General features: G+C 38.3%; 4 protein-coding genes, 2 long non-coding RNA genes and 1 other non-coding gene across 12 annotated transcripts; 3 read left to right on the top strand and 4 right to left on the bottom strand.

The window, feature by feature from the left end:
- Nucleotides 1-6,266: 6,266 nt before the first annotated feature.
- On the bottom strand, nucleotides 6,267-24,989 carry SIRT1 (sirtuin 1). 2 transcript variants are annotated; one of them, XM_086751658.1, is made up of 9 exons: nucleotides 24,518-24,989; nucleotides 21,817-21,933; nucleotides 20,260-20,501; nucleotides 18,795-18,947; nucleotides 17,199-17,346; nucleotides 14,826-14,905; nucleotides 10,466-10,652; nucleotides 9,255-9,806; nucleotides 6,267-8,353 (listed from the first exon to the last, which is right to left on the bottom strand). In XM_086751658.1, exons 1-9 carry the CDS (start codon nucleotides 24,975-24,977, stop codon nucleotides 8,031-8,033), a joined length of 2,262 nt encoding a protein of 753 aa, XP_086607784.1. In that variant the 5' UTR covers nucleotides 24,978-24,989; the 3' UTR covers nucleotides 6,267-8,030. The 2 variants fall into 2 exon arrangements, with proteins under 2 accessions (XP_086607784.1, XP_086607785.1); XM_086751659.1 differs by lacking the exons at nucleotides 21,817-21,933; nucleotides 24,518-24,989 and adding an exon at nucleotides 20,785-20,866.
- Nucleotides 24,990-25,477: 488 nt separating this feature from the next.
- DNAJC12 (DnaJ heat shock protein family (Hsp40) member C12) lies at nucleotides 25,478-39,621 on the top strand. 2 transcript variants are annotated; one of them, XM_086752126.1, is made up of 6 exons: nucleotides 25,478-25,874; nucleotides 29,014-29,112; nucleotides 32,146-32,224; nucleotides 34,806-34,945; nucleotides 36,203-36,404; nucleotides 38,476-39,621. In XM_086752126.1, the coding sequence occupies exons 1-6, from the start codon at nucleotides 25,530-25,532 to the stop codon at nucleotides 38,568-38,570; spliced, it is 960 nt and encodes a 319-aa protein (XP_086608252.1). In that variant the 5' UTR covers nucleotides 25,478-25,529; the 3' UTR covers nucleotides 38,571-39,621. The 2 variants fall into 2 exon arrangements, with proteins under 2 accessions (XP_086608252.1, XP_086608253.1); XM_086752127.1 differs by having other exon boundaries at nucleotides 25,874-25,947.
- Nucleotides 39,622-45,163: 5,542 nt separating this feature from the next.
- Nucleotides 45,164-45,245, bottom strand: TRNAS-UGA (transfer RNA serine (anticodon UGA)). Its single transcript has one exon. It is a non-coding gene; the product is annotated as a tRNA-Ser (tRNA).
- Nucleotides 45,246-72,043: 26,798 nt separating this feature from the next.
- On the top strand, nucleotides 72,044-547,488 carry CTNNA3 (catenin alpha 3). Its single transcript, XM_086752374.1, has 17 exons — nucleotides 72,044-72,145; nucleotides 80,041-80,233; nucleotides 91,262-91,428; nucleotides 101,535-101,654; nucleotides 167,111-167,374; nucleotides 173,156-173,359; nucleotides 351,407-351,487; nucleotides 355,569-355,721; nucleotides 381,906-381,998; nucleotides 409,729-409,885; nucleotides 434,777-434,977; nucleotides 461,134-461,285; nucleotides 489,201-489,293; nucleotides 500,143-500,324; nucleotides 530,893-530,998; nucleotides 534,890-535,024; nucleotides 545,769-547,488. The coding sequence occupies exons 1-17, from the start codon at nucleotides 72,044-72,046 to the stop codon at nucleotides 546,051-546,053; spliced, it is 2,688 nt and encodes an 895-aa protein (XP_086608500.1). The 3' UTR covers nucleotides 546,054-547,488.
- Nucleotides 153,672-154,605, top strand: LOC147600051 (uncharacterized). Its single transcript, XR_015259040.1, has 2 exons — nucleotides 153,672-154,107; nucleotides 154,444-154,605. It is a non-coding gene; the product is annotated as an uncharacterized LOC147600051 (long non-coding RNA).
- LRRTM3 (leucine rich repeat transmembrane neuronal 3) lies at nucleotides 202,819-291,490 on the bottom strand. Of its 4 annotated transcripts, XM_086751932.1 has the most exons (4): nucleotides 291,010-291,490; nucleotides 289,144-290,675; nucleotides 257,862-257,912; nucleotides 247,510-247,581 (listed from the first exon to the last, which is right to left on the bottom strand). In XM_086751932.1, exons 1-3 carry the CDS (start codon nucleotides 291,011-291,013, stop codon nucleotides 257,907-257,909), a joined length of 1,542 nt encoding a protein of 513 aa, XP_086608058.1. In that variant the 5' UTR covers nucleotides 291,014-291,490; the 3' UTR covers nucleotides 247,510-247,581; nucleotides 257,862-257,906. The 4 variants fall into 4 exon arrangements, with proteins under 4 accessions (XP_086608056.1, XP_086608057.1, XP_086608055.1 ...); XM_086751930.1 differs by lacking the exons at nucleotides 247,510-247,581; nucleotides 257,862-257,912 and adding an exon at nucleotides 202,819-203,165; XM_086751931.1 differs by lacking the exons at nucleotides 247,510-247,581; nucleotides 257,862-257,912 and adding an exon at nucleotides 202,819-203,165 and having other exon boundaries at nucleotides 291,416-291,475.
- Nucleotides 540,951-544,639, bottom strand: LOC147600050 (uncharacterized). The gene is made up of 3 exons (XR_015259041.1): nucleotides 544,509-544,639; nucleotides 543,066-543,234; nucleotides 540,951-541,072 (listed from the first exon to the last, which is right to left on the bottom strand). It is a non-coding gene; the product is annotated as an uncharacterized LOC147600050 (long non-coding RNA).
- Nucleotides 547,489-554,532: the final 7,044 nt, after the last annotated feature.

The following is a 554,532-nucleotide window of genomic DNA, read 5'->3' as shown; positions in this document are numbered from 1 at the left end:
GACTACAACTGCTGCGGCAGTTACTTCATGTTGCTGAAAAAGTTTATCCAGCATCCATGAGATGTATTTCTTACTCTCGTGGAATATTAGTGGACATTAGTAAGTGCTGAGAGGGTGGAGGGTATTGAGTGGTTGGTTAAATATCATGTTAAGAACTTACTGGCAGAGCAGGGCTAGAGTCACTTTCCTCCAGACAGCATTCACCTGAGACTTTTTTTCAATTTTAGCCTTGGCTTTATCCACTTCTACACGAAGTGGAGTTGGGTGCTACAGAGCATGACTGTGTTTGCTAAATGCTCCTGATTATCTTTCAGGTGTTAGCTCAGTCTGTGCAGTGAGACAGGTGCCCTGTTGCAAAACAGACATTATCTGCATAACAAGGTAAAAGACTTTTATGTAGTACTAGAACAATTACTGCTTATTATATTATTTCTGTCAAGCAGTTTAATACTTTCTGCGATACTTACGTTACCATTGATTCTGTTCACTGTCACAACAGCCCTGTGGAGGATCTGTACAGAAGTTGTACACGTAAGTGTTTCCTCTGCCTGGAAAAAGGAGGGCAGCAGGAAGTGCTTTCTCTTTCTTGGATCAAGTATCACTTTGCAACTTTGCATACAGTATCTGATGCTGTGCATCATGTGAGAAGGGGGGGGGGAAATCCCTTCCATTCTATGCTTAGCTAAAATAGCCATGGTGTTAATAAAGAAAGCCTAGGGCCTTCTTCATCACATCTCAAGTAATCTGAAAAGTCTGCATACCACTTTTAAAAAAGGATAATGCAGACAACTGAGGGATAATAGTAGTTTGGGCTACAGTGGGAGCACTTTGCGATAATTAAAAATCTTTAAATTATTTTTATTTGATAATTAGGTTAGCATTTTGATAAAGGTTCAGAATTATCACTGGAGAATGCTAGTTGCATCTACAACTTGTATCCATCTCCATCGCGTTTGCTAAAGGAGGACTTGTCATAGCAGCGCAGTTGTGTGCTGGATTTATTGCACCTGTCACTTCAGTACAGGGCTGAAGATTGAATTTGCATGACAGAACTACACAGGCTGTTTCAACTGTGGGTACCACAGAAGTTTGTCCCTCATTTTCCGGGGAAAAATCCAAGAACGCTGTTGTCCTGTGCCAGTGTAGAACTGTTAAAGCTGTGAGCCCTGCTTAAGCATAATGACTTGTCTTTGGCGCTTTATGCGAGTTACTGCTAAGATTGTTATTAATGTAGAGCATCGGGCCACGTTATTCCCTTCAAGAAGGTTTATACACTACTTCAGAAAGAACTTCAGTTCATTGCACTACTTTCTGCTGCAATAAACTTGATTTATTAGGAGTAAATGAAGTTTAATATAATAAAATACAAAGCACTGTAAACGAGAGCTCTTTAAATAAAGGCACATGACCTTCTGCAGCTGAGATGAATACAGAATAAAAGCTTTCTTTTAACAATATAGTTTTCAGCATGATAGGTGTTGTATAGTGAACACCACAAAAATAGCTGTGTGGACTTTATCCATCGTGCAACCAGAATTATGTGCTTGTATGTACTATGTGCAACAGTTATCTTGCTTGTTGAGAGGGAGGTAAGGACAAGGGGGAAGAAAAAAATTCCCATTGCGTACCGGCTGGATATTTCTTAATGGGTAGGTCAGTGTCACTAAGCTCTTCAGGTTTGTGTTGATTAGGTTTGGAGCAGTAACTTTAAAAACCTTGCCTAGACCTTGAAAGGCTTAGAGTATCCTATATCACCTGCCATGGCTGGATTTATACTACACCTTAGCGCCCCAAGAAATCCTCTTGACTGTTTTCCTGGAATATGTACACCCTTAATCAGTAAGATAACACCACCAGCAATAATTCCTAGGCACTTGAGTTTCCTGGCCATTTAGCTGAATCCTCAGGTTTTTTGTTTTGTTTTCTTGAAGAAAGGAGCCTGGTCATGCCTATACCTGTTATTTAATTCTGTGCTACCTGTTAACACTAGCTTTCTTCCTGCCAGTGGAGTGTGCTGAAACTTTGTAACTGCAAAATTTTGCCTCCCCATTTCTGCACTGCTGCAGCTCTGTTGAATGAGAAAGGTGTCTTTTATCTTCTGACCACAAGACAGCTTGGGGGAGCTGAGGGGGAAGCACCTAAAACCAACTGTGGCAATACCATAGGCATCCTAGAACTGTGTTAAAGTATCGTATGTACTGATCTGCCAGTCTCGTTACGGGTAGGCTGAACAGTCTGCTGCCCTGCGCATCCCTTGAGTTTGAACATACTGTATCCATCTTTTACAAAGCAACAACATACTGTGTTGCTGGTGCCAGGAGCATGATCAAAGAACTTCCTTGGGCTACGGTAGCCGTCACCATTATTTTTTTTTCTCCACCCAAAGGCATGTGCATCAGTCTTGGGTTATTAGAAAGGAAAATGAGGTTTATTAATCTTGTTCCACATACGAGCTACAGCACTGTGGTGTTGAGCATGTGGTTAGAGTGTGTGGTGCTAGCGGGGATCTTTATCCCAGCAAGGCTCCAGGCCGGTCTTATCAATGGGTTGTGCCCAGAACACATGAACCCTACCTACTCTGCAGTGCCTGGGGGGCTGTGAGTGTCTGCAGGTGTCCACTGCTTCCTCATAGGTGCCTGATTATGTGGGGAGTTTCAGTGAGGAAACAAAAGATTAATGTCAAGTGAAGACTTCAGTGCAGAAGTTAAGTGTTCTTCCCTTTTTTAAGCAAATGCACCAGTTTTTTCATTAGAAGGAACAGAGCTGGCAGACTGTAGCTAAAACCCAACTTCCTATAGAAGTTGTATTTGCCAAGTCTTTGAATAATTTTAAAGGTGAAGCTAATTTAATTATTTGTGCCTTAATTCTACGCAGAGGCTATGTGGGTGCAGCCGCTAGCAGTAGTGCAGAGCGCTCTGGGAGCTGCGTGTAGCGTCTCAAGAAGCCTGAGGCTCTCCACTGGCAAGGTACGAATATCCTGACGCAGGCTGGGACAGGAACGGAGCGATGCCTGGCTGTGAGGAGTAGGGGTTACCCTTGCACCGCCTCTTCAGCCTGCAGCGTTTCGGGGCTGGTTGCTGCCTGGAGCCCCACGTGGGGATGCGTGGCAGCTGCAGGTCACCCGTGGGCGCAGCTCTGCGGCTGGGTTTGCGTTGCAGCCTCCCTTCTTAAACCCCGCGGATCCTTGCAGCCGGTGGCAGCGAGAGCCGCGCAGGCGTTGCGCGCCCACCCCCGTTCCTGACGCGGCTGCGGAGGCGGTGAGCGGTGCGGGGCTCGAGGGGGCGGTGCTGGCGCTGTAAAAGCGATCCGGTTACCCGGGACTGCGAGACAGGCAGCCGCGTGCCGTGGGGAAGAGGGTTTCCGTCCGCGGAGCCTTGTGCTGGGAAGGAGTGCTTTGCAGTGTTAAATAATAATCGTAGAGAGTTAAAAAACAAATCACAAACCACAGAACCTCATTGAAATGTGTTTGTATGTTGCTTATAAGGACTTTGGAACTGCATTTCTTTGTGGTTTTCAGAAATCTATTCATTTTCTAAGAATATCTGAAGGCTGTGACTTAATTTGTACTTTCCCTGTAGTTGCTTGGTCAGTGGCTCCTCCACAGGTGATGCTGGTGCAGGGCTCTGTGGGGAGGTGGGGTTTGCAGGGACCTCTTCCTCTGAGAGAGTAAAACCAGCAGTCCCGCAGTCAGAGCACTTGGGTTTGTGGCTCTCGAGAAACACAGTCCTTTAAAGACCTGCGGTCACTTGCCTGCTCCCACCATCTCCAGGGCAGGGTGAACGAATGCTTCAGGTGCGCCCTGTGAGGGTTTGCTTGGTCTGTTGTTTAAAGGGTCCGGTATAAGTGGCTGTAGCACAGCTCTCAGCAGTGCTCTGTCCCTGTGTGTCACTGGGAGCTGCTCTGCTGGGTTAATCTGACCTACAAACTGTCTTCACCTGTAGCTAATCCAGGAGCTTGCAGGAGAGTGTAGGGAAAGAAAAATACTCTTTTTCCTTGGAGTCCTCAAGGAGCTTCAGTAGACCTTTCCCACCAGGATTTGTCCCATTCCTTTTTGAAGCCACTTTGAGCTCCCACGGTGTCCTGCAGCGGTGAGTTCCGTGGTTCGGGTGGGTTGGTTTGCTTCATTGCCTCTGCTCTTCTGCATCTGCAACTGAATGGTCCTGCGGTCTCATGTCGGGAGAGTAAAGAGCAGCTCTTTTCCTTCCGTGCACCCTTATTAACATTATTATTCCTCTTCCTACTGAGTCCTAGCAGCCAGTGTGTCTTCTCAAAACTGCTGAGCAAAGTGTGACTGTACGAGGGGTACTGTTACAGCTCTGTGACTTTTATTGGTTGGTTACAGCCAGTTTAGCACCCCTTGTTACACAGACACGGCCAGCTGTTTTAGCCTGAAATTCTGCATTTTTGAACTGTGTTTTATTCTCCAGTTGCTCTGTAGATAAGTAAGTAATGCAAATAATTGCAGCTGCCTTTAGATTTGACCATTCTGATTTGGTATTTAAGCATATATACTGAACTGGAGGTACTGAACTGTGTCTTCCTCTTTCTCAAACTTTTTTCAGTTTTTCCAGATTGATTCTGAATGCTAGTTTCATTCCAATTCTGTACGCTTGCAACCCCTCCCCATTTGGTGTTGTTCAACACTTTGCTGTCATGCATTTAAAAACATTATGTATTTTCCAGAATGAAAAACAATGATTAAAAATGTGCTGGATTCAAGGTAGACCCATAGGGATGACATGGCCGTTAAGGAAAAATTATTACAAGATTTTGAAATATGGACTTCTTTTCTTTTCCATCACTTGGAATACTTTTGCAAGGTCATTATTGTGTCTGATGCATCAAAATGGGCTGAAAGGGGGCTGGGGAATGGCACTGTCTTTGTAAACAAATGCTTGTACTTTTTTTTTTTTGTTTGTTTGGTTGGTTGGGTTTTTTATTAGTGCATCTGTTTAATATAAAAACTAAGAGAGCTGAGAGGCTTTCATAGGGTAGTAATGCAAATTATGAGCAAAATAAGCAATCTCCCTTTTTGAGGCTGTACAAATTACAGATGGAACTGAACACGCTCTTCCATGCTTTCAGATGAATTTCATGTAAGATGCTGAATACTTAAGGATAACAGAGAGCTATGATAGGAAATGTTTTCTCATCCCCATCATTTGCCTTGTGATTGTTTTAAATGATATTTAAAGGTGGCGTCTTCACTACAGGGAAAGGATGGTGTATGAAATGGAGGAATCAGGTGACGCATTGTAGTCTGGGGTTCCTCTTCTTTTCAGATAATATTGGCAAAGATACACGAAAGAACAAAAAGCAGAACCTATTCATCAACGTGTAGATACAGCTGCTGCTGTTTTATGCTATAAAAAATAATGTTTTCCAGTCCTTTCAGAGTAATAAGCAATTGACAGGGAAACGTGTAAAAAAAATTCTTAGTATTTTATGTCTTGATTTCATGTCTGAAGTGTGTGAGTTTTATGAACTCTTTTTTTTTTTTTTTTTTTTTCATAATACAAATGTAATTTATATTTGAGGGGTGGTGGTCCAGTACCACAGTGGAATCATCGAAACAGTAAGGTGTGACATAGCAGAAAACCAGTTAAGCTGGCCCCTGGCCCTTGAAGGCAAGCAGGAGTGGATCTTTGCAGTGGCAGGGGGGTTGGTACAGCTGCAGCCCCCAGGAAGGCACGGGACAAACCGTGGCCAGACCCACCCAGGGCTCTCTGCTCTGCTGGGCAGGTGAGAACAGCACCCACAGGAAAACACAGGCTTTATCCTGTTGGCATCACCTATGCGAAGACAAAGCACAAGTGAAATGTTGTGTATGCGATGCCCCGAGCTCCTGTGCGCCGCAGGTTCCTTACAGCTCCCTGAACCTGGCTGTTCAGGGTTGGGGTGGAAGCAGCAAGTGCCAGATGTCAAAGGAGCTTTGGGCTGGGTAGAGGGCGGCAGAGCTGCGAGGTATGGGAACACCAGCAGGAATGAGCACTGTTCTTCAGCAGGTACATCTAAAGTTAACGCGGGGTCTGGAAGGAGAAAAGTAGTTTTCTGAAGGACGACATTGCATTTAGGTTAGGAGGTCATGTTACCACAGCCAGTGCAGAGTAGCTTCATTCAGGCTTTTTTTTTTTTTTTAATTCCCCAAGGGGCAGATGGAAAAAAGCACTTATATAATGCCCTACATTAGCTAGGGTATACCTTGACTATAGGGCATCTTTTGTTACATTTTTAAGATCTGACTAGAAATTAACAGAAACCAGAAATCAAAGGATGATTTTAATAGACTTTAGAACAGAGTGTACGAGTATAAAACACTGGGTTTGTATTTCAAAAGTTGCAGGAAGATAGCCAGTCATTTTAAACAGTCTTCTACAAAACATATGCCAGTAGATTACATAAAAGACACTATATACAATATAAAAGAGCAGAAAACAATCCTCACTGTAAAAATAATTTAAAACAAAGTATTTCAATTTAAAATATCTCCTATAGCACAAACTAATACATTGTGACATGCAAGTGAAAACTAAACATATTGCATTCTTTAGTGTAGCCAAATAAGAGCTGTATTTAATTTGGACAATGAGACAACATGCCAACATTTTCTGATGAATACAGGAGGCTGTTCTTAAATATTAACTGATGTGTCTTATGTTCAAAGAACAGCTACTATACATCTTCCAAAATGTAATAAATATTAAAGCCAAGTATATGAATAATCTACATCGTAGAGTTCATTTGGGCCAATGTTGAAAAAGTGGTTTATAGAAAAATGCTGTTTCACTTACTACTGCACTGTGCAATTTTACAAAATAGTTCTAAAGGCTTGGAAACAATCTGCACTTGAAAATTTGCAACATCCAGTTTTAAGGCAGCCTAGCACTTGAATATACAATGTAATAATTTGCTTTGTTTTTAACAAGCAAGGTGGAGCTAGCAGGTGGAAAATTGTTTTCCCAACCTGAGACATGACCTCAAAACAGCGTGCTTCCAGGTTAGGCAATAAATCTGTGTGTTATCCACTCAGCAGCGTAAGCAGAGGCTCTGGATAGCTGAGTTAATTTCTCCTGGGTTTGTTGCATCAATAGGTATACAGGAAGAGCTTATTTTTTTGGCGCCTTCTCTCATGTTCATATAAACACTATTCTGAACTCCGCCCAGCCTCCACATCAGAGTCTTGGCAATTTGTCAGACGCTATTTTTAATGCAAGCTGCGCTATATTTGACTTTTGTATACAGCGTGAAAAACTTCTACCATGGGGGATCCATTTTGTTTAAAATGCCGGTATTATAACTGCTAAGGAGCCAATGTCAACATTGCTTCATGTCCACAGGAAGTCTTACACTCGGTAACCTAAGCATTTTCACAGCACTTCTTGATCAGCCTAAAAAACACAGCATTTCTCAAGTGCTCGCTCTTTTGTTTCCATTTAACTATCTACTCACATTTAAGTATGTCTCAAACATACAAAGTAACTGTTAAAGCAAAAAATTAGCTGCCACAGTAGGTCTTAGAAAATGCCAGTGTTTAATGACAGACTAGGCGAGAATGAGAGGTTTAGCAGAAGCATAAGAAGGTTTTAAATAAACCAAACTGTTACAAAGCAAGAGGTGTGAAAATACCATTCTTTGGTCTAAATTAGCTGTTCCCTTTATATTAGTTTAACATTCCAATGGCTTTTTCAAAACTGTTTAAAAATAATATAAGCTGAAATTCATTAAGCAAAAATATGTATTATATACATGGATGCCTGGTCAGACAGATGAACTTAAAAGTGAACATAGTGACAATTGTTTAGCTATTCCTAGTACCTTGAAAAAAAAAAAAAGATGAGTTAGTGTTGAGTGTGCAGTAATAGAATTTTATTGAAAAAGGTAAAAAACTAAGCATGAAAATCTGTTTTAGTTGTTTATAAACACTACATCCTTATGGTTTTGTTGCTCTAAATTCAGATGTAAACGTTCCTTCTGACATGCCAAAGCTCCTAATGCTGGTGGGAAGTTCCTGTAACCAGTCAGGGATCACTTTACAACTTGTTGCTCGGATGCTCAGTTCCTGCAGCCTCACTTGTATAAGTTGATTCATCAGCTGCTGATTCATCTTGTTCAACTCCATCTTCTCCAAATCCAGGTTCCTCTTCCCTTTCAGGAGCGTCCTCATCCTCTATGCCATTGTAAAACTCTTCGATCTCGCTCTCATCTTCTACATCTAAGCTCTGACTACGGCATGAACCACTTTCACTACTGCTCCCACAAGAGCTAGAAGATATGATATCGTCTTCAGAATCTGAGTAGACCTCAGCACCATGGAAAATATAGCGATTTGGTGGTACAAATAGATACTGAGTACCTGAAACAGAAATTTAAAAGTCAACAAAAGGCTAAAATAAATTATTCACACAAGGTCTTGCAGAGTTCTGCTTAGAAGGTACCTGCTTGCATATATGTATTTTCAACAGTGAAACTTGGGTGACAGATCACATTAGAAATGCATTTATTTCAATGTATGTGTATTTATTTTGAAGTACATGAAAAATGCTTCCCTGGAAAGCTCAGTATTCCTCCTCCCCCCTCCCTTTGACACAAAAGAGCATTTCAACTTTCACGTTTAGCAGCTTTTCTTCATCGGCATACGTATTCACAGCTAGGTTTCGGTTACTTGTAACAGAACTGGAACCCACTGCACAGAGGATTTGGCAAAGTTTACAAACAGCCTTGGCTTTGGAAAGTTGCTGTTTAATACCTGGTTCTTTACCCACACTGATTTTCTAGTGTGGTAACTCCTTACTTCAGTTAAGACACTTGCATACTGGAAGGCTTCCTTGGAAAAGCTAAAGTTTCCTTCAAAATGTGCCTGGCTCCGGCTGTAAGATTTGCTTTCCAGTTCCTATCATGACTTCATCTTTCAGTTCTACTGCCGCACCAAATTCTGACCTAGTGTGACCAGCTTCTTAACACTTGAGGATCAAGCTAATTTTTCTGAAAAGGCATTTGGAAATGTTAGAAACTGATTTATTTTTTGATACTAGATTATAAAACCTATTATAAATTACAAAAACCAAAATTTCCTATCGGCTTCTCCAAAAGAAATAACCAATACAATGATGAGCTATGCAGACACTTGTGTAAACAAGAATAACCATCAAAGCCCACCGATTCCCTCAAGGGTAACTTATTTATTGCTTTAAAGTAAGTCTAGAATAAACATCTTGGCCAAAAAATGCAAAATACAGAAATGAGTTAACACTTACCATCCAGCCTTTTGCTAATCTGTTCTTTTGCAGTTCTGTTTACCCAGCACTTCTTCAATATTTCATTTTTTTCTCCATTGTTAGATCCATTTTCCTTCATTGTTTCAGAGTTCATTAATTCACTAGTAGGATCCTCAGGATTTTCTGATGATGTCTGCGTGTCCTGAAGCTTCTCCTCTGTGCAGGTCCCTTTAGTTTCTGAAGCAGGATCACAGTTTTCTACTTTACATTCAGCTGGGTATTCAGAAGAGACCACCGAAGTATCAGGTGGAGTCATCCTTTCTGGTGAACTAGAGTCTTCTGAAATGTTTAAAGGGGTAGGCGGTAGCTCGGCTGAGTGTATTTCAAGCTCCTTGTGCGTTCGTGGAGGCTTTTCTGTTATTTCTGAAAGTTTTACCGAGTTGTAGCAAAGTTTTGTATATTCGCTACCTAGCCTTTGACATAATTCATTAATAATAACATCACAGTCTCCAAGAAGCTCCACATCAAAGTGTAGATGAGGCAAAGGTTCCCTATTAATTAAGATCTGAGGCACTTCATGGGGGATGGAACCTATATAGAGAGAAGAAAATTTTAAAGGCGGTCATTTCAGTTTCACTTTCAGCAGAGATCTATTCAGAAAGTTTGATTCTTCAGACATTCACTTGCAACAACACCAAACCAGACAGATTAGGAAGAGGACAAGTAACTCTCATTTAGCAATAGCAGTTTGAGGTGCTATGCCTACTGTAGCCTGTCTAGATTTGTTCCCCATTTTTTCCAATAAAAAGTGTTCCTCTACTCCGTCACCATTCGAAACACATAAACATAGAAATACTGGCTACAGCAATGTTTGGTCAAGTGTTTAAAGGATTATTAAAATTAGTACTATAATCTCTTAGAAGAAGTAACTCTGAAAGCAAATTGCAAGCAGGGAGAGAAATGAATTGAATCTTGGAACTAAGTAACGTTTTAGGAGAGTAGTTTTTCAGATTATTATTTCACTACCTTGAGATCTGCCTGGAGTGTAGGAAGAGCACTTAGAAGTTGTTACTTTCTCTGTCTGGCATTTTGGCTTTACATAGGCAATCAGTTTTCACCTTAGAAAACTAGGTGCTTAATCTAGTTTCTTCACAGAATCAAGCCAAAAGTTTTTCTTAGAGCTCTTAATTGAGAATTTCACTTTTGATCCAAATTTTTGGAAGAAAGTATTACCAGAAATAGTCACTTACTTGGAATCAATGCTACTGGTCTTACTTTCAGTGAAGACCCGATAACGATAAGGAGATCAACTTCATTTTTGTCGTACTTCATAGCGCGATGGAACTGCTCAGGTAAGTTCTCTCCAAAGAACACTATGTCCGGCTTCATGATGGCGAGTGGTTCATCAGGTGGACATCTGGGACATCTAGGTACCACCTGCATCAGAACAGCTTCTATTACTACCATGCAAGTCTGCACACTTGAAAATCTCAGATTTTAGCAATTCACAGCGACTTATTTTGGCAAAAGACAAGGGAGTTTCAGTGATATGTCCTCATTTCATTTTTCTGTGGATGGACAGACAAGTACATTTTGTAGTCTAGCGTGCAGCAACTGCATACAGAAATAAAACTGCAACAGGAATAAAAAGGGAGTCCTCTTAAGTAAAAATGGAGAAACCACACAGATCTACAGCACAGTTCTTATCTAACACCTGAGCCAAAGTCTAGAAGTCATGCTCAGCACCAATGAGTAATTACCTCCTCTCTGATAGGAATGTATCTTTCTCAGTTTAATCAGAGCAAAAACTTAGATTTCACTGTCAGCTTCCATTACAGGATCTGATATAAACCCCTTCCTAATCAAAGAGGATACTGTAGAGCTCCTCCTCCCTACCTGCTCCTCTCCTCCCAACGGGTATATGTGTTACAGGCATAAAGCAACACGACACTGTAGCAGGTGGCTAGCAAAAAGCACGCAGGACAAGAACATAAGAAAGAACTTTTGGTCTCCCATTTAAACTTTTCCAATTCCTCCAAAAACAGAGCAGAATTCTTGTTCACTAAAAAAGGTGGGGAAGAGTTATGTTTGTGGAGAAATAAGTTCCCTTTCCTTCTGAAAGCAGAGGATTTTCTGATGTTTCAACTTTTGCCTGTCTTAAGACTTCTTCAGAGAGAAGAAAAACAAGATGAGCAATGTGAGTACATACAGACAATACCTCAAGTACCACTGAGCAATGTTGCTTTCAAATAGTTCAAGTCTTCTCAGCTGTAGTGTTACAATGCGATACCCCAGAATAAATCTAAGGAGCTAAAGGTAGCTGCAATCTTTTAGCAGTTGTCACAAGCAAGTTAGTGCTATGTGAAGGTGTAAAGAGATGTATATTGCCTATTCTAATAGGAAAATATATGAAAACTGACATTTAAATGCGTAACAGCTCCCTCTTGTACACAGAATGTATGCAGAAAAAAAATACAGAACTTAGAGAGTTTAAATCAAAGAACTAGTGTAGGGATGTCTGCAGTAGGGCAAAAGACAATGCTTTCCACATGAGAAAACAAAATAAAAGGCCTTCCTCCAGTGTCAAAGGACGCTTCCCAAAAAATTGAAGTCTTCCAACAAGGAATCCAATCCTTCTTTGAAGAAAACCTTGTGGAAGGGATGTGTAAGAGGCAGTAAGGCACAAGAACCAGAAACTGGTATGGAGGAAACCTTCACCACATACCCAAGCTAAAGAGCGTCTAGTGACCCCACACTGAAGGGAAACCAACTAAAGAATTCCCCAAAAAGGAGCAGATGGGTAGAACGCGTCTTGAACGTTTTCCTCGGATCTTTACAGATTAGAAAGAGAGCTCATAACACACAAACAGCTTAAACTTTTCTGAAGCTTTTTACCCTGCTGCCTCTTCTGTTGATGTTAGTGATGCCCTTGCACTTTCAGCTGGAAGCTTAAGGAGGGAAAATAATTTGCTCTGTATTAGGAGGAAGATGAAATGACCTCTCACTTTTGATTTAGAGAGACCAAGTAATATTAACTCCGTTTCCATCACTTCTCACAGAAGTCCAATTACTTGTGACTTAATGGATCTCTGTAGAGCAACTGATGTCCCTATCCAAATCATCTGAGTCACGGTACCGGGCCCATAAATGCATTTCAACACTACGCTACTCACCAGCTTCTCTGCTAATCCTCAGAAAGGTCGCCAGTAAGGGGGAAGATCTATTCCAAGAGCTGAAATTGATACCAAGAAGTTAAAGCTAGATAATTGGCCACTCACTTGCCTCGGGTCCTCTTTCCCTCCAGAAGTAGCGCTCCCCCAAAACCCCACCACCTCTGCTGGTGTTTTTTTCTAAGGAGAGAGAAATGGAATTTCTCATTGCCTACTGATGTTATCCGTCTATGAAAACCAAGATTAGTAAAGATTACATTGGTTTAAAAATATCCAAGAACTGGTACGTTTTCCATTTCTTGGGCCTTTTCTTCCTAAATCTGAGACCCTTTCACTATTTCTTGAAGCTGCCTAAAATAGTCAAAAGCAAAGTAAAAGTGATATTTCTGGAAGTGACTGAAAATTGTTTTACTCAAGAGTTCTAGCTGTGTGATTTATAACTGCTGCTGCTTCTCATCCAGAAGGGTGGTTGTGTACAGCAACCAAGAGAAAGAAACATGCTACAGGGAACTAGCATGTTATCGTGGAAGTGGCAAAAGAATGAAGAGCAGCAACAAGAAATTGGTAGCTCTCTAAACAGATGATCTCAAACAATTCTCAGTCTACAATACGCTGAAAGGAAATCCTGGCAGAAAGATGCGGAAACACTTCTGACCATCAGAGGATGGACCAGAGCAAAGGAAAGGTCGTATTTTTAAGGAAAACTAAGGACCTGGGGCCATGCATAACTGAACTTGCAAGTACTGGAGGACAGCAGAGACTAGAAACTGGACTGTCTATTGGGACCCAGTAGCCAAAACCATTTTTGTGAAGGGGGATTTAGAAAACAAAGCTGTTGAAATGGGCAATGGTTTGTTTCACAAGTACAGAAAACATTTCTCTTGGTATCAAAGCAACCAAATTCTATATTCTAGAGAGGCAACAGACAAAGAAACTGCACAGCACTGGTTTGGGAAATGCAGGCTACGGAATAAAGAGAACGATGGCAAATAGAACAATTTTTTTTTTCAGGCATAAAGGAGGAAGGATATGTTTTCTTTCAATAGCGCTGTATCTTGGGTGAAATTGTATTTGGCAATAACCATATTTATTTTGCATTATGAAAATAATTCAGTACTACAGCTAGGGCCTGCCCTGGAAAGTTATACCTGGCAACAAGATTAGGGATGAGAGTTTGAGTGTAAAAAGTCTCATCTCGGGAGTGAGACCTGTCTTTGTTCTCCTAATGCAGAAGTGTTGCTACAGGCTGCTTCTCCCCACTTCCCCACACTTCCGTTACTGACCAGCACCGGGACAGGCTATCAGGGCAGAAATTTGGCTCAGCACATAAACGTACGTTAATTGAAGTGTTGTTCGGAAAAGGAGTCCTGACCACTAAAAATCAAAACAGAAAACTACAGAATGCTTAGGAATGGGTATTTAGAAGGAAGAAAAACCCTAAACTCCAACCAGCTGGCTTTGAAGGTAAAGGAGCAGCAAACATCTGTAAGAGAAAAACTTCTCAAAAATAATATTCTTAACAGCAAAGTAAACCAGATTTCACATTCAATATTTTAGTCTTACAAAGCTTCAGGCTTATGAAGTTCATATTTCTTAAAGCTTTAACTCAAACATCTCTTCTGAAAGGCTTTCATCCAAGTTTCATTTCAGATAGTAATGCTTGAAAGGTTTACATCCCTTCCATGTTTCTCATCTAAAGTTGCAACTGTGGACTCTTAAGCATTTATCAAAAATGCATGTGCCTACAGAAAAAGAGTCCCCTTCCATTTGTATAAACAGGACCCCTTGATCAGAGAATCATCATCTCTGTTCCTTCAAAAGAAGGAGAAGAAAAGCAAAGAGGGTCTCGCCAAGCCAAGGGTTCATCTGCTCTGACAGAGCAGAACTGACTCCTGCCTTGGCCCTGGGGCACTTCACACCCAGATGTGGGGAGTCTGGAATGCAGACTGGTTGAGAAGTTCTAGGAAGCACACGTCAGACATCTCATGTGATCCTCTTCCTTGCTCTGTAGTTAGCAATTTTTCCATGCATCATCTGCTGTTGAAACATATTTTTAATGTAGGTAAATGCTCAAAGAGCAACCAAAGTTATAAATAGCCAAGAATGCTTTCTCAGTGTGACTGTGAGTTCAGATTAACTTAAAACAGGTAAAAATCCAACTTTCTACTTACCATTTTAACCTTTACTTTTCTCAGAGGTGTCACTAAAAATAGACTCTTATGGTTTTGTTCTGCTTTTTCCCATTACCTAATTTTTGCAGTATAGCATTTGAGTATACTTTTAAATACTAGAGGAAATGCTCTAGGCACTTTTGTGAAATACGAGCAAAGATATGTAGCCTTTTAAAAGCAGATCTTTTGAGCAATCCAAGGGTGGTGGTTTGGGGTTTTTTTGAAAGCTACTTATTAGAAAGCTGCAGTGAGTTAATGTAAATTTTTACCTGATTGAAAATATCTCCTCGAACAACTTCACAATCAACTTTGTATTTACAGATCAGGCAGGAAGCTGTTGCAAAGGAACCTGAGGGGAAAAACTCGTAGAAGTAAGGATTTTCAGTCATTCAGATTTGGTCTTTTTGCCCAAGCTGCTTTGACAGAAAGGCTGTTATGTTGCAGTGCTATAAAAATCAAGTAATTCAGAAGTAATTTAAATTTAAGATACGATACTTGTAGTACTAACGGTACTTCTTCTAGATGTTAGTCAGCAGAAATCTTGTTTTAGGAGTAGGATATACCACATGCATGTCAACACAAATTATGTTGCGTCCCCTCGTTCCCATAACCTGTGCAAGCATACACAAGGAGGGGAGAAGAGAACCCTCCCTTTTCCTCTTTACACAATTAACAGTAGTGCCAACAGCTCTGCAAACAGCAGCGGCAGGACATGAACCCACAATATCTTGACAAACTGTAGTTATCAAAGGGCAAAATAACCAAGAAAATGCAGTAGTAAAGACTTCGTTCGCTATAGGCAACTGAAGAGCAGTACTGGTCCTTCCAGCAGAAGTGAGAAGTTACAGCTGTATTATTGAAATGGAAATACTGCTCTGAACTTGGTATCCAGCCGAGCCACTGCGTGTGTCGTTTGGTATTGTTGACGCTGCACTGGAATGTGCCAGTCATACACTAAAAGCCTGGAGCTCCCTAATCTCTCATGGTGATATGAGGGAGTAAGAAAGCCCCGTGACTGAATAATATACAGGAGGGTACAAAAGTCTCTCTTCAAAAGGAAACTTTTAGAAAAGTGACCATTAAGGTGCTGAAAGCTTTGCAGAAGCTAGTCACGTGTAGCCAGCAGGTCACTGCCTCTGATCACGCAGCTACAGCAATGTCTGGAATTACAGCATATTCCTTGCCATGCTGGTTTTGAATGCAAAAGCCATTTTAAATTCAGAAAATGCATCCAAGATAGAGTAGTTTTTGTAGTAGCAACTTTACTCCAGATCTGCAGTGTGAAATGGGTTCAAAGGCTCATATATATGAGCTCCCCAAATCATTACAAGGCTCCTTGCCATTTGGCTGTTGTAGTTTAGCCCCGACTGGGACCAGACACTCATGATTTCACTTGCCATTGCCGCAGCTAGACAAAAAAGACAGAATGAATCTAGCAGTGCGAACCCTTACATAACAGTTTCAGTTTCTCTTTAGCCGCTACCATTGTCAACTAGCATTTGTTAAAGAGCAGTGTCACTGTATGTCACATAAAGCTTGATAAGCTCAAAACAACCTTTGCTAATTTCCAAAGGCCTCAAAATCTCAAAGTCCTTAACATGTTTTTAAAGAATATTTTTAATTTAAAATCAACTTGCACAGGACATAACAGTAAAGCTGGTGTGAAATCTAATTACTGTAGCGTGCAAGTGAGAAAATGGGAAGCTTGAGTGTGGCAGTGATGTGCAAAAACACAACCCTGTCAGAAGCTCATGGTTTGGTCAGCAGAGCACTGTGTTTTCTCTGTCTGACAAAAGAAAATTGACGAATCTGCCACTGAGCTAAGCTTTGTAGATAAGGAAACCAAGTGAGTCTGGTCTCTGGAAAAAGTGGAATTAGACAGACAGCTCTTGCAAACATGCCAACACTGCTTTTAAACAATTTATTTGACAGAAGTCTACTGAATGATCCAAGCACACATTTTAAGAACTAATTTTCTGTGTCCCTTCCTTAAAAATTAATCCTTGGACTTTTAGCTTGACATTTGCAAGTCCTTGGAAATTGAAAGCATATCAAGCAAGTAATTAAGAGATTCCAATTAATTTGGTGTTGTAATTACAGAATGTGTATGACATGGAAGGTGTGACAAGATGACCTTTAGTTCAACTGAACTGAACTGGTGATTAATCCACAGTATTTCAGACTTGAGGTGAAGTCACTGAAGTGTCAGGGTGTTTTAAGATTGCAATGGAGTATCACCTAAATGAAGACTCGGGTAACAGCCACACTCCATTGCACTGACAGGCAGTGAGAGGCAGCTACGAAAAGACTGATTTCCACACTCTGTTCTCATATGTGAATAGAAAGAAGCACCAAATAAATTTTTAAAGTTCAGGTCTAAGCTTGTGCGAACAAGGTCTGCATCTTCACTGAAACACAAAGACCACTGTTTATCAAGCATAATTTCTGAAAGAAGTATTTCCACTTGAAACACTTCTGATTAAAAAAAAAAAATCAACATTTTAAAAGCAGAGTATTTGTTTTGTTGCGAAGAGATACCAAGTTTTTTTTTCACGACTTCCAATAGCGATTACCTTGTCACATGCACCAGCAAAAATAATTTCTACATGTAAAATAAGAGAAGTGAAACTAAAGCCACTAACCATGGCACTGTATTATCCTTTGGATTCCTGCAACCTGTTCCAACGTGTCTATGTTCTGAGTATAGTTGCGAAGCAGTTTTCCTTCTTTATCCATCAAAGCTATGAACTTGTGACAGAGAGATGGCTGGAATTGTCCTGGATAGATTTCCTAGGGAATTCAGAAGTACATTAGAAAGTGTAAATGTAAATACAGTGTCTTTATTCCAACTGCAGCAGTTCACACAGAGCTAAATACTATCAATAATGGTTATGTCAGCAGTTGACGTTCTCGCTCCCTGCGTACTTTGCCATTTCTCTCAGCTCCAACTCTTCTTTCAACAGCTGAGCTTCTCATTGTGTCAGGATGAATTGCTCCACGCAAGCTGATGTTTTTTTTTTTCACATGGCATAAGAGCAAGGTTTAGATCTTTCCTGGTTTTGAGAATTATGAAATAGGAAAGCTTTTTTCCCTTTGTAAGTGTCAAGTAACCTCAGTATTTGTTATTAGAAACACATATAGTTTAACTGCAGTCTGACAAAAAAATCCGTGAGGAATTTGGATTCTGGTCTTTTGATTTGGGATAAGCAGTTTCACTCCTCAGCATTATCAGCAGCCGTTCCTAGAAGATGGAAGCCCAGGAAGCAGAATGGCATTGGAGATAAAGGGAAAGACAGGTGGTGCTCAGACCAGCTTTGCCAATTTAGCCAGTTACAGTTGTCACCAAGTTAAAACCGTATGGCTTAGCCTGTACTAATTCTTATAATATTTTTTTTTTTTGTCCTGAGAAAATCCCGGACTAAATGCAATTTTTTTTTTTGTTTCTACATACATCTACAGCTTCTACAATTCCTTCTTGTCTCGGAGATGTACTCCCTGCTTTTAAAACTGTTTAATATCACTAACATCTTTCCAAAACCTGCTGTGTTCTCCCTTTTAGGTGAACACAATCCCTGCAAAGAGGCTTTAATTCTCTAAGATGTACAGATCCTTGTGTCAGCTATATCAAAACCTGAAACAAGAACAAACTTATTAGTGCGTGAAACTGCTTTAGTCCTTACTGTAAATACAGTGACAAAATGTGAGTGTATGGTATGATGCTGGAGAGCACGCCGCACCGTATCAAACTCAAATGTAGCTTTCCACATTACTCATGTGCTGGGCAACTTCTCCTATTCTTTCATTTTTCAGAGAAAGTAAGAGCAGCTAAGATTGTTAATGTCTGATCTAATAACTACAAGTTTTTATTTATCCTCCCTGCAATTAGAGACACCACCTAGAATGGCTGTGTATATAATGAACTTGTAACAGAAACACTGACAATAAGCTTAAAATAGAGAACGTTCCCAAATATTTCTAATAAGGGTAATATGTGGTTGCATACAATGACTGAGGATATACAATTGATACATTGCAAAGACCTGCCCCAGGAGACAGTTATGCCACTGAATGAGGAGTCTCATTACAGTAAATTCAATCTATTAACATATTTTTCTATCTTGTTTATTAAAAAAAAAAACAAAACAACAAAGGTACCGTTTTGTTAACAGAATACTTTTACATCTGATTTATGCATTTTAATCTTACTGACCAAGATAAGAGCTGTTGGAAAACCATACCTTTGCAAACTTAAAAAATGGCCTGGGATCCTTTCTGAAGTATTCTATATCAAACATTGCTTGAGGATCTGGAAGGTCTGGGAAGTCTACAGCAAGGCGTGCATAGATGCCATCTCTTGATCTGAAGTCAGGTATTCCACAAGACACGGACACCTGGAATACATTTTTGCAATCTGAAATAAGCAAAACTACATATTTGGCTACAAAGAGTTGCTATGATACAGACTATCTGGGAAACCACATTTCTGTATGCTCACAGTGCTGAGACATTAAGAACAAAACCAGTCTGGGTTCTCTGTATTTTTTTTTCCCTGTTTTTGGACCAGTATAACAATTCCCAAATCACAAGCAGCACAGAAACAAAGTTTGACAAGCAGACAATGAAACTCTTTAGTACAATCTGTACAGGCAGTAATAGGACACCAGAACTTACTTTTAGTACTGCACGTTTTGTAAGAAGTGAACAAAAATTTGAAATACCATTGCATTAGATTCGATTAGTAAGTGTTCATTGATCTGCTAACTTTGGCTTGGGCAAGGTGGTTGATTTTTATTTATTTTTTTACATGCTAATATAGTAACAGAATAGATTCTTACTTTTGATGAATAAATCCCTTTTGATAAGCAAACATTGTTTATCAAAGCATTGTAGTAGTCAGTAAAGAATGAAATTTATTGTCTCAGGCTGCCCCAGAATACGATGGGAAGAACAGAAGAAACAGGTGTATGACAGCAATTATAGAAAGACTGGGCAGCAGAAGCAGTAGCGGTGCTTTTCTAACACGCTGATTTGAACTACTTGTCTTTTCTGAATAGTGTCACTCTCTCTGTGTATCAACAACAGAAGCAAAAGATTGACTTTTGTATCATGATCTGGTACCTAGGTACAGAGCTGCAAATGTCCAATAGTTTAAAAACGTTCTTTAGTAAAACAGCCAGTAATCTTATTACCATCACAGAGCGGCACATGTTAAAAGTAAAATTCAGTCTACTGAAATCCAATTAAACTCTCCTTGTAATCCTCCCTTTCTGACCCTTTTATTTTCCTTTTGAGTCCTATTCTTCTAGTCCCTCTGGCTCCATCAGGTCTTTTAAGAGATTCATCGACATTTTGTTTAAAAAATCATTACCTTTATTTCAAATGAAAAAATGACTAGGATAGAAAGTGTTCTGCAACAAGCAGATGTGATCTTGCCCAAAACTATTCTGCATGGAAGCAACTGTGTAATGAGTTTAAATGTTTAAGAATATGTTCTTGTAAGAAGAGAGATCTTGTAATTTCCAACTTAAGCTCCAGTCTTGCAGTGCGCATCGTTCTAGCGGACAGCTGTGCCTCTTCCCATCTCGCACAACTATTTGACTAGGAACGTTACGAGGGTCACATCGCCTGCGTGCTGTAACGCACTGGGTAAGTATTTACCCAACTGTCTATGTACTCTCTGACTGGCATTGCAGCAATACGTACCCCAGCTCCAGTCAAGACCATTATTTTTTTGCATTCTTGTAAGAGTTTCACAGCATCATCAATAGTATTGATATCTTTTCGTTTTTTTCTTTTTGGTGGTTCTGAAAGAATGTTTATAACGATTTGCCACAGTGTCATATCATCCAGTTCAGGTGGAGGGATTGTTTCTGGTAGCAGGTCTTTCAGAATTGTCCGCGGGTCTGTACCTAACATGAGATGCTGCTGAACAAAAGTGTAGGGACCTATTAAAAAAAAAAAAAATTAAAATTACTCAGGTATTTCAGATGATTATGATCATTGTCCCATTTATTAAAGCTTGCTACTACATTTTTATTAATCCAATTTAATGCGTCGTTCATCAAAAGCCCTGTATGTTTTGGTCTAAATTCTGAAGTGACAGTATAGCTGGGGTTTTTGCTTATTTATTATTATTTTATGTTAACCCACAAGGATTTCATGGAAAGTTAAGTCAAGGTAGAAATCCCAGTTCACAGCAAACTTGACAGCTCTTAGACGTGCACTTACTTAGCAACAAGGTTTTCACAATGTATCTCCATTTTATAGCTTCCTTTGTATTTTTCCAATGTTACTTTGTAAAGTATTTACAGTAATACCTTGAAGAGACAACAAACACACATGTACTTTCTAGTCATGTTATAAAACATCACGCTGAAGGGACAAACAGGGCCCACCGAGCCATGGATTTCTGTTGTTCTTTTAGTTGTCCAAGACTAATGATTTCAGACATGACCTCCTAAAGCCATCAGTCTTTCCAGGAACACTTGAGATTAGAGTGGTAAAAGAAAAATAGGTAAAACTTAAGAAGCCAAACTGACTAAGAGGACCCAAAGAGCTATCACTCAGGCTAGTTACAAAACTTGTAAAGAAAACAATCGTTACACACAGTCACCTAAAGGTACCAACAGTGATCCTGTAATGAGGGATCAGCCAAGACAACAGACAGGCAGATTTTACATGGAATACTGTGTTGTCATGATGTGTTTTCTTGCTGCTGTCCTCATCAGTACTGGCAAAATGAACACTGGCATTACACGCCTGTGTAAGATGAAAGGCCTCAAGCTCTCTACTGAGCTCCTTAACTGCCGTGCTTAACTTAGCTATTGCTAGTATGGAATACATATGCAGGCTGGTAATTCCCACACCGATGTAACGCTTAGCACAGCGAGCCCTACAGACTGGCTAAAATCATACAAGATTCGTCTTCTTCCTTGAAGTAGTAATACTACTAAGTAAACAGGCTGCTAGAAATATGCCATCCATCTGTTCAATTTAGTGAGTCTCTGTGTGTGCTTTTTAATGTGGATCACGGCAGGATAGCTATACAAAGACATTGACAATTTTAATCAAAATACAGCAAGTTTAAAGAGGTTCATTTTTAAACTCCTTAAGATACAGAATACAGTCAACAGCTCTAAACTGCTCAAAAGCAGTAACTCCCATTTTCTTGGTAACAGAATAAATCATTTGAAGACCGGGAAGAATAAAGTTAACTGTTCAAAGGCAAACAGCATCTAAGAACATTATATGGGCTTCTACCTATGCGTGGTCTTGGGGTCCAGTCGCTAGAACTTGCATGTGACGCTCTGTCATCTTCATCGCTGTCACAGGAGTGAAAACCATTGGCTATGATTTCATCACTAAAAAGGAAGTTATCTGCAAGACAGCACAACAATGATGGGTTACACTTGAGCCAGACGGCACAGAAATGTATTTAAATATATCATAAAACCTATAATTGTATGCTTCTAAAGTTAATTGCAATGAATTACAAATAGGCAGTTTCACCACTTAAGACACAGAAAATTTCTACCTTTTTTGAGTTTATAGATACGCTTTCAAACCTTTAGTAGTCACTGTCGTAACACTGGGTTTTAGTGGGCTGGCTGTTGACCTTGGTTCTATAGAACATCAAGCATTAAGGATTTCGTATCTTAAAAAAAAATTCCAAGTGCTTTGTAAGTATAGTTAAAAATTAATTTATCTTACAATTCTCACTTCATTCAGCTCACTGAGAAACTGGATAAAATGAAAATGTGTCCCTATTTATAGATCAATCTTTGCCTAGGTTTTAACAGCACAGCATTTTAAAAGACAAACACAAATACACACTTGGATACAACTAAGTTACAGAATTTTGTTCGGCTCTTATCTTGCAGCTGAGCTGCAACAGGTGATCACATACACAATTCTGTGATATTTAAGGGATGACAGAAACCATACTACTTGGGACCACCTTCACTACGTTTATCTCACTCATTTTCCCCTGCAGCAGGTAGTTACTTCAGCTCAGCTCATGGCCTTAAGCCAGAGTAACTCAATCTAACTGCACTGTGCATCTAGATGATGGAGTCCAAAGAAGAATGAAATACTTTGCCTTACAGCCTGCATGGCTGAGCTAACATTCAGGGGGAAATCTAAATTTTAACCTAAGCAGCTTATTAGAATATAGACTACTAAACTTTTCTTATTGGCTTTTTTATTAGAAATAGCCACAGAAACTGTAGCTTAATGTGTTGAAAGTCTAAGACTATGAACAAAGGAGAACAAGTTTCAGTCGTGCTCTCTAAAGCAAAGAATGGCTATAACAGTTTTCAATCTGTACTTGAAGAAGCCCCTACAATGTTTTAGCTAGGTTACTTCAGTTTGCTCTTAAATAAAGAACACCACAGAACACCATCAGTTTTTATTCAGAGATTGTGTTGTCCTGTTCTGTCCCTTGTTCGCATAAATACTTTATTCTGATTAGAATGGAAAGGGGCAGAGGACAGAAACTTGCTTTCTGTACTTGCTGTCTTGTTCTTCTGAGACCACAGGTGCTCTTTTGGCATTACTATTTCATATTATTAACCTACACATTCACAGCATCTCACTTCCACCTCACTATGCACAAACTCTGAACATATTATGCAAAAAGCATTCTGAAGAAGAAAAAGGTTGATTAGTACACATCGGTAAGTGTGAAGTGCAAGTTTTAGAAAAACAGCCTTTATGTCTACTGCGTAAAGAATCAAAGTTGTTAAAGACTCCTCGTATACAGGTCACATTGCCTTGTCTGTATCACAAACACTGTGATAGATACAAACAGGCTAAAGGAACGGTCTGAAGGGCCACGCTCCCTGCGTATTCATTGGATTTCTCAAAGGGATAAAGGGAACGCTTGCCAGAACTAAGCAATCCACAACAAAATATGTCTGAGGATCCGAGTAACTCGAGCGAAAAGGCTTCATATACGGCACTGGTAAGAGATCATTAGCTTTACTCTTGTGCTGTTCTGATGAAGTTTTTAAATACCAAGGCTGTTCCAAGCATATCATACAGCTCTGTTTCCTTCTGCACAGGCAGAAATTTCTGTAGAGTTTTACTGTGGAGTTACAGGTAAAATATCTTTACTTGCAGCCCAGGATAAGATGTCAATAGTGTCCTGGCAGAATGCGGTCATCTTACACCTTTTAAGAAGTTTTTCCAAAGCACTACCTTAAAAAATGAGGGGGGAAAAAAAACCCAAACAAAAATCCCAAGCCCTCAAAACTCATCTGTTTCAATAGTGCAACGCAAAGTACTTTTCATACTGATACTGCCCAAACAGTACGCCTCAAATGTGATCTGCAAGGAAACTTTTTAGATTATATTTAGTTTTGTGCTGCAGTCACAGGAATCTCAGCCCAGTCTGCAACTGGAAGTTATTTACAGAACTGTTCCAGACTGCTGCTCCTGTGCACTCTGTGCGAGTTTCTGAGAAATAAAATAATTTTCACAGCAGAAATTGTGAAAAGGAAACAGGGCGTATGATTTTTAATAACTTATTGCCAGCCACACAGCAAAACGAATGTTTTCAGAAGTGACAGCCGAGTCGATCTCCTCCTAAGAAGCCCGGCACAAGAACCAACAGGCTCCGACGCGGTCTGACCCGGACCAGAATTGATGGGGTTTAGAAGAACGGGCGCAGCAGCCCGCGCCAGCCCGCGCTCCGGGTGCGGAAGGTTACGCAGATGGACGGCGCGCGGGCGGATCACCCCCGCCCCGAGCACCCGCCAGCTCCGCCGCGCCCGCCCCCCCCCCCCCCCCCCCCCCCCCGCCCCCCGTGTCAGCCCTGCGCGGAGCCGGCCCCGAGCGCAAGGAGCAGCGAGCCCGCTGGGGCCTCTCGGGCCGGGCCGCCCGCTCCCGGCTGCGCGGGGGGCGGGGGCTCGCGGCCCGTCCCGGCGGGCCGAGCGGAGGAGGGGAGGGATGGGGTCCTCACCGGGATGCGGGGCCGGCGCCTCGGCCGCCCCGTTTGAACACTGCGCCCGCCTGCAGCCAATGGCCGCCTCCGCCGCGTCTTCGCCGGGCGCCGCCTCCGCCCCCTCCCCCCGGCCCCGCTGCCGCGGCTGCGGAGGCGGCTCCGCCCGGGGCAGGCCCCGCAGCCCGGCCCTATTGTCCGCGCCGCTCCAGGCCGCCGCCGCTTCTTCGGCCTCCTCCTCCGCCCGGCCGCCGCCATCGGCGGTGGCGGCCGCCGCCTCGCCCGGCAGCTCCGCCGTCACAACGGCGGCGGGCGGCGGCCCCGCTCCCCGGTCGGGGCGTTGGGCAGGCGCCGCGCCCCGCCCGCAGCCGCCGTCCTCCGAGTCCAGGCGCTGGCGCTTCGGAGCGGGCTCGGCGCTCTCGGCCGCGCCGCCGGGGCCGCCGTGGCGCGGATGGAGGAGCGGAGTTTCCCCGTCCGCCATCTTGGAGTGGCAACCGCCGCCGCCCCCCTCTCTCCCTCCCTCCCGCCCGGCGCAGCGCACAGCAGCGCCTCCGCCGCGGCCCCCTCCCCCACCCCCAGGGAGCGCTTTAAACCCGGCACGTGACCGCGCCACCGCCCACGCGGGCGCCCGCCCCGCGGAGGCCGCAACAACAACAAACCGGGTCACGTGATGGGGGGAGGCCGCGGAGGGGGGCGCGCGGGCGGTGCCGCCGCCCTCACGTGACGCCCGTGCCGGCTCAACCCTCGCGCGGCCGAGCTCCCTCCCACCTCTACGCGCGCGCCCCTCCCGCCATGGCGGCTCCCTGGTCACGTGGCCGCGTGTCCCCGCGCCAGCCTCGGCCGGGAGGGGGCGGGGCGCGGCCGCCGCTGAGGGGAGCGGTCGGGGCCGGGGCCGGGGCCGGGGCCGGGCCCTGCCCGGGCGCTTCCGCTCCCCTGCCGGCTGCCCCCGCACCGCCGCCCCGCGCTGCCGTCAGAGCGCTGTCTTGTTCCCGGAAGGGGCGACGGCCCACGGCGGGAAGGGGGAACCCCCTCCATGTGGAGCTTGTGCCGTCTTCACGCCCGAGGCTCCCCCGCAGCGCCCTCCGCCGCCGGGGCGCTGCTGGCAAATGGCGGCTCCGGTGTGGCTTGCGGGTCTCGGTGTTCCTCTCGTCACAAAGCCCTCGGGCCCCTCTGTAACGGCCCTCAGAGTTACCAGACGGAGGAGGCGTCCTTCCCCGGGAACAAGCCGCGTTCCCTGGCACAGGCTTTGCTGCCGCGGCACCGCCGAGGTGAAACCGGCCGGGGGAGGCGCCCACCGGCCTCTTGTGTCGGCCGGTCACCCTCGGCCTTACCGAGAGCTTCGTGGCGGCCCCTTCATAACGGCAGAACAGAGCTGGGGGTGAGAAGAGAAATATTTACAGGATTACAGCTTCTGCCGGGGAAGCGTCCCGCACCTGCAGCTTGAGCTGTTGGTAGGGCTGCTTGAACGTATGGCCGTGTGTTTGAACTCCTGAGCGGCGGGAGATGTTGAGGGGAGAGGGGTTCGGCACCCCTGTGAACAAGGGCTGTTCCCAGAACGGAGCCCGTGCAGCGCGCACGGCAGGAGCTGGCGTTCGCCCTGACCGCTTTCACAAACTGTTGAGCAAGAGCAGGGTTAGACAGGCAGGATTTCTCCCTTGCAGGCCTTGGTAGCAACAGCTATTAAAAAACTTTGGGTTACAGCTGTTGATGTGTGGGGTTTGGCTTTGAAAGGGATTGTTTTATAGATCACTGACTTTATAGGTGGTAGCGCTTCAGTCCTCTCCTGTTCCTGCAACGCTGAGCCTGTGTGGGGGCAAGGATGGAGCATGAAATGCAAACATCATTTGAGTTACATTGTGCCTTGAACTTCTTGAAAATTAATACTCAGGAAGCAAAACAACTGAAGTCAGTTGAGAAGAAGTGGTACTGGAAGATTTTATGTATTTTGTGGGAATAAATTCAAAAACAGATTTCCAGATCTTGCTGTTTTATTCAAAGGGCCGTTTATGACTTTTACAAGTCAATGGTAAACCTGCTGTTTTCCTGAACCAGAATTCCATTTCACTCCTGGCCCTAAACAAGCAAAATTGTTGATAACGTGTTGGGAACGAACAGACACATTTTGTTCGTGGCTGGGTACAGAGAACAAATACGAGATTTCCTCACTTTCGTACTGTTTGTATGCTCTGAGCAACACTCACCAAAACATGCGTAGACATAAAAGCTGTGCCATCTCCGTGCTGTGATTCTCTTTCAAATAAAGTTTACGTCCTGAGGGCAGTCTTTAGATTTTTTTTCTGGGTATTATATACAGGTTCTCTTGTTCTTTTTTTGGATGATGCTTTGCCCTGGTGAGTTGTCCCACTGAAGTCAGTAAGAGCCGCAAAAGACTGAGTTGTTACTCAGTATTTTGTGTCCCCCACACGCAAACCTTCGGACTGCGCTGTGTGACCCTCTGTGCCCCCATCACAGGAAATCTTGGGGCAAGGGACACGCACAAGTATGGCTGCTGCTGCATTTTGGATCAAAGCCCTTGTTTATTTGGTCTGAACAGCCAAGAGTATAGATGGGACCAAGGCTTCAGCAAGCAAATTCCCTGTGAACAAGCAGCTTGCAAGTCTCAGGGTTTCGCTGTCTGAATCCAGCTCTTGGACCTGCAGTTCAGCTTGCAGCACAGAAACAGCCACTGAACGCTGGAGGGGAAAGGGTTAAAGAGCCTTCCCTTTCACCTTACGCAAATATGCAACAAATAGTTGGACAGGAACGGTATGTCAGGAGTGCTGTTGGGAAGAGGGACAGCTGTTTGTTTATTATCCTCCCCCAAAGTACAATCTATTTAAATATTTACCTAATCTCTTGCTAAAAGGCTTTCTTTTCTTTCCTATACTTTTCTGGTTTATTATTAGGTTATCAGTGGGGGAGAGGGAGAGATTTGTAATTGCTAATCCTTCCACTTTCTTAAAAAAGTGTTACCTGTTGTTTTATTTACTCAGAAATATGGTAATAGTGTTTTCTAACAGATTTGAATGGTTTCACTGAGGCTTGTGCTTTGCTGTTTAATATTATTGCTTCTTCTTTTCATGTACTTTATGTATTTTATAATTTTAATAGGCTATCTGAACATACAGTAAAAATAGGAAATTTCAGACAATACAGCCCTGAAGAGAAAGCAGTGGATGACTAATATTATATATAGATAATTTCAGAGGATTAATAATACAGGTAATAAAATAAAGCACTCATAAATGCAGGAATTATATATTCAGTATTTTATAAACGGTTCTGAATGGCCACTAGGTCCTTCACTGGTTAACACAGACCTGTTCTAGCCTCGGCCACACCCTGCGTATCCGTTCTGCGTAGACTCTCCTACTAGGTCACTGCATCTAGCATTGTGTAACTATTGAGGGCATCTGTTTGTAAGTGTTAGCTTAAAGAATCAGCAATATTTAATGACATGAAACATCTTGGATTGCAAAGCTCTTGCAGGGCTGGGAAAAGCAAAAATAGAGCTCCTTAGGCTCCTGAGGAAAGACTTCAGCAAGTGGTTAGTATTACACCTAGGAAGTATTCTTTTAAAATCGGTAGATCAAAGGAGGCACTACAGTTAAACATGTCTGTAGTCTTTCTTGGACTGAGGCCTTGATCGCTAATCACAGTTCAAAATTAAAGATGTTTCACTTCAGTGTCAAATGAATTTTACAAGGAATGTGTTCTGCACACCATACAGACCTTCAAGACACAATTTGAAAGTAATTAAGCCTGAGAAAGGGTCTGCATTTGATAGTAAGTATTTAATGTTGTCTTTTCATAGTCTTAATTTCGTCAGACATGCAACTGATGTACAAGAGCTGTCTGGTTTTGAAGAGTAGGATCTATGTACCTAGGTAGCCTTCAGACAGTAAAGACTCACCTTTTCCTGTTGCAGTGACTGACAGAACTCTGAGAGGCTTTGGCAAGGTCGGTACTTCATTCTTAAAAGTTTGCAGCCGTATAATCGTTATTTTGGAAGTAATCCTTACTCTTTTCTGTAATTACCCATATAATCCCCTTGTCAAAGACTCTGGTAAAAGTTGCAATTAAAAATTAAGCAGAAGATACATTTTAGTAACGTAGGCTTGGGTGCAGGAAAGCCTTTAAGAATGTGCCTGATTTTAAGCGGCTATACAAGTGATGTCGTGATCTAAATCTCCCATACAGCCGCATTTTAGTTAGTGCCCAGAGCTCTCTTCTGTCTAGACGAGACCCACGGTTTAAAGTTGAAGTGAACTGGCAACTACAACTCCCAGGGAGCATTGCTATTAGCAGGTTTGTGCAGCCGGATTGGCATCCTGCAGGGACCAATGGCAGGCAGAGAATTCAAGAAAATTCATGTGTGTCAGCTGGCAGTGTTAAAAAGCACTGGAGAGAGCCGTAGACCTGAGTGGAAATTGCCTGTTTCCCTGGGCTGCTTTTAAACCCCCGTGTGAGCTTTGTACCGATATTATATTTTCCACTCTCTGTGCCTCGCCTTGAAGAAGCCCGCTGGACTTGTCCAGATGGATGCAATTCTGAACTGCAAACCAGATGACTTGGAAGACTACTACAACTTGCTAGGTTGTGACGAACTATCTACGGTAAGAGCCTTCCCCACCTCCCCTCCTGGTTAATAACAGTTTGAATGCGCTTTTCTGTCTACAGGGGGGTTTGAGGTTGCTTGTCTCTCCAGGTAGGACTATTTGAAATGCGCTCTGAACCTTCCTTCTTGCCACTTTCGTCTTTTAGTATCTCCCTTCGTAAAGCTCAATTTTCTGGTCTGTATACTGATGTTGAGATCCTAGAATAAGGCTTATAGCGAAATTGTCTTATAAAGCAGGATTGTGTTATAGATACAGCTGAAATAATGGTTTACTCATTAGTGTAGTTCAACATGTGATATGGTTATGAATCATGAGCCAGCTGCATAAATTTGGCAACATCCAAATAAAATTTTGGAATGTACTTCCAGTTTTAAAAGATGAAAAAATATATTTATATTCAAGAACACAATTAATGTTCAGAGCTGTATGTCACGAATAATGCTATTGAGTTTCTCAGGTTTTATATATATTTAATTTTTTTTTTTAAACTGTATTCATTGGTTGTGAGGAAAAACGAAAAGAATCTCATTCATCACATTAATGATTTTTAAATGCTAATTTTGTGCCATTCAAATACTAATTTTACTAATTTGTTTTGGCAGCAGATACATACTTTATAATGAGCTAAGCAACTGTTGAATGATTTGTAGCTAAAGTGAGTGTTCTTCTTCGTAAAGATGTCCACATAATATTTTTTTGGATAGTCTGAGTTAGTGGTATGCTAATATTTTTTTATTCTGGTTGTTGTATTAACTGGAACTGTGTTCTGATTTTGGAAAGGGAGTTTTGCTGTAGTGAAGGATGCATTCAGTGTGGATAAAAGTTGTCTTTTGCTCAGTATTTAATCAGATGTTTTCATAGTGGTCAAATGCTGGGGAAATACCTCTGTCTTTTCTGTCGCTGGAAGCATACTAGTGAGCATCTTCGACCTGTTACAGAAGGCAATGTAAAGCTTTCCCTGAGGTAACTCCCAAAAAGTCATCCCAGCAGAGGGCGGTGTGAAAGTTTCTGTGTAGGCTTGTTTGCAGATGCTGTTTCTCATTTTCTACCTCACACCAATTCCTTAAGGGCTCAGCAGTTAATAAATAGTTCAAGTACATATGATTACGATTTTTCAAATAGCTTAAAAATGAAATTAAAAAGATGGAGTAAACGCTAATGGTCCTGAAAAATAATCTATCAAGTATTTGTTGAGGGAAGCAGCAGCTGTTACTCCATTATTTTTGACATGGGAGTAGGAACTGAGATCACAAGTGAGTGAGTACGGTGATTGCCATCCCACGGGGTGGTGCACACTACTTCTAACGTTTAGCAGAAGTGTGAAGCGTTACAGGTGTTTTGCAATCGCATTGCTTTGTATATGCAGGCAAGTATTTGTAGCAGCACAGGCTGCTTGAGGCATATCCAGCACATTCCCAGCTGCAGTACTTTCACCTAAGCTGCTGAATATTCTGGTCTTGATCTGACCTGGTTAGATTTAAGCACAAATAGTCTCAATTTCTACAGATTTTCCCTACATTCAGGCAAACACCCATGTTCATTCTTGGCTTCTTGTAGAATTGAGCTCATGGACACCTAGTTGACATTCAGACTTGAGAGGAAGAGGGGAGATTTAATCTACATCCTTCTTTCCGGAACAGTGTTCATATATAGTGGGTATTGGATACCTTTCTTGGTAGAACATCTCACTGAATATCTTATATAAATTTCACGTATCTTTTATAAACTTCCTGTAAATTTTTCCTTCTACTGTGTTTTTTTTTTTTTAAACTGAAGACTTCCGTGCTACCCCTCTGCTACTGTACATATTTTACCTTTAAAGTTACCCTTTGTATAACTTAAGTTTTAGAGATGGTAGCTAGCTATATAGTAACTAGTTTCAACAAGTACAATGTATATATATTTTAAGTGTCTTACTGACTGGAAATATACCACCTTATTAGTTACTGAGAAGAGCAAAAAGTGTAGACTTCTTAAAATACCACTATAGAGCACATTTTTCACAGCATATGACCACTAAATTTGGCCAGCTAGTTGAGTGAACTGTAATTTTATTCTAAAGAAAAAAATGTTATGAGCCTTATTTTTTAAATAAATAATTTAAATTGTATATGGATATCAGACTTTGAAGGATGAGAACAGCCTTTCTAGCATGGGAAAGAATAGTAGCTAATTGATATCTTAGGGCAAATTGTTGTGAAAGCTTAAGCTGGACTGGAATGACATAAAGAAGTTTTGCCTTGTGAATTACAATAAGAAGCAAGATACTTTGAAAAATCTGAAAATTTGAAGATCTAAGCTGATGCCCACTCCAGTGGTTTCCTGTATTTTGTTAACTGTTAAGATGTCATTGTTTTTCCAGTGGCTGTAATACTTTATGGTACTATAAACTGTGTGGGCACTTGTAATTAACTAATGAACTCATACATGCCAATATTCTCATATTGATTAGAGATTTACTCTACTCCAAGCCAACCTTTTTGCACAGAAAATTAACCTGACGGGAAGGATATGAACTGCTAGTTATCTAGCTCCAGGGTATCCAGGACGGAAAAGTCGTGTGGCACTGGCTAAATTTCCTACAAAGAGGATATGGAGAAAGCCAGTCAATCCCACAAACTGATCTTCAGCAATACAGAAGTCTCTGCTTCCTGCGATGTTAAGAGTCGATTAAACAAAGTGAAGAGCAACTGAAGTGATGCATTTTGCCTGCGTGGTCAAATGTGAGGAAAGGGTTTCGCACACATGATCTTTACACATTTTTCTTAAAGTCACCTTGCCCTGTTGGATGACTGAGCTTCACAAAAATAAGAATAAGCATGAGTGCATGGAAAATGAAATTAAATAAGCAGTGTCGCTGACAGATGGTGGTTGTTACCTATTTGGCTTGTAATAAAGCCTGTAAAAATGAATAGGAAAAAACCTTTCAGCATTCTTCATTGTTCCTCCCAAGCCCTTTCACAAAGAAAATTTGAAAATCTTTTCTGTGTGTATGTATTTACTCTCTTTAAGTCTTGACATTCTGTTTAGGTTGAACAAATTCTTGCAGAATTTAAGATTAAAGCCCTTGAATGTCATCCTGACAAACATCCTGGAAACCCCAAAGCAGGTATGTATTCTTCCCTGTTTGAAAACAATCTATTTTTTTTCTTGTATTAACATGACTAAGATATTAAATTCAGCCTTAAAACTTTATTAAATTTTATTTTCCCCAATATATTTTAATTGTCATATGTATTGAGCATATTGTCTTTAAATAGCAAGCTTTAAGATTATTTTCTAATACTTGCACACTCCTAGGTGATAGAGCAGGAAGACACTTTTTGGATTTTTTTTTTTTTTCCCTAGGACTTCCAATTTTTTTTCTTTCTATAGTAGAACATCTTTTAATCCAGAAATTATTTATGGAGTGTATGCCTTTCTAGACATATGGCGTTGGCCTGCTTCCATGCTCAGTGCCATTCAAGTGCCTTACTTGCATCAACTAGTTAATTTGCTTCCATGAACCAGCCCATCAGGAACACATTTGATGTACTTTAGTTTCTTTTAATGCACTTTAATGACTGGAAATAAAGAGAAGCCAGCACCACATGAGTAGCCATCTGTTTGCAGAACAGCAGCTAACACTTGTGTTTGTGAAAGCCTGCCGTTCATCATACCTGTGACACCTAAGCAGCACCTGAGTTATTTGGACACAATCTGACCCATTGTTAACCACAAGGTAGCTCTAATCAGTGCTCACTAATGTCTGAATAGTTTATATTCTTATAATAAAGGTGGTTCTGATCATAATTGTTGTTCTCACTGGAAATTTGGTGTAGAACAATTAAAATGCTTCTCATTTCGATTAAAGCACAAAACTTTTCCTTTGGATTTTTCATATTAGTTTAACTATAAACTGAACTTTCTAAATTTTCTTCACTGTGAGGGTGGTGAGGCACTGGAACAGGTCGCCCAGACAAGAGGTGGGGGGGTGTTAAAAGGTGAAATAGGTGGGATTTTTCACTTTGAGATTCCGTGACAAGGAACACACTGAGATACGGTGTTTGAGAGACAATCTACCACCTATTAACAATAACCTGATCACTAATAGTTAATTTATTCTAAATGACAGCACAAGAAACCAATGGAATCAACTTTGCAGAAAATTCTGGCTATTGGAGCAGGGAAATGAGTCTATTCCAGTGCATGGTCCTGTCGCCCACCCCTGTCCCCCACCCCCACCATTTACCTGAACGTGCTGTATTTACTTTAAATACCTTTTTAAAGTACTTGTGAAAGTTTACTTTATATTTTCTATTTCATCAGCTTAAAGCTCAATAGAGTAATTAAAGTAGACCTTTTATTTGTTGAAAACTAGTAACACTAGAAAAAGGAAGCCTAATAGAAATGCCCCCTCAAGCTGTTTTCTGTGCTTTGATTTATAGTTATTAATTTTGATTAGTGTTTGGGCTTAGTGTATTTCAAAAGAAATCGCTCTAATTTGTAAACTGGAGTAAATGAATAATAATAAATCACTGTAACATAGATGACTCATAGATAAAAATCTAAATCTCGATAACCCTTCTACAAATAGTGACATGCAGCTGCATCCTTAGTAACCATTTAATGAAAAATTACCTTGTAGGGAAAAAGAAGAGCTCTTACTCATGCAGTCTGGTATTCCAGGTAACATTTTAGCATAAGTAGAAAACTTACCTAATAAAATGCACAAGTTACCTAATTTCAACTGTATTTAGATTCCTCTTCTTGCTTGTCAGTTTTTACTTGTCATTTTGTTTTCTTCACTCGTGTTTTCTTGTTCTGCTTTGCTCTGTCTTCCTTGGTGCTGTGGATGTCAGCGTGTTCCTTCTAAGCATTATTACTCTAGTTTTTTCACTTTTTAAGGTTGTCTGCAGGGGGCAACTTGTGCCTTTTGCCTGCTGTACTCTGTAAGTTTCATAGAATCACAGAATGGTTTGAGTTGGAAGGGACCTTTAAAGGCCATCTGGTCCAAAGCCCCTGCAAGGAGCAGGGACATCTCCAACCAGATCAGGTTGCTTAGAGCCCAACCTGGCCTTGAATGTTTCCAGGCATGGGGCATCCACCACCTCTCTGGGCAACCTGGTCCAGTGTTCCACCACCCTCGGTGTAAAACATTTTTTCCTTACATCAAGTCTGAATCTACCTCCCTCTATTTTAAAACCATTACCCCTCATCCTATCACAACCGGCCTAGCTAAAGAGTTTCTCCCCAGCTTTCCTGTAGGCCCCTTGAGGTACTGGAAGGCTGCTATAAGGTCTTCCTGGAGCCTCCTCTTCTCCAAGCTGAACAGCCCCAACTCTCTCAGCCTGTCCTCTGATCATCTTCATGGCCTCCTCTGGACCCTCTCCAACAGGTCCGTGTCCTTCTGATGTTGGGGGCTCCAGAGCTGAACTTAAATTTAGGAGATTTTGAAGCCAGTAGACAAATGAGCATTTCAGTCCTCATTTGAAAAGTTGTCCACCACGGAGAGCTTTAGGGATCCTAAAGCCAGCTAAAACTATGCAAAGCTGTAAGCAGAACCACCACATACCTTTGCTACTTACTTCTCCCTCTGTCTCCTCTACTTTGTTTGCTCTAAGCCATTGTTGGCAGCTCCCCTTTCACATCTGAATTAATTTCTTTGAAAACAAATATTGGCTTTAGTACCTTTTTGATTTGTATTCTAGTGGAGAATTTCCAGAAGCTGCAGCAAGCTAAGGAGATTCTTACTAATGAAGAGAGTCGAGCACGTTACGATTACTGGCGACGAAGCAAAATCACCATTCCATTCCAGCAGTGGGAGGCCCTGAGCAATTCTGTGAAAACGGTTGGTGTTGTCTAAGTTTGGGTCTTCAGGAGGAGGCAGGGGTAGGGTTGGTCGACAGAAAATGTTGCAGTGATTGAGGGGCTGAGTTACACCACCTCTGCTCCAGTGGTGGGGTTTGGGGATAGGAGTAGTGCAGGGCGATTCTTGCACTAAGGAAGCTATTGTAAGGAAAAATTGTAAAGCTATAGAAGCCCATCACAGAAAGGTTTTAGGCTAGTAGTTTTAGAGTGAATTTATCAAGTTGTTGCTTTAATGTGTATTATATGAAGTTTAAGTAACTCAAGGGCTGTTTGCAAATGCTCCAGCACACTTTGCTTTTGTAGGAACCTTTTATTTCTTTTCAAAGCTAGGACCTTTGTATAATATATTTTCCTTTTGATATATTGCTTATCAGATAGGTTTTCATGCTATCTGATTAAATAAAGAGCTCATTGAAAAATCGAGAAGGTAGGTTCCTTGGAACCCTGGGCTTCACACAGGTCTTTGGAGAGGCCCTGCTAGTCTAGTGGGGTCATTTGTGATAGAGACAGATGTTCTAAGGGTTGTTTTCCTTTCTCATTTTGCTAGTGAGATAATTTAGTAGTGTATTCCTAGTAGATACTAATTCCATAATGCTTGATTTTTTTTTTTTCTGTCTTATTAGGGTGAATGATAGTTACAAGTCTACATGATCAGATTTTAAGGCAGGTGAATAAATATTTCCCTTGCCAATGCTGCCCGCCTCAATTCTGCTTACAAGAGACATCTGAGAGCCTCTTCAACTAAAGCGTTATGCCTGAGCTTAAATGTTTGCTGGAAGTATCCCATCAAGCTTAGTTCAGTTCCAAACAGAAGTAATTCCACAGACTTTAATAGTAAAGCTTTCCAAATTGTCTTGTTTTCAAAGGGCACCATGATGTCAAAGACAGCTTTGAAAACGGACATTTTGTAAATCACTCAAGCTCTCTGTAGAAAGTGTCAGAAGTTAAGACAGAAGAAACTGGACAAAAGACCCTTATAATTATTTGATGCACATTTTGATCTTCATCCACACCGGACGTAAACTATCCTCTCAAATGCTATTGGCAATATGAAACCATGCTTTCCTCTATCCTACTGACCTGCCAGCTTCTCTCTAATATAAGCTTTGTTTAATCATGTATTACAACAACATCAGAAAGAAAAGACAAGTTCATTAAAAATCTTTTAAAGCATAGGAATTAATTCTTTGTTTGGGTTTGTTTTTTTTTTTTTTTTTTTTTTTTCGCATTTCTTTAGTCAATGCACTGGGCTGTCCAAAGTAAGAAGGACCAAATGCTGGAAGCTCCTGAGTTGAATAATAGCAACAACACGACTAACAAGATTTGGACCCAACATACTGAAAACAATGAAGACGGATTGTCAGACAGGAACAGGGAGCAAGAAGATGTTGCAATTCCTGATGTGAAACCACAAACTTCAAAGAATCCAGACTCCCCAAGTAAGTGAAACCAGCAGTTACAGAAAATTGCAGTGTCCAGGGCCTGGCCTGAAAGGGAGGCTTTTGCTCTCATATTATTCTTCTCCAGAATAATATGTTCAACTGGTAGATTTTTTTAATGTGGTTTTGAGTTGGGGTTTTGTTTGGGATTTTATGTTGTTTATTATTTATTTAATTTTGAAGCTTTCAGACCTTCCTTCCTCCCTGCTCCATGTTTGCTTGCTTGTTTGCCAGTAAAACCAAAAACTGGAGAAGAAGAGACCTTATAGCGGTGGAACACTGGCCCAGGTTGCCCCGAGAGGTGTTGGATGCGCCATCCCTGGAAACATTCAAGGCCAGGTTGGACGGGGCTCTGAGCAACCTGATCTGGTTGGAGATGTCCCTGCTCCTGGCAGGGGGTTTGGACTGGATGGGCTTTAAAGGTCCCTTCCAACCCTAACCATTCTATGATTCTATGATTCTAAAAAAAATTATTCTTGAACCAAAATGGAAAGTTCAGTTCTGCTGCTATATCAAAATTATTTTTAAAAAAAGGCCATTATTTTAAGTTATTAAAAATAACTTTAAAAACTGTTATATAAAATATTTAGGTATTATATTCTTTCTTTTCTTTTTAATCCAGCATTCACTACTTCTGCACAGTTTATGAGTGCAGAAGTAAACTCATCTGATGAGTTTATGAGGACTAAAAATTCAGACTTTAAGGTTTCTTTTGTATTTGAACAGGTTTTAAAAAACAGTGCGTGTACCAGAATAAATGTGTATTTCAAAAGCTGTTATCTGGCCAGGTAGTAGCTCCTGTCTGTTGTTTAGGTTAGTATGCCTGAATCAAAGTTTACTTACCACAACGGCCACCCTCTGTTCTCCTTGATCCTTCAGGAGTTTCATAATCTTAGGCTTATGTGATCAGAGAACTGTTATTGAATAAAGTCCTCTCATTTCTTCCCAGCTTGATCAAACAGAAAATTAAGTCGAACTGTGAGGGTAGCACAACCTAATTTAATCCCAAACATTTGTGGAATGCAGAAAATAGATAAGAAAATTCTACAAAGAAATGTATGTGAGACAGCTTAAAATTTTATATTTAAAAATTATGCTCTAGAACATTATATTATTTTCTATCTTTTGGTAATTAAATTATCACTGCATCCTTTGTAAAACAGTAAAATTTCAACATAAAGAAAACATCATCCTGTTCCTTGTAATGGTCAGCTTTCTTGGCAAGCATCTTCTTTCCCATAGTTTTAATTTAATTTCCATACATTTGAACAGGAAAAATATCAAACCCATCAAATGCCTACTTAATTTATCCAGTGGGCATATATTTATATTAATAAATGTTAATGTTAGAATATATTTATTTGACAGGGCCTGTATGCATTTCAGTGTTTGTACTTGATGTTGGAAGTTGATAATGCTTTTCTTTTGGTCCAGGAAAATGTATTATATTGGATTCTGCTTTTAAACTGGGATACTTTCAGTTCCTGTCTGCTGGTCTGTAAGAATTATGGAGTACTACTCCATGTAACTATTTCAGCCTGAATAAGAGATTTTAACACTGAGTCTGGTAATAGGTTTCAGCTTCCTGATATAGGAAGATCACATTTTAGTATTAACAGCCCATAGATCATAAAAACATAGTGCGGGGGCTGAAAAACTCCTTTACTCCCTTGTACATGGAAAGGGCCATCTGTACCCTTCCCTCCACACTGCTGCCTTCCTTGTACTTGGACATTTATCGTGTCATTTATCTCTTCTTCTTTAGATTAAGCAAATGCAATTTGTTCAGTTGTTCTTTATAAGTCCTGTTTTCTGGACTGCCATCATTCTTCCTGTTCTCCCTTGGACTCCTCCCAGCTGATACATATCTTGAAGTTTGGTGTTTGCTTGAGTTCTTGTTCAAACAGTGCCAAGAATACAGAGATTGTTTCTGCTAGTCAAGAGCACTGGAAGTGACCAATTTTTTACATACTTTTTTGGGGGGAAGATTATTCAAGTACTATGTCAGACAACTTAGCTTTATACATGTTTATAATAATTTACTTGCCTTTCTCTTTTTTTTTTTTCTCAGGATTTTCAGAGGCAAATTACTGGCACTTGCGTTTCCGCTGGTCAGGTGATGCTCCATCAGAGCTTCTGAGGAAATTCAGAAACTATGAGATCTAAAATGCAAAATATGCAAGAGCGTGAGATCACCTGTTCAACAATTCAGTATTTTTTTTGTTACCAGTTATAACTTATTTGTATTTTGTATTCGTTCCTTGTGATGTGCAAGTTGTTCAAATAAAAGTCTTAATACTGATTTGTTAACACACATGCTATGAGCATTACAGATGGAGGTATTTTTGTTTAATGAGCAAAATTTAATAAGCAAAGCCCTTTTCAGTATTTTGTGAAGTGATTTTGTGAAGTTATCTAAGATCTTATACATTGTTTCTTGTATTCTTAAATATTGTGCATATTTTTCTTAATACTGTGATGTTATAAAGAATGTACTCTCAGTAGAACCAAAAATCAATGTTAGACTCCAGCATATCATCCTATTCTGTGATCATCTTCCAAAAGCTGTATCACAATGATCGTTAAACAAAATTGTACTTATTTCTGACCTGTATACTCTGGTTCACTTCTCCGTTGCATTGTACTTACTGTATTGATATGTAACGCACGCATGCAAAATACCATGACAAGTTTAACTTGCTGGAAAATTGTGATCTTACAATACAGATGAAATAAGAAACTTTGTATTAGCCAAGAAAGTCACTGTGATAAATCAAGCGCTTTTAAAAATCACTTGCTTTCTATCTTAATAAGTACACTTTTTGCACCAGCTATTTATTTTGGAAGGCAGTTCCAGAACTTCGCTTCTCCAGTTAGCAGCTTTCTTCTTCTTAAGATTTATTGGTGGACAACTGATACGCCTTGTACGTGTGCCAGCATTGTCCCGCGGGTTAACAGTAATTTCCCTCCCTGCTCTGGCCTGGTAGACAGGGACTTATCAGGGTTTTTGCATGGTGAGGAATGAAGAATCAGGCCAGTCAGCATTAATGTGTACCAAGTCTCACGTGAAAGGCTTTTGATATTTTGCCAGCTTTTCAGATTCTGCATTGTGTTTGTTTATTTTTAATTTGCTTTCTTCTTTGTAAACTTGACTAATGTGTTTTTGTGCAGGCAAGTAATTCCATCAGCAACAAATAAAACTGCATGCATACAGAAAGGAGTTGTTTTCATCTTTAAAATTGAAATCCTCTACCCACCCCAGAGATCCCTTTTGAATTTCTTGTTATTTGTCCCTTCAGTGGGTAAAAGCTTCAGGGAGTCCAGTGATGAATCCTGGGCGTCTCCATGGAATGTCTTCTCCCAGCATGGAAACAATATTGTGATGTCTGTCTCTCTGGAGTGATGTGTCTGGCTCATGATGTGACCTGCTGTGCTTCCCCTGTTTGGTGCCTATTTGCTCCAAGTGCCTGCCAATGGACCCTGATAATGTGTGTATCTTCTTAACTTCATTACTATATTTTTCCTGGTGCCAGTTTTTTTTTTTCACAGAGACTGATATCAGTGTTAGTGCTGGTTGTGTTTGTACAGTCTATAAAAGCTCAAAGTACTGGTGTTCTGCTGATCCAGCTACAATCCTGGATTTGATGGCATCAGTAGCAATAGCTCTTTTTACAGCACATCATCCTGCTTACTCCAAATTTTTTTTTTAAATTCTACCTGCTTTTCCCTTGCATATTTTGCAGCTGAAAACATTCTAGAGATGAGATTAATAATTCTCTGTAATATCTGCTAAATGTAATTACAAATTTTCTTCTAGTGCACTGATTTCCTTTATATAAGGGTATTTGCTCAAGACAGACTTTCAATTCATTTTATAGTGAGTAGTCACAGATGAAACTCTAGTTCATGTGAAGGATACAAAGCAATAGGATACAATTTTTCTCTTTTTTATCAAAAAGATAGAAATGTAACCAGCTGGAGTACTTTGAATCAGAGGGCAGCTCAGATTCTCCTCTCCCAGCTTCACATGCTTGTAAAGGTAAAAGAGGGTGGCGGGATGGATGATTTGGCACCTAAACAGCTGGTTTCCCTTGAGAAGTGAGCATACAATAGACCTTTGAACAGCAAACTAATTTTTATGTCACTAGAACTGATGTCATTATTGGCCAATTACCATATGGTTTCTTTTGGCAAAGCACTTTTAGATATCTGCAGATGTTTGGAAGACTCTTAGCCCAGCGAACTTGCATTTTGCAACCTACCTGGTGGAGATCAGCACTCTAATTTGTATTTGCCCTGGTGAAAGAGGGCAGGTTATTAACTGGTGCTGTAGTACACTGATACGGACTTTTTTTTTCCTATTTATGTAAACATTTAACCTGTAATACTCCAATTTTCTGTATTTCTCAAATAGCGTTGAGTTAACCTATTCCTAGCAGAGCAAACCCTGAGGTGCTGGAAAGCCAGAGGAAGCTGTGCAGCCTGTTTGGCTTTTGGGACAGCTTTTTGGGACCTGACTTGGTGTCCAGTAAGAACCAGTAACTGGAATAAGTGGCACCCTAGTTCTCCCTCATGTTAGAAAGGAAAGAAATAAACACCTGACAAATTACTCAGTGTTAGATCATTCAGGGCCCACCCCAAGCATAAATTGCTTATCTTTTTTTTTTTTTTAAAAATATATTATTTTTAGAAGCTTTTATGCTAATAGAATGAAAAGGTCTAGCAAATGTCCCACATGACGTTATTCACAACAATGTGTTCCCTTGGCCCCTGCACTGGTAAGCACGTAACATACCTAACATGCTTAAATATTAATTGGAGCCGGGGTGGAAGGTGGATCTCTCAAGTTCAGATATAGGTGATTTTTCAGTGGCCAACACAGAACTTAACTTTATTTGCAAAGTGGAAACAGCTGCCAGAGGAGAGTTGTGGGGGTGGGAAACAACAGCAACAACCCCAGGTTATATATATTAGAATTAGGGTCTGTGAATCTCATGTTGGGGGAGAGAGTAACTACCTGTAAGTGTGAAGTGAGCCTTGGTCCTCTGGAGTCTAGTCAGAAGTACGGATTAAGCTTGGCCTCTTCTGGACTTGTGAAGGCTGATGAGATTTCAGCTGCTGGAAGTTATGAGATAGCAGGTGGATAATGAAATACAGAGAATAGGGCACGTTGTTTAAAACTGTGTTTCTAGGTCTCTGAAATGGTTTCAACCAGTTTTGTAATATCAGAAATTGAGCAACTATTTAGCCAGCTGTTTACAGTGAAACTGAACAGCTCTGGAGGGGTATTTCTTGAATTATACAACATTAATATATCTTTAATTACTGCTGTCATGCCTGTTTTTGTGCAAATGCTCAATCTATAAGACTGAGAATGTTCTCGTTCTTCACAAACTTTTTGTTTTGCCAGTACTTGTCAAGTTGTTTTGCCAAAATTTCCCAAGTGGTAATGTAAGAATTAAAGTTTTGATGATGTATGTATACAGATAGGAAATGAATTAAAATTTCAGGTTGAGTAATGCTGAATGATAGGTAAGGTCACTTCCTAATGCTTGTTTTCCTCTTTGAATGAGAGAGAGAGAAAAAAAAAGAAAGGCAGTTTATGTGTTCTGCAATAGAAGCAAGTATCCTGATGATTTAAGCAGATAGTGGGCAGCTTTAATTTCCTGAGCGTGACCATTGCTATCTTACACTTTCATATCCTGAAATGAAAGACGACACTGCTGGGAAGGTAAGCAGGGAAGCTGTTGTAAAGCTGGTGAAATTACACAGCAAAAGATAAAGCAAGTCAGTAAGTTGTCAGCCTATGTCGCTGTCAGATGAGGTGATGTTTATCAGTTAGTTTATGCTGGGTATTTTTATTGCAGCCCGGCACACATGCTCATCCTGCTGTTGCCAAGCCTCCCTCCGATGGTAGACACTGCGTACGTTTGTTCTTTCACCTTTGTTATATTGGTGTCCTCTTCCCTCCCATGTTAATGAAGATGAGAGTGTGTGCTCTGTTTGTTTCTGTGTCTTGAGTCATTGCAGTGGTGCGCAATATAGACTGGCAACTTTTACAAGTTTTAGGTCTCTGTTGGATATAATAACCTGTCACAGGCGATGGATGTAGGAGAAAACGTCTCTTTTTTTTCTAGTTAGAAAACTAAGTGATATGGAACAGTACCACTTTGAGCCCATATGTACTTTTTGGGGTTTGGACTCCAGCACCAGATTCATACTGCCTTGCTCTTTCTTGCTCTTCTAGCTGAGGTTTAAAAACAGAAGCAGATCAGAACAATAGCATTTTAAGTCTTTGCTACCAAATGGAAATGAAAAGTGATAGCAGACAAGAGGAGAGCACTGAACTTGGAACACTAGCGCTGCTGATGCATCGATAGCTTCAGTAGACTTCAGCAGTCCTTATGTACTTTCTTCTATAATTACAAAAAACAAACAAACAAAAACCAGAAAAAACCCAAAGCAAAACAAAACCAACCAAAAAAAAAATCTACAATTAAAACCATGTGGTTCTTCCACTTCAGTGCCTTCATGGGAACACTTTCATAAATCTTGCTGAAGGGCAAGGGTGGGAAATAACTTGGGTGTTCACTGCTGCTCTGTTACTTTTCAACTGTAAATTTTAGCGAAAATCAGTTTCAAGGAGTAAAGGTTCACCAAATGCAAATACTTCCTTAGACAGAGGAGATTTTTGTTGCTTTTAGGACAGACTGGCCTCTTATTTTTCAGTACAAAATTTAAAATAATCCCATCTTTTAGCATCAGTCATTTGATGTTTCCATCCCCAGCAGGGTCCCAGGGAAAAGGACTTCTTGAAGTTGCAAACTTCCTAATAAATATTTATTGGGTTCCTTTGTCTTCAGATCTATTAAAGCAACGAAACATGTCTTGTGGAAATAAAAGACATAAAGTGGTCAGTAAAAAAAACCTGTCAACTTCTTCAGTGAGGCAGTGGGACTTAGTGCAAAGCTTGCCCACTGTGTTTAGTATTTTGACTCTTTTAATACTGTCTTTTTATTAATTTGGAATGCTACCCAAAACTGCATTACACAAAATAGAGTTTCTGTCATCTGTTCCAGATTATGGTGGGGTGGGGGTGGCATCTTCAAGTTAGAACAAAAATGAGTTTAAATTCCTGACTGATTAAAAAAAAATCAAGCTTTATATGTTGAAAAGAAGTTTTTTATATATATATATATATATATATACACACACTTTCTTTTAATTTGTTATCTGAAATGTGCATGCTTACTAAAAATTTTGATATTTTGCAGGGTGACTAACATGCACTGGTCTAAGCACACAATTTTAATATAAATATGCTAAGGTGAAAGCAGCACATGTAGTACACCTTAGCAAATGATGCTTAATTCTGTGCTCTTGAATTTAAAAGCTGTCTCTTCTGCAATGTCTGAGATAAGATGTCAGATTCCAGTATCCCTTGGCATGTACCTTCACTTGTGAGAACTGAAGGGAAATGCCTCATGTTATGGTCACATATTACACATCACCATTGTCGGTTATTTACCAGTTTAAGATTCCTTCTAAAGTGCGACCTCTAACACTTACATGTGCCCTAACAGAAACAAACACGCAAACCTGAAATCCCTGAAAGCCCTGTTAGGGAGCACTTCGAAATGTTCATTTTGCTGCCAGCTTAAAAAATTGTTTGTTTGTCCGTTCTTTCTTTCATTTTGTTCTGAGCAGGGATATTTCAATGTTGCCTCTTCGTCCCCTGTCTCCGTTTTCTGATTAAATTAAGTTGCACTAACACAACATGATGCTAGAAAGAGTGAGTTTGCATGTGCTGGGTTTTTGTCTTGTCCTTAAGAGATATAAGGAGTGAAAAGTGGTTGTTCCTACTCTAGACTATTTTGGCCTCTGGAAATGGCCTTTTTTTTTTTCTTTTTTTTTTTTCTTTTTTTAATTTCCAACTTTCTCTTACCCGCCTTTGCAATTTTTTTCAGCTCTTCACTGATGCTGGGGTCACACATCTGAGTGGTGAAAGGTCAGTTTAAGCCAGTTAAAAAGAGGGGATGTGTGTGTGTGCATGTGTAGGTAGTGGAAAGTGCCTTGTTCTTATGTTTTTTTTCCTGATTGTTAGTTGCATAATAACTTCTGTGGGTTTTTCCCCCCTTATTGCCAGATTGCGGGGGGTGCATGTGTGCTTCATGCATGTGCAGAAGGCCATAAAGGACAGGAAAAGATTATGAAAGGCCCCCTCAGTGGAGGTCTACGATTAATCAGACCAGCTTCCTTCATGAAAGGGAAGGTTTGCTGCAGCAAGTGCATTCAATATAGAGTAGCTTGCTGCTGACAAGACTTTATTTTGTATGTGCTGTAGTAGGACATGGGGGCAGGACAATAGCCCTTTGGGCAAATCGGGACACTGTGTGTAATGCACTGGATTAATCCTGAGCTTTGTGCTCAGGTGGTGCCGGTCCTGTCTACAGAGGACCTAGGGGGTGAGCTGTGGAAAGAACACTGATCCTGATGTGCCCTTCTCCCACCTCTGCCAATATCACAAGTGTTTTAGATGTGATGCTGGAAACCTGCCCTAGGACCTGTTGCTACTTTAGTACTACTTTTATTTCTTGACAGAAGCAGGGGAGGAGCGTACAGGCACGGCCTAATGAGTTGCAATAGGATAAATACTAGATAATCCCTCTTGTTGCTGCAGAGGCTTGCTTAACAGTGAGAGAAGAAACGCAGAATAAAACCTTAAAGAGTGGGGGGGAAAAAACTAACCCCCACCGGGCCGCAGCGAGCAGGGTTCGAACCTGCGCGGGGAGACCCCATTGGATTTCAAGTCCAACGCCTTAACCACTCGGCCATCGCTGCTGCTGGTAGCACCCTCTGCAGGCTGAAATCCTTATCGAGCGCGCCGGCGGCGGAAGTTCCCGCCCAGCCCGCGCCAGGGTCCAATGGGCACCGCCGCCCCCGCAGCCGGGCAGGGCGGTGCCGCGCGCCGGCCCAAGGCTGAGGTGCGCCGGGCTGCCGCCATTACAGCGGGGCGGCCATTACGGTGGCGGGCTATTACCTTTTTGTCCCCCTTTGTTTCTTTCTCCCAAGTTAAAAGAATGCCGGTTTGCTCCGTAGCTGGAGCCAATGCAAAGGCGCGGAGCAGCTTGGGGCTTCAGGCAGCTGAAATAAGTGCCACTTCTCATACAGCGACTTTTTGCTGCCAAAAACCTCCATTCTCGCTGTTAGGACAGCCGGTGCAGGTCTGCACTCTTTCTAATGCAGGCAGTAACTTGAGTAAATTTCTCACGCAGCTATTCAACTCAGGAAAAATGAATGTCAATTTATGTACCTCTGGGTTTTTCACCCTGAAACATAAAGGCTGTGTCTACCCCTGTAAATTAAATGTGCCCGGGAGTGTTTGCAGTTGAATTTCCTAGTGAAGATGCACTCAGTAACTGCCACAAAATACAGTAACTATTAGGTATTGCATTAATTTTTACAGTGGTGTTATCTTCAGTTTTTCCCTGTTTTTAATGTTTCTGTTCTCTCAGTTATTACAGAGGTTTCCCATCATGGCTTTTATATGCAATTACATTAACTGTAGATTTCTTTTTTTTTATGCTAGCAATAGTTAATTGCGTCAACAGTAGTATAACAGAAATTAAATCTAACTTGACTTTATACATATATTACAATGGATAAAAGTAAGCATTTTCCTTTTCATCCTTTTTGCAGAGTATGTTTGTGCTAAGAATTTTACCCTATTTTGCCTCCTAGAGTCACAGCTGTCGTTAACACTTTTTTTTTTGTTGCATTTTTAAATACCTGGAGTGATGTTAATGACTGTGCTTCCCCCTCTGTGTTTTTTTTGTGGGTTTGGTTTTTTTTTTTTTTTTTGGTGTGAGTTATTGATCAAGAGGCACTCTTAGTAATTCTTTACTTTCTTTTGTACCAAAAATACTGCTGGATTAATAAAGATCTTAAAATAGGCTTATGAAATTAGTCTTTTAGGACTTTTCTCTGGAACCTGACCTGGGGAATGTAGAGGACAGACAGACATTAGAAAGCACAAGGTGTTTTTATAATTTTAAAAAAATCACAGTTATTTTGTTTTAGTTCAATATTTATTAAATTCTATTTACTGTTTAAGTTAATGCGGCTTTTAAAAAGGTTTTGAACCCTTATCTTTAAATTGCGCATTAGCAGTTGGGAGTTAGGTCAGTTTGTCTTCATTGTCTACTAGAACAATGCTGAGCTGTAACTGCTGAGTTCTGTGCTAGGAAAACTGCGACAGAGAACTCATCATTGGTTTAAACCGGAAACGATAAGAATAACAGTGTTTGTAGTCCACAGGAATGGGCCCTTAGCTGCATGCAGGCCTATTGTGGTAACAGACCTTTCGTCACCCCTCTAAAGTATAGACAGTAAAAGGCTGGATTGATACAGAAAATCTGATACTACATGTTAGTGATTTTTTTTTTTTTTTTTACCTTGCACTTAACTGCATAGGTTTCAATGCTACTGTTGATATCTGTGTATTTCTTCTTCCTCTCCTGTATGTCTTTTTGTGTTATTGTGGACATATTAAAAAAAAAAATCAAACTTCATTTAGAGCTTATGCTTGCACTGTTTGCTGTGTTTTAGATAATAAAATGGTCCTTATTATCCTACTTTGTATCCCCCTATCCAACTCAGTATTTTAGCATCATAATAATCTTTATTTAAACTGTTTGTTGTTTCATGTGCTCACACCCAAAGTTATTTGAACTGTTTTGCTGATGTCCATATAGTTTTCTGTGTTTGGGTAAGGCTTTCATAAGCTGCATTATGCCTGATCAGATGCTGTCTTTATCCCATGGTGTACTTGGTTTCATATACATGAAGGAAAAAAAAAAAGCACGATTATAGGAAATGTTTATAATTATGTAAACAGCAAATGTGTGAGCAGTAGTGCCTTCTTATAGCCAAGGGGAACTTCTTAAGGAACAGACATAGAAGTGGAGACAGAGATCATGTTTGCTGGTGAAGAAACAAGTACTTCTCAGGTGTAAATGCCAGATAAGACTTGTTGGGGCGTTTAGTACAAAGCTTTTTTTTTTTTTTTGACTGATTTGAGGACAAGGAGCAGAGCTGTTTAACTTCTACAGAAATGGATCTGCTGCAGATTGATTTTCTTTACAGAAAACAGACTTCTTGAAATCCATACAAGTAATTTGTTTATGAAATGCAAGAACATGTTTACTATTCAAAGCAAAAGGAAACCAAATTACAACAACACATCAAAGTTCAGATTGGGTAATACCCCTTCAAGCCTTCAAGTAAGGGTTTTTGTTCTAACTGTTCCTGAAGGGATTGAACCACAGCTGTTGTTTTTCCCCTCCTCGGACAGAAATTTATGCATATGTTCTATATATTGGTCTTCATGCACTTCTTACATGTATTTGCCTCACAGCACATGCATGAAGGATAGGACTGAGATTTCCAGTCATCCAGCAGGCAATTTGAAGCTTTAAGTGAACTGTTGGATATTGATAAATCCTAGATGATTACACAAAATCTTCACCTTCTAAATAGATGACATTTCCAGGATGAGCAAAGGGCAGTAACTTAGACATATATTCTGGTCATGAATGAAGGCTTTTTGCCACTTAAGGTTTTTTAATGACCTAGAGATCCATGCAATAAATGGCATGTTACCACCTGAGACTCTTATGTTATTTGCACAAAATGTTATTTTGCCCAGAAAACATTAACAGAAAACTTCTAAATGCTCTATGGTTTGAATTTTGCCCGCTTACTAAGGACAGCTTGTAAGAGGGGAAAAATTGAATTAAGTTAATTGGCATCAATACTAAATCATGGAATACTGTTTTTGAGTTTGTATTTGATCTCCCTGTCAAGACGTGTTTTAAATCTACTGAAAATTATGCTGGAAAGAATTATATTCTGAAGCCATGCAAAATGCAGAAAACCCAAACAAGAAACAGCAAAAATAAATTACAGCGTGGTCTCAGTAACAAAAGAACTTTTTACTTGGAAGAAAGAGAGGAGTGGTTATAGACATTGACTGAATACAGAGCTCAGACTATATTCAGCCTTTGGATTCAATGGAAATGCCTCCAGTACCTATTACCAACACGAAGCTGCTGCTTTAAACCAAACTTACTTGATGTCAAGAACCAAGGCTGCCAGTCTGGGCTCACGAATGGTAAGACCATGTCCTCTGGGACACCTCATACTTGAGCATAGTTTTGTGCGGTGACACTCAGACACATGAACCTGGAGCCCCCAACATAAGAAGGACATGGACCAGTTGGAGAAGGTCCAGAGGAGGCCATGAAGATGATAAAAGGGCTGGAGCACCTCTCTTATGAGGACAGGCTGAGAGAGTTGGGGCTGTTCAGTCTGGAGAAGAGGAGGCTCCAGGAAGACCTTATAGCAGCCCCCCCTAAAGGGGGCCTACAGGAAAGATGGGGAGAGGCTGTTCAGTAGGGCCTGTTGTGATAGGATGAGGGGTAATGGTTTTAAAATAGAGGGAGGTAGATTTAGATTGGATATTAGGAAAAAAATTTTTACAATGCAAGTTGTAGAACACTGGACCAGGTTGCCCGGAGAGGTGGTGGATGCCCCATCCCTGGAAACGTTCAAGGCCAGGTTGGATGAGGCTCTGAGCAACCTGATCTGGTTGGAGATGTCCCTGCTTCTGGCAGGGGGGTTGGACTAGATGACCTTGGAAGGTCCCTTCCAACCCTAACCATTCTATGATTCTATGAATTGTCCACCTGGAAACCCTTTGGTGGCTGACACCTATGTAGGAATAGCCAGTGCATTTCTAAGACCACTGAGGTCGGAGGGTTTGGATCTGGAGCCTGAGGGAACACTTGAGTTCAGTTGTTCTCAATCAGGCCTTCCTTGGAAGGTGAAACCCTATGGCCTAACCATTCCAGGCCCATAGGCTTTTGCCAGGTTGCAATGAACACAGACTTGTAAAGAGATGTCTAAAATACATGCAGTATCTTGAGCCTTTGAAACCTGGAAATAGACTCAGTGTTCCTTTCGTCTTACAATTTGCAATGTCTAACTTCTATATTTTGAATTTAGGAGCCTTTATGTCCTAGCAGGACTAAGAAGAAACTTTTTTTTCCCCTTTAAATTATAGTTGCCTTTATTTTATATTCACATGGATCAAGGACTTGAGTTAAATGTGCAATTTCAGTAAAATACAATAAATCATGAGAGCTGGCTGACTTGTGACACACAAAGTGTTATATTTAACCAACTACCTTCCACTGAATCTTGGAAAAACCCACTGTCTCTCTTTAGAGAAAATTGTTACTTGAGCAATGCTAGAGTGACCTCCAGTGTTCTTTGTGCAAGCTGCAAGTGAAAGAGTAGATCCTGTGCTGCACGTGCAGAAGCAGGTTTCAGCACTTACGTATAATAATCTTTGAAGATTAGCAGTGATCAAAAAGGGATTAGGGAAGAATGGTATCATTTGCAGAGTGCTATTTGAATTCCAGCACTTTGCTATGAAGCTATTGCGTTCCCAAGATAGGAGGAGATCTTACTACAACAGAAATCACTAAAAATATTCTAAAGAAAGTCTCAACTAAAATAGCATTGCAGAGTTAAGTCCTAGGTACTGAGGTAAGGAAATCCAGCAATATCTAAGAAAAAGTCATTAAAACAGTGAGATACAAGCCTGAAATAAAACTCTGAAATTCCTGATATGTAATAAGGTCTGTCGCCAAGTACTGGAGCACCTCTGCACATCCAGGTGTGCTGTACATAACCTTATTTTAAAGACCTTAAAGTCTGAGATATTTGGCTAACTTTAAGAGGCTGAGGCAATGTAAGGGGAGAGAGGTCAAACGAAAACTAGTCTCGCGCAGTTTGAGTAGGATTGAGCTTCCCCAGCATTCAGGTAGGCACTTGGCTTTTAGATGCCTCAGCCAGCTGCTCAGGTCATCTTTTACAGACAGCAAAGAGGGGGATCCTTGTCCCCGGTGGGCAAGTAAGCTCACCTATTTCAGAACGGTACGAGCAATTCTTCAGAAATACTTTCCAGTAGCCATTGAGCAGCCCTGAAGATGGCTAGGTATGAGTCTGAAAGCCTAACTAAAGAATTTGGTATGTCACAGGCTAAAGTTATCAATCTTTATACATACACGTGGTTAATTTGCATACAATTATATTGTCAAAGAATTAGTTCACTATCAGAATTCATGCATATAATGTTTCTTTATGAATGTATTGTTCTGTAATTTTAGAATTTTTGAATCTATGGCACCTGTTTTTAAATGGGAATAAAAATTACAGCTGACAGCCTTCAGGAAGGATTGTGTTTCAATTTACATTATGCATAATAGCTATATTCATGGTGTAAGACTGATGTTAAATGTGTATTATTTCTGGTGTGTTTTTTTTTTTAATACAGTATCCTTACAATCATTTAGGATCACCTGGGTAACAGTAATTTATTTAGCTATTCTCTAAGTTTTTGTTGCTAGTTCCATTAAGACATTTGAAGACTATTCGATATGAATGCTAAATAAAATGAAAAGCTATTGTTCATCACTTGGAATTCTAACCACTACACCAAATTAATTTGCCTGTGAAACATGTACTAATTTAGTGTGACTTTTTTTTTTTTTTTTTAGCATCCTCTGTGAGAATTCTCCCTAATTAATTACTCAGTAGAATTGCCAGGTTTCAAGGAGTTTGCATTTCATTATACTATGTTTTCTGGCACAATTTATTTGAAAAAGGACCCGGGTAATTCTTTCATGACATGAGTATGTTTCCTACTTCCTTTCCGAGTTCAGAACCCTGTACTGTGCTCCTCTTCACCGTTTGTTAGCAAACATGATCAGTCCCTTCCCCTGTTTTGTGGCTCCTGTCTCTTTACTGGGACTAGTACAATGGTGCTCCACTTTTCTTCTCCTTGGTGGAAAACATTCTGACAGAGGTATACTAACATTCCATATTAAGGGATTGCTAGCTTGTAAAGGATTTTACCTGCTTTGCTTTATTTGCTTGACTCCACATTTACAGCACCAGGATCTGCTGTGAACAACTGAAATGCTATTTCTGGCATGATAAAATGACAGAGAACTTTCTATCCACCAAAGTGCTTAAGAATTGACACAATCTAATCTAGTAATCCTGCAGTGACATTAGAAATGTTGAATGGAATCCTGGTCTCTTAAACCAAAAGGCTACTTAATGAATATTGCAGACGTTTATCTGGAAAAGATAAAACTCCTTTCCTTTATTGAGATTAAGACATTAACTACTGCTTGGGAGATCGCAGCATTTTTAGAAACTTTTAGCACCTTTGTTACTTAAAGTCAGACCTCTGCTCTGGCTTCCCTTCTTCTGATCTCCATCAGATATGAACAGTGAATACTGATGATATGGTCTCCGAGACACAACTCTAATAAAACCTTCTCTAACCTGAAACACAGAGGTCCTCATTAAATACATGTTATTTTGCCATTTTATTTTTCTGTTTATGGATAGCCATAATTTTTATGAATATAGAATCTATTCTGGGACTGAACTGCAAATAGAGGATGCCAAGAAGTGTAGGACCCAGATAGCTCAGGTCCCTGGTTATGACATATGAAACTTTTCATCATTTTAAATTTGTCAGTGATGACAAAACATGTTGCAACATAATAGCTGCTGGGCAACTTCCATGGAATTAACTGGTATCACAAGGTATTTTTTTACAGACATTATCTAGGAAAAATTACAAAAAAATTCCTCATAGTTACATAAAACGAACTGTTCTAGTGCTGGTCCTTCCTGGTCAAGGACTTAAGGCTGTTGGCAGCGTAGTGTTGAAAAAGGGCTGATGCTTTTGACTGGCATGTTCATTGTTTGCAAACATAACTGCAGTTTCCTGTGCATCTGTCTGGCTCTGCTCACAGGTGCTTATCAACTTAGTTAAACTTAGATTACATCACTGAACATTGTTGTAGGTGTCAATGCAGCCAGATGTTTAAATGCGTTCTTATTTTTAAGTAAATACTCTCAGTAAATTTAGCCACGTGTGCAGTGCACTACTGGATTTGGGGCCTTTTTCCTTAATGTATTTTTACCAGATTTATTGGGTTTTCTACAAAAAACATATTCCATGTTTCTACTTGCAACTGTTTTACACATACATTTACTACACTTTTATGAAAACAGAAACAAGGTAAGTGCATATGCTTTCCAAATCTGAATGTGATAAATATCATATGAAAATGCTACTCTGTGTGCCAAAAACACCTTCATGGTAGGATTATTAATTAGACTTGGCTTTCGCAATGCATCTGCCACTCTGTAAATAAAGAGTAACATATTTACCACCACTATGAAAATAAAATATGCTTCTGGCATCCATTGTGTATTGCTTGACTCTTGTCCCTGTTCTGAGCACAGATCCCTGTGTAGGTGTGGAGACTCTGATTTACTTCAGAGAGTTGATCCCTTTTGTATGATTCAAATCTTAAAATACAATACTTTGTTTGCATTTTTTATTTTGCCATATTTTTCCAGTTTGATAGATCCCCCCACCACCATAAAAATAATACATACAGAGTCTATTACGACTTTGTAATAGTTGTAATTAAAGCCTGTGATTTTTGTTTTGCTTTACAGGCTATTTTTCCCATTGCTTTTACACAGAGGAATTATGATATTGGGTGAAACCAGTAGGTGCATCTAGTGCAAAATCCTGATTTTTATTAGTACCTCCATATTACCAGATGCTTTAAAACACAGTTTAAATGAGATGCTAGTGGGCAATTATGAAAAAAAATCCCCTCATCAGAAAATCTCCTTGTTGATGGGGGGCTTAACCCTGAAACATACACTTGTGCCTAAATTTAACATCTATTTGTAGTATTGACAGGTTGCAATTATCCTGGGTAAATGACCACTCTAACTTTAATTCCTCTTAAGCCTCATGGATAGATTGTAGAAATGAACCTTTGCAATTCTTTATACATGTAAAATAAAATACTTTGTGTATTTTGAATTATAAGACCTTGAATGTAGGAAAGCTAAAATTCAGTAACAGGCAGAATAGATTCCACCTCATTATCCTTTAAAGTCAATTTACCATGGGTCTTTCAGCTCAATCTCCCTTTTGTTTCAAATTAAGCTTCTACATAGACATCATTGTACAGTATTAAAAGGTCTACTAATTGCACATGTACTGTTAGCATTTTGCTTGTGCAGAAATCTATGGTAATACAGTATTAGCACTCATGGTTAATTTTATTTTTATACGTCTGAATTGTTGATTTCTGTCACTGGTGGGCTACATGTGGATAAACACAGTAGTACGGTGCTTTTATTGAATTGTCTGGGAACCTTCGTGATCTTCGTGAATATTCTGATCTTTTTTGATCTTTGGTTATTCTCACCTTTATAGCCTACATCTCCTACTTCAGAAAAAGATTTCTAGTGAAAAGTCCAAAAGATAGTTTGAAGAAATAAACCTCAAGCAATGTAAGTCTTGAGATTTGTTTCTTCTCTTTGTGCGGATCCCGAGAAGACCTAAACATGGGTTCAGGAACTGCAGGCACTGCTGTTTCATTTCTGACTCTCATGGTGATATGATTAATTTTGTAATTTCAGTTTCCATACTGCTGATTTCATACTGCATGGGTTCTCAGTAGTAGTGGGAAGTAGTGCCTTGTAAGCAGGCTGTTTTTATAGAGTTCTCTCTATACAAACAATAGATAATATTATTTAAAATTATACAATTATAAAATTATAGCTTATGGATTAAATTACAGTTCTGACAAGTTTGATTAAATAACCATGTACAAATGCAAAATATATTAACTCTGCTCAGTATTTCCATGAAAATTCAATGAATTAATAAAGCAACTGAAAATAGAAAGAAATTACTAATGACTGAATTTACTTACAGACAATAGTTGAAGCCAAATGGACAGCCAGAATATTGGAATGTGCTGTCTGTAAAAGAAAAAAAAAATCTCTTATTTCTGGAGTGATTCAAGTGGCAGCTAACATCAGAAGTTATTGCACCAGTGTGGAAATTTGTTAAAGATTTTGATATTCAGATTTCCTGTTGTCACACACTCTGTCCATGCCCTGATGCCATGTTGGGGCTAGGTTCAGTCACTCAGCAGTTACGACTTTTTGACTTGCCTTCTGTGGGAATGAAATCCAGGTAAATGAGATGCACTAAACTCTGATTTTAATCAGCAAGGTTCCTTACCTGGACAATCACAGACCAAGACTGGGATGGCCTACAGATTGTGGCCACCCAACGCAGATACAAATACTTTGTTTGCTTTGAAAATTAATTATTTTTAAATGGATACTTTATTTTAAATTTGATTTATTACAGTTCCAATGTGCTTTGCCAGAAGTGCTGGGTTTGACTAGGTCTAGCTGTCATTCAAAGTTGTGACATTCTATCCAGCAGAACATACAAAAGCAGAACCTTGCCTTGTGGAAAAAAAAGAGAAAAATTGTAAGTTAGTGAAACAGACAGAAAAAAAACCCTACCACAAAAATTAGCACATATGGGAAGGAGTGATACATGAACACTGGCCTAGAATTATTTAAAAAAACCCAAACAATAGGCTTAGTGGACATTAGTATGTTCAGTTGTCACAACTACTGCTAGGAAGCGGCTCTGACAGAACAGTTGCCAACAGCAGCACCTGTTTGCAGAAATTTCGTTTTCTGCTCCCAGGGAGCCGAGGTGGCACTGTGGTGGCAGGTCTTCTCACAAGTTTGCTACGGAAAACAGCTTTCCTGGTAGGTGCTGTTTGCCAACAGACTGCAGAACGAGAGCTGTTTACCGCAGGGTGTGAAAGAGGAAACCGTGCTGATAAAACAGTTGTTTGGCTGGCACCTGGTGCGTTAAGAGGTTCCCGCCATAAATTACCTGTCAGGGCGTGAAGGGAAGCTTCCCGCTCAGCCCGCCGCGCGCCGCTGAGGGCCGCGTGCCGCTGAGGGCCGGGCGGGAAGGTGGCTGCGGCGCGCGCAGAGCCGTTGGGACGAAGGCGAGGCCGCTGGCGCCAGCGGAGCCGTTTGAGCGTCGTCCCAGGGGAAGATCTCCCCGCCTCTCCTGCCAGCCGTTCATACCGGCCCTGCGGGCCCTTCGGCTCCCGTGGCCGTGCGAGCCGCGGGCGGAGCGCGGTAAGGGGCGGAGGGTGGCAGCGGCTGGATTCCCCCGCACCTTAGAGCCGCCCCCCTCGAGTAAAGGGGGCGAGAGCACCTGTGCCTTCCTGTAGAAGAGGTGAAGCAGGGGGAGAGGGCGGGAGGGGAGAGAGCTACCGGCCTGGGTGTGTTATAATACTGGCTGTACCGAAAGGGTGTGTCTTCAACAGGCTGGGGGGACAGGGAGCCCTCCTGGACGGAGAAGCTGGGAGGGCTTGTAGGGGCAAAAGAGAGGTGTATGAATGTCCCCTCTTGCTGAAGAGAATGTGTCTCAGAGGGGCGTTTCTAGATGCAATGGTAGTACTCTGGTGTACCACGGATCTGGTTGCTTTTTGGTTCAGAGCTGTTTTGAGAGTTTAAACTGACTTCTGTGGCGGGAATGGTATGAGCATGCAAGCAGGCAAAACCATATTTTAAATAGGGGTTTTAACAGGTGCCTTTTAGTGTAGTGTCTTCTGCTTTCGTCCATCTGGCCAGCCCACTTGCCAGGGAAAGGCATGCACTTGTTTTTGGCATCAAACAGATGCCCCTCTCACCATTTTAGCAGGACCTGCCTCAGCAGCGTTTGAAAATGCTTTTGGGGCCTTTTATAACAAGGTGCTTATTTTTATTTGTTTGGAATAGCAAGACCCTTTTTCAATATCTACCAATTCTGACTGTAGCCCTGAAGTTACCAGAGCTTTTGAAATAATCCCTCTGAACAAGCACCATGAATTGGAGAGAGAAATGGAGGGGAAAAAAGAGTTCGGAGTAGAGTTTTGTTTCATTTTGCTGTTGGCTTTTTTTCCTCTGTTGAGTTAAGCCTTTTGATATTGCTTAGTGGACATGCTACTTGATTGGTTAATTTGTTCTAAGAAACTGAAGAACAAACTCCTTTGGTAAGAGAGAATAAAATTGCTCCAGCATATAGAGGTCTTGTAATTTGTCAAAGGCATTGCCAAGTTGTTGGCTGGTAAAAAGCTACTGAATTCTCTGAGTACCTGAACAAGTGATTGCCTAACTTGTAAATTTATTAAATGCAACAGAAAAGGACAGAAAACTTTGAAAAAAGAAATAACGTCATCTATCTGAAAACATACCTTTTTTCTTTTTTAAATGTAGAAGAAGGGAATTGAGGAAAAACAACAAGTTCTATTTCATAATTACTTTAATGTAGTTTTCACAGCAAAATGACTGGTATTTCTGTGACGAGAACTCATTTTTCTTTTTGGCTACCATCAGATTGGATTGACCAGCAAAAGATTTTGCAACAGATTAAAACTGCTCAGTGAGGTTAATGGAAGATGGGCTAGGTATAGAAGTTGGAGGATTAAATTTAGCAAGTTGTGAAGTTATAAGAACTTGTAACTAGTTAGTAGAGAGTAAATGTTAAAGAGGCTTGGACAAGATTAAAAGAAGGCTGTTAAGGAAATGTGGAAGACAGCCAAGGTGGAAAGGTATAGTATATAGTTGTTTACAGAAATCCATATAATCAACATACTTTCAGGTATTGTGTGTGGAATACGTTAATGGTACTTAATAACTGGTGCTGCAGTGGCATTTGCAGTGGATACTGCGTAACTTCAAAATTTACAATGCTCAATAGTAATGATATGTGCCTGCCACTTTGTTTCACAGGTGACTTATCAAACCCAAGTTTGAGTGGAAAAGCACTCAACAAATTAGTAACAAATTAATAGGAAGATTTGTTAAGATACAGGTAACTTGGAAATTATTCAGGTGCTTGAGCATAGGTGTTTAGAGCCATTTTGGCCTCATAAAGCATCACCATATGCAGCCCTGATGTGGTTGAAGTCTATGGGAGACCTGTGGTACCCTAGAGGCTTGTATGATGGATACCCAACAATATCTCAAATGGCACTAGCTGCTTAGCTTAAACAACTGAATTCCATTCCTCATTTGATAACACAAATGAGAGGACAAAGAACTTAAAATAAATAGTTTAATAGCTTTAAAACTAGCATTTCCCACATCCCTCCTTAGTGTACCTATTAAAACAAGGAGGATTTCTTTTCACCACTGTGGTAAATTTCTTCATAAATGAAGCACTGAGGTAGTTACAGAGATCTAATGATTTAAAAAGGTGTAATAGGTATCGTCTGCATAACTCCACTTGTCTATATTGAGTCTTGCAGTTAAGTCAATTGCATTTTTGTTTGTTCTTAACTTTCAAATAACATTCATGAAGTAAATAAGAGAGCTAAGAAATGCTGACAAATACTAACTGCACTTACAAAGATTTTAATCTCGGATTGCATCACATAGTGTTAGTCTAGTGCTCAGAGAATTAAATCTTTCTTAGTCCAGCAGCTTTCTTCTCTGACTATTGTTTGTGCCTTCTCAATTTGTGAGTTGAAGGCGAGCAAAGAAGGGCTTATCTTTCAAGGTCTGACTTTGAAAAAGTTCTGAGAATAATAAATTATGAATAAAATTGTAAGTTTAACATGGCAATACCAGCTGTATTTCCCAAAATAAGTTGTTATGTAGTCTAGAAAAGTCTGGTTAGTTTCTGTGAATAATATTTGATGCTTTTGCAGGGGAACAAAATTTTCTGTAAGATGTTCTGTGTACACCTTTGGTGTGACTCAGATCTTTTCCTTCTATGTAGCTTTAAGTGCAGAAGACCCTACTGAAATTTGCCATTGCATGAAAGGGCCCAAATGTAGTAATCTCTTTGCGGGTTTTGGTTGTTGGTTTTTTTTTTTTTTTTTTTTCCCTCGCCATTCTCTCCAAGTGTTTTGGTACTGTATCTTGTGTTTATCCAAGTCTTGTTTTTTTTTTTTCCTCACCTGTGAGTAGTCACAATAGGTACTCATTCCCCAAGTCTCTCTCTTTCTTCTCCCTCGCTCCCCAGTTGAGCCTCTCCAATGCTGTTAGCTGGTGTTAGATTATCTCAGCCTTCAGGCTGCCGATGCGCTTTTTACTTCTAAATCAACTAAAAATAGCCAAACTACTGTGGGTGAAATTTTCCAAACAGAAAATTCAGCCTGACACATGGACCTCATACAAATTTTCAGACTGAATGGTTTAAGCCCATTTAAGACCATTAAAGCAGCAGAACAGAGAGTGTCTAGCAGATTAGATGTAAGTATTGAGCAACTTATACCTTTTCAGAGTTTCCAGAGTTTTTTTTTTTTAAATGAACGCTATTGCATATTACACTTCAGGGTACTCAAATTTGCTATAATAGCAAGTTAGTAAAACTTCACTCATGTCTGTTTCTTAAATGGCTTGCCTTGGTGGAAAATCTTATAAATGTGGGATTATTGAGCTGGAAATATGTTTTGAGTATTTTGTGAAGGTAAATGGAAAAGATTGTAATGTACAGCATGGTTTGCATGAACTTTCCTTGTATGTGCCTTGCAACTATATTTCACCTGGAATTTACAATAATGGCTTTTGCTTTCCTTCTTTCCCCTTTTCTCTCTCATGTTCGACTTAAACCTCATTGATTTTTTGAGGGGGCTTTGCCATTGACTTCAGCAGTGTCTGATTTAGGGTCTAAATGCTCTGAGCCGAACTAGGAATGAGCTTGGGGTTTCTTTAAGTGGTATTTTCAGTAGCAAGTTATCAGGAACCGTTAGTTTAGGAGGAGGTCCCAAATGGGTACTGCCCTCCCCATTTTGACTCTTTTCCCCTCCTATTTTGTTTCTCATAGACTAGGAATGACATTTGTTGTCTCACTGTCAGTGCCTCTGGAGTCAAGCTGCATTAAGGAAGTTCTTCACAGAGCTGTTTCAAGAATCTCTTGTTAAATTCTTGATACAAAAGGTAAGATTGAAGAGGAATGAAGGGAATTTTCCACTTAGTGAAAGAATATGAAGCTGTGACTAGAGCTATAGTTGCTTAATCGAACCATTGTCTCAAAAGTTTCAGTTACAAAACTGTTTTTTTTGTAACCAGCTGCCTAGAAAAAGAAGTTTTAAATATGATTTTTAAAAATATTATTAATATTTTAAATCATCATGATCTTGTAATTTGAAGCCGGCAGCCAAAGTTGTCTAATGTGTTTGTGTATTTTTCAAATATGAAAAAAACAGATGGGAATACTGGAAAAGGAAGGATAAAATGTTGCACGGATGCTGTTATTTTAAGAAGTTTATCTCACTTCCTGGTACTTTTGCATCTAATGCAAGGAAGGTTTATGTAAACGTACATTTAACACCTCTGTGTTGAAAATACTGAGTTACTGTACAAGGCAATTTTATACAATTATTTTTGGTTTTGAAATGTACTAGATGCTTGTTTATAAGTGAGGGGTTATGGATGGCTGTTACATTCAATATAACACTCGACATATTTCAAAAACTTTATGTACATTAAGACAATTTTCTGTTATGCAAAATCCAGTTTGATTCCTCTTATCAAAGACAAGAGCTATGTTCAGAGCTGGTGAAGGCCGAAAGACACCCAACAGCAAAATATTACGCCTGATGACAGGCATTTAGAAAAAACACATAATGAATTCTTGCTGTTCTCTCCTGTTCTTTGATCCATTGGCCAGTGTTAGAAAACTGCTCCAGCTTGGAATGCTCTTTAGCCAAATCCTTTTCAGTTTGAATGACAGCAGAGGTCAAATCGGGCAGTGATATCTTTAGTCTTTATTTCCGAATCTGTTTCAGCAGAAATGATCTATCACCCAAGTAGATTTTTTCTTCTGAGCCACATTGTGATTTGAAACTTGGTTGTCTGGAAGTTGATAGAGCAAATAGGGTGCCATGCAGTGCCAGGAGCCCCATTGGAAGAATTAAACTTCATGTCAGAGGTCTGTCCATGTCTTTTCTTAAATGGTATGGTTTTGTTGCTTGTTTTTTAGATTGTGCTTTTGTAGGTGCCAGCTAACTAGGTGCTTGCCAACATCCGAAATGATGCAGTTTGAGAACCATTTCTCTCTTATTTTCATCCGTAACTCAAAATTAATGTATATTGAAGAAGTATCAATCACATATGCTACCCTTAATTTTGGGGTTGTTTTGTGTGTATCTGTAGACAATGGAAGCATTATACTACTTGGGTCACTGGACAAAACAAATAATGCAAACCTTTCTATCAATTTGAAAATAGTTACATAAAATAGTACATGATGGTGAATCATCCTGGGGTAATACATGGTTACGAAACAACAAAATCTGTTAGCAAGAGTAGCAGCTCTACAAAGAGAAGGGAAAAACATGGGTTTTTTACCTCATTGCAACTAGGAAGAGATAGACATTTGTTAAGCAAAGTGATATAGTATAATGTTGCAACAGATAACCCTCAGCAATAACAAAAAGGGGAAAAGAGGGGATTGCATTTAATAAAAATAAAATTTAAAAACCTTTTTGTAGCACGTAATGAATTTTTTTTTGTGATCCATTTCTTTATAATGAGTTGAATAATATCCTATTTTTAGTGGAAGGTCAACTTGAACTTTATTTAAACAGAGTCTCTGGTTCTGAGTAGAGATAGGAACACTTAAAAAGTGATAACAAAAGCAAGGGCTTGGAGCCAGACCTTCTTAACCTATCATTACAGAATGGCACAGAATAGCCATCCATGCCACTTAAATAGAGAAGCATCCTTGTTCCGCACTCAAAGTGCATGCAGAGACTCATGTGAAAGGATTTTTTTTTTTCTTTAAGAATCTGAAGTGGGTCCAATGAGTATTAATGAAAACCTTTTCTTTTTGAATGAAATGCTACATGATGTCACACCACCTTCTTTTTTTTTGGTCTTTTTTGAAGTAAATACTTTTTCAGTATCTTAAATATTACAACTACATTTCTGAGACCAAAAACTCCAGTACCTGCAAAACTGTACCTGGAAGAAGTGTTACGAATGTAAGATTGGTAAAGCATTTCTAAACCAAGCAGCATTGTTTTGATTCTGCTGTCACTCATAATGGTGTATATCCACTAGAATTTCCATTTTATCAGTGGAATTATTTAGTTTACTGCTAACATAGTCAAAGCATTGTCAGGTTCACGAGTTTCCGTAGTTACATGTCAGTGGAGAATATTTTCCTTGCTGTGGCTTTATGCTCAGGACCATAATACAGATTTTTTTGATAGCTGTTGGTTGAAAAATAGAGTCTGGTATGCTAGTGCAAAGCCAAAAGTTGTGTAGCTGTTCAGGCTGTAGGATTCACACCTCTCCTGGAACATCTAGAATTTGTCAGTGTGTTGCAGCTACTTGGAAGTGCACGTACTCAACCAGGGAATAATTCTGATATGTGTAAGGGAGAAAAATGTGTTGGCTAACCTTACTAAGAATAAAAAATACTGGTGTCTGGGTAACTTTGACTTGAGTATGAAAGATGAAGTTATATTTTTTAGATTTATAGTGTAAATTGTATTTGGAAACGTTTTAGTTGTCTTAGCCTGTTTATTGGCCTCAGGTAAAGAAAGTGTGAGTAAAGTGCTATAGTGACTGGTGGTTGTATCCCAGCATTCCGTCCCTGATTCTGCTCCTCACATTCTGTGTGGTCTTGAGTAAATAACTTTTCCTCTGTTATTCCATTTCCTTATGTGATATTGGAAGACTACCTCTGCTTGAAAAAGTGCTTTGATGGAATGCACTGTAGAAAAAGTAGGAAGTAGTCATGTCTATTAAACAAAGAAAAGAAAGCATGTTCTGAATGTTATAGTCCTGAGAAAAATAATCATTTGCTATCTCACTAGACATCAGAAAGTCTGCATGAGTGTGATGGTTAGCTCAAATTACCACACAGTTTCTCACTCACCCTCCCTCTCCCCAGCAGGATGGGGGAGAGAATTGGAAAGTAAGGAAAACTTGTGGGTTGAGATATGACAATTTACTAAAATAGCACGGGAAAACTACAATACTAACAGAATATAAGGATATTAAAATATACAAAATGAACGATATATGTTTTCTCACCACCCGATGTCCCAATGACCAATACAGCCCGTCCCGTGCAGCAATCACAGAAACAAAATTGAGTGGCAAGCAAAGCAGCAAAAGGGAGCCAGCAAGGCAGAGGGAACGATGCCAGCAAAGGAGGGAGAAAGATGGATGCCAGGAAGGCAGATACCCGCCCTGGCCTGTCCCCACTTATACACTGAGCATGACGTTTATGGCATGGAATACTCTCTTTGGCCAGTTTGGGTCAATTATTCTGTCTGTCTTTCTCCCAGCTTCCTGCATCTGCAAATTAGCAAGACTTGGAAAGCAGGACAGTGTCCTTGGTCTCATTCACAACAACTCATATCATCAGGGTGTTTTATCAACATTCTTCACACACAAAATCCAAAACACACCAGCTGCTGAGAGGAAAATTAACTCTATCCCTGCCAAAACCAGGACAATGAGATAAGTTCATTGAGGTGTAATGCTTTCCCCATCTCAAATGTTTTCTTCCATAAACCTTAATTAAAGCTTTTCATGCTGTTAGGTCGGTCGTTACCTGTTCCTTGCCATGTGGATTCTCCATTATGCAGTAAGAACTAGGCCTGCACTGTGTTCTTTTCCTTGGTAGATTCATTATAAGGTATGATGTGTGACTCTGTTTATGCCAAGAACTATGTTGAAGAACATGGTGGAAATCGTATGTCCTTAGGAATTTCATCTACTTTTCAGATATCATTGAAATTGGCCAATGGATTAAAAATTTGCTTTAGGGAGAAAGTAGACACAAAGGGAAGTGAAAGGGAATGTAAAAATTTTGTTTTCTTTTTTTCTCTCAGCATTAAAAATTATCTTCCAGTTACTTCACTACGAATCTACACCTAAATGCAAAGCATATTTAAATAAAGTAGCTTTTGGTGAATAAATATTGTTAACGGATCTGAATCTTGCCACCTTCAGTTCTCCAACTTTTCTTTCCTTTGTGGTGTCTTTGCATTGTCAGACATGTTTCCTGTTACTAGTGATAAGAAGTGATAAAATCTGAGGTGGTTATAGTGTAACCTGACAGCTTTGTATGGAAATTTAAATAATTTGTCAGATGCATTGTAGGTTTTCCCTGGTTAAATGAGCCAAATCCTTCCCAGCTGTCAGAGGTACTGCTCCATTTCAGGGCATGGTCAGTCCCACAAAGTACAGAAGGTCTTCAAGCAAAAAAAAAAAAAAAAAAATCATGCTGTTGTATTGCAAACAGAACTAGTACACTTCGGCATTCTGAATATCTTAATTCATTTATCAGCTAAAGGATTAAATAAAAATGCACTGACTATTTTTGTGGCTTCTATAAAACCTGATTTGCACTTGCTCTACTGACTCTGTAGCAAAAGGACTAGCAAATTTTATTCCCAGAGTGGTGTTGGCACTGATTGATGGAGCTGTATAATAAATATTGAAATCAAGAACAAATAATAGAACATATTCTATTATATATTATCAATGATGTTTCACATATTAGAAGTCCTCAGGTGTCCTGTCCATGTGTATCTTGCTGAAAAATACTAATCTAGATCATGGTGTTTTAATATTTTTCTGGTGTACCCTGTGTTTTAGAAGGCAATAAGCCTGTGCAGTTTATAAAATTGATAGGATAATATATTGTGTGTCAGTGTAGAGTAACAGACAATAGATAAAAAAAAAAACCACAAAGAAAACAAATTTGGTGCCGAGTTACTGGGGGAGAGCCTTATGAATCCCTTTGCTGTCCAGCTTAAAAGTCTGAGACTGAGTCATTGCCTCGAGACAGAAGTTGGCATACAATCAGAATGTATGTGCAAACAATAGCTGTGCTGAAAATTACGGGAATAAACACCGGCAGTATCAGTAATGACATGTTTCATGTAATCCAATTGTTCAAAAGCTTTTTAACTTATCATTTTTTGACATATTTGTGCTCTAGTATATAGCTTTAAGGATGCCCATCCCCCTGTCACCCCTCCAGCAGCCACTGTGTCCCGTCAGTCATCCTGAAATACACTGGAGGGCTTGTCAGGCAGTGCCTTGCAGATGCCTTAGAAGCCAAATAGTGAGCCATAGCAGTTGCACTGAAGTTCCTAACACAAGGAAATTACATAGGCAGTTGCTTTAGTGCCGAATATGGACCATTTATATTCTAGGATAGGTGAGTGATGTGCTATTGGCTTTCTAATGATCTAGCAGGAAATGGATTCTAAAGTTAACATTTTCTAATTTATACAGAATATCTTTGGCTCTGCTTTCTGACACCAATTAGTTTATCTATGTATGTATACTGTGTACTTATAGATTGTTTAAAAGCTGCAGGTACTATGTTTGCATTGTATTGCAGATCGATACAAACTTTAACTGTTTTTCCTGTGTCTCTTTCTTACACCAAAAGACTCAGCAGTTTCAGCTTGGACATGTCTGATGAAAAGACAGAATTCTCATTATCTTAAAGTTTGTAGCACTTGGTAGGAGCGTGCAGGTGGTTGCTTTTCTGGCTGTTCTGAGACACGACCCTATCTTGTGACACATGCTTAACATCCTAAGTGTTGTAAGAGCTGCTGGTCTACAGTTCTGAAATTGCCTACTGAAAAGGTTAATGTAGCCTAGTGTGAGGTTATAGCAGCCTTTTACCAAAATATCTCACAGTCAAGATCCCTACTGTAATTAGAAGGCATGTTATACTGGAGCAGACGTATGCATTAAAAAGAAAAATAAATAGAAGATGCACTGTGATTCTCATTTTCCCCCGAGGAAGCTCCAATATTTGTCATTTTAATGAAGATAATCTGGAAGGACGGAAGTTCACTTTCTAAGTGGAAATATCAGTGAAAACCCCAGAATGATCTTTACTGGTTGCATATTTTTCTTTCAATCACCTATTACCCTTGCCTTGATTAAAAAAAAAACCAAAACACCACAACAACAAAACCAAAAACCCAAACTATTTAAGCACTGATTAGCTAATATGGTAAATAATAAGTTAAAAACATATAGTCAGGGTTTGAAAATAATTTAAGATTTTGTAGTTTCCACTGCATTGAGTTGCAAGCTTGTTTTCATATTTTGGCTGCTTTAAGGAAGTTTCAGGAAGCAGCGGAATTTTACTTAAAAACAAACAAACAACAAAAAATAGAATCAGCAAGTGAGCCCTTAGGTAGGTTATTTATACCTTAGAATATAACTGACATTTTCAGAAACAATAATTTTTGTGGTTGACTTTCAGTTAATGATAAAGTTTGGGCCTGACCCAAGGCTAAAAAACTATTGTTGAGTTCAAAAGCCAGTTGAGTCAGGGCTCAGGCGAAGAATAAAAATGCTTATATTAGACAATATGCTGAGGTTAAAAAAACCAACCAACCAACCAACCAAAACCCTCAAAAAAAACCAAAACAAAACAAACAACCCCACAAAAAAAAATTCCCAAAACAACCCAAAAACACAGAAAAGGGAAAGTCACAGGACATGAATTCACATTTTTCTGATCTGCAAAAATGGGATTGGATGTGTAATACTTTCCAAGTTTGAGACTGTTTAGTGGTAGGATTCTGGAGCAGAGAGATCTTTAGTAAAAGAAAGTGACTATAATTACATATTTATCTGCCAAATTTTAGAAAAGATCTGATCATTGTAGATGACCTGTAGTATAGGGAGTTGTACTGTGAGAATGGAGAGCAGCTCTTGCTGTAAGCAGTGAAAGTTTTATTTCTGAATTTTGAGTAAAGAAGTTGCTAACACCCTTCTGTTGAGGAATTGAGGAGAGGCCTCTGCTAAGTTAAAGCATGAGTGTATCTGCAGAAAAAAAATAACCTGAAAATCATCTAGACATTTCTGCAAATCTCAGTAGAAACATGAAGTGGTATCTCCATTCAGTTCTTACCTGTTGCCTTGTAACTGATGTTTGTCTTGACCAGAAAAAATTTCACAGCACAATCGATACCATCTATTTGCAACTGTTGTGATGGATTTCAAGAAGTACTCGTATACTAGGAGGCTTGAGAAAATGCTTGTGAACCAGCAATATCATAAAGATTTTTTTTTTAATGTGAGTAAAAGGCAGATTCATTGAAGTGTTGGCCAAAGATTTAGAGAACCAATGAATTGCAGACAGTGTAAAAAAAAAAAAAAAAAAAAAAAAGGTATGAAATGATATGGTTTGATGTGCAATCCCAGTGAAGCTGGAGGAAAGTGTCTTGTTGGATTAAAAGACCTTTTGATTCAGGAGTGGATACAGCAGAATCAGCTTTTTGGCTGTGTGGGTGCTTCTCTGCTCTCTGTTCATAGGGTGCTCCAACACGCTGACAGGTAGGCACAGACATGACACACTATTTGCCAGCACTGCAGAGTCAAATGAAGGTGCATGCACTACTGTTTTGTTATGGGAGACGCAGTTTAAGAAGCTATTAAATAGCAATGGCGTTTGGAACAGAAGTTAACTAAGAAGAACAGGGATGTGAATGACAGATAATTATGGCTTTTGGAGCAAGTTATTAGTACTGTAGGAAAGCTTACTTTAATGGGTTAAAAAGAATTTCCTGTTAATATTTGCTGTCTTTAATTCAAGACACTGTGTGAGGGTCTGAATGTTGGTGGGAAGCTGGCTTCCAGGTTATTAATAGCTCCCTTGCTAGTATAGCAAATGTTGCTGGAAGTAACTGTATAGCTGCAGCTATAAGAAAGCTTAAAGTTTAATCTGCTTTGCAGACACCTTTCTGAACATTCATTGTTCAATAAAATGATGCAGTTAATAGGTGTTGCCCCTTTGAAGTTGCATTTTGTACTAGATCTCTTAGTCTTGAGGTTTACAGACTTTACTTACATCTTACATATTTAGTGTATTTCCAAATAATTATATGGTTGAGAAATTGGTTTTGCTTTTGTTTTTGGTTTCCATACATAAATCACCAATGGGTATTAACAGGAATAATCACTATAGATAAAATGAATAGTAAGAAAAGAACCTGCTGGTGTGAGAATAGAGTGGGCATGTCTTTGGCCTGAGCTGTAAGAGTAAACTCTTTTTGCAGAGCTCAGTTCACCAAGGATGTTACAAGCACAATATAAAGAAACCAGGAGATGTTGCACTTTCATGCTGACCTAAGTTGTAGTTGTATGAAGCCCTCCAGGTGACTGTCAATTTGTCTCTTCGTGATTCCTCCAATGAACAGCAGATGGAAAGAGCCTGTCTTGTTTCTTGCTTTGTTGCAAGATAGTCTGCAACGTTATCAAGAATTGATTACAGTATTTTTTTTTTCAGTTTTCTGGTTCTGTAAAGACTAGATGGTGTCTAAAATATACAATCATATAGAAGCTGTATAAAGCTTTTGTCCTGAAGAATTAACTTTGTTTTTTTTTTTTTTTTTTAAAAAAAAAAACAAACGTGCAAAAAACCACCAACACCCCCCATCCCCCCAAGCCCTGGAATATGTTTTAGTGCTTCACATGTGAGATATCCTTTTTAAAAACTGAATGTACTGAGATGTTAAGATATCTAATAATCATGTGCTAAACTATTGTACTAGTTGGGTACATATGGTACAGTTAATTGAGAAGTTAGGAAGTCAAAAGAACTGCTAAAATTCATGGAGGGGTCAGTGGGTGAAAATATTACAGACAGGAGGATAACGTGTATGTAACCTCCACTGCACTCTTGGTGCAGCTTTGTAATCTTAGAAAGTCATTGTTAGTTTTCAAAAATCTCATTGGAATTAAAACTGGAAGGGAGAGAAGCTGAGCTTTGAAACAACAAAGCTGGCCTTAACGGAAGAGAAGGATAAAGGGATTATGTTAGAATTACTTTAAGTCAGTACTCCAGCCAAGGTAGTTGCCCATTATTTCTTGCTTGTATGAAGCTCTCCCTTATAAGGTGCCAACAACTGAATACTCCTATGAAGGTAAGTAGTCATGCCCATTTCTTAATACAGACTTGTCCTCATTGACAGTTTTTTGGAGGTGGTATCAACGTGTTTCATGCTTTGATAACTTCTTAACCTATGGAGGGATGAGGAGAATGTAGTTAGTTCTACTTACTAGAACGTAAGCATTTAAGAAATATTTTCCTGAATACAGATGATTTGAATGGTGTAAGCATTTTTATAACCCAGTAACAGAGTTAGTTTCAGTGTGTATGCATACCAAGTTGTATTTTTTTCCAGTTTGATTGCATGCATAGTGCCATTGCAATCAAACTGCAAAAAAAAAACCCCAAAACAACAACAATAAAAAACGGGGGGTGGCGGGGAGGAGATAAGCACTTCAGTTGCAACCCTGTCTTTCCAGGTCACTTTTTTGTGGGCAACTTTTGTTGTGCATAAGGAGACTCTGAAAGTGGTACATGTAAAACTGAGGAGTGCAAAACAGTTGTTTATTGATTGATAAGCACGATAGAAAGCTAGGACTGATAAACCGCCAAACTAAGCATTAATATGCCCTCAGTTCCCAATGAGTCTGATGAATCATAGAATCATAGAATCATAGAATAGTTAGAGTTGGAAGGGACCTTCAACGGTCATCTAGTCCAACCCCCCTGCAAGGAGCAGGGACATCCCTGACTAGGTCAGGTTGCTCAGAGCCCCATCCAGCCTGGTCTTGAACGATTCCAGGGATGGGGCATCCACCACCTCTCTGGGCAACCTGTTCCAGTGCTCTACAACTCTCATTGTAAAAAATTTTTTTCTAATATCTAATCTAAACCTACCTCCTTCTAATTTAAACCCATTACCCCTTGTTCTATCACAACAGGCCCTACTGAACAGCTTCTCCCCATCTTTCCTGTAGGCCCCCTTGAGGTATTGGAAGACCGCTATCAGGTCTCCCCGGAGCCTCCTCTTCTGCAGGCTGAACAGCCCCAACTCTCTCAGCCTGTCCTCATAAGAGAGGTGCTCCAGCCCTCTGATCATCTTTGTGGCCCTCCTCTGGACCCTTTCCAACTGGTCCATGTCTTTCTTGTGTTGGGGACTCCAGAACTGGACGCAGTACTCCAGGTGGGGTCTCACCAGGGCAGAGTAGAGGGGCAGAATCACCTCCCTCAACCTGCTGGCCACGCTCCTCTTGATGCAGCCCAGGATGCGGTTGGCCTTCTGGGCCGCAAGGGCGCATTGCCCACTCATGTTGAACCCATGAAGATGGGTTGGCTTCTGTTGCTTCTCTGGGCTGATCCTTGATGATACATAGTTGCTCTCTTCCAGTTCTCTTTTTTTTTTTTTCATCCTGTAGTACTGTGTATCTTATAATGCCATTACCTTTCTGCTTGATTTATTGAGCTACTAAATATTACTGTCCTGACAAATTTTTGTAGTTTTACTTTTTTGTTTGGTTGGTTTTTTTAAGTTTAAAAATATTTGATAGATTCATTAATAGTAAGTCCTTAAATGGATGCTAGGTAGGGATAACTCTCCTCTAATGTCTATCATAAACAGTTCTGGATGCTGGAGAAGTATTGGAAGAATGAACCATAGGAAATGTCTGGGCTTGCATGCCCTCTCCAGATATCCTGGCAATAACAAACATGCTGGGCTAGATGGACTGTTGAACTGATTCAGTAGAACACTTGTGGTGTTGAATGTGCTTGTAGCTTTTTTTGAGTTTGTTGACTTTTGATATCTTCTGTGTCTTGTGGTTCTCCTTGGTCTGAAATTCTGAAAATATTAGTTAAGCAAAGTTTGGAAACAAACTTACTTTGCCTTCAGGGATCATGCCCTAACCATCAGCCTCTGCAGCTGTGGTGTGTTTTCAGCCTGTTTTGTTCTGAGCTCAGTGAGTAAATAAGTATTCTACATAGAGTAGAACAGAATCAGCAGAAGATACTGAGTCATCTATCTCAGAGCACTTTGTAACACCTACATTGAGACTTTGTGAATAAGAGGTGTGGTCTGTATGCTTGCATAGCTGCAACTTCATCATGTGAGGGAGGATACATAACAGTTTGAGCTAGCTCCACTCCTTTTCCTGACTAGGAGCTATCACTTGTTTCCAAACCTGTGAATGATGAGGAAGTTCAGTTCCCTTCAAACAGAAGGATAAGTTAAACTGGAGTATTTAAAAAAATGTGGCAGTATACTACCTACTGATTCATTGGCCAGAGAGAACCACTGACACTGACGATTTTGGGAGTCTTGGATTTTATTTCCTTGGGGTTTGTTACAAGTATGTAGAAGTTAAATGTGTAAAATATGGCCAGATAATTTGCACTGACACTTCCAGAGTTCTCTATTTATTATGAATTTCCATGGAAGTAAAAGTGTAATTCTGGTCAGTCTGATCTCAACTTTTTGTTCTCTTTATCTTTTAACTTGGAATTAAAACTGAAAAATCAGTTCTTTACATATGCTGTCACCTGACTGTATGCAGCTAAATCTGCAGGGACTTAGGGCTGTGACTAGTATAGCTTGTAAGCAAAGAATAAACTTGGCTAAGAATGGCAAAACCCTAAATTGCCTTTAACCTTAATTCTTTAATTATTGTTCATATTATCTTTGCTTGCAAGTGAAATGTGGATAACTATTCTGTGATAAACAATTCAGATCCATTTCTACACAACTTGCTATAGAAACCCTAAACTTACTGTGTTGTATTAAATCAATGCTAGGTTCACTGGAAGGTGACAATATATCTCTTTAGCCTGCAGAATTGCAGTGCCTTATTACTTTATTATACATGCAGCAATCCTTATAATAGGTCCTGCTTAAAAAGGACAGATATCCATTATTTGTGTGTTTGAAGTCTTTATGGGTTAAAAAGGCTTTGCTGAGCTATGTTTTATGGGAAGTTTAGTCACTCGAAAATTTAAAATGTCTTTTATTTTGCGCCAATAATCAGTTGCATTCCTACTAAAGCACAGTTATAATTCTTTGTTGGCACACACACATTTCACTGAGGCTAAAGGCCTGAACCACAGCCCAGTGAACTCAGTGAAAATCCTTAAATTAACATCAGTGGACTTTGAATCAAGTTCGTAATAAATGATTTGTTCACTTTAAAGACCTTGCTTAGCTTTAATTCTATCTTCCTGAATTCAGTAATAGGCTTTCTTGACTTAATCTGTCTTGACACTTAGAAAATATTTGTTACTACAGACTGTAAAATAACTAAATGTTTCTCTTTCTCCAGCTATTAATTGCCGGGACTTTTAAAAGCTGCTGTATGTATTTTTGTTCTTAATGTTTTCATTATGACCACGGTAATTTGGCACGTGAATAAGATAAAGAGTTGTGCATATAGCATTAATGTTTTTGTTTTGTGGTAAATTCAATAATGTAATCTGTAATTTTTGCTTTGAAGTTCCTTTTTATGGACTACTAGAGGACTCATATTCAGAGATCTTCTAATACAATTATATATGGTCAATTTAGAAGTCTGGGAGAGAAAATGAGGAATTATATGTACTTTAAATCTATAATTTTACAGTTTATGCAAGTATCTGCATTTTTTTTTACAATTTAGAAATGAGGAATTAGAAAAATTCATTTTATCTCTTGAAATCCTAACCCTGTTATGGAACCAAGTCTGTACTCCAGTAGGCAGTCTCTGGGCTCTGACAGAAGGCAATGAGACTTGTGGTCGTGGCTAATAATTGCTTATTGGAATTTTTTTGTTTTGTTTTGTACATAGGTGAAATGTCAACAAATGTGCCAAGCATGAAATTGAAAATTGATCCTCGGGATCTGCAGATCCAGACGTTTACAGTGGAGAAATTATTGGAACCGTTGATAATTCAGGTATTTTATTATTGCAGAAAATAAATTGGATAACCATAGAGTGAAGGAAATAAGACTGAAGAACTTTGGCTAAGGACATTCTTATGAAAGGTGTACCTACAGCTCTTCTGTACTTGTAGTTTACTCTGCTTCAGAAACTGTCCAAGGGGATTGTCCTGGTTCTGGCTAGGATAGAGTTAATATTCACCTGAGCTTGGAGGACAACTGGAGCTGGTGGCCCCTATGGCTGGGGCACCCAGCTGGGATAGGTTACCAATTAGCCAACTGCTGGGTAAATTTACCCAAAGGGCTATTCCATCCCACCTGACATGCAAGCACCTATGTGAGGAGGGTGCTGAGGGAGGTCTTCTGCTACGTGGGAAGAAACTGAACATTGAGATTTGTTGTGAGCCATTGTACTGTATTTGTTTTCCATCACTATTTTGTTTTGTTCTGTTATCTCTCTTAAATTTATTTTTTGTTTCATCTCAACCCACGCATTTTTGCTGCCTTTTGTTTTCCACTTCTCTCCTCTGTCCCACCGGAGGGTGGGCAAGTGAGAGAGAGACTGTGTAGTCTGGTCCTCATCCAGACTAAACTACGACAGGTATGTATCTTCTTCCACATTTGGTCATTCATTTAGTCACTTCCATTTTTGCAAATGCTGCGCAATATATCGTAGCAAATATTGAATGTTCTAGCTAATCTCTTGTACAGTATTATTTAGTGGATGCTTAAATATAGAATACACTGCAAATGGATTTCCAACACATGAAAAAATTCATATTTTAAGTAATGAACAGAGTGGAAAAGAAGAGCCTTGAAACCTGTAGGTGAGTTTCTTTATCTGAATTTGAAAAGAATTGCATTCTGTTGCATTTTAGAAGAGAGACCCTAAGAACAGAGCAACTGTTGCATATTGCATAAACCTATTTTAGTACTTTTCCTTCCAACTAAAGGAAACATTGACTGAGGGATTTACAAAAATGCTTTCAGGTTTATTGTTAAAACTTTATTTTTAGGAGGAGCAATTTTGTTGCATATTCCAGTTCTATTTCAAGTATTCAGCGGTTAAATATGCAGTGCTTAGTGTGTTAAAGATGCTCTCATCCTCTCTATGTTTGACATGGATTAGAAATGCCTTTTTCTGATAAAGGACCTACTTGCAGACAACCTGACCTCATTTTACAAAGAATATATTTAACTAAGAAAGTGTTAAAAGACCTCTGTGGCAATATGTTACAGCATAAAGAACAGAAAGGACATAATCTGTTTTGGAACTCAAACTATTTTAAATTTTCTCTTCATTGTATTTAGAGCAAAGATGTTGGGGTACCTGCATTTGATTATTCAGTTACACATAGCACAAGGATGCCAGCTTATCACTGCCCTTCAGCCTTGCCAAGATGTTGTAGATCAAACTACTTGTCACAGCTGTACACTGCTTGTTTAGTATTCTTTTTCCTGGTGCCTGAGGGCATGTTTACATGTCAATCACTGCTGTGACTGCAGTTTGTGTAGGTACAGAAAGGTGTGACTTCGTTCAGGAAGTGAATGTGAATCCATTCATAATTTTATTTCACTTGCTAATGTAGAAAGAATACATGGTAGTTTTTCGGGTTGTGAAGATGATCAGGTATAATGGCTATGCAGTAGTTTGACTGGTTGATTGATTAAGATCTTTCCAAGTTCTTTGAGTAATGCTTCTTACAAGACGATAACGCTTGTTAAATTGCTTATATTATCAATCAACAAACAAAACTGATACTGGGAGAATGATCGTTGGTAAATAGAGCAAAGCCAGATTGAATACTGTACTCTGGCTGTTATTCTATTTATATACATGTAAGAATTGGGGATGTATAGCTTATTAAAAAAGATAAGGTGATAGCTAACAGGCTTTCTATTATTCCTATTTTTTCAGTTTGCAACTTCTCTATTTAAAAAAAAATAAGTAAAATCGTTTTAATTAAGACTGAAACAATTATTATTGTACTTCGACAGGTATTAAAGGAAAAAGAAAATTCTTGTGTAAATCATGGGCTTCACTTGACTGCACTCAGCTACTTGGGTACATGGTGAATTTTGTTATTCCAGGAATGCACTTCTTTTCATACACACTGCTCTGATGACATCTTTCCTTCTTTGTCCTGGGAGCCAGTCCTTTGTATGATGTTTCTCTGAGCTTACCAAGAGGTGGTGCCTGGATACAGGGGAACAGTCAGATTATAATTAAAGAGGCAACACGTGATGATTGGAGGGAAGAAGAATACAGAGATGAAATATGAGGACGATAAAATGATGAGTTGTTTGATATGATGGTTCTTACATTTATTTGGACTTTCATGTTGGAAAAGTCCTTTATTTATTCCAAAAGTGCTGTACACTCTAAAAGCTAGGAAAAGCAAAGAGGTGCAATCATGTTTTGTAACGGTTCTAGAAAAAATTGCTTTAAAAAATCAGTTAATTCATTGAAATAAGTTTCTCATTAACAAATAAAGTTGTATTCTCCCAATTTGAAACTTTGGTCTCTTCCTAACTAATTCAGATTCTTTTATTCATTTTTCATTATCATCTTCAAAATTTCTTCTCTTTTTTTTCACTTGATCTTATTTTTCTCCCTTACTGATTTGTCCCTTCTGATAATTCTTTTCTTCAGAAAGTAACCTTTTCTGTTTATCATTACTTAATTTCCAGGTGTTATTAACTGAGCTACCTCTCGCTCATTTTGTCTGCCTTTATTTATTTTTGCCTGGGTGTGATAGACAGTGTCTAAAACCTCACTTAACAGTTCAGTGGTTTGTGGGATGTTGTCAAGCTGGAACATCATATGTGGATGGATTATAAAATTAGTTTCAGAGTAGTAGGAATAGATGTCTTGAGAGGCTATATTTGAAAACTTTCACTTGTATACCAGTAGGTCAGACCTTGCCTAGGCAGCTGCAACACTGTGGGTTTCTTTTAAAGGAGATGAAGAAATGTAAATTTTGGCCTGAGTTTTGCAGGATCAAAGAAACCTGACAAACAAAGAAACACAGTTCTAGAAAAAACAATGAAACTATCTGGATTTGTGGTGGTGGGTTGTTTTTGTTTTGTTTTGGGTTTTTTTTTTTTTTAAAAACTCTTCTCAAGCATCTTTAAAAGACTTGAGTCTGTTAAAAATGGAAATGCTTTGGTTCAAAGAAAAGAAGATTTTGGCTGTCTTTTCCCCATCTCAACCTTAAAGTTTTGTTTGTTTTGTAACAGAACTGTGTAAGGGAAATTTGTATTTTGAGTGGGAAGGAGACAGAAAAAATGTTGAAAATGCAAAACCAGAGATTAAAACTAATGCTTAATGAATGATGATTGAGATGCTGAAAAGGCAATAAATGAAAACTAATCTATGATTAGAAAGAGAATCAGAACAGTCATAGGTAAATAGGAACAGTATTATACTCTGGCCTGATTCACTTGACAGCTGCTGCTTTGAACACAGTTCAACTTTATTTTGCGATTTATGTTCAAATTTATTTATTCAATAGTCTTCTAATGCTCTGGTAGGAAAGAGGCAGTGGAAGTGTATGCGCTTCTCTGAAGTCTGTCCAAGCCAGTTATGCTAAGCATTAGAGCAATCATTAGGTTGACAGTATCAATATGGGAGAAAAGGAAGGCAAAACCAGCCTATGTGGAAGTAACTTTGCAGGTGACCGCTAGATTCTCTCTTCTTGCTGTAGTCTGCAGTTGGCAGTAATGATCACTTTGAAACTGTGAAAACAGTATGACACGTTGGTTTGTATAAAACCCTCTCTGACTTGACAACTTCTCTGTCCTTGGAATAAAACAATGCCCCTGAATTACAATGTTTGGGGGATTGCAGGGGAAGCAGTCTCATAACATTTTCCTCTTTGCATCCCTAACAGTGGCCTGATGCAGAGTGGTAAATTCAAATAGTGCTGTCCAGGGCTCTGCAAAGATAGAAACTCATGTGTTAAAAGTGACGTAACTGCATCAGTGTGATTCTGTGTCCAGCCATTTATTGCAAAAAGTTTATTGCGTCTTGTCCAGTTGCCCCCTCACCGCAGAGATTCTCTCTGTCTGTGGCCTTTATTTTATTTTATTGCAGGAGCTTTGAGGACATTAGTTTTGAAAGGAAGGCTTTTAGATAAAGGTCTCTGTCAATGCATCTGGCACATTAAAAATGATAGTTGTCAAAATTGACATAATTCAGCTGGCAGCTGCCTTGATGTAAATTGGATACATGCTCAGACAAACAATCTTTCCTTAATTCTGAGCTCTTATTAGAGATGCGCTCTGTCCTGAAGCAATTAGTGTGAAGCAATCAGTAGATCATAAAGCACTTTCATTCACATAGCTGATGTCTAATATTTGTCATGCTTATGCTAGATTTACTCACAAAATAAAACAATTAATGTAATGGAAAATGTCCTCTTGTTTTATCTCATCCTTGGAGACTGAAGTCTGTTTAATCTCTTTGCTATACTATGTAATGATTACAGTTATGGCTATGTATAAATTTGCTTCTGTAGCAAACTATTATAAGACTTTTTTCCTTTTGAATTTACATACAAGTGAAAGTTTTGAAAGATATGACTTGATGGGATTCATATAACTTCATTAATTCATGCAGGGAGCACTTCATAACTGTCTTTGCTCTGCAGCCACTGCAAGTCTTAGAAGCTGTAAATTTGCCACTTACTTGGATATTGTATCTAAAGCACTCTCTGTATATTAGTGTATATATACACAGTCTTAATGTTGTGTTGTGTGTATGTATACACAAGAAAATATTTGTAAGAGTTTTTCCTCTATGAACCTCTTATCTTCCATCTCTGTATATTTTATACATACATAAGAGCTTAGTAAAGTTTATGGCTGCAACAGCTAGGTAAGTTTTACAGAATATATAGAAACTTTCATGTATTTAAGAGTCCCTTGCATCACTGATGAAAAACAGGCAAGTTGAAAGGCATTTTTTCTCATCTGTCATCCGCTTTGACAAAGGTTTGCTCACACAGAAAACATACACTGTTGGTTTTAGTTCTATATATGGTGACTTTACTTTATGCACACTGAAAGTAATTCACCAGTATTTATTTGTATGGACAATACTTTGTTATCCTTAAACATCTGACTGATTTGAAACAGTGAGCAGGGCCTTCTACTGTTGTCATTAGATCACTGAGTTCATATCTTGTTTTTTTCAAACGTCTAGGGATTGCAATTACACTGAACTACATTTTAAACAAAAAATAATGTTTTATGATTGATGGCTTAAAATACTTTTATATAAAACTCAAAGGTAAATAAAATCTTTTCATACTCAAGGTACCAAGACATTGTTTCCTTACATACTGCAACATTAAAAGATTGTCTGTGAGGGCTGATGGGAACTGAATATAGCATTGGAACTGCTGCATAGTTCCTTAGGAATTCAGTATTTGAGATAACCATGATAAAACATCCCACCCCTTCAGCCTAATAAATAATGGCAATAACAGGCAACAACAACATGATTCAGCTTTGCAGCTGTGATGGCATATGAGCTTGAAAAATCTCACTTAAAAAAACGTTGTGCCTCTAGCACAATGCTGTTATTCCTCTAAGAGATAAAAAATAACCTTCTGACAATGATTTCCATTGAATGCTGGGAGACATGCTCTATATGGCAATAAGAAGATGCTAATAACTGGGAAAGGCAAGCAGGCATGAGCAGGATTAATGGGGATATGTTTTTCTTTTTTCTTATAATGATATAATTTTGCCTGTGTATTCTGCCACTACAGTACAAGCTGGACAGTGCATCAAAAGGACACACTCTATTAGCTACTATATTGTTCAATTATTTCTATGTAGAGTCTGCAGAATCTTTTTGCATTCAACATTGGGATTCTGTGTTAGAGAATTCAGGGTAGTTTTTCTGTATTTCTTAATCTCCATAAGCCAAGAGCTACCTATCAAATTTTAACTTGTATTTGATATCAGAAGCTGCCTCTGATATTTTCAGACAGTGATGCTGAAGATGAAGGGTCAGGAATTTAGACCTGCAGGAATGATTATTTTTCATATTTTTCTATTTCTTTTGTTTCCTTTCCTCCTCCTCCAAAACATATAAATGAATAGTACATAGAATAGTATTTGTCGTAGAAAGGAGTCTACAGTAAAAATCTGTGAAATAGTATATATTATTTTCTGGGAAAGGTGATTACATAGTTAAGACATGTTAAAATGTGTTTTACTTGATAGATTTTTAGGGCAGCTTCTAACTTTTTTACAGTGTTTTATGCCTTTCTTGTTGGAAGTATCAACCTATAATCTCTTTAACTTGCTCTTAAAATTATGATCATTGTAACTGCATTAAATGCTCTAGAAATAACATTAGAGGGTTTGTAAGAAAGATATTAAGATTTTTACTCCCACTGCATTCTCTAACAGCCAGCTGATTTATGTGCAATAAATAATTTCATTTACTTCTTTGAGCCACAGTCAGAAAAATACCCTAGCCCTCTTTAACAATCTGAGCCAGAGTTATTTATGTTGCTGTCTCCCTTGTGACATGCCAAAGCAATCAATGTCAAGTGGCTGGTCCTTTTTCCCCCCAAATTCCATATGAATGATGTAGGGGTCAGGACTTTTTTCTTTCAAAGATGTGTTTGTAGAAATGCTTCCCAGAGGTTTTCTGTCAGTTACTTTTAAAAGTACTGATTCATGAAAAGCACTAAAGTGTGTGAATTCATGAACAAGATCTGGAGGTGAGCTAGGGCACAGCTAGTACACTTCTCATTACAGACCTGTGAATGAAGCCCTTTTTCCTTAGACCAGCTTAAACCATGAGCTGTACTGCAGCTGTTAGAGGAGGTTGCCTGCTGGACTGAGAAATTAATACACAGCTTTTGCTTTGCTTATATAATATTGTTGATTATTAGAATGTCATTAAATAAAATGAAGCAATTATATAAATACAAAATGTGTTCATTGAGCTCCAAGACTAGATCTGTACTTAATATTGTACTATGCATGTTCTGGCACAGAGAACAGAAGGAGGATTAAAAGACGTCAGTGAGCTCGATGAAAATAAAGTATGTTTTGAAATATCTGTATAACACTTCTCTTTTAAAATCTTTTAGGACTCTTTCCTTGGTGTGACAGCTCAAGCAGTGCCTTAGAGAATAGTCTGTTAGGAGCAGTGTGGAGGCTGAGCTCAGATCATGAGGAATGTCGAGTGAGATGCTATATAAAAAATAAGTTCTTTATGGATGTCGAAGTGCATTGTTAAAAAACATAATTTGGACAAAGCTGCAGTAAACCAGCATTCTGGGTAAAATGATGTACAATTTTGATGTTGAGAGCTCCCCTAAGAATTCTGAAATGCTGAGTTCAGACTACTGTGGTCTTCCTTTGTAAGAAGAGAAAGCATTTTGAAATGTGTCTATATTAATTTTGGGTATTTGCTTCTGACATAACTTGGGAGATGTAAGCTCCCTGTAAGTAGGGGAAGATTCAGCACTGATTATAATTCCTGCCTTGACTGAAGCCTCCTTAGGTAGCATTAGTAATTTTTCTTTCTTTCTTTCTTTCTTTTTTTTTTTTTTTTTTTTTAAATTTTAAAGTAACCAGTGTCAGGAGTTTACATCAGGGTTAATACAACAATGAGATTTCTATTGACTTTGCTTTGATCGTATAGAAAGAAGAATACAAATATGAGGTATATTAAGCAAAATTATCTGTCAAATCTTATTCAATAGTTTTTCCTGTTCTCAGTATATATGCTGAACTTGCCTGTCTCTCTCTAAAGCAGGGAGAATCCTCTCGCTTATTCTCAATCTTATATGTATTTTTTTTTAATTTACGAACAATATAAATTTACTTATTATAGAATGTACAGCACTGTTGTCTTTTTTTGTTTCTTTTAAATGTAGGTTACAACACTAGTGAACTGTCCACAGAATCCTTCTAGTAAGAAAAAAGGCCATTCCAAAAGAGCTCGTGTTTTGCTAGCTTCTGTGGAAGAAGCCACTTGGAATCTGTTGGACAAAGGGGAAAAAATTGCCAAGGAAGCAATTGTGTTTAAAGAGGAACTTCATACAGCACTCGCTGATGTCCAGAAAGAGAGTAAGTATATGACAAATAACTTGGGCACCACAAGGAATTAGTTTAACTATGCAACACTGAATGTGTTTTACTATTAGTTTAACTATGCAACACAAAATGAAGCTAGGATATCCATGGAAAGTTTATTTTGAAGTGCAACTGTCTGAGCTTGGAGTTGTCTAATTGTATGTTCTTGGATACCACTTATAAGGAGATAAAGTGTGGAAGTTCGGTCCCATTGTGAAAAACATGTCACTGGAAGTTTTGCTGTTTGGTTTTTTGTTTTTTTTTTTTTCAGTGAAGACAGGATTCTGCTTGTTGTTTTAGTGGCTGTTAAGGAAAAGTTTAAGTTAATGCAAGTTTTAATGCTCTTCTTGAAAATAACTGTTCCTGAATCAGACATTAAGGCCTTTTACTTAAAAAAGTAAAATCAGACATCATCTCTCTTTTGTGCAGTAGTAAGAACTTAATTTGGGAATGTGCAATAGTCCTATTTGGAGGTGTGTTTTGAGACTTCAGTAGGAGGAAGATGGATTCTTTAATCTCCTCTGAGTCATCCCCTCATGATAGAGCAGCTCAACTGGTGAATTTTGCCATATTCCGTTTCCTCATGACCTATCTTCCCATTTTCAACGGTACTCTCAGAATAGGACTAGGTTTTATGATCTGCTGAGAGCGCTGTATTAGCCACTTTCTTTCAAAAGCTCTTTGTTGCTTTGTTGATTTTTACTCTTCCCATGGGAGAGTAAAATCAGGGCCTATTGGATGAATATGAAGGCTCAAATAGTAATAAGCCGGATGACGGACATCCAAAATACGTTCCTGTAGAAATCAACCTTGAAAATTGATTCTGAAGAAGGTTTCAGAGGAAAAAGGGGACAGAAGAGTAATGCTTTTAGCGCCTGGTCATTTGAGAATTATTGAGACCATTGGAGTCTGAACCATAAAGTTCTTGTCAGACCATGTTATCACTTGAGTTAGAAACCAGGTTTAGTTTTATGAAGGGGCAAAATGGGCTTCTCACTACTGAGCAGTGTGCTGTATGTTCTTATGCCCTGTGATAACTTGTACCTGAAGGACTGCATGTTAGCTATTTAAATCAGGTCTTTATATCACCCTGCTCTTACTAAATATGCAACCTAAGAAGGATGTTATTGTTGTTTTTTTTTTAATTTTGTTTTGTCTTCCTCCATGTGGAGCTGGGATGGTTTCTGAGTCTCCACTGTTGTTCAGGGTAGTGATTACTAGATATTGACTTCCTCTGGATCCAGAGATGACTGCATTTTAGAGTTTCATATATGCATATGGTGTCAGAGACACCTTAAGGTCCTTTGTGATTAAAACCATTATGACTAGCAAATATCATTGTTATCTGTCACACTGATCAGCTGAGGCTTAAAAAAAAAAAAAATTCATTTTGGAGTACCCTTAAAATGTTAGCCCATTCATTCCAGGCTGATAATGCAAGACAAGAATAAAATATATAAAATATATTGCTTTATATTGATTTTTATACATATTTTTAGTCCTTTGAAGCTTGTATTATTTTTAATTTATGTAATGCCACGTCATACATAATGTTATTGCCTGTTACTCAAGTCACATTCTGCTGCTGTTAAATATCTTGTTATTTACTTCAAGCTCTTGGAAGGGATGTGGGTCATAAACTGTGCTAGCATGCAGTTACCATGCATGTCATAGCATATAGTATTTATTTTTCTGTGGGCACAGTTTTCTGTGGTAACTGGCAGATATTTTTATTCATATTCTCCTAAATAAATTATGAATTTTTACATGTAACTATAGACTGTATTTACTGTATAGTGGAATTTTGAAACAATGCTCTAGATAATTTCACTCAGATGAGAACCAAACTATCAATCTCAGAATTGCACACCAACATCTGGAAAGAATAAATGCTCTCTCACCTCTTCTCATATTTTAGCTTGTGTCACTCACTGAGCTTGTTGAGTTGCAGACTATAACATGAGAATTAAACACTTATTCCTTTTGAATGTCAATTGCCAGGGCGAAAATGCTGCTTTGTTACTTTTGGAGCTCGTTAATAGAGGTCTCTTTTAGAGGAGTGATAGACTTCTTTCAAGCTGCTGCTGTTAATCTTGATTATAATAATGTTTTGAGGAGTAAAGGGGCAAATTAGTAGGATAAAAGTGAACAATGGAGATGAATTAAATAGGACAAATCTTCTCTTTATCTGATGCATTTGTGACTCATCTAATATTTTCAGAAATGTGGGTATGGCTTCACTTACTACAGTTCAGTCTTGAGAAGCAGCGTCAGTAGGTGAGATTTGGTCTTTCAATATCAGTTGAGTTCTGTTATTGACATCTGAAAGAAAGTGTTGCTATAATGGATGGCAGGCATGTTCCATGGATAAATCTAGTTTCTACTTCCTTTGATATCTGCGAAGTTTCCCTGAAGATTTATAGTCTTGGAGCTGATCATTTGAATACAGAGGTCCTCTGCATTTTTCTTTGAGTTTCCTCTAAATAAAGTACTTTAAAAGGTCTATCTCTATCTATTTCTTGATTCATCTTCTTCTGGAACTCTACTAAATGAGTCACCAGGCAGGCCTGTCTGTGGTGGACTATGTGCATCACCCAGAAATCCACCAGCCTAGTAACTGAGGAACTGCAGTGTTTTCCTGTTGATCTGGTTTGGTGAAGCTTTGTTAAAGGGTATTCATGTTCACATTTTTATTCAAAAATAGTATAATAAGCCCAAATATAAGTATTTTGAAAAATCCTCATGGCCAGATCTCATGTATACAGCATTTTAAAAAAATTGCCTTTTGACTCATAATGTGCTGTGAATTAACAGTAAAATAACTGACCCCTATACAAAGGAATAAGAAGGCAGTATTCAACCATGAATGCTTCTGACAGTAAACATTGGACTATAATTATTGTCCTGATTCTGATATTTAATCAATTTTGAGAAAAAACAGTGGTGTAGTTTATGTGGGGAAACATTCTCTTAGGAGTTTGCTTTAAAGTGTAGTGTTACACTTAGGATAATGATTTTTTGCATTTATGGCAGATGTGATTGCTTATAGTTTTCAAACAGTTGTACAGGCATAGCTAGAATGTTTGGTATTTATTGCCATTGCTTACTGACTATATATGGTCAGAAACACAACAGTTGTTGTCTACGTTGTTTCTATCTATTGCAATGTCAGTGTTTCATGTGTTTAGCTGTTATCATGCTCAAGTATGTTCCTAGATAAGCCTTTCATCACACACGGCAGTGAATTGAAAGCAAGTTACTTGCTGAAGTTACATTTTGAGCCTTCAGTTACTCTTTAAAAGGAAACTAGAAAAAATAATTTGATATTTCAAATGTCCATATTTAATGTCTTGACATTAAATAGGGGAGGCGAGACTTTGGTGGCATGGAAGAAACTACCATTTACTGGCAAGAAATGAGGAGTGTACTGTAAGGGTATGTTCTGGTTCTGGCTAGGATAGAGTTAATATTCACCTGAGCTGCTTGGAGAACTGGAGCTGGTGGCCCCTATGGCTGGGGCACCCAGCTGGGATAGTTAACTAATTAGCTAACAGCTGGGGTTAATTTACCCAAATTAGCCAAAGGGCTATTCCATCCCATCTGACATCATGCTCAGTATGTAAGTGAGGAGGGTGCTGAGGGGAGCCTCGTGCTACTTGGAAGAAACTAGGTGTGGAGATTTGTTGTAAGCCATTATACTGTATTTGTTTTCCATCACTGTTTTGTTTTCTTCTGTTATTACTGTTAAATTTATTTTTTGTTCCATTTCAACCCACCTTTTTGCTGGTGTGTTTTTTGTTTACCAATTCTCCCTTCTGTCCCACTGGAGGGAGGGGCGGGGGGAGAGGGGGGGAGGAGTGAGAGAGAGACTGTGTAGCCTGGTCCCGATCGGGGCTGAACTACAACAGGGTATTTACTAAAGGAAGGGGATACTGAGATCTTGTATTATACAGTATTCTTATTTGTCCCTCCAAAGAATCTTAAAAATGAATTTAACTTTCTCATCCTACATTAAGAGATACCTGTGTATGCTCTGCATCTAGGGGACTTTAGTTCTGGGAGACAGAATTTAGATATCCACGTGGCTTAAAATAATCTGTGCTGTACCCCCTCTTCATCAAACCAAGAACAGATCCCTTGTAGAAAAGCTTCTGACATCTCTGTTGCTGGATCAGATGTCCCTGAGTGGGAAAGGGGAAATGAAGAGATGGGTGTGAGGCATGAAAGGGATCTGTAGTGGCTCTGATTACACATTGGGAAGAACTGTATGAGACATGTAAATTTCCTGCTATGCAGCAGTGAAATAGTTGCAGTGCAACAAAATACAGTGGTATCTGAGTGGGTTAAGTGACTGTGTGGCAAGACAAAAATGTCCTGTAACATCTACAGAAGGCTATTGTGAGAATCTGAGTTATCGTGGTGTTAAATATTAGGAACGTGCAGGAGGTATCAGTCTGCTTTGCCCTAAGACTAGTGTCACTTCCAGCTGGCTGGTTGAAGTAGGATCCTTTATTCGCTCTAGCAGATGGAGATGGTATTTGTGGGAGCAGAACAGGTGATTATGCTAGTGACTACTATTGTTTAAGCTCTTGATTTTAGAAAGAGTAGGTTCTTTTGTGCTCTGATGTGACATTGACTCCCAGCCTTCTCTGGTACTGATTCTGCTTATGTGTTACTTCATGCCTGCTGAACTTGAGGCTGCAAATACTAGTGTAAATCAGAGTTTATAAGATTTCTATTATTGGTAGAAATAATTGATTTTTTTTTTTTTTTTTTTTTTTCCCTCTCTCTCAAGTTTGAGACTAGGACTTTTGAAATCCTCTCTTTTTACTGACTCTGGTATCTCCCTCCCTCCTTTAGTCAATGGGCTCCTTTTGACAGCTGTTTTTCTCTGGAACTGTAAATCCACCAGCTTCTAAGGGTACAGTTCACAGAAGTGGGTGACAAGACTTTCTTGGCAACAATACCTCCTTGTGGGAGGACACAAGAATGGCATAAAATTCACTGCATTCCATGTGGATTTCACACTGCTGCAGTTAAAAATAGAAAACAAGAGGAGAAAGCCAAATGTAAAAACAAGTAGAAGAGATGTTATGCTTAGATAGGATTTAGTAGGAGAAGGAAAATCTATTCAAAGAAATAAGAAAGCATAATTCTGATGGTCTTGCCTAAAGCAATAAAGAACATTTAGCTGTTGCCAGAGTGTGATGTTGATCACTGTCTCTGAGGGGTGCTCACTGACTGCAGTTAGTGGTATTACTGCAATTATCTGTGTAGGCACGTTGCCTGCCATTGACTAGCAGCCCAGCAGAAGTGTGTACCTTTTGTCAGATATATGCTAACAGCAAATTTGCCAAGAGGCTTACAGTTGACTTTGTTTTTAAAGGAATTTTCATGTAAGTTTTTTGATATTTTTGGTGCTGGATAAAGTGCATGGATCCTCTAACTTTTAAAAAAAAATTACCTGTGGCTGAACCGTGTTTTTACCTTTCCCAATGCCCAAGCATAGATTTTTGTAAGCACACACATAAGTAGCAGTCATTTGACAATAGCGGTGAGTAGCTTATCAGCTAATGGTCGTAACGCCATTTACTTTGGGAGTCATCTATTTGTGTGTGCTGAATAGAGTCTTGGAAATATCTGCCTTCCAATAATTACGTAGTTATGATATATCCTGACTTTGATTCTTTGAATTGCTTCTCATTTGAATGTCTAAAATATTTGAAATACTATGAATACTCCCATCTGTCTGCTTCCCTATTTGTACCACTGAAAGGACACTGTCTTTCATGTCTCATTGTTTGTGACAAATGTAATTATGGAAGAGTGTCCACTTGATGGGAATTACAATAAAATGGATGAAATTGCATCGAACTGTCATGCTGTCTACTGCATTTTAAGAAAGTTCTAACATCATGTTGTTGGAGCTGTCATTTTTCTGCTGCACGTGCTCATAGCTCTTATCTGCCTAGGCTGCATCTCATAACTCAGTTTTAGGGTCATGATTTTATAGTTTTTCATCTGGCCATCCCAGCTTGTGTCCAACTCATTTCTAATGCGTTGGTCATATTTCAGACCCTTCTGGCTTGTCGTTCCTCACACTCTCACAGAATCACAGAATGGTTGAGGTTGGAGGGAACCTCTGGAGAACATCTGGATACAATCCCCTGGCTCAGGCAGGGCCACCAGTCTGCTCATGACCATGTCCATTCGGTCTTTGAGTATTTCTAAGGATGGAGACTCTACAACCTTCCTAGTCAGCCTGTGCCACTGCTAAGTCACTCTTACAGTGAGAAAATAGTTTTTTGATGTTTAAACAGGACTTTCTTTGTGTCAGTTTGTGCCGATTGTCTCTGGGCCTTGTCACTGGGTACCACTAAAAAGAGTTCAGCTCCATCTTCTTTGCACCCTCCCTTCAGATATTTATATACGCTGGTAAGATCCATCTGAGCTTTCTTTTCTCTAGCCTGAACAGTCCCACCTCTCACAACCTTTCTTTGTACGAGAGATGCTCTATTCCCTTAATCATCTTTGTGGATGAAGTACAAAGAATATAGCGGTGTTGAAATGGTACTATTTTTGGGTTTTAGGACTGTTTGAGGTTTTGAAGTGTCTCAGGTGCTTCAAGGACACCCAAATCCATACAGCCATTCTCTTCTGGAAGGCACAATAGCAGAGACGTGGGCAAATACTCACATGTGGGAGCCTGTGAACATGCAGTTCACCCCTGTGTTTATGGATAGTGGGACACATTACATTAGAGGCTTCTGAGGAGCCACTGTGCTGTCAGAAGATAATCTTTTTTTTTTTTTTTGTTACCAACTTTTACTAAATATTCCTTGTAGTAGTTCTGTCTCTTATCCTCAGCTAAGCTGTATCTCACTTCTCTCCTGATCCGTTCAGTTACTAACTCAGAGGCTCATCATTCACTCCTGCCTGGGCTTTTCACAGTTGGGTACTTTCACTCCTTCCTAACCAGTTCCTTTTGAATCTGTAGCTCTGCTTTCCTGCTCAGTTTTGTTTGGACAACTTGTACTGTGCACAAAGAGACTCTACTGGCAGGATATACAGAATTTAAAAAGCAGTTGGTTATTGGCTAATGGATACAATAGATAGCTAAGACTAATGAGTGACTGAGCAAAGTGTTAATGTATTTATCACCCCCAATAATACTGGCGAGACAGATGTCAGTCAAGTGGGAGAATGTTTATATCTGTTGCTGCTTTGGAACTGTGGCTTAGTTGTTATCTTGCAAGTCCCTGGGTCTTTTTGCCTAAGGTTTATAACTTTTCATGTCAGTATTTTTTCCTCTTGGATTCTTTGACTGCAAATTACTACTATCTGTACAACTTCACTTCTGTCTGTGTTTTTTACTTATCTTGTGTGATGTTAGCTAACATCCTTTCTTGCACCTTACCTAGCATTTTCTCAGCTAAGGTCACACAGTTGTGCTACACCAAACTAGGCCTCGGATCACAGAGAGCTGAACCACAGGACTGAGGATAACACATAGTCTCCCTCTGGTTGGTTGATTCTCTCTCTTCCTCCCCCACCTCCAATTTTCCTTACAAAGTAACCAGTTCTATTTTCTTTTCTTTTTGCCTTCCCTGCATTAGTTCTTATCTTGGTTTCTGCAGACTTAACTAGTTTTCAAAAGAAGTTATTCTGAACTGCATCAGATTCTGTGCCTAAGAAGTTTTTAGTTCCCCAAAGGTCATAAACTTGGCTTGCTAATAAAGAACAGGCACTGGAATATTGTGTGCTGTTTTTTTTTTCTCTCCTTATAAACACTTCAGGTGTTCTGTATGTCTGAAAAAAAAAAAAAAAAGTCAGTCCATAAACAGCGGGACAAGGAGAGCCTCCCATCCTTCAAATTTTCATCTCAACACTTCTGTAGATTCTTTGAAGCTTAGTAGTAGGTGAGCCCCAGCTTGCCCTCAGTGAGAGCTTTAACTTTGTCTCTTTCTTGATTTCCTTTTTTCATGGAAAAGTAGTTAGCTAACTTTGAATATCTTCTCTTGTGTAAAAATCTTATTGAAGTTGGTCAGAAAGTTCAAAAGTTACCAGGTGGCCAGTCAGACAGTGAAGATGTTAATTTTATTGTCTTGGGAAACAATGTCTCCCTGATGTTTTAGTCAGTATTTTTTAAAATGAATCCTGAGGGACCAAGGTGGACCGCTCTACACTTGTACCTCTTAATTACAGAAAAAAATTCAATTGTTTCATGCTGTATTTTTTTATTAAGACATTGCATGTGTCAGCTTCCTGTTTTTGTGCAAATGTGTTTAAGAATCTGACAGTTATAATTGTCTGAATGAATATTACAGTGTGCACATTCCAAATACATAAAAAACCATGTGATGTTAATTTGTACTTTTACAGACTGAAAGATAACACATCAAATATAAGATATTCAAAACCAGCCATTGGCAAGACAAACAGACAGTAGTTAAATACTATGAAAATAAAATGGAGACCGTTTGTCAGATTCTTCAATTGACACTGCTTGTTCTCAGAAGCATGGAAAGTTTTCTTTCTGTTTGAAGTCATAAGAGAAATGAAAAGGCAAGGATTTTAGTTTTATGATAGTGTGTATGCACTGTATTACCCATGTTCTCATGAAGGCACAATGAATTTGCAGAGTTAGTATCTTAAATTCCTACTAGAACTTCCCAAATTGCTATTCATTTATTAACATTTGTAGTAGTCACCTTCAACAATACATCTAAAGATATATATGCGTGTATGCAGCATTTTCTCTCTGTTTACTTCCCCACCCCCAAGATTACTGGGCTCAAATGAGTGCTTTGAAACTTCTTCCAGTACTGAAAACAGCACTGATCTGGAGAGGTGTTTCTGTTCGTTGCAGATGAGGAAATAAAAAAAACCTTAAAAATCTGTGGTTCTGATTAGTATTTGATTTTTGTTTTCTGTAGTTTTATTTGTTGTCGTGTGCTCAGCTATGGTGCATTATCTTACCAGCTACAAAAGAAAAGTTCTAATTTGCTGTCCTGAGCACAAGAAACTGATATTTTTTACTTTCACTTGTTTTATGATGTAGTAGGTGCTACAACCAGATCTCAAATTAGTGTGATTTTTATTTATTTATGGAGTCTGCTAAGCATGTGCTTAAGATACATGGTTTGCACAAAGCCTTCAACAAATTCAAGAGAAAATCAGAGAGCATTATTAAAGACAGGTGTTCCTGGAAAACTGATGAGTTTTAGCAAGTTGGAAGTATTCAGTGTTCTGAGAATCAGGCCAGTACTATCTCACGTGCTGGTATGGGAACCCTGTAGTAACTGGTAGGTTTATTTCTGTAGCCTTTGCTTAGTATTTTTCTCAAATGCAACTTTGAGTAAGAGCAGCAAGACTTGTTTTTTTCTCTGAATCTTAAGAAATGAAGTCACATATAGAACCTGTCAGCACTGTCTGGTGCACTTGAAAAGTTCTCACTTAATTCTGATTGAGGGAGCAGCATAAAAGTCTATATCTATGTAATTACAGGAAATCCTTGATGTTTGTATGTATTTCTGTGAATGTGCATTAATTACAAATTGTGCGTACAAACCTTATTGCCTAGCTTTTGATTTGAGGACTCCAAAGCTTATAAAAACCCGTACTTGGTTCACGTAGCAAAATGCTTTGCATAACTAGCTTTATACTTTACTACCAGATGCTCTTAAGTAGACATGCCAGTAGCATTCCTGCATGTGGCCTGTGCAGACTTCTTGCCTTTGAGTGGAGCTATACAGTGCTAAAAGTACTGTGAATTTTATTTCAGAAGGCAATATTCTCTCCTCACTTTTGGTCAGAATTTGTAGAACAAAATGAAAAAAAAATTACATGTTCTTGCACTCTCTCTTGCTATGTAGAAAACCTCTATGATAATAAATGACTGCTTGGAGAAACATATTCTATTCTTATACCAAGGCTTAAGTAATTTAGATAAATGTAGAAATAACATTGCATAATAAAGCATTTAAATCCGGAGCAATATCAAATGTATCGAATGCCATATTTTTCTTTACTGTTGCATCCAGAATCCAGGACATGCTTAATGCGGTTGTCAGCAAAGGGCTGGCTTCATGAATATGTAGTCTTGTGATAGCTACATTTACTAATGATGTTTCTGAATTTTAGCACAGCTGAAACAATTAATTTTTGTGACACTTGATCCATCTTTGATTTCCAAGCTGATGTAGAGGTTTTAGGGGGTCAAATGTTTATTTTAGCAGTTTGTGGTTGTGTGACAAATTTTCTAGTGCTGTTCTGTGTAGAGGGACTTCTCTCAAGGTTGTGCTATCACTAGCAAAGCTCCTCCAGTGATACTAGACTTTGAAATGCTTTTAGAAATTAGTTTAAGGATTTTTTTTTTTTTCTTAGAGTGAATCTAGGTGACAGACTGCTGAAAATAAACTTGAGTGTCATCATTGTTCTTATTGTTAAATTTCATTTGCAAAACTGTTATGGAGCAGTATATTTTTGTCTACTGGTACAGTTACTAGCTCCATTGCATAGATTTCACATGTGTTATGTCAGAGTCAGACGTTCGAGAGTATGCGACTTTCATTCTGTTCACTTATATTTATAATGAGAAGAACAATATTTGATTCTTTTCTGTGACCAGGAATTATTTAATAGCAAGGACAGCCAAGTACATAGTAATATAAAAAGCAGTAACTAGAGAAGTTTAGCATAGAGCCCCATGACCTCGCAGTGTACAGCTGAGAGTAATGGTGTGATTGCCAAGGGAATTATTTCAGAATTAAATGATTCAGAAGAACAGAAAGGGAGCATCATTCAAAATGTGGAACATTCTACATGACCTGTAATAATTGACCTTAATTTCAAGACATAAGGGCAACAAAGATATACGAAATTTATGGGCAATACTTGTGACTTGCCAAATAACTGATTGAGTTTTAACTACTTTTTTTTTTTTTTTTTTTTTTTTTTTTTTTTTTTTTTTTCCTGGGTGTTGCAATATAGCCTAAGGGAGTTTATGTCTTTGTTTTACAGGTCAAGCCTTAAAGGTATCAGCAGAGGCATTTACCAGTGATCCCTGCTATCTGCCTAAGAGGCAGGCTGTTGTCCAAGCAGCACGGTCTCTGCTTACAGCTGTCACAAGGCTTCTAATCCTGGCGGACATGGTTGATGTGGCATACTTACTGGAACATTTAACTGTGGTGAGTAGAATTTGACTTAACTCAGACTCTCTTTAGCTAGGGAAGTGTCTACTGATGGTTCTTTCTGCCTTGAAAAATCTTTTTGTATCTGGAAATTGCAAATCTCATGCACATAACCACCTTGGCAACTGGTAAAATGGTAGATTCTAGATGAGATTTGTAGAATGTATCAAAAAATGTCTTCTGCTTCTAACTCAACATATTTGATCTGGGGAAGCAGGTGGTTATCCATACAATATTATTTTAAGGTCCTTTTTCTTATTTCCTATTCTCTTACTTGAATTGTTGTATAGAATTGCATGTGTGAAACCTTCTTGATATTTGTGGCAGTAGCAGGGAATAATTTATTTGTAAAGAATCTTAAAGGTGGAATTTTACATGGATATTTACATAGGAGGGAAAGAACCGAGTAGGTAAGAGTTTATCTCTGTATTCAGTTTGTGAGAGAGATCAGGTAAAAGGAGAAGGAGGAGATGTGTGAGAGAGGCCTCTGGCAACTCCCCAGCTCCAGCTATACATTCGTACACTGCAGACAGAAGACTAGAAAGTCCTAATGTTTGCAAAGCTTTAAAAATTGTGCAGTAGAAAATATTCTCTAAAAGCCATTTGGTTTTTTCACTCAAGGGAATAATACATTTCAGAAGTGCGTATCATAATAGTGCTATGTTTTCAGTCATCTTTTTTTCCACTTGGCTCCCTTCATAGAGAGGGGATGGCTCTTTCTTCTATTCCCATATGAAACTAACAAATGGTTGTGCCACTATTGCTGAATTAGGCAAAATGTCCACAATTCTGTTGTTCAACATCAAAATACTTTCCTGTCTATATAAATTCAAGTTCCTTTAATGCCAGCCATAGTGTCCCATGTGAACAGGCTTCCTTCTTTTTTTTTTTTTTTTTTTTTTAACAGTGTGAGTTTAACCTTCCCAGCATCATGTATCTGACCACAAAAATGTGTTTATTGAGTTTCTTCTCTGGTTACTTAGTCCATTCCATCTGGTGTGTATCTTAATGGAAGAGCAAGGAATTGTTCTATTTTTGTTTCCTTTTTTTTCCCCTAATATCTTCAGTATCTTCAGTAATGTGTGACAGATTGATTAAAAAAAATCAGAGTTCTATTGTCTTCTTAATGTTTCAGGGCAGAGGTGAATAATCAGTGCCACCTCTGATTATGCCTCCTGCCACAAGAGGACCCACTGATATAAAGGGAGGCCATTGTGAAGCAAGTTCAGTTTGGTGAGGACAGGGGAATGAAAATTTAGCACCCAATCAGAGTAGGAACAGTATTTCATAATAAAACAATGTGGTGCAGGCTGTGTTTGAAATATCAGACGTTGACAATTGTTGGAGATGCAGTACAAACTAAATGAACACTGACTTGCAGAAGCCTTTGTGTTGTTATATATGTATGAAATCTGTTGGCAGTAAGAGGAGTGGCCTATGTCTTTCATACTGTTTGTGGAAAATTTTATTGAATTATGGTATTTTTCATTGGTAACCTATTACACTTTGAAGTGTTTGAAGTATGTTTTACAGGAGAGAACTAAAATTGGTTAGTTTTCTTTCCTAAAGTTTCAGTATTTCTAAACAACTGTATAATTCACTTCATTATTTTCATTTGAAAATGAAAACAAACAATATCTGAAAATCGTACAAGAATGCAAAGAAGCATTCAGGAAAAACTCTAACACTGCAAAAAGTGCAATTAAATGTTCTTCTTCTTCCATACTGTGATTTAATTATCTTAATTAAAGTTTGAACTCAATTCTTCAATTAACTCTTAGAAAAAATTAGTATGGCATAACACTCTCCAAAATGCCTATATAAAAAAACTCACCCTAGTCCTTAGAGGAAGGTGGTACATTTTCCATGTTTAAGTAGTTTCTGCCCTGGCTGTTGAACTTGCCGACAGTGATATTAACTGTAATGGTGTCTTTTTATGTTGACATCTAATTAGGAAATCAACTTAGAATAATTACAGCATATGCTACTGAACAGCCTTCAAATTATAACAACTTTTCGTCATGACTAACTGAACCAGATTTAAATGCGATTAAATATTTGAATGAGTCTCAATGTTACTCTTTTATAAGTCCTCAACTTGTATTATAATTTAAAACTCCCTTAAGAATTCAGTTTTTCTTCAAAAGACTTGCTCCAACAAAAATACATTGTATTCACAGAGGGGCTGCAGCATAGAAAGTAGACCTTGTCTTTGCTGTATCAGCTTTAATATTCTTGATGTTTGCATGTTCATATGACTTGAAAATCAACTTTCTTTAAAAGTCATCAGCAGTTTTTCTTTGAACTTGTTCTAAAGTTCTAATACTTGTACAATTTTATCCTTTTCACAAATAAATGGATGTTACAGCCGTTAGTAATCATATAAGAGATGAGAAATTTCATTGCCCTTTATTTCCATAACTCTGTTCTCTATAATTGTCGTACAATAAAATGAAGAAATTGAAAGGACTGGGCCAAAATTAATTTTTAAAATGGGGAAAAAAAAGTAATAGTAGAACAAATTACATGAAAATTCTGAACAGGGAAGTTTTTGTTTATATGTGTAAAATGAAAGAAAGTGATCCAGCATCATCAAACAACTCTGTAGAGTATTAATCAGATCTCAGGCAATATGGAAGTATTTCATGGGGAATTTATGTATCTACTATTTCTCAAATCCATTTATCAAAGAGCACTGAAAGTTTTTTAGTCTTGCTCACTCAGTAAAGCTGGTTACTTCCACCACTGCGATTCAAAAGATTTGAAACCATACTTACTTTCTACTGACAGAATGCAGTCTAGATCATTAACCTTTAATTTCCACTGTAATCTGTGAACAAAAACAGAAAGGAAACAATGACAATGTGACTAGCTGTCATATAAAGCCTCATGTAATGTTACGTGTTGCATCTGCCATTCTAAGTATATCTAGGAAAAAAGATGAACCTCAGCTAGCTCCTTCTGGTTTATGCAGTGTATAAGAGTACTATTTTCTGTACATTTTACTTAGACTTGAGGCTGATCTTGACTTCTATGTAATAAAATCTTTATATAAACCAGAGTAGAATCCTGAAAATACCACATATTTCTGTCACAAAAATATTGAAATGCAACTTTTGAACTAGAAAAAACAGGTTAGTCTATTTAGAAGGATTTGATAAACCTGTCAGGAATTTCACTCCAAATATCCAAAACTGTACCTTTGTGAACATGAGATTAGTTTTTTTTTTTTTTTAAATTTCACTAATAAAGTGGATAGAATTTTGATTGTTTTGTGGATTCTATAGAATCTTCACCCAGCAAAGTGTCTATCAAATAATGCATATTAGAAGCTACTACAGTTTCTCAGTGACTGATCGTATCCTGGCACAGTATATTTCTAGCTATTTGTGGAATTTACAGCCTTATAAGAGTAGGATGGTACAGTGCAAACAGCAAGCTCATTTTAGTGTTGACTGAGAAAACAAAGTACATCACACTGATAAGAAAGGTTTTGCTTCTTTAAACAACTTAATTTTTTTAATAGGAATGAGTTTAAATCAAGAGCTGTCCATTTCTGAGTTTCCTTACTTATTTCAGAGTTTGAAGTCTCTAATAAAAAAAACTGAGTTGTGAAAAATAGTAGTCAGATCTGTAGTCTGTAGTCAGATGAAGGGCTATATCATATATTGCACTCTTTGATTCTGAGCTGTATTACCAGCCTCATTCATCATGGTTAGTAATGCTCAATATTATTTAATTAAGTGAATTAACAAACTAATGGAATTGCTTGAAGTTATTGATCAGAGAACAGCAAGAAGGTAACATGTTCTGAGAATTTCATTCATAGCACATTGGCAGCCTGTTGTTCTCTAATCTATTTCAGATCATGCTGAGCCAGCATGTTTTATCTGCCTTTTTTCCCTGCTTGTCATGCTTGTAGATTTACTGTTTAAGTCTTCATATTTTTCATGAATGCCTTGGACAACATGATCTTTATAAAATGCTTGCTTAGACTTAATTTAATACTCTTACCAGGAAAAAAAAAAAAGAGAGAATGGCTACACATAAGAAGCAACTTGTGAACTTGGACCCTGAGGGCATAGTGCTGCCTGTTTTTCCCTTCCCTGTGTAGTATTCATCAGCATTAAAAATGTTTTGAGCAGGAGAAAACCAGTATGGTTACTGGTTAAAAGAAGAGAGGTAAGTCATCTCAGGCTTACCTACACTTCATACTTAGGTGTTTGGTTCAACTTGCATAACTCTGCTTAAACTAAAATATTACTTGCTCACGAGTTACATTCTGACTGTGGTATCATGCAGTAAAACATTAAAAAACAGAAAAAGTGCTAAAAAGAATGTAGGCTGTCCTGGGGTACAGGGCCAGGTTGTGAAACTGAAAATGATCAGGATCTTCCCACCTTTGCTTTGGTGGGCATGTGTCACTCCTATTGCAAGAGAAATGTCTGAAAGTAAGGGATATTAAGAAGATGACAGGAGTCTTTGAGAGAGGATTTGGCTTCTCCTTTGGTTCATATTCATATTTGTTTTCTCATCAACCAGCAGAAATGGATTCTTGCTACCAATCTGGCATCAGTATATGCCACGTGGGATGCAGTTGTTTGTAATCAGGGCTAGAGCATTTATCATTGCACTCTGCAAATTCTGTGGCAGTCTGTAATGTGCAATGAATGTCAGCAGAAAATTGGCTCCTAAAGAATTACTTTTAACTGTTGGGCTTTTCATAGTGAAGGTCTTTTTGAGTACAACAGAAACCTGGATCAGCTTCTGTTCTTGGTATAGCGGTATAGTGGCCTCTTTACTGCCACTTTGTAACTTCCTAATGACTCCTGGCTTTACAGACCCTAGGGCCTCCCTTGAAACAGCCATATTCGTAATGGCTCTCTTGTAACAAATTGTTGCTAAGGAACCATCTCCCCAGTCACAGCAATTCAGTTTATAGAATATCTGATTTTGGTCTTAGCATGGGAATCGCTGAAAAAAGGAACATTCTTATTTTCTTGCCAGTCAGAAACATGGCTTTGAAGGGAATCTAATTGGCCAGCTTCAGGTACTACTGTTCTAGAATTTCTTTGAAGTTAAGCAACCCTGAAGGCTGTTTTACCAGAGCATAAGAAAACAAAATGGAATATAGTGGCTATATTTCCAAAACACACTTAAACGAAAAGATTTTAAAACAAATCCAATCCTTCCTGGTTTGCAGTGTAGAGCTTTCCCTTCAGTCTTATTTCTAGTTCAATACCTCTCAGGAGATTCCTGTCTGCAGTAGACTCTTCCGTGTCATCTTTGTGTGTGTTGAAAACTTTTCTTTGCTGTCACATCTAAGACCTAGGTGTGGGTCAGCTCCCTCAGGACTTTTCACTTCCCAGGAATTTCACAGTTTTGCTTCTGCTGCAGGCACCCTGTCTGCTGTCTTTCACTGTTTCCAGTCCTACATAGTATCCTAGAAGGGTCTCAATGAGCAAAGCATGCTTGGTAGATTTGAGAGAGGATCATTTCCATTTCTCCCAGAGAGTCTGCATGATTTAGAGTACAGTAGGAGCAGACCCTCACCCTTAGTTGTGGGCAGGGCAGATAAATACATAGCCTTCTTCCCTACTGCTCAGCCACTGCCTTTTAAGTAATGAAGTAATGAGTCACAATAGCAAAGGAAAATATACCCATCTACTGCACTCTAAAGGTAAAAAACAAACAAACAAAAAACCAACAACAAAAAAACCCCCAACTAAACAAAAGAGCAAGAAAGCAATAGGAGAGAATAGGGAATACATTGCTTTCTTAAAACTCCTGCCTGGGAGGGAACAAGTTTTAATATCTCTTGAATACTGTGCATGTAGAGGTGGGTAGACAGACCTGGGAAGGGAGGACATAAACTTTTTTATTATTAATTAAGGAAAACATTCTTAAAGCTGGGAAAAGCTGCCTTAGACAACAGTGGTATCTGTTTGTATCCCTGAGATGATGAAAGAGAATATAAGCAGCAACCTATCGGTTACCCAAACTGATAGGAGAAAATAGTGATCAGAGAAAATTTATCTGTACTCACTTGGTCCTAAGCTTTGTACAAACTCTTTGCACAACCCAGGTATAGAGGGAAAGGGAGTGAAAGAAGTGGGGCTTATTTTGAATGGATAAGGCTTTCTTTAAGTAAGATGGAATTCTTCTGATTTGGTTTAACATACTGTCGTAGTTCAGCCCCGATCGGACCAGACTACGCAGTCTCTCTCTCACTCCCCCCACCTTCTGAGAGAACAGGGAGAGAAAATATAAGGAGTATCTCTCATACAGAGTATGAGAGATATTTGTATACTAATATTTCATTAAAATGAAAAATTGTGAAGTTATGAGATAAAGTCCAGATGAAGCAAGTTGTAAGCATAAAGCTTGGGGACATATATGGTACAAAGGTGGTTTGTAGCATAGGTTAATGCAGAAAGCATGAAATTGCCGGAAGTACAACGGAGTTGGGGAAATCTCTATTGTGTCTGGTGATGAAGTTTGAAAATTATTTTGGGAAAGTTGGAAGGTGGGATAGTAGAAAAGCAGAGATCTATTTTAAGTTATTATTTGGAGTATGTAAATGCCTGCATGCTCTGGTTGGTGGCTAGGACTCCATTGCAGTAGACTCTTTGAACCTATCAGGAAAAAGGGAGCATTGCTGAATTGTTTCCTTCTGAGTAGTTATTACTGTGTTTTGCTTCTACAACATTACTTACTTAACACTGAAGTGCAGGGCTTATAAGAGAAGAATATGGAAGTGATGCTCTGAAATTTCCTTTTATTGACTGTTAATCTTTGAAGGCAAATTCTCAGTTGGTAAAATAACCTTGGAAAATCAGTTTCTCTTCGCGGGTTATTTATTGGTAGTAGAGTAATGAAGTCACAGTGTAATGTGGAATGGCTTGTCTGATTAACAATTATTTGTATCTCAAGCATGCACAGACCTTCTGATCTACAGAAATTTATTTTATAACTCTTTCTTCCTTTGGGAGGCAGAAATGAGGAAATGCATACAAAACAAACAGTATCTGCTACTCGGGGTTAGGCTGCCCATCCATAGCCCAGCCAAGCATAGGCTATTATGCCTAGACCAGCCCAGTGAAGCATAGCCTAGCCCACTGCAGCCTAGCTAAGCCTAGTCTAGCCCACACCAGCATAGCTCAGATCAGCCCAGCATGGCCCAACCCAGCCAAGCCCAGCACAGCCCATCATAGCTCAGACCAGCTTGCCCAGCCCAGCTAAAGCCACCACAGACCAGCCAAGCCCAGCCTAGCCCAGACCAGCTAACCCTACACAGCCCTGCTCAGTTAAGCCCTACCCAGTAAAGCCTGCCCAGCCCAGCCAAGCATAGCCCGTAACAGCCCAGCCCAGCATAGCCAAGCTGAGCCTAGCCTAGCCTACCCAGTCAAGCACAGTCCCAGTCAAGCCCAGTCCAGCCCAGCCCCACCTACCCAGTCAAGCCCAGCCGTGCCCAGCATAGCCAGCCTAATCCAGCCTAGCCCAGCCTACCCAGTCAAGCCCAGCCCCAGACTAGCTCAGCCCAGCCTAACCCATGCTAACCCAGCCCAGCCTAGCCCAGTCCAGCCAAACCAAGCCCATCATAGCCAAGCTTAGCCCAGCCCAGCATACCCTGTCAAGAGTAGCCCAGCCTAACCCATGCTAGCCCAGCCCAGCCTACCCAGCCAAGCCCAGTCCAGCCAAGCCCTGCCCAGCATAGCCAAGACTAGCTGAGCCCAGCCCAGCCAATCCAGCCAAGCCCTGCCCAGCACAGGTTAACCCAGCCCAGTTAAGCCCAGCCTACCCAGTCAAGCGCAGTACAGCATAGCCAAGCCCAGCCCAGTCCAGCCAAGCCCAGCCCAGCCCAGTCCAGCCAAGCCTAGCCCATCCCAGCCTATCCAGTTAAGCCCATCCCAGCCTATCCAGTCAAGCCCAGTCCCAGCCGAGCCCAGCCCTGTCCACCATAGCCAAGCCTAGCACAGCCCAGCCCAGCCAATTCAGCCAAGCGCAGGCAAAGCCCATCCTACCCCAATCAAGCCCAGCCAACCCCAGTCAAGCCTAGCCCAGCCCAGCCCAACCCTGCCAAGCATGTCCTAACCCAGACTAGACCAGACATGCTGAGTTTAGCCTAGCCCAGCCCAGCCTAACCATGGCCAGCCCAGCCTAGTCCAGCCCACCATAGCCTAGCCCAGGCCAACTGAGCCCAGCCCAGCCAAGCCTAGTGCAGCCTAGCACAGTCTAGCCTAGCCCAGCCCAGCCTAGTATACTTTGAGAAAGCTTTGTTTTACTTCTTTTTTTGGTAGCAAACATTTCAAATGCAACTAGAAAGTCTCCAGTTAACCTCTAGTGATGCTGAATGAGGTATAGTATGATAAATTGGAAATAAATACAAACGGTGCCTTAGCATGCTTCTTGGTAATGAGAGCAGTAAGACTGAAAGAAGGGCTACAACATGGAAAACAATAAGTGCTAACTTGCCTAAAGATTCCAGAATGTACCTGTATGTAAATCGTCAGCTGAAATGCACTGCGTCTGGTTATTATCCCCAAAGAGGAATTACCTAGTGGCTGCTCAACAGCGTATACAGCTTGGACTTGATTTCAGTCAAATGCCCGTGGAATGAGTCCCACCGTGGAGCAGTCTACATTGCCAGTCAGTACGAGCTGTCAGTTCTGTTGCCAGCTTTTTAAACAGAGGCTGAAGATGAGTGGAGTTTTTTCTTTTCTTCTACTCCTATCGTTCATTTTTCCAGTTCCATGACTGTAGTTTCAGCAAAAGTATAGAGAAACATGTGCTGTAGTTACTGTTGAAGTGCTTGATTTTCCAGAACTGATTGGAAAGCAGTCCATTTCTTTTGATCTTTTGCCTCATCCTTGGGACATCACTACCACATGCAAGCTTACAGTAGGTACTTCATCTACAGGCGCTGTAACTGTAGTACGCTAAGACAGTATTTTGAATGAATTTAGAAGACATGTAGTTATCATAGAATCATAGAATGGTTTGGGTGGGAAGGGACCTTTAAAAGCCATCCATTCCAACTGCCCTGCAAGGAGCAGGGACATCTCCAACCAGATCAGGTTGCTCAGAGCCCCGTCCAACCTGGCCTTGAATGTTTCCAGGGATGGGGCATCCACCACCTCTCTGTGCAACCTGTGCCAGTGTTCTACCACTCTCAGCGTAAAAAAAAATTTCCTAATATCTAATCTAAGTCTATTTCCCTCTATTTTGAAACTATTACCTCTCGTCCTATCACAACAGACCTTACTGAAGAGTTTCTTCCTGTCTTTCCTGTTCTTCCTGATTATATCAGTGTAAATAAATCTTTATAGACTCACTTTTGGTGGCAATCACTTTGATAAAATATTCCTAAACTACTTACAGCTTTACAGGTGTCACATGCTTATGAGGTGAAGAACAATACGGATAGGGAAACTGAGAAAGTCAGAGGAGAGCGTTCATGATTTCCTGAAGGTAGCAAGGAAGCTGTAGTTCTCATTCTCCCTTTGCACAAATCTTAGCCGTACTGTGTGACAGTTCCTTGGGTTGGTATTGTTCATCGCTTTAAAAAATACCAGTACTATTTTTAATAATAGTGTATGCATAAAAGAAATTTTAAATTTAAGAGTAAGACCTGTAATGAAGTATAATTAATGTAAATTAACTTGATAAGGAGTACTCTGTTATATATAAGATCTACTGTTACACTTGATAGAATGAGGAGTTAATGTCCTGTATAAAGTTGCATATGCTTTTGTTAGTTGGAAAAAAAAAATTCTGTGTATGAATATATTCCATCCTGTAACATGGCATAGAAAAAGAACTAACCTTTAGAGCTGTGTTGATTGCTAGTGTTTTGTCTTATGCAAGTCTGACCTATGAAGTTAGAGGGTTTAATTTAATTAAACAGGGTATATATACTATACTTTGGATTCTGGGATTGATTTCAAAACAAAATTGTACAAATGTCTAGAAGGTGGTATACTCAAGAGGTAACACAGCTCCATAACATTAGAATTTAGTAGAATGAAATCCTAATTCAGTGAAAAATACAGCAACTGTGTGAATGATGGTATTTGTTGTTTTGTTTTGTTTTACCATCACAGTTTCAAAGAACATTCGAATCCTTAAGAAATGTATCCAGTAAATCTGATCTACAGAAAACCTACCAGAAGTTTCAAAAAGATCTGGAAAATCTTGATTATTTGGCATACAAACGTCAGCAGGTAAGAATGTGGAAGCTTAGTAGGAAAACATAGAATACTGGGCATAAAGATGGTGGGTGGGAAAACTGATGTGTTTGATAGAGTTATTGTTCTGTCAGTAGGGTTTTATGCTTTGTGTAATGTCATCAGGTGAGCCAGCAGGAGGGATGACTATTCTATTTAATACATATGGCATTGGACTGCATGGCTTTGGATTTCTCAACAGAGAGAAATACAAGTAAAGCAAGAAAGTGAGACTTGTAAACTATTAACCTTCACATTAGCACAGAACAATTTGATTTCTGGTTTTGTTTTTTTTTTTTTAATTAGAAGGCATAAAAGTACTATTTGGATTTTTTACTTGAAAAATGAACTAAATCCATGTAAGTTAATGGAATCAGATATTGACTGTGCACGCAAATAACTAATTTCTTGTTCTTTAGAAATGAATTTACAAGACTAGATTGCATAAAACTGTGGAGTGTATGAGGGCTTTGACTCATGCTTCCAAGATCAAAGCTAAATCAAATTGTTAACATGCATTTAATGTTGGACATACTTTCTGTCACTTATGCATGGCTTCTGTGAAAATGTCAGCTTTCATAATAGGACTTCACTTGTTTTTGTGTTCTTGGTAGAATAAGACTTTGCCTCCTTCAGAGCCTACTGATGAAATAATCTTAACATTTCTATGTGGGGGTTTTGGTTCATATTTTTCTGAATTCTGTCGCTTGGTGTCAGTGTTGTCAAAAACTTCATTTGCTTGGGGGCCGATCACTTAGAGTTGTTTATCTCAGGTAATTGATTAGATAGTTAAAAAATTAGGAAAGGACTCGGGGACAGATGGTATCTGAACACATGAATATTTGATTCTTGAGACAGGGAGGTCAGGGAGCAATTGGCTTGGGTGAGTTTCAGTGTGGTGGGAGCTGTTATGCTGGTAGCACTATAGCGTAGTTACTTGTGCCCTTTGACACGAGGCTGCCGGCAATCAAAAGACAATGTTTTAGCTGGCAACTAATGTGAATTTATGCTATCTGATCTCATAATTATGTCAAACATAATAAATGTCACATCTGCAAGGACTTGGAGAGTGTTTCTGAGCCAGGGAAGTGTAAATTCTGTAATTACTTCTCAGGCTATCATCACACTTTTATTGGGAGTAGCTTTCTCTAGTCGGAATTCTAACTCTCCACTTTGCAGACTTCCTTGTTATTTCAAGTGATACCTATCTGGTTCTCTAGCAGACTCTGAATATGCTTCAATAACATGCTTCATTTCACCTTGAGCAGGACATCTTTTGTCCTATTTTCAGATCTCCACTACCCTTCCCATCTCAATCTTTTGCACTTTCAAGCCATTAGGAGAATCTCAACATCCTTGTTTAATAACAGGCATGCATATTTCTCCCCATGCTGTATCTGCTCTATATTTAACTGTGTTGGCAGAAGCTTTTGCATTTGGAGGTACTAAAGGTATATTAGATGTAAAATCACTTCCTCCTTTCAGTCACAGAACAGAAGATACACCAGCCTATCTTCTGTGTTTAAATCTTCCTAAAATGTTATACAATGCTATTCAGTAAATAAACTAGGCAAAGCTTGAAATTGTTAAAAAAAAAAAAAAACAACCCCCCCCCAAAAAAAACCAAAAAAATCACCCAAAACAACAATCCCCAAACAAAAAAAAATCCCAATAAATTAGAGAGACTAGAGATGTCCTCTGTGTCTTAGTTAATTTGCATTGTATACCTGATCAGTAGCTTTATGGTTTTCTTGAGTAGTATTTTACCTGGTTTTGATACTGAGATTTTAATCTCAGTAGAACTTGCTGAAATCTGCAGTGAGAGATTTGAAAAGGTGCCATATTTATTTATTTATTTATTCATTTATTCAAAGATGATGCTTTGAATTGCATCCTGTTTTGAAAAGAAAGTGGTTGCTCTGTGAAAAGATTAAGATTTGCTTTGATTACTGTGCAAAAATCACAGACCTGGATTGGGACTGAAGCTGTTCTGAGTTTGTGACATTTGCATCTGAGTTTGTGGAACATGTGCATTTAATTGATCATGACTTGTATGCTCTCTTATTATACTAAAGGTACATTCATAGCCCGGCTGGCAAAATGTTGAGTCACTGCCATCTGTTTGGAGACAAACAATTGTATACAATAAGAATATTAATCAATTCATGGTCAAGTAAGTGTTTTATGTAGTCAAAGAAATGAATATTGCTTTTGAATGAAATACAGTTATCTGCTTCTGCCCTTGTTTTCTAGATGTGAGATTTAAAGTGCCATGTAGCAATGTAATTCTTTAGTGGTGAAGTTTACATGACAGATGGGAAATTAAAACTGTGCTTTCTAAAGGATGTTTAAAATGACCCACATTGCTTCTGATTTATAAATATAGACTAAGCTTCTATAAGTGGCAGAATTATATAAGAGGCAAACGTGTTTGGGATTATGGTTTATATTAAATAATTTTGAACTGGTGATTTTCAGAATGAGGTAGAAGGTCTTGAGTTTTCAGATAGCCAGCAGATTGCCAACAGAAATGCCTCTTTAAAATGGGCAGTGAGGTCAAGAATTCAGTTCTGACTTTATATAAGAACCCCAAAGTTGTTAGCACACATCGGTGAAACTTCTCAGAGCTTTCAGATTCTAATTTTGCAAATAGGCTGAGTGTATACGTTGAACTGGCATGGAACTGGTCAGCGTGGCTAAATTCTGTGGTGATTACAGAGGAGGAAGAGAGGAAGTTCTTGGAGTTGGAGGCTTCATTGTTGCAAACCTGAACTGTGTGGATGACATCTCGTATTGTGGTCAAGAAGTCTGCACAATGCTCTTCGCCATTCTTCTCTGTACCAAACACGAAATGAAGTATGAATTGCATTGATACGCAAGGTCTAGTTACTTTTGATGTCTGTGATGAACTCCCATCATATTCAAGTCTGCTCCCAAATACATTACTGCATGTCAGAGCTTTTATTCTTACTGATGGTAAGAATATCACAGCTCCGTCTCTATATACTTGAGAGATGGCTTATTAGCCATGTTAGGTGAAAGTGTGTTTAACCTGGACCAGGCAAAGATAAAATAGAAACAAAACATTTATACTCAACAGTGGAATGTAGGCTGACCCCTTGCAAATGTTGATAAATGGTGCAGGTGAAGAAATGCACAGGATCTGCTCACACTCAGGTTGTGGTCACTTGGTTGACCAAGCTAAGTGCTGGCTACTGCAGACTCACCCACAGCCTTGGCATAGGCTTCATGTTCCTGCGCCTTTCATTTTTCCCATTCTGGCATTTGTGTAACCCTGTGTAGAGATGGTTCAGTGTGCTAAGCTGACTTAAAATTGCTTACTTTTTGGTGATCCCATTATCTTGTTAATCAGTTGCTCAGTTAGCACTTTCTCTCCCCCATCCAGATGGATGTCCCTTCATCTGTCTAAATTGCAGTGACCTAATCTTTCTACATGCTTCTAGGGTTGGGTTGCATCCACTAGAGAAATTTGCTTGGCTTGAGAATATCAGTTTATAGCCAGTCTGCCATTTTGAAGCCTTCCAGGAGATACCTGTCTCCAAGAAATGTAGTTTTTCTTTCTTGTCCAGGAGACAGTCTGGCAATTCCTTTGAAATAAAATAAGCTTTTAATTGTAATCTCTCAAATCTGACTAAAAAAGAATAGCTCCATGCCACACTGAATAGTAAAACTGTTCTCTTGCTCTGCGACTTATTGGAATGTTTCCAATAAGAGTTAAGTAAGCTTTACATTGAGCATTGTTTTGTATCAACCTGAATACTAACACATCTGCAATAGGAATATTTACAGGAGAAATGAGGACAAAATAGTAAAGCACCCTGTGATAAGAGGGGACTCGGTGATAGATCACAACACTCTTCTTGGGATACTGGAGTAGGTGCAAGCTTCCTTTTTTCTTATATGGGACCTTGTTCCTATTGAAGGGAAGTTGTCCGTATGTTGTTCAGCTGGAACAGTACTGGTTTAAGGCCATTCATTATAATGACCTTACTGTAAGGTCATTTCAGGAGTGTTGTGCAATAGCTACAATAAAAATGGAATTATAATCAAATTCAGTGGTATTTAGCACCTGTTAAACTGAAAAATTATCGCTGCTGCTGCTGTTTTTAGTGTGAACAGTGCCTTTAGGGTGCCTGTAGCAGTGCTGGCTGTAATTCAAAGACACTCAGTTTTTGCCTAGAAGTCTCCAGCGATGTGGTAATCTGACAGTTGACAACAGAACTTTAGTATGTGAACACAAACAAAAGCACTATTGTAAAGGTGTGCTAGTTTAAAGTTTACTTATTTGATTTTGATTGTATGCCCTCAAGGTATGTTAAAGAACTGAATCTATGTGAAACTGTTTTGGTTATTCCGTTTAAAAATATTTTTAGAATTGCTTCTTGATGATCATTGTATTTAGAAATGTTTTAGGAAGTTATGTTAGAAACTGAAGGAGTTAAGGGCTGTATCAAAAACGTTTATGGGGCACACAGTAATTTACTTCGCTTACAGGAAATAATGATTTCAGGAGATGGAGCAGAGCCCTTAACCTGTTTTACTTCAGAGCAGTCTGTTGTTATCGCTACTGCAGTTGTCTTCATGATCATACAGGTTAAACTTACATTTTAAAGTTCTTAATTTTGGAATGAAGACTTGTTCCTACAGTCAAATGGTATTTCTTTGTGTTAAAATGGAATAAGTGCACTTTTATTCTCTCTGATTGTTCACTTTGCTTTTAAAGGTGGTGTTGTGTTGAGCATGAGATTTGTTCACCAAAGTGCTCTACTCCAGAAAGTGCAGCCAAGTTTTCAAAAGAGATTATCACCTATTAACTGGCAGGTTTATTGTGTGACAAACACTTTTTAAAGTATGCTGAAAATTGGAGGGAATTCAGGGTAGAGGTGAATTATTTGTTGCTAAGAAAACAAGCATTGTAATGGAAAACTTTAAAGGGCTCAGTCACTCTAGCTTATCTGGAAAAGGTTATGACTTGGAAATATCACAAATAGAGGCACTTAACTAAATCTTTATTCTAGTACACAGAAGTATGACAAGATCCAATGGGTGGACGTTAGAAAAATGCAAACTAGAAAGCAAATTAATGTTTTTGACAATTCACTGCTGAGATGGCTGAGTTAAGAGGTGCAGTACATTAATCACTGCTTGTAGCCATAATCCATACCTTTCTAAAAGATGTGCGGTAACTGAGATGCAAATCAAAGGACAAGGAATTATTATGGAAATTTTTAAGGCTTGTGCTATTGTATTCTGGGCTGCATCAAAGAAGCACGACCAGCAGGCTGAGGGAGGTGATTCTCCCCCTCTACTCTGCTCTGGTGAGACCCCACTTGCAGTATTGTGTTCAGCTCTGGAGTCCCCAACATATGAAGGACATAGACTTGTTGGAGTGAGTCCAGAGGAGGCCATGAACATGATCAGAGAGAGGGCTGGAGCACCTCTCCTATGAAGACAGGCTGAGAGAGCTGGGGCTGTTCAGTCTGGAGAAGAGGAGGCTCCGGGGAGACCTTAGAGCGGTCTTCTAGTACCTAAAGGGGGCCTACAGGAAAGCTGGAGAGGGACTTTTGTCAAGGGCATGTAGTGATAAGGGCTAATGACTTTAAACTGAAAGAGGGTAGATTTAGATTAGATTTAAGGAAGAAATTCTTTACTGTGGAGGTAGTGAGGCACTGGAACAGGTTGCCCAGGGAAGCTGTGGATGCCCCATTCCTGAAAGTGTTCAAGGCCAGGTGGGATGGGGATTTGAGTGACCTAGTCTAGTGGGACGTGTCCCTGCCTGTGGCAGGGGGGGTTGGACTGGATGATCTTTAAGTTCCCTTCCAACCTAAACCATTCTATGATTCCATTCAATTAATTTGTATGAGAATTCCTAATTTTTTACCTAGACTTAAGAATGACAGTATATTTGGTTGTGTATTTGACGGTAAAGGCAGAATTATGTCTTTTGAGTTGTCATCTTGGATTAATAAATAAGCGAGTTTTTTTTTTTTTTTTGTATTTACCACTCTGCCACTGTCTGTTCCTCTGCAGGGTTGGATGTGTTGAGTTCTTGTTTAGGAATTTTCAAACAAGCCTAGCACTTTAGGGTAGTTTTAAGGACATCTAGGCATTTTGATTCCCATAGGCTTTTCTGAAAATGCTGTAAGGGACTGCAAGAGTTAATGTGCGTTGATGTCTCAGACGTTGTTGTGGGGCAGGGTGCAGTCTGGGGAGGAGTCCAGTGACACCGGAGGTGGAAGCCGCATGGGGGATACATAGCTCCCCAGGCCCTTGTTAATGACTCGCAAATATGGCAAAGGAGTCACACAGCACTCACCTGAGGAAGGGGCTTCCAACCCTCACCTGACGCCTGGGCAGAGCACTCAAAACTCCCTGGAACCAGCCCGTACCAGCCCTCAAGGGGCACAACCAGAGGCGGGGATGAGGCTGTAACAGCCCTGACCTCAGGCCACAGGGAGATCATCATGGCTGTTGTCATCATGCCCCCTGCTTCCCGCCTCCAGAGGATATTGTACCCGCCCATTATCTTCGTTGCTGGATCCAAGGGTGATGATAGCTCTTTCCCTCTCTTTCCTATACCAGGAAGTATAGTTGCATAGCTGGTCGCATTTGCATCTGAGTGCCTGGTACCTGTTCTGTGGTTAATGCCAAAGGTGTTAGATTTTACGACTCTGTTGTTCTTTCTCTCAAGGTTAGTTTACATTTTCACACCAGGATTACATTAACTTGGAGCCAGCTCTATCAGTGTCTGATGCTGATGGCTTCAGAATCCAGCCTGATGTTAATCAATGTAATGAGGGAATAACAAGAAGTTGATTTTTAGTAAGTAATTGTAAGTGTCACTATAAAGAAGTACTCTAATTTTAAAAAGGTATTGACATTTCTTCTGAAAGTATGAACACTGACAAACTGAAGAGTGGGTGGGATTCCTCTTTTGAACCAACAAAGGTGTATCCAAAACTCAAAAGAGGAACCATTTGTGCTTAATTGCTTTTTCCACAGCTGTGATAAATGAATGAAATTTAAAGAAACAGAGTGGTATATTTTTGTCTTTCAAATGTAAAAGGAGAGTAGTAGTCATTCAAAATATCCTGACAAAAATCCAGTCATGAAGGTAAAAGCATAACTGTCTTGCATGTCTTCAAAATATTCTCATGTGAGTTTGTGTGTCTTGCAAGTTTGGGGAAATGGACAGAATTCCAGTTTATCTTGCATCCAGAATGAGAACTATGAGAAATAATCTCTTTCCTCCTTTCATATAGTCTGTGGAGGATATAAGTAGTTAGCACGTAAAGACTTCAGCCTCCAAGATATGAAGAGTCGAACTATTACCTGAGGTGCCCGTGCAAAAAAAAAAAAAAACCCTTAAAACTTTGATGGTAGAAGGGAAATTAAAAAAAAAAAAAGAGGTTCTGAAACAGTTAAATATTTTTCAAAGAATAAAAACAATGGTGCTGTAAAGAGGTTGAGATAGATGTGTGGAGTTTATTTAAACCTGCTTCTCACTTTCTTGAGAAAATAGAAGGGGACTTGTAGGGAGCCTGGGACTTGAGCAGAGGGCTAAAAAGGCTCCCTGCTGTCCTGGTTCTGGCTAGGATAGAGTTAATATTCACCTGAGCTGGGTGGAGAACTGGAGCTGGTGGCCCCTATGGCTGGGATAATTAACTAATTAGCTAACAGCTGGGGTTAATTTACCCAAATTAGCCAAAGGGCTATTCCATCCCATCTGACATCATGCTCAGTATATAAGTGAGGAGGGTGCTGAGGGGAGCCTCGTGCTACTTGGGAGGAAACTGGGCTTCAGAATTTGCTGTGAGTTACTGTACTATATTTGTTTTCCATCTCTGTTTTGTTTTCTTCTGTTATCTCTCTTAAATTTATTATTTTGTTTCATCTCAACCCATGAGTTTTGCTGCCTTTTCTTTACCAATTCTCTGCTCTGTCCCACTGGAGGATAGTGGGGGAGTGAGTGAGAGTCTGTGTAACTTGGTCCTGAGTGGGGCTTAACTATGACACCTGCCATGGTCTTTCCAAAGCTGTTGCTGTTTCTATGAAAAAGGATTATTGTTTACCTGTGCCAAAAATGTCCTCAGTTTGGGTAAAACATTCCAGTCTAGTCTTGTCTCTGATTACTGTATCTAAAATGTCTTGGGAGCCAAAGATGGATGATGCTTTAAGTTTAACCTAGGTAATTTAAAAACAAACAATGTAAAATTGAGTATAACAGTAGGAAGGAAATGAGATCTTCAGACAGGAATTAAGTTACAGTAACAACTAAGTAGTAACAGTAAAAAGGCATGACTTAAAAAGCTGGTAAAAAAAATTGAGTGTGTGCCATGGAGGACTTGCAAACACCACTGATTTTGTATCTGAACATTAGTTATGGTACCATAGATGTGTCCTATATGAATTTTGATATGTGGTTATTTTATTTCAGTGGTATCTAGTGTCTCAGATTAGAATGCTGTTCTTTCAGTAGAGTAGACTTTTTCTTCCCCAGTTGAAATCTACTTACACTTCCGATCATATACTTATTCTAATGTGGGGCAAAACCAGAGTTTGTGGAATGTCAATGGGCTCAGAGTATAAAGAAAATGGTACTTGCTGATGCAACAATAACTTGATATGACAAAGTATTCTGTTAGGCAGCACTGTCCTCTCTAGGTGCTAACAAAACTATTTTTTTTTTGTATAGCAGGAGCGAGGTGAGCCTTAAAAGAAATAAATAATGTAGGGTTAATAGTTTTTTATTTCTCAGGAGAGTTTATTAAAAAAAAAAAAGAGTGCAAAGTATTTGTCAAATATACTTTAAAGGTTGACATCACTGATGAAGCAGAGCTAAGTAGTATAAACTTGTTTCATGTTGATGCTAGATGAAGCTGGGCTGTATGCTGAGCTCCCTCGGCCTCTTTTAAAAAAGTGATTGATTTCTCTGACCTAATGTAATCAGCTACTAATCACTCATGTCATCCTAATGAATTCCTGTCCTGCAATCCCCTAATGCTATGGTTAGTGGCAACACTAGTCTCTCCTTGCTGCTTCCCATTTACTTACAGTTTTTGACCAAAAGGATTGGCTCTTCCCTAGCCCAGGATCTTGTAAAGTGGGGTTTCAAAAGAGCTCAGATCTACTGCTGTAATCACACCTGAGTAAGTAAGGAGTCAGGTGGAAGGAAGGAAGTACAGTGAAAAAGGGAGCAGCAGATTTTCAGTGATGACCCAGATAAGGCTGCAGGTGATAGGTTAAAGTGGGCACCTTTAACGTCACTCTACTGCTCCTGCTCTCAGCAACACTTCACTGGGTGGTTAAGTACAAAAGGTGAAAAATCTCATTTTGCAGATAGTGTACTATCTTTTGAAGTAATAGTAGCTTTTGATTGATCTTCACGTATAATCCATAGCAGTGTAGGTTTTAATTATTTAGCCCTTATCAAAATTGTGGAAAAGCAGAAAATAATTTATTTTAGATGCAATCTGCTCCACAAATAGATCTGTCCTTGCTAAATCTTTTTAGTACAGCTTAATTTGTACCCACCGATGGTTCAAGGTGTGGCTGTTGTAATTGCTTGCAATGTCAGTAAGCATATTGTGCATTATGCAGTGGGGTGAATAAAGCAGGATCTAGTGTAGCAGAGTAGAATTTTAATGATGAAAATGATGGAAAAATGGTGAGACGGGACTACTGGAGAACCACTCCCATAGTATTTGGACTTATTTGCCTTTGGTTTATATCAAGAAAATACAGTGCAAATTTAGGATGATGCAGAGATTCAAAGTGGAAATGTTCAGTGCTTGAAAGAGAAGCAAAGTGATTTAGAATTAATTTGTTTAAGTCTGTGAGCCTTATTCCTTCGTCCTTTCTGAAGGCAAATCTATTGCTAACTTTAAAGTGGTATTGGATTTTCTTTAGCAGAGACTGTAAGATCAGGCTCTCTATCCTAATGATTAGGATTTTTAAATAAAAATATATTCTCTGAGCAGCTGAAGATGCAGTGACATTAACTAGATTTAGGTCCTTATGCTGAGAATCTAAGATTAGAGAGTGGTTTGACAAAGTGAATACTTGTCCTTATTTCAATTATAATTCTTCTAGCCTAAATAATTTGAGTTCTTGCACTTGCAAGGAAGACAGAAATAAAGAGCATCTGATATGGAGGAATAACTGTGGGCACAACAGGTGTGGCACTCTAAAGTAGATTATATGATTTAGCCAAGAGTAAAGGTGAAATAATGAATCTGTGTATTAAAATGCACAAAGGAATACTCTGTGCTTTAGAGCTTGGAGCCTCTGAAATGGCAGTCATCAGCTGTGACATTTCTGCTACAGATAACTGCTGGAGTGGGTTGGATTTTTTTAATGAAAAGTTATGTTTGAGTGTGTGTGTATATATATATATATATATGTATATATATATTTTTTTTTTTAAGAGCCTGTGACAGACTGACTGACTTGTCCCCCAAAATAGTATTTACTCCAAATTCAGATTGGAGTTCCTGTTCTATTTGATTTGTGAGACTTAAACCAACATGGTCTACTGAGTTTGATATTTGTAGTTCTGGGTAATGTGTCTCTTCTCTTGACAAAGGTTTTTCCAAGTGCTTAATTTTCTGGTCCACTGAAAAATGGGAAAAATCTTGAAGTCTCTGGGATGATTTTAGAATTACAAGTGTTGACCAGCACTTCTGATGAACAAATAGAGGAGAAATCAATGTGGTGCTGCATTAACATTAAGTCTAGTGATCAAAAGATGTTAATTCCTTTAAATGGATGATTTTTAAAAATGGGGATTGAAACCAACTACAGACAAGGTTCTTGGTACACTGGTTTGTTAGTTATAATACTTAAAATCCTCACAGCGCTGAAGTAATTGCTTTGGTAGAATTCAGCTAGCCACTAAGAGAAATTCTATTATTTGACCTTCAAGTTATAAAAGGCATACTTTCATACCTGCAAATGATGATTTCAAACAGGAAAATTTTGTCATCTGTACATGATCAGCTTCTTATTCATGAATTCTCTCCGTAACAGAGAATGTGTCCTAAATTGAAAGAAAAAACCCTGGATGAGTTTATGGTGCCTAGTAAGGTAATCCCCGTGTTAGCCAAATGGCTTTGAGGTATATAAAGTTTTTGAGAGTAACTGGAAATGGTAAGAGAGCAACGATTTGAGAAACATATCTGAATTGACCATGCTTCAAGTGTATATGACGTATTTTCTGATTAATGGAAGCTCCTCTGAGTAGAGGATTACTTTTTTTAGTAAACTTCTGTATTGAGGAAATAATCAAGGATCATAAATTATCCACTTTGCAGGTGACTTCTTTTATACTGCCCTGCCTGCTTTTAATAAATACTTTTTGTCCAATGTGTCTGTTACAATCCGTATCAATACATCTACATACCCCAGGTGGTCTATGGAGACTGCTTTGAGAATTACCGTATTAGGTCACCTGACTTCCGTTTTATTTTAGTGACTCCAATACTTAGTTTCTGTATTCTGTGCTGACTTTATTTATACTGGTTTAAATGTGAAGTAGTTTCAGGAAGTTAACAGTGTTATAAACTTACACCAATATAGCTAAGGTCAGAATCTATTCTGATTGGACAAGAACAATTTGAGTGAATTAAATGTTTTAAAACTAAATTACTTGCCTCTTACTTTGAGGCCTGGCTTTGTTCTCTACCAGCACACAATTCACGTGAATTGCATTCAGAATGAACATTAAGAAGATACAGTGGTATTGCTGTTGTATAATTCACTTTGAGATAATGGAAAAACTTTTAAAAATTGTCTGTCTTTTGTGGCATGGATAGACTTATTCCACTGATATTTTCTATGCAGGGAATTGCAAGATGACATGTGTGTGTGGGTTTTTTTTTTGGTATTTTTTTTTTTGTTGTTGTTGTTTTTTCTTTTTTTTTCCTGGAATATCTGTAGTTGTAATTTTATTTACTTTCTGAATATTTTTTGACACAATCTTTTGGAAGAGTCCAAAGAATAGTAGACTCAAAAGGGCTCTGTAACAATTCCCCATGTTTTAACACTCCCAGCTAAAATAATTCTTTGCAGTGTTCCAGGAGATATCAAGCAAATTTTTTTTTCTTGTTTATTTTGTTTAGTTTTCAGAAATAATGTTCCTCCTGAAATCCTTTGTGGTAATTTCTGTTAATTGTGCTGAGACCTATTGCTATGAAAGAATTTCTCAGCAGTAAGCTTTGCATGGACTAATGTAAACTTAACTAGTACACAGCTGTGAGAACTACACATCTCTCCATTGCAAATCAGTATGCACTTTATGAATTATATCCTGTACGTGTGGAATAGATAACCTACTAGATGCTGGGCTGCTGTGCAGACCTGAGTGGGAAGCTCAGTGATGCTAAAGATGTACTATGCACTCCGTAGTATTTTATGTAGCTGAGTATAAGGGACAGGGATAGGGTAGAAGAAAAACTTGGTAACTGTCTGAGAATGGGTGGATGGGCAGTCCTTCAGTGTTTTTTGTGACACTGTGCTGAAGACCTGACTCTCTGTTGAGGAAGACAAAATACGCTGACTTAAAATTACCTGTCTGCACTGCTGAGAGCATTTAGGACTAATGATTTTGACCTGAAATGGACCTATTAGGGGTGTTTTGTGTGCAACAGTTCTAGAGAGAAATGCAGAAGTTTGGTAGGAGAAAATAAAGTGATAAAGCAATTTGGTAGGAGAAAATAAATCTCGGAACACAAGATTTACTCATATAGAACAACAGTGATCTCATGTGCTGGATAGCTGGTTGGTTTTGTTTTTTTTTTTTTTTTTTGTTAAATTCTAATTGATTGTCACAAAAAAAAGTAGTATTTCTAATTTTCAAACTTGTTTCTTCTTCATATCTTTTACTCCATGTAGCATGGTAGGAGTAAAATCCAAAATACTACTTTTTGGCTATTAACAGTCAAGGTGCATGAAGATACATGAACAGAGTTAACTGAAAACTGTTTGAAAGCAGATGAGCAGCAACAAAGCACTGAAACAACAAAGTTCATCAGTTACAAAAGGCAACTTAAAATCTTTAAAATCAGTTCATAGCTTCAAAGTTATTTCCTTTTACTGGCATACACCGTAGGTACTTGCGAAGAAAACAGAGCACAAGGATGACTTAACAAAGAACGTTAGTTATTTCCTGTAAGGTTTGTATGTCATACGTGAAGCTTGTTATCATGACTTTTCCCGCTGATTTTCACTACTTAAAAAATAATTTCCAGATTTTATCTGTAAACCCAATTTTGATGAATACAACATAGAGATCAAGCACAGACAGGCTCCTGGTGATATGTGGTTTGGGCTTTTTTTTTTTTTCTCTTCCATTTACCTATCTGTTGCTGGGCAAGCAGCTTGGCCTTGCTAGTAATGTGTCAAAACAGATCAGATTTTTGTTGCTGTGGAATTCACGTAACACACAGGTCCAAGTGGGGGAAATATATAAAAGAAAAGATTCCAACCAGCATGAGTCTTCCCACTGTGAGAACCAGCTATTACATGTTACACTCTGCTCTCAGTAAATCACCACAGCAAACGCTGTAAGAAAATGAAATACATCAAAGTTGCATCTTATTTGTTGCGTGAATATGGTTGTGCTAAAATTAATGTTCTCACTGCTGAATGAGAAAAACAATCACAAGCCTAGATGTCTCTGAAGATAAAGTAGAAATACATTGCACTGTGGAATGTACAACTGAAAAATCTGCTGTCTTCTGAGAATTATTACATGAACATATAAATTCCTTGGTGATCTAATAACCCCTAAATAAGCCAACAGTTTTTCCACTAATTAACTGAAAACTCATTTTTCTTGTATATATGTATTATTAGTTATAGAGTTGGCCAGGTATTTCACATTGGAGTAACCTGATAGGATAAAAATGTTCCGTCATTAAATTAAGAGGTACTTTTCCTTGCAGAATTGCATCTCAAGGGAATCAGATTGACTAAATTCAAGCTGTTAAGACACGAATACTTTATGTGGCATTCAGCTGAATTCAGTACAGCTAAACATGTAATATTAGGAGGGGAAAAAAGGAGTAGACTATATTTAGAACATGCAGAAAGTCAGAAATAGCAGAGCAATGAAGCATTTACTAAAAGTTACATTAAGCAAGTTAGATTTATATCAAATGTTAGGCTTTTCTTACTGATACCAACTAGTCTAAAGAAAGCAGCGGGCTAGATTCTTAAATTAGTAAGAACATTCTGTTTATAGGAGTACTCCTGGAAAAGTATTCATGACATACACTGTTCCTTAGAATCAAATCTATCTCATTGTGACAGATGGCAAAGATCTGGTCCTTTGGAGTTCATGCAGATATGTTGTCTTAAGGCAAGTTGCAGAATACTGGCTATACCCAAAATTGTGGTCCTTAAAGTAGGCAGTACATTTGTTCAATGCTCATTAGAGCTAAGTGCATTTGTTTGTGAGGAACTGCATTATACCTTTATTTTGCATACAGGTGTCTTTCATGACTGTGTGGTGGTACATCAATGTTAGACTATTGTTTTGCTTCAATGCAGATGAAGCGTATTTAATATCTTCTAGTTGTCATCTTCCTCTCTGGAAGTGCTTCAAATACTTTGTAAGACTATATACGAGACTTATGTAAATTAACAAGTAAGGGAGACAAGATAATATATTAATCTTATAAATTGATGTCTAGGAATGAGTATTATTTCAAGAAGAGGTGAATGCAAAATAAAAACAGTGAGTTTTTTAGTTTGTTTTTCCACGTCATGGAGCATACAGTAACTAACACCCTGAGTAGGGCAACAATCCACATTAGACGAGAGAGAGGAAAGCAGCAATCTTAAGTTAGAAGACTAGACCAGCTAAAGAGAGAAAAAATCTAGAAGCATATTGCAGACAAGAACGTAATATATTTTGGATGAAGGTTTTGTTGTCGCTGTCAAATTCCCCCCAGCTAACTCTGTTTAGGCCAGTGCATTTCCAGCATGAATTACAGACAGAGCTTGTCATATAGAAACTTGAAACTACTTCTTCACATAAATATTACAACAGACTACTGAGATCCAAATGTTTTGCAGCATTTAGGATATAGTTCTTTGTTCACAACAATGCATTCTCGAAGTATTTAATTAAATTTGTATAGGTTTGTAAACCTAATATATGTACAGTGTTAAAAAGAGGTGATAGCCTCCTAGTAGAGCAAACCAGAGATACTTGTGATCCGGAATCGCTTCCAGCTCTATCTCTGGTTCCAGTTATTTCTTCTATTGTTTACCAACTTCAGCTTCACCCTTAACCAGTATCTCACAACCATTTGTACCACCCACTCCACTCGTTTTTCCTTTGCGGGTGTGTGGTCATGCCAGTCTGCCAGAAGAGCTGGGGAGTGCTTGTCTTGGAATGCTTTGGTAACAGGATCAGTGCATTTGTGGTTTGTATTTTTTAATGGGATACAGTAATTATTTCTGTCCAGGCCTCTGATGTTTTCAGAAAATGAATGCTACATAGCAAGATCACTGTGATAAAGTAGTATGCATGCTTGTTATGGTTTCTTCTATATGGATGTTATGGGATCCTAATTTAGGAGAATATAGAGCAAAGCACCTTTCTTTTTCTATGCAACTTGTGTATTCTACTTAGTTACAAGGCTTTAGTTTAGTTTTCTCTCTATGCTCCTGTTGAGGTAAAATTATCAAAAACACTCATGCATTTGCTTGCCCACTCTGTGATCTGCAGAAGTCTGTGTCCATGTAGACTTCATAGCTACTTGCAGTAAGACTTAAATTTATTGAATGAAGTGTTCTGATTGCTCTTGATATAACGTAGAAAGTACTTTTGAATTTTTCTAAATTCATATTGCGATTTAAATGTGAGTTGTCTGTTACTGGGGGCAAATGTTTTATTTGTGTGGATGAGTGATTTGTAAGAAAGAGTTCATGCTTGGATGTTTCTAGGTTTTTTTAGACTGCATTGTTCGTGCAGTGTAGATGGCAAAACAAGTTTTTTTGTATGAATGTGAAGCATTGTAAGGGAGTGGGCTGTTTTGTAGCTGAAAGATTAATCTTTTACTAGAGTCATCTACTTGCTTGTAATAAAGTGATTGTGTGTTCATTTTTATGAGAATCTTGAAAGTTGTAGTGGTGCTGCTTCTTTATACTAAATTTGATTGTCAAATGTTAAACCATTTGTGACTTTTATTTTTCCATATTTAGCCCGAAGTGTTTTGAGACTGAAGTATGCCATGCCTGTGTCCTGGAACTGAATGACTGAATATCTTGAGAAGTAATCTGCATGTTCAGGTGTAGCTAATTTGAGTTCCTTACTCTGTGATTTGTGCATATGCATTTCTTCTTGTATTTGGCAATCATATGAAATGTGTATATGGGATTTTTATGAACATGGAAAAGATTCCTACTGAGGACAACCTGTGTTACGTCTTTATATATTGCAGACGTGTACAAGCCCTGTGAGACTTAAGGAAGCAGTAACTTTATGGACTCGTGGTCCTTGTCACTCTATCAATTAACCCAGTAGGATGTCTACAGGCAGCTTAGATTCCAATGGAAGAGCCGGTGCTCAGAGATTAAACTAGAAAAAAATTTTTGCAAGACCAGTTTGTCAATCTTCCATTTATCCTTGGTAAAGGAATATCTGGTATGTTTTGGTTTTGTTTTTTAAACACCAGGAGAACATTATTCTGGTTTTCACCTACAGAATTGGATAAAATGTATCTATAATGTCAGACTATGGCCTACTATGACAGTTGTCTTTATCTAAAATTTTGTTAAAACCTCCCGTGACATATTCCACAACATCCCTGGCTGTACTTAGGCTTCTCTGAAAGTTGTGGTTTTTTTTTTTTTTTTGTTTTTTTTTTTTTTTTTGCTAATGTCTAATCCAAATCCTCCTTAATACATTTAAGATCATTGCACCTTGTACTTTCAGCTATGGACATAAGATTCAGATTACTCCTTTTTGCTTTGCTGCAGTCTTTTGTATATTATCATGCCTTCTCCCAGGTTTCTCTGCTTTAAAACAACTAGCCACAAATCATTCGGTCTTTCCTCCTAGCTCATGCTTTTGGCACCTTTTGTTATATCCTGAGACTCAAGTAGTTCTACCTCTTTAAGTAGAATAGAAGGATTTCTTCTAGTGTCTTCTATTTACACATATGTGATTTGACTTTTCTCTTAAGCACAATCTTTATGATCCTTGAACAATTTCCTGTGAAGTGTTGCCTAATCGGTTGTTTCTAATTGTACATTGTGCAGCTGACTGTTCCTGCCTACATGTGATGACTTCCACTCATCCTTACTGAACTGTATCCTGTCTGAGAGCATCCAACCTATTTATAAACATTACTCTGAGTGCAAATCATGCCCTCCAGTACACTAACAGTTCCTTGTCCCCCTGCCCAAGAAATCCCTTTCTGTTATCTTATCCAAGTAATGTTGCATACTGAGGCACCTGAAACAGATCCCTGCAGAAAATAATTTAATGCAATCATCTGTCATTGATTCCAGAGTAATTTAATATATTTTTTTCCCATTTATTTATGAGAAAGTTGCATTAGACTGTCAAAAATCTAGTCATATTATGAGACATTTGCTACTAATCCTGTGACTACAAGAACAGAGGGGGAAGGAAATTAGACTGATTTGTCCAGACTTGCCCCAGACAAATCTGTGGTGGCTATTACTCATTCCTGTGTTTATTTCTAATAACGGAATAGTGTACTTTTTATTTGTTCTAATTTTTTCCTCAGGACTTTAGGTGTAACTGACTGGTATCATTCTTTTGTTTCTCTCTTTGAAAAAGAACTAGTCAAGTTTGCTCCCTTTCAGTCTTCCATTGTCATGCAGATCTCCACTCCCTCTCACAGGGGAACACTGGTAGCAAGGAGCATTGAATAGCTTTATCATCCATCGGTGAGTTCAACTCAGCTCCTTAATGGAACACATTGCTGTTTATTTTGCTGATTTTCATCATGCCTTTCCAAGAGTAATGAGTGCCATCATTAAACTAAAGTGACTTTTAGAACTTCAGATAGTTTGTCCACATTGGTTAAAATAAAATCTAAAAGAATTTCCTTCTCACCACTTGCTCCACCTTCCTTATAAAACATTAATGCATTTCAAGATCTTGCCTAACATTTTCAATGCTACTAAATTCCCTTCCCCACTGGGTAGTTCAAAGCCTACGTTGTAAGTCCTGCACTTTGGATGCTTCTACCAGCTGTACACAGAAAAATTTCCCTTATGTTATGTTTTTGGTATGGTTTGCTGTACAGATCTTCCTCTCCCCTGCTGGTTCACTCTTGCAGAACTCCTGTTTGCAGCAGCTTGCTTGCAGGTCTTGCTGGGACACGGGACTGCTGGATTTTAATGTCCTCATTCACACAGCTGTCAAGATTCCTATATTATATAAGCCCTTTGTAAAAGCTTATGCAACATTATGATCTGTGAAGTGTTACACTCTAAGGAACTTTGACAAAGTTTTTTATCAAAAATATTATGAAACATAACACTTTCGTATTTGTGCATGAGAAGCAATGTTTATATTTGGACTAGGTTTAAGTGCTGACTTTATATCTCTGGAAATAATAAATTTGGCTTGAAATCTAAAGTACTTAAGAGATGTTATTTTCAAAGACTGTGCCAAGTTCTTTGTCTCTGTCTTAGAGATCTACAGCTCAGTACGTTTTTATTGGTAGAAATCATCACCTGGTAAAGTGGCACATGATTCTTAGCCATAATTGAAGAAGGAAATATATTCTTTGATTTTCTGGGAAGTAATTATCTGAATATTCTACAGAAGCAAGAATTATAGAGGATGCTTCATTTGTTGAACGCTATGAAAGGTGATGTATGTGCTATTTTGATTTGATCTTTTTTTTTTTTTTTTTTTTTTAAGTAAACCAGTCTAGAGCAATAGGGAGTGGTGATGTTGGAGTAAGATTTTTTTCCTTGCTGAAAAGTGAAGAAAAAGAAACAGAAGTGAGATATTATATAGAAGATTGTAAACATTTTCAAATTTGCTTTCTCACAGCTTTCTTTTGTGACCTTGAGCAAGCCTCTTAGTACCATACCTACTGGATGACGCTACTAAATGCCTCCAAAGAGCTGAAAATCTATAGGTGTATATAAGGACTTGCCAGTAAAATTCTGTGAATATCTGGGGTTCCTTTTGTCAGATTGTAAGGGATTTATGTCATACTAGGTAAGTCCTGTTAGCATAGGAGGATAAGAAGATAGGCCAGTCTGGCATGGGATCTTCATATTAAGAATTTACTCTCATTTGTCTTACCTGAGTGAACCTGTTCAGTGAAGTTCAGTCTGAGCACAACTGACACCTTTACAGGGTTGGAGCCACTATTTTTGTGTTTGTGGGAGTTTAATTTTTTTTTTTTTAATATGAGAAAAACTTGTTGTTCAGATGCAGAAATAATGTGAGTTAGAAGTGGAATAACAGTTTGGAATGTAGAGCCCTGATCAGGAAAGACTGTCTAATGAATAATGTTATGTTATGGTAAAAATGACAGTAGTATTAGTTGGTAAAAGAGTAACTGAAGGGAATGTTATATTGTATTGATCCAAGTCTGACAGACATATACTAGTTTCTCCTAGAAAGAAAAATTATTTTATAAAATCTTTCTCTACCTTGGCACTTCATAAAAGCCAGGTTAGATGAAATTCAGAGCTTTGCAAAATGACTGAACTGTGAATGGAAAATGATTTGAAAACATCATGCTTGGGAATGATGGACAAATCCTGCAGGAACACTGTTCCTGAGGTGCTTCCTCCAGGAAGCCTTAGGACACAACAGCAAAAGCAGACTCTACCAGGAGCATTTGTGTCTTCTTGCTGTATTTTTCTAAGGCTGAGCTTATGTTGCAGTTACCATGCCTGTACTACTTGCCCATACTTCAGTGCTTTAGTAGATAGAACATTCAGATACGAAATATAAACTTGGATTTATTGCATTCCTTGAACCTGAGAGAGTTAATGCAGGATGTAGAATTTTTTTCTTTTTTTTTTTTTTTTTTTTTTTTCCCCCTCGTCATCCTGAATACCCCTAACTGCATGGCCACAGGTTAGGAGGTAGAGACAGAGATCTCTGTCTCTCCTATGGAATTAAACTTCTGTAACTGCTTAGGATTATGTAAAAGGTGAGCTTCATAGCTCACCCCTTGCTAACAACCTTGTTTTGAGGATAGAACTCATAAGCCCTGGTCATGAGGTTTCTGTCACTTGAATAGTAGGCACCCATACATCCTTTGGATTCCAGCTGTTTCAGGATACTGCTAAGCTGGAACAACGCTACACAGGGCTGAAACAAAATCCTAAAGATATAAATCAGTGTTGTGCACGCTAACAAATTACTTGTTAGTCTTGTCTTGAATCTAAGACAATATTCTGACTTTGTAGTTTGTGACATTATTGAGTTGGGCTCTTAGTCCTTTTTGTATTGTCCCCCTAACACCCTCCCCCTGCCCTTCGGCAGCCCAGCGTATATTCTGCATAAAGTTGCATTCTGTATTTCACATTTGCATAATGTTACCCACGTACAGTTTCCTTCTAAAACTCATTCTAGTTTTTTAGCATTTAAATTTCTTATCCAGTCACTCTGCATCAATTTTTGTTCAATTTATCTCCTTCTTCTTCAAACCTTTCTGTCATCTGTCATCCACACCTCATTTCTATTTGTTCATTCAAAAGGTATTTACTCATTCATTTTGCTCACAGAAAGTCACTTACGGCATTTGATTCAAGCAAACATAGCAATTCCACCCACGCATACACCATTTCTCTTCCGTCCATGCACAAAAGATATAGTACTGTTGGGAATTGTATTGGGTTTGCGTGGCAAGGTTTTGATATTGGGGTGGGGCTGCAGGGATGGCTTCTGTGAGAAGCTGCTGGAAGTTTCCCCTGTGTTCAATAGAGCCAATGCCAGCCAGCTCCAAGATGTGATGAACTGGCCACAATCCTTATTCCCCATCCCCCTGCACCGCTTGGTGGGAGAAGACAGAGAAATAGGGAGTGAAGCTGACCCTGGGAGTAAGGAAGAGGTGGAGGGGAGGCATTTTAAGATTTGTTTTTGTTCCTCATTACCCTACTTGGATTTGTTTGGTAATAAATTCAATTAATTTGCCTGAGTTGGAACTGTTTTGCCTGTGATAGTAATTGGTGAATGATGTCTCCCTGCCCTTATCTTGACTTCATGAGCCTTTTGTCATTTTTTTTTTTTTTTTTTTTTCTCTCCCCATGTCCAGCTGAGGAGGGGGAGTGATAGAGCAGTTTGTGGGCACCTGGTATCCAGCCAGAGTCAACCCCCCACAGGCGTGTATGGTTTTATCTAGGATCTAAAGGTTTACCGTTAAGAGTTGGTGCCTGTGTGTGTGTGGAGAGGTCACAGTGATTTTGTGTGTGGAGGAAGGAGGGCAAAGTATGGCTCATGACAGAGGTCACTGCCCCAGCCTAATTTTGACCCTCCTGATTTGAATTCATCCTTCCTGTCCCTCTAGAGTTCTAGATCCTTGTCCCAGCCCAGTCAAAATGCATCTGACTGTCTGCGATATATAGGCCTGTGTATCACTGTCTCTTTCTCTCATGCAGCATTTGGGAAAGCATGGTTAGACCTTCGTCTTGCTTGATGGGACTCACCAGGCTCTAATATTTTCCTTTATTTGTTACCTAGCTTTTTAATAAAAGCATGGATTTGTATTGTAAGATCTTCATGACTTAAGAGTGCTACAGCTGGTTGCTTTTAAGTATAGACCTTATTACTCAGTTGATCTACCTTGAAGTCTGCCTTCACGCCATTTAGGGAAATTGTGTCTTTCTACATGGTCATTATGGAACAAAACCTTCTCTGTAGGTAAGATTTTGATACTTGTAACAGTGCTTATATAGCTAATGATAATAAATTCTGCTGGTAATGGAACAGCAAATGCTTTCCTACATCCAGTTTAAATCTAGGTTTATTTCCTTGAGTAAGAAATTTTTTTTTCTGCATGAATTTAACCATGGATCTAACTTTACATTGTAAGAATGAGAGAGAATCTGTAATAAAGTCTTACTTCAGTCAAGCTTTACATATGTAACAACGATACTGATTTTTAGCTGTAACTTGATTGGTTATCTCTGGGGAGGAAGATCAGCATCCTCTTTGATTTTTAGGAGTGAAGTACAAACTGTACTGCAGGACAATTTTATGTAGTTGTTTATTTTAGTTAGATCACAAAGGATTGCTAAAAAAAGGGCACATTTTATTGTACAAATTTACCATGTTATGTTATCTGCACTCAAGAAATTCAGTACTGGATTCACTAAAGTGTAAAAGACATTAACGAACCACATGGTCACAGAGTAGAGTTAAGTGTTCTTCAGGGAAAGGAGAACTGGAGGCTAAGATCTCCTAATGAAGCTTTTCTTTTTCATTTTTGGAATGTGGGAAAGATGTCTCTGAGCAGTTTCTGCAGATGGTATGTCTGAAGTGCAGAGTTACTGTACGAAAGAGAGATCTTTAATTTGCACTTGGAACATGACCCAGAAATGAAGAAAGCTACCTAGAAGAATTTGCTCTTCTGGATTCAAAAAGTCTGATTAGCAGACTGCTAGTGCAGTGAGTATAGACTTAATACAGAAGAAGTTACAATTCATACGTATTCTCAGGAAAGTACTTCAGATAGTACTAGAGTACAATCAGTACTAAATCGAGCTTGGAACAGTCCGTTTAGGCACAGCCAGTTCGGAAATGATTTGAGAATAAAGCAGCTATTGCAAGTGCCAGTTAAATGGGAATTAAAAGCATGCAGAAATCAGGCGTTTGAGACATATTCATGATTCAGTTTTAGTATATGATTTTTAATCAGGGACTGAAAAACCTTTAAAAAGCTGGGAGAAGGCAGAGCCTTGTTACTATCTTCCACATATCTCTGTATGCTGCTGTACCAAGGAAATGTTAACCACTAAAATATAGTGTTGAGAAAGAGAAAGCAACTCTTATTTACACAACAGCCATTTCACTGTCAGACTGTCCACAGTATATTCTCCGTATATGTATTTTAATGATATTACAGTTTATGGCATGGCTTAAATTATGTTGTACAATCTTTAGAGATATAAATGAGTGTCACAGCTGTGTGTGTTGGTGGATATCACTGATATTCTCCAGTCTCTTCTGTAACTAAGCAAGCCTGCTGCTGAATTTCTTGTATGCAGAAAGCTGGTTGTGCTCCAGCCCAGCATCTGGTTATGCTCAGATATACTAGTTGTGTTCTCTGAACTGTTCACTTACTCACAAACCAATGCAGGAAGTGGCGAAGGGAAAGCGAAAGTATGAGGCAGAAGTCCTTGGAGCTGATAGTGTCAATAACTTTGATGTATATTTGGAGTAATAGTAATAGCTTGCTGTTTTGGTTAGTTATTGATTCTCATTACTGACTGATACAGATACTATACTATGCTTCTAGCAAGGACAGGCACTTGACAAAAGTAGTATGCATTTCTTCATACATTCAGATGAGTAAGCTGATGTTAACTTAGTCTTTGAGTGTCTTGAGAAAATACTGCCGTATTTCTCCTCTTGTACTAAGTTAGTAGAGGCCGGAAAATTAATTCAGGATCTGAACTGAATGTGCAGCATTACATTAACTTCCTTACTGATTGTGAGTTTATAGACAAATAACAGACATGCCAGAAATGAGCTGCTCACCATATGTCTCTGGGTAAGATTACTGGCAAAGGTTATGTTTTCACTAATAGCCAGCATTCTCAGAGCAGTACTTTGTATGTCAAGGATCTGAACCTAAATGGAGGAACTAAAGTCCATGGAAGTAAAATTTAGAATCATAGAATCGTTAGGGTTGGAAGGGACCTTCAAAGGGAGCAGGGACATCCCTGACCAGCTTGCTCAGAGCCTCATCCAGCCTGGCCTTGAACGTTTCCAGAGATGGGGCCTCCACCACCTTTCTGGGCAACCTGTTCCAGTGTTCTACAACTCGCATTGTAAAAAAACTTTTCCTAATTTCTAATCTAAATCTACCCCCCTCTATTTTAAAACCATTACCTCTCGTCCTATCGCAACAGGCCCTACTGAACAGCCTTTCCCCATCTTTCTTGTAGGCCCCCTTGAGGTACTGGAAGACCGCTATCAGGTCTCCCCAGAGCCTCTTCTTCTTGATTGCAAACCAAAACTTTGGAGATACTGATTATGTTTTATTGGTGAATTGATATATAGAGAGGAGAGTAAAGGTACAGGTACAATATAAGGACTAATATTATCTCTTTACTTTCTTATCTTTTTTTTCCTCTCATTACACAAGTAGATAATCATTTTTAAACGCAAGTACACGCGAGCATATCCCCTCTGAACTCCAAGGGAAATGTCTGTTAGAGAAGGGAAGTGCATTTTATCACAGGAAAAGCAGATAGATTCATTACTATGGTATGTATAGAATAGATCTTAGGAGGTCAGGGAATGGAGTTTGTGCAAAAGATAACTGAAAGCATGCTAAAGATTTCTTGATCATGGCCTTCGCCACTTTCTTGGCTTATTGGAAATGAAATGAGAAGGTTTTTATGTTAGCCTGGAAAATGATTCATTAGAATTTCAAAGAGCTAGCTGAGAAGCTCTTAAGAATCTTGAAAAGGTTAGAACAAATGAAGATTAATTTAAAGAAGTGTGTGTTTCTCTGCCTGCACACTGCATGCATCTTGCCTGATCTTTTTCCACAACTATTGTCAGCAATGGGGATAGTCCAGAAAGGCAATGTACTCCCTTTCCCAAGTGTATTTAATAGTTTAGAGGAGAAACAACAGATGCTTCTGACATAGTTGTGAAATTAAAACAGTTGTCAAGGCAGGGAGGAAAGAAGGCAATTCTGAAAATAACATAGGAACAGAAGTAATATAAAATAGATTTGAGCGCTATTGGAGTCCTCAAAAGAAGATGCAGAAGAGAAATATGTTAAGAAAATTCAAAATCACTTCAATGCATTCTGTGTCTATACTTCTTCAGTGCTTTTAGTAGTCTCAGTGAGACAACTCTTAAAATCTCTGTCTTTGTAAGTAGAGATAAACATTAACCCATCTTACAGGAGTCTTGAAAGGAGTGTTGCTAGGAATGTGATTTTAAAAAATGTTTTTTGAGGTGACACCTTCAAGTATTTAGGCAGGGAGCTGTCAACTATCCTCTGTGCGCTGGTACCCTTCCCTCTAGGAACCACTACCCATGAAGGAAGCAGAACTGAGGATATTGACCACCCCCATATTTCAGCAGTTTGTGGGGTGCTGGTAAGCGAGTGTGCTATAGGTGCAATTGTACTAATGACCTGCAAGGCTGTTGTTCATATATATATTCCTGCTAGTCTATATTACTCTTATTCTCAATGGTCCTATGGTTTATGGATCTTTGCCCAAGGTAAACTCCCCAGCATTGAATGAGGGCTGTCAGTAGTATTCATGCACATCTGAGTGCCATGGGCACTCAACAAGAAAAAAAGTAGTAGTGTTTATTTAGTTGCCAGCTAGTCAACTGACTAGTATAGAGATCAACCTCCCTATCTACTAAAAAAAAAAAAAAAAAAAAGAAGCTAGAAAGAAGTATTTTTTTAATTGGACAACAATGTACTTGACAGCCAGGAAAGGAAAATGTTTGTTTAATTGGGTTAAGTACTTGTTCTCTTTCCTGCCTTTCATTTACAATCACCATTGTTCATGTGACTTGTGACAAAGAGTTTTTTGTGGTGCTCGTTCCTAAACCAAATCAGAGGATTATAAAGCTATATGTGAGGTGTGCTGTGAGCTCCAAACACCAATATTTCTAATTTTCCAAGTTCTGCTACAGCAAATACCCTAAAACCCCAACCAGATAATTTCAACTCTGGTACATTCATAGAATCATAGAATGGTTAGAGTTGGAAGGGACCTTCAAAGGTCATCTAGTCCAACCCCCCTGCAAGGAGCAGGGGCATCCCCAACTAGATCAGGTTGCTCAGAGCCTGGCCTTGAACGTTTCCAGGGATGGGGCATCCACCACCTCTCTGGGCAACCTGGTCCAGTGTTCTACCACTCTCAGCGTAAAAATTTTTTTCCTAATACCCAATCTAAATCTACCTCCCTCTATGTTAAAACCATTATGCCTCGTCCTATCACAACAGGCCCTACTGAACAGCCTCTCCCTATTCATTGATATTCTTTGAGGGAGCTGTGATTGACCTAGTCCTATTCAGATGTCAGAGCCAGGATGTTTGACTAAGTGTACATTTAGTCTGATCCATATAGGTTATTCTTTTTTTCTTTATGGTTATTGCTTTGTGCATGTGTCCTGAAATTTCATCCAAGATCTTGTTTTTTTCCAGCCTCCTTTGATAAGGAGTTTGACAGATGTAGGAAATAAAAGTACAAAGATGACTGTGTGCTCTCGAAAAGCTGCTTTGGGAATGGAACTGAATGATGTTTTCTGTAGTCAGGTAAAGAAACCTTAAGGCACATCTCTCACAGTTTAAAAAAAAAAACAAAAACAAAAAGCAAAAACCAACAACAAAACAACAAAAAAAACCAAACAAAAAACGCACAACAGAACACCCCTCTTCTGGTGGATTCAGGTGAATTGATGTTAGCTGTAATGTAAACAAGGTTTCAGGTTACTGCAGCACATTTACTGTTCTGGTAGTTAAGTTGGAAAGATAGACTTGGGGGATGTCGTGGTTTAGCCCCAGCTGGCAAACACACAGCTGCTCACTCACCTTCCTCCTCTCCAGGGGAATGGAGGAGAGAATCAGACAGAAAAGGAGAACTCATGAGTTGAGATAAAATCAGTTTACTAGGACAGCAAAGAAAGAGATAATACATATATTGATAGTGATAATAATAAAATATAGAGATAATAAAATATACAAAGCGAATGATGCACAGTTTCTCACCACCTGATGACCAACACAGCCTGTCCCCAGTAGTTATCATGGAAGGGAACCAAGAATGATTCTGAGCAGCAAGAGAGCTGCCAACCAGCGAACTCCTACTTATGCACTGAGCACGGCATCTATGGCATGGAATACTCTCTGTGGCCAGTTTAGGTCATCTGTACTGGCTGTACCCCTCCCAGCTTCGCACCTGCACATTAGCTAAACCTGGAAAGCTGGAAAAAGTCCTTGGTCTCTTTAGCAACAACTAAAATCCATGTATTATCAACATTCTTTGCATGCCAAATCCCATCCTAAATCCAAAATACAGCAGCTACTGGAAAGAAAATTAGCTCCATCCCAGCTGAAACCGGAATCGGGACAATATGGAAAGAGTGGTCTTAGTCAAAGAATCTAGTTTGAATTAGAGTTTCCTTTGGTATTGTTAACATGAGTTCAGTAGAGGTGGTACTAGCACTGGTGGGAATTGTTCTGTAAAATTTTCTGGCACAGACAAGATTTATTTAGTTAGAAAATCAAAGTTAAAAGCTGAAGCATGTCCATTACTTAAATATTAAAATGCATACTTGCGTTTTAGCAAGATGTGCTCAATAGTCGTACTTAATCCACCTTTTTGGAAGGAGGTAATGCTAATAAAATGTAAGTAGTTAAATGTTATGAAAGTTTTAAATTAGACATTTTACCATGCATATAAATTTTACTGTGTTCATGCATACTGTAAGAATGGTTTGTGAACTTCTGTGTAAAGACTTTGTACTCTTTGTAAGTCTTTATAATCTTGTATAATAATTTTGCTGCAATATTATTTTATATATCACAAAACCATCACCATGATTTATTAATGACTACTAGCTCCTCTAGTTTCTCCATATAATTATAGAATCGCTGAATATTTCAGATTGGAAGAGACCTCATCAGAGTCGTAATGCAAATTCCTGCTCAAAGCAGGGTCAGCCTGCGGGTCAGGTGATGTTCCTCGGGGCTTTATCCACTTGAATATCTCTGAGGTTGGAGACTGCACAACCTCTCTGGGCAACCTGCTCCACTGTTTGGGTGTCCTCCTGGGGAAAAAATAATTTGCTTACATCTAATCTTGACCTTTCTTTTTTCAACTTCTGCCTGTTGCCTCTCATTCTTCTACCACGCACCACTGTGCAGCACTTGATTGTCTTGTTGATGACCTCCTGGTAGGTACTGCAGGGGCTGTGTTAGGTGCACCCAAAGCTGTATCATCCCCAGGCTGAGCACGCCCTGTTCTCTCAGCCACTCCTTACAGGTAAGTGCTTCAGCCTCCTGGCAATTTGATAGCCCTCCACTTATATCACTGAAGCTTACTGATGTCTTTTCTGTGTCGGAGGGCCCAAAACCAGGCACAGTTTTCTAGATGTGGTTTAACAAGTCCCAAGTAAAGGAGAATACTCACTTCCGTTCACCTCCTGGATATGATTCTGTTAATATAGCCCAAGACACTTTTGATCCCTCAGTTCTTTAAGAATCTTCCCAGAGAATCCCTTTGGCACTATATCTGCAAACTCATGTCTTTGTTGGCATTGCTAGTGTCAGTGAATTATGCAGTCAAAGGTTTGTGGCCTCATAATGGTATTGTGTGTGTAAATTAAACAGCAAATCCCTTTTCTGTGGAAGATGCATTTAAATAGAACATAGTGCATAAACTTCATAAATTCTACTCTATATATAGAATGCTATATCTCTATGGTTCAGGTCTTGTTAAAGGCAGCATCATAAAGCTGTTTTCTATATTCCTTTACCCATGAAGAAACTTTTGCCTACAACCTTGTACACCACTTCCTTCTGTAGCTTGAAGCATTGGCAGACCAAGTGACTTAAAATTCAGCAGGCTGGTAGTATCAACGGTCAGTCCAACATACAGTTGTCTGGAGTGGAAGAGACTTTAATCTTATTTAACAATTGTTTTGCAGTTGTCTTAGGAGATGAATTATTTTTCAATATGTCTAATCTATAGGGGTTTTTTTGAGAATAGGAGGCAAACACTTGGTTGGAAAGAAATGCCATCTCCTGGCTTATGTTTTGTAACGCGTAAGAGGAATTCTAAATAAATAAATCAGTAATACTTGCTCTTCCTTGCAATGGGACTGGGAACTAGTAGATAGGAATGCGTGATACTGTTTCACAGCAGGTAATTTTTCTGTATTTGTTACTTCCATAAAGCACTGTGATATTGTGACAAGTAGTGATTGTAATCAGGATGGCACAAGAAAGGGGAAAGGCAGTCTGGCTCATTATATAGACTTGGTTCCCTCATCTCTCCGAAAGAGTTTGTTTCCCTGGCAACATCTGATTCTTCAGGTGCCTTTGAGGAGCCCTAAGTACTACTGAGGGGCCATCTATTTTTATGGCCCTTTCTGAAACTTTAGTTTTAGTATTTTCTCCTTGCTGCTGTTCTTATTTTCACGTTTGCTCCTTGGAAGCACTGTGGCTGCACCTCAGCCTCGGGGCAGCCTCAGGACAGTTTGTACTTTCTATGGGTTCTGATAGGAATTCAAACATTATGTCAGCTTCTCTAGCCAGAAAAATTATTGCTAGTAAAAGTTTTAGCAGGTGTCCTAGTTTGATACCTGTACTCCTTTGCTGCCAAAATTATCTGTGTAAGTGTTTACTTAGAAGATTTGTAGAACTCATAGCTATGTGGTTGTAGACCTATTCACAGTGCACTAATAAATACCTTGTGAAAATAATGGAGTTTTCATAAGACAGAATTTTTGCCATCTCTGCTGTTAAATCTTTCCATAGATGAGGGAGAGACTTAGAGAAGTCTGTGTATTGACAGGTTTTACCTGTACATTGTAATTCATTATGACATTGAGAATTTCTGTGTGGCACAGAGGAAAAGTTATTTTCATAATAGATAATACAAAATTGTATTTTCATGTCATGTCCGTTCAGTGTAATCCTGTCGTGACAGGAACAGACAAATGCAGCTACTGCACTATTAACAGAAGAATGAATAGCAATATCTCTCTGCTAGAGAGAATAATTTATTGTTGCTTTTTTAAAATACCAGTTTTAAAGAGGAACAAATCAGAAATTTTAGGTATAAATACTTAATGAACAGGACTTTGGGATAGCTCTAGTAGTCATCATACCCATTTCCCATAAGATTTTACTCCGTGAGCTGAACAGTGGCTTATTAAAATGGTATTGTTGAGTACATTTTTATAATTATATCTTTCTGAGAATATACATAAGACGGACAGATGGTGTGTTTATGTACATACTGTCAATCCTAGATTTAAACACAGAGATAATGCAGAGATGTGTACCTTTTCTGTTTCATGTCTGACACTACCTGCTGTGTACATTATCTATTAGATTTATTTATGTAGTTTTGATTCTGATCACATAGAAAGGTCCCTTCCAACCCAAACTATTAAAAACAAACAAACAAATTAAAAAAAACCCATGTAACTGGATCAAATGAAGACTTTTTTTTTTCCTCTTCAGTTATCTTTCATTTCTCTTGTATATGCTCTTAAAAGCAATCTTTCAAATATTTTACTTAAGAAATTGTTTCACTTTAGCCCATTAATCTTTGGCTGTGATTATAATTCAGGTTCTCCAGGGAAAACTAATCATTTTAGAGTAGATAATGTCTTAGTAAACAGAAAATTCTTTCACAGATGTGTTTGTGTGTTTGTGTTTCCCTCATTGGACTTCTTCTCTTCACCTTTCCAAGCATCTAGTTAAGTTGGTATTTCCTGCAATAATTTTCTGTAATACACATATATATACACACACACACACACATGCATATATATATATATATATATATATATATATATATGTATATAAATACATAAACTTCAGCTTGGTTTTGTACCTGTTAACTTGTCTTAACAGATGAAGCACTGACTATGAGGTGTATTCCTTGAAATGTTCTGGAATATGAATCAGAATATGAGACAATGACTTTAGATTTGTTGGGGTTTTTTTAATGTTACATTCTGAAACTTGTCAGCTCTTCCTGCCTGTTTGTCTTTTATAAAGGATTCTTTGGCAATACCATTTTGTGTGCTCAGGAAAACTTTTACCATATGCACTCTTGTTCTTTGGTTAAGTTAAACCTACATAAAGTGCAAAACTTTGCAGCACAAAGTTATGTCCCAGCATGAAGTTTTAAAGCCCATGATTATGTTGTAGCAGTTTACAGATAACTTGTCCAGGTCCTAGGAGCACTAATGCTTTTATTAGGTTAATAGACAACGCTTTTGAACAAAAGCATGCCTACTTTTTTCTCCAGATCCATGAACTGCTCTAGGAAAATACATTATTGGCTCACAAAGAATCCTATTATACAACTCCTTATTTCTTTTCTTTTGCCTTCTGAGAAAAATCTAAAATAAATATTTTTTCTAGTCCAAAGATGCTATTTTTTGAAACACAAACACAAACCTTATTTTTAAAAAAATCTAGTTTATTTCTCATTTCCCTACCTACCCTTTTCTTATTTTAAATTGAGACTCAAACATTCATGGGTCAACGTGGGATTGAGATCTAAGGATTCCAGTCTGACATTGACTTGCTTCTATGGGCAAAATTAAAAAAAAAAAAAAAAAAAAGCTTCATACTTTCAGTCAGACAGCTTAGGGAAGCAGTTAGCTATCTTTGACAGACCTCATTATTATGAAACTGCCATTTTTGTATTTGCTTCTCACATGTCTGATTCTGTTGATATGAATAGTCTTAATGATGAGGTGAGGGCTATACCTGGAAGTGAAGCCTTATGGTTTCATGTGAATGGTAGTTCCTATGTGTAAATACTGATCCTTGCACGCCAGCTGGTCGCTGACAGAGGGCGACACCCCCTCCTTATCTCTTCTGCCTGGCCTTCCTAAGGAGCCTGTATCCCTCTATGGCAACTCCCCAGTCATAGGAGCCATCCCACCACGTCTCCGTGATGCCAACAAGGTCGTAGCACTGCAGGCATGCGCGCATCTCTAACTCTTCTTGTTTGTTCCCCATGCTACATGCATTAACATAGAAGCACTTAAGCTGGGCCCCAGATGAAGTTGACTTGCCGGCTGCTGACTTTCCTTAAGATTGTAGTATTTCTCCATTGTGAATGGTTAGAAAATACTTTATTTTCATAGCAAACCACTAAACCAGATGTTAGCCTTATCCAATGATTGAAGATAGCTTCCAGACAGAAGCATTTCTGTCTGGAAAACCCATATTTTTTCATCTGGAATAATTTGAATAGGATCATCTTTGTTCAAGTGACCTTTGTATTTTTTTTGTAATACTGGTAAAACTCAGCAGAACTTAGTGTGAATATTTAGCACATTATAAATATTGTGTATTCATATTTTTAATGGCTCATACATTCTTGGGAATTTAATTATATGGATGATGCTATTGTAAGAAATTCAGGAAGGAATTAAAAGACAGCGGCAGAATAAATCTTACATGACAAGCATTCAATATTTTCAGGTTATGTGCTCTCTTCATCTGGGAAATAAGTTATTTCAGTGGCCTCTAATTGCCTTAAACACAGTATTAATTATCAAAACCCAGTGTTTCAAGGGGATGAAGTGGAGCAGTTTTTGAAGTACAAAATCTGCCATTGAAAAAAGTGGAAAGTCACTTTGCTAGGCTTATAAGTCCTCACCATTTGACTCTACAAAGATTTTATTAAGGAGTTGTAGGGAAAATCAAAATGTGAAGAAGCAGTACATTTTGAAGGTAAAATATGAACAGATGCACTGAACAACAGGAGGGCTGCACAGGGCAGTCTGCAGGTGTACAGAGCAGCGGGATGCTTCCACAAGTCAACATTCATCTTCATTCTGAAAAATTCAGTAATAGAAACTGAAAGAACTACATTAATGTCTTTAGAATAGCGAAGTCATTAATTACCACTGAGTTACAGTGCATTGGGGAGGACTAGTATAGACATAAACTGTGGGTTTTTTAATAGACTTGAATATTTGTGGGGATATACTTATTTATGACAGAAATAAGACCAACCACTTAGAAATATGGACTGTAATTTATTTTCCTCTATATCTGTGGAAGCTTACAGGATGTTAATGGTTTGTTCATTAAAGCATTATTCACATGAGTAATTTTACTGGAGTCCTGCATTAGCGACCTTAGCATGATGGAACTGCTGATATCTAAACTGGTTACTTTAAAAGATGAAAATATTTTCATGTATATGTCTAAATTTACCTCTGGTGCGGAGGTAAAGAAATCAAAACAGTAAAAATAAATTACTTATTTACATTTTAAATGTTTTAACAGTCACTGGCTTAAGTCCAATGATTTACTTTAGAAACACTTGTGAAAGATCAGGCCTTGTGATTTTAAGAGTCAGCTCTAGCTTTTGGGCACAAATATTTCCTTTCCATGACTACGTTAAATCACCTTAGAAGAACCAAAAAGTCAGTATTAATATGATACTATAACCCAAGCCAAAAGGCCATATGGCTTTGGTTCTGTCATTTTTTAGTGGATAAAAATCCTGTTGAGTTGAATGAGACTTCTGTGTACAGAGACTTAAAGCATCAGTCTTCTTGGCTATAATCCGATAAAGCTGTTTAAACATGTAAGTAGATTAATATGCATGGAGTAGTGGCATAAATGTAAGCAAGAATACATTTATATATTGCAAAATTGCTTCCAGGAACCAGTCAGCTCTCTAAAAGTTTACAACTTGTCTTTACCTTGAAAAAATTGGAAAATAATTTTGGTTTTGAAAATGCATTTCTATTGAAACTAGCTTACACAAAATTATTTTAATATTGTCAATATTTAATTTCTGAGAAACTTTTAAAAAAAGAAAAAAAAAGAGAAAAGGGAGAAAAAAAGAGTTTTGACCAGATGGAATTGCTGTATTTTGACATTTGTTGTCAAGGTCATGTTAAGCAACTACAGCAAGTTTGGAAGGTCAGTTCAGCACAGCTCAGTCACGTACTGAACAAGACCACAGTCCACCGTTCAAAAAAAGACACCTTACTAAGTCCTTCCTAGCATTCAAAGGAGTATAAGACAGGAAAGTTTCTCAAAATACATTGCAAAATGACATTTCATTGTCCATAGTACTTCTCGCAGCAAGTAATAGTGACACATAAGATATCCTTGCATGTCCTAGCCTGTATGTGCCACACTAAAAATATTTTCTGCTTCATTTATATATTCCTGTATGCCTGTCCCCTTGATATTTGAACCCTGCTGCACAATCTTTCCAGTGACTCTTCCTTCAAAGATCCATCAAAATATCTCTATTATATTGTCTTAAAGAACGATTAGTAGGTAGTCAGTAATGTCAGTACACATGCAGGCAAAGAGTGATGATGCTGAGAAAACTCTGTCTTTGTTAACTAATAATCTTTAAACCATAGTTATTGAGAAATAGGGAAATATTATGCTAATCTATATTTATTCAAACAAACAAAATCTTGGGCTGATAGTTTATTTAGATTGAATAAGCAGAGGTTACGACAGTCATTAGATTTGCTAGACTTGCTTCTAACAAGTTAAAAAAAAATATTAAATTTTAAGTGATAGAAATTTAGTGGTATTGTTAGCAATTTTTATTGCTAAAATTAAAGCAATTTATTATAGAACTCGTTTGTAGTGTGTAGTGCTTGTAGTTTCCTGGGTTTTTTTCTTAAAGTTCGTAAACTGTGACAAGTACCTGCTGTCGTTCTTCAGCATACTTGTGGGGGTTTATCACAGGATATCGGCAGCTTTGTTCTCAGCTGTAAAGCTACACTGGAAAGAAGCTAAATGGTAGAGTGCTGTTCTTCTCTGAAAAGTGATTTAGTAACAATGGAACAGTGCAACTATATATTTGTATCTGACTTCTGTATTGAATATCCTGACCACAAAAGTAGAAAATTCACCAAAATTATCTCCAATCTTAAAACCAGCATTTGGTTGGAACTTGGTCCTTTAGATGTTATTACAGTGATAAAAATGCACCACAGTGTGACAGTTGAGTTTTAATCTGTATAAATTATATACAATTATAAATCAAATCACTACTGAATGAATAAGTAAAAATACCCCTACAAACTCATATCCTAAATATCAGATTGGTTTTGCAACTGATCCCATTAATATTCTGTCCAAATAGAACAGCCTGCACAGAGTTGTGGGTTCTTTGTCTTTTCTTTCCCCCTTCTCTGCAAAGGGCTCTGGAAAACCTTTTGGGACAGCGTTCATTGGGTTCAAAGTAGGTATAATTCTGGTGTTTGGCAACAACTCCAGCTCTGTGAACTCAGACTGACTGTGACAGAATGGCTTGCAAGAAGAACAATCGAGGAAAGGTGTTTTTTAAAAATACGGATGTTTTCCTCCAGCCAGGGCATGGTGGCTGCAGCAAAGGCTGTGTTCAGCTCTGTAGTGTGATTTTCTTCTAGTAAAAGAACTATCAGAGCCTCAAGACCCTACATTGGGTGCACATTATCAAGAGCAGCTGCACCTTACCTGTTCATTGCTTTTAAACATGTTTAACTGTAATCCTGTACCTCATTATGCTACTGCCTTCAGCAGTGCTGGAGTTGGGTCTTTTTATTACTGATTTTGAACCGATTACAACTCTGAATGTAAGCAGAGGCACCTTGTGCCCTCTTGCCAGAAAACAAACTGAAGCTTCGCTAACTAACCTGACTCACTTTTAGGTTTGAGAGTTTTAAATTTCAGTAATAGACAGGAGATTTCTTTACAGGGTTGAAGGATTACTGTACTGTGTATAGACACCAAAACAGATTTTTAAGCTCTGACAACCAGTGTATCAGGGACTTCCAGCTTCAAGATCAAGTATATGGATTTTTGTAACTTAACCAGAGGAACAGGATCTGTTGTTCAGAGTGCTGCTTGTGAGGATCTCCTTTGGAGGGACAGGTGTAATGTAGTGGCATTGCTGGCTTACACACGTGTATCCTGTCTTCTGCTATGCTAAATAAATATAATGCTGCTTCTCAGCTCTTTTAACTTGCAGTAATTTACAGTCTTTCCAATAGACATTTACAATGTATTGTTTAATTTTGCTCTCCATTATTGTCCTGACTGAATCTTTAAATCTAAATATTAGTGGAACTGTATTGTAGAGTCTTCTGTGGTTCAGGTTGCCCACAAGCCAGTGAAATCATGTCATGTCAAATAAGGCTGAAATGTGGGATAGATAGGGGCTCAGGTAAGTGTCTGAAACAAGTTTTGAAAGTATAATATGCAATAAAGATCCATGTTTTGTAAATTGTATGAAGTGCATTTAATTATGTACAAATTTTCATGACAACAAAGTGGGATAGCACTTCTCAGTGCAAATAATTGAGCAAATGGATTGTTTAAAATACACATTGAAATGGAAAATATTTGATCTTTTTTTGGTCTGCTCTTCTTTCTACAGCTCATCTTTGAAAATGCTTGAGCAGAAAGAGTTTCAACTATGTTTTTGTTTTTAGTGTATGTAATGTACTTGTGGTTTATTTACCCCTGGGAGTGAAATTGAGAATATATTATCTATATAATGAAGATACAAGAAAATGTACATAGATATCTGTGTACAATTACTGTTTAGTTGAGAAACTACCACTTTAATTAGTCTAGATTTGGAAGATCTTTTTTTTTTCATTTAATTGCAGCATTGGAATGGGAGATAGTAAACCTGAAATGGTATAAAAAAGGTTTTAAGTAAATAGATAAATAAATAAAATTATACTCTCTATAGGTTTTCCGGTATATGTTCCCATACAGAGTGAACTTTCAGGCTATAATCTTTGGAATGGAATGGCTGAGACTTCTTGGTCTCTGCTGTGTGTTATTAAAATAAATTGTAAAATAGACAAGGACGTAATTCATTAGAATTCTCTATGGGGAAAAAAGAAGTCTACCTACAGACCATTAATATTAGTTCTAGAAATAAATCCAAACAGGTTGTTACTCACTATTATAGTTTGTGCTTTATATTTGTATATTTTTCCTGCAAAATTTGCTGGTTCAAAACACCAGTCTGTGATTTGAGTTGCAGTAGTATTTTTCTTTCGGCATTCCGTTTCATATGCTCAGAGCTTTCCAAATATTCATCCTTAAGGCTGACATTTTTCATAGATGACCTTTTCTCAGAGGTGAACTTATTTTTGAATGCAGAAGAAAACACTGTCTAGTCCTTTTACTCATAAAGTTATGGGGAACACATAGAAATTTAATCTACTTGGGAAGATTCTTGAAAGTTAGTTTTATGTTTAGTATATCGTATGCTCTGTACAGAGTGATGGTATGAACTTTGGTGCTTTTAAGATAAAAATTTCCTTGTAGAATGGCAGATAGTATATAACATGAGATCTTGTTTTACTCTTTTTTATATAATTCTAAAGTCCCTGAATTTTTAAGGAACCATAACATCCACATTTGGACATAATTTTAAGATAACTTTGTAAAGAATTGTCTGTTCCAGTTTTCCCTCCTGACTGACTCATGTAATACTAATGGTTTAATCACAGCAGCTTCTGCAGGCAGGCAGGCAGACAAGTACAATTTATCTTTTAAATAAATTCCCCCAAAGCCAAAAAGGAAGTAATTATCTTGCCTAGAGAGGTGGTGGATGCCCCCTGGAAACGTTCAAGGCCAGGTTGGATGGGGCTCTGAGCAACCTGATCTGGTTGCAGGGGGGTTGGACTGGATGGGCTTTAAAGGTCCCTTCCCACCCAAACCATTCTATGATTCCATGATTCTGTTTATCTATACAACATGAAAAATGTGGAGATTGTTGTTAATGTTCGTTTGTTCTTTGAAACTACTTGGGGTCCTGAATGAGCCAAGCATCTCAGTACCTTTTTGACCACAAACAGGCAAGCATTCCAGCTGGTTCCAAATTCATGTCCTTCAAAGCTTTGCTGTTGTGGACTATTATTTGCAACACATCTGTGCAAGTCTAAGTAATAGAGGGCATAAAGTGCAGAGGGAACATCAAACATTCTTTTTATTTTCTTTTTTTTTTGTTTTTTAATCTTTTTTCAAATATTTTTCTTCCTTTCCACGAATCTGAAATGGTGGGAAATTATGAAGTAATGAGCAAAAAATTATGGTAGAAGGAAAGCGTTTGGTAGAAACATATTTACGAGACTGAAATTTCCAAGAGTAGAATGTGGCTCTTGGGTTATGCTGGGGAAACTTAATGCCATAAATATTTATTTTTTTCTCTGAAACTGTTAATGACCTGTGTAAAGACAGCTGGAGCTGGTTTTCCACTTTGGTAATGGATTCTGGGTGCAATGTTGTGTGCATTTGAAGATGAGACTTCAGAAGCTTTGTAGAAAGCTTCTTGAGGGGAAGAAACTGTGCATACTCTAAAAATGGGTTGTTTTTTCTTGGTACTCTTCTACAGATTTTTTTTTTTTCAGTCTCTCTACCCTAATCTGGAAAATCTTCCTTTTTGCTCTTTGTAACTTCTCCTCGCAAATATCTTCAATACTGCACTTGATAAAGTTGCCTAGTTCTTGATATGGCATTATGCATTTTCGGTTATGGTCCTTGTGTCATGCAACATAAAGTTGCTACAAAAAACACTATGTCTTTGTATGTTGAGGAAGCAAGTGCTGAAAATTCCAAACCAGTTGTGTTATGCAGCAAGATGGGTAAGGGGAAGATAGGATTTTTTTTTTGAAGTGGATTTTAAAAAGCCGTGATGGGTGACAGCTGCATGGAGACAACTGTGCGTTGTAAGGAGTTTGTCTATACTGTGGTGCTAGTTGTAGTACTTTGCTACACAAGGTTGCAATTATAAGATGATTTTTCTTCCTCGTGGACCTGCTCTGCAACACTGTGTTACGCTGAGTGGTCGTGCTATATATTGGCATGTAGATGTCAGGTGTATGGTTAGCTTACCTGATGTGCTGGTCTGATTGCTGTTATTAAAAAATTATGGCAAGAAATCTGAATGTTCCAGTGTAGATGTAAATTTAAAACTGCAGGATAGCTTTGAATTTACATGGTTTTTTAGGTTCTGGCTTGTAAGTGAAATCGGCAGAAACTTTATTAGCAATGTTAAGCTGCAACAAAGTGCAGTGTGTTTTGACTGGTGGTGATATTTGTGAACAGAATTTATATTTTGGATATAAGGAGTCATTTCGTGCTCTAGAATAAAATCAAAGCATTGACTAAGACCTTTCTGGTTTAGGTAAAAAAAAACCACAATTCAAACTTTAACTTCAGTACAGTGTAGCACTGAAAAGATAATATTCTACATGCCATGTAGCTTTGCCAATTTAGGATTAGCAATGTGGAAAAGCAGTAAGTCAAGATACCTTTTTTTTTTTTTTTTTTTTTTTTTTTAATTCCCTCACCCCCCCTTCCCCCAACTTCAGTTACTTGAGTATTTCCTGCCCTCTGAAGCTGCAGGTACTGTAGCAATTATTTTTAATACTCCATCATACACTATGTGGATGACTGTTGCTTAATTTCCACCTGCTACTCAAATATCTGTTATTGCTTCTCACACCAACATCCCTTTTTAACTACAATCAGGGAGGGCAAGACATCACTGAGTAGTTGTGCCATCGTCCATCTGTGAAAATTTTAATGCAGTCACTTTTAAATCTGCACAGAAGGATCAAATGTGAGCTTTTTCTTGTCGCTGTTGCTTTTGGCTTGCGTTGCTCCAGACCTTTCAGACATTGTGCTTTTCTCACAGGAGTCATGTGGAGACAAAATGAGTGCTCCCATACAAATTAAAAGGAATTTTTAAATAACCTTTTTGCAGAAGATTGTGTACTATCTATCTAGAGTCACCTCGCGTCTGAAAATAGGTGACAAAAGACATGATAGAGCAGGCAAACTGCTGCAGATTCCACTTAATCAATCCCAATTAAAGAATAAACAATCAAGTGAAAATAATACAACTGTGTTCTTTAAGTATTTACCTAGGTATTGTAACACAAAGCTTTTGGAACAGCACATGAACTGTAAGAAATAATCCAGAGGTGCTATCCATAGGTGTGTTTGAAATAGACGCTTAAATATTTTGTTTACTTTTTCAGTTTTACTTGGGTAAAATTAACAGAAGTTACCAAACACACTCATTATAATTAATTTATGATTTCTTGCCTAAATGGTCGTTGTCTCTTATCACACACATAAAGCTGCTCTGCTTCTCCAAGGATAGTTTCCTCAAACAGTAGCCAGAAAAGAATATATGTGAAATTCACTGTGGTTTTGGTTAGTAGCCCTCCAGGGCTGTGATAAACTAGTAATACTGGAATAAATTTTAGAGGCGCTGCTTGCGTGTGACCTTGAGACGTCCAGGTCTTGTGCTTCCCTGCAGCACTTCTGGCTTTCTGGGTCTGTGCTTAAGGCAGCGATATTTTAGCCAACCCAGTGACGGTATTAAGAGTCTGCCTAATCTCGCACTGTTTTAAGGTATAAGGTTTTGCTTCAGCTCCGCTGTGTTCTCAGTGGGGTGTACATGCCTCTCACTGAAGCCTTAATTATTTTCTTATGTCAGTGATCTTGGTTGAAGGCACAAGGGCAAGAAAGCTTTGGCTGAGTTTTCTCTAAATAAGATAGATAGAGGAGTTTAGGTAATAATACTTCCACTTTACTTTTGCATTCGAAGTATTTTATTTAGGGAAGTAGCTTAGACTGAGAATCAGAACAACATTGCTTTTAAGTACTATTTGATGTAAATGTATTTAAAATGTATTTAAAAATCTGCATAAATTCTATTAATTGGTTTTTTTCTTTTTTCCCCAACATTTCCCCAGGGTTAACTCTTCAGTTAATAATCATAGAATCTTAGAATGGTTTTGGTTGGAAGGGACCTTTTAAAGGCCATCCAGTTCAACCTCCTGCAAGGAGCAGGGACATCTCCAACCAGATCAGGTTGCTCAGAGCCCTGTTCAACCTGGCCTTGAATGTTTCCAGGGATGGGGCATCCACCACCTCTCAGGGCAACCTGGGACAGTGTTCCACCACCCTCAGTGTAAAAAAATTTTTCCTTATGTCCAGTCTGAATCTAACTCCTTCTATTTTAAAACCATTACCCCTCGTCCTATCACAACAGGCCCTGCTGAAGAGTTTCTCCCCAGCTTTCCTGTAGGCCCCTTGAGGTACTGGGAGGCTGCTCTAAGGTCTCCCTGGAGCCTCCCTCTTCTCCAGACCGAACAGCCCCAGCTCTCTCAGCCTGTCCTCATAGGAAAGGTGCTCCAGCCCTCTCATCATCTTCGTGGCCTCCTCTGAACGTGCTCCAACAGGTCCATATCTAATAATTCTTGGTACAAAGAAGTGATTGCTGGTGGGAAGTATAATATTTTGTGTATGTCTTCATCTTGCATTTTTAATAAAGAAAAGAACTGGTAAGTGAAATACTGTAAATATTTAGTGACAGTAATTAAGACTATCAGGAAATACAGTATACCACAGGTAGCCAAAGTTCCTGGCCTTGTGACTGTGTGCCCGAACCCTTTTATGTCCAACAGCCGCGAAATACATATCATAACACCTAGGAAAGCCTAAGGGAGGGAGATCTGACTTTAAGTTCAAGAGCAGGGATTCCTGTCATCATTCAGAATACAGCTGAACCCTGGGGTGATTTGGTGATGGTGGCCTACTTCCCTGAAAAGCCAGGGCTTTTGATTATCTAATATCCCCCCCTTATATTCCTGTCTCCCTACTTGGAGGTTACTTGTGTTCAGCTACATGGGAGGGGCATTTAAGCTGCTTTTAAATCATGTATGTCTGCATTTAAAATAGGTGGGACAGCTGGAGTCAGATGGAAATAAGGTCCTGGGTATAGGAACACAAATTCTGTTTAGTGTGAACACTGTTTTGTTTGTCTGTCAGACATGCTGGCTTGTCAGGAAATACTTAACTTTGAAAAAGAAATAGGAAACCTTCTTTGTAATGAAAACATTTCAGACCTTTACAGGAGTTTACTAAGGAACTGCAGCAATGCCTAGAACCTATTAAAAAAGCTAAACCTATTTGGAGTAACAGAGTATAGAAGTGCAGAAGAGAGCAGGCATCTGTGATGAAAAACTATAACCACACTTGCTCTTTTAAAGAGCTGCTTTTAAAGCTTATGGTAGTCATGTGGTAATGACAAATGAAGGGAATGGCATGCAGCTTATCCTGGCAAGAACTCAGTGATCGGTGAAGGCAGAGCTGCATATCATGCCACATTATATACTTACATCACAGTCTTCTATGAAGACAAAATATTTTTGAGATTTGTAAATATTAGGACCTTCAGCCTTCTCTGGAAAACCAATTTACTGTTAAATGACTGCAACATTAAGTGCTTGAAAAATACAGAAACAATGACAGCTATATAACCATTGGACTAATATAGAATCTGTGGCTATCAGAGAAGGATCTGTTCTGTGGGGCTTTGGATCAAACTGGATTTAACAGGAAGTTGCCAGCATTCCTGTTATTACTGGCCTAAATCCTCACAGACGGCATTTCAGAAGCTTGTGAAGAGTTGGAACGTAACCCGTTCTTTCCAAAACATTCTCAAAAAATAAATGAGAGCCATTCAGTCAATACATGATGTGTACTGGGTATAAATCTTTCAGGGCTGCAGATGAAATACAGTGTGAAAAAAATCTGAAGAGTTGAACCATGCAGTATCTGGTTCCACGGGAAGAGGGGTCTAACTGTTCCTGTGTACCATGGAATATGGCTGCCTTCCATTTTGTTAGGAGAGATTACTTTGGCTTCCACAGTCTTTAGTTTTTTTAATGAATAAATTTTATCAAAATTAAAATGCTTCAGTATTACTACAGTAATACAGATTTCGGTAGATTTCTGTTCATCCAGAGCGTCAGAGAAAATGTAAGATTTTTAACATTACACAGCTCCCTGGTACATGAGAGGTGTTCATTTCCCTTCTGGCTCATAACCTGTTTAAAACAGAGCAGTGTGATGTGCTTTACATATCCATTCTAGTACAACCTCAATTGATCTTATTTTTTTTCCAGTTTCAACATTTGCTGCAATACTTTTCACATGATTGATCACAGTAACTATGAGGGATGTAAGGTTACAGGGTTTTGGAACAAAAAGGTAGTGAGACAACATTATATCAGGTTGTTTTCAATGACAAAATGGAAAGAAAAAGTATTCTAACTGTTATCATCTTTGACCTGCAGCTTCAAGAAAAGTGTAAATATTGGAAGAAAAGAACATGTTTAAAATTTTTGTTCTAACTTAAGTATGTAACTTAGCCTTTGTAGTGTTTAAGTATATTTATAGATCACTTTTTAGGTCCCGTGTTTTTGCAGTCTCTAAATTATTTTTAATGTCATAGATGATTTTATGGATCTAATGGAAACACGGATTTAAATTCTCATTATTAACCCCTCAGTTTTTAACTTGGCTTTGTGAAATAAAGGAACCTCTTTTTAATGTATTACTATATATGCTTCCAGTTTTCTTGTTAAATTGGTATGACCATAAAAGATGATGCATGTTGATAAAATATTTTTTATCCTTTTTTTGTCTGCAGAGCTTATTCAGAAAAAAATGGCTTAACTGTGCTTTTCCAAGAGTGTTTTTTTCTGTAAATGCATTTTGGTGCCTGAATCTTAAATATCTAATTATTTTTTCCAACTGGCAAGAGCCCTGACTGTTTACACAGCTGCTCATACAGGCATCCTCCCTGTTTGTTTAGCCTTTTGGATGGCACTGTGATCTTCGGGAGCGTTATGTGGCCAGAGAGCGCTGAACCTGCTGCCCCTAGCTGTTCTGTAGTCCCTTTGTATCAGTGTGCAGTATGCAGACTGGGAAGTTGGCTTCCTCCCTCCAGCAGAACAAGAGGAGATATGAAAAACTTTTTCTATCTAAACAAGATAGAAATGGAAGATGGTTTGTCTCCCTTAAAATCTCCACCTCTTCTTTAATCCTCGATGTGGTAGCTAGGAAATATTACAAGATCCCCCTGGCAACTGTAGGGAAATAAAGCTCAGTTATCTTTAATGTGTGGTTGCTGAAGAACCCCTGATAGTTTCCTAGCTGTCACGATGGGGACTACAGGGATTGTTCTTTGTCCCTGCAAGTGAATCTGCCTTTCCCCCCCCAGAGTTGATGAATGGTCTGTTGATCAACTATTTATTAATGTATGTACATATTATATGTTGATAGGGTGTGTTTCTGACATGGTACTTTAAGAAGAATGCCCTTATACGATGTGTATTACCTATCACTCATTGGATTTCCTAAATATTTGGTTGTCTGTATATTCAATAATACAAATTTTCAACACTAATAGTTTTTAAATGGTCAACAATTGCTTACCTTTACAGCTTGTCAAAGAATGTGCACTGATTAAATAGGTGGTTTTGGTTACCTTACTGAATGCGTATCATATTCACCTACTTTCCAAACAATCTGACTTTCAGTAAACTAATCAGTAGATATATTTCCCATTATTTACTGAAAAACTTCTAAAGAAATGTCATTTTTTCCCTGCATTTTCCTAATTCTTTATCCCTTTTAGCACTTGCAAAGGAATGTAACATTTAATCTATTCTGCTGCTGTTACATACTATTTTTAGCTTGAGCCAGTGATAGCTCAGCTGTATTACCAAAGTAAGGTCTTCTGTGGGATTTAAAAATGTGTGGTATTATAGTTGTTAAGAGTTGGGCCAAAGTTCTGTATGGGTTACCTGATCTATTGGAATAATTCTCTATTTTCTAGAGATTCTTTTGATTTGTATTTGTAGGAGTAATTTTCTAATTGAAATGCCTGCTCAACAGTGCTGCAGATATTTTTGCCCTCCATTTAAATGAACAGACTTCTCAAATGTTAGGATTTCTTTTTTATAGTTAAGTAGAACAAAGTAACTTTGGCCCTTTTCTTGTGTAAAATGTCCTTGAGACCAGCAAGTATTTTGCTTGGAAAATGTTCTTTTTGAGTATTTTAAAGTGTTATGAATTATGACTACAGATACACAAAACATGTTTTAAAATAGAGCTGGCATATACTAAGTTAAATTGTTTTGTAAAACAACGCATGAGTCTCAATTGTCCTTGTGCGCTGGACTGTGAATAGAAAGGGCTGATCTAGTGCATTATTTTGGGGGGAAGGAAGTTATAGGAAGCTCTTTCTGTTCCTTAGCCATGAGTACTTACTGCTGGCCTTCTTGTGGATGACCCCATCAGAGCACATGCCTGGCCTGAAAGGACAGACCTTCTGAGATTAGATGTCTTGGTCATCACTGCCAGTTACCAACTAGCTGATTTTTGAAGGTTCCTCGGTTTCAATAAAACAATTCCTGACCCTACAACCCTGTTGTATGACGTTGTAAGAGAGTAATTGTGAGAGATCCCACAATGACTAAATGCAAAACTAGCATGAGTATGATGTAACGGTGCTGTGAGAGAAGATATTTCAGGGTGATTACTGGTTTGGTGTAGTTAAAAAAAGGCCCAAGATGGTCTAAACCAATAATAACACGTGTTCGTAAACATTATTTGCCACATGCTTGCATGGAGAGAATAACAAGACTTTGAAACCTCCCTTGCCCTTAGAACAGATTAATGTGATGTCTATAATTTGCCTGCCTCACTCACAAGACAAATAAAGCAAGTAAACAAAGGGCTATTGGATGAGGAAATTGAAGAGGAAGGGAAGAAGGTAATGGCAGAGGCACATCATTGTAATCAGTGGGGAACAAAACCCACCACTTGATGGGGTGCCTGTTGAATTCCATGAAACCTTTAACGTTTAATAAATCAGTCCCCTGCTTATGTTTAATCAGCTCGCTCTGCTGCTTTTTAGTCTGTATAGCACTGGTTATAGCACTCTTGTGATGTATAAAGATCCTCAGATGCGTGGTCTGCAAAGCTGTGGTGTGCCAGGGCATGCAGCTGATTCATGGAACTGTTGGAAGCAGTCTTTTCCAATAGATTTTTTAGTTAAAATGTTGAGATGTGTTCAGGAGTCTGTGAGAAGTTTTTAGGCCTGATAGTGTGTTTGCAGCTAAGCTTGAAAATTGTTGTAATAATACAGATTCCAGAATATAAGTGATAACTTTCTAAAAGATTATATGAAATGTTGGAAGATACATCACTAAATTGTTTCTATTAATAATTGAGTGAATATGACTATCATTCGTAAATTCTTTTCCACAGGTTCTATGAAAAAAATTATATCTTTCAGCAAACACTGCTGTGTGTATGTTTGGTAAAATTTCTGAGGCTCATATAGCAGAGAGACAAAATATATGGAATGGATTTCGCATGTAGCAAGGAAACAGAGATTTAACTACAACTAAGCAAAGGAGCAAGGTAGGCACACACACCTGAGTGAATGGAGATTCAGACCGTCATGTCTGTGTGCAAATGTACAGAGATGGTCAGGAATCCCACAGCTGTACAGCTGCATCAGCACAGCTTTGCACAAGGCTAATAAACCTGAATTTCCTTTCACTGTGCTACACTGATCATTGTAAGACAGCCTCATATAGTAATCCTCTGTATCTGGAGAGGTTATTCTGGGACAGTAGAATTGTGCTGTGGAATTGGCATAGCGCAGCAGTGTACTAACGTACTGAAGTTTCTTCTGGATTGAGGCTGTTATCTCTCTGTGTGGTGGAGATGTATTACCCTGGGTCAGTGCTAGCGTGGGGATCCCTGCAGCATGCTTTGTTGCACAGGATTAGTGTTCAGGCTTTTAAGTAAAGCTTCCAGGTGCAGGCTGATGTTCTTCGGAATAATTTCAAACCTACTTGATAAATAAATTTGAGATGCCAACATTACTGAACTGAGGATACTTAAAACCAGGGACCAAAACAGAAGCATTACAGTCTGTGTTAGGTCGTTCTGTAATTTAGGAACTTGCTCAGACATAGTGAAAGAGAAGAACATAACGTGTGTAATGAGTTGCTGTTTTTAATGTCTTGTTTTCAGATTTCTGTACTTCACATGCAGCTTACTCATTAGACCATAGTTTTAATTACGTGTGTTTTGTAGCATTTAATTTAGCGGCTGTCAAGCTGTTTCATTGAGCAAAATTCACGTGCATGGGTCTGTTCAGCCACAAGGTCAGTAGAACAGAACACAGGGTACTGCATTCTTTGGGCTTCTTCTGAAAACATGCCTGGTGTTTTTACATAAGTCTATACAAGACAGTTATTTTGGTCATGACCAGAGAAACAGATCGAGTTTACTGACCCATAATGAAAACCTCTTTATGCTTTTGTAACTCTCTTCTGTTAATCACATGCATTTCCTTCTGTTTTGGATATGAAATCTCTCTTTGCCTAATCTGGTGGAGACTTGTGATATTTGTTATCTATTTGAAAATGTGTATTCATAGAATCAGAAAAATAGGTCTGAAAGGAACACAGGAAGTCATCAAGTATTTGTGCATCTCAAACTAGAATTAAATATAAGTGAGCAACTCTAACAGATTTTTTTTTTCTTTAAAATATCCACACCTATCTGTGCTACAACCTCTCTGTACAGTCTGTCCTAGTATTTCACTATCCTTACTGATAAAATGTCTACCATTTTATTTAGTTGTTTTCCTTGCTGTTATTTAAATCTGAGGTTTTTTCTTATCTATGGTCCACAGTGATCACAGAGAACAGATGATTGACTTTTTATATATTTGAAAAATATCCATAATTCCTGTAACTTTTCTCTTTGTACACTCAGTTTCCTCAGTTATTATTCTGAATTAAAGTGGTGTTTTTTAGGACTGTTGTGTGTGTTCAGTGCTCTCTTCCCTCTTGTTTTGAAGAGAGGTTTTTGGAGTGGTGGCAGGGATTAAAATGCCCACAGCTACTCACAGCACTTCAGCTCTGGATTTATTAGATGTTTTTACAGGCTACAATCTATTAATTCACTTTCCTTTGATATTTGCTGTTTTGGGCAGAACTGGAGAGGGATTTACAACAGGACAGCGTATTTCCCTTGCACAAAGCTTGTGAATTCACTATTGCGATCCTTTTTTTTGTAGGACTGTAGTATAGCCAGCAGTTTATTTTTTTCCAATTTGACTACAGACATTTGTGCATGTTGAAATGTGTGCTTTATAAATTGTTTTTAGGTTTAGATCTGTTTCTGCAAGTTATCAAGACTATTTCTATTTTAATCTTGCCCTTTGTCATCTTTGTGCTCTCTTTCAGCTTTCTCTCTTTTTCATAACCTTGGTTAAGGATATTTAGTTTTACCAGATGAAGAAGAAAATTTCTGAAGAGCCTTATTTGATGCATATTTCCATTTCATAGTGGTCCATTGTTATCCCAAGAAGCTTTTGCTGCCGGTGTTTTTGTACAGTCCTTACACTAGTTCATTTAGAGCTTATTTTCTGAACCTGCTTTGAAGAACCTCCTTTGTGATGGGGCTAAAAACCATGCTAGAGAAATAGCATCTGTTACTGTCTACTTCTTTGAGTCACACACCTATAGCCCTATTATAGAAAGAAATCAGTCTGAGCCAACTCAAATTGGCTTAATTCACTTGTCACTTTTCTTTTTTGTTCTTACAAATATATATATATATATTTTTTAGTTACAGTTACATTTCTATTTGTTTGCTCTTCCTTATTTTACTAAGGAATCCCCGCTTTTAAGGAGTTTTATTTTTTTCCCCCTAGTTCTCTAATTGCCTCATGAGTACTCCAGCAGAGTCTCAGTTCAATCACTTATGACTCTCAGGCTTGATCAGAGCATGATGGGATGAAACTAAACAAGTTTAGGCAATTTGAAAGCTACTAGGTTATCCTAAGTATTCTTTAATGTGTTGTTTTCCAATATTAATCTTACTGGGTTTTTTCTAGTTTAAATTAATGATTGCAACTTATCTTTCAAGTCAAGTCTGAAGTTAAAAAAAAAAAAAAAGCCATGAATGTTTTGCCTTTCACAGTATAATCTCTCTCTGGAGATTTCCCTCTAGTGCTCCAGCACTTACTACACATCCTCCTACTACTTCAGCATTTCCAGAGTCTTTTCTTGCTGTGTTTGATGTCCCTGGCTAATTCAAACTCATTTTATGTCTTGCCCATATTGATTTTTGTCCTTTATGTGTTTGTGTTATTCTCTTAAATTTGATTGAAGTAATCTGACCTAGTTTACATTTTGGATAGGCTGCCTTTATCCTTCTGAGAAGGTAAAGAAATATTTGAGGATTAACCCATTTGGTTTTTTTTCTCTCCATGTCCCACATTGTCACTGTTTGTCATAGGTCACTGTGTTTGTCAAAGTCATCTTTCTTCAAGTCCTTCGTTTTTATTTTGCTAAAGGAAAAAACTAACCAAAACTTTGTCATGATGGAGTTAAATAATGTCCTACACGCATAGGATGATTTAACATAGATGCAGAAAGCAGCAACAGGCTGTAACCTATGAACTTTTTGCTCTGATGTGGCCATTGCTAGAGTAGAATTAGGTTGCAGAAGAATCTGTGGTCATTAGTATGAGAAGGAAAGCTTGTAATCTTTGGGCATGCATAGACTAGATCTGTGACTTGCCTTTTTCTGCTGAAGAAAGTTGAGTGGTGAAGGAATAGATTAAGAACTGTGCTGTAATTTATTTGGAAGTGAAAAACATAAGGATATGCGACGTGTAAAACTTGTGCTGAAGTGCAGTAGCCCTGAAGCATTTCTAGAGGGATGGGTTAGTGGAGATAAAATGGCTCCAAGATGCAGTACACTCGGCCCTTTTTTTGGCTAAATGTGACGTGCCTTGACTTGAGAATTATTTAATTGAGAACTCCATCTCCTTGTTAGCAATTGTGGAAGAACACCACAGTTTATAGTGGAAACAAACAGGACTTGGGTGCTTTTTTTTAAGATTGGGTAGTGAGTGGTGCAGGTCTGGTATCTATGCTCTAGCTCTGCTGCTCACCAAACAACTTCTGGTTTTCCATGTAATCCCATTCATTGTACAGTAACAGCAGTATGGAAAAGTTATATGTCTTTGTGTAACCGAGTGTTGGTATCTCCTGGATGTAGTAACTCCTTTATTTGACCTTAGTAGCCCTGCTCCAGTGTCGGCTCCTCTCTTTCCACATGGTCACAGCACCTGCCAGGAGCCTGCTCCAGCATGGGCTTCTCATGGGGTCACAGCCTTCTTCAGGAACATCCAAATGCTCCAGCGTAGAGTCCTCTATGGGCTGCAGGGGGACAGCCTGCTTCACCATGGTCTGCACAATAGGCTACAGGGAAATCTGTGCTCCTCCTTTTTCATTGACCTCGATGTCTGCAGAGTTGTTTCTCTCACATATTCTCACTCCTTTCTCTGGCTGCTATTGCCCCACAGGTTTTTGGGTTTGTTTTTTTTTTTTTTTTTTCTTCCCTTCTTAAATGAATTTATCACAGAAGTGCTACCACCATTGCTGGTGGGCTTGGTCTTGGCCAGCAGCAGGTCCATCTTGGAGCTGGCTGGCATTGGCTATATTGGAGATAGGGGAAACTTCCAGCAGCTTCTCACAGAAGCCATCCCTGCAGCCTCCCCGCTACCAAAACCTTGCCACGTAAACGCTATGTGCAGTATATGGAGCCTTCATTTGGAGACCAGAGATTCAAATCTCATTTTTTTTTTCCTGATGATTAGACATAATATGTAACAGCTATTCTCTGTCTTGCTGGAAATAATCTTTGTCTGTTTATTAGCCTACCAATGCCCACATAATAATCATTTTAAATTAAGCAGAAAGTATGTCCTGTGGAGGTTGGTGACATCACTTGTGTTTTCAGTTAGATTTACGTAGTCCTTTGTTGAATCAGAACCTGAGTAAGAGAATGACTTCAGTAGAGCATTAAGTCTCTCATGAATCAGGTCCCTTTGTTAAGTTATTTCTTAAAAAAATGTTCCCTGCAGAAAAAGAATGAGTTTTAATGACTTTGGAACAGTTTTTTCCAGTGTTAATGGATAGATAGATAGTATGTTGGAAAATTCAGTACCTCTCCCCGGAGAGAAACTGCAGAATAAATTATTACTTAACCTAACAATACAGTTTGGGTCAATTCTTTGAAAATAAATTATTCCTCATTTGAAGGTCATGCTGTGGCTGGTACTGTTTCCAGCTCAATGATTAAAAGCTTAGTCATCCTCTTCAATTTCTTCTGGATTGGTGCCCTCTGTGTGGGAACCGAGCCTGAGCTTGACAGGGACCAATAGGTCAGTATATTGGCCTGTGTATTGATAGGGAGCCTTTTTTTTTTTTTTTTTTTTTTAATAACAGGACAAAATAGACCTGTTCTGGGAATTGAAAGCTTAGGAAAACATGGACTTAGGTAGTCATTGTTTCTAGCCGGGTTTTGAGATGTGCAGAAAGATTGTGTGTGGTTCCTTCACTCTAGATGTCTCTTCTAATCACATAAGAAATGTGTTCAGTTGTTGGAGGTCACAGCTCTCGCTAGTTCTCCAGCTTTCTCTGTTAACCTCATCTGTGTCCCACTCAGAGCGAGCTGGAGCTCAGGGAGTTTCCATTCCATATGTGATTTTTCATCAGAGGAGAAACAACAGGAAGGAGCGCTTTTAGACAGAATGAAAGGCTGCTTTGAGCTGCACCTTTGCAAAGCTTTCCAAAAGCTACTAATTAGTCCCTATAGGTTTCACTTAAGTGCTGAGTAGTAATGTTAACAGGGTTTTCCACACTGCAGTACTCTTCAGGTACATTATTTCCAGACAGGAGTAAGGAGTGTTGCATTTCCTCCAAATTGGCAGCAAGCCACACATCCTAACCTCTCTTGCACAACCAATTTGACACAGAATTTTCACTTGAGTGGGGGTATCCTTTTATTCGGGCAGTCTGCAATGCGCCGTACTCCTGCAGCAGTACTGGCCGTGCAGCAGCCAAGGGGAAGGAGATGCCTAGATACTTTAATTGCAAAGATAATTAACTTTTGCTGTCTTTATAATATGTTGCTAGTCGTCTGTGTAGTTTTCTCACACTGATAAATTTTTTTTTTCTGGTGTGTATATACCACTGCTTTTGCAATTTACTGAAACTGCAAATTTAGCTAAGTCAGATAAAATGTATACTTTTGGGTTTGCTAGTTACTGTCTAATTACTGTAAGCTGTCATAATTATCATAACTGGAATTCTCAGTACGTGGTTTGTGTACTTACTGACAGCCAGCTACGCATCTCTCATTCTCTCTTGAAGGATTCTCTCTAAACAACACACAGACCGCATTGCAGGTGACAAGGCCCAAGTCCTAAGGTAGGACCTGGTAAGGAGAGTTGCCAAATGTACCAAGTTATTTGACAACCTGTATGGCACTGGACCAGAGCTATCAGAAATATAGCAGCTATTGAATGCAAGAGAGATAATTTTATTATTATAGAAAAAATAATGTTCTTTCAGAGATGTTTAATTGTTTGGGTTTTTTTTTTGGATGTCTGAGGAGACTGTAATTATCAAAATTGTTTTCCAGTGGGAACTGTTATTATGTGGTTGGATTTTTGGCAGCTTCCTGTTCTTCTATGGCATGAACAGGCTGAATTAGCAGCAGACTTGAACATATTTCACTGACTTTCGCAAACTGAGTTTTCAGGGCTAGGTGTTTAATACAGTGCTCAAAAGAATTTTAGATCTTTTGCATTTGGGACGTTTTTCTGTGCTGAATGATTGATGAAACTGATTTTAAATCTAGAAGTTGCCATTCTGTGACTGCTTAACAAGGACAAATTATTTTTGTCTTAAGTTAGAAGAAAAGTGTCTAAAAAGCAGGAAAAACAGTTAATAACAGACATTCTACAGCTGCTCTGTGGGTGTTGTAAGTTGAGTAAGTATACAGAATGCAGGTGTATGCATTTGTTAAATACCTTTTTTTTTTTTTTTTTTTTGGGTGAGTTTTTCGTTGTTGTTGTTAGTGTATGAGTAGCACTTTAACAGAAGAATGTTTTCCATGCAACAGTTCCTAATACAGTCTCTAGTTTGGTCATGATTCTTTGGAGAAAATGTGGGATGAAAAACATTGAAATTATGTTGGAGACTTGGGCCATTTCTAAATACATTTCTTTGGTTTCAGTGCATGGTTCCTAAAAAAAAAAAAAGAAACCAAAACACAATCTCCAAAAAAAAAACCAAAAAAAAAAAAAAAACAAAAAAAACCCCCACACCCAACCAAACAAGAAAAACCCACTTTGCCAAGAAAAAACCTAACACAAAATAAACCCAAGACTGGGAAATAGATGGCTTCTTAGGCTGAGAATAGGAGAAGTTTTTACTCATATTTGATTAGGATGAAAAATGCTTTAAGTAAGGGATTATTTAGCTTTGGAAGAATATGATTGCCAAGGTGCTGTGGGACTCCATGTGCAGAACCTTCTTCGCTCCATATCACAAGCTGTGCAGTGAGCACACAGTACAGCTGCCAGTTTAGAGTCTCAAACCAGTCTGTGGGCTTGCAGTAGTTCACAGGTGGCTTTTGTTCCTGCTTGGGACCGCTATTCTTTTCCTCTCCATTAGAGGATTCCTGTGCTGGGTGTTATTCTTTCAATTTCTGTAATCTTTAAAAGGAGTGAGATTTCTTTTTTACTATTATTGACGTGCTGAGGATGTCACATACATTTAACAAGCTTTCCTAAGATTGCTGCAGTCCCATATAATTACAAATGCTGCCTGCCATCTCCTATTCCATTCCTTTCTCCCCCGGGCTTGATTGTACTTAAGAGAACAAAAAGCAGAACATGTGGCAAAAATGACGTTTATTTTCTCCTTTCCAAGCAGTTTCTCTTATCTATTTATAGCATGACCTGCTTCTGTTTTCTTCTGTTGGGAGCAAAGTGTCCCTCATGTTAGGTTTATGCAGTGCCTGTATGCTGAGGCTCTGATCCCAGCTGCTACTGCACAATCCTGTGACAAATTGTTCCAGCGGAGGAATGGACATCCTTTACCTCTTCTCCTAAAGAGCTAATATTGCAGAATCAGCGTATGGTTCACGAATTTAAAATCTATTGGGAGGGGCAACCTGTGAAACTCACTTTTGAAATACACAAATACACAACTGCATCTCACATTCGTGCTGAAAGAAGTTTATATTAGAAATGGTGAAGCTTTTTTCCTGAGTGAGAATAACTTCTCCGATATTGTGTAAAAAATTGACTGTTGTAATAAAATACAAAAGATTTGTTCCCTTTCAGAAGGCAGTTATGCTTCTTAGCTTTGAAGATCAAGTCTCTGAAGGATATAACTTTTTAAAAATTCTGTTCACTTTTCAGAAATGATGTTCTAATAATAATCTAAAAAGTAAATTGGTTAAAGTCTTTCAGTGTGACTTATTTTAGCAGTGAGATATTGTCTTATGAAAAAAAGTTTTAATGCTGCATTAATGCATGACAAGAATAATCTTGAAGAAAGGAAACATTTCAGAAAGGTTATTTTCATGTTAAATAAACTTTCCAAGACAAAAGAACTCTACTGCAATTTTTATACAAACATAATTCACAGTCCTGAAATTATAAGATATTATGCTGATTGTAGTGTGGCTTAGGGTGGATACAGAGAGAATATAATTTACTGTATTCTAGTCTCAGAACCCAGGAAATTACACTACTCATCCAGAATTATAAATGAACGGCACTCTGGATACTTGTATATCTTAGAATTAGTGAGTGTGCTGCAGACAAAAGACTGATACTGTAATGAGATTAAAGTAATTAAATTTAAATTAATTGGGCAATACTTAGCTAGTCAACTAAAGAAATGCCTAAGTCAACTTTTTAAAAACGGATCCAGAAATATAAAAGACGACTCTGTTGTAGTTTATGCTATGGTGTTTTATTCACATTTTTTTTGCAAATACTTTTGTAGCAGTTTTCCCTTGGCTTGAGGGGATTTTGGATCAAATCTGCGTTTAGTCGAATTGTAACTAACAATGGAAAATGATAGGCTCATTAGTAAGATGCTATTTATGTCACAGGAGTGACTGCCAGAGAGAAGTATACAGTGCCACAAAGTCCTAATGCTTAAGTATTCAACACTTGCTGAGCACATGAAACTAAGTTTCTCCATGAAATGTGGACAAAATAAGTTTTTTAAATGCCGCATATGTCGAGATAATTTATCAAGCAAAAACTATTTGGTTGCATGAAGTACAGTGCTGCTTAGACTGACTTACCTGGCCTCATTCTACCAATGAGGCCTTATGAAATGAAATCTAAAATACAAGGTTATATCTATGGTACTTCCGATGGTGGTTGCTGAGCCTCTTTTCCCATCTACCATATGTTATTTCCTTCCTTGACACACAGGTGGAGAGAAAAAAAAAAAAGTGTTGCAGAGGAAACCAGGGGACAGAGAAACTGAGGTTTCTCTCCTTGTTCTGTGACACTTGGGATGTTGGAATCCATCTCTCCCCCTGTATCGGGAGGGACTGCTGTGTTTCCCTGTCAAATCATATGCCCTGACATCTTAGGCCTCACAAGACGCCAAGGACTGAGGCCTGCTGGCCATGTGAAAACCAAACCCAACTAATTCTGAGAACAATTTTTACCCATTTAACAGAAATTTTCCACTTATAATGAAAAATTTAATTAATAAGGAAAATTATGACTATAAGGAAAGGTAAATATAAGTTTCTGTCTCTTAGATGAGTCAAAAGAATAGGGAAGTCAGCATATGAATGGGTGGAGGAAATTTGGCAAAACTGCTGCTACTGCTGTGAGAAGCTGGAAGTTCTTGAGCATCTGCTTTCAGGGAAAGACCATTATAGATTCTTTTAATCTGTCCTGAGGTGGGGACGTGATGATAACAAAGTGAAGAAGATTTGTTTGTTTCTGATGTGGATTAATATTTTATTCTTTAGGAGATACAGTGCACCTCTAGCTAATATATTAAAGGATAATTTGGTGAAGGTAAAAATTTCAGTGTTTCACGGTGTTCATAGGGTCCTCATCAAATTTTCCCTAATGAACTTTAAACTGTGACTGCTTTCTACTGCTTTTTCTTGACTCTCTTAATGAGAGTCATTATGTTTTGAATGATGATTCTACTGAACACAGCTGTCTTAGAGCCTTGACAAGTGGTACCCCTTGTATTAAGGTTAAGAATTGTGTTGAACCCATTGAATCATAGGAGCTAGTGCCATATGAGATAATACTTACAAATAGGCTTACTGTTTTGTTTTGTAGTATTATGTGTCTGATACAGGGATAAAGCTGAATTCTGACCAGTCTGGAGGGCTTTCATATGACTGAGCTTCTATAGAGCATTCAGTGTAGAAAAATGGAAATGGTGTATTGGAACTTCTCTGATTTTCTGCAACAAAAATCATAATGAAATGTCTTATTTCAGATCACCTTACCTCAGCTGGATTTTTTCATGGGACTTGAACATCTTATTTCTTATATATTTCAAGAAAATTGCATTTACCAACCTGATTACTGTACAAGAAATGCACTGTGGGGTTAGCTGTCACTTACTGTAAGACCAGGAGACATTGTCTCCTATTGGATCATTTCTACTTTGAAAGTTGGGAGCTGGCATATAAATTAAAATGAGGGTTTAAACTACTGAGAGCAGACAGTGGTCTCTTAAGGCAATAGACATACCAGGCAATGCGGTACTGTACTGGTCACATTCTCAAATGAACTATTTGTAATCCCTTCAACAAAATAATTTTTTTTCACATGGATTTTGAAATTACTTGTGATTATAAAGATGTTAGTACAGAATGTTTTAAATAAATACAACTGTTAAAAATGTCTGTTGTCTAAAAAAAAAGTAGTATTTCAGAAGTCTTTCTCATTTTCTGAATGAAAACCACAGGCTAGTAAGTCACACTTCCTTGTCAGTGAAAAATTCAGATCTTGTTCATCCCTTAAAAATCAATTGTTTGGTCCTCACATATAAGCAATCACGTATAACTGTTGAATGGACACGTGTACTTTGTGACCCAAAGCTTTGCGTTTCTTCCATAAAATCCATGAAATTCTGCAGTCTTTAGAAGTCAGTTACGGAGTATCCCATTTTTATAGCTACTGTGTTTTACTGCATATTTTTGTACTATTTTGAGTCATGCTTTTGGGCTGGTCACACTATTGCTGTGAAGATGATGCAAAATTTTCTCAAGCATAAGGAAGAATAAGAGTGTGATGTGGTGGCTGTCAGCACTGTTGGTAGGGATGTGTCTTGAGAAGAATCCAACTGTTTCAACCTTTGCCCCTGACATTTGTTTGTTGTGGATTTGTATAGCATCTGTTGTATAGTATAAATAATTCTATCAGTACTATACTTTTCTGTTTTTCTCGAAGCATATAACATGCTAATCATTAGCTTTTTGCACATTTCTTACATTGGTTTTATAATTTTTTTGTGTGTTTATGCTTTTTGAATTTCATTTAACACTGATAAGAATTAAATTGTGTTTTGCATTGAGGTATTGTCAAGGAATATGAATAAAAGTTCTAATCTAAATAGAATCTATGTAAAGGTAATTTCTAATTTTTATAGGCATGTTAAAATGAAGAAATCAAGTTCTGTATTTGCAGCATTTCTTGACAGATACTGATGCTGTAAATTATACAGCTGTTCTTTCTCTGTATGGATTTTATAGGACTTACGGCGATTTATGGGTCCAGAGTGCAGCTGCTGGAAGTAATTTATTCTCAGTTCTGTATTAAATCTATCGTATACAAATGCATTAGCATTCAGTACAGAGCTCAAGGGCTTATGGCTTTTTTTTCTTGCTCTGAGTTGCTGTCCTGTAAATGTTTGCAAGGTATGCAGAAAACAACATTAAAAAAACTTAAATTGATAGACAAGGAAAAAAAAAAGGAAACGGTGTCATCCATGATAAATACTTGAAAGCAGCTCATTTTGCTGTTTAAGCTAAACAGCAAAACCAAAACCTACTGTTAACTTTTCTGAAATTGATAATGCTAATAAGCTTGTTTTGATGGATTAGCACTTCAGTTCCATTTGCTTGAGTGCCACTCTACGCATGTCAATTGTACGTGTTTTCATGTTACAGAAACTTAATATTCCCTGCAGTGTATGAATTGTTGTGCATCTTAAGAGACTGTGTGAGGCTATGTAATGATATACTTCATTCATCTTGGTTTAGTTTTGAATTTTTTTTAATTAGAAAAAAAGGAAACTGGCTTATTTTAAATATTTGGGAAGTATTATAATGCATGTTTAAAAATAGTTAAACTGTAACTGAGTTTGACAGAAGAATAGGGGCAAGGGCAATGAATATTTGTTCAATATATAATCTGTGAGAAAACAGCAGTCGAAACAGGCTGCCTGATATGAGTCTTGTACCTGTTTATTGTTGATGATTTCACATCTTTCATATTGAGATATTAAATCTAGGAAAATTGAACTGTGCTCTGTTCAAGATGAGGAGAAACTTGTACCTTGGGGAGCGTGAGCTGATCTGTCGGAGAAAGAGATCCTAAACTCTTGTGGCAGACGGAATACATTTAGACATGATTATATGTATAAAAAGAAGGCTAAAACAGAACAGGCTGAATGTGAAAGATCTATCTGTTTGATATCTGTTAAACTCTGTATCAGTGAAAATGCTAGTGGACCATGCATAACATAGTCTTCCACTATTAATAGTTTTACTTAATTTGTTTCTAAGTAGCCTAATACCTCTAAGGGAGAGAATGAAACAAGTTTTCAATCTAATAAATATCCCAAAATCTGTGCTAATTTTAAAATCTCAAAGAAGCAGCAAGTGAAAAATAATCATATATGGTATTATGAGAATCTAACAAAATTGCAGAAATAAGTAGTTGCGGATAAATGTCATTCTGCCACATTTTTCAATGAGTCATTTTCCATTGAAAAAATTCCGGGACAAAATATTTCCTGAAAGCTTTAACAACTGTATTCTCTGCATTGTACTATATATGAATGTTGGTACTTTATATTTTCCATACCTTTGAAATAACTACAGTATGAAATATCTTGTATTGAGTCTTGCTCAATGTGTTTTACTTTGATTTTTTCTGTATGAAGGTTTACAGAATAGTTTTAACCTGTCAATTCTCACAAATGCCTGTGTTCAAGTGTCTTCACTCCTATGAAAGAAGTTAGGTTCTGCTTTGGGATTTCTTCTGAACTTCCTAGTTCTTCTGCAAGCTCAGTCTTCTGCGTTGTTTGCCTTGTATTACTTTACTTAGACACACATGCACAAATTCCTTCTCTATTGAAAACTGTGATAGGTTGCTTTAATATTAAGCTTCACGTTCAATTATAAATTATCTTAACTACCGGAAATATGTGTCAATCTCTGAGCTCTTTTCTCTCAAGGGTGGATGTTAACCAGCACATTATTTAGCTGAAAGTGTAAGATGGAATTTTAAGCAACATAGGTCAAGCTGCCAGTGCTTGATACGGGACACTTCTGAAATAAATAGTTACACCTGCAAGCTCTTTAGTTTTCTGAAAAGAGATCTCCAAGTCATGTTAAGAACTAAGCTGGGATACTGACCAGCCATGGGCAGTTGATGATACTTTGTATAAGATAGCTTTGCTTTTCTGTGGTATTATATATCAATTTGAGGATGATTAATAGTAAACAGGTATAAATACAGAGAGAAAGTTGCAAGGCTTCGCTTCTAGTGGGAATCTCAGTCCTGTAAATCTGTTTCCTACTTGCTCGAACCTGACTGAAAGTTACGGTTTTGTAAAGATAGTGCAGAGTCTTAGAGGCACAGAGTATTACTTCAGGCTTAGTCCTATGATAACATTGTCATGCCCTTGTACTGTAACTTCACCTTTTGTCTATTTGTGCATAAGGCTGATGGACACAAACTCTGCCTAGTCTGTATACAGAGTATATATGTTTTGTGTATGTGAACATATATATATGGTGTATATATACTCTGTATACACACTGTAGTATAGTTCAGCATGAGACATTAAGAACTGCTGATGACTTCTGAAGTCAGGAAAAATAAATCTAGAGGCCAGTGAAGACATTTTTTAGTAGAAAGTTAGCTTGGAATTCCTGACAATCAAGCACATACTGTGTTGCTGCTTTGTAAAGACAGGTTCCTAGTTTTGTCTCCAGACCTAGTCAATCTATAAGATGCACCTTTTAAAATGGCTTACTTCTGTGGTGCTGGCAAACACTTGCTCTGGAGATTGTCAGTGTTTCAGCATTGTATGTTTATCAGGGAAGTGAAATGAGAAAGAAAAAATTTTTATTTTTCTAGAGTGTAACTGTTAATTTATTTCATCTACCTGTTTGGACTAGAGTCATGTCTGGAAAGCAATGTATTTAAAAATTAAAAAAAAAGGCAAACAAACTGGCTTTGGGAACATGTGCTTTGCCTATGAAGGAGCAGATGAGATATTTTTAAGAGTTTCCAGTGAGTTTCCATGGCTATGATACTGGAAGATCTAATAATTTGCTTTCTAGAGGAAAGGGCAGGATTTTGATTCAGCCAATAAGAAATACACAAAGATGTACTTTAAAAAATTCCTTTGTTTTAGTAGCATTCTGAATTTACTGGCATACCTTCTCAGTGGTGTTTAAAGCGCTGCAAGTGCAGGTAAGGTGACCTTTTGTCGTCAGTATAGTACAGCTCTATGATCTAGGGATGTTTCATTTGTGCTAACAAAGCTATTATCCTGAATCAGGCATTTTTCCCAATGTGTGTTTGTGTCTGTGTCTGTCTTTTGTTCGGTTACAGCCACTTCTGTAGGTAGTCAGTTCAAATGTATAGTTAAAAGCCTGATGTGGAGGAAAGAGGCCATTAGGCCATGCTGTTCAACTTCTGTAAACTTAGTGTTTTGTAGAGTAGGCAGGGCCAGTTTTATGACAGACTTTATAGCAGTAAATGCTAATGCATGGTAAACGCTTATCTGTTTAGAAAAAGGTGTCATGGGGATGCCGCAAGGGCTGGCTGCTCTCTGAGGCAGGGGTCTCACCAGCCAGGGCCCTGAACCACTGCCCTGTGTCAAGGTGAGCCGGGCATGCCAGGTGATGGTAACTGGGTTCAACCGAGAGTCCTGATCATTGGGAACGTTAGTGGTGATGAGGCAAGTCAGAGGACAAGCTGGGACATCAGTCCATGGATCAGGCTGAGGGTCAGGCCTGGTGAGGTAGCCAGTTGACAGACAGCCCCCTGATTGCTCAGAAGCACCATGGTGACAGGGAAGGACTGAGGTTTGGGTTGGGGGGCACATGGCCAGGCAGGGGGGCAGCTGTGGCTGAGCTGGAGACAGGCGCTCCTACCACATGGCTCAGACAGGGACCAAACGTCCCAGAGTGAGCTGAATTGGAGCTCCAGGGCCCAAAGGTGAGGTGTTTATGGAGCCCGGAGCTGAGGCTGGGCAGGGCCTTTGAGGCCTAGTAGTGCTTGCAGGGCCCTGACAGGTGTAAGCCTTTAAAACCTATGTGAAAGCAGTATTACCTTGGAAGAACAGCTGAAGAGCAATGTGGCAGTTGGTATCAGCCCCAGATCTTTTTCACTTCCTTGTCTGTGAGATATTTTCCTCCCACTGAGTAAGACTATGCAGCGCTTATGAAGTACGTAAACAGGAGCCTTACCCAGGTAAACAGTGCATGAGCGCACTTGGAAGAGTTTGAGCTGTGTTGTCTTTGATTCACCAAATACATGCAATTTGGCAGTCACTTTTAACAGAAAGCTGCACACTGAAGCCTAAGTTCAAGCTGTGATAAAAAGTAATGCTTTTGTCCCCCAGCCCTATAGTAATACGAAATTGTCGAGGTTTGTGTATCTCTTTTTCCTGGATATAGACTCAGTTCAATTACATCTGTCTCTGCAAAGAGTGAGGTAGAGGACTGCAGCACAGGTTATTTGAAGCTGCCTGTGTGAACTTCATGTTAACTGCAGCTGGTGCAAAATATGGCAGTGTGATTTATACCCACAGCCTGGATCCCATGGGTTGTGGTGATACGAGTACTCGGTGAACAAGAGCTGGCTTCCTGGTGTATTGTGCTGTCAAACCTTAAGTGTATTGTATGTGATAAAGAACAGTTTTGGGGGTTTGTTTTTCTTTTTTTTTTGTTTTTCTTTTTTTTTTTTTTTTTTTTTTCTTATTGAAGTAGTGAAGGTAGTTTTCAAGTTTTCCATTCAGAGTCTTTTTGTCCATTGACCATGTTTTACTGGAACAAACCACAACTGGGAATCTGTGACTATCCATTTGTTTTTCATTCTTCTCAGGGACAACCAGGTATGAGGAAGACATAATAGTATGTCCCAGGGTGGCTGGGACAGCTCTCTTAGATTGGCAGTGGTTGGAGACAGGATTATCTTTGATCAAAACTGGTCTCATATGACATAGCTAGAGCTCAGTTGCTGACTTACTATGGAAGAATGCATCCCAGACCAGTGGAAATAACCCACTAGTCTAAAAAAAAAGTTGGAATAGGTGGAAAGTGGTAAGCTGTGAAGAAAAAGAAAAATAAAGCTTAGTAATGTAGCTGGATGAACTACAGATGCTCAGATATTATGATATGAAGAGAGTAGTAGTAAGAACTGAGTTTGAAAATGTATTCTCTGTAGTTCTGTTTGTCTCCTGCCTCTGTGCAAGTGGAAGATGATCCATCTGTAGTTAAAACAATCTCTGAGTAACAAAAAATATGGTCGTAGTATGTGTTGTCCCATTCCTTTTGTTCTGGTGCCATGTTTTACAGATATGTCAATCCTGTATGTACATACTTTCTCCTGAATGATTCTTTTGCACCCTTGAGTAACACATTGTCTTGTTGCGTTCTGTGCCGAAGTTAATGTAGTATACTTGGGCAAGGGTCAGTATGTACACAGTACCAACTTTGAGTGCAGCCAGATTCGGCACACTGAATGCTAAGACCTTTAAAAGTCTATGGTCTTTTTTTGGAAACTTGTCTAAAAGTATGCAAGTCATTCAATTTTAGCACAGTGCTCATCAACTTGTGTACAACTATGATGGTTTGATAATTCATAGAAGAATGTTAACACTCTGCTTATAGTTCTCAAGTGATCTGTCAAAGGATAACTTAAACTGTATACTTTCTTAGTGTGGTTTTCTTGTGTTTCCTGGTGATATATTCTCTTTGATAAGTAAAAAAGAAATTGGACAGTTCCTGGTTTTTTTTTTTTTTTATTTCTCTCCAGTGGAAAAAGTTTACAGACTATGGGTTAACAATCTGTTTGTATAGACTAAATTCCTTCTTTGGAGAACTAGTTACATTACTCTCATAATCCACATATGCAAAGATTTGATAGAGAAATCACTCAGTTGTAGAGTTTTTTGGCCCATTTGTGCAGAAGGTCAGACTAAGATCTTCTGTGATGTTCTATTATCATCTTAGATCTGAGATAATCTTCTAAGATGATCTTCATCTTCTATGAACTGCCTGTTCACGTGAAAAATCTTAAGGAACTAATTCTTCATCAAGATGATGGCCCTGTAGCTTTTTTGGGGGCTGTCCAAGGCTCACAACTGAACAACAAAATAGTGGTGAATTTCATGGGTCTAAGCAAAAAAAAAAGTTTTATTGAACAAAAGTGAGGCTCATCATAGGTGAATTTACCAATACCATGATTCTGAAACTGTACATAATATTGTATGAAACAAAACATTCTGTATTTTAAAAACATTAACACATTGAATTTTTTGGACTGTTCCCAGACACGTTTCCAGGTGCCGTGTTTTTGACTTGCTGTTGCTGGCTTTGTGCTACTGGCTTGCCAGTTGGGATTTCTTATGAACACCTCGTTCCTGGTTGGACAGTGCTGTTTTAGAGGGAAAAAGTCATTTGGAAGGACTTTTGAGTTTGATTGTTTGCGTGTGATGCAGCAAAGTAAGAAATGGTTAAGAACAGAAGCCAGCTAGACTGAAGTGTTGAATTAAGTATCTGTAAGTCTGCAGCTTTCTTACAGCACAGGAGAAAAGAGGGCATTCTGTTGTCTTTCTCTTTATTTGTAGGAAACATAGATTTACTAATTGGAACAAACGTCTGTGTTTAAAAATAAATAACACTTTTTGCTGAGAGTGCACTGGATAAATTGCAGATGTTTAACCAAGATTGGTGATGCAATACTGTTTGGCTTTGAGCACGCTGGGAAATGAAGTCATTTCTGCACATTTCATTTATGTAATGAAAATCTAAAAATATGTTAAGTACTAATATGCCCAAGAAAATAACTCGATTTTCTAATTCAGATGATCAGCTGATGAAACAATTGTCTGCTTCTGTTTAAGGTTCCACCTCTCCCTCTCTCTCTCACCACCTTCCCTACACCCTCCCACCTCTTTGTGGTCAGTTTTTGTTTGTGTACTTCTTCGTTTTTTACTGTATCCCTGAGATTTCCAAGTTTAGCCTGAGGAAGTAAGAGGCAATCCTATGTCTAATGCATATCTTGCAGTAAATGAGATTTTTAAAAGCACAAGACCGGTTCATTTAATATAGAATGCTCTTTTCTTCAGCCATAAACTTACAAACTTTATGCAGTGAGAAGTGAATACTGTGATGCTTTTGTAAATAATGCATATAGAGCCTGATGCAATGCAAAGGAAAATATTTAGAAAGTCTTCAGCTTGCTTTAAAGCAGGCTGTGAGCAGCTTTGTATCCATTTTGTTGTTAATTCTTCATTGTGCCTCTTCTCACTCTGGCTAGTGCCAGAGGCTTTTATTGTTTTGATGTGTGATTTTTCCTTCCTTTTTTATTTTTCCCCTGAATTTAACTGTCTCCTTCACCTAAGCCATTTTGCAAACAGGTTTGTTTTTTTTTTTTTTTTCAAGGGGAGAAGATGGAGCAGGTGAGTGGGGAGAATGTCTAGAGTAAAATAGGATGCGAAAGGAGGTTACTCACAATCCTGATGTTGACTGTGTGATTGCACTGAAGTCCATAACTTTCAGCTGTCCAAATAACAGCTCCCAAAGTTTGATTCCTAAAAGCAGTGACATCTGACTTTTTATCTCTGTTGAGCTATGTGTTCTTTGTTGTCTGAGTTGGCAGTAGGGTTTCAAGATCTGAGTGGAGAATGGAGGAACAAGATGAGTGTGGTCCTGAGTGCTTTAAGTGTGTACAAAGCAAGGTGTGAAGAAAAACACAGAGATGGCTTCTCACAAGCACCTTTTTCGTTTCCAGACTTCCATGCTTCCCATTTCACAGCAGTACAGGATTCTCATCCCTGAACTGCTCTTCGTTTCTGCAGTGTGCTCTGGACATATGCTGGTGGGGCAGGAAAGCAAACACAGAAATTTTGTTTAGATGCAATAATCACAGAATTTTTTTGCTTAATCCTGTCTGCACGTCTGTCCTTCTGTAGTTCTTACGAAGACAGACATGTCTGGGAGGAAGGATAGCTAATTTCCAGGCCAGTTTTCTCATAGGAAAACTATGCTTTATGGTGCTGGTTATAAGATAAAAATAAGGCCTTGTTTTACACAGACATTGTTCAGTTCTCATAAGCTAAAGACTATGCAATTGTAAGTACTGTTGTAGCCTGTTTTCACAATCTTAATGAATTTAACTCAATGTTTCCTTAAACAGAGTAGAGAGAGAAAAAAAATTGTTTATACCTTACTTGTCAGTTTTGGAGCTTTGAAGTGCTTTTGGAAATAAACAACATGTTCTTTTGCTGACAGGATTTGAAATCTAGCAATCACCGAGATGAAATTGCTGCAGCACGTGCATCCCTGAAGGAAAATTCCTCTCTGCTACATTCAATATGTTCAGCTTGTTTGGAACATTCAGATGTTGCATCCCTTACAGCCAGCAAGGATTCAATTTGCAATGAAATACAGAATGCTCTCAATGTAATTTGTAATGCTTCCCAAGGAGTTGGAAATAAAATAGGACAACCTACATCTCACACAGCTACTCTGGGAAGTGCGCTTGATGAGCTTGAGGTACGTAAACCCATAAACGTGTAAGACTGCAACATTTTTTGAAAAAAAGGTTTATTTAATTTTTTTAAAAAATTAAAAACTATTGCTATTGTGATAGACCTAAAAGTATTAGAAACCCATGGTTTGCTTAGTCCTAGTCTAAATAGTGTCACTCTAAATTATTTAATTGGGAGAGGTCACTTTCTTCAGAAGCATTTGGAGTTAAGTCTTCATGTAAGTTCAGTGTTTAACTTCCTTCAAACAGCAGGCAAGAACGTGTTCCAAGTATGTCACTAATGGTGGAGACAGACACATGCTTGAATAAGTGGGTAGAACTCATGAGTTTAGTGTACAAATAACAGTGATTATCAGATGATGATGATCACTGCTGCCTTGACTGCATTTGAACTAGTACAGTGCAAGTTCTTTATTCCAAAACTTGTCATTGGGATCATTATGTAATTTATAGAGTTGAAGGATTTAGAAACCTCAGTATGTTTTCTACTTATCATTAAATGAAGTGACATAACCAATAAATTTTTGCAAATTGTGCATTTCTTCTTCCATTACTTAACCACATACTTGGAGAAAGTTGTTTTTTTGTTTTGGTTTTTTTTTTGGTTTTTTTTTTTTTTTTTTTTTTTTTTTTTTTTTTTTTTCCCCTCTACTCCGATGTAATCCTAAACTTTTGTATGGAGCTTTCACTTTTTCTCATGGCTGCTCTGGCTCTTACTAGTGTTATTTTCCATTGTCCTGCAAAAAATGGTAAAAGACCTCCTGTAGGATTACAGGAGGTAATCTCACCTCCTGAGATTACAGACCATGCTCCTCATCTGGTGTAATTGATATAAGCCCAGATCAACAAAAGGAATGAAAGTTTCTAAACACCTTTGCAAATGTAGGTCTTTTTGGTTGTAAATTCTGAAACTTATCACGTCTCAGCCTTGGAACTCCAATTCAGGAGTTTAAACATTTTCAGGAGAACTGATGTTAAGATTGATGGCAATAGATTTTGTCTAAAATTGTCAATAAAAGGTTAGAGAAATACATTGAAATCCATATATAACACAAATCTTGTAGTGGCAGTTTATTGATCAAAACAGACCTCTCAGTTATGCTCACAGTTGAATCTGACAGGTTTCCCCCCTGCAAAGGAACAGGCTACAACTGCATGTTACGTCATCCTTCCTTGGTTCTCACACCAGATTGCAAAATTATAGTTTATAATCTATTTTCTTAATAAACTGAAGAAAAAGGAAACATTTAGGAGTAATACATTATTTGTTATAATGAAAGTCTGAGTGACAAATGATATACTTTAGATGAGAGCTGTTATTTACCTCGTTTACTTTTTTTAAAAAAAACCCCCAAAATTTGGCAAAAGGATTGCATCTTCTAACCATAGATGAATTCATCTTGACTGTATGTAAGCAGTAGCATTTAAATTATTATTTTTTAAAATGTAATTAAATTTATTATTGTTTTAAAATTTAAGAATTGTCATAATCACAAAACTGAAAAAAATTATCTTTTGGATTGAATTTGTTTTCATTTGGAAACATAAGAACATAGAAGCCTGACTGTTGTAAAAAGCCGATTGTTTATGTAGTTTTAAATACAGTTTTACCTAGGTAACACAAATGGGAATTGAAGCTGTGTGAGTTAGATAAAGCATAATTTATAGGGCATTTAACTTCTTAAAATGATTTTATGAATTAGATGGTTCCACTTTTCTTTCTTTACAGAAAGTTCTATTGGCTAAGGACCTGAAATAACCTTTGCTCTATCTTCCTGTTGTAAATACAGTGCTATGAAATAGATTGATGTAGTAAATAGTCTGTTGGGAACAAATCTCATGAAGTGTTTATACTGTGGAAATGTATCAAGGAACTTACCCAATAATCTAGTATCTAGATGTTTTGCAATGTCATTCCTCTTAGCCAGTACTGGCAGTGTGAGAATTATTACAGATTTATAGGAGAGGAAACCACCAGTAAAATTAGAGCAGCTAACAGTATATTCTCAAGAATTCCTCTTAAAGGCTCCATATAACTACCATGTCATTCATAAATAAAAACTCAAAATTGTAATTTTACAAATTTAATTGCATATTAAGATCTGTGTTAAGAGTGTGTTAGGTGGAGGTTATCTAATGCTTTTCAGTGGTCTTGCATCTTCTGAATGTAAGGAGGCTTCTCACAAAACGATATAGGTCTTGCATGCCTGACTTTGTCAGTGTGTTCATCGGATATGTGGTCCTTTAATGACCATGGCTATCTAGCAGAGCAATTAAGTCAAAATACTGTAAATCAATCCAAAATGTCAAGAAATATAACCAGGTTTTTGGATACCTATGATCCCTCATAGGGTGACTCCATGCTCAGTGTATAAAGTGGGGATAGTGCTGGGGGACAGGTTTTGCTACTCAGGAGGGAGCCAGACATCAGGATCCACGGTGACCTATTGTATTATAAATTATCTGCTTAAGTGTTTTCTATTATTGTTTTTGTTTTCTCTTCTGCTGTTCTGTTAAGCTGTTATCCCAACCTACAAGTTTTGCCTTTCTTTCCCGATTCCCCTCCCCATCCAAGTTGGGGATGGAGAGGTAGTGAACACGCGGCTGTGTGCTATTTTAGCTGCTGAATGGGGCTAAACCACGACAAAGAGCAAGCCGTCTTCATTCTGCCCAAGTGCTCGTTCTTGTCTTTGGCTTTTAGCCTTCACAGCAGAGTCTGACAGGCTCTGGCAAAATTTCAGCTTTTTTCCTCTCCTTCTTAGTTGTTTTTTGTAACTAACAAGTAGTTTTTAACTGGCCCCAACTTTTCTGCTTCTGCAAAGGAGGATGAAAGCAGTGGACTGCCTTTTTCCTTTGCTCCGTCTTTGTGAGCAGGCAGATTATTTTTCCATCCCAGCTTGGCTTTGGTTGCAAAGTTGCATGCGAGATTAACATTTCCATGATCAACATATTTTTTAAATCTTTCAATTAGGAAATAATTAAGAGATACTAATAGGGTTAATACGCTGCTTTTATGGATATACAAATGGCTGTGTATTTTATCTCCAAAATATTTCAGCTCTTTTCATCTTGCTTGCACATAAACTCATTTTCAGTATATTATGTGTATCTGGATAGGTGAACATTGGCTTGAGACAATCCAGGAGCTTGGAAATACATACTTAATACTTTAACTTAAGCCATGGTTACATCTGCTAGATGCCCATAAACAGCTGACATAGACCCATAAACCATTTTAACAGTCTATCCTGTCACTTGCTGAAAGAAGTCCATAAACTCAGTTTTAGACTTTTTATAGTCTCTCAGAACAGACAACAGAAAATTGTGCTAGCAATAGCACTGGCCTGATTTTTTTTGTGATACTGTGCAGTGGTATGAAAATCCCAAAATTCAATACAGAAAGTGTGGAGACAGACAGAAATTCACAAGTACCTTTTCTTTCTGGCCAGTGTGGGAATTTGAGGACTACAGTTCGTATAGTTCCATTTTCTAGTACAAAGCATAACACAATCCTAGAACTTCAGGCCTCAGAAGGACTTACGGATGTTGTTTACAAAGGCTGATTGTCCGCTGATATAATGTATGTTAACAGGTAGCAAGTATGGGGCTGAAATGTTGAGACTGCATAAATAACTAGAATGCTTTTAAATGAGACCAAGGACTTCAGGGCAATGGAACAGTAGTGGAGGTGGAATGCTTAGAAACCTGTACTGATCCTGCAAGATAAGAAATACAAGCCTCCATTTGAATGACACAGTAATGCAGAAAGAACCTGTACTGGTTTCCTTTGGAAATACTCAGATTATGAAGTCTGTTTTTTTTCTCTAGTTTTTCTGGAGACTGTCCCAGCTGTCTCAACACAATTCTTGTATATTTCAGAAAAGATGAGAGTAGAAAGCCTTCCTTTCCCTAAATCATGCCCAACATGTAAGAGGGTGTTAAAAATAACCCACAAGAAAATGCCAAGATGGCTGAAGTCCCCTTTCCTAGCTATTTAAGCTTTTTATCTTACAATGTTCTAATAGAACACTTTTACTACTCTTAGTATTTGCTAAGCTAGACAGCACCTAAAATTGTGATATTAAATCTAAATTGAAAAAATAATTAAAATTCTTCAGCTTAAAAGTAGTCTGGCACATACCAAATAAGAACAGATAAGTTTTGATTTACTTGACCTAAATTCCAGTTAAGGGTGCATGGCATAGTTTTCTTGTTTAATGCTTTTTCTGAAAGCTTGGAACGACATAAGGATGTAACAGGTGAATGGATTTATGTGGAATATAGGCTTGGTGATGTGGACCATGACGACACCGTTTTGGATGTTTACTTACAGTGAAAACTACTAGTTTGAATTTCCTTAAACGTGGAAGCTCGAATATACATACGTTCACTTTTCATGGAAATACCGCCTCTGCTTTTCTTTCTCTTCAGAATGTTTGCTTGACGCACAAATATAATTAATCATGCCAATCATGTTTACCCTAGCTAGTGAAGAGCAAAAGGACACTTATATCTATGTACTTTGAAAAAACAATTGTTGAACAAAAGCTACTATTTTGATCTTTGCTTATATTCAGCCTGTTAGAGGTAGAAGCAGTGACTTTTTTTTTTTTTTTGAGATTAAAAAATCGGCAGAACTAGACTGCTCATGTAATCTGATTTAACATTCTCATCTGTGAGCTAGCACTGCTGGTTTTGTGTTAAATGTAGAGGTGGTCCTGATCTCTAAAAGACTACATTTTGGCAGTGTTGAAACCCTCTTTCAAACAAAGCTGAGACTCTGGTCTGAAATACTGAGATAAAACACAGAATATTAATGGGTAGTACTCTCATGCAGTGTCATTATTCTACATAGGCATTACAACCTTCGTATAAGATACATATCTTATTTTAAAGAATTTACAAGGTAAATATACAAGGCCCCCTGTACGGGAGGATACAGAAGAGAGAAAACCCTCAAGAAGTGTAGGCTGACACAGGAAGGAGTTTGAAAGAAGAAATACTTTTTTTACACAACCACAACTTGAAGAGGAGAAGCAATGCTGGATCAGAGCTTGGGAAGATGGCACACAGTCCCTATTTTAAGACATAGCTTCTGTATGGCTGTGAACCTGGCAGTCTGGGCCTCAGTTCTTTGCTTATAAAATGGGGTTGATAGCTTTTTGTTGTAGAGTAGGATGTTGTGAAGATTGATAGACCAAACAGATACTGCGGTGATAAGAATGCATGCATATTTCTAAAGCTAGACAAATAAAGTTTCTGTTTCCAGGAGAAGCTAAATGCTTTGTAGAAGAAGTAGTGCCAGATACAGGTGTAGGAGAGACTGAAGCCGAGGTTGAAAATCTTGAATCTCATGCAGCAAAAGTAGGAAACAGAGGAAGAACTTCAGACAAAGCAGTTATAGTCGGAAGATGTCAACATGGCCTGCAGGTAGATGCAACGTTGTACTGTGAGGTGCTTAGGTGTTAACCAGCTCTGGATGGTAAATTCTGTTGCTGTCTTAGCACTGGGTCCAGGCCAGTAGGATCTGATAACATGGATATTGGCTAAGAACCAGTGAGATCTGAGTGGCAGAGGGAACTTGACTTTGTCTGTAAATGGCCTGTATACAGATCCCCAGTAGGGAAAACAATGGCCCGTGGTCAAAAGTATTTTGGATACTTCAAGGGGAAAGGGCTAGTTGCATGTCTAGGAAGCATAATGTCACTGCAGTTTGTGAAAGTGAAAAATAAAGCAGCAACTTAAATGGCCTGACCTTTCTTACCTGTACACCTAATATTTTCCAGAATTTAATTATCCTGGATCCTCTTGTAGTGAATGAAGAGAAAATAAGGCCATCACTAGAGAAACGTCTGGAAGCTATTATCAGTGGAGCGGCTTTGCTAGCTGATTCTTCCTGCACACGTGATTTTCATCGAGAACGCATCATTGCCGAGTGCAATGCTATCCGCCAAGCTCTCCAAGACCTGCTTTCTGAATACATAAACAACGTAAGTAACAAGATTTTTTTTCCGTATTTTTTGTAACGTCTGTCTCAAGCGATGTTTTAGTGTATATTAGAATTTAACCTATCATTAGTATAAATTTGAGTTTAATCTGTATTTCTGAACGTGCTCTTTAAAAGGTTGAAAGGAACATTTTTCTACATAAATCTAAGCAAAAGCTAAACATGCATCTCCAAAATAGTAAGAATGGTATGGAAAATGCTACATTACAGATACAATGTACACATGTTTAGGTTATTTTATACTTACTATGAACTGTCACTAGTACAGAACAGACATAATCCTTCACATGGTAGCAACAAGAGTTTCTTTGTAATTTGACTTCCTAGACCAGAGTTGTACAAATGTAATCTCTGTTCCTGTAGAATGCAACAATTTAAATAATAATTTGTTAAAATGTGAGTAATCTGTTCGTATCACCTTACAGCAGTGTTCACGCCACTACATTTGATCTGTGTAAAAGCACCAAGTTGTAAGTGTAGAAATTACTTAATTGTAAAATTAGAAAGCTAGGACTGTTCGATAAATCCAGAAATATGATTGGTATGCTTATAGGCCAATTCATCTGTGAATTTTTGAAAACGAATATAGTTTGATTGTGTTTTAAAAATAATTGTAAGATTTAAAGAATGGATTTGATACTTTTTGCGCCTGGCAGTTAAATGATAAAATAGTAGAGTCTTGGATACTATTAATATGGGTACACAGTATTAATATGCTTTTCCTCTGGAAACGTTTTCTGTAGGCATACTGTTCTTATCTAAAGATATTTCAGGATGATTCATTGTCGTGGTTTAGCCCCACTCAGCAGCTGAAGTACCACACAGTCGCTCGGTCCCACTTCACCACCCCCTCACTGCACAAAATAAGGACAGTCATCAAGCACATTGAGAGGATAATTGTATGATACGTCTATTTGTTTATTTTTTTGGAAGCTGAAATTCCTTTCTATTCTGTTAAGTCATACTAGTTAACCCAGTCCAAAGTTGTTCTAATGAAACTATTTTAATTGTCTTATCTTATTGTCATTACGATAGCGAACTGTAGGGACTAAGATAATCTATGCATATCAGATTATCAGATGGTTTTTAATTTCACAGATACTGTACTTGTTGATATTTTCTTTTTATTTATGAGAGGGGAGAGGTAGGTGGGATTTACAACTGGTTTATTACATTTTCTGTGAATTCAGGTGGCTCTTTCAGTCCTTATACCAGATAAAGATGCTTTCATATTTTTTACTCTGTTATTACATGTATTCTGTTAAATGCATGTAATTCTTGAACCTCTCTAGTGGTGCTTTACACGTGAGTTAGCCTTCTTAGATTTTTTTAGCTCTAGTTAGTTTGAAATGTTAGTCTTTGATACTCTGTTGTTGCAGATATCTGTTGTGATATCTATTCTAGGATGGATCAGGTTTGCTGTTAAATAGCTGAAAGTTTAATAAGGGAAGGCATCAACCTGTAGTAGCCAGAGCACATGGGAGGATGCAGATGTGGTGTATAGTCAAATACTACAACTCATATTAGTTGAATACTACAACCAATATTAGTAGAAAGAAATCACTGCGGCTTTGTTGCAGGAAAGCTTTAGGGGGGAGTTCTGTGTCTTGCAGCAGTAAAACTACATGATTGTAAGTCAAATGGCCTTAAATTCTTGAACTCTTGAAACAAAACTGTGATTATCTCTTCTGTTTCAGAAATAAGTGTGGTTTTAGAATTACATAATGCAGCTTAAGGGGAAAAGAAGAATACATAACCCATTCCACTGACTTGAGAAAGTCAAGAAGTAGCTATTTAGTTATGGCAAAAAGGGAAAAAGTATATTACTTGCTGTGAAACACAGTGTCTAGACAAGGTCACAAAGACAAGGAGGGAAGCAGAAAGGAAGAAATACAAAAGATTTAAAGATATGAGATGTTATACTAAGGTTAAATAACAGGAATTAGTTTAAAGGTTTTAATTTCTTTTAGTGCTTTTAATGTGCTTATACAATTAATATTGATCTCAATGGAAAAACTCTCACCGAGAATAGTTTATGGCTATTACGGAGCCTGGATTAAGTATGTTTTTGAATGAGAAGATTATCAGGTGTCAGTTACTTTATTTCACAACTCTAACTCACTGAAAATTAGATGATAGATCCAGGAGACAGTGCTGATTTATCACTGTCTTCTGAACTCTCCTATTAATAATTTCAATAAGCTAGGACTTGTGAATTGAATGAGCTATAAAAACTATGCCAGCCATTTGTTAACAGTACAATTGAAGGACTAGATTGTGATTTCCTTCCACTCCTTGGGAACACTGTTGTACTCTACAAGCAATCACACTGTACATGATGCTTCATGTGAGTCTATGTGTATCTTGTTATGGTGTATTTGTGCCCAACACCCAGAGTGAGGCACACAGGCTCTGTACCACTGCTTGTATGTAAGAGTGGAAAATATTCCTTGCCCACAAAAGCCATTTTTTTTTTTTTGCTCCTGTCTTTATCCTGATGTTGCATGGTTCACAAAACATAGCCTATCCACTGTCATTTCAGTTCTTTTCAGTTGCTCTCATGAGTTGTATTAGTCAGCTCCTTGGGATATTTTTTTCTGGATATGTCTGTCATTCTTTGCTAGTATATTGGTTTGATCACTTTTCTTAAGGCTTCTTTCTATCTGAGGGTTGCTAGTGGGAGCTGCATTGTTTCGGAGACACCACACACTGTAAGTGCCACCTTTGAGAATCCTTCTCTAGCAGCTGGTACGCTAGGAAGCTGTATGAGCTGCACTGACACTGGTAACATCCCATGTACCTCTAAAGCCCCTGGATCTAGTGGTGATGGTGGATGTGGCCTGCCTGGTAAGTGTTTAGCTCTAACAGTATCATTGCCAAGGTCGAGGGAAGTGATTCTCCCTCTCTACTCTGCTCTGGTGAGACCCCACCTGGAGTACTGTGTCCAGTTCTGGAGCCCTCAGCACAGGAAAGACAGGGACCAGTTGGAGAGGGGGAAGAGGAGGCCACAAAAGATAATCAGAGAGCTGGAGCACCTTTCCTATGAAGACAGGCTGAGACAGTTGGAGCTGTTCAGCCTGGAGAAGAGGAGGCTCCGGGGAGAGCTTATACCTCAAGGGAGCCTACAAGAAAGATGGGGAGAGACTGTTCAGTAGGGCCTATTGCAACAGGACGAGGGGTAATGGTTTTAAAATAGAGGGAGGTAGATTAAGGTTAGATATTAGGGAAAAAATTTTTACAATGCGAGTTGTAGAACACTGGCACAGGTTGCCCAGAGAGGTGGTGGATGCCCCATCCCTGGAAACATTCAAGGCCAGGCTGGATGAGGCTCTGAGCAACCTGATCTGGTTGGAGATGTCCCTGCTCCTTGCAGGGGGGTTGGACTGGATGACCTTTGAAGGTCTTTTCCAACCCAAACCATTCTGTGATTCTATGATTCTATGACTTGAGTGCCTAAATTCTGTATAAGTTCTGCATCATCTGTTTTGGTTTTGGTTTTGTTGTTTTGGTTTGTTTTTTTTTTTAAACCGGCCCTCAGTGCCTAAACAAATGTGCAGGAAGTTATGATGTAGCCCTAACTATTTGAAAACGTATAAGGAATGTAACTTTTGTGGTTCCTAAATTTGGTTTTTGTTTGTTTTTTTTCTCAATTATTCCAAGTCTCTAATAAGCCTTAAGGGCATCAAGTAAATCAAGGGCCTGTTGGTGTCAGGGATAAAATTTAGAGGTTTTACTGCAGGTGGAAGAAGCATCTTTTCAGCAGATAGTGCCTTTTACATAAGTGGCTGTTTTTCACAGAGGCGGTATGACAGTAAGGTGATGCAATGGAAAGTTGAGCAAAATGTTCTCTACACTAATGAACACCCATTCTGTCTCCAAGAAGCTTTAAGTTTTTCTGTTCATAAATTAATTCAAACATGTAACATTGCAGACAAACTGCAAATATATTTATAATTCTTCTGAAAGGCAGCACTCTTTCTGGTATTTCAGAATTATTTGTGTTACTATTGTTATCCTTTCTGAATTTTACTCATAGACGTATGTTGTGAGGGGATATATTTGCATTTCAGGACATCAAATAATAGGAGTTACTACTGTGAATCTGGATAGCTTGTCAATGGCAGAATCATACTATGGTGTGTGGATAATAACATATCTGTAGGAGCAATCATTTTGTTCTAGTAATAAGCACTTGCATTTTCCTAATGACAAGCTCTTGTCTTGTCTCAGCTCCTCCTTTTAAAATGAAAAGTTGTTGAATACATTGGAGCGGAGCAATACTAACTCCATGTTTCTTGAGTTCTCTGCTTTTACTCCCAGTCACAACAGGGATATGCGCTTAACTGGGTGATCAAAAGGGATAATAGAGTTGTGATTGAGTGTGGGTTAAAGCGGTTGTGAGCAGCGATTAGGGTGATTGCAGGCACTACTTTCTCTGCCTTCATTAAATAGGGAGAGTATGTCTGAATAATTATTCTGCACCCGCCTGTGAGTTTGAATAAAGCTCACTGGCTAGATTGTCCAGATAAGGCTGAAAAAGAATTGGTAAAGAAAGGTCAGATATACTGATGGTATGATAGCTGCTTTCTTGAATCAAAATTTCCTTACTTTTGGAATGTTGTTTCATGGTACATGAGGTTTATTAGCTTCTAAGCTTCTTTTGGATATTGGTTGGATATGTCTGTGTGTATATATGTATACACACACACACACAGAGTTATGCATGCTGGGCCAGTGTACTTTATGCATTTTCTGATAGATTGTGATTTCATTCTTTCTTTCTTATTGTGTATTTCAAAAACTTCTGTTTCTTAACAGGGTTTTAATGTTAAAATTACCTAAGTTTTGATGTCAGTAAAATGGTTTGCATATTCATTGTAATTTTCAAATTTTTTTTCATGCTTTCAAGACTGCTATCTTCAAAAATAGTTTCAGAGGAAAATCTGCAACATTGAGATCTGAAAACACATTTATATAAAAACAATATTCTTTTGTTCTTTTTAAATACATTTGCCAGCTTCATATGGATTTGAAAAATGCATCAGTGCCACAGAATAATTCCTCTTGTTAAAAATATTTCACGGAATGTTTCACACACAATTCAGAGAAATGTGTGACTCTGCAAACCAGCAGCAAACTCAATCAATTAGTCTGCTGTGCTGGACGTCCCTGTGCTGCTTATGCCATGAGCGGTGGTGGCTGCTGCTGCTTGCTGTGCCACAGCTACACCATGTCTGTGGCACTGCCATACGGAGCGTGGCATGGAGCAGAGCCAAGCCATCCCTTCTCACACCAGCAGTGGTTTCGGTCTCTTAATGAGACATTTAAGAAAATGGGAGAAGACTAATGATGCATTTTTACCTTAAGGCCAGATCAGAAAGTGGACTGAAGTTGACCACATTGTACATATTTGTATTATATATCTAAGGTACTGATAATCAAGCCCAGACCATCCATGTAGCCTAAGCACATACCAAACTGAGACTGACTATATATCTCACATGGTTTGTGACAGCATCGGACCGCCCCACGAATGATGCTGCAAGGGAGATGAAGTAGTTGGTGCCAGGTAGTGAAACACCTGTACTGCGTGTAGGGAATACTTGAATCTCACTGGGAATGCAACTGCTGGAGGTTCTCAGGTTCCCTGAAGGTTCTCTGAAGCCTATTGCTTCACCACAGTTTTGTGTCCACAACTTCTGGATATGAGACACATTTGGATCTGAGCACATAAACTGAAATGCTGTGAGGATGAGACCAGAAGCTAGGATCCCTGAAAAGTAGGGGGACACTTGACACAAAGAGTGAGCTGGACTGTGCTGAGCCCTCTAAGAAAAAAAAAAGGTATGTGGTACAGAACCCTCTGTAGCCACGGGAAAGGTCTTGCTGTGGGAAAGAAGATACAGTGGATAGTGGGGACTTGTGCAGTTATGTCTGTCTAGATTTCAAATTCTAATTGTTGTTCACTTACTGGAACCTGAGCATTGGAAATTCAAAACCAGAAAATGGATGGTAAACCAAGAGTCTTTATTTATTGGTGGCATGGTTCTGGGCCTCACCCTTTGTCTCAACTTGTAAATTTGAGTGCTGTGGAGTGCTAATACCTTGCTTTACTCCTGTATTGTGTATGCTTCAACAACAGCTCAAGGTCTGACGCGCTGTCTCTACGTAGAAACTGCCTGTGATTGGTAAGGTTTCGTGTAGTATTTTATGGCCATTCTTACTCTTTTAGAGTGGAAGGATAAAGCACATAGATACCTCAAACTTCATGTTACTTGTACTTTATGGTTTCCCGATGAAGACTTTTAACGCTTCCCTGGATAGAGGGAAGATAAGACACTTTGGTTTATCATCACAGTCGTGGAGTGTATCTTGCATTTAAGCTACTTAATCTTGCTCTGAGCAGTGGATTTTTCATTCCAGTGCTTGAGGGGAACGTTTTTGGTAGCTCTGGAAATTGCAAGAATTCCTCCCAAAGAGTTACTTCAGATTGAAGAAAACATTTTGTTCAGCTTAAAAAGGGAATGTTTTATATTTTTAACTTAAAGAATTGCCTGGTCGTCTTTGTTAGATATTTGCATCTCTTAGGGTTATTTACCCTTAATTATCTGTGTGCTATAGCCGCAGAAAAGTGGATTACTGATAGTTAATAATATGTATATGAAAAGACTGATATTCCATAAATAAGAAATTAAGGCACAAAATGGTGTCTCTTACCAGAGAAAATTCAGGTGGCATGAATCAAATAACTGAAATAGTGAAAAAGCTCCAGACACTTTTCTTATCTGCTATAGCTCTTGTGGTCTTCATTCAAGTAAGGGTTCACCTAACCTATTCCTGTCAGATGGGCTTCAGAGAACACAGGCTATTTCAGAAAAGATAGTGTTTGCCCCTTTTTAAGTTTTATTAATTTGGGGCTAATTTATATTTATGTTTTGGAGTGGCAGTATAGTGAGCAATCTAGTATGAATATTTTTAATAGTATGCTGAAAATGTATTTGGAATGTGTAATTTCCTTCATGACTACATTTTTCATTACTTAAAAACTTAAACCTTCTCATCTCAGCACCTGCCATCTACTGTTTGCTCTTCTATAGAAAACTGCTATGGTAATGTGTGTTAAAATTTTGTCATAAGAGATCTTCTTGCCAGATATCGAAAGTATTACAACCAGTCCACAGATCGTATATGGATACATGTCTAAATACGTGTGTGTTACAGTTTTCACATTGTTTATCCTTTTTTTTTGTTGTTGTTGTTGGTGATGGTGAAACTGCAGGAAGGGCATTACCGTTCTGCTACAGTGTGTACATTTTTTCACAGATCTCCAAAACATGGTAGGATTGTAGCTTCCAGTGAGATTGTGTGGCTACATGATATTGTGAATCTGTAGTGATTTTGAATTGATAATTTGGCTCATTAATTAAAGAATCTAAGAGCTATCACTGAAGAAACACATTTTCATATACATCTTTGTACCTTTATCTGTTGAGCTTGATGTGTCTCTAACTTTCTCCATATAACAAAAATTATTCCAAACAATCATATAAGACACAGCTGAAGATTACAGCAACTGTTTAGAGTTATGCTAAATATGTTATTTGTTCAGCAATATACTTCAGTATCAGATGTTCCAAATTTTTGCCAGTGATGTCTAGGGAGCAAAAGGATAGGGGACTTGCTTGACTTGTCCTTGTTGGTTAGGTCTGCTTTTTTTCGCTAATATGTATCTTTAAAAGTTTTGTGGAATTGCTCTCTGGTTGAAGAGCTGAGCCCAAACTTGGTGTACTAGACTGACTAGGGAGTTTGAAGAAATTCATTGTTAACATCTTCAAGAATGCAGTAGCTGTTGGTTATTCATGCAAGTGGTGGAACTAACTGACTTCCTGAAATCCTTTTTTTCTGTATAGGAGCATGAACAAATAGACCTTGTATTCACATCTTTTTGTTAAAAGAATGGATTCAAGTCTTTCTTTACAGTACTCTTCATATTCAAGCATTTTAAAAAACTGCTGTTCCAGAGAAGTTTAGGAGTTTGTGTATAGCAAAATGTAAACTATAAACATTTTAATGTGTGGGAGGAAACTGTCACTCATATTTTTCTTATTCAGGGCTTTTTTAATTACTTTATTAAGTATTATGTTTTCAGAAAAAAAGATGTATTTCAGTAAAATTGGTAAGCCCATGTGGCATATTATGCTGGCATTTGTGCAGGAAAACATGTAGTTTTCATAATTCTGTTGTTGACATTGGCCGAGTACTTAGTTCAGTTGACTTTGAACACTCCTGCAGTGGATTTTCTTACCTTTTATAGACAGTATGTGTAATTGAAAATTATTTTTCTAACTGTTAACTTTGGTCAAATACTTAGTTTTATAGGGAAATTAGATATGAACAGTTCAGGAATAAGATTTTTAGTGTGGTTAAAAGCAAAAGTAGTATAGTGAATTCCCCAAACAGATGTACAGTTGAGAAATAAACTGCAGTTAAATTTATGCGATTATAGATGGTCTTACAGAATTTGCAATAAACTGGGCTCTATACACGTGAGCTAGAGAAAAATAATGAAAGATTTTCCATTCTTAAGCCCTGGTTTTCATTTAATGGTTCTGAGCCAAGCTATTTCAGGATTAATCGGATCTTAAGTTAAGGCTTGCATTGAAGTAATGTAGCGTGATGAGCAACTCATGGCTCTGTAGAAGATGATTCAGTACAATAATCAGTAATTTGTATTTGGTATACCTGACAGGATTGAAAATATATTGGGTTGCTGAAGACTAATTTTTTTTTTCAAGAAACCTTCAATAAAGTAGCATTTTCTTTCTCTAAGATGAAATTAATACTTGATTATGGTAATAAACATGCATTACAAATTAATATTAAAGTATTTGTTAACTCAATATCTACCTAGATGTTTAATTTACAAGTTTTTTTTTTTTTTTTTAACAATTTGTAGAAAAAGGGTGTCATTCCATGAGGTTTTTCTTGATCAGTTTCCTATTTTCTGTAGGATGTTAAAGACTGATTATTTTTCTAAATGTTAGTATGCCATTTCTAGGAAGACTACTGAAGTCTGGTGTTTCAGAATGCATTTATCTTGTTTTTTATCCTCTGTATAGGACAGCTGACTTCTGTTGTCCAAATACATTTCTAAATTGAATTCTATTTCAGATTAAAAGGTATTTACTACTTGTTTATATAACAATTCTTATTTAAAAGTTCAGCCATTGATAGTTAAGGAAATTCTTAATAGAATATTGATATTGCAGACAAATGAAGATCAAATCCAGCTTCTTAATGAAAGAATTATTTTTTTTCTAAACAAATCCAAAATCCCTTAAATTCTGTGTCTTAAAAAACCCTTAATTGCTAAGTATGTGACCTACACTAGCCCGAATATTTCTGTGAGGTCTTCAAATGTATTCAGTGTGATAGCATGTTGGATGTTGTTTAAATTGACTTTACTCAGACTTCTGACACTGTCTCCCATAACACAAACTGATGAAGTATGGACTAGATAAGTTGACACTGAGGTGGGCTGAAAACTGGCTGAAGTGATGTACTCAAACGGGATCAGCAGAACAGAGTCCAGCTGAAGGCCAATAGCTAGTGGTATATCCCTGGGGTCAATACTGGGTCCAGGACTATTTAACCCTTGATGATGGGAGAGTGCACTGTTGGCAAGCTTGCAGATAATACTGAACTGAGAGGAGTGGCTGGTGCACCAGCTGGTTGTGCTGCCCTGTAGGAGGACTTCAACAGGCAGGAAAAAAAGGCTGACAAGGAACCTCATGAAGATCAACACAGGGAAAGGCCGAACCCTACATGGAGTTAGCCATGAGCTGGCAATCTGCTCTTGCAGCAAAGGCCAACAGCCTCCTGGGCTCCATTAGGAAAAGCACAGCCAGCGGGTCAAGGGGGGGTGATCCTTCACCTTTACTGAGCTCTGATGAGACATGCCTGGAGTGCTGTGTCCAGTGCTGGGCTCTCCAGTACAAAGCTACACAGCACAGAGTCCAGCAGAAGGCTGTGAAGCTGGTTAAGGATTTGGAGCATTGACCATATGAAGAGAAGCTGAAAGAGCTGGGATTGTTCAGCCTGGAGAAGAGAAGGCTCCCGGGGGATCTTATTAGTGCATACAAATATCTGTTGTGAGGTAGTAAAGAATACAGAGCTAGACACATCTGAGGGGTTCCTAGCGACAGGACAAGAGGCAGTGGGCACAAACTGAAACACAGGAAATTGCATTTAAACAAGAAGCAACTTTTTTTTGAGGGTGGTTGGACACTGGAACCGATTTCTCGGAGAGGTTGTGGAGTTCCCATCCAAAACCCAAATGAACCTGGCTGTAGTTGCCTGCTTTGAGCAGTGGGATGATCTCTACGTGTCCCTGCTGACTTAAATATGTGGAGTTAGTCATTCTAAACATTTGAATAAATTCCAAAGTCTGTGCATTCCTGGATGTCCCTGCCAGCTTCTTTTAATATAAAGCAAATCCCATGATTTACTAATGGAAGATAAAAAGATACTCTGGTAATGAGGGTAGGACAATAAATTACTTTGAATCATCTCTGGCAATCTTGAGAGGAAAGGAAGAGTAGTTACTAAGTTAAGTTCTGTGCTAGTTAGTCCTCTATATTAAACAAAAGTTAGGATGACACCTAGAATTCATTGTAGAAATCATTTGCAAAGTGGTTAATTAAATGCTCTCCCTATGAATTTCATCAGCCAGAGTGCTGAGGTCTACTGCATGGCTGAAAACACATACTTTTTTTTTGTCTAGTTACTCAGATTTAAGATATTTGTAATCTAGCAACCTATGAGATGCTGCAGTTCTTAGTTTATAGAACCAGAGGTGACTTCTTTTTCATAGAAATGGACTTATCTGCATCCTCTCAACTGGCTTTTCAACTTGATTTCTTGCCTAACTTCAACTGATATTTTTTATGAGGGATGAACAGTGGAGATCTGTGCGAAACAGCTTATGATCACTTTTGATGAAATCAGTCCTGTATCATAAAACTGTTGCATTAAAAATTCTAATGCTTGTCTTTACTGTGATTTAAGAGGTTGAGGACTCAAGGTTCTAAATCCAAATTCCACACTTATATTTTCTTTCTGAAAGGAAAATCAAAACATGGCTTAAAGAACAAAACCAGATCTTTGTCTGTGGTCATAAACAGCATTTATTGGCACTTCCTTTTTATTTTAACTTTCATTTCAGTGGATTAATTTCTAGTTGTAGTTTCTCTCTCTGATGTGCTACTCTTCTTTTTCTTAATTGACTGAAAATAAAAAGGAGGAATATTCTTTCGTATCATTGCATTTGTGACCAATGTGTATGATTAGAAGGCTGGAAAAGTAAACAATCAAACCAGCCCCTACCATCGTATTAATTAAAACCGAAGATCCTTTCAAGATCAGCTTTGCTCAAGGACTGCTTTCTTGTGTTTGTTTTCTAAGCCTGTGTTGTCAATGGCACAATTTCTTTTGTTGGAACATGTGAAGAAAATAAATGTCTCAAATCAGACAGCTGCACTGCTTAGTAGAATATATTAAATAAATTATTCTAATTACTCTATTTACTGGAAAATCCTTGCTATCTTAGGTTATTCTAATTATTTCTAATCATTGTTGTATTATGAGCAGCAAAAATGAAAGAAAATTTATACAAAGATGGAAAGAAAGGATAAGCCAGCTACTTAACTAGGGGCTGTATTCAGGAATAATCTAGGATTATCTTTTCTATCAAGTAGCGATGTTTCTAGTTTTTTCATAAACCTTAATATTGTATAGAAGGAATTATCAGTCCGTAAAAGGAGACAACTGGTAAAGGAATCTCTCATTCCATTCTCTTACGGAATATATTTAGCTCTTTGCAGGAGAAATGAAGAATAATAATCAATTTGAATTCCACATACATAGGAGAAAAAAAAAAAATACAGTAATTGCATACACCATGGAAGCGGTTAATGGCAAACAAAACTGGAGCCCTAGGTAAATGTCTTATCTGGAAACTTGATTAGTACTTTTTTTTTCATTAATACAGCAAAAGAGCACTGTGTTACTAATGTGCCTTTACTAACTGTGCACATGCACAAATGGACAATGTATACGTGACAGAGCATATGCACACAAGCAGGAACCGTTTTGGTTTGGTAATGATGTTTCCAGTCTACTGTTTGGAATAATAAGGAAGATAAATAGGAAAATAAGCTTTGCAAAGTTCAAGTAGAAAGTGTAAACTAAAAGAAACCAAACAATGTCTAGGTAAAGCAATAACAAATTGCTATATGACAGCTTGTAGCCATTTTTTAAGGAGCCAAGTTCATAATGACATGTTTTGATCCTTGCTACAACTGGCTAGGAAACTGAATTTTTATTTCTCGGCTTTCAAGTTATAGGAAAACTTTTAGTTCTAATCTTAAAAAGAGGCCTAATAATCTTCTGGATTCTGCCAGCCACCTCCTGTGTTCAACTGTACATACATTAAAACAAGAAAAGACTTCAAAATGAAGTCTTAGGTGATCCTGACTGATATTGCCAAGATTATTATCGGTTTTGTAACTGTCCACTCCTGAACAGCTGTGGACCAACTGACCAGATTGTTGAGATGAGAGATGAAGTGTTTTTCTAGATCCCAATGGGAAACCAGCGTGCTGTGGCATATGAGCAAGCATGCAAAATCTGAATAAGCCCCAGGTAAGGCTGCCAGTTCTTAGGCTGTTTGGCTTCTTTAGTTATAGTGATCCTCAGAATACTTGCCTTTCTGAGGTGTAAGAACAGAATTTTTGTAGAGCAGGATTACTTGGGCACTGGTACCTCTAAGTTCTTGCCAGAACATACTGGGAGCAGTGGATCTGAAACTTTGGGATTTTGGTTCCAAGGCCATCTTGCAGAGCTGGCAGGGCATATGCCTGTGTTTTGTCAGAAGATCTGTTGTGCTTGCTGTATTTCCACAGGATATTCTGCTTTTGATAAACTGGAAAAATTCAATAGAAGAAAGATTCTTCTGGAGAATTTCCAGTCAGCCGTATTCCTGATTCCTGATGTGCTTTGATTTCTTGCTGTGTTTGTTTTCCAGTTAGACTGTAGTGTTGTCGATGCCATTTTAAATGTTTAATAGAATTGTAACCAAGTAGTAAGCCCTCTGACTACTTAACTTTGGATCTGTAGCTTTCATCAAAATTAACTTAATCATTGAAACTATTAGTTAAAATATAATCATATAGTATTTTAGGTAATCAGGGACATCTGGTGATAACTCTCTGCTCAAAGAAGGGCCCACTACAAAGTCAGATGGCTCAGGGCCATGTTTAGTCAGGTCAGATTTCTAAAGACACAGACTCCACTGACTCTCTGGGTGGCTACTCCAGTGTTTTATCATCCTCATTGTGAAGCAGTTTCCCCTCTATCTCATCAGAGTTTACCTTTTCCCCTTGCTTTGATCTAAGTGCTCAATTCAGCTAGAATAGGTAGTCCAGCTGTGTACTTTGCATGTTTGTGCTGTCAGCCACTCAGGTCTGTCCCCTTCCTTGTTCTAGCTCTGATACTGTCTGTCGGCTGGGTCAGCTTGCCAAACTGATTGTTCGCTTGTTCTTGTTGGGTTAATTTTCTTACACTTTTACTGAGCTGAGTCAGGCTTTGAGAAGGGCACACAAGCTCTCTATATACATTCCCAGGGAAACAGGAATGAGGAACTGGGAGTGCAGAAGCAGACTAGCTGACCAGAGCTGTCCCTTTTGTGGGCTGTTAACTCAGTCCACCCTGGGAAATCAGAAAGACCTGTGCACTTTCTCCCTTATCTCCTCATCCTTTCCTGGCAAGGTGTGTGTTACAGATTCATCCTTAATGCCTGTCTTAAGCCTCAGGTTGCACCTGTAGAGATGTTCTTATCAGAGAACTTCCTTCCTAACACCTGTTAGTTCTTGCACCTAATTCCTCCTTAGAAAGCTTAGAAGAGTTTTTCTTCCCTGAATTTCTTCTAGTTTTCACTTCTGTAAAAAATAAGACTTATTTTAATGAAGAAATGTGAGCCTGCTTCAATTTATTGGGTTACGAACACCTCTTTTTAGATGAACAGCTCTTTCTCTCAAACAGGAGAGGCCTCTTGCCTCCTTTCACCTGTTTTTGTGCCTCACTGATTTGTTTCAGTATGAAATATAATAATCTGTATGTTCTGCATGTATCTGGAGATTATAATTGGCTCTTGGTTGAGACAAAAAATAAAGATGTAATTAGGCAAGTTGGGGAAAATGGGTTTTCCAGAAACTGTAACTGAACGGCGTGTGGCTTGTGTATGAGCTACATGATGGCAGTTTCCAAAGGAGGCAGATGACATTCTCTTTAACGTGTATTTAAAAAAGAAAAGGAAAGGAAAGGTAAATTTTATTGGTAGGAGTATAATTTACAACAGGAGGATGAGGTGATCCTGCTCTTAACAGTGATGAGAACAGAGGTGAATTGGGCAATGTAATCCAGGCTTCTATATATTCATAGACATTGCCAGAGAGTTTGGCTTTTCCATGTCTGGAGCAAAAGTGATGTTTGGCAAAGGTCGGGTATTCAAGTTATTTGCCTGGCATTTATTTAGATATAGCTCTAGTGGAATATGACTACAAACTCATATAGTTATTACAACTTAATTAAAATAGAGAATTTATAGATCAGTCCCTATAACTTGGATAACCAGGAAGAAGCTGCAGGAAATCCTTCAATGTTAATTTCCTAAAATTTCACAGTAGGAAGAGGATGTTTTCATAAACAAACTTGTGAAGCATAGCTAACTTAGCATTGGGGAAAATACAGTTCACTGAAAAAATAAAGTTTCTAGTGAATTGTTATTTATACTATTGCAGGTGGAGTTGGGATAGTTTATTAGGGTGATTTGGCAAGGACTGGCCTGGGTCCATGTATATTACATGTTTTCATTGATAAGGTGGCTGAGGGAACGAAGAGTGGACTTACTGAGAGTTTGAATGATGCTACTCTGAGAGTTCAGAGTATTTTATAAGACAGTAAAAGTGTGTCGCACCCCCCCCCCGCCTTTTTTTTCTTTTTAAATTTGGAGAAATGGTCTGAAATCTGCAAGCTGAAATGAAAAGTGCAAATGATTACCCTTGGGAACAAGTCAGCTGTATAAATAAAAATGCAAGATTTCTGGTATAGTAGTGGTACTATTCACAAGGCATTGGGAGCTGCAGAGAATTACAGCTGAAATGAGCTGTTGGGCTCAGCTCAGTATGTGCTTTTGGGCATCACAGTTTAAAAGTAGTGTGAATTGATAAGAGGAACAAAATGAAGCAAGGATTTTAGAACATATAGGAAGCAAGAAGCTGACCTAGCCAACTTTGTGTAATTTATAAAGGAAAAGATGAAGGAAAAGAGGAACACAATAATGCTTTCAAATGTGGAAGAGGTTTTCATAAGGTGTATGTTGTTAAGTTATTCTCCATATCTTTTAAAAGAAAGACAAATGTCATGGGCAAAAGGTGAAATTTGTGCAATGTTAGGTTAAAAAAAATCAACCATATAGATGAGTAAACACTGGAACAGGTTAGCTTGGGAGGCCATAGAGATTCGTTTGTGGACACAGTTAAAGACTGGTTAGAGAAACATCTGTTTGGGCGGTTCTAGGAACATTTATGCTGTTTCAGAGTGCTCATGATGGAAAAAGTGACCCATGAGGTCCCTTCTAGGCCCCATTGATTATTGGCTTACATTTTTATTAAAGTAGTATTCCCAGTCTTCGTTGTGCATTTTCTTACTGCAAATTGCTTTTTTTCCCAGATTAGCATAGAATTGTAATGGTGAATGCCTTTCATATGCTCAGTGATCAAAACTGGACTAAAATTTGGTTGGGCTTTTAGACTTTGGGTTACCTATAGATAATAACGCGTCCTTTTTATAATTTTGCCTTCAGTATCTAAGGAAGGCTGGATATACAAAATAAGCTATTAATAGTTATATGCATGCTAAGAATGTATTTCCTCATGAACTGTTTGCATGAAAGTAGTACATTTAGCAGTTGATTCAGCTTATCATATCAGCAGGATTTTTTTTTGCCCTGCCAAATTTATAACTGCATTAGATTTATCTGAATTTAGTATTTTAGAATCTATCTAACAATTTTACATCCTATAATCTGTTCATGAACTAGAACTCAAGTACAAGAAATAGAAGATTGGAATTTTGCTGTACAAGATTAAAAATTTAGCAACCAAATTGCATTTGTGTAATGTAATATGTGAGCTGTTCTCTCATGTTAATGTTTTTCTCTGAAGAAAGTTGGTATGCACTGTAAAAAAACAACCAACCATCAAAACAAGTCTTTCTAGAATTCAGTTGTAGGGCAGAAATCCACAGTAATTTCCCAGTGTTAATATAAAAATCTAATAAATAGTATTTTGAATTTAACATTACTCTTTGTACTTACTGTTACTTTTAATATTATTTTCCTAATTATGTAATAATTTAAGAAATGTCAGTATGTACCTAATACTTTGTCAGGCAGATGAAACTTTCCCTAACCTGTTAGCAGGGAAACAGCCAGCTTGACAGGCCACACATGACTGTTGTTAAATGGTTATGCTCTCACTGTATTCTGTATGCGCTTTGTACCATGCCGTTTTAAAACCAGGATACATTGACCTACCTGTTTGAATTGTTGCACTCTGGATTTGAGGGGGCTCTGCAAGGTCCTGGAGGCTGCTCCTGCCTTCAGGGCGTGCGCAACTGAGGAAACTGCCTGGAGCGTGGAGTGGGCATGGGTGCATCTGGGAGGCAGGAGGCTTCCCCAGGCCTGCATGTCCATAGGGAGTGGACCTCCAGCCAAGCCTCACCTGAAACTTGGAGGGAGGAAATTTTCCCAGGGTTCTAGAGGAGGCTCTCTGAGATTGCTGTAAGCTGGGAAGCTGCTGCAAGGTGTTGGACTAGGAAACGAGAAAGGAGTAAGCTACTCCCTGTGGCAGGATGCAGATGAGAGGGAGGTACTGTTTTCATCTGTTTTCAGTCACTTGGCCATCTGAGTTTAATTTCTGAGATAGTTACTGTGTTCAACTTCATAATCTTTGTATTCGAATAAACAGAAAGCTATAGTAAATGTAACTTTAGAGATCGAGTGTGCTTCTGCTACATTCATGTGAAGGAAAAAAAAAAAAAAAGCTGAGCCTCTTCGACACCAGCACCCGGTCACCGTGTGCCTTTTTCTGAAATCTGGTATGCCAGATAAGCAGAAAATTTGCAAGAGTGATGATGCGATTTTGTGTGACTAGTTGCAGTGCTACCCTCTAAATGAACTTCTGCCAAATGTCAGGTAGATTTATTGTAGAAAAACTGTTCATGAAGGCATGTTTGCAAAAACAGCAAGATGAAAACTGGAGGAGGGCACTGTGTTTGGTATGCTGAAGATGTGACTCCTGTCATCAGCTGAAAGTTCCTTTTAATGGTAACTGGTTGATGTTTCACTGACAGATGTAAGAACAACCCAGGATATGTATGTGCTTTTCGCTGGGCAGAAATAATGTAAATATACGACATGAGCGAGCTTTGCAATTCTTGCAGTGTTTTTACTGGAGCTTTAGGTACAATCTGAGAGATTTATTCTAGAATAGACTGTAGTTTGTTCATCTGCTCTAGTTGAAGCAACTTTTCTTTTTGCGCCACCCCCCCCCCCCCCCCCCAATTTGGTTTGGTGGTTATAAAGGAAGAATTACTTCACTATGTGTTGAACTGACTTTTTCACAATAAGCTTGAGAATCTAAAAACATACTATCAAATGTCACTATTTTATGTGATATATTTCACAGTTTAAAACACTTTTTTTTTTTTCTGGAGTTGAAATTAGAATTGCTGACAGTAAGGAAATAAAAAAGATTGATGGACTGTTCACACTTGACCAGCTGCTAATGAATTCTCACTCAATATCTTGTTAGCTTGTGCTGAAGTAATACATAAGACAACCTAGAAAATAGCCTGAAGTTCCTAAAACTACAAAGAAGAAAAATTTAAGTTATTCTGTTGCTTTTGATCTATGAACTGTGATAGAAGCTGTGACTTTTGATATTCTGGGATGATGTGATTGATAGTATAATTTTTGTTATTTGATTGTTTACTCTTCAGTGAATGTTACTGTATGTTATATTTTGGCTCAGAGGCAGGGAGAAAGGTCGCTTAGTTTCCCTGTTGGCTCCTGTAGCCCTTGTTCAGGGTGGAGCTTTCCAGAAGGAAGGGTGAGTGCACATCCTTTGAGAACAGCTGAGCTGGGTCAGCTGAGAGAAATTTCTGGAGTTTCCTAAGCTAGGGACTGGTATCTCTTGGAGGAGACTTCAAAGAAAGAAGGTAATATTTCTGTGCATCCTAAGGGAGTTTTCCAAAGTTAATGCACCTCAACCCCCCACCCCGGGAATTCTTAGCCTGAGAACAAGCTTGTAGGGGAAAGTAAGGGTACATGATGAGCACAGGAGGGATTAGCTGACTTACACTTTGATTTTTGGTTTCTTTTATCCAGCAGGATGGCTTTTTCACTCTTTCAGAATTGTGTTGCAGTAAAGCATAGCTTTGATTCATTGCCTTTTGGAGAAGGTGGAGGAGGTTCTGTTCAAAAGAGGTGCAGTCTCTGGGAGGCAGTGATACATAATGTTGAAATTCTTAAATCACTATATGAATGAATTGGGTTTTTTTCTATGTGAGAAGGAAGGAGTTACCCTCTCATCAAATATTCTTTCAAGTATAGGAAATTTCTCAGAAGGCCGCAGAGGAGTATTTAATCGTGAGAGTAGCTACTGTGTTGTGGCTATTTCCTATGTCCAACTGTGCTGCATAAAACACTCATTCTTTTCTACATTGCTGACTCCTGACTATCATCTATAGAAGTGCAAAAATCTTACTACTTCAAAAGGCCAAATCCTCTAAAGCCAATAGTGGTGCTTCCACTGACTTAAATGGAGCCAGAACACCATCTTGTTTGAAGGAGTTACGCTCAGCTCTGTGGATATAGAAGGACAACTGTAGCATCTGGTAAAAATAAAGTGGAGTGAGAGGGGGAAGGAAATCTTATTAATTTATTTATTTATTTTTAAGTGTAGTCTGTGTTGAATACTTCATGCTATGCTTTTTGTTGTTGCCTATATTGCCAGATACCCATGTTTATTGTAGTGTCTTATAAATATTCTTTGAAAAATATGCTCAATATTTTTTGTTAAAATACAGTCCTGGTTATAGCTTTTTTACTGGTATTGTGCTGTCGGTTTAATGTCTTGACATTCTCTCTATGCAGTTTAGCTATTACTTTCTTTTTCTGTTGACGTTCATGGTGCAAGATGGAAGAATTTCTGCAAAGCAGAAGGAAGAATTGACCTACTGTTTCAGCTAAGCAAATTAGTAAAAGGAAAAATGTTGAAAAACAGTGTGAATTCATCCTGTTTTCTTCATGTGTTTTTTATCAATATTTGGTGGCAGCTGAAATTTCTGGTCAGGACTAGACTGTCTCTTTTGGCTTCAAAATGCATGTAATTATTTGGAGTATGCTGTTTCTCCTTGTAGGAAGCCTTATTACCTACAGGCAAATGTAATGTATCATCTTTTCCTTCAACAATTCCTCTTCTCCCTCCACCCTAAAAGAAATCAGAAAAGATTTATACGATTCTTCAGCCCGCAAAACCTTCTTCATTATTCTTAAATCAAGTATATCTGATTGCAAAGCTCTTATTTTTATAAGAATTTTCGGAGCAGAGTATTTTGTGGTTTTTAGTGTGCTTTTACTAAAGGTAAAATACATTTTTAAAAACTAATTATTTTGAGAGTTACTACAGCTAAGTAAAAGCCCTTTTTGTCAGAAGAAAAAAAAATGGATCTACCTTGAGATTTCCAAACAGGATGAAGTATTCAAGCTGAAAAGATAACATCAATTCAGATAGTATTGTCTTTTTATATACATATATATATATTGTTCCTGTCCTTCTGACATAATGTCTTATTCACCTATTTTTACTGCCATGGCAGATGAGATAGCTTATTGAATCTAGATGTTGCTGTGTTCACACTCCTTCCCCAGTGGACTAAATCTGATTTGGGACCAGTCAATATCAATGAGCAGCTTAATTTGTGCCTTCCTGTTTTCATTACTTCCTGTTTACCTGCTTATCTTAATCTCGTACCATAATGACCAGTTACACAGTTTTGTCAAGTCCTTCATAGCCGAATCATTTTGTTCTTCCTTTTCTGTCTGCTTCTCCTACTGTTTTCTCTCCTTTCTTTCTCCATTTTACACATCTACCCCTTCTCCTGTATAGATAGAATTTTTTTTTTTCCTAATCGTATGTTTTCCTAAAGTTTGTGGCATAGGAGAAGATGTTTTCCAGTGAAATGCTGATTCATTTTTGGACAACTTTAATGTAGATACTGACTTTGTGTGAGAAATATCTGTAAAGATCCTAAGAGTTGTTATTGGTAGTTAGCACATTTCATTTTCATTCTTAATTGCAAGCTTGCTTATTTATCTCTTCAGTCAGACCGTAAACTTATAAAGCAGCTTATACTATTTCAGCTTAGTTGACCTGTTGTTGTTACAAAATGTATATTAAAGATTTTCCTTTTATAATGCTTGCTTAGTTTTTAAATTATTTTCCAAGGTTACCTTTATAACTGAGAGTCTTGAAAATTGTGGCGTTAATGGAAAAATATAGCACTAAAGCATGGCAGACCTCTGCTTTTAATAGGGAGCATTGTATATACTTATTGCCCTGAGTAATTGAATTAATTTTCATATGAGAGTAATTGAATTAATTTTCATATGAGCAATATTTTGGTTTCCGTATGTATGTTATTGTTTATGTGTTTGTTAATATTTCTGTCTTTGATTTACTTTTTCACTTCCCTTGGTTTCCCTAAAGTCCTCTTAGATGAAACAGGTCATTAGCAATAAGTTATTTTTAACATAAAAGCACTTGATTGAGACTCTAATGTACAGTTATTTATTTGTGTCCCACAGCAGTTAGAGAATTGAGATTTAAATGTATGCATATGTGGATCATGTCACCTTTTTCTCTGTAGTCAGTTACTTCTTTTAGTTCATGTATATAACACCAGCTTTTTTTATCCCTCTTAATGATTTACATTTGGATACTGTCTTACTGATTACTCATATACAGAAGATATTTAGTACTGGAGAAAATGGAAATAAAACAATTTTCATTTGGGAGGAAGACAGAAGCCGGTTTCATTATCAGGTTGTTTGCCTGCATGTATTCAGTTGAGACTTAAATTTAATCCTATTAGCCTGTACCTCCTTTTAAAAACCAGCCTTAAATATCTTCTGTTCTAGCTCTATATAATTTTTGAGAATATATTTGTTCGTTCCTGCAGCTTAACTTAGTTGCATCTGTGACGTTTATATCCCCCTTCTTTACATCCTCTCTCAGGAATAACACTGAATTATCTTGGCATTTAAATCACTTCAGCTTTTAGCTAGCAATGTGAGTGTTTTATTTCAGTAACTATTGTATTTTTTTGGTATTAGTAATGCCCCTGCATAAATTTCCTCCCCTGCCTCCAAATTTTGTAAAAGAAAAACTTAAATGCAAAGTCTTAAAATAGACCATTAATGCTTGTTTCTGGAAGCACAAATTAATTTATTCTTTTTCTAAGAATAATTTTTTTTTGTAAGATACTTGCGTATTATGTGAAGGAATCTTAGAATATAATTTAGCAGTATAAATAATCTGAAATCAGTTCTTAATTTCAATGGATTTCTGAATTTCTTTGCTAAAGAAAAGGTGGAACTTGAAAAATCCTGAGGCAAAATGCATACAGGTAGGGAAGAAAAGAAAGTGTCAGAGCTTGTGAATATGGGAGAAGAGACTGTCAACAGATTTCATGTGAGTTGTCATTTTAAATTTAAACCATGAGATTGATCCTGCAGTGCAGAACAGGCAGATCTTTACGCCTGTTTGGGATCCAGGTATCTTCAGCGAGATTCTCTGTGGATTCAAGGAGTTATTAAAAAATATAAAGAAATGGAAGAAAGCTTCAGGCAAAAACGTTGCATAGAAATGGCTATATTTAAGCTAGACAGTGAACAGGATTACAAATCCTGTCTTACAAATCTTATGAATGATGATGTCTTAAAAATTGAAATAGAAATTTAATTAATAATGCTTATTCCCAGTCAGGGTCACTAACTCAATTCCTATTTAAGTGTATAATTTTAATTTTTTTTTTTTTTTTTTCCCCCAAAACATACTGGTCATCTTCACAAGCAGTGAAGTGTCTTTCTGAAAGCTCAAATTTTGGAAAATGCCTTAACTTTCTTCTCTTAAAACATCATGAGACTTTCAGTCAGTAGTAACCTGTGTGGCATTTTTCAAGGGAGCCGTGGCATATAGCTCCAACAGCTACAAATAGCAATTAGGTTAGACATAAGGAAAAATATTCTCATAGCAAGAATAGTTAAGCATGAATACAGACTGATGTAGATACTATGAGACTGAGGGTTTTTGAAGAACTTAGAGAAGCATCTATCATAGCAAAGTTGATTTTGCTTTGAGATGGGGAGGACATCATGTTCACACCTTCCAGTTCCACTTCTAAAGGTTCTGTTTTAATTGCTTGATGAAAGTGGAATTAGGACAATTTATACTGACATCAATTAATCATTTGTATTCAAGGCTTTAGGGTGCAAAGAGATTAAAAAAACCCAAACTCAAATCTGTCATCACCTTATGTAGAGGTAGGATAAAAAAAAAAACCCAAAACCAAAAACAATCCACCCCCAAAAAACCCAGGTTGATTTCTGTTAGCATGTTATATTATTGTCATATTTATGAGTTTATATTTGCAAGATCTAGTGGTGATGGAAAAGGCATTTGAGTCAAACAACCTTTAGTGTGTGCTTGGTAGGCAGCAAACCTGTCCAGCTCTGTGGATGAATACCTGAAAGGCATTTAACACTGGTTAAACACTCCTGCCAGTGACTCAGCCTGAATAGGTTTGATTTTTTTATTTCTGACATTCTCAATTGTGTCAGGTAGAACTTGCAGAAAGAGACAAGTTGCAGAAGTGTAAGGAGAAGAAATATGAACTGTCTAGATAATGCTAAAGCAGAAGACAAGAGAAAGACCATCTTCTTCATGAATCTTATTTGCATATTTAGAGGTACCACTGATAGCTGTATTTTTCACTTTCCTGAAAATGAGAATATGGCTTTTGCATAGTGAAGTCTAGACTAATTGTGTGAGTTTATAGAATCTTCAAAAAAGAAGGTTACTGACAGCAAGAAGGAAAATGGAGGTGCATCATCATTGCTGGAAAAATAAATCAGTTTCATTATTTCTTTTGAAAGAATAAATGACAACAAAATGTATTCAATACGAATGGTTCAGTTAATGGCTTTCCATGCCTCATTTATGACACTCTTGTTAAAATTACTGAAATTATTGAAGTGCACGGTGCTGGAGGGACACATCATTTTTTTAAAATGACTAGTCTCATCCCTAGTTGATGAGTTTTTGTTCTCTAAGAAGCACAGAATTAGTGTGTACAATGTTTAAATTCTTTGACTTTGAAATATGTTTCATTGGTGCAATCACTTTATGATTAGATTGTAGATAGAACTATTGCTGAATTGTGTCTGTATTAAAAGTCTGTTTCTTATGAAATACAAAGTGGAAGGTAGTCTATATGAAAGCTAGAAAAAACATATTCTTACATAACTGACCATTTTTAATTCCTTTAGTGTTTATTACAGTAACATCCATCCTGTTTATGTCACTTGACCTAAGGTAATTAATAAGGCAATCATCAAACATTAATATTAATCCAAAGAAATTCCATCCTGATGCAATATTAATTAATGCTCACTTGTATATTATTGTCATTACATGTGTCACGTCTTAGTGGTGACCCTTTGAAGTGTCCACTACCATGAATGTGTTAGAGCTTTAATGTAACAGGACTGGGTATAATTAATTCCATGTTGCAGGCTCATTTGCTGTTACACAGCAGGTGCTCCTTTGTAGTTAACTATCTAAAGAGACAATTTAAGAATGAGTTATTTACATACAAAATTGATGTTGATAAAGCAGAATATAAGCTCCATGCCATGTGGGATTTTCACAGTTGTACACGCTGCACTTCAGCTTGCATAAAAATTCTTGGCAAGGTTCTAGTGGCAAAATGTTAATTCCTTAGGTGTTCATTAAAATAACATTAATCATGAACTGATGTTCATGTTGATTTATTCTGAAACTTTATAATTAAAATTAATCAGATTCTATAATTAGGTAGAGCAGGAAAATAGAATTTGGTCTTGTTACCTTAGAATAGAACTATTAATTCACCTAAATGTTAGATATTTTGTAAGGAATTTAATGAACATCTTTTAAATATGGATCCTACAGTCAAACTTGTATCTAACAAGATGTTCATGTGTGTCCTTCTATGTTGACAAGTATTTTGCAATACTCTAAGAAGCATGCTTATTTTTTGTTTACCATTGTGATGGACTTGAGAAAGCTGAAAAAAATATTCTCCTTTCTCGTAAGCTGATTCTTGATTTTTAAGAACCATCCTGAGGGAAATCTCATAATTAAATCTACAAGGTTTCAGATTACGTCTGTGCTTGGATGATTGGGTGGATGTTATTCAAGCTACCTGGAAGTGATCAGTCTGTCATTATTAATTATGTGATAATCATATTTCTGTGTCAAAAATGGAAATGAAAAGCGTTATTATTACACTACTCCGTCAGTTATTTCTACTAGAACAAAGAAAAGAGGCAACTTTTCTTGACAAAGTAAATTCACATTCTGTAAGACTTGTGAATGTTAGAAATTTGTATGGCTTCAAAGAATCCCTGTACACATTCAAAGAGAGACTATTAGGATCATAGAGTCACAGAACAGTTTGGGTTGGAAGGGACCTTTTAAAGCCCATCTAGTCCAACTCCTCTGCAAGGGGCAGGGACGTCTCCAACCAGATCAGGTTGCTCAGAGCCTCATCCAACCTGGCCTTGAATGTTTCCAGGGATGGAGCATCCAACACCTCTCGGGGCAACCTGTGCCAATGTTCCACCACCCTCAGTGTAAAAAATTTCTTCCTCATATCCAGTCTGAATCTACCTCCCTCTATGTTAAAACCATTACCCCTTGTACTGTCACAACAGGCCCTGCTAAAGAGTTTCTTCCCATCTTTCCTGTTGGCCCCCTTAGGTACTGGAAGGCCACTGTAAGGTCTCCCCAGAGCCTTCTCTTCTCCAGGCTGAACAGCCCCAACTCTTTCAGCCTGGCCTCGCAGGAGAGGGGCTCCAGCCCTCTGATCATCTTCATGGCCCTGCTCTGGACTTGCTCCAACTGGTCCATGTCTTTCTTATGTTGGGGGCTCCAGAGCTGGAGGCAGTACTCCAGGTGGGGTCTTAGCTGCTGTTTGAGACAGGTTATCAAGCCTAAATGTACCTTTAATCTGACCAAGTAAGCCATTTTTATATTCATTTACAGATAATTATGCCTTTATTGGTAAGATTCACCTTCAGAAAGCCCAGGCCCCTGAGAACCGTGGAAAAGTCTGGAGGAGAAATAGCTTTCCCTCAAGAAAGGAGGATCAGACTAGGGAACATCAGCTGAACTGTCCTCTCACCTGGTCAACAGACTATTTCTGCTAGACCATAAATACAGCTGCTTGTATATAACACTATACGTGATCATGTAATTTGTTTACTTTAACCATCTTTGAGTACTTACATTGCTAACAAATCAATTTCCAGAATTTATTACAGTTCTGTTGATACCGGAATCCTGGCTTTATTTATTAGTCAGTGGTGTTGCCCTTGCTGTTTTAGTTTTTGTTTGTTTGTTTGTGTTTTTTTTGTTTTGGTTTGGTTTTTTTTGTTGTTGTTTGGTTTGGCTTTTTAAATAAGCATGTTCTGGTTTTTGCACAATTTCTGTTCTGTTGTCCAATCTGAAGACTGGGAAAAAAAAAAAAAACAAACCAGTAAGAGATAAAAAACACCTTGAGAGAGAAGGGAACAAATGGAGTGACTGCCAGTAAAGCAAGCTAGTACACAACTTCTGAGGCTGGTACTTTTCTGGTTTGTTGTATGTTGCCAGAAGTCAAATTTTGATCACTTTTGAACTGAAACAATAATTGACTTTCTTGAATAGGTGTTGTTTTGGGGTGTGTGTTTTTTTTTTTTTTTAATACATTCTATCTTGAGACATATGCAGTAATTTGTCAGATTAATCGTTAATCTTCCTGTGTGCCGCCTTCTTTAAATAGGACTTGTGTTCAGATACTTGTGCTTGATTTCCTAGTGGGTGTTTCAGCCCTGTAAATTGCTGTACAAGCATGATCCACTGATGGATGGTGTGAATTGTTACTTGTAGCTAGATTTATTTTTAAAATTCTGAGGTTATTTATTCATAGAGGTTATACATTCTATCAGTTTGCATGTTGCAAGCCTAATGAATTTGTCTAGCTTTTTCTTGGTGAAATGATCTACCAGGGTATAGTGGTGTCACTTAACTGTACCATTGGGATTGATGCTATTGGCTACCTCTGTTTCTGGTTTATGGAGTTTATTGCAAAGGGAAATGATATGTGAAAGTGACCCTCTGTAAATAAATATTTGAACCCATAGGCTCCGCCTACTTTCTTCCCACTTAATCGTAGCTTGGAAGAGTAGGGCTTTATTAGATGATACTTTTTTGCTTTGTCAACATAACTAGAGCATTTACTGTTTCCATGTGCTCTGAGTCAGTATATAGCTGGCAATAATCTGTTGGAAAGCAGGGGTACACACACTAACATAGGACCTTAGGGATGAGTCCTTGTTTGGATTAGCTTAACCTAGAGTTTTTTAATGATATATTTTTTTTTTTAGGGAAGGTACCTACCTGCCATCTAATTTTCTTGAAGATATCCACCTTCTTGAGAATAGCAGATTTTAAGTTGATGTAGTCCATTTAAAAAAAAACGGTGTCCAGTTTTATGTATGGAAACATAGGTTTTAACACTCTAGATTTGGGGTGGGCTTGTATTCCACCGCTGCTCTGGGCCCTGGGCTGTTGTAGCTGTCTTTCAGAGCACTGGAGTGGCCCATCGGGGTTACAGAGAGCCTGGCATTACCAATGCCTGGGAAGCTGCTGTGAGCTGCTGCTACTTCTGTGACCCTGCTGTTCTACCATTTGTCTCTTGATGTCTTGGTCTGAAACAACAAGTCTTTCAAGAGAGGTCCAAGACAAACCATACCAAAATGTGTGCTTTGTTATTGAGGGAAAGAAACAAAAGGAGAAACATTTGTGTGTATGTGAATATATACCCAATTGTGCTTGTTTAACCAGGTAAGTCAAAAAGATTTTTGGGATTAAAAAAAATATTTTATCATGTTACTTAAGCTAAGTTCATTAGAGTGTCTAACTTTGAAAATATTCATGTTGTACAGTTCTCCATAAATTAGAAGTAAGTGGAGCCTTTGAACATTTGTGCATTTTGAGTAACTGCATCAGTGCTAGGACCATAAATTTTTGAGGGCAGTGGGTCAAGGTAAAGAACAGGAAGGACAGAGTAAGAATAACTGAAATAATCTTTTGGGAGGATGGTATTTGATCCTAGCAGCTCAGGCCCTTTATTATGACCAGAATGCCTAAATAAGAAACCTTGAAACCAACTTTGAAATGAAGCAGTTAACTTCTTCCTGCTGAACAAAAGTCACTTGACTCCAGAATGACACCTGCATTTTTGGTTTCATTTTGTAATTAGCAAAATGTATTTTCAAACTGTGCATAGTGAAATTGCAGCACTGTAGAAGATGACCAAAAATTCAAGAACCCAGGTAGTAAAGAAATAAGAAACTGAAGTGTGGAGGTTTAAGATGAATCTTAAAAAGACAAGTAATGTTTTGAATAGTAAATAATTTATGCAAAATATGTTACAAAATCTAAGATGCTAAATAAATAACCAATACTATGTATTCTGTTTTGACACTTTTTTTTTCCACTTAAAAGATAGTGAATGCAGATTCATTTCTTAACAATATTTTGAAGCTATTTTTCATTATATTTGCTTTATATTTTGTACAAACAGTTGAACTGTAATTTTAAATTTGTCTTCTGCTTTGAAGCTACATGAAAATATGGTGGGATAAACATTCAGAAAAATAGATTTGTGATTATATAGTTTCTCTTTATTATAAAAAAGTTGCTTCACCATATGAAACTTTTTTCTCTTATATTTTGGAAGGCTCGTGTTCTCTTTTTTATAGTTCACCAAGTCGGCATGATATAATGTGTTTCTAATTTCTGTAAACTTTTATGATTACAACATGAGGGTAGTATTATAAAAGTTATTCTCATACGGTATTGAGAGGACTTGAAGATTTAAAACTGAATGATGGCATATAAGAATGCTTCAGTCCAGATATTAAATGGTAGACAAAAAAATGATGTAGTAATTGTTAAGGACTTAATACTACTTTTTTTTTTTATTTAAATGTTTTGGGGTTTTTTTCTTAGCTTGATGTATCATAATGTTAAAGGACTGTTAACCTTTACCATTTGGTCCAAATTACTGTTTTTTTCAGCGAAGTAGATGTTTCTTACTTTTAAGTAACATTTTACATTCTAGGAGTAGTCTAACTCTAAGGGCTTGTTTCTGTTGCCACTTCTGTCAGCAGCTGTCTTGGACAGAAGTAGGTTTTGAGCCCGTTTGTCTTTAAGGAGAAATACAAATGCCTGATTTGGCAGGCTATACCTTCACAGCAGATTTTGTAAAGACAGCTGCCTATTGGAGTCTCTTGTCCATATGGTCCTGCAGAACAGTGAGAGTTTACCAAACATCATCAGTTGCACCCCTAAACTTTGTTGTTAAAATATATCTGTTTATCATTATGTTTTTCTGATTCAGAAATCAGGCTGTATTTCAAGGCTACAGGTAAGTTTGAGGAAATTGGTTTTTTTTTTTATTTTAATTTATAAGAAAACTTGGCTATGTATTTCAAGAATTTCTTAGAAGTCTGAGTATTTAAACCCTCCTTTTGGTTAATGCATTACTTCTGGAACCAGTAGATAAAATTCTACACATTAAGCATGGTAAAAACGGTGCATATTCTGCAAAGGACAGAATTTCAGAGTAAAGTTTTCTGGGCACAAAAGCAGTAACAAAATGATCCCTAGAAAACAGAGTAACCTCATAACACAAGAAATAACTTTTGTTAATTTGAAACTTTAGAAACTGAAACTTGTAAAGTAGGATGTAATTAAATTATGGTACTGTACATACCAGCTGTTCTTGGTAATTGAAACTTTACAATATGAAAAATACATTACATCTGTACAGTTTATACAGGTAGGTAGAATGAGTTTTGAAAAAGATTCACTTTAAGGGTCGTACTCTGAAGTCAAAAAAATACTGCACAACTTAACTAATTACGAATTGTAGACTTGAAACAATTAATCTTTGTGATTGATTTTTAATATGAACAGGGATCCTAGAATCCATAATATAATGTCTTCTCACTTCGGTCCGTAACATTACATAGAATTTGGTGGCAGCTTCTGCTACAGGAAAAAAAACAACAAAAAAAACCCCAGTTAAGCCAGCTGCTGACTGTGTTCCTTGATTCGTGCTGCTGTTGTTATTGTGCTCAGATCCAGATCAGTTTCTAGGTGTGTTTCCGCTGTTTCTTCCTGGTTAGTCGAGTCATAGGGCTTGTGAGCAAGCAGTTCGTGATGTACTCCACAGTAACTTAGCGTGGGCTGATCGTAGGCAAGAAATGTTGACACATTCATAGACAATGGTATCTAAGGGAAAAATAAAGATGAAAAAGAGCCAGTTACCAAAAGGCACAATCAAATTGTACTTGCCTGAATTTGATGCTGAAGCAGCGGACTGTCTAACAACATTGGCTAATGCCAAATTTAGTGCTGCGTGTAAAAAGTCTTTCTTCTCTCTGTCCTTCTACCCCCTCCACTCCACCCAAACCCTGGTCTTTACTGGGATGTTTTAAGCCTAACCACTGCCATGTTTGATCTTGTGGCCCAGGGCTAGGTGTGTGCTTGAATGTGTTTGTGAGGATTAAGACGTGATTGAACTCAAATTGTCTTTAGAATATAATTACTCTGCTAAAATTAATCTTTCAAGGAGGAGAAAGAGGAATGACTCAATTTGGGATTTATGGAATATTTGAAATGAAATTTAAATGACTATTCCAAGTTTAAGAGCAGTTAGTAGATGTTGCTTGAATATATCAGTGGGTGTGAAACCTTTGGCCTGCTGGGAAATAGTCACAGATTACATGTTTTCTATTATTTATAGCCTAAGCATTGATTTGAATCTAGCCACTTTCAGTAAATACTGGACCACGGTAGATGATAGTTTAATCCACTGTGACTCAATGGTAGCTCTGGAGGCGTCACTATTGTAGGTTTAATTCAAATGCTTTAGACTGAAAAGTTTTTTGTTTTTTTTTTTTTTTTTACTATTTTCTTGGGGATTTTTAACACACTTTAGCATAGAATTACTTATGATATACTGTAGAATCAGAGAGGAAATAAATATAGATTTTGAAGTGTGTTTATTTGTACTATTAGTTTTATTTTTATATTAAGAGAATTGAAGGATGGAAAAGGTGACTATATTGTAACGACTGTGTAAGTCATTAAAGTATTTAAAAATCAGATTTCCAGTCCATTGTAAAAGTAAAGAGAACAGCTTTTATTTGAATTTTATTGTTGTTTTTTTTTTTTTTGCTGTTATTTTGAACACTGACTGAAACATAATAAATCTAAAGATCAGTACAGGTAATATTTAAAAGTATTTTAATTTGAAGTATGGAATAATACAAACCAAAATTATTTCTCAATACCACAACTTGTTGATGTATTTGGATGTCTCACTGTACCTCTACATGCTCATGACAGCATGTTGGCAGTCCCATTATAAACACTGCTCATATGCTGTGCAAAACATGGAGATAGACTTAAAAATATAAGAAAATGGATGACTTTTCTACCTGTGTATGAGATACTGATAGCTCATGAAGAGCCAAATAACATTCAGATTAGAAGATGGATTTATGTAGCGTATTATGTGATCACACTGTCTGAATCAGAGGAGTATCAGTTGAACCTGTGACAGAACTGTATCTTCATACAATAGAGTCACAAAACCAGTAGAATATATCATTTTCTATCTTGACTCTTGTATTTAAAAGATATAAGGTTAAAGACAGCATACTGAATCATAAAATCGCTCACAAAAATTCATGAGCTCTCTCTACGTTTCATGTAGCCACCTTGAATTTTTTTTTTCACATGATGAAACATTGGATGAACACCTCGGACTTTCTTTAAAATAATGAAAAGACTTTACCTGAGGAAGATTTCTGACATTTTAAATACATGCAAAAATAAGAAATGCTCCACATTTTCCCCCCTTCATAAACACTACCAGTATCTTTTCTTAAACTATTGAACATTTCGTAGCCTAGTTTCATGAATGCAGCACAATATCGGATGGTCCAGCTCTGGAGTCTCCAGCATAAGGATGACACAGATTTGTTGGAGCAAGTCCAGAGCAGGGCCACAAAGATCATCAGAGGGCTGGAGCACCTCTCCTATGAGGACAGGCTGAGAGAGCTGGGGCTGTTCAGCCTGAAGAAGGCTCCAGGGTGACCTTATAGCAGCCTTCCAGTACCTAAAGGGGGCCAACAGGAAAGGTCAAGAGAAACTCTTCAGCAGGGCCTGTTGTGACAGTACAAGGGGTAATGGTTTTAAAATAGAGGGAGGTAGATTCAGACTCGATATGAGGAAATTTTTTACACTGAGGGTGGTGGAACACTGGACCAGGTTGCCCCGAGAGGTGTTGGATGCCCCATCCCTGGAAACATTCAAGGCCAGGTTGGATGGGGCTCTGAGCAACCTGATCCAGTTGGAGATGTCCCTGCTCCTTGCAGGGGGGTTGGACTGGATGCCTTTAAAGGTCCCTTCCCACCCAAACCATTCCATGATTCTATGAGATTGTGCTGCCAATTCTACCTTATTCTGGGCAAATTTGAACCAGGAATGATGGCACTCTTCAGAAGAATCTGCACTAGTTCTCTTGTAACCAAGTTTTTCCTGTAGAATGCAAAATTTGCACCTTATAGAAAATTAGTCATATTCAGACCCATTATAAAATCTCCCAGATAGTTTATTCTGACCTATTCCTTTTCTCTTGCTGCATCTTTTTCCCCTCCTTAAGTGACCTCCCTTCTGTCTCTATTTCCTAGAACAGTCAGGATCTGACCACTTGCCATGTTTCTTTTTAGTTGTAAGTATTTGAGGAAGGAGATCGCTTGGTTACTCCAGTTTATACCACAGCTCATTTGTAACCATCAGGTGAAGCTGCTACCGACTCCTGCTTTATTGCTGTCTGCACGTGCTAGATTGCTTTGGGCTTCTCAGATTATAGTCCATAGTCTTGGAACAGAGATTTCAACCCTTGTGGCATGGTAACTAAACAAGGAACATCTCTGTTTTTCCTCCTTTGCATTTTTCCTTACTGTTCCTTCCTTCTTTCTGAAGTGGTATGTGCCTCAGTAAAAGTTCTGTCTGTATAAAACTTCTGTTCTTTGAACTTTTAAAAATTTCAAGTAAGTAATACTACAGCATTTTTAATGGTAGCTCTCATCTCTTTGACAGCAATTCTGGAGTAAAAAATACTGCATTGTTTAATTACTAGTAATGTGTGAATTTCATATTGTTTGGATTTCAGGTTTAGGTGAGCAACCAGAAAGCTTCAGCTTATTTCAGGTTTACAGTTCAGAAGCCTTAAAACTGCAATTTACTGTTCAAGGAACATCTGTCCTGCAAGCTGAATTTCATTGCATCATATTAAATTTCTGTACAGTGTGGGGGGAAAAGGTTCCAGCAACCCTATTATCTTTGCAGTAAGGAAGTCCAACACTCCAAACTTGTTTTACACAGAAAATGTAGCTAAAATGATGCAGTTATAAAACTGTAGAGCAAAGCAGATTTAAAAAAAAAAATCTGTTCAGTCCTTGCAAGAATTTAAGCCAGTGTTTGGGATGTTGATGTTTTCACTCACTGACAGTTGAAAAGTTACTACAGATTAAAAAGAAAGTGTGGGGTTTGATTTTCTTTTTTTAAAAAAAACCAAACACGAGACTGAGAGTTTGGTTCTGGTGTCTCTCTAGCAATTACAGAGATCTGCAGGAAACAGATTATTTTATCCAGACTGCAGAAGTATATTCACTACTAAACAGATGTGAACTGCTCGGGGGGGAGAATGCTTCAAGCTACAGATGAATATCTTGGCAGTCAGCAAAGATGGGAAAGGTTCTTAAAAACGCGTACAGCATTTATTAGGCTTCTGATGTTGTAACGGTGTTCTTATCTGATTCCTTGACCTTGGCTTGGCTTTCAAAAGAAACAGCATTGCATTTTTTTTTTTCTGAATGTATTAGATTTAGAATTAGAGGCAGTATTTTCCAGCCTATGATTTTGGTAGTTTGTTAAATTTAACGGACAAGGGTTGTTCAGACTTCCTGATGGGATTTCAAGACTCAGCCACAGAATCCTGGAAATGAAAGCTTGGGAACTAAAGGTATAGGGGCATAGCCATAGATCTGGAGTCCCTTAAAAATGGGGGCATGGGAAAATACGATAAGGCAAAGGAATATTATCCATAGAGATGGTGGAGATAAGGAGCTGAAAAACAGAAGATCATGGACAGGAAGGATGAAAATAAGTAAACCAGGTTGTGCATTGAAATAGGAAAGTAAAATGAGCTGAAGGATGGAAGCAGTAGAAGTGGTGGAGTTGTTATATGTCATTCTGAAAATGTGCAGAATATAGGAATGTCGTTACAACATAGACATGGGAATATAATATGTCAGCATATGGGAATTAAATCTATTTCTTACAGAACTCAGTGGAATTTTGCTATTGGCTTCAGTAAAAAAAAAAAAAAAAAAAAAAAAGAAAAAGGAACAAGCCCTTGTAATATATACCAGAGAACTACAAAGATTTTATTGACATGAATCAAAATTAAATGATTTATTTGTGTCCACTGTGAAGAATCCTGTTATTTCAAATGAACCTCATAATAAACCTGATACTTTATCATCTATTAGTTTGTCTTTGTGATGTATTTGCCATCTTATTTGAATTTATTGGAGGTTAAATTTTGAGTAGTACTATTTTTGAATGCTTATGCATGTGAAACAGAAAAAGACCTGGAAGGATTAAAATACCGTATGTTTATTAGAAAGAGAATACATTAGAATAAATTTATAATTAATGTATTTAAGAAATCTTACCTAATTTGGCTCTTGAATGAATCTTAACAACCTGATTTCAGACTTAGAATTACAAATGAAGGCAGTTTCTGTCTTCATTTGGGAACTCCCTGAATTCCTCCTTTCTATCCTCTTTCCTATACCTGTGAACCTCACTATTGAGTGGTGTTCTCAGAGCATCACTGAACCCGTTTTATTCATATTTACTAGCCCGTGTTTCCGGGATATATTTGATTCTTCTCTGAATATGCCTATTTCCCACAAGACTTCTTATTTGCAAATCACTGGCTAAATTGTGCTTTGTTTTTGCTGCCTGTGTTTTCTCAGCCTTCTCTCAACTTTCCAACTTCAAACTTCATTATGCTGTGCTCTTTGACACGGTCAGACACATTTACCTGATTTGCTCTGCCACCTGCTGTCCTATTTTCCCATATTTCTCATCTGCATGTTTCCTATCTTGTCCCTCGCTTTTCCCTTCCATTTCTCTAAGTCTTTGCTTCACACCGTGCATCTGCCTTTCGCTCTCCAGTGACTCAGTCCCTCTGCCAGCCCACTGGTTCTGCCTTACCCCAGGCTCATTCCACTGAAATGCCCCTTACCCTGCCCTCTCCGACCCCTGGCTCTTGTAGCCAGGACTGCCTTGTGTAATGGGGAGTACAGGCACAGTTTCTCTGGTTTTCCTACCTGGCGTCTTTTCCATGCAGTCCTCCATAGATGCCCTTTTGTTTTCATATGGAGGGCGTTGTAATGCCTATCCCAGATTTTACCACAGACCTTTCATAACATTTTAGCATGTTTTCTGTCTTCTAATTTTCTCTCAACAGGAACTCATTTTCCCCAAATCCTTTTCCATTGCTCTTTAACGCTGTTATTTCCCTGAGAGGGCTATATTAACTTGGTTTTTTCTTTTTCTTCTGTTGCTATAAGATACAGAAAAAATGCTATATTAAAAATGTAATTCAAAAAGTCTTATTCCAGTGCTGCTAGACAATAGCACTTCTGAAAATTTTTTAACTCATGTTATTCGCTAGTTCTTGAGCTGAATGGAGCAAACCTGTTGAGTATACACCCCAGGCACAGTGTAGTAGCCTTGCAGATACTCTGCTCCTTAGTGGTTCATGTTTTCTTCTGATAACCTAAGTAGGTCTTGGAATATTTGAAGTACTTCAGAGGGTTCTGATTTATTGATAAAGTTGCACAAAAATTACTTGGACACTCATTCAAGTTTCATAACTGACTTCTCCTTGAAGCAGAGTCCCTATTCCTTATGGAGTCTTGGGACAAGACAGCAAGGTTGTTCTGTACTTCACCTGTCTCCTGCCCCTGCACCCCTTCGTTTAAATTCTCTCTGTGACTGAGGCAGGTCTTGCATGTAACAAATCCCTTATTTCTCTCTGAATAGCATGTCCTACTCTCATTAAGTAGCTTTCTGTGAATGCCCTAGAACTGTCTGGTAGATATAGTTACGAGGAGAAGGTACCTATCTGATTATGATCTTGTCCCTTTTCTTTCATTGTCTGCTTTTTCAAGCATTTATTTACTTTAAAGTGCTGTGACGTGAAACAAGGGAGCTAATTAAACTCAAGCTTCTGTTAAGGGAATAAATAAACCTATTGTAGCCAATTTGTGACAGTCATGGATTTACACTTCAGATCCTCCTAGCTCATCTACCAAAATGTAGCTGAGCCATGGGGGCAGGGTTACCAGAAGTGGCTTTGTGGTGGTGGTGGTACTCGCATATGCTGTGAGGAGGCCTTAGTGTAAGGCAGTGAGTACCTCAGATTAAATAGTGGTCCCTTTAAAGTGCTGAAAATGGATGGCTACAAAAATTGCTAGTCACTTTTAAAGATCTTAGTTTTCCCTTACACTTCCAAATTCTTAAGTAGTTACTCTTTAAAACTTGTATCTGCATATTTCAACCTTTCAAAGTCCCAACTTTAGAGGCCTGGGAAAGGGCAATGTGTTGTTAGATCAGCTGGTGAGGACTTTGGCATGAAATGTCAAGAGGCATTGGTATTACCTCACTCAGCTTTACTTAAGAGTGGCACGGAGGAGATGTGCAAGGGAAGGATTGCAAAGGGAAGGATGTTTTCAAGCTTTTTCTGCTTCTCTCAAAATTAATTTCTGTTCGGTTCAGGCTGTAATTAAAAACCTACCAAACGCGTAAGCAGTAACAATAGCTTTCATCAAATAGCAAAATCTTTCTTCACACAAATGTTAAGTTACTGCCTTCTTGGTGAGGGAGAATTGTATTTTCTATTCAAAGGGCACATCTGTCCAGATGTTGTACATGATTACAACATGAAACAAGAATACTTTTGTTCTGCTATGATTTTCCTTCTCTGCAGTAAATCTGCGCAATAAAGTACAGTAGAGATTTGTTTCATGTGCTCTGCTTGAGTTTGGTAATTTTTCTATTCCAACACGTTCACATCTGGTTACCTAAACTGGAGTCCTACATTGTGAGAAATATTATAACTGAAGCCAAACATGTATTACTGTGCATCTGTTTTGTGCCCAGCCTTCACTGCCACGTTAAACTGTGAACGTGTGTCATACCTGTGCATTCTTATCAGAGAGAGACAAGAGGGAGGAAGCAAAGGACAGATGAGAGGTCTGCATCACACATGTATTTTAAGCTTTTTAAACCATCCGTTCAGTCACACTGAACGTGAGGACCAGTTGTCTCCATGGCAATATAATAAGCATATTATTTCAAAGCTCCTATTGAAGTAGCTGCTGCTTCTAGACTTCACTTATTCTAGTGACTGAACACCCTGTGTTTATATTGATACCAAAGAAGAAAAAGCTTTAGTAAGCGTGTGTAATGATTTTCCTATCTGTTCAGTGTTTAACACTAAGTTATTTATGGTGTAGCATATTCCCTGGGAGAGAAGGAGGGTGGTGTTAAAAGGTAAAAATTGCCTTTAAAAACAAAGGCCAGTACTTCTGAACCTTTGTGTTGAATATTGGACATGTAAATGGTAAGCTGATTTTTTTCTGAGACATGGGAGAGGGTACAGAGAACATTCAACCTCTGGGTTCCATGAAAAAAACTATACATTTTTTTTTTAGTTATGCCAATGTAGATTTGGTATCTAAATGTTAAAGTAGAAGGAATTGGCAAACATTTTTTGGCAAGTTGAATATACTGGTTTTGACAATGGCCTTTACCAGTTTTTGAGATGCAAAAGTGAACAGCTGCTAACAGCTGCTACAGAATATCACCCCTTTCTTTTTATTTTTCAGAACTAGAAGATAAGGAATGGGAGGAGGCAGAACTAAAAAGGCTTTATTTTTCTTTCTGGTTCAGTTCATTTGGGTTCAGACTAAGAAACAGTGAGCTGTGGTTTCCTAGTTGCTGGACATTTTGTCTTGCATATTTTTTCAAAATTTGAACAGGATGACATTTGCTTAACATCTTTCCTTCCTGCAAAGACTGTGACATTCGTGGAATGAGAACAACTTGTGACTTTATTAGCTCTAATTGCTCAGCTTTGAAAGCAATATGTATTAAATTTTACTTCAGTTAGACATTCATGTTAGCTTAACATCATTGTCTAACTGTAACATTAACATTTTTTTATGTTAAAAAATGAACAAGTTATAAATACTATGCTGCTTGACAAGGTAAATATATACCCTGCCTTTTTGAGTTTGTTTTTTATTTGTGTAGGAGGGTTCTTTTGGTTGTGTTTTCCTTTCTTTTTCTTCCTTTTTTTTTTTTTTTTTTTTTTTTTACCACTTTGGTTTGGCTTTTTTTTAAACAGTCCTTCCAGTTCTAGTGTAGTAAATTGAATTAGGGAAGTAGGTATGAGAGTGTATGACTATGAGTCAAAATTTATCCTTACACTGATGCATTGTTTGAAATGTGCTTCATAATATTTAATAATGAAGCGTATATTGCCCTGAAGTATTTCTAAAAATGTTATTACAGTTAGATCTGTATCTCTTGAGCACTATGCTTTTTAGGTTTCTCATTTGAATACAAAACTTGGTGTTTATTCATGGGCTCTGAAGGCATAATTACTGAAGTATCATTTTAACAAGGCAACTCTGAACTTTGTGGGACTAAAAGTAAATCAACACACAGATAAAGCTTTTAATTTAGATGCTGGATAAATGATGGATTCAGTTCAAAGTCTTAGATAGAAAGCATCTGTCACATTTAGAAAAATCTCGCTATTTTTGTGTTAGTAATGTTTGTGGCAGCTTGGAGAACCTGATCATTATACTGTATCTTAGTTATAATTCATTATTTAGCAATCAATAGATAATCTTAAAATATGAAGAACAAAAAGCATATAAAAAAACACCTTTGAAAAGTTAAATAATGTATTTGTAGAGACATCTCAAAGATTATATGTTTGTAAGCCACACATACGTAGGTAGATGTGTGTATATTGTACACATACACTTGTAAGTCTTGTGGACAAGCACTAAAAGAGATCAGTGCAGCTCCTTCAGTTAACCTCAGTTGATTGCCCTAGGGCCTGGTCATGCAGGATGTCTTGCAGAAACCAAAGGGAAGAGTTTTTGTTTGGGAGAGTAAGGTCTGTGCATGGTATTCTGTGGTATTCCTCTCAATGAGCAAAAATCGCTGCGGAGTGGCTATATCCAATATCTAATCTGTTACGGCACAGTCTGCAGTTATTTTTACGGATTATCATTAAGCGTGATTGTTTTGGTAGGTAGTTGACGTTTGGGCCCATCATAGGGTGATAAGCAGGTTTAGTTTTGAGGACTCTGTTCCTCAAAGGTTAGATTCTCATATATTGGATAGGCTTGTGTAGAGTGTGATTAATATGATCTTATTTTCTTTATTCTTCTCTAATTATTTTAATGTGACAAGCAATTTCAATATCCCTGAAGTGCTATAACAGGAAATCTCATTACTTTTCATCAGGCTTGTTTAAAGAGAAATAAAAGAGCAGCAAAACAAATAACACTGAATAAACCAGATGTTGAAGATTACCTACTCTCATTATTCAGAACCGTGAGTCAGACTCTGAAGAAGTCATGAGCCTACATTAAGAAAAGGAGAGCATTTGGGGTATTTTTGTTGATACAATCTTTAGCTTCCTGTTTATTTTTTTTGTGTGTGTGAGCAGCTGGGGAATGTTATATAGCTTTTCTATCTAACTATGAAGACTAGTTTATAACTCTAGTGAAGGCTGAATTTCTTAAGGCTCCAATAGTAGGGGCTTCAGGAAATATGAGGTAACTTAATAATACTGATGATATAGATGTCTTCTTTTTCCACTCTGCCCTTTATCCCTTTGTTGTCTTCCAACTGTTAACCTCTTCTTTCTTCTGTTTTATTGTTTGCCCTCTATTTCTGTCTTTAAGAGGAAGCATCTGTCGTCTTAACCATATTAGTAATTTGTGTAACCTCTCCATCTTTCAGTTATATTGTTATTGGCTGTCATTAGTCTATTATCTCATTCACCTTTACTGTTCTTTGTATTCTACTGTATCTCTTTGGCTGCTTTTCATTAAGGTGTCTAATCCACATACTTAATCTAATGTTTGTATAAATTGGAGTTGTATGGGCCAACAGATGCCAGGACCAAAACATTTATAGATCTGAAGGGAAAAGAACTTGCAGTATCTCTCGGAGCAAAGAGGAAGCCTTATTTACTCTTGAGTTTGATTTTTTTTTTTTTTTCTGTCTCACAGTTTCGTGTGTAGAAAACTGAGTTGAAGACACTCTTGATGTATTTTGTTTGAATTCTATGTTACTGATAGCTTGAGATTAAACTGAGGTACCAATTAAAAAAAAAAAAACCACAAAAAAAAAACCAAAACCCCAAAAACCAACATCAGAACTTGATGCTTTCTATCATTTTCTCCTGACACTGCTGGAGAAGAGGTTTTCCAGTCACATCTGTACCTTACAGAATCCTGTCCACAGTGTTCTTGTAACTGAAAAGTCATCGCACACTCAGCAACTCAGGGTGTGCTGGCAAAACCCTTCATGCAGGTGCAGCCAGGCTTAATTTTATTAGCTTAGCTTGTGTCGGTGAGGATGTTCTCCAGCTGGTGCAGGAGGTCTGCTGTTCTATTGTTCTGAGGAGTGTTATTGCTATTACAGCACTCAGCCGGCTTTCATAATATTGAGGCATTCGATGGTTAGTGATATGTTATCATATCAGGAATATTCTTATGTAGTGAAATCTCGAGTCCTAGTAGCATTAGAAAGTGTGTAAGAAAGGATAAAAAAACAAATGCTAATCCCTCCCCCATCAGCTTCACCTTACCCTTCTCCGATACCTCTTTGTACTGCTGCATTATTTAGTGAGACAATGCTGATCAGTACTTGAGGTTGGGAAAAGAATACCTAGATACATATGTCATGCATGGATTCATTTAAAAGACATCATGAAGATGTCTCTCTGGATGTAGGAAACTTCTTATAAAGAATGAGAATGTTAACTGTGTGTTTTCTATTTAATTCTCAAGTGTGTTGCAATATAAATTCCTCTTTTTTACATTTTAAACAGCTAGTTTCCATGGAGTGGTGTCCTCTTGTGCGGAGTGTTCTCAAACAAATTAAGGAATAAAATCTAAAAATCTAACTTACATTCATAGCTTGCATCAGCTTATGATATGAGTAATATTATTTCAATGACTAATCCAGACATACCTGTCAGAGATGGAAAGCCTACACTGAGACTGCTTAAATCCATTTGCTGATATTTTATGGTCTCAAAGTCCCTTGAAGTACCTGATTGAAATCCAAATGTGCTCCACATGCCGAGTTTTGCATGAAGATCTTTAAATTAGTTGGAAGACACGGATTCACTTGAGATTCAATCATTTGTTGATTGAAAGTGGTTTATTTATGGTATGAAGTGTTTTATTTTTAAAATCTGTTTTGCACTGTATAATGCATTTCTCATTAAAAAACTTTGTACATGCTGCAGACAATTCCAGGTATTCTTCTTCTAATCATAGAATCATAGAATGGTTAGAGTTGGAAGGGACCTTCAAAGGTCATCTAGTCCAACCCCCCTGCCAGGAGCAGGGACATCCCTGACTAGATCAGGTTGCTCAGAGCCTCACCCAGTCCGGCCTTGAATGTTTCCAGGGATGGGGCCTCCACCACCTCTCTGGGCAACCTGTTCCAGTGTTCTACAACTCGCATTGTAAAAAAATTTTTCCTGATTTCCAATCTAAATCTACCCCCATCTATTTTAAACCCATTACCCTTCGTCCTATCACAACAGGCCCTACTGAACAGTCTCTCCTCATCTTTCTTGTAGGCCCCCTTGAGGTATTGGAAGTCTGCTATAAGGTCTCCCCGGAGCCTCCTCTTCTCCTATCCTTCCTTTCTTGTTCCCTCTCCCCACCAAGATAATAAAAGCCTAGTTTTTGTTTCTGCTGCTGTTGTTGCTCTGAAGTACACTTCGCTGAAGGAGCAAGAGCTGGGAGCTCCTGGCTTGACTAGAGGCAAGTTAGTGCTGTCACGCAATGCCAGGACATCACAGACTGGGCAGTGGAGGCAGACAGGTTGAGGGGGTTAACTTGGGTGGACACGATCACAAAACAACAGTTAGGGAGTAGGAGCTCTTGTTCTGTGAGGTGGGTTTGTGTTGCTCAGGGAGTAAAGTGAAGAGTGTAAAGAATTGGATCATCATTTATCCATTCAAAGAATAAGTAAAATAGGCAAAATCTCAATTCTACATATAGTTACCATTACACTTCAGTTAAGTACCTAGCGTTTTGCTCTTTTCTAGTTGTTTGAACAGGGGCATTTTCATGTATCTTAAAAAACCCTCTTGAATAATGCCAAAATGCTAGTGCAGTTTTGGCAGAGGCTCTCCTGGAATGAAGTCCTCTTTCTTTGTTAGTGGTAGGAGAATTGACGTGTTCACCCAGAGAGTAGAGAGTTCCTGAAGTATATTGGGTGAAACAACTCAAAACACAGAAGAACTTAAAGCAAAAGTCAAATTTCTAACTGGAAACCTTAAAATTAATAGAGATTAATATATCTAAAAGAAAAAGAAGGGAAATTTACATTTAATATTAAAATAAAAACTGCTTTAACAGACTTGGTTCTTGGAATTTACCATGCATGAGCAGTGGGGTTTTTTTATTGCTACAAAATAGTGTAATTTCATAAAACTCATCTGATTGAATTATTTCCAATTACATTAGTGAATAAGCTCTGCATAATTACTTAAGGAAATTAAAGAAAGATCTTTGTTAAAAAATGAATGATATTATAACAGAAGGCTAATACCAGATGCATCTTGAAAAGCAAGAACAGGGATTAATATAATTTATATCTCTTATGCATGGGGAGCATGGGACGTGGTTCTTTGAGTTCTCAGGGAAGGTTCTTAATAAGTTGACTGTGTTTACGTGAGAAATATAAAACCGATTTTCTGGTGTGACAGTAATAATGATACAGCATTTGTTTTCCTTAACCAAGACATCTTCTACATATATTGTTTAATATTTGTGTAAATGAAATAATTATATTTTTTTAAAAACTTCTTTCCCTCTGTGTGTTTAAGTGGCCTTCATATTATATTTTATCACTGCACAACTCTAGAGAGAAAAAACTCTGTTACGTTCCCAAGCAGTATATGCTAGATCATTTCTATTGATATGAAGTATTAATATTTGCAGTTGTAGAAATATTTATACTGTGTGTATCAGTTGCACTGCTCCTAAGATATTTGCGTAGCACTCAGGCTGGATGTTTGTGTATATGTCCATAATTAAACAATTTTCAATGTTGGACTACAAATCTTGCAGGGAGGGAAGGAAAGCATTATTTGTCCAATTTAATGTTAATTCTTTTAAAATCCAGGCCAAACATTCGAAGCATGAAGTTGGCAGTTCATTGATAGCCAGACTGTTCATCATCACTCTTGAATGCTGCATGAGGTATGCAGATGAGTGGTTTAAAAAAAAAAAATCCTGGAAAAGTTACTGTAGACCTTTTTGGTTCATTAAAGCTGACCTTAATTGCTAGTTTGCATGGTTCATAGAATTGGGACTTGAATTTGGAGGTTTAGCTATCCAGGTGACTCATCTGCCTGGCCCAGTGTGGCAGTTACCCAAAGCCATTAGGAGGCTGCTCTCTTCTCCCTGCACTGCGGCTCCTTTACAGCCCTCCTGGTACAGGAGCTTGGATAGGTAGGACTCATACAGCAAAGAGCCTCTCTCGGGCTGTATCTGAGTCATTATTCCCCTTCATGGCTTCATTGCCAAGTGGACCTTAAACTCCATCCTCTTGTTGATACCGGTGGTATTCCTTCTAGATTTGTAAGGTTTGTAAGATTTCCCCTTTGAAGACATTCGCAAGTAGTGAGGGAAATGAAAACTGTTTAGGATATTTATTTAGAGCCAGCCAGTTAAACCCAGTCGCTTTGATCTTTGCTAGTACACAATCATGCAAATATGTTTCCTTTTTTATATTAACTGTGGAAAGAGATATCAGTAAGTACTTACTGCATAACTATTTTGGTTACCGTGTTTTCTTTAGGTCAAAATAGAGTCATGTTGCTGTGATAAAAGAAGCAGCTTACTATTTATGAGATTGTGGGTAGGCAGAGGATGGTTCTTTTCAGAACATGCAACCTGAGATGCTAACAGTATTAAAAAAGCCCACGTATATAGCAGGAGCCCAGCATGAATTTAAAGGAACACACAGAATGGGTGCTGAGCAGCAGTGCCAGCACTTCCAGTCTGGCCTGCAAAAAAAAAAAAAAAAGTGGAGCCTGAATATTTTTAAACAAGTGAAAATATTACATAAAATGTAATAAGTATATTCAATTTATGTAATTCTATATGAAAGCTTCCACGGAATTTACAAGAGATGATGTGTTTCTGTTCAGATAGCTTATTTGCTGTTAGAACAAGTGAGAAAACTCCGTGGAAAACAAGACAAAGTTAGAGGGCTGCGGAGCTAGGCATGGTAACCCAGCCCAGGTGTGTGCGAGGAAAAATTAAATGCAAGTATACTGGGCGTTCATCAGTCTGCTTGGCCTACTGTACATACAGCAGGGGCAAGAGGGGGAAGATTGTGCTGGTAATAAAGGAAATTACCCTCTGTGTTTGAGAAATATTAAGACGCTATGTGAGCCATCCATAATAATGGGTGTGTGCATGTTAAAGATAATATAATAGTGCTGCTTTTCAAAATGTTGAGAAATTTACATTCTGAAGCCTGCATGCTCTACCTGCGCTAGCGTTAGGCAGCTCCTGATGACAGAATATTAACTTCTACATAGGTGGAAATTAAACAAACTGAGGGATTTTGGATACACAGTGAATTAGAGTGAAAAATAATTTTGGACTTTTGAAGCTTTTCACAACACTGAAGCATTTTCATTTTGAATTAGAATATTTTGTTCAAACTGGTTTTGTTGCACACTGTATTAATAATTAAAGTTGCAACAATAAAAATTATCAACATTTATTTTTGAAAAGTTAATTAGAGTTTAAAAATGGTGACAGTGGATTAAAATCAGAATGAGAACATTTTGGTCTAATCCAAATGTTCCAGAATTTTTACTGAAATGTTGTGGGTGGATTTTGCTTTTTTTTTTTTTTTTAGCACATTTCATTAATTGGAATTTTCTGACGGAAAAATACATCCAATTTTGTTTTTGACCAATTCTGAGTACCTTGAGAGTAATTCCAAGGATTACTTCCTTTCCTGAGTCCAGATCATACCGTTAGCATGGTGGTGTTTACAAAGTACTGTCACATCTTGTCTGAGACATCAGATTCAGACATAAAAGACAATCTAGGAACAGTAGATTGAGTTACTAATAGTAGTAATGCAATGCTTAGTGGCTGTTACTAATTAAAGGACTTATTTAAGTTGTCACGAAAGAATATAGATAATCAGTATGTCAATTCTTCTTTATCATCTGGCTGCTTGAGCAAACCATTGTCTGGTATATGTTATGCACCAGTATGTGGCATGGATCCCATTTTTCTTCCTTTCAGTTTCCTTAGGCTTCTCTGGGTTCTCTGTTTTGGAATACAGCGATAAAAAACAGGTGCAGAGTTGGATTTATCTCCTATGAAGGGCTCTGATACCACGTATTCTATACAGTATTAGAAGTTTTAAGGCAAAAAATGTTACGAATAATTAGCTTTATGCAATAATAAATTTCTGGTTTAATATTTATTAGCCATAAATAAACGAAAAGGTCAATTAGTATGTGTCACTTATTTGGAGTGTTGTTCTCTTGCATGGGATTGCTGACAACAGAATGCTAACTGCTTACTTGCATTTGCTTGACTTTGATTCAAGTGGCATTTTGTCAGTGAAAGAATAGAATTTTCCTCCATTTGATGAATCACCATGGAATGCTCTTGTGGTCCTACAGTCTTAGGCAAGACAAGATCACGTATGAAAAACTGCTTTTGAATTAGAGGATGTTGTCATATGTTTGGACCGTTCCCTGTGAAAGTACTGCATGTTCAAAGTAATGTTTACAGGTCTAATTTTAGAAGTCATGCAGCAGATTCAAGGACTCATTGACAGAAGGATATACGAGCTTAAATGGTGCTTAAGTGGATGCTGATGCACCTGAACCACAGACGGTAACCCAGAGTCATCTTCCTTAGTTTTTTGACCTCTGAGTTTCTGGGGTGCTGCAGTTCAGGGTTGTTTGTGGGCTCAGAACCATCCTCATTTTTACCACTTAGGATCCTTCAGCTGTGCTAAGTGGTGTTTGGATTTGGAAGCTGGATTAAGTGGTGCTGAACACCTCCAGGAAAGGAAGATAGATGTTTGCTTACTGTGCTGGTTACATGTGCTGACAGCACTACATTTCATCCAAAGAATCGGAATGACCTGAAGAAGAGCCAGGATAGGTGCTTGATGAGCCTCTATCATTTTGAGAGACCAGTGTGTGATTCCACAGAGAATTGTATTGGTTAACTTTACCTTTTATAAAACACCCTCTAAATCCATTTTCTTTGAAAACCTTTATGTTAAAACTTTCATTACAAGAATTTGCATGAGAATGACCAAAACCTAATTAATTTCTAGTACAAGTATTTCAAAATCTGAATTTGCATGCTCTAATATGCGCACCAGCTGGGCTGAAAATCTGACCAAATTTCACAATCAGATGTCACAGGTAACATCTAAACGTTTGGGCAGAATTTCTTTAAGGTGATTTTAGAATAAAAGGGAAATATTTTCTATAACTTTATAAGACAGAGATGTTTTCTGCCTTTTAAAGAATAGCTTGCTATTTGTCCTTTTTTTTTTTTCCTTTTGGTAATGTGCTTTGCACATTAAAAATAGATGAACAGAGAACTATTCATCTGAGCTAACCAAAGACCCAGATGGCTAGTACCGAAATCTGCCAGTCTCTCAAATCTACATTGGAAAATTCCTTATGAAAGATTTTTTTTTTTTACCTTGAAGCTAATGAGGTTAAGTGGAATGAATCATCTGTTTGTTTTCTAGAAATGGATTTTACAGTTCTACAGACAAAATTTCTCTAACCTCATGAACATTAACAACATATTTTATAAATCACATAAGGATTCAAAAGTAGTAGTATCGTCCAAGGAAAGGATTTGATTACAGGGAAGCTAATGTAGACTTCTGTGCTGTTGAGGTGGTCCATTCCTTGATGCACTGAGTCTGTGGTACCTGCTCCTAAACCAGGCAGCTGGCTTTGGTCACCTACGAGTCTATTAGAAGACTTTGTTCCTCTGCAGTGGCTTTGTGTCCCAGCCACACAGGCAAGCTCTCACTTGTGGTTTGCCTTCCACAGAGCCATCTGGGCAGCCACAGTCTGCAGTCTAGATCTAGCATTGATAGGAAATGGATCTGGAGAAGGACAGGTGCTGCCCAGAAAAGATTACTTTTTCGTGGGACTATTTTAGGGCTTGGTGGAAACTCTTAGTTTGGCAATCTGTTTGGAAGAGAAAAGTGGTAAAATAATTATTTCAGTCATCATTATTTTTGAAAGATACAGCCAAATTATTGATTGTGGAAGGCAAATGCGCTAATTTCACATGTATGAATTTCTGTAGTAGGTGAAGTCTGCTTGAGAAGGAAGTGATTTTAAAGCAAACTGGTGTGTAGATTGATTTATGCTGAAGTGATTGCCCAAGAAAATGCTCTTGCTTTACTATCAACACAAGGTAATCCTTGGTAGTTTTCCTGCCAGTTAAAATAATACCTTGTATTTTCTCTATCAGTGTTTTCACCATTTCCTAAGGTATCAAAGACATGTTGTATCTGAAGATAGTGTCCTTGGCAGTACAGTGAAATGCACTGATTAGACTTCTGGATATCTGAAAATACTGAGTAAAGGTGCGCTACTCAGGGAAGTAAATCTCTTAGCCTGCAGTCTAATGAAAAGGCTCTTAAGGGAGTGTCTACATTACGCACTGTGGCACAGAGCTGCTAACTCGAATTCCACAAACAATATACTCACATTAGGTCTGTGTGTCTTAGTAACCCTGCCAGCCCCATTGCCTTTTGTTTATAAGTGAGCTCAGTCAGGGTTGGATTACTTCCTTTCTCCATTTTTCTGTGTTCTACAGTGCAGATTTATGTGCAATATCTTTTAAATCTTGTAACAGTTGTAGCTTAAAATTGGCTTATATGGAAATAATAACTTGTGGTTTGAAAGTAAGATAGCAAAATGATAACGCTGTATTCAGTGTTACTGTTGTCTGGATGTTACTGGGAGAAGGGATGGAAAAACTCTCTTGCAACCTACTTCAGAGATAAGGCGTCAACAAGGAAAGAGTGCAGCAAGGAAAGGAGGAACAATTAATTTTAAACTGGGGTTGTATCTGTAAGATACACCACTCAGCATCCTAGATACTCGGCTTTTTCAGTACATGCTCTCATTCAGTTTATGGAGTAAATATAAAAATCACAGTAGAGCTTTCAAAATGCTCTTACAAATTCATGTTCTGAGGAGTAGTTATGCACTTTGAATAAATGACACACATTATCTTTTGCTTAGAAAGAAAAGCTTTAACAAGCGAAAAATGAGAAGGGTAAAAGTTGTTATTTGCCATTCAGAGAAGTTATTGTATTGCTGGGCTGATAATTTGCATTAAATTGTTGATACGTTCATTTGTTCTTCATTACATGGTCTGTTTTAATCCATAAGAACAGTATCTACAGTCTAATGGGATTTTCAGTTTCTGAGATTATTTATGTTCTGCTCTTATTTGATTAGTATATGGTACTTTCACACATGTAGTTTGACTAAAACAAAATGAGGAGAGACAAACAAAAATATCCTTAAAGCATTCTAGTCTCTATCCTTAATCTACCTGTTCTTTCTATTCCTTTCTGCCCCTAGGGATATTTGAGTAACATGTGCTGCTGCTTTATATCACTTCTTTGCTTCCCTGCAGCAAACATGGATTCTCTAGACTATAGCATTTTTACTGCATGTGAAAAACCAGATTGTTATTCTTGCTGCGTTTACTGTACTACTTTCACTGATACTGCTCTGCTGCCCCAAGGTCTGAATGACATTGATCTGATGCTCCCAGCCTAGAAGTAAAGCCCGTGTGAGCTGTACAGAAATCTCATGGCTAGTGCAAGGAAATCATTAGCAGCTGCAGCTTGTTCAGGCAAATAAAAGAAGGTAAGGAAATGGCAACTTAGCCAAAATGTGAGAAGCATGATGATATTGCTGGGACAGGGTCTCCACCGAAGAGCAACACAAATGCACATGTCCTAAGAAGAAGGTTTTAACAAGCTAAGCTTGTCTAGCTGTTCGATTGGGAAAAAATTAGTGCGGTGAGAGCAGTACTATTTGAGAGTGTTAATGCTAGGTTTTCAGAGTTATGGGAATCTTTGCCATTATCAAGCTATGCATCTTTGTTAATTTTCTTGTTAAAAACGCCCTTTTGGAGAAAAACTCTCCATCAATGAAACAGCTTTCCTAAGAAATATTGTGTTTGTGGGTTTTGGGTTTTTTTGTTTGTTTGTTTGTTTGTTGGTTTTCTTTAAAGCATAGTATATAATTTATCAATATATCTCTCAGTGTTGTTCTCCTTGGTCAGGGGTCCTTTTTAATCTCCCCGTTGTGCAGTGATCATAATGTATTGAGTTCTGTGCAACATCATGGTAGCTATTCAGACAGATGCTTTTTCCATTTCCTTTTCTCCTTTACCTGAGGTAACAGAGCGTTACTTCCTATGCAGTTTTGCTTGTTAGCGACTCTCTCAGTGGGTGTCCCTTTGTACCTGTGTGGCACAGCACCTCACTTCCTTCTAAGAGCTCCATTATAAGGGCATGGTAACAGGCAGATTGGCAGAGCTTTTCATCTGTCTTCATTTCATTTTGTAATAAGGAATATGTCTCCTCGGTGGGTTGTTCTAACATCTAAAATATATGCAGCAAATGTGATTTTTACTGAGTTTTGTGGAATCTCTGCTTTGATGGGTAGAACTGTATGTCCCTTTTTATTTTTATTTTTTTCAGTGTTGGAGGAATACTAATACTGCTCAGCTGCCTCTCTAAATGTTTTTCTTCAATCAGGGCCAACTCTAACTTGATAGAACAGGTGGTTGCTTAAACAGCAAATCATTTAACATAAAGCCCTAGCCAGGATGTAGCTTCTTATAATTAAAAGACTTGTACTGCTCCTGCCATCTTTTTCCCTTGCTCAGCATTGCACCACCATTTCAGACAGAATGTGCAAAAATAAAATAAAGAACATTTCCAAAGTTAACCCTGTCTTGTCCAAATCACCCAAACATTTCTCCTATGTATTGTGATATTAAGGTGCTATAAAACTGGATGGGACCTGCTTTCTGTGTCTGAGGAGAAAGTGTTTCTTTTTATTCCTACATTTCTTGAAGACAGCAATCTCTTCTTGTTGTTTCAGGAGGGGAAAACCCCAACCCAAGCATATGGTTCCACCTTTATATTGCAAAATGCTGACCCTCAGGGACTTCAAAGCCAGGGCATGAAGTGAATGTTTGGATGGTGTGTTAGTGAAACAGCAAGTGAATAGCCACTGACTCTGAGGCCGAAAGGGAGAGGCTCTTTATGTTCTCCTGCTAACCTCATGTCCTGACTGCCTCAAACACTGGACCTCCTTCTTATTCAGAGGCTGTGACTGGCAGGGAAGGGAAATGGTTATCCATGTGCACAAGAGGTCAAGTGCGCAAATAATGTTAATTTTTTTCCTCAGTAATTTGAGGACCTATTCAAAACCTCTAGGATACTTACTCTTGGTGAGTAGTTGTCAAAATAAACCAGCCAGCCTGGTAGCTAATTTTTAGAGGTTTTTAACATATAAGCCTTTATTCATGTTCTGGGTGGTGAAGTCAGCATTACTTTCCAGTCAGATATAGGGCTCCTCCATCACCTGAGCAGGCAGACTGCTTCATTGCACATATTATAATACTGTATACTAGCATGATTGTTAATCATATAAACATCATAACTGTAGGGCATTGCAGGGTTTTAAAATCAACTGGTTTTTCTATGTTGAAATATGTAGTTTTGTCTCATTCATTTATTTGTAAAAATATTTTGGCGAAGTGAGATTGTTACCAGCTGCCATCCTAATTTTCAGATTTGACCAACCTGATATAATTCCAAGTATTTATGGTGACCTGTTTAGAAAAGATGCAGTACTATTATTATCATACTATTTATGTAGACATGCCAAATAGAAAAGAAGTCTGATATTGTTTTTTGGGGTAAAGTGCTTTTCTCTTGTACCAGTTAATAGTGTATGCAAAGAGTTTTTTACCAGATGTCTGAAAAAGGATCCAAAAATGCTTTGTTCAGAACAAATCTAATGTTGATTGCCACCAAAGGGGGAACTGGGGACTCCAGTATATTCAGCCTTTGTAGTCTGAACTAAGGAATTGGCAGCTTGTTTACACATAAATCTGCATTGAAATAACAGAACTTCCATTTAATTTACTTTTTTTTTTTGAGTGAAAGTCTTTGTGCAGAAAGATTTTAGCATAAAACTTTCCTACTCCAATTTTGCCCCCTTCTTTTTGGCTGAAGTTTAAACAGTTGCTTGTCTGTAGAATACACAAGAAGTTAAATCTCTCTACTTCCAATTGAAAGTGCTGTTTAGACTAGTTTTATTTAAGCAGCAAAATAACTATATATATATTTTTTCCTAATGTTACTGGGTGCTTATTGCCACATTATCTTACTTGAAGTATAGCATGGAGATCTTCAAAGTAGACACCATTAAATATTCCTTTTTTCTTTTAATTGTCAGTGTCTTACCAGTTTCGTAGGTATTTCAAATTTCTGTTGCACCTACTTACATTATTATATTATTAATCCTTGAATAATCCCAGAAATCCAGGCTTTGTGTCACAGTCTGGCCTCTTACATATACAGGTTGAAATCACTCTTATTAGAAATTGGGATGAGAGAATTTACTGTTTCAAGAGTTCAGAGTATTGAAAGAATATTTGGTATAATTTGGTGTCCTTTCAGAAATATTACAGTTAATGGTGACATCAGGGCTTAATACATGATAGTGGGTTATCATGTACAAACTCTCAATTTTATACACAGCACTGAGCATCTTTTTATTGAAAGTGAATTTGTTAAAAGCTATAGTCAGATTGTAAACTGGCTTTATTTTTAACATCCCATGTTAAACTCTCCCATGTGTCCACCCTGCATAGCTGCATTTTCAAAATGAGTACGTTAAGTAACACTGTCATTTGGTGTGTGTAATAGCCTGGCTTGGAAGTCTTTGTTAATTGGTTATGATAATCTCTGTTAGGTATGTAGAAGTGTTATAAAGAGCATCTGCTCCTATCATAATAAGTGCCACTTTTCATCAAGATCAGCACTTTAAGCTGAATAGGGCGTTAATTAATATCAGAACTGGTCCAGTGGTGAAGAATTTTTCCTCTGTGTACAACCATGGTCCATTGGCTAGTATAACACCACTAATCCTGATTTCAAGCCTGTCCAGATGAAAGGTCCTTATACTTTGTCAATTTTTCAAGGAAATGCGCTGTGTTCCTGGATGCAGCTCTCAATTCTCCTGGGGTATGCTGCACTGCCAGCAGGGAAGTGAAACAGAAACCTGACAAATCCTGCCCTTGAAGAAATGCTGTGCTGTTATGCTATTTCATGGCAGTTCTCTCCATTTGTGCATGCGTGTATTTTCATTTTTCACTTCAATACACACATAAAATCTGACAGAGTTCCAGTTGCTTTGGGAACTTTATTTTCTGTTTTTTAAACTTTACTTTTAAAATCAAAGTGTTTCATTAATGCTATTTCTTTCACTAAGCTTTAAAAAGAGTGTATTTCCTTCTCAGCCTACAGCTATGACTGGTTAAAGCAATTTTCACAGTAGCTGTAGACAAATGCCTGGTAAGTGAATTAGCTATTATTATACTCACAGTTTCTTCTCTTTTCTATTTGATTTCTGCATGTTCTTGTGTGAGTTCTCAAATTTATGTATATTAAAATTGGAGAGTGCTGATTGTAAAGCTGTATGCATGAATCTTTCCTAAAAGGTCACTCTGGGCTCCGGAGCTGCACGCGTGAGCAGTAGAGCTGGCATACCTCCATTTATTGAATACTTGCAATTACTCTTTGCACATTTGGCTCAGCAAGTCCAGGATGTATTGAACAGAGGCAATAGATGTGCCTGACTCAGGAAATCTGCTTGGGGCATGTGCCATAACACCAAAATGTCCCACGTGTTTCAGATGTCAGTGTCATAATCACAGTTTTCTACCTGCTAGCCACATTAAGTACAAACAATGCAGAAGAAATCTGAATGTCTATTTTGCATATTATGTATATGTTTTAATAGTGTTTTTAGAAAGTAGATTTTTTGATGTATTTGTAGCACAGATTGTCTTTCTAGTTATTTATACATTGCATAAATGTTATTAAATTGAAAAAACAGTGATAAAATGAGTACTTTAAATAGATCTGTTAGTGTATGTTAATTTTACTGTTATGCTATAGGAGAAACTGGAATGTGAAAGACAGCATGTTAGGGAATGGGAACTGGAAGGTGAACTTACTGGTTTTGTGCTGAAATGCAGGTGAGGGGGTCGGAGAAACATTCTAACAAATGAGCTGTACAGTTTCACTCTCAGGTTGGAAGAATATAGCAAATAAAGTCCTGCAGAAGACTCTCCCAGATATGTTGGTCATAAGGCAGCTTCTTTAGTGGAGTTGCGTATTAAATTTGTATGAGGAGACTACAGATACGTTGGAGGACAGGGCTAGAACTGAGATTCACTGGCAAATGGAGAGGTGGCTGGAAAAGACTGGATGCCTGGTTCTGCCCTCACATTGGGATGAGTCAGCTGTGGCCCGTAGGGCGAGTGGCAATTTATCAAGAAAGTGACTGCACGGCACAGGGCATGTGCAGTCATGAGTCAGCGTTATCGTGCTATTATGAAAAAGGGATGGCATAGGGGTAGTTCACTACCAAAGCATGTGTCTGAAGGACAGCATCAGGAGAAATCAGAATCTAGAAATGATGACTTAGAGGAATGATTTGGAGTCTTTAGTTAAGAGAAGATGAAGTAAGGTGTGATAAAACCCTTCAGATACATAAAATGCTGCTGCAAAGAAGGGAATATCTGTTCTCCATTGTAGTAGTGGGTAAAACAAGAAACAGGTCTTAAATAGGATTAAATTGGATTAAACTTCTCATATGAGGAATAATTAAGTACTGTAATAGGTTGCTGGAGGAAATAGTGAAGTGTACTTCACAGGAAGTGAGTTAGAAATAGATTAACCAGACTTCTGTCATTGCCATTCCTGCTAGGGCAAGTGACAGACAAGGTGATCTCCCCAAGTCCTTCCAGCTTTATTCTAGAATGTAAGTTTGCAAAGAGGCTTTGAATTAGAACAAAAAATTTCCTGTTACTGTGTTTCCAAAGGCGGATTTGATGTAAACATTTTCTCATTAAGCTTCTAGACTTCTTGTTTTTGTAGTTGCAATTGGCAGCCCTCCCTCCAAAAGAAAACAAACCCCTTTTTAGCCTTGAAAAGTTCCTAGATAAGTAAAAGCTGTTGATTGTTTCCAAAATTAGAAGGTATACATCAAAGAAATACACTTTTGAGTAAGGCTAGTCGTTAGGTAGAGGAATAGAGCCAACAAGTGGGTTAAAAGACAATTTGGAGAGATCTATGTTTTGTGTGGGATCAGAGACGTTCTTGCCAAAGCCCCATCTGTTCAGCTTTTATTCAGCTCTGTTTTCTTTTCACCTCTCTGTTGTGCTAGTGCTCCAAATGGAGACATAACCGGCTGACTGAAGTTAAGTCCTAAAGTTGTGCTGGTTGTCTCTCCAAATGCAGATATCACAAACAGTGAGCTTTCATGGAGAGGTTTAATTGGTAGTAAAGTAATCCGATTAAGGAGTGATCTGATCCAGGAAAGCTTAAGAAGCTGTCTTTAACTGATGAGGAGCAAGTACAGGAATGATTATGCTGTTCTGGACATAGATGGCAGCCTCACTCCCCAAGATTTCTGTGACTGACTGAGAAACCCTGTGTTCAGGACTCTTTGCAAAGTCTGTCTATGTTAGTGTATGTGTTAATCACACCTGTGATGTTCCTCTTTCAGAGGTAAACTGTGAAACAGGAAAATTGCACCTTAATAGAAATCATGGGAAAAGATGTGCCTGAAAACAGAGGACTGAATCCCCTGTCATAAGCACGTAGCTTATAGCATAAGGCATAGCTCTGTCATAAGGAACTCTTGGGTAGCCTGTAGCCTGGGAATGTATTTAGAGATTGAGTGACTGCAGGGTAGCACCTATGGCAGGCTCAAAACACTGGAAATCCTGCATCTTATCACAGCAGCCATGTGAGGTGAGGAATATTTATTTGTGTTCATTGTTGTTGGCTCATTGGAGATAGAAGAGAATATTTCCTCTTGAGGCACTCCTAGGAGAAGAGACTATTTCTATTTTATCTTAAACTGGTTTTGCTGAGGTAATATTTGGTTAAAATACATGGCTGCCATTTCTGTCTGTTTTCTGTAGAAGTTCTAATGGAGTTTGTCTTCCCCTATCCTGAAGAAAGAGACCTTGGTGCAAGCGGTAGCAGTAACTGGGAGAGACAGCCCTGTAGGACGGACAGCTCAGGGGCTTTAATGTTTGATTTACAGAAGAGTTGAGCTAGATGGAATATTTTTCCCTTCATCAAGCCACTTAGAATGGTATATATCATATTATTTCTAGGAGAGTGAGATAATGGATTTAATTAGTCTCCCACTTAAAGCATCATAAATCAGGACTGATATGACTGGGTTTATGCGGGTAACACAGTAGATGTAAAAGGAAAACAGGGAGTTAATCTGCTGATATATTTCAGTAGAGCGTAATAAGTTCACCACACTTGTCAAAATAAATTAAGTAATTTCCCAAATCAAATGTATATATTCCATGGTACTCTGTTTTTGTTTTGAAGCTAGGCATCTATTTGCTAATGTTTCTTTCAGAAACCCAAACTCTGGCAATGCGTTCTGCCCCGGCACTGTTTGTATATTGTGCATGGCGATGAGCTGAACACGCTGCAATACTGTAGCAGAGCACGTGTCGAAGCAGTGTAGAGTTGGCGCAGGCTGCTTGCTTAAGAACAAAATCAAAAAGGATTAAGAAGTTCTCACTGTCAGATTTATTTGTAAAGAAAATCATTCAGTCCTAGGAGGGATCTGTAATTGCATGTAAAGCAGCGAGGGGCATCTGTAATTGCTGTCTATTCCATACACTTTTTTTTTTTCTGAGAGCACAGGCCCATACAATTGCAGAAAATCAACTTCAAGTATGGGAGTTGTTAATTGGCCTCAAGATTTGTCTTTATCTTTCTACAACAGTTTTGCTCAAGCTTTGAGAGTCATTGGCAAAGACAGTGAAGTTTTACTGGAAAAGATTTATTGGCATTTTGTAATTCAGATAATTAATTACAGCAGATTGACAGTTTTGGCCTCACCAGTGTGGCTACTTTGCACGATGCGGTGTGCGAGAGAATCAGTGTGTAGGTGGAGCCTATGTGCAGTACGGTTAGCTTGAGTTGCCTCTCCATGCACGCAGATGTGTGAAGTTTTCGTCTCTCGTCCTGTATCAGCAACATTAACTGAACTGATAGTAACCTGATAGCAATCCTGGTGGATACCGCACCGGGAGCTTAAAAGCTGCCTCGGGGAAAGGCAGCTTTTAGCCTTTAAGTCCAGCTGTTCTGGACTGATTGATAGGACAAGAAGCAACAGGCTTCATTTGTGTTAATACTAACGATGGCAAAACATCGGAGCAGTTTGTGTAGGGAAAGCGTGGATTCTCTGTCATGGGGATGTCTCCTAGATATCTGCAGAATGATCTGGGAGAAGCTGATTGTGTCCTGGGACTGAGGATGCACTGGGTGATTTTTTGATGACAGAGCAATGTGCTACAGGAAAAGGAGATCTTTGCCATCTTGGCCTACAGTAGAAACAAACAAAAAATCATCTTTACTGAGGCCTAGACTACAGAAAGCTGTGTGAATAAATACTTTGCTAACTCCAGACTATAACTTTGCTGGGGAAGCTGATCACATTTGACAAGGGAAATAGGATTCCACAGGAGGTTTTATGAAATGAAGAGATGATACAAATGGAAATATTTTTCTTGGGGGGAGGAGAGAGAACAACTTCTCTGTAATTCAGTTACAGATAAAATTTAATTTAAAGGGTCCAACAAGCTTTTTTGAAGTTCAAAGAAGCTTGTGCATAAATTTGGCCTGCCTGGAGTTATTGCATCTTAACACATACAGCTTGATCAAAAGGAAAGTAGAAATGGAGTAGTTCCAGAAATCCAGATTGATTAAGTCAATCTTTCTTGCCCAGTGATGGAATTTATAAAAATATCATTTGGTCTTTTCTAAAGTATTATCCTTCTGGATCAAAGGATTTCTCTTCCAGCCTTTCTACGCTAATCACAGTGAAAAAAAAATGAACTTCTGTAGCAAAAAGATGATGTTCTTTGTGATCTATTCAAGTTAGCAGTTCACGGGGGCTGCTGTCCTGAAATATAAGCTACAGAAATGCTAAGTCAGTAAAAATATTACTTGCCTCTTTAATAGCTTGAATTTACCTTTATGACAAACTTGGAGGATGTAATAGTAAAATGGAGTATGATCTGTAAAGGTGTACTTATTTTGTGTTGTGATTTATTATTTTGTTTCTTTGAAATGGAGGGCCTATTACTTGAAGAACCTCTGGATGATTCTGTTAGCAGTGCTCTGCATTAGGAAGTGGTCGGTAGCAATACAGAATGCTTGTGGAGTAAGATCTAAGTATCCAGGAATACACAGAATATGGGTTCTTTGGGAAGTATGCATTTCAGTCAGCAGGAATAGATGCTTTTTAATTAGCTAGACTGAAAAATCTGGGTAGAGACAATGCCCTGGTACCATTCTTAGCATCTCTAGTTTCTGGAAGCCTTAATTTAAGGAAGCAGAACTTGAAAGTATAATTTATGCCCTAGAATGAGATGGGGTTGGACGAAGATTGATGAGAACAGAGAAAATCCAAGGGACTGTAACCTTTCACATAGCAAATACTGTTCTGTGATACTGCCAATTTTCCAGTCTTTTAAAATCTAATAAAAGCCAGTTTAGGTGAAATAAGTACAGAAGTTTTCCATGTATATATTTCCATATATTCTATGTATAGTGGAAATACAAACAGGGACATTATAAAGTGTCCTATTTAATGAATTTTCATCTGCTGTGCACAAGGCCACTTTGGAGCTGAGCTGACTGGAAGAGGTCTCTTTGCAGGCCTGCTGATCTACTAGTGTGAAGCTAATTGCAGTATTAGAAACTACCCTGTTTTATACGTATTGTAGCTTTACTTTCTACTGTGATGGTATTCGTATCATGTCAGTGCCTCATAAATACCCTTTGACAGTATTTAAAATAGGCCAAAGAAAATATATTTAGGTGAGATAGTTTCAGTATAATGAGCAATTTCCCCTCCTTTCCCAGCCAGTTTTTGTGCGATTCTGGTGGCCTGTTAAAGCCACCGAGAAAGCTGACTTTTATGGGATGTGGGAAGCGTCGTAGCTCATTTTAAGTGTGTGTCTAATATTCCTACATGCCTAGTAACTTAAAATCTGGCCTCTATTCGAGATGGCACAACTCTTTAATTCTCTTAGACTGTTAAAAATAATATAAATCTGCTCAGTCACTGACAGCAGGCTTTTTTATTGTGTGGTGAATTGGGATTGTGAGAGTTATGGGGGAAGGTGACCTTGATGCAGGTTTAAGTGCAGCACTTCTTGACACAATGCGGTAGAGAACAGCACTGGTGTTAACTTAATTATGTTGTTAAATGCACAAAGGGTGAATTACTTGAAACAAATTAAACAAGTGACTTTCTTATTTCATAAACTGCATTTAATCTCATGCATGGCTGTGTTTATGATAGAGTTACAGCAGTACAGTAAATTAAATGTGAATAGAAAGCTTGCCAATATCTTCATAAGCAGATGTTTTGTATTTGAACTTAAAAAAGAAATAAGATATACCTTAAGTTGTTCAGGACAAGAAGGCTGAAGTCTGATGTATTTACTAAAAAAGATACACAATTCTGAAGAGTTAATATTTGCTCTCTTATTTGGTCTGAAGCATCCAGAAATAAATTAGACTGGTCACTATGTCATTGAGTGAGACTACACTAAACAGAATTTTACAATGAGATTTTGTAAAGAAATAAGCTCAGATGATAGTATAATCAAATGCAGGGCTACTAATACTTATTTAGTATGGGTCTTGATATTTTTTGCCTGTTGTTCAGTCTTTCATTGACGTTAATTAGAAAACGTATATGACATATTAAAAAGTTCTAAATGTATTTTAAAAAATGCTAACTGTCAGTACATATTTTACTGTATTTTGTGAAATTTCACCACAACCTTTTCTCAACAGTTTGTACTGGTTTTATTTTGTGAGGGGTGCTACAGTGGCAGCTTCTGTAAGAAGCTTCTAGAAGTTTCCCGTTTGTTCAGTGGACTCGGCCGGGCCTAGGGCACACCCGCTGCTGGCCAGGGCTGAGCCAATTGGTAGCTGAATGTTCCGTGATAACAACTCTGCAATAACGTATTTAAGAAGGGGAAAAAACATTTTAAAAAAAAAAAGAAAAGAAAGAAGTGAAGATGTGAAGAAGCTGAGCGGGGGCAGAGAGGGGGAGACGTGACCCTTGTGGGCCTTGCAGGCCTCACCCTCTGGCCTCCCACCAGGCGGCCGACTGGGCCCAACTCGGCCCGACCTGGCTGCAAGAAGTGGAGAGGAGATGAGAAGAGAACCTGAGAGGCGTCTGCCTGAGCCGTTTGTGAAGAATTTCTTGTGAGAGGAATGGCTGCAGACGCCAAGGTCAGTGAAGAAGGAGGGGGAGCAGTAATGCAGCTCCTGGCCAAGATTCCCCTGCAGCCTGTGGTGATGACCACGGTGAAGCAGGCTGTGCCCCTGCAGCCCATGGAGGAGCAGAGATCCACCTGCAGCCCGTGGAGGACCCCACGTTGGGGCAGGCGGATGCCTGAAGGAGGCTGTGGCCCGTGGAGGGCCCACACTGGGGCAGCCATTCTGGAGGGACTGCACCCTGTGGAAGAGACAACCCACGCCGGAGCGGTTTCACGAAGGACTGTGGCCTGTGGGAGGGACCCCACGCTGGAGCAGAGGAGGAATGTGAGGAGTTCTTCCCCCGACGACAAAGCAGCGGCATAAAACAATGCGTGATGGACTGACCGCAACCCCCATTCCCTCTTCCCCCTGTGCCGCTCGGGTGGGGGAAGGTGGTAGAGATAATGTTAAGCCCAGGAAGAGGGAGGGGTGGAGGGAGGTTATCTTGTTCTCTGTCTCATTGTCCTACTTTGGTTTTAATAATAAATGAATAGTTTTCCTCAGGTCAAGTCTGTTTTGCCTGTAACAGTAACTTTAAGGATCTCTCCCCGTCCTTATCTCAAACCTCAATCCCTTTTTCTTATATCATCTCCCCCGTTCTCTCGGAGGGTGAGGGGAGAGAGAGAGGGACTACGTAGTCTGGTCCACATCAGGGCTAAACTGTGACACAGTTCTAGCTAGCTATGATAACAGTTGAAACCCCTAAATAAAGAAAAAGAAGTTTTGAATTACATTAGTATCCTTGATAATCCCCCCCCCTTTTTTTTTGGTTTTTTTTTTTTTTTTTTTTAGTGTTTTGGCCAAAACAATTTGATACATTTGATCCATATTTGTCAAATAGTTTTAGGAAATCATTGTTGCCTTTCATGGTGAAAAAACTGTTTGGAAGGAAAATTCAGGCAGCTCTGCTCCTTAGTAATCTTGGTGCAGTAATGTACTCATAATATTGTGAAACCTCTATGTACCCATTCACATGTAGGTGGAATTCGTAATTCAATAGTTTATCTAATGATTGCATTCCATTTTGCAGTGACAGTTTTCATTAAGACTACATTTATTCAGAGAAAAGCTAATCTAAGAAGAGTGCCTCAGTTTAAGGGATTTATTGTTGTCCTTTTAAAATATTTTTCTTAGTCTGAAATTGGTATCGTTTAGGCATAACAAAAAGGTTCGTGGTTTTTTTTTTGTTAAATTATGCAACATTTTTTGCAGTTGTTTTATGTGTATTACTTGGAGAATGTGCAGCACGTATTTGAAAAATCACTTTTTTTTTTTTTCAGATGCTGTGGTAGGATTGAAATGACTGTTAAAAAAAAAAAAAAGAGTTGATAAAGTGTTTGGTCAAAGCTATAGCCACAGATTTAATTTCAAAGTCATAGGAACCTCCAGAATTTTACCCTTTGCATGATATTTGTGCAATTTTATATGGTTTTGTTTCAGCCTTAAAATCAAGGTTTACATGAGGTGGGGAGTCGGACTTCTCAGGCTATTAGCTTAAACACGCTGTAGAAAACATTTGCTTTTAATTATAAGGGTTAGTATTTAGCTGAAGTTTTACATTGTGTATCCCATCCAACACACTATGTATTCAATTAACGTCTGACTACTTTTTATACCTGTAGATTTTGAGCTAAAATCTCATCAGTGGACTAGAACCCATATAAGAAGTCGTGGTGTTTGGAGTTTCATGTTACGAGTGGGTACATCTGAATACGAGAGACACGCCCAGCAAATCTTAATTTTACTGCGATTTTTTTTTCTTCCCCCCCCCCCCCCCCCCCCAAAAGCTTTGTGTTCTGCAGGCTGTCTGTGTGGAGACTGCCCATCCTCCTCCTGGGAGAAGGACGGGGTTGTGTGGCATCTGTGCTGTGTGAGGGAGAGCTGGGGTTTCTTTCCCCTGCTTGCGTTTTGATGTGCTGGTTGCTCAGAGAAAGGTTTTACCCCATCCTCTGCTCTCATTTAAAGTATCATACCCACCAAAGGAACCTCTCCGTGCCTAATTTAGCCTCTTAAGTGTTATTGGCGAAGTGCAATGGTCTCAAACCTGACCTCTCATCTGTATTTCCAGATAGAGACACATGGGAGGCAGAAGCAGTTTTGAGTGAAGAACAGTCAGAGGCAAACATACCTGCCATGATAGTATAGGTATATGCATTGTATAGTTGTTCCTTCCAGTTGTAAGAGTAGTTCATATGATTCTGAGGTCTTTTTTTACTCCTAAAAATGTTGATTTTTTCTCTCATCTACTAAAGCCATCAGTTTTGTCACACATTTTTCATTAAACTAGAGCTGTGAAGTCACTGTTGTAAATTTATGTTCTGAGTGTGTGCACATATAAGCACAGAGCATTATGGTTTTTGCATTTCTCTATTTGAAAGGAGACAAGAATCAAGCCTGTAAAGTCTATGACAAAAAAAATAAAGCAACGACAAAGTCTGGAAAAAATAATTTCAAATAATTACCAGATGAGCTTTTAGCAGGGAAACAAGATACGGCTTTTGAGGAGAAAGTAAGTTTGAAAGGTGCCAGCAATATGATTTATCATGCGTTCCTGGATAATACATCACACCAAAATCCTATTTATCTAGTGTATTGCTGTTGGCAATTAATCTCAAGCAAGGACACAAAGCATACTGAGAAAGGTGAAATGACAAAACAGAGAAGTGTCTGTAGCTGCTGTAGGATCTTGTGATAGCTTTATTGTCTGAAGTATCAACCAGACAGAGATCAGGAGGAGATTTCTCCTCTGCCCGCTTTCTGTGTTTACGTAATCCTTAAAGCAAATCTTAGTGGTCTAGTGTTTTTCTTACTTTCACAACTATATAAAATTTTATTTCATATGGCTATCACCAGGATGGGTTGGAAAACAAAATTTGTGCATTGTGTAGATAAGAACAAGTCTTCCTGACTTGAAGAGCTTTGTATGAGTTCATAGCATTCTAGCTAGTAAATAAGGTTGCTACTTGATTGTCACCTCCTCCTTTTTTTTTTTTTTTTTTTTTCTTTCTTCCTTTCTTACTTCCCCTGCACCCCCTGTAAGACAGGTACTTGGAAATTGTGGTTTCAGGGCATTTTATTGAAGATTTCTTTAAGATTAGTAGAAATAGACTTGAATTGCAAAATTTGCATCCAGGTCTCAATAATATTACATTTTGGAGTACTGGGAGACATTGTTTGTGTTGTAACATTTTAGAAACAGTGCTTGGGATATACAAGTGAGCTCAGAATTCAAATGCAAGCAAAATGAACACATTTTTGGGTTGTTCCTATTTGTAATTATGATGGATGCAGAATTTTTCTTAGGGAGGTCTCTCACAGCAGTTGCATACAAAATAATTTGCTTGTTACCTTTCCCTCCTTCTCATACCGCATCTACTTTGAAAGTCACTATTTATCATTTTATGGCACTGGTGAGTAAGTGCTGCTGAGTCAATGCTTGATTAGCTTCCAGCTGTTCCTGTGTGAGTAATTTATTTAGATGCCAAATAATCAAATTAAATTTCAGAGTATTATGGCTTTACTAGAACTGCAATGTGGTTGTGTTATGGTGCCATCCCCAAAGACTCTCATGGCCAGTGACTACTCTGAAGTCATCTCCTCAGGCTGGCAGGGATATCGTTCTGCCTCAGTACAGCAGTGCCTCTGGATTTCCATTGCCTTTTGCAATAGTGTGATATCGTAACAGTACCACCAATGGTTTCCATTAATATCAGCCTTGAAAGTATTTTGAACAGAAACATTGCAGAGGGATTTTTGTCAAGAACATAGGAAAAACTTTCATTTACTGCAGAGGCAATGTTTTGCAAAGAAAGTTACCAATAAAATAATAATTCTTGTAAAATTTTAAAAAACATTAGTAGATTTTCCGTGTCATCCATATTATCTAACCATGCATATTAACGCATATTTGATTTTGTTATTAAAAAAGTCTGAAATTGATGTCATATGAAACAGAAAGCATTCCTTAATTTACTAAATAAAAATTTTGGAAATTGTGATTAGGTGATATTTATTTACCTTCCCTGATGTTAAGACTCTATCATTTAATGTTGATTCAGATGTCAAATTCTACTTGAAATGTTAATGTGGCCTGATTTCATAGCTTCTCATACTTTGTACTTATCACTCCTGCTGTGGAACGGGGAAAAGAATTGAAAATGTGCATGCTGCTTATATAAAATGGCCTAGCATGTACACAGTAGTCGGAAAATTTAGACTTTTTTCATGGGGAGATGGGGAGAGTGGCTTCCGCAAATCAGGATGGGTACCTCTGGGAGAAGGCAACCTCATTTTTCTTGCTACGCTTTAATCTTGTTCTAGAGTTTCCTCTGCTTTACAGAAGTTTTGCAATGTGGCACCAGATTAAATTCTTATTACTTTTATCTTTCATTAGGCCAAAAAAAAAAAAAGGCTAATTATTAACTTCCCTCAGCTTCCACAGTTCTGGAAACTGTCAGGGCTAATCAGCAGAGCTTCAGGCTGGTATTGCTCCTGTTAGAGGAGCTTCTGGAGAGTTGACTGCCTATCTCTGGATTAGTGAGTGCCATAGAGGCAGATGTGTAGTGAAACAGCTGGTGAGGAGGACCCGGAGTCTGCACTGTGTGTATTTTCTTCCAGACCATGTCTGATTTTGTGGAGGGAGCACTCACAAGCAGTTGAAACATTCCTGGAGCACATCCTATGATTGGTTTCATGCAAAAGGAGTGCAGTTAGCTTTGAGACCACTATGCAATGCCAGCCAAAATGTGATATGCTCCTGAAGCACTGAGCCATGTGTCCGTTCAAACGGTAAGGTGGAAATGCCCCATTGTTTCAACTGTGCATTTTGTCAAATATTCTAAAATTCTTTTTCCTCAACCAGTATGGCAGTCTGCAGCTACAGTTAGACGGGGATAGGGATGACAGTGTCTCAGGAGGTATAGGGTCAGCACAGATAAAAGGTGATAGGAACTACAAATAACAGAAAGCAGCTATATTGTTGGTAATGGATGAGCTTCACGATTCCCACACTTCCCAGACTGTCTTTGTTCTTTTAAAATGGGAGTACCTTAAGTGTCTTAAGTATTTACTGTGATCTGTGTGAAAGCTACAGCACCTTCTGTAAACAAGAGAGTTTAAAACTCACTGAATTCAAAAAAATCATCAGTTCCCCTGCTTTCAGGCTTCTGTATAATCCTAAAGTTCTCTGGATAAGTGTTACAGCATTACAAGGTGTGATATCTGGCGTCTGCATTGCCTCAGGAATATTTTAATGATTAAGGCTTGTCATTCACCTCCTAAAATCCCTGAAAATAAAAATACATTTTATACTAACACAATTTCTGAAACAATACAGTCAAGAAAGCAGCTGGGGCGCATTAAGGAGTTTGGTAAATGAATAGACTGGTGCCATAAAAATCTGTTCTGACTCTTCTCTCATAATTGAAGATTCGTTGTAGAAACCATAACCGTGACCTTAAGCATCCTGTGTCCAAAAGGGAATGCATAACAAATGTGTGTCAAAAGGTAGTGTGCCACTGGAGGACTATAACGAGGTGCCAGGCTCTCTAGTTAGCTCTGCTCCTGCTATTAGTAATCTTTTTTATGTTAGAAGGGGATCTTTTGGGGGCAAGAAAAAACTCCGTGTATCTACCTGTTGGTTGTTGTTTGATTAAATCTTGTGATGGCCAAGGAACTCTGCTTCCAAAATCTTAGGACAGATGCTTAAAAATAGCTCAGTAAGCATTTCTTGTATTTATCAAAACTCTGTTTGGTACAGCATCTGTCAGAGGTTTGAGGTTGCCCATAATTCGGAGCATTTAACCAGATATGCTGTTTTGTACAAGTATCAGTCAATCAAGCAAACCTAGGGAAGTAGGTTAGTCTAAAATCCGATGCAATTAATCCAATTGCAAGATGCTGTCAAATGTAATCTGGGGAAGAAGATAGGGCAAGGGCTTGTGGAATGTCACTTTGCTGAATCCAGCCTTTGATTCCCATACAAAGGGCTACTTCCCAGTAACTGAGGAACCTACTCTGATAACTTTTGAAGAGGTTACTTCAAAATAGCAGTGTATTGGAATGAATTGGGTATTTCTGAGATGTCCTGCTTGTTCATTTCCTGATATTCCTTAATTCCCTGTACGCTCAAACGTGTAGAAGTTGCAAACAGAAGACGTCTGCATTCTTGTCGTAAACCCCCGGGCCTCCATGCAATGCCATGAAGGTTATGTTGATACAGAGCAACAGAGACAAGTCTCAGGAAGGGTTCTGTACAACACGGTGGTTTGGGACAAGTAGAACATAAATGTGGAGGCTTCTTTTTTGCTGCTGAAACACATAATTGAAACCCGGGTTTCTTCCCTTCCCTTTTCTTTTACTATTTTAGCCCTAGGACCTAATTTTCCTGATGTTAGAAATTCTTTAAGTTCTGATTACAGTGTTATAGGGTCAATATAAATATGTTTCACTGCCTTTTGGTTTAAATTAACCTCATTTTCTTTGGGGTTTATTTCCTGGTATATACATAATTTTCTCCTTTGTGCTTAATTTTTGTATGCTAAAAATCTAAACCGTTAATTTCCTTTAATTCATCCTAGTGACTGTCATACAGGTCCTTCTCTGTATCAGGGATTCACTTTGAATCTCTTTCTCAAATATAGCTGAACCGAATTATGTGTTATCCAAGAGCAGCTCTTACTTGTACCTTTTATAGTAACATTAACACCTCCCTGTCTTTACTGAAAATGCCTCAATTGACACGTTTAGGATCAGCTTTACCTTTTTCACAACCATATTGCATTACTCCTTCATAAAGACTGGGATTGATTAATACAGAAAATTTTTTTTTCTGCTGTTATTTCCACTGGATAAACCCATTGTTTAAAAAAAAAATATATAATCTCTTAATGCATGACTTTGTACTATTTCCCATCAGTTTTAGTATTTTTTCATACTACTGTAGTCCTCCCTGACATCTCTTTCAATGTAAAACTCCAATCCCCCTCTATTGATGATTCTTCATAAATTAGTTTATCAGCAAATTTCATTAGCATAACTTTATTTTTCTTGCTAAAATTGTTAATGAAAATACTGAGATAATCCATTTATTATCTCTCACCAGTGCTTTACTTTTTCTTCAAACACTGAATTTTTGCTTCGTTTTTTTATCTAGCTCCTTATCCACTCTTATCCTGAATTCTCATGGCTAATCTTCATCTCTTCAGCGAAACTAATACTTTTTCTAGACAATATATCAGATGTTTTATCAAAGTCCAAATGGGAGCTGTGGCACAGAGAAGTAATATCTTTGAGGGGAAGAAGTTTCAGAGCTGAAATGTGGAATTGGTGAGTAAAACCTTTATACAGGAAGGAGAGTCAAAAAATAAGATGTTAATTCTGGAACATGACAAGGCAAAGGTGTGATCAGAGTTGGAGAGAGTTGATAGTGTGGTCAGTTTGATAGACGCAGGTAACATTTTAGATTAAATTATAGATGCATGTGTTTGGGGCGAGGGGAGTAATACAGTCTCTTGAAAAGTTCATTGGCAAACTTCAGTGGGTGCCCAGGAGGCTGATACACTGTGACAGCATTTTTCACACAAAACTGATTTCTGTTTTCTTTAATTTAGGAGCCAGCATTGCATCTTTAGACTGGCTGATAAAGTTTGGTTTTTCAATTGGTGCTTTGTTAAATCCTTTATCCTTACCTGATATGGTTAGACTTGATGATCTTAGTGGTCTTTTCCAACCTTCAAGATTCTATCTCATGTAGGAAATCTGACTGAAACTAAACTGTTTGTCCTGGAATGACAGAATTCAAGAATCGGAATCTACTTCTGTTCTTGAAAAATGCCACCAATTAATTGTAATGTTTAAGCAGTCCTAAATGCTATAACAATATACAGTGTGATAATGACTCATTCTCTGCGTTTATGATCTATTTAAGTAATTAGAAGTAGTTGGGTTATCAGTCAGTTAAAGGAAGCACAAGATCATGGTCACATTAGAATGTGTATATAGATATCCTGACAAAGATAAATGTCAGGGGATGATCTGGGGGAAGAAAGCTGTCAGAAGGCTTTTTAAATTTATGAAACTGTATATCTTAGAAAGCTTGTCCAATTCAACAGCATAAAAACCTGTTTTACATCCCATGGGGGAGATTCTTCTTGTTAGAGGCCACGAGCAATCTAACACTAGGCATCTGTTTTGAAAATGTTTTGTGTCATTGTTTTTTTTTTTTTATTCCTTTTCTCCCCCCTCCAAAATGTGACTGCATTAGTTCAAAAGGTTTCTCCACCTACAGCAAATGTCACAGCTGTTAGGGGCTCCCAGAGCTTCCAGAGCTGCTTTTCTGTTTTAAGAGCTACTCTTGCTTGCAGTGAATCGTAAATAGCACCTAGAAATATACTTCCAGCTGGAAGCCTTCATGCAGTCCCCCTTCTCACTCTTTTGAAATCACTCCGGTGGGCACCATTGTGCTAGTTTCATCAGAGTCTAACGGCTTAATGGGCGCAGGATTCTTTCACTAATCTGGAGGTGGTCTCTGCAGAGCGAGGGAGAGCAGCAGAAAAGAATCATTTTCAGCATGCGACTCCTGAGACGAGGAAACTAGTGGACATTTGATGAACATGAATGCACAGGATCTTAACCAAAAGAATTCTGGTGGGCTTTGTGTTTGAAGTGCTGCTATTATGTCACCTTTCTGAGGAAGTAATCCTTTTTAAACACAGAAACCTTTCAAGAACTCTTACAAAGGAACTCTGTATTCTACATGCATGCAGAATACAAATACAAGAGGCTGGATTTTTTTTTTTGAGAAATATGACTAAAATATGGAATTAGCATGCTGTTTTGTGCCTTTTCCCATGGATTTCAGAAGTCAGTATTATAAACTAAAAATCAAATGGTAATTTTACAATGAAGCAGCATCCATAACTTTCAGATTTGGTGCAGATAAGCATTTACATGTTTAAATACTAGTGCCTAAATTTATGATCCTTCCTTGCTTGTTCTGCCTTCTTGATACATCTGATGTAATGGTCCAAACATCAGGCTACTGGGCTGTTAACATAGCATCAAGAAATGATGCAACTTTTCATTCCTGAAGTTGGCTCAGTCTGGCAGCTGATAGCAGTCCTCAGAGAGATTGCACCAATTGGGCATGAGCTGTCCCTTCTTCCTTTTGTCTTCTGCTTCTCCTAGTCCTTACAGAGATGGTAAGAAACTTCCACATTGGAAGTTTGAGCTTCTTTTCTAACATTCATTATAAAAATGAGTGGAAGAAATACTGTAATTTGTCCTATTATCTTATGAACTTCTAGTTCACTTTAAGTGAACTTTAGTGGGAACATAAGCAACTGCGTAACATTTTGATGTATCAAAGCTATCCTTGCTGTACAAAAATACTTAACCATTGATACATTAGAGAGTGACATAAGGCTGAGTTTTTAACACATAGTCGCGTCCTAAATGCACCTTGTTGTTGCTGGCTTTACCCATTCCCTTGTTCCCCTGATTTCTGTGTCTCCTACAAAAACGTTACTACTTAACAGTCGGAGGAGAAGGCAGCATACTAAGAGTGCATGGAGGGGACTAATAAAGTTAATTTTCAGATACTCCAGATGAGTTTCTTGGCTGTCAGCTACTTCCATTAGACAGAAACCTGATGAGTTCCAATTTATGCCTCCACAAAAATGCTGAAATGTGTCTGCTGATACATTATTAAATTTGTAGGGCCAAATTTTCTGCCAGTGTGAAAATTCCACTGATGACATTACAGCACCCAAGAATTTGGCCCATTATTTGCTAGTTCCTTAGGATTTAATTTCTTGTATTGGCATTATAATTTATTCAAGAGACTATGACACCCAGTTTCAGCTTTTTATTGTAAGATACCTACTCAATCTGAGTGAACAGTGATTGCTACTGTGAGAGATGCCTGTACTGAGTAAGATGACAGAGTTCTCACCAAAGCTTTTAATGCTGTTATCAGACCACGAAGAAGAAAGATTGGTGGTAGTGTAAAGTGCTAATGGACTATTGCCCTAATTAAGACAGCTTCCTAAAGATCTGAAATAGAGCAGTGCTAAAAATTGTGGCATGGTAGATAAACTTGATTACTTTTAAAATGTTACCAGTTCTACATACAGGCTGGAAAGTAATGTATTTTCTTCAGACAGCAAAGACTTTTGTCCTTCTGAACTTCCAGCATTTCTGCCTCACATTTTCAGCTCAGTTGCATTGGTTCAGTCTTGAATACTTCCCTTGCATTCAGTGGAGTTACATTGTGCTTGTTTTCAGTGATTGAGAAAAGAATAAAGCTGAATGCTGGTAACTGTTTTTGGAAGAAACAAAAGGCATTACGGAAGCTGTATTTTATTTTATGATCACTGTTAGTTTTAGAGTTTGCTGCAATGACTGGCTTGGCACTGGTCATAAATTGTTTGCTAGGGAGCTGGATTATAGAATTATCTGGTTGATAGAGACAATGACACCTTTTTATCTGCCTCTTCTTTTGCTGAATTCGTAAGTCTAACACCTTTTAAAACTGATTATCAGCAAGGCAGTGGTTGCTTTTACTGCAAAGGCAGAGGTTGAGCAGTAAGACCAGTGGATTCTTCTGTTTAGTGGGTCTGCTAGTGTAAAGGAAGCTTCAGCTGAGGAAAAATCCTCATGTTCGAGGGCTGTTTGGGAGGGAGAAAAAGCAGTATTGTCAGGTAGTCCTTACTTGCCTAAATGGAGAGGGAGGATTTAATCAGAGTTAATGTTCCTCTGAGAGGACTTGCCCATCCTCCTGCTGGCCCTGTTATTTAATGAACATGAAGTCTGGCAACACTACAGTTCTGAAGGTGTATTTCCTGTAATTTTTTTCCATCTTAACTTTTCTGTATCAACAGCAGTCTTAAGAAGTTTCATTAATAGTAATAATTATTTTACTTTTTTATTCATGAAGAGTGAAACTTTTAAGATCCACTGGAGAAGCAGTCTTGGAAAAGGAATGCCCCAACATCAGAGGTTAGGACTCATGAGTATTCACAGAGCTCTATGGAAATGTATGAACAAGACCTTCCTGGCCTTGTTCATTAGTATTAATGCTTCAGTTCAGAAAGACACATTTACTATGCACCAAATCCGTGCTTCTACTAGCAATATGCTTCTAGTACTGAGTCTTTCAAACTCTCCTTTTAAAGGTGGAATTATTGCGAATCATCTGGTTTTGTGTTTAGTGGTTGATATGATATAGTATGCTATGCCTATATAATCCTGAAGCTTTAGCTATAAAATGTTGGTTAATCAAAGAAAAAGGAAGTTCAGATAACTCTTTGTATTAGTGTTTAATTTTTAACACCATTGCCTGGGTTTACAAAGAGTCAGTAAACTGTGGTGGGATTTCTGAGTTGTGTCAGTCCAGGGCAGAGGGTATGAGGAGCAAGAAACCTGGCTTCTGTCACCTGCCTCTGCAATGGCCTGATCACCTTTGGGTCTTCCCTTGCTGGAACTCAGTTCCCTTGTAGCTTTCAATTGTAGTTTTTAACGCTGACTGTTGGACAGTGATTTTTCAATTTATTGATAAACTGGGCATTGTTATTAGTCATTACCTGTTCCTGCCTTATCCACATCTTTATAAAACTGTTTTGGAGATAAGTAGTAACTGCAGATTTTGGGCTGATGTATTATGGCATGAGAAGTCGTTCATTGAAGTATCAGACCCAAGACTTGATGTGTACAGCAGAGCAGGAAGGGCCATGAACAAAATGGGAACGTTCTTATGAAAGCAGCATTACAGAAATGCAGAATGTGCTGTGGTGGTTGTCCTGCTCCAATAAAATAAAGAGGCAGCTGGCATCAGAACAACTAGAAGTTAGAAAAAAAAATACTGCAAGTGAAAGTACAGGTATCGCTAATGTGATGTAGAGGAGTGGTGCTTTGAATTGCACTATCAATGGCCTAAGTTAATGCCTGGAGTATTGGAGTTATGCTGTTTATTTTGCAACACAGAGAGCACACTGACATGTCAGGCTATTCAGAACTCCAGCATTAGAGCTATGTTAGTCTTTATATTGAAAATAAAAAATACTTTCCTACAGCAAAACAAGCACTGGCTGCATGGGAAGAAGTGCCTGACAACCCAAGACACCCTGTAAAGGGTTTTGAGGGCTTGCATTGGATACGCTTGTGAAAATAAAAGGTGAATAGGTACTTCACAGTTCCTTCAACAATGTTTTGCTTTTTTGTTCCTGATAGAAATTAAATTAATGCTTGTCTGTGATAGCTTGAGAATTAAGTGGTTCTTCGCCTTTTTTGCAGGCTTTTTATGCCGAGTTGTCTGTTGGCTTATAATATACTTGATTTTTATCACCCATGGAAACAAGCATAACTGAAGAAAAAAGCTTGCTAGGAATAAGTTTGCACCTCTTTTTATACAGTGTTAAATAAGATGAATAGAAAAGTTTTCTTAACCTCATGCTCTTCAGAAGTCTTTTGAGCCTTTAGCCTCTACTGGCATGATTCCCTATGTCTTCTTTCTTACACTACTTTTCTCATGTCACGCCTAAAATTATCAAGTCAAAATCAATGTTAAATTGAAGAATTGTATCGACCGAAGACAGAACTTCACAGGTCTTTTCTGCACAATGGAAAAATATATGTGGAAATTGCTTTCTCTGACCTTAAGCCATTTTTCATTCTTAGAGATCATGCAAAAGAACTTAATCCAAATGAGATTTTCAGCTTCAATTTTTCCAGACTATTCTTCCCAACATCAATCATGATGTGTAAGGCTGAAAAACTGGTCTAGAACGCTTTTTAATGAGCTATGGGTGACTACTCATTTTCCTTTGGAAACAAGAAATGCAAAGTGATGTTAAGAATCAAACTATAAAATCCATAGTATGGACTTGTGATTTCCATTACTCTAGTGCTGAGAGAACAGCAGGTCAGTAGATGTCTTGTTATCCTAAATGTAGCAGAGAAAATAATTTTCAGGGGTGCCTCTTGCTTTGTTTCTTCTGTGAAGCACTGACAATTTTTCAGAAATGTGAAGTGTTCAAAAGTAATCAACTGGACTGTCTAAAATCACATTAATAAGGTCTGGAAAAAGGAGATGAGGAATGAATGTATTTAAGTTATTTTTATTTTTTCACCTCAATTTTGGAATTTTGATTGTTGATTTATTTCATATTTTCAGGCTTTTCCTCACATCCAAGACAGCTTGAATTATTATTTTTTTTTTAATAACATGTAATTAACTTTTCTCACCTTTGTATGCTGGGAAAATACGCACACAGCAAAATCTCAAGAGGTGTTATCTTTTTATGAAGATAATGGATATTCCTAAAACATTTACAATACTCATGCTTAGAATAAGTGCAGTTTGGATTCTACTTAGTTATAAAAAGGAAGTATATTTTGTTGGGCTTGGGCATCACTCTTAGAATGTAGACAAGCTGGAGAAATAGGAATGATAAGAGGTTTTGAAAATAATACAGATGAGGAAAGAACGAAAGAGCTAGGCTTGCGAAGTCTAGAAAGGAGAAGAGGAAAAGTGATGAAACAGTTTTCCAATATGTAAAATACTGTTGAACTTGCTCAGTGTCTTCAGAAGAAATATTCTAGCAGTTTAAATATAACCCTTGAAGTCAAAGCGCTGGACTTCAAGGTTAAAACAAAGATACAAGGCACTTTGCAGCCTTATGCAGGTGAGATAAGAAAAAACCTACACATTTGATTGTTTCCATTTTAGTATTCCATTTCTGAGATACTTAAGACCGCATTTTGAGGTTGTGAATGATAAATATTTTTAACTAGAGGTCCTTGTTCTTTGGGTGAACCCTTGATTGTCTTGTGTTGGATTCCAAAATAATGATTGAGAGTTTGGGCAGACAGGATGGATGTCAAGATGGCCTGAGTACTCTGATTTAGTTTTCTAAACTTTCTTCAGCGCGTATGTTGTCACTGCCACAGAGACTGTCACTCAATATTATTTCATTTACACAAGATCAAACCCAAACAGCTCATGTCCTTACACTATGGCTGTCACAGATTTAATGGAGTGAAGTTGCTTCCTGTGAAGTCTAATGGATGCAGACCATCAGAAAATGAAGCTATAAAGAATGACATTTCAATGGAGATTCATCTTCAAATGCCTCAAGTGGTGCTTAGTTATTTCTTAGAATTTAAATAACCTGTCTTCATCCCCTGTTAAGCAACAGAGCTCCACTAATATCAAGGAAACTATCTTAATTTAAACTTGCTGAAGATACGGCTCTGAATCATTTGAAAGAGCCATAAATAGTTCTTATTCTACATTTGCTTTTGATTAAAATCACTTTTGTCAGTGCAATTCCTTATCTGATGTGTTGGAGTATCTTGAACATAAGTTGTATTTCTTGGCTTATTTTTTTACAAGGGCAGGCACTGGTAATGATGTGTGTGGTGGGGGGAAAAGGAATGGAGGGACGTATGCAGCATAATGAAACAGGTCTGAATTTAGGTCTGGATCCAGCTTCGCTGCTGGTGGTGGTGTTACACATTGGCACAGCTTCTCTGACGTGATCTGAAATATATATTTTTAGGATGAGGTTACTGAAATACAGTCAGCATATCTGCCGTCTTTGGGAAGTTTGCCCTAGCTGCTTTATTGTACCAGTTACAGGTTGTCTCCACTAACAATTCCCCTCTTACAAATATCTCCATAATACGTTTCTGGCAATGTATGCTGGAGTCAATACAGCCCCACGGAGTAAAGAACTATAATACATTAAAGTGACTCATGCACAGTAATTTAGAGGGTGGCTGCCTACAATTTCCAGATGTCATCAGTCTCCTTGGTAAGATAATTTCCTGCCTTCATATACACAGAGGAGGAAAGGCTACAGCGTGAATTTCTGATGATGGGGGTGATACTCTGCCTTCATATAGTGGGGTTTTTTGCCTTCAAGGCAGTTTACAAGTATGACTTAATGTCCATCATATCCTTCGAAGCTGTTAAGTATTAATAGTCCCATTTTATAGAGAGGGAAATTGAAGGAAAGACGTTAGATAACTTTCCCAAGACTTTGGAAGGAGTCATGGGAATAATTTTCAATCCTCTGCCAAGACTGTGTATCCTTTCTTTTCCTCAGATGCTTCTGTATTTAACCCCCTGTTCCCTAGGGCAAGGGACTGTATCAGTATTGGACACTATGCAGTGTCAGAGGGTGTGCTGACAATTAGAATATGAAAATAATTGCTCTTGGACATTTTTTTAGAAATTTGTAAGCTAAGAATTAGAAAACTTTTGAAAAAATGTTCCCAAATAGTATTTAATGTATGCACCAGAGATTTAAATCAAGTGGTTAGCTCATGGGAGACATGAAAAACTCCACGAAAACCCTTCAGCCACAAGAATGAAGCAGTGTAAACAATTGGTAGAACTCCTACTCAATTCAATGTTACTTTTGTGTTTGGTTTCTTTTTTTTTTTTTTTTTTAAATTAACTTCAGTGAACTTAAATGAAAATCTTGGAGGTAGCACTTGCAGATTTATTTTTTTTAAATATGTAGATATTTGTTTTATTTTTGTCTGAGTCTGCCGTTGCTTTTAACTTTTCTATAGCCTGAAACAAAATATGAGTGCAGGCTGCAGATACAGGTTTCTTTTGAAGCAATGAGGAGTCTGCCAGGGAGACAAAAGTGGAAAACATTGATATGTGTTTACAGAACCCCCGTGTCTATCAGAAACATGTCTTATTAATAGAAGACAATTCATAAAAAATAAAAATATAAAAGAGAGCTTATTTACTCCATTCTCTGAAGCAGAAAATTGGCACGATTGAATAGAAGTGCCACACCTAATCAAAGGACTCTGTTTTTTAATATATGCTGATCTAAAAGCTATATTTTATACTGTGTATTCTCTGTGATTATCATTATGGTACAGAAATGTATGTAATATTGAAGGGTCTGTTCAGGAACTTGCAAAAAGTAAAAAATCATGATTTCTGATGTGTAGATAACAGCAATTGCATGTTCTTTGGGAAGAGCTACATTTTCCTGCTTAATTTGACTTCCATCTGGAACACATTTGAGCCTGTTCACTTGCCAAGCCAAATGCATACACAGTTGAAGGGTATGATTTCTTATACACCTAATGAAAAGATTACACTTAAAGTGAAAAAAATAGCTGAACTGAACGTATTTTATTTGTATGAATTCAGTGGTTGTGAAAGCCAGAATCGATATCTAGTCAGCTACTTTCCTAAGGCAGCTGTAGCTTGGGTCTGAGTCCCAAGGTTCAAACTATTTCGGAGACCTGGATCCCTAAAATGAAGAGAGATTAATCTGTGCTGAATTAATTCAAGTAGCTTTGGCAAGGTGAATGTGTTTTAAAATGAGTTTTGTAGCCTGGCATTTCTTTGTAACGCCCTGAGTGTGTGGCAGTTGATGCAGGGGTTTTGTGTGCGGCTCAGGAGATGAGCGGAGGCTCAGGCATTTAGGTTGTGTTTGGTGTGCTGGCACAGGAGGAGAGAAGGGCTGGAGAGCAAGTGCACAACCTTGGCTGTCCACAAAGGAGGGAAAAAGGAAAAAACCACAGGCAGGAAAGAGAATACAAAACAAATTTTAAAGGCTCTTTGTTGCCAACCTGAAAGGCTTATAATCGTTTCTTAATGACTTCTTGATCCTGAATAGTTTTAGAACTTAATTTGTGATTTCTCCCTGAGATTTCATGTTTAGAAAATAAGCATTTAGGTAAACTAACTGTGCTTGTGGTGATAGCTGTATTTGTGCATCCATTTCTAGACTTCAAAAGCAATAACCCTGCTTAACACTGTCTTCTTTCAGCGAGTGCACTGAGCAGAGACTCAAAATACCTGAATATTTATTCTTTTCCTCTGTTCTTTAGGTCATTGGGAGCATTTGAATCCTCCTGTCTTTGTGCAAGTTGTCTGTTGTTTGGTTGTGTTGGGGGTTTTTTTTGTTTGTTTTTTTTTTGTTTGGTTTTTTTTTTGTTTGTTTGTTTTTGTAGGGGTAGGGGGGATGCTTGGTTTGTGTTTTAAGAATGGATCCTAGTAACTTGTAATTCATTGTCACATCGTGGTGGAAGACTGGCCATTTTGGAGTTAAATGTCATTTTTAAAAAAATTCTGGTAAAACAGGATAATAATCATTTGGGTTTGAAAAGTAGCTTTTTGTACTGATGTGAAGGCTAATGTTTTTTTTTTTGTCAGCATATTTTTAAGTTTTAATTCATTAATACCTTTGTTCAGTGCAAAAAAAAATAATTTGAAATGATAAGAATTTTTAAAAATTTTGAAAATATTGAAACATTTTAATTTTTTTTTCACTCATTCAGCCTACTTTTATTCAGTTTCTGAAATTTTTTAAGATTAAATAATAGTGGAAATATTTTCACAGCTCAGTTTTTTTAGTACTTTAGTTTCTAAGTACTTTAATGGCAAACATTGTAAAAATTAAGTTTTTAAGCTTCATGTTCATTTGACTTTCCTGTAGAACTGACATTTTTAATGACACACATTATTGTGCCTAGTTCTAGCTTTCCAAAATAAAATGCGTTAAATGCATTAAAAAAAAGATAGAGATGAAACCGGGTTAGAACAGGCTAACTGGTTGAAAACTGATGGGATAGGAGACAGATGGACACCTACTGATATGGAACCACATCTCCTCACCCAGACATATCTAGAGCAAGATTTTCTCTGGCTTAATTCTGTTTCTTCCTTTATGGAAAGCTACTGTAGTTATTTTTAGTGGACTACACTTTAGATGGACCATCAGTTCTCAGATCCTTATACACCAAAACGTTTAAAACTCAAAAATCTGCCAGTTTTGTTTGGCTTGAGAAGTAAATGAGTGCACACCCACTTTTCATTTTCCAGTCCCAAATTTGCATATGTGCTCTGCTGAATAAAAACTGTGTGTAATTTTTTACTTCAGAAAATTGTTATTTATCATTAACAGTGCATTTCACTAACAAATCATTTGCAAGATGAATATATTTGTTGACATTCCTTGTCCTTTTTAAATGTGATTGGTACAGTCCAGCAAACTGAGGCGCAACACACCAGAGTGAGCTTCAAGTCTCTTACCCTGCTGAGAGCGCTCCAGTGAAACTCTTTCCTACCTTTCTTTAGAGTGATGGGCATCCTTGCAAGACAATTAACAGCCATTCTTTTTGCAAACTTAGCAACCACTACTGACGTGTGTGGGGAAAACAGCATTACCAGATGCTCGGTGCTGATGGATGTTCAGTGTTGATGGAAGGAGGGAAAAGTTACTTCTTTTCAATTCTGTTACATCTAAGGAGCTGAATAGTCCACGGCATCTTTTCTCCAGTGAGAATATTCATAGTCTCTCTTGTATTCTGCTCCCAATATTCACAGAATTTGTAAGAACTTTATATTTTCAAGAGCTCTGCCCTCTACTGAATTAGGCCAAGATAGACTAGTTGGCTAAAATCTCACAAGAAAGGAGACAAATTGGCACTTGCACTTACACAAGCACAGAAAAACATTATGATTTCCTAAGGAAATCAGGCCTAAGAGATAGGCTAAAAGTAGCAGAAACCTTCACACCCCAAACACAGTTCTGCCCCTCTAAATGTTCTCCCCTCCTTTTTGAGAGCATTATGGGAGATATGATAAGGGAAGACAAACTTCATATAGCTGTTTACTAAAGCTCTTGGGGGAAGTCTAGCAAAATATGCTTTCATAAATAAAACAGAGTTAATTAAGAACCACTTGAAAAGCTAGCACAGGGGAAAGTTGGCAGAAAATTACCATGTAATGTGTGTGTGGTTAGCAGCAGCAGCATAATTCTAGCTGAAATGAGGCAGATGCCTTACTGGGAGCTGGATTCATCCATTCTTTCTGATGTTAGGTAGCATCATATTAAACAAATGTTGCCATTAAATTGGATTGAACTACTTTGCAATAATAATGGCAGCAGAATAAGCCCTTCCCTAAGTAACTTGCAGCTAAAAATGTGATGAATGTCTGATAAAGTTACAGGGAAGAGTACTGTGTAATTATAAGAAAAGACAATTTTAATGCATGTATTTATTTTCAAATCACAAGTAATGAGTTATATAAGAAACACCAAGGGGGTAGTGGTACCTGTAATACCGTAGGGAATTTATTATGTTTCCTAAATTGAGTTTATGTGACATACTTAGAAAAGGAAAGCAAACCTGCTCCTTGGGTAGTCTGTGCCAATGGACGTTCAGACAAAGGTGAGGACTATTAGCGTTGTTACCATCTGCTACGTGATTGCCTCTGAGAAGGCAGTTTGGTTTGAATCCATGTCCTCGTGGTCAGATGAGAGCAGTGTAACTCTTATGAAGGTGTTTGAGAACTGGTCTCATCTGTCTGAATGTGGTGCTTTGGGAAGGAGTGCTATTAAGTCTCTGAATAAATATGCCTGTCCTAAGGATGAAGTAGTTTTTGACACATTGTAAAATTGCATTTTAAATGGCAAAGAACACCTTTGGAGGCTTTAGAGATACTTTCTTTGGGGCTTTCAGTGGTTGAAGGTACTAGGACGTGTCAAACATAGAGGAGAGGTTCCTGGGAAATTGTGTCCTCTGGCCTCAGTGTGGGCTTCTGCATACCTGACTGATATTCCCTGGGTTTATCAACACTAAATTTTGGCATGTGGAATCTGTACCATCATTTTTTAGTTCAGATCTCTTCACAAATTGGCTAATATTGTCTCAGTGCTGCAAGACAGATTATGTAATGGCTCATGTCCTGTCTGTCTCACCGGTTGGGAACAGACCACACATTTGCACACAAACGCGAAAAGCTGCAGATACTTTCTCTTGCAGAAAATGTTTGTACTTGCTATGTTGTGTAAATGCCTAATTTGTTAGTCTGCTTTGGCATACTGGCACATATTTATTTCATCCCATTGCGCTCAGAAAATTAGCCATGATGGGGATTGCTTCACCTCCAAATGGGCGTAAGGTACCTTTTCCTAGCTTACATCCTAGCAGACTTCGAAGCAGAGAGGAGTCACAAAGTCTGTAGACGTATTTCTTAGGAAATATGCTTGCTGTCCAGTACTGGGACTTTCCAAAGTTTGGGGTGCTGACCAGGTCTAGGATTTTGATTCAGAAGCATCTCTGACTTCTATTTAGGTTTGCCACTGCTGCTTTTTTTTTCTGAAATGTTTTATTCAGGCATAATGTTAGACAAGCCTAGCTGCCATATTGACTGTTGTTCGTGGTAGGAAGCCTGCACAGATGCAGTATTGCTCCGAAGGAGATGTACTTTTGAGTGACAGTTTGTCCTGTAGCATTTGGCAGAGCCTACTGTTTTTTGTCTGATTTAGGTACAGGAGAGAGACCTATAGGACTGATGAAGGCCAGTTTTCTACCAAAATGCATTTTCTCCTGTATGCAGAGTTTGGTTGTAGCAAGATTTGTAGCTGTTGGCTTGCGAAGTGAGAATTTTAGGTAAGGATCAAAACCAGAAACTATTTAATTATTGAAAAACAAGACAGTTGTTGCAATTCTAGCTGTAGTATATGGTGTAAGGAAGTGGAGAGCTGGAGATTTCTCTTGATACAGGGGAAAAAACCCAGACAACTAGCCTTATTTGCCTAATGGTGCAAGCAAAGGACAGCTATTAGGTGTTGCAGAATTTACATACATGCCTGACAACAAGAACTAGTCTTCTCAAAGGATTTCTAAGACTTTAGGGCTGTGGAAAAGCAGCATGGGACACTGTATAAGAGGTGGGCTGTCCTGTCTGCGAGCTGCTGAGCCATCCATTTAGTTCAGACAAATACTGTTTATTCACATTTCATCTAATGAAATATACTTGTTAAAATCCCATGTTTTAAAAAAATCCATCTGTATTTTCTTTCACAGTTTTGGTATTTCTAATCGTATTTTATATTCATATTCTGCAGTTTTTCAGCTCCGAAGCGTTGGCAGGTTTCATGATTTCACCAAGACCCCTGGGTGGCATTTCAAATCAACTGTTAAGAGTATGCAGCACAAGTGAGGAAAACTAAACTGATATAATCTGCTGCTTTTCCACAATCTGCTTGCTGAATTAATTTGACTGGCAGCAGGTGAAAGGAAGGTGTGAACATCAAAGATTTGGTTAAATAGCAAGCCTTAACTTACTTTTTCAATGTATGGATCGGGTTTAAAATCTATCATTATTTCTGGAGCTTGTGCTGTATACTGTGGAGGTGGGAGACAACTCTGACTCCATTTGCTTTAGAGATCTTGGGGAAGGACATGGGGGGAAAAAAGGTAGGATTATTATAACTTTCCGCCCCTTCGTGCAGAGCTTTAGTTGTGCCTCAGAACTCCCTGATGTGTTAAGCAGTTTGTTTGGCTATTTTTGTTTGTTTCTTTTTGCTGATAACTGTTAGTAACATATGGGCGATCAAACTGGACTCCACAAGTAAGTGCCATACTCATCACTTGTCCGAAATATTATCCTTTTCTGTCCGCCAGAAGCTAAATACCTTCCAGCCATATGTATTTACGCATGATAAAAGGTCATAGTCATCTCTGACCAACTTTGCATGCTTGAAGCACTTGCTACTGTGTTCACTCATACTGCTGCCAAACTCTGTGCCATGTTAGCACCCTCTTAACTGAGCTGCCTTGAAACATGCTACTGAGTATTGCCATTTCTGTGGAGAACGACATGCCTTGAAAACCTGAGTTTATACCTGGTTTCAGGGAGATGCTGTCCCTTCACCATGCTGCTTCATCTTGCAGTTAGCACATAGACTTGATTTATCCTGTAAGGTGGAATGAGCTTGGCCTGTTATAATTAGCTTTAGGTAGATTTTAAATGAGCTTGATGACATCATATCTGGCTACTTCTGCTTTTGCTGTATTTCTGAGGCATCTTCATTACTCAATGTGCTGAATATGTGATTTGTAGCTTATTGGCACGGTTTCAATATTTAGTGGTTTAGAGTGTCTCTTTACTGGAATACATGCTGATTTTACACTTTGATCCAGAGGAGATAAAGTTTTAGGACATCTTGTCATTATTTGGGCCAGGAACCTCTTTTGCTAGCCTGTTGACAATCCCCCATCTTTCTCTGTATCATTTATACATCTAGCTGTTTATTATTGGCCATGTGCAAATCCGTGGGGTTTTTTTCAAAGCCTAGTTTTCTACTTACACTGACCAATTTGTAATCCGTTACATCACTTTAACCTAAGACCACTTCATATTTTTGATAGCCTAATATAGGAAGTATTAAAGTTGCAGAGAACCTCAGATAAATTGTGGTTTTTATTTGTGGCTTGTAAGAAGCTTATGTATTCTTTGCCAACATCTGGCAACTCAGAAGCGTGGATGAAACGGAAAGAAAGTTGCTCTTAGCTACGAATTGTGTTTGCCTCAGTGCCTAACAGTGTGCTTTTTACACAGTGGTCTTTCTACAGATCAGGCTTTCTTCCCTGAGTAGGACAGAGGCAGTAAATACTGTTGCTGTGAGAGAAGGATGAAGAGAAAACTGCAAATGGAGTTTTAAGATGTGCTTTCTGTTACCCAACCTAAAGCTTTATTGTAAATTACTGAATTTTTTCTTTTTTTTCCCCCATTTGTTATTGATAATGTTGACTATTACTCCTTTTGCTACAAATTTTTATCAAGTGGGGGATTGTTCTCTTCTTTCCCTCAATCTTTCCCAAATTGAACTAATTAAACACATCATAGATAACTTTAACAATATTTCTTCTATTTTTTCTTTTCTCTTCTGTAGATTCTTTTACCTTTTTCTTTATTTTCCTTAAAATGCAGTTTCTGCAATTGGATGTAGTGTATCAGCTCAGGTCAACTGGAGTGAAATAGTTCTGCTAGACATCCTATGCTCTGTGTAAAATATGCTGGAGCCAATATTGCTTATCCCATTTGAAGGTAACTCTGCTCTCTTTCCTCCCTCCAATTCCAGTTTTTATATAATAATTTTTCTTGATTACTATCTCATCCAGATTTCTTATCTGCGCTATTTTCAGCTTTTCTTGAAAAATCTTTTTAACTCCTAAATTTAAGTATGCTAGGATAATTAGAACCGTGGGGTAGAATTTTAAAAAAGATGCTCCTGTTTATCCATGATTGTCCTGAAATGTAATTATATAGGAAATGTGACAGTGCCTTCTGCATAAAAATTTGTGACCCATACCCACAGTACTTACGTACCATATATGATGTCACTAACCCTTACTCTGATCTGTATTTCAGATATTTTAAAATTCTTCTGGATGAATTATTAGTGGGAATCATAGAATTTCAGAAATATTTGTTATGGGAATCAGCTTTTCAGATATTTTCTTTGGCCAGTCAGAATGAGTATCTCTTCCTTTCCCCACAGCCTTTTCCTGGCCGATTACAAATCACAAAGAGAGGGAACTCATGGTCTCTATACTAAAACAAAGCTAAGACACCATCCAACTCCTGTGATAAAATACTAGCAAGTCTCCCATTAACTTTCATGAAAGCTATTTCTGAGTGAGACCAGTTTTCTCCATTAAAGGGAGGTAGGATTGTTTCTCTAGACTTGCACCTTGAACTATATTTGGGTCTGATCCTGCATTTGTTCTTATCCAAGATTACCACTGAGGTCAATTGCATTTGTTGTTAGTATATTATGGGCTTTGGGATTTTTTCTATTTGACAGTTAATTGATGTGTTACCAATAAATACCTCTCAATGCTATGCTGGTTTGTATTACTTAAAAGTATTAATATTTTAAAATTAAACAGTCATATTTTGGGTGAACAAAGGCTTGCTCGCATTATAAATTCAAAACACTTTTCAAACATGTTTGTCAGGTTTTTTTGCTCGTCTTTCTCTTGTGGCAGTGTAAGAATTGTGTGTGAACCTTGGGCAGCAGAATGAGCATGTACCTGACTTCCAGTGCAAACAGATACCACTCCTTTTCCTTCGTCTTTAAATGAGAAGGATTACACTGTGAACTCATTTGCTTACTAATTGAGCAAATATGACAGTACAGAGTTTTAAAGCACGATAACTGAAACTGTGACCATGCCTGCTCCCGTTTGTTCCTGCAGGCACTGGCAGCAGCAGCATCAATTACAGCCTCCCCAGGGGTGCATTTAGCCTGCTGACAGCTCTGCTGGGGAATATATTGTTTCACAAGCAGCCTAGGGTTCCTCATCTAGCCTTTTTAGAAGCCCTGGGTTTCTGTGAAGCTGAAGCTTTGTAAGGATCCTACCTAAGCTGCTTTTTGGCAGAGGTCAATGGAATTAACTGGTTTGCATTATTTTTGTAGATGAGGCCTTTGCACCTGTTTATATGCAAAGCTGTTGCCTCAGAAAGCTGTTTTCTCACTTTCCTCTTCATTTTCCATTGAAGAAAAAATGGCTTTGTCCTCAGGGAGAAGGAACAAATGAATTTTTCACTCATTCTACTCCAATTATCTCTTTCAACTCAGTGACATTTAAAAAGTTGTATTTTCTATAAACATACTACTAGGATATTCCACACTGCATGTTAACCTGGGTAATGAAATGTTACCGTTAATATCTGTTAACTATGGTTGCATTACATAAAAAAAACAGAAAGAAATTATCTTGTCATTTGTCATCAAGCATGAAAGAGACACTATATGACAAATTGAGTTTCACATGGAAACAGCAGAGAGTTCTTATTTTTGTTCCTGGTTATGTAATCACGTTAAATGAAGATCAGTCAGCTCTTCAGTGCTAGCTAGTTTTGAACAGACTCGTTTGCTGTAAATCATTTCTGTCTATACTGTCTGACAGATATTTAAGAGTTCACAAGGTGCACACAGCACTAGAAAATTCTACAGTAGTTTACAAAACTTGTCCACTTACTTCTTCCAACCATGTTTCAAGGATTCAGTGGTACCAGCCATCATTTCAGACCTATGGAGGTCAATATTTACAGCATTAGTTTTCTTTGAGTCACTAACTTGACGTTTATTTTAATATGAAACAAAAATGAGAAGAATAATTCTTGGTAGTTAATAAATGTGGGGAAATATTACTTTCTCTGCTATTCTTATAAGATTAATCTGATTCCACTTTCCAGTAAAGCAGCTATGTTAGGGACTGTAATTTGTCAACCTTCAAAAAACATTTCCTTGAATGGTCTCTCATAACTTTCTCGTTTGTTTTCTGTGAAGCCCAAGAAGCTGGTTTTGATGAAATCAAGACGTGCTATAATTAATTTTGTTATTCACCATGCTACACCAAATTCTACTGGAATTCATCAAGTAAAAAAATCATCTTTCATAAAGGTTTTATTTATGAAGTCTTCTATGTCTACCATGTAAAGTACTTTCTCTTGCTATCAAATACACTGTGAAAGTGCAGAGGAGCCTAAACTAGGTTTGAGTGAACGTGAAAGGTATGGCATATTCATGGCAACTGTGATCCAAGAAAATGCTGAAATATTTTCAGTTATTTCAGTGTTCTTAGGAAACACGAGGAAGACAATACTTTTCATAGACTTACAGCTTAGGAAATGAATAGATAAACTGTGCAAAATTGGTCTTAAGTGAGTTGCTAAATCTTCCTCTGCAAGGGTGAGTTCTCAGTATTCATCTGCACATCCACAGCATTTTTAGCGTATGTATGGACTGGCAGCGAACTTATTACATTCCATTGTGAAGTTCAACCAAGAGTTTCACTGTTACTGTGAAAGTGAAGGCAGATAACAAGGGTTTTAAGGATAGCTCTATCAAGGATGGTATTTGTCATTTGCTATGTGCTCACTCTGGACTTCCATGGGTGCTGCTTTGTTTCAGTAGTTCTGTTCCTCTCAGATTTTATTAATATTTCTGATGCACAGCAGTAGAAGAATTTCACAGTTAGTTCCCATATGCTAAGACGTAGGTTCCATGAAGAACATTTCATGCTAATTTTTGGCAATAGTGACTTTGTTTCTGGATCTTTGACTTGTAATTACTTCTGCAGTCTCAGTTCCCAGAGCCCTTGATACCATCTCTCTGCTTCCTTTTCATCCTACTCCTCTCTCCTTTGTGCAGATGAACTGAACTTTGATGCACTTCCTAAAAGGTCCTACAGCTGACTGGTACGTATCTAAAGACAGGTTGTTTTATCAGGACCCCTAAATTATTGTCTTGGTACCCTTGTGCATTTTCAGTTTAGAATAAGAGAGACCAGGAGGAAGAGGGAGGAATAAAACCTTACAAAAAAACCCTAGAAGAAAAGTTTGTCAGGTATGAAGCTACAGATGAGCCAAAAGGAGCGACTTTTAAGCAGCTAAACAAGGACAGGGCCTAGAGAATTGCCAAAAGGTAATTCTTGCATCTGTTAAGTGTCACTGAGAAACATCAAAGCAGAGCTTGAAAGATGGTTTGTCTGAGCAGGTTCTGAAAATAAATAAATAAATTGCTTATTTACAGACAAATATAAATGACAATTCTGCTTATAAAAAATTCTTATTTCATTTTTGAATGTTTACTGCTTGATTTGCAGAACTGGAGCTGCTGCCATTTGATCCCTCTTTTAGTTTATCACACGAATTAATTTCTGTCCATTTGTATCTATGAAGCGTGTGGTCTTCTAGCAAAAACCCGCAAAGACACCAACTTTAAATCTCAGAAGTATGAAGTCTGTTCTGAACATTTATATAAAATAATGAGATAAAGAACTGAAAATAGAAAAATGACAGATTTCTAGAACTTGAACAGCTTTTTTGCAAATTGGCTATTTATGGAAAACTCAGCCAAATGTTCTTCCCCGACGCCTTGCTAGTGTCATGTTACTGGAAGTCTAAAATCTGTCTTCACTACACATTGCATACGTTGCAACTGCTTGTTTGCAGTCTGGTAGACACACAGAGGCTTTCTCCATTGTAGCCTTCTGCTGTGAATAAAAAACCGAGGTGATTTGAGCAGGATGGAAGTGTTTGTAAAGTACTGGTGGACGGGACTTCTTGAGAACCACAGGGAGTTGCTATAAAGGTAGGAGAGCTGCCCAGGACCTTCGTTATTTTCTGTCTTTCTAGGTGAAGCTGGGACCTCCAGTTGTGGTTTCATGCGCCCTTTAATCTAAGTGTGCCCTTGAGGTGCCTGGGCTGAGCCAAAGGATAGAACTGAAAATAACTTGGTAAGAATTTTGAAACAGCAGAAAAATTAATTTCAGTGGAATCAATGCCCCATGTGAAATCCCAAATTCTGCTCAGTGTGCCCAGTACCAGATCTAGTGCCAGCGCAAGAGAGAGAGAAAATCGCAACTGTCTTTGCAGTCCTCTTTTGCAGCAGTCTGTAATTAGGTCAGTTTAAAGTAACTGTGAAGCTGCAGCCTGGGGTGGAAAAGATCAGCAATTTATCCTCCTTGATAAGGGTTTCTCTCTCATTATCTAGTCTGCTAATTTTCCTGATGGCCTTGCAGACAATACACAGAGTTTGGATTGTCTTGTGTCAGCAGCAGCGTCTAGCTGCTGTGGTGAAAGCACGCTGAAGGCTCAATGCTCTTTCCCCATCCTTGCCTGCCTGCAGCACCCTGGAACTTCCAACGATGCCCTGAGCCTTCTGGTCCTGCTCATTGGCACCTTTCTCCTCACTTGACTCCTATCAGCTACCACATTGCTCCTTAGGATGTACTCCTGCATCTCACTCCTGTAGTTTGCAGCTAGAACTGTTACTGTTACCAGGGAGCTTGGAGAGTAGCTGTGCATCTGCAGTTGCATTTGGAAGCTGAGACAGTTGAGAACAAACAAGCAAACCATACCGAACCAAAATCACAAGAGAAATGTGTTTAGTTTTTGTCATGCTGAGATTAAAACATTTTGTCAGCTGAATGGATGATTTTAAAAAGAGAGTGGGTAACTGGATATTTCAGACACTGATTTGGGATGGTGGTGATAAACATTAAATCCCATCGCTGCCTAATTTGAGAATGGTAGATTTAATTAAAAAAACAACAAACAAAACCACCCACCAATCTGTCTCTCTATAGTTATCTATTTCAGACACAGCTCAGGACTTTTAAGAGTTGATTTTTTCTAAGCAATATTTATAACAGTGTCCCAGACACAGGGAAAAAATCTAAATGGTCTGTCTTCATCCTTCCTGAGAACAAAAATAGCGTCAAAGCCTCACCAGTGTTTTGCTGAATGCAAATACAAATCCCTTCTGGAGGAGAGGATCATTAGTAGTACTCACTGGTAGATAGACCTCATGGAGGTTACCTGAGGGAACTGTTTTAGAGCTCCCCGTCATTGTAAATCTTTTGGGGGTTTCTACTGTTCCAGTGTAGTAGCCAGGTGGCTAATGAGCGAGCGTTGGTAGTTCTGTGTGAAATATTTTGTTATCCTGTGTTCTCTGGGCAGGAGGAAGGGTCTTGCATTTGCGGGAGCTTTGCTTATCTTAATGTTTTGTTTTGGTTTGTTTTTTCTTTTTTTGCCTGTGTTTTCAGACCTAGATAGGGATGTCCTTAGCTCCTGTGGAGAAAAGCTGCTCATATGAGTTTAAGGAAACACCACAGATTAACATCAGCCAATATAAGTAAGGGGGTCACAATCTGGCCTTTAAGCTTTGTTTTTTCTTCTTTATAATAACTTGTAAGATATTTACAGGAGACATTAGCCCTGGCTAATTCTAGACCTAGGAAAATCCTTCACAACAAATAATTTGCTCTGTATTTTTGCTCTTGGAAGGCTGGGATGTGGATTCTAATGCCATATTAATAAAATCGTCATTTATATATTTTTTTGTATTGTTGATCAGTAATGTAACTTTTCTTTCTTAATGTTTGATTCTGAATATTTTAAAAAATGAGGGTTGTTGCTGTGTTTACTATTAGATGGATTAGTCCTATGGGCAAACTCGAGTATCCTGACTGCTTAAGTAGGTACCCATTTTTGGCTTGCACGCAGGTACATAGCGTTTTCAAAGAATAAGTTTGTGACTCAGGCCGGGAAAGCATAATTGCTTATCAATGTATGGGAAGTAGACAGAAGGGTTGTTAGGTTGGTAATAAGGAATAAATTTTAAAAGACTGTTCTGGAAAATGTGCACGATTTGGGCAGCCCTAGTTAATAATACAACGAAATGCAGGTTTCATCTGTGTGCAGGACTTCAATGCAGCAGATTTGTTCAAGGATCACTGCAAGCAGGATGAATTCCTATTGCACCATTGACAGGGCAAACACACTTTCAGATCATCTTTAAATTATGCACCTCCTTGAAATTATGTTAGTATAATGTTGTCTTAAAAACCTCATGAGAATATCTTTCTGAGCAAAATTCTCTCTCAGATATTTTTGCTTAAATGTTTGGCTTGCTCAGAGACCCTGAACACGGGGCCCCTTTGTGTAGCTGGTTGATAGCAACTGTCATGCTGCCTTCCTGCTTTAAACGGAAGACTGCATAATTCCTTTTTGTATTTTTAAACTGCAAATAATTTTTAAAGCATGAAAAATAGATAAATTAGAGTCATTCCTGTATTTTGCAAGACTCTTGTTTTGATGGAAGAATTGCTTAACGTACTACCCTTGCCTGAACAGTAGTGTTGAGTCACTGAGGGCTGTATGTTATTTGAAAGACCATATGCTTCTGATTAATGTGAAGTGTAATATATTAGAGCTTTTTGGAAGCTGAAGTTCAGAGCTACTTCTGTTTTATTTCATTGAAGCTGACTGGAGAATCTAGTCAAACTGAGGGAATTTTTTTCCCATGCACCAACTGATCTAGCAGCCATGGCTGCATTAAAGCACTTAGCAAATGAAAGCACCAGTGGGGTATGGGCTATGCATTAATGCAGATGTATTAAAAGTCTTCTGAAGATGTTGGCAGAATTCTCATATTGCTAAATGAAATACAAATTAAGGTTTAATTGCTAAATCCAAATATCTTCTCTATTATAAAGCTTTTCCTTTTCTCTTACTGTTGTAAGAGGAGAAGTACTACCACAGCATATTAAATTAACGCTTCTAGAAGTCACAATGGTACTATATAAGTAGAACTGCTCAAAAAATCTTGTAGAAGTTAATAGAAAAATATTTAAAAGCTTTGCAGCAGAAGGTTTAATTATGAGCTGCCTAACGTGCCTGGGCAGGAAATGAATGCCCTTCAATTCCTTCAATGGCCTGAGCAGCCTCACAACGGAAGATTATTTCTCCCGGCACTGTGTTTAAGGCTGAAGAGTGGGCAGGCATGACTAGGAAGAGGGCTGATGGTCTCCATCTCATCGACTGCAGAGACAGTGGGCAGCACAGTTAAGCCAGGGAAAATGGTCTACACAAAATACTGGCAGGAGGGGGTGCAGACTGCCGCAGAAAGTGCGCATGCTGAATGTAGAATTTCTCTACGTCTGAGCATGTTGTACAACTTTTAGATATTTATGGTGTAGCTGTAAAACCAGCCCAAATCAGTTTGTTTCATTCCCCCTAAGGCTCTGTTCAGTGAAATAGTGATTAAAGTGAAGATGGTGGCTGTGCAAAGTTGGTTTTGGAAGGAATGAGTATATCACTTGTTTTCTTCACTCTTGTTTTTTAGAACAGATTTAAAGATCCATTTGTAATTTTTTTTCCTTTGAAGCGTATGCGTGAAACACTATGCACAACTTCTCTTCAGATTTATAAAACTGCAGCGCTTTAGTGAATCTCTAAGACTTTTATGCCTAATCTTTATTAATGCAGTGCCCTTCCAAAGAAGAAACTGCTGCAAGGTAGAAGCAGAAAACAGCCATGTACCCGTGTTTCGGTGCAATATTTAATGCTGCTGTATTAAACTGCAGAGCTACAGTCATCATTTTTTTTTTTCTTTTAACTGCTTTGTGTCTCCAAAAGCTTGGATTCTCCTCTTCGTTATCCTATTTTCCCTCTTACTTCCTCCTCTTTCCCTTACTCTTTCTTTCACTTCTACTTTAAAAGCTCATAAAGCTCATCGATAGGGATGTGCTGTACAAAACCAGAAGCTTGCTTGGAGGCTACGGACCTTAGGCCACATGCATGAGTTGACAGGGAAGCTTGAAGGGGAAGAGGAAAAGAGCTGCTTTCCGAATGAGGCATGGGCAGCTTGGCTTTTGGGGGAGAGGACTGGTAACAAATAGAAGCAGGGCTTCCTGAGGGACTTTGTAACAGGGTGTCCCCCTGCCCCTCTCCTTCCTCCTTCCGTGAGCTCTTTTGTCAGTCTTCCTTGGGGGCATCCACTTAGGTACAGCCTTCCCTTTGCTTTGGAAAAGAGTGAGTTCTTAGATCTTCACTGCGTGGAAACTGACTGTCTTTCTCATCATAAACTTTAGAAGTGTATTTGCGTTAGGTGTTTGCCATGTTGTCAGCTATAAAATACCTGTTGGAGCGTGATGAATAAGGGCTGACAGAATTTTGAAGGTAGGGGAACAGTGACGGTGAAAGAAAAACGTCGTCTCTATTTTAAACCTGAATAGCAACTTGGGATTTGTATAATTATCATGTTTAAGCAGCAAAATAACACCACTCTAGGAATTAATTTTACCTTGAAATAACAAGTGAATTGCAGGAAGTTGTTAGTGGAATGGCTGGAGCTAACTTTGTCACAGAACCAGGTCAAAAAATGTTAATTCAGTATTTGAAGAAGTACCCATTGGTGCCTTATTCTGTTAACCTTTGAAAAGCCCAGCTGAGAGAGATGGGATTGAGAGTCTAGAAGGCTGGATTTTATTCTGTGTGTGTAACAATTTTGATTTTACAATTTACAAGTCGGTCTCTCCAGAATGGATATAATTTTGAGAAGTTTCTAGATTTTTAATTAGAACTAGTTGTAAAGCTCTCCCAGCTGCTATTGCAGTCCTACATAAAGTTTCAATACCTTTGTGAGATGTGACTTTGCTGTAAGGCCTCCTTAACTCTTTGTCAAGACTCTATAATTGTCCATTTGCCTGTTACTTTTGCTCTTTGTTATTGCTTCTACCATTTCACATGAGATGGACGTTGTGTGTGCTGGTCCCCAGTTCCTTGAGTTCAAGGCTTCTTAATAAGGACCTGTGTCGCATGTGCTGCCTTCTGATCCGGCTGCGATTTCAAAGCATTAGATGGCATGCTACAGTGATTAGTTTACTTATTTTATCCTTGAATTTATTTTGAATTTGGGGCTGAATTCTGGTTGGTCCTACTGAGTTCTTACAGTTTACTTTTTGAGTTTATTCTGCTGTTATTTGGTTTTTTTTGTTAGATTTTCAGCTGCATTATCCTTTGGGAAAGATTCATTTATGGAAACCTCCCAGAGATTTTCTGCACTAAATGTGCAGAAAGGCTCGTTTATTTTTTCTGCAACCACTCTGTCTTCTGTGGATAGTCCACCTTGATAGTCCACCTTGATGATCCCACAGACTGGCAGCCTTCCTGCTCTTGATGAAAGGATAAAGATGCGTGACAGTTTACTGTATTTTTGCAACTTGCTCCTTAAACTCTTTTGTGGCCCGTCACACTGTGTTTTTTATGACTAACCTGCCATGATTTATATTCCTTTCTGTTCTGCTGATATGCATATGCCACTATCAACTTTGACACTGTTGTTTCTTAACCCCCTATTTAAACACAATGGCTTTTTTGCTGTTTGTCTTTCAGCAGTTTTTTTGAAGTGGGTGCAGTATGCTTGCTCTCAGCTTCTATTCTGCTGTGGTTACATAACCTTCGTGCTACTGCCTGCTACTTACCTTTTGGTATTTTGTTTTCTTTTAATAAGCTTACATTTTTATTTAACTCACCTTTTAAAAATCAAGTGCTAATACAATGTATTTTTGGGGGGGGGACTTTTGTCTGCTGTAGAGATGTTGAATCTAAATGTATCAGTGTCCCTGTTACAGACCGTCATCTCAGTAGTAATATTCTCATGAGGTCCTCAACATTGCTGATGACCATGTCACAAGCTGGTTTTCTTTTAGTGGGTTCCTTGTCTAGCTGCTCCATGAAGTACAATCTACAGATACAGTCTGGCGCCACAGCATGTCTGAATTAACTGAACCCTGCTATGATTGCTGGTTTTCCTGTGCTAGCAATTATTCTAATTTCTCTGGGCATGACGGGTCACTGTTGCCAAATGACAGATGTAAGATGGTCCTTAATATTTTTCCTGTATTTGGACACAGGCTTTCTGTTTTCTAGGTGTTCTGTGTTATTTATGTCTACACTTGACAGATCTCTGATTTGATTCTAAGCTATTTGTAAAATGATTTCTTAACACAGCTCGTATATTGATGTGAGTTATTGCATCTTTTCTTTATCCTTTATGCCCAGGTACTAATGTACCAATAACTGATCTCTTTCCTCCAAGTGTTGGACATGCTTCAAAACATACTCACGTAAAGTAGGTGTTCTAGTTTACCCATCTCTCTTTTAACCTTCCCAGTGTTTGCATAAAAACACACGCGCCTTTGGTTTGCTTTTCTTCTACCTCTTTTGGGAAATGCTCTCACTGTTTCATGTTTGACTTTGGCCGATGTCTTTTCTACACTTGTGCCTGTGGACAGATGGGGGAAAGGAGACATGAAGTCTCACCACACTTGTATCTCTGGAGATTCCTCTGCTGCTGTTTTGCGAAGGGTTAATATGCAGATGAATTTCACAGGTAGGCTGAGGAGTGTCTGTGCTCTGTTAGGTTTTTATGTTTATGGGGGTGGGTGACTCAAATTAATGAAATTTTGAGTCCGTTGCTTAAATCCATTCATGAGTCAGCCTTAGTTAGTTTGTTTGTCGTGATGGATTTTGAGCCCTGTTGCAGGTGCTGAGGCTGAAGACTTGCCCTGAAATCTGTATAGGGCCATAGGACATCATGAGGCATGCTGCTTGCTGATAGCATTTGATAAATCTTACAATGCTACTCCAATTTCACTTTAGAAATACGAGGCAAGTGATACAAGGACAAATGGGAGCTGTAGTCTTTCCAGTGAGAAAAGAGAATGTTTGTGTCATTATGCACACTGGCTAGGGAAGAATAAACCCCCAAACAGTGAGAGTTAAATGTTTTTCCATGCTGCTTTGCTCTAGAAATTTGACCAAATAATTTCCTGAAAATAATGATACAACAATGTATCACAGAGACAATAACACAAGAAGATATTTAGTCTTATTTTTGCAGTGAGATGCCTAAAACTATGTAATGAAATAGGATTTTGAACCACAGCAAATTTTGTATTAGTATGGCAATCGTGTTCCCTCCTTTCTGTCACCACCAGATGCTGTTTTGCAAGTACATAATGTTTTACATGCAAGCAGAAAACAGCTGATTTATTTCAGAAATGAGAGAATATTTAACTTTCTAGGGGGCTGTAAGGACAGCATTAGCACAAATACATCTAATCTTGATCTGATAATAGCAGGCAGATGAACTAACAGTATTCCATATTACATTGAAATTTCTGTAACCTGGTTGCAAATGGTTTTTCATTTACATTTTCTTTGCTTAAATTGATTACAAAAAGAAAAAATAAATCCTGCTCTGTTGGCACCTGCAAGATAGATGTTGCTTTTTTTTTTTTTTTTGTAATTGAGGTCTAAATTTTATTGACTATGAAAATTGCAGTATTTCTACTTTTGCACAAGACAACTAGTTTTCTGAAGCTTCTCTCAAAAAAAAAAACGGGTGTGTTAAAATGGCTTTGTATTTTGAAAAGGTATGCTTTTTCTAAATATATATCTACAAATATTTGAAGTACATTAAGAATGAACACTAACAGAACTGTGAAAGGAAAATATATATGAACAATGTTCAAATCAGAGCTAAACTTTTAAAACCCTGTTTTAGCCGACTGTGGAGAAATTGCCTGTGGTGTCCTGAATCTTAAAAAAACCAAACCAAAACAAAAAAAAACCCCACACAAACAAAAAAAAAAAACCACAACCACCACAAAACAAACAATCAACAAACTGTTAAAGGAGTCATTCCAAATGTTACTTTAAGAACATCTATCACCTCATTCAATTTGATGGAATTAAGCATGACTGTTCCTCCCATAAGATTATACTGTGTCTGATTTAGATGGATGGATGATGAGAGGCTTTATTCATAATTTAGGGATCGAGTTTGCTCCTGGGAAGTTTGGTGTGATTGCCTGTCCTTTTCTCTCCCACATGCCTCACTCCAGTAGTGTACCTCTGGAACAGAAGCTAAGGTCCTCGTGTTAGGATTTGGTAGCCTAGCTATAATCACACGGGCTTCTGGTTTTTGATATGGATTAGCATTCAAAAGAAGTTCTGTTTGGATTGTAGTGCCATGAAGATATCTGGATATACCATTTATTGATATTTAATTATTATTGTTAATAAGCAGTAGCTTCTGTTTTGATATATAAGATGTATAAAATATTTTTATTTAGAATGCATTAATCTATGGTGTATCTGTTTGTGGCATAAAGAGGGCAAATTATCTTTATAGTGAAAAACAGCTCAGAGGAGACAGTATTAGTTTTTGTAAGATAGTTTTTTAATAGCATAGCCAAAAATGTGACTGATCTTATATGTGTGTTTTATAAACAAATAATTCATACAATGTTATTTTTCTTCTCTTTCTACTCTGGCATGGAGGCATTCATGCATGGATTGTTAGTATAATGGACATTGCTTGAAGTAAATATGCCTTTATCTGAACATTGGCTGTGCTTGTAAACTTGCGTGCTATTTGTGTCTGGTATTACATACACTTCTGTTTGCCAACTGTAAAATAAGTGGGTTTTAATTTTTGTCAGTTACATGCTTTTGCATTGTATGTCCATAAGACTCTAATCAGATTTAATTCTACAGCCATTACTCAATGGTAGTTTTAACATAATAAGTCTTGATTTTTATATTAATCTAACTGATTTCCAAAGGGAGAGTGAAACAACTGTTAACTGAATTCTCCCTACAGAAAGATAACTTTGTAATAAACTTTTCTCGATTTAATCCAGTGCAGATGAATGAAGATAAAAGCTGTATCTTTTCACTGTTAAACCTCAGCGCTTTGTAGTATGCCTAGCCTAATATAAGCACATCCTGTTGGAAACTAGCACTAAGCAAAATTAAACCGGAAAACAAAAACATTAGGGATAACATTGTGGGGAGTTGACCTGAACTCACCGAAGAGAAAAATTCAGAACCACTGCTGGAAGGTCGTTCTTGTGTGTTTCCTGGGAGATGGTACAGCAGATACTTGAAATATTGCACATAGCTGCTTTTTATCAGTCTCCTAAATGTCATGTCAAGTAGATGAGGCAAATGGGGGCTAACTACTCCTGTCTTAGGTGCTTGAAAGAAGCAGCAACCCAGAAATATATACTTTTTGTTTTCTTTTTCCTAGAACAGCTTTACCACAACAGCTGTTGTAGTAAATTAGTACTGTCTGACAGGGTGAAGAGCAGCACATTGACAGAATTTATTTGGGCTCTCAGAAAGCCTCTGCTAGGGTTCCTCATAAGAGGCTATTTAGGAAACAAAATATTCCTGAGGTGGAAGGGGAACTATTCTTCTAGGGTAGGAACTGGCTGGAGACAGAAAACAAAGAGAAGGAATGAAGTGTCAGTTTTCCACATGGCCAAAGGTTAACAGCAGGGAGCCCTCAGGTATTCAGGTTAGAGTCATGTGGTACAATTCGAAACGGCAAAAGATAATATACATTTATTTAGATCTGTCTAACCTAAGGAATGCAACCAGGACCTTCCAGAACTCAGCAAAGCTAGATGAAAGAGAGTACTATACCAAGCAAAGTTAACTGACAAATGCAAAGTAATGCCTGTTGGCAATAGTAGGAATAATTTGAACTATAAACATGTGCTGTTAGTATTTAAGCAAAGTGTTAGCAGTGAAAAACAAGTATGTGGTGTCCTTTTGGACACTGTGTTCAAAAGGCTTGTTCTGAGTACAGCGATGGCCTAAACAGGCGTATATGTGATAGACTAGAAATACACTGAAAATTGCTAAATGCCTCGTGTAAATATTTCACCTTTTCTCTTGAGTCTATGTTCAATTCTAATTATGTATTATCAAGGAAGATTACTTGAAACAGAAGTGGTTTGGAGCTTGCTGAGCAAAATGTTTAGGAGCATTTGATTCAAGGGATAGGGAATTGATTTTAAAATGCCTTATTAAAATATTTTTATTCACTGTCTATAATTCATCTGTAGAATTTGCTGCCAGAACTCAGTGATGTTAAGGTTTCAGTAGAATTTCTATATGAAAATATTTCATTTCTACATGTATAATTAGAACACTTACAAGTATGTTATTTAAAATTAAAAATATGATATGTGACCTACATGCCTGAAGGGATATGTTAAGGGCTAAAATAGCAGCATCTTTTTCTCTAACTATTCTAGCCTGGTTGTTTGTTTGTTTGGTTTTTCCCCCTAAATATGTGCTTCTACCTTCTAGACACAGATTACTCACAGTTAGAAAGTCTGCTAGGCAGGTTGAGTAAGACATTTCCAAGTATGATTGTGATATCCGTTGCTCAGGAGAAAGCACAAATAGTTAAATGCCCTGTGTATATATTCCTTCAATTTATGAGGTATTGCGGTTATCTGTGCTTCTGCAGATACATCCCTGAATTTAAGGTAGATTATTGTATTGTGTATCATCATGAGCTGAGCTTTTTAAACAGAGTCACAATGGAATTAAAGAAAACATTTTTCATGTTGCTATTTTTTTCAGGTTGATTCTGAGGTTCTCTAGAACCATAATCTTATCAGTCTTCCAAATCCTTTTTAATGCTAATGTGGTCAGTGGAAGTTGGGTCAGAACTTTCAGCTTGTAAAACACCACTTATACCCCCTCCTCACCCACAATCATGTTTTACAGGGAGAGATGGAGAAAAGCAGCATTTGGCAGTTTCTCATTTAGGAGTGCAGGAGAACTCCCCTGAGCTGCTACTACCATAGGATGTGGGGTAGCACGTTCTTGGTGGAGTCCTGTTCCTTCTGGATAATCCTCTGCTCTTCCTGTAGGCAAGCCTGGCTCTCTGTACTCAGCGTGTATCACCTTACTATAATATTTCTTAACTTAAAGGAAAAAAAAAGTTACTCTTTCAAGTTGTCTGGGTTTTGGACACATCTTTAGCTTCTGTATGTAGTGTTAGTGGTGAAGCGTGATGCTGACACAGCCATTGCCATGATAGATCACTGCTTGTCTTTAAGCTGGATTTCATTAGTTTATCATAGACAGCTGTGTTTCAGTGCTACTTGTTGGTGCTAATATGCATACTAGGATCAAAATGGGTTGTTTATGAACAGAAAACCTCGATCTTTTGGTAATGATAACCACAACATCAGCCTGCTCTTGCTAAGTCACATTGGGTAGGATAAATAGCAGAAATTAATATGTAGAGGTTAGCAGCGAAACTGAGTTTCATCTGGCACTACGAATACAAAGTTATTATTTCCACTGTTGTTAAATAAAAAAAAAGTTTATTAATACTAGATTACTGGATAATAAATACAAAATCTGATTTTAGTAATTTTCTCATGTTATAGAAAGTTTTCATTTGAATAGACACTCCCAGGAGTAATTTTACAATGAGCTGACTGTGCATGAATTTCTAAGCAACCAGATCATGAGCCCCTTCAGAAAGAATAGCCATAATTTACAAAATGGAATGCATCTTTTAAAACTGAAACCCTCAAACTCTGGATTTATGGCAGTCGTAGTTGCTGGAATGGGTATTGTGAGAGTTTCAGTTTGTTTATTTTGTTAGAAGATACAATGCTTTCTGATGCAGTGTTGTTCTGATGTCAAGCATTATATTTCCCTAAAGTTTTGTAGGCCACCGTCATCTGTTTTCTATTTGTCAATGTGGGAGGAAAACTTGCCAAACCACAACAGGCCTATATGATTTCTGTGGTTATAAGCTCTGAGTAATTTTATTTTATGGGTTGACAGGCTATAAATCTTCAAGCAACACTTCTGAAAATGTGCTATTATGGGATTAAGGTTATATCTTAATTTAAAAAATTAATTACCTTTTTAAATTCAGATGGTAATGACTGGGGTTGCTCCCTTGCTGCTGTGTAATCCTTAGCTCTCCCTTCATCTGACTCATATCTCCTACCTAATATCCACTTTCTTTGTGAGTAAGAAAAAACAATAAAATAATATTAACGAATAAACTTTTAAAAATTGAGTAGAGGGAATAAAATACATTTTTGACTGTATAAAATGAGATTATGTTAATCTGACAAGCCAAAATGTGATCAGCACTGCTGCTGAGGTAGGGGCTGGACAGTAGCTAAGATGAAGATGTAATATTTACCATGTGTGTTGGGGTGAAGCAGTTCCCATGAGGGTTCCTGAACTGCAGCTAAGAAGAGCTACACGGTTCAGGAGAGCCAGGCTCCCTTGCACATTTAAAACTGTTTGGCACATCTGAGAATTACAGCATTACCTGCTTTTGGGAAAAACCTATGAAGTTGCTGTGATGGTTGTGAGGCACCCATCCCTGTGCGTGGCGGGTGTTCTTCCCACCCATCTGACAGAGAGGTCACTGTTTGAAAGGGTTCTTAAAATGCGGTGAGGAGTCGCCCTTTTCCCAAGTATTGATAATGTACAACGTTTATTTGAATACCAGTTTTAAGGTACAGACAGAGATGGAAATCCACTGTGGCTTGATGACACAAAGTTGCCCTGAGCTGGGTGGAGCGGGGGCTCCCACAGATCTGATGGGCAGAGCTGGGGCATGGCGGTGGGAGGCTGAGCGTCTTCTCCTGCTGCGGCCACAGTGTGTAAGGAGGCCAGGTCAGCTCTCTTTTCTCTATAAATTGCTTTAATAATGTAAAGCGTTTCAAGACTCTAATGAAAGGTGCTTCAATATTTTTGTTGTTAAGATCGCTTGAAGGAGTGACATTTATTTCTAATTACAACTAATTAATTCTATTATGAAGCAGTCGGGGAGGAATGTTACAAGCTTTAATTAATTAATTAATAGATACCTGACTTGATGAGCTGTTTATTTTCAGTAGAAATTCCTGGAAAATTAAGTGGAGTGTTTTTTAATGTTTCATACTAAATCTCTGAGTAAGAAGAATAATTACTTGCCAGATTGATATGTTTTATATCTGCATGCACCAAGCAAAGAAACAAAACAAAAGAGATGTAGTTCTGTTTTACTTTGTTCTTGCTGAGGGTATAATTAGAGGAAATCTTTGTCTTATCTCCTTATGTCCTTATCTACTGCCTTCCCAAAACATAAAGAAACGTGAAGGTGAGCAGACAAACATCACAACAGATATTTGGCTCACTGGGAGAATTTGGTGTTTTGTGGCCTCCTTTGCTTTGGGAGGAGCTGGGGGCCGGTGGGCAGTAGCCTCACTCCTCTGCAGCAGCACACTGTCAGAACATTGCCTGAGTCTGTTGCCAGCCCTTCCCACCTGGAGTATTACACACAGGACACGCAGTGATAGAAAAGATTTGCAGAATCTATTACTGAAAGCCATCAGCCTATAAAACTTGTAAACAGAAAACCAACCCTTTTTGCAGTGCGTGGTGGCTCTAGGTCCTTCTCCCTGAGGAGATCTGAGTCATGACAAAAAGGGTGTTATCCGCTGTTTTTCACCTACAGGTCACGATGGCCTAAACCTCGTGAACCTGGTTTCTAGGAGACAGGAAGAATCAATGGTATCTTCTTCCTTTCCGCTGAACAGATTGGCCTGCTTCCCCTCTTCTACAGCTTTTGAGAGCTAATGGATATTATTTAATCAATCAAGCCTTTGAAAAAGAGTGCAAAAAAGACTATTTATGATGAAATAATCCTTTCTCTGTAGTTCTGGCTTCCCTCATACATTGTACAGTCATCATGAATTTTCTAAATCTTAAACCAAATGATTCTGTATGTTTAGTAAGGGACTGTAATTTCAGCTGGAATAACATTACATGTCGCGTTAGCGTAATGCATGTCTGTGAAGATCTGTGTCAGTGTAGGCCATCTGTGGTTTCAGGCTCTGTCCCTCAACACCAGTAGCATAATGTTTCAGCTTCTCCAGCCTGTTCCTGATGCTGCGCACAGGTGTGTGGATGCTATGGAAAGGACACACTTCAACTGTTCTATGTTTTGTTCAGAAGGGAAGGTGGTATGTTACAATTCTTTTCCCTGTCTCCTTTCCCCTCTCAATGGCTGTGCTGAAAAGCCGATACTGAGAAGAGTGGATTTGTTGCAGCTGTCACAAGTCATGCTTATTTAGTGAGGAAATGTTTAAACGCTAAGGCCTCTTGTCAGCATGATACCGCTGTCCTACTTTTATATCACAGCATATGACAGTCTCCTGTAAAATCCAGCTAACCTTTTGGAATACTTTGACGTATGAATTAGTTACGAAGGTTAAACTTTCTGTGACACTCTTATGGCATGTTTCCCTATGGAAACCATCCCACAAAATCCTTCTGCCAGTGTGTTCTTAATAAGCTCTGTTTTCCTCTGAGTTTTGTGGGACACTTATCCTTTGGAAAACTCTTTAATTTGTCTTGAGTTCCAGTGGGTCAATCTGAGTCAATCAAAAGGAGAGAATGAGGGGACAAGAATGATTTCCTGCTTTTTAATAGCAGTAGAGTTTTCTGCTGGATTAATATGGATGGCAAAAATAAAGAGACAAGTATATTTCCTAGCCATCCCTCCAGCCCTGATTCATCCAGTCCGCTGATAAGACATTCAGACTTCGGTAGTCAGGAGTTGCCTACTCAATATGACTTCTCAGGAAGGTCTGGGGACTTACTGAACCGGCCAGGAGCAAACCACATTTCTTTGTTACAAAAGCAGATAGCATCTGTGTCACAAAGTGAGTGGAAATTTTACAGGATTCTTAACAAAGATTTGAACTCTCTCTTCCTGATCTATTTGAAATCAAAATTCTGTCACACTTAGTCTAAGTAGGTAAAGACATGTTAAAATACCTTGAAATAAATTCTGGGTTAGGGCTGGGGGAGATGACCAGGGGTCTCAGGAAAATAAGTTTTTTAACTTGTTCCATGCATTTGCTTCTTTACTGTACTTTACTTCAATCTCAACTCTGCAGCCTGAAGGCTGAAAACCTGAAGTTAAACTCCTGAAATTATAAAAGGTTAAAATAAAGTGAAGGTTAATGGTCACTGGCTTCTTTCCCACAGGCTCTGCAAGCTTTGATTTCTGGAACGTTAACAGTTTAGGAAAGCATAAGGCTATTGCTGTTAAATATTGTTGTTCTTATAGTCAGTGTTACTGCTGTTAAGCAAAACAGCACTTGCTAAAAAATAACACACCTGAGCTCATGGTTAACCTGCAAAAAGTATTGCTGCTGTTGAAGACCCTGGAAAGTGCACTGTTTTGTCCATTAAACTCTTAAATAGAATGAAACCAGTAGAAGAGTGATGTGCAGTGGTTCTTCACTGATCTATGTTGTTTCAGTGGCATGAAAAAGAATGTAAAGGTATTTGCAGAGGTAATCAGACTGCCCTGAGCACCCATTGAGTTTGGTTTTGCCAGTAAGGGGCCCTTTTGCAGGCTGCACCATGGAGGTCTACTTGCAATTTGCCTGTTAGAAAGGACAATATGGTTTAGAGAACAACTTTTCAGTCATTTTTGGTAGGCTCATTGGACAGCTGAATGTAAAACAGTTGAGACCTAATATATAACCTTTCTCTGAAGGATACAGAAGTTCATCAACTTACTGGACACTTCCAGTACTCCGTGGAAAAGATACATAGGCCAACTCAGTCAAGGTATTTAGAGATCTTGAGTTAGAGGTTTGAATTAGAGGATCATTTTGAGTACTGTCACAAATGATCCACGTTAGCTCTGGGTGAATGACCAACTAGTTCAACACATGAAGGAACTAAATCAGATACAGTCAGAAGTGAAATTGAACTGAAGATGTTTCATTTTCAAGTATCCACATGTTTTACCATTATTGACTAAATGAGCCTTGTAATCGTTGCAGTGATTTTTACAATGTATGAACAGAAATAGGGAAGGTCTGTGTTTTCAAGTGTCCCCTAGTTTTGCTCGTTGACTTGAGTCATTCCTTTATTCCAGGCTGTTTTCCAAACAGTTTAATGCCTATACATCTTCACAGTTAATATTCCTTTGCAAATCCCCTTCTTTCTCTTTCTGACATTAGCATGCAGCACCACTGCAGTGTGTTAGCAAATGCTACATAGCAGGTGGATTTCCACTTCCAGTCCTGCTCCGTCTACTGCCTGGCACAGGCTTTCTATCAGCTTCTGGAGCTCTCCCAGTTACCCTCCCCCCTCAAAGCTGTTAATGTGTTCTCCTGAATTCATTGAACAAAATCGGATGTACAGATTTATGCTGGAAAGAGCATGCAATAGTGTTGTTCGTTTTCTTTGTTTTGGGGATGCAGGGAAGTGGAAGTACTAAATTATATAAAACAAGCATTAACTGAATGAAGATTGCAGGTAAGGGGCACAGGCACAGATACTCAGAAGGGATCTCTATGAAAAGGAGTGTTTTATTTGAAACCTTTTAAAAAGGGAAAGACTCCTTGTTCCAGAGTGTAGGTTGGAAATCTTTGATTAAATCCTGAAACAGCCCTATTAAATAGATGCAAAGTGTTCAGTGGTACTGAGAAAAAAAAAAAAGGATCGTGGGTTATTCAGCTGCAGTTGTAAGAGAGCCTGTTATAACCATGCATTTTAATTAACCAGATCAGCTGAAGAAATGTTGTCTATATACTGCAGCATAGCTGTCTGCCTTGAAAACTGTCCTGTCGATAAACAGAGGCCTTTTTAAGTACATTTAAAAATACATTTGGGAGAGATTAATTAATAATTAAGCTAGTGTGGAATTAACCTTAGGCAAACCTGCTTCCTTTTTGCAGTGTACGGGTGTGTCCTGTCCATATAGCGCCGCAGTAAAGCATTGATACAAAAATTTCAATTCTTTGTGACTAATCAGCACGCTGTTAGGCAAGGCCTATAATTTGAGATAACTTCTCACGCATAACAATTTCTGAACATTATATTAATTTTCCCTTATAACTGATGGAATAGGGTTCCTGCAGAAGGTACAAGTATTCGAAACTGCTTTATTTTATTTCTTAATATTTGAGCATGAATCACTTCGTTGTATCTCATTTTACTTGCAATTTGATCAATGAGCCTTCTCTACTAGGGGATTAAATTTAAAACTTGTGAAAATGTCTCTAACTTTTCTTTGTTGCTGGAAGCTTGCTTGCTGTTGGAGCTGACGTTGTTTGTAAACAAGGCTTTGCAGGGTCAGAACTTGGTAGAAGTTCAAGGGCATCTGGTACACTTACATGTAGCCATTGTATTCTCTTTTTATTTCTGGGAAATAGATAATCAAAAGAGAAGAAAAGGAGGAAGGAAGACTGGAGGAAGGAGAATGGAGTGGGAGAGAGAAATCAGAAAAAGAAATTAAAGTGATGATGCTTTTCCTTTGTATGAGAAGTAAGGCTGATCTAGGGGAGTCCTGCAATTAGGAAATTCCCTCAATAACCTTCCTTAAGGTTGTAAGCGCATACAGAACATCCTGCAGTCTGCAAGGATGAAAATTCATTAATCCTGCTGCTGCTAAATTGGAATAAAATTGGCAAGTTTTGGAGAACAGGGATATGTTCCTGACTCTCATGGCTCCCCCCATCCCGCTGTAGTAGTTCACCCCTGGTTCTGTAAAACCTCTTTCCTCAGCTCTTCCGATCTAATTCAAATAGAGGATCATTCCAAAGTCATTGTGAAAATTTATAAGCCCGGGCATGCTTTGCAGTCTGCCATTAGTGTACATATTACTTTATTTGATAAATTAAAATGCTGGACAGTTAGCCTAAAATACCCTTTTGACAGTTTTTTCTCCCCTACTTAACGCTTTATCACCCATACAGCTTAAAAGGCAGACAGTTTATTTTGATTCTGAGGCAGAGTTTTGATACCTGCCAGGGGAACATTGTTATCAGTTTTGGATAGCCATGCTGCTGGATGGCTGAGGAACAGTTTGGGAATATGGGATACTTTTTAAAATGAGCTGCCAGGACTGCTGACAGAAGTTAACAGCTATAGCGAGCTCTGCGCAGAAAGCATCTTGAATTTTGGATCAACAGCAGGTCACAGCTGGTGAGATGGTCACACTGGCTGCTCTGCTCTCGAAGCCCTGCAGGTTAGGGACAGAAGGTCATCTCTTCTGGAAATGACTGTCCAGCCCCAAATATGTATACATGCATTTTCACAAACAAGATTATTTGGGTATCTTTCCCTGTTGATACTGGAGTGTTCATATAAATCTGGGACACTTTCTAAAGTATATGAACCAGGTGGAAATAATGAGTGCTTGTAATAAATTCTCACTATGGAGTCTGTCTGTAGGAACACTTTCTTTTCATCACCTCATTAATGAGTTTGAGCCATTAACAGCTTAGAGTGCTGAGTAAGGATTTACATTTAATTGAAGTCCTCTGTACTTAGCTGACAAAATGTATTTTACACACTTGATGAATGTAATTAGTGTGATGAGGCTTTAAAAGAAATTGGCTTTGTTAAATTTAGAATTTGCCATGTCAGTTTATACACAAAGCCAAAGCATACATGTCAGTAGTTCTGTGGGTTTGGAAAGATGCATTTTATTATTATCACTTATATATAGCTGTTTTTAATTTAGGGTACCATTACAGTCCAAATACAGCATGCTTGCAGATTTGAGAATGCAATCTATTTTGCTATGATTTCAAATTACTTTATACTGCTACGAGATACTTGTTATGCGTCAGAACTTATCATTATATGCTATGGCTACAGACAAACCTTTGTCTTCTGGGTAGCAAGGAATTGTGCATAATTGTTTAAGTTCTTTATTATTTAGTTCTTTATTTAAGCTTTATTAGGCTTTCATAAAAACAAACCTCCATGAATACTGCTGGGTTTTAGTCCATGCAAACCAGGGGCAGCTGCATGCCACTCACAGTTACTTTCCCCCAACTACAATGTTATTGCCTTCTGCTTAGCCTGATAGGCAATAACTTCTCACTTGAAAATATTTCAAGGTTTGTCCTAAGAAAGGTCACATGCAAAAATTAATAAAGTAAGAGAATGTTGAGGCGCCATAGCTGTGTACTGTAGGCTTCCTTAAGCTGTAAAATAAACACTGGACAGAACTTCAAACTCTCGGTGAAAAGAACTTGGTTACTGGCAATTACTTGCAGACTGCCTCAACGTTTATTGCTTACCCCTGTGGCAAATAGGGGTTTTTTTTTGGCATACGTATTTTAAAAATAGGAAGCCACGTATGTAAAATGTCAAAGGTATAAAGATTCAGTATATGGGATTCTGATTTAGAATGTTATAAATTTTTTTCCCCACATTCTCTGTGATTGTGACTTATTCACTAAGAAAAATGAAAAACTATTTCATAATAGTTTTCATAATAAATGAAAAACCCCCAGTTGCCAGCGTCACTGGGGATGGATAGAAATACGCTGTCCCACATCGTGTATGTTTGAAGTAAATCCGTTATTTAATGAAGGAGAAGTTACTGGTTAGTAATTGGAGCTTCTGAGCTCATGTAAAAATACTGCTAGTTTTTGCTGCAGGCCCACATTTTGTATCAGTATTGTAGCCTGGAAACCTTTGTTAAGAAGAAATGATAGTAGGGAAAACGAAACATTTAGTCCCAAAAGTACAGAGACTGCTCATGATAGGTACAATTAGCCTTAGGAAAAATTCCCACTGAAGGGTTTCTATCCCCATCTGTTGTGATCCTTTGTTGGAAGCTGGATGGTAGGTGTCTTACACTGTGAGTCACAGGTGTAACATCACACAAAATTAATTTTTGAATTGCTCTAACATGCAATGTGTCTGTATTCTGGGTAGTACAGTGTGGCTGAGGAGAAGCTGGCTGGTGTGAAGCAATGTAGAGTGAAGCCTGCACTGTTCTGAGGACGTGACTCATTAGAGATGGCTGGAAAGCCAATGCTGTGATATGGAAGTGTTATAGTGCGAGTAATAGTGCACTGCTAACAAAACTCAGATGTGCTGGAATGATTATTTGATTTTATTCTTTTTGAAGAGGAAAAGATGGACCTTTTCTCAAACTTTGACTAAATATTTTTGTGTAAGATTACTATGATTGTTAGTGAGGAATAAACTCATCTGGTTAAAAAACAGACTGCAGCATCTCTAGCTGTTCTTTCAACTGAACCATAGGTAATTGTTTTTCTGAGGTCAGTTAATTTTTACTGTGCCAGGCATTAGTGGCATTCCCTTTTGTAGTAGGTCAGAAGGCAATTTCCCAGTATACCCTTTTCCAATATGCATCCCACCCAATGGTAATAAGATACAGCTGCCACCGTTGGGGTGCAACTGCTTCCTTTCACTTGCAAGAGAATTCGCTAAAGTCTCCTGGAACATAATTTTTTAGACTAGCTTCATGAAGGTGGTCAGGGCACTTTGTAGATCTTGCAAACAGTCTCATTCACATTTCAGATTCTGGGGACAAGGGGAGAGGAGATAATATTCACTTACAAAGGTTAAGTGCTCAACTATTGCAAGGAGTGGGTGGGATCTAGGTGTTTAAATTCCCATTTGCAGCTTTGAAAATATTTCCTATAGTTTGTTTTAAATAAGCAGGATAATATATAGGAAATTGTGAAGTTACTAACAAAACACTAATTAAGGTGAAGTCTAAAGTGTTTTCCACTCTTGTAAGACCCCACCTGCAGTACTGCATCCATCTCTGGGGTACCCAATGTAAGAAGGAGGTGGACCTGTGTTGGAGCGAGTCCAGAGGAGGGCATGAAGATGGTCAGAGGGCTGGAGCACCTCTCCGGTTCTCTTCTTATGCTGTCCTCATAAGGACAGTCTGAGAGAGCTGGGGCTGTTCAGCCTGGAGAAGAGAAGGCTCGGGGGAGACCTTATAGCGGCCTTCCAGTACCTCAAGGGGCTTGATAGGAAAGGCGAGGAGAAACTTTTCAGCAGGGCCTGTTGTGATAGGATGAGGGGTAACTGTTTAAAAGCAGAGGGAGTTGGATTCAGACCGGACGTAAGAAAAAACATGTTTTACACTGAGGGTGGTGAAGCACTGGAACAGGTTGCCCCGAGAGGTGGTGGATGCCCCATCCCTAGAGACACTCAAGGCCAGGTTGGTTGGGGCTCTGAGCAACCTGATCTGGTTGGAGATGTGCCTGCTCCTTGCAGGGGGCTTGGACTGGATGGGCTTTGAAGGTCCCTTCCAGCCCAAACCATTCTATGATTCTGTTTGAATCCAGTTTGCATTTTGTAAACTGTATTCCATTTTTTATATTTTTATTGTCTGTGGCTTTTGCCCAACTTACCACAAGCCAAATAGATGCTTCTGCATGATGTGTTGTTTTTTTTTTTTTTTTAAAAAAAAAGAGAAGCAAAAGGGAAACAATGTGTATGCTAGAATATACATTATAATTTCTGTATTTTAGAATAAGGAATCCATTTATAATGGTTGCATTTTCAGTAGCTCAGAGATTGTATGACTAATGTATTATTATTGCTGATTATCTACACTGTAGCAAAACACATGTTCAGTTTTCATGTTTCCTTCATCTACAAGCTACTTTTACTCTTGAGGGCAATGATGGGGAGAATTACCAAGGCAATCAGGATGCCCAGCTTCCATTGGAGATCTTGTTTTATACTTTTGAACAATTTGTGCACATTTTCTGCCCTGACTGCTGTGGTTTTGTTTAGTGAGGGGGGGCCTTACAGCTAAACCAGGAAGGGGATGGTAATCTCGATACGTTATTTTGAAGTTGATTTCTGAGTTTTGCAGCCTTTGAGGAAGCGGAAAATGTAAGTGCCTGATTTAAAGTCAGAACCATAAGTTGTACAGCACCAATTATTATAGACACTGGTTAAAGAACTGATATGCAAACATTCAGTAAGTTGTTCCTGACCACGAAGGGCACATGTAAGACCCAACCACACAACCTATGATTTGTCATGAAGCGTAAAATAAATGCCAGGAGAATGTACTTAGCTAGAGTAATGTACATATTACCAGTTAGCAGTATTGTATAATTACTACAGATGTTGAAAATAATCATATAAGAAACAACAAAATAATAAGATTAAATATGTTTTGATTATTCCCATATCAGCTCAGTCCCAGAGCTTCATAAAGAGGTGTTTTACATTGTAAGGTGTTTTCTCCCGTTCATTAAGTTAGGTGTGAAATAAAAGTTAGAGAAGCTTGATGTTTAAAGATACCCAGAACCAGACAGTAGCAATTTTTAAAAAATAGATGCTTAAAATACTTTTCAGAAATGCAGAAACATTTATTTAACATTCCAGGTTTGCTTTAGAATGTGTTTTCCTCTCTTTTAAAGCCAGTTGTTTAACTTCTGGAAAAGATGAAGTGATCCTCCCTACCTTTTTACTAACACTATAAGCCATACGCAGTCCTTTTCCTGAGTCTTTTCTGTTTTCCTTCTCTCAGGGTAATTATGGACATGAACGGAAGTGCCCATAAAAATGCATTTTTATATAGTTAGTACATCACACTATGGGAGATAGCACAGGTATAACACATGACAAGTACAGGAGGTCCTGCTAGATTTCATGTGAGAATAACTAATAAAAGCTGAGTGCATGATGACAAGTTCTGCAAGCTGCTGCCAGTATCAAGGTGTTCGGTTTTTTTCCTTTCAAAGGCATTAAGCAATTAGGTTCCTGAGAGACCTAGCTAGTTAAATGTTTTGTTAGTTTGAGGAAGAAAAGGATTTGCACATGGAACAGGGCAGATGATTTTCTCAATGGTGTAGTGAAGCAATAAACCTTGTAATGCATTTATGTCCTTGTTTGAAGTGGAAGTAGATGAGTAATTAGGATGTTTTGTTTTCATATGTCCTTATGATGTATTAATAGAGTTTGGCTGTGCTGCCACAAAACACTTTGAGAATTTGCAAGGTTGAACTGTAATTGTGAAGTCCTACATGATTTCAGTGCTACTGCTAATGTTGAAGAAATACAAATTTAACGTTCAGTCAAGAGTGGGAGCTGTTACACATAGTCAATGTATTAGTCACACAGGAACCTAAGTGAGTGGTTTTAGGGTTAAGATGACACATTTGAGGGCTTTTTGGAGAACTCTCTTTCAAGATTACATCTCCAGTCATTCCGTTTCTTCTTGGCAAGTGAAAGACTTTGTGAGAAACAGTAAGAAAAACTGTAAGTGAAGACTGACATATTTTGTTTTGTTAAAGAGTTGGATTGATTTCAGTAATGAAGAATCTTATACTTGTGATTTTTCACAAGAATATAAAATATTTCCTGTAAGAACCGCACTAAGTTTCATAAGGCTGTTTAGAAAGAAGTTAACAAATAGAGATTAACTGCCCTTTTGTCCCTTCTCAGTAAACAATGCTCATTCTTACATCAGAACACTAATGCTGTGGTCATGACAGTCTAATAATATGAGCAAGACAAGAATTGTAGGGTGGTGTGATTTCTGTGATGGATTGGTCAAATACAAGATACTGCCTTACTTGCAAATATGTTTTCATTACTGCTTTTATGATGTTTGTGCTTGTTCTAAATGAGATTTGCAATTTCTCTAGTAGGTAAAATGTTGGCTATCAACTCATAGCTAGCCATCCCAGAACATCTTGAATTTAAGAATAAAGAAATAAAAATCATTTTTATTACTTTACAACCTCCTTGGTGATGTGTTCATAGCTGTTGAACACAGTCACTTTTTAATTCTTCTGCACCCTACTGTGTTCCATTTGCCGTTATGCTAAGATACTGCCTGGCTATAACCCTGAGGATCACATCAAAATGCTGTACTGTACCACTGTGATAACACCCGTTCTAGAAAGCCTGGCTAGGCTACATATCATGGACTCATAGGAGACCTCCAGAGACACCTAAGTACATGAAATGTTAGAAATAAGACTGTATTTCATTCAGTGTGGAATGAAATGAGTTCTTGTGCATCATCTTAAGGGAAATGAAAACTATCTGTTGTCAACAGAGCTACAATCCTGATTTCACTGGCTGATGTCATTCACTGGGGTTTAAAATTACGGCCAGTAATGTTGGCATAGAGTTAGTCTGTGAGGCCTAAAGTATTTGCTGCAAAACATACCAGAGGTTGCTGCAAGCAACTTCTACCCAAGCAAATATGCTGCATATTCATATGTCAGTGGTGAGTTTCCCAATGTTTGGCTTAATTATTGCTTTCAAATTTGATCTTTCATCATTTCCTTCTTGTCTTTTTTGTACTGTGTGTGTTTTCAAGATGAAGCTGTTACTTTAACTTGTTCCTAGGTGGTGAGTGCCCTTCCTTTTGATGTCTAATAATATCTTTCTCTTTTTATTGTAAAAACAAACTTCAAATTTTTATGTTTTTAAATCTTCTGCTGTTAGGAAGTTGAATGAGTTGTTTGTAGTCTGAGTTTATAGCATCTTAAGAAGTCACTTAGTGGTGTGTTAGAAGTAATAAGTTCTGAATCAGTGGCCACAAACTGATTTCAGCTCCTGTTCTTGCTTATAATATGCTTCTTGCCTTTTACTGACAGTAGTGACTCACAGAGTGGACAGACCATTTCTTGCTAGCATTCATCTGCTATTATTTTCTTCACTCATTCACTACATTCAGAGATGAAGTTAAAATACAGTGGAATGCTTAGTATGGTGAAGGATTTGATGCTACTAGCATGTGATACAGAAGAATATGAAATAAAAGGGCAAACACATCTGTAGGTGAATGGATATAGACAGTATATACCTGTGATTAAGCTAACTACCCGCTGGATGTCACTATTGTTCCACAGAAATTCATCTAAGAGAATATTTATCTAGAGTTGAGTGGCTGACAGCAAAGATGATTAGCTTGCAGCAAACTGAAAATTTCTAATTGTGTTTGCAGGAATATTGTACCTTCATGTTCATTTTGCAATTGAATTTTATATCAAGGTTCACTATTTCATAACAATAAAAAAAGAGCATTGCTTAAGTGCAGATGGTGAGTAATGAAAACCTACCAGCCAGTAGAGAAGCCTGCATTAATTTTACTCAAGCCACTTGTTCTCATTATTATTCTCTTACTCTGCAATTGCTGGGGGTAATCTCAACACAGTGAATGAACATTACCAGTCTCCTTGAATTTGCTTAGTACATTAGTTATTTTATTTTCCAAAGATGTGCATTCTGTGTGGTTTGTTATTCTGAAATACCACTTGAATATTCTAGGAGCGTGAGGTCATTTAGTTGAGAGGCCAAGTAGCCCACTAGCTAGAAGGGTGTCTTGGTGTGAGGAGACTGGATTATATTCCCAGTACTCAACTGGTGTGTGATCTCAAGTAAATTATCTCAAATCTGTCATGTTTATTTGCTATCTTCTCTCTGTCTTCTCAACATCCTTTGTAAACATTTGATGGAAGAGATTGTTAGAAGGTGTTTGTACAGTGGCTAGCAGAGGAAGTCCTGACTTCTTTTTAGATTTTTGGGGTGCTACAGTAAAATGAAAAGTCTAGTTTGGTGATTCCACCTAACGTTTGTCTCAACATTGTTTAAATAAATGAAGACTGCAAATCCAATGAAACTGAAAACAAGCATGGAAGAGTTCTGCATTTTCTGTGGCTTGAAAAGCCCCGGTCTTTGAGTGGTAGCCCCAGAACACCATATATTACTCAGGAAAAGGACTATAAGTTGCTTTAAAAAATGAAAGACCACAACAAAACAAACCCCAGACACCTTCAGAATATATTTTTGCTCTCCTGAACTTGGAATATCTAGGCAGCATCAGATCTATCAAGGGATAGTCAGGTAATGAGAAGCACTCAATCTCATCTCCTTCCTCAAGTTGCTGTCTAAAATACTTGTATGAAGGCTTATGGGCTTATAAGAGCCATCATAGCTGCTGCTCATCCTCTGAGGATTCCTTGACGTCACCCCAGCAAGATTTTAATGGTTTTATGAGAGACTGGCACCAAAATATCCAAGCCCCAAGACAAAGTGGGATCAGAATTCTAGATACCTGGCTACCCAGACTAGAAAGAAGCAAAGGAGAAATTTATTCTCTAGAATCTCTGAGGTTTTAACACTTTATATTCAGAAAAGGGGCAGCCATTCCCAGGGACTGAAAGTTGCTTAGGTAAGACCAGGTCATTCCCTGTGAGATTATGAGAATTTGTGACTCTGGAGGCCCAGCCACCCAAAACAAGTCACTTCTGTAGCGTTTAATTTGCCAGTGGTGAGAGCTAGGTTTAGCTTCATTCACGTAGTCTGCACAGATGAAAGCACGGGGTTTGTAAGGTGTTTTAACATGCAGTGAAGCTGGTTTAAAATGTTTTCTAAGCCATAGCCACTAGAGTGGGATTGAACAACTCGGCTCGCAGGCCTCAGGCTGTGCAAGAAGGTTCCAAGAGTGACACTGGGCATCTTACTTTCTGTAATCAGACAGTGGTTTCATTGTCAATGATTAGAGCAGCAATTACACGTTCATCTGTGTTTGGTGTATGTTTGAAAATTCATGGAAAGTGCATCTGTAGTTTTTCAGGCAATAAATGAATTAGTTGATCTGAGTATGTCTATGCTTGAATATAAACATGCTGGATTTTCATTATTATTTTTCTTATCAATCTATGATTAATGACATACTGGCCTTATTTTCTTTGTAATGCCCATAATTAAATATTTTTCAAAGGGAGCTAGTGGTAATTTTACAGGTATTGCTTTCTGTAGGAGGCTATGGATTGGTTCTTTCTCAGTATTGTTATGATTAGAACAAGACATTAAAGAAACCTAAAAGGAAGCATATAAAGTCAGTTGTATTCAATTGATTCACAATCACAGTCCATTAAGAAGTTTGTATTGAATATTTTCAAATAGCAAAAATTCTAAATTAATAGTATGAAATTATTTTCTGATTGTAGTTAGCACTCCCAAAACTAAGTAGCAAAATTTTCTTTTATTTTTATATATATACACATGCACACACGTGCACACGTGTGTGTATATATATATGAACATATGTATGTTTTGGGCCAAGTCTTTCTTATTTTGGCTGTGCCCAATATTAGTCACTACTGCAGACATTAAAGCCTGTAGAAGTACAGAGATGGTTCTTGGCACAAAGTTTACAGCAAACTGTAACCCTTCAGCACAGAGCTAACCAAGACCTGCTGGTAGAAAACTGAATCCCATAATAGCTAAGATAATTCAATGTGTATTGACTTTTTAATAGCAACTTTCAAGATACAACTAAAGTTAAAATCACAGTCTGCTCAGTGCTGCTAAAGCGTCTCGAGCACTTGCGTTATTAATTGTGTGGGATCCTCTTGTACTCGGTAAACTGGGGTCTCAGTGTTGCAGGACTCGCTATAGTCTCGAGCTTCTACTCTCAGATATTTTTGCACTACAGTCCTTGAAAATGAACATGGTTTCATTATATGAAAAAAACCCAAACCTAACAAAAATGTGTATTCGTTCTTTTTAAGAGATGCTTTCTAGCTTTATTTTCATTGTATCTAGCATATTTCAAGGTGATTGGCTGTGATTAGGTTTTTTTTCCAGTAAAAATTTGGGAGAATGTTCTGCTAAGGCTTTGCTTTTTCTAATCTGCTGCAGTGAAACTGCTTTGTAGAAGCATTCCTTCCCAAGTGATTGAAGACGTGTGGTTTACTAAGCCAAATCAACTTATAAAATAGAGATAATTAAATTACTGTCTTGCTTCTATGTAGGTGTTCCTCTATTATTTCAAGAATGAACCATCACCTCCCCCACCTCCCCTTCCTGATAATCAGAATAAGAGGTATGATTTATTTGGAACTGTGGGGGATGTTATTCTTCTGCAACCAACAAAAATACATGACTTGAAGAAGGAGGGCAGGGAGTAGCCCGGTCACAAATCTGTGTTTTGTCCAGAACCACTGATGAATACATATTGTGTATTCATTAATTTGTATTCACGTATTTAATGAATACACATTAAAATGAGTATCTGTGAATTCTTGTAATGTCATTAGAGTTTTGCTAAGGGAAAAAATAATTTATCAGATTTCTTTAGGGATTTTTAGATGCACTCTTCTCAGATCAGTGAGTAACCAATTTTCTGTGAAAGCTCTTTGCAGTTGTATTTCTAAAATGTACACTGTTTGGCTTTGTAAGTAATGAAGCTTGATTTAGTTATTAGAGGGATAGTGTACAGAACACATTACAAAACCCTAACAAGCTCAGCCCAGCAAATAGAAATTGAAGAAAATGACAGATTTAATGGTTTCCTCAGCTACATTAATGTCTTTGACAGTCTTGAAAAGAGAATTCCTAATGAGCACCGAAACAAATGCGTGCAGGAAGTGGTCTTGCTTTTGCTGCTGCACGTTTGAGTTCCTCTAATTGCATCAATAAGGAATTTCTGCTCCTCATTTAATGAATGCCTTTTGACTACTTTCTGAAAGGCAACTGGATGTAAGGGATAAACACTGGCACCTTTTGTATGAAGTCACATAAACAGGTTTCATTTAATATTTATCAGCCCTAGAAACACTGTATTATAATGCAGTATAGTAAATCCCATTGTACATTTTTATTCTTAAATTTTTTATTAAGCCTAGGTTTCCCTCTGCTTTGCTTTTGGTGTGATACCCCGTATCCTAAGATAGTGCTTTAACCTCCCCACTGTCTTTTTATTGTATCTTGTGTTGGGCAGAAATCAGGCATTCTTTCAGAGCTGTTCCTGCACCATCTCTCTCCTTAGACAACTTGCAATTTATATGATGCTACAGCACCTGGGTCTTAGTTTTTTTTCTTGGTTCAAAAAGTGAGTTTCAGAGCAAGGGCTGGGGTTAAGGTTGGGGGGCGGGGGGCGGTGGGAGGGAGGGAAGCAAGCAGAGTTTTATTCGGAATTTTTTTTTTTCATTGTTGTCATTTTTTCTCCCTAAACAGAGGCACAGTCGCTGCAGGTGCAGTGGATTACTTATGAAAGAAGTTTTCTATTTAAAAACAAGAGAGACTTTAATGAAATCAGTAGAGGGTTTGTACAATAGGTATTGTATTAAACCAGAGCTCAGGCTTCACATTGATTGTGGTATTTAAATTTCAATGAGTTGATTATGTATGAGAGTAAAATGACCAGTATTATGAATGTACAAAAAAGTGACATGGAAGAGCTGTGCCAGAAAAGTGAGAAAAACGTTCCCTTTATAGTCCCTAGAGTTCAATAAAGCACCACTATTTCCCAGCTTTTAAAAGCTCTTTTATCACAATGGTTCATACCTCACATTCCCTGGAGCCTGATTTGTTATACGTGCAGGGTCCTGTTCCATTCAGCAGCATCTCACTGGTTTCAGTGTTGGTAGGTTTGTAATCTACATAAAATTCCTGTGTGCTTGGAGTCATTTGCTTCAGTGACTGTCTTTTCTTTTTCCTGTGCCTTCGCATGAGAGAGCGCTGCTGCAGCTGCTTCATACTGGCTGGGTAACGCTTCCATGACACATAGATTACCAGCAGGATCACAAGCACAGACAAGAAAAGGGCCACGCTGCCTGCTATGATTTTATGGAAGGAGATGTGTTCTGTGTCGTGCTCGGGTTCAGAGCTCGATTCGGTGGCTCCAATAGTCGGGGGCAGAGGGGGCTTGCTGTCGTGTTTAGGCCTGGTGAGTTTTGGTTTAAACGTTGGCTTTGGGAGAGCTCGTGCTAATTCGAACCTTTCCGTGGTACTTTTGCCACAGATGCTGTAGTTTTTCACTGCATCAATAACGTTCACCCCTTGCAGCTCTTTGGGGCTGGCACAAATAATTGTATTTTCCCTCAGCCCTTTAAAACTTTTAAGCCAGTTTACCAGAGAGCAAATGTTTCTGCTGCATTCCCATATATTCCCAGCAAGGCTGATGTCGTTGAGGGATATCCAAGAATCCAAAATTTCTTGACCAATAAATGTGAGCTTGTTTGAATCCAGGTTGAGGCGCTGTAAATTGGGCACACACTGAAAAACACTAGGTCCACTGAAAGCTTCTATTTCATTGCCAGATAAATCAAGTCTTTGTAATGAGCTCCAGGTCCAGGACATAGTTTGTCCTATCACACTGATTTTATTCCACTGTAAATAAAGGTTTTGAAGGCTGACTAGCCTTGGAAAAAGTGCCAGGTTGAGCTTAGAAAATTGATTGTGCTCCAGATGAAGCTCTTTCAGTCTGATCATGCCTGCAAAGACATTCCTTGCTAAACTTCGGATGCGATTATAACCCAGGTCCAACAGTTCAAGGTTCCTACAATCTTGAAATATTCGAACAGGGATGGTTCTTAGGGAATTGGACCGCAAATGTAAACTGAGCAGCTTCCTTAAGCCCCTGAACTGTTCAGATCCCAGAGACTGCAGCTGATTGTATGACAGATCCAAATTCCGGAGATTTGTCACAGGTCTGAAGGTATTATTAAGAAAATAGGAGATTCTGTTGGAACTCAAGATCAACTCTTTTAGTCTGCGTATTCCATTGAAAGCATTTTCGTCAATATTGCTGATGTGGTTATGGTCTAAATAGAGCCAGGTGAGTTGATTAAGACCTTTAAATTGATTGTATTTTAGTTTTTGGAGGCTGTTATATCGAAGGGACAAACCTAAACAACCAGCAGATATACTTGAGGGAATCTCTTGCAATTTCTGAGATTCACAATATACCATTTTGCCTTCACACCTACAGCCCTTAGGGCATCCTCGTTCAGCAGAAGAAAGCATTGTCAGTAATACAGTAGGGGCTATTACCAGAGCTACAGCTGATCCGCTCAGTAGCCTAATTACATTGAAACCTGGAAATAAAAACAACTTAGAAAAGTTATCCCCCCACACATCAGTCATTTCTTTCAATCATGCTAAAATCTTTTATTTCAACAATCATTTAAAAATCCCTAGCTCAACTCAACTACTTTTCATATTGTTTTTTTACTCAGATTTTTATTTTTTTTTTTTTTTTTAAAGAATGCCTTTATAAAAATACTGAAAAACAGTTGGGTAAAAGGTGCAATCCCTAAGCAGTTTAACTGTAATAACAAATCACATCAAGGTAAGTCTATGGAGTAATTAAAGCACAGGCTATGCAGTGGCTATGAACTATACATTAAAAAAATAACATAAAAAACATACCCATCCTTTGTGTTGTTCAAAGGTCGTCCTTAGGTCTTTTGTTTTTTGCTTAGTGTGCCACAAGCATGGCAGCCCCTGTCAGCTGCACTGTAGTGAGTCAGGGCTTGCTGACACCCAGGAAGAAAAATTGGACCCCTTGGGAGATGGACCGATTTTGGAACATTATTCTTTGCCAGCCATGCAGAACACTCCAAGAATAAATCAATCCCAACACAGCATTCGCAGCAAAATGTCAAATTCTTCCTAGGTAATAGGATCTTCATGGATATTACGTTTTTGCATCTTTACAGTTAGAAACCTGGCTTTAAAAATTTCTCTTTATAGGAGAGCATGTTAGATTCCTCCAAGCACCATTTAGCTATCTGAATTCATACATCGGTATTCCATAGCACAGCAGTTCCCTTACTTAGTACCCGATCCGGCTAGGAAGCTGCTCCGTAGCACAGAAGGCAGAATAAGCCCGTAGAATGAGCAAGCTCTGCTCACTTCTGCATACTGTCATTCTGAAAGCTCCGTCCGACTGTTGCTTTGGTTTCGGCGAATGCAGTCTTATGTAAAGCTGCCTCCAGTGGTGAAGAATATTATGGGCATGTGCAGAAATGTCTTCCTTTTATCTTGCAAATGAGTAAGCTCTGCTGGGAAAAAGAGTGATTGTTCTGAGTGACTAATAGGAGCGGAATGGTCAGCTTCGATGTAAACTACTGAGGTGTGCTGAAATATCCAAATCCTCTTAGTCTCTTTTGCTCTTTATGAAAGCTGGTTTGCGTCCTTGAACTTAATAGCTCAGCATGTGCTGCTGAGACTTTTGTCTGAAGGGCTAACGTGACATTTGTAGGACATAGATACAAATTTTTGGTCCTAAGGGTTGTGGTTTTTTTTTTTTTCCTTACTGCATTAGATGTGCTCACATAATCCTTTTGGCAATAACTCACTACTTTTTAGTGAAGAATCAGCCCCCTCAGTGTGTCTCTTATCAAGCGTTTCAGCGGGGACACTATATTTTACAACATGAAAAATGTTTTGGAGCTGACATTTTGCCTTTCTGCTCTTTTCTTCTCTGTTAAAAGGCACAGTGCCAGGAGGTTAGAAGAGAGTATTGTGCTCATTTATTTCCCAACTTGCTGTCACTTCGTTCCACAACACTAACACTTCAAAAGAGGCTCCCATAACCCTTACAATATAGGGACCAAGCAGCTTGGTGTAGTACCTTCATCAGGTGAGTTGTTTTTACTGTAACTTATGACACGGACAGGATTTTATGTGAAGGTGCAATATGCAGAGTTTTTTTAGATCTGTGATTCTGGGCCGTCCTTAGATCACATAAAGAGCCTTTCACTCTTTCCTTACTCGTCCCTTCTTTTCTGTGTGCTATAGAGAGCAGACACATTCTCTGATCTGGGCAGAGCAAAGGTAAGATGGCATTACAGCAGATGCACCATGCTGGCAGTCTTCCTTCACCAAGAAATATGTGATCGGAGGTGATGGTGGGGAAGTGTAAAATCATGATTCTTTGTCGTGCAAGAGTAGGCTAGAGCCTGAAGAGAAGCGTGCTGCTCGTTAAAAGAGGAGTACAGATTACAGTCCCTCAGATGCAACCAGACAGCTCTGAGAACTGCTTTTCCTTTCTGAGGCAGAATCTTTACCCCTTGGAATAATGTGCTTTGACTTTTTCCTTCTTATTCACTGCTGTGAGCATAGAAGAACTTAAAATGAGGTGAAGCCTGAAAATTTCCACACATTAAAATGCCAGCATTGCCTAGTACTTAGTCTGTGAATGACTTCAGGCTTAGAGTAATCCCACTAGTATTAATACTCCTATCTGTAGTGCCTAAATTAGGAGCACAGTCGCCCCTGGCTAACAGCTATGAACATCTTTCATGTCAGGAGTCAGAAATACATACCTGCATCAAGGCACGTCCTGTGAAAATTCTCCTCTTTGGGTCAGATTTGTGAAGAGGGAAAGGGTTAATTCCTCCATTAATCTCCGTCACTGTCACCATCACCCATTCTCTGCCACAGCTTGCTTCTGGCTCTTAAATCTGATCTGTAGGGTTGAGGAGGCAGCGACAAACTGCAGACTGTACTGAGAACTGTGATAGTCTGGGGAGCTGTTCTGCTGCCAGAAGTGTCACGTGCCAGTGCTGGTGTGCCTGTTACAGCTTTTCCATCATTGCCTTGGGGTCTCTGTACTTGATGGAGCAGGGCTGGCAGCTTCAGAAGACAATTCAGACCTTTGGTAAGCCAATTTGCCTCTTGGAACTGCGGCTCTTCCTCTGTTGACAGTAGAGGATGCCTGTGACAAGTAACCTCTTTATTGAAATGGCTCCATTTGGTTCCAAAACTTAGATAGCATGAAATTAGGTCTGGATTTTCACCTGGTTCAAACACAGTGTGTAAGGATTCAGATAATATACAAATTTCTTTCTCCTGAAGAGTTGGTGCTACTTAGTATACCAACTCAGTCCGAGCTTTCTCCCCAAACTTTGCCTGTTCTCTGGCTTTTCCTCTCGTCTTCACTGCCTTCTCCATCTTCACTGTGGAGTTAACAAGTAACTTCTCTGCCACCGTGAGTCAGCAGAGCTTCAGCAGCTTTGCCAGGGTTTTAATAGTTGCCAATATACTGGACAAATAAGAGGGAACAGCCACTCTTTTACCATGAGTTATTTTCATTTTTCTGAAAGGGGTGAGACATCAAGAGATGAACAGAGAGCATCAAATCTATGTTAATGGATTGCCAAATTCAATTTTTCTTTACTGAGATCCTTTTTGAATTACACAAGCAGGAAAAGTGCCAGTGTCTGATAAACAGTTTTTTAAAATTACATTTCTGTATCTTCGTACAGTTGAATGGGTTCTTTTCAAATTATTGAAATAAAGTTGCTCCCAGTATGAAACGTCATACAAAATTTCAGACCAACCTGGCCATATTATAAACTATTAAAAACAGAGAATCAAGTTAGATAAGAAGATACCTTTTGTAAGTGGTTTAACCTTTGCCTTGGATCAACTGCACCTTGTATATCTGTGCAACCCCACTGTATTGCCATTCAACTCATGTAACCAGGAAAAAAGAACTTGAGGCCAAGCTGTTTAACTTCTCTTAAGGATAAGCTAGTTTTCATTAGAACTAATAAAGCGACTCCCGAGTGCCTAAAATCCAAGAGTTTGTTGAAGGCTTGATGTGAATTTAACTGGTACTCCATGTGAGTTTGTATTTATTCTGCAAGATAGTTGCTGTGGTCACAGGGCGTTTTCAGTTCACCTCTCCGCGCCATTGCCAAGGCAGCCCTGCCTCCCGTCCTGCCACAGCAGTTCCCAGTCAGGAAGAGGAGGTAAAAACTGCAAGTAACACAAGTCTTAATGACTTCATGCTGACTGAATACTAGTGCTCAGAAACAATGTTATTCCTTCTCTTCTGCCTATGAAGACAGCATTTTAGGCAGTTCTGCAAAGACATATACTCTTAAGAGAAATATTTCATTTATTTGTGTATTCTCACAGAGTCTGCGTTTTGAGATTTCAGCCTTGGACATAAATTGAGATGCCACAGAACCTGGGAAGCCTAATTAGTTTTGAGTTGTGTGCCTCCATGATCATTCTGACTTGTTTTTCTGGGCTTTTTCTGAGGGGGGAAAATGGCATACATCAGAAAATACATCAACAAATGAGTTGCTAAATATGTCTTAACATACATACAGATGAAAAGCAATGTGTTGGACATGAGGTGAACATGTTGTTTTCTTTATCAGCACAACCGACAAGTTAAACTCAAAATTGTTTGGAAATTATGCACTATCGCAAGGTAGTGATAGCCCAGATTTTTGCCTTGGTACTAAAATTTCAATAGATTTTCTGCTTGGAAATTGGTCTAGATGGATTTACTACTCTCTGATTTTGCAGTAATTTGCTGTAATTTAATTTAATGTTTGATTTTGGTTTTGCTTATGTAGTTAAATTCTAGTATATTTTCTTTTTCCATTCGTTCTGGCTGTGATCTCTGTACCTAGCTGTACCTTCCCTATGGAAAGCTTACCATGAACTGCAGCCAGAACAGTAAAGGGTGAATCAAAAGATGACATTCACTGTGAAAGCCTGTTCTTCCACAGAGCTGGTTTGGAATTGAAACATTTTGCAGAGGAAAGGGGAAATGGCAAATCTTGCATTTTTCAGGGTTATGAGAAGGCACCTATACACCAGGTAGATCTGCTTGCTAAGTACATTTGAAAAGGGGGAATGACAGAATTATCAGGCTCCAGCAGAATGGGGATGAGGCGTGCAGGGGAGAGATGTAAACTTCCCAAAGCATAAGGAACCAGCAGTCACCAGGTGCTAGTGAGATTCCATGCAAATTAGCAGTCAAAAGCCTTCCCCTGTCCTGTCGCTTGCTTCTCATCAGCTTTCCTCAGGATATTTCATGCTTAGTCTTTAAAATGCAGTTTGCGTTTAATGATGTTGTTGCAAAAAATAAATAATTTGGAAAAAAGTTTCAATTTCTGTTACTCCCCTAAGAAATCCATTCAGAAAAGCAATATGGTCCTTTCTAGCCACAGTGCGTTACATTCTTAATGCACAAACTTGAGAGTTTAGACTTCTGGATACAGCATTTTTGTGTTCACAGATAGGGCTCCTGGGTTTAGGACTGCCTTTATGTGTGTAATCACATGTCCCTTCGGGGAACTGTTGTTAACAAGTGCTGCACCCTGTTCTTATTGGGTTTATGACGTATCTTTCGCTGACTTTATTTCACTGTAAAGAAACTAGGAGTCAGCTGGGTTAGCAATAGTAGCTTGTTCTAAATGGTACTGTAGTGTGCTATCATTGTATCATTAAGAGTAGATAAGTCTAATAAAATGTGTTTGCAATTTTTGAGCCGGTGATTAAATGAACCTGCTGTTCCACGCGGATCAGATTGGAGCTGGGGGAGTATAACTCCCAGTGTAAATATCAGAGCGTGGGAAGACAGAGGTACACGCAGGATGCAGGGTTTGCCAAAGGCAGATGTAAGGAAAGGGAAGTGTGGGAAAGCCAGGTTCAAGAAAATGCAGGCAAGGGAAATTGAGGCAACAGAAAATGCTCTACAGATAACAAGAAGAGAGGACTGAAAGTAGAGAGGGTCTTATCCCAGCAGTCTGTCAGTTCTGACCCAAAGGACTATGGTGGTAAATAGTAGATGGGGGAAATGGATAATGAAAATATCCTCTTGCTCTCCTGCCGGGAACAGTTAGCTTTGTAAGGGTGAAAGGATCCCATGTTACAAATTCTGTGATAAGCTGAAGGAACATCTGAAGCTGAATAGGAGCCATGCCCCCTTTCTAGGAGTCAGTAACCTCCGTGGCATCTGACAGCTCATAGAGGACGAGGGACACATCTGTCAGTTTGTGTATACCCAGAGGATCTCCTCAGTGCCCTGATTCACAGGGCAACACAGGCTATTACTTTCCTCATGCACAGTTACACACTGTAGAATAATGAAGCTGTTCCAGCTGTACAGTTTTGTTTAAATCTGTGCATTGTGGATGGGTCACAGGGGCCTCTAAGCTGTCCCAGGGTAGACAATGCTGCATATAAGCCTACAACCTTTGTTCATGGCAACCAGTTGCTAGATTTTCTGGATGCTGTCATAACTCCTGTATCCTTAATGAGGCATTGGATTCTCAGCTGTTCCCCAATTGACTCTTTCTCCTGTGTTTTTGTAGCTGTTTGAAGAAAAGCAGCTTGTCCTTTGGTCTCATCCTCTGGAGACATAACAACATGAGATGCAAAGCTATCATTTTACTTTCAGCAATGGGTAGGTGCTGCTTCTGTTTCAGTGGATTAACTGTTGATTCATTCAGGCTTGTCCTCCAGCATCCTGGTGAAAGGGGAATATGAGTAGAAGCAGCAGAAGGCAAATGATCATCACTGAAGGAAATGAAATTAACTACATCTTACACATGGTGCTAGCTTCAGCCTGCAGAGTATGAATGGTTCACGCCGTAAGTGCCCTGGAGATGTGTGGGTGCAAAATGCAAGGTAGTCTTAGTCACCTCTCCTTGTGATTCTGCCTGCAGTCTCTTTGAGGATGCCGGGGGGGTGAGGTTAGAATAAATCCGGGCTTGTTGTAAATGCTCCCACTCTTTCATGGGCCAGGATGCCATTACAGGAAGAGTGCCTGTTCTCTTATTGTCCAGGCAGCACGTGTGGGATTTATGTAGCCTAAAGTATTCAGAAACTTTTAGGTGTCACCATGAAGCATGCTTGCCTATGAAGTATGATTTGTTCTCTTGAGGGTATCTGACTTCTACCTTGCTGTAGCAATTCTGCATATGCATCAGTTGCAGACTATGATAGATAGTAAAGGTAACGAACTTACTTCCTGGGCAGCCAGATTAACATGTGGATCTTCTAGTTTTGTTTGTGGAGAACTCTATAATGGCTGGCACTTCAGGCTGGAGGCATTGTGTAACTGAATTCAAGCAGAGTTGCAGCCTGATCCCAGCAGTGTGACATCCCTGGAGCAGCTCTGTGCTGTCATGTGAAGAATCAGAGAGGATGGGGAGCAGCTGGTTTCAGAACCTGTACTGGTGTGGCCCTTGAGGCTCTGATATCATGGCTGCTCCAAGCTCTCATGGGCTGAAGAGTACATGACTTGCTAATGATGATCATGCTTGATGAGCAGCAAAAGGGAGGAGTGTAGGTCTTTGGTGTCTCAATAAGGCTGAGGAGAAAACCATGAGGCCATTCAGGATACTGGAATGTCTGGCTCTATCCGATAGCCTACCTAGAACTAGTGTGATGAGCAGTTTAACTAGGGGTTGGTGGAACACATGCATGCACATCAATACTTTTTCTTCTTTAGACAATGAATTGGAAAACTGTAGGCATTCTCTGATGAAGTTTTCCTTTAAATGAATATGTTTCAATAGAAGATTTATACAAATAAATGTTTTCTGACAGAAAGACACTTTGTTGATGGGGGAAAAAAAAGTAATTCTGATGGTGTCCAGTTCTGGCCAGAGGGAAAGGAGGGATTTCTGAGCATGTCCCATCTTATTGGTAAGAACAGGAATGGTAATTTGTATAAGGACTAATGAGGTGGTGGTAGTGTCAGTTATATGGCTATTTTGACAGTGTTTTATTTTCCACCAAACCCTAGACCTTTTCAGTCTTCAACGTTGATGGGTAGTTAAAAACCTCAGGGCTACCCTTTCCTTCTTAGCTGTCCCCTCTTCCTTTGTGCCTTTGCCTATAGCTTCTTCTTAACTCCTATCCTATGTATACTTCTCTGAGTATTTGTCAGTTGCTTAGCATAGCACATATATATATATATATAAAAATCATGTTCACACAGGTTCTTAGGAATTTTAGACGCATTCCCTATTACGACATTTAACTGGTTGCTCCTTGGTTCTTCAAATGAAGCTGCCTTTGTACCTCACTGTATGTTGAAGCTGTAGAGTTAGTTATTCTGTCAGGTCAGCATGGGAACATCTGTTGGCTGCTGTGGCTCTTTGACTACTGGAGGGTGGCAGCTGGCAAGAACTTTGATTGTAGGGAAAACCACATGTATCAAAAGCCATTTAAAAATCGTATAACTTGCTTTCCAACCCTGAGCTTTCACCCTAATTTTCTTTGGGTCTCAGTATCTTCACTTATGAGAGAGGGACAGTAACATTTAATTGTCCTATAAGTTGATCAGCATAATAGTTGACTTGTTTCACTTTTTGTCTGACACTAGTTATTTTCAAACATATGTATTTTTCCATCAGGTAAGCCATTTATTCCTTTTTGGACTTCCAACACAAGTTATTCCGTATCTGGTGTAATTTTTATTGCTTGCTATGGGTATCACTTTTTTTGATGCATTTTTTTTTTTTTTTTGAGCTAGAATGACCAAATAGCAAAATTCCATGTGAGGACAACATAGTTGTCAAATATAGGAAAACAAACTTATTTTTAAAATGCAAATTTATCTCCAATATTTGGTTAACAAGCCTGTCAACTTCTGTTCACTGGAGGATCTTTTTTGATGTTACAACAGTACCCTTTGGAAAACTATTAAAAAATCTGCTGAATATTACCTTTAATTTTCCTTGTAAAAATTGTGGCGAATGGCTAACATTTTTTTCAGCTAGTTGAAACAAAAGATTTATACACACCGCAATTTTTAGGATCAGGCCTAGATTAGATGGTAAGACAATTATTCTTGTACTCCCTAGTCTCAGGGCTTTTAAGTGTAAACAGGCATATAGCTGTAAGCAGTTAAGGAGTGCAGAATACCTTGGTTTCATTCGACCTCTTGAAATATTACAAAATATTTTCTGCTTTCTCCTTTCACTTGCTTATGCATGAAACTCAACCAAAAAAAAAAGCATTCTAGCTTACCTCTGTCAGGACTCACGCTTGGACTCAAGTGTGGTATTCTGAGATTGTGATTTCAAATCCAAAGACAGTCAGAATGGTGTGTTACTATACAGCATTAGTAACATTTTGAAGAGAAAACTAAACATGACAGTTGAGTAGATTTGCAACTGAAAGAGAAAAACATGAACAAAGTTAGGAAGCATATAATTATGTTCATTCACATTTGTGACTAGCATAAAAATGATTTATTCCAAATGGTTACAGTTGCATGCTTAGTCACTTCCTTCCCTGGCTTCAGCCTAATTCTGTTTTCTGGCATTTTCCTGCAAAAAAATGTTTGTTCTCTTTTTCATCCAAAGTTTCAGGTTTTTGTAGCTTTTAATAATTCAATCAAGTTGTTTTCAATTAAGCAAGCTACAGCAGTTTTTAAGATATCCCAGCTTTGGTAGCTGATGTTCCTGAGAAAGCGCAGAATCTTAATTATACTGACAGTCTTGGATAGTTAACCAGCCTGTAATCTGCTGCTACTTAGTCACAGAGGTTGATCGTCTGTGCCTAGTCTAGACGGACTACAACTTTCTGATTTTTTTTATTAAAAAAAAGTTAATTTTTCAGGTATATTTTGACTATTCCATTCTGTATTTGCCATCTTTCTTATTCTTTTCCCATTGGTGTGTTTGGCAAACAGAGCCCTGAAGAAACCATTTATGATTTAAATTACTTATTAGCTCCTCTTTTCAGACCATGACTACCCAAGAAAATTGTCTTAAATTAAATGTGATTAAATAAAAAAACATAAAACCAAACCCCAGTATATTTAAGTGATTTACGAAAACTCCCATATAATTCATTTCCAAACAAACAGATTTATTTTGGTTTCTGAGCCAGTATACTTTTTATTAAAATTCAATGTCTCTTATCAGCGGACAGGACAGCAAACAAATGACAAAACCAACTCAAAGGGACTCAGATATTATACATGGCATTTGCCTGCTGCATCACAGTGTAAAATAATAAATATCTGCAAAATGTTAGTTTCTAATTGACCGAAATGTTGAAGTGTGCTGCAGGCATAGGGGGAAAAAGAGGAAGCTGACATGAAGAGAATTATGAGTTGTCACCCTTTCTTCTCTTTCTTGCAACAATAGTGGGATAGGCATGTTGTAGTTTTTCCATTTTGTAAATCCTTCTATACAGTATTTGGTGTCTCCTAAGTAGGTAAGAAGCTTAAAAACACCTTTCTCTCTTACAGTTTAGTTGCATACAGAAAAGGTCAGAAAGCAAGAAATGCTGCCAATTAATAACCAAGTAGAGACTCTGGTCGGCCCACGTAGTGGAAGCGCAGGAGAGCTGAACCTGAGTGAGTCAGCAGCTCCATTTCTGTGTCTTTAAATGGTAACAAGAATTGGGAGAAGGACTTATAAACATGAACTCAGTTTCAAAAGCAAACATTTTGCCTCCAGACACACAGGAAGCAGGTGCATCTCCATCCACTTGTTCTTACAAGGTACCTCTTTTGTCATGGAAACATGACAGAAAAATCTTCTGTCTATGTAATAAGGAAGTCATGTGGCTTGCTGATTTGATCTTACAGCATATGTTTGTGTCATCATCTATTTGTCACTTGGACAAATTGACCGGATTGAAATCCAGAGCATGAATAGACACGTACCAATATAATTAACACAACAGAAATCCTTCCTGGGGGGATTTCTGCTGCTGTGTGTTGAACAGTTTCCCATGTTCCTTTGTAAGACTGTAAGTTCCTAGGAAAAGAATGTTCTTTATTCTATCAGTGTAAGACTAAAAAGGACCCTAATCTTAAGATAGCTAGAGATGACCTTCAAAGGTCCCTCCCAACCCTAACTATTCCATGATCCTATGTACAACTCTGATACACAGAACGGTCATAAACAGAATGATGTCAAAATGTTGTTTAGTTTTAAATTCATAGGAAAAGTAGAAAAAAAAAAAAAAGACTTTTCAGGGGAAGCTAATTTTTTTTTTCTTCATCAATATGCATAATTTCATAGAATCATAGAATGGTTAGGGTTGGAAGGGACCTTCAAAGGCCATCTAGTCCAACCCCCCTGCAAGGAGCAGGGACATCCCTGACTAGGTCAGGTTGCTCAGAGCCTCATCCAGCCTGGCCTTGAACGTTTCCAGAGATGGGGCCTCCACCACCTTTCTGGGCAACCTGTTCCAGTGTTCTATAACTCTCATTGTAAAAAATTTTTTCCTAATTTCTAATCTAAATCTACCCCCCTCTATTTTAAAACCATTACCTCTCGTCCTATCGCAACAGGCCCTACTAAATAGCCTCTCCCCATCTTTCCTGTAGGCCCCCTTGAGGTACTGGAAGACCGCTATCAGGTCTCCCCGGAGCCTTCTCTTCTCCAGGCTGAACAGCCCCAGCTCTCTCAGCCTGTCCTCATAAGAGAGGTGCTCCAGCCCTTTTATCATCTTCATGGCCCTCCTCTGGACCCTCTCCAACTGGTCCATGTCCTTCTTGTGCTGGGGGCTCCAGAACTGGACACAGTACTCCAGGTGGGGTCAAACAAATTTCAGCTGTATAGTTTAGTTTATACTATGATAATTGAATCCCACAATACAATCTCTGTGATTCTTCTAAGGTGATGTGCCTTGGTACTGTTGGTGTGCATGAAGAACTCATGTAGGGTAGTAAAAGCTAAGAAATAAAATTCTCACATTTCAATGGAAAAGCCAGAAAGTAACTAATGGGTGTTAGGAAAAGGAAAAAAAAAAAAAAAAAAAAAAAAAAAAAAAAAGGGTATTGTATGTCCATGTTACTGAGTGAGAGCTGTCTCCTATGAAGATCTTTGCAGTTTCCTTTAAAATATCTAGTACTTGCCGCTCTGAGACAGAAAGCTGTATGAGATCCAGTGCTCTTATCTGACATAGAAATTTCTATGTTCTCTCTCTGTGTAATTTAAAGTCAAGTAGAAATATGCTGTTAGAGTAGAGAGATCTGTAAATGGATAGAAAGTCTTGGAGCTGTATCAGAACACCACTGTATGAGAGAATCTCCGAAAAGAAATTTGGAGATTGAATGTTCTTGAATATATTTGCTCATTACATACATATTATAGTATTTAGAATTCTGTATCAGATACTTGCTGATCAAAAGATGAACATTTTAAAGCAGCTGATAATTCATATGTTCACGTAAAGATCAGAGTTTGACATTCCACTCTTTCATACACACCAGGCCCTGTAACAGTTGAACTGCAAGACTTGATTTTGCAAAGCTCCTTAAAACTTTATCAAAATTACCGAAAGCCAGATTTTGAAAAGGATTCCCCTAACAGTTACTTTTCTGGTTATTTGTGCACAAAGTCCAAATCCGCTTGATGTGTGTTGTACCTAAAAAGTACTAAAGTGAGAACTGTGGAAGCCTACTTCTGTTGTTACCCACTACTGACATGGTGGGAATTGGCATTGTAGTGATAAACTTCCAACTTGGATCTTCTACTTAAAAAAGGTGGTTATAAATTAGATCGGGGCACCGAGAAAGAGAGAATTCCTACTCTTTGTAGCACAGGTTTTTTTTGTTGTTTTTTTTTTTTTTTACAGTCAAGCGTCTTAAATGATGACAGTATTACTTATCCCATAACGAATGTGGTTCATTTGCAGAATTTCACAGTGGGAGAGGATTCTCCATTGGTATATTTTTCTCTCTCTCTTTTTGAATATTTAATCCTGTATCACATCATGAACTAATACAACAAGTTGCATCCAAAAGATTAAGGAGAGGAGTAGGTGATCCTTTTAAGTCTGGCAAAATGAGCCTCTTAAATATTCAGCATATAATTTAATATGTATGCCAGTGACCTTTCTTCTGTTGCTGTTCTTTTTCACAGCTACTGGAAGTACTTGATGGCTGTTTTATGTCCTTTTATTTTAAAAGTGTTTATCTTGTACATTAGTATTCTTTGCTTATGTTGCCATTTACCTGATATTTTTTACTTTAGGCCACTTGCAGCAAAAATGTATGTAAGCAATAGAAATCCTGTGTTGTCCCACTATGCCTGAAATATATTTCAAAAAGAGTAAATGCTTCCAGTGCTTTACAAGTTTGCAGCCTCTGTCACCCTTTGCTAGTATTTGTCTTTTGCTTTCTGCACAACTTGCTTGGTACCGTATGCTGCTTCCTTGGCAGAGGCTGGCTGGAAGTGCCGTGTGTGTCAGCGGCTCATTTTACTTGCTGCCGTTTGATGCAAATCAGTCAGCAGCAGCAAGAGAATCTGCTTTGTTGCAGTTCCCATTCTTTCCATTGTTGCCATTCAAGAAAGGCAGAAATCACACATGAAACCATTTATGAAATCACTAGGGAGTTTCTCATGTTCTCAAACAAAAAAGAATTTAAAAATTATGGAGAGTTTTACTCATCATTATATGGAGTGATATATTATTTAAACACTTTCCAGGAGTGCTAGTGAATAGGCGTATCAGTGAGTCAGGCAGGAATCTGTATGCCAGAACAGCAGCATCCTTCAGCACATATTTTTGATCTGTCTGTCAGAGGTCATTATTAGGAACTTAGTGATGAGTTTCATGATTCAACGTAACAGTCAGTGGGAGCATGTTTTGCTCACTTCTGTTCCCTATGGAATTTATGACTGTCTCTGTTTGTCTCTAATTTGTACTCTACCTGATCAGAACGAGGGTCAGAGGTGAATATTTTATGTAGAGTCACTGTTTGAATAGTTTTACTTCTGATATTCAAGATGATTCATCTGTCCTATTTTATACTAAGATTCCATGTATGCATTTTTATTTAAAGCATTAATAACTCTTACTCAACTTGTGAGAAAAGGTCCCTTCCAACCCAAAGCATTCTATGATTCTATGCTTTTGTGTGCTGTAGGTGATGTTTTTATAAGACTCATAAAATCCAAAATGGAAATACTCTGTTGGAGTCTAAGACTAATCTGTAGGAGTCATTGCTGAGTTTGGAACAAAAAGAACTTGTAATGAAGTGTTGGTGCAGTTTTGTAATTACCTTTAATTAATGGAATAGGTTTTGGCATTCATGAGCCAGCTGTGCTGGCCTCCCATTTCCTTTACTTCCTCAAGAAAGGGAATTATTTCATGTGAAGAAAATGCAATATCAATCTGTCTGTTAAATGGAGACTGCCTTCCTAAGTTAAGAGCCTTGTAAACACAATAGAGTTAAAATTTGCTTGGCTCTGCTTACCACAAGAGGTATGTTCCATTTAGTCTGAACGGCATGAAAAACGTTCTCCTGTTATAAGCAGCTGTCCCTCATACTACTGAATGTCTTCATTTAGGGATAGGGAGCTATGTCTTCGATTTGCATCTTAATTAACTTTGAACTGAAGCAGATACCTTATTTGACATTCTAAAGGGGAGCTTTTGTGTCCAGTTATTCAGGATTAGTATTCCATGGGGAAAGAGGCTGCGATAATGAGATTCTCACTGCCTTGTGAGAAGTCCCTCAGGTACTGGTTAAAAGTCTTGTTTGCAAGGTTCATTTCTGCTAAGTAGTATGAGAATACAGGATGTCATGTTTCACCATTCTCAGCTCCTTCTTAGATCTACAATTAAAGGTCAGTTTAAGCCATGCATATTCATCCACGTTACACGGAAGTGAGGAGTTTTTGTGAATCTGTGCATCCGAGTGTACTGGTACCAGTTTGTAAGGTATCAGCCTTCAGGTTCTTCACAGCTTGGTGACAGTGGCATTCTTCTGTGATTTGAGGTGTTTTCTTTCTTCATGCTGCTCCCTTTAATGAGTATATAAATCTAAGTCGGATCACTTTCTAATGCACAAAGAAGTAAATAAACATCTATTTGATATTTATTTATAGGAATTTTGCTATAGTAGACGAGGGATGTGTTTTGATTTTCCTGAAGACTGCTGCAAAATGTTATTGCTCTGGAAAAAGATTACAAGGGAAATGAGATAAACCTTTTATCAAGATATTTGTCATTCCCATTTAATCACAGCTGAAACAATAATGAATGCTTCTGAAGACAGCCAGTCTATCTGTGCTCACAGTTGGTTCAAACACTGTATAGATAAACAGTTTTACGCGACTCTCAAGAAAATTTCACTGCTATTCCTGAGTTGTTCAAAAGTGCAAAGTTCCTATGCACACAGCTGGAAAGGAAGTGAAGTTATTGTATAAACATGCATCATAGTTCAAAAAGTTAATATAAGGAGTTTTTCAAGATAATACAGCATTTATGAAAATTCAGTGCACTTTTCTCTGTAATGCATTTCCTGTGACTCAGACATCTTGTTTCGATTGAGCCAAATAGGGATTATGACATAAAGCAAAGCAGTACATTTACTGCCATATTTAATGGCTTTATCTCAGTCTATGGTATGGAATTATTCTTGCCAGTTTGACAGAATAATTAACAACCTCTTCTCAATTTCTTATTAAAGAAATTTCTCTTTTTAATTTTTAACCTGTGGAGTTTAACAAATCAGACTTTAAAAAGAAAAGAAGAAAAAGAAGGTATTATGGTGAATTCCAGATTGCTAAAAAGGTTGTTCTTGGGCATTCTTGCAGTCTCCTTGGGATCCATTTCTTCCTCAGGAAATACAAATGAAAATAAAAAAAATGGTTGAACCTTAGCAAGTAAATACAGAAGCTAGATAAAAAGGTATCAGTTTTATTAATTGATTCAAACCTTTCCTAACAATCAGGAGCTTTGCTGTTCTCATTTGGTTAAGCAAACAAACAAAACCACCTGATTTTCTAGTTGGCTGCTACCATGCAGGTTTCCATCTCATAAGGTGAAGAAGGCATGTTTTCAACTTTCCTTCTGTAAGACAATACCTTACTTTCTGTCTGGATGGTCACTGTTGTATGTCAGCCTACCTTACTGTTACCGCCTTTAAATGGGGAACAGCTTCTCTAGACCTATAATATAGCTTTTTTTTTTTTTCCTCCTTCTCTGAACAGGCAATATGTTTTACTAATTTAATACTCTATTTTCAGAAACAATTATTTAAAACTAATTTAAAATGAGAATTTCTCCACATATATAATTCTTTTTCTCAGAATCCTGAAATCTCTTAAGTCTTGCAAATCCTTATTATAAATAAGGGCAACACACACTTAGTGAGTAACTGTAACCCTGTGTTTCCAGTCCTTACATTTTTAGCCTTGTAAAGGTTTGGGTTTTTTCCTCCTCCTACTTCGGACTTCCAATGTTTGAAGAAAATAGTCAGTCATGGAGCAGTTCTTCTTTCTTTAGTGGCTGAAGAAAAGAGGGAGTCACTGAATTTTGAAACAGAGATTTTTTTTTTTCTGACATCAGGACTTCTTGCTGTCCCTGAGGTCTGTTACAGTGTCTCTGCATTGTCTCCTCTCTCTGAGGCTGAGGTGCTATCTTACCCATCGTCCTCAACTTGTGCAAATGAGCCAGAGAATCTCAACGTTGACATTTGTTACTCTCGAAGAAGTAAATCAACAAGAATACATGTGAAGTGAGTGGCTTATCACCAAGAAACACTTCTCTCTGAAGAGGAATTCCATTCCTTACATTTATTTATGTCTTTCCGTTGGTAAACAGAGGCCAATTTGAAAGCTAATTTTCACAGATAACATTGCAGTCTGTGCAAAATTTGTAGGTGGGCTGTTTGCTTTGGCAACTTAAATAGATTAATGTCTTTAAATAGATTAATGTCTTTAGAGACTGACTTCAAGAAATTGTTTAGGTGTGTATATCACTTATTGTAATTACTGTAATTTATTGCTTATTTGGGGCCAGAAAGTAGAATTTTTAGGATTTTTTTTTTCTACTGGTTATTTTTCAAATTAGCTGTTCCCTTTATACATAATAAAAATGTGCAAGACACATTCTTGAAACTTTTGGGATTGGGAAGTAAAATTAAGAATCTTTTCCCTCAGAGTAGAGTCACAGCTCTAGGTGTGTTCGGGCTTATGTCTGCATTGGTATCCCTCTTGATGTGAGAAGCAGACAGATGTTACAGTTCTGACAAGAGCTTTGCTTAGGAGGAAGGGTAAATGTTGGAGGCAAAGATTATCTTCTGTGTTAACTCCAGTTTCCCTGTACGCAGCAAGAATCAAATAGCAGGTGAGTTAAACCTCGCCAGTGCTGTTTCAAGTCTCTCTCAGCCAGGCTGCAGCCCAAAAAGCATACTCCATTAGTTTTTTCTGGGTACTACAGCCCCAGGATCTGATGAGATTAGAGAGTTTAAATTACTTTGTGGCTCAGTTTCTGTGCTGCTTCTCCCTGCTTCTCCCTACTGTACATATACATGTACATTATTTGACTGTTTCTGTGGAAGCATAAAGACACCTTGCAATTATTTTTAAATTTTTTTTTTTTTTTTAGTTACAATTGAGGTTGTTATTTTCTCAGACTGTCATGCCTGGGCCCAGACTGGATGTGCCAAATGTAGGGTTGTGCTCAGGATTAAAGTTACAGCTTCTTGTGTTAAGAAAGGTGCTCAGAAGCAGAGTCGTAGTTCAGCTGGGGCAAGGAAGATCCCTGTTCTTACTGAGGAGGCATTTCATAATTTACGGACATTTCATTGTTTACTGAAGCTATAGGTCTAGTCCAAAGAAGGATTTGTCTTGTCTATGCTAATATTATGTCCTCTTCAGATTAAATCTGAGTGTCTATGGCCAAAGAATTTTTTTGTGTAATTGGCATAACTTTATTTAAAAAAGGCAATAGCAGGTTAAACTGAGAAGTAGTATACATTGTTATATGTCTGTTTTCATATCTAGGATGTTCCAGAGCTTTATAATCAGGCAAACAGGTTTCAAATGAAATAAAAAAAAAAACCCAAAAGCTAGCAAAAAAAATCCCAGCTTTGACTTAAGGGACAGAATGGTTAATATTCCTTCTCTTATTTCTTCTCTGCCAGATAAAACTCCCACCACTTCAGTGTTGCCATGCAATAAATTTTGTTTTGTGGGTTTTTTTTCTTCCTTTTACTGGTGATCCATTGAGATTAAGCATTTGCTAAACTGCACTTTTAAAATTTCTGTTTATTATTTTTCTATAGTTGGTATTCTGAGGGCTACTTGAAAAAGTCTGGACATTTTTCCACCAGGCTAACACTGACTCAAATTTTCTAGGATTAATTTTATTTAAAGAAATACAAGTTTAAAAAAATCTTGCAAAGTGGCTTTTTTTTTTTTCATAGAGAACAGACAAATTGATGTATATTCTATTGAGCCTGGATGAATACTGGGGAAAATTACCATGTAATGTTCCTCTCCTCCACTCAGTTCCAAAGCATTTTCTTGTTCTTATGCTCTCATAAGGAAAGACTTTTTTTTTGTAATTGCTGTCTTGGGTAGAGTTTTTTAAAGTTGCTCTTTCATTCCCCTTCTTCCCCATGCCTGTACCAAACCAACCCCACCCTAAAAACCTTAATTTGCTTAATTGAGGTAAAGAAAAGGCATACAATGGAATCCAACAGCTGTACTGAAGGAGGGATCAAAGGAGGGTGGCTAGTGTAGGTGGAGTGCTGGGTTATAGTCACTGTGGGATTAGGGCAGAATGGTACGAGGGCAGAAAGGTTTGAGATGACAGTGTGGTGTGAGAGGAGAATAGGGGAAAGGAAAGAGAAAGGAGATCACTGGATCTAGAGGGAATTTTGGGAAGCAAGAAAGAGCAAAGTACCCCTGATAATAAAAACACAAATGTAAATATATAATCCTCTCCTTTAGCACAAAAATTGCTTTTAATTGTAATCAGCTTTAATGAAAAAGCCCAGTTCTTGTAAATGAGAAACTGAGGAAGTTTAGGGCAGAAGGAATGGAAGGGACAGACAGGATTTAGGGTGGGAGGGGAAAATAACTGCGAGGATTAGAGTTGTGTTAGCTCTGGAGTAGGCACCGGGCAGGAGGGGTTGTGAGCTGTGGAGATGGTTGTGGTATTGAATAGGGTTAGAGACTTAGTGGATATTAGAACAGGAAAGCATTTTTTGTAGAAAAAAAAAAAAAGTGGGTTTGGAACAATGGCAGAAAATACAGTCTGGTCATTTTTAACTAAGACCCTGTTTTTAGGTGGTGACACTAATCCAAGACTTCTTGCACATTTCCTTAAAGACTCAAGGGACTTCCTAATTTTCTTTTTGTTTTACATGTGCCCACAAGATCTCTGATATTTTAATAGGAGGACTTTCCATTTATTAGACCATTGCCAAGGTCCAGGTAGTACAAAAGCATTAGTGTTGTGTCCTGCACTTGGGTCCTGGCAAATCTGCGGTCTTGGGGAAGAGTGGCTGGAAAGCTGCCCCACGGAAAAGGACCTGGGAGTGTTTGTCAACAGCTGCCTGAATATGTGCCGTGGTGGCCAAGAAGGCCAATAGCATTCTGGCTTGTATCAGGAACAGTGTGGCCGGCAGGCGTAGGGCTGTGATTGTCTCCCTGTACTCAGCACTGGTGAGGCCGCACCTCGAATACTGTGTTCAGTTTTGGGCCCCTCACTATGAGAAAGACATTGAGGTGCTGGAGTGTGTCCAAAGAAGAGTAACAAAGCTGGTGAAGGGTCAGGAGCACAAGTCCTGTGATGAGCAGCTGAGGGAACTGGGGTTGTTCAGTCTGGAGAAAAGGAAGCTCTGGGGAGACCTTATTGCTCCCTACAACTACCTGAAAGGAGTTTGTAGTGATGTGGGTGTTGGTCTGTTCTCCCAAGTAACAAGCAATAGGACAAGAGACAATGGCCTCAAGTTGTGCTCGGGGTTTAGATTGGATACTGGAAAAACTTCTTCACTGAAAGGGTTGTCAAGCATTGGACCGGGCCGCCCAGAGGAAGTGGAGGAGTCACCATCCCTGGAGGTATTTAAAAGGTTTAGGGGTGGACTTGGCAGTGCTACGTTAATGGTTGGACTCCATGATCTTAAAAGTCTTTTTCAACCTAAATGATTCCGTGATAAAGCTCATTCTCCCTGTCAGCTACCCTTGACATCACCTTTGTCCTCTGGACCTCACCACCTCTACAAGAGTAAAGCATTTACAAGCCGCTTAGGACTAAGAGTCACAGGAATGTGGTTACCTCATTTATTCTAGGTTAAAAGTGCAATTGAGGGAAATCGTCACCTGATAGGTGACAATTCGTTGGTATATCAAAGTCCTTGAATGCATTTGGATTAGGAAACTTTCTGCTGTACTTGCTACAATGAACTGGTAGTGGCTGAAGTTGTACTGTTATGCAGTCCAAATCCAGCTGTCTGTTCTTATGCCAGACATTTAACCAAGTCCAAAACTTTGGTAGTTTAATATTCTGAAAATAATTTCTTCTGAACACCACTGCTTGTATGATTGTTGTGTAATAACTGCGGTGGATGTGTTTGATATTCTCAGATACTCACTGGTTGCTGGTTAGGGCTTTTATGTAACAGGGACTGCAGAATAGGTTCTGATGGCCTTTCCTTGTTGGGAGGTCACATAGTCTTTCAGTTTAATGAAACCATTTGGGTATAGTGAATAAGAGAAAAATTTCTGAGGTATTGATTGGAAAAAAAAAATCAAAAGGTCAAGTATCATACTTGATCGTGAAGTCTCTGCCTTAATACTCTGTTCAGCTACGTGTTACTTATTAGGCTTGACTGCTCATCATGGATCAGGATCACGAGAAAGAGTGAAATGCTGTTTTAGGCAAGAGTAACTGACTCTCTCTATTTAGGACCAATGAATGGGGAGCGTTCAGGGATGAGATGATTCTAGATTTATCGATCTTCAACATTTGCTAACATAATTTTAAATTTAAATACAAATTCTGTGTACGTCTTTAATGTGTAAATTACACGAGCAGTGACAGTGGACAATATACAGAAAGGATTAATCCCAGCCCTAGGAGTTTATAATCTCACTGAGAAAAAGACATAACAAATGTTTTCAAAAGACTAGACGAGTGAAAGATATGATAGCTCTTTTCAGAACTGTGCATAGACCAACTTTCTGTACAGCTTGATGATTTAACATCATTGACCCATATTGACTTCATCGGAAAGTTGAGAGTAATCACTGCCATTGTTTAATTGATGTTAGGAAGCTATAATGACACACAAAAAGTATATACAGTAGCTTCACTGCTGTTAGAATGATAGTGCTTCAGTTTCAAAGCATTTTATACAGGGATAAATCAGGGTCATCTACCAGCCTTACCTGAAGGACAGGCCTTAGAACAGGTAGGAAAAGCATATTTGGACAATAGATAGGCAGTTATAGAAAGAGGAAAACCTGACTGCACTTTGGATTTCAGTCTTAGCGTATTTACATCTTTAACATAAACTGTTGTCTACATTCTGCGATGAAAGATTTTTGAGAGATTTCTTTGGATCTGCTAAATATTTAGTAGCATTGTTATTACTGCTTCTCTTATCAGAGAACTGTGTTCATAGAATGAAATGCGCATTTCTGACTCCATCCTCGCTGTTTTACTGAATGATAGCATGTAAGGGCGTTAACCTGTTTCTTGTATTGGATGTGGAATGCACATCTCTGAGTCTCCCATACTTGTCCTACCCAACATCACATTTGTTTTCTTCCCCAGTAGTCAGGCTTATGTTAAAAGACAGCTTGGGAGATAGAACGGCATGGTCAATCTTTCTGCATAGAGCAATTAAACATAAGAAAAAGAGAGGAGAAAGAGAGCAAGCAGACTCTAGCAAGATACATTGACTGGATTCTGGATGAAGTGTAACATAGTCAGGCTGAAGGTACTGGACACTGCATGGAATGAATTAGCTTCAGTCCTGAATCTTTAAAATTCCGTTTATCCTGCAGAAAGAAAAGGTTTCTCTCTTTAAGGGAAGTTAAAATTATTCAACGAAAATAAAACTTTTATGGCAAAAATTTGTTCCCTGAGGAAGAATAGAATTATAGGAACAGAGACTTGCCTTCCAGTCTAGTCTCGGTGGGAATGGCGCCTTGTGGAAACAGCAGTTGTTCATTTCTGAGTGTGCATTAAAGCGATTTCGTTGGACAGTTGTGGTGATGCAACTCTCAGACTGCAGCCAAATTGTCCCCCACCGTGGAAGCTATTTGAATTGAAATAATTAGAAAAGTTCTGTTAGAAACATGTTACTCTCAGAGTTTTGCTGTTGCAGCAAAAGACAATTCATTCCTTAGGACTATAGAAAGGTATTTACTTTAAAATCAGTTGGCAAACTGGATTTAACTAATGCCTAATAAACATGAAATTAATAAAAACTAATGCATATACAGCATAGTCTTAATTTCTTATACTCATTGCTTTAGCACTTTTAAATGACATTGAACTTTAGAATGTATAATGTTTGAATGCAAACATTCCCTGAGATTGCATGCAGCTTAACATTATTGCAAAATATGATGGGCAGATAACAATAAAAGAAATCAGCGGTTTTATTGTTTTGTTTAGATTCTGAAAATCAGAGATAAGAAACAAGATAACCATGTTCGTAGATTTTATTGGTAAATTCCTCATCTGCATAAGTGTGACTCACTTAACAACAGCCAAATGGTTTGATGCTGAAGTGAGGGTGCTTTAGAAAAGGCTGTTTGAGAGGTTTCTTTTTCTTTCAAGGAAGATGGTATAAATATAAATCACATTAACCTACTGATGGTAAAAAATTATAGCTTTAAATGCCACCCATATAGCAAAATTTTTAAGGTTGGTTGACCTGAATATAACTGGCAGCCATCACCTCTGGCATGCTTGTGGCTGCTGCTGAGGTGACATACTGAAATCAGTGATGAGGTACGATTTTTAATCCACAGTGTGCCTATGGGGCCAGACAAATACTCTTTCCCTGAAGGTATACTGCATTTTCAGAATATTAAGAAAGCTAATTAGAGGAAAGAGGTATGCTGAGCTTCATGCTTCCACTGTCTTAAAAACCCAACTCCTCCTACAACTGGTAAATAGCAGTATAGGCAGAACTATATGGTTCGTGTTGAGCAGACCGCTCTGTTAAATTAATACTGGGTATATGCCTTTGTCTTTAGATAGGCTGTAAATCAAATTAAAATACTTAGGGTTTTTTTCTACTTTGATAGAAATGCGTTTTGGTTTACTACTTTGTCAAATTACCATTGATTATATAACTAACCCATATGATTTCCACTGAAAACCAGAGAAATAAAACTTTGTATTTTATATCTTCCATATAAGCTCAGATGATCTGAGAAATCTATGTCACTTCAGTGAGCTGCTTTCCTTAAATCCTCTGCGGCCCAGAGGGCATTAGTTGTGATCCCTCAGTTAGCCATCCCGCAGCAGCTCTCAAATGCTTATTCCGCACTCAGGGCCAAATTCAAGTTTTAGCAGAAACAGTGGCAGTTCTGTGCACTGTAGCGGAGTTTAATGCCAGATTTAAAGTCTCTATTTCTCAGTCATTTTCATAGATGTTTTAACTGTATGCAACTCTATCATCGTGTTGTGTGGAAAATTTGTTTTAAAGTAGCGATAATTTTTTTGAATGCCTAATTCTCACCATAGGGGCTGGAAATGAAATTATAGGAAAAAAACAGGGTTTATGAGACATCTCTAGCAACTGAACTATATTTTATAAAAATAAACTTGTAATTCCCGTGTGTAAAGTATGAAAGTATTAGCTTCAGTGTTTAGCATTAGATTTGATGGGCAAATAAACACACAAATGTTGCAACTCTGCAGAACTGTCATCCCAGAGTCAAAACTTGAAATATGAGTTGCAGAAATGCTACTAGTAGTTTGAGCTGAGATGCTAAACTTCAGAAGTAGGCTGTAAGAGTATAAAGCGTTCTTTGTAAGGAGACTTAGGCTTCTGCGTTTCAAAAATAATTATACTTAGCAATTATTTTATTTTTTTGCACAATCAGACATAAGCGTGAGACTGTAAGCACTTGATGACTAAAATTAATTTTATAGAAATGAACACATTTTCAAGTGAAGTCAGATCCTTGGGATACCAGTTACGAGAGGTAACAACAAAAGCAAAAGCACTTAGGCCTCTGGATGCCCCCAGCAGGCATACGACACTCTCAAAATTGAAGTGAGTGAAGTGTTTCGGAGTGAAAAGACAGCATCTAGGCTTGTGGATTTGTGAGCTGGGAACCACAGAGAGGTGAAAGCACAAACACGAGGTATCCAAACTCTGAGGGAGGAGAACTGAAGGCTGTAGGGCAGGATGGAGTGGGAGACACAAGGATTACCTGGGGGCAACGTTGACTTGGCATTTGGAAAGGCAGATGCTTGAAGACGACTGCCCAGTACCCCATAGGATGGCTGGGTGTTTGTCTTTCCTCCTCTGCTCTCTACAGCCCAAGACTGCTGGGTATGTCCTTCCCTTGCTGTTCATAGCCTTCCTCAGGCTGTTTCCACCCTTTCACAGTTCCCAGATCTCTATTTTTATTATTTACTCATGAAAAAAATCACATTTTTGAGGTGCATGTTTCCAACACACATTTTGTACTTGCACTAGCAGGAAGGTCAAGGAAAATGTTGTTTTCAGAGTGCACGATATGATGTTGATCTGCTGACAAAATCATTAGCACTGGTGTATGTTGTCTTCATTGCTGTTTACAACAGTGAGGAATTCTGATGTGTGAGAGAGTATGTTTGTTACTGGGCTAAGACATACTTCATTTAAAGTGGTATCAAGAAACGTATGCTTTCTGCTGACACTCATATTTTATATGAATTCATGGGGCAAAAATTGAAAATGGTAGTGGTATGTAGATTCAGATTAGATATTAGAAAAATTTTTTTACAATGAGGGTGGTGGAACACTGGCCCAGGTTGCCCAAAGAGGTGGTGGATGCCCCATCCCTGGAAACGTTCAAGGCCAGGTTGGACAGGGCTCTGAGCAACCTGATCTGGTTGGAGATGTCCCTGCTCCTGGCAGGGGGGTTGGACTAGATGGCCTTTGAAGGTCCCTTCCAACCCTAATGATTCTATAATTCTATGTGCAGTGAATGCTATTATAATGACATACACATTTTATGAACTGTGAAACAAAGGATTCGAAGGATTTATCTTAGCATACTAAGTTTATTTTAGTGAACAAGATTAGTAAGAATAAGTATGTATGTTTAATTTCTTTAGTAACTGTCAGACTCATTGCAAGTATTCTGTTTCTCTGGTTTCCTTTACTATAGACTATTTTTAAAAAGGTATATTTTAGTATACTATGTTATTGTTTAGTAGATAATAATAGAAGAGGAGACCTTTGTAGGAATCTTCAGTATTTCAATATGAAATTTTCAAAGCAGAGCAGGTGATTTAGAAACATAGCTTATGGAATGTGATGACAAATCTAGTAGCTAAGGCTTGTTATCATCATGGAGGTTTTTTTTTTTTTTTGGTTAACTTGAACAGTATGGGATCAATCCCCCCTACTCTTGTATTTCAGTGATCTAACAATGTATGTGATACCTCAAACAAAATGAACAAAAAGGGGTTTTTAGCTTGCAGTATTGTAAGTCCAGTCTTACTTTAACTTCGTATCCCCTTTCTAGAAGTAGACATGCTTTGGTTTTATTTTGGACTTGTAAAAACGGGGAAGAAAATGGAACCCTACCAAGTAACAACAAAATTAAACAATCTGTCAGTTTAAATGGAATAAGCAGGAGGTTTGATTTTTTATGGTCAGTGCAAAACAGAACTGAGATCCTAAATAAATGCTGTAGTGATACAAATACTTACAAGGAGAAATTATCTTGGGGACAGAGTCCATGCTTCTCCTGTTAATATCTTAAAAAAAAAAGACAAAAAATTACAATCTAAGTGATCTAGTGAAAATAAAATCTAGTTGTTTAGAAATTGAGTGCAAGATCTGGAACTAAGCCAAGATATTTTTATTTTTTTTTTTCCCCCTGCCAGATTGGACCCTGACAAAACAGCAGTGTTCCAGCAGGGGCAGGAAGCCAAACCAGTACTTAGTAATGGAAAGTTCTCTTTTGGAACACCGTGTTTATAAGAGGGCTGACTCTTGATTTTACTGAAGCCTGTAGTTAAATCAGAGATCTGGATAAATGTTGAAAGTATGAAACCATTGTGAATCCAATCTCCAAAGCATACAGTTCCCCTATGCACAGGGAATGAATCTTGCAGCAGTGTTGAGTGAGTGAGGTAGGTGCACCACACAGAGGAGTGGCTGCAGGAGTGTGAACTTGTGGGTGCTCACTTGAGGAGACACCTGAATTCTGGTTCCATCTAAATGATTTTTTTTTTTTTTTTTGGCTTTTCACCTCAAGACTGATGAAATAGTCCCGTGAGCAGGGACCAGGTAGTCTACCCTGAAGTCTGTCAGTAGTCTCTGGCCCTGTGGCACCCGCATTGCCACCATTCTTCAGTGCGAGGGATGAAACGCTGCCCTACCTAACCTGTTCTGTAGTCTGGTAGTCAGGCCTGGAAGTGACAGATGCGGGCTGAAATTATGTCACGCTCAGTTGTGTGATATCCTGAGACATGGATCTAACCTCTGGAGTGAGGAGGGGCATTGGATGCACTCTATGTTTGTTATTTTTTATTAGCTGTCTCTTGGTAGCTGTTCTTTTTGTGTATCGTGTTTCTGAATTGCCCTCTGGGAGCTAGCTGTCTTTCCCTATTGATTGAATAGGGAATATAGAGTGTTATCGCTAGACTGCATCTAATTTTGTGCATTAAAGTTACTTGGAGAATTCACATGGTTGTCTGGATCCAGCCAGAAATTTCCAGTCTGCAGTACAGCAGGGGATACTGCATTTAAGGATGAATTCCATTGTGCCCCTACTCTAGCTATTTTGAAAACTAGTTTGAAAATGCTAAAAAATGAAGGGGATTAACAAGATATACATGGAATCTCGGGCAAACGTTTAGAAAGGGCTTCCACTGTTTGGTACGTAGAGAACATCAGTGTCAGCAGTAGGTAGCGTGTTTTCAGCAGATAGTTTCTAGTAGTCCATTTTTATCTCAGGTAGTAGCATTGAGATGTGGTTAGAAATACCAGGAGGTCTTGCCTTTTTGCTTCTCATGTTAGGTAGCATCTTTAATTGAAGGGAAAGAGAAGAAAAGCCTCTTTGAAATAGCTGCAGTGCACAGAAAACATTATCTGTGGAGCTGTGGTCTGGGCTGATTTCTGTTTGCCTCATGCTGGGGGAAGCAAAGGAGTCAAAATTATGAGATAGACTTCAGGCAACTTAGTAGCCCCCATCTCTCAGTCATTGGCTTTCCCCATGATGGGACCTGGAGGGCTGAAGACAAGGGGAGACCAACAAAAATTAGCAGTTCTCTGAGCATGGGAGTTGTCCAAATTCTTTGTCATAAAAGAATTATCTGGCTAAAGTAGCATTTGGGATTTTTTTGTGTGTGAATTGTTCATGAACAGGCATTTCTCCTCACTTAATATATTATTCACAAATGTTGAAATATTTTGTGAACAAATGTTAGCTCATGGGCATAAACTCTTTGCTTGAATTATTTCCAGTCTCTGGTTCATGGTGTGCCGTTGGTCACCTAGGTCAGAGTATTTTTTCTACTTTTAGATTTGGTGACTAAAGAGTGATAAATAATGTGTAGCTAGCAGTAAGACACATTTTTATCCACTGCAGCTGTGGATTTGTGCTAAGAGGTGGATACCATTTCTGCCTCAAGAAGTCCCAAGCTCAGGAAGTTACTCTGCATAATGCCAATAGGTGGGAGCGCTCAAGTTAGAAAGTGTTAGTGTGTGTTTTTTCTGTCCCGCGTACTTTTCCTAACCCTTCCTGGCTGGTCATGGTCAGAGATAAGATACTGAGCAGTGGGTTCCTGTGGTCTGATCTGTTACACATGTTACTGTATTTATATGAAATTCCAAACACTTGTGTACATACTTTTTTTGATGTGGTTGGGTTCAACATAACACTAAATTAACTAGGACTAATCTTTTGGAGACCATCTGAAAAAGCTTTGCGCGTAAGGACAAACATCATACATGGGGTCATTTTTATGGATTGCTTTTGTATGAGGTAGATTGTTCTGCTGAACTATGGCAAAGATTGTTTTTGCCCACTTTAGCAAGATATTCTAAGTGAATGGACCTGTACTGTACTCTTAAAGAGAGAGAAAGTCTCATGAAAATTTAGTGAATTGGATGTCCGGGAAATAGGGAATAATAAAAATATTTTGTATTTTAAAATGATTTCTCAGTATAGTTTGGAGTAGCTGAATGGGATGAAAAAACTTAGTGACAATAAAGATTTGTCATCTATTCATTTGAATCTTCCCTTTCATATTTATTCTTTAAGAGTGTTCCTCCTTGTTAAAGGCTTCCTCGCACTGGTCTGTTCCTGCACTGCATTATAAATGTACTATGTGTAGTAAACAGAAATGGTAAACTTCTTTGCATGTGTCCTGGTTATGGCTAGGATAGAGTTAGTATTCACCTGAGCTGGGTGGAGAACTGAAGCTGGTAGCCGCTATGGCAGGGATAATTAACTAATTAGCTAACAGCTGAGGTTAATTTACCCAAATCAGCCCAAGGGCTGTTCCATCCCATGGGACACCATGCTCAGTATGTAAGTGAGGAGGGTGCTGAGGGGAGCCTCCTGCTGCTTGGAAGAAACTAGGTGTGGAGATTTGTTGTAAGCCATTATACTGTATTTGTTTTCCATCACTGTTTTGTTTTCTTCCCTCATTACTGTTAAATTTATTTTTTGTTCCATCTCAACCCACCTGTTTTTTTTTCTGGTTTTCTTTTGTTTACCAATTCTCCCCCTGTTCTCTGGGAGGGTGGGGGGAGTGGGAGAGAGACTGCATAGTCTGCTCCCGATCAGGGCTGAACTACGACAGCATGGCATTAGATTTTCTATTGTTGTTTAAAATTGAGAGGAAAAATGGGGCGAAAGATAATAAAAATACAATGTCATTTTAATGGTACATTAAAATGGTTTCCCTATTCATATGTATTATAAATAATTGGTTACTGCATAAAGTAAGTAATTTTTATATGCTACTATTTACATTTTATAGTATACTCTTGCAGGCAGTGTCATTAACACAACTCTAGCTACTATTATTGAGCAGCGTAAAGCCATATTTTACTGGTTATATAGTCAGTAAGAAATCTCTCTCAAAAACAATTTTTCCCTATCTTGAAATTTTGTTTGAGCTTCAGATTAAAAAATAGATGTGTATAGATTAAAGTGAATTCTAAACCGATACTGTACACATTGTTTTGGTTATAAAGAACCTATGTGAAAAAATAAAAACAAGGAAAACCTCCTATAAAGAAGGAGAAAAGTCTTATTTACATAATCAGAGCAGGAACTGACATGAGCTTGGTTAGTCTCTGCTTAAATTAAGCTTATCCCACTGGTTTCCAGTGCTGGTTTCACTTGCTGGTGGGTGAAGGTGAGACCAGTATGAGGACTCTCGTATTTGGTGTGCAAAGTTTTACTGCAATCAAAAACCCTCTGCTATACTACTGCTTACTTAATTGGACTTCTTCAGACTTAAAACTGGAAACTTATTTAATGTGTTTTCCTGGCTTGATGCTTTTATAAAATAAACATTATTTAGCTTGGTTTCATAGGAAAATTAGGCTTAAGTGATTACACTACCAACTGTGGATCCCTCCTTGATAATTTTTGAACTCTTGGCTGATTTCAGACAAATCTGTCTCAGTGTTGAAGTCACTATGATAGGGAGTTAAAAACCAACATAAAAATCAATTGTTAGTTGGAGAAGAGAGGCCCACATTAAAGCTCCTGTGGAGTATAAAGCAGTTGTAACTACACATGCGCCATAGGGAGGGAGTCATTGGCCTGTTGGCCAGTCAGCATAGTTGGATGGGTGAATCAGCAGGTACCTTACACCAGGCTTCCCATGCTGCGTGTTGCCGCTTGGCCTGTTAAATTAACAGGGCACACGGGATGGGGAGCTGGCAGGGCAGGCCAGACTGTTAGGCATAGAGTACAAATCCACTGGAATCACACTACGTGGCTGTCCTGCTCATTTTTCAAAACCCTCTGTAGTCTTATATGTACTTCTAAGAAGAGCCAAGATGATGTGTCCTAAATATGAGTTGGTTTTATTTTCAGTAGGTTTTGAATTTCACATCACATTACATTATCTCCTCTGGGCTTATTCATGTCTCACTGTAATGTATTGAATATATGTTATAATAAGAAAAAAAAATCTGAAAATAATTTGTGAGAAACATTAGCGTAATTCCTAATATACTAATGGGTATTAATGGAGAATTAATAGATAAGTCTTGGGGACATTCTAGAAACTTCACAAAATCCATTTACTCTTCAAGGTATTCAGCATTGCTGTTGTCATGATGAATCGGTTTGTTTTCAGTAAACAAGAAATCCTTGTACATTAACTGCAGCAATGTCAATATGTTCTTAGTACACCAGTCAGCTATATTATAATCTCAAAAGCAAGAACATTGATTTGAGAGTGCACTTAACCTGGAGGAGTGTCTCCTTTCCTTCTTTCACATACTATGAATCTTCTCATACTACCTTAAAGAAAGAAAGAGAGTAAGCAACAGACACCCGCCCTCTCTTCTACCTCAGCAACAGGAAAGTACTGTTGTGAGGCTTGGCCATGTTCCTTCCACCACTTGGTAAGTTCTTTGGCGCAGGGCACAGCTTTTTGCTATGGGGGGTGAGGCAGGGGGAGAAAGAGAGGGAGGGAGGGAGATTTGGGGTGCTCTTTGCAGTGTTACCAAACTTTAATGGCTTTCATGGATACAGAACTTCTAAAACCTGATATCCTACTTAATTCTCATCTTTAATGGCACTATAGAAGTGTATCTGAGACCCTTTGCACTATGCAAAAATGACAGTGATGCATCTAGAATGCCTTCAAAGGGGCAGAGTTCATCAGATACCCTGAAGATGCACTTTGGATAATGGGAAACTTCAGCTGAGCACTCCCTGAAGTCACCCAACAGGATCAGGAGCACCAGATTTTGAGGGGCTTAGCTTCTTCACAGAGAATATGTCGGTGCTAGAGCTACTGTTGTAGTCATTGCATGTCTCCCAGATGAGGAGTGAAGGCAGAACAATAAATTTTGATTGTCTTTATTCACATGTGAGTATCTTAAGGCAGTGCCCCAAACTAGGTGCAGTGAGATTTTTTTTTTTTTTTTTTTGCAGTCTTTGTAATGATGGGATGCAAGTTCACTTCTGGAGGAGAAAACCCTGCATAAAAGACCTCCAGTGTGGGCTCTGGCTCTTTAAAAGATCTACAAAGACTGTGAGGAGAGAATTAGTAAGCGGAGGAATTCAGGAACAAAGAAAGCTTGGGGAGGAAATGAAAACAGAGAATCGTGATTTCATAGCAGATGAAATGAAGGTAGCAAAAGAGAGGCCATGCTAAATGTAATCAAGCATTGATTCCCTGTGGGAGATGAGAGAATAGGCAACGCTGCTGGGACTGTGTGCCAGTTACATTCATAGCCAAAGTATGCATACAGCTGTTGTTCTGAGATAGCATTTCTCTGTAATGTGCCATTTTGTTTTATTCCTGTGAGTGGTGAAGCGATAGCTAGTTTATTTGAAATCCATCAATGTAAAATGTATTGCAAACAAAGGCTGGGCATGCTATCGTGTTATACTTCTCTCCATTTTTATAGTCTCTCTGCATAAATATGTACACCCTCCTTCCAATTGTTCAGTTGAGGCGCTGTACATGAGTGACTTGTGAAGTTGCTCTGGGCTCTTGCTCTGAATAATAAGCAAAATTAACTTAATTGGTAGAAAACCACGTTATTATGCTGGCTTAGAATGAACTAGCCCAGGTCTGAAGGGAAATGTACTGTTGTATGTTGTTGGAGACAAGACTGTGTTCTTGCAGCTGTTGTTGGAGACGCAGTTGGAGATGCTGTCTGTGAGATTAGTCCATCACTAGGACGGTCAGGATCTTCTTGTGTCTTTGACCATATCTGAAACAGCTGAGGAACCAGACTTAGGCAGAGAAAAATTTTAATCCAGGAATTTACTCTTTAAAAACCAGAATACATTATCAGGCTGATTCTGAGGAGTAGGGTAAATAATTTGCCATAATTTTATAATATATTTTCATTTCACATTTTTAACTGCAATTAAAGCTCTTCAGCAGATTCTGCTGGAAAAAAAAATCACAAAAGGAGCAATAAAAACCAAGGAGATGAAAATGTCAGTGTCTTTGGGTACACAGCAACACAGTTTCTGTCTTTCATCCTCTGAATCAGTGAAATCTAACCATCTAGGCCAGCTGCTCTACGGTAAGCTACAATAATCAGGGTAACGTCTATGGGAAGTACTGTAAGATATACTGTATTTAGCTATAACAACAAAACAGAATGAGCATTAAATTAGTTATTTGAATTAAGTTATACCAAACCTCCCCCAGTTTTTTTCCAAGTATAACAATGAAATGTTATTAAAATGCACACATCTAATTTGATATCTGTGCTAACATTTGCTAGTTTAGACATGGTGTAGTGCATAGCACGGGCTTTTCTTTGGCTAAAAAAATGCTCATTTCTCTAAACTCATGACAGATAGTAAGGGAGATTTAAAGTGAATGGATTTACGATAGAAAATAAAATCAGAATTAGCTTTGTGAGCAGAATTTAAGAGCTGTGCTAAGCATCAGCCTCTGTCCTGTTTACTCATCTTTGGCTTTCTATCAGGTAAACACTATTCGCTGCTTTTTCTGAATTAATATTTGCTTTCAGTTGCCATTTTCTTTCTTGGCTAGTGTTACAGATTGTACCTGTCATTTAATTATATTGAATTATCTCTAGGTGTCATAATATGCTGTATCTGTCAATGGATTTACAAGGGAAAAGTTTTATCTTTTATCACAAGGGAAAGTTTTTTTTTCTGTAAATCTGAGGAATGTTTCTTTGTGCAGAAATCTCTCTTGAAAATGGATGTTAAAGAAAACAAAAGTGTCTGCCCTGGTTCCTGGAGCACCACCCGCCCCCCCCCCCCCCCCCCCCCCCCCCCCCCCATCCCCCTGGGTACTCACAGCTCACTCCTGACACTGTTTTTCCTTCTTCCTCTCCTTTATGGAGCTTTTTTCCCCTGTATTAAATCAATTTCCCCAGGATACCAGCGGTGCAGCTGAGGGGCTTGGCTGTGTCTGGCTGGAACCTGCTGGAACCGGCTGCGTCCAGCACAGGGCAGCCCCGGCCTGCTCACCCAGAGACCTCGGCCTGCTTCCAGCTCCTGGGCCCTGATGAGCTTTTAAATGGCCTTCCCAGCAGTAATGTTTATTTTCCTGTAGAAAATATCAAACAAAACGTTTTGGTTTGAAATTGCAGTTTCATTCTTCTGAAAAACTCCAGTGTTAAACTGTTATTTTTGCTCTGAAAAGGGACTTTGAGGTACGAAAATATTGACTATAGAAACATGGGCATTTTACTGTAACATTTCTGATGGGAGTGTAAAGCTTTTTACCTTTTAAAATCAAAAGAGTGTATTATACTTTGCATAACTGACCTGATGGAAAGCCCGGCTGAGGTGGGCGGTGTGGAAGGAGGGAATGCACTGGAAGGAAAATAAATAAAATGTTGTGGGTTTTGTGCGCTAACTTCAAACTAAACTCTCCATATCGTTATAGTACAATGAAATCTTCACAGTTGGCTTGAACTGCTGAAAAGAGAGTATATTGGTATGATTTTTACATAGGGAAAACCTGGATTTTTCAGTCACATTTCTTTAAGGCTGCACTTTTCGTTTGCAAGTCATTCAGGCGGGAAATCCCAGCTTCCGTTTCATTTTTACTTTAGAAGTACTTTGGAGTTTTTGAAATGAGAAAAAAATAATCTAAATTAAATATATATTTCTAAAAAATATATCAATTTTGAAAATAGGCATTTTAGTTTCAAAATATCTCAAAATGTTCTCATGAAAAAATGTTCATATTCTGTTCTGCTTCCATTTAAACAAATGGCAGTGTGCCTGCTGCCTGCAGTGGACGCAGCATTATATCTTCTACTATTTGCTATCAAATCTTTGAAATAATTTTTGTATGTTCTATACATTTTCTTCCAGGTTTGCTGATAACAAAACAATTTCAGGTGTTTTAATTTAGTGCCTGGGGAAGTTGTAAAAAGTTTGCTTAACTCAAGGGGAGACGCCTTTTATGTTTCTTTGCAAAAAGGAAATACAGAAAATGCTGAAGCCTTTACTTTACAATTGTGCAGTTAAAGGAATTTTTATAATGACATCATCAAGCCCATTTTAAAATAAAGGGACCTCTGCTTTTTGTAGACTGGGAGTGGAAGTCATGTTTAATTTTCAGTTCACAGTGCTGGAAGGCTGAGTCAGTGGAGTCTACGGTCTGACGAAATAGGAACGCCAAATTTAGGCTGCGTTTAATTCCGTTGTCTGTGTCTATCTCCACTGCCACAGTAAGAGTTCAAAGCAACTCATTCAGGTGTAGATATCAATACTGCAGATACCAAACGATAGATGATTTAACTGAGTAAGAAAGATACTTTTTCCATATTGCAATGTGTGACTTTTCTCATTGTTGTGTTGCCAAGCGTTGACGAATCAATACACCCAGATATTAAAATAGATTACTTGAAATTTGAAGTAGCAAATATTTGATACACTAAGGTCTTTCAAATATAGACTAACAATAACTAGAAAATAGATCAGTACTTTTAATTTAATCTGTTAATTTATACTGTTAAAAATCAATGAGCTTTGTCAAAATATGAGAGGTTGGAATAGAATTCAGAAGGTAACTAACCTTTAAGATCAGAAGTATAAATTGCTTTACATACGCTTCCTACCTCACTCCACCAGCTGTCAAATGCTGTGTTGTAAACATAATGCAAACAAACAGTAAGTTCTAATATCTCATAAACTAGCTGGAAAGCAGGTGTGAGTTGTCTGAGACTATCCCAAACAAGATAGGTTGTTTTAGAAAGATGAATTTGCAGTTCTGAATGTGATGCTAGATGTCCAGCCAGCATTTTACATTCTGTGCAGCTTTTAAGCCATTCGAAGGGAATTGATATTTCCAAGATCTATGACTATACCAGTCAGCTAGGCCCATTTGGGTGTAAATACCAAACACTACACAAATCATTTTAAAGTAAAAAGAAAACAAATAAATTTAAGTTCTGTGGTCAAGTGCAGAATTGTGAAAGCTTGGTTTTTTTTCCTTCATCCAAATTGGAATGACTATGAACCTAATCAAAATACTCTCTGGTGGAAAATGAATACAAGGTTAGAAACAGAACAAATGAAATAAATAACCACGGTGTAGCAGTATAAGATTTGTGGCCTAAAGGCTGAGAAAATTAAAGGGAATTTGGCTGTAATAAAGGCACTGTATCATTTTGAAGTGTCACACAATTGTAATGTTAAGTCCATTTTGTAGAAACAATAAAAAAGACCTTAAAAAGGATTAAAAAAAAAAATAGCCCATGTGACATTGCAAGTAAACCATACAGATATTTCTCATTCTTCATAATTACTTACTTTAAGGAAATCTACTTGACGCACACACCAGTAAGTTCCCATTAGGCATATATCAATACTAAATTAGGCCCTGTATTTCCTGGCAGTCTGAACAGCTTGAAGGTGCTTGTTCTTATATTTTACTCGAATTGCTATTGCTTCTGAAGTAATTGATTCTAGGTGTCTAAGGATCTTTTCTTTTTTTTTTTTTTTTTTTTTATGCTGAAACTAGCCAAAATCTTGTCCAGAGATATTTCTCTGTGCTTAGCACATAATTGTGTTCCTCTAACAGTGATAAACAGTATTTCAGGTGCATGTCTTGTAAAAAGAATACAGAAGGAAAGTAGGAACAGGATCAAGACTGTGCCTTTCACTTTATGAGAGATGCTACATTATAGGATTGCCCTGGGAGTTACTAACAGAGGCTTGGCTGGTCGTAAACGTTTCACAACTGTAAAATACACTTTGCAAACTGGGTAATACTAACAGTCTGTTAGTCCAGAGTATTTATCATGACTAAATGCATTAAAAGTTGGCTTCTTATCTCCATGATTGTACTCCTATATGGCAATGCTACTTCGTGGAGTATTGATGCCGGAGAGGCATGTTGGAGGAAAGGCATCCCTGTGGTCAAGGCTGTGAAGCAGCTGTGGATGTTTCTTCTACAGCCTTGATGTGACAGCAGGTTATACAGCCTCAATATTCAGCTGCTTCACTGGAAAATGAAGACAGGACAGTCTTCTGGCTGCATTTCTGGATCCACGTGGCCCCTTATGACTTCTGATGTTTAGTAAGCCACAATACACTGGAGTTGCAAACCCTAGTTTTGGTATCACCATAATGGATTTGCACTTTTTTTCTGCCAGGTGATCTGTAATGGGAGAGGAGATGGCATTGTCCTGAATATCCCAACTGATGAAATGTTTTCAATTAGGAGAGGTATTGACTTTGACGATACAGTTAATAGATTTTTTTTTTTTTTTAACTGCTCAGGTTTTTGTAGGATTTTGCTTGAATCCTGAAGTTACTAGTGATCAAAAAATACCTACTCTATAAAGGCTTGGCATTGGTCCACATACAGCAATGATCATAGTTTGGACTATTCAAAAGATTGATTCATAAATCTATCAAAATCGGAATGGATTAGCTGTTGTGGCAGCCAATAGATACACGAGTGGCTGCCGCCTCAGTCCCGGGCTGGATGTTTCTGGCTCTTCCATCCTGTCATCTTTTGGACTTCATATGTTTTTATACTTAACGCATCCTGCATTAACACTTCTCATCAGTTGCTCTGAAACATAAAGTACTTCACTACTCTCTTCCTGTCCTCATGCAGCTGTTATATTGATGGTATATTTCAGATTCCAAAACCCTGTAAGAGCTGAAGAGCTTTAAAGTTCCGTTACATTGTTTTCTTTTTCCTAACAGACCAAGGGGAAGACCACCATGCACTCCTCTCCAAGCTTTTTCCCTGCAGGCTGGAGGATGTTGCTAGGGCAGCCTTCTGGGTCCAGGCCCATGAGGAATTGCCCCATCATGGCTAATAAACTTTCCCGTTGCAAGGGCAGCAAGACAGTTTGTCCTTTCCTGTGCTCTGGGAAGCATGTGCATCCTTTCTCTTTTTGGAGAGACAGATCTTGGCCTATGCATATTTTCACAATGGAGGTTCACCACTGCTCTGTTCAAGCGCTGGAACAGCAGCACCTGAGAATGTAAGTGGTAAAGAAAAGAGCTTCTGGGGTTAAGTTGTATATCCTTAGAAAATAGGAGGAAGAAAACTTAAACTTCAAAACATGCGGCTGTGTTTGGTCTGCTGAAAAAAAGGTATAGCAACTGCAGTCAGAAGGATAGTACTTACTTTTATTTGCTGACATCCTTGCTTATTAACTTAACTCCAAAGCTAAGGACTGTGTGGACATGTAAAATGAATTAATTTCCTTCTGAGAATTATTTCCTAATATGAGAGAGGAAGAAACCATGAATGATAGCTTGCTGTGCTCTGACCTGCTTTTTTACTGTAGTTTTGTAACTAAACAAAGAACTGTTCATTCAAAACGCTCTGAGCTGTCACTCTGGAGAACTTTAATAAGATTTATCCATGCCCGTGTCCATGGAACAAAACAATAACAGAAAGTGATTTTCACTACTCCTTGTTTAATGATGACCCAGACAGACAGGGATGGCACTGCTTGTGAGGTTATGTGACGAACCCCGTTCCAAAGACATGGAAACAGCTTGCCGAGAGTCATTCATCTTAGAAGTGGTAAATTTAAGCTTTTGCTCTAATCTTTAATTTGTGTCTTTGTAATGTGCTGCAGTGCTCCAGCCAGCTCAGGTTCTTTCCATAGCCCCAACTCCGTAACGCTTGCAGAATACGTTTCTGGATTTTATAGGGATTAGTTCAGGAAATATATCCAATTTGTGGGTCCTTGTTAGGATGAGTAATGAAACAATTATTTCATTTTTCTAATGCCACACAGAGTATGATCCTGGTTAAGCAGAATAAATGCATTTTAATTTCTCGTTTGCATGACCTGCAAATAATTTTGTTCTCCAACGGTGAGTTCACTCCTACCACAGTTATCCTGCTCTTACTTTCCGGTTGCCTGAAATCATAAGCTGTAAAAAAAAAGATCTTTACAACCTTGTTTTTTTTTTTTCTTAGAAACTTTTTATTGCTCCCACAAAATGTGAAAGTTTTGTGCTGATTGTTGCCCTAGATGGATTTTTGACTGAAAAAACCCAAGGAGGTTGGGATTCCCTTCCTGTTAACCTTATCTTGAGGTGATGGATGTACTTTTCTATTACTCAGCAAGTCAGACTGGCAAAATAAGTTGGACTCTTCTGCTTTTATGAAAGGGGGCAAATGATTGCAAGATTAAGACATGACTTTGTAAGCACAAAAGCGGGGAGATTCAAAGGCAAAATGATTCAGCTTTTGGTAAATTGAGGCTGTCTATTCAGCTTCCTATGTGTGCCTCTTCAGTTTAAGATTGTTAGCTAGATAACGGCAGACTTTTATTTGATATTGTATTTAATTTTCCTCACAGCAGTAAGTTACAGTAACAACTGGTGTCAGTGAATACTGAGGTTGGTGAAATCCTGACCTACGTTGGGAGTCTTGTGGCAGGAAACAAAGATTATCCCATTGTCTGCTCTGTTGGTTACCCAATATATGGATTCAGTTGTGCTTTCAAGTGTGACCCCTTTGAGTTAACGATTGCTTTTTTTTTAGTTTTATTTTCTCTCCCTGTCTTTGCTGTTGGCCTGAAGGTGGCAATGGCCAAGTAACTTCACTGTTCTCTGCCTCAATTTTCTCATGGGAAAATAAGGGAAGAGTACCTGCTTTCTTTACAAAACACTTGCAGAAAACCTCAGTGTAAAAGTTAATTATTGATATTATATTTTACAGTTTCTGCAGTGGTACTCATTACAGTATGAGTGACATATTACATTAGACTGATTGCATTGACACAGTAACAAAGTGTACATGCTGATGAGTCAACTTGTGTTCCCCAAGTCCAGAAGACCTTCTGGCTATAGATATGATTCTTTTCCAGGAAGAGTGAAATAAAGCAACACGTAGTCTGTCAGTGGCTGAGCTGAAAGCATCTCTCAGGAGTGTCTCTGTACGCTTTTTGTAAACTGTGGGCTGGTAGCTTTCTATTCTGGGTTCACTGAGAAGTCCAGGGCACCGCTTATTAGGTCTGTCAGATGGTGAGTGCTTAAAATGGTCTCATTTCTGTGCTTAAAAGCATCAGAAGATATAGTTGGAGAAAAGCTACTGTTGATCTCATGCTGCTGAGCATCTAGCTATTGTGATTATGCTCAAGTTGATTATTTACTTTGGAGGTTATGAGAGAAGTAGGAGCAAGGCAGATAATAAGATTTTAATCTTTTCTGTGTTTACAGAGGCTTTAGTAGAGTGGGTCTTAACAGCGATGTTGACATTGTATGTGCGTCTCCCTCCTGTATTGCTGAGATAGTTTGCTGTACAACTGAGCTTACTCTTTAATTGTAAACTTCTTAGCTAAAGTCATCTGCCTTCATATTAGACTAAGCTGCTTTAAATTTTCCGCTTTCATGCCTATTGCAGCTGGGGCAGTTACGATGCAGGTGATATCTGTAATTTTTGTTATCTCTGAATGAGCTTATGTTGTGTGGATTTGTATCTCAAAGAGGGGTTTCTCTTTGTGTACTAACATGCCACTTACATTCCTAAATTGTCTTCTCATTGTAAAGACTGGCCTGGTCAAAATCAGGCAGTTCGTAGAATTGCCTCTGAATATCAAAGTACCCAGGTTTTTGGCTTTTTGCCTTTTAAAATAGCTTTCTTTTAAACTAATGATATAAAATTGTCTCTAACAGAAATACACCTGAAAAAGCATTGACGTCTTTAAAATGAGATTAGTAATTGCTTTAGAAAATGCCAGGAATTCACATAAAAATTCAGTTATGAATTCATTTTCTGTGGATTTTAGGTTGTTTGGAATGTGTTTTCTAGCAAACTAATGATTTTTTTTAAACATTAAATAAATATTAAGGAAAGCATTTTATAGGGGAAATGCTGTTATATGTACATACACATGCTCACCTACATGGGTGTATAAAGAGGTAAACTTTACTGAAAGTAAAAAGCATCTGAGTGAAGAATTGTAATGGCATTCATTCTGATTCAGCAGCATCTTATACGTATGTGCTTAACATGGGCAATCTCGCCTCTTTTCACTGGGCTGTTTTAGTTCTTTTCTATTATCTGTCCATTTGAAGTCCATGGAAATGGATCCTATTGACTCTGTTTCAGGCTATTAAAGCATGTGCTCATTTTAAAGGCCTATTCTTATCGTGCTTCAGTGAAAAAGATGGAATTATTCATATGATAAAACCTTTCTACTGAATACAGTTCATAATTAGAACTATAGTGAAAAATAGTTCCTGTCTGGCCAAGTTCTTGTTTCATATTGTGTGGGTAGATTAATGTTTTAGTTAGATACCCAGGTGACTTGGAAAAAAAAAAAAAGTAAATTTTAAATCCTTCAGAGTTAGATGTCATTATATTTTAAAGCTTGAGCTGGGATAAAAAGCACTCTGCTACAGCATCATTCTTTTGGTATAATTATCTACTTGTTTTAATTCTCATTTAAAAAATAAAGTTAAATCATGGTATATAAAATGATGAAGCAAAGGCAGAAGTGGCAGTAGTACCTCTTAAACGAAGCCACATTAGATGAGAAGAAATACACTAGGCAGGAACCGCAAGAAGCCACGGTTAGATTTCATACATGAAATGTAGCTATCATAACAAACACAGTTTTTCCCCTCGTGATCGTACTGTCACTGTCGAAATTGGAGTCATCTGTGTGTGGGGCTGTAGTTTGTTGGTGTTTTGTTTTTTTTTTTTTTTTTTTTTAACCAAATGTTTAATGATCAGAATCAGCAGAAGTGCCCATGTTAGAAAACTTTTAAATCACACACTCATTGACAGTTTCAACAAAGAAGTCAAATAGTAAATGAGTATGAGCAGAAACTGAATTACTCCTTTGCCAGCAACTTTCATTGACTTCCTTTAACATACCGTTTTTTAACAAACCATACAATTTTGGCAGGTCTTTGATGTAAAAGCACTGCAGTATGACTGAGTTCTGGCAACACTTTATTAAAAAAAAAAGGAAAAAAAAAGGAAGGGGAGAGAACACAGTCAGTTTCAACTTTGGCATGCACAGTAAGCATGACACATTTCACAAACATTGCAAAAATATAATCCTAAAAGTGGACAGCACATCAGAGTAAGATATAGATACAATATTATCTGTTGTCTGAAATGACATTTGTTGTCATTTGAACCCATGTTCACTTTTAAAGAGGTTTCTTATGTGAGTATAGAGTCTCCCAGTTACGTGTGTCTGATGCAGGAAATCATGCTTACGCGGAAGACTGCAGCATAACTGAGTCCTGAGGATCTGTCACAAATTCCTCCCTCCCTTATACCTGTGTTTCCTTTATGGAGTGCAAGAACTGGCTGGTATATTTTCTGAACTGCAGTCTGCATCTCTCTGACTGTTTAGCTGCTTTGCTGCTTGCCCTTCTCCCAGTTATTTTTCAGGTGTAAAATGAGAAGAAACTCCTCAGTTATTTCTGAATGGCATACTGAACTTGGGTCAAAATGTTCCTTTTTTTAAGAGCTACTTCGTAATGTGTGTAGATTTAACATCTTTGCAGAAGCAGCAAAAGTAAAAAATCTGATATGCTTATGTTTGATTTTGAACAGAAGAATTAAGGTAAACAAGAGAAAGAAACTAAAAAGATGAGTCGCGAGTGAACTATTTCAAAATTATGTGGAGACTGTTTGAATATACCATATTAGAGGCCCAGAGCAAATACGTAGTAGCTCTCAGAGAAGACTTTGAAACAGCTGCCGAAAGCTAAAATGGCTGAACAATACTGTGAATGCAAATACAAACTAAAGTTAAATCACAGTGACATTAAACTAAGAGCGTGCAGAAAAGCTTGCAAGAATTGTGTGAAGACCCTCTTTCAAATAATATGTCAGACCCAGCAAGTCTTAAGAGAGTCTGTAAGATGAGCCAGAAACGACTGAAATATTTTCAAGAGTCTTCAGTGAGTTGAGATTCATCCATGTTCATTATGAAGTGGTTGGTAAGATTCTTAGGCCTACTTTTACAACAGACATCAGAGGTCTTCCTCACGAAGCACTAGTGAAAGAAATCACAGAAAAACGGACAGAATAAATGGCAATAAATCTTCAAAACTCTGTATTCTTCCTCCCACTAAAGGCGATTGCCAGAGTACTGGCTGTGGTGTGTAACCATGCTAAAATGTGCCTCTGTACTGGAGTACTGCTACTGCTGTCTCTCCTCTGTAACATCCTTCATGTGACCTTCCAGTGCCATATGATTAACAGCACCAAGGCAGTAGAGATGTTTATCTGAAGAATTTTAGTGAGAATCTTGTTCGCGGGTAAATGTGGATGTAAGGCACTAAACAGGTAAGCTAAAGCTACTGAATAATGTTTTATATGACCAGTTTGACTTTTTTCATGTGATGTGGTTTCAAATCCCTATTTGCTCTTGCCCTCAGAGACTCCTGTATTACCAAAATGTTTACCAAACCTATGAATGTGTTTGTGGTTGTATCATAATCTCATCTGCTGTCATAGGAAGCTATTATTATTATTATTATTATTCTGTGGTGTCTTTTTGTGATGGTCACATTTTCTTTCTGGGTTCAAGAGTCTGGCCTGCTGGGTTTTGGCAGCCTGTCTGCTAAAATCCAATATTATTCAGGTTTTCAAGGATCTAAAAGAGCCTGCTAAATACAGCTTGAATATATGAATGTTCTTTCTTACCTGTTAACATAAAAGCACTTGTAGTGTAGCCTGTGAAACCGTTTTAATGTGCAGTTAAGAAATACCTAACTGTGATGTTGAAGTATAAATATTGCAAAATAAGCTTAGTACTTAGGGTACAGTCTTATTCATGATATTTTTATTTGGTACATCAGTTAAGAAATGCTTTTCAAAGGTGTTGCAAGTTGGAGATGTACTTTTCTTGCCTCGTCTTCATTGTTTCCAGATCAGTGTTATAACTCGTATTTTACAATAGACTAAATATGAACATTTCATTAAAATCTCACACCGTTAACTACTGTGCAATGAAAATTAATGAGAACATTTTTATACCAGTACTCCATTACTGAAGGTAATTATTATTACCTCTGTTGAACTGACTTGTTTCCAGCAGGGGCCTCGTTGTATTTGATTGTGTCTAAACAAATGAGAAGGACACTATTATATATATAGATGAATGTTAGAAAAACAGGATAATAGCATGAATAATATGACAGCTGATCCTGTCTTAATAACACAGTATTGTCTCTTTGTTACACAGACTGCAACTGCACTTTGTCCATCAGGCTTGATAATACTCATCAGTCCAATTTTCTTGCCACAGTAGCACTGAATGTTTGGAAAAAAAGGACTGTGGTCCTGCAGATCAAAGCAGGATGATAATTCCAGTTGTATATGAGGTGGCCCTTTCAGAGGCCAAATGTGCACAGACCTCCGTGGTGTGCCCTGTGATAACACATTAATTAGAGTGACTAATGTTGTCCATTCTTTGGCAGTTTGCTATTGTCTTCCAGCTTGTCTGTTCTGTGTTTACCTGTGCCACCTTCCAAATTATCTCAGTGTTACCTCTGAATTGGGTTTTTTTTTTTTTTTTTTTAGATAATATCTGTGGCTTGACCTTGCTTTTATTTCCTGGCAGATGCATTTCCCTGGCGCTAGAAGTAATATTGCTTGATTTCAACTGTTTACACCTAGAGTGAATTTGTGAGTGTGGCTCCATCCATATATTGTCGTTTTCATGTTAAGATATGTCCAGTTAATACTTCCTGGTGAACAAGTATCACAGACTATGCTTGAAATTTATTTCTTATTTTCTAGCAAGTGATAAAGATGAAAATATGCCTCCCTGTTTTGTCACAGGCCAACACACTTTATCTCTTTTCCCTTTCAGAATGGAAGCAGTGTTTAATAGAAATAGATTAAGTAGATTTTTTTTTTTAAAAGGACAGGTGTTTCCTAAATTTTTCAGTCATTTCTCAGTTTATTAATAGAATCACAAAATCATAGTCCATGCTTAACACCACAAGATGCCTGCCCGTCACTCACAGGCAGGTTGTCCAGGCTGCGGACTGTGTATTGTGGTAGAGGCCTCTGGCTGGTTCCATGCACCCAGCTTTGTGCTGTCAAAAATACCATGGCTCCATTTGAGCTGGCTCCATGCTGCTTCTAGCACTTTGGGAGCAGTTATCTGCCTTCTGGCTTTCCTGCAGAATTGTTGTGGTTATCTGGATGTGACACGTAGGTCAGTGGAAGACACATGGTCTAAAGTTACATAATGACCTTTGCCCCCCACCTCAGCCATTGTTTTTGACTGCTTTTGTAATTTAAATATGTTCTGTATAATTGACTTTTCTCTACTTGGGCTCTCAACATCTTTCTCCCTTATTTCAGATAAATTGAGAGCTGATGGTGTCATGTCACAGAAATGTTGATGAGAGAACTATTTTTTTGCTAATTCTGGATTAGTCTATTTATTTTAAAGCCATTATGCTATGTTATTCATTTCTGCTATTTCCAGAGGAGTGTTTTGATTTTGAAATGAGCACCTGTGGAAAAGCATGCATCTGTAATGTAACCTGCTCTTTTTGTCTTGGCTTATTTCACTGTGGGGCACAGAGAAAGCATACAAAATGAAAACAATTTTTTTTTTTAGAAGTAAGAGTTGTATAGAACAAAACACTTTCACACATACATATTTTCTCTTTCTCTCATTTCACTCAGCTTCTCTCTTGGTTACATAGAAAGCTAATGCTACAAGTTGTGTGCAGGAGAAGACATGATTTAAATAATCTCTTCAAAGATCCTACATAGAATCTACCACATGAAAGTTGTATATTGATGAATGATGAATGCAAAGGGAGACAAGTAGCAATAACCAGAGACTGTCGGTCTGAGAAAAGCTGGATCTAGAGGAGGCTGGTATAGTATCTTTGGTTATTAGGAGAAAAAAGAGGACTGAAGCCAGTGTGTGTATAGAGGGAAGCTGTAAGGAAGATGCTTAAGCAGGACTGTCCTCAAGCAAATACAATTCAGAAAAGGATTTGATATGTGTATGGCTGAGTGAAGCTTATAGCAAGTTGCACTTTTCCAAGCAAGGACTGTAATGATTTTGCCTTCTGCTATATGGAAAATAATGGTGTTTCTAATTTGTCTCTGTTTTGTTTTCCTTCACTGAGATTTTGATTTCTTCCTCGCTCTTATCTCTTCTTGCTGTTGCAGCTTGTGTGCTTTAAATTTCCTGCCACACGAATATTCTTTATGCTAATGTTTTTCTTTGCTTCCTTGTAGAAATTGTTTTCCTAGTCTTGTATCCATCTTTTGAGTCTATAAAGAGTGTATTGCGCATATTTTTAAAGTAACTGTGTAATATTTATGAATGCAGACAGAACTCTCACTTGTATAATAGAATTGTGTAACTTAAGCAAAGAGCTCATACAGTGCTCAGCAACCTCCAGGTAATAACATCTCCAAATAGTCTGTGTTGCTTGTACTAAATTATCCATCAGGAGTGCATTCTTATGAATAGAGTTTAGCCAGTTTGATTGCACACTATGTGTTCCCTCTGGGAAGAATAATCGAGGAGATTGCTACTTGCTGTGGACTCTCCTAATTTTCTGATGAGTAACTTTTTCGCACTAAAGAACTTTCATGTTAAGTTTTTTTCCATTTATATTTCTCCTGTGGTAGCATTTGGATTTTCTTTTTGCGAAGTGGGACTCTGCTAGGCACACTACCCTCTCCCTTACACCGCTGGGCTTGGGTTATTCCTGTTTCCAGACTGAGGACTTCTGTCCCCAGCTGTCCAGTCTGCATTCTTACCTTTTACTCTCCATCTGCCATGGGTACCACCCCCGCATGTGACGCTCCACATAAGGGATCTTTGCTTAGTGATCAGAGCACTTGAAAAGGACTGATCTTAAGTTACCCCCTTCAGGTCCATTCGTATTGCACAGAGACCCAGAGAAGGATCTGTTTGCTATTCTGTGTTTCAGGGGGTCAGACCAGATAAAATTAAATTGAGCTTTAACTCTTTAGATGGAGGTACATTAGCATTTGAAGCTGGAGTTCTGACCTGGGTGTAGCAATGCGACACAAACCTATTCACAAAGCTTTTTCTGGTAAAATTATTTGCTGTGATTTTGCCAAATATATGTATACACATTGTGTATACACATTTGTTTAATATTTGTTCTATGTCTAGCTACACGCTTGTTGAGAAAAATGAGAAATGACTGTAAACAAAGATAGACTTTGAACTTCGTCTCCCATTTCTTTGATCACTAGGGGTAGCTGTTCTTCGGCATTCTCTTTATTGGGAAAGTTACCTTAAGCTCTATGTGGATCTGGCAAGAAATTATTAGCTGACATGACACAGATAACAAGTGTCACTGTACTTCTAGAGCCACGTCATATGAAAGATATATTAGAGAGTCTGAGTAGTTACTTAATGACAAGGTGTAGTTTTAAAAAGCTTGTGACCTGTCCAAGTTTTATTTAAGTTATAAACAGTAAGAGAGACAGAATCTAAACAGACTCTTGTAGCAGAATCTGAAAATGTTTACAGCTTTTATATTGTTAAACTACAAGTAGGACTTAGATATTTTGAAGGTTAAAAAAGAGAAGTTTTTTTTTTTTTTTTTAGCGTAGCGTTTTGCAGTCTCCAGAGAGGAAATGAAGTTTATCAAAACTTACTGATCTTGATTTGCAATTGAATCAAGTTGTCATCATTGAGCCTTGGGTGAATGAGTTTTTGGAGTCGGCAAAAATGAGCAAGAAAGGCTTTAATTTTCTTTTGGCACATGTTCAAAAACTGCAGAGATTTTTTTGAATGTGGTGTGTTGGATCTGTCGTGAATGGTCCAAAAAACCTTGTGGAGGTTAAATGCCTTATGAGGTCACAGATGGTACCTAGCATCCTCTGTATGAACCATCAGCTTTTAGAGTTTCAGTCTGAGTCTTCTGTGCTGGGTTCCGTCACTTGGCAGTACATGTGCTAATAAAAGGAATAAATTTAAAAGCATTTTTCAGTTTAGCAACTTTTTATATTAGTTTAAATAAAAATTCCAGGAGTGATACCAATGTTGTCTGTGCTCTAAATAAGTGCATGTTGTCCACATGTAAAATTTCAAACATTTACTGGCTTATTAATCAGTATGTTGAATTAGATTTTTGTCTCATTTAAATATAGATTAAAAATAGGATCAATCTTATAACAATTTGACTGTTTTAACAATGCATATCATTATGCAGCAAGGAGAATGACCTGTATTTTGTGAAAGGTGTGTTGTAGTCGGTGATACTAAGAGAACGCTAATTGAACTGCTTCTGTAATAGCAGAGACGTATTTGGACCAAAGATTTTCTTTCTTGAACTTCAGTTTCTCTTTCCAAAGGTTGGAAAAAAACCTACTTGGTAAAGTCCCGCTTTGCAGTTCCACATTGCTGCCCAATAAGTCAACATTAAACCTGTTGAAAATTACAGACATTGTTTGCAGACCTCCTTGTGTTAGCCGACCCCGTCTGACTTGTTCATGCTCAACTTTCCATTTTCCATTACTAAACTTATTCCCTAAGTGGGAAGCTGTTAGTTTTCCGCCTCAGTCTCCACAGTCGGTCAATGCTTTCATTTTATGGCAAAGTCTCTTCCTATCACGCTTGAAGTGGATGAGGAACTAGCTTCTAAGTGACAACGTGTTTTTTAATTCTATTTAGTACTTTATAAATTCAGAGATGGCAGTGTTGCCTGGAACAACCTCGGAAATTTATAGTTAGCAAGAACTGGCAATTCTTGTCATTCTCTGCCTTCTGAGTGTTCTGTAGGGTTGATGCTGGACTCCAGTTGCTTGATTTTTGGGTCTTCACTGTTTTCCATCATAGGTCATTTAGAGCCTCTGAGTATACTGCTCTTTGGTATTTCAATTATATATGAAAGTGAAAGCAAAACATTGTTTGTGCTTCTTAGCAGCTTGTTCTTATTTTCTGCTTTAGCTTTATCAACAAAGTTGCCTATGGTGTATTTAGATTTACCAGCTCTTTCAACTAATGCATTGAATCTTTCAGCTTTGTTGTCATGTTTTTATTTAGGCTCAGGTTAGAGGTAAAATTTAAGTGTGTTTATCTTTCAAAATGATGTTGGATGCCATTAGGTAGGGTCATGTTTTAGTGGATGAAATCTGTTAAAAGCATAGCACTTACTTGTATGTTGCACGCTTCACAACATAGTGATTGCTAATGAACTAATGTTAAAACAGTTAATAATGTTAAATTAAAAGTGCAACACTCAGCAAATGCCATAACTAATATATAGCGTGATAAGTGGTTAAAATATTTTGCATATCATGGGATCTTTTTATCTTATAAGAAATAAGCTAATATTATTCTGTGTATTTCAGTTAGCCTATTTGATCCATCCTATGCACATAACTTCTGGTATGACTTGAGTTATGATGGCTGCTTACTGCAAAACCAGTAACAAAGCAAACATGGCTATAAGCATATTTTTTTTAGCTTTTGTGGAGTGTTTATGTACTTACGTATTCTAAACAAAACCTGTACTTCTTAGAACGGGTTTGGATCGTCTCCTCTGGGCGGTGTAAATCAGACTTAGCTTCTATGCCCTGTAGCTCTGTCTCCTGTTCTCCTCTCTGATCACTCAGTGGGCGCATGCAGTAGCCCTGAGAGGGTTGATGGGATTCCCCCAAAGCAGGAGAATCTTTTAGTTGGCACCTGCTCTGCTACCATAGTCTTAATGTCCTTAGGCAAGGAGAAGAAGTGTGCAGGGATCATGGCACATCATTTACTGCCATCTTCTGACTTCAGCCAGTGGCATGGTTCTCTATGGCTTTCTTTAATTGCCAAGTTTCATTAGACAGTGTGCGAGGATCCAGGTCTTTCTGAACCTGGATTAGCAGAAAGGTAATCTGGAAGCATTTTAGCTCTTCTTACCCGAGTTCCTGCACTCAGCCTGGCTTAACGAAGCACCAAGATTGAAGTCTTTCCTAAGAAGAGCCTTCAACTTGGTCACTTTCATGTGGAAGAGTTTTGTTTGGTTTTTGTTTTTTTTTCATCTCAGTACCCTGGTGATGATACCCACATGTCAGTGTATGTCTGTAGTAGCAGTTATATGTTAGTTCCCATTTGAGATTTCCTGAGTTCCTGAGTGTAGCAAAAATGTCCTGTATATTTAATTTGCTATTGTTATGGATAAGCATGAAGTAGTGTATCAGTAATCTTCTTTTTTTAAAAAACAAAACAAAACAAAACATGAGCCTGAGTTTGATAGTCTTAAACAAGCAAAACCAAGCCCTGCTTCTGCAAACTCATTTCAAAGTATCCTTCTCACTCATGCCGTGTGAGTAGGAAACAAGAACTCTTCCATAATTTATCATTTAATTTCTTGTTTGTAATTACAGAACAAACCTTCCCTGCAATATTTACTCTGTCTTTTCTGCTTAGCTTTCCCATTCTCTTTTTTATGATTTTGGTTTTGTTCTTATTAACATTCTTCATAGACACACTGTCACATCAGATTTGCTCTTCATGTATATGATTTACTCCAGCATCCATTTTCTCTTATGCTATCAGCACAGTCTGTCTCAAAGCCTTTCCATGTACAGTTACTCTTATATTTTCTTGGATCCCATTAATGTGGATTTGTTCAATTATTATTTTAGCTGGTTTTAATACGTAATACTGTCATTTGATTGTGGAAGTGTTTTGTCTACATTGGCACACATACTCTAGTTAAAAATGAACGTATGCCCCATTTAATATCCCTGAAAGACATTTAAATGTGTACCTTCAGTGTGATAAATCTAAGTACTGTGATAAAGGAGATATCCACAAATGTTTGGTTTTAGGCAGTGTGTGTTGTGGCAGTTTGGAAGCATAGCAGACTGAAGTGTATTTTGATTAAGTGGTGTATTTTAAAGTACATTTATTTACATACCTAAGATGATGCCGAACTGAAGTAATGCTTTCAGCACCAAGTTTTTCAATATGTTTTATACTTTCTTAAACAGTTGATATTTGAACTGATTCAACTTCCCCTCCCCCCAAACAGGCATATAATTTTCCTGATTATTTTAGAATAGAGATGCCGGAATATCTTCTGGTGCAACAAGAATTGGAGCGGGAGGGATTACAGAAGAAAGCTTACTTTCTGGCATACTGTTCATAGTACGATAGCAAGTATTTTATTAATAAAAGCCTGAAGTAAGATAAATAGATCTAGTAAGTACCAATATCATCTTCATTCTCAGAGTCTTATTCACAGTTTTACTATATGCTAAACTCTCTTTCCACAACATTTATTAACAGTATTTTCCATGGTAAATGTGAGTATTTATGTTTCAAATTAATAGAAGATTTATTTTTCTTTGATTTGCAATGCTTGAACAGGTGGCTTTCAAATATGGTAAGTTGTCAGGTTAGTCACTCCATTTTCCACACTTGTTGTGTTCAGATTTCCATCAGATCAGCATGCAGTGTTGGCAGTCCTTTTAGTCCAAAGAGTGTTTATAAAGTAAACCAGATGCAGTCTGACATATTGGTATCTGTATTTATATTTGCATATGTGAGTACTGCAATCTGTTTGAATAATATCTCTATGTGTATCATCCAAAGCACAGATACGTATTTAATAGCAGCAAAACTTGGAGCAGCAGGGAGATGGTGGAATTAAGATTCTTCTTCACACCTATCATGTCCTATCAGCAGGACACATACTAGCACAGTCTTTAATGTGTGCTTGAATATTATGTTTCTTCCACATGAATCACAGAATCATACAATAGTTTGAGTTGGAAGGGACCTTTAAAGGTCATCTGTTCCAACCCCCGTGCAAAAATGATGTTTCATACACTACATAGAGTCAATGAGCAGTCCCTTTCCGAAGTTTTTCAATTTACTGATGCTTACTATTGGCAGATCTTTGTGTCCAGCTGTTTCCGAGAAGACTAAGTGGCAAGCTGTATCTGGGCCTGCTAGTAAACTGCTGAAAGGGGCCATCCTGCAATAGTCAGTGTGTTGTAAGAGTCCTCAAAAACTTCTGTGGCTGGGCTGAGATTGTAACTCTAGATGCCTACTCTGTTGCCACCTAGAGCTCCATCGTCACTTTTCTTAAATACTGCAGCATCTTTGAAGAGTCAGGAGATTATGTGGCTTTTGGCAAGGTAATGCTACCATCAGTAATTGCATGAGAAACTATCTGCCAGATAATAAATGAAAACGCTAACTAATTGCTACTGTTGTTAGAATATATAAAGGGCTTGCAAACAATAAAGAAGACTTCCTTACCAACAAACTATTCCTTGAAGTTTTCAATCTGTATGGACTTTTCACTTTCATCTGTCTTTTCTTATTGTTCTTTATGTGCCAGTTGTGTGGTTGAGAGTGAACTGAACTAGTGGCACTTATTCTGAGCTACTTACACTCTTGAGGAGCAACAAGGGAGGTCTGAGAGCAAACACTCTGTAGGTATTATAAGGAGAAATTTAAAATATTGTGTAGTGGTGCATGAATGTGCCCATGTTTAGAGTTTGCAAACAGACAGCATATCTTTTAAGATCCTCGTTACAGCTTATTATAACACAACCTAATATTTCTTTAATATAGATGCATATGGATTTATGTGTATATTACAACAAGTGAACAATATTTACAAAGATCCTACTTAACCTTTTGTTTTTAATCTTTATGTTTTAACATTCTTTAAATTTTGTGTATACTTCAGTAACACATTTATAGAAAGAGGAGGTTACTCATTAACTTTCAGCCATGCATTTAGTTTATTTTATTGAGAGTGAAGGAATGAGTATAAATCTTTGAGGAAAAAATGTTCTTTGAGCTCCGTGATATTACTGCATTGGTGAAAAAAACTCACTTTATTGTATTTTTTTGAATTTATTTTTTTAAGCTCCTTTTCTCACCTTTTTTTCTACTGTATGGTGGCAGTGTACCACCATATGTCTGCTATTTTGCCAGTAAAGGTATACAAAGCAGGTGCAGTGTCTTTAAGAAGCAGAATGCTTGCCTACCTTCAACACAGCCTTTGCTGGACCCTAGGTTTGTAATTTTATTGATGTCTTGATAAGATATAAGTAGCATACTTTTAAAATATGTTACCCTCCACTAAATACCTAATTTGAATCTGTTAGGTGTTTTTTTTGTAATGATAGCCCATGAAACTAGCTCATGTTGCTGGGTATTCAAACACCTTGCCTGGTTCTACTTCAACTGAGGTAACTAGTGTCATTACAAAATGCTGTCGCCAGATTGCCAACCATTCACTTCTCTTGTACAGAGCGTCTGTTACCCATTGCTGAATTATGCATGGCTACCTACAAGTATGAACGCTACTGTTAAAATCAATAGGCCGTACCTCTACAGGGGATGTTCCTCGTGACCTCTGAACTTCGTCAGTCTGCATGACTTGCCTTCTATAGCCACAAGTCACCATGCTTCTTGCATCTTTTCTTCTACCTCTGTATTAATAGTTCTCCTAGAGCTTTCTGCTGCTATCAGGGACTTCCCATTATCCTTTACTTGATCTTCCCTGCTGCCTGTCATTTAAAAGCTTATGTGTACAATTAATGATGCATCAGCAGAGGATTTTAACTTACACACATCTCTCTCAAACCTTCAATGACTCTTTCTTTTGCTCCTAGCCGTACCCAAAATAATTCCTTGTTGCTTTTCTACTGATTCTGTTCTACTTAGATACTTTTATTTCCTTTCCTTTTTTTTCTATACCCTTTCATGGACCTGCTGACAATTGTATGCAGATTTTGGTCAATTTATAGTACCTTAATTCTTTGGCTAATTAGGAATGAAAGTGGTTAAAAAAACCCATGAAACTTGGAAATGTTAATTGAGACAAAAATTCTCTACAATATTTAAACTAAAAGTCCTGCAGAAAAAAGAACTTGCAACATAAATTATGATCGCTTCATTAGAATGTAAAAAATGTTGCATGCTGAGTTTGAATTTTTCCACAGGTATATTTGGGGCTTTTTTTCTGTGTAAAAATAAATAGGGAAAAAAATCACAGAGAATTTCTGCATAAAACTGCAGAGGAATATGCCCAGAATAGCAGACTTTCTTGATCTCATGCAGGATTCTACAAATCCCTGCCCTGTAGGAGACTAGTTTTCAGTTGTCTTCCCTGCATGCCATCACATAGAGCCTCCCTTGCTCTGTTTGTTAGCTGCTACATTTAACAAATTGCCTTTTTTTTTTTTTTTTTCTTAAAACTTGTACTGAGAGTGTAGACCAACAGCCACAGTAATGCTCCAGTTTCTCACTGTCCAAATCAATCTGCTAAATAAATGGCTATGCAATGGCCTCTTTGCTGGCACTCGTCAGTGTAAAAGGATCACTCAAGTGCTCCTTTATCAATCTCTTTCATGTTCTTTCCCCCATGGGCACTAAAAATAAAAACTCTCTGAAGTAGAATAGATTTTCTCTAGTTAACAATAGTGATTTTTTTTTTTTTTTAAATAACATTTGAGTATTGAAAACATTTAGTCACGAGCTTCTGGGAATAACACCTTGGAGTCATTTCATTGTGTTGCTATAAATAATGGTATGTTTTATTCAGGAGTGACTGATAGTACTGAATTCACTCGGTTAAGTGATTGCATCAACTATTATTTGCTCTGACAATCCCCAAAACATTTTATGTTGCTACCTCTTATCTTGTAGTCCTCTGTATAGACAAGGCGTGTGTAAAGGAATTAATACAATCTGGATTTATTGTACGTGCAGGATGCTGATGAGTGTTTAGCTGAAGTATTTGTAAATTTGAGAGCTAAATGTTTAAACTGCTTGTCTTAGTCCTCTCCTCAAAAGCTGGATTTTCATTCACTGCACATTCTTAAGTGACTCCTAGCCTCCTAGATTCACGTGGTAAATTAAATTCATTGCTCTAGATTAGAAAGTGAATAACTAATATATTTAATACATAATTACATGGGATTACAGTTTTTGTCTGAGGTTTCAGTCTTTCACTTTTATGTAAAAGTACAGTTATCCACAAAGGAAACCCCATAACATGCATGTTAGCTGAAATGACTAAACTTTGCCTGGTTTAGAGCTGAAGTCTTTGACGAGTAGCTGTTTTCATAAGGTTTCTGTCTGTAGATCAAGTTCTGTCATGGTTCACCTATGTTTGTCTCAAACAGCTTCCTCCAAATCATTTCACGGAAATGTAACAATGAGTTATGTGTGAGTGAAACTAAATGGTTTTTTTAGAATAATTACAAGCGCAATTTCCTTTGTTTATGGACATGTGCATAGCTGAAAGCTCAGATCAAGGTAATTGGGGAAATTGATCTTCATTACCCATCCATGGTGATACAAAAGTATGCTGGTTTGCATTAAAAGAAATATCATCACGTCTGTTCAGTAAGTGATCATGAATAGGATCATAGAGGTTAACTCAGAATAATAGATATGTTAACATAGCAAACTTCAGAAAGGAAAAAAAGAAACGGCCTTCTTACTGTTCTGACTTCCTTCTCTCTTGATGTTACTCTTTGAGATAATGGGAATATAAGGAGAGAGTGTGATGTTACTGGGTGGCGTGAAGTGGCTATGAGCACTTGAAAGAGATCTTTTTGTCAGAAATTTATTTATAATGATGTTGTATGCTTTTTAAAAAAATTTGTGTGTATATAATGCTGATTGGTTTGAATGCTGTTACAGTCCTATTAAGTCTATTGGAATCTATTTATGTAGTGCATAGTGCATTAAAATACCACATCTAAAATCACAGTAAGATTGTTTTTGTTGCCTTGAAAAATGCAGGATGTGCCTTTGCTTTGCTGCAGAAATACCACTTTGGAACTTGTACTAGCTTAGTCTGTACCTAGATATGGAAGAATTTGAGTAGCTTAGGGCTGGACATTTTTCCCTGTTAATGATTCCTGTTGAAGACCGTAACTTTTTGATTTAGAGTACAGCTAAGACCTGTAAACAGTCTAGGTCAGAAGAACTGTCTCAGCAACTCTACTATATTTTATTTTGAATTTTTTTTCTTCTCCATCCTCTTACTCCCTCTCATAACAGAATATAATTTCCAAGCAATTTATATGATAGTTCATCATTGTGAAGTTTTAGCCTGCTGCTGTAGGATGAGCTTTTCTCCAACTAATTTCCTATTTTCCTGCTGTAAAACTGCCAGAACACTTTGGTGAATGGTGCATGAATATTCAATTAAAAACTTGTGTACTAGGAACCTAGAAAATTGCTTCTTAGTAAAAAACAGATTAACCTTAAGTATGCTTCTTGTTGTCAGTTCGATAGTGTGGGTATTGCTCTATTTCTAGTTATGTTTGCCTTTCCTTCCTGAATCATCAGTGAATGACAGTAACATCTGTCATATTTCAAATATGAATTGTCTGTGGCTTTTGATTTTTGCATTAGAAATACTAAGCGATCATTCTATTTGCTTTGCAACAGACCAGTTATGATGCATTCACTCCCTGCAACTCTTTTCCCCAAATAAGTAGCAGAAAAACATGGGGGTTTTTTAGGATCACCTTGGAATCATACTGGATTTTTCCAATATAGCCCATGTGAAAAAGTAAGAGAAAAACTAATATAGTGAGATATTTGCCTTATATATCAGAAAGAAATAATAAAAATTGAAAACAGCATAGCTTCCTCCTTCCCTCCTTTGGTTTGCTCACAGTCACTTTCGAGAGAATTTAAGATCCTTATTCTATTACCAGGGATCCAACTCTGTCCTCTGAGACACCCTGGCTACCCTCCCCAACTTCAGTTGCCTGACACCAGTGTTTCCGAGAGTGGATTAGAACATGCCATATTATGCATATTCCAGCAACATAATTCTTTCTGAGAATTTAGGGTTAATTAGGATCTGAGGTACTCTGCTTTTTTGTTGTTGTTGTTTGTTTAATTAAAAGTTTATACAGGCTAAATATTTTTTCTGTTGTTTTATTAGGCTATTTCATGCATGCTCATTCAGAATTAAATTTGTTTTGCAGTATTAGGAACTAGATATGACTGATTGCTAAAAGAGAGTTATACTGAGAGGCGTTAAATTCATAACTTTTCCTGCATATTGATTGCGAAAGGGTAATTCACACAGTGAGGAGAGCCCTCGGTACTCCAATTGATATCGATAGAGGTTGACGTAATTCATTTCTTAGGAGATGCTTCAGAGCTCCGTAGGGAGCTGTCCATGATGGCCTGAGGAGGAAAAAAATGGCAATCTTATATTGAAGCTGTTGAGGAGGGGAAAAAAAAAAAAATCTATAATGAGAAACAGTTCCACGTGAAAGATTCCTTATTTGCTCAGTTGCATATGATTTTCCATGCTCTTGTTGATTTTTCTTCTTGGCTTTTTTTTTTCCTCTTTTTAATATATGATTACTTGTTTTTCACACAAATAGGTTTTCTTGAGTCAGATGTCTTTAAAAAAAGTGGACTAGGCTTGGTTTCTTAGAGTAGTGGATCTGTGCTACTGAGTAAATATAGTGATTTTCAACTTAAAATACTTGTGGGTTTTTCATTCTTTGTGTTTCCTATATTAATAAAGAAAGGTAACAAACATACTTGTAAATGAATTTCCTTTTGCAGACTTTTGATGTACAGTGAAAATATGCTTTGAAATGCTGTATGAAAATGTCTGGGAGCTTTTGCCTTTTCACAGGAGTTTTTTGTCTTTAAAATGTCAGAAATGTCAAGTTCTGCCTTGCCTGTCTTGTCAGAGGATTCCTTGCCTAACTTCTAAAATATTCATTTAAGAGATTCCTAAGGCATCGGTTAATAAGGTGGCACTACTGTGAATCCTGAAACATTTGGGGGGGGGGGGGAAATAGAAAAATGTGCATATGATTGTTCATGCATCTAAATAGTCCTGTTGTTTCACTGAGCTTATTTGCACTCAAAACATTATTCCTGTCCACTTCCAGGATGGGGAACAAAGAGGTCTCTTTAAAAGTTTGTTTAAAAGCATGAGACATACTTGAAAACTAGAACTGTAAACAACTGCCTTCCTTTTGTGTTTGAATCTGACACAAACTTGTCCGTCAAGATCTATAGCTTTGGAGAAGATAATAGTTTGGTTTATTTGACTAGACATATGACCTTCAACAAGGGATCTTGTTTTTTACTTGGAAGTTGTACTTTGAGAAGCAAGTTTAAAATTTGAAGGGTAAAATATTGTTTCCATTAATTCTGCATGTAAGCGGCAAATATTCCTAGGGTCTAGTGTTACACAAATTGGGACAAGGAAGTACAAAGAGGTTCTAAACAGTGTTTAAAATTCTTTGATTTTTGCCGTATGGTTACAAGAGGTTTTGTTCCTACTATGCTGGGAACTGTAGGATTGAGACTGAACAGTAATGGGACTTAAGGGTTTATCAGTCTAAAATGAGACCAGAAGGCAGTAAAGAAAATGTCCTTGAGATGTCTCTTCTTTATATTAGATTGAACTAGATGCATTGGGGTACAAAGAGCTGTTTGGTGAGAAGACAGCCGAGGCTTGACTTCCATGTTCTGGTAGTTGTATACTTACGGTGCCCCAGGAAAGCCAGGGGCTCCAGGGGACCATGGCTAAAGGGGAGGTGGTCTTTGATTCACATAATGAATACTTATAGTATTTACTGTTTCAATACCTATGGCTGATTGCATCCTTTTATATATCCTTTTTAATATATATATTTTTTAATAAATTTAGTCCATATCTATTAGCCTCAGTACTTGAAGAGATTAGGTAGTCACTTAGTAGTTCTGCCCAAATCTTCTTTACAAGCTACTGATCAGTTTTCAGTAGGGAGACACAGTGCAACTGCTAGGTAAACATTTGTAGCACTTCATGAACAAAGTTGAATTAAAAACCTTATCAAAATAACTATAGTCATTTGTTTAAGTTATCTCTTCAACGCAACGAAGTATGAAGGTTGTAGAATTACTGCAGTCTTTGTTAATAGTGTTAACTGTTGGCATGTATCCACCAAAGACTCCACTGGAGATGAGCTGTTGAGTCCTTCAAGGTTGTTGTAGCTAATGCAAACATATTAGTTTGCATCCCTGTACCTTGAGTGCAGAAGGATCTGTAATGCCCGTGAAGGTCATGATCCCCTGCTGATATAAATGAGCTCCATTAAAAACAGTGGAGATAAGGTGATTTGTTTCAGCTGAGAATCTGCCCTTAGATATGTACTGTTTTAAATGAAAATCCAACAGGAAAGATTTTCTGCACATGTGGTTTTTGAGTCATTCCACTAATGTTGTTTGCCAGTGTGTGAAATAGATAGGCCTATATTATTGGCAATACTCGGCATTTATCTTCAGGCTATGCAGTGTTAATTAAAAATACTTGTTTTCACTTAGTGGATTATTAATTACAATGTGACTTACTGTTTGTAAAATGTTTTATAAGTTAAAAATGCATTGAAGTAGGAGCTGAATATTGCTTGTAATATCTTCACAAGGGAGCTGTATAGCCATTAGTAGATATATTTTACACACTAAAACGGTAGCTGAGTGCAGGAAAATGGAAAAAGGAGTGAGCTCAACTGCATGATTTTTGAATCCAGAGCCTAGAATAATGTGCATAATTTTCCTAGCCCTTTTCTTAATTCAGTCACCGTATACAGGAATGAACTATTTCAGGATAGCCTTTTTTGTTTTTAAGTACAGCAGTCATGAGAAGAATGTTAATTGACAAGCAGATGCAGAGTATTGCAGGCAGACATGTTGGCTGTGCTGCTGGGGAGTGGAACATAGTACAGAGATGTTCAGGTTATGTTTAGTTACGCTATGCCATCATTTTAATATACACTTAATATTAAATCTGGTATTGAAAAATGTAATCGTCCTGTCTAAATCCTGAACTGTTACTGTCACGTACGTATTTGAGATGGAAATAGGTAGAGGAATATAAACTTAACTTAAAGGAGTAATTTTCCAGCGTATTTAGTTCTTGAGGAAAACACAAGGTGAAGAGTAAGTAAATTATGTTTAGGTTTGCTTTCTAGACATTGACTATTGACAATGATGTTAAGAATTTGCACATAAAGTATTTTTTCCCTTGTTCACTGTTCAATATTTTTATGCCACTTGCTGAGTGGGGTTATTTCATGTTAGCCGCGTCAAAGATTTAGGTTTGCTTAGAGACAGTTGTATCATTAGTTGCCACCTTCAAAGTTACAGCTTCCAGAGAACTTTTTAAAAATCCCAATATTTTACATTGATTCTGTCTTCTTAGAAGAATAGGCTCTAAATACAAAGCTTTTAAAGGACGTGCCAATATGAAACTGCATCTTTGTCGCCTCAAAATGCATAGGCATAAGCTGAGTTGTATCCAGAGTGCTTTTACTGGTCCTGTTTACCTAGCAGTTTAGAAGGGATCAATTTTGTTGTCAAGACTGACAATAATTGGCAAAATATAGTAAAAGACTCATTATTTACTCTTTGGTTCCTATGCAACCATTGGTACGAGAAACGGTCACATTGCTGTGAAAGTCAGTATCTACCTTTAGGGATTCCTTGGAAGTTTCAAGGTGAAATTTGGACTCCTCTCCAAGACCTGTGTTTGATCATCTGTTCCCTGCAAAGACGGTAAGCAATGTCAGAAACAGAAAGTAGTAGGAAAATTTCTAAATCACCCTGAATGTATTTTTTGTAATACAATTTTTTAAAGTAATTGTTCCTTTCAGTTGACAGAGAATGCACTGATCTTTTCAAGGCATTTATTACTTGACACATTCACTTTTAATGTAAAAGTTCTTTCCTGATCATCTCTAGTCTTTGCTTTAATATTAAGCATATTGATCTTTTCACAGGTTATTGGGTTTTTTAGCAAGGAAGTAACTCTGACTGAAATATGATATATTGTATTTAACAAGGTTATTGACCTAGGTGCCTCCCATGATGTTACTACTTTTGTTTTCACTAGTATTTATGTTAGTATGGTTTACAAAACGAGACAGTCATGCTTCCTAGTGTACTGTAACTGAAGGCCAAATATCGTGGTCAGTATACAGAGCTATTTCTTTAACATTCCTGAGAATCTGGTCCTTTCCCTGGAAATGTAATGTTTACTGACTTTAGATTTTGTGTAAAAACACTTTCACTATTTGTGGTTTATTTCCTTTGGACCAAGGCAGTCCAAGGTAGTGAGTAATGAGTTACTGCTTTAGAGAAACGAAGTTCATCAGACTTCTTGGATATTCATATAGTTTCTGTACTAATGTGAAGAAAAAAAAAAGATTCTTCAGAACAGCTAGTAGCCACAGAACTACTACAGTAATATTGTGTTAAAAAATACCGGTCAGTACAATAGAAGTGTTAACTATACTTCTCAAATAGCTAGTAATGATATAAGCACTTTGCTTATAGGTAGAAATAAAAAGTTAAGATTGTTTGGAAACTATGCAACTGATTCTCTTAAGACCTCTCAGATATTTCAAGAGCTCAGTCTTCTATTGATGCTGAGAATGAATGTGCTGTTAAATGCTCATTGTCTGTTTTCATTGATTATGTTTGCATTGCAACATCTTGGACATCTTGAAACTAACTTATTCTGTTTTAGAGGAGTAAAATAATGAATGCTACAGGCTAAAGCTCTACCAAACTGCATTATGGACATGTGAATTTATAAATTGCTTGTAGAGAGATAACACCTTTTTCATATAAATATGGTGATAATGGATTGGCATAAATAATAATAATTATATTAATGTTGTTCCATAAGTCACCCTGGACTATAAAAAAAATATTACAGCATTTAGAAGATTAAAAGTATTTAATTTAGTTCCTATATACTGCTAATAAAGCATATGTTTTGATTCAGCAGATTATGCTTACCATTGCAAATTGACATTCTGTGAATATTGTGGTATTAGCTCTTGAAACATCTTAAAATTAAAAAAAAAAATCCTTAAGCATGTATGATTTATCAAATGCTGTGTTGAACCAAGGACGCTAAGAACATGCTTGGTAAGAAATCACAAATAACCATTGTGTTTTCTATCATACTTATTACAGACTGACAAGAAAGAGAGAAGTAATGCCTTGAATGTTGCAATAGATAGTATGTGCAAGAAGACAAGAGACCTCCGCAGACAGGTAAGAAACCTGGGGAACTGAAAAGGTAGAAAAGGCGACTTGAAAGATGCTTTTCCTAATTGCTGTTTTCAGTTTTGTAGCCCTGCACTTTGGGAGGGAAAAAAAAAAAAATCTATATTAAAAAAATACTGAAGACTGTTCCAGAGAATATATACATACGAATTTTCAAAGCTCTGGGAAAAACCCTACTGAATGATAGTGGCTGAATATATGTATGTGCATTAGCAAAACTCTGTATGTGTACATGTCTAAATATGTATATGCTATAGAAATACATCAGTAATGTACTTTGGTCATCAAGAGTCATTTTATTTTAAATCAGCTTGAATTGTTATTGATTGTTGGAACAGATACCTTGAAGGGACCACTGGGCCACTACGTCCCGTTCCTTACAGTTGTGAGAGCTCATACAACAGTAAAGGGTCCTTGGAATACCTGGTCCACAGTCCACCCACCCATTTTGCATCCCGGTATCCTATAACTCATATAAGACGTGGACCAAAACCCACAATTTCTGTGTACTGCAGAAGGTGAGCAGTAGGCATCAGCTATGTTTACATCCTTTCTCTGCAAGAAACATCTTTGAAAAAAAAAGTGCAAGTTATGTTGAAAGTATATAACATGCCAGTTTAGGAAAGAGAGCTAGAAAGCCAGTAGTTCTTTCAGCCAGGCTGCCACAACCAACTGTATGAAAATTTATGGCTACAAAGAACATGAGGACACGTCGCTTTCATCCTGTCTCTAGCTGTGGCTATTTATCAGCTCTCGGGGGGAAGAATATCCCTCCCAGCTTTGTGTACAGTCTTACAAGTCAGCCTGTGCTTCAAGATGATAAATAAATTCCTTCCTGACTCCCATAATCAGCCAGGGGAAGCCTTGAAAGATGAGATGAATATAATACAGTGTTTACAACTAACTAGCTATCCAACTTCTGCTCACATTCCATGAAAAATATGTTCAGCTTGGACACCTGGTGACTTACATCACAAGCTCAGTGTGTCTAGGAACTCTCCCATTCTGTCTACAGTCTCTTCCATGAATTAATTAAACTCTATCTTGTAACAGTTTACTGACTCTGTTACAGTGTTTAAAAATCTGTTAACTAATTCAATTTGTGTATTTCTGTAAGCCTTTGTAAAATGTTCAGGCTGAAGTAACCATGCCCAATTTGTAGTCAATCTAGAACCAGTACTTTTCTTTATCCAGAATAGCTCCATAGCGTCTTGACGTTTTCCACTGCAAAGTATTTGGTATTTGTGGAAAATATTTCATCTTACTTGCTCAGTTTTCTGTACTCATCGGGATACTGATGTTTAATAGTGTTGCAAGCAGTTGCTGGGATTTTCCTCTCTACTCTCTGCTGTTTGTTTTTGACAACCTTATGCCCCATGTTTTACAAACAACATGTTTCTATGTTATTTTGTAATGCACTTTGATGTCAAACCAAAAGCTTTCCGTGTTTCTGCTTCTGTAACAGTCTGCTCAAAGGGTGAAAATAAGACCTTGCACCTTAAAAACAAAACAATTTGTTAGACATCATCCTCCCTCTGCTTTCCTGCTTCTGATGGTGTCTCTTTAACTTAAAAATATGAGAAAAAATTTAATTATAGCAAAATAAATTCCCTAGTATTGTCTGCTGTCAATGCTAGTGCTGTTCTTTGTCTGTTTATACGTCTCCCTATATGGCTACTTAACTTATAGTATTTTGCTCTGGAGGCAGCCAGAGTCAGAAACAGACTTACTGAGTCCTGGAAAAAAAAAAAGATTGCTATGATTAGGTTGAAAAGAAATAGATATTGCTTTGGATATTCCTTTTTTTTTTTTGTCTTTTTCTTTTCTTTCTTCTACATTGTATTTCTTCATTCTTTAATGCTACACAAGCCATGTTTTGAAAATCTCAGCTTCATTTATTCCTTCACATAGATGAAACAGGAACATAATTTGAAACTTGTTTGTATTCAGCAAAGGCACAGCATTATCTTTTTTTTTTTTTTTTTAAGAAGATGCATTTCACTGTTTAATTGCAGGATAGAGGATTTCTTAGAACAAAATAATAATGATAATTTATATGTGAAAGGTTAATTAAACCAAGCAAACCAGTAAAAAGCTACAGCAAAGAATTATGTGATCAGAGATAAAATTAGGCTGTTGGTTTGAAAATTGGATGCCTGAAGCTCACCACAAATGTAACTAAGGTCATTGCAGTCACTGGTCCTCAAATGATACATTAAGGCTGTGAAAGTCCTACAGTCTGGGCTATGCAAAACCCAAAAATATTTCTCCTGGACATAATGAATCATTGTCTGTAGATATGGTTCCAGAGCTTTTTGTGGCAGATTATTGTAAATTGAAATCTTAATGTTTAAACTGTGATTCCTCAATGTCACCTTCACGTACTTAATTTTAAGCAGGTAAGTATATCTGTTTTCTTCAGATGGGCCTTTGCAACACAGAAATTTTAACAGGTAACTTGTCAGGACTGGAGGTTCAGTATATTTTGTTCCTGGTAGTGAAACTTTTTATTGTTTCTTTCTTCTTATTTTTTTAAAATTCCAGCCTGAATAAAGCTGACAATGTGGACATGACAGTAAAAATCCAATTTTGTACTGGAATCTCATGGCCTTTGTCTTTGTAAATTACTTTTGAGTACATAAAATGTATCCAGATAGTATATCCTAATGCAATAAGTTACAGTAAGTTACAACTTAAAAAAGCATTCCAGATGTAAACTTACCTGTATTTTTTGAAGATTTGTCTGTTCCATGTGCCTAGTGAGTCAGTGAGAGCTGGCTTTAGATGGTGAGGCTATCCAAAAGCTAGTGGTGGAATTAATATCCAAATCTTGTCTTGATAATCCTCAGATTTCTTTACTATTATTTCTGCTCTGCATACTTACTGCCCTACCTACAAGGACAGCAGCATCAAAAAGATTGTGGTTTTTTGCTTTTTTTTTTTTTCCTAGCTGTAGGAGTCTTGACTTGACTGAGTTTTTACATGGATACATTGGAACAAAATGCTAAGTGGAAAGAGGTCCTTTGGCAACAGACATGTCAGGATATAGGAGCTTAAAGGCCTTTTGTTTTCTTTTCTGTTCCGGTCAATATCTTTTACATATATTGGAAAAATATTTTTTTTTTCAGTAGGAAGCTCAGTGAGCTTGGTAATTTAGTTGCATTGCATGTATTGTTACGATTGGTACATTTCTTGTAGTGTTCTGTGATTAAAATGAACAATTGCCATGTGTAGGTTTATAACATGGAAAATAACCTCTTACGTGAAGTAATGGCCCAATGATCAGTTACAAGCTTACATGAAACCTAATTTAAGAGAGGTAATTTGTAGCAGAATGTTACACTTCTTTAATAATTCCAGAAAGGAGTCTGAGAACTATTAATTTAAATAGAGAATATTGAACTTCGGACCCATTTATAGTTCTTCTTGCTCTATTAATCTATTATCAGGTGGCATAATCAGTAATCTCATTCATACAATTACCATGAAGGCTACTATTTTGCTAATCAAACTGTATCATTGGGTTTTCCAACAAGGTAGAAAATATTTGGGTAATTTTGCAACAATGAAAACACGTGATGTAGACTATTTTGTGAGTACGAACATAATTAAATTAATGTTTTTTTTGTAAAGTGAAATAGCCTTCTCCCCTGGAGTCTGAGGCTCAAAAGAGAATACCCAGGAGACATTAGGTTTAGTCTAAGAGTAATTTTTCATGTGTGGAATCATTTTAGTGGTTTGTTCATCAAAGAACATGAATATTTGTTTGGCTTTCAACAGAACTAGTACATATTTTAATTTTTTAATGTATCTGGACTTACACAAACATACACTCACACATACAAACGTGCATATTTAGGTAGTGGTGTGTTAAAATTGTGCCTAAAATCAAGTAAGAATTTTCTGTGTAATAGATAAATTGCAGCTGCAGTAGGTTTCAGAGACATAATCCTGCAAATAATGCAGGAATACAGTGTGTACAGGTTTATGTTATAAAATACTAATGGACAATAATTACAGTAGACTTCAATAAATAGTACAGATACTGATGTAGTGTTTTGTTTTGCAGCTCCGTAAAGCCATTATAGATCACATCTCAGACTCCTTCTTAGATACCACTGTTCCACTTCTAGTCCTCATTGAAGCTGCTAAAAATGGAAGAGATAAAGAAATAAAGGAATATGCTGCTATATTTCGAGAACATACCAGCAGGCTTGTGGAGGTATGTTTGATGGAGTTGCACTTTTTTTTTTTTTTAATATATGGTAGAAGTGACTTGCCACTGTACGTTTCCTTTGCTGGCACATATTATAAAACAACTAAGCCTGACATTTCAGGGAAGAATACAGAAATGGCCTAAGGTAATAGTAAGCATACTCTATTTTTTGTATAATGGTAGGCAGTAAGATAATGGGTTTTGTGGTATTGGCATTTATATCGTATTTCATTGCATAGAAATTACGTGGTGGAGAATTCTAATTTGAGAAATTAGTGTCACAAAGATGTTCAGTGGGAATATGATCAAATCTGTGATTCTAAGGAGAATTAGCTCAGAGTGTTCAGAATACTACTGCCCAGACTACATGAGACACTGTATTTGTGTTAGTTGTTTGCCAGCTTTCTCACTTTGAAAGTTTATAGCCTGTGTTGTACGCTGAAGAGCAAATGGTGCTCTGATACGGAGTTGAGAGCCATGAACCCTCTAGCAGACTGAAAGCATGTTGGCATATAAGCTGAATAAATTCACATGCTTACATTGTATACTCAGGAGTCACTTCTAAAGGATGTATTTCTTTGTTACGTACAAATGAGAAATTTGCAAATAGAATTGCAGGGAGATTTTAGTTTGGACAATCAGTCCTGCAAACATGACTAAATATTCACTGACTTAAACTCATTCAAGCTGGAGCTTGAAACACTTCTGGGATACTGAAGTAATGGATTTTGCAGGAATATTATCTCAAGTGCGTTTAAAGAATGTGTTGCTAATTTTTGTGGATTTTTTAAAGCTTTTAGTGCTTTTGTGTGCAGTAATGCAAAAATTGGAAAAATCAATTAATTCACTCATGGTTTAATATTTACTTAGGAAAACTGTTTGGCTCAGAATTAGTTCATTAATCTTCAGTGATCTGCAGATAATGAAAGACAAATAGGTAAACAGCTAAAGTAAAGGTAGAATATTGCATTTATGTTTCTCTTCATGGCTGTGTAGTTACAGAATAAGACTAGATATTATTCTCTTGACCATGCTGCAAAATCAAATGAAAGCTGAAACACAAACTCGAAGTTTCAAAAGTTTTTCAAATTGTCAGTGTATATACTGCAGAAATACACATGTACTGCAGAAACTCAGAAGTGGCTAATATTTATGGAGCTTAGGTTCCAACTGAGCATGGTGCCATGAGTAATGGATATTCCATAGAAATCAGATATAACTAAAAGTGCTACCGAAGTCAGGGAGCCTTATCCTCCAAGAAGGACAGGACAGATAGAAAGGAGATGAGCGGGCTTTGAATCCTTGCTACTTCTATTATCCATTTATTTATCAGATAATTTACTTTATACCAAGGGTGAAACTTCTAATCTATAAACATCACCGGTCTCCTCTGTCATATCCTCCTTCAGTTGTCTGGTTTCCAAGTTGAGTATTTCTGGTCTTTTGACCAGACTTCTGGTCTTTTTTCCTGTTTGGAAGCCATAGAAGGATCACCTTGCTACCTTCTCTGTACCTTTTCCAGCACCTTCCAACTCATTAACTGGCAGGTCAGGACTGGGTATGCTATTCAAGATATTGAAGTGCTTTTATGGTATTCTCTGTTTCCACATCTGTTTAATTCCTAACAGTGTTTCTTCTCACAAGGGGTAATGGTTTTAAAATAGAAGGAGGTATAGTCAGACTAGACATGAGGAAAAAATTTTTTACAGTGAGGGTGGTGAAACACTGGCCCAGGTTGCCCAGAAAGGTGGTGGAGGCCCCATCCCTGGAAACATTCAAGTCCAGGTTGGATGGGGCTCTGAGCAACCTGGTCTGGTTGGAGATGTCCCTGCTCCTTGCAGGAGGGTTGGACTGGATGGGCTTTAATGGTCCATTCCAACCCAAACCATTCTGTGATTGATAAACACTAAAATGCAGCTTTCACAGAAAGTTTGTATGATAATTCCAAAATCTTATTCCTGATTAGTACTAGTCTGCTCAGGTCCATCATATATATGTATATACTGGATTATTTTTTCTTCTCCAAAATGACTCACTTCACATCTTTCTAGGTTGAATTTCATCCTCTCTGTTAACATCTAGTCATCTAGTACCCTGATGTCCCTTTGGAAGTCTTCATAATTAATTCTTTTATTTACTACTCCAAATAACTTGGTAAAAGATCCATGAAAAAAATCAATAAAAGGTTAATGTAAACACTGTGACCACAAGGAAATTTCTAGCTCATGGCTTTCTTCCAGTTTCCTGCTGATTTGTTCCTGAAGTTGAAAAAAATTATGCTAATCTATCTGTATCAGCTGAGAATTACCGGTTACTCAGCCACCTCAATTGTTATCACAACTCTAGATTTCATCCTCATCCTATTCTTAGAGGAGCAGTAGAATCTACATGCCTGGATCTCAGAACTGCACACACAGTACAATTGGTAGTCTAGCTCTTTCTTGGCAACCTCAGAGAGGGCATTCTTCCGTTGCTTCCGTGTATGGGAACAGGTCTCTATTTCTGCTTGACTTCAACATCACTCTTCTAAAATATATTTATGGTCTAAGAAAGCTTTATGATTTTATTTTCATCATATAAAGTTAACTTTTTGCACTTGAAGGTAGGTGCTGTGGAATAAGCTGTATGTACTGTCTGCTGAAACTTAATTCTCTCCAAACTGAGGAAGCAGTATTTTTTTTTTTAAATGTAGCTTTTCCGTAATCCAGTCAAGAATTGAACTTCAGTAAGTCTCCTCTTTAAAAAATAGTGTCGCAACTCTATTATTTTAAACACACTGTTCCAGCTGAACGTGTTCCACACACCTAGGAGGCTTCAGAACAACATTTTTGTGCTCGGGTGATGATGTTAGTGTTGCACCAGTGATGAATTTGATAATATCAGATAAAAAATGGAGACAGGACAACATACTGTAATAAAGAGATGATATTGTATTCTCAAAATCGTCAGTGAGCCATAATCTGAATCAGCATAGTTTTACTACCTACTCTAGTACGTCCTTCATAAATGGTGACATACACTTTGTTATTCTATGACTCTGTCAGTTCTAAATGATGATGATGTTGCCGTATTGATAAAACCATCAGTGTTTCATTTTCCTTCCATGATACTTCATTTGATTGCAAAAATTTGCAAAATAAATTTCTGAATCCGGTCCACAAAGATCTGTCTATTTGTGTAGTAAGATCTCCAGTCACATAAAAATTGATTTTAGCATTGCAGCCAGCAAGTCCAATGGTGATAGATAATCATGGAATGATTTTGATGTGACAGGATTAGGGTGTAAATCCATTTTTAAGTAAAACAAACCATTGATATTTATGTTATTTCCAGCTTAAGTATTTACGTGTCCACTGAAACTAAAACGTGCACTAAGAATATTGCCTCTCCTTTCTACCCTCTGTACTCACCAGTATCACTTTACTTGTTATTTTGCTTGCTTTGTATTTTTTTGAGGTTGAAAAAGTCAGGTGTATATTTTGAGATTTGATTGTGTTGGTCTTTTTTCAATCTAAAACCTTATTTACCCTGTTTACTCTTAACCCAAGAGAAAGATTTCCCAAAGATTTATCTTGCTATATGAAGTACCTGTCTCTCCTTTCACTAAATTACTAGTTTAGTCTGGATGTCTAATTTCTAAATAGCTGAAGTGAGGTGAGATGAATTGTACCTTGAGAGATGAGTTTTGGTCTGTTTTGAGACATACATTATAATTGCATTTTCTTATGCTCCATATAACAGTTTTTAATCAGGTGTATCCTGTTTTTTTAATCAGGTGTAATCCTACTTTTCAGTGCATTTTTTTGCATCTGTTTTTGAAAGATCAAGGATGTTTGAATAGTTATGATACAGTTTTGTATATAAATACAATAGACTGAGTCGGACATTATAAAAACAAAGGTGGTTCTTCTCACAAAGGTTTCTCCAACAATGAATTCAATATGGAAATTAGAAGTACTGCTTGAAATATCAAGAGAGATCTTCTGTGGTTTCTATTTTGATCTGAAAATGAAAACTTCTCAAATAGGAACAATAGGTCTTGTGAAAGAACATACTTTTTTCCTCTTTGAATATGAAATGTTAATTGAGCTAAGCTAAATTGCCCGCTACACTGACTCACTGCTTATATTGTAATTTAAGAAGCAAACAGTATCCTCATAGGCCAGTGACCTTTGTAAATCAGCTTGAGGGTTAATATCTCTTACAAATATCTCTTTTCTGAATTAGCATTTGGAAGTTAGTCTTTCTTTTAAAAATTAATTTAAGACATAACAATATAATACAGTTCAGAAGTATGTCTGTAATTCAGTGAAGTACAAAACCTCAGTCAAATGAAAAGACTGAACACCACACCAGATCTGGGGCAATGATGTTTCCAAAGGTAGTAGCAACTACAGGTAACATCTTCTTCCTTGTTTTCTCTCTCCTGAGTTTATTAACTGCTCTGTGCTCTTACCCTAGAAGTTTTAGCTTCTGTTAAAAAATGCACATGCTTAGGATCTTAGCCGCTCTTACTGGGAATATTAGCTGGTGCTTTGTGGACAGTGCTAGTATTCCAAAAGCTCAAACAGTGGAAAAGTGTTTGAGATACCTCAGTTTAGCATCTTTGCGCTATTGTAACTACACAATTGCACAAAACAGGATATCTTAGTTGTGAACAGTATCTTCAAATATATGGAGCAAGTTAAATAGTCTGAGTAAAAAGAAAAAAACAAACACTAAAATGCCCACTTTGGCTATTACGTTGAACACTTCCCACGTATGAAATGGATGCTCAGCAGCTGAAGTATTTTCATCAGTACCAAAGGTCCCATTAAACATTCTTCAAATGGAGGTTATTCTAGGCTACAGTGCCTTATAGTGCTTATATACTGCATCAAATGCTCATAAGTCTGTGTATTGATTTTGTGACATTGAAAAACTAGGATATATAATAGAATGAAAAAAAAAACCAACCAGATTTGGGTTGAGATTCTGTCTGTACTCTATATCTTTGTCTGTGAGCCTTGGCTAAAATAGATTCCCAAAAAATATGTTTCTGGTGGGAAATGCTTGTTATTAATTGGAATTCCTTATTATAATGCAGTAATTTTGATAAAAATATTTCAGATAAACTGTTTCGAAATTTCACGCATTTAGGTTTTCCTTTGAAATGCCTTTTTGTTTAAAAGATTACAATTAAATTGCAAATCTAATTGAAATATTTGATTATATGGAAACAAACAGTCTTGTCTTCTAGGAAATTTCAAAATTAGCTCTGATCTGAATATAAACACTATTTAAAATAATGACAAAATAATAACAAAAAGGTGACTTCTTGTATTGTGTAGTCCATTGTAAGACATCCCTGTTTTTAGTGAATATAGCATTCTGGCTTGTGGCTCAGTTCTAGCAAAGACCAAAACAAACTCTGATATGGGGAGAACAAGTATGCAAAAGACAGGTAAAAAGGAAGACTGAAATGTCAGATGTACACAAGGAAAAGAGCAGGTCCTCTGTAAGTAGAAATTTCTTGTTTGGGACAGCTGACAGGCTGTTCTCCTGAGCTGATCTATCAAGGACAGGTAATGCTTTCGGATAGGCTGGGTGAACTTGAGATTAGAAAAGGAATTTGATGGGAGCAGGGAAGAATCCTCTGATTATCTTTTCCTTTGGCACAGATGCAAATCTCCCACTGCAGTGTTTAAAGGTCAGCTGTACCAAGCAAAGGCTGAGAGATTTAATAGGAGAAGTAGAGACGATGGTGAAGTGAACTTTGTGTTCTTCATCTCTTCTCTGAGTACACGAATATATCATATTCTCTGTAGTTTGACCTAATAACGCTGACTTCAGATCTACTACTCTGATACATAAACTTGAGGGTTTCGCCTATTGCTTAATTCTTGCCCTTGTTTTTTTTCAGTTTTGACTATGTTCCAACATGACAGTGCTGACTTCAAGGAATTAGGATTTCTAAGGTTGAATCTGTTACAAACAATGGACAGTAACAGACAGCACATATTTAAGTGCGTCAGTGTTGTAATGTGTTGATATAGAACAGTAAAGGCATGCAGGAAATACAAAGTGGTGTTAAAAACCAAGTTTGCCAGTTAATATAAAGACTTGAGTGCTGGAAATCCAGCACATCTACTGAAGGTGAGTTCTCCTTAAGAAATAATTATTTTAAAATGAAGTTAAAAGATGTAAAGGAGAGAGAATCTTGATTTATAAAAATATAGAGAGAGAAATAAATTGTTTTGTCACTTTCTAGTTGAAAAAGATGCAATACGCATAGGAGCAAACTATACAAATACTAACAGAATCTTAATTTAATTTCATGAAAAAAAAATAAGATATTGAATAAAATATCTCGCTGGCTCTTGTTACTTCGGCTACTTCTAAAACTAGCTTTTAAAAATATTAGACTGGTGTCCTGAATGTGTTGGGAGAACTTTGCTTCACAACTTCTAATTTGGGTCCAGACGCTCCTTGGTTAATGTAGGGCTCCTGGCCCCTTCACTGGGGAGGTTGTCTCTGTCTCTGGATAGCAGAGCACAACAATAAGGATAAGAGAAATTTATTTAAACCACGTTCACTGGAGAGTTCATAGCTTTTTGCCACTCTAACATGATCAAACTATTGTGTGTGGAATGACAGCACTCTGGGATTGGCACCTTTATTATTTTACATTTAAGTATAAATAATTTTTTAGTTTGTTGGGTTACAGCCTTTATGATTTACCTAAGAGCTGGGCCCAGAAAATGTGTTTGAACTAATGTGAGCCACACTCATGGAATTGCTCATCCTTCACAGAAATTAAGTTCTTCAAAGGCAGCGTTTATTTCATTTGTGTTTCAGTAGCACTCTAGAGACTCCAAGAAATATCTGGGTCCCTAGATTTGGGAAAACAGATGAGACACAAAAACTGTAGGAGACAGAAAGGGAGAATGAATCTATCATGTGGATCAATGATGGAGCCTGGAATAAAACAGAGGTAAGTGAATTTAGCTAACTCAAAATCAGTCACCATTAAACTCAGTTAAGAATGTCCATGTAAGAGTTTATCTGAATTAACTCCTCCTATTTAGAAAACCATTAATTGGTGCAATTTATATAAAGGAATTGAGGTTGAGGTATATATAGATATAAAAATAATTTTTCATTCAATGCTATTACAATTACAATGCCACTTTGGCAAACAATAGGGAAGAACTTGCATAGAGTACAAATTAAATGTTTTCAGGGTTAAACATATTAATAAAACTGTTTGCCAGTGGAAATAATAGTAAGTATTTCGTGATGAAAATCTATATTGACAATAACTTAATAAGCATGCTACAAGAAAACTCTTCCGTTTTCTCAAGCAAAATGCAGGGCCACTGGCTCTTGAACTAAAGCTTTCTACATCTGCCTCTTGTGAAAAACACCTCTGCCAAAAGTCAGTTTCAACAGGGAATCTGCAACTTAATTGTGATAAGTTGCTTTTCATTTTCTATACAAACAGTAAATACTTTTCTTCAAATACAGTGGGAAAATTCTCACTACTTCAATCTGTTTTACTGACATATATGTAAAAGGTGATAGCTCTTATTTGCCACTCTGTCTGATTCTGTATGTAATTTGCTACATCTTTGTATGTCAAATTCTAAATAGACTGATCCAGAAAATTGGATTTTGAGAGCAACTCACCATAGCTCTGAAAGATGCAGGCAAAAAAAAACCCTAAAAAAATCATCTCACTTTTGTGCTTTCTTGAGTCTAGTCTACAACCACCAACCTTCAAGCAGCCTGTGGTGGCTATTATTGTAACCTCCGAACGTCCAGTGCATAAGAACCACATTCCTTCACGACTTTTTTTTTTTTTTTTTACTCAGAGCTAAGGATCATGGGAAGAAAACTACTTGAATTCTGAAAACCAACAAAACCTCCCACATTTGCCATCCAAAGTAATACTTACATATTTTCCTGGCAGATAGCAACTTAATCTCAAATGGAATTTAGCAATCCATTGATGAGTTTTGCTTTACACACTAAAGTACTGCATATAGAAAGTACTGTCAGCTGAAAGATTTTAATTTCTTTCTACCAGCTTCAAAGACAAAAGGGAACTGAGTATTCTCAGCACTGCACCTGTTTCTATAGGTCTTCATCCCTGACTGGTAAACACTGAATAAAAATAACGTTTTAATGGTTCATTACTAGTTCTTTAGTATCGATTTTACTGACCTATTGAAAAACAAAAACTACTTCTGTCAGTGGCAAATCTCCACAACAACTGCATGTGTAGAGTTCAAACTGACAGATTGCTGGAACGTTTTTATTAACTTTCAGGATATCAGAAGAGAGCAGAATGTTGTATCATTTTTCTTAGGAGCATAATCAGAAGAAAAGAAACATGAATCCTGTTACGTATAAGTTTTTAGTTTCAGAGAATTCCATGCTTAGGAATTTCATCTCCAGACACAAGATACAAGTCTAGGGCTTGTCATTTTTTGCTGGTACTTCTGTTGTTACAGTTCTTCTTTACCCCATAATATACTTTCAGTTGTATTATCATATAATTACCTCTGGGTCAAAAGAGCAATTAAAGACCCTAAGTTGAAGAGTATATCATCATCCCTAGTTTTGCATTACAGTTTAACTTCTATTGGTCTTGTACATTACCATACACAGCAGCCGTCAGTAGGATGCAGGATCCTGTTGTACAGTGTGATCCATGGACACAGAACTTAAGTGTGGTTTTCTGCTTGAAAGAGCATATATCCGAGTATAAACATGAAGCTGTTAGCATCTAAAGATATACTTTATATATTAGTCAGCATTTTGGGAATCAAATGTACCTGTCAGCAGACTAGGAGGATATTTTTTGTAAATAAGATGAGTGCTTTTAAGCATGATCAGTATTTAAGAATGGAAAGTGGATTTTCATTTCATTACCACACGAATTTCTAGAGTCAATCTATCCTTGACAAATTAACTCTCCTCTCTTATCACACACATTTCTAATTTGTTTTACTATTATTTAGCTAGTTAACACAATGCTTTGTTTTGGAGAGGAAGGACACCTTCACTTTGCTAATTTCTATGCATCCTCAGTTTGTGTGATTCAGAATTCCCATTCAGCACTCCCCTGTTTTTTTTCTGACTTTTTCACTTTCAAGAGAGACCAATGTGCAGCCTGCCTGTTCAGGCAGGGTTTAGTTAACACGATATCCATGAGATGTGGGCAGTGGAGGTCCCTTTCTTTTAGGTTATTTATTGCTGCAGCTCAGTTAAAACCAAAGATCCAACTATTGACTTAGCTAATTTTAGCAAATCTGTGATTAGATAGGTCTGTTACAAGCCAATACCAATTGTAACTACAAAACCAAAACGTACACATCCTCATTTTACTTACAGATAATTTTTTTTCTGCAACTTTTTAAAAAATTCAAACTTTTAATGTCTGAAACACAAATTTAGTGCCAGTAAGACTAAGAGTTAGGGCTAAACCCCTGCTTTCCCATTTCAGCTAGAATTAAATTCTGTACTGAAGTCTTCGAGAGTCCTTCAGCAAACTAACCTGTTTGTCAAGATATGATAGCTGTCAATAAACAGCATAGACACCATTACTGGTTACAGCCTACAAACCCTCTGTTGTCAGGTGTTGCTGGGTTTGGTTGTTTGCAGATAGCAAAAAAAAGGGAAGCATAAAGATGGAAGCATACTGCTTTAAGTCAAGCAGGTGATTCTAAGCCTATGTAAATTTTGAGACTTTGAACCTTGCTATTTTGGGCCTTGCAGAGTTCCAGCACTTTGCAGCAAGTCCTGAATTCATAATATGAGAATTTTTGCACCTTTATCTAATTAATCAAATAAGGCCCAACTTTCCTATTACTGATTGAGCTTCGGGTGATAAATGGTGACATTTTCATTAATCCTCATAATCACAGCCTTTATTGCATAAGTGTGAAGCAAGGGAACAAAAGATAAGCAACCCAAAGATTTAGCAGGCTTTCTATGTCTGAGGGGCATGTTTCAACAGCCAGAAATGTCAGTCACCTAGTACAGCAAGTCATGTGAGCTCCAACAGGGAAATTGTCTTGGTTCAACTCCTCATCATAGCACACTCGGTTAATGTTTTTGCTGGTAGTATAAAGACAGCTGACACAAGTGCAGTGGCAGTGACATTATTCTTATATTACTGCAGAAACCACATTTAGAAGTTCCTCAGAATATTAGAAGTTGTGATAACTGGATTCCATCTTACATCACCGAAAGTCTCATAGTTTTAACAGTACAGATCTGTAGTGAGCCAGTCACCTACAACAGAATAATTCTGAAGGTTCTAAAAAAGGCACCCGTCATCAAAATGTTAACATCAGTTTACTAAAGCTTGTGCTTCTTAAATACCGAACATCTCTGTGAGTGTGTGTACTTGTTAGGGTTTGTTGGTTTCAGGTTTTTTTTTTTTGCCTTGGAACATGGATGCTGTAATATCTAGTGAAGGAGGAGGTTTATTCCTGTCAGTGGAGGTGCTGAATATTCTTTGTTTTACGTGACCCTCTATGCAAATTGTCAGAAGTGCATCTATTAGAGGCTGTTATCCTTCTGTCAAAGGATGTGGCCCCTACTAAGTCAAATTGGCCAATGGGATCTCAAGTTCTTGAGGACAGAGAAACATACCTATATTTGTAACATATGTGTGTGTATGCATAGAGAATAGATTTCCATTAATTTCACCTGTTTTGGAAACCAGATTTCTAGCCTAAAGCATGAAGTTTTGTTTTAAGTCGTTATTCCACAGGCTAAGGTAACTCAACACACATGGGGCACATGGATGACAGGGAGGTGAATAGAGACAGCCAACGTGGCTTCACAAAGGGCAAAGACCTTGACAGGCTTCAGGAGTTGAGCCTCTGTGAACCTCATGAAGTTCCACAAGGCAAAGGACAAGGTCCTATAGCTGGGTTAAGGCAATTACCAGTACTAGAGTACTAGTACAGACTGGAGGATGAATTAATTGAGAACAGTCCCATGGAAAAGGACTTGGGGATACCGGTAGGTGAAAAATTAGATATGAGCCTGCAATGTGTGCTTGCAGCCCAGAAAGTCAGCCATATGCTTGGCTGTATAAAAAGAAGCATGGCCAGCAGGTCGAGGGAGGTGATCCTGCTTCTCTACTCTGCCCTGGTGAGACCCCACCTGCAGTACTGCATCCAGCTCTGGAGCTCCCAACATACGAAGGATGTGGATCTGTTGGAGAAGGTCCAGAAGAGGGCCATGAAGATGATCAGAGGGTTGGAGCACCTCTCCTATGAGGACAGGCTGAGAGAGTTGGGGCTGTTCAGCCCGGAGAAGAGGAGGCTCCAGGGAGACCTTATAGTGGCCTTTCAGTACTTAAAGGAGCCTTATAAGAAAGATGGGGAGAAACTCTTTAGCAGGCCCTGTTGTGATAGGATGAGGGGTAATGGTTTTAAAATAGAGGGAGGTAGATAAAGACTGGTCATAAGGAAAAACGTTCTTTAACAGTGATGGTGGTAGAACACTGGCACAGGTTGCCCAGAGAGGTGGGAGATGCCCCATCCCTGGAAACGTTCAAGGCCAGGTCGGGCGGGGCTCTGAGCAACCTGATTTGATTGAAGATCATCCCTGCCTATGGCAAGGGGGTTGGAACTAGGTGATCCCTTCCAACCCAAAGCATTCTATGATTTTAAGAGTATTTTCTAGATGAACAGGCAGCATGCTTGTTTGCTTAATTTAATCACTTCTCTAGGAATCTTTCTGGGTTTTTTACCACTGTCAAATGGCTTTTGAACTAGTATTTTTTCCTGTTTTGCTTTTTGCAAGACTGTACAGGAGTTCTTGAATACATTGAAATAACTGAGGAATGTTCCTGTTCTGAAATGTAGTTTGTGCACAATACTTGGACAGGCTAGCTAACATCCTGTATCTGAGACAAGATACAAAAAGTAGGACAAATCCTTTCATAATATAGACTTAACAGCATAAATAAAATTAAAAGAATAGTGGCTGAACTCCCCTTAAAAAAAAAACAACCAAAGGAAAAAAAAAAAAAAAAGGAAGTAAAAACTAACAAGGAAATGATCAAGAAGACCTACTATGGGAAGTCATGGACTAGAATTTCTGATCACAAGGAAGGCAAATGATCTTTCTTTAACAAGGAAGTTGTGTGTTTTTGGTTTTGGCAGCTTGGCTGAGACAAAAGGCAGGTACTGTTAGGTATTTCCCTTTGGTGTAAATCATCCTCTGCAGAAGCTCTCTAAAATAAAATGAACACCACACGCAAGTAATATGCAATAACGCAACGTAGTTACTTCCAAAGAGATCACATTGCTTACATCTTAACATCATTATATTAAATTGCTTTTTAATAACTGTTCGCCTAGTATTAAAAATGCTGAGTTCATGACAAATTTCTAAAACTTTATTTTTTTCTGAAAAACACAGGCTGGTCTTGCTAGACAGCAGGAGTCTCCTTGCTAGACTCAGTAGGACAGAATTAAAGTATTTAGGCATGTTTTCTCTTAATGAACTGTCCTCAGTCACAAGACTATTAGCTCTCTTTTGCCCAACCAGTCCCGTAAAGGGTCAGACAGACCGTAGTAGCCATATCTCATGTACTCCTGTGATGGGAAGTTCAGATCACCATTCTGAGTTTTAGCTTCATGAACATTGTACCCTGTCAGTCCAGACTTCCCTGCACAGAGACTTGTTTCCTCTGCAACACATTAGTTACCTCTGTATCTCGATTAACAGTGAAGTCAGTTGCCTTTATTCAAGGCCAGTGTACTGTAAAGGAGATGCAGTCTCCATAGGAGTTTTGTCAGTGAATTTAGTAGGATCACAATCCAAGACTTTGAATTCTAACCACATGCTTAAGGGTGAGCCCACAGGATGCCTCAGACGGCATTGCAATCTGCAGTTCGGAAATCTGGATGTTCTTATATGTAAGTTTTGGGTGCAAGGTTTATAAACTGTTTTAGTGTTTTCCTTTGTGTTCATTTTTACCTTTCCTAGACCAGAGATCACATTGCAAAAATGAGTCAAGTATTGCTTATAAAATGTTTTGCGAACCTTTAAACTCAATTAACGTGAATTAAAGACCTTCCACTGACACAGAAACAATTTATGTTAGCACAGCATTTATTCCATATAAACTGCAGCGGCCAGGAGAGCACCCCCAGCTCCCTGCAGCTGGGATTCGCTGTTCATAGATGGCTTTCACAGCAGCTGCAGGAACGTCGCTCATGACGCCATTCACAAAGAGAAGAAAAACTAATAAACCTGAGAAAAATTACTTAGATTGTTCGTTTATGGGATAAAGGGAGGGTAAAAATGAATGAAAGCATTAATTATATTCTTACAAGATATTTGAAATATAGCCTATAGTGAATGCCTAAGAATATCCTGTAATGCAGTAATGACATTGTCATGAGTGAGAATATACTACGTGCCTGAGGCACAGATGAGATTTTTACCGCTGGAGCAGTGTAACATTTATTTTGCTTTACAGACAACTTTGTTATGTGGTACATATACACATGCATGTACTTCATTGAGTGATGAATTATGGATTGTTTTATAGCCACTGCAAATACAGTTGGCTTCAGTATTTCATAAAAAGCTTCCTAAGCACCTTCAGAGTTTTAAATTTCAATTTAAAAGTTCTATTTACTTCAGTATTGGAAAGTTTTCTGAATAGAGTTAGCATGCACCCAGACCTCAGGCCTGTCCTGTGTGGCTGGTTAATGTTCGTTAGGAAGAAAACAAAAGCACTGGCAGCAGGAAATGGGAGTGCTTAAGGTCTCTTTTCAAGAAGCTAATCTTTCAGTGAAAAGGCGCCATTAAGGTTTCCAGGCACGGGACGCGGTGTACAACCAGCCGGGGAACGGCCGCTGCCAACAAGGCGGCGCGGGGGCCGCCTCGCGGCCGCCCTTTCCCGCCTTTGCCCTCAGGCGGCGGCACGCGCCTGGAGGCTTCTGGAAGGTTCCGCGGCCGCCGCGCGCTTGTTGGGGAGCGCGCGGTGGCGGCGGGAACGGGCGGGTTCGTTTCAACGTTTCTTTGTTCGGCTTCCAACGCCCGCTGCCAAACACACGGTTTTGTCTTCTGGAAGGAGAATTCCGCCGTTCCTGGACAAGGCTTTCCCGAGTGCCGAGCTGCCGGGGCAGAGGAGAAAACCACGGCCCTGAGCGGGCAGAGTAATTCCGGCTGCTAAAAACCTAGTAATAGCTGTGTTTTTAATTTCTTATCAAGTCGTTCACGATAAGAGGCGGTGTTTTCCTTTTGTGAGCAGCAAGCTCAGTGGCCTTGTTTTAAGACCTAATTTTCTGCAGCATAAGATACAAAATATCGACCTGTAAGGCAACGATAGAAAACAATATATTAAGAAGTATCTCTTTTCCTAGGTTGCCAAATTTTCAGTTTCAGTTCTTTGAGTCAGAATGTTTGGCTTTTTTGAGCTGGTGTAAGCCGTAATGAGCTTTTGGGAGCACCTGTGTGAGCAGCTGCTCACCAGTGAAAGTGAGGAATACACAGTGCAGTTTAGTATTTTGGTCAGTATTGGACTTAATTATGCATTACCCTTGAAGCTGTTTGGTGATGGAGTGGTAAAGTAGTTCTTCTTTGGATGTTATTTTTTTTAAGTCCTGTTTAGTGGAAACAACAAGAATAGATTGAAGGTCTTTATAATAATAGTGAAAACAGTAAGGTACATTGTATCTTGTGTAACCCTGAAATGAATGCATTTTATGTTTATGGTAGATAAAAATATGTGCATCTGTGTTCTGTGATGGTTTCCTGTCTTGAATGATGTTCTATAAAAGGGTGTACCATACATTCTGATAATTATTAAGATAGTTGTCTCTATTAGGGTTCCTCTGAGCTACTCTCCTTTATTTTAATTCCAGGAAACAGCAGTTGTCAACATTTCAACTGTTGGAAGGCTTGGGGGGAAAAAGAAAATGAGTAATCCAATTAGTTGTAAAGTGTAGACCAAAAAGTTTTTCTGAAATTTTTTTTTAACATACAAACATGAGGGTTGCACACCATTTAGCACTGGATTCGTGCTATCCTGTTGCAAAGGTTGGAGGGAGACAGTTGGGTTGGAGAAAGATTCCAACAGTACTGAAAGAGAGACTTAATTTGTGACAAGTTGTGAAGTGGGACTTTTTTTCTTCTGAAAAACTAGTATTTGAAAAGAATAATTGAAACACATCTGATGTGTTTATTTCTATGAGGTAGGAGGGGTTAGTGGCTGTGCACCACGTAAGGTGCCTTGTGTTAAGAAATACTGTCTTCATTGATGCTATGGTGTCCCAGTGGTGCGCGAATCAGACTCTACAACTCGGAGAGTTATAAAGCAGGTGTGTTTATTCGGCGCCTGGTGTGTGTGGGGGATCGCTCCTCCAAAAGCACGCACACTGACAGCACATTTTACCAAAAATTTACCCCGTGCAGGTATACATATTCATAGGATTGCACAATAGAGACATACATATGCGTAAGTGAGGCGGGGTTATTAAAAAACCAGTTGTGTTAGCATTTCAGATCTGTCTCTGGTGGTCGTTCACTTCTTCAGGGGTCTTACCTTCCTCTGGATGAACTTTAGTCATTCAGCCATGCTCTCCTTCCTCTTGGTGATTTCAGCAGTTTAACGACTTCTGACCAACATTGCAGCTCCTGTTATCATGTCCTTTGCTTGACATATTGGTCCTTGACAAATACCAGCCCCTGATAAGCTTAAGTGAGTTTCAAGGCGAACAGGATTGTTAGGCACTGTCTAGCAGAAAGTTAGTCTCCTAAATCAAGCAATATTTAGCAGACAGTTAATTCCGGGTATCACTCAGTGCCATGCACAGCGTGTTAACCAGCTGTGTCTTGGAAACCTCTGAGGATGGAGACTGCACAGCCTCTCTGGGCAGCCTGCTTCACTGCTGGGCTGTTCTCGTGGTAGAAAAAGGGTTTTTATGGGCAGGCTGAACCTCTCTCCTTCCAACTTAGGCCTATTACCTTTCATCCTCCCACCAAGCAGCAGTGTGTGGAGTCCAGCTTCTCGATGGGTTTTGCTGGGCGGATGTTAGATGCCCCAAACACCTCCTCTGTAGGCCGAACAAGCCCAGTTCCCTCAGCTTCTCCTTGTAGGATAAGTGTTCCAGCCACCAGCTGTCTTGATGGTCCTCTGCTGACCTCAGTGCAGTTAATCAAGTGTCTGCATTGTATTGGGTGGGGGCCAAAACTGGGTGCAGCATTCTGGGTGCTGTCTATAAAGAGTCAAGGAGAGGCAGATAGTCACCTCCCTCAATTTGCTCGCTCTGCTGTGGTTCCTACAGCCCAGGATGCTGCTGGTGTTCCTTGCTGCCAGGGCACACTGCTGGCTCCTGGTTGTTCCAGCCTTTTTTGAAAATGAGAACCGTTATGAATTTTTGAAGAGTCAAAATGCAGAGCGTGTGTTTGATTGCCTTTGGAGGTAGCCACTCCTACAGCAGTGATGTTTTAGACTACTTTTAATACATACACGTGTGGTAGAGAAAACAGCTCTATTCTCTTTTCATTTTCAAATGTTTGCAACTCATCATCGGGAAACTTTGTTATCTCAGGAGAAAATTACTTTTTAAAAATAAATTTGACATGCTGAATTCTGTAGTAAGTTTTAGACTATAAACACTTTTACTTTTTTTGGATGTGTCATGTGTAATTTGCAAGACAGTAATATGTCCTGTAGAGAGTAAAGTGCATGCTGTTAGTGGTGGATGTGTGAAAATTAACATCAAAGTTTATATGGCTGATGGGAACTACTTTATTTTTTGTAATACGGTGAATTGAATTTGTCTTGAGTAAGCGTATGCTTACACTCACTGATTTAAATAATAGGGGGTGTATGCATCTTGGAGGAAATAACACTGCATCTCCTGGGATTGGTTTCTGTCTCAGTTAACCATTCAGAGGCAAAGAGGTTTTGATTCTGACAACAGGAAGAGTCTTAAGATGTTGTGGCTAGGGGAGACAAAGATCACCTGAGTATGCTTGGGTATTTGTATGGCAAATTTGTATGTGTTATTTAGTCTAACAGAAAAATTCTTAAAACTAAGGTTATGGATATTGTTTTATAGAATATTTGGATAATGAGTAATAAGAAAATAAATTAGAACATATGGATACATATGTTTGGATCTCACCTTGGTTTTATAGAGGAAAAGGGCCTGAAATCTAGAGTATTCTAATGACAGTTTATTATGTATGTTTTATTTACCTCTTTGTTATTTAGGTGCAGGAGATAAAGGGTTACATGCAGGGAGGAAAGGGAAAAAGAAATGTCACGTAAAAGGAATGAGATAATGGAAAATTTTACACTGAAACACCTAGGAAGATACAAAAAGGTTTGTTTATGGTGGTGATGGGGAACAGGCAAAATATTGCCTCTCATAGCATTTTATTTAAGAACTGGAAAACTTACGGGATATTTGGAATTTGAGATGTTGCATTAGTTTGGAGAACTGGTTGATCCACCCCAGCCCTTACTGGCTTTCACTAGTGATAAAGGTTTATCAAATCCTGCTAATGTCAGGTCAATGTCAGACAGCAGAGCCCAGCTCACTGATCTGTTCAAAAGCACTTCTGTGGGTGTACTGCCCAGTTCCCTCAAAGACAGTATATTCTGGCAGTGGGTTTTGATCACTCTTCCTGGATGTTTTAAGGAATTGGCTAATTCTACGCATAACTGATGGCCTGTTTTCTGTTGCTGCATGGTTTACTACTGTGTTAATTGCCATGTTTGTTGTTAGGCTGAGATAAGGAAAATCAGAAGGTTGGTTACTGGTTCCGTGATTATAGAATTGGATAGTGAATTTCTCTGTTTGAAAACCATACTTTCTTCTGGCTTAATATAAAATATAACATGTCTGTCTACTGCTAAAATAAATTTTTATACTGGCATTTTTTCTGTCTGCGTAAAGAAAGAGGTAGGGACAAGGCAGTAAAACGGTTGGGTTTTAGTCAATTCCTTGCTTGTCGTGTTCTTTTCCGGTAGTTTTCTTTATATTTCTGTAATCCTGTGGTACTGTCAGAACTGTTACTAACATTTCAGCAAGCAGGAGAGATTTCATAAAGTAGTTTACATTTAGATCTTTCACTTGCTGTTTTGTTTGGGCCCATGGAAGGACCTTTCTTCTGAAAAGCCACTTTGTGGTTGTGTCAGTATATTAAGTCTAGTGCTGGTGCGGATGGTATGTTTTTTGGAAAACTGGTCACGCCTACAGACAGTTTCTGTTTAGTGTTGGGTTGCCAGAGCAGGTACGTAATGCAAATAGAGTATCTTTTCTTTGTTTGTAATCAGAGCTCTGCACACCAAGGTCTAGAGAGGGAATTCTTAACTTAGTTCTTCATCTGTCTTTACTATGAGCCAAAGCAGTGAGAGAAAGCTTAATGGGGCTCTGCATCAAGCCTGACACCTTTGTTGAAAAGGAAATTATTTCTGAAATGTTACTGTGCAGAATTCTCCCATACACATGTGTGATCTTTGCCTCAGAGTATTGTGTTAGCTTAATTTATTTTCCTTTTTATTTTTTTTTTGACTGAGTCCCTGTTTATTAAAAAAAAAAAATCTCCTAAATGAATTTGTATCAGATAAGGCTTGTCTGAGCATATGGAACGTGAAATAGACTAGTTGCAGTGAGTAGTTCTAAATTTGTGTTGGTTAAAAATCAGAGAACAATCTAGTCCATTGGTATTCAAATACCCTTTGTTAATTAATTATGAAAATAGAATCTTTAGTATGCTTGACAAATAACATTACAGGAACATTTAAAGTTACATAGTACTCTAGAAGTTTCTTCATGTTAGTGAGGTAGTTGGTTACAGTTGAACAGGGGCAGCGGTAAGCCTCCAGTGCACAAGGTAGAGCTAGTTTTGTTGAGTCAGTAGTGACTGTGGTGTTAATGGAGTACTATGTCATTTGGTTCTGCAGAAAATGGAAGAGATGAAGACATGCAAAATAAAGAGAAGTGCAAAAAGACCCAAAAGATGAGTGAAGAGACTTGCAGATCTGTAGTGCCCCACAGTAGTTAAATTTGCAAATTCAAGAACCTTTCTGGAAGTGTGGAAGGTAAAAAGCTAAAAGGGACAGGGAAAGCAACATAATATTTATTAAGTGTACTTTTGAGTATGATTTCTAATTTTACTCCTGCAAAAGTAAAAAGTAATAAAAATTGTAGTAATAGTGTGTAACTGTTGATCTGAAGTATCCTACAGCATTTTATAAACAATGCAAAAAGTAACATAAACTCTTGCAGCAGTTCATAAATAGCTCAGTATTACTATTTGACTTGATCTGGAAAGAAATTAAGTTTTATGGTAGAAAATGGGTTGGAAAACAAGCAACAGTGTGATATTACTTTATTGCCCACTGGAGATAAGTTTTCAGTCCACAGGAATATGTTTTTTCACTCTGAACAAATATTCTGGTCTGTGTAAGTTTTATTAAGCTAATAAAAATGCACATAGTAATCATAACTGCATATAAAAATGCAGCAATGACTAGGGGACATACATACATCAATGTAGCCTTTTCCTTAAAAAGTATAGAGTAATTATTTATTGTTGACCTTCCAAGGCATTTCTTGTATGAGCAGTCATTTTCTTCAAAAGACTTTTCAAGGCTTCATGAATAAAGCTAGTGGTAGAAGCTAAGAACACATAATAAACTTGTAGAAGATAGTTCAGATACTGCAAAATTAGAAGCAAAGAATGTGTATGGTTTTTTCATTTATAGTTGGAGGAGAGTAGACTAACAGTTAAAATCAATTTATATAGAGTATCTAATTTATATCAAAAGCTATGTTGACAGTTGTAATGCTGAAATTCAAAAGTTATTCCTCGATTAAGTATTCAGTTGCTTTCAAATCCTACAAATGAAGTATCTTCTGAATTATGATTACTCAGGATTAATCTCTACCTCAGTGGATTGCTTCCAACCCTAACCATTCTACGATTCTATGATTGTATTTGTGTCCTTTTGTTTTTTCATGTCCCGTCCTCCCCTGCCAAATTACTTTGTTTGTATTTGGTGCCTTTGTCTTTGGCGGTTACAGATATAAAAATTGATGGATCATAAGGTCTTTGAGGCTTTGCCTTTGTGAAACTTCTGGCGAAGCAGTGTCCTTATCTTGGTAGTAAGTAGTTACACGTGTTAGTCTTCTCAAGAGGTATGTATAAGAAAGACTTGTACTTGGTTTTGAGGAATACCAGTAGGTTACTTTCCTGATCTTTATTATATGCTTTTTAAAAAAAAAAAAGACAACTGTCAAAACAGGATCAGTATTTTAAACTTTGTAGTACAGACTGTATTTGAAATCTTGTGACACAGAAGTTAAATTTTCCTGAAATCTGAAAACATGTCATTTTATTTTTGACTTATCATTTTTTCCTTGTTTTTGGTTAAGAGTATATTCAAAACACTAAGTATCAACAGAGCATTCTTCATCCAAGGCTATACCTGCGCCCAGTGTAGTCTTAAGAATATCCATAGGGTTATCAATGGGAGAGATTTGGTTACAAGACAGTTCTTCACACTATGCTAAAAACCTTTACAAAGAACTAACTTTGGGCTTAGCCTGCTGTGTGGTGAAGGACATAGTTAAGTTTAGGATAGGCAGAGCTTTGGAAGATCTTTCCTCAGTGAAAGGAATTTCTTGACAGGAGGTATTTACTGGAAAGAATAGGAAGTCTTCACCAAGAACAGGAAACACAAATTTTCTTGGAGTTAACAACTTTATAATCCTTAGTGATTTACGGTATAAGTGAGTTTAGGAGTCTGGATAACATAATGAGAAGAAACTGAGCTCTTATTCACTGGAGCGAGGGGGATCATGTCTAAAGAACATGTTGCTTCCTTTTGTGGAACTCACGTAAGAGGGATTCAGTTAGTTGGCAGGCTATCTATTCCCAAGAATATACTCCTTTTTTTGGAGTTAATGCATTGAATTTGACTGAAAAAAAAATCTGTGGGGATATATTTAATCCTTCCTTCTCAGTGTGAACAATTGAACAGTAAAGCTATTCTCAATTGACAATGAAACAGATGGTGGGGCAGTGCAGCAATTTACTTAACTCTTTTGCTGCTTAAAAATCTCACTTTTGCATTTGGCTTTGCACATGTGTTCTCACCTTGGAGTTAGCTCTGAACCATACTTCATTCTTAGACCACTCTCAGTCATCTTTGTGTCATAATTGGAATGTCTCTCCCAAGGATTTACCAACAGGATAATGCTTTCTTCTCTCATTTCAGCAAATTCAACATGGTAACACCTCTTGGCCCTCTCACAGTGGAGAGGCAGTCTCACTTTGTGTGTGAACTTCCACTTGTCCTGGGGCTCTTGATATGTTGGGAACACTTTTCTTTTGTCTATGTGAAGGATATTATCTTACTTAATCTCCAGCAATATATGGCTTTACGGTGTTAGCTGTTGCAAATTATCACACCTTTCTGAAGAATCTTTCTTGTCACACCTTTCTGGAGATCTGCTGGAAGTAATTAGTGAATCTCCAAGATGTTTTGCCTGTATGTATTTTCCCTTTTGCGTTGTAATGTCCAGTGGAAAGCATTTGGAAATCTGAGATAAAAAGAAGCTGAGAACTTCTTAAAGGATGTGTCTTAGACTTGGAGAGAGAACATTAGGATGCACAATGCAAGTGCACTTGTGTGAGCGTAGGCAAGGTAAAAAGCCTTCCATCTCAAAGAAATTTTGACAACAGTGTGAACTTGTTCATGTATAATGTATCTCAAAGAACTTCTAAAGAACTTATTCCTTTTTGTTTCAATTGTTAGATAAAGAGTAAGAACTAAAAAAGTTCATGCACACATTTTCAGATAAAAGCTTTTTCCAGTTGCGCTGTATCTCTCACAGATATACATACATGCCCATCGAATGTGTGAGTGAGAAGAATATGATAAGTTGATTTTTTTTTTTTCTTTACTGATTGCAACTAGTATACACAAGTCTTACTCTTCAACAGTTCCTAGCCTGAAAAGTTGGTAACTCACCAAATTCTAAGGAAAGGAATGTCCTTCCCCCAGTAAAGGCAAACCCTCAGTCAAATAAATAAAAACACAAGTTAAAAGTGCCTCTGAGAAGCTTTTTTAATAACTCCAGGAACATGAAAGAAATGTGCATTGGCAGTTGTTTTGTGTACAGGCAATGGGCACCAAATGATACAATTTTTACTGCCTTCATAATCTAAAAATCAATCAGGCTAATGGAGTAAATTGTCTAGTGTCAGTGTGGCACTTACGTGCTCTGTTCAAAGTCTTCCTCTTCCCACTGCACCTTAGTTACTGCATTATTTGGTGTTGCTGAAACTCGTCATGGATTGTTTGTTCACTGTTCTTCGTGTTTTCAAGGAAGAGCTGTGTAATTGCTTACCTAGTACTTTAGAAATGTTTGGAGAATATTATAATTAATAGACATTTTGCATTGAGTCATACAAGTTGAACAAATTTTTTCACGTGGTTAAAAAAAAAAAACCAAAACCCATGGTGTAAAAATTTCTGATTTTTTTTTTTTTTTTTTTTTCTTAAAAGTTCTGTTGCAGCTGATTTCAATCAGACCAGCTTCCAAGAAAACTTTGTCTGTGTCCTGGCAAACTTTACTCCTTAGAAAGAGAATGATTTCTGACTCATAGGAATCATTGGTTCTTCATTTTGCAGTTTTATTTATTTTTGAAGTTTCTGTGTACTTGGGCTTGAAGTCCCTTTAAGGGAAGCTAGTGACTCTGAGAGAGTACAAAAGAAATGTGATGTATTTCTGGGGCTTATATTGCTAAGGGGAGAGACTGTAGTGTAATAAAGAATTTTTGTTCTTTCAGAAACCTTCCATGATACTTTCAGGAAAGTAAGGTGATAGGTCTTCTGTGAGCTAGGGCTTGATTTTCTTATGAGGTATAGGCATTTGGTATTGGTGAAACAGCTTGTCATCCTTACTGGCAACATTACAGCTTCAAAAGAGGCTTTGGGTTCTCCAATGTCCTGACCTGTTCTTGGAAAAAGTACAGACACTTATTTGATTCTTTCCATTGCATTTATTTGGATTGTTGTGTTTTGAATTCATGTTAAGGAGATCTCTTCAGGAGTTGATGAGGAAAATACTAACATTGTTCTGATGGTTCAGACCATGCTAATGACTTAGTGGAATCTGGATTGTCTTTTGGATGGAACGGCTGTTAGTCTAATCACCTACTGAGACTGACAGAGACCGCTTTTACTTACGCATAAGCTACATGTAGAAAAGTGGTGCCACTTAAATGCGAGGAGACAAAAGTTCTACCCATTTTCTAATGGAAACAAAAGATTTGCTAATGTCAATCAAAATGAAGGGCAAAGGACTAAATTCACTGTTGCTATAGCCCTGTAGTATGATTTCCAGATGCCTAGCAGAAATGTAACATGATAAATGTGTTTATTCTAAAATACCAAATACTACTTTATTTAACTTTATTGATTTTTAAATCCATGTAATGTAAAGAATACAGACCTCTGTTTGTTTGTCGTTGTTAAATGGCTTGATATAAATTCCTATTGCTTATATCCTTAGTTTGCTTCTCATACTTTGAGACTGCTGTTATGCATTGGACCATCACTAAGGAATACTTAGAGCTGAAGAATCAGGACGGGAAATGTAAGATCAGAAACAGTTTATATGAAAAAACTCCATGGCTGTTGACCTCAAATCAGAGAAAATACTTGTGGACCAAGAGATCATTCCTGGCCCGAGCATGTTTTGTCAGAGAAGAGCTGTGCTTTTTACCTTTCTAATTTTCACTGTGATCTGGTAACATACACATAATTTGTCCGCAGATGCTGATCAGCTGCATAGAGCCATTGGCACTGATAGGTTTAGAGTTCGTGCTTTTATTTTGAGCAGGAGGTTGGACTACATGACCTCTGGAAACTTCTTCCAACCTCGATTATTATTCTGTGATTCTATGACACAATTTTATGTCAGGGACTGGATTTGTACTGTGATGTTTCAGCCAGTGCAACAGGGAAAGAGGATAAAAAAAACCTGTTAGACTGTCTCTGTATCTGCCTTGCGCATCAACACAGAGACAAAATATACATTGCTTACAGCAGAGAACTCAATCTTAAAACTGTTGTTACTGATAAAGAGGAGCTACCTATTGCGCATGTTACAGTGGATCCCAGGAAATTAAAGTTTTTCTGGGACCTGTAAAATGAAATTGGAAAACCTGAAGAACCTTATGGTGGGAGAAAAAGCTCCTGAGAGAGTTTATTTTGTCCTAGCAGAATGGCTTGTATTACCTTTTTTTTTAAAAAAAAAACAAAACACCACCACCACCAAAACACTTTGAAATGGTTCCTCAGTGCCTACTTTAGGCATTGAGGAACTCTTTAAGAAATAGATCAGTAATATTTGCACAGAGCCTTGTAGAATGCTTCTTTTTATGAATGAGGGTGTATTAATGCAGTGTGAGTGAATGCAGTGTTAAACTTGGGATACACAAACAGCTCAGTGACTGGAGCAAAGAAATTAAAATATTCAAATCTATATGAATTAGTTGTAACCAGTATTGAAAAAGCCTGACCTTCAGTCCAAAGAAAAAAGAATTGATTTTCTTTTTTTTTTTTGCAGGGGAGAGAATAGTATGTAAGAGTTGTGTTATGATGATACCACAACATCTGTAGGTGACTCAGAGCCAAAGAGTCAGGAGGGGAAGCATAGAATCAAAACTAATATTTCTTAAATACTACATTAAAAAACTCATGGCAGTTGACTTCAAATAAAAGAGAATACAGCTTGCGTGCATCTGTGAAAACTGGATTTCTTCAGCTTAACCTTTATTTTTTTTGTGTGGACAAGATAACACATCACACTGGTGCAGAAATGGTGAGTTGTACTGGTATACCAGGAGTAGGTTCATAAAGTATTTTTATGTAGGCACAGGTGCATGTGGAAGACCATGCATTTCAGCGCTCATCCTCTTCAGAAAGTGTCTCTTCTGAATTTTGGATAGGAAAGTTAATTAATTTAGTTATGCACTAAGGAATTTCTTGTAATTATTTATATCAATTAAGTAAGAATAATAAAAGCCTTTGGTAATAGATTATAATTATACTATTGTTCCTTGTTAGAAATAGTATCCTAAAATGTTGATAAATGAAGATTTGTTTTTATTTTGCTGCAGCTGGACTGTAGAATTTGTTGCAGGAGTTATGCATATTTAATTTTTAGTTATACAAATCTGTATCTATGTTGGTATTTGCAGCACTACAGAGGTCTATTTCTCAGGCAGTTCTTGATCTACATTAACACTGGGGTGATAAATATGTAATACAGCTCCTTTAGTGAAGGCTATGAAGATGAATAAGTATGTAGTAGTTTATATAAGGACCTTATATGACTTCAGTAGGATGAAAAGATCTACTGGATCCCAATATCCTAACCCCTCTTATGCCAGTGTCAAGCTTGTCTGTTACAGCCTGTTGATCTTGAGTTGCAGTGAGCTGAAGTGGCTGCCCTTTTCCCTTCATCTTTTCAAATCTGTTGGACTGTGGAAGAGCTTTTTACCTATAAAGGAAGCTATATCTCCATGATCTATAGTAAAATAAAACAGAAGATAGACTTCTTTCACAAATTTCAAGTTTCCTTACACATTTCTGGTGTAAGTTGCACTGATACCACTATTTCAGTAGAAAATTGTACCACTAATTAAAATAAAGATTTGTGGATAGCTCAGGGCATAAGTCATCATATATTTCATTATCACAAATCAAGGCAACTCCTATTTGATCTTTAAGATCTTAAAAGTAAGTTTAAAAATAAAATTAAGAAGCTGGACGTGATTTGAATAGCTCTGAAAAATGAATAGGTGTTACCACAAGCAATCTAGCTTTAGCCTTAGAATCTTACTTTGATATTTCCTGATGTTATCTAAACACCACTCTGCAGCTCTTGTGTGCTGAACCTAAGCTGGGAAGAGATCATGAGATTTCTTGTTTCTGTAACCCCTTTCCACAGCTTCTCTATTTTGTTTTTGGTTTTGGTTTTTTTTTTCTCCTCATGTTGCCTTGTTCAGATGCGTTCTTTGACAAATGAATTTCCCCAGATAATGAAGGTTTTCTAGCAGAGATGTGTTTGGTGTGTTTGAGAGGCTGGGGATGAACACTTGCTTACAAAATTGTTTGTTTGTTTATTTAAGGTTGCTAATCTTGCTTGTTCGTTGTCAACAAATGAAGATGGAATGAAAGTTGTCCAAATGGCAGCTAGTCACATACAGACTTTGTGCCCACAGGTATGATTTTTTCAATTAATTCCTATTCTAGCACACTGAGCATACCCTGTATTTTTGTCGTGCAACATAGGTGTTCTTCAGTCTAAGTTGACATTCCATTCACACAACTTAGTGTTGTAAATGGACACCAAATGATAAATCAAGGGCAAATACTCAGTTAATTTGTTTATTTTTTTTCTTAGTGGTTTACCTAGGAATTGTTAATAATCTGCATTGATTGAGATTTTTAAAAAGCTGTAAAAATTGCAATTGAAGAAACATACTGCTCTGTTTCTGGAATTAAACCTGATTGAATGAACAGTTTAACATGATAGGCAAATTGTGAGTATTTTTAGTCTTAGAAAGCAATACATGTGTTGAACTTTAACTTGAAATATTGTTGCCACTTGATTTGGTTCTTGTGTACGTGAATGTTGAAGTATGATTTCTGCTGATTATCACCAATTCAAAAGCTTGAGCTTTTGTTATAAGTGAGTGAGAAATAGCAGAGCTACAGGTAAATTTTTGGTACCTAGTAACTTTCAAAAAGTGTATTCATTCTGTATTTGTCACGTTCAGAATTACAGAGATACAAAAATGTCTGCAGTTACATTTGTTTAGAGCAAAGATTTTACTGACTTGCGTGAATCTGATAGGAGTGTTTCAGCCTTGAGGCTGCGTAATTTCAAGATCATTAGTTCTTTGAAGAACACTAGTTTACACAGTGGCCTAAATATCCTGACCCTTTTGTGTGTTGGAATGCTAAATGTTGTCAAAATAGACAGTGAAGAGCAGATATTAATACTTTCAATTACAGGCTTGAGAAGTCCGTTTTATGGCTGTTGAGTAAACGCAAGACTTTGGGAAGAACATACTTGTATCAACGAAGTGTGATATTCTGAAAATGTCACAGATCAGTGTTTTCTCTTGAATCATTCCGTTTCAGTGTCTATTTTTACAGCTTTTACAGCTTAGTGTTTCACAGCCCGCTCTATTTGATGTAATGTATTACTGGTTTTGTAAGAAGATTGCTGGCTTGTAAGAATTCATGAATAGCTGCTTCAACCTTCTTTGTTTCTCCAGGGGTTCAATTACATCTTCATAATTTATTATTACACATCCAGATGTAGCTTTCTAATTGAAAACCTACACTTCCAGTTTTGCATCTGATACCAGAAATTCCTAAAATGTAATTTTGATTAAAATACTGATTTTTCTCCACAGCTATTTTAGTTGCTAGGGTTTTCCCACAGTAAAATGGAAATTTCTTGTTTGAGGTTTTTTTTCCCTTTTTTTTTAACCTCAAGGTAGAACAGAGGTGAATCTGTCTAAACAGAGTATCCGGTATGCACGTGATAAGATTATATTACTATTAATGGTGTATTCATTGTGCAGAATTTTGTCCTTTCTTGGATAAGGACCATTCCATGCAAAAGCAGTTGGCATTTTAGCTAAGTAAGAAATTGCAGGATAAGACACCTGCATTTTTCAGTAAATCAGATTATGCCATACCATTTTAAAAATCGTCCACAGGGAGAATAATTATCTCTTAAGATCTCTGCAGGGCATATTAATTAGAGTTTGGAATGAGGAAATGTGCATGTAGAACTCCCCAGTGTTCTTAAGTCTTTAGAGTAAAAAAAAAAAAACATATATATATTTTTGAAGGGAACCATGTGGTTTGGATTGAAATCTGAAAAGGTTGAATTAAAACAGAAGGGGGGGGAAAAAAAAACAACCAAACCAACTCACCCCAAACACACCAACCGAAAAATCAGCAACAAAAACAACACTTACAGAAAACGTCTGAGGATCTTGGGAGTTATGCAGTTCTGATCAGCAAAACTTCCATGTAGCACTGGGAGGAAGGCAGATACAGAATAGGCAAACCCTAGAGGAAAGCCTTTTATATACTAGAATTCATAGACATGCTTATGTTGTACTAATGGTACTGCACTGTAGTTAAAATGTAGAGGGTTGATTTTGAACTCTGACCTTGAGCCTAAAGCTGGAACAGATGTTTCAAAGTGGAGATCAGAAGTGGCTAGTCTTAAGACATCAGCTGGGAAGTGCTTCAGCGTGTCAAAGAGCTCTGGCTAGAGCCTTTTTATTAGCATAAAGATCCGTGGGGAGTTTTAAGGAGCAGAGAGTTTGGGCTTGTTCTGGCAAAACTGTACCCCATAAAGCGAATTTTAGGCTCAATTCCTTTGAAGATGAGATCATGCTGACTCAGGTCTTGCTAAAGCTTACTGCGAGTTACTAGAATGGCACAGGGTGATCTCTGCAGTGAGCCACATCCATTCTGATACATCATGCAAGGAAGCAAAATGCAGGAAACCATGAGTGTTCATGGTTTAGCTTAATCTTTATTTGATGATAAATAAACTTTGAAAAATAATTAAATCCTATTTTTCCTATCCGATATTTTTATCAGATGTTTTTAAAAAGACAAGGTATGCACTGGTATAACCAGAACCTCAGATTTTAGTGTTTTTAGTGAGTTCTGGTTTTTTTTCTGACTATTGAGAGGTATAAAGCTATTAGGTTAGAAAGAAATCTATGTAACAGGAAATCCGTTAGAGGTTGAGTTGCCCTTCATGTTTAAAAATAAAAATAGAGATGTATGTGAAACTGTCACCACGTTTCTCTTCTTAACTTGCACCTAACTGGGAATGTATCAGAATCTAAAGGAGAAATTCCAGCATATTTCAGAACTGGTTTCTAAGCCACTGGAGGAAGTTTGCAAAGATATAAATGCCCTTTTTTATAGCAAGCTATTGTTGATGCACAATGTAGCATGTGGAAAACATAGATTCAATGGATATGAAATTCACACTGAGACAGTTGCATTTGTGGTCACTTCTGATGTGAAGTTTATATGCTCAGATAGTGATGCTGGCTCTGAGAATACTATCTGCCTGAGTCTTATCTTTGTATTCACGCTGTTGTAAAAGGAGAGAGAAATTTAGGCTCTAGCAACTTGGAGTGATGACCCATGACAGCAGACTTAGTTGTGAAATCTTGCAAAAACCTTCTGAGAATATTTCACAGCAGATTTCTGAAAACTTTTTAAATGGGAGAATTACGTTATTACTAAGTATCCATATTGAAAGATCTGATTTTAAAAAATGAGTATTTCTCTCTTAGATTGCATACTTATAAACTGTTCCTTAGAGAAAACCCTTTGCTGCTTTAGACCAGCTTCAGTTAGCAGGATTGCATGGACTGACGTAGTTGGGCCCCATAATTTGCTGCTCTTCGTCCAAATTGTGGTAGAAGAGTCCATCTTCTACTTAGGCTCTTAAATTAACTGATGAAAATGTATGAAACTGCTTAAAACAACTGCTGTTGTTCTGAATGCTGTTTACAGGGAAGCTGAAATCAAGTGATTTTACTCATTAACTTCTGCACAACTTTTAGGGGATTTGAGAGAGACACCTCTGTCTTTGTGATAGGTTAGAAAGGACAGAAGGTGTTTAAGTGTCTTCCCACTCTTGAAGGATGTCTCAGAAGTTTCCAGTGCTTCTGTTTAAATTTCAGAGCATAAAAATATGTTTGTAGGCTCATCTTCCCTCACTCAAAAACCTCTCGGGGACAAAAGATGAATGTTCTTGTCATATTTCTTTTTGCTTCTTTCCTGAAAACAGCCCTGTTAGTATTCTGCTCTAAATCAGACTATTACTTTGGTTTGCAGTGCGTTAGGATCGATTTTGGGTGTCTGGCTTTGCTGGGTTTGTTTTGCTAAGATGTAATTTTCCTTTCAATATAGAATTCAATGCAGAAATTAGATAAAACACAGAATTACAACTTTTTAAACATCTCTCCCCTTTCCCACAGAAAGAACTCTTTGACTAAGAATGTTTAAGGTATGCAAAAACATCTGCGAAGCATCCTATTTCAGCGCACTTTTCCATGTGAAATTTCAGCATTTTCACAATCCAAATAAAAATGTTTATTTCCAGCCAGGTGCATCCGTCATTTATGTCTTTTTAAGTAATAAAATCATAGAATCATAGAATCTTAGAATGGTTAGAGTTGGAAGGGACCGTCAAAGGTACTTGCGTTGTAAAAAATTTTTTCCTGATATCCAATCCAAATCTACCTCCCTCTATGTTAAAACCATTACCCCTCATCCTGTCACAACAGGCCCTACTGAACATCCTCTCCCCATCTTTCCTGTAGGCCCCCTTTAGGTACTGGAAGGCTGCTGTAAGGTCTCTCTGGAGCCTCCTCTTCTCCAGACTGAACAGCCCCAACTCTCTCAGCCTGTCCTCATAAGAGAGGTGCTCCAGCCCTCTGATCATCTGCGTGGCCCTCCTCTGGACCTTCTCCAACTGATTCATGTCTTTCTTGTGTTGGCGCTCCAGAACTCCAGGTGGGGTCTCACCAGGCCAGAGTAGAGGGGGAGAATCACCTCCCTCGACCTGCTGGCCACGCTCCTCTTGATGCAGCCCAGGATGCGGTTGGCCTTCTGGGCCGCAAGGGCGCATTGCCTGCTCATGTTGAGCTTCTCATCCACCAGCACTCCCAAGTCCTTCTCCTCAGGGCTGCTCTCAATCCATTCCCCGCCCAGCCTGTATTTGTGCCTGGGATTGCCGTGACCCAGGTGCAGGACCTTGCACTTGGCCTGGTTGAACTTCATGAGGTTGGCACGGGCCCACCTCTCCAGCCTGTCCAGGTCCCTCTGGATGGCATCCCTCCCTTCCAGCGTGTCGACGGCACCACAGAACTTGGTGTTGTCGGCGAACTTGCTGAGGGTGCGCTCTATCCCACTGTCCATGTCGCCGACAAAGATGTTGAACAGGGCCGGGAGATGTTGAACATGGCTAGGCTTATTTTATTTAACACCATTCAGTAAAATCACACTGCAAAGTCTAGTGTTAGTAAATTCTTAATAAAATTACTGACTCCCAAAATGGATTTTAGACATGGCCAACAGTCAAAAGACCTGCTTGAAAACTGTCTCTGAAGCAGCTGCTGCTACTCTGCAGCCCTGCTGGTCACAGACTGGAACAGACAACATGTGGTATGGTATTGACCTGTGTTGCCTGAGCTCTGATCTCTCAACGTACTTAGTGTATGGTATCTTGCATTCACTGTTGCAGCTGGTTTTTATTTTTATATTTGCTGTCTCCCCTCCTACAATACTTAAAAATTAAACTGATGAACATAGTACTTGGCATATTTGTGGAAGATACAGCTCTCATTCTCAGTGCCATCTTTTCTTGCTGCTTGGAACTTAATATGCTGTTAGTTATTTTTAATATTGCTTGGTATGTGACTGTTAAAACACCACTCAAGATAGAAGCTGAATTTCTGGCTGTGTGAGTTTGTAAATAAATCAGTGTGGTGGTTCAAGTAACATGGAGAGGTATTAGTGTAAGCAAGATGCTGAGCCTCTCAGTGGGAATATATTTATACACGTCATATTTCCAGGCCATTCAAATAATAATCTCACAACTGTCTTTAACATTTTATATTTGGCTTGCCCTGCATAATTAATTCATTTTTTCAATGCCAGCATGACTGTCTGGAACCGACTGCTGTATTTTGTTATTACAGATCTGCTGCTCTATTGATACATGTACCTGCAGTGAGGAGAATGGCAAAAAATGCCAAGACTCCTGGCCAGAAACAAGCCCTTGCAGCCTTCCTGTAGCCTTTCTGTCTTTGAAATTTAGTAATTTTAGCAATTTTGTAGTGATGCTTTCTTTCCTGCCTCTCTAGAAGACAGTATTGAGCTGGTTGCATGTGTTTTAGAATCATGTGAAATGGTCTATGTTTAGTTTTATCAGTAAATTCAGAAATACTGTGGAACCAAGACTTGAGTAACTGAGGTGTTTTTTGGAGAGTGTGTGTGTATTTGTAGAAGAGATACAGACAAAAGTCTCCAGTGCAGTCCACAAGCCACTTGTATTATGTCCTCTTCCAGAGTACACTCATTACACCTACAATTTGGTGCAGAGTACCATGGAAGCCTTCAGCAACCTAATAGTCAGAGCAGTGTGCCTCACACATACAGATGTTCACCTGAGAAGCTCTAATTTCCAACCAGGGCTTGCACATTCTCTGTGTTCTTTCTTAAAACTGTGATCATAACTTTGTTATGCTTTCTGTAACTTTTACTAAAGCTTTAAATGTGAATGTTGTCTAAATGTATTTTCTCAAAATTAAACATGTTATCAGTGTGTTTTTCCCTTATAAAAATGAACAGGGTAATATAGTCTTTCCTTTGAACTGTGTTTTGATTTACACTTAAATTGTTTAGCCCTTTCTGTTTGATACAGATAGATGAATATTATTTGCTTCCATGTTATTTTCTGGAAAGTAGGTACTGTATTGAACAAACCTGAAAATTCTCTTTCACAAAAATGAGACAGCTAATAAGTGTGCAGCATCTTTTGATGTGTTATATTTTTCAGGTATTGGAGTTTAATTGTATTTTTTGTGACGCTGTGGATTTTTGAACGTAGCAATTTACATTTCCTATATATTTACTTTTCTGTGAGAGAAAGTCAGTCATCCATTTTGTTATTTGCTCTGGTACATTAAATAGTGGGGGACGTGGAAGAAGTTTTTTATTAGCCTCATAGAAACTCTTCACTGATATCACTTTAATAACCACAATTGTTTCATCTTTTTGGTTGAACCATCTGTGTGGCGTCTCCTTTTATCTGTCTTAATACCATTTTCTTAAAATACAGCAGTCTTGTGCAAGGGCAGAAGTAATGGGGGAGAACACGGTGAATCAGTGAGTTCTCTACCATCTGCTTTAAAAGACAGAAAACAGATGTTAGTATCTCTAACAGTATCAGACATTTTCTTTAAGTACCTTTCGCTTGAGAGATTAATTAAAAATACATATGGTAGAATCATAGAATGGTTAGAGTTGGAAGGGACCTTCAAAGGTCATCTAGTCCAACCCCCCTGCAAGGAGCAGGGACATCCCTGACTAGGTCAGGTTGTTCAGAGCCTCATCCAGCCTGGCCTTGAACGTTTCCAGGGATGGGGCATCCACCACCTCTCTGGGCAACCTGGGCCAGTGTTCTACAACTTGCATTGTAAAAAATATTTTTTCCTGATATCCAATCCAAATCTACCTCCCTCTATGTTAAAACCATTACCCCTCGTCCTATCACAACAGGCCCTACTGAACAGTCTCTCCTCATCTTTCCTGTAGGCCCCCTTGAGGTACTGGAAGGCCACTATAATGTCTCTCTGGAGCCTCCTCTTCTCCAGGTTGAACAGCCCCAGCTCTCTCAGCCTGTCTTCATAGGAGAGGTGCTCCAGCCCTCTGATCATCTGCGTGGCCCTCCTCTGGACCCTCTCCAACTGATCCATGTCCTTCTTGTGTTGGTGGCTCCAGAACTGGACACAGTACTCCATGTGCCTTGGCATGGTTTCCAGGAGAAAGGATCATGCCTTAATAATAACATTTCTGAAACTAAAGAAAATATATTTTGGTGAAATGATAACATTTTTCATGTAGATTTTCACCATTTAGCGAAGTCCATACACAATGCTGCTGAAGTTAATGAAGAAATTGTCATTAACCTTGATAGCTATGGTAGTCTACTTGAACATTCCTGTGCTTAATTCCTTCTCTTACACCTTTGTTCCACAACCTATTTAATCTGGCATACGTCATCAGTGCTGCTAGGGACTTGATCTCCCTCTTTTCTCTCAAGCTGTTGTTTCTACCTCCTTCCCTTGTGACTAACAAAACCAATCATACAGCTCTTGAGCGATCTGGATCAGGAAACTGGTGCAGCTGGGAATTAACCTGGGAGGCAAGCAAGAAGGTTAGTTTTCATTCAAGTCAGTTGCCTGATGTAGTTTGCCCTGTGGATGTATGAATGCTGCTTGCTGGCTCAAGGGAAGGAATGAGGGGAAAAGAGTCTAAAGGAGGAGCAGGCAACTGCTTTTGGTGGCAGTGCAGACTAATGCCAGGTTGAGCTGACAGTGGCACAGTTTTGGTGTTGGAAGTTAATTTTTATTTTCAGTATTAGTAGATAGCTGTTGTTACCAGCTATCAGGAGACATTGTATGGAAAAAGTTGTTAGTCTAGTCCTGAAGTATCATAATAATATATGATTTTATTTGGGTGGATGATCCTTTGTACCACCAGAACACTGCAGTCTTAATGTGACGGGCTATCTGCAGAAAAGGAACATGTACAAAACCAGTTGTGTTCCAGTTTCCAGTCTGGCTATCTGATAGGGACTGAAAATGGTACAAAAAAGAAAACTTTTAACATATCCTCTAGCATAATTTACTGACATGAGTAGTTGTAGGATGCTGCCTTTTTCTGTTTGAGTATATTGAGGTCTGTTGTTTTAAAAAGATGATAAAACGTGGCATTTTTAGGTGGTTGGGGTACTATGGAATCCTAAAGCTGTGGGATACCAAAATGTATTGGAAGGCCTAATGGTTTGTATTCTTATACAAGTAGACTCAGCTAGATGTTTGCTTTGGCTTGAACTTCTCCAATTAAGAGTCTGAAGGGGAAGAAAAGAATACTGACTCTTAGATTCCCCTGAAAGACTCATATTGGCTGTGATTCCTTGGCTGTTTTATGATAGTACTTGGAGAGAGAGTAATTAACTACAAGATGCCTTGAGATTTTCCGTCTTAACTTTAATCTTCAACAAATTATCAGTTTGTAATAATAAATAAAAATACCAACCCTGAGTGGCCTCAACTTTTGGAGCAATAGAGAAGCTGTTCTGCTTTATCCTCTCTTCTGCTTGACACACCTGCAGTTAGTGGACATGAGAATGGTTGAGTTTCTTAAAATTGCTGGAGGGCATTTGCTGTAGATTCATACTGCACAAAAGTGCTATGAATGTTTTATAAACAATTTATTTTTCCCTGTGCCTTTAAAACTTGAGAGTATTCTTCCTAGAAAGAGCTTTCTTTTTTATCTCTTGAACTTCATTCTTCTTTCTGAATGTATAAGTTTCCCTGAGATGCCACATTTTGTTGGTGACAGTCCTGCAGCAAAGTACTGGGGAAGGAAAGAAAGGCAATAAAACATCATTATTAGAGACGTATTGTGATAGAAAACCTACTGAATCTGGGAAGGAGAGTGGTCATACAGTAGGAAAGCTTGAAGTAGTACAAGGCAGCAAATTAATACCACTATTAAGAGATGTAGTTTTGCATGGTTTTTGGAAGAGAAGGTCAGACTGCAATAAAGAGCAGAGAATATAAATAGCTATGGCATGCGGTAATAGAGAAGTTTACTGAGAAGCTAAAGTCATTGATACATGGTTCCATCTGATGTAACTGTGTTCTATGCATTGGACATATTACTATTATCAGCTTTTAACGTAACTCTGAGATACTTTTCAACTGGATTACTGGAAGTGTAGTGGGGATCCTCATGGGTGCTTCAGCACTGTGATGGTAGCTGGTGATGTAGATGGTGGGGAACAAACACAAGCACTTAGTCTTGCAAGCACCAAGGGAAGTGAATGAGGCAGACACAACTTCGATGTAGCTGCGGCGTCAACGTAGTGGGGCTGCATGGTCCATGTTTTTGTACATGCATATTTGTCCTATGAGCTGCAGCTAAGGAACAATCTATTTGGAAATTTCTAGTGTCGTCTGCGCAAGCTTGGAAAGTGAAGGCACAATAATTTTTTTTCTTTTTCTTTTTTTTTCCCTGTACACTCACTTTCTCCATCTGTCACTGATGCAAGGTCAGACTTCAGTGATTTGGGGAAATTCTAGCATGTCTATCAGTGAAATGTCTGACCTGGAGAAGTGTGAAGAGGTGAATATTACAGATTTTGGCTGATTCACGGCTCTGATGAGCTTTCAGGTTTTTAAACTGAGCTTTTAAATGGAAAGCTCAGTAGAGGTAGCATCAAATTCAAGGCAGCAGATGACTACCCTTGTGTTTTCACGATTTCTTCCTGGAAACTGAAATGCTAAAATGTCATTAAAGAAGGCAAAGAGAGGTGACAAGTGGATTTTCTGTGTTATATTTGTGGAATGATAAGCACAATGTATATTTGGCAATTTGACTACCTACTTTACTGAATTCCAGATTAAAAGTCATTAGAATGTGTATCAGTAAGAACAGCTTTGGAAGTAATAGTGAAAGTAGCAAGTACAGCACCACTTTGTTGGGTTCCTGTATGTCTTAGATGATTGTGCATTATTGTTGATACTGATGCAGAGTCTGGGCTAATTTGCTTTTCTGAGTTAGAAAAAGTTTCATTTACCATCCTAAAGCTTGTCACTGCGATTTTAAACAGAATAATTTCAACCAGAATTTCTTTCTAATTTATTTGGAACTTGCTGTGTGATGTGACATGCTAGAAAGATGTGAACTTGTGTTTACATTTGTGCAGAAAATAGAGATAAGGTATGTGTGTTTCTCATTAGACCATTTTTCTGTCTCTGTTCCACTGTTTCTAGGAAAATGCAAAATGAATGTTAAATTGATGACTGCAGTCATGCTAACTTTGTCTTCTGCTATAGCATCACTGAAATTCTTGAAGAATGCAAACTCTGCTGTTGATGCTTGAGCCATATCTCAAAGGCAGAATTATTACCCATAGTGCATAGATTTTTGGGAAAGGATGTTCTCATAGGGATTTTTTTTTCTGGATAGTGCACTACATCCTTCTGACAATCGTTTTACTTGTATCTGAATCAAGGCATGAATAAATAATCAGCGATGCTTCAAAACTCACCCCATTTCTCATTTCCTTAGCAATACACATTTCTGTTGGAGGCAATAGTTGCCTTTTTCTTGATCCTGTTTTAAGTCAATATTCTGCTGGAGTTTCGGCATGTGGTAAATAGACTAAGGGACTGAAGACATTAGAAAAATAGTACCAACAGCTGGGGAAAAAAATGAGTCTTTTCATGGTGGCTGACATACAGTTCAGGTAGTGTTGAATTCCTCTTTTGGAGGATGATAATGTGAATGATGTGTAGGGACCTGATTTCATTCCTAATTTCATTAATACAAGTCTCTGCACTTGGGCTTCAGAAATGCTTCTTAATAACAACAGAGGAATAAAGATGCCTTCCTATATTGTCCACATCTCTTCCTACTAGGATATTAAATAATCATCAGTCTTAAATTACCTTATTCACTCTGAATTTTCACTGTCCCTTTCAGTTAACTTCCTTTAATATTGAACCATTAACCCCCATAACTTCTAATACTAAGTAATTCAAATTAGGCCTGGAAAACAGGATAGTAGTATTTGTCTTGGCCAAGGATTTACCCAAATTAACCTGTAATAGTAAGAGGATATACTACAGATAATGTTCTAACCACATGACTAAAGTAAGAACATAAATCAGCACAAAAACATGTTACTTCATTCATGTGTAAAACCAGCTGTAGCTGAAGATTTAGTGGTACAGTTTCAATGAATTAATAGGCTATCAGAATTTAAATATTTTTTACAAGTATTGACTCTTCTTACTTAACCACAAGCAGCTGCTCTCCTTTGCTGATCCTGGTATTACTGAAGACAAGTGCCTCACCTGAAGTGTGTTTCTGGAAGCAGTGCTGCTAGAGATGGAAAGAAAATAGTAGATGTGCGCTTTTTGGCTTTTTCTTCTGTTCACAGTTGTGTTGGTCTAGGTCTCTTAAAAATTAACTGAGTGAGAAGATCAGCAAAAGAAGATTTTGAGTGTTTGTAGATTGCAACAGAGAGAGAAAGCCTAGCAAGGTCCTTGGAGCCTGCAGTGAGGGGCCAGTAGCATGCGGTGAGGCCTAGGGAGGGCAGAAGAATCTTCCAGGGGCCAGAAGGGGCAGGGTAGTGCTTACTGCAGCTTAGATCTTTGGCTGTGGCAGCAGCCAGGTGAAAAGTTGAAGCTGGGCTCTTCTGTCTGCAGGAGTGACATGGGATATATTTGAGGATGTCTGTCAGTCTCCCTTGTTCATCAGACTGTTTCTACCTATTGTTTCCAGAGGCATTTTAGGGATTTCCGACCTCTGGGTCTCCATCTCTATGTAACTTCCCTAAAACTTTTTACTTGTCTGTCTATTCAGTAATTCATTTTTGTGTTAAGTTGAAAACTTGCTGTTGTCGTCAGCTCTTGATTTCTTTTGCTCAGACCATACTGTTACAGGAAATGTAGACTAATGGCATTTAAACAAATGACTACTAAAGAAGGTTGTCTGTAATGGTGGCAGTTTTATTAGAAATCCTAAGAGGAAATGAGGAACTAGTTGGGTGGATTTAATACATTTTCAGCAGGTTGTTTTTTTTTCTTGTTGCTGCTTTGCTTGAGTTTTTTGCATAATGTACTTTAAAATGTATGTGAAGCAACAGTTGTACCATACATGTTGAGCTTTTCTGGTTTTTATATTGTTATTTCAGTATGCAGCTAACTTAATTGATAACTACGGGTGTTCTGTTTAAACACAGGGTTTTTTAGTGCTTTAATGCCTTTCAAGATCAAGTCCCAAGACTGTAAACTCCCAGGGAGAGTTTCCTTTATGCCTGCATACTCCAGAAAGCTTTACTGTAGCTATATAACTTGCAGTATGGCTTATCCCAATTTGGTCAGCAAATTCAGCTGTCACCAGTTCTGATAATTTTTATACTAGTATAGTTGGTATACCATGATGGAGCATTTGCCCAGCCTAAGGAAATGCAGAAAAAGCTTACATTTCTAAAAATGGTTGCTGTATCTTTGTTCTCAGTTGAATGTTTATATTGAACTGCAGATAGTGGAGCTCCAGTTCTGGATGGAGCACTATTGAAGACATGACTTCCACTATGGTTTTGAGTGTAAAATAACAAATGAAACATTGTGAACAAAACTCTGTTCTTATTATTTTTTAAAATTTCCTCTTCTATATATCAGTAAGTCTTGAGGCTTCATAAAATTTTGTGAAGTGTTGTGTTTTCTGAGCAAAATATAGCTGTCCCCCACATACAGAAATCATGGACTCAAGGAAGTAATTGTCAGAAAACTGAAAGTGTAGCTAAAACTGACCAATGTTGTGATTGGCTTGATCACAAGTGAGATACTAGATGCTGTGTGTATTGTGATACGAAAAATACAGTTTGAGGAACAGGGTTTTTTTTGGCTGAGTGGAAAATGCACTTTTGATTCCTGAAATAAACTAGGGGATTTGTGCGATCCACCTGCATACTTTTGAATATCATATTCAAAACATTCACTGGGTTGTTTACAGACACTGTATTCAGTAAACCAGAAACAGAAATGTTTGCTTATTGCAAAATAGAGAAAGTGAAAGTACTTACCAACTGAAATTACTAATTTCATGCAAATCAGACATCTGTAATCTCACTGGCAAAAAGACCCCAACATATTTTGTGATCTGCTGTCTGCTTCACTTCTTAGGTCGAGTGAATTAGTTCTGGAAGAGACGTGCTGTCGGATGGATTTAAAAATCGGTCTTTAAGCGTGAAGTCTATTTTGCCTTCTGTCTCCAAGAACAAAAAAAAAATTCCATTTACATGTGAATCCTGAATACTTTACCTCATTTTCAGTTCTTTTACACTTTCATTAACATTTTAAACTAAAATAATAGTAATTTCTCTTTTTTAGTCTTTTTTTTTTGTCTCAGAAGTTCTTATTTTTTTCTCTGCTCAGTCCCTAAACTGTTAAAGATAGCTTTGTGTGCCTTTCCTGTAGAAAGTTTCCAAATGCGTTTAGAAACAAGCATGTAGTCCCTATATAAACCAAAGACATAGTTGTGTATGGAGGTAGGGGAGCTTTAGAGGACTGTATTTGGTGTGCGTGGTTTTGGTTTGGTTTTGGTTTTTTGTTTGTTTGTATTTGGTTTTGTTTTGTTTTTTTTTTTCTTCCTGAGGAGTGCACCATGTCTCTCAGCAGTGTCAGAGTATGATGGGAGGTATACTTTTGAGTGAAGCTACACAAATAGTTTTAATAAAGTACAAAAACTTTATCCCACTGTAATAAAAACGTATTTCTGTCTATCACTAGCAACCACTGCCCGGACATCAGGAGATAAAGCTGTGCCGGATCGTATTTAATTTCTAATTTGCAGTATCAGATCATTAATGTCCACAGTATTGTTGGTTTACCCCTCACCCCACGATTCTGTTTGGTTTTGAGGGCTTGCTTTACCTGTCTGCTCGTAGTTTGTTCGCAAGATTATTGGCCAGTAGCTTGTAATAACACTGTAAAAGTTAAATCTGCCCTTAGTGGTTGATATCAAGAAGGCCTTTGCTAGATTTGAATAGTGGGTTAATATGTACCAATTTTATTCGGTGACCTTTTCTCGAAGCTTAATTGAAGTTACCTAATAATCTCAGAATAAATAAATCTCTATTTAATTTATAAAATTTACTACCAAACATAATCTGTGTCACTATCAAACTAAGTGGGTCCAGTGCAATCATTCTTACTGCTTTAAGTGATTGGAAAGGAGGAAGAAACAGAGTCATACAGTTACTTAAATGCTAGTTCTGCTATAATAGAGATTGCAAATACGACTTTGAAATATTATGTTGGATCATAATTTGTCCTAAGTATTTTAACAATTGCGTTTAGTATTTTAGGGTTTGCTGTGTTATTGTTGCATCATTACTTCTTGCTGTAATTTTTGAGCCTCTGTCTGAAGCTATAAGTATCTTAATCTTTTCTGATTATAATGTAAAAACTTAGGGGAATGTGTTTATCCCATCATACCACCTGTATACATAACTCCTCAAAACTATCAGTAGTTGATAATGTCTGAGAGACAAGTTTTTCAGGATGTTGTGAAAGAGAGGAGTGTGCTGTGAATGAAACTTCTTGTGTTTTCAGAAGAGGAGGGAAGTTTGCTTGTGGAAGTACAAGCTTGCTGTGTCACTTTTGATACAATGGTTAAAATATCTTCCCTAAGTTTTAAACTGCTTTTAGCAATTTTCAGTGTGGGTAGATTTAATCTTTAAAATTTGGTGAACAATTAAAATTGATTTTATTAATAAACATAGCAAGTAATTAATTTAGTCTTGGAAGGCACTTATCCCTTAGGTAGAATTTGTCAGTTTTCTAGAGCTGTATTGTCAACATGATCTCAATTTTATTTAATTATATTGACTGAAATACATTTTATGATTAAATATTTTATAGACAAGATACCTAGCTTTCAAAGCTTTTAAATTGTTAGGGGTTTTTCTTATCATTCTTATATTAATGGCTTTTTCATGGCAGATGCCAAAGCAACAATGTCATATATCCTCAAACGTTTTTATTATTATAGTGGTTGTTTTTTACTTGCAAGTTTGGGGTTTTTTTTTATTAGGATTAAATATGGATTAAATATGGAGAGCTTGGGGATGTCTGGATGTTTAAGCTCCCTCAGTGCATTTTTTTGAGAGAAGTACAAGCCATAGCTTGACAGAAATGTTTGGCACAATTTTCTGTTAAAAGAAAAAAAATTAGCAGACTGCCAACATGTGTCTGTGGTTTCTTTAATAATAGTCCTTGCGTCAGGAAATACTATTTCATGATGTTGCCACATTATCTATTGATAATTATCTTTTTAATTTCTATTATCTGTTTTAGAATTATAGAATGATTCGGGTTGAAAGAGACCTTAGGATGTCTATAGCCCAACCTTCTGCTCAAAGCAAGTTCAGTGCTGAATTTTAAACTACCTTTCTCTAGACTTTGGTCAGGTTTTGAAAATCTCTGAGGACAGAAACTGCACAAACTCTTTAGGCAACCTGTTCCACTGTTTGACTGACCTTGGTGTGAAAAGTACTCTTATGTGTGTCTGTGCTCTCTCTTGTGAGAGCCTCCCTCAATTTCTGACCACTGTCAGAATGTTCTCCCACCATGCATGACTGGAAGGCGACTGTCATCTTTCTAGTTCCCTCATGTGTGCTGAGGGAATGCTCTTGGGTCCTTCTGAAGCCACCTTTTTTCCAGGCTGAACAAGCTCAGTTCTCTCCCTCTTCTTACAGGCTAAGAGCTCCAGCCCTAACCTTCTTGGTGGCCTTCTACTGAATTTGCTCTACTTTTATTGATTTTTGTCTCGTATCAGGGGGCCCAAAACCGGACACCTGGACACAGTTTTCTAGATGTGATCTAGTAAGTGTCGCCTTTCTCATTCTATGAGTGTGCTGCTGTCCTTTCAGCCTGCTATGCTGTTAGCTTCCGATGTTGCTGGGGCATGCTGCTGACTTGCATTCTGGAGTGTTGTCCAGCAGGATGTCAGGTCCTTTTCCAGCAGGGCTGCTCCCCAACCAGTCAATTTCCAGACTGTATTATGACAAGTACTTACTCCATCCCAGCTGTAAGACTGTTTTTTAGACATTCGGTTCATCGTTTTTGAAAGGAGGAAGAAAAACCTTAGGTTTTCTTAGATCAAAAAATAGTTGAACATGAGTTTTATTCTTTACTGAGTAATGTCCCAAGCAGTACAATTCCTTTAGTGAAGCAGAATGAGATGATTAGTTCAGTAATAGTTTGGAAAAAAATCCACCTTCTAAAAGCTCAAAAAATAGTTTTCTTTGTCATTTTTATGTGTTATTCATGCACATACTTCCTGTGAGATATGCTTAGAAACTGCTCACATTACATAAATGAATTTGGACTAATATAAGATATAGTTTTGATTTGAAACAAACATGCGTTCTGATACCTAGAAGTGATAAAATCTAATGACACATTTAATGTACTGTTCACCTTGGATATGACCATTCCATTATACTTTCTTTAGCTATAAAAATAAAAAGTTCTGTCTTCCAGTAACAAAACTCCATGGTCATATCAGATGCTTTGCATTCAGTTTCTGTTTATTTACATTGATTTAAATAGTACTATTGTTCTGTACGCAGGAAGAACTGATTGTAGACATGTTTCCTTACTTTTGGCTCCAGATGAATTCCAGCCTGCATTCAGCTCAAAACTTCATTGCCATAGCCAGAACATGAAATTTCTGGGAGATTTTACTTTGGAGCAAGTATGGACCCATAACTGTGTTTCGCGGAGCAGCATGGCAGTTAAACTTACAGTTTTCAGCTACATTTAATTATCCTGTAATATTAAGGCACAAAATAATTCTTTCTCATCAGAGATTATGTTAACATATATACAATAGATGCATAGTCTGAAAAACATGAATTTGCTTAGTGTTTGGGGCCAGGGTTCTCAATCATGTATCAGATTTTGGAGATGTTTGCTCTGCATGCAAATTGAGAGAACTTTGTGACCTTTTTCATGTTCCATGAACACGAGCAGTTCTTCAGAAACACAGACTTCAGAGGCTGTTGTGCTTGCCAATTTGTTCAGACTAGAGAAGGCAACAAATTAGCAGAGTCTTCATCTGGACTTTGCCTTGTGAGGATGTTTTTTACATTTCTGCAGTAGAGGCTGGTAGTAAATCTTTGTCATCTATGCACAAGCCCTACACTTCTGGGCTGTGTGTCTGAAGTCCTTTTTGACTGAGTCCACGAGAGCTGTGTTTTGCTTTGAGTGCAGCTAGGTTTGAGTGCAATCCATTTTCTGTATACACACTACTGTATGGGTGAATCTTCCTTTTCTATGTAGTTATCCATGCCTTTCCCTTAAAGATGAATACCGCAGCCACGCACAGCGAGTGAAGCATGTCGTCATTCTGAAGGCTAGGATGAAGTAGTCAGTTGCTAGCCAGTATAGTCTGAAGAGCAAAGTTGCCCATGCTTTGATTAGAGTTTGTGCTTTTCATGCTAACCTGTTTTAAATATTAGTCACTGTAACTTTGTTTACTGTTCAGTGTCGGTAAAGGTGACTTAGCATGGCCAGTGAAGAAAAGAAAATGAGTAATAGAATGTGACACAACCAGAAACATAAATTCAGTGTCAGAAGCCTCTTTTTTTGTAGGGACTCCAGTCTTTACATCTTGTTTGGAAAAGTGTGAATTGAGTTCTGGATAGAAAAGATTCTCATTTCAGAAACACATTCCTAAAGGTCTTCGTTTTCGATGTGGTGACTGCTTTTGAGATGTTGTTGCATATAATTGGAGAAGATAGTGCATACAGAAAACACAGTGAAATAATTCTGGTAGTGTAGTTCTTAAGGGTAGTATGATAATGACTTAACTTTTGTTTGTTAGCACTTTGGATGAACTTAACACATGCATCTTTGTAGCAACCTTCTATAGAGGCAGAATTATAAGAATATGAATGGCATGGAAATCTGTAGGTGATCAGAAGGCTAGTTACAGGTGTTGACGAAAGTGAGATAAATGAAATGGATGCCTGAGAATTCAGTCGTAAGTGTGAAGGGGCTTGAATACACTCTCTCCCCTATCGCCTGAGATCGTACACAATTACACTTAGACTGTACATGTAGACTTATAAGGTATTTCTAATGTCCCAGATGAATAAAATGGTTTGAGAATGTTTATTCCCAAAGCTATATATGTTCCTGTTTTGATTCGATTGCTAAACCATGTTATCCTGAGGTGAGCTCTTTCAACTTCACCTGCTTCAACCTCACTAGGCCAGAATTGACCTTTTCTTGGAGATAAATTTCTCCAGCATTTTGGAGAAATACTTGACTGAATTTGGCTCTGCTGTTACTGTGTCAAGTTGGTGGATCTGCCCACTTAATTTTGTTGGAAATTGATCTACTGGAGGTGCAGATGAATGTAAAGCTGGGTGACCAACTCCTGTTCAGCTGCAAAGAAAAGATAATCACCAAACAACACCCAAACAATTAAGACTTTTTCTTGGTTTGGTTATAGACAAAGTTTTCAGTATTCACAATATCCTTACATTTTATTTCTAATACACTTCTAATTTTCTTCTGCTGTAGTCACTGCCATATCAGACCTTTGTCCTTTCTTTTTTTCCTTGTTTTATTTAATTAAAACACCTATCAAAGTATCCTCTTGTAATGTTACTCCAACTTTGCTATGCATTTCTTATCTCGTCTCTTTTTGCCAGACCTTAAGCTGGATGACTCACCTTTACTTTAAGGCACCATCTCACTGAACATTGCTTCCCCCTACTTGTGTGACAGATGTCTGTTGACCTACAGTTTGTTATTTCTGAAAGAAAGGAGTAACTGTCCATAGTCTAAGGCTACCCCATGAACACTGTCTCAGTTGTATGGTGTGTGATTTTTTGTTTGTTTGTTTGGTTTGGGGTATTTTGTTTTAATTTTTTTTTTCTTTTTAATTCATTATGCACAGGAGTAGCTCTGTGAAAGGTACATTCACTGTGTATACCTCAAATCTCATTTTAGCTTACCTGTACTTTTATGTAGCCATCAGGTGTTCAGAAGCTAGTTAGTAGAAGGTATGTAGGATTATGTTACTATTGTCGTCATTTTGCTCTGTCCTCTGGCTTCCCTCAACCTGTGTAATCTTCTGTTATGGTTCTGTTAACTTCTTGATACTGGCTTTTATTCAACGGAGTGTGTAGAGTATGGTTTATCCAATACTTCATGAGGACATAGGTAAGTTAGTGCAGTACAAGTAATAATAATAAGTGCTGTCCTCAGCTAACTTGTGCTCAGAAATGCAAGGAGGTATTTGAAAACTATTAATTTAATTCCTGGCTGTATGCCCAAGCAGTAGAGCAGGAGCAGTAACAACTTTCTGGTAATGTTTACCTGAACTGTGAGATTTGTAGTGCAGGAGTGCAACACTTGGGACAATGTTTGGGGAAAAAGTAATGATAGATAATGATGGAATTAGAACAGCTTGAATATGCTGTAATAACATAGAGTAAGGCTATATTTAATTGGCTAGCAACAAATTATAACCCTGTTTTAGATCCAGGGGTCACATCCAAGCTGTGATGAAATAGCGACTTCAGATTAGTTTTGTTCTCATTGTTTCCTGAGATCAATTCAGATAATGATAAATTTATGCCATAAATTATAGTTGGAGTGAGGTAGAAAAGCTAAGCTCCATGAAGGCTAAGAAATTGGCTAAAACATTTTCAGCTTAGTCTCTTGTTGGTAGGAACATGAGAGCCCTGATGTGAAGTATGTGTTTTTTCTTTTTGATTTTTCTTCTTTTCACTAGGAAAGGAAGGCTTAAAAACTCCATTTCACTTGTGTGATAATGTATCTGTTCAAGTTTTGTACATCATATTGAGAATACCCCAGTCTAAATAATTCGTGTTGTGGATTTTAGGATGGTGGTGTTTTTTTTGGTTTTGTATTTTTGTTTTGTTTTGTTTTTTGGGTTTTTTTTTTTTTTGTATGTGAATGCCACTGGTGGCTTCACAGTTTTTTGTAATTTCTGCTTATATTTTGTTCTGAACATCAAAATATTAGTGATATTCAAGTATTTCAAAGGATTTTGAACACACACGTCATATGATTTTGTAATAAAAACCACATAAATCAAAGCTTCTTGCCAAGTTTGATTTTTTTCCTAAAATCAAGTCAGGGGGTGGAGCGGAGTCAGATAATATGATACAAAAGAAGAGCATGAGATTGTCTTACTAAACAGCATTGTATTGCACTGCTTGGATGATCAAAAGTGGCAGTTACCTCTTGCTTGCTGTTTTTGTTCCTGTTGAATCTGAGATGGCTAGGCTTCTACAACATGAACACCAGAATGGTGAACGTCCCCTTTTTCAGTTATACTGGAAATGTCCAACAAAGACTATAATGACTACAGATTTGGAACTGCTTGAGAGTCTACACAAAGGAGCCTTTCATGATTGCTACCCTAATGTAATGAATCTTGGCTACCTGGGGAAGTTCCAGATAGAAGAACAAAGCTAGTGGTATACTTGTGCTTAGCCAAGCTTTAGCAGCCTTGCTTAAGCCTTAGGTCTTTCAGCTTGACATGGTTGCCAGGCGAAACAAAGACATGTGGTCTGTACCCTGCTCGGCAACGTAGATGTGGCAGGATTTTTATTTCATTAATGTCAATCAGAATTGTTTTATGGAATGTAGGTGTTGTCACGCTTGTGGAAACCACATTTGTTCAGAGTGAATTTAAGTATTTTCTTAGTATGTTATTGAGCATTAGAACAGTTTATCTTGGGAACCATAAGGAGCATTGGCACCTGAAATGTTTACTTCAGGATTAATTGCCTTTATATAGAATGTAACTGATTTAACCTTTAGCTGTAGACTTCCTGAGGGAAGCCTTAGGTAAATTCTATGATTTGTGTTATTTGGGTGGTCAGAGTAGATGATTTGTGGATCTGTAGCCTTGGAGTCCATCAGTCTGTGTGTCGGTGCAGTCTCTGTACCATTAGATGAGGATGCCTGCCTGTGCTGTCGTTTTTGCATGTAGTGATTGTTTCAAGACTGTATTTCTGGAAATATCTGGAGTTGTCTGGATTTCTAAATTCACTCATTTAATAAAGTTGACTACATGCTGTAACAGCTTTGGTGATCTTTCCAAGCAGTTTACCTCTTTACTGCATTTGGCAAGATAAAAATTTTATGGTGCTTCTGTTATTAAAATAGCTTTTTTACATGGTTTCATTGTTGTTTTTGACAGAGCCAATCCCCTGGTAAATATACCAGAACAAAGAAGAAAATACAGGGGGAAAAAAGGACTTTATTGTTTTCAACCGGAAATAGGGTTTGACTTTCAGATAATGTCTTACTGAAGGCTTGAACAGAAAAGTTAGAAATTTCTTGTGTCGTATTTCAGCCATGATGGACAGATTTCAAAACCTAAACTATGTAGTTAGTGTGGTGAATGGAAATGGGACCAATGTGACCTAAGAATTATTGAGGTGAAATTTAGAGCCCCTAGCTCAGAAAACTGATCCTGTGAAACTGAGTCAAGCATAATAGGAATGAAGACAGTGAAGTCTCAACTCCAAACTTCTTACCTTCAAGAGAATGTTAGGGGGACTGCTACAGAGCCAAACAGAAATGGACTTTTATGTATTAAACTGTACGTGAAAAGTTCTTGTATCTTTGGTATTGATGTTAAAATAAAGAAACCAGAGGTTGTTTCTCATATGCAATTGTGGAATGTCCAAATGTGGTCAGATGTACAGGTCCTGTTTTGATTTAACAAGCTTAGAAGGTATTTAATTGGGTGCTCGTACTCCCCCAGCTTTACAGCCCGTGTCCTGGACCCTTTGGGCAGCGGGCACTGTACAGCCAGTACTGTCAATGCTTTATTGCTAGCTCATGTTGTAGACTGCTTAGGTGTAGGGAGGAGGAGACTTAATACTTGCAAATCGTGCAGAAGTCTGTGTGCTGCAAAGCCTAGCATTGCAGGGACTCCTGTGCATGTTTCTGTCTGGCAGTGTGAGGGAAAGGAGAAAGCATGCCAGTTATACTTTTTCTGAAAGCTGGTTGCAAGTTTGCCCATCTCACAGTATGGTTTAGGAAGCAGTTCGGAATCAGAGCAGCAAAGACAGAACAGATCTGTTCCTTTGGTGTTAGCTGAGTAGTATTTTGTCTTGCTTGCTGCAGATCTAAGCAGGCCACATCCTAGAATCAAAATGCAGACTGGATCTCCACCTGGCAGAAGCTCAAAATATTTATTGTAAAATCCCTGCCATGTACAGGGTTTGGCAGTTAATTGTTTTTTGGATGTGTTTTGCATATTAAAAAAAAAAAAAAATTTGTAGAGTTATGTGCTGGTAGCTTGAAACATGCTGTACAAAAAGTACTCAATTTTGAGGCTTAACTAGTAATGGAAAAAATTATTTACTTAATAACATTTAAAAATGTTTACAGTTAGTATTGGAAAAATAGATAATTACACATTAATACTCCCAACCCTTCTAAAAATGTCCCACAGTTTGTAGTTGATGCTTGTTTGATGCTGCCTTTGGTGCCTTTTCTTCCTGACAGTATTGGAACTTCTACTGTTCTCCTGTACTGTAACAAATGTTGGTTATCAAGTCAGGAAACAATTTCATTTTTAGCTCTATTTTGATGTCATATTGATGTCATCTGTAGTCCACTTCCCCTCTTCTCTTTCTTCCACTAGTACAGGATTAACTTTTACATGGTTTAGAGATTTAAAAATGTTCCTGGCAGATGTTTTAATTACCCTGCTCTTAAACACCTCCAGTGATGGAGAGTTTAGCGTCTATCCAGACAATCTGTTTTTGTGCATATTAACTGTCCCTTCAGTTAAGCATAATATTTTTTTAAAAAACCACACGCACACAAAAATATTCCTGACCTATTCCTGGTGGCAGAAATTGCAGTTTTCTTTTTCCTACTTAGCAGCTACTTATGAATTTGAAAATTGTAATGTATCCCCTCACTTTATACTACAATTCACGTGCACTGCCAGTACTACTAGTCCTTGTTACGGCAGTGTTTCCTATAGCAAATCTGTGACACTAAGGAGTGCTGGTAACAAACTGACCAAAATGGTGAAGGTAGCAGTCTCATTGCTAATGTGCCAGCATATCCTGGTCTATTAATGTATCTTCCAAAGTCTCTTTTATGGCTTTTTTTCCAGAACCAATGTGCAGTTTGAACTGTGTGTTCCTTTTTAGAAAGTGAATGATAACTTGGGATATATTTTATTGAGATTATTGGTTTTATTCTTCCTTCTGCTTCTCCTCTCCTTTTTAATTGTGTCCCATTTATGTGTGTACACTGACATTATACTGTTGTTATGTTGCACATTTTCTGGGTATAATTTTGGCATAGTTAACAAGCACCCAATAGTAAGAATGTTAAAAAGTTCTTGTTCTGTGTTTTTATTGAAATTCTTCCTCTTTTTCTCATGATGTATTGTGTACTGGCTGATGAAAACAGACCTTAAGGTAGAGTAGAACAAATTACATAAGTGTGAATGGTTATCAGTAAGGCTTATACTGTTGAAAAACAATCACTGAGTCTTGTGTCAAGGGCAAGGGAAACAGGGTTTTCTATTAATTCCTAGAATGGTTAAACTGCTAATATTATTTAAAAAAAAAATACATGAAAGTACGCTATTACTACACTGGATTTTTTGGTTTTGTTTTCTAAACTTCATGTAGAAAGAGCATCACGGGCAGCATTGCCTGTCAACCAAAGAGGTTTGGGCACTGAGCTGATGACCTTTAAAGATCCCTTCCAACCAAAACTATTCTGTTATTCTGTGAAACTTGATAGGGTTGCTTTTTTTCCGCAGAAGGTTCTGTGAGGAGCTGAAAGATCATATGTTCTGTTACCAGAAATGATGCTCCTGAAGTACTAAATGCAGAATTATTTTAAAAACATGGTCTGTGTGCAAGTCTTGAGGCACCATATTTTCTTCCTAATTTTCCATGTATGTGGATTAAAATTAGTCATTAACAAGAAGGCCTTGTGCCTCTAGTCTACACTTAGGAGAACAGTGCTTAGGACGTGAAAGCTCCGTCGGTTTTAAAGAGGGTGAAGGACAGGGAAATGGTAGTGGAGGCCTTTCCTCATTTAGTTTGTCTGTTCATTTGTGCATGTGCAGGATTTTTTATTACAGTTTTTTACCAAGTCACTTGGAATAGCCACAGTCTGCACTTCCTTACAGTTTAGAAATAAAACTGTCTTAGCAAATAAAAACTTGATTTTTTTTCCTGTTGCTGAAGCACCTTCAATCCAATAGAAACCTTAAGCAGTGGACTCCATCGCCACAGATTCTGAGGCTTACGGTAACAAAATTGAAAAGGCCATCTGAAGTGTAGTTCATAAACTGCTTACAGTTGCATCTTTTGAATTTTAAGTGTTTGTTTTAATAAACGAAGGAAGTAGTTTGTTACTGGTGAAATTGGAAGTCAGTTGAGACTGGCTGTAGCATAGCCAAAGGTAGTGCTGTAACAAAATGCCGAACACTTATCTTCATAAAAATGAACCCTAATAAGCTCATAAATTTCTTGCTTTAACTCTGAAAAAAAACCCAAAACAAAAACAAACAAAAAAAAAAAACAAACCCAAAAAACACGCGCTTGCAGAGCCTTCAGTAGAAGCAATGTACGTAAATGAAAACTTAAGCCTTCAGCAGCTTGAGTGGTCTGTTGATGTACTTGAGGAGCCAGAAGCAATTGGTTATGAGGTCATAAATAAATGTCTTCAGGAAGAGACCCTTTGTTCCCAAAGAAGTGATGCTGCAAATGAATAGTGCATGTGGGAATGTAGGCAGAGGGTTTATTAAGATAGTTTGCTTATGCCTGTGAGATAGGCACCTTTCTTGATGCCTTTGAATAGGGCTTCAGAGTCCCTGGTGGCTTATTTTCTGCCTTCTGATGAAATATAAATGATCAACCTTTTAATCTGTGTCAGTATTGCTGTGCTATTGCTATTTTTCAAATATTGGAAACTATGTGTGATTTTTAGGAGTGCTCCAAGCTGCACTCAGCATTCATTTGGGAGAACTTCTCTTCTAATCTCTCTGAAAGTTACTGTGATTCTTTCTTGCACTTTATTGGAGGAGAGGATGTTATTTACAAACTAAAATGTAAGGCACAGTCTGTGCAATCAGTATTTTAATGATACATATGTCCTGGCAGTTGCATTAAAAAAAAGAAAAAACAAACAGCTAGACTGTTTTAAAAGATTTTTTCATAGGCGAACTGCTGAAACCATAGCTGACAGTGATGGTTTTTGAGATGGTTTTTATTTTTATTTTTTATTTTAAAGAAGGTTCCATATTATCAGAGGTATAGATCAAGTTATGATAATTATTGTTATAATCAGATTTTTTAAAACAACAGGCTGTGCAGCTTTAAAAAAGTACTGATCAGACTCTGAACTTTCAGACTGTAATTGATCAACAGTTGACCAGTTTTTTCCTACAGCATGCACTTTTTGCATTTAATCAGAATTAACTTGATTCTTTACTTTGGTTCTTTACTAAAATTTTTAATTCTTTTCTGAAGATGAGTAGTTTGAAAGCATGTTCTTTAAGGTAGGTAGTTGCATGGCGCTATACTGTATATATGAATGCAAAATTGATTGTCAAAAAGTTGAAGGTAATGAATTAAATAATTTTGGTCTTAATAATCTGGAAAATGGGAAGATGACAACTGCAGCTTTACTCAGTGTGTTTTGTGGTTTTCTGTGTAACTTTGCAGATGTTGTGAAAGGTCAAAATAGGAAGGTTGTGCAGTGTAGATCACTAATTAAATAGTAATTTTGAGATGGTGCGGCTCCTAATGGTTTACATTCAGACAACAATTTAAAAGTGTTTAAGTTATTATTTAAAATTAAGTAACAACTTTAAGATAATTCCATTCCTGTCTTACAGAAATATGTAGTAAATCATTCTGATATGCTGGTGTGATACTGCTTCCCCCCCCCCCCCCCGATATTTCTTCTTTTTATACTTCTTGGATTGTTGGTTTCTCTGACAGTACCTTATTTTTTGTGACCAGTTGGCATGGTGGACTTGCATTTATTAACTGATGGAGTGTAAATGCAGATGCATTTTTGCTGCTACCTGTCCAGTTGGTTCCAGTTCTAAATTTGTTTTGCCAATTGGTAATTTTTTTTCTCGCTGGAGAAGGGGATGCTTTTATGTTTGTACTTATAAGGCAGAATTCTAATTTTTAGATCACTTACGGAGTTGGTGAAGAAATCTCACCCTTTTCTTCACTGTAGTTGCATCCTCTCCTCCTTCTCCAACTGCCTGTTAAAGCAATAAGCATGTAGTCTGTTCTTATAAAAATCATTAGTAGAAAGACTCAATCCCAGCAGAATTCTTGTGAAAGCCTAAGTGTGTATGTTCCTCCACTATGAGAGCACAAATTTTAGTAAGTCATTATTTAAATTTTACCAGCTGTGTAAACTCCTGTGATGTGTAAAAATACCAGCCAAACAAAACCAATTACAAATTTAGCTTATGATCCAGAACAGGATCAAGAGCATTGATGTTATTGTAAAGAAACATCAGGTGGAGTTAGGATGAAGAATTTCCTAGTTCTTATTCTTTGATGCAGTGACTTGATTACAGTGGTGTGGTATTGAGAATGTGAATGTGTACTGTGAGGACTTGGGATTACTATGGTGTACTGTTCTTATTCTTCTATTTTGTTTTTGCTTTATATGGTATTTTGTCTTCTTAAAACCATTCTCCCATTGATAAATAAACAATATAGAGAAGGAAAAAGCCAGTTATTGTAAGGTTAATGTTCAGTTTCTACCTGGGATATGTATTAGTTTAATTGATACAATACTTATAGATACAACAGCAACAAAAAGCCTGGTTAGGAAAAAACCTTTCTAGCTCATTAACTGGTTGAATAGGTATCTATGGAAGTAATCACTTAACGATCCAGTATTTTCGTCTTCAGTTAGTCTTTCCTGAGAGAGATGGAAAATCTACCCTCTGCGTGTGAACATAGTTACTGCTTTTAGGCCTAACTGATTTAGAAATGTCGGTCTGCTGCTTTTGTGTAGATGTAGTATGTGTTACATCCCACGCCACTGATGCGGGAAGAGATATCTCTTGTCCTGGCAAAACCTTCTACTTTTATGTGACAGAGGCTGATAGTGCCTCCTCTAGTGGTAGATTAGTGAAGATACTCCGTAATAAGCTCTGTGATAATAGTCATTGAAGAGTTTAAACTCAAAACTGAGGTGGTGTATGCCATACTGGTAAGTGTGTGCCTTATGGCAAACTGGAATTACATGAACTCTGCAACTAAAAATAAAACACTGGGATTTTTGCTAGTCTATTCCATTAGTGTCCTTATTTATTAAGCTAGAATTAAAATTAGCCTAAGCAGTATCTGACTGGTATTCATGCCAAGAACAGAAAGAAAAGCTGAGCAATGCTTTTGCTTAGAGAACAGAAATACTGCTCTGCAATTTTAAGTAAAACATAACATTTTATTTCTGAGGACATAATGATTTAACTCTTGGGTTTTGTATTTTTTTTTTCATACAGGTTATTAATGCTGCTTTAGCTCTTGCTGCCAGACCAAAAAGTCAAGTTGTGAAAAACAACATGGAGATGTATAGGAGTACATGGGAGAATCACATCCATATTCTTACTGAAGCTGTGGATGACATAACAAGTATTGATGATTTTCTTGCTGTGTCAGGTATGGTAATTTTTGGAATCTGAATATTCTTTTATATGCTTTGAAAACTTTTTATAACATTAGAAAGGAAACCAATGGAAGATAGCTTGTGTAAGGTTTTGTCAAGCTGTTGCGTCTGTTTAAAATGTCCCCCACACAGTAGAGATTTCTACTCAGCACAACGTACAGCCGAGTGGAAGTTATTTGAGCAAACTGTAGGTGTGTGAAGCAGACTGGCTGTGTTACAGTAAGTACGTTTATCCATGCTAACGGGTTCATTTAACTCTAAGTTTCAAAATCTTCTCTGCAGCTGTAAGAAGTCTCCTTCTAGAAAGGAAGTACCTATCAGTGTGCATACTCGTAAAACAGGAGATTCTTACAATGCGCTGTGTTCCAGTTACTGTGGAATTTGGTTCCACAGTAATTCCTATGATAGATGCAGAAATGAGAAACCATGTGGGCTGCTTTTTCAAGTTGATGTATTTAAAAGCACCTCATAAAACAGAAGAATGCACTGTATCATTTCCAGAATTTTCAGTTAAAAATATTTGTCAAGCAAAATGTACTTATAAATCTCTTCACTGAAGAGACCTTTGATAGCAGTAAATAGTATTTACTGAAGCAGTGAGTGTCTTCAACGTTTAAACAGAAGATAGAAAACAGTTGTTTTACTTCCTGCAGTTTAAAGATTCCAATTCTGTGTTTTTGAATTCTCTTAAGTTAGTGTTAAATGGACAGGAAGGAATAACTTGTCTCATCTAAATGAAATGTGATTTAACTCCTTACGGCCAGCGGGCCCTGAGCTTGCCCATTTTTCTCTAAGCTTTTCCACTGGGCTTAATTCCATTTGGTAGGATTATTTGGTTTATGCAGCAATAGAGAACATGAATAGTTCTGCAAATGTCAGTAGTTTGAAACATTGAAAGTGAAGTCGGAACTAAGTTCATTTTCCCAGATTATTCTTTGCTTATTGAACATGAGGGTGGACTATTGTCTAAAAGGGAACTTAGCTTGTATAGTCATTGCTCTAAAGCTTACTTGTATATCTTCAAAAACACCACCTTTACTGTAGTAACTGAAAGCTGCTGGAGTTCCCATAACTGAATGGTGTTTTTTCTTGTGATCAGGGGTGGATATTACAATGCAAAAACTGTAAGCGGAGATGGCTGTTCGGGCCCTTTCTGGGTCTGCCAGTGCTGGATACAGACTTTCCATCTGAGCCTGGTGGTTCTTTTTTTACAGTGGTCAGTTGTTATACCTAGCAAGTGATTTAGGTCCGAATGTAGAAGAATTTAGTGCAGATAGTACAAGCTGGTTATTTATTGAGCTACTCTGATACATGTATCTCAGCATCTTAGTACAAAAAATGTAACTGGAGGATTATTTTTTTTTCTCCCATGTGTAAGTTAGCCTTCAATGGGAGCCAATTATGAACGTTTTATTGCTTATAGGATCTGGGAGGTTGCAAATTGTTCCTGTTCGACTGAAACTGGAATTTCTGTGGGTATTACTAGAGTTGTAAATAGAGGGAAGAAACAAGTCAATTAATACATGAATCTCTTCGACCTGCTGTGAATACTCCTGAGTTTTAAAATTCTTCTTTCAAATTCATGGAGCTAAACATTTATTTTTTGAATACACAGCTGTGATTCATTAAAATGGAACTTTTCAGATATTTTGTCAAAATTTCCTTGGCTTGAACAATAAAGTTAGACATTCCAATAATATTTGGGGGAGGGAGGGGGGTGGAGAATCTGTCAGTGGGCAGCTGCTCTCTTCAAAGTAGACTCCTGTCTTTTTGATGTATTTCATATTTTATTTATGGATTTATAATGGATTTGTTTTTTTCTACAGAAAATAGTATTCTACAGCACATTTCAACATGGGCATATTGCGGGGGGAATGTTTTTTAGGTAACATACTGCATTCAAAATTGACACTATGCTGTCTCAGAGTGTCAGGTACTCACATTTGAGTTGAATAGCTGAGTTTGCAGCCCTGACTGCATCTTCCAGGTTGGCAAGGGAAGTGATTAGTACTGTAGTGTTAAAATCCTATTAAAAAATATAGTATGTTTTTTTGTAAATACAGTAAACACACCTTTCCTAGTAGTTCTGATGATTCAGAATTCTAAATCACACAACAGAATTGCCTACTTAGAAATTGATTTTAAACTGCCTCTCCAGTTGATTGATAGGTCAGTTTTTTGTACCAGATACAAATTCTACTTCCCAAACATGATAAGAGCTGGGAAAACCTATTTAATAGTTTACATTATGTATCTGCTTTTCACACAGTGCCACTTAAGCATTGGATGGCAAGTCATCTATCAGATTATGTTACTAATGTGAGTTATTCTAGGTTACTGATGATTTGGAGGGTGAATTCAGTACTTTTTAACTGCATTTCTCCTGTGGACATTGTTAAGGTACAACATAACTCCCATTAAAGTCAATGCAGAAGCTTTGTGCAGAGTTCAGTAGCAAGTGGATTAGTCCCTGTGTTTCTTGAATCTGGATTTTATGTTTGTGTCCTTGAAGTAAGCTGAATAAGGGAGGTGTAGCTGAGAGGATGGGGTGGAACTGAGCTCCCAGTGGAAAGATCTCCTTGTGACTCTGTGCAAGCCACTTGTGGGGATGCTGAAACAAAACGTATGCTTACGGGAAAACTGTGTGTCTCTGTTATGAAACATGTACTTCTCTGATGTAGCAATAGAGGAAGGAGAATTCTGTGGCAGATCAAAAAGGGCGAATTGTGAGCTTTAGAAAGTTTGGGTGGCTTTTTTGGTGTTTTTTGTTTTGTTGTTTGTTTTTTTTTTTTAAGGTGCTGATAAGTGACATTTACCGTATGTGCTAATACTGCTATTATTTTTCTGAGTGTACTGATCTCTCCTTTTCAGATTCACCTATCCTCATTAAACTGGATTTTTTTTTTTGTTTCAGTTATGTTTTATTCTTTATGTTTATTTATATATGATACTGTGTTCAAAGGAAAACTAGCACTACAGAAGACAAAAGAAGAGATTAAATCAGGTCTTTACAAGTGAAAAAGAGGTCTGATTGCAAATAGCCAGTTTAAATGATGGTCTTTTCCTTATAAAGGAAAGCAAGAGCTGATAAATTGTATAGAAAATGTCATTGCAATTATGAAATATTATAAATGGTGATACTATTGTTCATAGTTCTGTTATACCTCCTATGAACAGAGAATCAGTCTCCACTTAGCAGTTCTGGATAGTTAATTTATGCAAGGAAGAATATGGGTATTAATCTTTATAACCCACTGACATTAGGTTTAACAAATACTGTCATCCGTTTATCATGATGATAAGTTTTTAGATTCGTGTAAGTAAACTGGAATGTGCTGTTGCATTTCATGCATGAATTTCTAGAAAAATAGTTCGCATATCCTTGTAATTTTGTTTATATTGGTAAATCTTAAGTTTTAGCCTCAATTCTGCTCTTGTAAACAGACTACTGTCTCTTTCCTGATACAATTAGACTGAAAACACAGTTCATGAGGTTCATTTTCTAATGCTGATTCTTTTGTGTTTTTTTAATACCTCTTATTCAAAATTACATGAATACTCTTTTTGGATATAGATGGAAAAATTGAAAAGTAAGTATATCCTTCCTTTGTGTTTTCATCTCGTGATGATGGTGTGTAATTGCAATTTGTAAATATTTAACATCATTACATGTTAGAAAACAAGTAAGAATAGAGTTTGATCTTTTAGTCCAAGAGTTAACTGAATTTCTACAAGGACTATAGGTAAGAAAGGCATTAAAAGTGTGTGTGTATATATACAGAATTCTCAGGACCTGTGTTTTTCCATTCTGATGTCTTCTTGAAGAGCTTGATTGGCAGACCCCTATGTTGCTTTTCTGTCCTCTTCTCAGTGTCCTTGGCCAAACTATTATTATTTCCTCTACTGAACCAAAAGGCTTCTCTCCAGCCTTCCATACTTTGAGTTTTGATCTGTCGTGTTTATAGTATCCCTATACTTAAATCCTTTTATTTGCTCCTAAATTTTCAAAGTTGACTTTTTCATAAATAGATTTCTTTCATGTCTTTTCTCATCCCTCCTCGTGTGTGAATAAATTCTCCTCTTCTTCATGACCTGTATGCAAATAACATACACCCTTTCCTGTTTTGTTCCTAGTCTAATGATGTCTCTGCTCTCTGCCCTTTCCAATACCTCCTTGACTAAAGTGCATTTTGACTCTTGTAATCTCATCAATACTTTAAATTGAACCACTTTTTAAAAGGTAAATGAATTCCAAATAATGGGTAATAAGTTGTTAGACTTTGAGGTGGTTTTGCCTGTTGTGCATTTTGTTGTTTCTCTGACAGAAATTCTGTTACTTCCCATTTTACTTAATGGAGTGATAGTGAGTGGAATGACTTAAATGTTTGCCTCAGGTAAGGGTTTGTCTAACTTCATTGTGCAGTTTCCACTGCTAAAACTGATAGTGGTAGATGTGGACTTCTGCAGATCCATCTTCGATAGAACCTGGAGAAGATTCAATCTTACTCACATTTTTAGTATTGTGAACAGAAGGGTATGCAGCAAAGTATTACAGAGGTGCCCTCCCCAATTCAGCTCCTTACAGAAATTGAGCTGTCTTGAGCAAATAGATGAAGATTTCTGAGACAGCTAAGGAAGTTCTGTGGTAGGACTAAAGATCGTTCAAGCTTACTTGAGAAGGCAAAAGGAAATAATTTTTTAACTGAAGAATTGCCATGAACCAGTTACTGCTGGCAAGAGGAGTCATTGTGCACCCTCCTGTTATGCTCTTGGGCCAATGTAGTGTACAGACCTTCAGAGGAGATACAGGGAAACAGCTGTCCCTCTGAATAGGGTTGAGAAGAGCACACTCCACATATGGAGTGTGCAAGGAACTCTCTAGCAGTCTGAAACCGTGCAGGCTAGAAATCTATTTCCAGTCTCTTAATCCTTCCTTTGGAACCCCAGAATATGTTAAGTCTTTCCAAGCATAATGGGATACAATGAGATGCTACAGTGTTAGAACACAAGTTAACCTTCAATATGAACCTGTGCCGTCAGAAACTGCTTTTAATTCATGGAAAGCAGCAACAGATAGAATGTTACCAAACAACTGTTGGAGAAAGCAGTTTTCGTGGGTCCAGATGGTCTTGTGGCCCCAGCAAAAGCAAGAGCTGGGGAGCCACTTGTTTTGCTACCAAAAAAAAGAAACTGACCTTATGTTGTTTTTTTCCAAAGGCCCAGTTCTAAGGAAGTAATTTACTGATAACACAGAGGGAGCAAGTATGCAGAAATATGCAGCTTCACTTCTTTCCTAACATTACAGCTTTGGATCTGAAGCCCCTGCTGCTAAGGCAGTTTCTGAACTTGGAAGAGATGGTCAATAGTTGATTAGGAAGCAGATTGTCAGGTGAACTTTATTAGTCTTTAGTGTAGCATGTCCAAAATGGCAAAATAGGAGAATAGAGTCCAAGAATAAAAAACATTAGAAGACAACTCTGGAGATCTACTACAGCATCTTGTGCAGAGCAGGACAAACTTCAAATTTCCTACAGAAATTTCATTTGAAACTTCTTCAGTTTTACATGATCCACATCATTTTTTTTTCCTTTGGTCTTATTGTACAACAAAGTTTAAGCAATACAACACTTAAAAAGTTATTTATCTATTGTAATAATAGCTAAGAGTAATCTGGTTGACCATTCCCTTCTCTCAGGTGCGTCACAGAAAGGAGAATGCAGTGAGTTAGAGTGAGTAAAGTGGATTCATGTAAATGTATTTTCATAAAGGTTTTTATGATTATATAAAAGATGACAAAGTTCAAAATAATACGAAAGGTATGGTATTTGTACCTTGAAAAGAGATTGATTTAATTTACATATAATTTCATAGATATGGAAAAAATCAGTAATATGGTGCTTATAAAAACTGAACGCAATTATTAAATGCATAGGTCTTCAAAAAAAGATATTTCATGTTTCATTTTTCGGTTGTGTACACATTCGTTGAGAAGTAGGAAGGGGAGCTCTCTGCCTCTTTAAACTCTCAACCACGACACTACTAAAACGAATCAGAAAAAGTGTATCTATGTGTGCATATGTGTACACTCATATCTTTGTTCCTGTATGTTCACACACACACATATGCAGTTAGACATAACTATATAAATTTGAGCTCTGTGAATTATTGCATGGCTTTTCTAAGCTAATGGTAATGACTGGAGTTAGGACTTTCTGTGTGGATGCCTTGTAGTAATGCAGTAGTTACGTTGTGGTGAAATTTATGATGTGTATAAGTCAGAAAGTGTACCCTTTTTTATAGTAGAAAAAGCAGACTGCCTTCTTACTTAAGAATGTAGTCATGTGTGTTTGCTGAAATGCATATAATTTTGGAAGCTCTGAAGTGCCCATGTGATTATTCTTCCTAGGCTTGGGTTTCAGTCTGGTATTGCTGAAGCACTGTGGGGGACAGCGGGGGGAACAGTGCTTTATTATTTCTGTGTAGTACGAAATCAGAGTTGTTGAAAACCTTGGTTAGAGGTCCCTGGCAGAAACCTCCTGGATCGTTAGACTCATTGTTGACTGAATTTTGTAGCAGCTCAATTTCTGTTTGGTAATTTTCTTCTCTAAGCTATCTGGTTTTTAAGTGCTATTTTTTGGAAGAGCTGTGTGAGATGGGCTGCGGTGTCTCAACTCTATCTGCCTGCATTTTGTGTGTTCCTTGTAGGCTTTCTATTAATTTCTGGTTTATGATTTGTTGCAGAAGTTTGTTGATTTAAGTTTGGTACAGTTCTTTCCTCTCTTCTTCCACTAGACTCATGAATTGATTTCACTAAGCAGTTCTGTTAATCTTACCAGTTTACCCTTAAGAGAACTCAAGTTATGGAGTCATAGTCTTTCCATATAGTTCCCTCTGATTTAAAATCAAGCCAGTCTTTCTTATGAATCATAACCTCTGTTCTTAACAAAAGCAATTCTTAAGTAGGTAATTTTTTTTTTTTTACAAATTCTAGTGAGCACTTATTTTTTTTTTTTAATCTACAGCTGAATGCATTTCCTAAATTTAATCTCCCTTTTTTCCTTCTGTGCTCAGTAGGCAGAGAGATGCTCATTTATAGATATTTGGGAGAGCATCACTTGTTCTTCTGGATGATTTAGTCTTTTTTTTTCCTGAATATAGGAAAAAGTTTGTTGATATTAGACTAATACAAAATTTTATGAATTCTCCTCTTGATCTTCTAGTAGCTGGAGATGCCTAGCACTATCCAATCTCATACAATAAAAGCAAATTTTTCCTATACTTCTTCAGAATGACTTTGAATTAACTTTATTTTTTGAAAAAAATCATACTATCCTTTTAGTTCCTCTGACTTTTCACATCCCTAACATAGAATTATATGCAACTATGTTTCCAGTTTTTGAAATATTCTCCGAATATCACACATTCTTCCTTAATTCTGCCCTACAGCAGTTACTGTACTGTTGAACCGTTGTTCTTCATTATCCAGTGTCACATTCTGTATAAAGGTGTTCTTAAGAAATCTCTTTCTTTATGCTGCCTATCCTTTTAATCTCATCGTGTTCATTTTTCCAGGATTGTGTCATAGTCTATCCAGTGCTGCTTTTTTTTCTTTTTTTTTTTTTCTGGGAACTCAGATCATATGAAACAATAATTTATACTAGCCATTACAGTCTGAGGATGAAAACAGGCCAAGATGTGAAGGGGATAGTAACATCTTTTAGTTACATTTGAGTGGAAGAAAAAGCTTCATTTTTTAGTATAAAATATCTTTTTCGTATTTGAAACAGAAGCAGCAAACTTCACGGTGAAAATAGCTTAAGATTTAACTTAATTGATGACATTTTGGGAGAGAAAGATGCTGAGCACCAGAGGTAATTAGTGTAATTCACCCTGTCCTGCTCCATGTTCTTTCTGTCTGCTGACCAGAGGTCACGGTTCTTTTAGGATCTGTGTGATGAGTCACACTGATCAAAACAGATCTGCAATGAAATTGGCATCCAAACTAAAATTGCTGTCATTGTTCCAGCTTCAGGCACTCTTATGCTGATGGATTGAGGGTTGAGGGGGAAGGAGATGTTAAAACCCTGATTACTCTTTGTGTTGGGGTCATGTTGTGCTGGAATCACACTGAATGATTTATTAATTTTTTTGTTATATATCAGTTATTTCATAATTGCAGGAATTGTTAAATAATAGAGTTACATAAATAAGTTGGTCACACAGTAGAGAAAGATATACAATAAACAAGTCAGTTAATATAAGGGAAAACAACTTACCTGTTCAGAGTGTTCATTTCTGATGTCTATTCGTTAACAAGTTTTAAAATAGTTTTGTGCTTCTTTTATCTGGAGTGACTGAGGCATGCTGATTTTATTTTATGTAGTAACTGATATTCTTTTCCCCAGGTACATTGCCAGAAGGGTTGGCTGTTTAAAAGAACTACTTGCTGCCCCATTGGTTTGAATTGGGTGACAAATTCTGGATAGGAGACAACTGGAAGGGGAATGGAGATTAGATACGATAGATTTTGCAGCTCTTTGTATGTCATGCCTTCCTGCACACTCTTTAACTTGTAAAACTAGTTATTGCCTTATACTGATAACATCAGTCTTGCTGAGCTGTGATACTAACCTTGCCAAAAACTCTGGTGATCAGTCTTCCCTCTTATCTCTGCTTTGATGATCAGCTGGGATTTTTGCGTGTAAAAAGTTGCTACAAGTATGAGCCTAGACGTTGCAAGAGCTCTTTGTAGAGGTGCTTTTTATAATTAAGGTCATTGTAAATGTGTAGATAGAGGTAAATAGTAGAACATTCACAAGTCCTGAAACTGTATTGAAAGTTTAGTGAAAGAAAATCCCTACATTTTCTAGATGCCTTTTGAAAAATATTACTCCAGCTCTATAAAGTCCTGTTCACCCTTTTCTTCTTATATTCCACTGGAAATTTCAGTTAAATTTTTTGAAAGGTTATATACAAGGTGTTAGCATGTCAAAGTTTAGAAACCATTTTATATGTGATTTCTTCTCCTTTTATTCCTAAATCTCTTAAGTTCCATAGTACTGTGTATTTCCACTGCAAATTTACCATTTCCTTCCCATCACACCTCAAAATCTTCTCATTACTTCCCTTTGAAGTTTATCTTCTAAAACTTCTGTAATCTGCTTCATCCCTACACTCCCATTCTCATTAAAAAAAAAAAAAAAAAAAAAAAAAAGCAAAACCCACAAAAAACTTGTGCAACATTCTAGTGCATTGTAAGGCTGTAAAACTTTAATGCTTTGTCTGCTAATTTAGTGGAACCACTTGCAAACAGAAACAGCCTGTGACATCTCTGCATTTTTTTTCAGATGTGCTTTATTGTGGTTTTATTCAGTGATTTAGGAATGCATGTTAGCTTTCATCTTTCTGAACACCTACAGTAAGCCTGCATTAAGGATGGTACTAGTCTGAGGTTATTGCAGTTCAGGTGCTTCTCCAGGCAGAGCGTTTTATGCTTTACTGGTCACTGTTCTTTGCCATGTATAAAGTGTTGGATGTAATTTGGTCTAATCAGGTTAGTGTATTATTTCATTGTGTTGGGAGTTTTGCCTTTTGCCTTTGGAATTATATCTTTCTCTTGGACTTTTTTTTGTAATATAAAAATTTGTCTGCAAGCAACAACTCTTGCATTAGAGGAGCAAGTCTTCTGAGTGAAGTCTTCCTTGCATTACAGAAAAACTTGCATAGAGACCACCCAGAAAATTTCAAGGAGCATCACTGAAGGAGTTAACTTATTTCCTACCTATATCTGTTAGTAAATAGTTTTACTGTAGGGAAAGTAAGGACTGTTGAAACATGTCAAACTTCACTACGTCAGATCTTTGCAGCAACTTTGCTATTGTATTACTGTTACAAAGTACTATGAACTCACCAAAGCCATGAATAATGCCGTTAAGGCTCTTCACTTCCAGTCGTGCATCACTGCAATTGTAGGAATGATTGCATGTTTGTGCGTTTGTATGTGTGTGATTGAATTACTGTGGGTAAAGCGCTCTCATCTCTAATTTTAATTACTCAGTTTATGGTAGTTGGACTTTACCTGTGACTGTTGTAATTGAGCAGATGTGTATTATATGGACCCAGCACTTGGTGGGATTGTTTCTATTAGCTATGGTTGCTTTTTTATTAACCCCTAAAGGAAAACAAAACAGGACTGTTTACCATTAAAAAAAAAAAAAGGATCATAAAAAGCAGAAAATGAGTTCATGCCATATCAAATGTAATAAGTGAGTATGTTTGTCTTTAGCTTGAAGTACTCTGCTGTGTGCAGTAGGAGAATGAAGTCCATCTGTGGAGATGGCCTGTGACCATCAGAGGTCTCTACCATTATAGCTAGATTTAACTGTGTCCTAGAATTTCTTTCCTTTGCTGAAGCCCACAAAGGCCAATGCACTGTTGGATCACGTGTGTACTTCCCTTAAAATCCACATGCAGGTTTTAGTTAAAAGTCTTGCACAACTTGTAACTATATTTATGTGCCACTTAGCTGCACGAAGGCATCCTGCTTCATTTCTATGAGTGCACACATAAGCGGAAGTCACAGAGTCTTGGGCCTGTTGATTCTACTGCCATGGAAGATCCAGCTGTTCCTTGTCCCGGATGGTTTCTGCTGCTGAGCAATGTAAGAGGCCTTTAAGCCTGTGGAGAAGGGCCTTTCCTGGGTGAGTCCCCAGTGTCAGTGATGCCTCATAGCTCCTAGGTTTATTGCCCACTTCATGGGTAAGCATTAGAGTTTGTTGTCCAGTGCCTCCTGTGTGTTCGTGTGTGTGATTTGGATCATCATGGACAGGTTTGGGTTTTTCTCTGGAGGAAGGGGAAGCCCTTATTCTCGTTCTTGCTGAACTGCTGTGTAAACTTCAATCACACTAGAACATTTTTCATATTCTAGAATGCAAAAGAGAGTACAGTTTCTTACGAAATGCTTTTAGTTTTTAAAAAAACAAAGGATACCCCCCCCAACCCAACATATTACTTATGAGTGGGAGAACTTTCTTTTTATTGTTTACGAAGACAAATACTGTAATACCAGTTTACTTACACCATCCATTTCTTCTGCAAAGCTCTCATTCGTTTGGGACTCTGGGATTAAGAGATCTAAGGTACTGTGTGGTGCTTATTTGGAAAGCTGAGATGGCCCTTCTTTTAATCTTGTAACATTGCTACATCTTCTACTATGTTAAAAAATGCAGTTGATGGATAGCACTCAAATACAATGAATCATAAGGCCATGCCTCACTGTAAGTATTTATAGCATTAAATTTTAGATTTTGATCAGGCTCATGTTTCACATTACTTTGGACAGTTACAGTCATTAAGATAGCAGGCTGGACAGTTGAAGTCACTCCAAGTAAACTGCAAAATATACTGTAAATACTTGGACAAGGAGTAAGGGAATGATTCAGATTTCTGACTTATCTCTCTTCTTATAATTGGTTTTCCATCAATGGTTCAAAGTTCTGTTTCAGTTTGTGGCTATTTTTCCAGTCTGTGTAGCATGTTCACAGATGAATGCATCTCAAAAATTGCCAATTATAGATTCACTCTTAGTATAGCTGTGGAGATGGAGAAAAAAACAATATGTTATTCAGAGACTTAAGATGAATGTTTTCCTGCTGGCTTTTTGGCAAGTGTAATAGCAAAATACCATGCCATGCTTTTTGGAAGAGAATAAACATAAGAATCTAAGTAGAAATGTGTGCACTTACTTGTGGTGAAACAGTATTCAAACAGGAGGGTAAATCACACAGTGGATTTCAAGACCATTTATCTCAAGTTTCTTTAGCCTGACTATAATATGCTTCAGGATAAATATGAATTCACTAAGCTAAAACAGTCAAGCTCCCTCTTCATGACTCTCACCAGGAGTGTAAGAAAGTGCCTTTGATTTTTTCCCTTTTTGATCAAGTTTAAAGGCTTGCTGTGTCTGTCACTGAGCATGCAAAGTTTACTTATGCTGGTATGGCTTTCATCAGTTTAATGACCCACGTGAAAGTTCTTTTAAAGCCATCGTACTACGTTGCCCTTGCTGGGCGTATCCTCTGCTCGCTCCTGTGCTTTCTCTTAACCTGTTTGCCTTCCTTAACATTACATAACTGTTTCTTCAACAATCTGGAGTTTGATTTTTGTAAAATAGAGGTTCTTGGCTTTAGCCCTGTTGCTTACTGAAGTGGACGGTAAGGACAAGAACTGTTTGCAGCATTTAAGATGTAGGCATATGGATTATGCTGGCATAGTAAAACTCTGGGGTTTTTTTTTTTCTCTCTGTACGTCTTCCCTGAGAAATCCTGACATTGTTTACCTTTTTGTAATCATTGAGCTAGTGTGCTTCTAGCGTTTTCTTAATTGACTTCAGAAATTTCTATGCTTAATAGTGGCAACTAACTTATAGCTCAGTATTTTATGTAGATTTAGGGCTGTTTTTTTCACTGCACATGTTGTGTTTATTGACATTGCATGTGGTCTGTTTTATTGACTGATCACTTTGCACTGTAATAGGCATCTTCAGTTCTTTGTTGTCAACTTTGCCTATCCTAAATGAGAGAAGACAAAACCCTCCTTTGTTACTTCATTACTCTCTTTTAATGTTATTTCTGAAAGTATTCAGTCAAACAGTTTCGGCACCGGTCACTGTAGACTATGTAATCCACAGGTGCCTTACATAATTGTGAAAATTGTCTGCTTATTTTTATCCCTTGTTTTTGGTTTTGTAAGAACTAAGTAACACCAAGGAAAATATGTCATTTTATCCCAAGACATCTCCGGGAATAGTAGTTGCAAGACCATTTTGAAAGCCTTTTGGGAATCCAGTCTATTACCAAATGAATCACCCCACTCTTTGCCGGGGCCTTTAAAAATCTCCAGTTTGTGATACACAGCTTTCTGCTCTACAAAGCTATACTGACTCTTCTTAATTACATCATATTTGGATCTCTCTCTAATCTATTTTATATAACAGCTCTGACCCATTTGCTCAACAGAGAAATATATATATGTTGGTTTCTGTTTCCCCGATTCCTACAAAATACTCATTGTATCCATTTTGTTTTAACTGAAAATCTAGTATTGCCTCCTGCCTCCCTTTGGTATCCATATCTTAGCTCCAAAAGTAGCAAACAGTCTGTGTTACACTGATGTAGATGCAAGTTACTTTTGTCACACTGATTGCTTAGGCTGAAGGCCCAATGTTATAATGGTGCTATACTTCTCAGATAATTGATGCACTTGGACCACTTGTTTAGGTCTGCCGTATCCTAGCCACTAAATTGGACTGTGTGCCATACACTGAATTCGGGAAACCATTTTGACAAGCGTTGTCCCATGAAAACCTACTATTTCAAATTAGCATTTTCTAATTCAAGATTTTTCTGTACCCATTACTGAAGTAATGGGAACGTTATAGTGGTAGATTTCTTGCAAAACTGTAGAGGTAAGAGCAAATCAGATGATGTGTGAAGTCATTCAGTAAATAGGCAGGACTAAGGAGCATAGGTAATGCAGTTCAGCAGTGAACTTAGTCTTTTGGGTTATTTAAAGTTTCCATCCCCTAACTAAAATTTCATACTGAATTCCTGCTCACCCTCTACTGAATTTCAGTAAGTTGGTACTGAGACCAGGTTATCTGCAATACTTGTTTCTCATCACAAGCTTTGCAAACTACTGGCATCTCCTTCCAGAGTTTTGAAGGCTGATGCATTTGGGATTCACTTTGTATTTGATCTGACTGAGTTCAGATTTGGCAGCCTTTGGAGCGTGGTCTAAGATGCATGGGTTTGATGCAGATTTGGATTAATTTTTTGTGTGTTTATTTCATAATAAGGAACATTATTGCCAACAGTTTGGTTGCCAATAGCTTTCCAGCTGCAGCTGTGGCAGTAGCTTTCAGTGTTTTTGTGCAGCTTTGCAGGAATTGATTTGCTTGTTTTTTATAATGAGGCCCACTGGAAACATACACACCTCTTCTAAAACACGGTACCTAACAACCAAATGATAAAGGAAGATTTTTGATCAGTGGAGTTTAAAGTGATGATGGTGCAATTTAAAGTTACTATGGTGCAGAATGCTAGACTTTCTAGGGTGTGATACAAAATTGTTATCTGGGAGAGCAGGTTCCAGTGCACAGCTGTGTTGTAGTTCTGAAATTTCCAGTGTGTGCTTTTACTACTGAAAGTTAGCCAGCCAAGTTAGTGTGCGGCATGTCAAATCCACGTTTTCTTTAAAAATGAGACTTAAGAAAACAGACATACATACATGCACAAGATAAGCAAAAGCTGATTGTTTAATGTGATGTGTTCCCTTAAGATTCCCTCTTGTGAACATAATAACAAGCAGTAGGACATTAAGGTGGAGATTTTCTTGATGATCAGAAGGCAGTGTGCCCTTTGGAACCTCCAGCAACTGGATAGGATATGTGCCTGTTCTCCACAAAGCTGGGAATCCTTAGCACATTGGGAGAAAGGGGCAGGGGGGAGAAGTGCAAAGTCACGGAGGGTACCTAATTGAATTCATGGGTCACACAAAGTCCGACTTATATGTCCAAACTTCTGTTGCCAATAAGCTTAGCAGATACTTTAGCAGAAATGTGATGCGTGATAGTGTAAAAAAACTTAAACAAACTAAATCCCAAACCTTACACCCTCCAAAACCACCAAAAAAAGGCCAAAACAAAACAACTCCTCCCCCAAACAACAACAAAAGTTGTTCATCATTTGTATGCAAGTTATAAAACCAGTAATTCAGTTTTTTTGGAACCTGACTGCAATAAGGCAGACATAAAGAGAGTGTTCCTCCACTGTTATCTGAAAGTACCGTATTTCCTAGAGAATCAAAATACAGACAGTGACAAGGAAATTTGATTTACTGTTTTAAATTTGGTTTATTGTTTTCTTGACATTATTTCTGACTGTAATCATACTTTAAGTGCAGAAAGTGTGGTCTTGAGTAGTCTTAATTCCAGTAAAGAACTTCTCTATATGTAGGTGTATATATGTGTGTGCATACACGTGTACTTCATTTTTCTGTTTGAGAGTATGCACGTGGCATTGTGTGTGTATCTTTGAGCCACAACCTTCAGTTCCCTTCTGGACGTACTTACAATCTATAAGATCATGGCCTTTTCCAAATGTATCAGTTTTTTGTACCAATGTATTTAATACTTTGTCATGAGCATCACCACCACCCCCAAAGAAAACCAAAGCAACCCCACACTCCAAAACCAGCACCACCAAAACTAGTGTGGGGTGGTATAGTGGATGTAGTGGAAGGTCGGTGTCCCTAAGTATTTGTAAAGTAAGAAAAGAGATGGCTGAGTCAGGATACCTATGAGGTGTACTGTAAAATGTAAACAATATTGCATAGTATAAATACCTTCCTGGGATATTAGCTTCGTGTATGGAAAGCAGTGTATTAAATTCTGTTTTGTAATTCAGGATTTGTTAGCTTGAGGAAGATAAATAAAACAAGAAAAAATGAAAAGAGAAAAAAACAAGTGGTTTTCTGTGTTGCAGATTTTGTTTATTTGGTATGATTAGTATGGTTATCAATTAGTAAACACACACCTTAGATATTTTTCTGTCATATACTGTGCAACCAGTTGTGAGTCATCTTCAGTGAGATGTTGATAAAAAGAGGGGGGCAGAATTAATAAGGTACATGAAAAGTTGCTGAGGAAGTGATTTTCATTTAATACAGTCATAGGAAATATCAAAATCCTCTTTAATTCTTTGTTTCACCAACTAATTGGGGGGGCGGTATTATGGCTTTCTCAGTGAGCCAAATGGGTTTCTCTTTATACAAAGTAGACTTTGAAGTAAGTGTAGTAATGGAAAGTGAATTTAATGTTTTGTGTAATTAAAATGATGGGGAAAAAACTGCAACCCAAAACAAACAAACAAAAAAAAAAGTGCAAAACCAGAGCAGATGTTGCAACCCTGTTTTTCACAACAACATGCTTAAATGTACAGGAATGGCCTTGAAGGCATGGTTGTTAAAGTAATACTGCTGAATCTGTTTGAGATAGTATGCTTAGACAATGTGACCAGGGAGGTTTAATATTAAAAGAATAATAACCTGATGGGCCAGAAGGCCTTTTCTTGTTCATTAAAATTGCATTAATTTTCTTTGGATTGTCAAATCAAATGTTAAACACTTACACCTAGGGTACTTGTTAGAATTTTTTCTCTTTTTAGCAGTGAGAGACTTGAAAATGAAAATCTCTGTTTCAGTTTTTAAAATCCTAAATGTTAGCCTTTTGCCTCATTATGTCATTCTTCTTTATCAATTAGCGCTTTTTTTCACAATTGCAAACTACGTTTGCCAGTATTATACTGTTCCAATAATTTTGTGTACGATTACTGTACTATATCGCTTTATGCAAATAGTCTGTACAGCTGTGTGAGCTTATATGGCTTCCTGCATAACAAACAGAGGAAAGATGTGCTGTGCTGGCTGTGTTGCTGGGGTGTTGACCCTTAAAATGATACCAGCTTACACTTCAGTGGGAAAACTGATCAATGAAAAGACTACTTTTCTTTCAGCAAGTTTGATACTTTGAGAGGTAACTATTTTCAACATTAAACAATGCAAGTTGAAGATGGATATAATGCTTCCACTGGGAAAACTGGCAAATTTATAATAGCTTAGAATTTACCATTTTTGTAGGGAGACTTTGGAGTTTCCTATCCCAAATTATTTATTGTCAATTAAATGTTTTCTGCCTGTTAACATTTACCCTGTCTCCAGATTGGCTATTATGTTAAACAGAATTATTAGGTATTCATCAGGTGTTCAGTATGGCAGATACAAAGCTGGTACAAGAGAATATTATCATAAGGTCGGTGTTTTCACCTGAACAATTACCTAAGAGTGGCAGATGGCTATTATTTTTTGTCAATATTTTATAGACATAAATGAAATAGCTACCATTTAACATAATATGGTCTGCTTTGTTGCACACATTGTAAAACCACTAATGCAAAAGGTCTCCAATTACGCACTGCTAATCTAGCAGAAGGAAATAGAAGATAAATTTTCATATTTGTTAATTCCCCCCACCCCCCAGAGGAAATGAAGGCTTTCTGAAGGTGATAAATTGACCAACTCCTCCAGCTGATCCAAAGACAGACTCTGAGTATTCCCTAGTAATTACAAATTTCTTTTATGCTGTTTGGTCCAAGCTAGGAAGATTGCCAGCTCTTCATACTATAGCGTCTGCCCTGAAATTAACTAGGGTAGCAGCTATGCATTGATTTTTAAGATGGATGCTATGAGCTATTTCCCTGTGATCTGGCTGGTTATTTCACTTTCAAAAGACAATTGCTTCCAATGAGATAAGACTGGAGCTCAATGGAAAACTCTGCGTAATTCCTGACATAAACTAATTCCTTTAGGTAATCCGTTATTCAGAAAACATTGCTTTTGCCATTTTAGACTTGAGGATTTATGATTTATCAAGGCCTTTCTGAGTTTTTAAGAAATATTTTCGTGGAGTTAGATAATATTTTAGCTAGATTTGGATTTTGAATGCAGAATTTAGAAAGCAACAATAAATTTTCCATTTCCCAGCCATAGAAGGGTAGAAAACAGATTTATTTATGCCCTGTTTAGGGCCAAGTCATATTTCACCTACGGCAATAAAACTGCAGACTTCAGCTCTTCTCTTTTGGCAGAGCAAATGATATGGAAAATTGAATCTCTGCTTTCATAGCACTCAAAGTACAACCTTTTTCTTTTTTTTTTCTTTCTTTTTTTTTTTTTTTGCCTCTATCTGCTTTAATTCATTAGCTGTGTAAGCAACTCTGCCTTCAAAAGGGGCAAGTGGGGTACAAAAGACCAAAAGCTTATGGAGCATTTTGTGTATGACATAGTCCTCTGCTCATATACTGAAGGAGACATCCTCTCTTGTAGTTAAGAATTCTCGCTCAGCTGGTTCTTGTAGACTACTGAAAAGCTGGTGGGAATGAAGAAACAAATGAGGGGGAAAATAAAAAACCTAAAAATCCTGAAGGTGCAACTTTTGTAGTTCATCTATTGGGAAAAAAGGAAGCCTCCCAGAATTTTTACCTGAGGTTTATAAAGGCAAAAGAAAAGGAAACTGTCTTGTGTTTTTTGAGAGGGAATGCTCTGAGGAGAATAGTGCTTTGGTTATGTATTGCTGTGTAAATGTGAAGGTAACAGGCCCAGACTGAATATAAAGAAAATGGTTTTGTGTGTATTTTATGAACTGGATGTCACATACCAAGGAAAATATGACATGATTTTGTAAGGCAAATAGTTCTCCATTATCCAGTAGCTGAAGGGAGATGTGAAAAGAAATTATTACATCTAAGATAACAAACTGAGAAGAAGCTAAGGCTGACAGTTGGTGGCAAATGTTCTCAATAATTTTATAACTAAATCTGTAAAAGGACTGGCTAATGCAGAGAAGTCGTGTTTCAGTTGGTGGAGCCCAGGTATGTCAGCATTAGCCCATGCTCTTTTTGGCTGGTTGTTCTTAGCATTTTTCCGCTTTGTATAGCAGAATCATAAACTCATTCTGCTTGGAAGGGACCTCAAGGTTTAGTCCATCCTGCTGCACACAACTGGGCCAACACTGAATTAAAACTGAGAACAGGGATTTTACAACCTCTCTGAACAACTGTTCATTATTCTTATGAACCTCATTATCCTCGCAGTTATATATTTTTCCCTTTTTTTTTTCTTTACTCCCTCTTCAGATCCTCACCTGTTTGACTGTTATCTCTTATTCACCAGCCTGAGTCAATTAACCTATTAATGCAGAGTTGGGGTTACCTGGCAATGTTGTTCTAGCATACTGTGTTCAGTAAAACTTAAATTTGTAAAAAGTGATATAGGAGATGAATGTATGCTGATTAACTCACATCTTCTTGGATCTGTCTGGAATCACTGACTGTATTAGGTGTAAATGTATTTAAATGGTGGAGGCACTTTCTGGAGCCGTTTAGCAAAGTTGGATGTCTAATGCAGGTCCATGGAAGTACTGCTTTACGTGATAGAGGAAGGAGGTCCATTTGCCAGTCCCCACACTTGTGATCAGATGTAAGAGATGTACATGTACCATGAAAATTCTAAAATAAATAATAGTGAAGTATCAGTCTGTCTGCAGTAGTTGAGACAAAAAAGGTCTATTGTCGCTAAACCAGATAATTTCTCTCAGTTGATGTAAGAAAGGTGTGTTTAAGATGACTAGGCAAAATGAAGAGGCTAGGAGCAAGTTGTATGAGTGCATGTCACCCTTGCGTGTTTTAGGAGGAAAGCTTTTCCTTGGTCATGGTTGGTCTTATAGCCCAGGAGAGAACTGAATTACGTAGATAGAGAAGTGACCCCTACCCAGCTGGGTATGCTTATGTTTTTGCTTTTCCTGGCTTTTCTTTAGCTCTTGCCCATCCAAGTGTCCATGCTTCTGGTCTTCTTTTTCTCCACGTTTCCTCTTTCTAGGTCCTTATCTAGACATCAAGATGGCCTGTATGCTTTTATGGTGTGTTTTTCTTATTTTGGAAGAGATCTCAGAGCCTGGCTCATGTGAAGTTCTAGGAAAGCAGAGGGACTTAAGTACGCTGAGAGTTAAGACTGTGCTTCCTTAATATCCCATGATCCTGGAGTACACCTGGATGCTGAGTGGGGAAGCTGACAATCTGGGAATCTCTCTGTAGACTGAATTTTGTGCCCAGTAAATTCAGGACAAGGACTGAAGCACAAGAGTGAGCATCTCAAACCAATTGAATCTTACTGTAATCATGTTAAAATGAATGAGGGAAAGAAATGAAACTCAGGAAAGGATTAATATTGCTGTAAGGTTCTCACTCGTGCAGGGAGAGAAATTTTCTGTAATCTGAAACCTTCGTTAGCCAATTAAATGATCATTTTGGGCTGCTAACTCTGTAATTAATAGACACTTTAAGAAACGTTCTTATTCTCAGAAATTCTTTTTTGGTGGTGATGTGGTGGGGGATTTGGGAGGAGGAGTTGTTTGGTTTTTTTTCTTTTTCGCTTTCTTGAGTTTAAATGCTAACATATTGAAATCATTCATGCATATGTGAATGAAAATGAACTGTAAGGAGAGGCTGCCAACTCAATCAATACTTTGTTCACCCTAAGGAAAAATCTGAAACTAGTACACACTTCAGTTAGTAATTTCTGTGAACAAAAATGAAGTTAGTGTTTCAGATTACACGTTGAAGTTTCTAAAAACATGCACCAAAAATTATTATACAATTTAAAGTGTTGCTTCTCTTTTCCTTCAAAAGTCATGTATAGCGACTTGCACAGGTAGTGATAGATCCTGAAGAACTTTCAGTACCTTTCTAGGGGGGTGCGTTTGTGCTATATCCTTTTTTCTCTGCCCACATTCATCTTCATTTTTCATCCCTATTCTCCTGTTGTCTTGTAGCTTTTGTCATGCAGCCTCCAGCTCACTGTCTGAGATAAGAACAAAATATGGTGGCTATGTCCTGTGATACTGGACACCTTTTTACCTTTCTCCAAGTTAGCTCACTCTTCCCTGGAACTCTGATACACTTCCTAGGCATGGTCTTCTTTCAGGAAAATTTGTCCATGCAGCCTAGTGCTCATTAGCAGAGGCACACCTAGTAACTCAGGAGGCTTTTGATGTATGCACTTTCCCAAATTTGATCTCTCTTGGCATCACAAGTCCACTTTCAGGAAGAGATTGTAGTTATGGCAGGCTTTCTCAGTGTTGTTTAAAAGTAGTAATAATTTATCTTATCTAGCACTGGAAAACAAAAACGTTTGCACCCGTTTCTCTGCATCAGTTTATTTCTGGTCTCTAGGTGCAATTTGTTCAAGTGTTTCACCATGCTCATAATGAATAATTTTAATTTATTTTTCCCTTACCTCAAGCCCTAAGTTTCCCTTGCTGCACCTTCGGACCAGCTGCCTGTTGGCATGTTTGTCCAGCTCATCAGGGTTGCTCTGAATAGCAGCCCTGTGCTCAAGAGTACCAACCTGCCAGTCTGCCAAGTCTGTGTCACCTCCAGACTTGCTGAGGGTGTGTTTTGTGTCATTGCCCAAGGTGTTAATGAAGAAGTGAAGTGGTATCAGCCTCAGCATTGATCTTTCCTGAAGAGCAGCTGTCCTAACTAGCCTCTGGTTTGACGGTGAACTGCCGACCACTCCTCTGTGAGCCTGGTGGTCTGACCACTGCTTCATCCACCTTCTTGTTCACTCTAGATTGCTGTCACTCTAGTTTTTCTGTAAGAGGGCTATGAGAGACTGCACCAAAAATGTTCTTAAAGTAAACAATAACCAGTGCACTCCTTCTGTTCAGAGAGCCAGTCCTTCATCACTGAGTGCAGTCAGTTTGGCCATGCTTGGTTTGCCCTTGGTAAATCAGTGCTGTTTGTTCCTAATAATCTTCCAGTCCTTCATGTGCCTGCAAATGCCTTCTGTTAGGTCTTGTTCTGTAACTTTTGCAGAAAGTGAGGTGAAGCTTTAGCCTGGATCCTCCCTCTTGCCTTTTTTAAGATGGACATTTACGTGCATTTTATATTATACCTGTGTGTGTCAAACTGAGCATTTTGAAAGCCCCATGTGTGCATTTGAGTAAATATCAGACCATTGGGAACCCTGCACCTCCATACCACTCTTGGTCTGAGATAGAGTGGCACTGTTTTCAGCTAGATTAGCAACAAATAGTATTAGAAATGATAATCTAGTTTCTTAGTTTTGGCAGATAAAATACATTTACTTAATACAATCAGAAGAAAGGATATTTATTTTCCTTGTTCTGAGTAATTCTTTTTCTCCACTTCTTTATTAATTTAAAAATTCTTCCGCTGAAGTTGCCAGCGGCTTTGAACATTAAGTGATTACCAGTGATTTCTTGTTTCAATAGTGACTAAGACACTGTCTTGCTTGTAGAATGTAGATACTATATTAAAAGAGCCCCAAGTGCCAAGAAAACCTATTTCATATGATTGCTTGTGGAGAGTTAGTCTTGAGTATTTTTTGAACTTTGGTATGTAGGAAAAAGATGGAAATTAAATGTAACTTCTTTTTTTTTTTTTTTTTTTTTCTGTCTGAATACAGGAGGAGTGATAACAGGGACTTGAACCTTAGTGGTCTTACTCTCTTAACCTTGGCACCAGAAATTGCTGAATCTAAGTGTGGGTATTATTTCAGGTATCTTTTTGGTGTTCATCAAAGCATTATGAGTCTGCAGGAGCACGGTTTTTTTTGCCATACGAGGTAGTACCCTTATTGGGGAAGTTGCAATCCTTTTCTGAGTAGCACTGTAAGCCACCGTGTCTGAAAGGTGGTTTGAAAGTGGTCTGAAAGGAAGTAAAGGAAGTTTAGGTTTTGTACAAAGTTTCTTTGCTTCCTGTTTTATAATTTATTTATATATTTCATTATTTTATTATTATATTTTATCATTCCTATTTTATCATATCGTAAAAGATAGAAATAATTTTGATCAGGCTAAACTGTCACTGCATACATTTCTACATCTGATTTTTATGGTTCAAGGCTTGCAGGAAAGTATGTTTTATTTTCCATCTTATCTTCAGGAGACCAAACAAATTGAGTTTTTTAATGCTTCTTCATATACTGTATTTCTTAAATTTATAATATTTCTTTCATGTGTAACGTCTCCATTTGGTCCACAATTTTCTTGAACTGAGCAGAGAAACTTTAATAAAAAGTGCTTCAATTGAGGCCTTATCAATGCCAAGTGGAGTGGAAGGGCATCACCTGTCTTTTTCTTCAGATGAGATGCTAAGGAAGAGCTACTGATTTTGTCCCAGAGACAGTCTGAGTCATGGCTTTGTCAAAGATGGCTTTATTATCCAGTAGTTAGCTCAGCTGAGAGATTATTTTTGGCCAGTATGGCTAACACCAAGATCCCAGCAGAAAATCAGAAGGTACAGTGCACCACTTCTGATAATTGCTGTGGTGGCCGTGGCAGTCTGACAATTTCTTTAAGCATCTGTCAGTCCACCGTTATAATTAACTCCTATACTAGAAACTCTGACTCAGGGCAAAGAGACGGTACATGATCCTAATCTTCCTCTTCTATTTTGCAAAGTTGGATACTTACATGAAAATCAAAAGTTGATACACATTTTTTTAATAAGAGGAGGAGGCATCCATGAGAAAGAGATCAAAACAATCTCAGATGGCCTGTGATCAGTGCTGATTTCTTCCTTTTCTATTAGATATGTGCAGAGGCAAATGTAGAAGCTTGTCTTTGCCTTGGGAAAATTAAGTTTCAGCTCCCGTTCTTAGCAGACATCACTGGGTACGTCTTTGGTTAGGCATACAACATACACTTCTTCAGCTCCCAGGTTTTTCTTTGTCTTAACATCATCAAATATTGAAGAAGCCCTGTGAATGTTAAATATTGTCTCTAGTCAGAAGATAGCAATTACTGTGATATGTACTGTTGTGTTGGTGGGGTTTTTTTTTGATTGGTTTTGGTTTTTTTTTGTTTGGTTTTTTTTTTTAAATACTGCTACGGCGGGAATGTTCCTTTTTTATTGTCTTTCAGCCCCTTAATAATGGGATGATTTTGTGCATGTTTATGTTTTTTCTTAAAGCTTTTTGGTAGGAGGATCATTTTCAACCCATTTAATGTTTAATCCAAGAACCAGTATCTAAAAGACTTTTTGACTTTCACAGGTTCTGTGTCATTGTATTTCACATAGATTAACAGCATATGCCTGCATATTCTCAAACTTTGTCTTCTGTTTTGTGCCAGAAATGTAAAATTTGGAATGTGTGTGTATTTGTGTATTTGGACAGGCAGAAGGTGACTATAACATGTGTCTGTGTTTTAATTAGTAAAGTAAAAATAGATAGGCTTTGGATATGTTGTGGCAAATAATTTAACTAGAATTAAGAATAAATAAATTGCCATATGGTGGAAAAGATGAAGAAAGTAAGAATTTCTTCCATTCCTCAGTGAGGCTTTGAATTTGTGTGGTGATGATGAGTTCTAAAGAGGATAATTCTAATAAGGATAAAGAATACTGTAGGTAGGAATGAAAGCATGATAATAGAAAAGAGCCTGTCATTAGGAGATGGCAGAGATAGCTGAAGGGGAGCAGTATGGTGTGGCCGGAAGGCACAGTGAAATAATGTAGCTGCAGCAGGAAAGCCAGTGCTGTGCAGTCGTGCCAGTATATTGATAAGTGGTACTGTACTGCAAAATGTATTTGCACATATTTATTTAAACATCACCAATAGTATATAAACCAATAATGTACATAGTAATGAGGTACATGTGTTAAATAAAAAGAAATTTAAATCATGTGGAAAATACAAAATCAACATAGATCTTGTAATAATGACACATACTGCAATAATTTAATAAATAACAGGCAAAGATACTGGTCTTTCTATTTACATAAGAATTTGATGTAGCATGAATGTTGTAACACATTGATGTACAAGAAGTTAATTTACTCGTTTGGGCAATCGTTTGTTGGCAGAGATTAATCTCATTATGGAACTTTGTGTCACAGCGGCTTAAGGAGATTTCAACAATAGGTAACAGCTGTAATCCTGTTAAATTTTCCTTGAATTCTGCGAGTATTCACTGAGTATGTAAGGTTTTGTGGTTTTCTTATTTTTCTAGCACTTTCTGACTTAATATTTCATTGTTGCTGTTGCTTATAGGAACGTATTACTGTACCTTTGAATTCTAGGAGTCAGTAAATTGTTTTAAAGACCTCAAGGACAGTTCAGTGTAGATTTCATGTTGTAAGTTTTTTATCTAAGCCTGTGCTGGCCAATGTATTTCGACAGGGAAGAAAAAAATGCAATCGACTTCATGTCTAAACTTGATTGTATAAATATTGTTTTATTTGCAGAAAGCCATATTCTTGAGGATGTAAACAAGTGTATCATTGCACTGAGAGAGCAAAATGCGGACAATTTAGATCGTGCAGCAGGTGCAATCCGAGGGCGTGCTTCAAGAGTGGCTCATATAGTTTCGGGTGAGATGGACAATTATGAACCAGGGGCTTACACTGAAGGAGTGATGACAAATGTTCAGCATTTGACCAAGAGTGGTAAGTCTGATTTCTAAGCTATATTGTCAGTTTCTTTCGTGGTGTAAACTTTCCCTTATGTGCCACATTTAAAGTGAATCCTGTGGTTCTCTGATCTAATACATTAATTATGCAGTAATGACTCACTTCATTGCCTCAAATCTCCTTTCAGCATACTGTCCAATTACAATGATACCGTGTAGTTCAAAAGTAATTTTCAAAAATTTATTTGAATTACATAATTTTTGTAAGTATTTTTTAAGTCATAGAAGACTTGTGACATTCTTAAATGCAAGTAACAATGTTTGGAGACTTACAACTGATGAGGCAGCAGTTTTCCACTTTTTGCTGGCCTCATCACATCTGTTCTAAGCAGATGAAAGGCAAGCTCAGCGAAAGAGAAGTAGGTTCGTAATTTGTGTGTACTTACCACTTTAAGGACTGTTCAGCAGTGATTAAATATCCCCAAGTATCTGTGATTCTGCTAAGCAAATTTGGAACTTCCTGAAATGGTTAGTAGTGGCCATTTCCTTTTTGATTCTGTTCAAGAAGAGGGTATCCTTTATTGGAATATACCAGTACTGGCAGCAGGGGTGCACCTGTGACTGCACTGCTCTGTAAATGGTTGCTGTTGTTTACAACAGTTAATATTTATAGAAATGAATCTCTTGCCTTTCATAGTGTATACTTAATAAAGAAAATAATCTGTGAAGCTTCTATGACTTCCATGTTTTCAGTGGTTGCAAATCTGATAGTTGGGCAGTTAAAAAATTGCCATTAAGAAATGTTCTGACAAGTCGGTACATCTCTGGAATATAGGATTTAGCTTCATGAACTCAGAAGTCTTAAATCCTAGCTCTGTCAGTCTAAACAAATTTCTAGTATCTTATGTTTGACTGACATTTATTTTATTGTACTGCAAGAAAAGACAGATATTTTGTTTGAGCTGTTTCTTAATCAGTTCAAATAAGTCCAGGACAGAACTGTCTTCATGTTAAATGAGTGAACTGACATCATAATGAAGTGGCAAAAGGGATAGAATAGTGAGAAGAGTTTGAAGTAGGCTTGCCTGTTTTTAATCTTCTTTTCTGACATTTTGATGAGAAAATCTGAGAACTTTTCAACATGACATTGTTATTTTTTTCATAACTTCTGAAGGTACTGTGACAAATACCAAGGGAAGCAGCAGTTACAGGAAAGCATAGTTTTGATTCCCATGTAAAAGCTGAGCCCTTCTTTCTTGAAACTGGTAGTGTTTAAACACATTGGGAGTTGACACTGATTTGTGTTCTGTTGCCTTGCTTTGACAGTAATATATAATGTACCTAAATTCTGTATCTGCAAAAGACAGGAAGACATAGTACTGATTTTCATCGGATTATTTGCCTGTATCAAGGGATATCAAGCGTGATCTCACTTGCTCAAATGCCTTCGCAGTACTTCAAACCTAATAATCCACTATCTTTACATTATTCAGCAGGAGTGGAAAAAAGAAACATGTAATTTTCATTCTTAACCTGTTTTTCTATAATCTGCAATGAACAAACATCAGATCATGCAAGGTTTTTTGGTCGCTTGATGGTTTTGTTCTGTTTGTTTGTTTGAACTGTTTCAGCTTACAGGGAAAATGCAGGTAAGCTGCAGCCCTCAGGTGTAACCTAAAATATTCTGTCACTGCTGAGTCTTTCAGGAGCCAACTGATAGCAAGGTAACACTTCACAAGGAGAGAGTTGTGTATTTATACTGCTATTAGCTCTTAAGTTAGCTTGTGTGAGTAACCTAGAGCAGTGAAGTGCATCCTTTATGCCCAGTGAAAATGTAATGTGTTACTGAAGAGGAATGACTGCGGGGAAAGTATAGAGTTCATGAAGATAGAATTATAGATTAGTAGCTTACACAGAAATTGCACAGAAATAAAAATGCAAATGAAAGAGAAAGGGGAGTCAGAAGTGGGAAGGGCATGTAGGTATGTGGGTAGGAAAGAGAGCTGAAAAGCATTCCAGCCCAGCTCCCTACTCTAGATGATTAGAAGTCATCACTGAGGGTGGTGTCCTAGAATTGTGTGCCCCAGGGTCTGTGTGAAACCTTTACGGACCACCGGAGAAAAGAGTGTTCAATTGTGTAGTCTGTATACTCTGTGCAGGCATTGTTTAAACCAGCATTTCCTATCTTGATTTTACAAGTGCAACGGTAGTAGAGGTTCAGGCTGTATTCTGGTGTGGTTAAGACACTGAAAATATTTGTACTGTTACCTCTCTGTCATTCCTAATGCCTGGCATTGTTGATTAGGTTGAAATATGCAGATCCTTGCATTTTGATAGGGTTTGTGTACTGTTGCATGAAAGAAAAATGAAACCTTTAGAAACGATGTTTGTAAAAACATAAAGTATTTCCAATTTGGAACTGGAAAAGTAATCTTGTACTGGATTTTTAAATATTAAAGTCTACTCTATTAATTTACAGCCTGCCAGAATGAGCAGCAGTTACGTTTAAGTAAACAAATTATATTACGGCATATATCTGTTGATGTAGTAAAACGCCTGTATTTATTGTACATTTTGTCTACAGTTATGCTTTTGTGTCAAAGTATAATGATATACTGTATACATATATACGTATGTATACACATATATAAATCCTTTAGTTATTTAAATCTAAGTACCTTGTAAATAACAAAGAAGAGAGTGGAGACAAAGATGATAAGTATTTTAACTCTATTAAGGAACTAGCAGTGGAGATCTTTCTCTGAATCATTGGAGTTTAGAGTCCATGTTTTTTTTACTCCGGTAATGCTGATGGAACTCCAGCAAACTATTGTCCACAGCTTCTTAAAACCAGGATTATGAAATACCTTGTAATTCTTAAAATGTAAAGTTGAACATGGATTTGAAAATTTCTTCCTGCCTCAGAAATTGTTTATAAAACTATGTCCGTAACTGTGAATTCCAAATACTCCTCAGCTTGAGGGATGTAAGTCAGATTTTTTACAAATACCCATATACCTAAATTTTGTAAGTCTTATTGAAAGTCATTAAAACTGTTATTCATGTGATATTTGCACCCATAAACTATGAAGTAGTAATTGAATTTACTGGAATCTAACATTATTAGAGATTACTGCTCTTCTGATGTGATACCAGTGTTACTTGTAATTGCAGATTGGTGAGCAAAATACATGAGAAGTGTTTTTTATTCAGTGAGTAATCATCTGGATAAGTACAAGTTTTTAGACACTTCAGAGTGAGGGAAAAACCTCATATCTAAACAGTCTCTGTGACTTACTCACGAGGCTCAAGGAGCTTTATGTTGAGTGTTACATAATCATAATTCTTTGATACAGGAAGGGGATACCAATTTCAGTTTGTGGCCCTGTTGTCTCCTTGAGAGCTGTGTAGGCATATAACCTCTAATTAATTCCTCAGGTTTCTAGCATTTATGCATGGCCAGTTTGTACATTTTGTTCTTGGGTCAATGTGAACACCTCTCCTGCCTTCACCTGGATTAAAAACACTTGGCGCCAGTGGCCTGAACACATCAAACTTTTAGACCTGTTTGGAGAGATTGGATTTGTGTTCAGTGATTTTTTTGAAACATTCACAAGTTTCAGTTGTCTTTTTTTGAGTACTTTCCCTATGATTTTATCCTAAAAGTCATTCTGTTCTTCCTGTCCTAGCAGGCTTCTGTATTGGCAGCATGTTTTAACATGATACTGTTTGCCAGTGTTACTAATTAATTTATTTGTTTATTTCTTGGTCCCAAGATTGTTATTTTGGCCACCTTCCAGTGTCTCCTCTCACTTTATAACCCTTTCAGTGTGATCAGTTGTGTAGCCTCCATGCTAATACTGATGTACTCCAGCTGTAACAGAATTTTCTTGTATGGTACTTTATTAAATGATTCTGTAGGGTGGATTAAATCTACCTCATTGCTTTTCTCTAGGAAAAGGTAATTTATCTTACCAATAAAAGATACTAGTGTTATCTGATATGAGCTTCCTTCCATCTTCTGCTTTTTATTTAGCTTTTCCATTTACCTCCATGTCTTACATGCTTATGTGCACAAGCTAATGACTTTGTATTTTCCTGGATGCTTCACTTACCTGTTTCAAATACAGTCTGCAAGCGTATAACAACAGCTTATACAAAATGACTTAGTTTCCTTTGTCCACTGTCTGCAGTAGATATTGTCTGTTTTCTCCAGTTCAGGAATGTTACACACTCTCTCACCTGAAAGCCATCAGCCAAGGAGGAAATATGAGAAGGCTTTATGGTCTGTTTTTACCTTCCCATTCTGACATTTGGTACTTATTTTATCCTCTTTTGGCATGTTATCTAAGCCAAAATGGGGAGAGAGAAGCACCTCCAGAAGCTTCATTGATTTCTCATAAGATACATCTTCAGATTAGATAGGATGAATCAGCTGTTGAAGCTCCTTACCTCTTATTGTAGTATAAAAGATACCAATATAAACAACTTTATTCTAGGTGCTTTATTTGAGGGTAGCTAAAATGAGGTGGGTGAATCTCACTCATTCTGTGGTGCATGCAAGACCAAAGGTTTTCATAATTTAAAGGGACAAGTATTTTTTTATGAAAAAAAATATTTTTCCACTGCTCATTCAACACTCTCAGAATGAGACTTAAAGATAATATTTCTTTCTGAGCCTTTTCAGTACTCAGAGGTTTTTACCCTTGCTTGTGAAGCCCAAGGACTGCTAAAGAGGACTGAGTCTTTTCATTGTAAAATTAAAAAAAAAAAAATGTCCCTAAAACAGTTGGTAGAAAAACTGGAGTGAGGCTTGAGTATCCAAGCTTATGTAATTGCTGAACTTGTGTAACTAGTGTACAACTCAGACAAAGAATAGCTTGTAACTAACTTTTCAACAGAGAATTCTTGTAAGAGCTAGGAGGGAAAAAAGAATTAATTAACAAAAATGCTGAGGATATTTGCATGACTTAAACTAATTTTTTTTTTTTTTTTTTTTTAGAATTACATGATGATTGTAAGACTGTAACTTAAGCAATAACTGTTCAATCTTGTGACTATTACTCTACTACAGAGTCCATAACCTCCATGTGGTTAAGTCTGCAGGAAGTTTTTTTTTCCTGTAAGGCTCTATTCTAATCCTTCTGTGAAACTATGTTAAAAATGTTGGCTTTAGAAACTGTGAGTTCTGTTTCAGATGTGAAGAATGATCTGAAAAATAGGGAGAAATGCCATCAAAGTTTTTTTGTGTTCCAGAAAATCAGAAAGACCCTGAACTTAATGCTGTTTCTTTTTGCCAATCTTTTTTTCATTTTCTGTAGCTCAAAAATAGCTTTTCTTCGCTCTTAATAACAATGATGTCCATGTTGATTATAAACACTGTATGGGAGTTAAGATGCTTTTAACTACACATTTGCATGCTTTAAAATGCTGTTAGACTTAGTGATCATCCAAGGTGTTGAGAGGAAGCTACTCTTCGGTGCACTATTCCAACAGACTTTGTTCAGTAAAAGCTTCAGTGCCCAGTGCAGGCTCACTGTTTAGGCCCTAGTCCTTAAACACACATTCTCTAAAAGCTTTCCTCCTTCTCAAGAGAAAAGTTAGTAAGAATGGGATTTAAAACATAGCATTAATAGAAAATATATTTATGTTTATAAGTAAGCTAATAACTTTATTTTTTCATAGAATCATAGAATGGTTTCAGTTGGAAGGGCACTTAAAGATCACATAGTTCCACTCCGCCTGCCGTGAGCACGGACACCTTCTACTAGACCAGGTTGCTTGAAGCCCAGTCCAACCTGACCTTGAACACTTAAGGAATGAGGCATCCACACCTTCTCTGTGCAGCCTGTTCCAGTTTCTTTACCACTCTCATCATAAAAAATTTCTTCCTTATACTTCATCTAAATCTACCCTCTTTTAGTTTAAAGCCATTACCCCTTATCCTATCGCTATGTGCCCTTATCAAAAGTCCCTCTCCAGCTTTCTTGTAGGCCTTCTTTTTTTTCTGGTTTTTTTTTTTTTTTTTTTTTTTTTTTTTTCCGGTTGTTAGATCATTTTCCTTAGTTAGGAGAGAGAGTTAGAGAATTTTATATACATGATCTTGCTCCACCTAGTTACATGGTAAGAGGGAAGAGTGTCTCTGTTTAAGTGGCATTTGTGGAAGAAACTGAAAAAGAGAGGATTGCTTGTGAATTTTAAGTCTTGCACTCATGATAATGAGTTTGCATTAATGTACACTGGTGAAGCCAGGTTTACTTGCAGTCTGATTCTGGAGTGGAGGACACTTGTGTAGTCCTTCCTTAAAGTAGGAACACCACTGTTATCTTTGTATCTTTAATTTCCAGAAGCCTTTAGTAAAATCAGGTTTTTATTCCTGTTGGAGAAGTGAGACTATTAGGATAATAATATGTATTATAGTATAATAGGATAATAATATGTATTTTCTTTTGCCAGTCAGTGTAATAAATCTACGTCCATGTGTGTTCCAGGAGACAATTTTTGTTGTGTAGGTTTGTTTTGGTTTTTCTGTGGTGTTTGTGGGTTGTTCCCCACCACTGCCCCCCAGTATAGAATTGCCCTTCTGTGCAATTCTGTGCCCTTCTGTGTTTATCGTATGTGATTGGTGATAAATTCTTTACTACTTCTCTTCACTTGAGGCTACTTTAAGAAATGACTCATAACTTTCCAATGTGTATATAACATTTATCTATCCCTTTTAATGTATTTTCTCTTTTAGATCTTAAGAATCACTGTCCTGGTCCCGTTCAGTAGAGTCTGTCCATAATGACAGCACTTCCTTAAGCTGATAACAAGATCTTAACTATAGCTCTTTGTACTAGGTATTTTTAACTGAAGCAAACTCTCTAACTTGGACACTTTTTATCTGTGTGCCAGTATCAAAACCATTACCTTTATTTCAGCTGTGACTTTATTGCACAGGGTCTTAGGTGCCTTAACCTCTGTAATGCTTAAGGACTTTTCGTTTGCAATTCTGTAGTCTGCCTTTCACTTCCAGCTCTGTAACCTTTTGAGTGATTATTTTGAATGTGTTTTTCCATAGCTGTTCTCATAATGTTTTTCTTGTGATCTTGCAACTACAAACCCTGATACTATTGTTATTTTGCATTCTTTTGGGAATTACGATAAGCGTGCTGTGCCTGTTGCATTTGTCCATGATCAACTTCCTATGTCTCAGACACAAGTTTAACAATTTTTTCCTTTGCCATTCAACATCCAAATAATCTTTTTTTCCTTTTGTCTTTTAAAAAAGCATAGTACGTTGGAGATGATATTTGCCTTACAGTAGTCTAAATTTTTATATATTTTATAAATTCCTTGTAAGAGGAACATTTGGGTTCTTAACCTAGCAGCACTGGCTTTTTCTGATGCTTACTGGAGCCAGTTGGTCAGACATACCTATTGTTTTTTTTTTTTTCCTCTAGACTAAAATACTTGAATCATTTGGGATTTACTGCTCTTCTAACCATTTAGTTTTGTAACATTTATGTGTTGGATCATGATCTACTCCTAAATAGGACTGTGGACTGAGTAACTTTATTTCACAAATCATTGCTGCTTAAGAGTTAATTCTGTGTTCCATGGTTCTGTGTTCCACAGAGAACTTTTCTATTTCAAGTCTTCAACATGAATCCAGTCTCAGTAAGGATTTACTTAGGCCTGAAAAATTGTGATAACTTCTTGTTCCTCAGTTTTATATCACTCTTAGTTCATCATACTTATTATTTGTTATGTTGTGATTTAACCCCAATCAGCAACTAAGTACCATGCAGCTGCTCGCCCCCTCGGCCCCCTTCCCCAGCGGGACCGAGGAGAGAATCAGGAGGAAAGGAAGACTCGTGGGTTGAAATGAAGATAGTTTACTAGGATAGCAAAGGAAGATGATAATAATGCAAAATATAGGTATAATAAAATATACAAAATAAATGGTGCACAATTTCTCAGTAGCCAGTGATCAACACAGCCTGTCCCAAGCAACAATCACAGAAGTGAAACTGAAAGCGATCCCAGAACAATTCTGAGCAGTAAGCAAAAGAGTGAGAGAGCTGGCCACAGGCCAGCCCCCACTTATGTACTGAGCACGGCATCTGTGGCATGGAATACTCTCTGTGGCCAGTTGGGGTCAGCTGTACTGGCCATACCACTCCCAGCTTCTTGCACCCGCACATTAGCTAAACCTGGAAAGCTGGAAGAAGTCCTCGGTCTCTTTAGCAACAGCTATCAACATCAGTGTATTATCAACATTCTTCAGATACGGAATCCCATACTAAATCCAAAACACAGCAGCTATTAAGAAAATCAGCTCCATCCCAGCTGAAACCAGGACAGTAGTTTTTTTTGTAACTTGAATTTACCAAAAGCACCTTCCACAGTTTTCATTTTTGCATGGAATACTTTAAAAATGTTTTCTAATTTATAATTGTCATAACACGCTATATCATAATCAGAAAATTATAGCGTGTTGTGTCCTCCCCTCTGATAATATTTCGAACTATATTCAGCTAACCATTCCAAAGTTCGGTCTGCTTCAGATTTTCATAGTGTCTCACTCGGATTTCTTTCTGGCAAACATACCATCAGCTCTTCCTGGTTAGTAACTGAACTGTTAGATTTGGAAATGATGCAACAAATCTTGATCGGAGGACTGTATGCGTAGTTCAGTAGGATTTATGTATGTGTGTGATTATGGATTGTAAATCTGTTAACGTAGTAAAAATTGAATCTTACAGAAATTATAAATTACATGCTTGCAGTCATTTTGTTCACCTCAGATCTCAGTAAGTCTCTCAGCACTACTGTTCATGGCAGTACTTGGAGAAGTGACATTGAATGCGTTACGTGCTGAGTAAATATTTCTGCAAATAGGGCTGTTTTCTCCCAGAATCCCGCCACTGCCAACACTGTATGAGGTCATCTCTGAAGCTGCTTTTGTCTTCTGTGGGCTTTGTTTGGACTTGCAGTTGAGGACAACGCCAGACCATCTCCTCGGTTTACCCAGTGCTATTAAACAACTGCAGCTAGAGTAGTTTTGGAATAATTCAGAAGATAGCAGACAAAGTATAAGAAGGACATATATCAATTCTAGACCATTTGTTATCGTAGATTTTGTGTAGGAATATACAACTGTCTGTCACTCATGCTTCTTTATGATTGCTGTCAATGATTAAAAATTAAAAGGTAGACAGCTTCAGTCAGCAGATTAGGACATGTGTACCTTGGGCATCATACAAAAAATTCATTACAGAAATCTTCACCCTTCCAAAGTGATATAAAGCCAGCAGCCATATTTGTCTCATGGAATACTCAGAATTTGACAGCTAGGTTAGGCAGTAAATGGTTTGATGGCCTTCCTAATCAACAAAAGCAGTTTAGAGATGGCATAAATGTTTCAGCAGTGTGTTTTGGGTTGGTTTGTTTGTTTTGTAGGGTTTTTTTGTTTGTTTTGTAGGTGGGGTTTTTTTGTTTGTTTTTGTTTTGTTTTGTGTGTTTGTGGTTTCTGTTTTGTTTGTCTTTTTAAAATCTGGAGCAATTTCATAACTTCTTTCCTGAACTGAAGTTGTAACTTAGCATTTCTTGTATCAGAGTATTAGTGTTTTCCCAGTAGCTTTATTCTTGATATTGAGGGAGTATTAAAACCATTTCCTGAAAGTAGCAGTCTCAAATTCCCAGAGAAGAGTTCCTTCTCTTCCTTAGTGACTTGCCTGCTGTTAAAAATGTGTAGTGTTAGTATTTGAAAAGGATTTTTAGTTGAAAGGGTTGCAGATACTCATTCAGAATCCATGAATTTCTCCAGAATGCTAACACCGGTTTCTTATATGAAGTATCAATGTATTAAGTGGAGCTGAAGCATAACCACATTGCAAATGGGTGCACTCAGTCTACATGGTTTAATCTGATACGTTTCCAGATAGATAGATAAACATTTAAAGCCTATTGGTACTCTGTTTTTCAAAGCGTTTGTTTGCTCTGTAGCGTGCTCTTTTAAAACAATGTTGATTTTTTTTTTTTCCCCCTGAGAGCTAATCATAAGATTTTCAGCAGTGCTCCAGATCTCTTCTGAATAACAAGAGTCATCTTGTATTTACTCAATATCTTTGTTTGTCTTGCTTGCGTATTATTCTGTGAGACAAATGAGGCAAATAAGTACCAGCACCTAAGAACACCTTCAGAGATCATATGTTGATAGTGTTCGGAGCAATGTTCGTTGTATTCAGTATAGCTTCATTCTGTTTCTAACCATTGTTTGTGAGTTGATGTACTTAGAGTTGATAACTGATGTTCTTTAATCTTTGTTACAGTTTGCTGTTCTGAGTCCTGGAGAAAAGTTATTTCTGTATTGCAGGTTAGGAGAAATAATTCTTGTAGTCAGCCTTTGTAAACTCTAAACCGCAAGTAAAGAACAAAAAAAATCTTCTGGAACTTTTTCAGCCTTTCCATACTCTCTACATAGAATTGAAAGTAGAAGGCAATGTAGTTGACAGTCACTTTCTTGTCTGTCAGCAGTCTGTTGCAGTTGGAGTTTTCACCGTGACTGTATCATAGAATCATAGAATCATAGAATAGTTAGAGTTGGAAGGGACCTTCAACGGTCATCTAGTCCAACCCCCCTGCAAGGAGCAGCGACATCCCTGACTAGGTCAGGTTGCTCAGAGCCTCATCCAGCCTGGCCTTGAACGATTCCAGGGATGGGGCATCCACCACCTCTCTGGGCAACCTGTTCCAGTGCTCTACAACTCTCATTGTAAAAAATTTTTTTCTAATATCCAATCTAAATCTACCCCCTTCTAATTTAAACCCATTACCCCTTGTTCTATCACAACAGGTCCTACTGAACAGCTTCTCCCCATCTTTCCTGTAGGCCCCCTTGAGGTATTGGAAGACTGCTATCAGGTCTCCCTGGAGCCTCCTCTTCTCCAGGCTGAACAGCCCCAACTCTCTCAGCCTGTCCTCATAGGAGAGGTGCTCCAGCCCTCTGATCATCTTTGTGGCCCTCCTCTGGACCCTTTCCAACTGGTCCATGTCCTTCTTGTGTTGGGGACTCCAGAACTGGACACAGTACTCCAGGTGGGGTCTCACCAGAGCAGAGTAGAGGGGGAGAATCACCTCCCTCGACCTGCTGGCCACGCTCCTCTTGATGCAGCCCAGGATGCGGTTGGCCTTCTGGGCCGCAAGGGTGCATTGGCAACTCATGTTGAACCTCTCGTCTACCAACACTCCCAGGTCTTTCTCCTCAGGGCTGCTCTCGATCCATTCTCCACCCAGCCTGTATTTGTGCTTGGGATTGCCACGACCCAGGTGCAGGACCTTGCACTTGGCCTGGTTGAACTTCATGAGGTTGGCACGGGCCCACCTCTCCAGCCTGTCCAGGTCCCTCTGGATGGCATCCCTCCCTTCCAGCGAGTCGACGGCACCACACAGCTTGGTGTCATTGGCGAACTTGCTGAGGGTGCACTCTATCCCACTGGCCATGTTGCCGACAAAGATGTTGAACAGGGCCGGGCCCAGCACAGACCCCTGAGGGACGCCACTGGTGACCGGTCTCCACTTGGACATTGAGCTGTTGACCACCACTCTCTGAGTGCGGCCATCCAGCCAACTCCTTATCCACCGAGTGGTCCATCCATCGAACCCATGCCTCTCTAGTTTAGAGAGAAGGATGTCGTGCGGGACAGTGTCAAATGCCTTGCACAAGTCCAGGTAGATGATATCCGTTGCCCATCCCTTGTCCACCGATGCTGTTACCCCGTCATAAAAGGCCACCAAATTGGTCAGGCACGATCTGCCCTTGGTGAAGCCATGTTGGCTGTCACCAACCACCTCCTTGCTCACCATGTGCCTTAGCATGGTTTCCAGGAGAATCTGCTCCATGACCTTGCCAGGCACTGAGGTGAGGCTGACCGGCCTGTAGTTGCCCGGGTCTTCCTTACTCCCCTTTTTAAAAATGGGGGTTATGTTCCCTCTCTTCCAGTCATTGGGGACCTCACCAGACCGCCACGATTTCTCAAATATGATGGCCAGTGGCTTGGCAACTTCATCCGCCAGTTCCCTCAGGACGCGCGGATGGATCTCATCAGGCCCCATGGACTTGTGCACCTTCAAGTTCCTTAAATGATCTCGAACCTGCTCTTCGAGCACTGTGGGCGGTTCTTCATCCTTGCAGTCCCTGCCTGTGCCTTCCACAGCTTGGGTGGGGAGACAAGAGTTCTTATCAGTGAAGACTGAGGCAAAAAAGTCATTGAGTACCTCAGCCTTCTCCACATCCCGGGTGTGCAGAACAGTCAGTACCTATTGTGATTAACCATTCTTACTGATGTTCTAGCTTCTTGTACAGAACTTTCTTTAACTAAGTAACTTCTTCCTGCTGATAATACTAGCAGTAGCACTAATATGTGTAAATGTTGCTTAATTTAATCAGTCACTAGTTGATTAAGACGTCTCAGGTAAATACTGAAGAATGTTCTTTTTAATGTTATTGGTAGCTGGTTGGTTAAGGCAAGGTTTCTGTTACGGGGCAAAACATGTACTGCAACATGTCAGAATGCTGAGTGCAAACAGCCGATTCAGTTTGTTGCTTTGAATGTTTTTTTACCTCTGGGATAAGAATCAAGGGAAGGAGCAAGTTGAACAGTACAACTAGAATTAAGTTCAATACTCTACTTCCCCCTGCCCCGAGCCTTCTCAAACCCAAGGCAAACAGCAGCCATTAGAAGTAGGTGTACGTTTCTTAATTTCTTCTTCCAGACCTAAGCTTTTTTTGTTCCATGAGAGAAGGTGCTCAAGCACAGCACAATTGTTTTCTACAAGAGAAAGGTGTTCTGTGTTTTCGTCTAACTCTAATTGCCGTTATTTTCTTTAGAGGGGTGTGGGCAAAATGGCTGGCTGTCCCAAGACTGAAAACTTCTGATACATCTTCTCCTTCAGGGAAGTCAGGTGTGCAGCAAGAGAATATGATAATTTTCATGTTTCGTTACACTCAGAATTCTAACAATTTATGCCCCGGATTCCTTTGTTATAAAATCTTCTTCCTCAGCCTCCTTTTTCAGCTCAGTCAGATGAACACTTCTGACAGGAAGTCTTTAAAGCTCAGCCGTAATAAAACACAGATTTGTGAAGCTGGAGATTGGATTGCTAATTTAGGTTTACGGTTGTATTTATGACATAATTAGATGCTTGAGTATGTGATAAATGTGCTTTACAATGTGGCTTATTTAAAGTTCTTCTAATTGCTCTTATTTTGCTCCCTAATCTGAAAATTATTCTCCACTACAAATAGGACCACCAAGATAAACACTTTGGGTAAGGTTTACTCCTGTTCTTAGCACTTAGTTTCACAGGTAGCAACCTTACATATTTAAATGCAATGTTCTGAGTGTTGGTTAGTTTGAGAATGATGTACACTTTCAATGTAATTAGGAATGTAATAGGAGAAGACCAAAAACTGTCCAGGTTGGTGACCCTCCTATAGATTTTGTCCATGTGGTTGCTAGCAGCTGCTGTAGCCTGGAGTAGCAGCTACTCCAGACTCTATCTCAATGCTGGGAACTATACTTTCAGCTCATCTTTGTCTTCCTGCAGGGACATGAGTGTGGTTTGGTGTCAAAACTCTGTAGTACGCACAGATATGGGAAGAATGTTATTAGGACAGCATTTGCTGCTTGAATAGCTGTTGCTTGCCTTCCTGGAGTAGAAATGGCTTGTCCAGAAAGTGGCATTGTGAAGGCTGGCTGTGAGTCGTAGTTGCAACATGGTGACTTAAGGTATTCTAGAAGAAATTGCAATTTTTTAAATGAAAAGGCAAATACGAAATAATTCAAAAAGGCTAAAGGCCCATGAATAACACAACAGGGCCACATGTGGTAATAAAATTTAGATTAAAGTCTAGAGCAAACCACTTGAGTTTTTGTTACCTTGGCCACAAACAAGCTACGCAATGATATTTTACTTTCTGTAACTAGCAGGCTTATTAGTTTCAAGTGCTTAAATACTATAATTGAATACACTTATTAAATATACCAACATTCCTTCCTGTTTATTTGAGACATCATGTTCTAATAATGAGAGTTTCTTTGTAGTCACTTACACCACAGCATTTAGTGCCTAGTATAAAATCCACTGAAACCACTAGAATGGTTGCCACCAGCTGCTGATTACATCTCAAAACCTGGCTGTCCCAGTTCTTACTTACTGAGTTTTACCTCTGTACGTTAACGTATTGAACAGTAAAGAACAGGTAAGATAGGAGTGGATACTGGTGTCCACGAGTACACTAAGGTTTAACAGCAAAGATGGCAAGTAAGATGCACAGTTTCTTTGTCATGAGATGATGCTTTATGAATCATTTTAAGGCTACCTAATAATGTTAAATTTAGACTCAATATTTTTCTGGCACCGTTCAGAAAAATACCTTTTCTGCAGTTGACAGTGTTTGCTGGCATTTCACTGTAATTAAGAACTTGAGGATTTGGGGTACTGAGATATATTTATCTTGTGCTTGCTTCTTAAATGTCAGAAATCTTCCATAAAATAAAACTCTTCTAGATTAAATCATGTCAGTTACTCCAGGTTGCTGCTGTAGTAGACACAGTGCTAACAAGTAGTGTGACCTTTAACCAAATACATTTTGCCAAAAGGAATTTTGTCTTTTATGTTCTTGTCGTTTGCTAACATATATCTCAAAACAAAATATCTGATTCTGCTTTAAAAACCCCAGTGTTCATTTCTAATATTTCCCAATGTGATTTGCAATTTCTTTCTCTTTGGGCCAAAGAAAGCTGGGAATCTTGTGCAGGATTATCCCTTCTGGCTAATCCAATTACTTTCAGATTTTGTAAGTTGATACTACACTGACTGGGAACCAGATTTCTAAAAAGACGGTGTTTCTGGTAATATGCCGAAGTAAATGGCTGCATTTTAAAAGGAAATATTTAGACTGTTGTTCACTGCTACTAGTTTGAAGACCAGCTTACTGGCAGCGTGGTTATAATAGTGGGAAATTTTGTCCCAGTTACATGTTCTGAGCTTCTGAAAGTATACTGGTGCCTCCTGACAGAACATTGCCATAGTACGTGAAAATCTTCTTGTACCAAGTGCATAATAACCACTTCTCCGACACCTGTCTTCTGCCTTCTTTCCCCATCACTGGAGGAATCGCTGTGGGGATAATAACAGAATTTAGTAAGTTACTAACTGCTAGGCTCAGGGTTGTTTTTTCGTACTTTCCTACTTTATAGGGTGACTGGAGTTAACTCAGATTTAGGCATTCTGTTTTCCTAATACTTCACTAGATGTTGCCCGTCAGCCTCATGGAAGTTTTATTTTTGTTTTGTTTGTATGCTAAGTTTTGTTGGGATAAGACTTCAAAGTTTTATGTCCCTTGAAATGTAAACATTATGGAATGTTCTCCCTGTAGCTCTGTAATTCTTTGCCTCAAAGTCAAGGTTTCGAGTGTTTGAATGTTGGTTTTGTGTGTTGTTTTTTTTTTTTTTTCCTTGTTGGTTGTTTTCTAATGAGTGATCTGTTTTGGATGAGACTTATATTAAGATAATTAATTAGGCAGGAGAATGGATTGTATCTAACCTTTCAGTATCATGCTTCAAAGATTATGGACTAACATTCTTTTGTCTTAGTATTAGGAACAGCACCTAAATTAAGCAATTTTAGGTCAGTGTTAGTGCAGCAGGAGTAAGTACTTCATGGACAGCAGATCATGTAATGTGTGCACAGATTATAGAATCATAGAATGGGTGAGAAGGGACCTTTAAAGGCCATCCAGTCCAACCCCCCTGCCAGGAACAGGGACATCTCCAACCAGATCAGGTTGCTCAGGGGCCTGTCCAACCTGGCCTTGAATGTTTCCATGGATGGTGCATCCAGCACCCCTGTGGGAAACTGTGGGACTGTGTTCCAGTCTCTTGAAGTATCTGAATGGAACTTACCTGAAGATATTTCAGATCTGGAAACTTTTTAAAAAACAAAATACAAGCTTTACAAATTGAACTTTTCATGTAATTTGGAGCTTTTAATGAGACCACAGTTCCTCAATTGTATGAATGGAGTGTTTGCATGCGCACTGTACAATGCTTTTTGACGATACAGTGAAAAAGATGTTTCTCAAGATACAGCTCACCACTCTTGGACCCCACATCCTTAGAAGCATGTTCTGAAGTACTGTTGGAGCATATTCTAGCTTCTGTAAGGAGAACATGTGAGCAAGTTAGGTCTTTTCCTAATGAACACCAGCCTGGCTTAAGCAGTATATAGCATACTGCTTATTCACTAGAAACACCCAAGTTTCACAGTCATGTTTTTTTTTAAGATAGATTTTTGTTACTCAGCTCTCAAGATTCCTCTTCCCCACCTAAATTAATGAAAAGCTGTTCTCTGCTCAGGTGATCTCTCTTACATGTAATGAAGGGACTCCCTCGTAGGAAGACCTCAATTTCCTTTTAATGGTTTCTATGGCATTTCCTGTGTCCTATTCAGTACATTTGAGCACTCCCAATTTGGTAGGATTTGTGCAGCAGCCTTTACAAATCCCTTGATGGGTTCGTAGGGTCCCTGCTCTTGCTGGCAGAACTTTGGCCTTGAGTGTAACAAAACCAGTGAAGAAAAACTTCATTAGAAATCGAACAAATTCTAGTCATAGAAATAGAGGCTGCAATTCACAGTCATAATAAATGTGTCTAAATGCAGCTTTTATTAAGAGGAGCAGTGCCTGCCTGCCCCATCTGCTGTTTCCTACTGCCTGCCTTGTACCAGTACTAGCACGTCAGCTGCCTGGCCTGGTAGCAAGCTGGGCTAGAACACTGAACCAGCTCAAGACTAGCTTGATAACCAAACCCTGGAGTTCTCAAGTGCTTCAGTTCACTCTATGATCATATGTGTTGCTGTATGTTCCCTAGTTTTGAAGTGAGGACGTACATGCGGAGGCTTGATGGTAGTCTGTGACTGGACTGAGTTAAACTGAAGCCTCTGTATATCCCAGGAAAAATAATCATGCTTTGTTTTTATATATATATATATATATATATGTATATATATGCAGACTTATTTACAAGTCCTTGCTTATGTGTATTATGAAACATTCTCTTTAGTGCAGAAGCCTCAAGCCTGGTGATTTCAGTTAGACTAACAAAGGTCATACTGTTTTGTACTGTGAACTGAGTTCTCCTCAGGAGAAGTGAATGTTTCCACAGCATGTAAAGGCCCTGCAATAGCAGAGAACTGATGAGATAAGCCAGGCCCACATGGTCCACACTGTCTGCTAGCAAATAAAAAATACTCTGAAGTGCTTTGCCAGTATGACGTAGGGGGAAATGTCTTTCTCATCTGAGATCTCATGGTCTTTCTGTCCTTGAGCATGGCAGCAAAATGCAGGAGGTAGAGAGCTTTAAACACTGTAGGTTATTTATATGATCTCAAAGTATTTTTCTGCTCTTCTGGATGCCGTGACCTGCTTCTGATACCTCGTACAGGGAGGTCCATCTGCTCCTTCAAAACCACCTCTCTCTGTTTTTTCTGGACATTTGTGCAGTGAGGGGAAAAAGGTCCCTTTAGGTTACCACTGAAGCCTTGAACCGTGACATTTAATTGCCGGCACAGCCTTAATTCCCAGCTGCAGTGAGAGGTGCGTTTGTCAGGCTGTTCAAGGAGTGTGGAGAGAGAGCTTGAGTGGGGGAAAGTCCAGAGGCTCGCAGATTGCAAAGTCACCAGCAGTTACTCTTACTCGTACCCATACCTATCCCTGTCCAGTCTGCTGTCTTACAGAGTAACAGTGACTTTATATATATATAAAATGATTTAATTGTCTTAGTCCAAATGAAAATAACTCCATGGAACATTCAAGGCCAGGTTGGACGGGACTCTGAACAACCTGGTCTGGTTGGAGATGTCCCTGCTTGTTGCAGGGGGGGTGGACTGGATGACCTTGAAAGGTCCCTTCCCACCCAAACCATGATTCTGTGTTTTCCAGGTAGGAAGTTGCATCACTATCAGGGGTGTGTGTTGAATGAGTGTTATGGCTGTGTCTGAATCACTGTCAAGGGATAAATTAGGACTTTTTCAAACTTAAACCCAGCCATTTACTGAATTGCCATTCATTATAATAGATATTGCAAAGAATTAGATGTCACTCATTATCAATCATTTATCATATTCAGGACAGTTAACTGTTTAAAATCTTATCCTTATTAGCTGTAAAGGTGTAATACCACAAAATTGCGGCCATATATTCAGCATAGCTTACATATAAATATATATATGAACTTATACATATGTTGTAAATAACTAAATATTCTATACATCTATATATAAATATATAATTTCCTAAATATTTGATGATATATTTCTGTATATGCTTAACTTACTAAATGCTTCTTGGTAATGTCATAGTCTTACAACTTTGCAAGTGCATACAGTGTTGCAAAGTGCTTACACACAGTTTCTAGTTTCACTATTCTGTTATGCCTATGTCTGGGTTAAAGAGAAGCAAATACTAGTTACGTTGTGCTTTTAGTATGCAGCAGGCCTGTGCCTTGGCTACTTCATGTTGTATTATGCTTTTAGTATGCAAAAACTTTAGCATGAAATGCTAAATTCCACAAAGATAATTTGCAGTTCTTTATGCTCTAAATAGTTAAGGGGGAGGCGGCCACAATGGGTGATTCAGAGATCTTTTCTCTCATACATTGGACGAGGGTTGAGGTAGGCAGAGGAGCATGAGCTCAGTGTTCTCTGTGTTGTAAGTTCCAAAAACATTAATTAGTTTTCCTGTGTATAACCTGTAAGCTTGTTACCAAAAAAAAGATTATTAAATATGAATCATGGTATCTGAAGAAGTAAAAGGAATATATAAAAAGCACACAGTCACAAAGCTCTTCTATTTCTTTCATATTTATATATGTATGTATATGTATGTCTCAGTAAGTCATCTGATACTATGTTACAATTAAATGTCACCAGTTCACATTGTATCACAAAAATACAGACGTGAAGTTAAGTGTGTCTGTACCAAAATGAAATAAAATTTGGAAACTTGATCTTCATATTAGCATTGTATGAGGTGGATTTTTAACCCAGTTGGAAATGACTGGAGTTTCTAAAGCCTGTTTATGTTATTCAGTTCAATCCTTTGTAGTGAGTACTGCAGAGTACTTTCTCTGCAGTAATTCCGTTATTATTTAAATGTATTTTTGAAGACATATAATGAAGACGTCTCCATCAGTCATTAAACAGTTTATTCCATCCTAAATAGCATGCCTTGGATGGTAAAACTCCAGCTTCTGCTGGAAGAAGTCCTTATGTTTCAGATAGTATGCCTTGGCCAGCACAGCTGCCTTAGCCTAGATGGTTTTTATTTTATTTACCTATTTTGTTAGTTCTTTAGATACCACTCTGCATTGAAATGACATTAAAAGTGGGGTTACTGGAATGTACGATATTTTTATGACCTGAAATTCTTAGATAGCACTCGATAAGAAATTTGCAAATGCTTGGTTTTGAATCACAAGAAGTTCAAACTATTCTTTGGTCTCACAGAGTGAAATGAAATTAAAAAGTACTGAATAAAGACTGTGCCATTATTAAGTAGATTTCTTAATTACTTTAGTATTAGTCTGTATTCAAGTGATAACTGTGTTTTTAATCTTTTCAACCACACTTTGCTTTTGCGTCACTTTAGCTGAATTCCTGCAATTGGAAAACTATTTAAATCATCTGAAAGCAAACTGTCTGTACCCATAACACTGACTTTCATGCTAAGTGATCGGAATATAGGGGATAATGAAATAGTTAAGATACACACCACTTGCCACAACTCTCTGCTTATGGTGCCACAGGAGGACTGAGCTCAACTTCTTGCTGAGAGATGAAGGACATCCTTAGAGCAAATCTTTCATTCCCATGAATAAATTCTAGCCTAGTTCAATCTAACATAATGTACAATTCCAGGATATAATATTGAAAAGCATCCTCAGGAGGGTAACGTTGAAGCATTTATTCCTTTTACTGTGTGACTTTCTCAGCACTAATCAAAATTAGGTAAATGCAATAAAAATTAAACTCAAGTTATGCTGACGAGCAGGAAAGTTGAAAGGCATGCAGAGAAAAAAATAGTGAATTACCTCACATAACAAGAAAAAATGATTTATTTTTTCCTACTGAAAGAGTAACTGTTGCTTTGCTGCTTTACTACTTTATTTCTTTATCTTTTTTTTCCTTTCTTTTTAATTTTTATTTTACTGTTGTTTCTACTTTTCTTTTCTTTTTGCCTCATTTTTTTTGCTTTACCATTGTTGATTTCTTGGAATGTTAACCTGAGGGATGGGAGGTATGCCTATACCCTTGCTGCTTGCCTGTGGCATTTACCTGATGTTAGAATTTAAGCATACATGGCAAGTCTTTTCTTTATAAGGGTTTTATAAATGTCTTCCTTTAAATAGGGAAGTCAGTTAAAAATTTGTCATCTGTTATCTGTCTGTTACAATTGTAGGTTTCTTTCTCCTAATCAACAACTCCTGATAGCTTTTACCTATGGAACCTTAAAAGCATTAACAGTATATTCCTCTGAAATGGAATTGTTAAATTTTTACTCTTAGAAAAGGAGGGGAATTTCAGATTTGATTGACAATATAGTTCCTGTGTTTAAGAAAGTGAGAGTTAACATACTGCAAGATACAAGGCCTAATCAAAGGCCTGTATCCATGCCAGCGTGATCCCAGACTTTCTGAGGTCAAAGCAACAGGTGCCTTATGGTATGGGGAGAGTTTTAGATGAGATTCTCAAAGCTCAGTAGTGCTTTGCAAGATAAGAGTAGTGAAAAGCTGAGTTAATTTTTTCAGGGTATTTTCCAAGGAGATAGAACAAATTTTTTTTTGAAGTTCTGTATTTCTGCCATTGTTCAAAATGCATTGAGTTTTCCTCATAATGATAAAAATACCTGTGCTGTGAAAGGAGTTGATGGGGTGAGAACACAATTAAATATTAGGAGGACACTAGGTAATTGGCTCTGCAATAATGGGGTTTATATAAACCAAAGTATTTCACATGGTTAGCTGTGGTGTTATTAATAGAAGCGTTAATATAGAAGGCATATTTTTAAAATGGGATTAGAGTCAATGATCAGTGGATTTATTGTACGGGCTACGTAAAAATATTGTAATGCGGTCTAGCAGTTGTGTAAAATTCAATGCTCTTTTGGGAAAAACTTGTTTCAGTTTAGTGAATATTTTGCGTGGAAGTAGAAATTCTTTAGTTAAGGGGGATTTAAACAGTAAATAACAACATAGAAAACCTGGTACAACAGTTTCAAATAGAAATGTGGGATTGTGTTTCTGAACAGTTTTTAATGTTAGTTATTATTTTTATTGTTTTTATGAACACTGATCTTTTCCCAAAAGTTATTGCATGTTTTTGTGTTTTTATTTTTATTTCATAACTATTCTTTGACTTAAACACTGTGGCACCTTGATGTGTGAATGATAGTCTCCACTATAAAGAGGTGAGTTTATATGTATAATTAAGCATAACACACAGTATGTAGATTTGAATATTCTTTAACATTTAAGCACATAAATGCCCTATTTTTGGAGGTGAATGAGGCAGAAACATTTAAAAAATAATTTCCGTACGTGATTATTAGTAGGAGAAAGCATATGGAACTAATCCCTGTGATTCTTTAGGTTCTGATTCGTTTTGCATGTGTGCAGTGCGTGAATGGAGTGTTTTGACTGTCATCTCATGTTCACGTGGGTCATGTCCTTTTTGTGTTACCTGTGTTGTACTAAAATACGTATGTTACGCAGCAATGCAAATTTAGTTGTGCAGTAGCACAGAAGGTAATGCTGGTCAGGAGATTCAAAGCCCACCAAAAATGTCAACAGAATTATTTTTTCTCCTTGAAATGTCAGTCAGTTTTAATAAATGTAATGTGAATACTTAAATGCAAGCACTGAAAATGAAATAATTTTTTATCTTGACACCTGAAAACGCTTCCCAGAGTGGGTGGGACCTTCTAGGTCTTTGGCACTCAGAAGAGAAGAAACAAATCACTTTAAGCAGCATTCTTCGTATCTGTACCGTGAGATTAACTACATCTGCGAAGGGTAAGTCCCTTGGTAACATATGATGCAAGGTTCTGACTTTCGTGAATTCTCATGTGCTCTTGGTGCCTAGAATAATATTGAGCTCGTTTTTGAAGCAGAAGACTTGGATATTTGTGTGGACCACTTCCATTGTTGTCTCTTCAATTTTTGACCTCTTCTTCAAGATAAAATATGAGAGATCACACATCCCCGATACAGTCATAGGCTGCTTGCAGAGATACGGCAAGTGCATCTGGAAGGGTAAAATGTGAAACGTGTATTTGGGATCCTTCTGTAAGCCTTAGGCTCTATTGCCTTTGTAGAACAAGAAGATAAGAAATCTATCCATATACTTCAGTGTCAACAGTGGACTTACTACATTTCTTAGGGTGAATTAGGGCTGTACTTCTGTTCTTAGGAAAACCCTAGCTGTGACCTGTTGCTATGATTTCACTGTCTTTTGATTGCCCTGAAGGCAGGCAGCCTTTAGTATGCTTTTAGTTCTGCTGTGTCACAGACTTCTCGTGTTACAGGGCCACAATGATTAAATAAAGAAGTCCTTCATCTATCAACTCTTCGTCTTGAGAAGGCTTAGTGCCATCTTGATCAGGTGGTTTGGTCTTGCCAGCAGTGAAAACCTTGCTGACTTTCCTGTTGCTTGTGATTACAGCTCCCTTTTAGGGCTTTGGCAGCTAAATTTACCTTTAAATGTAGAGAAACTCTGGAAGTTTCTGTGATTTAAAATTGTCGTGAAAGCACCAGCAGTATAGGATTCTGCCTTTTGTTTTCTCTGCAGCAGTGAAGCTTTTCGTAAAAATACTGCTCCTAGTGATTCCTTATGCTTGAGGGTAGCATTTTCTCTCTCTGGATTGAGAGCTTTGGATTCACATGATACTGGGTTAGCTCCCAGGAGCCATTGTGGTCTCGTAGGCAACCTAAGTTCCTTCAGGCTGATGGACAGAAATGGGGAGATGCACAGTGTTGTTCTGAAGATGGATTTGCAGGATTTGTGGGTTCCCTGAGGTGAGTTTCTTAACCTTGACTATCAACAAATGACAGCTTTTTTTTTCTCTGAAAGAAGTATCTTCCAAGGATTGTTGTCAGGTGCACTCTTAGCCCTACAGTTAGGAATGGTAATATATTAATCAGCTTCAAAGTTTTCTTTTAGTCAGGAGTTGTCTTCTGGATTCCTTGCATCCTTTGCCAAGTTCAGCTCCAGCCACGCCTTGGCCTTCCAGACCCCGTCCCTACACAACCGGGCAGTGTCCCTGTACTCTTCCCAGGATACCTGTCCCTGCTTCCACCCCCTGTGCATTTTCTTCTTGCCCTTTTATTTGACCAGCAGTTATCGTCTTGTCCATACTGGTCTCTGACCTTCCTTTCCTGATTTCTTACACCTGGGGATTGAGAGCACTCACATACTTACATTTCTCTTACACCTTGGGGATCGAGAGTGTTGCATATGTGTTGATATTGAAAAAGTAACAGTCTCCACAGCTAAAAAGCTGTCTTGATTGCTGATTAAGTGATGTTAATCACTTAATGCAACTTCATTAAAAGGTGCCAGTAGAATGGCTCATGTTTTCACCTCTTGTCTCTGGCCTTCTGCAAAGCCGAAAGCCTGTTGCTGTGATGATGATGTTACTAAAAATAACAGACGTAGAGTTGCTAATTGGAATACAGTGATAGTAAACCAAAAATTGGATTCATTAGTTGATTTTGCTTGAAGGTGACAAAATTGAACAGAAATTATTAGCGATCTAGAAGACATGACTGGCAAGGAAGGACAAATAGTATGGTCGATTTAAAGCAAAAGGAACAGAAAAGATATTAATGAAAAGTAACTATCTTAAAAATGTTCCCAGAGGGAGTCCAGTGAGGTTATTTTCTGTGATCAAGCGCAGCCTGTAATTTAGCACTGGCTCCACCAGTAGCATACGATCTATAGAGTGCATATTGACGTAAAATTCTTTTTCATAAGTGATGTATTCATTCAAACAAGCAAATATACTCTGATAATGAGTTTGGCCTCAGGAGGAGCTGTAAAAAGGCCATTGATAAGCATGTGGAATAAGGATGGGGTGCAGGATGGAGCCCAAATAGATAACTGAGAAGAATTAACCTATGCTGTAGAGGATGAGGGCTGCAGGCAGTTGGCAGCCATGGAAAATGCTTCTGGTAAGCAGGGAGCCTGTGCTTTGCCAATACTCAAGTGAAAGCGTGTGAAGTACAATGAACTGGGAAGTGGGTATGTAGGCTTTGGAAAACGTCTGATGGTTTTGCATGTATAAATGGAAATCTTGAATTCCTGGAAGCTTATATTCTCCTTTGCAGCTTTTTTACCATGGATATGAAGAGCTGAATATTTAATTTTATATAAACTTATAAGGTGACTGTTCAGTTCAAAATTGCTACAATTGCAATGATTTTGATAGTCTAGGGGCTGAAATCTTTGTTTAACAGAAAAAAAAAGAGATTTCTTGTTCTGGAATTGTGTCTTTGTGTTTCTTTAAAATGTAATAATTTCAAAAAGCACTAAATAAATAGATGTTTGGTTTCCCTAGTTATTCCATTTGGCTTCTAATGAAAAGTATATCTTGTCTTTTTTCCATACCATTTAAGAAATCTGGTCTTCCCACTGACCTTTTCGCAAGGCAGGGTAATTCAAGTGATAATCTGAAGAGGGAATAAACTATTTTAAATATCCTATTTTTCAAATTAAATAACATCTATATGTCTCAGACTTTTGGAGTCCTATTTTACAGAAGCAAATTATCCTTCCCGCTTCTACTGAAGTAACTGAAGTTTGTTATTTCTGAGAACTGACACATGAAATAACTGGTCTGCACTCTAGAAAGAAACAGCTGATCTTGAAAACAGTGAAGTTACTGTAATTTAAGAGTGAATTTAAATGTATGCAAGGGTTATGTGGATTTCTTCATGTAAACTTAGGGGTTAAAGCATTATTGTGGCATCTTTCCTAGTATTTAAAGTGTATGTTGCCAGATTGTCTAATTCGGAAGTCCTGTTGACTTCAGCTGGAGCTTTGCATAAATATATATTATGTACTTCAAAATTTGCCTGAAATGCTTCACATTTAAGATATTGGTAGTGTTACTTTCATGTGTTATGGATTTATGAATTGCACCATGTGCAATTGTGGAGGAAGGGATGGAAGGGGTTAATACACAAATACTTGTGTTTGAAACCAACATATTGCCTGAAAAAAGCTTCTCTTCCACGAAGTGTGTGTTATTCCTGTTGAATATTACATTAAGTTGATTTCTAGTCCTTTCCTTTCCTCTTCTTCTGTGTCTTCAGTCTCCACGTGATAGGAAAGAGTATTTGAAGTTTTAGTGCAAATTAGTTTGATCTGTATTTGTTTGAAGTCCTTCTGTGTGTGGTGGGTTTTCTGGCTGCATTCTCTCTTCGCTCTGTATTCTGTGTATTGGGTTTCCTTTGCATCAAATCAATGTGAAGGATCCGGGGAGATACAGTGGTACTCCAAAATAAGGCTATGGAGCACTAGAACAAAAATCTGAGACCATTCTGCACAAAGCATGGGTTAATGTAAAGCTAACTCAAAAATTACAATTTCTGTTTAATTCAATCAAACAAGGGTAAACTGCCTTAGTAAGTCCAGGTGACAATTTTGCAGCTTTTTCATTTGGAGAATAAACAGCAGTCTTCTGGTAGTTTTGTCTCCATTCAGACAGAAAGCAGATTCTGAAATAAGTCTGTTGAATAGTAGTTCCAACTTCGAGGCAGGTTATTCATCCCGATTCTTTGGGTGAAATTACTGCTGAAATCACTGGCAGGTTTTTACAACTGCTCCTCCCCACCCCTATTTTAAAGCTTTCTCCTTCTTTATTGTGCTGGATAACCATCCACAGCTTATGTGCACACCAAGTGCATTTTTATCACTGTCGTAAAAATTACAAATGTGTTCCCACTTAAAAGCAACCACATTGCTACTATAATGCTTTTTTAATATAAAGTTTTAATCAATGTGAGGCAATTTGCCAGAAAGAAAAATTAGGTTTTATCCTTTTTATGCTGACCTAATTTTGTTTGTGTTTTCCTTTTTAAATAGTGATTCCAGAGTTTATTAGTCAAGTAAATATTGCATTGGAGAGCTTAAGCAAGAACACAATGCATCTGTTTGACGATAACCAGTTTGTGGATGTTTCTAAGAAGGTGTATGATACGATTCATAACATCAGATGCTCAGTCATGATGATTCGGGTAAGTTTTTTATTTGTTCATTTAATATTAATTTCTAAGATAATTCAGGACATCAGGGCATTTTCAAGACAGTTTAGAGGGGAAAATACTTTCATTTGAAGAGACTGTACATACCCAAAATGCATTGTACCTGTACCGTGTAAGCACATGGTACATCTGTGAGTCATTGCAAAATATGTAAACGGTCAGTATTTATGCAAAGATTAGTGTCAGTGCCATCTTCCACTTCTGCTTTGCACGTACAGTTGGACAAGGCAAGAAAAAACGAAGTACCAGAACGCCCATTGTTGACTGTACCTGAAGCTGTGGGTAGCAAAGAGCAGATGCTCCTGCTCCTCTGAAGTTATGCCCAATGGAGTAAGAGCCTGCCTCCACCTGTACTGAACCTCCCCTTATCCTGAACAGTGGATGCATTTGCCTTAGAAATCAGCGTGGCTTGATGTGTACTCGGCTGTATTTGCATGTATTTAACAGCCCAGCAATTGCAGAGTCCTGACGAAAGCTCAGGAGATCAAACTAAAAAAGTTTTGATCATTAAAAAGGACATGTTCAACTTTCTGCTTAATGAATACCATTATTCAGACGCTGTCATGAGAGGGAGTTTTTGAGGTTTGGTGAAATTATAGTCAGCTACTCCACCATCCCTTAGAGATACTGGCTGCCAGCATGGAGAGAGTGCTGAGGAAACCCTGGCATTCGTTTTTTGAGTAAGGATGTATTTGCATTCCTAATTAGATACATTCCCGACAATGCCAGTTTCATTTCACTCTGTGTGTAAGAAGCTTTAGTAAATGTGATGGTTATTCAGATGTATGCTGTTACCACAGCAGCCAAGGTGAGGAAATAAGTGTTCTGTGGCCAGCTTAACAGGGGCTTACTGATACAGTGCCAAAGAAAAATGTCTTGCTGATAACAGGGGATTGCCAGACTGAATCAAGGAAAAAAATTGTTGATGAAGATATAATGGAGAAATGTAAGTGAACAAGGACACTTAATTCACAGGGGGCAGTTTTTCAACATCAAAGTAAAAGCAGAAACTCTCCAGATCAGTTCCTCAGGAAGCATTTCAAGCATGTAATTACATGGAGAGAATGTTTTTAAAAATAGAATTCCTAACTGTAAAACGCTGCCAAATACTGTTGTTAATGCAGATTATCAGATATGCCTTTCAGCGTCCAGGCTTCACCATAGATACAGAAAACATTAATTCCAGTCCTGCAGGTATAATGTGAGTAACACTTGAGAGCAACTGAGTAGTGGAAGGTGTGCTGCACTGATGAGCTGTAATAGAAATGCTTCTGGAACTGCAGGGTGCATCCCTTAAGATGTTTTTTTATTGTTCTACTTGCAAGAATTAATTCATCCGATGGTAGCTGTTGATTTCAAATCATCAGGTACTTGATCCAGGGTGTATAGCTGCCCATGCTTGTTAGCGTCCGCATTCCTCAGTCTTTTTTTGAATCTTGAAGCATGTGATTTTTATTAAATTGTAGAGGCTTTGGGAGCTTGGTTTTGCACAGGAACATTTGGGCATTAGCTGCATAGTGTTTTAATCGGAATATTGCTATTATGGAAATAGATTAAGACAAATAGTAGAATTAAAGACAAGAACTTTGCCATGTGACATATATGGAAAAGTCAAAGGAAACAGGTTGATGGTTTCTGAGACTATACATATTAAATATTGTAGAATTTTAAGACTGATGTGAGAACTTTTTTTTATTAAAAAAAAAAAAGAAAAAGGAACTTCTCTATGTAAAGTGTAGTTTGTTGAAGTCTGAGCTGGATTGAAGTAATAGCTAATAGTATCCCATTAGGATATTAAACACAATGGAAAGCAGTAGTGACTTCAAATGAATAGTAACTACTGGTAGCTGAAGCAATAGTAAAGTCATCCTAACAGAAGTACACCAAGAACAGTGGAAAATAATTCACCAAGGCAGTGTTTCATGGGACTCTGTTTTTATTGGAGGAGAAATTAGTGAACTGCTATAGTTTTTCCAGAGAGCAAGAAGAGTGCAAAATGTTCATATCCTGTATTCAAAATGCCTTTGCTACTCTATATTCATGGAAGCAGTGAGTGAGGAACCTGTGTTCCCTGATTTTATGAGAAGTGGAAAATGTATGTTGAGATTGTAGTTCTTACCTGATACAACGCATTATTTTGATGCATTTCTTAAATGTGTATTCCATGTGCTATTTTTTTCAGCATTCTGGCATGGAGACTGCAGGTTCCCTCAAAGTTTATGGTTTTAGGCTATTTGAGTGTTTCTTTTGCGGATTGTGCCTTTATTACTGTTGAGCAGCCATTCTCTGCACCATGTTGTACACGATCTTCCCCCCTGCCTTGATCCTCCCTGAAAAATGAGGCAAAGCATTCATTTTGGTTTTCTGTCATACTGGGATACTTTCATTTTGGCGAGATCATCACTACATACCTATTGCATTCCTTATGTTCCTATTTCTTTAGCTAATAGTCTTCTACTGTGGGTTTTTAGCCACATGTTCAAGTGTCTACAGCATAACCCTTTTTCAAATGTTTTGGCTACCTCAGAATGCCCTTGGGATAGGTTCTCTTTTTCTCCTTCTGTTGGTTGCAAACTGCAGGTAGTTTTTTGTTCTGTTTTAAAGAAACGTAAGAGTTACACAGAACAGAGCTTGTGAGCTCTCCATACACTTGATTTCTCTCAATGAGAGACATCACAGCAAACTTCGATCTCTTGTATCCGGCAGAGTTACAGGAATTTTCAGAACATGAGCTTCTCGGAAAGGAAGATAGCAAGTGGTGAAAACCTTAATATCATCCTGTTTTCTCTCTTAGCCAGTTAATAAATGCCTAGTTTAAATTCTACCTTTGCTTTTATTAATGACAGAATTATTCTACACATACAGGGTTTTCTGCCTGTTTTTACTTCTGTGGTGGGAATGAGTTAGATCCTGTCAGATGCAGGCAATAGCACACATGAATTGAACCTCTGTTTACAAGCTAAAGAAAACAAAACGGGAGCATTTGAGAAAAAAAAAATATAATTGTTTGTTTTTCCATGAGTTCATATAGTCTTGGTAAGCTTCATTGTTGTTAGTCTAAAATTTATGAATTATGCTCATTACAAATACACATCGGGAAGTTTGTTATATACCTTTTTCTTAATTTTTCTATCCTATGCTAATTGCATAAGAGGAAGAACTTCTGCAGCTGTAGTTAGCAAGCCAATTGGACCTGCACCTCCCATCACTTTCTTCCCATTTTTGACCTAAGTAGGTCAGAGCTGGCATTTCCTTCCCTAAACTCCTTGTCAGCTTCCCTGGCAGAAAGCAGGAACTTTCTTGTCTATTTTCACTTGTGCTCCCTTATGCACTAGGCTTCTGGTATAAACATAGTATTTGTTATGTTGTCTTTTTTTAAAAAAAAAACAAAAACAAAAACAAAAGAGCATTTTCTTTCCTTGTTCTTTAGGGGAAAAAAAACATGGTCTATACTGGTTGTCACCAAGCAGATGTTTCCATGCACCACCTTCTTCAAATGGTGCTTTCCTTGCTTATTCTATCGTCCTGTCATCCAGAGATTGATTTATCTAGGTGCAGTGTGACTGAAAAAGGATGTAATATCTGATGTTATTTTAAAAAGAGCCTAGAAGTGCGTATTGTCTGTCAAGAATGGTTGGACACCTGTTCCTTTTGCAGGTTTTTATCCCAAGTCACATAAAAGGTGTTACTAGGGAATGTTATGTTTGTGCTGCAGAAAACAAGAAAGAAGCAAATTAAAACTGTTTAGTGCCGTGATCAAATATGCATACTTGCAAGTAAAAGCTTTTGCCAGCTTTTTGTCCCTGCTGCATTACTTGGCTTTTTAACCTCTCAAGTCAGGATCACCAACCTGGAGGTACCATTATGGGGAAAACTTAACTCAAAGCACTGTCCCACATAGATTGCATTGCATGTCTTAGTTAATCTGTATAAGTATTTTCCAAAAATGTCTTATGTTCTTTATCCCACAGTATACCTGGTAAGTCATGTCATATTGTAGAAATACTTCCTTGTTAAATATTTACATCTGTATTAGCATCATAAACTCAGTCATTATTATTATGATTCTGCCTTGCATCAAAATGGACACAGTCTGCATACATTTCAATTTAACATGCTGACGTTTTTTTAAATGCTAGTCTCCATTTACTACCAGGTCAGTTTGTGTTCCCAAATAAATAAAGCTGATTTCTGTTTTCTGGCAAACAACTACAGATATAATTTTGCTTATATTTCATGTTTATGTACCATATAAGAAACTCTCAAAGGTATGATTTTCTGCCAGTTTCGTTAATTTAAGGCCTTTAATATCTTCAGCAAATCAGATTACCTTTCTGGTTCTCTATGAAATAGTATTGCTGGTTTTGTTGCTTTATAGAGCAAAAAGCTGCTTGGCAGTGTATGTGTAAATAAAACCCACTCTCTCATTTTCCTTGAAGGTTCTATCCTATTTCTTGAACATGTGGGCAGGTTTTTACCCAAAGAGATATCTTTAGAGTTTGGAGTTGCCACAATTGCCATAACATCTGTTCTTAAGAGTTGAGGTTTTTCCACAAAAAAAAAAAGTAAAACTTTGTTAGTAGAAAAACAGATTAGTTTAGTGATTTTAAAAACAGATGGCATGTTCACATCTAAGGTGGAGGAAGGGAGACAGAAGAGGTAGAAGCGAATGCTCACCCTTTTAATCTCAGACATAGGAGTGGATGTCAAAGCACAGATAGGTTATTATTTCACCCAAGGAGGGATGGCCCTTCTCCTCCCACATCTTCAGATCCCCTTGGCTTAAACCATTGAATTAGAGTCAGCAGGCTAGCTGGGGAATGATAGATGTCTGTCTGTTTGTTTGGGTTTTTTTTAACTACCTGGCTTTTGTGCTTGTCTTTTCCTACACTTTCAGACTAACAAGTTTTAACTTTCAGTTCATTGTACATGCTTCTGACTGTGGCCCGTGCTCCCATGCTCCAGCCACTCGCTCAGTTTTTACAGGGAGATTCTGATTATAGGTCCCAGGTTCTTTTTATGTATAGAATGAATAGTGGGTAGGAAAAGAAGTCCCTACTTCATCTACCCATATGTGCAGTTCCGAAATTGTCCTTTTACATCCATGCTATATTATTTCTGTACTGAGAAATCATCCTATGGTAGAGGAGTGTCAAAAGCAAATGCCCCCTTCCGAGCAAGAATATGTAGAATTTTCATACTGTTTTATGTATATAAAATTTTTTTCTATTTTCTAAGTGCATTTATAAATGTAGGAGAAAGCACTTGATGTCAGTCTACATCTTGTGTATAGGTCTGATGTTTTTCCCCTCCAAAGCAGCAGCACAGATGCGCCATCCAGGTGACTCTAGACATGACTAAATGGCAGTAAGTATTTAAAAGGTGTGTCAGAAACTTACTCCTTGGATAGTACCACATTTAAGCCTCTGTTTACTGTATGTTAACTTCTATTACTTTTTTTCGTTGTTTGAAATTCTTCTAGTACTATTCAGTATTACACTTTTTGTCCAAAATATTACAGTTAACTGAACCGCTTTCTTTCTAAACAGAAAATACTGCAGCATCTCTTGAACCAAACCTTGCTTTTCACTGTGACACATTTTACTTGTGTCACACTCTTAACAGTGAAGGGAAAGAGAGAAGAGAAATGTACATGGAGGATCACAGAAGGAAGGGAACACAGGAGATCATCTGATCCAGCCTCCTGTTCAAAGCAGAGTGTTATCCAGGGCCCTGTCAAGCTATGTCTGTCTTGATTGACTTTTTTTTTTTTTTTCTTTTATATATTAGTGTTAAGACAGTAGTGGAGAATTGATGGGGCAAACAAAGCAATAGTCTGTGCTAAATCTAATTTATAAAAGCAAGCTGCTTGCAACATTGCATGCAGCTACTAGACTATGATACTTTACAGTTTTGCTGTGTTTATGCCTACTTGTTTACATTCAACATGTGACTGTATGACCCATCTTTTTATTCTTTTTCCAGCTAAAAGTGTAATTTTTTAAAATCTACATTAGGTTTCCAGTTTGTAAAGTGTCAGCTAATGGTAAAGATGTTGTGTTGTGTTGTTTTTTAAAAAAGAAAGGAGAAAAAAAAAAGACACTATGGATCTATGTGGGCAAAAATAGTGAGTGATTTCAGAAACACTAATGCAGGGACCAGTGGTTAAAGTGTCAGCTGCATGCTGTATCCATTACAGTGTAAACGTGCAATTATCCATCCTGGCAAATCTGTGTTGTCTTCTGCCCAAGCTATACAGCCTTAGGCATCATGCAAGGCTGTGAATTAAGAACTTCTCAGCAGCAAATTGCTACATGGCTTACCATCAAAGTCTCTTAGTGCTGGGGTTACTGGTTCAGACAGAGAAGCCAGTGCTTTGTACAGAAATGGGTGATGTGAACAGTTTTGACTTACATACTACTTGAAATTTCAGTTCTTTCCAGTTTAGGGATTAAATTATATGGCAACTCTGTCACATATGTTTATGTTTTTAATTGTTCGCAAAAATGTCCCTTTTTTTCAGTTAAACAGATCTTTCCAGAATTATTTGGTAGCACTAGTTTAGTGGCTTGTTGGAAACTTAAGGAAAAGGCAGTATTTTTTTCTGGAACATTAAAATCTTTGCTGAGGGGTTTTTTTCTTATAGAAAGGAAAAGTGATATGTATTCCTTCCTTGCCATTTGGTGCTTACAGTCTAATAGAAATTATATTCCCAGAGAAATTGAATATATATATATTCTGTTAAAAAGGAAGGGCTGAATTTCTGGAACTGAAACTGGGAGGCACAGTATAAGTGTTACAAATCACAAATACTCTATTGAAATATGTGTCCTGCCACATGGTTCACTGGAGTATGAGAGATGCAAGCCTAGAAATGGAGACTGCAGTCCCTCAGAAGTGTAAATAGCTCAGACTATGGTTCTGATTCTGAAATAAGCCCTGGCAGTGGTAGTGCCATTTCTGGCTCAGAGATCTTCATTGCTCAGTGTAAATCTGGCCATAGATTGCCTTTGCGGATCATAATCATCTGTGCAGTCCATGGCCTAGCTGAAATTTCTCAGCTGCCATTATTTTCACTGTGGAATCATTTAACTGGTAGGATGGACTCTTTTGCATGATGTTGAAAAGCAGTGAGGTACATTACAAATGTATTCAATATGTAATCAGATTTCAAAAACGTAATAATAGTTGTCTGTGTACTAGATTGTGATCTCAGTTTTGCTGCCACAAGAATGGAGTAGCAGTGCTGTGGTCTGTGTCGTTCTGTGCTTTGACCTTGGTGTAACAATGTAAGATCTGGTTCTGTAGTCGTCCTTGTTGATGCAGCAGTGTGACAGTGAAAACAGTTTGGGAGGGATTTTTTTTCTTTATTTAACCCTGAATATTTCTTTTGGTTTACATTTTTATAAATCCTTAGTATTCCATAGACATATGTGAGGTCAGATTTTACTGTTAATGATACCTTCCTCGTGGGTTTTGCTTTTTTTTTTTTTAACATTGCTTATGAACTTGAGTCACATCAGATTATTTTCTTTTAAGTGTGCTCATAGAGTTGGAATGCAGAGTTGATGAAGGCAGGTGAGCATACCAAATAAGGAGGCATAGTAATAACAGGGAAACTGACTCAGAAAAACAAGAAAACTTGAAAGAAAATTCTCTGGAGAATTTAAAAACAGTCCTCCACTGAGCTACTGAGCTTGATAGATGGAAGGTGGTATTTTTAAGTACTGCTTGCCTGGGAAGAGATTGACAAACCGGATACTACCTAATTACCTGAGAACCTCGGGGACTTTCAGCCTACTCTTAAAAAGAGAGAGAAGAGGCCCTTCATTATAGTCGGTATCAACAAAGTCAGTGTATATTGATACTGAAGTGTGTTGCAGCAAGAGTGTACTGTGCATCATGTAAGGCATGGATTGGGTTGAAATTGCAATTTTAGAGTATGATTCCTTCAATGTAACTTAGCTATTGGCTTTTGAGGCCTTCTTGCTGTTCACTATACCAAGTACTTTAGTTATTAGGAAATTAGAGCAGTAACGTTAACATAAAATCAGTTTGTTACTCCAAGTGCTCCGTTATCTTCGTCTGCGTGAAGTAGTCTGCATAAAATGATCACAGAAAACATAAGAAAGCTCAGTTACTCAGCAAGTTGAACGGAATTCTTTCTGATAATAGAAGCCTTCCTTTTTCTTAGACATGGTCCAGCATGAAATAGTGCTGGAGAAGTGATTGTATGTGCCAATTCAATTAGCCTGGAATTTGTTACAGATTTAAATTCACCTACAAAAATAGTAACAACTTCCATGTTGTGATGCAGCAAAGGCATATCCATGTGAAGTACTGAGAATAAAGAGCTGCCAGTAACTATCTAGAGTGAGGCAGTGGCAGGTTGGGAATGCACACACAGCTACAGTTACATGTCCCCGAGAATGGCTTTGCCAACAGATGACTGCCTTGGCCCTCTTGCACCCAGAGAGCTGCATGGCCTCCATTCCAGCAACGGCTCATCCCCTTAGTGCAGTGTAATCAGGTTTCCTCCATTGGGACCATGGCCAGCACAGGTAGTCGGGGGCACAGAAATTCACTGCCTGACTATGTGTAGTCTTGCAGTGAGGGCCACGTGCTTAGCCACAGTAATTGGTGTTAGAGCCAGCTGGATAACTGACGTCCGTTGTCCTTCCACCTGTATTTATTATATTAATCCTACCACTGCCTGCCTTTCACCTTCTTCATAATCAGTGTGTAGTTTGTTCATTGAGGAAATCAGATAAGCAGGTGCCAGACAACTCTACATTCTTTGTGTTTGTGGCTGATGTGCTATCAGAGTGGGAATCGGTGCCTTTTGCCTTAGTGAGAAACCAGTCTGGCATCCCACCTGAACATGGCATGTCATGCTGTGCCTGTGGGTTTTGTTGACCCCACAGGGTTGTTCTGTCAAATGCAGTCTGGTTTGTGGGTTTGAGAAAGCCTGATTACAGATTTGTAAACAAAACAAGTGTGAGGCTTAATTAATATGTAGCAAATAAAGAACAGAGCTGAATAATTGTTTGCTGTTTCAGTGAGGGAGAGCTAACCACAACAGGCAAAAATGAACCCCTTGTAACAGTTACATGTTTGAGGTGATGTGAGATCTCACCAGTGCCCTGGACCTGTTGTAAGTCTCAATCTGACTGGTCGGTGGCCAACAAATAAAATAAGCTTGTCACCTTGGTAAGTGAAGCCACAAGTAGAACTTACCCAAATTTTAAGCAGGGCAGCACCAGCATAAGTTGTGGCTTCATTTGCTAGTGTGTTGGGGCTTGCAGACTAATCACTTTCTGAAATGAAGCCAGTCCCCAGCAGAGATGAAACCTAAAATTGTGTCTGCCTGAACATAGGATTCCCTTTCCCCTTTGTTATTCCATTCCATTCTGTTAATAAAGCCTTAAGCCTTGCATCTTACAGCTTCCACCATCTCAGGCTTGACTGCTTGATTTGCTCTTGCCCTTTATAGGACACTCACAGATCAGAAAGCAGATGACTCACCCTAGTTGCCTTTTAACTGCAGAAAGGATCTGTGTGAAGGCAGTTAGTTATTTTTTCCTGAATGAAAAGATCATCCTATCTGATAGTGTTGCTGTTCTGGTTTTGGTTTTTTTTTTATATATATTTTTGTATATGAAATTGCACCATGCATTTGTAGAACATAGTAGCTTTCTAATTGATAGGACTGTTTTCTTCCTATAAAATTATAATGTTTCTCAGCTGGTAGAGTTAAATCCAGATGAAATTTTTGACCGTGTTTAGTTCATCAATAAAAAACTTAATTTTCTCCTGATATTTTCCATTACAGAAAACTTGATAGTAAGTATTACCTGCAGCCTGGATATTTAGAGATTGAAAGATTCACTCTTTGTAGGATTGCCGGACTGCTGAGAGGTTTGGCAGGCAGCTTTTACCTGGCGTAACTGGGTTTTAGGCTGGGATGCATCTCTGCTCCTTTTTTGTTTATTCTTGCATATGTTGATGAGCTGAGAGATTTATCTACTGCCTATGCAAAAAAAAAAAAGTTGAGATCATTATTAATTGCCAAAAAATACCATCTTTGCCAAAGAGAAGGTAAAAGAACAGTTGAAATTCATGTCAGGGAGCATTCAACTACTGTGAAGACATAGGATAGTATTGTTTGAAGAATCAGGGTGCTGCATCACAGGTGTACCTATGTGTTATCCTGCCTCACATAGTGTTGTTTGTTTCTATCTTCTTCATAATAAAAATAAAAACAAGTGGCACCGTACTTTAGTCCACCTCAGTCTCATCTCCAGGGTTAAGTTCACCACTCTGCCATGCCTTCCCATACAAGATAAAAGATACGCTGGACAAACCAGGACAGGATCCTCACCAGCCATAGTACTGGCTGGGAATGGAGTTTAAAACAGTTGGCATTTTAGTGAAAATACTGTCGTCCTCATGATTAGTAGTTTCCATTCTATCCTGGGCCAGCTGACCTTGCTAAAGACTTCAAAGATTAAAGGCCATTCTTTAACTGGGGACTTTCTTACAAAAAAAAGGGAAGTTTACCCTAGTCTTTCAAAAATTGAACCATGATTGCTTTTTCTGGAAACCAACAAAAAAAAAGAACCAACACCAACAACAACAAAAAAAAGACAAACCCCAGAACCACAAACCCAACAAAAACCGACAAACCCACTGCAAATAAAATGGCCAATAGAAAAGAAACCACTGTTTTGTTGTAATAACATACCTGGAGTACCCATGGTGTTGCACGTTTTCTTGACAGTGTTGATCATGGGATGATCTGTGCAACACCAGGTCTACTGGGATTCACGTTTGTCAGTGGTTGCAAAATTGTCTGTGACCTTTTTCTAAGCCTTCACCTCCTGTGCTTATCATGAAGTTGTGAAGGGTCAAAGCAAGCTTGCTTTAAAAGCATGTTAAATGTTTAATAATACTGATAGACCTTGGGCTGCCCAGTCCTCTGAATCAGAAGACCATGAGTGTGGGAACAGTGACTTTCCATTTGTGAACATGGGAGTTGTAAGGGACCGGCTGTATCAGCTGAACGTTCACAAGTCTGTGGGGCCTGGTAGGATTCATCCCATAGTACTGAGCTAGCAGGTGTTACGGCAAGACCATTCTTGGTCATTTACTAAAGGTCTTGGGAGTCTAGGGAGGTCCCTGCTGACTGGAAGCTAGCCACTATTATTCCAGTTTACAAGAATGATGTGAGGGGAGACCCAGAGAAGACCCAGACCTGTTAGTTTAATCTCAGTTCCTGGAAAAATTCTGAAAATTATAGTGGGTACTATTGAAAGGCATTTAGAGAATAATGCGGTTGTCAGACACAGTCAACGTGGGTTCACAAAGGGAAACTCGTTCTATGATAAGGTCACACGCCTAGTGGGTGAAGGGAAGGCAGTGGATGGAGTTTTCTGGATTTTAGTAAGGTTTTTGGTACTGTCCCTCACAGGATCCTTCTGAACAAGTTGTCCAGCTCTGAGATGAGTGAGTTCATGGTGCTTAGTGAAGAACTGACTGAACAGCAGGGCTCAAAAGATTGTAGTAAAATGAGGCTTCACCTGCCTGGCAACTGATCACCGGCAATGTTCCTAAGCATTCAGTTCTAGAGCCAGTCCTATTCAATATATTTATTAATGATTGGATGCATAAGTTAAATGCACTGTTCGTAAATTTGTTGATGATACCAAACTGGGAGATGCTGTTGACTCTCTTGAGGGACAGGATGCCTTGCAGAAGCATCTAGATAGATTGGAGCATTGGGCTATGATTAATGGGATGAAATTTATGAAGTCCAAATGTCTGCACCTAGGATGGAGTAATGCCGAACATAAGTATAAATTGGGAGAGGAGTGGCTGGAGAGTAGCTTTGCAGAAAGGGATCTGGGGGTGCTGGTCCACAGCAGGATTTGTTATCAAAGAATTAAAATGTCATTCTTCTCTATATAAATTTGTATTTAATTTTTTTCTTTCTTGTAAAGACCTTACTTGTACTCTAAGAGCAGGTATTCCATAGTGTAGTGTGTGCATAACAAGATACCTTTACTTTTAAAAATACTGTTTGGTAGCAGTGTTTACAGACTTGAACCTTGTATAGTATTTGCTTCTATTTCCTTCATGTCCAGTTGCAGTCCAGTGGTTCAAGCACAGTGGTACTCCATCTGTAGTGTTTCCTGTGCAGACCAGGATTAGCTTCAAATAATTCCCAGTGTTCATTTGTCAGACCCGTGCTTAGAAACATCCACTCCTTGGTATCTTCAAGCAATCCGTTCCACTCCTTTATTAACTTTCTAAAGTTGTTCCTAAAATCTGCCCCATGGGTTCTCCTTGTGGCAGCTTAGAACACTTCTCATCTGGTCCATCACAGATGTGGAGAGCAGGCTATCTCCTTCTTCTTGTTTCTCGTATACTTAAGGAGCGTTTCTTTTCATACCGTGCTCATGCTTGTTGCAATCCTTTTCTTCAGCTGGTTTACCTCCTTTGGAAAGTGCAGTACTTGCAGTGGAGGCCTCAGTTCTGAGTTGAGTAAAAGGCTTATTTCTTACAGCTTGCTGACTGTGCTCCTGCAGATATGTATAACAGTCTGGTTGCCTTTATTTTGGAGAGTGTGACATTGCTGCTTCCTGTTTAGCCTGTGATCCACTGTAATTCTTAGTGCTTTTCTGTCGGGCTCCTGCTTAGCCACTTAGTTTCCATCTCTTATTTACACAGTTGGTGTTTCCTACCTAAATTCAGTACTTTGCATTTCTTCCTACTGTACTATCTTCCTTTCTTTCTCAGTCTGTTTGTCAAAGTTATGTTACATTTTAACACTGGCTTTATAATCACAGTTTCTCTCAAGAATTTGGTATCACCTACAGACTTAGTAAGGCCACTCCATTCCATTGTACAAAGTTTTTATGAAAATACAGAGCTTAGTGCAGATGTCTGTTGAACTCTAGCTGATAAATCCTGTAATTTTGACAGACAAATATTAGTAACACATTTGGAGTATTTTTTTTTTTAACCGATGGTGTACAAACATGGTCATAGATTAATCTAGAACCTATTTCTCTAGCTTACTTAAAGAAGATGATGTGAAAGTGTACAAGAACTTCTGCTTTTCTGTTTGCAAAGGGGCATTATCCCATCAAAGAATTAAGTTTGATTGTTTGGCCATGATTTATTCTTGATAAATTAATGTTTGCGGTTACTCAGCTTATTTCCTTTGAAGTTTTCCTTCCTTTTAGCAGCATGTGTCATTAAAGCACATTGTGTATTATCTCTGTATAAAGATGAGCACTGATAAAGAGGCTGCTCCATATGGCTTTTGCCATTTCATAGAAGGATAAGCTCATACTATATACTGTTTAATTTAAAATACACACTCACCCAGTTCACAGGACAAACCTCTGTTGTTGTGCTACCTTACATTTTGTGAGTTGTGGATTAATATAATTGAAAAACTACTATTCATGTCAGAGACTTAGACTTTGAAGTGCTTAGTTAATTAGTTTATTAATTAAAGGTGTATGGCTTCATCCTTGGTATCCCACGGCTGTGGTGTGTGGAGGCAAGAGAATACGCTCATTGGGGCCCTATTCTCCTGACAACTTTTGAGCACCAGTAATTTAGAGTGAAAAGCCTCAGTGAAGTTGGTGCGATTATGTCCATATGTCCAAGTTGGAATTAGTGTGCCTTGCAAACCCTTCCTCTGTTGAGATACCTTGGCATCACATCAACTACATTCTGTAATGCCCAAAGCTGCATTAGTTTATCAGAGAAGTTTGTTCTCATTGCCAAAATTTAACTTTTTCAGAAGATTTGAAACCAGATCTAGTTCTAATATTTAGCTGACTGTGAAAGGATTTTACTGAAATGATTTATGTGCATGAACACTTCCCACAAAAACTTAAAATATGGGAAGGTAGCACCAATGACAAACCAAATAAATTTCATGAACACTTTTCTAACAAGTACTTGTCAAGGGCCTTTTTTTCTTTTAATGAAAAGTCTTTATATTCTATTCTGTTCTAGTAAAAAAGAGAGAGTTTTATATATATATATATGTATAAATCCATTGCCATGGGATAAAAATATTGCTGATCGCCTCCAGTTACTGATTGAATTTAGGCTGGTTATGGTTAATTCTTACTTAGATTCATTAGTTCTTACTGTTCACTTACTGTTCAAGTCAGATAATACTGGAGATCTCTGAAAGACTAATATCACCCTATGCAACCAAGCAAGATTTTATCCTTGCTGCAGTTATTCTGGTTCTTATGTACCTTAGTTAAAAATAAGGGAAGGAGGGCTTTACAGTCCCAAGATGAGCAGTGAGCCACCTCCGAAATTCACTAGTTGTTTAAACAAATGCACTTGAGATTTATTACAGCTAGGATAATGAGAGTATGAGAAAATGTAATCTACGAGAAAAATAGTGAATGTGTTAGTTTTAATTAGCCTGGCAAACAGAGCAACAGAAGGGGAGAGAGAAGGGAAAGATATGATAGCCATTTTCAATTATATAAAATGTTGTTGCACAAGAAAGGAGAGAAATCTCTGTTAGATGTTCCTGATGGATACAAAGAGAATAACCTCTGACTACATAGGGGAAGATTCAGCTTAGACAGTAGGAAAACCAGATCTCATCAATTAGATTTTGCTAGATTTTGCTAGATACTGAGGATCTTGTGTCTGTGTCGTTTTTATCTGTGGCAGTCTGTGACAGAGTTATGTTTATTATCTCCCCTTCCGTTTCACTGGCCTGGACAGGCTGTCAGGGAAACATATTGTGACGAAATATGCAAAGGGAAAATATTGTTCTGAATAAATTTCTAATCTGATGTGTTAGAAGGGAGTATTCCTTGCTGCCTTACTTCGCATAACTTTGTCATGAAACCTTCCCAAATTAAACAAATTATTTCACGTACAAAACCAAGAATTTTCCATGAACTGTTATTAAATGCATTTGTGATAACAGACAGGCATATATAAAACTAAAAAAAAAACCCTGTTGTTGTATGATTCTCTTTAGCACCTATAAAAATAACAGAGTCATGTAATAATTTATTAAGAAACAAGATGTGAAATAATGTTCTTTGAGTGGTGGTTGGAAGCGATGAGTGTATGTTTAATTCCACTTCACTTGGGGAGCCTATTTAGTAATAAAGGCTATCAGGCTCTTAAAGCAGTATCAAATTACTGATTTGTGACATGAAGGCTGGTTTGCACAATGATGTGCTTAATGAGTTATTTAGTTCCACGTCAGCTGACACTGATCACTGAGCTGAACAGTTATTGGTTACTGAATGACTAAAAGTGGATGGATGCGAGTTCTGGGCATGAGAAGCCTCTTGATAATTAAAAGCAGGATTGAAAGTAATGGATAGAGGATTTGCAGCTAGGGGGAATTTATTTTCGCTGTCTTAGTGTCTGGGAGGAACATCTGCTAAAATGGGGAAGTTTACATTTCAATGATAAGTCATAGGTGGGCATGTGTGGAAGGATGGTGGTAGTGGCACCTGTGCATTCAGGAGTGGGCTACGCATGAGATTCTGTATTGTCACAATTACGCAGAAGGTTTGATTGGCAGGCTTATTCTCTGTACCTTTGTTTAAGATGATGTATTTTACTTGCAGGTCAGATAGTAGAGAGGGTCGCTTGAGACTTGAGAGACTGAGCCAGTCTTTAGGTTGTAGGTAATAATTTCAGTTTGAGAAATGTGCTTATCATTAGAAATCTTCTGGTAAGGGATACATTTATCTATCCAAGGGGTTTTGTTTTTTGGTTTTTTTTTGTTTTTAATTTCTTAGTAGGATCGTTCATTGTAATTCATTTAACAGGAAAAGATGGATTTGGCATGTTAGAAAAAAATGTTCTGTGCAGAGGCTGCCATTGCTCAGGCTTTATTCATCTGATAAACCTACACTTCTTATGGAATTCTGCATTTTCTGGTTTGTCTCTTGTTTCTTGTCCTTTCTGAGCACTGAAATGTCTTTTTTAAGACGGTCAGGCTTTCAAGTATTCGCTGCACCTTTTTTTACTTTTAACACACTGTTATTTTCCAAAAGCAGTTTCCATTTTCTTACCTGCATTTCATAAGACAGTCTACCTTGAAACAATTGATTTGTTTTGGCTTTTGGAATGAGTCTTTGGGATATGCTCTCCTTGTCCACAAGAAATTGAGCCTTCTAGGGAAGAAAGGGAGTTTCTGCAGGAAGGCAGACTGTATCACGTGTTTTCAAAGCAGAATTTAAAATCTCATTTTCACAAAGTTACTTAATCTTACCGTACTTCACTACTCTCCATCACAGGGAAGAAGCACTGTGGAAAATTCACTATTAGGTGAGATTAAAATAAAAACTAAACATTAAAAAAAATAACAAACCACAAAAAAGCAGACAAGCATGAAAGATGAGGAAGGAAACAAAGGCTTTTCTTGAAAGTACCTGAAACCTGTGACTGGATCTAGCTAAGTGGATCTTCATTATAGTCATCCCCTCTGCTTGGAGGGGTTTTCCTGCCTTCCAATTGACTCCATGGGTTGCATGAAAAATCCTTATGCATGTGTACAGGACAATAAAGGGTTAACAATTGGTTCAACTAACATGGTCTCAAAGTCTGTCATACGCTTTGTCCGTCTCCAGCCGCACTCCTCACGGAGAACACAGAACCGCAGATCAGGACTCCACACTTCACTCATTCCGTTATTTGTTGTATTCTTTCTGCATCATGTTGGATAATAATTGAAGTCTTTTCTGGACTTGCTTTATCAACCTCTCTAAATTTTTGTGATGCAATAGTTCCCTTACCAGTGCAAGATTTATTCTAATAGGGGTGGGCTGCAAATCTATAATCAATTCATAACTAGATCATATCAATTGATACGTAATGACAGGAGCAGTATAATTAAAATCACATCCTGTGAGACTAACAAATTACAGATGCAAATATTTGAATGGTTACTAGTGTCCACTATTAGACCATCAGCTTGTACAGAATCACACAGAGTTCTCAAGCAAACACATCCCATGCCCTTGTAAATTACAATGGTTTATAGGGTTTTTTCGGGGTGTATCTCAAAGTGACAAACATTTTGTTCCGTGTCAAGACAAATATCCTGCACTTTTATGGTATTACCTTCACAAATAAATCCCTGCTGGTCTTGCACAGCACAGGCCTCAACATCAGTAGCTTGCCGTTTCTTCCCATCTTTCATAGCCTATACCCTATGTTCTAAGGGATAAAGTACAGTTCCATTGTGATTTAATCCTAATGCAACAATTGGATATATATTATACACGAAGACTTTAGATATAGTTAGTACAAAAGCCGTGGCTGTGTTGCTAGTAGGGTCAAAGCTAAAATTAACTCAGTGCCACCATGACTGGAATTTCCTTTCAGATTCAGTTGCATTATCCCAAATTACCTTTCAGATTTCTCTTGGCAGGATTCCGTCCTCTCCTTCCCTGATGATTGCAGCTGCTATTGATTGTATCCGTAATTAGGCCTGGATACAACCGAGTGCTTTAGGAACATTGGTTTGAACTAGGTTTAATGCATCTACAATTAATTCATTATAACAATTTTTACCATAAAATGTGGTCCTCTGTCTGAGGAGATTGTTGCAGAAATCCCGCATCTCGGTACAATTTCTTGTAGTAGTGCTTTAGTTACCTCCCTAGCTTTATTGGTTCAGCAAGGGAATGCTTCTGGCCAGCCTGAAAAGGCGTCCATTAGGACCAACAGATATCGGCACCTCCTTTTTCTTGGGAGTTCTGAGAAATCAATTTTCCATTGCTGCCCTGGATAGTTTCCTTTCCCTATTTGTCCGAATTGGGCTTTAGGGCTTGTTTTAGGATTATTCTGCAAACATATTTCACACTGCTCTGTCACTTGTGTAACAGTACTGTAGAGGTTCCAGGCAGCTATACACTGATTCAAGTATTTATACAATGCTTCAGCTCCCCGATGGGATTTTCTGTGTTCTGCTATAACTACGGCTCACAATAATGCAAATGGAATTCTTATTCTGCCTCACCTACCCTTCTCTATTTCACCACCTAAATCTTCAATTAATTTTCGATCCTCTTGGGAATACATGGGTTCACAATCAATTTGTATTTTACTGTCTGGGACCAAAGACTGCACCTCTAATTTGCTCCTCTCAGCTGCTCCTTTGGCTTCCAGATCTGCCATAGCATTGCCCAATTCCTGAGCGGTATTTCCTTTCTGATGAGCCTTGCAATGCATGATAGCCACTTCTTTTTTTTGGTAGCTGCACTGCTTCCAGGAGCCTAAGAATTTCTTCTGCATGTTTTGTATGTTTCCCTTGGGTGGATAGGAGTCACCTTTCTTTCCATATCACCCCATGGGCATGGCCTACCCCAAAAGCGTATTTGGAGTCTGTCCAGATATTAATCCTCTTGTCTTTAGCTAATTCCAATGCTCGGGTTAAAGCTATTATTTCTGCCTTTTGTGCCAAAGTATTTGGGGCAAAGGCTGCAGATTCTATTACCTGATCCATAGTGGTTACCGCATGCCCTGCTTTGCGGATGCCTTATCGAACAAAGCTGCTTCCATCTCGGTACCAGGAGTCTTCAGTATCTTCCAGCGGCTCCTCTTTCAGGTGCGGTCAGCTGGAATAGACTGCTTCAGTCATTTCCAGGCAGTCATGCAATAGCGGTTCTCCTGTGATTCCGCTGAGGAAAGATGCTGGGTTGACAATGTTAGTAACCACTATTTCCACATCATCCTGTTCCACCAGAACGGCCTGGTATTTAAGGAACCTTTGTGGTGAGAGCCAGTGCCCCCGTTTTATCTCTAATACTGTGGATACAATATGAGATATCAACACTGTCATCTTTTGGCCTAATGTAAATTTACATGCTGCTTGGATATTTAACACCAATGCTGCTATCGCCCTTAGGCATCTAGGCCAACCTTTACTTACTTCATCAAGTTGTTTGGAGAAGTACGCCACTCCCTTCTATATGGCCACAAGTTTTGGGCTAGGATTCCCAGGGCTATTCCCTTCTTCTCGTGAGAGAACACCCAAGGCAGGGGCATCCATTAGCTTCCTTTTCAGTGGCTGGAATGCTTTTTCTGCCTCTCCATTCCAGGTGAGGTCTTTTGGATTAGATTTCAACAGTTCATAGAGTGGCCTTACCAAGAGTCCATTGTTATATATCCATAGGTGACACCATCCCGTCATTCCTAAAAATTTGTGGAGTTCTTCAGCTGTCTGTAGTCAAGGGGTCTGACAGATGGCCTCCTTTCTTGCTGTTCCTAGGGTCCTTTGGCCAGCAGTTATCTCATATCCGAGGTAAGTCACCTGCTGCTGAGCCGCTTGTGCTTTCTATGGAGAGACTCAATAGCCATGAAGTCCAAGGAAACTTAGCAGACTGACTGTCCGTACTATACATAGTTCTTTCATTTCAGTGGCTATCAGTAGGTCATCTACATATTGTAATATTATTCCATTTCCATGTGTTCGCTCCCAGAGTTCCAAGTCTTTAGCTAACTGATTTCCGAAAAGAGTGGGGCTATTCTTAAACCCCTGTGGTAATACAGTCCATGTTAATTGTGTCCTTCTTCCAGAATCAGGGTTTCCCCATTCAAATGCAAAAAGCAACTGGCTTTCTGGGCTGAAGGATAGGCAAAAGAAGGCATCTTTCAGGTCCAGTACAGTACACCAGGCCAGTTCAAATGCCGGTTTAGTTAATAATGTGTATGGGTTTGCTACCACAGGATACGGATCTTCAACAATTCCATTAATAGCTCTGAGATCTTGTACTATTTGATAACTACCATCTGACTTTTTGACCATAAATTTATCCGGTGCCGGTATACGTATTCATAGGATTGCACAATAGAGACATACATATGCATAGGTGAGGCGGGGTTATTAAGAAAACACTTGTGTTAGCATTTCAGATCTGTCTCTGGTGGTCGTTCACTTCTTCAGGGGTCTTATCTTCCTCTGGATGAACTTTAGTCATTCAGCCATGCTCTCCTTCCTCTTGGTGATTTCAGCAGTTTAACGACTTCTGACCAACATTGCAGCTCCTGTTATCATGTCCTTTGCTTGACATATTGGTCCTTGACAAATACCAGCCCCTGATAAGCTTAAGTGAGTTTCAAGGCGAACAGGATTGTTAGGCATTGTCTAGCAGAGAGTTAGTCTCCTAAATCAAGCAATATTTAGCAGACAGTTAATTCCGGGTATCACTCAGTGCCATGCACAGCGTGTTAAACCTCTGAGGATGGAGACTGCACAACCTCTCTGGGCAGCCTGCTTCACTGCTGGGCTGTTCTCGTGGTGGAAAAAGGGTTTTTATGGCCAGGCTGAACCTCTCTCCTTCCAACTTAGGCCTATTACCTTTCATCCTCCCACCACGCAGCAGTGTGTGGAGTCCAGCTTCTCGATGGGTTTTGCTGGGCGGATGTTAGATGCCCCAAACACCTCCTCTGTAGGCCGAACAAGCCCAGTTCCCTCAGCTTCTCCTTGTAGGATAAGTGTTCCAGCCACCAGCTGTCTTGATGGTCCTCTGCTGACCTCAGTGCAGTTAATCAAGTGTCTGCATTGTATTGGGTGGGGGCCCAAAACTGGGTGCGGCATTCTGGGTGCTGTCTATAAAGAGTCAAGGAGAGGCAGATAGTCACCTCCCTCAATTTGCTCGCTCTGCTGTGGTTCCTACAGCCCAGGATGCTGCTGGTGTTCCTTGCTGCCAGGGCACACTGCTGGCTCCTGGTTGTTCCAGCCTTTTTTGAAAATGAGAACCGTTATGAATTTTTGAAGAGTCAAAATGCAGAGCGTGTGTTTGATTGCCTTTGGAGGTAGCCACTCCTACAGCAGTGATGTTTTAAACTACTTTTAATACAGACACATGTGGTAGAGAAAACAGCTCTATTCTCTTTTCATTTTCAAATGTTTGCGTAATGTTTAGAAATAAAGTTTTCTATTTCAGTCACAACTATAAAATTTGTAGGCGGTATATAATTTACATTATAAAGATTACTGGCAAAAGTGAGAACAACAGCTGAATTGGCTTTTCACTATCTGTCTTCAAACAACTTTGGAAGTATTTCCATTATAGATGAAATGTCCTAATTAGCTTCCCAGTAGGTGGAGCAAATGCATGTCAACCCAGCAGAGGAAACAGGAAATACATTTTTAGGTATTTAGAATGGCAGCTCCTAAGCTGCATTAAGCTCCATTAAGTTTTCTACTTAATAAGCACAATCAAGGGATACCCTTTGCATGGAGCTGTGTATCAATTGTCGTGGTTTTCATGGAGCGAAGACAGGCACTTTGGTTACAACAAGGGTGTAGAATTGTAATAACTATGTTTGATCATATTTGCTGTGTATGTTATTTGTTGTTTTAAATTCTTTTTAAAAATATCATCCCAAAAAAGTGCTTCCTTGAAATGAAATACCTGGAAAAAAGTGAACAAGCTTCCAGGTTCCGAAGTGAGTCCTCAGGTACTTGGTGAAGAATTTGTACTCCTGATATCTTATCTTATTTTCTGATCATGCTCTTTCATTTTACAAAAACTGCTACCTCTTCTATAAATCTTAACTTTCTTGAATCTTTTGACTCTTACACTTATGATACCATTGCTACTTGTCATTTTTATGCAACTTTAAAGTTTCCCCCAACTGTTTAAATTTAAATATGTGTTCAGTCTTTTTGCAACAGCGTAACTAGGTCAGTATTTTCAGGACTAAAGCTCTCATCAAATTGTTCTTGGCATTATGCAAGAGTGGCATAACTACAAAGTACCATCAGTGCTTCAAGAGGTACAATCGAACTTTCAAGAAAGGAAAGAATGAAAACAGGCCTGAAATAACAGATTTCCAGCGAAAAGAGGTGTAACTTTGGATAGAAAATAGGTGCTAAAACTCTGTGCCAATTTACTCAGCTGTGACAACTTCACAGTTTTTATTTTAGAAGGATTTTCAGAAGACAGTTTTCAAAAATTTCAATTTTCAAAAAAAAAAAAGTTTTCAAAAACTTTTCAATTACACCCCTCAGCTCACATCCTTCCTATCTCCCAGGCCGTTTATTTAGGGAAGACTGTTATCCTAATGTGTGCTCAGTGAGAACTGAAACACAGAAATTGTCACATAGAGTCAGGCTATTGATTTGTCTAGCTGTTTCTAGTGATGATTAATCTTACCTTTTGTGTCTTAATCTCCTGGAGTGGAATGTTATAAGTTGGTTTATTGTTAAATGAGCAAACAAAACCTCCTAGCATCCAGAAGTAATAAGGTAACTTTTACCCTATACTATGAGTTCACAACATTTATTATTTTTAAAACCTTAACCGTTTACCATATAGCATAATCTTTTTTTTTTTTTTTAACTGAAAAAGGTTTCATCTTTCAGTGTTGAAGGTAATAGTTTATTCTCATTATTAACTAACCACTATGGTCTTCACCAAAGTTTATATTCTTGCCACCAATCTTGCCTGAAATTACAGCTTAAATATACAAAAACATCTTTTGCATGATTTTCTCTGTTAGTAACAAGAACTGTTTATCACCTGCATTTGAAAATACACTATCTGTAGTATGTACAGGCTTTGGCAGCATAATGATTTTACTGTTACTTCACGATAAATTCCTTGCCAGCAGTTGGTGACAATACTGTCAGAGACATAGTTCTGATTTAATTAATCAGTTGTTAGCTTTATATTAACAATATCCCAAATAATGTGGTATGCAAAATATGTCATTTTAAGGGAAGTTCCAAGAATAGATTTCGAGAATGGACCTATGATCATTTTTAATAAGAAATAGAGGGGGGTGGTATTTGCCATAGCACTGATGTGTCAGAATATTGACAGATTAAGAACATTAATTTGCCCTTTATAATGTGGGTTTTTATTGTTTTCAAAATAACAAAATAATTGCTTTGAGCAAAAAAGTGAAAAGTGCTTTTAGTGAATAGAGAGCGACAATTGCGAGGTTCTTACTAAATTAGGAAAAACAAATAATGCTTGACATTTCTTGTTCTCCCTCTAGTGCATCAAATCTCTTTCTCTGGCAGCCTGTCATCTGGCAGAATTAACTATTGCATAGTAGTGATATTGTGACTAATACACAAAAATATCAGACACTAGCTAAATATTTGCAGAGGACCCATTTGTGACATGTTTACCATAGTTTGTTACACTGACTGGCATGCTGCTTGACATGGCACAATTTTTGAAATACAGGCATTAGTCAAATGTCCAGAGGAGGGACAGATAATCTCTTTAAACCCATTCTGTTCAGTGAAGAATGTAAGAGACAAATCTGGATCCTTCTGGAGTGCGTGCAAGCATTTCTTTAGCTGCTGTGGTATTTACATGCTGCAAATAACTCTGTATTTGCAATAGTGTAATGAAGAGATCATTCGTCAGCTTAGCTCCTGTTAAAGCATCAGTCTGCACTGCATTGTAGTATTCATTTGGGAGAAAGAATGACAGATGGGGGGTGTTGAAACCAAGGTAAGATAAAGCATGAGGGCATGTAATGACAGTTTAAAGGTCAGCATTTAATTGAATGTTAGATAAGAGGAGATAGCTTCCTCCTTTCACACCATGATACCTCTTTGTCCATTTACATTGTATATCTTGAGATTTTAAACTTCACTTGGCATTATTTTTTAAACAGCTGAGATCCATTATTTGCAAGATTGATGGTTTCATGAGTGTATGCGACCTTTAAAAATGAATGATCTAGATAAAGTTGTTTGGATAATCACTTTTGAGCAGGGTTTGCATATAAAACTTTGTGTTGGAGAAAATGCTGTAAAACCTAGTCAAACACATTGTTTTACAAAGCTTGGATTAAAAAGCAAAAAAAGCCAAGGAGTGTACTTGCACCCAGTTTGGAAAGAGTGTTAGAGATCTTAAGACTACCGCCAGGCCTTGGTTTTATTAATTATTCTATTTTAAACCCTAGTAGAAAAGCAACTTAAAAGGTTTGTCATCAGAAAGTGTTTTTCATTTAATAGATAAAAATGTGAAGGTAATTCATAGCCAGAAATGACCCATGTGCAATAATAATGGCTTGCTATTGCAGCTTGAAGTTGAATACCAGGAAGGTATAGAATTCATCAATACTGGGCTTGGCTATAGCCTGAGTCTTCATAGCAAAACCAACGAGAATGCACATTTATTACAAGCATTGAAATGTGGGAAGAAATACACACTTGTGTAACGTGTCAGGAGTAGTAATGTAATTATAATCTTAAATGTGTAGGGACATGCTTGAATGCATTTGTGTTGGGGCTAGCAAAGGCTTTTCCCGAATGACGTAAGTCTCCCTTAGAATCCTGGGCTGAGAGGCTGGGGCAAGTGTACTGTCCCCTCTCATGCCTCTGCTCTTGCAGCCAACTGTTACATCTCCTTGTTTGTAGGCTGCTCAGGCTTCATCATGTAATTGATATGTCCCCTCCTCCAGCACTTGTAGGGGAGGCTATTCAAGAGTTCTCAAGTGGCTGCTGCAAAGCTTTTTCTAAATTTTCCTGTTTAAATTTATTTCCAAACTCTTTTTACCACTGTGCTTCACTCATGAGTTTGTAGGTTCTTGCTGAATGGAGTCTGCCACAGGGCTTCATTGTACCTCAACATTCTTTCTTACATTTAATGGAAATTCTGCACTTAATATGTCTTAATAGTGAATTTGCCATTTATGTCTTATATTCATCACTGACTACATAAACCCAGCCCTCTTCCGTCACTTGCAGTTGCTAAGACTCCAGTTTAGGGGGGGAAATTGTAACTACTGTTCAGAAAAACGTAAGAATCACAATATATTTTTGTGTATAGTATTGTATAGCTTTAAAAAGAAAGTGATTTCTTTTTTTCTGTAAGCTTCCCACTGAATCAAGGCTTTAGCTGCCTTAGGGCCCTGGTCAGTGTAATCCTGAGAAGCTAAAGGTGCTCCGTTTTAATACCCTTTCCGTTTCTGGTCCTCTAATGAGTGTCTCTAAGTGTTTCAGTTAAAGTGAGTTTGTGAAAGTTTCTGTTTCGTGGATATCCACCCACAACAAAATCTGATTCTTCTTCCACACTGCAGGTTTTCAAACAACTTTTGTATGGCGACAGCTTTTGGCTAGTGTGGAGTTCTTAATACATCTAATTCCAGGACTAAAGCTGAAAGACTTCAGCATGCTGTTAGTCTTTGCCTGAAAATAAAATCCTTTTCTCTGCTTTATCAGTGTCACACTATGCTCATCTTTGCCCCCAGAATTGATCGCCTGTCTATTTTCTTAAGGAAGTCTAGGTGTATTTTTCAGCCTCAGTATTATACTTCTGTCAGCTTGTGCACCAGCTTTGAGTTCTTTATTCCTTTCAGTGTTATCTCATAGAAATTATTGTTATTTTGTTCAGTGAGTGAAATTTACTTCTGTGCTCTTGAAGTAATGGAGTACTATTTAAACCTTGTTTCAAGGCTGGCGTTGAAGTCTAGCGGTTTATATACCACCCTCCGGCCACAGAGGTGCTCTCCCAAATTATACAAATGTATGCGGGTGGATTTACTCACTTTAATGTAGTACCATTACCATGGACCTAGAAATAAAAGGGCTGAAGCCTACAGTGTCCCTCTAAACAGATTTTGTTTATATATAACTTGACAGTAAAAATAAGCAGATAGGAACATACAGCAATTCTGGATTAAAAAAAAATTACTTTGGACGTGATTGAAAATAGGATAAAAGTAATGACCAGGTGTCTTTCTGCCTGTTCTTTGGTAAACTTATCTGATAGTCCTTCTCTTGTCTTGTTTCTCTTGGCACATCAGTCTTTTGGGATACCGAGAACATCAGGATTTCTCTCTAATTGGGACTTGAGATGTCAAGCTGGTAGTAGATCATTCAGTAGTAGATCTGTCACCAGGTATCAGTTGAGTCTTGACCCGATACATATGTTTGGTTCATTAAAATGTGAACCTGCTTGATAAAAGGAAAATTTTTTGAGTGCCCTATTACATCGGCAGAACCAATATTATTTTTAAAATCATAATCCTGAAAGTTTTATGTGCTTCATTGTGCAGTGTTTTGGTAATATGAGTAAACATGCTTTTAGTATTTTATTTATTGTCCTTTATGTAGTCATCTTTATTGTGCTTTCTTTACTGAGTTATTCATGATAAAATTCAGAACTCTTGCATGAAGACTCTTTTATAATATATTGGTAAGGAGGAAATAAATGTGAATACATGGACTACGTAGAAAATTGCTCTTGTCACAAGTTAGACAATATTTTTTGAAAGAGTTGTCTTGTATGGTTAAAAAAGTACCCAGAACCTGTGTTACTGAAACAGATTCTTTTAGCTGTGGGTGCATTACCGTACATACAGTATACACAGGAAAAGTCATAGAGTGCCTCAAATCACTCATGTTTTGGAGTTTATGGGGGAAGGGAGAAAGCAAAAAAAAATCAATGGAGAGGAAGAGAGAAGAGGAGAATTGGGAAAGCATATTGAGAGCAGGCTAAAAATAGGGTTTCTATTTTTTTTCCCAACATATATAACAACTGTTTGAAGGATAATAGTTTAAGGGCTGTGAAAGGCTTATATACTGAAAAAGTGTAAATGTATTTACGAAACGCTGTTGGGATTAACTTTCCTTTGTTAAGATGGCTTGATATTGTTAATTGATATCTGTAAGAACTGCTTCTTCCTAACCACCTACAGGCAAAAACCAGACAGCCCTAAGAAAACATCACAACAGTAGAAAAGGATAACAAATTATCATAATGCAGATGTCAGTTGAGGTGATGAGAAGGAACAGACAGTGGCATATGACGTAAAAGAAGAAGGAACATAAAGACATAAAGAGAAGAGGAGGCTCCGGGGAGACCTTATAGCGGTCTTCCAGTACCTCAAGAAAGGGGGCCTACAAGAAAGATGGGGAGAGACTGTTCAGTAGGGCCTGTTGTGACAGGGCAAGGGGTAATAGTCTCAAAATAGAGGGGGTAGATTTAGGTTGGATATTAGGAAAAAATTTTTACAATGAGGGTTGTGGAAAACTGGCCCAGGTTGCCCAGAGAGGTGGTGGATGCCCCATGCCTGGAAACGTTCAAGGCCAGGTTGGACGGGGCTCTGAGCAACCTGATCTGGTTGGAGATGTCCCTGCTCCTTGCAGGGGGGTTGGACTGGATGGGCTTTGAAGGTCCCTTCCAATCCAAACCATTCTATGATTCTATAATACCATGTATAAAAATAGGAAATTAGGGCCACTTGCTTTCTCCTGGTTGTGCAGGAACTTGTGCCAGTTGCTAGAATTGAGAAGTAACACATTCAAAACTGGGAAGGAGGAGTTCTTTCCCTCCTAGAGCGCATAGCTGACTTGGAGCACTCTCAGATGTCAGTGTAGCAACAAAAATCAGCAGGATTCTGAAGCCTCTTACTCCCACTGACGAAATATTAAACCCCTTTGCAGGCCTGCTGGAACTGCTGTGTCTAACATGGAGGTGGGAGAGTGGGCATATGAGTATTTCTGGACAGTGAAGAGAAGTACTAGCAAAACTTGTAAAAAGTAGAAAATTCTTTTGGTTCTAAAAACATAGGCATCCATTCTGATCATGCAAAGGTTTGTAAGACACCTTTGCTAGCAGCAATAACACAATTATTTAACTACAAAATAACTTCCCTAAGTACCAACTTTAAAAGGCAGTGCTTTATTTAAAGCATGGCTATTCTGAACTAGTTCAAAGCTGTCTGACGTAATTTGATTTGAGTTACCATTTAGTAAACAGTGCACTGCTAGAACAGGACTGGTTTAATTTGTCAGATTTTATCTTGAACCAAATTATAATGTATGTTTGACATTAATACCAAAGTTACTAGTGATAAACGAGAATAACCCATTTCTGCATTTTTTCCCAGACGCCTGAGGAGCTAGAAGATGTATCTGACCTTGAAGAAGACCACGATGCACGTAGTCGTACAAGTATTCAGACCGAAGGCAAAACTGACAGGGTATGTATTACACCAGTTTATTTTAAAAGCAATTTGATGAGGGGAAAAATGCTATTGTGTTACTGTTCTTGTAAAGACACTTAAAGTCCTGCAGTGAATCATTAAAAATCTTGTTTCAACTCTTAATAGATTTCTGAAAATGTGCAGAGGGCATAAAACTGATATATATGACCTGAAAGAGAAAAAGATGGTGTAATTAAAGTTGTAAACACTAGGTGAACATGTAAACTAGCAGAAAAATTCTTACACTTACTGAATGAAATTCTAACAGGTTACAGTTTCATAAATGTGGCTTGGTCTAATAGAGGATAGGTTAATAAGGATTCTTTTATATCTGGGTCTTACTGAAACCTGCAATGTGTATTAACCAAACATAACCTCTACATATGAGAAAGTTCACATGCACAGAAGAGAAAGAGGTGTATCTGGAATTTTAACTGCTGCAGTGCATGAGTTACAGACTTTTCCTGCTGTGTTCGTGTGTGAACCTATTCTATAGTTTTTGCTCAACTAGTGAATTCAAGAGGAAGTATGTAAAACTTCATACAGTAGTTGACAATTTCTGTATTTTTAGAAGTTGTGAATCTGCTTTTCCTCTTGTATCATCATTGAACCTGAGGATTTAACTGCACTACTGGGTTTTGATTATTATTTACATTCAGATATTTTTAAGAGCCTGAAAACATTTTTGACATAGCAAAAGGTTTCTCAGTACAAAATTGATGTATTTAGCAAGCAAACATTAATCTTCTTTATCTTTCCATTTGAAATAATATTTCAGCAAAACTGTGCTCTTATTCACAACTTTCTGAATTGGAAAGATCCGTGGGACCAGAACGGTCTAGTTCATTATTTGTTTGCTCAATACCTAGAGCAACAAGAGATCTCTCATATTTAATTGATTCTAGTATTATTCCCATAATGGAAATTATAAATGATAGAACTAGATGGGGAAAAAGCAAAACTTTACAATATAAATAGAATTATGTCAAGAAAACAGAATCTTGATTCACATCTGTTTTTTAGCAAAGACTTTTTTATTCAACGCATACAAATATTTTCTTTGTAAGACCCTAAATACTAATTAAAAAACACTAACCAAAATGAATGCTGTTCACTTGTGTTGCATTTGTGCATATCAATTATATGTTAATTAACTGTCAGTTGTTTCTTAAAACATTGTGAGAAATGTAACAATTGTGTGAAGGATCATCTCACACAATCTTACTACTCAATAAACATAATTGGCAGTTTAAATATACTAGCTGTCCTTTCCAATTTAAATTACTCTTTGTAATGTTAGCATGTTTTCCCTACGTTACAGGCTAAAATTTCAACTGTAATTAAGAAAGGCAAAGTTTTCCTTCAAAATGTTATCCATATAGATGCTATGAATTTGGTTGGAACAGGTCCAGATGGTGTGCTTGCATATTTTCATAAATATCCCATAATGAAGGCACTTGAAGTTTTTCTCTCACTGGGAGAACTGAAGTGCTAGTTTGTAGATGTTTACTATTACAGAGTAATTCCAGTACCTCAAGGGGGCCTACAAGAAAGATGGGGAAAGGCTGTTTAGTAGGGCCTGTTGCGATAGGACGAGAGGTAATGGTTTTAAAATAGAGGGGGGTAGATTTAGATTAGAAATTAGGAAAAAATTTTTTACGATGCGAGTTATAGAACACTGGAACAGGTTGCCCAGAAAGGTGGTGGAGGCCCCATCTCTGGAAACGTTCAAGGCCAGGCTGGATGAGGCTCTGAGCAACCTGACCTAGTCAGGGATGTCCCTGCTCCTTGCAGGGGGATTGGACTAGATGACCTTTGAAGGTCCCTTCCAACCCTAACCATTCTATGATTCTATGATTCTATAACAAAAGATCCACTAAAGCTTGAAAGATCGCATTTTCACACAGGGTCTTCCTCTTCTCAGATAAACCAGAGTACTGCTTTAAAGGGAATGTTTTTTGAAAATAAAACCATAAATGATGCATACTTCCAGATGACTACACAAAACAAGAAGTAAATGCTGAGGACTGTTGTAGGTAGGGAGCTGGCTATCAAGAACCAGACGTGTAGGCTATTGCTGTGGAGAGCTATCTCTGGGATACACTTTTCCTTGTGCTGCACATAATCTACACTGTCAGCGAATTTATTGGGCAGAAGGAAGGGACCATTATACAGATAAACCATGGTTAATACATCTGAAAAAACCAGCATTTTAACAGTACATGATGTACATTTCTATTTTTGCTTCCTTTTCACCCCAAATTAATAAAATTACTGTAAATGTTTCTTTTGGAGGGATCTAGATGGCAGACTTTGCTTAAAGCCTGATTCTGTGTCTTTGCTTGGGAACAATTTTCCTAGATTTCAGATTATGCTATCAGGGCCATAAATGGTACATTACCCCCAAAAGTAATAGAAAATTAGAGCTTTGACTAAATTAGATACGTACCCTCTCAGCCCTAATCAACATATTGACAGAAACCTTCACATACTTTTTTTTTTAAAAAAAAAACAAATGTTTGAACAGATCTATTTGCTGCAGCAGCAAATGTGAACAGTTATTAAAGTCCTCTCTGTTTGGACTGCTATTTGGTATTGATATTTGAAGATTTATACCTAGAACCTATTTAGCAATATGAAGAATCTGTATAGGGAAGGTAGATTTTAAAGATTAGACAGAGATTGTCTTGTTTCATGTTCTGCAGCAGATTTCTGTGCTCTTGTGAGGCTTTTACATGCAGTGGTAACATCAAGAAATGACTGTGTTCCAGAAGTGGTACGGCAAGGTTGCAGAGTAACTTTTTTTCCTCCTTGAGTTCTTTCTCTTGGGCATTTCCCCTATAGTAGTTTGCTTTTATGTATACATACGTGTTTCAGTACTAGTTCTGCATAACAGCATTTTTGATTCCTCTTGCTTTGTCAAGAGTGTTGGATTTTCTCCTGTGTTACTTCTCTCGCTGCTCCAACAGGGAACTAGTGCCCGTGAAAATGCCTTTTTCTTTCTTTTTTTATCACAACACATGAAATGTATAAAACTAGATGTGATGTGCGTGTGTCACTTGTAGCAAAGGCTACATCTTAACTAGCAAATATAATTTTCCTTATGTAGGAAGTATTCATATGTTGTAACTTCTTTGGAATCTGTATCTCTGTATTTAGAGAGAGTTTAAGATAGTGGTGAGATAGCAGGACTGAGATTTGACCACGTATTTTTGTTCTTGACTCTGCAAGTGTATAGGTAATCTTGGAAATGCTGCTTCATTGATCTTTCCCTCAGATAATTCCGTGTCTCTAAGGTGAATATGATAGTGCTTATGGCACTGTCCCACACTGTGGGATGCAGGTCAGCTTGGGCAATGTGCTGTGAGATCTCTCAATAATTAAACTGGATAGTGACACTGATTATTATTTGTAGGGCGGTTTTATATGCCTGAAGAAGACCCTTAGGACCAAATCCTTACCTGCTGTAAAAACAGCTAATGCTAGTGGGTCCAGGGACTGAAGCAATTTTTCTCAACTGAAAGTTAGATCTTCCTCTGGTTGTTGTGTCTAATTTGTGCAGTTACTCTGTAAGCTTATCACACAGTGATTTTGCTTGAGAAAATTTATGCCATCATGATGAGTGTAATTCCATTGAGGTAGTTAGTGGCTTATTATCATATGATTTTGTGTTGAAGAGAAGGTCAAGTAAGAATTTGCCCAGTTAATTTTCAGACTTAGAAGGCAATGTACCTTCTGATGATAAGAGAAAATTTATTTTAGAGTGTTTAAGCTTACTAAACTAGTGAGGACAACAGCTTAGCTTAATTTCAAAGTTATTGCTGCAGGTTAGGTGTTCATATTGAAGACGAGGCAAAATGTTTTCCCTCATACCTAATCCACTTGCAGATGGCAGGAGCAGAAATGCTTTCAGGCAACCACCCACCCACATTTTTTTTCCTCAGAGTTCTGCACACTGCTTTGTGAACATACAGACAAAAACATCTGAGAACAAGGTCTTTTATACAGATTTGTTGCATACTATGTTTGCGCAGCAATTGTGGGCTGATGAAGAGTATGTATTACTGTGAATGAGAAAATCCAAGCTGAATTATTTTACTGTTTTACTTGTATTACGTCATAAATACAGCAGTTATTAACATATGTCTAAAAATATATTTAGCCTTGAAAAGATGGCTATATAAATGTTTTGCCAAACTCTCTAAGAAGAGAGAATAGATATAAAAGCAGACACCAAGAATACATATTGATACTTAAAAAAATACTTAGGAGGGAAGTTAATTTGCCATCAAATGAATCAGCTATGCTTATTCAAAAACCAAATTTTTACATCTAAGTTCCTATGTTAATATAAATGCTGGCATACATTAACAGGAAATGTGCTATTTTGTTAATAAAAAAGCTGAGTTGAAAATATTTTGTACGTTTAATTTTTATCAAAGCCACATACAAGCTTGAAATCCCAATGACAAGAATTCAAGCATAATGCAAATAACTACCGTAATTTTGAGTAGGTTCTATTGATAGTAATTTTGACACTTAATACATGGCCAAAGACTCCCTGTCAGGAGTCATCATCTGTAAAATTTTCTTCCTAATTCTTCAGTTACCCCAATTTCAGTAAAGGGAAGGGATGAAGTTAATAGAGGACTCAAGGTTGTAGCAGTGTAATGTTACATGCTGTTACAAAGTAGGCCTGGAAAGAACTCCAAGTAGTAGGCTAATCCAGCCATTTGTCCCAAGGTAGAATAAATACACTTCTTCCTGACATGTATGCGTATAAGAGCAGTCGCACTGCTGTCTCTATTTTACTTAGTACTGGAATTGGTTGTTCATTGATAAGTTTTTCTGTTTATCCCTTTTATGTTGCAATTAAGCATGTTGGAACTAGTCTGCAATGGACACAGAGGATGTGGTGTTTCCTTTTGTATGTATAAGGGTTTTTTTGTACTTGTAAACCTTGTTCCATGTCCTTTCTGTTTTCTAAACTCCAGATTAAGTAATTCCAATACACTTAATTTATCATTTAAGGTAGTGGTTTCTGTATGTCTTTTTGCTTTCTTCTTCTCTCCTCTGGATGCTCTGCAGCTGGTTAATGACTTCTTGAATTTCATGTCCAGGCTATTTATATTGCTAAATGCGTTTTGCCAGCTGTGGTCTCAACAGCAAGCACTAGTGTAAGGTTTACACTATTTTCTTCTGTATGCATACTTCAGAGTGAGTTTTGTATGAGGTTTGCCTTTTCACCAAGCAACATTTTCATCAACTACAAATCCCCACTCACAGAACCGCTGATAACTGGTTCTATCTCATTTCCATGTATGTATTGGTGATTTTTCTTAGATGTAAAACCTTGTATTTGTCTCAGCTGAAATACATCCTGTTATTTTTTCTGATCAGTTCTCAAGTTTCTCAAGGTCCCTTTGAATTGTAAACCAGGAGTCTGATGTGTCAAACCAGGCCTCTTACACTGCGAATGTATGATGTGTACTCTTGGTTCTGTCATCCACGCCATTAGTGAAAATAATGAATAATGCCAGAGTCAGGGCAGGTCCTCTCAGAATGTTGTCTTATAAATCCCTCTGGTTTGGCATGCGTTCTTGATAAGCATTCTCTGTGCAGTTTTCTAACCAGTATGACATCCACTCAATGGCAGTTAAATCTAGATCACGTTTCCCTAGATTATTTATTAGGATGATATGAGAACCAATGACAAAACCCTAGTGAAGCCCATATTTATGCCATGTTGCTTCTTCATTTATAGGCCTATGACCCAGCCACAAAGAGAAACCAGATTAATATGACACAGTTGCCTTACCTAAGTCAACCTTCTTAGTGAAAGCTGATGCAAAAATGGCATTAAACGGTTTGTTCTGCTATCTCCCGATAGATTTACTTCTTTATCCAATTACATTGTATCTAAAAATATACCAGAATTGACATGGTGGCACCAACTCTGAACTTGTTCACACTGCTAGACTTTGGCAGACATGCTGCAGTTCTTAAGATTGGGAGAAGACAACTGTTGACAGCAGCTGGTAAATTTAGGAAAAGAAATCCAGCTTCTCCCAGCTGTCAGTATCACACCCGTGTAGTTCATCTCTAGAGCACGTCTTGTGTGTTTACTTTACCATGAATTGCTGAATATCTGCCTTTCTCTCTTTCGCCTCTTTATCCAAATTTGAACAATTACTCACTCAGTAGAAAAAGTAGGACGTTTTATAAAAGGTAGTGGACATATTTTACTATTTTAACAGAATCACTTTTGACTCTATGCTGTATTCAAGAAATGTACTTACTGGTGTTCAAAACACATCAGTATAATAGTCTCTACAAGTGCCTGTCTGATGCTCACCCTCCTGAGAAAATGGGCTAAGTTAATGTGCACATATTTTATGTCAGTGATCTACAAAGTTTATTCAAGAAAAAATAATTAAAGGCAACAGCTGGAACTGTTTTAAAACAGTTTGATTGAAATATATTGCTGTCCTTTGAGTGATTTGGAGGGGTCTTGTTCACTTCCACCAAATGTTCAGCTGACTCTACAGCAGGGGAGCAAAAACACAGGTGAGATGGCTTCTTGTGGCTGCTGAGTCTGTGGTGGAGTGAAAAGCTTAGCTCTCAACTAAGGCAAAGCAGGGACATGAATCAGGTCTTTTTGAATCTATGCCATTGTCTTGTCACTACAGTATGCGAAGAGCATGTTATTTTGTATTCTTGCCTGTAAAAGATCTGAGAAGTTTTTCGTGTTCTCTCAGGAGAGTGGGGCTTGTTTCCTTTGTAAACTACACAATTGTAGAAAAACAGAGTTTTCCTCTTTTCTCTGCTATACTTACATAACACAGTGCAACCTATAAAGCAGGCAGTGTTAAATAATTTTCAAAGAGAGGTTCTTCCCTCTGAAAAGGATTCTTGGCTCACCTCTGTCCCAGACAGAAGGAGTTTTGGATAATACAGGAAATTGCTAGAATACATTTACAATACATTGCGCTTCTTTCTGCTGCTCTTCTTTCCTTCCTTCCTCCCTGCAAGTGATAAGAATTTTCGTGGTGTGGATCTGGCCAGTCATTTGTTTTAGGGGATCAGGAAAGAAAAAATGCCTGTCAGTCTAAGACCTGGAGAGAATATTAATAAGTTTATATGTAAGTCAATTCCTTAGAGTGTAGCCAGGGACAAAGGTAGGCAAAAGGCCAGTTTTATGGGTTGGGATCTCATTGGTGGGTAATACACCAGTGAGAGAAGACTCAAAATCTTCACCAAGTAGTTACTTCCTATGTGTCCTCTATTTTTATCACTATTTGGGCAATTTGTTCTGATCCTAAAATTTCAGTATCTGTGATAGTTAATTGACTGGAACTTGGAAGAGGCTGGAATGAAAAGTGTTGGAGACTCCTAGCTACCAAGGATAAATAACTTTCCGAAGAGTTAATTCAAGGAAATTAAAGAAAAAAAATATACTGGATTTTTTTTTTGGTAATAAAAGAAAGAAAAAGATATTAAAAAAACAAACAAACAAACTTCTCCTCTCACCTTGTTTTAACTCTGTTACCTGCTACTGCAATAAAAACCATTTTGTCTTAGAAGTAATGAAAAAAAAATAGTTTTCTCCTGGTGGGTGAAATAAACCTGCACTCATGTAACAGCAGTCATTCAGTTTAGATCTTTATTTCACATTTACCATTATGTTGACTTTTTGATACAAAACAATATCTGTGCTTAAAAGGCTGTGTATACAATTGTTTTATTTTGTTGCTGTACATGATTTTAAAGCAGTATGAGGGAAATGAAAGGAAAATCCAAGACAGCATTGTAGTTTCCTTTGCCTCTGTGTTGGTTTTATTTAGTGAGGGAGGGCTACTGTGGCAGCTTCTGTAAGAAGCTTCTAGAAGTTTCCCCTCTGTCCAGTGGACTCAGCTGGGCCTAGGTCGGACTCGCTGCTGGCCAAGGCCGAGCCAATTGGTAGCAGAACGTCCCGTGATAACGCCTCTGCGATAATGTATTTAAGAAAGGGAAAAACAGAAAAGAAAAAAAAAAAAAAGTAGTGAAGATGTGAAGAAGCTGAGCGCGGAGAAGCGCAGGGGGGGAGGTGCGAGCCTTGTGGGCCTTGCAGGCCTCACTCTCTGGCCTCTCGTCAGGCAGCCGACTGGGCCCAACTCGGCCTGGCCTGGCTGCAAGAAGTGAAAAGAGGAGATGAGAAGAGAACGTGAGAGGCGTCTGCCTGAGCCAATTGTGAAGAATTTCTTGTGAGAGGAACGGCTGCAGACGCCAAGGTCAGTGAAGAAGGAGGGGGAGCAGTAATGCAGCTCCTGGCCAATATTCCCCTGCAGCCTGTGGTGATGACCATGGTGGAGCAGGCTGTGCCCCTGCAGCCCATGGAGGTCCACGGAGGAGCAGAGATCCCCCTGCAGCCTGTGGAGGACCCCACACGGGAGCAGGTGGAGGCCTGAAGGAGGCTGTGGCCCATGGAGGGCCCGCTGGGGCAGCTGTTCTGGAGAGACTGCACCCCGGGGAAGAGATGACCCACGCCGGAGCAGTTTCACGAAGGACTGTGGCCCGTGGGTGGGACCTCATGAAGGAGCAGAGGAGGAATGTGAGGAGTTCTTCCTCTGACAAAGCAGCAGCGTGAAACAATGTGTGATGAACTGACCGCAACCCTCATTCCCTCTTCCCCCTGTGCCACCCGGGGGAGGAAGGAGGTAGAGATAATGTTAAGCCTGGGAAGAGAGAGAAGTGGGGGGAAGTTATCTTGTTCTCTTTCTTATTAATGTGCTTTGTTTTTAGTAACAAATGAATAGTTTTCCCCAAGTCTTTCCCATAACGGTAACTTTAAGGATCATTCTCTGACCTTATCTCAAACCTCGACCCTTTTTTTCCTTATATTATCTCTACCTGTTCTCTCGGAGGGTGGAGGGAGTGAGAGAGAGACTGCTTAGTCTGGCCCCGACTGAGGCTAAACCATGACAGCCCCTTTGTTCCAGGGGATAATGTGTCTTATTCCACCTGAAACTCATTATTGTTGGCACATAGCACAATACTGTATGTCACAGTTCCCTCATTAAAATGTCATCTTTCTTGTGGTTTCCAGATGTAGGCCTGTATTCTTGAACTCAAAACAGTATTGAAGCTGGAGGCTTCAATAAGTGTCCACCAATCATCAAAGACGTTTTAGATTATAAAAAGGGGTACTTGATTCTCTTGACCTTGTAGCCCAACTTTATTTTTGTATTTTTCATACCTTTCCCAGCCAGCTTATCCTACAGCCATGAGAAAAATGTGTCTTTTTCTTCTCTGGTCTTTAGTTTTGGGTTTGTTGGTTTGTTTTTTTTTTTTTAGCAAAACAGGAAAAGTATTCCTTTAAATAGTTACACTTTCTAATTCTGGGACTGCAATTATAGCATAGTTATACTTTGGGAGATCTGTAATTTCCAGTAATTCATATAAATGGGAAAATTATCCCGTGACAGTGATTCGAGCATAAGGAAATCTCTGAAATGCCATGGCTTGAAAAATGTATGCATCACATATTAAACTGCCTAACTTATACTAATATAAGTAATTCAGCCACTGCCTTAACTTTGTTTTACGGATGGTAGGTAATGTTTTATAAACAAGAATAAGTCACAAGATATTTACTGTTTAAATGCAGCATAATTACAGTGCATTAATAGTTACTGTATCTTACTGTGAGTTCCTGGTGGCCTGCAGTGCAAGAGATGAACCACTTCACAGAGGAGGTCATAGAAAAAAGCTGCTATGACAGTAGAACCATCAAGGCCTACAGGCCAAAAGGTCACCTTGCTACCTGTCATAGAAAGTATTCTGAAGGGCCAAGACTGCCATATGGCCAGATAATATCTTAGCCCCTGTCTGCTACCTGGCCTGTCTCTGACACAGGAAGTACATCTGATTTCTGTCTGGAGCAGGCTGATAATCTTGCTCATGAGGAAACATGAATATTTTTCTCACCATGCTGCATTTTCAGAACTTGTTTCACTCTTTATATATTAAATACTTCACTTACACTTAAATGCAGGAAGAATAAATGCATTTACTGTAGATGTAATGTTCTGATTCCACAGTGTGAACTTGCACAGAATGCACCCCTTTTCTAGCTATACTAAACCATTATTTGAAACAGCTTTAGCCAGTGGAATGTTTGCAGACAGTCCAGTCTGGAGCCTCAGCAAGTATAGGGCTGTGTCCTGCCTGAGCCTGGTTTGGCTGTGGATTTATTTGAATACTGGATGTTTTCTGATTAGCATTCAAGATACTTTTTGGTAACCTTATTCACATACTGATTTCTGACACGTTCATCCATTTGTTTTCTTCAAAGACAGAAGATGCATATTTGAACAATGAAGTGTTTCTCAGTTCTTAAAATGGTATTGTAGAACCTTCTCAGGAGAGAGGACAAGCGTACCTGAAAGTTTTAGGACAACCAAACCTTTTCATTTATTCTTTCCTGCCTGAAAGAATATTGCATTTTGTAACTTGCGTATATATCATACTTAGAAACACTTAGGCTTCTTCATTCCTAAGAAAAAGCAAAATCTATTGGTCATATTTCATAAAGGCTCTTTGCGAGAATTTATTATTCATTCTCTCACTATGTTAATATTAATGGTTTCATGGACACCACTGTCCCCATCACACTGAGGTAATTTATTTGGCCCAACCCAATGATAGCATACAGATTTTAAAATTCAGAAGTGCTCGGGCTGGAACAGTTGGCTCAGGCCACAGTGTGTTTAAACTATATGTTTTATAATGTCTCATGATTTTGTTTTAAAAAAAGAAAAACACTCTGACATAGACATTTTGCAAATCAAATTATTTTATGTTTCAGGCCAAGATGACTCAACTGCCAGAGGCTGAAAAGGAAAAGATAGCTGAGCAGGTGGCTGACTTCAAAAAAGTCAAGAGTAAGCTTGATGCAGAGATTGAAATTTGGGACGATACCAGCAATGACATCATTGTTTTGGCCAAGAGGATGTGTGTGATTATGATGGAGATGACTGACTTCACAAGGTAATTATTAAAAAAAAAGGATCTTCAGTATTTATAAAAGTTGGAGGCTGTTGTCATATTGTCACAACAGGAAATACTGAGTTTTTAATGTCAGGTGACAGCATCGTTACAAAATTGAGTGGCTAAGCTAATGTAATGAGCTTTACCACACTAGCTAGTAGTACTGAAACATTGGAAGGGAGGTTTGAAGTTTTGAACTACACTTGTCCTTGACTTATTTTTTTTCTTTATTCTGTTGTATTCATTTGGTTGTTGGGGGGTTTGCACATTTTTTGCGCTTTATTTCTGCTCTCAGTGAAAGGGAGTAAGTAACAAAATAAGCTTGTTTTTAAGCTATAGTTCTGTCACATCTGTTATTCATTCTACTTGTACCATACCATGCTGTCAAGCATGAAACGTACTGTACAAAGTATATGTCTGGCAGTACGCGTTTAGACTCGTGTATATTTTATATGACATTACTTGCTGTTGCTTTCATCAGAACTGTATCCTGCTGCTATATGTAGCTTTAAAGAAGGAAGTGTCCTCTAGCAGATAGCTTTCAAAGCTGGTATTTCTGTCTGCTGACAGCATTGGGTTCTATGATATTTGTATACAGGAAATTATCTGAAGTTCAGGAGCTTTTTGTGCCGTAGACTGAATAAATGTTCAGTAAATGTCATCAAATTATACCAAAGGGAGGTACTGCTGGTTTTGTAGGTGAAGCCTTAAAACAGAACCACTCTTGCAAGACACTTCGTGTCTCATAAAATAAATCCTTTCACGCAAGATACGAAGAAAAGTCTAAGCCTCTGACAAATTTGTCAGGTGTGTAAATTAACACAGTTGCACAGTGCTGAACCAGCTAACAAAGCTGGGGTCTGGCTTAGGTGTGTTCTGAGGAAGACAGTTGTTACATTTTATTACGTTCGCACTTTCCAAATTCACCTTCTTGTCAGAGAGATTTAAAGATCTGCATGTTGAACTCTGCAATCCTCTTATTCTTTCGAAGAGTATATGATTTATATTGGTAACTTTGAAAAAGAACATATTGTGCCATAAAGCCAGTCTTTACAATTGAAGCCACTTCCCTCACTAAAATTCTTTAAATTATTAGCTTTAGATTAAGCAAGATTAACAAGGCCATTTTATAGTCTTAGTTTTGTGTCTGTGGCTCTCAGTTGAACACAGCATAATCTGTAGTTTCAAGTCAAAGAGCAGGTCTTGTGCAGTGTTGGCGATATCCACAGAGAACTCTGAAATGACTCTGGTAAAATAACTTACTTGAAGGTAAAATTAAAAACTGTATGGAAGAGAGAGTGGAAATCTTAGTCTTTACTTCAAAGTATGGTAGGGAACTACATTATTGGAAGAAGGATTTTGATTATTCTCCAAATTTTAGGAAATGTATTAAGGTCTTTACTTCCTAGGAGTTTAGACTGTAATTTGGGATATGTGATTATACCCACGCATATACTCCTGTATTAAGAGTTTGATGCTTAAGTTGTAAGGGGAAGCTGAAAACTAGAATGAACTATTTGTACTTCGAAACCAGTAAGCATAAGTTTTGGACTGAGTTTTCAAGTCAGTAATGGTCCTTGTACAGCTATGGCATTTTAGACATCAGTCACCTAAGATGATAAAGGGACTTAGTGCAACTAAGTGAGCATCACAGCACTCAAATACATCTTCAGCAATCATCACATCACACACGCTGCACTGTTAGACCGCAGTACACCTTGTCCTTTTAGTAAGCCTAAATGTAATTCTGCTTATACCTCTAGTACTTCCAAGGACTGCAGCTTAGCCTAAAATTTTCTGGCTGTAGTACTGTTGGTGAAGACCAAGTGCAGCTGCCCAGTCTAGCAAGTCTCCTCACCAGGTAAAAGCCACAGCCTTCAGCCTTAATTCATCTGCTCTTCCTCATCTTCTAGCCTTTGCTTGGGAAAGCAAGAGGGGTCGATCTAAAAAGAAGATGGGAAGTCAAGATAGGAGTTCTGTAGTTACTGGTATTTGAAGACATCATGAGACAAAAAGATGGTGGAAGAGGTATTCTATTCCTATTCAAGTTTATCTGTGAATCTCCTCACTATAACTTGTCCTGTCACTACATGCCCTTTTAAAAAGTACCTCTCCAGCTTTCCTGTAGGCCCCTTTGTAGTTATTGGAAGGCCACTATAAGGTGTCCCTGGAGCGCCTCCCCTTCTTCAGGCTGAACAGCCCCAGCTCTCTCAGCCTGTCCTCACAGGAGAGGTGCTCCAGCCCCGGATCGTCTTTGTGGCCTCCTCTGGACCCTCTCCAACAGGTCCACTTTCTTCTTATGTTGGGGGCTCCAGAGCTGGACACAGTACTCCATGATCCTGCTGGTTTCCCTTCAGCAGCCAGATGCTTCTGGCATACTACAGAGCTTTGTCACTGCACCCTAAAATCCACTGACTTCCTTGCCTATGTCTGGCTCTTCCCAGCCCTCAGTTTTCTATCTGTTCCATCCAGCCTCTCACATCTGTCTGAAAATCACTTGCATGTCCCAGCTCTCCTACTCAGTCTTCTCCCGGGTCCCCAACTTGGTCTGTCACTGCTGCAAAAGATAATGGTACCTATACTAGAAAAAAACCCCTGAGCCGAGTGCTGTTACATCTACAGTTCAATTTCAGATACATAGAAAAATTTCCCTTCCCTCTCATTGCTCGTATCAGAGAATTCATAAGTCAGCGTTATTTTGTTAAGCAGTCTGGGATGCCTTTGAGAGTCCATAGGTACTCAGTGTGTGCATCACAAGATGCATATGAGAACAACCAACTTTCACTTTAAAATTAAGTTTTTCGTCAAAAATCACCCAAAGATTGAAGGCTGTAAAAGTTTCATCAACAGTGATGTTGTCCAGCTGAGTCATCAGAAAGGGTAGAGTTATTTTGGATAAAATTGCTTTGGGCAAAATAGGTGAACCCTCCTTAGAGTTGTATCTGAAGAGCAGCTTTAACTATAGTTATATAAAGATGTTGTTTAAGATAAATGTGTTTCTGAGCCAGGTACAATTTAGTTGTGTGTGTGTATTTGCATGTGTTTCATTATACATGCTTTGATAAACAGAACCACTAGGATTTCTTACTACATAGTGGATTAAGCAGATAATTTTTACTGTTAAAATGAGCAGCAGAATTGCATTAGCTAGAGCAGTGTAAACGTTATTTAAGATGTTGCAGTACTTGCAGAATCCTGACTGTCCTGCCAGAACTACGTGTCGCAGCCTCAGGCAGTTGTTATCCTCAAGTAGAAATATGGTCTCTCAGATTTTTGATGAATTGTTGAGATGTGTCAAGTTAAATTGTATCATGTAACACAGGATCAGCTGATACTGCTTATTCTTCCTGAATGTCACAGAGCTTATAAAATCTATGCAAATTCAACTTTCACTAATCAGTGCGGATTTTGAAGGCAAAAGTCTTGTATCTGTCCTGTTGCCCATCTGAAAAGATATTAACTGAATCTGCGTGTCCTGCTTGGTCTGTCTTTATTGATAATATTTAGTGTCCTGGTTCTGGCTTGGATAGCGTTAGTTTTCACCTGAGCTGGGCGAGGAGCTGGAGGCACTTGTACCTGGGGGCACAGCTGGGATAGTTACTAATTGGCCAACAGCTGGGGTAGATTACCCTAATTAGCCCCGGGGCTGTTCCATCCCATGTGACTCCATGCTCAGTGTATAAAATGGGGACTGGGGTGGGGGACAGGTTTTGTGACTCAGGAGGGAGCCAGACATCGGGATCCACGGTGAGCTACTGTATTGTAAATTATGTGCTTAAGCATTTTCTGTTATTGTTCTTGTTTTCCATGTCTGTTTTCTCTTCCTCTGCTGTTCTGTTAAGCTGTTTTTATCCCAGCCCGTGAGTTTTGCCTTTCTTTATTTCACTGAGTGAGTGACTGTGGAGTATTTTAGCTGCTGAGTGGAGCTAAACCATTACATTTACGTGGAATACAATAGTTCATATTGATAATCATGTGCATGTTCTTTTAACACTTCTGTAATAAAAATAGTTTCAGCTGATTGCTAAAGACATATGCCTGCAAATATTTAATCAGAAATGGCAGTCACTACTCTGGTGGCCCCAATATAATTCTAAAAGGTAAGTGCTAAAAATTTCTAAAAAGAAAATAAAGACATCCAAACGTATTAGTTATTTTATATGACCATATATTTCAAAGTGATAATCACCTTGTGGAATGAAGTCTTAGAGGTAAAAGAGAAATGTTTCAAGAAAAAAATAATTTAAACAGTTTGGCTCTGTTACTCAGAGTATTATTCAAAGTATTTAGATATCCAATTTGCCTGCAAATTGAGTGGACTTTTTTTTCCCTATATGATACATAAATAACATCAGTAGTATTGTTATTAAACAAACATGGTAAATCGTGGAGGCATAGTCCTTTTCAGATATTTTTGTTAGGAATTACAAAGTTAGAATTTACTTTTAGACCATGACGCAAGCAGGTTCTAAATGGATAAGCAGTGCGCGGTAAAGAGGAGGTTAGGTGAGAAGAGTAGCAAATACAGTGTTAGGATGCTTGCTGTTTTGCAGGTTAACAAAGCGTGTTAAATACTCATAAACCAGTACAGTGAACAGCTAATGACCAAAGCAAGGAGCATGATGCTGCTTTCTTTCCTCTGCAACATTACTGTGACAGAGTACAGCTACACTATGTGTAGCTAACTTCCATAAATGTTTTTTTGCTATTGCTCACAACTGGACTGGAGATGCTAAAGGGAATGGATAAACTACAGCTCCATGTCAGCACCAAAGTAGGAAGAGGGGAGGTACATATGCATGCCTATATGCATTTGCTTTGGTTTTCATCTGTATTTGTGCAGCCTCCTGTTTCTTTTGCTTCATTTCTGTTTTTCCATTAACTACAAACTTTTTACATGCTTCTGTTCTCACCTCTGCTGCCTCAAACCACCTGCCTTGACTGTCAAAACCCTTAAGCACACTTCTTTTTTCTCGTCTCTCACTCAGTACTGCTTCTGTCTCCAGTCAGCTTATTACATTCATAATACCACTCTATTCCTTTTTTTTTTTTTAATTAGTTAGAATTTAAATTAGAATTTCAGTTCTGTACTATGCAAGCTCATTACGCTCCTTTACATGACAGGAACACTCCAGGTTGAGGAATGTACACTGTCAGGCATGTTATTTTGCTGGGATCACCTGCTATCCAGCAGTTCAGTCTCATCTCATTGCTTACCAGTTTATTCCTGCCAATTCATAGAAAAAAAGAAGGGACCTTTGGAGGGTATCTAGGTCCAGCCTCTTCAAAGCAGACTGATTTCTATATTAGATCAACTTGCTCAGGGGCTTATCCAGTAAAGCTTTGAGAATTCCTAAGATTGGAGGTGCCAGCATGTGCAGCCTCTTATGGACAACCCCTAAGTTTTTCACCATCGACAGTAAAGATTTTTTTTCTGCCTTCATTTAACAGGAATTTTATAGCTGCAGTTTGTAGTCCATGTACTTTTTTTTCCTGTGCCTCTCTGAGGAAAAAAATCAATGTCTTCTATATCCTGTCCATCAGGTAGTGGAAGATGCCAAGCATGTACTCCAGTGGGTCCAGGACAGCGTCAGGTTCATGGTAGTAATTACTGAGATACCTGATGAGTGGCTTCTGCTCTTTTGAACATTTAGTCACATGTTATTGTCACTGTTCCTTCCCAGTCTCTCAGGTTCATTGTAAAGTTTTGAGTTACAAATATGTTACTCAATTTAAAAGCTTCCAGAATTCAGCAGGTACTTAAGTTCCCCCTATGAATGCTATTAATTTTCAAATAATTCAGTTAATATGTGACATAATTTACCTAGTAACTCTTGGTTATTAAACTGCTGCCTAGGGAGTTGCTTATGTCTCCTTTGAATCCTGGTCTTCTCTTCAAGCTACTATGCTTCCAGTTCTGGAAAGAAAGAAGAATGCTGATCTGTGAGTTAAGTTATGATTCCAGAGTAAAGCTTTAATGGAAAGGATTGGTTTGGGGTAAGCTCATTTCACAAAATTTGCAAGGACTGTTCTGCCACTCAATCACTGTTGAATCTGTGTGAGCTGATGTTTTCTCCCCTGTTTGGGGAGAAGGATAGACTTCCAAGTCCCTGAAATTGTTCACTGAGAGAGCAATCATACTGGGAAAATGCAAGCTCTTCAGCAAGAGATCAGGACAGAAGGATGTTTTGTTACTATTTTTTTTCCTTCTCTGAGTGGCATAACTACATTATGGATATCTTTCTACACTATAAGCATGTGTAGTTATTTCACTGTTCTTCTGATTGTTTCCTTCCTTGGAAGGGCGAGGCATTCATGGTTTGGTCTTTTATTTAACACCTTTTTTTTTTTTAAAAAAAAAGACTTTTGTGTTTGTACAACTTTCATTTCTTTGGATCAAAACTGAAAGCGAACATAATATTTATTATTGAGCTTAATGGTTACAATTAGACTTCTGATAGAAAAGTGGCAAAAAATTATTAGCTTGACATTTGACCTTCCTAATTTAAACTTTGATGTTGCTGATGCTTGCTATAAATTTTTGTAATTCTTATTTTTCTCCAAAAAAACCACAAGTATTGATACAATGTTACATCCATTTACAAGCAGCGAGGCTTGATTAGAAACAGAGTCACTTGCCAGCTGGAACAGAAAGTAACTCTTAAATATACAGCAGAAATTCAGACACATTCTCCTGACAAGGAATTCTACTAGTCATTTAGTTAAAAGTCCATGTAAAATTCCTTCACTTAAAAATTCTGTGGACGGTTTGCTTTTGTGGTGTTTTCAGTTGACTTACTGCTGGACTGTACAAAGCCATTTGTGAATCATTTATTTCATGCTGTAGAATGCCTCCTAGTCATGGAAGCTGTGAAAATTAATTCCTCTGATTAGAGCAATTGCATGCTTCACATCCTTAAAGGATTTTATAAATTTAAGACCAAGAAAGTTGTTCCACTTGAAACAGTGAGCCTCTTTATTCTACTGTTTCTGTAGAAATCCTTTGTTTGTGCTGACATGTTAGTTAGACCTCATATATAGGTAAACAAGTTGCATACACAGGACAAAACTATATATACTAGTAGGAACACTATAAACATTTTTAGACCTCCCTGTCTCAAGATCACTAACTATGACTAATATTTCCTTGAAAACAATGGGGGGTCCCTTAAGAAATCAGATAAGTTGTTGCTACTACTTCAGTGTTTTTCCTCTACTGCTTTGCAAGATTTCAGTCAATTCCTTGCATTTTCAGCAACCTCACAAATTGTCTAATGGTTATTTCAGGGTACCTAGTACTTCTTGATACTAGTACTACAACCTTTAGCATAAAAGTTGAGGCAAAAAAGTGAAGGGATAGACATACGTTTGTTAGTTGGGTCTGCACAGTTCCAAGCTTCTGCAGGGTCAGGCAGCACTGCTGCTCTGAGGCAGCTCAGTTTCTATCCATGGTCATTTTCTTCCTTGTCCTTGAGGCAGCAGGATTGAGATTCTGAGGTTGTGGGGATATAGGCTGGTGTCAGGGAGCAGCAAGCGCCAGCTGCTCCCTAAGGGAAGCAAGCCAGAGTCCAATGGCAATCACCATGCAGACAGAGCTTACGCCGAGGGTGGCTCAGTCCAACAGCATCTGAATAATGTAGCAAGGAGCGCAGGGTGACAAGGTCCGTCAGCGGTCCCAGACAAGGTAAGCAGCAAAGCAGCTGTATGGTCTGTCCAGGAGCAAGAGGCCAAAGCTGAACTCCAGTGTGTGCATGAGGGACCCATCCAGGAGACAAGCTTCTGGCAGGGTAGGTCCAAAGCCCATGCAGAGGGCAGGGCTAGAGATAGGTATATCTGTGATGCAGGGCACAGGCCAGAGCTTAAATGGAGGTCTTAAGCCAATGGGCAGAGCTATGGGAGCAGGCCTCAGGTGAGACTGGTCAGGACCATTAAGGACTTTTTGTTCAGGGCCATGGCAGCTGGAGAGAAGACTTGTTTCTCCTCTGCCCCTTTTCTTGGCCCATTCTGATGGCTCATGCCCACCCAGAAAGGGAAGCCAAGAAGACAGTGTCCAAACCGGATATGAGATCATGATCAGTGACATATTACAATTTTCTGTTCCTATGATAGCGTTCAGGGAAATGACGGTTTTTTTAGCATTCTCCAGTTGGCACGTCATTGAGCCTGCATTTTGGTCTTTAATGGCTTGATGCAAGACTTGTTTTTCTGTTTATTTTGCTCAAGCTGTTGTTGGGTAAGAACACTCAGCAATGTCTCCTACAGAAATAAAGTAGTCATTAAAAACGCAAAGCACCTCTCCCAGTTTTTTTTCCCCTTTACAATGTAGGCCTATTTTTATAGAATTTATTTGCTATATTTTGTACATTCTATATATTTTTTGCTATAACACCATATGTTCACGTTCCTCCTGAATTAATTAGCAGAAATTAGAAGCTTAAACCTTTGGAGAGTTTCCAAGAAATAAAGACTGGAAACTTTTGCAGTTATCAGCCCCTTCATTGGAAGTGTGGGCACATCAGTGAATTAATTATGACTAGAAATTGGACATGAAATATTAGTTACTGGGTTTCTTTTGTGAATTTATTGCTTATTCAACTGGAAAAATTCCTTAATTCTACAAGAGATCAGTCACATTTAGAGTATGATGTACACCTGTATTTCTCTTGACTGTTTATTGTCCAAGGGTGAAAAAAAAACAGATTTATGGCAGTTACTGCACTGTTGGACCTGGCTGGTGGTTGTGAAATAGAAGACTGGAGCTTAATTGTCCAGGCAGAGTTTGTGAACTTGATAATACACAAGGTGGGTTAATAAAAATGAGTAGTAACTGGTAAAAGAAAAAGGCAAGTAGTAATTGCAGATATTGAAACAGAAAGGAAACGTATCCATGGGATGTTATTTTATAAAGCGAAAGGGAGTGCTTTTCATGCTGTGTAGGCTTTGCAGTGCTGGTCACCACAATATGCAGACACTCTTCAGACATTTTCTGGTGATTACCAGGATGAGATGAATCTAGAAAAGGGGTGGTGTTTTTTGGGCTGCTGCTCTGATACTTGTGAGGAGGCAGGTAGGCAGTCTGAAGAAAAAGGAATGAGGAAGGCTTGTAGTCAGGGACTTCTCTGCCATCCTCTTCTTTACCCTTAGAAGCAACACGGTCAACTTTGTATTTCAAGGCTTCTCTATCAGAATGTAAAACATCACAAATTTTGAGACTGAGAGTCGTATTTTCCCAAGTAAAGAGATTTTCTAATATTTTTTGTAAGAATCTGTTACTTTAAGCAAATTACTTTCTTTTACATTCACATGTACAGTAAGTGATAAGCACTGGAGAAAAATGAGGCTTTGGCCATTCGTGTTCTGGACATATCCCATATCCTTTTACACGTAGATGAGGTGAAGGCACAGCACACCCTGAAAAGCAGGTTTTATGGGGGTACCCAGCCATATCCAAATCAGCTAGAGGCTGTCCGAATTGTGTGCATGGCTTTCGCCATTTGGTATATCAGAAATACATCATAGGGTGGGGAGAGGAATGATGGCTAGAACTTTTTTTTTTCAGTATATGACTTCAGTCTTTCCTAAAGGATTATTTTTCTCTCTTCCCTAAACTGGGTTACAGACCAGTTGTTTGACAGCACCACAACATTTGCTGTCGTCATACTCCTCTGTGCAGGTGAGGCCATGGTTATTTCAGAGACAAGATCTTCATCTTCATAAAATCAATTCACCTGCATTCTTTCTCCTCCTCCTATTCACCCTGGGAAGTGTCTCACTTTCTTCTGTGTGATCAATCCACAGGAAATAATTTCAGTTGAACCTTTGGTTTCTTTATGTCTGAGAGTCAAGCTAGGATGGAGTTGTTATCTACTAAAATATAATTGTTCACAGAAGCTGCAGGGCTGCAAGCAGCCTTGCTCTATTTTCTGTATGATTCATGTTATTTAGTATACTTTTAGTTTAGTTTTCTTTTTTGAATATGTATACTTCGGAGAAAAACTATTCACAAATGCTCACCTTGGGAGCCTGGTGAACAACAGAAATAGTGCTGAACTGCTGTGTTTTCTGCTAAAAATATGACTGGAGTCTGTTCCAACCTTTTTTAATTAAACCAGGACCTTTCAGGTTCACACAGCCTGCCAGCGGTTTTCACACTTTCTTCTTCAACACTATACAGCATTTTTTTCACATGCTTTTTTTTTTTTTTCCAGTGCCTTTGGTAGCTGCTGTTGTGGTGCCCTTGGGGTTTAAAACTCTCTCTTTCTCCCTAAAATGGCACTGATAGTGGCATTCGGTTTCTCACAGTATGCCTTAGGCCTGATGTAGTACTACTGTTCATAAAGATTGGCAAATAGTTTTGCCTCTCCATTCTACTATGTTCTTGACACCTTTGAGGCTTAATACCGTAGGGGGAGAAAGAGTTATGTCCATACCGAACCTCTGGCCCAAATTCCTGACTGCCCTGACACCAGCTGACGGAAAATTTCAGCTTTCTTAGTGTAAAGGTGGCATTTCTCTTGTCATGGCCTGTGTTCTGTGTAGACACATACCTCTGGTTTGCTGGGAAGATCAAGTAAGAAATTAGGGACAAAGCTTCTGTTTGGATGGGTTGGCTTGTAGCACTAGATCTTCTGTAAGCCTGATGGCCACCAGTCACCGTAGTTGCAGTGAGGCACATTCACACAAATACGGTAAGAGCTGCTCAGGGCACGATGCTGCCTCCCCGCACCAGATCTTTTTTCATCAGCCAAGCTGAAGTACAAGCACGGTAGGTGCCTTTCTGTTTGCCAGACACCATGTGGTCAAGGAAATTATTGCTGCCTCAAGGCTAATTTGCAGAGTGACCACAACCAGTTGACCACTTGGAGATCAGTATCTGGGGATATGGAATGGGTTTGACCTTTATATGAGTAAACATGATATGGATATTTGGGAATATCCACATCATGCAAATGTAGCTTTAAAGCAGCATATGCTCAACAGCAGCAATACCGTGGTTTCTTTGTTGAAAGATTGCATCATGGCTGTTACCTGAGCTGGTAGAAGATGGCAAAAGGTAGGAATGTAGAGGGATCTGTATCACAGATTGCAAACGTAAGATTTTCTTTCACAGTGTTTTCCCGTACCTGTCTTGGTCCTGAACTGTTAAGGTCATCTGAGAGCTATCCTTATTGTCAGCAGGTAGTGGATCAAGCAATTGCGCTAGTTCTGAGTGCTCGGTGGTGGCAGAGGGAGGGAGAGACACTGTTCAGTATACCCTTAGTGGGTGAGAGTTAATGGAAGGAGTCTCAGAGTTCAGCAGGGTATCTTAATTTAATGTTGAACTTACTGAAAAGCTATTGTTTAGAGATACCTGCTGTAGTCATACTTCTTTCACAGACCGTTGAGGTCATCCCTACAGACACACCTCTATTATTTCCCTAAAAGAAGTAGAGGATGTTGTCATTGAGTTTGTCTTTAGATTTATGGAAAGGCCATGTGTCACCAACATACTGAGAAGCAAAATAAAATACAACCAAAGCTGTGAAGGAGGAGGGGAGGGGGGTTGTGAGCACACTTTGTTCCAGAGGCTTATCCCCAGGGATGCATGTTATTCTGGAGAATAGTGTGCTTCTGATTAGTGTTGTGTCAGAGAAAGAGGAAGCAGAGGAATGTAGTTTCCACTTCTCACCTTTCAGGTCAGCATACTGCTTCCACCTGGATGACTTGATCACTAGTTCTCTTGCTGTCCTGAGGTGGCTCTGTCTCTCTTTCCCTAGAGCTGAAGGTAAACTGTATAATGTAGGACTAAAATTAAGAAAATACTTGGCCATTTACACAAACACCTTTGATTCATATTTAGCGTTAGGCAGCGTTTTATTTTCAAAGTTTTGTTCATTGGTTTAAACATCCTCTTTTTCCTGTTGGCTGAATTGTCTATGGAGAGCAGCATATTCTTCAGCGAGTAATGGCTGAGAAACCTCTTCTGTACGTATGGGCCTGTGGTAATTGCCAGACATACTATAGTACTCTGCTCTTAAATAACTTTTTTCTTTGCTAGATAGTTATAAACAGATCATAGCTCCCAGTTAATTTAGCACTTCAGGGATTTTATACCGGCATGTACGTGACTCAGTTTCTCTTTCTCGCATACCTTCATTAATGCTGTCTGGTCTCTGTCTGTGTTGCTTTTCAAGTGAGCCAGTCAGAGGTAGCAGATGAGGATAACATGAATATTCTAAAAGCGATTTCCTTAAAGAGTTCTCAGTGCTTATAAAGGAAGGCATGAGCTGCAGGCACCAGATGCTGGATGTTGTTACTAGCAACTGTGAGAGCTTGGTGCTGTGTTACACAAAGGGCTTTTGCTGTCCTGGTGTGGGTAACACCAGGTAAAACAGGAAAAAGTTGCTACCAAAAAAATTACTGCTTTTGGAACGTATATTGCAAGTGTTTGCTCAGTATTTCCTCTTAATTTTCCTTTTATTCCTAAAAGGTATTGTTTGCATTTCTAAATATTCAGTGGCTATAAATGCGTAGCTCCTATCCAGATTAATCATTGCAGCTTATCTATGTCGGGAGTCTTCTGTTTTTCACATGTGGGTTTTTTTTTTTTGCAGCTTTCCTTTACACAAGCCGTAATTTTGCTTTTGGGACTTGCAGTTCAATCTAGATTAATGAGAGTCGATTACTTGGAGAATCTTATCTTTCTTTTCTTATACCTTTTTAAACTGACTATGGGATTTATTTGGGTTTTTTCCTCAAAGGACACTTTGAGAGTAGTCTACCAAATTCTTTCCAACATCAGTTTTTGTCTACAACATGGTAAGCCCTGAGGCCCCACCATAATCATAAAGCTCTCTCTCTGGACCTCGTGTGAGGTCTCGCTGGTGGTAAAGGACAGCCAGTTGTTGGGATTGGGAATACACATCACCTCCTTACTCTCCCACTTTCCCAAGTGAGAACCACTCAGGTAAGATGTCACCTTGGCTTCTGACAATAGGCAAAGAAAGGAGAAAGTGAGTGGAAGGAAGAATTATTATGGAAATAATGTTGAGGGAAGTCCCCTCAGTTTCTCAGCCGCAGTGCCATTCTTTTCCTTTACGTCTTTGCTGCAGTGTGGAGCCTACATCTTGTGTTTCCTTTGCAGAGTCAGTGTTTGACTGCGTGACTATTACTAGTATTTTAACAAAGTTTCGAAGAGTTCTCTTTCCAACCAATCCTAAGACAAGTCATGCTAAAAAGCCCTGTAATTCTGCTCATGCAGTGGGAGAACCGTTATAAATCTAAAGATAAATATATAAGTAAACATAGCTGTTCAATGGGTTGCTTAACTGTGATTAAAAGCAGTTCTTCTCATCAATAAAGCAGAGTTATTAATATAGAAAGAGTACTTCTAGTGGCCTGAGACAGAGCACTACCATCAGGATTTCAGTGAACAAGCAACTGTCTGTACTGCTGTCGCCACGCAACAACGGACCGACCTACCCTACTGGGATCCCGTCCTGGGGAGAGAGAGACAGATGCGGATGCCGTGGAGTCAGCTCTCAATTTACTGCTGCGTCATGTCGTAATATATACCCGTACACCCGCTATGCATGCGAACGCACCTGCCCCCTGCACCTGTGCACCTATCTGCGCCTAGCGCGCAGATTGTTGCGCACCGCCCTTCCTGTGCACGTGCAGCCCCGCTCGTAGCCCTGTTGCTGCCTTGCGGGGCCCCATATCTCCCCCCTCTCTTTGCTCTTTATAACTGTGCATCCTGCTGCTGAAGGGCTGGTACCTCTGGGTGAATATTTGCCTAGCGACTCCATCAACAATGCCATGTATAAACCGTAACAATAGCGGAAACAAACAGTGCTATTAAAGCAACAACTATGATAGTAAAACCCATAAACAGGATATTTCCCAGCCACTGGGGCAAACCGAACAGCCCTGAGAATCACCCCCAGTCCTTTAGAACCCTGATGTTGAGTGGAATTGGTGTAATTTGTAAACCTCTCCCAGGAATTAGTCGTCATCGCTAGTTCTGGGAGACTCACAAGCAGGATCGTCCCGATCAGGAGAGATATGAGAACATCGCGTTTCCCAATTCCTTTGTTGCTCCTCCAGCCATGACTGCGCCAATCAAGCTGGGATCCAGCGGGTTCCTGCATCTGTGGAGATACAAGCATACCCTCGTCCCCACATCAGAAAGTTGGCTGGACCTTCCCATCGCGGACTTTCTGGCAGGCGGTAGCGAACCTTCGGAAGCGTCTTGCCCCCAAATAGCAGTTGTCGTGTAGAAAAATGATTTTGGATAGGAGTAACAGATTGAAGGTCAGCAAATGACATATGATTCAGTACCACAAGTGCTTTATTGACTAGGACTTCTGGCGAACCCCTCTCTCCCCCCTCTCTTAGGTGCATAATTTGCGTTTTCAGAGTGCCATGCGCCCGCTCTATGATCGCTTGCCCAGTGCTGTTAAGAGGAATGCCAAAGGAGTGGCGGACTCCCCACATCTGCAGGAAGTGGCGAAACGCCTGCGACCGGTAATTAGGCCCATTGTCGGTCTTTGTTTCTCTAGGTATCCCTAGACAGGCGAAAGCCCAGTTCAGGTGCAGGCTGGATTTCTGCGCCGTGGACCTCATAAATGGACACGTGAAGAGAGCTCGGGAGCAAGCGTCGACCGCAACATGAATGTAATTAAGACGGCCAAATGGCACGTACTCTGTGATATCCACTTGCCATACCTGGTTTGGAGCATACCCCCGGGGACTGATGCCCGGGTAGTACAAAGGCTGATTGGGCTTTGCAGCCTGACATGCCGGACAGACCGCCACTACCGCTCGAGCCTGTGATATAGGCAATTGAAATTGGCGTTGCAGCGCGTGCGCACGCTGATGGTAAAACATATGGGACTGACAGGCCTACTTAAACAGGTCTGGTACCGGTTCAGCATGCATGGCAAGGGGCGATCCCGCGGCTCAGTCCGCCCGGGCGTTACCTTCAGTAAGAGGGCCTGGCAGTTGAGTGTGACAGTGAATGTGGGTGATATAAAAGGGACTGGCTCACATTGACAGGCAGGTGTGCAGGTCCTGGGCAGCCTTGGTCAAAACTGCCAAGGCTCTTGACAACCTGGTCACCAGAGTGAGGGAATACTCACTGTCGGTGACAATGTTAACTGGCTTGGCGAGCATGCCTTTGAGGCTTGAGCCTTTTCACTAGCTCCCACCGGTTTCCCAGATGGGTAGTCCCTCTTCACGTGGCCTGTGAATGTGGGGACACCCCCACATTAAAAGCATCACCCTTGCTGTGAGCTCCTGTCTGTCGGGCCAACCACTTGCTTCGCTGCTGAGGCAACTGCAAACACTAACAGCTCCACGTCCCTCACCGTCTCAGCCTTCACGCACGCCTCAATCATCTGACCCAACCCTGAGCCTGCCGGCAACCCCTGAATCGCCTTTTTACAGATGTCATTGGTGTTCAGAAAGGCAAGGTCTTTCCCCAAAGGGCCTCTAGCGGCGCTGGGTAGACCAGAGACGTTAAGGCGATCTAAGAATTCCAAATAGGGTTCATTTGCCTTTTGTTTAATCTGCATGTACGGCGGGCTCTTTGTGTCCATCCGAGTGACCGCCTTTAAAGCTTTCCAGGCCAGAAGACTAGCCTGCTGAAGAATGGCAGGGTCCCAGGTACACTGGCGGCGGGGGTCGATGTGAGCCCCAACGCCGCACAACTGGTCTGCCCCCACCCCAAAGCATGGGTGATTTGCGGCGGTAGTGAAGCCAGTGACAGCATCCCCTGTAAAACCCTCCCACTTGCTCTCAAAAACCACCAGCTGTGCGGGCGTAAGAATAGCCTTACACAAATTACGCCAGTCATAAGGCGTGAAGGCACTGCGCTCAAATACATCCAGCAAAGCCCTTCACTCGGTGAAACCCCGCAAACCACTGAGGCTGCGGCTTGCCAGACACTCCGAACATCGCGGACCTTCTCAAGGCATCTCTTAACCGCCCCCCGCTCGGAAATAAGGGACAGGGCAGTTTTGTTCCCTGCAGCGGCGGAAGCTAACAGCTCCACCCCCACTGCTACTACCTTCTCCAGATCCATCACCTCAGAAGGCTGATGGATCAATCCCTTGCCCATCATCCATTGGATGAAATCCTCTGTACCGCTAGAGGAGACCTCCTTGTCCACCTCCGTAGCCAGTACCTTCAGAACCCTCACCGTTTCCTTGACAGATACCCATCTACATGAGGTCTGGATTACCCCGAGCCCTGCTCGCCTTGGTGCACCGAAAAACCCGATCCGTCTGATCACGTTGGGGTCACCACTTGTTGCTGCGCGACAACGGACTGACCCGCCCTGACCGACCTACCCTACTGGGATCCCATCCCAGGGAGAGGCACAGATGCAGATGCCATGGAGTCAACTCTTAATTTACTGCTGCATCACGTTGCAATATATACCCGTACACCCGCTACGCACGCGAGCGCACCCGCCTCCTGCATCCGTGCACCTGTCCGCGCCTAGCGCACAAATTGTTGCGCACCGCCCTTCCTGTGCATGTGCAGCCCTGCTCGTAGCCCTGTTGCTGCCTTGCAGGGCCCCATATACTGCATTGCCTGCCAAGACAATAACTTATTCCAGAAGTTATCTTCAAATTTAAGTCCTGCAGCCTCAGGAAACAAGCTGCAAGCTATAGTTTCATGCCATAGAATAAGGTATGGTTTAAGTCTGATGAAAAAATAGACAAAGTGGTGTTTTTATTCAGGCCTATCATGTTGCTTTTTGGGCATGTTGTATTCAACTGAAATACTCTCAGACGATACTTCCCCCTTTCAATCCTAGGAAATTTCAGCTGCTGAGAGAGTGTAAAAGTCTCATTCCCCAAGACAGCCTGTGACAAATGTCTTTTCCAATGCTTTCATCTTGACATAGCAAAGTGACAGTGGCGCTTGCTGATAGCAGGTAACTTGCCCTATTGAGTTGTGCTCATTGCTTTGAGAATAATTTTCTACAGAAATTACGTGTCCATTAAGAAAAGTTTCTGTCCTTCCTGGTTGTTAAGAAAAATCTTTGAAGTACATAATTAATATAACCAGGAATGGCGTGTCTTCCTGAGGTTGCACTAGGCAGTCCAAAACAGTAACGAATGATGTAAGATCCAAATTCTGGCTCTAGTTGCAGTTTTTGCAGCCAAGCGTTTCAGCAGGTGAGTTGTTGCATCACTGCAGGGATGGAAATCCTTTCCTCACCCCCGGAGTTCTGCAGCAGGAATGATGAATGCTCTCTGTTCCCAGTCAGTAGCAAATTCCTTATTCTTAAGATGGGGTGAGGGGGAAGTAAAGTGCGCTAAGCGGCTTTGTACAACACTCTAAGCAGACGTAACTGCCTGCCAGAGCATATACATTCTAGCAGCACCTGTGTAAATAATTTTTCTTACTGTCTTCGCTTTTTTTTTTAACTTTTTTTTGGCATCAGTGATGGATTCTAGCTGGTGACCACATTCTCCTCCCATACTACCACTTATTTCTCACCACTGATGTTTGATGAGCACAACAGGAATTAAGACCTTATGTGTTTTAACTGCTCTTTTCTCAGACTTATATAGTCAGTGTTGACAACTCACAACTTTATTAGAAATCTTTCTACGTATATTACTTCATGTCTTGGCACTTCAGATCTGTGATTGTAGGTAAAACTTACCTCCAGCATTTTTCAAGTGAGTTTTGTGGCTGTTGAGCAAATCCTGAAAATGTGACCCCTGAAGCCTTGGAAAACAAAGTAAATACAGAGAACCTCAGATTTATTATTTCTAGTCTCATGGTATTTATTTCAGTTCTGTGATATTTTGGAACCTGAGTTGTGATATTTCAGTGCTTGAGGCTGACAAGACAAATATTTCATTTACACGCTCTGTGTTACACTGTGTTTACATAAGTAAAGAGAGATAAGGAGAGCCCACCATGAAAAATGTTAGAAGTTGTTTGAGAGGACGGGAACATCATGACCCTTTTCCTTTGGTCCTGTAGAGCTGTCCGTAACTCTGTGAGTCATCAGCAGTATAAATGAGAATTTGTTTACTTTTTTTTTCAAAGCATGAACAAGGCAAGTATCAAATTTATAAAGAAAGAGCAAAGAAAATACAATCTGTCTCTAAAACTGTTCTTTTGCATTATACGAAGTGTTTATTTTTAGTCTAAAAATGTGAAATTAGTTTCCTCTTTGCATAGCATTTTGCAAGCCACATACTTTTTTTTTGTAAGAGTCAAGTAGTGTAGTCATGAAGACTACCCGGTGTGTGAGGGGTTTCAGTGATGGTCCATGTAGGGCCACTGGGGGAAATTACAAGCTGCACACAGCTGTGAGAACGCGACCTTGGAGAGGGGAGCTAGGAGGGGTGTCATCTCAGAGAGGGGAGCCAGGAGGGGTGTTAGCTCAGAGAGGGGAGCTAGGAGGGGTGTTATTGAGCAGGATGGTGCTGCAGTCCGGGAGCCGCCGTTGGCCAGCGGGGCACGTACCTGGCAGCCTTACTGCGTGCGCTGGCCACGCGTGCACCAACACCTGGCCAGTACTCTGCCACTCTGCCACTGAATCTGCTGAGGGGGTAAACAGAGGCGGCTCGGAGCAGAGAGAGAGAAAGGACCCAGAGCACACTCTACAAACAGGGGACGCCCTGAAGGTGCTGTGCCTGCCTCCCTTCTCTGCTCTGACCCCGCTGATCATCATCCTCCTGCTCAGCGGTGTCTCCGGCGTAGTCGGGGTGGTAGGACTCTCACAAAGGGAACACAATACGCTGGTAACTGCTTATGCTAGGAACTGTAACTGCTTATGCAAGGCTATCGTAGAGCAATAAATACTGTTGTGCTTTTAAATACAAAACTGCAAGTTAATAGTGCTTTTCAGAGGCTGTAGAGGTAAAGAAGTAATTCTTTGGAAATATTTTGATAATTGGTTCGGCATATAATCAGAAACTTTTGCTGTATTTAGAAGATGGATTACTGAGCCATTAGCGCTTTAGCAGTATGATTAGCTATCCATATTAATAAACATCTGTCACACTGGCATAGCAGATACTAGGTGCTTGTATAATGTAAAATGTAAATTTTTGATGAATACTTTCTTATTTTTTTACTCCAGAATAATTTACTCAAATAATTTATTTCATTCCCATGTTCTGTGTCCTAAACTTCATTCAACTTAAAATTAGTTTGTCATATTTGCAAAATCTTTGATTGTTGTGAATTTTTTCTTTGCAAAACTTTAGATGAGCACTCTGAAAGACAGCTTTGCAGTATTTTTATGTATTATTAGTCATACACATCTTTTTGAGTAAATATGTTAGCAGGTTACTGATAGCCCAAGTAAGCTTGTGAATCAAACTTTGGTAGTAATTTGTATTTTTGGGGGGGGGTTTCAGAAGACTGATTCCTCTGTTGTGATATACTGGGTAGTTAAAATTATAATTGTACCACTGAGAGGTCTTGTTCTTTGAAGCAGCTTTAAAAGATATTAATGATAGCTTGTGGGCAGAAGTGTTGAAAAATACAATTATTAATAGAACATGTTAACACCAGAAGTAGGGTAGCACATGTAAACTCTGAAAATGGCATGACTGGCGATCAGCAAGATGATGTTACGTGAGTAAAGGCATCCTGAAAGATTGATTTTGGAATCAACATTTCAGTGAAATGATAAACCCTTCAGTAAAGAGTATTACAGTAGGAAATGTTGGCAAGAAAGAGATAAAATGATTGTGTTGTGAATCAACTTAAAGTATACGAAAAATGTTAGAGGGGAGGTGAAAAAGAGATTTGCAGAGGCTGTGTACATTAAAATAACGCCGTAACACAGACCTGCTTGTAGCACGGCCTCTTTTCTAGCCTATGCTATTACTACTGTTAGTCAGTTTTGCCAGTTCTTCCAGTTTTCTTCTGCATCTAGCAATGTGAGTTTCTTTTTCTTTTTCCCTAAAGTATCTGCTTCTGAAGACCTATGGGTAAATGAGCCTCTCAGGGCTCTGCTTCACATGTGAAGGTATTTTTTGTTCTTCCAGCCATCACCTCTCCCCTCTGGTATTGCATCATGGTCTGCTGTTGCTGCTGCCTGGCAGGGTAGGGACACTTGCAGAGGATGGCCTGGTAAAGAGTGGCCACTCATCATAGCTGTCCATGCTAAGAAAACCCTTGTTTTGAGTTGGACAGAGCCTTAACCTTTATTTAAGGTAAAATGGTTTGGACTTTCATGATTAGAGATCGAAAGCTTGAAGCCATGACCGGTGTGCAGCCTCGAACTTCAGAAATAAGAGAAGCTCAAAATTATCCAAGTGGCATACTTTTTGGCCCATCTTGTGATTGTTGAGATCTGGATGATTTTTTTTTAGTTACTATGATTGAAAAAATAGTCAGGGGGAATGAGAAAATTTGAGATTAGAAGGGTTCAGAATTAAAACTGTATGTTGTTGATACAGCTTTTGGCTTAATTGTGTTAGAAGACCTCTCAGCAGCTGTGTTCGCACCTGCACAGACTGCACAGCTAGGTTATGGCTTTCTTTTCTGTCTCCAGGTGGTCTCTCACATACCCTCTGCAGGAAAAATGTCTCTTAGGAATCTTGTGACCTTCTAAGTACAGAATCTTAAATTTGTAAAGGTGCTTAGTTCTCTCCGTCATCCATTGAGGAGTCATGGTTTCTAAATACCTGAAAGCCCCGAAGTGGGGTTCTCTGTGTAACCAGCAGCAGGCCGTACACGGCCATAGACCGCAATGCCTGCGGCGTATTCAAGGCATGTCTGTTGTGCATAGGCAGCCCTTGTGCCAGCATGGCTGTGTGCAGCAGTAGGTGCAGAGTCAATTAAACGCCCAGACAATTAGCAAGTCTAGGGAAGCGCTGAAGTTGACAGCTGAGCTGGTGGAAACTTAATAGTGCTTTGCTTGCTAGAGTACAGAATTGCACAGAGAATGTTCTGCAGCCCTCGTTGCTTGTTCTCATGCACGTTTCAGAGCTGGAGTGTTTGGCAGAGTGGGACTACTGTGATTTATCTTGACCAGCTGCATTAAGATGCCTATGTTTGAGCCACTGGCTATAGGTATTTCCAAGGAAGTCAGGTGATGGGTAATGGAGAAGGATCCTACATTTCATATGTTTATGTACTGTATGCTGTGCTAATCTAGGAGGCGTAATGAGAGCTGGAAACTTGTTAAGAAAGCAAGTCAGTCTGTGTCTGTGTGTGAGACGGGTTTCCCAGACTTTCCAGTTTGTTTGGCTGTATTGAAATCTAGACACGCTGTCTGTACTTGCAAGGTAGTCTCCTTGTATAGGCAGTTACTCCAAAAGATACCTAATCGTCCCACCACAAAAATACATGTGGTGTTTAATGATATGAACTATTACATAAGTGAGAACAAATTGAAATCATTGATCTTCCTTTGTTTGCAATTTCTGCTGTCATCTGTTTAGCGGGGTTGCAGTCAATTGGATTAGGGAAGAGAACAGATCAAAAGTACAAGCTCAAGAGTGACATGTTGGTCATACTGTACATAAACATGCACAATTATAACTGTTTGGGTGTATAATACAGCTGGCACTGTTACTGAATCTGAGTTTTCATTCTGTGACTCTAGTTCTTTTTGTCTTCTTGTAATTCATAAAAAAGAGCTTTCTGAACTCCAAGTTTGGGTTTTTCAATGTTTAATTCTGGGTAATGAATTTACTATCTCCTTTGTTTTATTTCATGTTTGAAAATCTAAAAATCCATTATAAGACAGTTCCTTACAGTGTCTACATCTTCTTTTGCTAGCATCCTTTTTTTTTTTTTTTTTCCCCAGGAACAAGTGAAATGTAGCATATATTTTACTCTGGCTTTATGATGATGTAATTAAAAGCTTCTCCATAACTCCATGTCCAGAGGGTAGTTGGCACCTTCAACCTTTAGCTCAGCCCTTCTGAAGTATTTAGTTATGCGTCTGCCAGAGTTCCTAATGGTTTTCAAGTCGGTTGTGTTTTTAAATTGCATTGATATATTCTGTATTAGCTTATTTTCTACATTCAGAGATGATCATATCTGCTTGAGGCTAGAGGGGGAGGTACTTTCTGCTTGTTCCTATACGCTGTTCATTTTACTAAGTGTTAAAACATGTGGGGTCAGATCCTACCATGCACTTCATCCCTGCTTTCTTCTAAAAACATGGAAGTGATTTCAAAAGTTAGAAAAACGTGACAATTTGATGTTTCACAGAATGTGCTACTAAACTAATGTAATTGCATGTGTGGTCCAGGAATCCCCATTGTCTTTCCATCCACAAGACAATGGTTGGACTTGGAACAGTGGACTGTGTGCAGACAACGTGATTGACTGAAATTTAGGCACCTTCACCAAGAAGGACACAACCAACTGGTGCAGGAGCTCTCCAGATGGGAGTTCTAGAGTGCCTTTAAGGTTTCCCCAAGCAGCTCCTGCTGTGTTAATACACAGTTGGAGTGGAGAATCTGGCCTGTCCAGACTCCCCAGACAGTTCCTGCTGCAAAACTGATGAAACTCTACACAGAGGATACTTGTGAAAAGCCTGTAGAAACTGTTGCTGCAGGTGCAGAAAGGGTGACTTAGGACAGTCCTTTGTACCTCACTAAAATCGAGAGGACACAAGTAGCTTGGGTAGTGACTAGCAAAGGACTGATTATGGACAGGCTGCAGTGGTTGTGTAGGACCACAGGCCAGCTGAATGGTAAGAACTCAGCAGAAGAATGGTTTGAGAAGTCTCTCAATCCAGCTGAAGATGCTGGCATGAGGACACTTGCAATAGAGAGTCCAGAGAGACACCAACTGTCCCGTTTTAGAGAGATGATTTCCCACAAGAGCATTACCCTCCTCCCAGTGTCTCAGTTTTAACGCTCTGTTCATGAGTGTCTTGTGCACTGCTGTAAAATTTCAAAAGGTAAGGTCTACCATTAAGTTAATTTTTTTAAATGACACCATTAAATGAGGAAGAAATACCCTAAAAAATGATAGCATAGTGGTCATAAAGCACCAAATTCAGATTTGCTGTTTGAGCTTTAACCTCTGCCTTCTGTGATTCTTTGACTTCTAATTACTGGAACAGGCCTTGCTACAAGGCATATTCCAAAACAGTAAGGAAATAGGCTGGATATGTATGTGACTGCATTATTTTAAAGAAAAAAGTTAATAAAAAACAGATGCAACAACTGATTTTCAGAACAATTAATTTGCTTTCTCTCATTGGAGAATGGAAAAGACACACTTTGAAGAACAAAGGGAATATTTATTCCATTTTTTTAAAGGTGACAGCATAGCAAGAGGATTTTTCCAAGACAGTATTGACTTAAGGGGCGTTGCTATCTATCCGTTTGCACCGTGCTGCTTACATTTGTATTTTGTTTCATTAGTAACCCTCCGATGGCTTTTTTCTGCTTCCAGGCTGTTAAGCCTTGCTTTTTCTAGACCACATGATAACTCTTGTTGAAAATTCAGCACATGGTCCACAAGAGTGGGAAGCAGATGGGCAACTCTGCAGTGAGAGTCCTTAGAGATAATGCTGACTTTCTGTCTCGGCCATAATTCAGCTCTGTGCTTTGAGAAAGTGCAGATAGAGAACTGCAGCGCTGTTACATTTGAAACACGTTCCACAGTGCCAAACATCTCCATGTTTGCTCTTTCAGCTCTCTCAGGAGACAACCCTGAGTACCTCTGCAGACAGGCTGTCAGTGCCTACAGAAGTATCATAGCCTGTGCCTGCCCTGTTTGTAAAGGACGAGGTGTGACATCTCCTTTTGCATTGACCACTGCGTTGCACAATCTGGGTCAGACGGCAAGGAAGCTGTGTATTTATTAACATGTGTGCATACAATTTTAATGTTACTTGTTCATAACCAGATCATCTCTACTTATAGAAAGGTTTCGATTTTAAAAATTATTGAATCTTACAGTCTGGGAGGCTATTGGATGGTTTCTTATATTAGCGATGTTAAAGTCACCGGATAATTTCCATTCATGGCAAGGAATATAGAAGAAGGGAGACTGATGAGGCAGCTGCTTTTCCTGTAGTCAACAAAACAGTAACTGTAGATATGTAACATAGCGATTAAAAATGACGGACGTTCAAATTACAGCCCATGACTGGTAAGATTTGCTGACCTTCTTGGCAAGAAAAAAAAAAATCAAAGTGTCCTTTGAAAAGCTGGATTTGGAAGCAGAAGGAGATGGAGAAATCTCCAGGAGATAATGAGAGGAAAAAGAGGTGCGAAATAATTGATGGCTGGTTTAGATACTAGAACAAACTCACTTGTGATGTGGTGGTATTCTCTTACATTGTACCAGCTATGTTTGTGTATGGACGTGATAAACAGATCAGAGAGAGATTTGAGGACAGATTTCTGGTGGCACAGGAGAAAGTGGCTATGAAATAGCAAACCGGGGGAACCAGTTTATACATCTGTAAATTGTTTCCTCTGTAACCAAACAAAATGCAAATAATTGAGCTTCATGGATGGCATCTGCTCAGTAACTGCATCACCAGATTCATTCAGGTGTGCTGTGTTGTACAAACCACTGCTTTTGTTACAATTTGATGTCTATTTTTAATAACCTGCTAACAAACACAGAAGTGTTTCTATGTTTACATGCACTTTCAGAGCTGAAAAATCAAAGAACTGCGAGCTTTTTCTATACTTACACTTGAGCACACAGACAGATGCCCGTGGACATTTTGACTTCTGTTGCAGCGTTTGATGAAACGCATCATCAAAGTGTCTTGTTTCTACCCAGTTCAGACCTGCTGCAGGAGGGCAGCTTCCTGTCTTTCCACTATTTTTATTACTACAGACTTTTGGTATTCTTTTTTTTTTTTTTTTTGAGTAAAAAACATAAAATCCACTAATAAAATAATTTAGTAACAACACCTAGCTTTGTGGAGCACTGTGAAGAGCTTTTAATCTTCAGATCACAATGACAAGTTTATATTGTTATTATTTTATATATATAAAATATGTATTTATCTAATTATATGCTGTTTTGTTTGAGTTTTAAAAATATATACACCTCCTGCAGCTGGTCTCAGCTGAATAGAAGTTGGGACATTTTCATTAACGCATTTCATCAGGGTTGGCAAGAGAACGCCAAACGTCTTTGAGAAGATTTGGAATTTCGGATTCATAGGTGAAGGGTAAGCATGTCTGTGCACAAGTGTAAGTATGGGAAGATCTCACAACTCATAGATTCTAATCTCTCCAAGTGTGTGTAAATACACAGGCACTTCTGTGTTTGGTTGTTGCACATACATATATTCAATGCGCATACATACACATCGGAGTCAGACACAGGCAAATATATCCCTTTGATGCTTTGCTTTCCACATTCTGGTGCTGCTATGATCAGTTTTGTCAGACTTCTGACTTGGAGTCAGGGTTTCAGCTGCTCTTCTACCTCCCAGTCTACGTGTACAGCTCCTCTCCTGACGAACCATCTTTTCTGTTCCCACTTGACTTCTGCCTTGTTCTCTTCTCTTCTCTTCCATACTATTTTAAGATGTAGTTCCAAATTCTAAAGCATCTTTGACGGGTGACATAACGTTCAGTAAATAGTCAAGTAATATCAGCATTTTTTCCCTACTAACTATTTCAGGATTTCTCAGTTTCAAACGTGTCATGGTGAGGGTGATGGAGCAGCACTCTGCTATGTAGGATGACATTCTGAAGGATTACATTCCTTGGTGTTAAGCCATATGCTTTTTAAAATTGGGGACCAGAAATACCACTCCAAGTGACAGTTCTTTTGCAATACCGTCGTGTTCAACTTTGACCCTGCAGGCAGGTTTTCAGTGCCTGGATTTTTCAAGCAAAGTTTATACAGCTGACAAAACAGGTTATGTGAGGATATTTGAGAAACAAGAGTGTTTGGTCCTTTTCGTAGTTAAATAACTGTATTCCTACTTCATTAATCAAAGCAGAGAGAGGAGGAAAACACAGTGGATCATCCATTAAGAAAAGATCTCTTCTGTGTTTTAATCTTACCAAACAGCTTGTCCAAACAGCAATACAAATGAAGGGCATTTTGTTTGTCGTTACGCAGTCACATTGTATTTTACAGGGTCAGAAATGGCCTGCTTTGGGAAAAGTATGAAGAGGTCAGGAAAGACCAGCTCTCAAGAGTGGACCTAAGGGTTTTTGCAGACTGATAGCCAGGGACCATGCCAGCTGGGGGTGAAGGGGGAGGCAGGGCCACGCTGTCATGCATCGGAGCGCCTGAGGGGCAGTGGTGGGCCATGAATGAGAATAATTTTGCTTAGGCATGGCACCTAAGAGAAACTACAGGTATACTGCAGAGTCTTCATGATTTTTTATGAAATTACCAGAAGACTCACATTTTCTTCAGAGACCACAACAATGATCCTAGTTTTAGTGAAATTCAGAGAATTTTGGACATAGCTATCAGAATTGAGATTGGTAGACACTAAACACTTTTGAAAGAAATCTGCTGAGAAAATTTTTGATAGCCGTATTTTGTCTTGGGTGGCAAAATACAGGAAGTAAGAGCAAGTAAAAGAGATAAAAGACTCGGTTTTTCTTAAAGCAAAGTCTTCTAAATAACAACTTCATTTGTTTTGTAAAGCTAGTGAAAGCAAAAGGGATTTGGAGAGAAAGGGATGACCTAGACAAGAAAATTGCCAACATGAGATCAACAATGAAGTATCTAGATGATAGAATGTGTCCCAGAGCAGAAAAAGAACGAAATCATAGGATGGATACAAACTTGTATTGATGTAAAAAAAAAAAAAAAAAAAAAAAAAGGCTATAAATAACAGTACTTTCCAGTTCCTGCTTAACTACTACACGGTGTAAAGGATTTACCTGCTCCTGTGGATTACTGCACTGGCCTTCGTTTTCAGTATTTCTTCAGCCACAGCTCCATTATCATTCTGTAAAGGCCTGGGAGAAGAGGGAAATACAGCTGGCCTCCTGCCAGTTTACCTCAGAGGAAAAGCTGGAACTGCTTCTGTGTTTAGTATTTTTCCCACTTTGGTTTCTTTGAAGGTTGCGTTGTAGAATTCATTGGGCTAATTATTGCAGGTTCATCCAGAAATTCTGTGTCACTTCCTGCCGTTCCCTGGAACAGAACGTGGCCACTTTGACAGAATAGCTGCCTTCAAGATAAGACATGCATGTTGTTCGGTAGATAAGATGTCACTGTTGGCAGGCTGTGTAACCATAACCGTATGTGTGCGTAAGTGCCACATTGTCCTCTTGTGCCACGTAACCCAGTGACTGCAGTTGAAGAGGAGCTCGAGTTTCCATGTCAAGATTTTTCACAGAGCCTTACTGCATATTCCACCACAATAAGGAGCAGCTTTAGGAAGTAAACCCAAACTTAATCCATTCCATTGGCACTCCTCAGTCTTCTTTTTTTTCTAAATTAAGTTAAGTTTTAGATCTTTCCAGGAATTCTCCTACAGAGACCTTGTTTCTGTAAAAAAGAGCAGAAGTGTTATTCTGTGTAAGTGTCCTCTCTGTTTACCCTTTTCCCATTGCCTTTTCTCCTGCAGCATGCTGGTATTGATTCTTTGATGGATCTGTGATCCACTGGAACTCCAAATTGCTTCTTAGTGTCTTGTTGTGTAGGGACTGACTCTCCACCTGTAACTGTGCATTTGATTTTCCTACCTGAGTGCATATAGCATTTTTTTAATTGCATCTATTTATTTCTTCTGCACTTTTCTCAAGCCAATGCTTAATTCCATGTCCAGCCTCCCAGCCTATTTTCTTCCCCTTCCACATCAGTAGCAAGTTTAAGTTTATTAAGCATTCTCTTTTTTCCTTCATTCAAATCATAAAGAACTGAGCAGCACAGAAACCAAGGCAAAAACCCAGCAAAACCAGGTTCCTTCTTTTATTTTTCCTTCCATTGTGACAGTGGCCCTCTGATAACCAGTCTGTCTTGCAGTGTGCTCTTCCAGCAGTTCTGCATCTCCCTTGCACTTTTGTCTCGACCACACACTCTTCAGGTAATTTATGAAGATACAACAGGAGACAGTTTCAGGAGACAGTTTCAGAAGCCTGTCTGAAGGTACATGGTGTTTAGACCGAGTAATCTTTCCAGAAGCCATAAAAGCTTATTTTACATTGGTGTGACAGTATTTATCCTTGAAATATCATTGGCTGTTACTCACCTCTTTGCTATATCCTACATACTTCCCAGCTTGTTTGTGTGATTATGGATTGATGGAGTTTATTGACTCTCAGCAGACACTCTTTGGCACTGATTGATAGACAAAATGAGGTCACTTCCTCTGCCAGCTTTTCTACCAGGAGATTTTGAAGGACAGCACTCAGAACTCCAGCAGGGTCTGTGGCTGACTTCTGCACACTTGAAGGTACCAATCCAGTAACAACCAGTCTTTGCCAGATCAGCCCAGCTAATATTCATTTAGAAAGCATATTTGTTTCATGCATCTCACCCACTCTTGCTGTAAAAAAGCCTCCCCTCTGCCTCCTCCTTGAGGGAGATGCAGACCTGAGACATTGTCAGTGCAGGAAGGCAAAAAAGCTGATGTAAGAGAAATGTCTAGCTCAAACTCATTGTCACTTCCAGAACTGTAGAAGAGTTGGTAACATACGTACTGTCCTTGTATTGCCCGGAACTCCACTGACCTGCGCCTCGCTCGTATATCCACGTATGTTTGTAAACCTTAAATTCCTTTACTCACAAAAGATATTTGTAGCTACAAAATACTACTTAATACACAGAGCGTGTGCTCATTTACTTCATACCTTCAGGTGTTTCTTCACAGTCCTTTGCTGGGCTGGCTACACTTCTGTTTCTATTATATCAATTTGTAAATGACTGCAACTGCTTCAGCCCTTGCATCTAAAAACGTTGTGTGAGCTTGACCTTTAGTCAGGTAACACTAGCAGTTTCGGCAGCATCAAGAGCTTTACTCCCACTAAACCCTCGGCCTCCCACTACCACTTTGGCCTCTCACCCCCTCCTAGGCCGCCCACCCCCTCCTCAGCCGCCCACCCCCTCTTCAGCCTCCCACCCCCCCTCAGCAGTGCTGTGACCAGTGACACACGTGTGGCTTTCAGCCCTTGCCCCCATGCAAACAGCAGTGACACTCTAACCAGTTGCCTAAAGTGGGGAGAAGGTTCCGTGTGCAATTGTAGGAATTCAGTTGTGCAATGGAAGGACAGAAGGGAAAATATTAGGACAGGCAAATGTAGGGTAGTGTGAGTTTTGAAGTATTTACTCCTGGACACATCGAGCACATTTGGAAATTACTTCCTTGCATACACTATTGCTCTCCTATAAACTCTGATCAATTTGCTAAATAGGCTTTCCATAACCAGAAGATAACTTTGTGTAGAAAAATAACATGCAAAATACCCGATTCCAGGTTGTTCCAAATGTGGGCTTCCAAAATTTGAGAGCAAGGAACTGTAATTTATGAAGTACGCTTTTCCCCCAAGGATCAACAAATCATTCTTTGCCAAGGGACATAACTAATCAAGAACGTAAGAGATTAAGCATTACCTGCCGTGTTGTGCAGTTGTCACTGTCTTTTCACTGAATGAAATGTCTGTTTAACTACCTGTGATAGTATTTTTAGGCTGAAGAAGCATTTTTTTAAACTGAAATATTTTACCACCTTTATACATGAAACCATAATGACTTCAAGGAAAAGTAATCTTTCTTATTTGAACAAAGACATACAGTTGGTTTTTCCCCATGTTTTCTACTTCCCTTGTTTATTGCAGAACTTGGAAATTGATATAAGGTCATCAAAAATAATGTTTATATTATAAAAGTATTCTTGTCAAATATGTTAAATGGCAAGTTGAACTTAGCAGGGTTGCTCACTGTATACCAGCATGAAGTATAACTAAGAAGCGTTGATTTTGGTTTAGCTGAAGTATTTTAGCATCGCACAAGGTGAAGCACAAGCGCATGTGAAGATAAGAGTTGTCATTGTTGCCTGCCTTAAGAAGTATTCACATTTTACTTCTTAGGTTCTAGAAACGTTCTCATGTAATTAAAAAAAATTTTGGGTTAGGGCATTTGTACAAAAAAAAAAGGTTGACTTCTTGACAAACTCATCACAAGAACTTTACAGTTTTCCTAAATTGTAAATTGGTCTTTTTTTAAAAAAATTTATTAAATTACTTGGAAAGTACTTTGAAATATGGCATATATGTATTTGAGTGGCATTTGTTAGTTTTAATTGCAGCCCTGTTTGCGTATTTCCATTCATCCTTCTCTACACAAATTAAATGAAAAAAACCTCTCGTTTTTCTGAGCAGAAGCCCATCATGAGTCTCAGAATATATCACTGTCTTGAACTTTCTTTGAACATACTTACTAGAAAATGTGCTTCCAGTGTGAACTAAGTGTGACATCTTTCCGGTACTTCTGCATCCAGTTGATGCCAAACAATACAAATTTATGGGATGTGAAAACAAAATATTTTGGGGGGTGGGGATTTAATGACTATTGCTTCTGTATGGATAAGTTGTTTTATTTAATTGAGTTCTTCTGTGCCTAATTTACATGGACATGATTTACTCTCAGTTCTTGAATAATGTAATAGGGCTCTTTGTTTCATTTGAAGGGGTAGAGGACCACTGAAGAACACATCTGATGTAATTAATGCAGCAAAAATGATTTCAGAGTCAGGATCAAGGATGGATGTCCTCGCACGCCTGATTGCCAATCAGGTAAGTTATTTATGCAGCAGTGCATTAAACTTTGTCACAGATTAATCTGTCCACAGAACCTCCAACAGCTAAGAAAGTCACTTACAAAAGCACCTGGGACATATTTAGATCTACCTGTCTGATTTTCCTTTTCTTCTCGATTTCTGACGTGATGGCTTCATAACGAATACACCAAGCAAGCCGTCACCTGCAGCCCTCTTCACGAAGTAAGGTCGTTGTTTTAGGCCCAGACAGTGCCAATAGAACGGTGTAGTGAAATGTCAGTGTGCAAGCAGCAAATCTAAAACATTTATCTTCCAGTCCCTGTGTCTGCCTTCTGGGCACAGTTTAGCATAGTATAGTCGCTGTCTTCCACACCCTCGCATACTGTCTCTCTTCCCCTCACTTTTGATTCTCATAAACAGTGTTTGCTTTTCTAATATTAATGAAGCAGCAACAATCTGTCTTTTCTGTCATATGTCTCTCTGAATTCCAGATAAGACAAAGAATTTATATTTTCAATCGATACAGTTGTGATCTGTTTTATGAAAAAAATAGGTAAAATCTTTTGAGTCCCTGTTTCTGATCTTGACTGATATTCTTCCAGCACCTCTTTACTGTTCACACTTGTCCTGTGACTCAGCTGTTATGCTGCCTTTGCATTTAACAGGACCACAGTAATGTATGCCAGCATTTTCAGTATTCAAAGCTACATGCAAGGAAGAAAAGCAAAAACCTTGCTCTGTTTCCTCTAACTGGTTATTTTGGGTTCTTGCTCTAACTGAAGTCAATCACCGCATAATGAAGAATCATTGTCGTATCTCTTTGACCTTTTCCTGTTCATAAAACAAATGTTTTTGAGTGAATTATGTCAGTTACATTCCATGTAATTTCAGAGATTCAAAATTGAGAACTCTGGAATTATATTATTCATGGGTTTTTTTTCTTTCCTCTTAGGAAGAAAAAAAAAAAAAAGCCCACTCTGAAACTGTATTTGCAGTATTCTTTAAGTCATCAGCCACAACAGCACCTATAGGCACAAGGTGCTAATTTTTTTTTTTTGTAGTACTTTATCTTGCTTAATGTTAATGTTAAGCTTAATGCTTAATGTTCAATGTTCTCTTTACCCATGTAAATGCCTCTTTGTATTATGTTGGTCCCTGCCTAGGTCATACCATCTTGTAAAAGATTATGGGTAAAGTGCATAAAGATGAGTACACTTGGTCAGACCATAGGGCCATTTACGTCAGTGTCCTGTTGCTGACAACAGGTAATAGTGTATATATACAGAACTTGGTGAGAGAGTGGTGCGTGTTTCACCATAGTTCCATGATACAGTCTCCCAACCACCAGCAGCCATTCAAGAATTTACTTAACCAAACACATTTCTGATACACTTACTCGATACATTAAATAGTCCTTGATATTTTTTCATTCATTTGTCCAGTAATTGTTTTAACTTGTGTAAGCTTTTAGTATAAGCATTCTGCAACTTAACACAGTGTTAAGAACCATCTCCTGTTGTTTTGATCTCATGCTAGTTATCTTTCATGACCTCTTGGTTTTGTATTGAGGGAAAGTATCTGTCTTCATGAAAACCTTTGTTGTCCTTTTCCTATTTTCTTATATGCCTTGTAATGGGCAAGAGAGAGGAAAGATGCATCATACCTACATGGGGTAGTAAAGCTGTGAGTATACTGCAGAGTTGTACAGTTGCATAATAATATTTCAGAAGTCTTTTCCTAACAAAGCCTAGCATTTGCTTTTTTTGAGTACTACTTAACACTGAAATAGAACTATTTTAACCTCCAGGTCTTGTTCTCGAGTGGCAATTTCCTGGTCTTTGATGCGTATCATCTTTAGCATTCCTAAAATGGTCACATTTCTTCTCTAATGGCACATGAGGAAGATAGTAAATGCGACTGGCCTGCCAATATTATTCTATAAAAGAAGTACTATGTAATAAGGTTAACAAATTCTTGTCTCTGAACGTCTGTAATTGACATTGTCACTATCTGGAGTGGATGAGATGCTGTATTGGCACCCTATCTGCCCATCTCTCAAGGTTTTCCAGTGGTGTGGGGGAGGAAATCACTGTGTGTTTAAGAAAAAGAAAAGAAAAAGTGGAAGACCAAGTATCTCGTTCCAGGAAGTACACCTTGTCTTCTTATAATTGGTTCTGATGCTTAAAGGGATTACAGTTGCATTTGACTGGAAGTAAGATTTTTATTAATTAAAATTAAACAATGAGTATTCCATTTTTCTAAACAGTCACTGAGATACCATGTGTTCAAGTACTGATTTGTGCACATCTTAAGGCAGTGTCGTAGTTCAGCCCCGATGGGGACCAGACTGCGCAGTCTCTCTCTCGCTCCCCCCACCCTCCGAGAGAACGGGGGAGATGATATAAGAAAAAGGGCTTGAGGTTTGAGATAAGGACAGGGAGAGATCCTTAGAGTTACCGTTACGGGCAAAACAGACTCGACTTGGGGAGCTGAGTAAGGAAGAAACAAAGATATATTTTAGTATAGTTTTTTTTTGTAATACACTAACACTTTGAAAACTGTATACATGAGAGGATGTCAAGAAACTCTTCTAAACTATGCCAAAGTACAGAAAACATTTTAGTAATTGATCTAGGAGAATGTGAGGTAAGGATTCATATTTAATTCATAATTAGTAATTAATTTAAAACTGTTCATTTTAATTTCATTGTTATTCCTTGTTATATCTGCCTAGGTTTATAACATGCACTCGTTTGCTTAACCAAACATTTCTATTGATAGTCATGAAGAGTAGAATCATCACACTCCCATTTTAAACAAGTATCAAGTTTCTTCAGCAAAGCCAGTAGTTTAGGAAAGGATTTCATGCATTAAGTAGAACTGGTACTTCTTCTGACTTCCAGCAGGTTTTGGATTTAAATCATTGACAGCAATTCCAAAGACCAAAGGTTTAATAACTGTACAAGAACATAGTTGGTGGGAACTTATATTTTCTTTTTTAATATACAAAGCTGAATGTGATTTCCTATCAGAAGAAAGGAGCCATATTTATAATGTAAGTAGAGCACACAAGCTAAGAACAAGTCTGAAAAACTGTAGGGGTGTATTTCTTATTTATCACACTCACTTTTTAGAGCTGTGGTAGCACAATAGGGACTCACCATTCACCTTAAGATCCCTGTATTCTGCCAGAGCAATGAAAAGCAGTTCTAGAACAAATGCATACCATGCCTTAGGTGTTGAGCCTGGTACAGAGCAATATTTCCCCTCCAAGAACTCCAGGTATTTTGGGAGTTCACATAAGTGAGGGCAGAAAGATCTATTTTTATTAAAAATACTGTGTTGTTAAAAGTATTTAAAGCAGTGAGCAAGACATTCTTATTTTCCTGTTCCTACTGATACAGAGAATCTGCGGATCAAGTTGAATAAACTCTGGATGGAACACAAAAAACTATAGATTGTTTCCTAAGATAAAGCATAATTTCATATAAATGTTAACATTGCTCTGCAGTTATGTTTACATTTGTCCACACAAGTGTTACTGCTAATGGAGGTATCTTCTTAAAAAGAAATCTTAACCTCTTTGGAACTGAAGGAAAAGTAATTATTCTATATATAAAAGAATTTGTTTAGAAATATTGCTACGGCAAGCCCAGCAGCATTAAATAAAAAGTGTGTATGGGGAAGTTGAGGATTCTTCTGAGCTTCTCTGATTATTTTGTTAAAAAGCTTCACAAGAGGAATGAACTACGCAACCCGATGCAGCTGCAGTGAAAAGCTGGAGTGAAAAGCTGGCTGCACTTGCATACAATTTGAATACTCCTCAGTGAAGTATTAACCTGATATCTATGATATCTAACACAAGTTGCTGAAATGCTTTCTTACTTGTTCTTTTCTTAATCTTCAGTGTCCAGACCAATCATGCAAACAGGATTTGTTGGCTTACCTGGAACAGATCAAGCTGTACTCCCACCAGCTCAAAATCTGCAGTCAAGTTAAAGCAGAAATCCAGAACCTAGGTGGAGAGCTCATCATGTCTGCTGTAAGTAGAAGAATGATATAAATTACTTTGTTAATCAGGATAAATCTTAAATTTGAGTTGTGCTTTCCTGTGCTTGTGAGATGTTCCAGTGTAGCCCTGAATCTTTTTTTGGTCCCCACTGTTTTTTACACTCACTTAACACTGAGAATCTAAGACAGCGAAGCATAAAACTGGTGGCTTAAGAAGAACAGCCTTCATTTGTGGGTTTTGTTTTTTTTTTTTTCCTTTTAAAGTCTCAAAAGATATTATTTTCTACTGTTACTCTAGAGTACTTTGGTTTAAAGTACTGTAACGCATTTTAAGATAGTAGCTTACTTACTTACATGGATTATGCACATATGTGTGTCTATACACAAGAAGAAATCTCCAGAATCCTACTTCCAGTTCAGAAGAAAAAGATGAAGGACATTCTATATCCTCACAGAAAAAAAAAAAAAATTAAGAGCAAGGTGGCTTGATTCTTGAGTAAATTTCTTGATTTTTTTTTTTTTTTTTAAATAAGAGTCATTAGCTCAATTACAGCTAAGTGTCATTAGCCATGGAAAAGATACTGTTTGTGATTTTGTCGAACTTTTATGCACTTGTTCTCAGCACAAATCTGATCACAGGCAATCAAATAATGCCTTCACTTTCACACTGTCTGATCATTGATGTTATTACCGGTTATCCCAGAATGTGGGATTATGACTTCAAGAGAAAATCTGCTAAATGATAGAAAAAAAAAAAAAAAAAAAACAGGTAGCAAAAGCTTCCCAGCCCACATTCTTACCATTTAAATACTTTCCTCTTTATGATAACTTCACATTCACGTAACCTGGAATATATATCTCAGTAAAAATATCAGTACAATTTATATGGTTTATAAACCATATAAAATACTGTTCAGAAAGGAACACTCTATTGCTGATGTGAGATTTGAAACATTGATTTTTGTACGATATTTTTGTTGACTATTCAAACGAGAATTCAGAGACCATATTTAAACCACTGAAACCTACAGGTAAGTAATTCTGAATTGAATGTATACTTTCTGAAGCAAGTACTTGTTTTTCACTTGGGTTGTAAATTAATCAGGTTTACCTTCATTATCCATTTCTTCTTCCTTTTTACAAGTAGTTCCATGAGCACTGTGGGTTAATAAAGACAGATTTCATTGTTTAGTGTCCTCTGCTGTCAGTGCTCTCTCTCAGCTTCCCCATGTTGTCTGTAACCTACCTCCAATGGTCCCACACAGCAGAAATCCACATCTCCCTTTGCGCTTAGAGGCCTTGTTTTGGTACTTCGTTCTCCCACTCACCTGAACATAAACTGTTCACATCATCTTTGAGTACTGGTGCTTTTTATTCCAACCTCTGTGCTTCTAACATGCTCCCCTTGATCATGAGAAAGAAAGATAGATAGATAGCTACAGTGAGCCTTGAATCTGCCATCAACCTCCCCCAAAGCCCAGTGCAGGTGTGCAGATACTGAGTGTGCAGTCCGTGCTGACAGGCTGCCAGCCACCCCTTTGGAGCCAGCAAGAATTGGGCTGTCTCTTGTCTTTTCTGTTTTCTTCTGCTTCTGTTTTTTTGTTTTTGTTTTTGTTTTTTTTTTTTTAAACATGGGTGATAGAGTTTTAGGCCTGAAAAGAGACAAAGAGACTGGTGCTCTTAACTACAGCCTTTTAAAGTCAGTGGATACATACCTGGTTGGTATCAGTGGTTATAAAAAAGATTTATAAAAATTAAAAAAAAGTGTCACTGGTTTAAATGTGTTCTTACTGGCAAGGGGAGGGCCTTCATGGTTAATTGTCTGTTCTCAATTGCAACTGGTTATATGAAAATCCAGCCAAACTGTGATGCCTTTTCTGTAAGGTTTGTCCTAATCTACAGGTAAATGGACTGTTTGTGTTTGACTTGCTTCTATTTTAGGAGAATAATAGAATTTCAAAGACAACGTTTTATGGAAAGACAGGTAAACACAGAGGGAGAGAAATTCACTATTGATACAAAATGGGGGGGTGACTGAATTACTTGCTTATATTTTAAAAGCTGGAGATAATTCTGGCTTTGAACAGCCCTATGGAGCCTTTACAATTTGATCATGTAGGTTAGCTGGCATTGGAAAAAGTAACAAAAAGTTCTGCACAAGAAAGCACAGAGGTTCTCTCATGGAGTCTCTCATGCTCAGCCTCAGATTTGTTGGTTATGAAAGGATCATGTACAGAAAAAAAGACAGGGAGAGATGTGTGAATCATTAGCCGTATTAATTCACTGCAGGTTTGGGGTTTTTTTTTATTCATTAAAAATTCCTTGTATCAGTATTCAGTCTTTCCTGCTCCCATAAAATACTTAGATTTTTAAATAATGGAGCTAGCATAGCAGTTTGTAAGCTGCACCAGTAAAAATGGTGAGGATTCATAAGTAAGTCTTCACTAGGTCTGATTAAACAGGAAACAGACAATTCCTTATATTAATTAGAAATAATTTGTGCTGCTTCAGGCACAAAATAATGGAGTAATATTTGCATTATGCAGATGATTGACAGTAGTTGCTGTCAGTAATTCCATTTATGTAGTTAATCTGATAATTCACTTACAAGTGCTGTATAATAATAGGCTTGCATGTTGAGAACTTGTTTTTTTTCCCCAACAGTGGCTTTATATAAAGAAAGAGAATTATATCCCAGGGCAGAAAAATGAATATATCTTATGTGTGAACATTGTGCACTCTGACTTCTGCCAGCCAATTCTAGTTTGCGCTACTTATATGTATTTCATTTTATATTGTATTTAGCAAGGGAGACTAATTTTTTTTTGGCCTCAAGAAGGAAACAAATCTGGAAGAGAGTTCTCTGAGTTACTTTATTACAGAATTTGATAAATGGCATAGAAAAATATCTCAGGTTAGCCAGCTTCACCTGTGAACCAAAGGCTGTTTCACTCTTTATTTGTTTTTGACTCTTCCTGTTGGTATCTGAAGAAGCAGACTTACTTAAACAGTGACATAAGTCCACTTTCGTGTCAAATGTAGGTGCTGTAACGCTTCTAACTTCATGCTTCAAGGCTGGATTTGAATGCCTTTTTTTACTTACTGAGCGGCCACTGAGTTCCCATGCCAGTTAAATAAAAAGTTGCCTGCAGGCTGTTATATGAACATGTTTCAGCTTTGAAGGCTACACCACAGGTACAAACACGTGGAGTCAAAGCTGTAGGCTAGCACGGAGAAAAATCCAAGGTATCTGTGGCTGCCATCAGGCCTTTGCCTGACAGAGTTCCAGTCCTTGGATAACCATACCCCAGGAAAAAAAATTTCTGAAAGTTGATGTTAACCCCCTAAGAGGTTTTTTGTGGTGTGTTTTTGTTTGTTTTGTTGACAGAATTGTTTCTGTGTGTGGGGTTTTCATGTTTTGGTTTTTTTTTAATATTTAATAACAGTACATCTTTCACTGCTTTTGCCTAGTGTATGCTGATAGGTGCATGTATAGAAAACTCCTGGCTGCTGGAAGCAAAGCAAAGGATATGTTTTTTCCTGTTAATTACTCAGAGACAGCTCGGTTGCTATTGCTTTCTAAACTGCGTTTACTGAGAAAAACTAATTTAAAGCAGCAAGTAGTATTACTGGTAATGTGCACTAGAAGACAGTTAACTTTTCCTAATAATAATTACTTTGCTAATTAGCAAAATCAGGATGTATTTTATAGTTCTTAGACTCAGTGCATATAAAACACTATTGCAACAAACACACCGTTTCTTCACAAACTAAAGCAACCAATGAAAACAGCAAGGGAAGGATTTATATTAAACCATTATTCTCTTTCTCTCAAAGACCTGTACTTTAATAAACATTTTTCTTCTTTAAAACCTTCTGCAAGCAAAAGCAGCAGTACTTGGGAGGGACTGAGCTAACCGCCTGTCTAAGCGTATGTTCCATTATGGTGTGTCAAGGAAACAATTTTACAGTACTTACGTAAGTTGTTTATCATTTACCTTGGACACGGGGCCTGGTCTAATTATAGGACTCAATTTCAGTTCTTTGAATCCTGCATAGCCTGAAGCAGATTCTGGTAATGGTTAGTTATTTAGTTCATTAGATTCAATTTCCCCACATGAAAAATGGGTAAAACGCAGAACAAACCCCAAATATCCTGGAAGTGTATAATGTAATACTAGACAGACAGACATAGATAACCAATGGAATAGCCACATTCTAGGAAAACTCAGCTCATTGAAAATAAACACCCCCAGATTTCCCACCCAAATGGTGACGCAGATTTCCAAAGGCCAGTTCCACAAATGGGAATGAAATCTTTCTGATATCCCCAAGGGAGAGGAGCATGGCAAAGCGGAGGTGGACAAAAGGCAGAGGGAACAGTTTCCAGTAAAGTAATAACAATGCCAAGTCTCCCTTTAGCTTATTTTATACGTTTTATACATAACCTGTACTAGGATTGAATCCACAATAGGCTCTATGCATTATCTAGCAGCTATATGAAGAAACATGGTAGTTAATGATGTGCTTCCAACTCTTGAACTTTTTCCTGAGCTTTCTTGAACTTCTGTCTTCTGGTGTCACTGTTTCACTATGATCTCAGTTTTCATTAAAATGAAATTATCACCATTCTGGGTGGAGAAAAAAAAAACAAAACCTGTGCAAATGTAAACATCCTCACCTCAGAAAACAAGGCAGGCAACTAGTGTTACAGTCCTGGCCCAGGCCAAGGAGGATGCCAGTGTCTTCAACAGTCAGATTTCAGTCTCAGTACTTCACCCATTTGGGTTGGTCTGCTACTTCTAAGGGATTAAATAACTTTCTTTTACATAGCAACCTTAGAACTATAAAATAATTCACAGCAGCAAATTGTTTCACACAGTGGGAAGAAAATGCAAAGCACAATGTAGTGAGTACTCCTTACCTTAAATGCAGCACTGCTCTTCATAGAAATGTAGAATTCATGTTCTTTTCTGAAGTAGTTGTCAAAAAAATAAAAATTCAGTCTTAGTCTCTCCATGTAACAAAGAAAATTTGCTTGCAGGAATGTATTTAAACCTAGTGGTTCAATTAAGATACATTTTTAATAACTGTCCTTGTTTCCAAAAGAATTTTAAGTAAGTTCAGACTTCAAACATTGATTAAAGAACTTTGTATTTGATACTCAATTCTTAGTTTTCACCTGCATGAAATATGAAAGTAAGTCAGTCTAGTTGAGTTGTAATAAGACATGGGAGATTGTAAACAGCCAATTGATAAATCTCTGCTCAACTAGTAAAACTTCAGTTATCTGCTAAAAAAATTAATGCTCATAGCAGGCCAGTCCAGAGTATCACAGCTGGGGTTCTAGCTGGCTTGCACATTACATAGCAAGAAATGGTTTGTGAGTATTCTTTTGCCTAGTCTCTTATAGCTTTGTTACAGAAGGCAACTGTCTGCTGCTTCTTTACATCAAAGAGACAGCATCTGCAAAGCTACACAAAGGCTGTGAGTGGGAGACTGACTTATTTACATGCTTTGAGAATAAGGAAATTCTCTATTTGTTTGACTGCTACAGAAACAACTCCTACTGACACCTGACAAGGCAAGAATTTCTTAGTACACTGAACAGAAAATACTTGATATTTTTCAAGAGTTTCTTGAAATTCTGATTCTCTTAAGCGTGCTGAATATTAACTAAAAATAACTGACCATAGTAGTTGTTATATTTTTAAACTTATTACAGGAATGGACTGCTACTACTGTCAAGACATGAAATTATTTTACCAAAAAAAAGAGTGAAAAATATAATGCATGTATACAAACTGAAAATAAAGTTTCAAAATTCTTTCCCCCCATCCCCCTGGAGTTCCCTTTTCTTCACCTTTGTTAGTCAAGGGAGAGTTTGCTTCCTTGCATGCAGGACTGATTACTGAAGAGAGATGTAAGAAGTGCTGGAGAAAAGAGGGAGTTGATTTCAGCATGAGTGCAGCCAGTCTGTTGGTGGCAGGGTTTGAGCAATTTGGTATCTTCAAGTCTGGATCTTCTGTTTCACCACAGTATGAAGTCACAGTGGTTACAAAATCATTCTGGGTTCCTTCTGCAATGGAAACAAAGTACTAATGCTCACAGGACAGATGACATATTTACATGAGGAAAGACAGGGCAAGCGATGTTTTTCCTGCATCCTTGCCTGAATTACTGCTGTCTTGACTGACACAAGTCAGACCTGTGAAAGGTGGAGGCTGGCATGTTGTGTCTCCATGGGAAGTGCCAAAAGAGCAAAAGTGGAAGTCATGCAAAAACAAAACAGCCTTTAGTTTGGGCTGGGTTGGTTTATTTTGCTAGTGAATCTTTATGTACCACTTGCTACACATTGAAGAGTTTGCAGCTACATCTCTCTAAATGAAATGAATGTAAATGCTCATGAATATTTTATCAAGCTATCTTTCATTTATGCCAAGTGTAATTTCATGAGTTTTCCTAGCTATAAGACCTTAAAGAGCATGCTGAACATCTGAGCTAAAAGCATCCAATTGAAGACAATCCTTGAGTATGTCAGATTTACATGACAGCAACAGATTTACACCAGACTCTAATGTTACTGGCATTAAGGTATAGAAACAGTTGCTCTTCAGGGACCCAGAAAAAAAGGGAAAAGGTAGGGCTTGATTCTTACCATCTGTAGTACATGTCCAAGAACAACCCAAAAGGCTGTTCAGTAGGGCCTGCTGCAATAGGACAAGGGGTAATGGTTTTAAAATAGTGGGGAGTAAATTTAGATTGGAAATTAGGAAAAAATTTTTACAATGTGAGTTATAGAACACTGGAACAGGTTGCCCAGAAAGGTGGTGGAGGCCCCATCCCTGGAGACGTTCAAGGCCAGGCTGGATGAGGCCCTAGTTGGGGATGTCCCTGCTCCTTGCAGGGGGGGTTGGACTAGATGACCTTTGAAGGTCCCTTCCAACCCTAACCATTCTATGATTCTATGAAAAGCTGCAAAATTTTGAATGCAGTAAAGAGTACCTTCCCTCATCTCACAATATCCACATTTTCTGTACAGAAGAAAGAGTAGTGAGAGATGCATACAAAAACCTGAGTCTGGACGCTAAGATACGGTAAATAACATGGCTAGTCCAAAGGGCAGCATTAAATAAGTCTCCTTATAGTTCCTTGCCTATGCAGAGATGCCAAGAGCAAAGTAAAAGTTAACAAACAGCGACTGCTGCCTGTCCTGACATACACCACCTACCACTTCTCCCCTGCCCCCAGCACTACAGGAACTGCAGCAAACCCCCTAATTTAAACAGTCTTAGAGGAAGATAGGTCATCTACATTTCAGCAGGGAGGCACACAGCAGCTCCTTTTTTGTATTTTTTTTCCTCCATATTTTAAGTACTTGTTTCTGCAAGCCTGTCTGTACCTCAGGGCATCTTTTGTAGATATTAAATAATATGGCAGAGCTTCAGTTCCTCTTGCATGGCAAGGGGGTAGTGGAATTCAGCCACTCCAGTTGGGTACAGTCTTCAAATTGTTAGCATTTAAAATGCTCAAGTTGATAGGTTGCTGCTCCACAGAGCTCATGTCAAACTATGAGGCTAACATGCCATGTATTAGGGTGTAATTACAACTGCATCAAAATTAGAGAACTATGAAGGCTATTTACTACTTGTTTATAGTAAATATATATAATTTTAATATTTAAAATCTATATAAATATATATATATTATTAAGCAATAAATACACAATTTTCTTGATCACAATGGTGTGGTGAAGTAGCAGTTCCACAGCCCCGGCCCTTTTGTGAAAGGAGCTACAGCTGACAAAATGAGGTGATAAATAACTGTTCATTTGCCACAGGAGAAGAAAGGCAAGTCTGTCATAATGGTCTCCTGCAAGGATTCCACTTTATTATTCATATTTCACAGTATAAGCTAGAGTGAGTCACAATAAAACACTCTGGCACCAGGCAGTCTTTGCTAAGTGGAAGGAAGGATTACAGACACAGAAGTCACAGAGAAACTTCAGGGGGGAAAAAAAAAAAACTTGCCTCTTAAGCCCATACACCTTCTACTGCAGAAACACCACTTACCTTTTATTTTCCTCTCTCTGGTGCACAGCAGCTTCATAGCAGTGTTACTATGCAGGCTGTGCTACAAAAGTGAGCGTGTATGACGCCACCACTATTGACCATGGTGGGGCAGGGGGAGATTATTCAAAGCTCTTAAGAAGGACTCACGATCACAGTGGTGTCAGCTGCTCTAGAAAACAACAGATAATTAAAAGAGTGTGTGGAGAGAAAGAGCAATAGTATCACAAAAACTATGCTAAACCTAGTAGACTGGCTAGGGAGCCTGCTTCTCTAAAGTTGCAGGCCCCAAAGTTAAGTTTATAACTCGCAGGCCCCAAATATACCTACCATCTTAGCTTAAAACAATACCACCATCTGCCATGCAACAATTATGTGACTGTTGTTATAAACTGGAAATCCTTTCTAAAAGCTCACACGCTGCAGCAAGGAAGGAACTTTAGAGGCCATCTGGTAAATTTTACACCTGTTCCTGGAGTATAGAGCCAATTTCAGTTGACCATCACATACACACGTGTTCATTCAGTCCTCAAAGCAGTTTAACTTGCTGAGGGAACCAGACTGGTAAGGGTTTTTGGTTTTTTTTTTTTTTTTTTTTTGGCACTTTAGAGAGAAGCAGTAAACATGATCATACTGTCTGGAGGGTTTTTCTGCCAGATGAGAGGGGTTTCTAAAAAAATGCAACTAAACCCAGCCCCTTGGCGGAATTTTTATTACTGATTATTTGCATTTGTGTATGTTTACAAATTGTTACACATGCAACATACAGACAGACAATAACACACTCCCTCTCACCTGATCACTTCACTTGACATGGCAGAGGGGAGAAGACCTTGAACCTTTCCTAACAACTAGCTTGCAAAGCTGCATATTACAAAAGACACTGCAGTTAGGCTGGCTGGCAAAGCGCAAGATCATTCTCCCACTAAAATCAATGGGCCTTTTAGGAGACCTTACAAGTATTTACAGAAGATAACTATTTCAACAAAGATGATGTTTAGAAGTTGAAATATAAGCACTCCAGTTTTATAAAGTAATCCTACTATATTCACACCCAAACACAGTGGGCTTCCTCAGTGTTAGCATATCTGCAAGTGACAAGTATTCCTGAACATCGTGCTTTGATAACGTAAGTGTGCATGCATACATATGACCAAAAATAAAATCATAAACACTTCACCTAAAATGGTGTAATTTTTTTTCCTGAGTGCACTGGATGTATGGTGATACCTTCTGAAGTGCCCAGGGAGTATGCAGTGCCTAACATTAGACACAGCTGTAGCAAACAAAGCATTCCTTTCCTCTTGGCTTTTAGGACCACAAGACATGCATGGAACTACACACCCCACCCCACCCCATACCCACCCTCCACCCCAACCCTCCTTCCTCCCCCCTTCTGTGTGTTTATTTTTGCTCTTAATTCTAAAGGACAAGCCCAAGTCTTACCAGTCTGTGTTTTTTCATTTCCAAGGGTTGAAGTAATACTGATGGCCAAGTGCTGGCATCAGGTCTTCTGCCAGTGTTGGACAAGTTGGTGCTTGTCTTGGTTTTTGTCAAGTCATGGCCCCCAAGATCGTAGCTCTCCCCATCAGAGCAGTAACTCTGTTCTGCATGCAGCCTGCGTGAAATCTCTTTCTGGAGCATGTCGGACCAGATTTGTGCCTAGAGTTTGAGAATAAGATTCACTGTCAGGGGTTAACACAGAATAAAATACCTCTACACAACATATATCATAGGATCATACTTGCTTTTTGCACACTGCAACACTGGTAAGTAAGTCAGTGTGCCTCCAGCACAGCTGCAGAGTCCTTGGGGCAGAGGAGGTGACTGGGACAGTGAGGTGTCCCTAGCACGCTCTGCTTTCAGCCCACAGACACAGTGCAGCCTGCAGGCCAAAAATGCATGACGGGAGTGCAATCCCCGAGTTTGCCTGTATTACACTATGATGCAGCACGCAGAGCCAACTCACTGCTTTAAGCTGTCATTTTTGTTCCAGTTAGCAGATTCTGAGTTTGAATTCAGTGCACTATATCCTATTTCCATTACTATTGATGGAAAATGCCTTTGCTTTAACACCTGTACGCCTACTTAGTATGCTGGTGAAGATGCTAGGAGATGATACAGATTAGCTCATTGCGCATTCCACCTCTTAGGCTGGCATTCCTTAAACAGTTTGAGAGGCCACACAAGTCACTGCAATTTCTGTGTGCTAACCTGTTCTTAATTACTCTGAAAAATCTTGGCCACTGAGAACTAGGTTCAGCAGCTCCAAGCCAGCCACTTCACAGTATCCCAGCATTACTCAGGAGCAGGTGTGGGAGCCTGGAATGGGACAGGAGCAGCTGGAGAATTTGCCTAGTGCTGATACAAAGGAAGTAAAGGTCACATTTTCATAGCTCTTGTTGTAGGTAATTTCATTACCCATCAGCAGTAATTGCAATTATAGCCTGCAGATAAGCATCACAAATTCACATTTAAAAAAAACCCAAATACTATCTACATAAGCATTTATATTCTCCAGAACAAATTTCACTTCAAGTCAGAACAGTGAAACATGAATATAATGATCAAACACACCAAGGGAAAACAAAAAAAAATTAGGGTTTGGTATGTAAGTCTTACTATTAAACCGTTGCTTATTCCTTAGCATATTGTGATTAAAGGTAGACTGGCTTCCTAGGCTAATGTTCCTGTTTCTTATTGCAGCTGGATAGCGTCACTTCACTAATTCAAGCTGCCAAAAATTTAATGAATGCTGTGGTGCAGACAGTGAAGATGTCCTATATTGCATCCACAAAGATTATCAAGATTCAGAGTCCTACTGGCCCACGACATCCTGTTGTGATGTGGAGAATGAAGGCTCCAGAGAAGAAGCCCCTAATTAAAAGAGAGAAGCCAGAAGAAATCTATGCAGCTGTCAGAAAAGGTTCTGCAAAGAAGAGAATCCATCCTGTTCAAGTCATGAGTGAATTTAGAGGCAGAGTAGTCTAATATTTTGCCACTTTTGGCAAAAAATTCTGATGATTTTTCATCTTTTCCCCTACTTATTTAATAATAATGTATGTTTTGCTTTTCTCTAAATTTGTAAGGTAACACTTGCTTAAATTATTTGAAAAATGCAGCTGGATCAATTAGCAGCCCACAGCTGGCAAAACCCACCCATTCTCTTGCTATCATGTTTTCATACTGACATGTTTTCAGCAGAGCACTTTGACACATCACAGGACCATGCTGTAGTTGGAGAGGAGGATGCAATGTGCCAACCTGCCCAAAGTCTACCGCATTCACCAGGCAAAGGCCTTCATTCACTGGAGTGAATGTGGCCAATACTAAACTGCATGTATTTTATGACATACAGCTTTGGAAACATTGTGCTTATTGGCTCAGATCTTTTACAAGCATCATTACACTGTGATCAAATCAGCTGGACTGCTTGATGCTAGCTGAGAGCCTGGGCTCTTAACTTTAGTTATCTACAGCGAAAGAGCTAAAGATCTCCCCTCATCCAAGGCTCAGCCCTGGAAATAGAAGTTTGAGAATGTTTGATGGAACACAAGTGTTTTAACATCATGGATATAGTAATGTAATAAAAAAGCATTGAGTACAACATAGCAGTAATAATAGCTCTTTAAAAGCCTTTTAAAACACTAATCTGTGTTCTGCTTCCTGCTCTGTTCTGTGAGCCCTAACTGCTGACTCTTATATTTCAAAGTTCAGATAAATAGAGTGTTAACAATAAAAAACTTTTCTAATCACTGCACAAAAGAACAAATATGAAACACATGATTATTCTGAATCAGTCTGTGAAATACACATATCTTGAAGGTTAGGAACGATGAGATTTTTGCAGAGTAACTCTGGTGACTAAAATTACTTTTCTTGTGACAGTAGACTCCTAAATGCAGGACTGTGCTCGTAAGCAACTTGCTAAATGGGTGCACTACATCTCAAAGTGTGTAATGAAGATCAGCGTTATTAGTCTGTAACCGCCACTAGACTTAGATAGTAAAAGAAATTTTTTCTATATCTGTTTGAATCCAAAATCTACTTGGACTGATTTTTAAAAAATTCTCTCACTTGTCTTCCCTGCCATGTCACTAAGTTTTCCCAGACTCCACGTGTTACTCACAACGTCTTTGGCTTGGCATTTAGGTAGATCCTTTGGTATGTTTTTTTTTTTTTTTTTTTAATTATTTGCTAAGGTGAAAGGGCTTCCTCATATACCAGATCTTCATTGATTGCCATTTTCTGGTGGCTCCAGAATACAGGCTGCTGCTCCATGTTATTTATTATCACGTTTTGCTCAGCAGTGCATGTACCTAGCATGATGTGGGTGGCAAAATAACCATAAACTGTGTTTTTCCTCTTGGGGCCCACTCTGTTTCTAAGCTCAGGGCAGTGGAGCAGCGTAATTTCTAAGATGTTGGTTAAGTTAAGAAATCCCATGAAACCTGCAGTGATCATGACTTAAAAAATTTTACAGATAACTATTCCACCTTCAATACTTTATTATCTGTTAAATGAAACAAAAGAGGAAGTTTAGAAGAAAAATTACTTATTTCCAACTCAAATTCCCTTCTGCACTTTTGCATCAACGTGTATAGTCTTTGCTATCTTTGTAGTCCTCTTAGGGCTACAGTCTCTTAAAGACAAAATCTCTATGCAGTATTTCAGGTTCTGGCCCACCCCCTTGGACTGCCTACTCCCCCCAGCAAGGTTCAAGTCCAGATGCCAGCATGTGAGTGGACATAACCTTGCCTTGCGGGGATGTTACTCTTAATAAATCCTCATGTCTGAGTTACACCTTTGATATAGGTCACCTTGATATCAAATGTCTGTAACTAATGTCTTGTTATCACAATATTAATAAAAAGTGTGTACACCACTGAGAAGATGTCTTTTGGTGGTGTGGGTTGTTTTTTGCCTTTTTTCTTTTAATATGTCTCCCTATTGGTCTCCAACACTAATGAACATCTAGTTCAAAAGCCTGCCAGGTTTGCTCAAGGGAGTGCCAGCCTTCCAGCACCCTAAGTATACTCTGTCAGTGTGTTTCAAGTGAGACTCTTCTAGCATTAGTATCACTGAAGCACAGTTTACTGCTTAATTTAATGCTCCTTCCTGCAATGCCACTCACTACTCTCTTATCCTGGCCATAATGGATAGCCAGTTTCATCTCAACTTTCAATACTATTCCTATTACATAGAAATTTATTAGGCAAAAAAAAAACCAACCCTCTAAATGAACAAGAAAAATCAAAACCCACTGCTGGTTTCTGAGCAGAGCCAAAAGAATTATAAGTTAATTAATTATATCTAGACTACTTTTTCTTGGCTAAAGTTCAACCTCAAGTGAAAACCTCAAGGTAAACTTTATTTCTGGCTCAGGAGGCAGAGGGATAAGAAACAAGTCCTGGAGGTGTAAAAAGGCCAGTGTATTCGCTCTTTACCCACCTCAGCAGGTGTGTGAAGCAGGGAACCACCACTTCTATGCCACTATTCTAGTGTGGAATGAGGATGTGCTGCTCATTTCTAGTCAAAAGCAGCTACTCAATTCATCCTGTAATCTACTCATTCCTTCCTAGCCCCAGTTTTCAGAGTATAAGCTGTTGCCTGCCTCTGTGTTTGCATAAAATACTCAGCATACCCCTTGAAAACTAAGCTCTAGCTGCAGCTTTGCAAGCCTTTCTCACTTCAGCAACTCAGATTATTTCATTAGCTTGCCTTGTCCTCTCCCCACTACCACATTATTCAGCAAAGTACAACAGACAAAAGCAAATTTATTTTAAAAATTCAGTGAAGTACTAAAAAATGAGATTGTTATTTTTCATTGTTGAAGCACATTAGTACAAGAGAACACATTCAAGCCCATTTCCATGACTCCCAAAGCTGTTGATTAATTTTTTTTTTAACTAAACAACTTAGTTGTGTCACTCTGCTCTCACTGCTGATGTTGTTTCCTTCAGTATTTAGTGATTCTAATTTGTAAACAGCACTTTCTGTCAGTGCAGACTGTGTTGAGCACAGGTTGCAGTTTGTTCCAGTTATTTTATTATTACCTTAACTTAGTAAGCCATTCCTGGTAAGTAACGAAAGTCCTCTCATCTCTTGGGCCCTCAGAAAAATGTAAAACCACCTGTCCCTCTACCTCTGCCCACCCCTGGAGCCCTGCTCTTGTGCACCACAAAAACCGTTCTGACATAACTAATTGGGGTTTTTTTTTTTTTGGAGGGGAGGGAGAGGGGAAGGTGGGGAACAGATGCAGTAACTCTCTCTGCACTTACACCAATGTCCTTTCCCCCCAACTTAACCTAGTATCTCTTGAGAAGCTCTATAGCTGCATCTCTACTGAAGATGACTAAGCAGCCTGACATCATGCAGGTCTGATGTTCCAGATGGTTTTAAAAGGTCTTCAGCTCTTTTGAAAAGGTGTTTTATGTTGTTTATTTCCTGTGGCTCCACAACTGAAGCATTTAAGAAAAATCTCTTTATGCAGCAAGTTCTTTAATGAGCTTTACAAGTTTTACTTCTGAAAAAAAGTATTTGTAAGTCTTTATTAGTAGAAGATACTAAAATTCTATGTGGTCGTACCTGTTTTTGCTTCCAGGTACTACTTATCCTTTGTCTACTGCTCTTGGTTAAACTTGGGGGTCTTGCCTCTGTATTTGGCTCAGGAAATAAGGAGATAAATAAAAACCTATTCCTTCAGGTTGGATTTAAAAACAAAGCAAACCAAATGCCCTGCACTGGAAGAGACAGGGACTGGTTTGCATGTATGTGCAGGAGAGGAAAGAAGTCTTGGGCCCTGGAATGAGGGGAGGACTGGTACTTTTGGCAGAGGACATGGAAGCTGTTGAAACTCCTGAGACAGAAGGGAGCTGTCCTAAAGCTCCTATGGGAGGCACCATAAAATGGTGCTGGATATCTTGATGTACCCGAGACCAGCACTTTGGATTCAGCATGTGAGTGGTGCCTGTTCTCCACCTGACATCCTTGCAGCCCCATGAAGCCCAACAGCCTTGAAAAGCACCGTTGACTTCTGTCATCCTCCTGTCCTTGCCAGCAGCCCTTGGTGGTCACCTGAGGCACAAGTGACTCTCCCCAGCCCTCTTCGGGGCTCCCACCTCCATTCTTATTCTATGGAGTCTCCCCTGCATCCCACTGAATTTTGACTGTAACACTGAGGTAGCTCTGGTTATACACAACTCTGAATAAACTGCTTCCTCTCTAATAACCCACTAAAACCGCTGGGGTGTTGGGAAAAAAAGTTCACATAATAAAAGCAGTCATCTGAAATTGTTGTCCAGTAGGGTGCAATTTAAGAGCATATTAGCAGAGTAATTAACTAATAATTAAAGATCAAGCAGACGACACTATACACTTAATTTTTATTTTCCCTGGGAGATCATTGGAACTGGCTTACTCTAAGATAGATAATGGGCTTGGTTTTTTGCAGACCTACTTCTTAAAGGGAAGAAAATGCACTAGCCCTGTTGATGAAAAAAATCTTGAGACTTTGCAGCAATACCACTTTTCAGTGTACAACACAATTAAATATATCACCTTTCAATTAATAAACAACAACTCTGTGGAAAATTTATTGGGATAAAGAGAAACCAGTTATATCCATACATCCCTATATTACATACAAACCAGGAAAATGCTTCAAAGCCCCTCTCATCTACTGTCAACAGGAGAAACTTGCTACTATGGTCAAAGGAATTGAAAGCTGAGGGGCTAATTTTTGATTCCAGCATACAAGAAATAGTTAAGATGAAAGGTTGCATGCAAGAGATGGATCTCGCAATTTTATTTTAAGGGAGCTTTTTACAGGATAGGAAATACTCATTTTCTACTTCCTGATGGTGAAAATGACTGCATCTAAGCAGGCTGGAGACCACAGAGATGCCTTGTTATGCAGGATGATTTTTCCTCTGGACTCTCACTCTTCTATCAGCATGCCCATTTTAGAGCCACTGTCTTTTCTGCTCTGTTCTCAGTTACTTTTATAGAAGATAGCAAATTATTTAAGAGCAGCTGAAAATAGTCATACAGCTCATTAGCTATGGGGGAGACTGTGCCTTTTTGGCACCGCTCTTTCATGGAGGCAGGGGGCAGGGTGTTAAGGGAGCTGGTACTAACTGCTCCAGCAAGCCTGCTAGTAGGTATTTTCTCTGCTCATCTCCCAGAGCTCCCTTATTACATGGAAACATGATAGGAAATTGCTCCCAGGCTTTAAAAACACAGAACAGAGCACCATGATCTGTTTGCCCAACTAGTCAGCATGGCTGAGGGGATAGGAGAAAGGAAAAGAACCCTGACTTTTTTGTGCTTTTTTTCAGCTTTTATGGTGGAGAAAGACCATCATTCAAAGGAATGATTTCTCTAGGAAAGTTGAATTTCCCTGAAGTCAAGGCTTTACAAGGATGAAGGAAAAAACAGCAAGACGCTCTTTTATGCCTTCCACTCCTCCTATAAACCGAATCTAGTCCTCTGTTTTCTCTGTCTTAACGTTGCTCCTAATTGCAGATTATCTAAGTATAAATTTTGCATTTTTCACCCAGCTTTGCAGCAACTGATGCACATACTGGAAGACTTCCTAACACTAAGCTGCACGGATTGTTTCATATTACTTGTTTTTATTTGAGGTAGTAAGGACCTCACCCAGCAAGCTGCAAAGCCCAAACCCTCACTGATGTCTCTCAGAGCTTGGATAGGCAGCAAACCATTCCTACTGCTACCCGTGTAAATATTTTGCACATGTGTGTTTGTACCATATTCCTCTATTCAGTAGTGACTCCTACACAGTCATAACTAAGCCCTCTCTGGAAAGGGAACAGCACTAGAGATGTCACATTGTATGTATATAGTACCTAGATAGTACAATCAAGCTGTCATGGCAGGCTGCCTCTTTAAGCACCAGCAGCTAAGGTCCTGCACATTTGGGATGAGGCTGCTTTCACAGCTTTCTGTGTTTTGCCCTTTACTGTCAGGTGTGGGAATGGGCTTGTTTGGACTAACACCTTTTATTATTGTTCATCATCTAAGACACCATAACCTGTGCAGAGTCTGTCCTTCAGAGGAGCCACAGCTCAGATGACGCAGGAGAACCACCAAAACCCTTTCCCCACAACTTTCTAGCATTATTTGTACACAGTGACCATGTAACCCACCTGTCCTGTTCCTTTCTGATTCACCTTTTAATTTTTATCTGTCCTATTTTTATATCATGTTGCTATCTATGCTCTCCCTCAGCATTAGCTTCCTGTCTTCTGTCCTGGACACTGCGACTTCTTTAAACAGAAGGACAGCATACAGGTTTTCACACCTCCACCCCCATCTCCCAAGATCCTGTTTCACTTCATCTTCTCAAGACGCTACAACAAGTGAACAAGGAGAAATGGTGTGTGGCCAGCGCAGCAGCCAGGCTAAATCAGTTCAGCTATTTTGAGTTCAGTGGTAAAATATCCCCTTGACAGTAGTTACTGTAGTCCTTCCTCCACAGCAGCTCTCTAAAAATGTTATCCCTCACTCAGGCTGGCTAAGACCAATCAGTCACCTTGAAGTTTGCTTTTGAACAGGTAGAAAGCATACGACCAGTAAAGAGATATGCTCCCTAAAAGAAAATATATCTTCCTTGCCCTTTCCTCTTGCTACATTTCAAACAACTTGTCTTTATTTAGGCATGTCAGGGCCAACTTTAAAATACCAAAATACAAAATATGAAGGTTATTAACAGAGCGATCCAAAGGGCAAAGAGCTTATTTGAAGTATGAGCTATTGAGTCCTGTGGGTGGTGATGGCACATCCTCAAGCACTCTATTATCATAATGCCTGGGCTGAAGACTCCATTAATTTTCTGCATCACCAACAGCTGAGGACCAAAGCTGACAGCCAATAATACATGAGTCCAGTGTAAGCAAAACAGATGCACAAACCAACCTTCTCATCACCTTATAAAATATCAACAGCAGAATAAAACAGATCAGAAAACAAGTGGCAAAAGAAGGAATACAAGTAAAATTGTTCCTAAGAGCCCTTTTAAAATACTATTTTTCAGAAACATATTTCAGATCTCAAGCAGCCGTGCCTTTATCTTTTTCACAAGTAAGTGAATTCTGAGGGTCTGAATGTGCTAAAATAAGTTTATGTAATTTTTTTTCAAGGTATCAAAGGAGACAAAGTGAGCAGCTCTTCCTGTGTTCTTGCTTAAGGTATATATTACACTGAGTACATCCCCCACCACTGATGTACACATTAAGAGATGTGTGTTGTTCTAGAAAGGGATTTCTGAGAATTAATTTTGGTTAGCTACACATCAGATAAAACAGTATGTCTTTTTTTTTGGCAACAAAAGCATGTTCAGCCATATTTTAAATGGCACAATTTGCAAGAGATTTCTTTAAAAGCCCCTCTTCTAACTAATCTTAATTCCTCATCTAGAAACTTTGCACCCTGATACTGCAATCTCCTTCCTTAAAGGAGGCATCACCTAAAGAATGCTTATCCAGCTACACCTAGTTATGAGACTCACACTTTGGAACTGAATTTGCCACCAAGTATTTGAAGGTTCCAAATTTTATTTCCAATGCAGAAGGACTGGAAAAGCTACTAGAAACGTAAAGACTACAATTTAGTATTTCTTTTGAAATCTAAATCTTACCATCATTGCTATTTGACTTCCATATAAACAGACTTAAAAACTTCAAAGGAACATACAATATGCTACCCAGACAATGGATACAGACTTATTTAAACCAGGCATCGTGCCAAGTTATTTGATAGCATATGGGTAGACTTCTCTCTTCTTTGTTGATTTGATTTTTTTTTGTCAGATTCATCTAGTTTGTTGTAACGAAAAATGGAATTACTCATTCCAGGCACAGTATTCCTGGTAACATGCAAATATTGGGTAAAATACTTAGCGTGTAGGGGGGAACCTTGGCTGAAATACTTTTTCTTTTTTTGTAAAACAGCAATGTAGCCTTTGGTATGGCCAAAGCTGAACTGACAGCTACTAACACTTGGTCAGACTAATGGCTTTACCTTCAAACACATACTGATAAGACACCTCATCACATTTTATCAGAGAGCATAAGCAACGATTCCCCCTGAAAAGCCTTTAAGTGATCAGTTCTGCATGCCTGTTCTCAGAATGGTAGGTAAGTGCTTTGCTGAACCAAAGCCATGCTGCTGGCAGATTTAGATAACAACCTATCTCAGGGATCAGCACAGTATGGTTACTAAGAGAAGCATTTATTACTCAAAAGTTATATGGATAATTACAGAAAGTGTAAATGTGAAAATACAGTGGTGGCTTATGACTGAGGTATTTCACTGCTGACAATCAGCTCCAATGGCCCATTTCAGCTTACAGGGGAAGCTCTGCTACTTTTACGATGCAAGTTATAGAACACTGGTCCAGGTTGCCCAGAAAGGTGGTGGAGGCCCCATCCCTGGAAACGTTCAAGGC

The sequence above is a fragment of the Chlamydotis macqueenii genome, chromosome 7, assembly GCF_036417535.1.
Source record: "Chlamydotis macqueenii isolate bChlMac1 chromosome 7, bChlMac1.mat, whole genome shotgun sequence".
Taxonomy (NCBI): domain Eukaryota; kingdom Metazoa; phylum Chordata; class Aves; order Otidiformes; family Otididae; genus Chlamydotis; species Chlamydotis macqueenii.
Note: the sequence above shows the minus strand (reverse complement) of the source record. Positions and strands in the feature narration are given on the sequence as shown.

Coding starts and splice junctions, on each gene's coding strand:
- SIRT1 (XM_086751658.1), bottom strand. CDS start 24,977: ATGGCGGACGGGGAAACTCCGCTCCTCCATCCGCGCCACGGCGGCCCC. Junction 18,948..20,259: donor TGGTCTTGACTGGAGCTGGG/GTACGTATTGCT, acceptor AATGTATTCCAG/GTGTCCGTGTCTTGTGGAAT. Junction 8,354..9,254: donor GATTAGCAAAAGGCTGGATG/GTAAGTGTTAAC, acceptor TTTCTGTTTCAG/GTACTCAGTATCTATTTGTA.
- CTNNA3 (XM_086752374.1), top strand. CDS start 72,044: ATGTCAACAAATGTGCCAAGCATGAAATTGAAAATTGATCCTCGGGAT. Junction 434,978..461,133: donor TCAGCATTTGACCAAGAGTG/GTAAGTCTGATT, acceptor CTTTTTAAATAG/TGATTCCAGAGTTTATTAGT. Junction 461,286..489,200: donor GCTCAGTCATGATGATTCGG/GTAAGTTTTTTA, acceptor ATTTTTTCCCAG/ACGCCTGAGGAGCTAGAAGA.
- LRRTM3 (XM_086751929.1), bottom strand. CDS start 290,724: ATGACTGATGTGTGGGGGGATAACTTTTCTAAGTTGTTTTTATTTCCA. Junction 203,166..289,143: donor CAGGCTCCAGGGAATGTGAG/GTATGAACCATT, acceptor TTTTTCCCTTAG/ATACCATTGTCTATGAATGT.
- DNAJC12 (XM_086752126.1), top strand. CDS start 25,530: ATGTGGAGCTTGTGCCGTCTTCACGCCCGAGGCTCCCCCGCAGCGCCC. Junction 25,875..29,013: donor ACGGCAGAACAGAGCTGGGG/GTGAGAAGAGAA, acceptor CTCGCCTTGAAG/AAGCCCGCTGGACTTGTCCA. Junction 36,405..38,475: donor AAAGAATCCAGACTCCCCAA/GTAAGTGAAACC, acceptor TTTTTTTCTCAG/GATTTTCAGAGGCAAATTAC.